General features: G+C 43.8%; 13 protein-coding genes, 1 long non-coding RNA gene, 5 other non-coding genes and 1 pseudogene across 29 annotated transcripts in view; 8 read left to right on the top strand and 12 right to left on the bottom strand.

The window, feature by feature from the left end:
* The first annotated feature begins 3,722 nt into the window (after nt 1–3,722).
* LOC149978828 (uncharacterized) lies at nt 3,723–4,928 on the top strand. Its single transcript, XR_016485824.1, has 2 exons — nt 3,723–3,891; nt 4,482–4,928. It is a non-coding gene; the product is annotated as an uncharacterized LOC149978828 (long non-coding RNA).
* A 4,004-nt stretch (nt 4,929–8,932) lies between these two features.
* On the top strand, nt 8,933–14,618 carry LOC110485997 (uncharacterized). The gene is made up of 5 exons (XM_021557271.3): nt 8,933–9,158; nt 11,706–11,899; nt 12,425–13,174; nt 13,776–13,836; nt 14,139–14,618. Exons 2-5 carry the CDS (start codon nt 11,722–11,724, stop codon nt 14,260–14,262), a joined length of 1,113 nt encoding a protein of 370 aa, XP_021412946.3. The 5' UTR covers nt 8,933–9,158; nt 11,706–11,721; the 3' UTR covers nt 14,263–14,618.
* Nucleotides 14,619–21,612: 6,994 nt separating this feature from the next.
* Nucleotides 21,613–26,120, top strand: LOC110485996 (uncharacterized). Its single transcript, XM_021557270.3, has 5 exons — nt 21,613–24,510; nt 24,751–25,125; nt 25,297–25,357; nt 25,477–25,518; nt 25,763–26,120. The coding sequence occupies exons 1-5, from the start codon at nt 24,330–24,332 to the stop codon at nt 25,827–25,829; spliced, it is 726 nt and encodes a 241-aa protein (XP_021412945.1). The 5' UTR covers nt 21,613–24,329; the 3' UTR covers nt 25,830–26,120.
* Nucleotides 26,121–39,297: 13,177 nt separating this feature from the next.
* Nucleotides 39,298–44,902, bottom strand: LOC110485995 (importin subunit alpha-1). Its single transcript, XM_021557269.3, has 10 exons — nt 44,784–44,902; nt 44,562–44,702; nt 44,003–44,091; nt 43,626–43,894; nt 43,136–43,230; nt 41,630–41,893; nt 41,117–41,350; nt 40,345–40,527; nt 39,799–39,948; nt 39,298–39,506 (listed from the first exon to the last, which is right to left on the bottom strand). Exons 1-10 carry the CDS (start codon nt 44,847–44,849, stop codon nt 39,417–39,419), a joined length of 1,581 nt encoding a protein of 526 aa, XP_021412944.1. The 5' UTR covers nt 44,850–44,902; the 3' UTR covers nt 39,298–39,416.
* Nucleotides 40,055–40,189, bottom strand: LOC118938639 (small nucleolar RNA SNORA84). The gene has a single exon (XR_005035846.1). It is a non-coding gene; the product is annotated as a small nucleolar RNA SNORA84 (small nucleolar RNA).
* LOC118938638 (small nucleolar RNA SNORA84) lies at nt 41,431–41,565 on the bottom strand. Its single transcript, XR_005035845.2, has one exon. It is a non-coding gene; the product is annotated as a small nucleolar RNA SNORA84 (small nucleolar RNA).
* LOC118938564 (small nucleolar RNA SNORA71) lies at nt 43,452–43,577 on the bottom strand. The gene has a single exon (XR_005035773.1). It is a non-coding gene; the product is annotated as a small nucleolar RNA SNORA71 (small nucleolar RNA).
* Nucleotides 44,903–45,569: 667 nt separating the features above from the next.
* trnar-ccg (transfer RNA arginine (anticodon CCG)) lies at nt 45,570–45,642 on the top strand. The gene has a single exon. It is a non-coding gene; the product is annotated as a tRNA-Arg (tRNA).
* Nucleotides 45,643–47,676: 2,034 nt separating this feature from the next.
* On the top strand, nt 47,677–55,543 carry LOC110485994 (UPF0450 protein C17orf58 homolog). Its single transcript, XM_021557268.3, has 5 exons — nt 47,677–47,798; nt 49,570–50,190; nt 50,607–50,693; nt 51,076–51,267; nt 52,091–55,543. Exons 1-5 carry the CDS (start codon nt 47,735–47,737, stop codon nt 52,276–52,278), a joined length of 1,152 nt encoding a protein of 383 aa, XP_021412943.3. The 5' UTR covers nt 47,677–47,734; the 3' UTR covers nt 52,279–55,543.
* Nucleotides 55,544–57,040: 1,497 nt separating this feature from the next.
* LOC110485993 (nucleosome-remodeling factor subunit BPTF) lies at nt 57,041–113,454 on the bottom strand. 8 transcript variants are annotated; one of them, XR_002468019.3, is made up of 33 exons: nt 112,676–113,454; nt 109,638–110,460; nt 103,667–103,887; nt 98,106–98,345; nt 97,373–97,564; nt 96,211–96,560; nt 94,856–95,074; nt 94,067–94,215; nt 92,735–92,866; nt 86,333–86,462; nt 84,056–84,191; nt 83,378–83,701; nt 81,207–83,130; nt 80,113–80,237; nt 73,437–73,589; nt 73,064–73,214; nt 72,734–72,773; nt 72,426–72,651; nt 71,997–72,140; nt 69,153–69,283; nt 68,698–68,812; nt 68,306–68,517; nt 67,721–67,946; nt 66,753–67,333; nt 65,963–66,045; nt 64,756–64,981; nt 64,323–64,606; nt 63,599–63,772; nt 62,763–62,955; nt 62,287–62,371; nt 61,073–61,259; nt 60,088–60,483; nt 57,041–59,374 (listed from the first exon to the last, which is right to left on the bottom strand). XR_002468019.3 is itself a non-coding variant. In XM_021557263.3 (32 exons), exons 1-32 carry the CDS (start codon nt 113,187–113,189, stop codon nt 59,338–59,340), a joined length of 8,727 nt encoding a protein of 2,908 aa, XP_021412938.3. In that variant the 5' UTR covers nt 113,190–113,454; the 3' UTR covers nt 57,041–59,337. The 8 variants fall into 8 exon arrangements, 4 of the variants coding, with proteins under 4 accessions (XP_021412938.3, XP_021412940.3, XP_021412941.3 ...); XR_016485821.1 differs by having other exon boundaries at nt 72,426–72,648; XR_016485822.1 differs by having other exon boundaries at nt 73,437–73,565.
* A 1,028-nt stretch (nt 113,455–114,482) lies between these two features.
* trnas-aga (transfer RNA serine (anticodon AGA)) lies at nt 114,483–114,564 on the top strand. Its single transcript has one exon. It is a non-coding gene; the product is annotated as a tRNA-Ser (tRNA).
* A 2,129-nt stretch (nt 114,565–116,693) lies between these two features.
* Nucleotides 116,694–129,427, bottom strand: LOC110485992 (nucleolar protein 11-like). Its single transcript, XM_021557262.3, has 18 exons — nt 129,215–129,427; nt 128,655–128,768; nt 128,474–128,530; nt 128,075–128,223; nt 126,080–126,137; nt 125,766–125,907; nt 124,927–125,127; nt 124,558–124,634; nt 124,294–124,417; nt 123,849–123,943; nt 123,676–123,741; nt 123,309–123,493; nt 119,719–119,844; nt 119,087–119,317; nt 118,626–118,704; nt 118,273–118,365; nt 118,064–118,171; nt 116,694–117,505 (listed from the first exon to the last, which is right to left on the bottom strand). The coding sequence occupies exons 1-18, from the start codon at nt 129,359–129,361 to the stop codon at nt 117,392–117,394; spliced, it is 2,166 nt and encodes a 721-aa protein (XP_021412937.3). The 5' UTR covers nt 129,362–129,427; the 3' UTR covers nt 116,694–117,391.
* Nucleotides 129,428–134,253: 4,826 nt separating this feature from the next.
* pitpnc1a (phosphatidylinositol transfer protein cytoplasmic 1a) lies at nt 134,254–214,194 on the bottom strand. Its single transcript, XM_036940646.2, has 9 exons — nt 213,215–214,194; nt 159,959–160,107; nt 154,867–154,955; nt 154,348–154,355; nt 153,483–153,554; nt 145,961–146,059; nt 141,436–141,591; nt 141,253–141,316; nt 134,254–139,579 (listed from the first exon to the last, which is right to left on the bottom strand). The coding sequence occupies exons 1-9, from the start codon at nt 213,260–213,262 to the stop codon at nt 139,227–139,229; spliced, it is 1,038 nt and encodes a 345-aa protein (XP_036796541.1). The 5' UTR covers nt 213,263–214,194; the 3' UTR covers nt 134,254–139,226.
* A 4,879-nt stretch (nt 214,195–219,073) lies between these two features.
* On the top strand, nt 219,074–225,775 carry LOC110485989 (26S proteasome non-ATPase regulatory subunit 12). Its single transcript, XM_021557260.3, has 11 exons — nt 219,074–219,506; nt 220,179–220,238; nt 220,374–220,502; nt 220,831–220,938; nt 221,115–221,219; nt 221,975–222,124; nt 222,530–222,664; nt 222,909–223,021; nt 223,478–223,652; nt 223,914–223,991; nt 225,163–225,775. Exons 1-11 carry the CDS (start codon nt 219,381–219,383, stop codon nt 225,370–225,372), a joined length of 1,389 nt encoding a protein of 462 aa, XP_021412935.2. The 5' UTR covers nt 219,074–219,380; the 3' UTR covers nt 225,373–225,775.
* A 724-nt stretch (nt 225,776–226,499) lies between these two features.
* Nucleotides 226,500–283,291, top strand: LOC110485986 (ATP-dependent RNA helicase with zinc finger domain). 3 transcript variants are annotated; one of them, XM_090196027.1, is made up of 31 exons: nt 226,500–226,588; nt 231,542–231,781; nt 232,208–232,244; nt 233,952–234,076; nt 235,102–235,158; nt 235,328–235,376; nt 235,690–235,762; nt 236,160–236,358; nt 236,826–236,933; nt 237,583–237,889; nt 239,181–239,448; nt 241,276–241,612; nt 243,726–243,856; nt 245,546–245,725; nt 246,773–246,874; nt 248,092–248,270; nt 251,990–252,108; nt 253,746–253,891; nt 254,431–254,578; nt 255,752–255,935; nt 256,847–257,075; nt 261,583–261,856; nt 264,823–264,874; nt 265,889–266,076; nt 268,117–268,339; nt 268,472–268,554; nt 269,294–269,795; nt 274,395–274,614; nt 274,767–275,367; nt 277,771–278,080; nt 278,943–283,291. In XM_090196027.1, the coding sequence occupies exons 2-31, from the start codon at nt 231,560–231,562 to the stop codon at nt 279,311–279,313; spliced, it is 6,024 nt and encodes a 2,007-aa protein (XP_090052153.1). In that variant the 5' UTR covers nt 226,500–226,588; nt 231,542–231,559; the 3' UTR covers nt 279,314–283,291. The 3 variants fall into 3 exon arrangements, with proteins under 3 accessions (XP_090052153.1, XP_021412934.3, XP_090052152.1); XM_021557259.3 differs by having other exon boundaries at nt 278,940–283,291; XM_090196026.1 differs by having other exon boundaries at nt 226,564–226,689; nt 278,940–283,291.
* On the bottom strand, nt 269,956–271,150 carry LOC149978827 (toll-like receptor 13; annotated as a pseudogene).
* A 1,240-nt stretch (nt 283,292–284,531) lies between the features above and the next one.
* LOC110485985 (voltage-dependent calcium channel gamma-1 subunit) lies at nt 284,532–323,460 on the bottom strand. 2 transcript variants are annotated; one of them, XM_021557255.3, is made up of 4 exons: nt 322,788–323,460; nt 299,567–299,641; nt 286,760–286,897; nt 284,532–286,553 (listed from the first exon to the last, which is right to left on the bottom strand). In XM_021557255.3, the coding sequence occupies exons 1-4, from the start codon at nt 323,020–323,022 to the stop codon at nt 286,324–286,326; spliced, it is 678 nt and encodes a 225-aa protein (XP_021412930.1). In that variant the 5' UTR covers nt 323,023–323,460; the 3' UTR covers nt 284,532–286,323. The 2 variants fall into 2 exon arrangements, with proteins under 2 accessions (XP_021412930.1, XP_036796540.1); XM_036940645.2 differs by lacking the exon at nt 299,567–299,641.
* A 5,060-nt stretch (nt 323,461–328,520) lies between these two features.
* Nucleotides 328,521–358,496, bottom strand: LOC110485984 (voltage-dependent calcium channel gamma-4 subunit-like). Its single transcript, XM_021557253.3, has 4 exons — nt 357,929–358,496; nt 336,465–336,548; nt 336,001–336,141; nt 328,521–335,817 (listed from the first exon to the last, which is right to left on the bottom strand). Exons 1-4 carry the CDS (start codon nt 358,143–358,145, stop codon nt 335,261–335,263), a joined length of 999 nt encoding a protein of 332 aa, XP_021412928.2. The 5' UTR covers nt 358,146–358,496; the 3' UTR covers nt 328,521–335,260.
* A 10,669-nt stretch (nt 358,497–369,165) lies between these two features.
* LOC110485983 (voltage-dependent calcium channel gamma-5 subunit-like) lies at nt 369,166–395,217 on the bottom strand. Its single transcript, XM_021557252.3, has 6 exons — nt 394,843–395,217; nt 384,559–384,798; nt 378,458–378,544; nt 374,332–374,472; nt 373,556–373,701; nt 369,166–373,056 (listed from the first exon to the last, which is right to left on the bottom strand). The coding sequence occupies exons 2-6, from the start codon at nt 384,752–384,754 to the stop codon at nt 372,784–372,786; spliced, it is 843 nt and encodes a 280-aa protein (XP_021412927.1). The 5' UTR covers nt 384,755–384,798; nt 394,843–395,217; the 3' UTR covers nt 369,166–372,783.
* Nucleotides 395,218–400,209: 4,992 nt separating this feature from the next.
* LOC110485978 (protein kinase C alpha type) overlaps nt 400,210–446,953 on the bottom strand; it is a 230,461-nt gene continuing 183,717 nt past the window's right edge. Inside the window, exons 14-17 of the mRNA XM_036940643.2 lie at nt 433,329–433,409; nt 429,374–429,481; nt 414,959–415,099; nt 400,210–404,372 (exon numbers count right to left, since the gene is read on the bottom strand). Of these exons, the coding sequence (XP_036796538.1) occupies nt 404,202–404,372; nt 414,959–415,099; nt 429,374–429,481; nt 433,329–433,409 (501 nt within the window). The 3' untranslated portion in view covers nt 400,210–404,201. The remainder of the gene's footprint in view (nt 404,373–414,958; nt 415,100–429,373; nt 429,482–433,328; nt 433,410–446,953) is intronic.

The following is a 446,953-nucleotide window of genomic DNA, read 5'->3' as shown; positions in this document are numbered from 1 at the left end:
GGTAGAATCCACATCGTTCACTCTCAGGATCACAGTACCAAGGCACTGGACTCAGTGGATTAAAATCACACTGCAGTTTTTACGCAGTAGCTCTTTTCCCATGGTTGCATGGCGTTACGGCCCAAATGGCACCCTAATTCCCTACATAGTGCACTACTTTTGACAAGGGCCCAACAAGGGAAAGGGGTGCCATTTGGGACACGGCCATTCACTCGGACTGCTATTGGGTAGTGGTACTATATGAACATCTACAACTAGCCTACTACCAGGTAGACTCTCCACGTAGATATGCGTTCATCACTTTTCAGAATAACAAGTGTGTTGGCTCGGTGTAAGGTTTATAAACAAAGACACTGTGTAAAGATTTCCGGTAAATATTTGATTGACATCCAGACACTATCATTTGGGACTGAAGGGTTCTATATTGTGTTGATTTGTGTGTTCATATGTCGTGATTTGTTCTCGACTGTGTAGCTACATAATAAACTGTACAAGTAATGTAGCCTACTACATACAGTATATACTGTGGCTAGCAACTTGAATGTATAGGCTCTACAGTGCCCTCAGAAAGTATTCCTACCCTTGACTTATTCCATGTTTTGTGGTGTTACAGCCTGAATTCAAAATGGATTACAGATATTTTTTTCTCACCCATCTACACACAACGACATAGTGAAAACGTCCCTTTTTTTAACAAATGTATTAAAAAGGAAATACAGAAATATTTAATTTACATAAGTAGAATCACCTTTGGCAGCGATTACAGCTGTGAGTCTTTCTGGGTATGTCTAAGAGTTTTACACACTTGGATTGTACAATACCTGCACATTATTTAAGAAATCCTACAAGAGCACCTCCTCCCAGCTGCCCACTGCACTGTGGCTAAGTAACACGGTCACCACCGATAAATCCATGATAATCAAAAACTTTAACAAGCATTTCTCAACGGCTGGCCATGCCTTCCTCTTGGTTACTCCAACCTCGGCAGTGTGTCAAATCGGAGGGCATGTTGTCTGGTCCTCTGGCCGTCTCTATGGGGGTGCCACAGGGTTCAATTCTCGGGCTGACTCTTTTCTCTGTATATATCAATGATGTTGCTCTTGCTGCGGGCGATTCCCTGATCCACCTCTACGCAGACGACACCATTCTGTATACTTCTGGCCCTTCCTTGGACACTGTGCTTTCTAACCTCCAAACGAGCTTCAACGCCATACAACACTCCTTCCGTGGCCTCCAACTGCTCTTAAACGCTAGTAAAACCAAATGCATGCTTTTCAACCGTTCGCTGCCTGCACCCGCACGCCCGACTAGCATCACCACCCTGGATGGTTCCGACCTAGAATATGTGGACATCTATAAGTACCTAGGTGTCTGGCTAGACTGTAAACTCTCCTTCCAGACTCATATCAAACATCTCCAATCCAAAATCAAATCTAGAATCGGCTTTCTATTTCGCAACAAAGCCTCCTTCACTCACGCCGCCAAACTTACCCTAGTAAAACTGACTATCCTACCGATCCTCGACTTCGGCAATGTCATCTACAAAATGGCTTCCAATACTCTACTCAGCTAACTGGATGCAGTTTATCACAGTGCCAGCCATTTTGTTACCAAAGCTCCTTATACCACCCACCACTGCGACCTGTATGCTCTAGTCGGCTGGCCCTCGCTACATATTCGTTGCCAGACCCACTGGCTCCAGGTCATCTACAAGTCCATGCTAGGTAAAGCTCCGCCTTATCTCAGTTGAGTGGTCACGATGGCAACACCCACCCACCCGCTCCAGCAGGTGTATCTCACTGATCATCCTTAAAGCCAACACCTCATTTGGCCGCCTTTCCTTCCAGTTATCTGCTGCCTGTGACTGGAACGAATTGCAAAAATTGTTGAAGTTGGAGACTTATCTCCCTCACCAACTTTAAACATCTGCTATCTGAGCAGCTAACCGATCGCTGCAGCTGTACATCGTCCATCGGTAAATAGCCCACCCAATTTACCTACCTCAACCCCATACTGTTTTTATTTATTTACTTTTCTGCTCTTTTGCACACCAGTATCTCTACCTGCACATTGCCATCTGATAATTTATCACTCCAGTGTTAATCTGCTAAAATTGTAATTATTCGCCTACCTCCTCATGCCTTTTGCACACAATGTATATAGACTCCTTTTTTTCCTTTTTTTTTTCCTACTGTGTTATTGACTTGTTTATTGTTTACTCCATGTGTAACTCTGTGTTGCTGTCTGTTCATACTGCTTTGCTTTATCTTGGCCAGGTCACAGTTGTAAATGAGAACTTGTTCTCAACTAACCTACCTGGTTAAATAAAGGTGAACAAAAATGTTTTTATTAAACTGTCAAGTTGGTTGTTGATCATTGCTAGACAGCCATTTTCAAGTCTCGCCATAGATTTACAAGCCTATTTAGTTCAAAACTGTAACTAGGCCACTCAGGAACTTTTAATGTCATCTTGGTAAGCAACTCCAGTGTATATTTGGCTTTATGTTTCATGTTATTGTCCTGCTGAAAGGTGATTGTGTCTGTTGGAAAGCAGACTGAACCAGGTTTTCCTCTAGGATTTTCCCTGTGCCTAGCTCTATTCCTTTTCTTTTTATCCTAAAATACTCCCAAGTCCTTAAAGAGTTGATCTCAGTGATGTGTTGGATTTGCCCCAAACATAACACTTTATATTCAGGACAATAAGTGCATTTCTTTGCCCATGTTTTTTTTTCTCAGTTTTATAGTACCTTACTGCAAACAGGATGCATGTTTTGAAATATTTGTATTCTGTACAGGCTTCATTTTAACTCTATCATTTAGGTTAGTATTATGGAGTAACTACACTGTTGTTGATCCATCCTCAGTTATCTCCTGTCACAGCCGTTAAACTCTAACTGTTTTAAAATCACCATTGGCCTCATGGTGAAATCCCTGAGCAGTGTCCTTCCTCTCTGGCAAGTGACTAGTTGTAGTGAATGGGTGTATTGATGCACCATCCAAAATGTAATAAACAACTTCACCATGCTCAAAGGGATCTATGTCTGTTTTTTTGTTTTACCCATTTACCAATAGGTGCCCTTTGCGGGGCATTTGAAAACCTCCTTGGTCTTTGTGGTTGAATCTGTTTTCAATTTCAATATTGCACACAGTGAGTCCATGCAACTTATTATGTGATTTGTTAGGCACATTTTTACTCCTGAACTTCTTTAGCCTTGCCATAACAAAGGGGTTGAATACTTATTGACTCAAAACTTTTCGCCCTTTCATTTTTTACTAATTCTACTTTGACATTATGGGGTATTGTGTGTAGACCAGTGACACAAACGGTGAGTTCGTAAATTCACTCTGGCTATCTACTGAACTCTATCTACTGCTAACCCTATCTACTGCTTTCAGAGGACTCTTGTTTGAGTGTACCAGTGCTGTAAAGTCTGCTTTCAACTCACACCCTCAAACACGTAGATCCACTGAACGCAGCTTACTCTCCAGATCCCAATCACCTGAATTCTGATCACCTGTTCACACACCTGTATGTCATTATCACACAGTATTTAATTATGTTCTTTGCACCCCATCATTGTGAGATATTGTTTTGTAACACGTCTTTCAGAGCGCTGGTTCCCCCCCCCCCCGCCTGTGTATGATAGTTTTTGGCTGCCTTATTAACAATGACTTTTGCCTATTCCCTGCCTATTCTTTAGCCTATCAGATTTCCTGTTATCTACCTATTTCCTGATCTCCAGGACTACGTTACTAGCCTTTTCCCTGCCTGTACTGTTGCCCTTTTGGATCCCCTGTGTGTGACCTTCTGCCTGCCCCTGGACCCAGCTACCTGCCTCCTCCTGTGGTCCTTTACAATAAACACTTGCTGCTCCCTGCGCTTGATACCAGGTCGGTCTTCCCTCATGTTCATCACAAGTGCAGAATAACTGATGATTTTACAAAGGCTCAATACCCGTTGTATATGCAAGGCCTGTTAGTAAATGTCGCAAAAAAACGTAATTAAATTATTGCCAGCAGCACAGTTAGTCACCAACGCTCTGGATAACATGAAAACAGCCTAACCAGCTCTGCTAGGGTGAGTGAGGTGTTCTAGCATTTGTGTCTGAAAGTAACTACCAAGGTAGCCAACGTTAGCTAGTTAGCTTGGGTGCTTGACTACCGTTGTGGGGTCAGAACGCTTGGACCAACAACTCCTCAGCCCCAGTGTGCGCTCGGAACGTTCGGCGAGAAAAACGCTCTGAATTTAAAAACGTCCGGAGCGCACTCTGGCACTCCAGATTGAATTTACAAACATGCCTATAATATCATCTTAATCATTTTAAATTCCGGCTGTAACACGTTTGTGTGAAAGTCAAGGGGTGTAAATATATTTTGAAGGCAGTGGTATATGGTTCTATGTAAAGCAACTTGAGACGTCTTATTCAAAACACTGAACTGTTACTCTATTCCATTCTGTAACATCTGTTTTTACCCCGCAGAGTAAAGTTTGCATCCTTGGATTACTCTCCGGAGCCTTACCGTGAACACTATGAAGACTCCCCGAGGAGTTTCGACCTCCAGACATTCCACCTCTACCTTCAGTGTTGCTTCACTACTAGCTCTGGAACCATGGTGTTACGTGCGGTTTGCTTATGCTTGAGAATCTCAGAATCAGCAAGCAACACAGCGTTACGCGCTGGACTAGAGCTACTTCACTACCTCTCTTTTCATCTCTTGATTTGGTCCTTTACATCAGAGTGTAATGGATTCCAGGTGACTACCTCATGAAGCTGGTTGAGAGAATGCCAAAAGTGTGCAAAGCTGTCATCAAGGCAAAGGATGGCTACTTTTAATTTTCTTCACTTTTTTTGGTTACTGCATGATTCCATATGTTATTTCATAGTTTTGATTATTCTACAATGTAAAAAATAAAGAAACCCTTGAATGAGTAGGTGTCAGTACATTTATGAAAGTCCAAAAGTGTAATTAAATCCCAAAATCTCAGCAACCGTTAATCAAATGACTCTTTATAAAACACATTTCAGACATGGATGCAGCACAATGCTTAACAGGGGAAATGAATAAAAAATTAAAAACATAAATATTTGCTACACGAGGATAAACTAAAGAATAACAAAAACTAAAGGATGAAAAGCAGAACCAAAATATGTTTATAGATCCCCTTTAAATATGTTCAGTTTCATCCCCATCAGGTCCTCTGGCAGGCTATTCCAGAGGCTGGGGGCATAGTAACTAGAGGCTGCCTCGCCATGTCTCTTGGTCCTAGGCTTTGGGATAGTTAAAAGACCAGTGCCAGATGACATCAAGGACCTACTGGGTTCATAACTGGCATGTATTGGGGTGCACAATCGTGGATTGATTTCAAAACCAATAGAATCTTAGAATGAATTTTAAAACTCAACGGCACCCAGACCGGAAAGCATCACAAGTAGGCTTGACTAGGCATAGATGAGTGTCTCTGTATCAGCCTGAGAGAAACAGCTGCACCGTGGCAATGTTCATCAGTGTCACGGCTGTTCCCTCTCCCCCTCGCCAGGCTGCCCATCATTACGCGCTTCATTGGACTCACCTGGATTCCTTCACTTTGCTGATTGACCCCTCTGTCTGTTCCTCAGTTTGATCCCTGTGTCAGCATTAATGCTTTGTTTCCCGGTCCAGATGCTGTCTGTGTTTTTTGTTTTGTGTCCATTAAATGTCCACTCTCTGTACTTGCTTCTCTTCTCCCAGTGTTTTTGTTTGGTGACGCCGGGTCTGGCTGCCTAAGGAACCGGGGATGCCTCAGCTGGCTCGTCAGGCTTCCACCCCGTAGCTGGCTCGAGAGGTTTGCTTTCCTCGGTTGGCTCCCATCCCGCGCAGCTGGGCATGATACTCAAAAGACTCAGTCGCCAAACTAAATGTCCTTGCAGCTGAGAGCATTAGTAAAAATAGTGGCTGTCTCCCCTCCCTTTTCCCCTTTTCTGAGTATGAAAAGCTGTAGTCCGTGGGAGGCTTCAATAAGGGCGGCACTACAATCTGAAGACCCATATGTTTCAGTGAGAAACATGCAATGAACTTTGCACTCAGTAATGAGGTCATTCACAATAATGGTTTTCTAGTGATTGCTCTAACGTTTGAAAGCGCCATATTCAATGTGTGGGCCACTCTGCCACTAGGGCATCAGTCTCAAGGTAACCAATGGAACGACAAATAAATGAACGTTTACAACCATGTTCTCTGAAAGTCTCCAATCTATCAGAATGGTAGGAGATGACAGTTTGTATAAACTCTGTAGAAGGCGGATTTAGAGGAACATAATTTAGGTTACTCACAATCAGTGGCGGTTCTAGCTTGTGTGGCTCCCTCCCAAGACTAAACCAATTCACCTTGGTGGTGTGCAGACTGGTTTTATATTATTTTTAATGATTTCGGCACAAACCAGAAAAAGCAATATGTCTGTGAAACTATATATTCACAGTATTATGAATGAATTGTGGTTTATTTGGTAGCATTTCGTAGTGTGACTGATTTTACTAATTGCATTAGTACTGTACAAAGTTAGAGGTGCGCTATTTGATAGATGCCCCCACTCTCCCTACCTCGGGCTTCCAGTAGGGTGACCTGAGGTCAACCTACTCCCTCCCCATCTCGTAATTCTGAGTGGGAGATCTTCCCAGGCAGTAGCCTGCCTAGCTCACAATCTAGAATCAGGGCGCCCACTCCGACAAGGTTAATTGCCCCATAGTCCCACACGGTGACATGATATCATTGACGTGACGTGCAAATGAGCGATAGAAAACCGATGGCGCAAATGACACCATTCCGATTTTTCTTTTGTGCGGGCGCCCCCTGCCACCCCCGGCAAGATGCCCATGTCGCCTACACCTAAATCCGCCACTGCTCACAATAACCATAGAGCCATTTCTACGGGAGTTGATATGGTTTCCAAGTCTTCTGTTGCTTAGTCTGCCAGGGAGGACTGGAGCACTACCAGACCCTGTCTGTCAATCTCTAAAACAGTTTGATGTTGCTGGGACTGGAGCACTACCAGACCCTGTCTGTCAGTCTCTAAAACAGTTTGATGTTGCTGGGACTGGAGCACTACCAGACCCTGTCTGTCAATCTCTAAAACAGTTTGATGTTGCTGGGACTGGAGCACTACCAGACCCTGTCTGTCAGTCTCTAAAACAGTTTGATGTTGCTGGGACTGGAGCACTACCAGACCCTGTCTGTCAGTCTCTAAAACAGTTTGATGTTGCTGGGACTGGAGCACTACCAGACCCTGTCTGTCAGTCTCTAAAACAGTTTGATGTTGCTGGGACTGGAGCACTACCAGACCCTGTCTGTCAGTCTCTAAAACAGTTTGATGTTGCTGGGACTGGAGCACTACCAGACCCTGTCTGTCAGTCTCTAAAACAGTTTGATGTTGCTGGGACTGGAGCACTACCAGACCCTGTCTGTCAGTCTCTAAAACAGTTTGATGTTGCTGGGACTGGAGCACTACCAGGCCCTGTCTGTCAGTCTCTAAAATAGTTTGATGTTGCTGGGACTGGAGCACTACCAGACCCTGTCTGTCAATCTCTAAAACAGTTTGATGTTGCTGGGACTGGAGCACTACCAGACCCTGTCTGTCAGTTTCTAAAACAGTTTGATGTTGCTGGGACTGGAGCACTACCAGACCCTGTCTGTCAGTCTCTAAAACAGTTTGCAATGTTGCTGGAAATAATCCTGGAAGCCCTGCGGTTAGGGTGAATCCTGTCTCTTTAAAAAAAAGTGCTGGTTACTCCCACAGCAAATCAAAACGAAACATTCCTGTCATTGCAAAGTTTCTTCGGGTACTCATTTAGGGCAACAATCATTATTTGGAGGGATGATACTGGTGTGAAACAAAAGATTAAAACTATAAGGAAGTACAATGTTATGGCCCATGGGCCATTGAATGTTTGGCACTTAAAAAAATAAGAAGAAAGAAAGTAGTAACAACAAAGACTTAAACTATTCAACAAGCAAACGTGACATGTGCTTTTATCAAGCGACTACCCAAATTCTCTGAACAGCTCAGGACATTATGCAAACCCAGTGAACCTGATAGGAAGACATGAGCCTGGATTGTCTGAAAAATAGGCCGTGTACACACAGATTGTACAACACGTTTGAGACAGTGTTTGTGATACAATGGAGAGTTTGTCTGCACAAAAATGTTTACACACCCGTTGTCTCTGGCGAGTTACACATCATTTGTACAATCTGAGTGTATAGGGGGCCATAGTGTTTGGTTACTGAATACAGAATCACATTTCTCAACGCTTTGTTGATCAAACGCAAAGAAAGACAAAGAAAAGAGGATGGCATCTTAAGTACTTGCTTGATTGGTTATGCTTTCCATTCAAGGTTTTGTGAGTTAAATGGCAGGAAGGATGGGGCTCATTTTACACGTTGTTATAGCTCCAGTCTTGAGTTCTCATCTCGACACCCACAGTAATTGACATAATCAGGTGATCACAATGACTATACAAAAAATAGAAATGCCAGCTAACTGGTTAACCATGTATGCTTAGTGTGGTACACATTGCAAACGTGTTTTCATTGTGTTCAGTTGTGTAATACACAGTACTATCATCGGATCGTGTGTTTGTGGAATGTTTGATTTTGTGCTAAAGTGAAGTTCATTTGAACAGGTCACAGTTGGTCTTGGATGGACCAAAGTGTTAGTAACCTAAACCAGAAACACAGATGGATAGTAATGATAAAATGAGGAGTCAATTATGACAAGAATCCTGTCAGGTGTAGCCCACTACTGCTTACCAATCCTGGTTTAAAGTGATGGTTAGAGTTTGCATCATCTTCATGTCACTGTTCTCCTCATTCATTATGCTAACGCAGACTTGCCCTTTAACGCCTAAGCTTCACTCCCACCTTTGCAATTAAGATCTACAGTGTCTGTGTACATACTGTACTTTCCATTACTTTGCTGACGTGATGGGTTATTACCCAATGGCCTGAGAACAAAATGTGAAGAATTGGCTCACCTGGCTACCCGTCCTGCTACCCATCCTGCTACCCATCCTTCCCGTATAAAAACTCTGATGTGTTGTCTGTCAGACACAGAGGAGTAGGTACAGCTTGATCAGCTGTGTTATTTTCCACTGAACACTGTTCATCGCTTACCTGAACGACTGGTAAGGGCATTTTTATTGAACGGACTCATTGTTTTGACCTGTATTGAGTTATTGAATGTTGAATGTTCAGTGAAAAAGTCAATATTATGGTTGTAGAGGTACTTTGAGAAATATGGAAATACTTTGAGAAAATGTGTGTTTTGGTAATTGAGGTCTCACAACATCGCCGATTTGCTAGCTCAGAAATATACAAACGTAAATACCTAAATAAATATACATTTTAGAATGTAAATACAAGAATAAATGAAAAAGTACATGTTGTTTTCATCCCTCACGGGTGATAGCTTTGAAATACATTGGTTATGGGGAATACACTATGCGCACAATTGACAATACATTTTGAAACATACATGAGTGTTGGTTGAAAAATCCTCAAAATGATCTGCTCAGGTTTCATCTTATTTGCCTACAACAACGCAAAGCCTCTCATGAACTTGAAGAGTTTCATTCCAAAATTATATCCTGTAGGTACCTTCGTGTGTGTGTAAAATATTACTGTTCTCAGATTTTTTTATTAATAGATTTTAGATGTGTATTCAAATGGGTTTTGTTGCAAAAATGCTACATACTGTTAAGCTGGAATGGAATGTTGGTATCCTGTATATTTGACTGTGATACGTGGTTGTCTCCCCTAGTTATCTTAAGATGAATGCACTAACTGTAAGTCGCTCTGGATGAGAACATCTGCTAAATGGTCAAATGTAAATATTTTACATACAGATCTCCTATTCTCATATTTATTAGTTTGTTTTATATATTGACTTCAAATATATAATTTGTACAGATCTTTATTACAAAAAATGTAGTTATTTATCACATTTGACTGTGTAAAACCCCAGCAGTACTACTTATTCCTGTGAGAGTGAGAAGGATATATAGCATTTTGCAACGAAACATGATTATTTGCCTCTCTGAAATGAAACCGTCAAGTGATAGATTTCAAACAAATACACGTCTGTCATTGAAAACCGCGCCATGATTAGACGGTGAAAAAACGTCCATCTTTTTCACAAGTTTTTTAAACAATAAAAGCTAATTTACCAACATTTCAGAAAATGGATATACTGTAAGCAATCATTTCTGATGAAAAAACACAAATGTGAAGAATTGGTTTATACAGTGCATTCGGAAAGTATTTAGATCCCTTGACTTTTTACACATTTTGTTACGTTACAGCCTTGTTCTAATGACAAAGCAAAAACAGGTTTTAGAAATTGATACAAAAACTAAAATGGAAAAATCACATTTACATAAGTATTCAGAACATTTTACTCAGTACTTTGTTGAAGCACCTTTGGCAGCCATTACAGCCTCGAGTCTTCTTGGGTATGACGTTACAGGCTTGGCACACCTGTATTTGGGGAGTTTCTCACATTCTTCTCTACAGATCCTCTCAAGCTCTATCAAGTTAGATGGGGAGTGTCGCTGCACAGCTATTTTCAGGTCTCTCCAGAGATGTTCGATCGGGTTCAAGTCTGGGCTCTTGGCTGGGCCACTCAAGGACATTCAGACACTTGTCCCGAAGCCACTCCTGCGTTGTCTTGACTGTGTGCTTAGGGTCGTTGTCGTGTTGGAAGGTAAACCTTCGCCCCAATCTGAGGTCCTGAGCAAGTTTTCATCAAGGATCTCTCTGTACTTTGCTCCATTCATTTTTCCCTCGATCCTGACTAGTCCGCCAGCCCCTGCCGCTGAAAAACATCCCCACAGCATGATGCTTCCACCACCATGCTTCACCTTAGGGATGGTATTGGCCAAGTGATGAGCGGTGCCTGGTTTCCTCCAGACGTCTCCCATCTCCGCAGAGGAACTCTGGGGATCTGTCAGAGTGCCATTGGGTTCTTCGTCACATCCCTGACCAAGGCCCTTCTCCCCGATTGCTCAGTTTGGCAGGGCGGCCAGCTCTAGGAAGGGTCTTAGTGGTTCCAAACTTCTTCCATTTAAGAATAATCGAGGCCACTGTGGTCTTGGGGACCTTCAATGCTGCAGACATTTTTTGGTACCATTTACCAGATCTGTGCCTCCACACAATCCTGTCTCGGCACTCTACGGACAATTCCTTCGACCTCATGGTTTATTTTTTTTGCTCTAACATGCACTGTCAACTGTGAGATCTTATATAGACAGGTGTGTGCCTTTCCAAATCCTGTCCAATTGATTGAATTTCCCACAGGTGGACTCCAATCAAGTTGTAGAAACATCTCAAGGATGATCAATGTAAACAGGATGCACCTGATCTCAATTTCGAGTCTCATTGCAAAGGGTCAGAATACTTATGTAAATAAGGTATTGCTGTTTATTATTCATAATACATTTGCAAAAATGTCTAAAAACCTGTTTTCACTTTGGCATTATGGGGTATTGTGTGTAGATTGAGGGAAAGACTGTAACAAAATGTGGAAAAAGGGAAGGGGTCTGAGTACTTTCCGAATGTGCTGTATAGCGTTTTGGAATGGAACTCTTCAACTCTTCAGAAAAGCCTTACAGCTTCTCTTTGTAGGATAATCATGTATATTTTTATCCTATATCTTTCCATACCATTCTAAACAGATCACCCAAAGACAACATGAAGCTGGAGCTGCTGGCGGTGTTGGCTGTAGCAGCCCTGGTTCCCAGCCTGTCTGAGGGGCTGCTTCTCTCCAAATGTGAGCTGAAGCCCAAACTGACAGAGGCTGCTGACCAATTCAATCTGACTGAGAAAATTGCAGCAAAGGGAGTCGAACTGGACGACGCCTTGGCCAAAAGTGGGTTGTGAATTCTATGTAGGCCTATTGTGTTTGTGTGAGTTTCGAGAGATGACTTAAAGGTGGTGTGAGAGCATAAAACATCAATGTCACTGAAAAAGGTCTCAAATTTAGGGGAAGTTCAATATTTTACAACTTAATGTTAAAGGGGTCGTCACCCTAGTAGTCTATGGGCCATTTTCTTTAAAGAGCCACTACAAACTTCAGCTAAAATCAATGGGGGCAATTTACCAAATTGAATGGCCAAATCAAATGAAATAAACTCAATTATTTGATTAAAGTTAATTAAAGGTGATTTGGCCATTTAAAAAAAAAAACATTGCATGGTTGCCCCTAGCCAGGTTAGCGGAAGTTTTTAGTGGCTGTTTAAAGACAAACTGTAATCCATGTTTTGTTTTATCTTATAGACTACTTTCAGGGTGAGGAAAAATCAAGTAAAATACTGAACTTCCCCTTTAAAACGTCCAAATATATAATCTCTCTCTCTATTCTCTTCCTGCTCTCACTGTGACTTGGTTGGTCCAGTTATCTGCAGTTTGGACCTAAAGTCTGGTTTAAACACCAGCCTTGTGACCAACCTTGTCCTGCGCAAACCTTTCCTGCATAAATCCAAAAGGCGCCCCATCAGCAGGAGACCTGTAAGACTGTTTGGGCACAAACGTCCAGGTAGAGATGTTGAGTCAAAGGAAGATCGAGTCAGTTCTGAGGGAGAAGAGGACAAGCCTAGACCTACAGGAAAGCCTGGGGGAATGAAACCCAAACCTACCGGGAAAACAGAGGGAGTGAGCCCAAGATCAGAGAGGCCCGAAGGGAAGAGGACGAGACCAGGGAGTCCCGCGATAGGAAGGAACAAGCGTGAGGCTGAGGAGGCCGCTGGTGATAAGGAAGAACATGACAAAGTTGAGGCGCAAGAAAGCAAAGCGGCTGAGGTGGAAGAGTTTCGCGGCTATGAGGATGAGGGTGATGAAGACGAGGTTGACGAGGATGAGCTAGACGAGGAGAACCTGGAAGAGTTAGAGGCGGAGCTGAACGAGCAAGTAGGAGAGGAACCGAAAGAGAGAGAGGGGAACAGGAAGAAGAGATGCATCCCAAAGCAGTTCAGAGGTCCCGGACAGAGCCGCAAGCCACCGCCACATAAGCCGAAGCGCAAGCCATTCAAGCCGATCAAGACCCTGTCCTTCAGCTTTTTCGGTCTCTTCCAGCTGAGCAATCGCCTCGCCTGCGTCTCCTCCAACACCACTCGCTCTCTCAATCTCTGTAAGACAGAGTGCAGCTGTGAGTACAAACATCTTTCCTTCCTCAGCCTGTTTAGCAGAATGTCAACAAAGGCCTGCATGCATGTATGTACAGTACATGTATGCATGAAAGAATGAATAGGCCTACATGAGTGAGTGAGTGAGTGAATGAATGAACGTCAGGCTTGTGATCATGTCAAACCGTTACGTTGGTGTTCAACAACACACCTCCAGGTACTGCTGTTTTAAAACTTCCAAATATATAATCTCGCTCTATCTCTCTCCATTTCCTGCTCTCACTGTGACTTGGTTGGTCCAGTTATCTGCAGTTTGGACCTAAAAGTCTGTCTTAAACACCAGCCTTGTAACCAACCTAGTCCTGCGTATATGAATGAATAAATGAATGAATGGACAAACAAACAGATGGATTATTCTTGTGTCATGAACAAAGACAAGAGATTAGAACTAGTGGGTTTCGTAATCAACCTCTCACTTCTCTGTAATCACACTCACTCTGTTAAGTCCTACATTAGCGAACATTTTCAAGGTGCAGGGCTAAGATACCTGCAACGTGCACACAAAGACCTTAAGTAATTGACGGGAACTGTACTGACTGTATAACTGTGTTTCTGCCCTTCCAGCCTTCGTTGATGATGACATCCGTGATGACATTGCCTGCTTTGTGAAGTCTCGTGCCTGGATGTAAGTTAACTGCCAGTACTAGTGAATAGTGAGGACAATGACATTGATGCCACACTGATCTTGATCCATGAAACATGAATTAGAGTGAAGCAGCCCCCTGACAGCACAAAAGAGGTGTTGTTTGGGCCTTAATTAATGCAATCTAATTCAATAGAAATTTGACATTCAAAATGCAATAACATAAATGGTTACTTTTGTACGGTAAATAGTCTTTTAAACCGTTGTACAACTTTGAAGCAAGCTGTATTATTGACAGAAAAATATACAATAACAAAATAACCATTTTAATTTGTGTATTACAGGAAGGCTCTGAAGTTCCCATGGAAATGTGCCAAGCTGCAAGCCTCTGAGTACTTTGAGTGTGACCAACCACTTAACAGTACTATGAGTACTTTGAGTGTGACCAACCACTTAACAGTACTATGAGTACTTTGAGTGTGACCAACCACTTAACAGTACTATGAGTACTTTGAGTGTGACCAACCACTTAACAGTACTATGAGTACTTTGAGTGTGACCAACCACTTAACAGTACTATGAGTACTTTGCAAACAACTGTTTAACAGAGCATTTTCCTTCTTTCTCTCAACTCTTATCTTCTGCTATAAGCTTCACAAATATGCTACTTTCTATTACCACTAGATGGCGTGCTAGGAATTATTTGAGCCGTTATCCCTTATATTGGGACAACAAGTGCCTCCTACAGACATTAGGCAACAGCATCATATTCTCCTTCAACTGTCCAACTACCACGAGTAAATACATAAAATGATCATAAAGACTTTTGGTTTCCAGTGTATTATTTTCTATATGCCAACACCTGATTTGCCTGTGTTAATTAATCCAATTCTGTTAAATTAAGTATTCAATTTTAATCTCAAAGAAATGAAACCCAACATGTATTATTAAGTTGTCATTATTTGGAGGGATGATCGTGGTACGAAATTAGATATGTAAAAGGAGCTACCCACTGGGTATAGACATCAATTCAACGACATGGTGGGATAAGTACCCAACTATCATACTTGAGTTAAAGTAAAGATACCTTAATAGAAAATGACTCAAGTAAATGTGAAATTCACCCATTAAAATACTACTTGAGTAAAAGTCTAAAAGTATTTGGTTTTAAATATACTTAAGTATCAAAAGTAAATGTAATTGCTAAAATACACTTAACTATCAAAAGTAAAAGTATAAATCATTTCAAATATCTTATATTAAGCAAACCAGAAGGCTCCATTTGATTTTTTTATTGACGGATAGCCAGGGGCACACTCCAACATTTAGACATAATTTACAAATGAAGCATGTGTGTTCATTGAGTCTGCCAGATCAGAGGCAATAGGAATGGCCAGGGATGCTCTCTTGATAAGTGTGTGAACTTGACAATTTCCCTGTCCTGCTAAGCATTCAAAATGTGCTTTTGGGTGTCAGGGAAAATGTATGGAGTAAAGAGTACATTTGTTTCTTTAGTGAAGTAAAAGTAGTCAAAAATATACATACTAAAGTAAACTACAGATACCCCAAAGAACAACTCAAGTAGTACTTTAAAGTGTTTTTACTTAAGAACTTTAAACCACTGAGTCAATGTCTATCCCATGTTGGTTTAATGTCATTTCATTGAAATGATGTGGAAACAACATTGATTCAACTAGTGTGTGCCCAGTGGGGATTAACAGAACATGTTATGAGCCTTGGGTCAGTGGATGTTGGGGCTTTAAAAAAACAAAATGGGGGTAACAATAACATGAAAAAATTACAAACAAATTTAATCTCAAGATTAAGATGAATTTAGTTCTTATGTGTTCATTAACCAATTCAATTAAAACACTGTCCATTTCTAAGAATTTGTACGGTTCTTAATTGCATAAAATGGACAGAGACCAGCCACCAAAATTAGCCAATAGCGTTTATTCTAGAGAGCTCTGGTCATAATACTATGTACATTGGTTTATATACCTCACATTTCATCGTAAATGTCCCTCCTCCTCTCAGATACAATGGAAATATAGTTCACAAGCCTTCTCACATTGTCTGCCGCCTGTTAAACAATCTACTACAAGCCCAAGGTCTCTCCCCTCCCTGGGTAGGGACAGAATGTCCTGTAAGGAACACAGTATTCCAGCCGGTCTGACGATAGCTCCATTCGTTTCTAACAAGGAACAGAAAGCCCTTGTTCTAATTCTTGACTAAAACTACACACATTATATTCAGTGTTATGATTATAATAAGATTCATACATTCATACAGTGACAGGGTAGTATTCTGTTTAGTTATAGTTCTAAGCTAAATGTATACATAATTCAGTCATTATTCATAAAAATCCCATAACACATACCTAAGAAAAATATAGCCTGTGCACTGATTCAAATATCTTGTGGTTCCTCTAATCACAATTTTGTCATTTTGAAAACATGATTAACAAAGAAATCTGTACACGTTGCATAACTTGATTCTTCATCCATTGATAACTGACTGGGAGCAGAAATCAGCCCAATATTAGCCAAATAATGGTAATTCTGCACAAAACCCCTGATTTAGACAGGCCCACTGGGCTAAAGATGGACCAGCTCTCATTTGCCAGAATTCCACTATGGCCATTCTGCCTCTGATTACTTATAAATCCCACTGACTACAGCACAGCCTCCAAAGAAACACGCTGAAGAAAGCCACTGAGTGCTGGAGCTGGGGTGCTGGAGAATGGGAGCAACTGTAATGATATGACAACAATGACAGTCAACCCAGCAAACCAAAACGGGTTCTGTGCATGTTTCCAGAACATTCATTAGGTTGCCCCAAAAGTTATAATAACACAAAACGGTCCAGTTGGCCTGATGATTATACAATGTTTGTATAAAACATTTGCCTGATGTTAAAAGAACGTTCCCAGAACACAGTTTCTTATTACATTACCTGGAAACCCAATAAGAACATTAGTGGAATGTTCTGTGGTGCTTTTTACAGATGTTGTGCACAACATTTGAGTGAATGTTAGAACATTCTAAGGATGTTTCATTTTTTTTAATTCTGAAAAAATCCAAAACAACATTTCAAAGTTTTTGGGATATTATCATCCGAATGTTAGATAAAACCCTAAGTTAATGGGAATGTTATTTAATGTCCTGGGAATGTTCCTGGTTTTCTGTTTGTTCTGAACACTCCATAGCCTTAAGGCAGGAAACACACCATTACAAACACTGGCCATGCAAAACAGGGTTAAAACTATCATGTTGACCTAATGGACTGTCAGTCCTTGCATCCCTTAGCACTACAGAAAATCAAGTGGCAGGGCTGATGTTTTGTTCTTTTTTAAATTAAGCAGTAGTCCTTTTTTTCCCCCTCCCAATGACGGCTTGTAATATATTCTTTGTGGGGTTTATGTTCAAGCCATTTGACAATACATCTATAAACAATGAGGTATGTGAGTGTTTGTTGACAACTCCTTTAACGATTTGCTCAGGTTTCATTATTGTATTTGTCTACAACAGTAAAGTTATTTCATCAGCTGGAACCCTGGGAGGTATTTAAAGCCGCAATATGACGTTGTTTAATGTTATTGTTTCAGTGTACATTTCCGCTGTGCCCATGGTGCAGACGACCGCATTATAACCTCAATATAGGATACTATATCCTTGGTTCACAGCATTTCACACTGCTCTGAACAGATCACCCAGATACAACATGAAGCTGGAGCTGCTGGTGTAATTAGCCGTAGCAGCCTTGGTGGTCCCCAGGCTGTCTGAGGGGCGGCAACTCTCCCAATGTGAGCTGAAGACCAAACTGGAGGAAGCAGCCCTCAAAGTCAGGCAAAGAAAATACATGAAAAGGGCATCAATGGATGACACAATTTTTTTGTAATGAAGTTTGTTGATTGAAGTTACCCCGAAGATCACTTCAAATATCAAGACCTGTCTTTGATGTCCATGACTACCTATTAATGTAGCATTGCTTTAAACCTTCAAATATCTAATGGTCTTGGTCTTACTTTCTATTTTTCCTTTCTGTTCATAACATGACATGGTTGTTCCAGTTATCTTACAGTATTCTGCGACATAACCCTGTGGTGAAAGACAAGGTCCCTTCGACGAATAGGCATCCTGGCCATGAGGGCCAGATACCCACAGTTTAGCTGGAGGCCACAAGATACCATTCAAAGGACCCGAAAACAAGGAAGAAGATGGTAGCCATGAGTCAGAAAGAGACAACGGATCTGAGAGAAGTCAAGCCAACCTCTCACAGAGAGGTAGATGCCAACGACGAGAGATGCAGACGAGACAGAGGGAAAACACAACGAGCTCAGAGTGAAACCTTCAGTGAAATGCAGACGTCCATTGTTCAGGAGGCCGTTCAATGACTGGCCAAAGAGAGACGCAAAGTCGAAGGAAAGTGACGATGAGAGCAATAGCAACGAAGAAAGACGGAGAGCGAAAGCGGCGAAACTCAGATCGCAAAGGAAAGTCGGAAGTCGGAATGCAGATGTCGATAAGCCAGAAAGTGAATGTTATGAGGAAGACGCAAGCGACGACGAGTCAGAAGGAGGAGGGGGAAAAAGAGAGCCATCCACAACCCGGGGAGAAAACACAACTAACTACAAATGGCCAAACCCATGAGTCTCTATGTTCGGGCGGTAGGTAGTCTAGCACTTGGGAGCGTTGGTGCCAGTAACCAAAAAGTCGCTGGTTTGAATCTCCGAGCCGACTAGGTGAAAAATCTGGCGATGTGGCCTTGAACAAGGCACTAACCTTAATTGCTATTGTAAGTCCTTATGGATAAGAGCATCTGCTAATTGACTACAATGTAAATATGGTCTACTCCAGCAGGGCGATCAGATTGCCTGTGCTTTGATTACTCGATCTCTCAATCTCTGCCAGACAATGTGCAGTGGTGAGCAAAAGACATCCTTCTGCCATAAACCTATTTAGCATAATGTTAACATATAATGTATGATTGGTTATTCATATATTCTACATTGAGATGAGTGTTCGTGGACTTGGCTAATTGAACAGAACCAAAGCTGCAGACCATACTATTTACCAAGAGAGTTTTCATCTATATTCTTTTGTAAATGTCTATCTACCACCACAAACCGATGCTGGCACTAAGACCGCACCGATGTGAGTAAGACCTTTAAACAGGTTAACATTCGCAAGCCTGCGGAGCCAGACGGAATACCAGGACGAGTACTCAGAGCATGCGCTGACCAGCTGGCTAGTGTCTTTACCAAGGTCATTATAGTAAACTTAAACTAAAATTGGAAAAAACGATTTAGTAAACTGGAATAAAATAATTAAGAAAAACATTTGTAAAACTATACTGAAACTACCATATTTGACTGCAAAACGAAATAAAATAAAAAAACATAATATTATGATGTTCAGTTGTATTTTGTATTTTGTTTTGGGGGGTTTTCAAATGGGCTTTTCAAGCTTTTTTTTAATGGGTTTTTTCAAGCTTCTGATTCTGGCTGGTAAATGCTGCCAGTAGATAGCAATGTTTCAAATAGGCCTAGCTTGTGCATCACTATCACTAGCTATCACCAGAGTGGAAGAGGCGAAGCGAGAGGATTAACTCGGCCCAAAATCTGTCCCTGCGAGATAAACAGATTATTTTGCAGGAAAGTCTATGAGAGAGTATCAAATTACGTGAGGGTTATTTGATCAAATAGAGTAATGTTTAGGTTGTTACAAATGTACTGATATAAGTGGACGCATGTGGCATTCGGCAACTTTCAGAAAAACGACTTGTACCTGTTCACACGCGTTTCTGCCGTCTCATTGCTTAGAATGGTCCCACCTGATCTTGTCTCCTCCCATCTGCTTTCCATCTTTGAGGACATGCATTTTCATTGTCAGAATGGTTTCTTGAAATCTTGTCAATATAATAAATAATCTTTGCTATCACTAGCTAACAACAGGGAAGAATTCTGAAGCAGAGACAGTAGAGAAAGCAAGACACCCCCTCATTTTTTTCTGATTGGGGCGGGGCCACTCTTGTGTGCTTATTGCCCCTGCCCCGCTGAACAGGAGTCCCAGAGGGAAACAACTCACTGGCAATTTTTTTGTTGGTCGAGGCGGGGGCAATAAGCAGACAATGGTTGCGTTCCCCTGGTCAGAAGTTGCATGCATTAACCAATGGTTGCGTGCCACATCATTGACTGTGTCATCGACTGACAGATTGCTATAACATATGATGTGATTATATGATACTTAAATACCTGTCCAGACTTTGTAAGATTCATCAGGCGTCAGCAATGTCTGAACAGAGGAACGCGCCCCAAGTCACAAATAGGGCGCCTCCCATACAGTGGGGCAAAAAAGTATTTAGTCAGCCACCAATTGTGCAAGTTCTCCCACTTAAAAAGATGAGAGAGGCCTGTAATTTTCATCATAGGTACACTTCAACTATGACAGACAAAATGAGAAAAAAAATCCAGAAAATCACATTGTAGGATTTTTTATGAATTTATTTGCAAATTATGGTGGAAAATAAGTATTTGGTCAATAACAAAAGTTTATCTCAATACTTTGTTCAAGTTCCTCTGTGTCCACATCACTAAGGAATTAACATGGTCCACACACACCCACACAGTTCTGAAGATGGCACGACAGCGCCTCTTCCCCCTCAGGAGGCTGAAAAGATTTTGGCATGGGCCCTCAGACCCTCAAAAAGTTTTACAGATGCACCATTGAGAGCATTTTGACTGGTTCAATCACTGCTTGGTACGGCAACTGCAAGGCACAAACGCTACAGAGGGTGGTGGCCAAGCTTCCTGCCTCCAGGACCCCTATACCAGGCGGTGTCAGAGGAAGTCCTAAAGAATTGTAAGACTCCAGCCACCCAAGCCATAGATTGTTCTCTGTTACCTTGGTACCAGTGCACCAAGTCTGGAACCAACAGGACCCTGAACAGCCATAAGACTGCTAAACAATACTACTAAATGGCTAATCAAATGGCATCCAGGACCTGCATTGTTGCACTAACTCTCTTGCACACACTCACACATACTTACACTGACACCCCAGCATATTGGCAACACACACACACACCACACCACACACACCACACACACCACATCTCACACACACACACACACACACACACACACACACACACATGCTGCTGCTACTGTCCATTATCTAGCCTTTTGCCTAGTCACTTTATCCCAACCTATATGTACATAGCTGCCTCAATAACCTTGTACCCCTGCACATTGACTCGGTACTGGTACTCCCTGTATATAGCTTTGTTATTTTTACTCATTATTGTTATTCACTGTGTATTTATTCCTTTTGTCACTATGTCAGTTTTTGAAATTTATTTGATCTTTAACTCTGCATTGTTGGAAAAGTACCCGTCAGTAAGCATTTCACAGTTAGTCTACACCTCTTGTTCACAAAGCATGTGAGAAATGACATGTCATTTGATTTGTTTGTCTTGCCCTCAAGCTTTACTTGATGATGAAATTAGTGATGACATCGCCTGTTTTATGAAGACTCGTGACTGGGGTGATTTGGTCCTCATATCATCTCCTTTGAGGTACCACTTTATGTTAAATGTTGCCATTTACTTGCTACATACTATCAGCAGGTCAAATTTAGTGTGATTTCACAGATGTAATTTTGAGGTGTTCGATTAGTATACAAACTCAATTGTGACGTGTCAATCAAGTTAGAAGTTGTTTTTCAATGGTTTCCTCTCTATTTCTATACTACCTAGCTACTTGATCATATCAATACTAATACAAAAATATATGTTTTTTTTACGTGTGTATTACAGAAAGGCTCTGCACCTTCCAGGGAAATGGGCCAAAGCGCATTCCTCTGAGTACTTTGAGTGTAAATGAGCAACCAACATTCAACAGGGGATTTTCCACCTTCTACTTTCAGGTCCACTTAGCAAATACAGTTGAAGTCGGAAGTTTAAATACACTTAGGTTGGAGTCATTAAAACTGGTTTTTCAACCACTCCACACATTTCTTGTTAACGAAGTATAGTTTTGGCAATCTGTTAGGACATCTACTTTGTGCATGACACAAGTAATTTTTCTAACAATTGTTTACAGACAGATTATTTCACTTACAATTCACTGTATCACAATTCCAGTGGGTCAGAAGTTTACATACGCTAAGTTGACTGTACCTTTCAACAGCTTGGAAAATTCCAGAAAATGATGTCATGGCTTTAGAAGCTTCTGATAGGCTAATTGACATCATTTGAGTCAACTGGAGGTGTACCTGTGGATGTATTTCAAGGCCTACTTTCAAACTAGGTGACTCTGCTTGACGTCATAGGAAAATCAAAAGAAATCAGCGAAGATCTCAGAAAAAAAGTTGTAGACCTCCACAAGTAGGGTTCATCCTTGAGAGCAATTTCCAAATGCCTGAAGGTACCACGTTCATCTGTACAAACAATAGTACACAAGTATAAACACCATGGGGACCACACAGCCACCATATCACTCAGGAAGGAGACACGTTCTGTCTACTAGAGATTAACGTACTTTGGTGCGAAAAGTGCAAATCAATCCCAGAACAACAGCAAAGGACCTTGTGAAGATGCTGGAGGAAACAGGTACAAAAGTGTCTATATCCACAGTAAAATGAGTCCCAAATCGACATAACCTCAAAGGCCGCTTAGCAAGGAAGAAGCTACTCCTCCAAAACTGCCATAAAAAAGCCAGACTATGGTTTGCAACTGCACATGAGGACGAAGATCGTACTTTTTGGAGAAATGTCCTCTGGTCTGATAAAATAAAAATATAACTGTTTGGCCATAATGACAATTGTTATGTTTGGAGGAAAAAGGGGGAGGCTTGCAAGCCAAGAACACCATCCCAACCGTGAAGCATGGTGGCAGCATCATGTTGTGAGGGTGCTTTGCTGCAGGAGGGACTGGTGCAATTCACAAAATAGATGGCATCATGAGGCAGGAAAATTATGTGGATATATTGAAGCAACATCTCAAGACATCAGTCAGGAAGTTCAAGTTTGGTCACAAATGTGTCTTCCAAATGGACAATGACCCCAAGCATACTTCCAAAGATGTGGCAAAATGGCTTAAGGACAACAAAGTCAAGGTATTGAGTGGCCATCACAAAGGCCTGACCTAAATACTATAGAAACTTTGTGGGCAGAACTGAAAAAGTGTGTGCGAGCAAGAAGGCCTTACAAACCTGTCTCAGTTACACCAGCTCTGTCAGGAGGAATGTCCAAAATTCACACAACTTATTGTGGGAAGCTTGTGGAAGGCTACCCGACACGTTTGACTCGAGTTAAACAATTTAAAGGCAATGCTACCAAATACTAATTGAGTGTATGTAAACTTCTGACCCACTGGGAATGTGAGGAAAGTAATTAAAGCTGAAATAAATAATTATCTCTACTATTATTCTGACATTTCACATTCTTAAAATAAAGTGTTGATCAGGAATTGTGAAAAACTGAGTTTAAATGTATTTGGCTAAGGTGTATGTAAACTTCCGACTTCAACTGTATGTTCTGCCCATCGCCTAGATGGAGTGCTATGGAGGATGTTAGCCCCTGATGCTCGAACAAAGTTGACAAAAGGCCTCTAATAGACAACGGTCATTGCTATGCGGGATCCTTGGGACATCCCTACCATAAACCCTAACCTTAACCCCTACCCCTACCATTACCCTTACCCTAACAATAAACTTAACAATAACCATAACCTAACCTTAACACTTAACCTTACCCACTTTACGTTTCAACTTCAATGGGTTAGCACAGACCAATAGACAATATCCTCTCCTGCAACTGCCAGGAATAAGGAAGCTGAAACTAATAGAAACCAGCCATCTTGCTGCCTTTGTTGTTCCCTAGAGCTGTACTTGTAACATGTCCTACTTTTTCCCCCATTATCTTTCGTATACCCACAGAGTTCAATTTGAATGTTAGTAGTTACGTGATTGTCCTTGTAAGCTTTTGTTGTTTATTCCAGACAAGTTATCTGTCTGCAAACACGGCATCCCTTACATGAGCAGTACACATGAAAACAATGCATAAAAACAAACCACATTCATGGGTCTCGTATTACTCTTGAGCTGGTGTCATGTGACCCCGTCAGAACATGAAAATGAAGAGACGCTGATCTTTAATTCTCAGTCGTGGTCATGAGATACCCGTGAGAATTGTTATGTGTGTCAATCTAATTCACGCCCAACTTACTTCTCAGGTGTCACACAAAGGAGGACCCTTTGTGATACCATCGAAGAGACGTTTTTTCAACACATTTTCTGGCCTGAATCGAATGGTGAAACACAACACTGGGTGGATCTTTGGTACATTTAGGTAGTCCTTTGACCCATTTCAGAGAGCCAGATGTATTGCCTTACCTTGGATTTTTTTTTAAAAGGAGACAAGAACGAGTTTTAGTCAAAGGTCACTCTCAGGGGGCTAGGGCGCCAAGAGTATATCTACTGTGCAACTCTCGTCTTCCCCCTCACAATTGAGGAAAGACCAGACAGAGACAACATGAAGATGCAGATGCTGCTGGTGTTGGCTGTAGCAGTCTTGATGGTTCCCAGTCTGTCTGAGGGACGGATCCTCTCAAAATGTGAGCTGAAGAGCTTATTGGAGGAGGCGGCCTTCAAATTCAACCTGACTGAGAAAGCCAGAGAGAATTATCTGACAAACAAGGACTTTGTGGCAAAAAGTAAGTTGCATAACATAACTCAATGATTTTTTTCATTCAACAATCTGAACAATTTCTTAAATGCTATGGGCTGGTTTCAAGGAACACGGATTAAGCCTAGTCCTGGACTAAGAAACATTTCTCGAGATTCTTAATTGAAATGGCTTCTTATTCCAAGACTAGGCTAAATCTGTGTATGGGGAAATCGGCCCCTAGGAGTCCGATTGTAAAGTAACTCTCAATTGTCATTGCCTCTTCCAGTCGTCTGCCACGTAGAGAAGGCCACAGGTTTCAACACCAGTTTTGTGTCTCCTTGGAGGGATGATGATGGCCCTGATGGCAGCCCTACCCACCCTGCTAAGGATGATAACCGTCCGACCCGTCCTACCCACCCTCAGCACCCTCCTAGGAGGGGTAAGAGACACGCTGGGGATTCTCACGGGGATTCATCCAGTGCTGAAAGTCATCAGTTCAGCTCATCAAAAGAGGACTCCAGAAAAGAAGACTCCAGCGAAGAGGAGACCAGCGAAGAAGAGACCATGTGGACCCTCTACGGCTTGTTTCAGCTGAGCGACCGTGTGATCTGTGCCAACGGCTCCACTCCGTCTCTGAACCTTTGCCAGATGAACTGCAGTGGTGAGTTCAATAAATTTGACCTATCAAAACTAAATATGACAAATAACACAACAAGATCATTAATAGAGTAGTTGGATGTTAGATTTGATCTTGAGTTTGGTTTTTATTAAAATGGCTTGTTCGAGAGTCAGTGGTGTATCCCTGTTGCGCCTTTTTTTTTTCTCTCTCAAGATTTGATCGACGACGACGTCAGTGACGACTTGGACTGTGTGGAGACAATCAAACAGACAGTGTAAGTGTTTGGTTTTGAGGTTGTTGCTTTTTCTCCATTTTCTTATTGTGTTAATATACCGTGTGCAAGTGCAGCAATTCTTACTAACTTTTGGATTGTCCTTTTTTTCGTTTAAACAGGGAAAGTGGGCCCAGGGATCATAAAATGGCTTTAATGAGAATGTAAGTTATGCAAATGCAAAATGTGTGTTTTCAATTTTAAACAGAAATCTATTCTATTTCCGTCATGTTGAGTTGAAATGGGCTGGCATTCAATGTTTAAACGTGTGAAAAATGATATTAGAATGTCACTTTATGATGTCCTTGAGTGATTTTTTTTTGCGAGCACCTCTAGGGGTGTAACTGAACATGGAAATGGAAACGCTTTCCGATGTAATCATTAATATTGTTTTAATGATCCTTATAGGTTTAAGCTGCTCTTCCAGAAGGAATGTGTCATGACGGTTGCCTCTAGCTACTTCTCCGAGTGTTGAATGAGAAGCCATGTCAGATGACGACCCCCCCAAAGTGTCTTTTCGCACACTAATCGTTCACTCTTTAAGCAATACATTGAGTTACATAGGGTGAATTTACACAGGCAGCCCAACTCTAAGCTTTTGCCCAATTATTAACCAATTGCAAAAAATGACCAATGCCAAAAGATCATAATTGAGCTTCCTGTGTAAATGTAGCCATGGTGTGTAACAATTAGTTCTCATCAGCCTCATTTTCACAAAGTACACCAAAATAGAATGTATGTAGAAAGAATAAAGTTTAACAGTATATTTCTTTGGTTTGTTTAATTCTCATTTGTTGTTGTTGTTGATGTGAACACCTGCACCAACTTTTAAATGCAATTGGGATAAATATATAACAGGTTAAAGCAAGGCATACCTTGGATGTAACACTGGGATAAACTGAACAGGAAGAGGGTTTACTCCGCCCAAAATCTGTTCACAAAAATAAGACCATGATGTGAGGAATTTTTGTATGGAAGTCAAGGAGTGTGTCAAATTTGATCAACAAAATTTGCTACATGAGACTTACAGTGGATATCATAAGTATTCACCAACCATAGATTTTTTTTAAATTGTGTTGCATTACAAAGTGGGATTGAAATGGATTTAATAGTGATTTGTCATTGATCTAAAAATAAAAAAAAGACTCCCTACTTGTCAAAGTGAAAAGAAAATGATACAGTTTACAAATGAACTATTCACCCCCTTTGTTTAGGAAAGACTAAATTAGTTCAGGAGTACAATTTGGCTTAACGAATCACATAACAATTTACATCAACTCACTACCCGTTCCTCTGTCCCTCATACATACAACATCTGTAAGGTCCCTAAGTCAAGTATTGAATTTCAAGCACAGATTAAACTACAAAGACCAGGGAGATTTTCGAAAGCCTCATAAATATTGGTAGATGGGTAACAATAACAATTCAGACATTGAAGATCTCTTTAAGCATGGTCAAGTTAATCATTATTTTGTGGATGATGTATTAAACCACCCAGATACAACAAAGATACAATCTTCCTTCTGAACTGAGCTACAAGACAGGAAGGAAACTGCTCAGGGATGTTACCATGAGACCATTGGTGATTTTAAAACAGCTACAGAGTTCAATGGCTGTGATGGGTAAAAAACAGAGGGTCGATCAACAACATTGTAGTGACTCCACAATAATGACCTAATTCAAATCCAATCAAAGTTTATTTGTCACGTGCGCCGAATACAACAAGTGTAGTAGACCTTACAGTGAAATGTTTACTTACAGGCTCTAATCAATAGTACAAAAAAGGTGTTAGGTGAACAATAGGTAAGTAAAAAAATAAAACAATAGTAAAAAGACAGGCTATATACAGTAGCGAGGCTATAAAAGTAGCGAGGTTACATACAGACACCGGTTAGTCAGGCTGATTGAGGTAGTATGTACATGTAGATATGGTTAAAGTGACTATGCATTTATGATGAACAGAGTAGCAGTAGCGTAAAAGAGGGGTTGGCGGGTGGTGGGTGGCGGGACACAATGCAGATAGTCCGGTTAGCCAACGTGCGGGAGCACTGGTTGGTCGGCCCAATTGAGGTAGTATGTACATGAATGTATAGTTAAAGTGACTATGCATATATGATAAACCGAGAGTAGCAGCAGCATAAAAATAGTGTTGGGGGGGCACACAATCCAAATAGTCCGGGCAGCCATTTGATTACCTGTTCAGGAGTCTTATGTCTTGGGGGTAAAAACTGTTGAGAAGTTTTTTTGTCCTAGACTTGGCACTCCGGTACCGCTTGCCATGCGGTAGTAGAGAGAACACTCTATGACTGGGGTGGCTGGGGTCAGCCCCTGTGATGTACTGGGCCGTACACACTACCCTCTGTAGTGCCTTGTGGTCAGAAGCCGAGCAATTGCCGTAACAGGCTGTGATGCAACCAGGATGCTCTCGATGTTGCAGCTGTAGAACCTTTTGAGGATCTCAGGACCCATGCCAAATCTTTTTAGTTTCCTGAGGAGGAATAGGCTTTGTCGTGCCCTCATCACGACTATCTTAGTGTGTTTGGACCATTCTAGTCTGTTGTTGATGTGGACACCAAGGAACTTGAAGCTCTCAACCTGCTCCACTACAGCCCCGTCGATGAGAATGGGGGCGTGCTCGGTCCTCCTTTTCCTGTAGTCCACAATCATTTTCTTAGTCTTGGCTATGTTGAGGGATAGGTTGTTATTCTGGCACCACACGGACTCCTCCCTGTAGGCTGTTTCGTCATTGTCTGTGATCAGGCCTACCACTGTTGTGTCGTCTGCAAACTTAATGATGGTGTTGGAGTTGTGCCTGGCCATGCAGTCGTGGGTGAACAGGGAGTACAGGAGGGGACTGAGCACGCACCCCTGTGGAGCTCCAGTGTTGAGGATCAGCGTGGCAGATGTGTTGCTACCTACCCTCACCACCTGGGGGCGGCCCGTCAGGAAGTCCAGGATCCAGTTGCAGAGGGAGGTGTTTAGTCCCAGGATCCTTAGCTTAGTGATGAGCTTTGAGGGTACTATGGTGTTGAACGCTGAGCTGTAGTCAATGTGGATCTGTTTGAGCAGTAAGCAATTTGGAGAGGGTCTAGTGTTTCTGGGATAATGGTGTTGATGTGATCCATTACCAACCTGTCAAAGCACTTCATGGCTACGGACGTGAGTGCTACGGGTCTGTAGTCTTTAGGCAGGTTGCCTTTGTGTTCTTGGGCACAGGGACAATGGTGGTCTGCTTGAAACATGTTGGTATTACAGACTCAATCAGGGACATGTTGAAAATGTCAGTGAAGAAACCTGCCAGTTGGTCAGCACGTGCCCAGAGCACAAGTTCTGGTAATCTGTCTGGCCCCGCAGCCTTGTGTATGTTGACCTGTTTAAAGGTCTTACTCACGTCGGCTACGGAGAGCGTGATCACACAGTCGTCTGGACCAGCTGATGCGCTCATGCATTTCTCAGTGTTGCTTGCCTCGAAGCGAGCATAGAAGTGATTTAGCTCATCTGGTAGGCTCGTGTCACTGGGCAGCTCGCAGCTGTGCTTCCCGTTGTAGTCTGTAATAGTTTGCAAGCCCTGCCACATAAGACGAGCGTCGGAATCCTGTGTAGTGTGATTCAATCTTAACCCTGTATTGACGCTTTGCCTGTTTGATGGTTCTTCGCAGGGCATAGCAGGATTTCTTGTAAGCTTCCGGGTTAGAGTGCCGCAGCTCTACCTTTTAGCTCAGTGCAAATGTTGCCTGTAATCAATGGCTTCTGGTTGGGGTATGTATGTACAGTCACTGTGGGGACGACGTCATCGATGCACTTATTGATAAAGCCAGTGACTGATGTGGTGTACTCCTCAATGCCATCGGAAGAATCCCGGAACATGTTCCAGTCTGTGATAGCTAAACACTCCTGTAGCTTCGTCTGACCACTTTTTTATAGACCGAGTCACTGGTGCTTCCTTCTTTAATTTTTGCTTGAAAGCAGGAATCAGGAGGATAGAGTAGTGGTCAGGTTTACCAAATAGAGGGCGAGGGAGAGCTTTGTACGCGTCTCTGTGTGTGGAGTACAGGTGATCTAGAATTTGTTTCCCTCTGGTTGCACATTTAACATGTTGATAGAAATTTGGTAGAACTGATTGAAGTTTCCCTGCATTAAAGTCTCCGGCCACTAGGAGCGCCACCTCTGGGTGAATTGTTTTCTGTTTGCTTAATTCCTCATACATGCTGTCTGAGTACGGTCTTAGTGCCAGCATCTGTCTGTGGTGGGAAATAAACAGCCACGAAAAGTACAGCTGAAAACTCTCTAGGCAAGTAGTGTGGCCTGCAATTTCTCACAATATACTCTACTTCAAGCGAGCAAAATCTAGAGACTTCCTTAGATTTCGTGCACCAGCTGTTGTTTACAAATATGCACTGACCGCCCCCCCTTGTCTTACCGGAGTGTGCTGTACTATCTTGCCGGTGCAGCGTGTATCCCGCTAGCTGAATATCCATGTCGTCATTCAGCCACGATTCCGTGAAACAGGATATTACAGTTTTGATGTACAGTTGGTAGGATATTCGTGACCGTACCTCGTCTACTTTATTGTCCAATGATTGCACGTTGGTTAGTAGTGTTGACGGTAATGACAGCTTTCCCAGTCGCCTTCGCCGGATCCTGACCAGGCATCCGGCTCTTTGTCCTCTATACCTGCATCGCTTCCTTTAGCAAATAACAGGGATGTCGGTCCTGTGGGGTGTTTGGAGAATGTCTTGTGCGTCGTCTTTGTTGTAGAAGAAATCTTTGTCTAATCCGAGGTGAGTGATCGCTGTCCTGATATCCAGAAACTATTTTTTGCCGTAAGATACGGTTGCAGAAACATTATGTACAAAATAAGTTACAAATAACACGAAAAAAACACATAATAGCACAATAGGTTGGGTGTCCGCAAAACTGCTGCCATTTCTTCCTGCGCCATTTTAACACTCCTGACATAGTGAAAAGAAGGAAGCATGTACAGAATACAAATATTCCAAAACATGCATCCTGTTTGCAATAACATACTATAAAACTGAAAAAACGTTGGCAAAGAAATGAACTTTTTGTCCTGAATATTTGGGCCAAACCCAACACAACACATAACTGAGTAACTGCCTCCTATTTCCAAACATGGTGGTGGCTGCATCGTGGTATGGGTATGCTTGACATTGGCAAAGACTGGGAGTTTTTCAGGATAAAAAGAAACGGGATGGAGCAAAATCCTAGAGGAAAACCTGCTTCAGTCATGTAAGGGAATTTTTATGTTTGTGCTTTTCTGATAACTAACTATCTAATGCAAGTAGCTGACTGTACAAATCCTCTCTATCAGTAGCTGCAATTTGGCAGTAGGACAAGACCTTGTTTTGAGAATGAACTAAATATATCTCAGTTTCAAGGTCTCAGCTTAGAGAGAAGAAGCCTTGTGAGGTATTGGTCTGTCACATGTTATGAACCAGTATTTGTTGGTCACATGAATTAAATAAAATGGTAATGATTAATTAATTATGCTAAATCATGCAAATATAACTTGTCTGTGCATAGCCATATATAGCCAGCAGCATACCACCCTGCATCCCACTGCTGGCTTGCTTCTGAAGCTAAGTAAGGTTGGTCCTGGTTGGTCCCTAGATGGGAGACCAGATTCTGCTGGAAGTGGGGTTGGAGGGCCAGTAGGAGGCACTCTTTCCTCAGGTCTAAAAAATATGTATTTATCTCAATGACCCAGGGCAGTGATTGATACTGCCCTGTGTTGGGTGCTGTCTTTCGGATGGGACATTAAACAGGTGTCCTGACTCTGAGGTCATTAAAGATCCCCTGGCTAAACTCCCAAGCTGTCCCTCATACAGTCACCTAATCATCTCCAGCCTACAATTGTCTCATTCATCCCCCTCATCTCCCCTGTAACTATTCCCTAGGCCGTTACTGTAAATGAGAATGTGTTCTCAGTCAACTTACCTGGTAAAATAATGGATAAATAAAAAATAAAACAACTGCTGGGACTGCCCATTCAGAGTTTCTGATTGACATGTGTACTATGGTGCATTGAGTTGGTTGGAACCTCTCCAGTGCGCTGACAAAAAACATTGATTCATTTAAGATAGACTTTGAGTGTTCATCTGTATAAAAATATACAAAAATGATCAAAAGGAAAATCAAGGCGAGTAATACATAAAAAGGTACCCATAGTCTTAAAGAGAGAAGACTATTCAATAGTTTCAATAGTTACTCAGGCCCAGAAGCTAGGATATGCATATAATCGGTAGAATTGGATAGAAATCACTCGGAAGATTCTAAAACTGTTTAAATAATGTATGTGAGTATAACAGAACTGATATGGCAGGCAAAACCCCGAGGAACATCCATTCAGATTTTTTTTTTTGAGCTCCCAAATCATTCCTATGTTGGCCTATTGAATTTCCAACCAAAAAGCGCCCAGATTGCAGTACCTATGGCTTCCACTGGATGTCATCAGTCTTTAGAAAGGGTTTCAGGCTTATTTTTTGAAAAATGAACAAGTAGTTGTAGTTTTTCTAAGGTGTCCCTCATTAGGACTCTAGTCTTGTGGCGCGGGTGAATGAGGGAGCGCACTTCGTTATTTATCTCCGGTATTGAACATACTACATTCCGTCTTAAATTGTTTCATTCATTTACATATTAGGGTACTCAAGGATTGATTAGAAATGTTGTTTGCCTTGTTTGGACGAAGTTTACCGGTAACTTTTGGGATTCTTTGTCTGCATGTTGAACTGGTTGAACGGGTGGATTACTGAATCAAACGCGCCAACTAAACATACTTTTTTGGGATTTAAAGAAGGACTTTATCGAAACAAAACAACAATTTGTTGTGTAGCTGGGATTCTTGGGATTGCAAACAGAGGAAGATCTTCAAAGGTAAGTGATTTATTTTATCGCTATTTCAGATTTTTATGACGCCTCTGCTGGTTTGGAAAATATTTTTACTCTAGGTGTATGCGGGGCGCTGTCCTCAGACAATCAAATGCTATGCTTTCGCCATAAAGCCTATTGTAAATCGGAAAAGTGGTTTAATTACCAAGATTCTAAGCTAAAGAATGATGTGTGACACTTGTATTTTCATGAATGTTTAATATTAAGATTTTTGTAATTTGAATTTCGCCCTCTGCAATTTTACCGGATGTTGTCGTAGTGGAACGCTAGCGGGACACCTAGCCCAAAGAGAAGACTAGAGTGAGGGCGTAACGGTACCATGAAAAGCCCCGCTGACACCTGTCTTTAGGCATTTAGAAATGTCTTTGTGGTCTGCAGCCACTAATAAATAACTCAAGGTATTTTTGAGTATGTGGTGTTATTTATATGTATAGTGAGTAGCAGCAAGAAAACCGATTACCGAGTGTGTTTAGGAATAATACTAAGTGAATGTGGATGTGAAAGTTGTGTGACTGTGAGATATGGGATGTTAAGCTGAAAGATTGGCATTTGGATAACAAGAGTTGATTGCGCCTTCCGAGTGGCGCAGTGGTCTAAGGCACTACATCGCATCTGTGCCACGAGAGATTCTGGGTTCAAGTCCAGGCTCTGTCGCAGCCGGCCGCGACTGGGAGACCCATTGGGCGGCAGACAATTAGCCCAGCATTGTCTGGGTTAGGGGAGGGTTTGGTCGGAGGGTTTGTCCTTGTCCCATCGCGCACTAGCGACTCCTTTGGCGGGCCGGGCACAGTGCACACTGACACGGTCGCCTGGTGCACAGTGTTTCCGCCAACACATTGGTGCGGCTGGCTTCTGGGCATTGTGTCAAGAAGCAGTGGGCATTGTGTCAAGAAGCAGTGCGGCTTGGTTGGGTTGTTTCGGAGGACGCACGGCTCTGTACAAGAGTTGCAGCGATGAGACAAGACTGTAACTATCAATTGGATACCACAAAATTGAGGAGAAAAGGGGGTAAAAGTAAAAAAAAATATATATAAAAAAACAAAAAACAAGAGCTAATTCAAATTTTGAGAATATATGGATTTAAATGATTTACTATTAAGATAATAAGATTGAAATGTGGATAATAAGAGGAATGAAATTGAGCTATTAAGTATTGAGTGAATGAGAGCTGTCATGTGTGAAAGAGGTGAAGGAATGCCACAACCAGTTCTGTGTGAGCTGACTTTTCCAGTTCTGTGTGAGCTGATCTGTAACGTTATCTAGCGGTATGTCCAACACCGCCGTTGGATCTACAGGTAGAGTATAACATGTCTCAGAAATCAGATACTGAACATGTCTCAGAGGACAACGTCTCGTTAGGAAAGAGGATAACGTCTCGTTCAAAATGAGGATAGCGTGTCTCATTGGTAACGAGGGTAACATGTCTCTGAGGTTAACATGACTTTAGATTACATGAGGATAACATGTCTCATCAGTGGAGTTTGATGTATAACGTTATTATGTATGGAGATATGAAAGAAGAGAGAACTATTTCCGAATATGCTGTTAAACAGAGCTAGTGTAAATATCTAAACCCCTGTATGAATAGAACACTCGTCTTGATGAGGAATTTGTGATGTAACACAAATGTAAAATGGTTATTATGATGATCTGATGAGGTAAGAATAGAAAAATAATATTATGCAACTAGCACACCCACACGTAGACGTACATAAGTGGTGAAAAAAAGTATTCTGAGGAATGTTCAGAGTGGTCCTTTTAGGTTAAAGCATTGTACGGGACTTGACTTTCCCTGACCAATAGAACTAATGAACGCTTGGAAGATTTCCTCCACCCTGGTAATGCATTTTGAAATAAGCCCATATACCCTGTTAAATAGAATCAATGAATGTTGAACATGATTTTCTGTTAACTAAACTTAAAAGGCTACAATTTATTGTACTCCCGATGGAGTTTTCGTTGCTATCCCAAATGATGACGTTCTAAACCAATTCTCAGGTGCGAGACTTATTATGGACGGAGGGAAATCTACTGGGGACTGAGACAGTTCCAACCCAGTTAATACATATGGATCCCTCCAAGCCATTACATAGGAATCTTAAAATAACAGACATTTAATAAATATTGAAGCAGAAAATTAATATCCAACAGAGATTGGTAACATAACAATGTAGTCACTTTTTGAAGGTATACTAAAATTAAAACAATGCCTTCCAATATGGAGAAAGTTATGATGTTTGTTTTGTTTTAACCCTTGCAATAGGGGGAAAAGCATAACATTGTTTGAGAGTGATCCGAGTGATCCGATTTCTTCTACTGGAAAGAGTAGAAGGGTTTTAGTTGATGGAGACTAGTGAAAGTAACAAAGTGAATGATACTTGGCTTTAAGATAGCAATCCATTAATGCAATATTTTAGTAATTTGAAGGAGTATAACAGAGGGATTGAGCATTGATTTTAAATGAGAGGCTGCTCACTCTTCCAAGGCCTGGTCCACTGCTCTTGTGTTTAAATAATCTGTTGTTTGTGATTAGAGATAACCTTCCTGTGGAACAATTAATAGCCGCCAGTACACACTGAACTCAAACAGGCTGTAAGAGACACAGTGGGGACATTTTGGACAGTTTGTACATGATTGTACACTACCGTTCAAAAGTTTGGGGTCACTTGGAAATGTCCTTGTTTTTGAAAGACAAGCACATTTTTTGTCCATTAAAATAACATCAAATTGATCAGAAATACAGTGTAGACATTGTTAATGTTGTAAATGATTATTGTAGCTGGAAACGGCAGATTTTTTTATGGAATATCTACATAGGCATACAGAGGTCCATTATCAGCAACCATCATTCCTGTGTTCCGATGGCACGTTGTGTTAGCTAATCCAGGTTTATCATTTTAAAAGGCTAATTGATCATTAGAAAACCATTTTGCAATTATGTTAGCAGAGCTGAAAACTGTTGTCTGATTAAAGAAGCAATAAAACTGGCCTTCTTTAGACTAGTTGAGTATCTGGAGCATCAGCATTTGTGAGTTTGATTACAGGCTCAAAATGGCCAGAAACAAATAACTTTCTTCTGAAACTCGTCAGTCTATTCTTGTTCTGAGAGATGAAGGCTATTCCATACGTGAAATTGCCAAGAAACTGAAGATCTCATACAACGCTGTGTACTACTCCTTTCACAGAACAGCGCAAACTGGACCTAACCAGAATAGAAAGGAGTGGGAGGCCCCGGTGCACAACTGAGCAAGAGGACAGACGCCTCTCAAGTCCTCAACTGGTAAATTATGATATACCGGTATTGATGCAGGGACTGGTTTGGGTTTTTACTTGACCTTCTATACCGGTATTTGAATGTTTGGTTTGTTAAATATGATACGCCATATGTAATGTCCATTTTGAGGTTACGTCGCTACTTGAGTCATCTCTCTCCGCGCCACTTTCCACTGACCTAGCCACGCCCCCTGTCACTCAAGGAGCATAGTTGATGTTCTTCAACCACGAGACACTTGCCTTCGGTCTGCATGGTCAATGTAGCAAATTCAAGTGTTGATGATAACAATGCTATTTTCACTTTGCTTCTTAATATAAATCCACTAGCGTTCTATGTCACTATTAGTTTGTGTTGCTTACATCAGCAAACAACTAGTTTGTATTTTCTTAGCAAATAGCCCTAAATCTTGTGAGACGCTAATTGTTACCGGCTAATAGCTAGGTAGCTAATAAAGGTACTGAGTAAGAGCAAACGTAGCTAGCTAATACAGCCCGAAAAGACCTAAATCAGCATGTTGTTTGTGAAACAGTATCTTATAAATCAAAGAGAAATATGCAAAGCATGAACATGTTAACAACATGAAGTAACTAAAAACATGCAATTTAGCCAAAGTTTATAGGGTCCCCTAGGAAACACGTATCAACACTTACGTTCCTACACTGTCACAAATCCTCCCTGGCATTTTAATTTGTTGTCATCTCAAACAACACTATTCAAAGTGCCCACTATTATATTCTAACGATTGAATTAGATTAGTCATTCTATTTCCATGATTCCAACAGTTTTGCTCTAATTCGCAAGTCAAATCGCAATTGCAACATTTGGTTAAAAATAAAATAGGTGCAGCACTTACGTGGCAGTTCGGAAATTATCTAAATTGAGCGGTGGTGTAAAGTAAAAATACTTTCAAGTACTACTTAAGTCGTTTTTTTTTTGTATCTGTACTTTACTATTTATATTTTTGACTACTTTTACTTTTACTACATTCCTAAAGACAATACTGTACTTTTTACTCCATATGTTTCCCTGACACCTAAAAGTACTCATTACATTTTGAATGCTTAGCAGGACAGGAAAATGGTCCAATTCGTGCACTTGTCAAGAGAACATCCCTGGTCATCTACTGACTCTGATCTGGCAGACTCACTAAACACAAATGCTTAGTTTGTAAATTATGTCTGAATGTTGTTGTGCCCCTGGATATCCGTAAAAAAAAAAAAATTAAAACAAGAAAATGGTGCCATCTGCTTTGCTTAAATAAGGAATTTGACATTTGTATACTTTTACTTTTTATACTTAAGTACATTTTATCAATTACATTGACTTTTGATACTTAAGGATATTTAAAACCAAATACTTTGACTTTTACTTGAGTCATTTTCTATTAACATATCTTTACTTTTACTCAAGTATGACAATTGGGTACTTTTTCCACCACTGCAATTGAGTGCAGGAAATGCAGAAATGATAAAAGTGCTGAAATTTGTTTTGGTTGAAGTTGAATTGAACAGTATAAAACAATCGGAATGGAGAAAGACTCATTGAAATCACATTTGCAACCCTAGGATCACTCTTTAGCAAATGTAGAAAATTATTATTCAAAAACAAAAAATACAGTCAAATACCGTCATACCACCGGCCTGAGAAGGGAAACATGAAAAGATGGTGAAATCAGGTAATTAGTGAGGAGTTGTGATCTGTAAGTTACCTTGTTGACACTCCAGAGGACCCCACAAACTGGGGACTCAGCTTCTTACAGGGCAAGCGGAGCAGGAGGTTCCTGGTGGAGAGCAGTGGCGATCCGCTTGCTCCTTCTGGCTGAGGGCTGGAGTCTCACGTGGGCATTGTTCCATAACTCTTCTGCACACCTGAACCACTTCGGTCTGAACTTCGGTCTGGCGCGGAGTAAGGGCAGGCTGATAACCCAGAACATACTGGAAAGGAGTCAGCCCAGTGGAGGAGTGTCATAATGAATTCTGGGCGTATTCTGCCAAAGGAAGGAATCGGGCCCACTCCCCCTGCATGTCCTGGCAGTGACTCCCTCAGGAATCTCCCCAGCTCCTGGATCATCCTCTCCACTTGCCCGTTAGACTGAGGCCGGTACCCAAAAGTGAGGTGGACAATGACCCCCAGCTTCTCTATGAAGGCTTTCCAAACATGGGACTTGAATTTGGGGCCGTGGTAAGAAATGATGTCCTCCGGAAGGCCATAGTAACGGAAGACCAAGGCCGCTGAGGCACGGGAAGGGTACGTTGTTTCGCTGCAGGAGCATGCCAGGGAGTTTTGGATTGAGTACATACTGAACATGTACATCTTACATTGGTATACAATATACAGCATACATTTATTTCCAATGGATCACATCTTACTAAGATGAGCAATTTACTGAAAGTACCAATGCGGCCATTTTTAATCTCAATATCAAATAATTTCTGGGTAACATTACTGTGGATGTTTTCAATTAAAACAGGCAAAAATAAACTTTAAGAGCAATTTCTCTACAAAGAATTTGCTGGGAGTGGTATGAGTGGGGAGTGGAAAACTGATATTAGCAGAGGTTTGGAACTCCTATTGGTCTATTAAGCAATTTACCAGCAGCCCAAACTAATAGTGGAAATATCAAATACAGGTTGATCGTGTTTTTGACTGCACTGGGCCTTTAAGCTCATTCTTGTACCTTTACACAAGTATATCCTCAAGTTACTATTGAAACTGTCTTATTTTGGTTGCTTGGTTTATTAGACCTATCCTCCACATCCACCCTTCATAAGGCCAAGATATCGCTGTAGTCACCCACCTGACCCAACAGGCTTCAACACACATGGAAGAGGTAAATATTAACAGCAGTGAGTCTAGAGGCCTAGCAGGTGTGAAAGGTGAGAGTAACAAATGATTGAGACTTGCGCTGGTGTTGTACTTCACTTGTCACAGAGCCACGCAGCAGATATTTGAACATACTGGGCCCGGAATGAAGATCAGCCCCGAGACTGAACGTCCTGTGGTACCCAACGGACCAGCTCAAAGTCCTGTGGTCCAGAACAAACCAACAGTGGAGCCCGTTTGTGAGGTCCAAGACCAGCAGAAAAGCCTGGCTTGGTTTAGGGCATAAGGCACACCTCCCAGTTGACATTTCTCACACCGTCCAGAAAGACTAGAATAATATACAGAACCTTTGCCTATTTTGCACACCGAATTGTTTGTTTGGCAACGGTTGAGTGATATGGTCGGAGATTGATTGTCATCTTCCACAGGTCGTCTGGGATCAGACACTAAATAGATGGATAGGAGCTAGAGGCAAACTTTCATTAAAATAAAACTGACCGTCAAGGCATTTGAATGGTGAGCATTTCATAGAGTATGTTTAGATGTAAATTGCATTGCTATTTCATTTGAGCAGTGGGGAACAGGCTGTGTTCTCCCATGGGTAACAATAATAGCAGCATGTACTCTGAAAAATGACAGGTCAAAGTCTCAACTTAATCCTACATGAGGCTTAACTCCTCATACTGCATCAGCCAATCATGGCTCTGCCTGGTGTTCACCCCCCCCCCCCCCCAACAGCTGTTTGTGCTCGACCATTTAGCCTGGGAATACACAATTTAATGTTTTATCCACGTTTAGAATGCTGGGCACTGCCACGTACAATATGTGCATGTTATGTAGTAAATACAGTGGTGTAGATTACAGGAACCCCAATTTAAAAAATAAAAAAGTGCTAGAAGCATCAAGCTTATCAATAACCCACCAATTTGACAGCACATATTGTAATAAAGTTTATTTACAGGCTGTAATAGAACAAAGAAATGTCTGTACACTTGTGAAGTTGGGAGGGACTACAGGACACATAGAAAAAGAAAAAAAGACAGGAAACAAGGACATTTAAAAGTTGAAAGTGCTTTGGTTCTCAGGGATCTGGAAAGCGTAGCCGTCAGTTGTGATTTCCGGAGCAACAGTCTCATCCTCCTCATCCTGAAAGCAAGACAGATGGTGTCACCAGAACAATAGTTTGAATTGCAACTTCAACCACTCATTTACCATGGCCCGCATTTCACTCAACAAAGCTGTTCTCTACCAATCTGCTGCACCATACCAATAACACATGTTCACATTATTGCGACTGTAAAAGGCCAGATGTAAAAAGGCCAACTTGGGGAATAAAACCCAGCTCATGTTCAATGTCTCCTTGAATGGACCTGAAGGAGACGAGCTAAAGAGGACATAAGTGTATATGGACTTAGTCATTGCTTGGTAAATGTCTCACCTCGCCAGAGAAGTACTTCTCAATGAGACTGAGAGATGCCTTGTAGACCATCTCGTTCTCGTGGGACTGCAGAGCCTCGATCCTGTCCAGGCCGCCACACTCCTCGATCATCACGCACAGCTTCTCCACCTCGCCGATCTTCTCTCCTGCCTGAGAGCACGAGTCACTTATTATGGGCTTTTACACACAAAACCATTTTTAATTTTAAACCAATAAACAAATCAAATTTGAAAATAGCAGATCAATGCTAAAACATGAATGTCTCAACAACCGGGCTATGGGAGATACTTGGAGTGGTAGCTCCCATGCATAAATCGCAGAGATTAATATTTGCCAGTCAATCAAAACCCACAGATCAGCACAGTGCAGCTGTCTCTAGGAACCACAAGGCAAACTGTCAGTGTTCTAGGGTGCTCATTAGCCATAATGTGTTACTGATAGAATTCTGGGTTGCAATAGGAACCTCTTGACCTTCATACTGAGCGTGTCAGACTTAATTAAAAGCACTACCCATTGTCTCTTCTCACATACCAGAAACTGACTTACCAGGAAGATGTTGGTTATGGCATCCAGAATGACCAGGATGGTCTTGCTGTCCTTGGCAGAGAGCAAGTTGAGCAGGGGCTCCAGCACGTTGGCCTGGACCAAGTGAATCACCTGCTCCACCGTTCCCCCGCTGGTGTAGTTGGTGATAGCCCACACCGCCTCCTTCTGGGTCTTATAGTCTGCCTGGTTGAAGAAAGAGACACAAGGCAGTGTCAAAGAGATAGCAAGGACTCATCTTTGTATTTGTGCCATTATAGTGTCTATGACAGCACGGTCATCGAGGCAATATCCACCAGAGTAGTACATTTCCTTCACGATTGGTTGATCATTCCTGATGACCCAGTTGGACATGACACCAACAGGGTAACCAGGAGGGATCAGCCAATGAAATCCCACCCAGTCAAGTACATTCAAATTGTGGGAGCTCTTATTAACGGCACTGCCCATGCTAACACAGCATTTTGGCCACTAGAGGCCCCCATCACTATGGGCAGGGCTCCCTTCATGTATAGACTCATTCACAGCTTTCATTTCTGCTGTCGGCAAGGAGTGCTGATGTTTGCGGAGCAGCACAAGACAAACCAGGCGTAAGGTCAGTAGGCATGAAACTGAAGAACAGTCAAAACGGGGAGGTAAAATCTGGGGCTGCATGTAGCAACCATCTAGGATCAGGTCCTAAAAGGACAAATCAACCTAGTCCATCAGCCCTTGATGCATACTAGCCCATGAATGGTTTGCCCCCTAATGAACAACCCACGAACCCTTGTCATACCTTTTTGAGAACGTCCACCAGCAGTGGCACGAGGCCGGCGTTGACGACTTCCTGGATCTGGGTGTCCTTGCCAGCTGTGACGTTGGACAGGGTCCAGGCCGCCTCCTTCTGGATGTTGGACTTGTGGTGGCGGAGAAGCGCGGGGAACATTGTCAGCGCGCCAGAGTTCAACACACACTGAGTCTGCTCATCTGTGCCAGTCACAATGTTACCCAGCGACCTCAAAGAGGGAGTCTGGGAAAGGGGGGGGGGGGATTAGGATGCAAGCTTCACACTTGATTGATGTCTGACAACAAGCTTTCCTCAGCAACTTGGAATGTCTCAACAACCGGGCTATAGAAGCTACTTGGAGTGGTAGCTCCCATGCATAAATCACAGAGATTAATATTTGCCAGTCAATCAAAACCCACAGATCAGCACAGTGCAGCTGTCTCTAGGAACCACAAGGCAAACAGACAGTACAGGGACAATAAAATTAAAAAAAAGCCTAGTAACCGCGACAAAGGGACGTACCACGATGGTGAGCTCCCCGGAGCCGAGCAGCTGGACGAGGCGGGGCACCAGGCCGGACTGCACTACCACCTCGATGCGCTCGTTAGGGCCGTCTGTCAGGTAGGACACGGCCCAACAGGTGTCAGCCAGCACCTCCTTGTCGTTGTGATGGAGCAGGCACACCAGCGTGGGCAGCAGTAACTGCACAGCCGCCAATGGCGGGGCAGGGTTCTTGTTCCGACACAGGTTGGACAATGTCCATGTCACATTCCTCAGGTAACCAGACTAGAGGGAGCAGGGAGATGTCTTTAGAGATCAATAAGCCACACAGTTATCAGCTATATTTAGATTTATAGATGCATCAAATTGAGGTAATGTGCCAAGATAAGAAAGCTAAAGCAGTCAACTGTATATAGCACGATATCATAAATAGTTGACGTCAGAAGTTTACATACACCGTCACCAAATACATTTAAACCCGGTTTCACATCCTGACATTTAATCCTAGAAAAAAATTCCCTGTCTCATGGCAGTTAGGACCACCACTTTATTTTAAGAAATGTGAAACGTTAGAATAGGAGAGAATGATTTCACCACATTCCCAGCAGGTCTGAAGTTCACATACACTCAATTATTATTTGGTAGCATTCGATTTAAATGGTGAAACTTGGGTCACATTTTAGGTCGCCTTCCACAAGCTTCCCACAATACGTTAGGTGAATTTTGGCCCATTCCTCCTGACAGAGCTGGAGTAACTAAGTCGGGTTTGTAGGCCTCCTTGCTCGCACACACTTTTTCCAGTTCTGCCCACAAATCTTCAATAGGATTGGGGTCAGGACTTTGTATGGCCACGCCAATACCTTGACCTTGTTGTCCTTGAGCCATTTTGCCACAACTTTGGAAGTATGCTTTAACTTCCTGACAGGTCTTGATATGGATTTATTGAAGCAACATCTCATTTTCCTGCCTCGTGATGCCATCTATTTTGTGAAGTGCACCAGACCCTCTTGCAGCAAAGCACCCCCAACAACATGCTGCCACCCCATGTGCAGTTACAAACTGTTGTCTGGCTTTTATTGGTACACAATAGTATGCATCAAGGGCTGATGGACTAGGTTGATTTGTCCTTTTAGGACCTGATCCTAGATGGTTGCTACATGCAGCCCCAGGCTAATTGGCGTAATATCAGTCAATCAGGAGCTTCTAAAGCCATGACTGTTTAAAGGCACAGTCAACTTAGTGTATGTAAACTTCTGTGTGATACGGTGAAATAATCTGTCTGTAAACAATTGTAGGAAAAATTACTTGTGTCGTGCACACAGTTGATGTCCCAACAGACTTGCCAAAACTAATTTGTTAACAAGAAATGTGTGGCGTGGTTAAAAAAACGGTTTTAATGACTCCAACCTAAGCGTATGTTAACTTCCGACTTCAACTGTAGCTGATGACAGAGTGGTATTTCCTGCAGCACTTGCTAACAAATTCCACAACAACCCATAAGCTTTTCCTCATATGTAAACAGCTTACAGAGAACACAGACAGGTCAGGAGCAGCCAGCAGAGTCAGGAGGGGTTCAATTGCACCGTGCTTGATGACCAAGTCCCTATAGATGGAGCCATCACCTGAGGAAAAGGGAGGAATCAGGCCAAGTAAAAAAAAATGTGGTCACAGAAGACAGTTGATCCGGCATACAACCACAGAGTAAGGCTTATTGCAAAAGGTATATTGAATTAAAACACGATCATGTAGTAGTATTTTCAAAAGAATAATGCTGATAAATTGATATTGTTACCTGCCTGGTAGCAATAATCTTTATCAGAATTTCTAGTTCAACAAACAAAGATGTTTGAAAGATACAGGGTTTGACAGGAAGTTATTCCAACAAACACGGGAAAATCTTTCAGATCACTGTTCCTGTACTATCAATGACAATGGCAACAGTCATGCCATAGTCACTTTCGATACAGGTTTATAAAAAAATAAAAAAAAAAAATAAAAAAAAAGTGCCTTCTCATACCAGCGATGTTTCCCAGGGCCCAAACAGCCTGCTCGCTGATGTGGGGGTGCGGGGACATCACCAGGCTGATGAAGGCGGGGATGGCCCCTCCGGCCACCACTGCGGTGGTTTGGTCCGAGTTTCCAGAGGCGATGTTGGTCAGGGCCCAGGCTGCCTCGAACTGTATGGGAGGACACTCTGCAAGGCCCAGAAAGCTGACAAAGTTTGAGATGAGCCCGGCGCCGATGATGCGATCAATGGGAGGGTGCCTCTCTCTGGACAGCAGCTTCCTGTGGTGAACGGCCAGGTCAAAAGTAACGGTTAGGGACAGACAAGGCAACAGAACAGAAACAGTGATTACTCAAAACCAGTTTCCAATGAAACGCTTACCGACTTACCTGGCTGCCTGGGTAGCCTGCACCTGATGATCAAGGCTTTGGCTATTTACGCCAGCCACAATCTCCTCAACCGTCCAGTGCTGTGCAGGCTATGGAAACATGACAGGATTACAGATGAATTACGTGACATGCCACCTGTGGAGCGTCTGCATGTGTAACAGTATAGCTTCTCGCCCCTACCTGGGCTCGAACCAGGGACCCTCTGCACACAGTTGCCCTCGAAGCATCGTTACCCATCGCGCCACAAAAAACGCGGCCCTTGCAGAGCAAGGCTGAAACGTCACCGATTGAAACGCTATTAGCGCGCACCCCGCAAAATAGCTAGCCATTTCACAACGATTACACATGCATGTCAATGGAACAAAGTGACGAATATAAGCGCTAACAGGCCTCTGAGAGTACAAGACAACAAGGCGCCAAATCAATCTCTTGAGAAAAGGTCCATGATTGGCTTGCTCACCATCTGTTGATGGCCTGTACACAGTCATAATCCAAAGCTTGCCGTTGCCTTGTTTGAGTTTCAAATAAGGGTAGTTAGAGTATGGATGCAAAATAATACCTGTGCATTTTGGTCCTTCTCTTGGAGTGGAGACGTAGGCTCATCTGGGCAGATACTGACGTTCCTTCTTTTGAGAAGCTGGTCATCTTTCTTTGCCTTTCGAAGTTCAACGTTGACCTCGACTCTTCTGCGCCTCAATTCCTGCACATAAATAATGTCAAGTTGAAATACTGTAAACTATGTGTCAATCAAGATTAGGCAACAAAGGCGGTATCAACTTACGTTGGTATCTTTGCCCTTGTTTTTGAATTGGGTGATTCGATCGGCGTCGTTAGCAGTTGTCGACATTGTTTTCGTTGCTTATTGAACAAGGCGATGACTTCGCTGTAGTATTGATTACTAACGTGAAGGGGAAAAGTTAAAATATTAGCTATGTGCGTGCTTTAAAAAAAAGAACCAACGTTTTTCCTAGATAGCAAGACAGTGTCGCTTTCCTGCTGCCCGGCAAACTATAATCTAACGTAGATCACCATGTGGCCGGTTGAAATCGCGCAAACTGACCATTTAATCATAACCAGTACACCAGAAAACAAGTAATAATTTAACAATATATCAACGCATATCATTTATATCGAATGCACCCAGTAACTCCTATATTATAACCATTAAAATAAACAATAACTAACAAACGCATGAAGACCAGACTCACCTTGTTCTTGTTCTTACTAGCAATGACGTCAAACGTGAGGCCACCTTTAAATTTCCGGCTTTCTCGATCTGTGATTGGCCCATTCGAGTCAAAGCACCTCTTCATTGGCCCCTATTTGAAAAAGTCGGAAATGAGTCTCTAGTGGTGATGCGCTGTTATCGCGAGACGATACTACAGCTTTTCACGAAATTTGACGATATTTGCCTGCGACATGTCGCAGAGCACAGTAGTTGAGCTAAAATTGGCAGTAAATATGTTGATCATGAAACCAAATATACACAATTCTATAGAACTTTACACGCCTTTATCATCACGTTTTTAATTTTATAAACTGTGCCTGCGATAACTGGGAACGTGATGACCCAGTGGCCTAATGGATAAGGCATCAGCCTCCGGAGCTGGGGATTGTGGGTTCGAGTCCCATCTGGGTCGTATTTAGCTTCCGTTTTACGTGAAAGGACACAGAAAGAAGTAAATGATAGCAAATGATTGTTCATAGCTACATGGGATGATAAAACCGGGGAATTGCACTCCGACTCCAATTTGTCTCTTACGAATGTTACTGCATTAAACTATGGAGCCTTGACCCACGAAAATGTACCATACAAATCAATCAAATACGTAGCAATAAGGTTTAATCACGACTTTAATGCTAATGTTTGAAATCTGCAATACCGCAAGCATCCAAGCGTCGCCTCAAAGTTTGTGACATTGTGACCAAAAGGGGGCAGTGGTTCTATATGCGTATGACTTTTACCGGTATAGGCTACACATTCACAGTGGCAAACAGAATAAATCGAAACAATTAGTTGACGAATTTCTATACAGTATTTATCCCGGTGTTTCACCCAACAGGCACATACTTCTGTTTCCATCTACGCAGTACGGTGTTGTGCCGAAATCTCCACCCTGACAGTGTATTAGGCAAATACATTTATTTATAGACTAATACACATGAAGCAAATAGCCAAACCGAAAACTGCAGACATTACAAGTGCCTCCCCGCGATCAAACCGCCCTAAAAATGTTTTAATGAAACGCAGCCTAACGCGATCATTGACAGCTTCCATAAAGGACACGTTTAAAAAAATAGCTTTCTGCTACTAAGATCAGTGAAATGTAGGCTAAACTGACAACGGAGTGAAGAGCAGAAATCTCAACTAGCAGGCAAGCCGCAGCAATGAAGAATTGAGTGTGTGCGCGTTCAGGCGGGGGTTCTGGCAGAGGGGGAGATTTTCGGCACAACACCGGCACCGGTGTCTGACTGGGCGATGGATCTAGCGGACCTGCTCTCATTTCCGGCAGAGAGGAAGAGGCGAAGCCAAAGGCAATGCTTTGGCAATGTTAACATATGTTTCCCATGCCAACAAAGCCTTTTGAATTGAATTGAATTAATTGGGTCCAAAATCTGTCTTCTCCAGCAGGTGGCATTTTAAAGTTTTTGTATGGAGGTCAATGAGCGTGTCGAATTTAGTTAACAAAAACATGTAATGCCTTATTTGCTACGTGCGGATTATTTGATCGAATATACGTTTCGTAATGATTACGTTGTTACGAGTGTACTGATATAAGTAGGACACGTGACATCCTGGCAATTTTGAGAAAAACACGTTATATCGGAATTGTGCCTGGTCGTCACTAGTTACTACAGCCACAAAGTAAAAAAAAAACGCTTATTTCTAAAATGTCTATTTTTAAAATGTTATTTTAAACCTAACCATTACCACATTGCTAACCTTATGACTAACCTTAACCTTAAATTAAGACCAAAAACAAAATTTTTGTTTTAATTAATATTAAAATATTTAAAATTAAAATTAATATTAATATTATATATTAATATTAATATATGAATATATGAATATATGAATATATATAACCTTAACCTTAAATTAAGACCAAAAACAACATTTTTGTTTTAATTAATATTTATTCTAAACATGTTCTAACTTTGTGGCTGAAGTAACTAGTGGAAACGTTCACACAAGAATCTGTCCCACCTGATCTTGCCTCCTCCCGACTGCCTCCCATTTTTTAAAGACATTTATTTTCACTGTTTGAGCGGGCACTAGAGTATCTGGTCAATATCATGGATAATCTGTATTGAGGATCAAAGCCAGGCCACGGGTACTTTTCAGAAGCAATTTACATAACAATGGCTAACTGTGAACTTTAAAACCATGTTACTTTAAAAAAAAATACTGTTCAAATGCGACAGCCTATGACAATCCGTAATCACTAATAATCATTACCATCAGTAATTAGTGGAATTAAAGGCTAAAGTCTGGGCCACGTTTTTTTCCAAAGGCCCCACACACAGTAGCCAACTAAAGACCGAAGGGTGTTGCATGCATATAATTCGGAATTTAATAGGCCCTCTATGGCTTCATGAATGAAGTGTCTCTGATGTCACTTTGTTTACCTCTGCGTCGGAGTGACACGCCTTCCATTCCAGGCATATAAACCTCAGGAATTCAGAGACACTCCAGCAGACTTCGAAATTGATCCAAAAGTACTTTTCAGGATGACAGTGATTATTCTACTCCTGCTGGTACTTGCGTTGACTTTTTCTGAAGCGGAGAACAATGGTAAGTCGAGTAACAATTCTTGCTGCTTTCCAACTGTGTCTAATCACATTTACATTTGACATTTTAAGGAGAAGAATGTTGACCGTGTTATTGTAGATCAGAAGATCCATTAGGAAATAGCAATTGCTTTTAAAACCAATACACTTAAACTTTTTTTTTTTTTTGTATCTATTGTAAATGTGATGACATGGTTTTTTAAAGCAATCGAAACATTTTCTCAGAGGTGCAATAAAGAAATAGATGTATTGGCTTATCAAATCGACATTTTATTTATTTATCACTTGCGCTGAATACAGCTGATGTAATAGACATGACTAAATGCTTGCTTACGAAACTTTCCCGGTGATGCAGAGTTTAAAAATAATCATAAAAAATAGTAACTAACACACGAGGATTCAAATAAAATACACAAGAAGGGAGCTATATACAGTGAGTACCAGTAGCCTACCAGTTCAATGTGCAGAGAGAGGTACGACGGATTTGAGGAAGATGCAGTACGCACATGAAGTCAAGGTAAAGTGACTAGGCATCCGGATAGATAAAGAAAAGATTAGCAGCAGAAAATTACGAGTGTAAAAGTGTGTGTCTGTTGGTATGCGTTTGTTAGGGTTTTGTGTGGGTGTGACCGTGTAGTGTGTGTGTGTGTGTGTGTGTGTGTGTGTGTGTGTGTGTATATAACATCTAGCAAGTGTGCGTCGGGTCAGTCAGTGCAAGGTAGAGTCAGTGCAGAGTAGAGTCAGTGCAGAGAGTTTGGGATCCAATAATTGACTATTTAGCAGTCTGGCTATTTAGCAGTCTTATGGCTTTGGGGCAGAAGCTGTCTCTCAGCCTGTTGGTTTGAGAGCTCTCTATGGCTTAAGTGTCTGGAGTCCTTGGCATTTTTTCTGACCTTTGACACTGCCTGATATAGTTCCTGGATGGCAGGACTTTATGTATGTTTATGTATGGAATTAAAGTACATTTTATGATTGATATCGCATTTTTTGTCTTTCACAAATAAGCCTATACATCTCGGACATATCTAATTCAATCTTTGTATAGGTCACTTTACAAAAATATAATCATCTGAAATGTGCATATCATAAAGCTGGAGTTAACAAAAAGAGTTACATTGTCATAATCTGACAATTTTTTTTACAACTATCGTTGTCAGGAAGTTAGATCTAGTTCGTATTACAAAGCATACTGCCACTAGAAATGTACGTATATCTAGTTCGTATTACAAAGCATACTGCCATTAGAAATGTACGTAGTTTAGCAGACGCTCTTATCCAGAGTGACTTACAGGAGGAGCAAGTAGGGTTAAGTGCCTTGCTCAAGGGCACATAAACAGATGTTTCACAAAGTCGGCTCGAGGATTCGAATCAGTGATCTTTCAATTACTGGACCAACATGCTTAACAGCTAGGCTACCTGCCACCCCATAATGTCGATTTTGATCGTTGAGGCTACAACGATTAACCTGTTAATGTTTTACTTTACTTTTAAGTGTTTGGCTTGTGTTGGCGTACTTAATAACGTCTGGATGAAAATGTCTTTAGAAATAACTATGTAATATCAGTAGATTAGATTATATGGTGAATACTCAAAACAAAACAAAAATCACAATTGAATATGTGCAGTGCATTTAGCATGCTTTAGTTCAGTGCACGCACTCAATTTATTTTAAGTGACTAGGTTAGTCTTACTGAGATGAAATATCTCTTTTACAAGAGACCTGGAGACCTGATACTGCTGGGTGTAACTGGATTGTCCTTGCCTGCTTTATCCAGAGCTGTTCTCCGTGATCAGCACCCCCCCTGAGAAGGGCCAGAGTGTTTTACCTGGCCAGAATCAGAGCACGAGGCTAGGGGTCAAAGAACCCTCTCTCCCCATCAACGAGCTCCTGGAAAAGGGCAGCAAAGTCGGGGACTCCAAGTACGCCCTCCACCCCCTTCCCTCGGGGGTCTGGCCCAAGCACAGTGACCCTCGCCCCGGCCTCCACAACAAGAGCAAGAAGGGCCCTAAAAATGACCGCCTGATTGAGCACAACAGCGAGAAGAACCGCGACGAGGCGAGTCTAGTGCTTCCCAAAATGCCACTGACCGCTGCCACCAACCGCACACAGAAAATAAACGTGGACCCTCACCGGGACCCCCACACCAACTTCAACAACCCTACACAGAGTGACCCGGACAGTCACCCCAACTCCAGACCCAGGGGCCAACCTCACTCGGCCCCCTCCCCTCGCAGGGACCCCTCAACCAGAAAGCTGGACCCGGAGGAGAACCGCCCTGGGGGGAAGTCCAGTCTGTACCAGTTCGGCGGCGCCACCCGGAATAACAGCCGCTCATCTGTGCTCCTCAACCGTCGCTCCTCCAGCCTGCTCTACCATTTCGACATTCTGAAACGAGGTACCGAAAATGACACTACACCCCCACACTATGTATGGTACAAAGTGAGCTGTGACAGTGCGAGACTGCTGCGATTTCAGTATAGTTAGCTAATTACCTCTCCAGCCACAAATTGCTGCCTACATCCGGAGTGAATGTGTCCCTTTGTGTGAAGTATTGGGGAGTGAGAGGTTATGATATCAATGCTAAATATGCCTAAGTGAGATCATTTATAATGTAGTAATTAAGGGGCTAGGACGGGAAATGTGGATCCCCCTCATGCGGAATGCGACGCCTGGGTTCTGTAATGACAACTCTGGTCCTTCTAATGACACTGGAAATAAGTCTGGCTCCACACAAGCAGGCACGGTCGGTCACACTCTCTCCTTCTCATCTCCTCCTCTCTCTTCCTTTCTCTTTGTCTCCCTCTCTCGCAGAGTCCGACTTCCCTCACGAGGCCGTCTGCATGAGTGAGTGCAGGAAGGAGAAGGAGGAGAGAGAGCACTACTGCTACAGTGAATTTGGTAAGTGTGTGTGTGAACGAGGTTAGACTATGGTATGAAAGTGAGATGGGTGGCCTGGCCACCATCTTCCAGTGATCTCTCCATAAAGACCAAGTCAAGTGAAGGGTAAAGGGGACAAAATAAGGGTATGACACAATGTCTGGTGTTGTCTATTTGAAACCTGCCAATCATGCTGTAGTTTAGACTAGAGTGACAGACATCCCCTTTGGTCATGTTGAGTCTTCTCACCATGGCGCAGGGTGAAGTTGCCTCCAAAACGCTGATCTTGGGTCAGTTTTGTTGAGCCTAGATCTGTCCCTATGAGTGCTCTGTGCTACTCTCCACTTTAGAGTTACAAACAATGACCTTTACTTTCATTTGACCGTTTGCCTTTCCATTTCAGCCGTCAATGGGGTCGTTCACGACATAGACGTGGTGCGTAAGGGGATTAGACTCCTCACACTGATGGTGAGCAGCGATGGCTTCTACAAGATGAGCCGCCTCTACGTCACTCCAGACAGCTTCTTTCTCAAAGTGCGTCTCCTTGTCCTGGACACCTACAAATGTAGCAAGCCTTGTCCTGACATCAAACTAGGTAACTGTCAACTTAAGGAACTAATGAATGCATCCCAAATAGCACCCTATCCCCTAAATCAGGGCACTCCAACCCTGTTCCTAGAGAGCTACCCTCCTGTTGGTTTTCAATCCAACCCCAGTAGCAACTAACCTGATTCAGTTCATCAACCAGCTAATTATTAGAATCAGGTGCGCTAGATTAGTGTTGGAGTGAAAACCTACAGGAAGGTAGCTCTCCAGGAACGGGGTTGGAGTGAGAACCTACAGGATGGTAGCTCTCCAGGAACAGGGTTGGAGTGAAAACCTACAGGATGGTAGCTCTCCAGGAACAGGGTTGGAGAGCCCTGCCCTACATGGTGCTCTCTAGACAACAGTAGTGCATCATATAGGGCAGGAGTATTCAAGTCCAACCCTGGAGATCTGAGGTACTGCTGGTTTTCTCTTCTACCTGATCATAAATTGCACCCATCTGGAGTCCCAGGTCTAAATCAGTCCCTGATTAGAGGGGAAGAATGGGGGGGGGGGGGGAGCAGTGGAACTGTCTTTGCGGTCCAGATTTGAATTTGAGGGATATAAGGTGCCACCATGGCTACGTTCCGATATCAACACTAGCATATTAATGGATTCCCAATACATTTCTCCATGCTATGTGGTATGCTAGTATAGTCAATGGTACTGAACTCATGTCTTGAAAATAAAATAAAAGAGAGCCGCACACTCTTGGAGCTCAGATGCAAAAATTTAATACCAACGTTTCGACTGAACTCATGTCTACCAGTTGAGCAGAGAGACCAAATACTGAATTCACTGACACCCTCTCTACCTCCAATGCTATTCTATAGGTAGCCGGTACATTATAATGGGTCAGATTTACCACCGGAGGCGCCACCTCCCCAACGACCTCCTGGCCCTGCTGGGGGGAAAACTGAAGCCAGGGGACGGCCTCCTGCGTAGCAACAACTACGTCAAGCGCTTCAACAAGAGGAGACACCAGAAAGCCCTGGAGGCCACCCGCTCCAAGTGTAGGTAAAACCAAAACAGACTATCGCCCCCCCTGCAGTGGCGGAAAAGACATTGCAGTCGTCAACATGAAGTGACTGAGACCTATAACCCCTACAGCATTTCAGCAGAGACGTAGATGGACGAGGCCAATATGTTGTTTTTTTCCCGGCATGGACCTCCTGCACTTGTTTGTGTCATAATCCAGGTTGAGTGGTAATGTTTTTGCTTGTCTGTCTTTACCTTGAGGCTTTGCGTCCTCCTTGATAGAAGACACAAGTGGAGTCTATATCAAAGGTTCTCGTCTTTCAACCTCTGCTTGAAGTATTGCCCCATCAGATTTCCTAAATGGATTTTTATTTTATTTTGTTTTTAAACCTTTATTTAACTAGGCAAGTCAGTTAGAACAAATTATTATTTACAATGACTGCCTACCCGGACCAAACACGGACGACACTTATTATTGTGAATGAGCATAGAGTTGGCTAGAGGGCACACTTCACAAAGATAAAATATGAGCTCTCTAGTATTTCTCTACTCTAGTCATTTATTAAGATGTCATAGTACTGAAAATTATAATTTATTCATGCCTGGTACTTGAATTGGTCAGATCAGTGCCTCTCAAATTGGTTTATTTTACGATTGAACAATTCTGCCAGTGAACCCAGAGTTCTGGTTCAATGGAGTAATTCAGGTAGAGGACATTTTCATTGGCTAATCCGATGTAAAACAAAGTTTCATCAGAATGTTTTGGTTGTCCCGTATCAACACTTGAAGATGGTGTCTGAGCATGTGAATGAAGCCCATATTTACCCCGAGGGAGGAAGACTTCCAACTCCAGCCCCACTATTCACACGAACACACCCGCACATCTTCGATTTGGCTTGTTCCAAGGTATCCTAATCATCCATGTTCCAAGTTATCCTAATCATCCATGTTCCAAGTTATCCTAATCATCCATGTTCCAAGTTATCCTAATCATCCATGTTCCAAGTTATCCTAATCATCCATGGGAAAGACGATCTGTTCAGATCTAGATCTAATCACACTGGTGATTCTCCAATGGCAAGTGTCCAATCACATTTCCCCTTTAGCACTTGGTAGGAAACTTTAAAGGACTTCCTATTGACTGAATATACAATAACAGCAAACTCCTATTTATGCCTGTAAGAAAAGCTGTCAAATTTTCATACTGTTTTTTTGTGCCTGTCATTTGATTGCAGGAAATGCACTTTTACTGTATGTGAAAAATAAGGGGGGGGGGGGGTAGGATGAAAGACTGGAAAAGCATCAACAACAAACCCCAGAGGAGGAAAAGTTGAGAAGACAGAAAATAAACTAAAATCAACCTATTTTTCTAATATTAAAGATGTGTACAGTTTGAAATATCCAATGGAGAAAACAGACTTCATAAGGGAACCTGGTGGTATTAGTGAGTGTTTTTGTAAATCTAATCAGGGGAATCTGATCCCCAGCGCACCTGGACACACAGGGCTTCAAAAAAGTGCGGCTCTCCTTGCCGGTTCTCTTTGGAGATGGTGGGGTGAAAGCTAATGCCACCTCTGGCCCTTATTTTTTCATACACACACACGCAAACATACACACACACACACACACACACACGCGCACATCCGATGGGGCAAAAGCTCAAAGGAGGCATTTGAGAGTGGCAAAGGGAAGGTGAGAGGGGGAAGGAGAGAGGGAGGAGGAGAGATGGAGGGAAGGTGAAAAAGAAGGAAGGAAAAGGTTATAGCGCCTTCAAAGTATTCACACCCTTTGACTTTTTCCACACTTTGTTGTGTTACAAAGTGGGATTAAAATGGATTTAATTATCATTTTTGGAAGGTGGAAGAATTTTTAAAAACATTTATTACAAATTTATGACAAATTAAATATTAATATCTTGATTAGGTAAGTATTCATCTCACCATAGACAATACATGCTAGAAACACCTTTGGAAGATATTACAGAGTCTTTGTAAGTCTCTAAGTGCTTTGCACACCTAGATTGTACAATATTTGGCCATTATTCTTTGTAAAATTCTTCAAGCTCTGTCAAGTTTGTTGTTGATCATTGCTAGAAAGACATTTTCAAGTCTTGCCATAGATTTTCAAGCCAATTTAAGTCAAAACTGTAACTAGGAACATTCAATGTCGTCTTGGTAAGCAACTCCAGTGTAGATTTGGCCTGGTGTGTTAAGTTATTGTCCTGCTGAAAGGTGAATGTGTCTGTTGGAAAGCAGACTGAACCAGTTTTTCCTCTAGGATTTTGCCTCTGCTTAGCTGTACTCCATTTATTTTTATCATAAAAAAACTCCTGAGTCCTTGCCGATGACAAACATACCCATAACATGATGCAGCCACCACCATGCTTGAAAATATGAAGAATGGTACTCAGTGGTGTGTTGTGTTGGATTTACCCCAAACATAATGCTTTGTATTCAGGACAAAATGGCCTCATGGTGAAATCCTTGAGAAGTGTTCTTCCTCTCTTGCAACTGAGTTAGGAAGGACGCCTGAATCTCTGTAGTGACTGGGTGTATTGATACAACTCCAAAACCTAATGAATAACTTCCCCATGCTCAAAGGAATATTATTATTTTATCCTTCTACCAATCGGTGGCCTTCTTTGAGAGACACTGAAAAACCTCCATGGTCTTTGTGGTTGAATCTGTGCTTGAAATTCACTACTCGATTGGGGGACCTTACAGATAATTTTATGTGTGAGGTACAGAGATGAGGTAATCATTCAAAAATAATGTTAACCACTATTATTGAACACTGAATGAGTCCATGCAACTTATGTGATTTGTTAAGCACATTTTTACTCCTGAACTTATTTAGGCTTGCCATAACAAAGGGGTTGAATACTTAGACTCAAGACATTTCAGCTTTTCATTTTTTTTTATAATTAAAAAAGTGTTCTACAAAAAAAAAAACAATTTTTACATTATGGAGTACTGTGTGTAAATCGGTGACACAAAATCTCAATTTAATACATTTTAAATTCAGGCTGTAACACAACAAAACGTGGAAAAAGTTGAGGGAAGTGAAAATTTCCTGAAGGCACTGTGTGTACATACATCAAGACAGAGAGAGACCCCGGGCTCTCTCCATTCCTGAGGGAAAACTTTGACTGGATGATAAGATAGACATCCAGGCCACAGACCCTTGGTCTAGCCTGTCATCTTTGACTATCCTCATACTTAAAATGAGCAAAAAGCCAAAGGTTTGCACTGTGTGCACATATCTCATCTCATACTACATGGAACTAATAAAGATGCATTTGTTATTTACTCATTGGGTGTCGGTGTGGTCTGTGGGTCTATTCATGTGCTATCGGTGGGGGCTAACACTCAGCCGAAGCCTTGCAAACACACATTCTTGAATGGCACCACAGAATGACATATATAATCACTTCTGGATTCATTCCTGACCAAGATGGCTGCCATAATGAACACATTCTGGAATTATGAGCGTCTATGACATCAGCCTCTCTAGTGAATTATAGGATCTCTATGTATGGTGCACACAGATTTGAACTGGAGTGTATATTAAAACAAAATACTGTTTCAATCCTGATGATAACCCCTGGTGATTAAGTGCCCCAAAACAGGGTCATAATTGTGGTGTAATAGGGGCTCTGTCTGGCCTAGGGAATCATTTTTGAACCGAGCCGTTCCCATGCTTTGAAGTCCATCTGGGAACATAGCTGGAGAGAACAGATGCAGTCGGGCAGGAAACGGGAGCTCGCTCGCATCTCGGCTACCATCACAGCGGGACAACATTCCTTATGGAGAGGAATAGGGATAAGGGGTTGGGGTAAGGGACGAGGTGGGAATTTGTCCTAGTTCCTTCCTGTGTGACAGAGAGAGCGAGAGAGTTCCAGCCCCCAAGCCACAGAGAGAGGAATTGATGGGACTTGTGGTCATCTGTAGTCCATTTGGTGTCCATGCAAAGCTCTGGATTCAGTTAGGGGTTTGGAGTGGAGGAGGAGCGTGAAGAAGGGAGCGGTGTGTGGGTCTCTTGGTGAGAGGAGAAGGTTAAATGAAAACTCCACCCAAACTATCTTTTGGTATTTGTTTCATTAATCTATTGTTGATATAGTCCCAAAATGTTTTGCATGGCAGCAGTCAAGTTTTCAAGCTATGTAACTTTGAAAATACAGAAATCTAGCCCATATGATGCATTTTGCAACATATGATGAAAAACACAGAATCATATCATGCAAAATGCATCATACAGGACTAAATCAACAATGAACGAAAGAAACAAATACCCCCCCCCCCCCAAAAAAAAATGTTTTGGGGTGGAGTTTTTGTACAGGGGAAATACAATGTGTGTGTGTGTGTGTGTGTGGGGGGGGGGGGGGGGGGGGCATAAGTGCTGCCCTCAGGCATCATCCCCTGCTCTTGTCTGGGTAGAAGTTGCCTATAGGCCCAGATCTAGGATCAGCTAATCCTCCCCGAATGTCTTATCTTTTGTGGAACCCAGGAAGAGTAGCTGTTGTTTTCACAGCGGCTAATGGGGATCCTACTAAATACCAAAAATACCTGAAACATTTACAGGAGGAAATGCAGAGGAGCTGCCTCTAGATCAGTGTCTGAGGCAACTTAATCCAACTCCACTGCGGAAAGGGATGAGAAAGGTACAAACTACTTAATATTCATGACATATTCCTGACCAAAGTGACCTGACAGGATAAACACGTCCGGACAAAACTCCTGGCCCTTTAAACACAAATGAATTACAACATAAGCACGTAAAAACAAAGATGACAGCACATTGGACAATTGATGTCAAAAACATGACTTTATTATCTAGGATGAAATGTCCTATCAAGTACAAAAAAAGGATCTCATAAGAGTTGCCACAATCTGTTAAAAACATAGAGTATTTTCCCCCAGTTATGTTTCCTCTTACATTTACTAAAAAAAAATGAAATATTTTCAGCGATATGAATAAATAACAACAGATATTGTGATGAAGTTATTAAGAGATGTGTAGAACTGGTTGGTTCTTAAAAATAAAATAAAAAAAACTCTTCAAAAAGAGTCAACATTCCCCGCCCGGTTTTAAATCAATATGCACACAATATGCAGCACTTTTAATATAAAGGGCAATTTTACCTAAATGTAGAGTCCACTATGACAAAAGATATTCTCTATCTATTGAATCTACAGGTAGGCTTAGTTGCTGGTTAAGACGGTCAAAAAGAAAAGTACTAACGCTATAAAAACCTCTAAAATCTCTTTGTTTATCGACAGCCATATTATACAACATGAAATACAAAATGGTGGACGATGCATGTAAGAATAGAAACTGGAGTGCATGGTTTGAAATGCAAACAGGTCTGTGAACAGGACCTGACAGACAGACTTCGGTCACCTCATCTCTCAACTCAGTCCACCTCAGAAAAAGTTGTTGGCACTTCAAACCAGGGTTTCGGTTATTTCCATTTCAATTTAGGAAGTAAACTAAAATTCCAATGAAAATGGTTCAGTTCACTTCCAAAATTGAAATGAAATTTACCCCAACCCCTCTTCAAACCTAAGCCTAAGAGATTAACTAAGAGCACCAATGACAACTCCAAAAATGTTCTCCCCCCAACAAACAGTACTGCCTCGACACAATTATTACAGAAGAGTTCCAAATATGATCAAAATGGCCAAGAGTTCCTAAAGAAATCTTCATACAAACCCCAACTTAGTATGAAGATTCTTCAACGAAGGTTGACTTCCTGATTTACTGTTGTAGACCACAGCATGTTTACTTGATGCAGTGCAGAACTCAAAAGCATTTGACTTAATCCTTTATAGGGGGCCTGTGAGTTGAGGGGGGGGGATTGCGGTGTGGATGGTCAGTACACTTAGGTTAAATATGCCCTTTTAACGGCTTTCACATTCTCCAAGTCCATCCTCTGTTATTTTCCTGTCGAAAGACTTGGAGAGCTTTTCTTGTTTTCATCGGATGAATGTCTTCAATTAAAAATGTTCGAGAAGCCTCTACATGGCGAGAAATAGAGCTTGTTTTCTGAATGTCGGCTGTCGTTTCATATACACCAATATTCCCGTCTTAGGTGGTAACAAAGAAAAAGGAAAACAGAGGTTCAACATCTGAAAAAACAAGGTTTTACAAACAGGATAGCATTTCCACATTGAGACATGACATAGAAATGGTAACTTGGACTCTCTATGGCCTGTTTGGAGGTCAGGGCACATGCATCTTCAAGGTGGCACCATGTGGGATCTGATCTAGGATCAGCTCGTTCCAAACACAAGCAGCCAGACAGGTGTGTGTGTGCTATTTAGACCCATTTTGAATGAGGAAACAAGAGACAGCTGGAAAATGTCCGTGGTTGTCTTCCCAAATGGCACCCTATTCCCTTGATAGAGCACTACTTTTGAACCAGGACCCATATGGCTCTGGTCAAAAGTGGTGCACTATATAGGGAATAGGGTGACATTTGGGACATACACAGTCTGAAATGGGAGTTGACCCCAGGGAAGGATGAATAGCTGATACAAAAGAGATGTGAGATTAGTTAAGGAATTAACAACTTGAAAAGAGTCTACTGCTGCCTTGTTTCGTACTGCCCTTGAACAGCCCATTAGCTTATTGACTTCAGGGGGGTTTTCTCCCGCCATCCCTCCATTTCATCCACCAGATCGGAAGTGTTTTGAAGGGAAGGAACCAGGCTGTGAACTGAAAGTCTGAGCCTCCCTCCCCCTGTTTGTTGGGGATGTGGTATCACCCATCATGAACACTAAGGGTTTGGATAATGGAGCCTTCCACTGCCAGTCTCTTCTCTTTCCACGGCCATAGAGGTGGTTGAGGAGTGGCGAGGGCTCATCCGGTTTGGTACCAAGGCCGTTCGGCCTGAAGCACGCGTCGGCTACGATCTTCGAGGAGTGTGTGCTGGTTTTAAACAGGGGGTGTGACTCCCACTCCCAAGTCCGACAGGTGTGGTATGTGTGTGGGGACAGGTAAGAAGTAGCCTGGCTTCCCCATTGGAGTATGAGTGTTCAGGGGGAACCACATTGGCAGCCATTTTGACAGTAAGCTTTAGAAGGAGTGCGGTCTGTGTATTCTAAGAGGCTGTAGACTGCAGTTTGTTGTTATGAGACCTACAGAACGCAGAGAGAAGGGGAAACAGTTGATGTGATCGCTTGACGTGTTTAAAAAAAAATGAAAAATGAAATTAAAAGCTTGACAAATCACAAAATGTGCATGAGGGAATACAACAACTCTTATTGGATGCCAGTGGGGTCAGACGTTTGAGCAGAGAGAGCAGCCATGTTGGTGTTACATTAGTTTAATGTTCTAGAAGGCTTGTATGTACAGTGAGAACATACCATTTAAAACGTGGGACAGTCGAGTTCATCAGAAATTAACTGCAAAGCTACACAAAATACTATGACCTATATATATATATATATATATATATATATATATATATATATATATATATATATATATATATATATATATATATATATATATATATATATATATATATATCTCTTAGCATTTTTTCTCTCCTTTTGAACACATAATACACCTTCACAAAAGGATATAATATGCACACAAAACAATAACGTTATATATGAATAAATCAGATAAAAGACTAACTGGTAAACGTTGCTAATCTTTTTAAAAATGGCCAGCTAAGAGGAGGTACAATATTTGCACTTCATCAATACAATAACCGTCCTCCGTTAAATTAAGTGACAGGTCATCTGCACATGTGGAACTGACTTGAATGCAACATTACATGTGTGAGAAATAAGTTCCGACATTTGAGCAAAATCTAATCCCAACGATGAGGTTGTCAACTAACCTTTTCGAAAACTTGATATTGTGCCTCACAAGTCACCGGATTGAGATATAAACAGGAATGAACTCAACTTCCATCGAATGTCTGTTGTCTGTGAAATGAATGTAGGAAAAAAAAACCTAACAGATGTTTCCCTTGATTGCTGTTTGTGACCAACATGGCTGCCATTGTCAAATGGAGAAATGTTTTTAAAGTGTCTTTCCTTCTAAAAATACAAAAAAACACACCAGTGTGGTTTATACTGTAAATATACTTTCTTACAAATAGTTTGACGCTGTTTTAAAGAATTAAAAACAGCAAGGTCCAGGATAGCCTAATGTTTTTTTTTTTTTTTTTTTAGAGTGACCCCGGCACCCAGCTCAGATTCCAACTACAAGGCCAGACTTATGACATCACAATCTGTAAGAGAGGGAGAGAGAATGGATGACATAAACACATGCAGGTGGAAGCACATGACCATAAGGACACAAACACACAATGCAGGGGAGGAGGTATAGATGCAGAACTACACGCTAAAGACAGGAGATGGGATGCTAAGGACATTGAGCATGGATTGGACATCGCTACTACACAGCTCTAAAGTGAATGCCAATAGAAAGCTGGCGCCACACGCGTACACAAACAGGCTCCACACAACAGACCACAGACAGATCTGTGTGGAAGGGCTGGCGGTCTGGTGGCAGCTAAGGCCCTCTAGGTTGGACCCCAACGGCAGATGTGACAGAGACTAAAGCACTACAGATGGCAAAAACAACCCCCAAAACACCAAACTTCACAGAATCATCCTAAAGTTGGGGTTATGTCTGAAGGAAGGGGTGGCCGAGAGAGGGAGGGATAAGAGAACAGCACAAAGAAGAGGCGAGGACGGAGGAGGAGCGCAGGCGGATACGACAAAGACGGGGGAGGGGCGAAAAAAGGGTGGGATGAGCTCAGAGTTTAAAATGTCAGAGTTGACTGACGAGGCCAAGGGAGAGGTCAGAGGTCTTACCTGCTGGCTTTGAACCCTTTGAGCTTCTGGACGAAGAAGTTCTCGAGGACCTCGGCGCACTGGTAGAACGGCGAGTCGCTGGGGTTGTAGTATCGGCAGTTGTCGAAGACTTTGGTCATGTCCGCCACGAACTCCGTCAGCCTGATGTAGTGGCGCTTCTGCAACCGCTCCTCCATTGTAGAAAGGTCTAGAAAGAAGGGAGGAAGACAAGAACAGAACACAAATCACCTCCGGAATCATCAAGTTGACTCTTCCCGACATCCTCGCAGAGTCGCTTCAAAAGGAATTGCAGTTTATGTGGTGTAAATATTTGATAGATAATCAAGTATGCGTCGAAAAGAGCAATACATCACTTGTACGTCAACTTGACCGTCAGAAATACTAGCTCAACGCTAGTTTCGACCCTCGATCACCAGGCTCGGGCCATTTCAAAGCGAATTACACGGGATGTGACCGAGCGGCCGACGCGTTGATTCTGGCAACATGATGTCACTGTTATGAAATTTGCCTTTGAAAGAAGTTGAAAGTTGACACTCAATTATCACGATAGTTAGCTAGGTAAGCTAGCAACAAGCTATTATGACCCTATGAAGGATCATAATTCCCCACAGGGCAGCAGTGGTTTTCTCCCGTGTCGTGCCCCGGGGCTCCATTTTAAATAAACATATCCGATTCTTAACCTTCCCTCACCCCCCACCCGGTCAGCAGGCTGACCCCGTGCCCATATCAAAGAGGGCCTTCTTCTCAGTCATCAGACTTCATCAACAAACACCAAACTTATGCCGACCGGACAGCCGTGGCCAGACTTGGCTTTTTCTTCTGCAGGGTGAAAAGGTTTCTTTTTTGCGGGCGGTGGACTAGAGTTTCCAGGCCCAAGTCGAATGCACTGTAGTGTAGAAGGGGGCTACTGTTGTGTCCAAGTGTAGAAGTCTCTGGGGTTTTTCCGGCAGCTCATTAACAGGTTTGTTTGTGTGGAAGTTCAAAAAGGCCCTGTTGACGCAAGTCCGCCTTTTACATGGGCAGTTTGATCTGAGTTGGAGGCCTTTCCTCTCTAGCAGGGCGATGGGGTGTGTGTGTGTGTGTTTGGGGGTGTGTTTGTGTGTGTAACAACTTAGGAGTCCCTTGTGACGACTATTCCAATTTATGACAACAGCACCTCTTTTTTTTACAACGTTGAATCAATGCAAATAAGCAGAACTATCCCCCCCACTCACCCATTGGTTCCTTAATGACTCCGTAGTAGTCTGGGGCGTCGTTCGGGTCCACCGGCTCCAGGAACGGCCACGCCATTTTGTGAGCCTGATGAGAGGCAGGGAGAAAGAGAGAGAAAGAGAGAGGAGACACTTGAGAGACGTGCAGCAGCAACAGCAAAGAAAAGGAAGGAAAACAAACAAGAGGTTGAAAATGGCATTGGAAGCAGCTGGTTCAACAGAGATGTGCTCCGGCTATGTCCGTGCCATGCGGACAGAGAGGAGGAGGGGAAGAAGAGAGGGAAAAAGAGGAGGAGATAAGGAAGAGGAGGGTGGAAAAACCCCTGTAGCCAGGGCAGTTGTCCAAGTGCCGCCCAGGGGACCAGCGTCACAGATCAGATAAGAGTTGAGAACAGAGGAGGGCTTTGTTCCGTATCGTCCCGACGCCTGGTAGAGGGGGAACGAGGGCGAAGGGAGGAGCAAAGGAAGGGGTGACATACCTGTAAGGAGCGCAGGATTCTCCTTAACCCTTCGTTATCCTTGTCGGTGAGCGGCGTGAGCACGGTCATGGCGTCCTCTGTGGACTGGCACTGCGGACACACGTACTGGTCGATGTGGTTGGCCTCGCTCTGCAGGATGCCCACGCAACGGCCGTGGTACCAGTTCTGGCAGCGGTCGCAGCCGATGTAGAACCTGAGCGGGGGCGAGGAGGAGGGTTGCAGGGGTGGGTTACGTTCATTGTGCCTGATGAACACGACCCTGGTTTCTGTTCCAAGTCCGATTGTAAGGAACATTGCAGAAAGTGTGTCTGCTTTAAAAGCCAGGGTGATATAGACATACTAATTTCTGGTTTTCATCGAGTAGAATTCGCCGCACACTATTGAGGGAGAGAATAGTCTTTGGAGTCCCATGTGTATAGGGGAAGAGGGGATGTGTTCTATCAAAATGAAGGAATGGCGGGAATCAACGCAATTGGGCATTAGATGACGCATTCTCAGTACGGATGAGCCTAGTATGCTGATACGTGTTGCTTGGAGGGTTGTTTTTAGTAAACAGAACGCCTAAATAGCACGTAGTGCGAGTAGTACACAGTATGTCGTTTTAGTAAGTAGTAGGCAAGACAGATTTCAGAGGGCCAATGTCTTTACATAAGGAATTCAAGCTCTGTTAGACAGAACAACCTTCAACCCTAGACGTCAAAGGAAATATGAAACAATACAACGTTTCACTGAAACTAAACATCAAAAGGTCAACAGATATCACCCTCTAATAGGTAACACTGTACGTTTTTGCCACTGAGAACCCCAATACACCACACACACTCCTATGCACTTACTGTGCTTCGTCGTAAGGCGTTCGGCAGATGCAGTAGAGCTCCTCTGTCTTTCCCTCCTGGGCCCGCTTGCACTCGCTGCAGATGTAGTCGTCCATCTTCTTGGCCTCCTTCTCGGTGACGCCCACACACTCGCCGTGGTACCAGTTGGTGCACAGGTCACAGCCAATGTAGAACCTGGGAGAACACAGGACGTGAAAGAATGCCAAATCACTATGGGGGTCAAACGAGGTCATTCTAACCCCCATGGTTTCAGGTACGTTTGTTAGGAATGTATCGAATGCCATCTGTGTGTTGCCAGAGTGTTTCAACTTCCTGGTTGAGGGCATTTCAGGAAGTTAAATAATGAAGAGTTATCAGTTAAAGTCCAAACACACCGCAATAGTTTCAGGTGAAATTGATCTTGACTTGTGTTAATGTTTGAGCTTCCTCGTAAATGGTTAATGGTATACATTTTGACTGTCTCTTCAGAGAGGCATTGGAGGAAGCTTACTATACATTTAACGTGTTTGAACTAGATTGACGCTCCTCAGAACGGCTTTTGGACAAGGGTCACGTTTGCGGTACATAAAACGTTGGGGTACGGCCCAAATGGCGCCATGTTCCCTAGCGCACTACTTTTTGACTGGAGCCCAATGGACACCTTAATTCGTGTATAGTGTAGTGCTTTTGGCCAGGGCCCTGCATAGGGAATAGGGTGCCATGTAGAGCACAGCCAGTCTCTTACTTGGACTCGTCGTAGGGCGTTCTGCAGACACAGTAGAGCTTGGTCTCCTTCTTGCTGTCTGAGGTAGTGGTGGTGATCATCTTCTTCTTCTTGGCGTTAGCCGTCGACGCCGCGTCCCTCTCCTCCTCCCGCTTCCGCTTGTGGGCGAAGGCCCCTGGGTTGAGTTGGGAGGTGTGTGTCAGGGCGTGCTGGGCGTGATGCGTGTGTGCGGTGGCGGCGTGGACGGCCGCCTGGGCCCTTTCCTTGTCCCGTCGCAGCTTGGCGAGGTCCCTCCTCAGCTCATCCTGTGGAAGGAGATACGGGTAGAGAGTGAGATCAAAAGTGTGTGTGTGTGTGTGTTGGACATCTGTGTGCAGCTCTGCTACCATGTGTCCATCGTGAGTACAAGTATGTTCATGGGAGAATGCCGTGTGTGTGTGTGTGTGTGTCTGACCTGCGTCTCCAGCTGCAGCTCCTTGTCCAGCAGGGCTCTCTTCTTGAGGATCTCGGCCTTGAGCGTCTCCTTGTGCCGGCAGAGCAGCGACGACAGCTTGGTGGCGTTGGCCTTGGTCCTCTTCTGCTCGCCTGCTTCCTCCTTCTTCCTCTTCTTGACCGCCTGCTTCTCGTCCTTGTCGATCTTGTCCAGGATGAACTTCATCACCTGGTTGCACACAATCATCCTGGGTGGAAGGGGAGAGAGACAACATGTTATAGGCCTTATAAGACATTATAAAGGCTCATACATGCTTATAGCCATTTATAAAGCTGAATACCACCAGGAACACAATCATCCTGAGGGGAGTGGTGGCTGGGATTTTAAAACGTTTTTAGGTGACAGTGGATCGTCTTCATTTCAGTGTTCCCATCAATGTAACAGGAGAGTTAGCTATGAAGATCATTTTCATCCATAGTCCAGTGAAGGACATTTGAAGTGAATATATATATATATATATATATATATATATCTTTTTTTTTTGGGAGGGGGGGGAATTCAAGTGATCAAATCTAAATGGACTTGAAGGAAATGTAAAGTATAATGTTTCCATACATCATGAACCTTTCCATGACCCGTAACCTCACACTACGAGACAAAACATTGTAAGCCAATCGGTAGCCATGTCACATGTGACAGATGTCAAGAGTGTTTTTGTTCCCTGTGTTTATTTAGAGGTGGGGCCAGAGAGCAATGGAAAGAGAGACTAGCAATAGGAAGCCGCTGCTCTCTCGCACACTTTCTCTCTCTCACACACACACACACAAGCTGGGGAGGTCAAGGTCAACCATGGTTCCCAGACTGTGTCCACTGACGTGACTGACCACAAAAGAGAGAGATGGAGGGAGAAAAGACCCAAAAAATTGGCCTGCCGTGTGAGCCCTGGTCAAAAGTGGTGCACTACATAGGGACCAGGATGCCATTTGGGATACAAACCACAGTGCCCTGGCTTGCCCTGCTCCAGGACTGTAGGTCTGGTTTAAACCCAGTGAGGAGGACACAAACACATGGTCTGTCTGAGGTAACCTTTCCCATGACCCAGACACGTTAAATATAACCCCTGGCTTTCTCCACAGGGAGGGAACGGATGACACCTCCACACACACGGCGGGTCAACACAAGGACTAATCGTCATGGCAACAGCACTAGCTAGCGCCTAGTCCCTCACCTCTGGTTCTCCTCTCTCTCGGCGGGGGACATGGGCTTCTTCTGCTTGAGGTGCTCGATCACGGCGTTCTGCTTCATCACCACCTGTCACAGATGAGACAGAGGGGTCAGAGGTCAACTCAGGCCTCACACGGTTGCGTCCCAAACGGCACCCCGATTCCCTATGAAGTGCATTACTTTGGACCAGGTTCCATAGGGATCTGGTCAAATGTAGTGCACTATATAGGGAATAGACGTCAAATATACAGGAAGCAGGTGTTAATTACAACGCAGGCAAAATACATGCGTTGCAGAACGCAAGACGCATAAACACACAATAAAGAAACCTTATGCATAGGGTACGTCCCAAATGGCATCCTATCCCCTATATAGGGCACTACTTTTGACACGGGCCCATAGGGCTCTGGTCAAAAGTAGTGCACTATATTGGGAAAAAGGGTGCCATTTCAGAGGTACCCATAGTGTGTATGCACTAGACTAGGGGTGCACGCAAGCCACAAACATGCTCACACACACGCACGCACGCACGCACGCACGCACGCACACCCCTAAAACAGACAAAGACAGTGGCGGTGGACAGCTTGGAAAATAAACCACAATCGTGGGAGCAGGCTGTTTGAGAGTACTGTTTATGTGCTGATGTCAAAGAGAGACGGGCCTACTATACTGTTATACCACCTGTGTCTGGCTGGCTGCCTGAACACACACACGTCCCCATCATCCAAACACACAGACATGCGAGCAAAACACACGTAAGTACACGTTTCTGATATTGACCACCGCGCCCTCACCTGTTTCTGGATGATGTCGCTCTGGCTGGCCGCCGCCAGCGCCTGCTCCCGCTTGGCCTCGGCCGCCAGCCTCTTCTTCTGCTGTTGCTGCTCCCTCAGCTGCTGGATCCTCTGGAGTTGCTCCTGCACGCTGGCCGTCTGGATGGCCACCACATTCTGGATCGAACCTCCAGGCTGGGATCCACCGACCCCGGGTTGCTGGATCTGGATGGGAAGCTGGAGCTTGATCTGCTGGGGGAGAGAGCCTCCGGAGGTCCCCTGTTGGGCCTGGAGCTGAGCCAGGACCTGGACCTGTTGCTGGAGGCCCGGGACAGTGATGAGCTGGTGGGGGGAGCCCTGGAGCTGAAGGGTCTGCTGGGGCCGGCCCGTGGGGGTGCCGGGGGGGTGTTTGAGGGACTTGACCTGGAGGGGGGTGGGGGATTGGATGGGCATGTGGGCCTGGGTCTGGGAGGGGAGTTGGCCCTGGGGGGTGGCGGATGGGGGGGTGCTGGTGGCCAGGGCGGCGCCGGCCTGGATGGGAGCTGCAGCCTGCTGGGCGGGCTGGGCAGGGGTCTTGGTGGTCTGTCCCGGGGCGGTAGGGGCTGAAGGGAGGAGAGAAAGGGGATGGGCAGACCTTTAGAAGACACACAGGCTATGAACCAATGATCTGCGAGTGTATGTGTGGCTGCTGGTAGGCTACATAACATTTGGGTACTGGGTCCTGTTCAGTCGGCACCAAACAGGATAAAACACTTGACATACCACCGTAACATACCACCGTAACCTCCGTTACATACCACCGTAACCTCCGTTACATACCACCGTAACCTCCGTTACATACCACCGTAACCTCCGTTACATACCACCGTAACCTCTCACTGTCAGAAAACATTCTCCCATTTTGTGTCCACAGCCCTGCAGTGGATGATGGAGACTGTGTGTCTGTATCCGTATCAATAATAAACACTATTATTCACTCTTTAGACTACCTGTGGAGGTTGGGGTAGCGGCAGGGGCCATGGGGGTGAAGAGGAAGCGTTGGACATGGCCGTTGGGCATGGCCGCCTGCATGAGCTGCTGACCGGGCCCGGGGATGACCGTGACCCCCTGGGGGATGACCTGCAGCTGGCCCGTGGCCTGGCCTTGGCCCTGGATCATCACCGTCAGGCCCTGGGCCCCGCCGCCTGGCCGCTCTACTGCCTGGCTCTGCTGCTTCTGATGGGGGGGGGGGGGGAGACAGGGAGATGAGGGAGGGGTGATGCTTTTGGAGGTAATGTAGAGGTACAACGGCAGCCTGGTCCCAGAACGGTTTGTCAGGCAATATATAGCAACGACCATAGGAGTTGGCTAGACAAACTGATCTATGATCAAAAAAAAAACAGACCATGTCAAAACTAGCACATATAGATTATACATGAAAATGAGTTATTCCGATCTTTCCCGTTGAATAGGACTAAAATCAAAACATACTCGTTTTGAAAAGTGCAGAATTACGATACACAAGGTGGGCAGAGCAGAAACCTATTGTCCCACTGTTGCCTGACATCAGGTTATTATGGGGTAGCTGATGGTACCTGGGTGAGCTGGGTGAGTTGTGCCAGGGTGAGTTTGACCTGGCCCTGGTGTACCCGCTGCGGCGTCTGGGCCGTGTTGGGCTGGCCCGGGGTTTTGGGGGCGCTGCCCATCCTCTGTCCGGCCACGGTGGTGACGGGGCTGGCACCTGAGATGGCCGTGGACACGGCCTGCCCACGGATGATCTGGGTCACCACCTGCTGGCCTGCCTGACCTGGAGGAGGAAAACACACACACACACGGAAGTGGACACACACACAAGTCCAGACACACAAACAGACCGAAAGGCAGACAGACAAGAGTCAGAACTTGCATGAACACAAGTAAGTGAAAGACACTATTCTAAATGGCCTATCAAGCTGTGTAATGGAGTAGATAAATACAAACAGCCTACCTTGCTGCACCATGAGGGGGGTTCGGAGGATGCTTTTACCCATGGCGCCTGTCTGATGGATGGGGGTGCGGATCACGGTCATCCCCGGACGGATCTGGCCTCCAGCGGTGAGCACCTAGAAACACAGCCAAGATCAGAACCACTGGGACTTCCCCTTATACCACAGGGACGACACTGACTCCAGTGAAGGGTTGCTGTTAATACTGCACGGGGAATTCTTTCAATAACGTGTCAATCACGTGGTCCTGCTAATGACCTGTTTTAGAGGGATGTGTGTGTGTGTGTGTGGGGTGACAAGGGAGCAGGGTGGATGTTGGTAAGGAAGGGGGAATTTGAAGATCTTAGGCGGGGTTATCGTAAAGCCCTTTGTGACAACTGATGAGGGGAATAGGGCTTTATAAATAGATGTGATTGATTGACTGACAGATGGAGAAAGATGGTCTATGGGGTGTTACCTGCTGTGGTGAGCCTGGCATGCCCGGCCTGATGTTTATGGTTGTGGTGCGAGGCTGGAACGAGGCAAAGGTCTGGGCGCCGCCAGCTTGGCATGAGGGAATGATGCCCAGCACCTGCTTCTGAATCATACCTGGGGAGTGGAGAGGACATATTATCACTGTGAACCCACACATACAGGATTGGTTTTTATCTAATACTTGTTAAATATTCAGAATACACTTGTGTGTTATTCTGACTTTTGATGATTAAATGCGTCACACTTAAAAGATAGAAATGAATTTACTCAAAATTCAACATCTCTTTAAAAGCGATAATCCTACTCTAGCTTTTCACTTTTGCCTTTTGGAAATGAAGGAAACTGAAATGTCCCCTCAAGGCTAGACCGGTATCCCTTTGATCAGGTATAGAAACAAACTATCCATTCTGCGCATTTCATGATGTATCAAAACGTCACTCAATAAACGACTTGTGGATTTTGTTCCTTTCAAGTAGCAACCCTCTCTGATCTTGACCACAGTCAAAATGAACCCAGCAAGTAAACAACGTGAAAACAATCTTCAAACGGGGTATGTTGATTTGAATCCATCACGTATGACCCGCTCATAAATTATGTATGGATTTTCCTTGAATTCATACGTTTTTAATTTCCTCCGACAAAGCAAGTGTTTCATAGTCGTTACTTTGGCCGCGCTTCAATATTTTCGAACTCACGTGGACACAGGACGGCAACCGAAAGAAAAATGCGTTTCCTCAAAAGATCTGAAATTGTTGTCTTTTTCCCCCCTTCTCTTCACCATCTCCTCGCTCTGTGTTTTTTGTTGTTGTTGCCTTTTTTTCTGACCACAAAACCGATCAGGTAAAGCTATACATCAATGGCTTCCCCTCTTCAAATAGCAGAGGTTAAACCAGCTACAGTAGAAGACTGGGGAGTTTCAGTTCTGGCACCGACAATCAAACGCCCACTTCATAAGAGTAGCTGTTTGGAGAGTCGGTGAGCTAGCGAGCAAGCGACACAGAAAGAAGGAGGGAGGAAGGGGGAAGGGAGGGAGGGAGGGAGGGAGAGGGTAGAAATCCTTCCATCCTCCATCTCTCTATAGCGGGTTACCTGTCTGACAAACCAGATCTCAAGGTAAACTTGATTTCCTGCTCCGCCTTCCTTAGCACGCTCCAAAACAAACATGCATTGAAACAGTCACGCTGGAAAAATATACTACTGCTCTTTTATTACCAGCTCTCTCTCTCTCCCTTCCTTCCTGGTCGACAGGATGAAACAAGGGTGTCCCTCGGCAGGAGCGCTGTTTGTTTGCGGAGTGATGTAGCCTATCCTCTTGAAACATGGATGTGTCTTGTGTGTGTGTGAGGGCTTCTTAAAGAAAAACTAACAGGTCTGTGAGAGCCGGAATTCTTACTGGTTGGTAGGTGATCAAATACTTATGTCATGCAATAAAATGCAAATTAATTACTTAAAAATCATACAATGTGATTTTCTGGATTTTTGTTTTAGATTCCGTCTCTCACAGTTGAAGTGTACCTATGATAAAAATTACAGACCTCTACATGCTTTGTAAGTAGGAAAACCTGCAAAATCGGCAGTGTATCAAATACTTGTTCTCCCCACTGTATATATATATATTCAAAGAGTGTAGTCATGAGCCTGACCACCCTTTTATATAGATAATTGGAAACACGTTCGGGACAAGGTCATGTTTTTGCATCGTATGAGTTTTAGTATTTGATTTGATTTAACTAGGCAAGTCAGTTAAAAACAAATTCTTATTTACAATGACGGCCTACCGGGGAACAGTGGGTTAACTGCCTTGTTCAGGGGCAGAAGGACAGATTTTTACCTTGTCAGCTCAGGGGATTCGTATTGGCCAGTAATAATGACAAAAAAACTAAGCAGCCTTGTTGAAGTCAGAAAACGTTTCGGATAAGTCTACAAGCATAAGTTCGGCATCTCCCCCGTTTAGCCACTAGAAGACTGCCTCACCTACAATCACTCACACACTAACAAACCAAGTACTAGTCCAAGTCAGTCATCGTGAAGCATTAATACTTACAGATATTCAATGGGAATTTCAATAAATTGCCATTTGGCTGAATAAACAAATGAAGGACGGTGCCTTTAAACAATGTTGTACACTCGTCATCAACCCACTGTTAAAAAGGTGAACTCAAACGGGACACTGGTGCTAAAAATATGAACCATCACCTCATCCGATGAGTCAATATTGACTTCTAAATTAGCTAGCGTGCTACTTCAAAAGACGGTCTGGCTATGTTCTTAGACTACACAGTCTACCGTTCTGTCCCACCTAAAATAACAACGTTCCGTTCGATTGCCATGCCGACAGGGCACAAATAGACATGATGTGCATGTGCCACTCCAGACTGAGACACTGACTAATGGGTTGGCGCGTGGCGGGGCACCACAATGGGGCTGGCATCGAGTGGGCACCGCACCACTAGCCTGGTCAAGAGGACAGACCTTACCACAGTCTTGTGCCACATCAGGTGTGTGAGACAGTGCTTCTGTCAATAGTGGTAAGTTAGGCTAGTGGTCGGAGAAGACGGGGGTTGGTAGAGTAAGTTAGGCTAGTGGTTGGAGAAGATGGCGGGTGGGAGAGAAACATTTTGCTTTCAGTCATCTATCCTTGACATCATGGAGAAAAAGGGAGGAATGAACGATGCATTTGAACAGCATTTAAAACAACACCACTCCCTCTCTTGTTTAATTTAACATGATTTTATCAGGTTGTCCCATTGAAATCAAAATATCCGTTTTTCAAGTGAAACCTCTCTCTCGCCGTGTCTCTGGTGTGGGCACAGGGGAATCACTGTACCTCCTTGAGTGGTTGGCACGTTGACAGTGACAATCTTGCTGTTGGCGGGCAGCGGCAGCTTGGCGGTGAGCACCTTGCCCCCCATGGACGTGCCCGTGATCTGGAAAGTCTGTCCGGCCGTCGTGGCCACCGTGCCCGGCGAGGCTACAGGGAAATATGCAAATGAGGCTCCGCTCGAGAGTCAAACAACAACTGCGGCTAAACAAGCACAGCTACTAACGCTAACGAAAACAGATTTAGTTTGTCAGGGGTTGATTCATACACCAACCACTACTACTTTCTATTTGCAAAGATTCCCTACTAAGTAAAAAATATCACTTGAGTATAAATAAAATTGAGACACATTTGACTGAGATTCAGTGAAAGTAATTCTCTTTACCAATCTACTGGCTTGTGAACAAAGAAAATGACCTATGACCTTTGACATACCTCCACTGGGCTGCCCCTGCTTGACCCAGGAAGCAAACGACTGCTGGAAGTTCTTGTTCTGCTGGAAGGTGACGGGGGTGCCCATCTTGGTAGCCAGTACTACTTTGGTTCCGGGGGTGGCCTGGCCCGACAGGGTCACTACCTTGGGGGTGGAAGCGGGGGTGGCTGGGCTCCCCGTGGTGATGACGGTGGTAGATCCAGTGCCTGTTTTCTGGTCCAGACGCTTCTAGAACAAGAGAAACCGTGAAATAATCCAGAAAACACAACAAAACATCCCTATTATTCACACGGCTAGTGGTCCTACTCACCTTGGCCTGTTCCGCCGCCTGGACTTTCTCCTTCTCAACCCTGTGAAGACAAAAATAAATGTATCATACACAAACCACAGAAAGAACTGGAACTTAACTCTTTTCCCCCCAAATGAATGCAGTTGGCTATACAAAAACTATAGTAAATCAAATGTAGAGAAATTATGATTATTATAAAAAAATAAAAATTCTTAGTCTTAGAGAGTCGAAGTGAGTTCATAACAGAAGATAATGACCGTATGAATTTACAGTTCACTCAAGAGAATAGCATGGAGTAGGCAGTTACTATGCACCCTAGATCTCATGCCCCTGTGCCCTTTGCCCTCTGACCTCTCGGAGAAGGCCCTGATCTCCCAGAGGTCCAGCTCCTCCTCGGCCACCCAGGACTCAATCACCACCGGCCCAGTTTCCTTTTTGGGCTCCGGCTTCTTGGGCCGCAGGTTGCTGGAGCGCAGGCCTTTCCTCTGTGGCGTGTGGGTCTCTGTATGTGTATGTGTGTGGAATGGATGCAAGAGAAAGGGGGACGGTAAGGGTGGTGCAAGAAAGTAGAGGGGGAAGGAGTGAGAGAAGAATACGAGAGAGAGCGAGAGAGAGTCAAGAATGACATAAAATTAAGCAACCTTAATGAGAAAAAAACATCACCACTATCCTCTCATTTACATTCCATGTGTAGTTTTATTCTAGCCGGCTGCTTCTCCCTCACCTTTCGGGGTCTCGGGAGTGCCGAGGGGGCAGATGATCTTGCGGATGCAGTATTCCGAGCGGATGCCGTAGGGCCCCACGTCACGGCGCTTGATAATCTCTGTGGTGGTGATCTCCGTCTCGGAGGTCTCTGTGGCAATGAGTGGGGATAGGGCTGGGTTGGTGTAGGATGAAAGAGGAGGAAGATGCAGAGAACAACTCCCAAGACATGACACAGTAACGACTTAATACGCTGCCATTCAATACAGTACACAGGAATGATATTCCATGGGAAAAGCCTCAGACATTTGAGTAAAAAGTCAAAAGGAGCAGCAGAGGAAATAGGCTTTATAGTGGATATTTTAGGATATATACTCCCCTAGGTATTTATTTGAACAGTAAAACTAAAACCTTTAATTTGGCTCTATACTCCTGCATTTTGGATCAGAGGTAAAATTGTTCATACGAGGTGACAGCACAGAATGTCACCTTTTAATTTGAGGGTATTTTCATACATGCAGTGCCTTGAGATAGTATTCATACCCCTTGACTTATTCCACATTTTGTTGTTACAGCCTGAATTCAAAATGGAATAAATATATATTATCACATCCTTGAGCCAATACCATGTAGAAGCACCTTTGGCAGCGATTACAGCTGTGAGTGTTTCTGGGTAAGTCTCTAAGAGCTTCCACACCTGGATTGTGAAACATTTGCCCATTACTCTTTTCAAATTCTTCATGCTCTGTCAAATTGGTCGTTGTTCATTGCTAGACAACAAATTTCATGTCTTGCAATAGATTCTCAAGTAGATTTAAATCAAAACTGTAACTCGGCCACTCAGGAACATTCCTCTCTAGGTTTCTTCCTAGGTTCCTGTCTTTCTAGGGAGTTTTTCCTGACACAAATATTAATTTTCACGAAGTCTGCTGCCTCAGTTTGTATGATGGCAATTTGCATATACTCCAGAATGTTATGAAGAGTGATCAGATGAATTGCAATTAATTGCACAGTCCCTCTTTGCCATGCAAATGACCTGAATCCCCTAAAAAAACATTTCCACTGCATTTCAGCCCGGCCACAAAAGGACCAGCTGACAACATGTCAGTGATTCTCTCGTTAACACAGGTGTGAGTGTTGACGAGGACAAGGCTGGATATCACTCTGTCATGCTGATTGAGTTCGAATAACAGACTGGAAGCTTCAAAAGGAGGGGTGCTTGGAATCATTGTTCTTCCTCTGTCAACCATGGTTACCTGCAAGGAAACACGTGCAGTCATCATTGCTTTGCACAAAAAGGGCTTCACAGGAAAGGATATGGCTGCCAGCAAGATTGCACCTAAATCAACCATTTATCGGATCATCAAGAACTTCAAGGAGAGCGCTTCAATTGTTGTAAAGAAGGCTTCAGGGTGCCCAAGAAAGTCCGGCAAGCGCCAAGACCATCTCCTAAAGTTGATTCAGCTGCGGGGTCGGGGCACCACCAGTACAGAGCTTGCTCAGGAATGGCAGCAGGCAGGTGTGAGTGCATCTGCATGCACAGTGAGGCAAAGACTTTTGGAGGATGGCCTGGTTCTCAAGAAGGGCAGCAAAGAAGCCACTCCTCTCCAGGAAAAACATCAGAGACAGACTGATATTCTGCAAAAGGTACAGGGATTGGACTGCTGAGGACTGGGGTAAAGTAATTTTCTCTGATGAATCCCCTGTCCGATTGTTTGGGGCATCCGGAAAAAAGCTTGTCCGGGGAAAGACAAGGTGAGCGCTACCATCAGTCATGTGCCATGCCAACAGTAAAGCATCCTGAGACCATTCATGTGTGGGGTTGCTTCTCAGCCAAGGGAGTGGGCTCACTCACAATTTTGCCTAAGAACACAGCCATGAATAAAGAATGGTACCAACATATCCTCCGAGAGCAACTTCTCTCAACCATCCAGGAACAGTTTGGTGACGAACAATGCCTTTTCCAGCATGATGGAGCACCTTGCCATAAGGCAAAAGTGATAACTAGGTGGCTCGGGGAACAAAACATTGATATTTTGGGTCCATGGCCAGGAAACTCCCCAGACCTTAATCCCATTGAGAACTTGTGGTCAATCCTCAAGAGGCAGGTGGACAAACAAAAATCCACAAATTCTTACTAACTCCAAGCATTGATTATGCAAGAATGGGCTGCCATCAGTCAGGATGTGGCCCAGAAATTAACTGACAGCATGCCAGGGCAGATTGCAGAGGTCTTGAAAAAGAAGGGTCAACACTGCAAATATTGACTCTCTGCATCAACTTCCTGTAATTGTCAATAAAAGCCTTTCCTCCTTATGAAATGCTTGTAATTATACTTCAGTATTCCATAGTAACATCTGACAATCTAAAGACACTGAGGCAGCAGACTTTGTGAAAATTAATATTTGTGTCATTCTGTTTGGCCACGACTGTACGATCTGCATTTCTTGCTGTTTGGGGTTTTATGTTGGGTTTCTGTATAGCACTTTGTGACATTGGCTGATGTAAAAAGGGCTTTATAATTACATTTGATTGATTGATTTATTCACAGTCTTCTTGGTAAGCCAACTCACGCGTAGATTTGGCCTTGTGTTTTAGGTTATTGACCTGCTGAAAGGTGAATTCATCGCCCAGTGTCTGGTGGAAAGCAGACTGAACCAGATTTTGCCTGTGCTTACCTCCATTCCATACATTTTTTATCCTGAAAAACTCCCCAATACTTAACGATTATAAGCATACCCATAACATGATGCAGCTACCACTACGCTTGAAAATATGGAGCGGTACTCAGTAATGTTAACACTTTGTATTCAGGACAAAAATGTCCTTGCTTTGCCTCATTTTTTGCAGTGTTTCTTCAGTGCCTAGTTACCAAACAGGATTTACATTTAAAAAATAAACCTTTATTTAACTTGGCAAGTCATTTAAGAACAAATTATTTCTTACAATGATGGCCTACAGGGAAACGTTGGGTTAATTGCCTTGTTCAGGGGCAGAACGACAGATTTCTACCTTGTCAGCTTGGGAATTTGATCCAGCAACCTTTCGGTTACTGGCCCAATGCTCTAAACCCTAGGCTACCTGCCGCCCCGCTACCTGCATGGTTTGGAATATTTTTTTATTCTGTACAGGCTTCCTTCTTTCCACTCTGTCATTTAGGTTAGTATTTTGAAGTAACTACAATGGTGTTGATCCATCCTCAGTTTTCAAATATCACAGCCATTAAACTCTGTTACTGTTTTAAAGTCCCTATTGGCCTCATGGTGAAATCCCTAAGCAGTTTCCTTCCTCTCTGGGAACTGAGTTACTCCTGTACACCTGTGTCTTTGTAGTGACTGGGTGTATTGATACATCATCCAAAGTAGAATTAATAACTTCACCATGCTCAAAGGGATATTTAATGTATTTTTTATTTTATTTTTTAAAACCCATCTACCAATGGGCACCGAAGACGTGGATGTCGATTAAGGCAGCCCCCAGGCACCGCTCTGATTCGAAGGGGTTGTGTTAAATGCGGAAGACCCATTTCAGTTGAAGGCATTCAGTTATACCAACTGACTAGGTATCTCCCTTTCTAGGTATCTATGAAAACATCCCTGGTCTTTGTGGTTGAATCTGTGCTTGAAATTCAATGCTTGACTGAGGGACCTTACAGATAATTAATTGTATGGGGCAGAGTTGCGGTCATCTTTCAGAAATCAAGTTAAACCCTATTATTGCACAGAGAGTCCATGCAACTTACGTGACTTGTTAACCCCCTAGAGTCGATTGACGCGCCGGTGCGTTAATCTAAATTATATAACAAAATAATCCCCATCAAAATCTGTCAGTTTAACCCTCCTGTCGTGCTTGTTCCATGTTAATTAATTCTGTGTTCCCAGTCCAAAATGACTGCCCCATTATAGCGGATTATAAATCCATAATAATAGATATATTATCACCTAATGTTGTGTTAGATCTTTTTATCAACTTAAGTTCTTGTGAACAAGACACGTTTTGAACTTCTATTTGCTATTTATGGCCTGTAGGCCTCATTGACCTGAGCTCATACAACTCGTTTTTGAGTTAAAAAAAAGCATGATGTATGGATTATTTTGACTATAACAAATACTCATATGAAACATGTTGTGCTGTTTATCACAGACTACTTTGTGTCAAAGTTTAACAAGGACTCTCTCCTCCTCACCAGTGTCATGATCAAAGATATGATCAAGAGCCCCACATACAGTATATCATTTGGTCATTGTGCTGCCACAGAATTGTGAATTGTGAGCAAGGCCTCAAAAAAGCTTTATATACCAGAGCTGCAAGAAAAGTTCTATATTATTGAAACAATGTTGCGATTGGTTGTGAGAATGCTGACAGGTGTGGTTCCCGTGGGGGAAAGGTTCTATTGGGGAAAGGTTCCCGTGGGGGTTGCCATGGAAGCCAAGAAGGGGAGTGAGGTGTGTGTGTGTGCTCAAACACACATACATGTGGGGGTCTGGGAGAGGAAGTGTGTCCATCTGATGAATGGGCATGTGCCTGAACTCAATTTTATACACTAATTGTAGTCTCACCCATTCATGTCTAATGACCTGTCATTTTTGACCGGGAACACCACAGGTGTACAAAAGTTAAATGTAACACCCAGAATGTAATGAAAATCATCTAAATGTGTTTTGTGTGTTCAGATGCCCTGTGTGGACAAAGTCATGGAACCTTATGACAATCAGATTTAAATGAACTACATTTTTCAGAGAGAAAACTTGTAAATCGGTCCAATTCGACCGGAACTCAGCAGGAAGGCAAAGCTAGAGATATCTGTTTAATTGAACTGGATGCGTCTCAATCCAGCACATTGTCGCACTTCCACATTGGAGGTGAAAGGTGGCAGAACTAGAGCGCTGTTTGTCAGACCATGAGACATCCAGAAAATCATTATTCTCACGTAAACGTCTGTAGAGTCCGAACGGTGTGGCCAACAAACTATTACGGCCACTCTATGGAAAAGGGAGATACCGTTTTGCTATACGACCCCTACAAGTGTCAGGAGACTAGTCTGAAATCGGTACTGTAGATGTAATTTGTTTGGTAGCAACCGAACCGTTTGAGCTACAAATTAATGGGCAGCACATTTTTACTCCTGAACTTATTTAGGCTTGCAATATCAAAGGGGATAAATACTTATTCACTCAAGAAATTTCAACAATATTTTTGTTCAATTTGTAAAAATGTTGAAAAACATAATTTCACTTTGACATCATGGGGAATTGTGTTGCCAGCAACAAAAAAAACCTAAATTTAATCATTTTAAAAATGCAGGCTGTAACACAACAAAATGTGGAAAAGGTCAAGGGGTGTGAACACTTTCTGAAGGCACTGTATCAGTTTCACGGTTTAGAAATTAAAGCCCTTTATGTATCTAATCCCCCCCCCCCCCCCCCCCCCCAAAAAGGTGTCATAACTATTTGGACAAATGCACTCATATGTGTCGTAAAAAGTTTGGTAATTGGTCCCATATTCTTAGCACGCAATGACTACATCAAGCTTGTGCACTTGCCCTATAATGTACACTAACGTTCAAAAGTTTGGGGTCACTTAGAAATGTCCTTGTTTTTTGGGGGAAAAAGCACATTTTTTGTCCATTAAAATAACATAAAATTGATCAGAAATGCAGTGTAGACATTGCTAATGTTGTAAATGATTATTGTAGCCAGAAACGACAGATTTATTATGTAATATCTACATAGGCGTACAGAGGCCTATTATCAGCAACCATCACTCCTGTGTTCCAATGGCACGTTGTGTTAGCTAATCCAAGTTGATCATTTTAAAAAGGCTAATTGATCATTAGAAAACCCTTTTGCAATTATGTTAGCAGAGCTGAAAACTGTTGTTCTGAATAAAGAAGCTGGAGCATCAGCATTTGTGGGTTCGATTACAGGCTCAAAATGGCCAGAAACAAAGAATTTTCTTCTGAAACTTGTCAGTCTATTCTTGTTCTGAGAAATGAAGGCTATTCCATACAACAAATTCCCAAGAAACTGAAGATCTCGTACAGCGCTGTGTACTCCTCCCTTCACAGAACAGCGCAAACTGGCTCTAACCAGAATAGAAAGAGGAGTGAGAGGCCCCGGTGCACAACTGAGCAAGAGGACAAGTACATTAGAGTGTCTAGTTTGAGAAACAGACTCCTCACATGTCCTCAACTGGCAGCTCCATTAAATAGTACCCGCAAAACACCGATCTCAACGTCAACGTCGGTAATCAAAACCACAAATGCTGATGCTCCAGATACTCACCTAGTCTAAAGGCCAGTTTTATTGCTTCTTTAATCAGAACAACAGTTTTCAGCTGTGCTAACATAATTGCAAAAGGGTTTTCTAATAATCAATTAGCCTTTTAAAATGATAAACTTGGATTAGCTAACTCAACGGTGCCATTGGAACACAGGAGTGATGGTTGCTGATAATGGGCCTCTGTACGCCTATGTAGATATTCCATTAAAAATCTACCGTTTCCAGCTACAATAGTAATTTACAACATTAACAATGTCTACACTTATATTTCTGATCAATTTGATGTTATTTTAAATGGACCAAAAAAAGTTATTTTCTTTAAAAAACAAGGACATTTCTAAGTGACACCAAACTTTTGAACGGTAGTGCATATGGGTGGGTGGGTGTTGAGATACATGCAGAGAAAGGATGGTCTACCTGTGCGCGTGGTGCCTACAGCGGCGGAGGGCTTGACGGCCATGTCGTCCCACCTCAGACAGGCCCACAGTAGCCTCAGCATCAGACTGACCCCTGCCAGGGACTTCACTGTCTGGAGACGGTACCTGCAGAGAGAGACAAACAGGTTACCACACACATATACGCACGCGCAAAGACAACTGGGGTCACCAACACACACAGCCTGTGTCTGCTACCGTAAAGGTACATGGAAAAGAGCACACACACACACACAGTTCATAAAATTCATAAGTCAACCCTGGCAGCCAGGTGAAATGCCCGGGTTAGTTCCTTGTTGCCGAGGTTGGCTATGAACCTGCCTCTTTGGTAATGCTTCCAAAGCTTCCTCAATTGGCCATTTAAAAAGATTGAACAAATGTTAAAATTTTTTAAACAAAAAAAAAAACATATTGGGACAGTAAAGGAGTGCATCCCAAAAGGCACTCTAATCCCTATAGAGTGCACTACTATACCATAGTATGCCATAGGGCCCTGGTCAAAAGTAGTGCACTATATAGGGAACAGGGTGCCATTTGGGATGCACACGGGGAAAGACATTCCTCCTTGTCCAGTGTGACTGACTGACCACAGGCAGGGAAAACATCCTCCGAGTGGTTAATGCGCAACGCGAATATCCTGACACTTGCAGACCGCCAGTATGATTCACGTCCAGCAGTAAAAAGGCAGTAAAAAGGCGGAGGTCAATCTGCGAGAGCCACGACAGAGTCACGGGGGCCAAACCCACTAACGGCAAACAGAAGGCATAACCGACAAATCAACAGGACAAGACGTGAATATCGTTTGCCGGAGCATTAATGCTCGAGAGGTCCCAGTTATTGTGGTGCAGTGACTGTATCATAGCTCAGAGTTGATGGAGCGCAAGGCTGAAACTAACGCTAATCATAAATCAGATGGGGCACTAGAAAACCCATATATTTAAAGCCCTGAGTTCTCTCTAGCCAGGTAGTCTGGCAAAACTCAGGGCCTTAATCATATCAAATAATGGCAGTTAGTTAAAGCGCTAACCCGTTGAAAACAGGGGCGCCAATGAGAAATCTCAAAAACTGTGTTCTCACCTCCATGTGATGCCATAGGTGGGCCTGGGCGAGGGGTAGGGCCAGATGTCCTGGGCCGGCTTGGCGTTGTAGCTGAAGATGGACACCTCACGGATGCCACCCCGCCGTGCCAGCTTCTTCAGGTCGTTGTTGGGCAGGACAAAGATGCTCTTACGCTGGCTCTTGGTAACAAACTTGCGGTAGGATGGCAAGGCGGTTCCCGAGCGCGTCTTCTTGGTGCGCGAGAACTTGAGGAGGCGAACGCGGCCCTTGGTGGAGGTCGACGAGGTCACGACCCCCGAAACAGAGGAGGTTGAACGAGAGGACTCCTTGTGGGCGGCGAAGAGCGTGGTCTTGTACTCGGTCACCGTTTCGCTCTGGCTCTCGTCCGATTGGCTGTCGGGCGTGGGTGAGCGCATTTTGGTCACAGTGGTTTTGGTCATGGTGGTGAGCGTGGACACCGCGCTGCTCTCGGTGGTTGAGACAATGGGCGCGGGCGTCGTCCCCGAAGAGCTTGAGACCCCCGCCATTAGCCGAGACTCTGTGGATACCGTGGTGGTTGTTGTTGTGGTGGTTACCTGGGTGAGTATGGTCTTACAGAGGGATCCCACCCCACTGTTGCTGCTCTCCTCCGCAGAGCGCACCGACGAGGGGGACATTTTGTTGAGCCTGGCAGCATCAGGCTTAACTTCCATGGGCTGGGTGTTGTTGAGCTGCTGGGTGGTCGTAGATCCGAGCGCCTCCATGTTGTTTTCCAGCCTGGCCACCTTCACCGGGGGCTGGCAGTCCTGCACCGACACTATGACCTTGCTCTCCACCTCTACCCTTAGAGCTGGCCTTGGTTCCGTGCTGTCAGGCCCAGTCATCTCGGCTAAAGGGGCCACATTGCCGTTGAGCAAGGGCTTTAGGGGTGAGACTACTTGACCCTCTCCCTCCGCCTTGCCTAGGCTGTTCACTTTGACCTCAGAGCTGTTAGTGTGAGCGTTGGAGGCCTCGTTTGGAGTTGGTAAAGAGTTGATCAAGGCTTTAGCCTCCATGCTGTCATTTCCATTGATCTGAGGTAGAGAGGAGGGCTGGGACCCAGTGGCGATTGCCTCAGTGCTGCTCTGTCCGTTGCCCTGCCTCTCCTCGGGCCCCTTCCCGTTCTTCTCTGTGCTTTGCTGGGGGGGTTTAGGAACGGTAGCTGCACTATGGCTGCCCTCCTGGGTTATACTGCTTGGAGGAATTGTTGTGGAGAGGGGTTTAAAAATGGCCACTTCAGGTCCTGCACCCTCGGTGGAAGTGGGCATGTCGCTGGTAGACTCTGATGGTCTGCCAGTGTAGTGGATCCCACCTGAACTCTGAGTTTCCATTGGTTCCGCTGTGCTGCTGGGCCTTTTAAGGCCTTCCTGCCCTGAACCGGCCCCTGTGGGCCCTATAGTCCTCTCAGGGAGGTCTCCCTCCTGTTTCTGGGGGGTCATTTGGTTTTGTGTCCTAGGGAATGCTTCAGCTGCAGGCTCTTTGGCTGGGGTCGCTGTGGCTGGGTGAGGGAACCCCTCAGCGGTCTTTGAAGGGCGCGCCTGCACCTCCCCTTTGACTGACAATGGAGCAAGCGCAGGTGGCACCGAAGGGGTGCTGAACTCCAATTTCACTGTGGGACTCTGGGCCTGGGTCGGAGTTTGGGGCTGGAGTGGGGACTGCGGCAGGGCCGGGGTGGTCTTTACTGGGGTAGGCTTGGCCAGGGAGCCCTGAGCCCTCTGCTTCTCCTCCAGGGCGTGCTGCTTGACGCGCCGCTCCAGCAGACCGTCCAGCTTGGAGGCCTTGACCTTCTTCTCGTAGGCCACGCGCGTCAGGAAGCCCTGGGCCACGTCCACCACGTCGTAGTTGAAGGGCCTTGCATTCCCCTCACCGAGCTCCTGCCTCACGCACGTCGTCTCCGTCTCGGTCCCCGGGCTGCTGCAGGTCCCTGAGAGAAAAACAAAATGGACACATAAGTTACTGGATCGTTTTTCTTATCCCCTCGTCAGAACAATGGCGAAGAAGCTTAGTGCCCAAGTATGGAAGTATGTGAGCCTCCCTTCACATTGGCATGTAGAGCAGTATAAGATCTGATTGATTCAATAATACGTTTGACTGATATTGCATGCGTTTGTTAGCTTTAACTTCGCTAACTATCAACAAGGGAGTCAATGAGCATCTATAAAAGCGCTAACCTTTTTCATCGTCTTGTCCTGAGTCTGAGAGGCTAGGGTCCAACTCCATCTTGTCAGCAGCCTCCTCTGCAGCGGAGTCTTGCATCTTCACCTTCGCTGGCCCGTCACTCTCTTCTTTCTTTCCCTCCTCTGACTTTTCCTTGGTCTGCTCTCCTGACAGGCGGTCTGCTGAGGGCTCTGGGGTGGTCGTGGTGGTGGTGGCTGCACCCCCATCTTTCTCTAAGGGTCTTCTGCTTCCCTGGGGTTCTGAAACTACAGTTGTTTTGAACAACCTTGGCCTTGAGCCCAAGTCCAGCAAGTTGCATTTCTCGCCACGTCTGGCAGCTGCAACGGAAGAAAACATACATGTTTTAGTTATCATAGCCACATTTATATTAGTAGTCAATTTCACAGGGGACGTTATCCCATGTGACTTAATAATTGAATCGTACATTTATCACAACTTTTGGCAATTAGGAAATAAGAGGTGTTTGACAGCTACGGGTACATTTGTCCACTGAATTCCTTGATTTCTTTCAAACCAAATCATAGCGATGGATAAAGATCTCTATTTGGATATATTTTGTTTTTGCATTGACATTGTCAGTGCTGTCACAGATGCCATAAAGGCACAGATACCAAGATGAGAGCTCTATCTATCTCTATGAAGAGGACACAAACTAGAACGCTCCTGCTGACCTTCCAGCTCGGCGCGGTAGTTGGCGTTGGTGTTGCCAGGCAGCTTGGTCAGGAAGCGGTGCACATGCGTCTTGCTGATCCAACTCCAGCCACCCCAGCCCGTCACGCGATACTCCTCTCCCTTCTGCTTCCACACCTTCACACGGGAGAGAGAGAGGCGGAAAGAGCGAAATTACGAAAGTGAAAAGGAGAGAGAGGGAAGAAGGGAAGAAGAAATCGGGCAGCAGAGAGAGAAGGGGGGAGCGAGCGATAAAGGAAGAGGACAGTAGTGAGAGGAGGAAGGGAAGAGAGAGAGAAATGAGAGGGCCAGAGGGTATTCACACCCATTAAGTAAACACATCTAGTAGGGCCACTATGTGAAAGTTGACACTTCCCCCGGAGCTCGGACACTCACGCCTAATCAAAGGGCTTTTTTAGCACCGTTCGCCATTCTGGGAGGCAGGAAGTTGCAATTAAACACGTCCTGGCGATTAGGGGTGATGGTGAACGGCCCCGGTCATAAATAGAGTGGTAGCGCTTCGACTTAAAAGGGCCCGGGCTCGGTCGGTAAACAAGGGCCAAATGAAAAGGGTGTACCTTGCGAAAGTATTCGGCCCCCTTGAACTTTGCGACCTTTTGCCACATTTCAGGCTTCAAACATAAAGATATAAAACTGTATTTTTTGTGTGAAGAATCAACAACAAGTGGGACACAATCATGAAGTGGAACGACATTTATTGGATATTTCAAACTTTTTTAACAAATCAAAAACGGAAAAATTGGCCGTGCAAAATTATTCAGTCCCCTTAAGTTAATACTTTGTAGCGCCACCTTTTGCTGCGATTACAGCTGTAAGTCGCTTGGGGTATGTCGCTATCAGTTTTGCACATCGAGAGACTGAAATTTTTTCCCATTCCTCCTTGCAAAACAGCTCGAGCTCAGTGAGGTTGGATGGAGAGCATTTGTGAACAGCAGTTTTCAGTTCTTTCCACAGATTCTCGATTGGATTCAGGTCTGGACTTTGACTTGGCCATTCTAACACCTGGATATGTTTATTTTTGAACCATTCCATTGTAGATTTTGCTTTATGTTTTGGATCATTGTCTTGTTGGAAGACAAATCTCCGTCCCAGTCTCAGGTCTTTTGCAGACTCCATCAGGTTTTCTTCCAGAATGGTCCTGTATTTGGCTCCATCCATCTTCCCATCAATTTTAACCATCTTCCCTGTCCCTGCTGAAGAAAAGCAGGCCCAAACCATGATGCTGCCACCACCATGTTTGACAGTGGGGATGGTGTGTTGCTTTTACGCCAAACATAACGTTTTGCATTGTTGCCAAAAAGTTACATTTTGGTTTCATCTGACCAGAGCACCTTCTTCCACATGTTTGGTGTGTCTCCCAGGTGGCTTGTGGCAAACTTTAAACAACACTTTTTATGGATATCTTTAAGAAATGGCTTTCTTCTTGCCACTCTTCCATAAAGGCCAGATTTGTGCAATATACGACTGATTGTTGTCCTATGGACAAAGTCTCCCACCTCAGCTGTAGATCTCTGCAGTTCATCCAGAGTGATCATGGGCCTCTTGGCTGCATCTCTGATCAGTCTTCTCCTTGTATGAGCTGAAAGTTTAGAGGGACGGCCAGGTCTTGGTAGATTTGCAGTGGTCTGATACTCCTTCCATTTCAATATTATCGCTTGCACAGTGCTCCTTGGGATGTTTAAAGCTTGGGAAATCTTTTTGTATCCAAATCCGGCTTTAAACTTCTTCACAACAATATCTTGGACCTGCCTGGTGTGTTCCTTGTTCTTCATGATGCTCTCTGCGCTTTTAAAAGGACCTCTGAGACTATCACAGTGCAGGTGCATTTATACGGAGACTTGATTACACACAGGTGGATTGCATTTATCATCATTAGTCATTTAGGTCAACATTGGATCATTCAGAGATCCTCACTGAACTTCTGGAGAGAGTTTGCTGCACTGAAAGTAAAGGGGCTGAATAATTTTGCACGCCCAATTTTTCAGTTTTTGATTTGTTAGAAAAATTTGAAATATCCAATAAATGTCGTTCCACTTCATGATTGTGTCCCACTTGTTGTTGATTCTTCACAAAATAATACAGTTTTATATCTTTATGTTTGAAGCCTGAAATGTGGCAAAAGGTTGCAAAGTTCAAGGGGGCCGAATACTTTCGCAAGGCACTGTATGTGTCTGTGCATGTGTAGCAGCCCTTAAGTGTGTGTGTGGGTGTCTGAGTGAGTGTGTCTGTGTGCGGGTGTTTGTGTGTGTGTGCGATACCTGGTGCTTGATGGGGAAGGTGTACTTGACCCAGGTGGCCTGCTGCATGGTCTCCTCGTCCTCCAGCTTCTTCTCCCTCTTCTTCACCTTCTCCTTCTCCTCCCGCTCCATGGACGTCATACGGTGTAGCCTGCATGGTGGCACAGAAAGGGGGACGAGAGAGAAAGTCAAAACACGGTCAGTTCAAAAGCGGCTTCCTTCAAGAGGAGGGTAAAACTCCCTCGTTGCTCTTGGCAAGGCCCCATGCAACACACACACACACAAATGATGCGAGCCCCTTGACTGACTCTGCACACCCACCCTTACTATAACATAATCAAGTCTTAAGAGGAGGGTTGGGGTCTTTACCCATCAGTAGAACAGGTAGCAGTGTTTCCCCTAGTTTATAAATAATGTGCTACATACCGGGGGTGGGCCATTTTATCTGCTGCTAGTCACCTCTGGGTAAACTGGTCTTAGTGTGAGGGACGGGAGGGGAACAGAGGAGCTGCTAGAACAGGGTAACGTTCCATGTGGCGCACTATTCCCTATGTAGCGCACTACTTTTGTAGTGTACTATATAGGGAATAGGATTACATTTGGAAGGTACTGTGTGGCAATGTTAATACACGCATATCACTTTAAATGCATACTGAATGCATTGCTTCATACTATTTTTTACTTTATATTTAACCAGGCAAGTCCAGATTTGATTCTTATTTACAGCCAGGGATCGATCCCGGGTCTGTAGTGACGCCTCTAGCAGTGCCTTAGACCGGTGCACCACTCGGGAGGCCCACTGGGGATGTAACGAATCACCGATACACAGTTGAAATGTCTCGCGAAAGACGGCTTCCTTCCCCACGTGAGGCTAGATTGGCACTAAAATCAGGTACAGATTGCGCCAAAGCAAAAAGCTAATTGTAATTCCTAACAGTCATGGGAGCCTGGGACTTGATAAACCGGAGAAGTTTATCCAACAAGAGTCCAAGGACAGAGGGATACACTAGCTAGAACCTTCTCAAAAAAAGCACGACAGTGGCTGGCCAATTGCATTGTTCCCCCCCCACAGTGATCATCAGGTTGTACTGTAGGTGACAGGGAAACATGTGTGGACTAAAAAAAGAAGAAGCATAAAACCGCATGTATCACAAAGCATGAGCAAATTAATTAAGACAGTTACAGTAAAACAGACAGCTACAGTAATTTTGAGAAACATTGATAAACTGTTTGGTTGATTTTTGGGGTAAAATTAAATGAGTTTGATAAGCAGCTAGCTAGCAGTTTGCTAGCTCCCATGCCAATGTCAAGTCTTTCAAAACGAATATCTGACTAACTCTGAAAATATGAAGTTATTTCAGAATTAAAAAGTTAACTGCCTAGCACACTATGCTTTGAGACATTATGTTAGCTACTTATCCCCAGTAACATAGCGTTTTCACTTATTGCATCTGCATGCTTGTTGCGTTCTTCCTGGTGCACTTTGTGAGCTGGCTGCTCGTTCTAAACAGTATCATTTAATCTGTTCAAAGCAGCATGTTCAGCAGTGGCGTTAACTCAAAATGACACCGACAAGGTTCCAGTTTAACAACGTTTACTCAACCGTTTCAGCACAATACATAGTTGCCATCGCACTCAGGCCAGGTTCATCAACAAGACTCCTGCGCAGGCGCATTAATAACGGCGTGATAGCACTGTAATAACAGAAATATAGGGATACTTAAAACATGAATTTAACAATCCCCTTTTCTTTAAAGAATAGAACATCAAAAACATAATTAAAACGTCACAACTATTATTTAAGTTACCCATTACAGATGGGTTGTGTGACAAAATTATTTGTATAACTTTCCATTACTGAGTGCCTTTAGGAGTACGCCATTTGCGTGGCAGGTAGCCTAGTGGCTAGATCTTTGGACCTGTAACTGAAAGGTTAAGTCTGTCGTTCTGCCCCTGAACAAGGCAGTTAACCTACTGTTCCTAGGCCACCATTGTAAATAAGAATGTGTTCTTAACTGACTTGCCTAGTTAAATAAAGGTTCAATAAAAAAGACCGGATGTTCCCTTTTTAAATCAGACAGCCAGCAAGCTGCTCCTTTGTGGCCGACCTGGAAAACAGCTTTGAGGTGTGGAATCACAGTTGTAGCAAAGGTCTGTGAGCCACCCCAGATGAAGTCATCAACATGACAGGCAAGTACTCCAGTCACATTGCAGTCTTGATCACGCCAATAAGACTGCAGGATCCACTTGTGACATTTTTCTACCTGTACTCAGCATTGCTGCCTTGACTTTGTACCAGTAGGGATGCATCTGCCAGGCCATACACAAACCTTTTTTTCCCTCCAGTGTTCCTTCGCTGTTAGCTTCAGGCGGAGGTCGGATGTGAATGTCCCTTGACAGCTCTATTCCCTTCAAAAATGCAGATTTGATGTCTATGGAATGAAGTTTCCATTTTTTCTGTCAGATCACTGTCAACAGCAATCTGAGTGACTCTGAGGCGCATGTTGGTGAGTCTTTTGGGAGTTCTTTAGCAGCCAGCTCCTCAAAACCTCTAGCCACTAGAGACGTGCTTTAGGCACTATTCCAGTTAAGGATTCTTTAAGGGTACACACCGACCTTTTTTGAGACACATTCTTGGCCAATGTCTTTGACTTCCACAAACACTCAATTTTTCCTCCAATTACAGGGCTCATCTAGTTCAGCTGCGTCAAAAGACACGTCCTATGTTTCTCGATTTTCCATTGGTTCAATTCTGAGCTTATTAACAAGTCACAGGTCAGCTGACCCTGTTGTACCAGAAAGTGTAGCTGGTTCAGAGTACTGCAAGTTGTACCAGTTCTGGTGTTTTCCTTTGGCTTTTCCTGCTCGTCCAATGACGGTTGCTGTGTGTGGAATACCACTTTCTCTGTCCATGTGTTTAACAGTTTGTCCAGTTTTCAGATTGGAACAACCATGCTGTCTTAACACATGTGACTGTTGTTGGAGGTTTTCCTAACTTGAACTCTCAATAGTATTACCTGTGTCATGGTTGAAGGTCTCTGCTCCATTTCCTGTATCAGTTTCAGTGACCATTAGGGCACGATATATCGGTGAACATTAGCTAAAAATGCCAACATCGGTATCAGCTGATGTCTAGTTGAACGCTGATGTGCAAAACCGATGTCAAAGCTGACGTGCACACCTATATAACGTAGGTAGGTACATGACGTAATGACACCACGTAAAATGTTGCGCTAAACATGCAACACAGCATTCATAACCTAGCCCACAATGTCTGCTGTGTGGATCGAGCAGTCAACGAGTCGACCAAGTTCGACCCGACCGGAGTTACACAGTAATAGTGTCACTGCTATTAGCTTTAAGACTACTATGGAACGCCGTTTGGGTCTTTGCGTGTCAAAAAAAGATACAGTAGCACTGTTAAAGCTGTACAAAAATGTCTGTAAGCAAGCAAACACCGGCCATGAACGATGTGTTTACAATACCGCGTTGGTAATAAAGCATCATTTGTACGACCACAACTTTTGGGGTAGCTAGCTTTAGCTTGGTACCTAGCTAGCACCAATACAAACAGCCTAAAATCAAATGACCAGTAGAAACTGCAGTCATATTCATTATTCTTTGCAATGATTTTGGAATCCTTGTGAGTAAGTATTAGCTAGGTTGCCACATTGAAATTGAACTTCAGTTCATAAAAATAAATAGCTAGCCAGCTACTTAACCCTGTTGCCCAAAGCAAACGTTATAAGCAGCCAGCAACTTCATCTGGCTAGTGAGGCTCAACCGGACTTGGTTATGTGTTGTGAAGCAATAAGGATTAGGCATAATAGTGGAATTTGCGGTTTGCCCTCAAAATAAAAGTAGGTTATTGACAGTGATGCAAATGAATACGAATAGTAGAATTATGCCATACTTTTATTTTGAAGGCTAACCGCAGTCTACTATTGTGGCTAGCTTCACATAGATGGGTCCGACCACCATTACTCAAATAAAAACTGTCTTATAAATTAGGGTTATTTTAGATGATGACACCTAGCTATACAGTTAGCAGGCTAACTATAGCTACTGAAACAGATTGTCGTTTTGCTATATTTTGGGGAAGAACATTGTTTCCATTCATGAGCTAGACCAGCACTGCGAGACAACTTCACCAGCATCATAGCATACGTCGATTATCGATATCGGGGTTTTTGTCAAGGAAAATATTGGATATCGGTATCGGCCAAAAATGTCATATCGGTGCATCACTAGAGTCCATATTCTTGGATGCAACATCTGGTAGGTTTGTGTCTGTTAATGTGTCCTTATGGTCATTTTCAGTAGGAGGCTGATTCTCAGCAACAGCCCCTCCATCTTGTTGATCATTTACTTTCCGCAATCTTGAGTGATGCACCCTGACAATGGTGCCTCACAAATATCCCCACACCATCTTAGCCAATGACTACTCCCGGTCCTTTCCACTCTTGACAGTCAACACGTTTATCGTGCACTTTGTTTCCAGTCTCATACGTCTCATCCGTGGGTCGAAGAGGTTAATGCAGAGTCCTGTGAATTCTCTCTGAACACTCTGCTTCAGTGAAAGCTTTTCTTGCTGTATGTCATGCTGAAAGGTGCTGTCCCACCCATGCACTCACACTGGTCCCTTCTAGTGCTGTTGGCTTGTCACCCAGTACAGAGGGAAGATCAGGGTTCTGCCCCAACACTAGTTGGTATGGGCTGTAACCATGAACATTGTGCATTGAGTTTTTAATAGTAGGGACCACCTAATTCAATGTGACTTTGTCTGACCAATTTTGCAAGTATCCTAACTCTCTTGGTAGAACGGACAATTCTCCCATCTCCAAATTTGAAAGCTTGGTTGCTTAGTGTGTCAACCATAGTTTGTACTTATTTCATATTTAGTTCACTGACATAGCTATCAAGCCATTTTGCACCACACACTGTGTGTGTACACGCAGTATCAATCATAGCAGATCCTAAGGATTCAACTAGGAAGAAGATTGGTTTGAAAACAGTGTAATGTTACACAGCTCTATCTCTGTGTTTACATTTTTACTCTGTTAGTTTAACTTGTTCATTTTATGAGGACAGTCTTTAACCAAACGGTAAGTGCATTGACAAAAAGCACATTTTAATCTCCTTCCATATCTGTCCAGTGGATTTGTGCCGGGCAATGGCGCCCTCATCTGGTTGTCATGAGAACGTGACTTTTTGGCGCCTTTTCTCTGCTGCTCAGTGTAATATGCTGCGTCACTCACTCGCATTCCATCTGTTATTGGCACGACAGGTCTTTTCACCCAAATGTATTTTTAGTGCCGACTTCATTGACGCAAAAGTCAGCACTGTACAAGCAGTCAAAAGCCAACTGTCCAGACAGGCAGTATCTATCAACTTGAAAGTTAACACTGCATCCGGGAGAACCACCTCGTACTTGCGCATCCTATTGTACCTCTGTTCGAAATCAATTAACGTTATGTAGTCAGTCATTGCAACCGAAATGTCTCTAGTAACACTGTCAACGTTTGAATATGTCTCGTAGGCACGGTATTTCGCATCTTTAAGAAACACAGAATCCAGCGCTCTAATCAAAGTTCCCGTACCATCATCCTTATTCAAATCCTCAACAGATATTTCCAGTGCTGTATCTCTCGCTCATCTTCCGAGCGATAATACCACCTCAAGTGCTTGCTTTTTCTTGTCCAGATTAGTAACCCGTGTCCAGATTCCAAGTTCATATTCCCACTTTCATGCGACCTGTTATCGTCGAAGCGAGGTGGCACATTGTAGTTATTAACCATCCTCTGCTGCCAATGTTAATTCAAAATGACAACGACAAGGTTCCAGTTGAACAACGTTTACTCAACCGTTTTAGCACAATACATAGTTGCCATTGCACTCAGGACAGGTTCGTCAACAAGACTCCTGCGCAGGCGCACTAATAACAGAGTGATAGAGCCGTAATAACAGAAATATAGGGATACTTAAAAACATAATTTATTATTATAATTATTATATATATATATATTATTATTATAATTATAATTTATTATTATTTTTTACATGCAAAAGTGAAATAGGTGTATTTATGCTGTTGCACAGATTTCTTTATATACATCTATTCAAAGAAAGTACAGATAGTTTGAGAACTTGGCATTATATTTCTGCTACTTTGTTCACATCTCCAACCACCCCACCCTGGGTATTCAGCAGCTGCCACTGGTCTAGGATTTGCACTTGTTCTAAAGAAGTCCGACTTTGAAGTGGCTGCAGACTTGTATGATTAAATGGTATTAAGGAATTATTTGAAGTGGTAATGTAAGGATGGCATAACACGGTAAATTAGGTTCCCTTGATGACTTGATGCCAGTTTAAAGTGAAAGACGTGACTGTGTGTGTGTGTGTGTGTGCTCTGAGTCTACTCACCTAGTGTGTCCCAGAGAGTCCTTCCAGACAGGGAGCAGGGCCACAGGTTTGATGGCACACTCCAAGATGGCCATGGCCAGGGCAAACTCCCTGGCTTTACTGCACATCTGCACCGCCTTAATCCAGTTGTTCCTGATGAAAACCAAAACAAAGCCAAAGGGAGTCAGACAATGGTGTTATTCATCATGTGGAAGCATGGTGACATCAAATCACAACAGTGTGATCTGTCACCTGGGACTGCTGTGGTCAGAACTGAACAAGAGCAGCGTACGCTAACTTCAATGAACATGTAAAAACAAACACGTTATCACCAAATTATGCCACACATTAGTATCTAAATAATAGCCTGTGCCCCCTCCCCCGACGAGAAAGAGCACACAATGGTTAAACGAACACTTAACCCCCTACGGTCGATGTCCACGCCCCCTGTATAAATTCAATTAGCATAACACAACAACAGAAAAAATGAAAAACTCAGTTTAAGCTAGAGATAGTTTTTTATGCATTGGATCAGTCTCAATTCACCTAATCCGCCTATGTTGCACTTCCGCATCTGCGGTGAAAGAGCTAGAGCGGTGTTTGTCAGACCACGAGCCTTCCCCGAAAATCGGTCTTCTCACAAAATCGTCTGTAGCATTCCAAACGGTTTGGCCTACAAAACTATAGAAAGATGACTCTCATAAACACGATGGTGTTCTCCATTTTGCTCTACAACCCCCCCACGGGCATCTTTGGACCCGTCTGAAGTCGGTACAGCCCATCTACCAACTTCTGTTTGTAGTGTCCGAAGAGTTTGGGCAACAACACTAATATGAGTCCTCTGTGGAAAGGTGAGACTCTCACGAACATATACATCTTGGTTGTTTTGTTCTAGGACGTCCACAGGCCTCACAAGATTCGTCTGAAGGTCCCCCGGTGCCAGTTGAAAACATTTATGGAAGTTTAAATGGAGACTGTTTAATGCCAAAAATAAGGGGTTAAATACATGTCCAAAAAAAGTTATGTTTCCTGATCTTTCTTCTCTCTCTCAGGTATAGGACAGACACTTAAAAACAAACTTCCCTTTCATTTTTTGGGGGGACTGATGTTCAATGTAGTGAATCTGCTATTCAAAGCGTTTGTATGGGCTAATGTAAGGCAAAAAAATATAATCATTCCACTTTTTTATGACACTTCAAAGGGTCTTAAAATTCTAAATCAAATAGCTTAGTAGAACCCACCCCTGGCTTAGACTCTTATGGGTTAAAAACATTTTCATCATATTCTTTCATAACACATAAATCAACCAACTAGGATCTCAAAACACACACAGAGCCCACATTCCACCCGTACCTGTGTGAGGCCCAGTTGGGGTGCATGAAGGGTGCGGGCACATTGGTCTCCAGCTGGATGATGGTGAGGCGCAGCGTGGAGATGGTCAGCACTTTGGAGCCGTGGATGGAGCCGTTCCACTTGAAGTCGCCTGCCGGCGTCATGCAAAACTGGATAATAAAATACGTTTTATATGTAGAGAGCTTTTCATTACATGGGGAAATCACAAAGCACTGTACATCTAAAACCAACTTAAAAATGCTTTAAGGATCAACAATTAGAAAGAAGAAAACAGCTCAAATCAAACAAGAACAGTACTCTACAGGATACAAAGAAGACTGAAAGTTGGCATCAAAGGCTTAAAGGGATTTGGGCAATGAAGCAAGTTTTGGGCAATGAAGCACGTTATCTACTTCCCTCACTGTCAGACAAACTCATGAATACCATTCTTATGTCTCTGCGTGCGGTTTGAAGAAAGTTGCTAACTAGCGCAATTGCTATCCTATAGACTTCCAGTCATTGCGCTAACGCTAGTTAGCATTGGCTACTTAGCACTACCTCAAACTTCCTTTATAGTGGACTCGGAGGCAAAAAAAAAGATATATATATATAAAAATAAATACCTATCCACAAGTTAATCGGACTCTAGGGAAGTAGATAAAGGACTTCATTGTCAAAATCTCAAAGTATCCCTTTAAACAGTTGAACTTAAAACTTATCGCAAGTGTTTATTTGTTCAAGTTTTTGTTGACTCCTTCAGGTGTGTGCAAGCTAAAGTTATCTTAAAATAAGTTTTATCTTAAAGTTTACCTTGTGCGAGAGGTGTCGCCGCTTGTCCAGGTCCTCCCGGTGCTGGGGCTTGTTGAGGGCCAGAGTATTTCCACTGTATTGGTTGTGGTAGACGCGGTACTTTCCCTCCTGGCCCAGCTTGAAGAAGTGGCTGAGTGTGCCCTTCATCACCACCTCCTTGCTTGTTAGGCTGCGGGTGCTGAGACGCGACACGTCGCCCGCCGGGGTCACCACCAGCACCTGGAGTGAGGAGAGGGGGGTCAAATCAAAGGTAAATCAAATACATTATATTTTGATAACAGACGAGCGACACTTGGATTGAAATAAATGCATGATATTTTTAGAACAAAACAAAACATCTGGGTTGGCGCCCTCCCTTGGGTTGTGCCGTGGCGGAGATCTTTGTGGGCTATACTCGGCCTTGTCTCAGGATGGTAAGTTGGTGGTTGAAGATATCCCTCTAGTGGTGTGGGGGCTGTGTTTTGGCGAAGTGGGTGGAGTAATATCATGCTTGTTTGGCCCTGTCCGGGGGTATAATCGGATGGGGCCACAGTGTCTCCTGACCTCTACTGTCTCAGCCTCCAGTATTTGTGCTGCAGTAGTTTATGTGCCAGAGGGCAAGGGTCAGTCTGTTATATCTGGAGTATTTCACCTGTCTTATCTGGTGTCCTGTGTGAATTTAAGTATGCTCTCTCTAATTCTTTCTTTCTCTCTCTCGGAGAACCTGAGCCCTAGGACCATGCCTCAGGACTACCTGGCATGAGGACTCCTTGCTGTCCCCGGTCCACCTGGCCGTGCTGCTGCTCCAGTTTCAACTGTTCTGCCTGCGGCTATGGAGCCGTGACCTGTTCACCGGAAGTGCTACCTGTCCCAGACCTGCTGTTTTCAACTCTCTAGAGACAGAAGGAGCAGTAGAGATACTCTCAATGATCGGCTATGAAAAGCTAACTGACATTTACTCCTGAGGTGCTGACTTGTTGCACCCTCGACAACTACTGTGATTATTTTTATTTGACCATTTATGAACATCTGAACATCTTGGCCATGTTCTGCTATAATCTCCACCCGGCACAGCCAGAAGAGGACTGGCCACCCCTCATAGCCTGGTTCCTCTCTAGGTTTATTCCTAGTTTCTGGCCTTTCTAGGGAGTTTTTCCTAGCCACCGTGCTTCTACACCTGCATTGCTTGCTGTTTGGTGTTTTAGGCTGGGTTTCTGTACAGCACTTTGATATATCAGCTGATGTAAGAAGGGCTATATAATTACATTTGATTTGGCCCATGATTACGGAAAAAGTTTGGTACACCGGGCAACAACCTAAGGATAGCTAGGAATCCAACGGCTAATCAGTATTTTTTGTAGATTAATAGTGATCACCTCTTTGCCCTCCTTGTAGCCCTTGTTGGCCTCGTTCACGGCTTCCTCCACCTTCTTGCTCTTCAGCTGGCTCAGCTTACTCTCCGGGTTACGCAGGCGGGTCACCATGCGGCCACCTGGCGTGACTGCCGACCGCTTTCCACCGGCCTCGCCGTTCACCCCCTGGTCGTCCTGGCTGTTGATAGAGGACTGAGAGGACCTGTCAGCCAGGTCGGGCTCTTCCGGCACCCTGGGGGCCTCCCTGGCAATGGTGCTGCTGTTACTGTTCTCCTCACCACTGGGATGAGGTGGCTGGCTCAGGCTGGGGACCCCCTCTCCCCTGGGAGAACTAGACTCAGAACGTGCCTTCTCTAAAACCATAAATACATAAAAATAAAAAAAATCACAACATAAGTCACTATTTAAAATCATGCTTTAAAGGGATGGTACAATCAAAATCAAAGTTTGACTGTTATTTTTCAGACGTCGAAGTTAGTCATTGTGTCAAAATGAGTCCACATCCCACACAATCATGCATGTGGATCCAGCTACATGCCTCGACCCAATTGAACGATAAGCACCAGGGAGTCCGGAAATGATATGGTGCCTATCCTTTTCTGTTCATTTTGGATTGGGGCATATAATCAAATCTATATATTTGTGTTTGCCTGGGATGTGGACTTCTCAAGAGAAGACCCAACCAACAGTCCCTTCAAAAGTTCAAATGACATGCAATAGTGCCCTCTAGTGTCATGAAGCAACATGCGCGTCATTCCTGTAGTGCCCACACACAGCCAATAGGGGTATGATGATTCATAGTAATAGTGATCTGGACACATGCATTAATGGCCTGTTTTACACGCAAGGTTCAGAATCAAATGCTTTGTCTTAAAGTCATTGTGATTCATGCCAAGCTATTTAGTCTGATTGCATATCAAAGCAATTCGCTTTAAGCGTTCTTTTGGAATGAAATAAAAGCGTGTATTCAGCAGAGTTGCGACCAGCAACTGGTCATTGACAGCCAATGAAATGAGGGATGCAAAAGGGACAGCGACCAATGGTAGAGCGGTCCGACATGGGGGGAGGCGGGATGTGTGGGGAGGAACAACCCAGGCACAGGAATTGAATGGAGGGGGATCATGAATGGGGTTCAAAGTTTACAGAGACACCACCCCCATGGTACCTTCAGCCTCCTGCACGCCCTCAATGTTGGTTTTGGCCTCGTCCCCAGGCTCTCGGGCCCCGGTAGGGAGGTCTTGCCCCCCCACGGCAGGGCTGGGGGCCTCCGTTGCCGGGAGGGTGGGTTGTGGAGCCGGGAGATCAGGCTTACTCCCCTCAGGGATGGAGCAGTCACCAGTAGAAGGAGCCAGCTCGGCTTCAATCAGAGAAGCAGATATTCAGAGTTTGGCAAACTATGCTACATGTTGAAAACATTTTAACTGCATTCTCGCTAGAACGTAAATTATCTTGGAACTTGTGGTGCCAAGATGGCAGCCAATAAAATGACACATTTCAAACAGAGTTGGTCAAAGTGTATGTATCAGACTTTGTGTGGAATATGCGCAACAAGCACCTCCAGCGTGTGCATATAGAAGATGCTGTATTGTAATGAGACTAGTAGGCATTGTGTAAAATTTGGTGCGAGGACACTTATTACGGAGGGGTTATCAGCAGTATTGCTGAAGGCATTGGTTTAAGTTGACAAAGTGGTCTCCGATGGGTTGACAGCGCAACACAAGGGATTTCTAATTGGCTCGGAAAGAGGAGAGCGCAGTGGGAAACGGATCAATAATTCATTAGGCCTACATCGCTCTATATCAAAACGCAGTAATATCAAACAGCCCGTAAAGCCTGTAGGACCACGATGTAGCGGTAGCTGTAGTTAGATGGTGGGTGTGTGTGTGTGTGTCTCTTACCTGTAATGGTAGTCCCCTCTTTGGTCGCCTTGTCCTTGTCAGCCTTACCCTCCCCTGCTCCCTCCTCCTCTCCCTTCTTCTCTAGGTCGCCAGTCTTCTCCTTTGGCTCTCCCCCCTCCGTCTCCTCCTCCTTTCGGAGAGTTCCCTGCGCCTCCGCCTTCTCTCTCTCCTCGGCCGCCCGGCGCTTCATCTCCTCCAGCTCCTGCTCCTGCTTGGCCCTCAGCCGGTTCAGGATCTCCTCTGGAGAAGGGAGAGGACACCGATGGGTTGATCCATTTCATTGATCAGATCGGTAAAATACATATTATGCCTGTCTAAATGTTTCATTGTGGGAAAACTAAACGTCCTTAAAAACGCTCAGCCCCCCAAAAAGATCAAATAACTAGCCGTGTGTAGACTAAACACGATCAAGGACAACACAGAGTTACGGTGATTAGTCGTGTAGAAACTGAAACCAGCAGGACTGTAGGAATCCAGGTGCTGCGTTACGCACCCCTGAGCTACACCTCGACTGTCTCATACGGTCTGAGCATAAACTACGGTTTTATTGACCAGCCCATAAAACAGTTCTAACTCAGAGCATTCTTCGTATTCTTACCAGCAAGCGATTGTTTGTGTGTGTAGAGTCAGTCAGCCTATGCATTCGCTAAACCTTTATCCCGCACTAACAGAGCACGCTGAAATCGATACATCTTCTGATTTGACCACGGCGCAATTCTGCCAGACAAATCAAACATTCACACCTGTGCTTGAAAGCCCGCCACTAACAGTGCATCTCTCTGGGCTATACTATAGGAATGGCCATGGAGTCTGTCTGGGAATGAGCACCTTATAGCACCCAGCTGTGCTTTGACTTGAACACCGCCTCAAAATGACACTTTTCTGAAATGATAGCCGCATAGCGAGAACTTGTCACGGTTTATACAACTGCTCAATGCGGTAGAACAAAGAAACAGAGCCTGTACTCATGTGTGACTTCCCCTCTATGGCAGGACCACATGGGGAGTAATTGAAATCGGACTCTGTGACGAAGCAGGTGATTTCATATTTCGGGGGAGTGGGATGGTGACAAAGAAAAACGTGTTGTTTCAGGCATCAACGAAAGCCTACCCTCTCTGTCATTTGTCGCCGGAGCGTGTGTGTGTGTGTGTGGGCGGTGGAGAAGCCTTGACAGCAGCCTGAAGTGTCTTCCTAGGGGGCTCAATCTGGGATCTGTCATCGCTTTCCTGATGCCAGTGTGTGTGTGTGTGTGTGTGTGTGTGTGTGGTGTTTGTCTACGTGGGTGTGAGAGAGAAAGTGGTTAAAAGGCTCTTTCTGACTTCATGTGATTTCCACAGTGTGTGTGCAGGAGTGAGTCGTAAGTAGACTCACTGGTGAGATTTCAAACCACTCATTCTCAATGGGAGGCACACCAACAGAGAACTGGATCTCAGTCTGTATCCGAAGTCCATCACAAGTGTACCGTTACAATAGCCTGGGTCCCACATCTGTATATAACTCTATAACAAAGTCCTACGGTCATTGCCATGTCAAACGTAAAACAGATCTAGGACCAGGCTACAGACACAAGTCCCAATCTAAAAAGACTCAGCAATAGCCTAATAGCTGTTACAACAGCTTCCTATTATTGGCATCACCCTCGAGGCCACTTATAGGTAAAAGGATTGGATAGCCTTAACACCCTATCACATTCAACCATCCCATTTGTTCTTTAATCAGATCAGTTGTCATGAAGGAGAGGAGGTAACAGTTTGGAGCCCAGCCAAACTGGGACTGGAGAGGAAAGTTGTCATGGAATGGGTACTGGTTCCTATGGCCCTTCAACATGACTGAGTAGTATTCACTTAACTGGGGGGGAGGGGGAGAGAGATCGAGGGAGAAGGAGATATGAGAGAGAGAGGGGCAGAGAGAGAGAAAGAGAGCGAGCAGGATAAAGAGAGAGATAGATTAGAGGCGAGACAGACGGGGCAGAGGAGGAGTCATTGGCAGGCTCTCTGGTGTTAGACAATGGAGCCCCTCACACGCTCAGAACCAGGGACCTTTGGCTCAGCCGGACTGTCCTGGCTAACTTGGCTACATATAGAAGACAGGAGGACACCCGGCACAGCCATGTCCCTCCTCGTCTTCCATCTCCCTCGCTTTCTTTGTCACTTTTATCTCTCCTCTATCTCCGTCACTCTTTCTCCATCTCTTCCCTCCCCTTTCTTGACCTTTTGCCTCCATATTCTTCCACTGTTCCTCAACCCCCCCCACCCCCAACCAATGACCATTGACTCTCTATCTGACCATCTCTCCCTCTTTCCACCTCTCTCTGCCTCAGAGGCATTCAGTCCTGCCATATTGGACCTCGTCCCAGTGAAGCATGCTGGAACAGTGCCACAGTCCCCAGAGCCTACAGCCAGGCCAAGTCAGCACAGGAGGCGATAGAGGCACTTAAACACAACCAGCCAGCCAACCCGCCACTGCCCCACTGATTAGGGCCTACTTACCCAAATATGAGGGGTGTGGAAATATTTAGGATTTTGCTTTGGGAAGACATGGGTAAATCCACTATGATAATCTGACAGAGGCAGGGGGAGAGGGATAGCGGTATGATAGTTGCATACATTAGTGCTTTTTGAGGTCGTTTTGGTTTGATTATCAAAAAATAATTACGATTTCAGATTTCAGTTTCAGTGATTTTTTTAAACATTAAAATGCACTATGGGTTGAATGCTATAACAGATAATAAAACTATGAATAAAAGTTCCACGTTGGTAGTGACTGCCCATCACGAATTAACCATTCGTTGTTCACATTACTTTACTCAAACATTTCAGTTGTGTAGATCACATTTCTTTAATTTGGCAAATGTATTATTGAATTCAAAGTCAACATCTCATCTCTATAAAGCTGCTACTTATACCTGACAAATGTATTATTTTAGTAATTCTTCAAAGTAATTCTTCATACTTTTATGACTGCTGAATACCAACTATCAATCACTTAGATCATGTATTTTCAGGTAGAGATACCTCGAAGAAACTGCTCTCTATGTATCCCCTCTTGATCGCACAATCTTCTGTCTCTTCCGTAGCACAGGTAAAAGAAACCGGACAGACCGGACAGAAGTAGTCGTGCAATGGATTATGGTCAACGTAGTTAATTATTGGAAACTATTATTATTATTGACCTGTTGGAAACTACAACTCCCTACTACAGCGCACAGCTCGGGCATGATGTGATTTATCTCTGGAGAAACTGCAGCGCAATGTGCTGTAATGAATACTCAGGGAGAAAAAAGGTGTAGATTCACGCGCAGGGCGCGGCAGGTGTTTATTTCGCCCTTGCAGAAGGCAGGAATCGTGGTCACAGGCAGGCAGTGGACATACACAGGCAGGCAATGGTCATACACAGGCAGGCAATGGTCATACACAGGCAGGCAATGGTCATACACAGGCAGGCAATGGTCATACACAGGCAGGCAATGGTCATACACAGGCAGGCAATGGTCATACACAGGCAGGCAATGGTCATACACAGGCAGGCAGTGGACATACACAGGCAGGCAAACAGGCAGGTGAATCAAAACTAGGACTGAAGTCTATAACTGGTTCTCACAAACGAGCTAGGAAAAGGCTTAGTAGAATCAAAACTAACAATACCTCACAAAGGCACAAACAGAATCAACTGATCTAAATAAGGAGCTGATGAGACCAGGTGAGTAACTAACACAGGTGAAATCAATTAACAAATATTTAAGACAGGGCTACCTTCAAGAACACAAAGAAACAGGGCTACGTTCAAGAACCCAATGAAACAGGGCTACGTTCAAGAACCCAATGAAACAGAACACAAGGTTGACTAAGAAAATAAATACAGAACCTTACATGTGCACATTGAGCTCACAGAAAAAAACTGAACGAAATAGAATTCAAATAATTGAACTGACATGATCAATTAGTTGTTTAAAAAACAAAAAAAATGACCAACAACACTACCATATATGGACTACTATATCTATAGCCTTACATGATGTGCATATCCCTCTCAACATATACAAACGTACAGACACACACACACACACACAAAATGCTAATGTGCACAACTTGCACGAGTCATAACTGTAAAACCCATACACACCCAATACCATGGATCTGAAATGTGTGTGTGCGTGTGTATGCTGCCATGCTGATCAGTGCCCTCACATTACCAACTTAGAGACCGACAACATTGTGAAGTGCAGCCGTGGGCAGGAGGCAAATCGGCAGCCTCGTTGGAACCAACCGAACAGAGAAAATGATGCAGATGATGAATATCACACACATCAAGAGACAGAGTTTCTGCGTCCCAAAAGGCACCCTATGGGCCCTGGTCAAAAGTAGTGCACTACATTTGCCATTTTGGGACACACCCAGAGTAAGTGTTTGCTCATCTCTCAAACACCATTCATTCACCATAGGGGAATAACTGAAAGAAGAATAGAGCAGTAGACGAGAAGTTCTCTCAAAACCTCTGAGCATTATCAAGAGGCAAAACCAATGACTGATGGAAACAGACAAACAACCAATGACTGATGGAAACAGCCAAACAACCAATGACTGATGGAAACAGACAAACAACCAATGACTGATGGAAACAGACAAACAACCAATGACTGATGGAAACAGACAAACAACCAATGACTGATGGAAACAGCCAAACAACCAATGACTGATGGAAACAGCCAAACAACCAATGACTGATGGAAACAGCCAAACAACCAATGACTGATGGAAACAGCCAAACAACCAATGACTGATGGAAACAGCCAAACAACCAATGACTGATGGAAACAGACAAACTAATCATTGATTTTGTTTGTCAGAGTCAAAACACTCCTTACTGGAAGTACCCGCTCTTGACTAAGTGTGCACCCCAAATGTCACCCTATTCTTTTTATAGTGCACTTCTTTTGACCAGAGTCCCACGGGGCCTGGTCAAAAGTAGTGCACTACATCAGGAATAGGGTGCCATTTAGGACACACACAAAACAGTCTTATTTGAAGAAAAAGCCCAAACTTACTTTACAATGGAAAAACAAATACATAACAGCTTTTACCCTACCAAAATGTGCTCAGAATTCCCTGGGCTCTGAATTCCCTGGGGTCTGAATTCCCTGGGGTCTGAATAGATTCAATGCAAAGCTTTCACCCTTCCAATGATAGTAACACAATGATAAGACTTCAAAAGGAAGGAAACAATAGGGTGTGTACTATGATAGAGCCTTTATAAGTTAGTTATCTAACAGCGTACAGAGAGCTGCATTCAACAGACACGTTGTAAGTGTGTAAGACGGGTAGTTTAATAGTAAATAACTACGCCAACAACTGCTAAAACATTCTTCTGAAATGACTGTAAATGACAATACCAGTCCTAGAATAAAATATGAAAAAAAATCCCAACACCCCCGGTGTACTGTGTTCCGTGGGTAAACGTTGCAGAAATGTCCTTAATAGAGATTAATAGAGATCTACATGTCAGATAGATATAGGTGACGGAGAACAAACATGCCCTATCTGAACGTGTCCAACATCTCTTACCGTTGGCGGCGGTGAGGAAGCACTTGTTGACGCCGCGGGCCTTGTTGGTGAGCTCCTCGGTGATGTCCATGTGCGTGTGCACCTCGTCCCTGATCTCCTCCAGCGTGGCGTACAGGTCGGCCTCCCAGTAACCCTTGTCCAGGCAGTCGATCAGCTCAGCCAGCTGCACCTTGGTGCTGTAGTACCAGATGGTCTTGTCCTCCTGCTCGCCGTCCTCCTCACTGGCGTGGAGGAAGGGAGCGAGACAGGGGTGGAGGGTTGTGGAGAGAAAAAGGAGGAGGGGAGAGGGATGAGATGGAGGGGAAAGAGAGAACATGAGAGTAGGGAGACAGAGGGAGAGAATAAGAGAGGATGGAGAAAGATCGATGTCTTTGATTAATTGATGCCATCATCAAATGACAAGCAGTAGAATGAAGAACAAGCAGACACCTATAGTAAATTGTCCATTGTTAAGGACATAGTACTGACAACTATTTAATACACGTCTCGTCTATGGTGCCAGTTCTCCTTAAAAAAAGGGTCATTCCGCCACTTTACAAACTCATAGTCATTATCTAAAGCACCATACCGGTGTCTAGATATGTGAAAACGGCATGTTTCTGTGATTGCAAAAATAAAAGGTCCTAAAAATAAATAAAAAAGCTTTTCAAAACCTGCGACAAATTTCTATCCAGAGGGGAAGCTATTTTCTTGCTCCATGTCACCGTGAATCTCATAGTGTTTGAAAATCCCAGTTTTTTAAAAACGTTCCAACTTTTGGTTACGTCATCGGGTAGAACGTAGAAATGCACCGTTTTCACATACACTGTATGTCGACACTGGTATTGTGCTGGAGACGATGAAAATGAGTTTGAGAAGTGGTGGAATTGCGCTTTTAAGTTTCAACATCGACTTAGCTGCAATCTTGGGAAACATGATTATAGGGAAATTAGAGTTGTAACACCTTTGAGCACTCTAGGCATGCATAAGACATAGGCCCACATCAAATATCAACAAAACGACACATCTGACCGTTTTGTGCACAGCACGATCTAGGCCTGAGTCTCACTGGCCTTAGGCAGTATTCTAACAATCTAGTCAGCATCCTCTTAGGATGCAACCACCCACTCGAGACACACACATTCTCTCTCTCTCTCTATGGGGATGGTGTAGATCTATTACGCTACACCAGGTGAAAGACACTTTCTTGAGTGGGAGCGGCAATGAGACAGTGAAGGCTAACTCCGAATCCCTCTGTTCAGGTGTGTGTGTGTGTGTGTGTGTACATGAGTGTGTGACACTCCTCTCAGGTTAAAGGAGTCTGCTACCACACCATCTGTGACTAGTGCTTAATAGCTGGCGTATATGCTATCGCTTACTAACATTTGTGTGTTTACATTGTCATTATCCTTCAAACAAGTGAGGGCATTGGCCTTCCTATACCTTACCAGAGAAGCTAAACAAGTGATGTAAGTCGCTCTGGATGACCACGTCTGCTAAATGACTAAAATATTCCTGTAAACGTTTCAATAAAAATCAATCATTGCCACCTGTCATGTAAACAAAGCTCCCAGCTTGAACATGATCACGTTTGACAATTGCTCACGCTTCTGCTTCAATTTGGATTCAGGGTTATCAGTGTCTTAGGTGGAGAACGTCAGTGCCTGATTGAAATTGACACTGTACACATGAATAAATAAGTAACAATAACTTTTTTAATAAACTCAGCAAAAAAGAAAACGTCCCTTTTTCAGGACCCTGTCTTTCAAAGATAATTTGCAAATATCCAAATAACGTCACAGATCTTCATTGTAAAGGGTCTAAACACTGTTTCCCATGCTTGTTCAATGAACCATAAACATTTAATGAAAATGCACCTGTGGAACGGTCGTTAACACACTAACAGTTTACAGACGGTAGGCAATTAAGGTCACAGTTATGAAAACTTAGGACACTAAATAGCTCTTTCTACTGACTCTGACAAACACCAAAAGAAAGATGCCCAGGGTCCCTGCTCATCTGTGTGAACGTGCCTTAGGCATGCTGCAAGGAGGCAAGAGGACTGCAGATGTGGCCAGGGCAATAAATTGCAATGTCCGTACTGTGAGACGCCTAAGACAGCGCTATAGGGAGACATGACAGACAGCTGATCGTCCTCGCAGTGGCAGACCACGTGTAACAAACACCTGCACAGGATCGGTACATCCAAACATCACACCTGCGGGACAGGTACAGGATGGCAACAACAACTGCCCGAGTTACACCAGGGACACACAATTAGAGGTCGACCGATTAAGATTTTTCAATGCCGATACCGATTATTGGAGGACCAAAAAAAGCCGATACCGATTAATCGGACAATTTTATTTATTTATATGTAATAATGACAATTACAACAATACTGAATGAACACTTATTTTAACTTAATATAATACATCAATAAAATCAATTTAGCCTCAAATATATAATGAAACATGTTCAATTTGGTTTAAATAATGCAAAAACAAAGTGTTGGAGAAGAAAGTAAAAGTGCAATATGTGCCATGTAAGAAAGCTAACGTTTAAGTTCCTGGCTCAGAACATGAGAACATATGAAAGATGGTGGTTCCTTTCAATATGAGTCTTCAATATTCCCAGGTAAGAAGTTTTAGGTTGTAGTTATTATAGAAATTATAGGACTGTTTCCCTCTATACCATTTGTATTTCATTAGCCTTTGACTATTGGATGTTCTTATAGGCACTTTAGTATTGCCAGTGTAACAGTATAGCTTCCGTCCCTCTCCTTGCTCCTCCCTGGGCTCGAACCAGGAACACAACAGCCATCATTGAAGCAGCGTTACCCATGCAGAGCAAGGGGAACAACCACTCCAAGTCTCAGAGCGAGTGACGTTTGAAACGCTATTAGCGCGCACCCCGCTAACTAGCTAGCCATTTCACTTCGGTTACACTAGCCTCATCTCGGGAGTTGATGGGTTTGAAGTCATAAACAGCGCAATGCTTGACACACAACAAAGAGCTGCTGGCAAAACGCACGAAAGTGCTGTTTGAATGAATGTTTACGAGCCTGCTGCTGCCTACCACCACTCAGTCAGATACTTGTATGCTCAGTCAGATTATATGCAACGCAGGACACGCTAGATAAACTAGTAATATCATCAACCATGTGTAGTTAACTAGTGATTATGATTGATTGATTGTTTTTTATAAGATAAGTTTAATGCTACCTAGCAATTTACCTTGGCTTACTGCATTCGCGTAACAGGCAGTCTCCTTGTGGAGTGCAACGAGAGGCAGGTGGTTATAGCGTTGGACGAGTTAACTGTAGGGTTGCAAGATTGGATCCCCCGAGCTGACAAGGTGAAAATCTGTCGTTCTGCCCCTGAACGAGGCAGTTAACCCACCGTTCCTAGGCCGTCATTGAAAATAAGAATGTGTTCTTAACTGACTTGCCTAGTTAACTAAAGATTAAATAATGGTGTAAAAAAAAAAAAAAAAAAACAATCGGCCAAATCGGTGTCCAGAAATACCAATTTCCGATTGTTATGAAAACTTGAAATCTTCCCCAATTAATCGGTCAACCTCTACGCACAATCCCTCCATCAGTGCTCAGACTGTCCGCAATAGGCTGAGAGAGGCTGGACTGAGGGCTTGTAGGCCTGTTGTAAGGCAGGTCCTCACCAGACATCACCGGCAACATTGACAAAAGCTGCTGCTCTTCCTCCCTGGAAAGGCCTGCCTGCTCCAAGACCTCTGTCACACTTAACAACTCCACTGTGGCCTCCTACCAGACTGTATAAAAAAAAAACTCCTTCCCACTCTCCACTGGCTCCCATCAGCAGTGTCCATCAAATGTAAGTCCCTGTTGCTTGCCTATAAGGTAGCAAGGCGAATCGATCCTGGCCCAATCTGCACATTTTCGTTTTTGCCTTAGCACTACACACCTGATTGATATCCTCAAAGCTGAATGAGTTGATCCTTTTAAATCAGCTGTGTGGCGCAAGGTCAAAAACAAAAATGTCCCCAGGACCAGGTAAAGGGTCCACCATAGCAGTACATCACCCCTGGAGCAAATTAGGGTTAAGTGCCTTGCTCAAGGGCACAGACAGATTTTTCACCTTGTCGGCTCGGGTATTCAAATCAGGGACACTTCAGTTACTGGCCCAACCCTCTAACCGCTAGGCTACCTAAGAAACACTGGTTTAGGTAAAAATGTCAAATATATGCCCCACATTCTTCCCCCAAAGGACCTTTCAATAGAAAGACCGGGGTAGCCATTAGAAGTTGACTTCAACACTCATCCTTTTCGTTTAAAAAGGAGTTTGGACACTATACTCAGTTTAGTATCGTGGTCTTCATTTCACAGTGTGATGACAACGGTTTTTGTGTTCCTCCTAGTGTCAGGACAGCAAACAGTTCACACAACAGCATCCTTTCAAAGACTGAGAAGGCGTCGGTAGGCAGGGAAATTATAGATCAGGCCCAGTCCTGCACAACAGCCACAGGTGAGACAACAGCCCTAGCCCATCATCCCATCCCTCCACGCTATCACATAACCCCGTATTTCCCAATCCGTTCCTCCAAGGCCCGTAGCAATTGCATATTTTGGTCCTATCACACCTGATCAAACTAATCAATTGCTTGAGAAGAGATGTCCATGGAGAGATAACATTACAGAATATTCAGATATTAATGTATTGTCTAGAAGAGACAAAATTATCTGCCAGGTAGAATAGGAAATTGTAATAACCATTTAATACACTGAAGATATAAACGCAACATGCAACAATTTCTAAGATTTTACTGAGTTATAGTTCATAAGAAAATCAGTCAATTGAAAGGCCCTACAGAACTGTCAAAGGGATTCCTCTCGGGGAGGTTGAAAGGCCCTAATCTATAGATGTCACATGACTGGGAATACAGACATGCATCTGCTGGTCAAAGACACCTTCAAAAAAAAAAAGGTAGTGGCATGGATCAGAAAGCCAGTCAGTATCTGGTGTGACCACCACTCCTCTTCAATGGCTGTGTGAAGTTAATGGATATTGGTTGGAACTGGAACACACTGACGTATACGTCGATCCAGAGTATCCCAAACATGCTCAAATGGGGGACATGTCTGGTGAGTATGCAGGCTGGGACACTTTCAGCTTCCAGGAATTGTGTACAGATCCTTGCGACACGGGGCCGTGCATTACCACGCTGAAACATAGACACTTTCTGCCATTTGCTCGGTACAGGAACTAAATCTCCCACATATAAAGTGTTAGTTTTATGTTTAATGACCTGAAATAAAAGATCTCAGAAATGTTCCATACCCACAAATAGCTTATTTCTATCAAATATTGTGCACAAATTTGTTTATATTCCTATTAGTGAGCATTTCTCCTTTGCCAAGATAATCCATCCACTTGACAGGTGTGGCATATCAAGAAGCTGATTAAACTGCATGGTAATTACACAGGTGCACCTTGTGCTGGGAACAATAAAAAGGCCTTTAAAATGTGAAGTTGTGTCACACAACACAATGCAACAGAGGTCTCCAATTTTGAGGGAGTGTGCAATTGTCATGCTAACTGCAGGAATGTCCCCCAGAGCTGTTGACAGAGAATTTAATGCTAATTTCTCTACCATAAGCCACCTCCAAAGTCATTTTAGAGAATTTGGCAGTACGTCCAACAGGCCTCACAACCTCAGATCATTGTAACCACACCAGCCTAGGACCTCCACATTTGGCTTCTTCACCTGCGGGATCGTCTGAGACCAGTCACCCAGACAGCTGATGAAACTGAGGAGTATTTCTGTCTGTAACAAAGCCCTTTTGTGGGGAAAAACTCATTTTGAAATCAATAGATTAGGGCCGAATGAATTTATGTAAATTGACCGATTCCCTTATATGAACTGTAACTCAGTAAAATTCTAGCATGTTGCGTTTATATTTTTGTTGAGTATAATTTTGGAGTGAGTGAACGTCTGTTTGTTGTTGTCTACTTACACCACAATGCGGCGGTCCAGGAACCAGTACTTGCGGCGGTGGCGGTCATAGCCGATTGGCAGCTGGCGGATGTATGGTCGGCTCTTCTGCGCCTCCGTCACACAGTCCACCACGCCGGGCACCTTGTGTGCCACGCATACCTCGCACTGCCACTCGTCCTCGGGTACCTCCACCAGCGGCGGCTTCACGCACTCTAGGTGGTAGACGGCAGAGCACGTCTCACAGCAGAGGAGGTCCCCCAGCCGGTGGCACACCCTGCAGTGGTCGTCATACGCCACCACCCCCTCTGACATCAACTCTTCTCTAGCCAGGTTGGTGGCCAGGAACTGGTCCACGAGGAATTGAAGGACCTTAATTTTGCTCTCGAGGGGCTCGTAGGGGTACTCCTCGCCCTCCAGTAAAGGGAGCACCTGCCGGTACTCTGGGTCGCTCTCGCAGTAGGCGCGCACCATCTCGGGCCAGGTCATGCCGTCGATGAAGTAGAGCGTGGAGTTGACGCTGTCCTTGAGGTCGGCAGGACCGAACGTGGTGTTGGATGTGTCCTCCTCGCGCAGGATGGCCTTGAGCAGGGCGGTGTGGGTCTCAGCCAGCAGGGTGCACTGCTCCTGGCCCGCCAGCGCCGCACAAAAGTCCTCAAAGCGGAACGGCGAGAGGCGCAGGACCGAGCCGAAGTTGCGCAGCACCTCATAGACGGCCGAGATGTTGAGAAGCTGACTGGCCGGCACCAAAAGGTCCTCTGAGGACTTGGGCAGCTCAAGGGGGGGCACCTCCTTGGCCTCGAAGATGGGCGAGCGGGGCCGGTGTGGGCGTCTGCCCCTCCGGCCTGAGACAGAGAGGGATGGAGAGAGAGAGTGATAAATTATGTAAAGAATTAAAATCAATCAAGAGACAAAATGGGGTCAAGAAAAAAGGCCCTTCAATATTAAGTGCTGGACTCTGAGAAACACAACAAAGACAGGTGAAGAAACAAAGACAAAACTAGATACATAGTGAATGAGCCAAAGCAGGCAGCACAATTCCCATCAACCATAACTGCTGTCGATGTTTCTATCAAACAGGCAGGGCTTCTTATTCAACACATTTGAGTGTGTAACTATTTTGTTACTGTTTATGGATAACAGCTCTGAATGTGTGCATTACTTTCCTTGTATCAACTTTTAAGTATAGCCTATTAGTTATAACCAACTTGTATTTTTTACCCTTCCATAAATCCCACGGTGTATATCAAGTCTGAATCTCTTCTATAAACAGAATTTATCCCTTTGGAAAGAGAACTTTAGATTTACTCAGTAATTAAAAATAAAAAAATCAAGTCTTAAAAATTTTAATAAGCTAACCTAGCACCTGGTACTTGAGTATACACCGTGCAGTGGAGAATTTGGCCTTCCTTCATCGACGGCATGACCTGACCCTAGGCCAGAATATGGGTGCTGAGCTAGGGTCAGCTCCCCCTGTCCATGTAATCTTATTCATTATGATCGAAAAGGCTAAACTGATCGTAGATCAGCACTTTTTATGAATATGGACCCGGATCAAGTTCAGAATCTGAAACATGGATCCACACACTGATATCAGCTGGAGTAGTTATGTGTAACAACTAACATACTGTAGTTTTAAATTAGATTTCAAACATTAGACAGGGTGTAGGCATAGACGAGGTGACATGAAAATGACCAACAAGCACCACTCCCCTGAGCTGTGTACAAAAACCTCTGCCTTCGTTCCTTCGGCCCTATGCACAGAGTCTCTATGTATGTGTAAGCATGTATTTGTGACTCAGTGTGCTAAAATGAGTGTGTGTGATTATAGGTCATAAGAAAGGCACATTAACCACTCTTTGCACAATTCAGCCATATTCGCATGGAAAGCGAGCCTATTTGGGGTAGGAGGTTATTGGCCTAATCAGTCACTGGGGTGCAATGGAGAGAGAGAATTATGATTCAAGAATTCTAGGCTGTACACATCTGTGCTTATGAGATGTGGGGCAAGTTATGAATAATACGCAGACATTTTAAGATGAATACCATATCAATAAATCTATAATTTTATGGAAATATAATTCCGCATTGAATTACAAAATGGTTCCTTAATAATCCAGAAATGGCTTGACAAGTGTTTATGCGAAGAACAAAGTACATGAATGACATCAAAGTCACTTACACAAATGGTTAGACATTATGCAAGAACAAAACTATTGTTCTTTACAGTTCAATTATTTTTCAAATAAGTTTGCCATTGCTCTTGCTCGTTTACACTGATAGATTGGCTTTGCTATGGTTACCGTACAATTTACTACGTGATATTATAACGAGTTAAAACTGCAACAGGTGAAATTAGAGCGCCTCTTTTCAAAACAAAGGGCCTTGGCGATTATGTCCCTGTCAAACTGATTTGACCACAATCTCGCGAAATATATCGCAAACACTTGCTTTTCTAAAGGAAAAAACGGTTGAAATTAAGGGAAGGGTGATAAATTACAACTGGTTGATTAAACTGCGCATTTATTGTTTACATCTACTACAGGAACTGTATAAAAGGTATATTCATGCCATGCAAGACAACGCGACAAAAATATCAAAAACAAATGGTATAAATCTTCACGTGAAATTTTGTAGCCAGATAGTGCAGCATGGCATGCTTGTTGACGCATATATGTTAATTAACGGATATTGCTAAATTAATGAATGGAAAGTAGCTAAATGTTTATCTTGAACTAACGCCTCAGCAAATAATGTTGTATGCAAAATGGTGCAATTATGCAAATGAACAATTCCGTTTTACAATAATCCCCATCGTCAAATGCGTGTTCATTTTTGCCTAAAGTTGCTGATTTTTTATAACAGAAAACATGCGAGGCGACAGTAGTGTTCACTGTGCGGGAACTAGCAAAGGATCACCAGAGCTCCTAAACAAAGGCCTGTTTATGAGTGCAATCTCCATTTTGAACAATGCACATTGCTTACCAAATGTGCTAAATAAAAACTGTAACACTTTGGCGTGCATTTGAAAAAATGCTTCTAAATTGCAAGCAAACGTACCTGGAGTGCTGCCGTGCGTGCTATCATGGCTCCGAAAGCTGCTCTCTGTACAGTAGCTAGCATCATCCTCATCTGGTAATTCTTCCAGAAAATCGGACTCATTGCCCACGGCCTCCTCTTCGTAGTCTGAGGGATTCTCGTGTAAAAGTTCGTCTTCCTCCGACCTCAAACTAATATTATCCTCTTCCTCGTCGCTATTGTCATCGTAGACCACCTTGCACAGTGGCCGTCTCCCCCGACCACCTCTCGAACCCCTGCCTCTTCCTCTGCCCCGCGATGTCGTCGCTGCTCCAACTTTCCTCCGGCCCCTGGACGAATGGTAGTTCTCTCTCGGATGAATTTCTGTATCACCGGTATCCACCACCGAGCCTCGTCCGCGGCCACGTCCTCGGCCCCTTCCCCTACCACGGCTACCTCTCCCTCTCCCTCTCCCTCTCGAACCGCGAACTGGCCCAGGGGAAACCTCCTGCATCTCCGCTGCCTGTTTAGGCGGCCTTCCTCTTCTCCCTCGCATTGTAGCAGATGTATTATTTTTTATTTCAATTTTAGCGCGCGACTAGTCCACGCAAACCCGAAAAAACGGGCACCCTCGGAAACCCTAACCAACGTCGCTATAGTCTCAATTAGCCCCACCAAGCCCCGGGCTCAATTTTTAGTAGAAAGTTCAAATAGAATGGCCGGCTTCCCGCTTTAGGTCGCCTGCAGTCGCCATTTTTCTTCGGATCTCTCCCTCTGCTGAAAACAGACAGCAGGCCCTGTACGGAGGTCACGTGACTACTATTCTACAGTCGACGCATTTAGTTCATAAAATGTGTTATCCATGCGAACGTGATGCCCCCACGATTGTTTATTTACGTTCACTTGTCATGTCAAGTCACACAAATCAAGAAAACATGGATTTATTACAATGTAACAGCATTGTCAATTTGCAGCTGACGTCGTCATTCTAGCCAGAATGTAGACCAGCATACGTAGTCGGACACGGGAAAGATCAGAATCATGAAACCAAGTTGTTGTTAAGTCAGTTCCAGAGTTCCAGCACATATTAGGGATAAGTTCACTATATGTCAACATTTGAGTCATGTAGGTATTGGTAGTTGATGTGTTGCTATTATCAAAGAGACTCCATTTGTAATTTTGCTAATGCAGAGTGGAGTTATTCAATAAACTTATTTTAATGGCAAAAAATACTCATATTGTGTATTGCATTGGATAATTGTATGCCTTTATTTAAAAAATAGGATCGGAAAAAAATATTCAAATATTGTGTTTACTTATTGATGCAAACAGCGGATATTATGAAGAGGTCATTCAACATTCTGGATCAGAACGAAGAACATCAGAATAGTTCCATCACCATGAATGATGGTAACATAACCTACCAATGTAGTAGTTGTAGTGCAACATTGTTTCTTTTTTTCTCTTTGTTGCTACAATGTTTCCTAAATCCCTCTCTTATGTTAGGGCCTAGCTACATTATGTTAAATTGCAGTCTATGGTTTATGCTCTCAATGTATGTAGCCTATTTAGATCAGGCCTACTGCGTATAGTGAGTGTACTGGTGGTGCCTGCTCTCTGTAGTTTATCTATGCCAAGGATTTTATCTTTAAAACAAGCACATAGCTTTATTAACTCCAGCAGGCAGACGTCTAATTATTTCGATGTTATAGCTACATTGTTAATAGAACCAGTCGGCAAAGTGAATGGTCGTTCAAAAAATAGCTAACAGTCTTAAAAACGATAAATAGTAGCAGGTTTAACATGGGTATGGGTTAAATTGCGAGTGCTTTAATGTATAAACTATCAAGTTGTCGTGGCCGAGTGGTTAAGGCGATGGACTAGAAATCCATTGGGATCTTCCCGCGCAGGTTCGAATCCTGCCGACAACGATCTCTTTTGACGATGTAAATTGGAAGTTTCCCTCTAAAGGGCAGTACTTCCAATGCCCAAATCTTTCTACTATACATTTGTTACGTCCATTTGAATGTAATTAATGTCTTGATATTACCTACTGTCGTCATGCAAAAGGCGGTACAACACAATGGAAAAGGGCACCTCCAAGTGTTCAAAAATAAATACTTCATTTTCTGGTTGCATGTTCCACGTAGCCTTGAGCAGTATTGCAAAAAATATTGATGTGGATATCTAAATTACTACATGACCAAAAGTATGTGGACACCTTCTTTTCGAACATCTCATTCCAAAAGCATGAGCATTAACATGGAGTTTGTCCCCCATTTGCTGCTATAACAGCCTCCACTCTTCTGGGAAGGCTTTCCACAATGTTAGAACATTGCTGCGGTGACCTGCTTCCATTCAGCCACAAGAGCATAAGTGAGATTAGGCACTGATGTTGGACGATTAGGCCTGGCTCGGAGTCTGCGTTCCAATTGATCCCAAAGGTGCTCGATGGGCTCGAGGTCAGGGTGCTGCGCAGGCCAGTCAAGTTTTTCCACACCGATCTCGACAATCCATTTCTGTATGGACCTTGTTCTGTGGACGGGGGCATTTCCGTGGTGAAACAGGAAAGGGCCTTCCCCAAACTGTTGCCACAAAGTTGAAAGCACAGAATAGTCTAGAATGTCATTGTATTCATAGACTGTTCTCTCTGCTACCGCACGGCAAGCGGTGCCGGAGCACCAAGTCTAGGTCCAAAAGACTTCCTAACAGCTTCTACCCCCAAGCCATAAGACTCCTGAACAGCTAATCAAATGGCTACCCAGTCTATTATGCTGCTGCTACTCTCTGTTTATTTTCTATTCATAGTCACCGGTGCCCCTGCACATTGACTCTGTACTGGTACCCCCTGTATTCAGCCACACCATTGTTATTTTACTGCTGCTCTTTAATTATTTGTTACTTTCATTTTTTACTTATCTATTTTTTACTTAACACTTATTATTTCTTAAAAATGTATTGTTGGTTAAGGGCTTGTAAGTAAGCATTTCACTGTAAGGTTGTATTTGGCACGTGACAAATCTAATTTGATTTATTATGTAGCTTTAAGATTTCCCTTCAGTGGAACTAGCCTAGCCCGAAACCATGAAAAACAGCCCCGGACCATTAATCATCCTCCATCAAACTTTACTGTCGGCACTATTCATTGGTGCAGGTAGGGTTCTCCTGGCATCCGCCAAATCCAGATTTGTCCATGGACTGCCAGATGGTGAAATGTGATTCATCATTCCAAAGAATACATTTCCACTGCTCCAGAGACCAATGGCAGCAAGCTTTACACCACTCCAGCCTATGCTTGGCATTGGGCATGGTGATCTTAGGCTTGTGTGCGGCTGTTAGGCCATGGAACCCCATTTCATGAAGCTCCCAACGAGCAGTTCTTGTGCTGACGTTTCTTCCAGAGGCAGTTTGGAACTTGGTAGTCAGTGTTAAAACAGAGGACATATGATTTTTTTACCCACTTCAGTGGTCCTGTTCTGTGAGGCTGCAGCCTACCACTTTGTGGCTAAGCCATTGTTGCTCCTAGACGTTTCCACTTTACAATAACAGCACTTACAGTTAACCGGTGCAGCTCTATCAGGGCATACATTTGACAAATTGACTTGGTGGAAAGGTGGCATCTTATGACTGTGCCACATTAAAAGTCAGTGAGCTCTTCAGTAAGGTCATTCTACTGCCAATGGCGATTGCATGGCTGTGGCTCGATCCTATACACCTGTCATCAGGGGCACAACTTTCACTGGGGACAGTGGGACCCACATTCTGAAATTTTATTTTTGTCCCCCCCAGTTTTATCAATGGCATGTGATAGACGCCTCCGAGCGGTCAGGTAGGCTGTTTGGAGATCTTCTCTGACTGGATAGAGATAGAGATATATATATGCTACCCCCACTTTTAAAATCTCACTTGTGCCCCTCCCTGCCAGCAAGAATGGCTGAAATAGCCAAATCCACTAATTTGAAGGGGTGTCCACAATACTTTTGTATATGGTACAATGTACCATGTTATCTTACCGTAGACATACATATAACCATTCATGATGGGACAAAAACAAGGGTCATTTTGTGCATAGGGTATTTTTAATACAAATACTGTCATATGAATTCAGAATTGACTTTGTTAGAATGCAACACAAAATGTATCTATAGAAAACATGGTGCTACACTACAATGTGATTGGGAGATGTACAGTTATTCACAGTCCAAATAGCCTTCAGGAAATACAACATTTAACCACAAGATTGTCAACCATATGGAAGGTTGATTCCCATTTTTAGACATGTCAGTATTTTGTATATTCCTATAAAGGGGCAGTATGTTACATAGGTTAAAAATATCGATGCCATGTTGCAATATCATGGGACTATATCGTTTACATAATTCATATTAGCAAATATTTCTACCACACATGCCCTCAGATTATACAAACAAATCACATGGCTATAGGGACCGAGGCCTCGGCAATGCCACAGCTCAGAACTAGAAAATAATTTGCTCTACATACCTGAAAATCTACTAGACTGATCCCAGATCTGTTTGGGCGCTGCACAGCCAACTCCTATGCTCATCGATGAAAGCACAAGCAGATCTGGGACCAGTGTAGGCATCTACAGTACGTAGGTATGATACAGCAGTTGAACCATGGCCCTTTTGGTAGTGGACCAAATACAAAGTGGAACACAACGATGCAACTGACCAAGAGAAATGGGGAGAGAAGGTCAACGGCAAAATTTGATTGGAAATAATCTGTAAATATGGCCTAAAACAGCTCAATGACTTCTATGGAGTACTGGCTGATGTCCTTGGAAAGCTTCATTTTGTGGAGCTCTTGAAGGCTGCTCTCAATCTTCCCCAGTTCAGAGAATAGTTTCACCTGGAATGGGTAGATGGGGATAGACGTTAAATTAAACCTTATAACAAAGAACCATAGACAGCATGGGCGTCGGCGAGATGAAGTAGATGCAAAGTAAATTGCAGTAGCGTGTCCATTTCCGCAACAAATAAGAGCGTTGAAGCGCGTGTGTAAACTCCTCAGCTGGGTTGGTCACGTAGCTAGCACGTTTTAGAAGCGTGGAGCGAACCAGTGCACATGCGCAGATACTCTGTGTGTCAGCAAAGTCTTGGATCGAGCTCATCCTAATATCGGCGATGTAGCAACGTGAAAATAAGAATTTGTTCTTAACTGACTTGCCTAGTTAAATAAAAGGTTAAAAAAATAATAATTTAAAAAAAAATGCAGAGTCTACCTTTGTGAAGTTCTGACACAAAACGGCTAGCATTTATAATTGCAACACTTGCTTTTCCAGTTTGAACCACTGGAGATGTAAACATTACTCCCTGGGTGCCTCAACGGGTTTTATTCTCACGGAAATAAAAACACATTATGACAAAAATGCTAAAATATAATTTGGACCAAAGAGAAAGCATATACCTGGGACTTGACAAAGCTTTGGAGATTAGACAACAATCCTTTGGCATCAGGAGCCATGACCAAGACTGTGAAATGAGCATCCAACAACAAGCACACCCAGTCAATGATCTAGAAAGGGAAATTCAGAACACACACATTAAGTTAAATGCTATAAAATGTCATTATATGCATTCACCTCTTGTATTACTTTCATGCTTCCATGTACCAACCTGTGTCATCGTGGGCGATCTCAAACCTGCCGTTTGTGTGTAGACGTCTTGGGAATATTTCAAATAGACAAACTGGAGGTACTGAAGAAAGAGCTAGGAGAGGAAAGGAAACAGAAGGATGCAACCATCAGTCTTTCAATGCATCCTCATAGCTAACTGCAATTCATAAATTGGTAGTAAATAGAAGGAAAAAAACAGGTCAATTCAGGAAGTAAACAAATATTCACATTTTACTGTTCTTCAACGAGGAAGACTGGAAATTGAATTTTACTTCCTGAATCAACTTGAATGAAATGGAATTGATCCCAACGATGGCATATTGTCAAGGAGATGGGACACAGGTATCTACTCACAATAACCTGCTGAGTGTCGAGGTCCTTCAGGTGGGGGAGCAGGAAGTTGTCACTGTACGGCGTCTGCAGGACCTCATTACTATGGCAGCACAGTTAAGTTATAACACCTCCACACAGGTTTAAGAGTAATTTCTATGGACTGCTGCTGTATATTAGCGCAAGGTAAACATTATGGTGCATTGCAGCCGACTGTTGACAATGAAATGTGCCATTGTTATTTCATTTAATCTATCCCTATTAAATGAACAATTCAACGAAACAACCAATTCAACAAACCTATAGTGAGAGGATAAAGTAACAGCCTTGTGTTGGTTCAATCCCTCTGACTAGTGATGATTCTGTGTGCCAATGTATGTCTATTAAATACACTGTTCAATCAATAATAACATAAGCAGATATTACTGTAGTCTTGCAATGGAATAGTGTTTAGGGAGATGGTTGTCCAGACTACAAAAGGATACAGTAGCACAGCCTTGTGTAGACCCACGGGGCAGGCCTCTAGCTGCAGTGTGTGGTTCTTCTTATCCTGGGGAGGTTTGGGCTGGTGGTTGGCGTCACAGCTGTCCTCCTCAAACAGAGGAGGGCTGAAACCGTTCTGTTGGCCCCCCCGGGCCCCCGCCGCCACCAGGCCCTCCATGAAGGACACACTGTCCGGCTCCAGACTGACCATCTCCACGTCGCCGTCTGGCACACTTGAGGAGGGAGAGTGACACACGGCCGTTACAACAACAATCCTGACTTCAGGCTATTTATATGAGTTGACAAACTATTGTATTTGCAGGAACAAGACTTGGAAGCATTGGAAATGGTTCAAACGAAACAAGTTGTAGAAATAAAGCACTTCAAAATAAGCATCATTTAAAAGCAACACACAGCCACAAAGAGACCGCTTGGTTTACAATGTGGTGGAAAAAATATGCATTGTACACAATGAATAGAAACTTCAACCATCAAAAGAGAGGACAACAATTAGGCCAACAAATACATAACCAAGCTCCTGCACTGGTAGGAAGCACTAGCCTGAGCTTCACCAGAATTAATGTTATTCACAACGTATAGGTTGTCACAAAAGACACTATCGAGTTAGACTGACCTGATGAAGGTTTTGAGACAGGCACACGTGACCACCTCAGGGATGTCTGGGAAGAGCTGCAGGCACAGCTGACACAGGAAGTAGTCCTTGTGCTCCAGGGACAGCAGCAGGAGGCCGGGACACACGCTGCAGAAAGACACACAGAACAGGTCAGAACCAAACCAAGGGACTCAACAACAGTCTGTGTGAAAATACTAGTATCCTAGTATCCTTTCCTTCATTGCTACTGATGGGTGCGGAAACTGGATAGGTACCCACCCACCACAATGTCTTCACCTATCATCATTCGAGACCACCTAAAGCGAGACCGATTCAAGTCCAAGCCCGGAGAAAAAAAAAATACCAAAACCGGATTGGGGGGGGGCGACTTTGTCAAGACTGAGACCGGGAGGGTGACAAGCGGTCTGAGTCAAGACCGAGCCACAAAAAAGTCAAATTCAAGACCATGATTGTAATTGTCAAATCACCACCATAATAAAAGCTCAACATGTCCAGTATTTCTGTGTTCATATTTCAAAACAACATATGGATTCTTTATACATTCAGATGTTAAAAAATGCATGCTGAGGGAATAGAGCCACTCAATAAATTATTACTAACTCAAACACAGTGGGGAACAACGGACCTACACCAAAGGATTTATAAAATAATTACAACAGTAATTCTAATTACATTATTATTTTCAGTGATGTTCTGATTTAATCTCTTCAGCTTTTGTTGGAATGGAAAGGTTAACACTGAAGAGAGAGAAAAAAGATCCAATCATGATTTTTTGTTTTTGTGGTCTCTGGGGAGATAAATCTAGCTAAGACGAGCCATTGGCTAGGCCATCAAACTAGATAGAAGGCATCTGCCATTCAACTGTATTAGGGGCAACATTTTGGAGTGACAGTTTAATCAACCAACCAACTTTTGACGTAATAGGTGGTACCATTGACAAAAAAAACATATGGTAACTTCTGCCTTCGCAAAGGCCAACTGTTCACGGTACAATAAGGAGCAGTAGTTTTCCCACGGTACAATAAGGAGCAGTAGTTTTCCCACTGTACAATAAGGAGCAGTAGTTTTGCCACTGTACAATAAGGAGCAGTAGTTTTGCCACTGTACAATAAGGAGCAGTAGTTTTGCCACTGTACAATAAGGAGCAGTAGTTTTCCCACGGTACAATAAGGAGCAGTAGTTTTCCCACGGTACAATAAGGAGCAGTAGTTTTCCCACGGTACAATAAGGAGCAGTAGTTTTCCCACGGTACAATAAGGAGCAGTAGTTTTCCCACGGTACAATAAGGAGCAGTAGTTTTCCCACGGTACAATAAGGAGCAGTAGTTTTCCCACGGTACAATAAGGAGCAGTAGTTTTCCCACGGTACAATAAGGAGCAGTAGTTTTCCCACGGTACAATAAGGAGCAGTAGTTTTCCCACGGTACAATAAGGAGCAGTAGTTTTCCCACGGTACAATAAGGAGCAGTAGTTTTCCCACGGTACAATAAGGAGCAGTAGTTTTCCCACGGTACAATAAGGAGCAGTAGTTTTCCCACGGTACAATAAGGAGCAGTAGTTTTCCCACGGTACAATAAGGAGCAGTAGTTTTCCCACGGTACAATAAGGAGCAGTAGTTTTCCCACGGTACAATAAGGAGCAGTAGTTTTCCCACTGTACAATAAGGAGCAGTAGTTTTCCCACTGTACAATAAGGAGCAGTAGTTTTCCCACGGTACAATAAGGAGCAGTAGTTTTCCCACGGTACAATAAGGAGCAGTAGTTTTCCCACGGTACAATAAGGAGCAGTAGTTTTCCCACGGTACAATAAGGAGCAGTAGTTTTCCCACGGTACAATAAGGAGCAGTAGTTTTCCCACGGTACAATAAGGAGCAGTAGTTTTCCCACGGTACAATAAGGAGCAGTAGTTTTCCCACGGTACAATAAGGAGCAGTAGTTTTCCCACTGTACAATAAGGAGCAGTAGTTTTCCCACTGTACAATAAGGAGCAGTAGTTTTCCCACTGTACAATAAGGAGCAGTAGTTTTCCCACTGTACAATAAGGAGCAGTAGTTTTCCCACGGTACAATAAGGAGCAGTAGTTTTCCCACGGTACAATAAGGAGCAGTAGTTTTCCCACGGTACAATAAGGAGCAGTAGTTTTCCCACTGTACAATAAGGAGCAGTAGTTTTCCCACTGTACAATAAGGAGCAGTAGTTTTCCCACTGTACAATAAGGAGCAGTAGTTTTCCCACGGTACAATAAGGAGCAGTAGTTTTCCCACGGTACAATAAGGAGCAGTAGTTTTCCCACGGTACAATAAGGAGCAGTAGTTTTCCCACGGTACAATAAGGAGCAGTAGTTTTCCCACGGTACAATAAGGAGCAGTAGTTTTCCCACGGTACAATAAAGAGCAGTAGTTTTCCCACGGTACAATAAGGAGCAGTAGTTTTCCCACGGTACAATAAGGAGCAGTAGTTTTCCCACGGTACAATAAGGAGCAGTAGTTTTCCCACTGTACAATAAGGAGCAGTAGTTTTCCCACTGTACAATAAGGAGCAGTAGTTTTCCCACTGTACAATAAGGAGCAGTAGTTTTCCCACTGTACAATAAGGAGCAGTAGTTTTCCCACTGTACAATAAGGAGCAGTAGTTTTCCCACTGTACAATAAGGAGCAGTAGTTTTCCCACTGTACAATAAGGAGCAGTAGTTTTCCCACTGTACAATAAGGAGCAGTAGTTTTCCCACTGTACAATAAGGAGCAGTAGTTTTCCCACGGTCTAGCTAGCCATCTTCTGTTGTAGACTAGTTGCAGAGGCTGCAGCAAGTGTTATCAAAGAGGATGTTGTTCCTAATTTGTTAGCTTCTCCCTTTTCAAGAATAACTTTCAACAAGAAGATAAGTCGTATGTACATTCACTACACTACTTTGCACCAGTGGGGATTAAGGGAGTACACGCAATGGCCATAAAAAAATAAAAGTGCTTATATGGCATAAAGAGACACTCTTTTACAAAGAGCGCACTCTCCTACGTGTGCTGGTATTACGGTTGTTTACCTTTCAGCATCATTAAGCTGGTCTCACATACTGAAGACCAATAGGTTCACCACTGTACTAACCTGTCACACACTGAAGGCCTGGAGGTTCATCACTGGGCAAACACGGCTATAATAGATATAAAGACTTCAGGTATTAATGTTCCAAGAAAGGAGTGTATATATTTGGCCTGGCGAAGCAGTTTTATGTGCTTACTGGATAGATGCGTATCATTCTGACTTTTTTTTACTCCGCTGGTCTCAGGAAGAAATGACGAGTCTCACTGTCCGAGACCGAGTCAAGACCGAGTGCAAATGTATCCGACAAAGAGACACTCAAAGGGTGGTCTCAAGTACTTCAACACTGATGCCTTGCTAGATCGGTGAGGATGGAAGCAAGACACACACCCCAACTTGCATAACAAGTGGATGGCACCAACACTACCACGAGCTGATGACCCTGTTCACATTCACTTTCCATGCACCCAACATAGCCCATCATCCTGATAACCTCCCTGTCCAAAGGACCGATACTACCGTGCCGTAGGAGGTCCAGTCAACTCAATGCCACCCTCACCTGTGGCAAAGAAACTGTGTTTGCACCAGCTGTGCCAGGGCCACAGGAGTGTAGAAGGCTGTCTCGGCCTGGCTTCGGGCCACCAGGTGGCAGGCCAGCTGGCCCACCGAGAGCTGCAGGTCCTGGGCATCGCCTCTGGAGACCAGGGCCTCCACCTCCCTCTGGACCTCATCCACTGGACCAGTCTGGTGGGGTTGAGGTTGAACACAGTTAACACCCAACTTAACATTTCCTTGAGAACAATTACATTTGATAGAAATACGCGATGAAAGGGACAGGTCATTTGTCATTCACTCAACGTACAACATCAATACCTGTTTGAGACTATCAAAACAGAAGAGCAAAATGAATAGCGGATCTAAAATACCTTGATAAGCTCCAGTACTTGGTCCACTGTGAGGGCTTGCGCTGATTGGCTCTTCCGGCTCAGCTTCTGTACAGGGGAGGACCAATCAGAACAGGTGAAATTAACATGAATCCATTCCGGTGGTAAAGTACTTGGGTTAGGATCAATCAATTCTGGAAGGCAGGTTAACTTACACTCTTCCTGGTCTCCACTATTTTGGGGGGCCCCTGTGGCTGATCCCCATGGAGTAGTGTGTTCCAAGAGGGCACAGCCACCGACGATTTGGATACTACAAAGCCGCAAATTAAATAAAATCCAATTCACTAAACTGTTTGTTTAAGATGACATTTCAAGGGATGCTATTCAGATGCAATTTCAAAACAGTAATGTACAGATTCAGTACATTAGATAGGTGAGGGAAAGGTGAGGGAAAGGTATGCAATGCCGTGTAAACAGGAGTGATATAGCTTCATCTTAAATGGCTTCCTATTCACTACTTTTGAGCAGGAACACTAGGACTTGTATTAAAAGCAGTGCACTGTATAGGGAATTAGGGTGTAGTTTTAGATTCAACCAGGCACTGTCAGGGACGACTAACGCCACTCGGGTGACTGTTTTACTGAGGAAGTGCCGCGTTACCTGCGATCCCAGTGTGTCGTAGTTTCCCCAGGGCCGAGGCCAGAGACGACTTCTGACACTCGTAGGGAATGACGGAGAGGGCCTTGCCATGAGGGACAAACAGCTTTCCCAAATAACACCAGACCTGAGGGGAAATGAAGGAATGATCATTGATATAAATAGGAGTGAAGTGGGTCTTTAGTACAAGATACAAGCATAGAGTCATTTGGTTGAACTTTGTGAGGCAAAAAAAAAACCGAAACTCCAATTTCTGAGTATTCCTACCTGTCCATGGATTCTTCCCGCCATCTCCTTACCAGCCTGAAGAGTCTGGAAATTAGTATTCCAGATGCAGAGGAAATCTGAAATTGAAAAAAAAAAAGAATGAAAAGGATCGGATGGATGTCAGCAGTGTGGTGAAAGCTCCCGAGCAAACACAGGGAAGATATCACCATGTTGTTTACACGCGACAAATTAGAACTTTGAAAAGTACGTATCTAGGGGGTTGATGCTGGATTGGGCGAATGTGTGTGAGAATCATGATTCAATCAATTCATGAAGTAAACTACAACTCCACTTCTCCGCATGAGGAAAATTGACATTTCTGTTGAGCTCCTGAAATGACATGGCATTGATCCCAACCCTGATCTTTACCTTTGCCAGTTCTGGCGGAGGGATGGGGCACCCCCACCACAGCCACATGAGCTTCGTCCAGGGCCACTGCCGAGGCAGCTCCCAGCTCTCCCTCCCCCACGGGCAGCCTCAGGCGCAGGCTGCGAGGTAGGTCCTGCACCCCCTCCAGCCCCACATACCCCCGCGCCGCCACCACACTCTGGTACACACAGCCGTTAGGGTCTGGAGAGAGCGAGATAGACGACAGAGATGCAAGTCAGGTCAATCATAGCCTTATGTCACCAGCACATCACTGAGAGTGCAAGTTTCTCATTAAAAAACTAAATGCTATCATGAGGCTGTAGCTACGATGTCCGACAACTGCGTTTCATTGTTTGTTAAGTGCTTCATTGATATCAAATGCAGTACCATTTCAACAGTATGCTAATTATCTGAGGGGAAAAAACACCATTAAAGCTGTAATATGTAACTTTTTGGGCTACTCGATCAAACTCACATAGAAATGTTATAGATCTGAGTTATAGATCTGTCACGCCTTTGAAAGCAAGTCTAAGTGGTACATATGTTCTATTTCTATGCCTTCGGTTCTTAAGTTTAGTTTCCCCGTCTTTTACTTTCGGTTTTGCACACCAGTTTCAAACAGCTGAAAATACAAGATTTTTGGTTATTGAAAAGATATTTCACTGCATTTGAGATGGTACGTTGATTCTCTACACATCACTTGTTTTGTCACAAACTGAAAATAGGCTAACTATTAGAATGTTAACCAGGAAATGCCAGAACGATTTCTGCATAATGCACATTACTACTTGGACATTTCTAACACATTACTTTGGCAGGGAAGTGACGGCCGTACTCACACAGGTAGAGCAGGTTGAGGTGTTTTTCCCGGAGAGAGGCAGAGAAACTCAATGGGGAAGCTCCAGAGTCTTCTCTCTCCAGCCTATACTTCTGTAGGGTGTTGGGGTTGAGCCTCTGCACATAAAGGCAGCACTCCCCGTTCTGTGACGGACAACAGGGAAGCTGTGTTAAAGACGACATTGTGGCACAGAATTCATACTTGCACAAAACATTGCGTGCTGCAGATGGCACTGCGTTTATGCCTGCAGGTGGCAGGTCACCGAGTACACGGCTATTCAGCCTACTGGTGTACCGCGAGGAAAGGATATTCTACCTGCTCTGTCGTGAAGAGGACAAAGTGCTGTTCCTCTGCCACGATGTTGGTGCTCCACCTAGGGGACAACATTAAGACATTGTCAACTGTGTGCATCTCACACAAAAAAACGATTGTTTACTCAAATGAGCCAAGTATTGACAGCAATGTGGACAGAATTATCATAGTCACTGACTAACTGTAAATAAATATGGGTGCAAGTTTAAAAAAAAAAAAATAAATGTTCAGTTGATGGGGCGGCAGGGTAGCCTAGTGGTTAGAGCGTTGGACTAGTAACCAAAAGGTATCAAGTTCAAATCTCCGAGCTGACAAGGTACAAAGCTGTCGTTCTGCCCCTGGCAGTTAACCCACTGTTCCTAGGCCGTCATTGAAAATAAGAATTTGTTCTTAACTGATTTGCCTAGTTAAATAAAAAAAAGGTTAAAATAAAACAATTAAATGTCGGAAGTTTTACATTCACCATTCGCCAAATACATTTAAAAATCAGCTTTTCACAATTCCTGACATTTAATCCTAGTAAAAATTCCCCGTTTTAGGTCAGTTAGGATTACCACTTTATTTTTAAGAATGTGAAATGTCAGAATAATAGTAGATAATGATTTATTTCAGCTTTTATTTCTTTCATCACATTCACAGTGGGTCAGAAGTTTACATACACTCAGGTTTGTAGGCCTCCTTGCTCGCACACGCTTTTTCAGTTCTGCCCACACATTTTCTATAGGATTGAGGTCAGGGCTTTGTGATGGCAACTCCAATACCTTGAGTTTGTTGTCCTTAAGCCATTTTGCCACAACTTTAAGTATGCTTGGGGTCATTGTCCATTTGGAAGACCCATTTGCAACCAAGCTTGAGATGTTGCTTCAATATATCCACATAATTTTCCTCCCTCATGATGCCATCTGTTTTGTGAAGTGCACCAGTCCCTCTGCAGCAAAGCACTCTCACAACATGATGCTGCCACCCCCGTGCTTCACGGTTTTTGATGGTGTTCTTTGGCTTGCAGGCCCCCCCCCCCCCCTTTCCTCCAAACTTAACGGTCACCATGACCAAACAGTGGTATTTTTGTTTCATCAGACCAGAAGACATTTCTCCAAAAAGTACAATCTTTGTCCCCATGTGCAGTTGCAAACCGTAGTCTGGCTTTTTTATGGCGGTTTTGGAGCAGTGGCTTCTTCCTTGATGAGCGACCTTTCAGGTTTTGTCGATATAGGACTCGTTTTACTGTGGATATAGATACTTTTGTACCGGTTTCCTCCAGCATCTTCACAAGGTCCTTTGCTGTTGTTCTGGGATTGATTTGCACCATCTCCAGGAGACAGAACGCGTCTCCTTCCTGAGCGGTATGGCGGCTGCGTGGTCCCATGGTGTTTATACTTGCGTACTATTGTTTGTACAGATGAACGTGATACCTTCAGGCATTTGGAAATTGATCCTAAGAATGAACCAGACTTGTGGAGGTCTACAAATTTCTTTCTGAGGTCTTGTCTGATTTCTTTTGATTTTCCCATGATGTCAAGCAAAGAGGCACCGAGTTTGAAAGTAGGCCTTGAAATACATCCACAGGTACACCTCCAATTGACTCAAATGATGTCAATTAGCCTATCAGAAGCCATGACATCATTTTCTGGAATTTTCCAAGCTGTTGAAAGGCACAGTCAACTTAGTGTATGTAAACTTCTGACCCACTGGAATTGTGTCAAATAATCTGTCTGTAAACAATTGTTGGAAAAATGACTTGTGTCATGCACAAAGTAGATGTCCTAACCGACTTGCCAAACTATAGTTTGTTAACAAGAAATTTGTGGAGTGGTTGAAAAATGAGTTTTAATGACTCCAACCTAAGTGTATGTAAACTCCCGACTTCAACTGTATATATTTTTATATCCATATCGTATTTATATCCAATATGCCAACCAGCCTCTATAGTGGTGGGACTAAAGCCAACCAACACGAAGGTTACAGATCGCTAATCCAGACTAGTGTCCATTGTCTGACCTTATGACCTCCTCCTCTGACAGGACATCCTCTATGGGCTGTTGGGGGGCGGAGAGGAGGGAGTCCAGGAATCTGACTGCGCCTCTCTGAAAAAGCACCACAGGCTCTCCCCCTGGGGCAGAATGGACCCGCCATACATCAGCAGTCACCTAAGAGACATGCAGACACAGAGCTAGTTAAGAACGATAACTGCCAGACAATGGCGAAATGACCGCAAAGCCAGAGGAAAGCCTGAGATAAAAAAGGAAATGGCATAATTTGATTCAATTATGGTACAATGACTTCTCACAGGCACAGTTCGTGTTACTGTGCAATTAGCAAAGTATGTCACCATATTGACAAAGTCAAAGCAGAGGAGGTTGAAATTGTATGCGTGTGTGAGAGGGAGCTCATACTTACAGTTGCTTTAAATGCTTTGTCTAAATTGAGGTCTTCATCTTTCCAAACTCTGATGACCTAGTGAGTAAACATTTATTGACCATGAACAACATGAAGACAACCACTTTATTTAAAGAATCAAGTCCAGATGTTTTAAATGTGTTCAGTTTCTATGTTGGTGGAAAGTGTACACAAGTGTCACCTTGTTGTCAGAGACCACTACATACTCCTTGGTCTGAAAGTTGAACACTGCAGGACAAGTCAACAACTGTCCCTGTTTCACCGTCCAGCTGCCCAAAGGCTTCTGGTCTGAAACCTGTCAACACAGCACCTCATAAGTAAACAACACATGCATTTTACAACACAAACACAACCTTTTGTCATATTATTGCGGTAAGTAACGTTCATATTCAAATACAAGACTTGTGTGACTACCTTTTTGACAGTGGCACCAACTTCAGCTAACCAAACAAACCCACGCCAAGCAGCTATCTAGTAGTACTGTTCTCATTGAAAGAAAAGTACGTGTGCTAACGTCCACCTATGTGCATGTCGATTGATTCAAGGAAACCGTCTGCATACGCAATGTGTTGCTAGGTAGTTGATGAACACCATTGCAATACTGGTAAGAGAGGGATAAATTGTTATATGTAGCTAGCTATATTTTGAAACGCTTCGGATCCCCCCCCACTTCAATGGACACGAGTGTCCCATCAGCTGAGCTGGTTCAACATTTCAGCCACGTATTTTGGTCCACATTACCTTGTATAAAGTGACAGATCTCGTGGAATCGGTGACGACGGCATGGTCACTGTCTTCATCCAGTTCAATTCCCTGAATTGGCGAATCTGAAGCATTTTGAGTTTGTACAAGTCCGCACAACGTGAATCCCTCACACAGCGTCGCCATGCTGGATGAAGAAAATGAAAAGAGCAAACCTCGCGAGACTTACCCACTGCTACCATAGAGTGTTGTGTTTGAAAATGGGAAACTGCAGTAAAATAAGACAGCGCCCCCCTGTGACTAGGTTATGGTATTTCATATTGAGTTGTGGTAATGTTATGTGGTGCCTGTAGCGGTCAGTGACCCTGTGGGTAAATATTCAATATACACTATATACAGTGGGGCAAAAAAAGTATTTAGTCAGCCACCAATTGTGCAAGTTCTCCCACTTAAAAAGATGAGAAGCCTGTAATTTTCATCATAGGTACACTTCAACTATGACAGACAAAATTAGAAAAAATAAGTATTTGGTCACCAACAAACAAGCAAGATTTCTGGCTCTCACAGACCTGTAACTTCTTCTTTAAGAGGCTCCTCTGTCCTCCACTCGTTACCTGTATTAATGGCACCGGTTTGAACTTGTTATCAGTATAAAAGACACCTGTCCACAACCTCAAACAGTCACACTCCAAACTCCACTATGGCCAAGACCAAAGAGCTGTCAAAAGACACCAGAAACAAAATTGTAGACCTGCACCAGGCTGGGAAGACTGAATCTGCAATAGGTAAGCAGCTTGGTTTGAAGAAATCAACGGTGGGAGCAATTATGAGGAAATGGAAGACATACCAGACCACTGATAATCTCCCTCGATCTGGGGCTCCACGCAAGATCTCACCCTGTGGAGTCAAAATGATCACAAGAACGGTGAGCAAAAATCCCAGAACCACACGGGGGTTCCTAGTGAATGACCTGCAGAGAGCTGGGACCAAAGTAACAAAGCCTACCATCAGTAACACACTACGCCGCCAGGGACTCAAATCCTGCAGTGCCAGACGTCCCCCCCTGCTTAAGCCAGTACATGTCCAGGCCCATCTGAAGTTTGCTAGAGAGCATTTGGATGATCCAGAAGAAGATTGGAAGAATGTCATATGGTCAGATGAAACCAAAATATAACTTTTTGGTAAAAACTCAACTCGTCGTGTTTGGAGGACAAAGAATGCTGAGTTGCATCCAAAGAACACCATACCTACTGTGAAGCATGGGGGTGGAAACATCATGCTTTGAGGCTGTTTTTCTGCAAAGGGACCAGGACGACTGATCCGTGTAAAGGAAAGAATGAATGGGGCCATGTATCGTGAGATTTTGAGTGAAAACCTCCTTCCATCAGCAAGGGCATTGAAGATGAAACGTGGCTGGTACTTCAGCATGACAATGATCCCAAACACCCCGCCTGGGCAACGAAGGAGTGGCTTCGTAAGAAGCATTTCAAGCTCCTAGTGGCCTAGCCAGTCTCCAGATCTCAACCCCATAGAAAATCTTTTGGAGGGAGTTGAAAGTCCGTGTTGCCCAGCAACAGCCCCAAAACATCACTGCTCTAGAGGAGATCTGCATGGAGGAATGGGCCAAAATACCAGCAACAGTGTGTGAAAACCTTATGAAGACTTACAGAAAACGTTTGACCTCTGTCATTGCCAACAAAGGGTATATAACAAAGTATTGAGAAACTTTTGTTATTGACCAAATACTTATTTTCCACCATAATTTGCAAATAAATTCATTAAAAATCCTACAATGTGATTTTCTGGATTTTTTTTCCCTCATTTTGTCTGTCATAGTTGAAGTGTACCTATGATGAAAATTACAGGCCTCTCTCATCTTTAAGTGGGAGAACTTGCACAATTGGTGGCTGACTATATAGTTTTTGCCCCACATACATAGGGTATGTGGACACCTCTTCAAATTAACGGATTCGTCTATTTCAGCCACATGTATGAAGTCGGGCACACAGCCATGCAATCATAGACAAACATTAGCAGAAGAATGGCCGTACTGAAGAGCTCACTGACTTTCAATGTGGCACCATCATAGGATGCCACCTTTCCAACAAGTCAGTTCATAACATTTCTGCTATGCTAGAGCTGCCCCGGTCAACTGAAAATGCTATTATTGTGAAGTGGAAATGCCTAGGTGCAACAACGGCTCAGCCGCGAAGTGGTAGGCCACACAAGCTCACAGAATGGGACAGCAGAGTGCTGAAACACTTAAGCGCATAAAAATCGTCGGTCCTTGGTTGCAACACTCACGACTGAGTACTGGAGCGCCAAGTCTAGGTCCAAGAGGCTTCGAAACAGCTTGTACACCCACACCTAATCAAATGGCTCCCCAGGTTATTTGCATTGCCCCCCCCCCCCTCCTTTACACCGCTGCTACACTGTTGTTATCTATGCAAAGTCACTTTAATAACTCTACCTACATGTACAGTGCCTTGCGAAAGTATTCGGCCCCCTTGAACTTTGCGACCTTTTGCCACATTTCAGGCTTCAAACATAAAGATATAAAACTGTATTTTTTTGTGAAGAATCAACAACAAGTGGGACACAATCATGAAGTGGAACGACATTTATTGGATATTTCAAACTTTTTTAACAAATCAAAAACTGAAAAATTGGGCGTGCAAAATTATTCAGCCCCTTTACTTTCAGTGCAGCAAACTCTCTCCAGAAGTTCAGTGAGGATCTCTGAATGATCCAATGTTGACCTAAATGACTAATGATGATAAATACAATCCACCTGTGTGTAATTAAGTCTCCGTATAAATGCACCTGCACTGTGATAGTCTCAGAGGTCCGTTAAAAGCGCAGAGATCACTCTGGTCCGTTAAAAGCCCATGATCACTCTGGATGAACTGCAGAGATCTACAGCTGAGGTGGGAGACTCTGTCCATAGGACAACAATCAGTCGTATATTGCACAAATCTGGCCTTTATGGAAGAGTGGCAAGAAGAAAGCCATTTCTTAAAGATATCCATAAAAAGTGTTGTTTAAAGTTTGCCACAAGCCACCTGGGAGACACACCAAACATGTGGAAGAAGGTGCTCTGGTCAGATGAAACCAAAATGTAACTTTTTGGCAACAATGCAAAACGTTATGTTTGGCGTAAAAGCAACACAGCTGAACACACCATCCCCACTGTCAAACATGGTGGTGGCAGCATCATGGTTTGGGCCTGCTTTTCTTCAGCAGGGACAGGGAAGATGGTTAAAATTGATGGGAAGATGGATGGAGCCAAATACAGGACCATTCTGGAAGAAAACCTGATGGAGTCTGCAAAAGACCTGAGACTGGGACGGAGATTTGTCTTCCAACAAGACAATGATCCAGAACATAAAGCAAAATCTACAATGGAATGGTTCAAAAATAAACATATCCAGGTGTTAGAATGGCCAAGTCAAAGTCCAGACCTGAATCCAATCGAGAATCTGTGGAAAGAACTGAAAACTGCTGTTCACAAATGCTCTCCATCCAACCTCACTGAGCTCGAGCTGTTTTGCAAGGAGGAATGGGAAAACATTTCAGTCTCTCGATGTGCAAAACTGATAGAGACATACCCCAAGCGACTTACAGCTGTAATCGCAGCAAAAGGTGGCGCTACAAAGTATTAACTTAAGGGGGCTGAATAATTTTGCACGCCCAATTTGTCAGTTTTTGATTTGTTAAAAAAGTTTGAAATATCCAATAAATGTCGTTCCACTTCATGATTGTGTCCCACTTGTTGTTGATTCTTCACAAAAAAAATACAGTTTTATATCTTTGTTTGAAGCCTGAAATGTGGCAAAAGGTCGCAAAGTTCAAGGGGGCCGAATACTTTCGCAAGGCACTGTACATATTACCTCAACCGGTGCCCCCGCACATTGACTCTGTACCGGTACCCCCTGTATGTAGTCTCGCTATTGTTATTTTACCGCTGCTCTTTAATTACTTGTTACTTTTATTTCTTATCCGTTTTTTAAAAACTGCATATTTTGTTAGGGGCTCATAAGTAAGCATTTCACTGTACCTGTTGTATTCAGTGCATGTGACTAATAAAATTCAATTTGATTTCCAAATTGCCTCTGAAATCAACTCCAGCACAAGAACTGTTCGTCGGGAACTTCATGAAACGGGTTTCCATGGCAGAGCAACCACACACAAGCCTAAGATCACCATGCGCAATGCCAAGCGTCGGCTGGAGTGGTGTAAAGCTCGCCGCCATTGGACTCTGGAGCAGTGGATACGTTCTCTGGAGTGATGAATCACGCTTCACCATCTGGCAGTCTGACAGACAAATCTGGGTTTGGTGGATGCCAGGAGAACGCTACCTGCCCCAATGCATAGTGCCAACTGTAAAGTTTGGTGGAGGAGGAATAATGGTCTGGGGCTGTTATTCATGGTTCGGGCTAGGCCCCTTAGTTCCAGTGAAGGGAAATATTACCGCTACAGCACACAAGGACCTTCTAGACGATTCTGTACTTCCAACTTTGTGGCAACAGTTTGGGGAAGGACCTTTCCTGTTCCAGCATGACAATGCCCCTGTGCATAACGCGAGGTTCATACATAAATGGTTTGTCGAGATTGTTGTGGAAGAACTTGACTGGCCTGCACAGAGCCCTGACCTCAACCCTTATATTACACATTTGGGCTCAATTGGAACGCCGATTGCGAGCCAGGCCTAGTCGCCCAACATCAGTGACCTGACTAATGCTCTTGTGGCTGAATGGAAGCAAGTCCCCGCAGCGATGTTCCGACATCTATTGGAAAGCCTTCCTAGAAGAGTGGAGGCTGTTATAGCAGCAAAGGTGGGGGGGGGGGGGGGGACCAACTCCATATTAATGCCCATGATTTTGGAACGAGATGTTTGACAAGCAGGTGTCCACATACTTTTCGTCATGCAGTGTATATATATCAAAATGCTAATTCCCCTTGCTCTTTATCTTTCACTCTCCCACACACAAACCCACCAACCCCTGCGAGCACGCGCACACACACACAAACTTTAAAAAAAGGCACCACATCATCTGACAACCGACAATGGCAAAGTGTAGTAGCAAGTAAACTTTATTTAATACAAGAATTAAGAAAAAAAGTGAAACAATAATTACAACGGAGAACCAAATATACTTCAAGGAGGGCAGTAAAAATATAACATATAAATCAGTGGAAGAAACCCAGAGCGACTTCCAGTAGCCGAACAAGGATGGCACTTCAGATAGGGAGAGAGTAAGCTCTGGTCCAGGGTGTTAGTGTGGATTGCTAACGCTCGTCCTGCTCAGGAGGCTCAGTGACAGGAAGCAGCAGTGACAACCCGGACCAGAGCTAGGGAGACAGCGCGACATCCTGGCAAGCCGCATCAGGAGGGACACAACGAAAAGCTTGGTCCTTTTCTTAGAATGAACAGATGCCATTTGAAATACAGCAAACCACAAAATCAAAACTACAGCAGTTGTGAGAATTATAACAGAAAACCAACCTCCGAGTCAAGATGCATTGTATAAATTCAAAAAGTAGAACACAGTCACCCCAATAAAAAGCAAAAAATATTGATTGAAATATTGTTTTCATAGATAATGTGTCATGTCAAAGAGCTGTAGGATCAACAAAAGCAACCGGAACGTTTGATGCACACTACAATGGGGAGGTCGCAAATTCAAAGTAAATATTTTCACAGTGAGCACAATATGTTGAAAAATACGTATTTTCAAAGTACTTTCAACCAAAAAGGAAATTTAAAAAAAAAAGTATTTTGCTCATAGGGTTGTAATGTACATCATGTAGTTACAATGGTCTTTTCTCCAGTGGATTTTTCAACAGCTCGATAAAGAATACTAACAATGGGACATTGCACCGTAAAATGTTACAGATTCAAACCAAACTTTTGCACTCTCAAAACGAATGCAAAATGACAAGTATAATATCAAGAGTTGGTTATTTTTCCCGAGTGAAGGACTCGGTTTTATAAATAGTGAACTCTTTAATTTTCTGTTCCATGCTCCACATACGTTTCGTGCTCAACATAAATTCACGGAAACTTTTTGAGTGAGTTTATGTGGAGCATGCAACTGAAAATGAAAGAGTTCACTATTTACAAAACCTAGTCCTTCACTCTGAAAAATAATATACTTGTCATTTTGCATTTGTTTTGATATAGGCATTAGCTTACTGGCACTCAAACATATCCCTGGATCTATTTTTTTATTCCTGATAGTCAATATCATTTAACACATGTATCCTGCAGGAAATTTAACGGCAAAGACAAGTACAGTTTAGTGAGCGTCTTGTGTAAAGAGGAGACATTTTGGGCTTAGACACTGTAGAGTGGTCTATATCTGACAAACAAGTAGGCTTGTATAACTTTGGTCCAACAAAACCCTAAAAACAGAGATATAACAGTCAGTACATTTGTTAACAGCTAATTTCGTTCTCTCATCACAAAATGCAAATGCCCACATATGTAATGTCTTTAGGACAAAACAATGGTCAACAGGTACGACAAACGTCAGCTATTTCTCTCAATATCTTGTACATTTTGATGAAAATAACTAACATGAAGCTGTATTTCAAATCAATGTTTTGACATTGCAATAAATTGAAAATTAGGCTTAAAAAGGGCAAATCCACCATTTTTCACACTCATATTCATGATCTCCGGCACCATACCGGTGTCTAGATATGTGAAAACGGCATGTTTCTGTGACCTGTGGTTGCAAAGACAGGAAGAAGTGTCCTAAAGAAATGCTTCTCAGTGACATCACAGGGTAGGATTAAAAGTAAAGAAAAACAGCGATTTTCAAAACCTACAACGAGTTTCTAGCCAGAGGGAGGCTATTTTCTTGCTCCACGTCACCGTGAATGTCAGTGTTTGAAAATCATAGTTTTCAAAATGGTTGACGTCATCAGGTAGAACTTTGTAACTTCATATATTATTTCGTAGAAATGCACCATTTTCACACGTGTAGACACTGGTATTGTGCTGGAGATAACGAACATGAGGTTGAAAAGTGGTGGAATTCTCCTTTAACGTTACAATAAAATGGGACGTTTTTTTCCCTTTATTTTAAATGTTTTGGATGTTGTATACAGACGAGACAATATAGACTTTTGCATGCAGAGGCACTGAGAAGAGAGTTGTATTCTCAGAACATGCTCCGTTTCAGTCTCCGCTAAAACTCTGCTTTACTATACAACGGTTACACTGCAGAGCCTAGGACAACGTCACATGTGCTTTCTCCACCATTTCGCATCAACAATATATCCTGCCATTTATATACACAAATACTTTACATATGTATACATGTTTGTGAATGTTTCATGCGGCATATGGAGACCCCTTGATGCATCTATGTGATTGTATAAAATAGTAGCTAGGGCATTACACAAAGACAAACCTTCTGTCCTCAATGTTTCTTCCTCCCCCCAAAAGTTCCTGATGAGGCTAGAGCAGGGGGAAACAAGATGGCCGCTGCTAACGTTGTTGCTTCAAAATAACTTTGAGCCCACCAAAACGGGTACAGTACCAACATTGGCAAGCAACATTATCGGCATTTCTAAAAACACAATGCAAAGATAATCAAGCACATACAATAAGGCCATGTTGAAGCAAGTGCCCTGCGCAAGCATGGAATTTCCACTGTGCTCCATGTTCACTTATAGTTGAAGTCGGAAGTTTACATACACTTAGGTTGGAGTCATTAAAACTCATTTTGCAACCACTCCACAAATTTCTTGCTAACAAACTATAGTTTTGGCAAGTCGGTTAGGACATCCACTTTGTGCATGACACAAGTCATTTTTCCTACAATTGATTACAGACAGATTATTTCACTTAATTCAGTATCACAATTCAGTGGGTCAGAAGTTTACATACACTAAGTTGACTGCGCCTTTAAACAGCTTGGAAATTTCCAGAAAATTGTGTCATGGCTTTAGAAGCTTCTCATAGGCTAATTGACATCATTTGAGTCAATTGGAGGTGTACCTGTGGATATATTTCAAGGCCTACTATTAAACTCAGAGCCTCTTTGATGACATCATGGGAAAATCAAAAGAAATTAGCCAAGACCTCAGAAAAATTATTTTAGACCTCCACAAGTCTGGTTCATCCTTGGGAGCAATTTCCAACCGCCTGAAGGTACCACGTTCATCTGTACAAGTATAAACACCATGGGACCACGCAGCCATCATACCGCTCAGGAAGGAGATGCGTTCTGTCTCCTAGAGATGAAAGTACTTTGGTGTGAAAAGTGCAAATCAATCCCAGAACAACAGCAAAGGACCCTGTGAAGATGCTGAAGGAAGTCTTATATCAACATAACCTGAAAGGCCGCTGCAGGAGGGACTGGTGCACTTCACAAAACAGATGGCAACATGAGGAAGGAAAATTATGTGGATGTATTGAAGCAACATCTCAAGACATCAGTCAGGAAGTTAAAGCTTGGTCACAAATGGGTCTTCTAAATGGACAATGAACCCAAGCATACTTCCAAAGTTGTGGCAAAATGGCTTAAGGAAAACAAAGTCAAGGTATTGGAGTGGCTATCACAAAGCCCTGACCTCAATCCTATAGAAAATTTGTGGTCAGAACTGAAAAAGTGTGTGCGAGCAAGGAGGCTTAGAAACCCGACTCAGTTACACCAGCTCTGTCAGGTGGAATGGGCCAAAATTCACCCAACTTATTGTGGGAAGGTTGTGGAAGGCTACTTGAAACGTTTGACCCAAGTTAAACAATTTAAAGGTAATACTACCAAATACTAATTGAGTGTATGTAAACTTCTGACACACTGGGAATGTGATGAAAGAAATAAAAGCTGAAATAAATAACTCTACTATTATTCTAACATTTCACATTCTTAAAATAAGGTGGCGTTCCTAACTGACCTTAGACAGGGATTTTTACTAGGATTCAAATGTCAAGAATTGTGAAAAACTGAGTTTAAATGTATTTGGCTAAGGTGTATGTAAACTTCCGACTTCAACTGTACATTTACAGCATTTTTCCTAGTTATATCTGTTCTGTTGCTATACCAATTTGATTAAACTGAATGCATCACTCTCCAATGTCAAACTTTATGCCCAATATGTATTTTATCATGGCTTATCTAATGTTGTGTAAACGTTCCAAAGGCTAGTTAAGTAGACAGGTGAGTATAGATGCAGGTATAAAAATTGTGTTTAAAAGCAGGGAGAGAATGGTTACGTTCTCTGCCCTTCCTAAAGAGGGCCGAAGCAGAGCTCTGGAGACCTGAGACGGGATCTCTTTCTGTGGTTGTACTGACATTCCACCTGTTTCAATTGGTGTGTGGAGTGGAGAGACATGAACACACACAGCTCTGGGTTCAGTTTTGAATGGTCTCTCCTCCGTCCAGGTTAAAGGTGGTGTCTTTTTAGTGAATCATTGTAGTAATAAAACTAACTATACTACAGTACTTCTACTTCCATTTTGTTAATTTAAAAGTTGATTTATTTCAAGGTCAAAATTATAATTTGATATTTGAGAATTCTATGAAAAGATGTTCATTCACTCAAGTGAACAAAACAATATTAATATCATTGTTTCTCTATTTTCATGTTGTTATGGCAGCTACATTTACATTACATAAGGTTTATCAGCTGACCGGATAAAAAAAATAAAAAATCCATCTGGCATTTTGTCAATAACATATTTTATGACAAACGCAGGGATCGCTAATTGAGAACAGCACACAAAACCCCTTGTGGATATGTTCTCTTGATGGACAGCTTGGGTGGTTGTTACAGTAGATCAGACAGCTGATTGGCTAGATCTCAGGAAGCCATCCATTTGAAGGCTGACAAAACAGAATTCTGTTGAGGATGTAGGAGATTGGAAACTGGTGGTAAGACCTTTGACCTCTGGAGATATGTGTAAGAAGCACTGACCTCTGGGATATGGTTAGTTGGGCCTGGAGGACTGGGCACTGGGGTGTAGAGGCTAGTCTTGCTGGGCTACTAAGACAGTGAGGTGGCAGGGCATATGGGGGAAAAGAACATCCCGTCTCTCCTATTCCCCCCCTAACTCAGCCTGGTCAGAGTCAGAGGAGGGCCAGGGGGAGTGATTTGGAAGCGGCACCAGCATAGAGCCTTGGGGGACTCCACTCTGGTTCTGGGCAGCGGTGTCGGGCAGGGTGAGGGTCTCAGGGGCGGACTTCTTGCGGGCTCTGTCCTTGGGGACGGAGAGGAACTCGGGCGCGTCAGTGCAGAGGGGGGTGGTTGGGGCGCTGGCGGGGCCGGAGAGGGTGCAGGAGGACAGGGGCATCTCGCTGATAGAGATCGACGGGGGGAAAATCCCGATCTTCTCGTTGGTGGCTTCCTGGATGGTGCGCTCATACTCTCTCACCTCATCCATCGTCATGTCTGCACGGAGAGAGAGAATGAGGGGGGGAGACAGCACTCCAAAGCATTCTAACGCTTCTTTCTAATCTTAGTCTGCCCTCACACTACGTTATGTCATAATCAAAAGTCACTTTATATTTTTCTCAAGTTGTGAATATTTTTTACTTCATGTTTTCCCGATATAGAAACTAGAAAACTATAACCATAAAGCTCGCAAGAACCACTTATTTCAGAATTGTGATTGGTTACCTCCTGAGTCACGTCGACATGAACAACAGAACACGTCAATATGAAACAGAACAAGAGGAAATGAAACGACACATACGCTGGCTTTGTCATGAATCTCTATGTCATCCAGTGATGGGGAGTTCGTGGAATGCTCTTGCTGCTCATGGCAAACTTTAATGTTGGTTTGTTCATGCATACTTTTCTCGTATTCCCGCACGTCATCCAAGTTCATATCTGCAAAGAGGGGAGGAGGGAGGTGGAGATGTTGGCGTCTTCCCGTTAGGACACTCAAGACGAAGGTAGAGGAGGGGTTAAGTGAGGAGGGGCACGCCGTGGGTGAGTAGAGAGCGCTGGGTGGTGGATTAGTGCTTTTGGGAGGGGCCGAAAGGTCGAAGTTCAAGCACAATCAATATGAGGTGGAGAGGGCAGAGCTAGCTTCCCACGACCGAAAAGAGTTGGTGTCGAGAGGAGAGAGCTAGTCAGGCCAAAGCTGGGTTGTGAAGATGAAGATGAAGAGGGATAGAGGGAGAAGGGAAAGGAGAGGGAGAGTCAATGATCCAGAACCCTCAGAGTCAGACGTGAAGGGTTGGGAACATCACCGGAAAAAAATGACATTCCCAAAGAAGAGTCCTAGGCAAGGTCATCCCAAATACATCAGGAGGATTTGGGTGAGGGGGAATCATCCAAAATAGTGCATAGGAGGGAAAGTTATCCCCCCCCCAGGAGTAGAGGAGAAGGGAGAGAGTGAGTAGCGGTGTCCCATTACAGTAGTAATGGCTTGTTTTGGACTTACCCTGCAGCCATGGAAAAAGCTGAGCGCTAATCAGAGTCCTGCTAGTATCACTGCTACTGCTCTCATTGCCATGCAGTCACGACCCACATACACACAACTGTCATGATTCAACGAGTGCAATATCTATCGCCCGATACGTTCAGCAATTGCTATTCTCTTGAGGAAATTGTAGCAAATTCAGCCATTTGTGTTCACTATAGACATCGTACAAGTCTAGATGCCAGGCTTTGAATCTGCCCTCTAGGGTATGTGTTCTAAATTGGGTTATTGATATCAGCGAGGTCAGCCAGCGCATATGATGGAGAAGGGTTAGATGCAGTGATGGGGAGTTGAATGTTGTTCAGGATTTCACATGCCTTATTTAGTTCTATAACACACAATGATACAGACAGTAGATTCGAGACGGCATCAACAGTAACCACGTAGCTCCCAAACGGAGTCAAATCTTATTGATGACATTCTAAGGAAAGAGTGACTTCATAGGTCCCAGTGTTTAACTTGGGCCATGTTCATTTGGTACAGAAGAAAAACTGGAAGGGACTACCTAGTCTTGTCCAATAAGTAGCACTCATTCCTTTTAACTTTCAACACATAAAAAAATGAATTGCCCTACTGAACACTACCCAGTGACTAGTTAGTGAGAGGACCAATTGAGCAGTGCTTGTCGACCTACCGATCCACTCATCCACCCAGGCAAAAGCCTGCCTGTGGCCTAGGAGCAGCACATCACGCACCACCTATGGGGAGAGACAATAGAGGGGGTCAGAGAACACTGATCTCAGAGCAGTTCTACAAAAATTAACCAGCACTATCTATGAAGTAAGTGGCTGCTATTTGTGTGCGAGTGACCTCTGACCTTGTGTACAAACTGCTCCACACGCGTCTGCAGGCCCCACACCTCAAACTTGACGGTGACCAGCTTGTAGGAGCACATGATGGGCTCCTGGGTGTCCCTCCAGCCCTCCTGCAGCATGCCCCTCGACGTCTTCTCTGACTTGAAGTACCGCAGGTCCTGTTGGTGTGGACACACACACATGAATGTACGCACACACACACACACACGCACTCACACAAACGTAGATCTCAGTAATTAATCCAAACCCCTGCGCCCTGAGAGAAATGCATTATGGGAAAGCTACAAATAGAAAGCCAACGTTAAATAGGAATCCTTCCCTCCAGAAATGTTTCCCTAAATCTCAGGGGCTGAGGCAATTTATCATTCAACCACCGCTTACTGCATCTACTATATTCAACAGTCTAACTATACTTACACAGATGCTATATGCTAACATGCTAATTTCTAACACTGAAAATTAGATATGGAAGAGGTGTATGGGGAGAGAATTAGAAGGTGACGCTAAAGTTAGCTTAGCATGATCTGGTCAGAGCTGTATTGCAGAGTCTATCGTGGGTTTACCTGCAATACAAAGTCAATTCGGGAATATAACAAAATTCTAACTTATTTGAATCATATTCCAACCCAATAAAATAGTTTATGATATTTGGATGACTAGGGCAAAACTAATTATAGGTCGACCAATTATGATTTTTCAATACTAATAACAATTATTGGAGGACCAAAAAAAGCCGATAACGATTAAATATATATTTGTAATAATGACAATTACAACAATACTGAATGAACAATGAACACTTATTTTAACTTAATATAATACATAAATAAAATCTAGTCTCAAATAAAAAATGAAACATGCTCAATTTGGTTTAAATAATGCAAAAACACAGTGTTGGAGAAGAAAGTAAAAGTGCAATATGTGCTATGTAAAAAAAAAGCTAACGTTTAAGTTCCTTGCTCAGAACATGAGAACATATGAAAGCTGGTGGTTCCTTTTAACATGAGTCTTCAATATTCCCAGGTAAGAAGTTTTAGGTTGTAGTTATTCTAGGAATTATGACGCATCGACTATTTCTCTCTATATCTTCGACTATTGGATGTTCTAATAGGCACTTTAGTATTGCCAGCCTAATCTCAGGAGTTGATAGGCTTGAAGTCACAAACAGCGCTGTGATTCAAGCATTGCTAAGAGCTGCTGGCAAACGCAGTAAAGTTTGAATGAATGTTTACGAGCCTGCTGCTGCCTACCACCGCTCAGTCAGAGTGCTCTATAAAATATCAAATAGACTTAATTATAATAAACATAGAAATATGAGCCTTTGGTCATTAATATGGTCAAATCCGGAAACTATCATTTAGAAAACAAAATGTTTATTCTTTCAGTGAAATACGGAACCGTTCCGTATTTTATCGAACGGGTGGCAACCCTAAGTCTAAATATTGCTGTTACATTGCACAACCTTCAATGTCATAATTATTTAAAATTCTGGCAAATTAGTTCGCAACGAGCCAGGCGGCCCAAACTGTTGCATATACCCTGACTCCACGTGCAATGAACACAAGAGAAGTGACACAATTTCACTAGTTAATATTGCCTGCTAACATGAATTTCTTTTAACTAAATATGCAGGTTGAAAAAAATATATACTTCTGTGTATTGATTTTAAGAAAGGCATTGATGTTTATGGTTAGGTACAGTTGAAGTTGTAAGTTTACATACACTTAGGTCGGAGTCATTAAAACTGGTTTTTCAACCACTCCACAAATTTCATGTTAACAAACTAGTTATGGCTAGGCTAGGTATTTTTCAAGTAATTTTTCCAACAATTGTTTACAGACAGATTATTTCACTGTATCAGAATTCCAGTGGGTCAGAAGTTTACATATACTAAGTTGACTGTGCCTTTAAACAGCTTGGAAAATTCCAGAAAATGATGTCATGACTTTAGAAGCTTCTGCTAATTTTTTATTTTATTTATTTATCCGTTATTTTACCAGGTACGTTGACTGAGAACACGTTCTCATTTGCAGCAACGACCTGGGGAATAGTTACAGGGGAGAGGAGGGGGATGAATGAGCCAATTGAAAACTGGGGATGGTTTGAGGGCCAGATTGGGAATTTAGCCAGGACACCGGGGTTAACACCCCTACTCTTACGATAAGTGCCATGGGATCTTTAATGACCTCAGAGAGTCAGGACACCCGTTTAGCATCCCATCCGAAAGACGGCACCCTACACAGGGCAGTGTCCTGGGGCATTGGGATATTTTTTTAGACCAGAGGAAAGAGTGCCTCCTACTGGCCCTCCAACACCACTTCCAGCAGCATTTGGTCTCCCATCCAGGAACTGACCAGGACCAACCCTGCTTAGCTTCAGAAGCAAGCCAGCAGTGGTATGCAGGGTGGTATGCTGCTGGCCATAATTGACCACATTTGAGTCAATTGGAGGTGTACTTGTGGATGTATTTCAAGACCTACCTTCAAACTCAGTGCTATTGCTTGACATTATGGGAAAATCAAAAGAAATTAGCCAAGTCTGGTTCATCCTTGGGAGCAATTTCCAAACGCCTGAAGATACCACGTTCATCTGTACAAACAATAGTACGCAAGTATAAACACCATGGGACCATGCAGCTGTCATACCGCTCAGAAAGAAGACGCGTTCTGTCTCCTAGAGATGAACGTACTTTGGTGCGAAAAGTGCAAATCAATTCCAGAACAGCAGCAAAGGACCTTGTGAAGATGCTGGAGGAAACAGGTACAAAAGTATCTATATCCACAGTAAAACGAGTCCTATATCGACATAACCTGAAAGGCCGCTCAGCAAGGAAGAAGCCACTGCTCCAAAACTGCCATAAAAAAGCCAGACTACGGTTTGCAACTGCACATGGGGACAAAGATGGTAGTTTTTGGAGAAATATCCTCTGGTCTCATGAAACAAAAATAGAACTGTTTGGCCATAATGACCATCATTATATTTGGAGGAAAAAGGACGCTTGCAAGCCGAAGAACACCATCCCAACCGTGAAGCACGGGGGTGGCAGTATCATCTTTTGGGGGTGCTTTGCTGCAGGAGGGACTGGTGCACTTCACAAAACAGATGGCATCATGAGGGAGGAAAATTATGTGGATATGTTGAAGCAACATCTTAAGACATCAGTCAGGAAGTTCAAGCTTAGTCGCAAATGGGTCTTCCAAATGGACAATGACCAAAACCAAAATGACCAGAACTGAAAAAGCAAGGTATGGAGTGGCCATCACAAAGCCCTAACCTCAATCCTACAGAAATATTGTGGGCAGAACTGAAAAGGTGTGTGTGAGCAAGGAGGCCTACAAATCTGACTCAGTTACACCAGCTCTGTCAGTAGGAATGGACCAAAATTCACCCAACTTATTGTGGGAAGCTTGTGGAAGGCTACCCGAAACGTTTGACCCAAGTTAAACAATTGAAAGGCAATGCTACCAAATACTAATTGAGTGTATGTAAACTTCTGACCCACTGGGAATGTGATGAAAGAAATAAAAGCTGAAATAAATCACTCTACTATTAATCTGACATGTCACATTCTTAAAATAAAGTGGTGATCCTAACTGACCTAAGACAGGGAATTTTTACTAGGATTAAACGTCAGGAATTGTGAAAAACAGTTTAAATGTATTTGGCCAATTGAGTGTATGTAAACTTCTGACCCACTGGGAATGTGATGAAAGAAATAAAAGCTGAAATAAATCACTCTACTATTAATCTGACATGTCACATTCTTAAAATAAAGTGGTGATCCTAACTGACCTAAGACAGGGAATTTTTACTAGGATTAAACGTCAGGAATTGTGAAAAACAGTTTAAATGTATTTGGCCGAGGTGTATGTAAAACTTCCCACTTCAACCGTACTATGATTGTGCATTCTTCACGAATGCGCTTTTGTTAGTAGGCTGTGATTCGATGAGAAATTATCAGGCACCGCATCGATTTCACGCAACGCAGGACACGCTAGTTAACCCAGTAATATCATCAACCATGTGTAGTTAACTAGTGATTATGTGAGGATTGATTGTTTTTTTTAATAAGTTAAGTTAAACGCTAGTTAGCAACTTACCTTGGCTTCTTGCTGCACTCGCACAACACGTGGTCAGCCTGCCACACAGTTTCCTCGTGGAATGCAATGTAATCGGTGTCCAAAAAAGCTGATTACCGATTGTTATGAAAACTTGAAAATCGGCCCTACTTAAATCGGCTATGCCGATTAATCGTCGACCTCTAAATAGACTGAAAGACTGAAATGGTGTCCGTCTGTCGTATCATTGTATCTTTGAGTATTACTGAGTGTCGGTAAATGTCCTTGTATCCACTGTCATGTCTGAATCATGTTGCTGGTTCTATTTTCAGACCAATAATAAGACTCCAAGTACCAGTGTTTGACTACCGAGAGACAGGCTGCCTCGGCTGCAATAACCCTTACAATAACCCGTAATACCCCCCCCCCCCCATTACCTCTAACGAAACAACACACACGACAGACTCACCTCAGACTCTTTATAGTATCTCTCAGGGATCTCGTCGTAGGCGATATCCACAAAACACACTTCCCTTTCCTGGTCTTTATTTTCACTGTCTGAGAAGATCTGAAAAGAGACAAAAATTCCCCAGAGGTACAGTTAGTGATCTATGACCTCAGGCATCAACAACATCCTCTCTACACAAAACTACACGGCTCACTGATATTGATTGTGCCTCCCAAATCTTTGTGTTATCATTCAAGGCCCTGTTTGTTATTTGACGGAAGCTAGTCTACTTCAGCCAGATTGGTCCAAATATCCACATGGTCAGATATTTGATTTGATTTATCATTGGCCATATTCGCTAAGCATCTCATAGTAAGAGTGCTGATCCAGGAACAGTTTAGCCTTTTAGATCATTATGAATAAGATTACATGGACGGGGAGGAGACCTGATCCTAGATCGGCACTACTACTCTGAGATGTTTGATACATACAGGCCCTGATCTTAGGTCTTAGATTACGGACCACTTTACCTTAGCTGCTCCACTAGGCTACTGCAGGGACATGTCATTGTGCAACGCAGCCAGAAGGGAGCACTCTAAGCTTGGTGTTGATTGACATCCACTGTACACAGACACACAGACAGACACACAGACAGACACAGACACACAGAGACAGACACACAGACACAGACAGACACCTCATATATAGCCACAGGGCAAACAGACACCAATTAGCCACTCTCTGTTTCCATCGTAGGAGCTAGAGGTGTGTGTGAGTGAGAGAGTGCGTGTGAGAGAGAGCTAGGCTCAGTTATAGAGAGGAATACTCCAGTACGTTAGGCCTAAGGGGATGAGTGAACGAATGCTCAGACAGGGCAGAGTGCAACATTTCAAAGTGTGGTTCCAACGTCTATGTTCCACATCATGCTTCCAGCTAGCGGCGGATGTATTGGAAGTTGCCGAGTAGGGATAACTAGTGCACGAATGTCAGGAAATAAGAGCTTCACACCAGTGATCACAACCGAAGAGAGATGGGCTTCACGCTCGTAGCTGTGGGTGGGTATTGTAGCTACGGATGGATATTGTATGGCCTTGCTGCCGAGTCCAGCGGAATAATAACTACATAAAGAAAACTGTACAATTATGTATGACTTAACATAAATTAAATATCATATTTGGAAGCAATATGATCAGTAGATTTTTTTTGGTTCAGCTCATGTGCTACATTTGGACTAGTCTCCAATGCCAAAACTTCCGGATGCCCTATGGGTATGCCCTATGGGTATGCCCTATGGGTAGAGGAGGAAGGTTGGGTAGAGGAGGAAGGTTGGGTAGAGGAGGAACGTTGGGTAGAGGAGGAACGTTGGGTAGAGGAGGAACGTTGGGTAGAGGGGAGAAGAAAGAGGGAGAAAGGACAAGGGAGGTGGAGGGAAGAAAGAGAGTGTGCAAGAATGAATGAAAACGAGCAAGTAAGAGGGAGAGAAAGAAACTATGCAACTGTCTAATGGTGAAGTCTCAAGGAGAAAGAGAGAGATAATGACAACCATAAACCATTAGGAACTGTATTTAAAGCAGTGGCTCTTCTCCAAGCCTAACGGCAGCCCTGCCCTGTCACGGTACCTGAATCGACAGTGGAATTGTCAATCACATCCTCTAACCACACCCTCCATTCATACAGACAGAATATGCAGTCTGCTCACACACAAACACTACTCCATTCACACACTGTCATTCACACAGACGCACTTCATTCACACAGACGCACTTCATTCACACAGACGCACTTCATTCACACAGACGCACTTCATTCACACAGACGCACTTCATTCACACAGACGCACTTCATTCACACAGACGCACTTCATTCACACAGACGCACTTCATTCACACAGACGCACTTCATTCACACAGACGCACTTCATTCACACAGACGCACTTCATTCACACAGACGCACTTCATTCACACAGACGCACTTCATTCACACAGACGCACTTCATTCACACAGACGCACTTCATTCACACAGACGCACTTCATTCACACAGACGCACTTCATTCACACAGACGCACTTCATTCACACAGACGCACTTCATTCACACAGACGCACTTCATTCACACAGACGCACTTCATTCACACAGACGCACTTCATTCACACGTGTATGGATGTATACACAGGCACGCACACAAACACAAACTGAATCCAAACAGACATTCACCCCCTTCTCGGTCAGGAAACGGGACTGTGAGTGCGAGAAAACACATTTTTTACAACCTGACATTATCTTTCCTAACACCGTGAGCACAGAAACACAGGGCTGCATATTATTTCATAACGTACAGCATCTTGGCAGAGAAGATTCTGAAATTCGGACCAGATTATACAGTGTCGTAAAAGATGCAGAGCTTGTGCTGCTGGTCCTGAAGCTGCATTGTCCGTGGAAAGAGTCACATGGGAGCTTTTTAGTGGAACTTGTGCGTACAAACACATACGTCTGTGTGTCTGTACGCGACACCAACTGTGTACTTGATATGTGCACATGTGTGATATGACTCCAGGCGTGTATGTGTGCGAGTGTGTGTGCACGCACAGGGACACTGGCCAGCAGTTGTTAGAGACGAGAGGTAGGCTGGGGTCGGATTACAGATGTAGAGACCAGAGTGTCTGCCTTTTACATTCAGTCTGCCTAACATCCTCTCCTTTACATTCAGTCTGCCTAACATCCTCTCCTTTACATTCAGTCTGATACAACATCCTCTCCTTTACATTCAGTCTGATACAACATCCTCTCCTTTACATTCAGTCTGCCTAACATCCTCTCCTTTACATTCAGTCTGCCTAACATCCTCTCCTTTACATTCAGTCTGCATAACATCCTCTCCTTTACATTCAGTCTGATATAACATCCTCTCTTTTACATTCAGTCTGATACAACATCCTCTCCTTTAAATTCAGTCTGCATAACATCCTCTCCTTTACATTCAGTCTGATACAACATCCTCTCCTTTACATTCAGTCTGCATAACATCCTCTCCTTTACATTCAGTCTGCCTAACATCCTCTCCTTTACATTCAGTCTGATACAACATCCTCTCCTTTAAATTCAGTGTGATATAACATCCTCTCCTTTACATTCAGTCTGATACAACATCCTCTCCTTTACATTCAGTCTGCATAACATCCTCTCCTTTACATTCAGTCTGCCTAACATCCTCTCCTTTACATTCAGTCTGATACAACATCCTCTCCTTTACATTCAGTCTGCCTAACATCCTCTCCTTTACATTCAGTCTGCCTAACAACCTCTCCTTTACATTCAGTCTGCATAACATCCTTTCCTTTACATGCAGTCTGCCTAACATCCTCTCCTTTACATTCAGTCTGCCTAACATCCTCTCCTTTACATTCAGTCTGCCTAAGATCCTCTCTTTTACATTCAGTCTGCCTAGCATCCCCTCCTTTACATTCAGTCTGCCTAACATCCTCTCCTTTACATTCAGTCTGCATAACATCATCTCCTTTACATTCAGTCTGATATAACATCCTCTCTTTTACATTCAGTCTGCCTAACATCCCCTCCTTTACATTCAGTCTGCCTAACATCCTATTTTACATTCAGTCTGCTTAACATCCCCTCCTTTACATTCAGTCTGCCTAACATCCTCTCTTTTACATTCAGTCTGCCTAACATCCTCTCTTTTACATTCAGTCGGATATAACATCCTCTCCTTTACATTCAGTCTGATATAGCATCATCTCCTTTACATTCAGTCTGATATAGCATCATCTCCTTTACATTCAGTCTGATATAGCATCATCTCCTTTACATTCAGTCTGCCTAACATCCTCTCTTTTACATTCAGTCTGATATAACATCATCTCCTTTACATTCAGTCTGATATAGCATCATCTCCTTTACATTCAGTCTGATATAGCATCATCTTCTTTACATTCAGTCTGATATAGCATCATCTCCTTTACATTCAGTCTGATATAGCATCCCCTCCTTTACATTCAGTCTGATATAGCATCCCCTCCTTTACATTCAGTCTGCCTAACATCCCCTCCTTTACATTCAGTCTGCCTAACATCCTCTCCTTTACATTGTCTGATATAACATCCTCTCCTTTACATTCAGTCTGATATAGCATCCTCTCCTTTACATTCAGTCCGATATAACATCCTCTCCTTTACATTCAGTCCGATATAACATCCTCTCCTTTACATTCAGTCCGATATAACATCCTCTCCTTTACATTCAGTCTGATATAGCATCCTCTCCTTTACATTCAGTCTGATATAGCATCATCTCCTTTACATTCAGTCTGATATAGCATCATCTCCTTTACATTCAGTCTGATATAACATCCTCTCCTTTACATTCAGTCTGCCTAACATCCTCTCCTTTACATTCAGTCTGATATAGCATCCCCTCCTTTACATTCAGTCTGATATAGCATCCCCTCCTTTACATTCAGTCTGCCTAACATCCCCTCCTTTACATTCAGTCTGCCTAACATCCCCTCCTTTACATTCAGTCTGCCTAACATCCTCTCCTTTACATTGTCTGATATAACATCATCTCCTTTACATTCAATCTGATATAACATCCTCTCTTTTACATTCAGTCTGCCTAACATCCCCTCCTTTACATTCAGTCTGCCTAACATCCTATTTTACATTCAGTCTGCCTAACATCCCCTCCTTTACATTCAGTCTGCCTAACATCCTCTCTTTTACATTCAGTCTGCCTAACATCCTCTCTTTTACATTCAGTCGGATATAACATCCTCTCCTTTACATTCAGTCTGATATAGCATCATCTCCTTTACATTCAGTCTGATATAGCATCATCTCCTTTACATTCAGTCTGATATAGCATCATCTCCTTTACATTCAGTCTGCCTAACATCCTCTCTTTTACATTCAGTCTGATATAACATCATCTCCTTTACATTCAGTCTGATATAGCATCATCTCCTTTACATTCAGTCTGATATAGCATCATCTTCTTTACATTCAGTCTGATATAGCATCATCTCCTTTACATTCAGTCTGATATAGCATCCCCTCCTTTACATTCAGTCTGATATAGCATCCCCTCCTTTACATTCAGTCTGCCTAACATCCCCTCCTTTACATTCAGTCTGCCTAACATCCTCTCCTTTACATTGTCTGATATAACATCCTCTCCTTTACATTCAGTCTGATATAGCATCCTCTCCTTTACATTCAGTCTGATATAACATCCTCTCCTTTACATTCAGTCCGATATAACATCCTCTCCTTTACATTCAGTCCGATATAACATCCTCTCCTTTACATTCAGTCTGATATAGCATCCTCTCCTTTACATTCAGTCTGATATAGCATCATCTCCTTTACATTCAGTCTGATATAGCATCATCTCCTTTACATTCAGTCTGATATAACATCCTCTCCTTTACATTCAGTCTGCCTAACATCCTCTCCTTTACATTCAGTCTGATATAGCATCATCTCCTTTACATTCAGTCTGATATAGCATCCCCTCCTTTACATTCAGTCTGATATAGCATCCCCTCCTTTACATTCAGTCTGCCTAACATCCCCTCCTTTACATTCAGTCTGCCTAACATCCCCTCCTTTACATTCAGTCTGCCTAACATCCTCTCCTTTACATTGTCTGATATAACATCCTCTCCTTTACATTCAGTCTGATATAGCATCCTCTCCTTTACATTCAGTCTGATATAACATCCTCTCCTTTACATTCAGTCCGATATAACATCCTCTCCTTTACATTCAGTCCGATATAACATCCTCTCCTTTACATTCAGTCTGATATAGCATCCTCTCCTTTACATTCAGTCTGATATAGCATCATCTCCTTTACATTCAGTCTGATATAGCATCATCTCCTTTACATTCAGTCTGATATAACATCCTCTCCTTTACATTCAGTCTGATATAGCATCCTCTCCTTTACATTCAGTCTGATATAGCATCCTCTCCTTTACATTCAGTCTGATATAGCATCCTCTCCTTTACATTCAGTCTGATATAGCATCATCTCCTTTACATTCAGTCTGATATAGCATCATCTCCTTTACATTCAGTCTGATATAGCATCATCTCCTTTACATTCAGTCTGATATAATATCCTCTCCTTTACATTCAGTCTGATATAGCATCCTCTCTTTTACATTCAGTCTGCCTAACATCCTCTCCTTTACATTCAGTCTGCCTAACATCCTCTCCTTTACATTCAGTCTGCCTAACATCCTCTCCTTTACATTCAGTCTGCCTAAGTTCCTCTCTTTTACATTCAGTCTGCCTAGCATCCCCTCCTTTACATTCAGTCTGCATAACATCATCTCCTTTACATTCAGTCTGATATAACATCCTCTCTTTTACATTCAGTCTGCCTAGCATCCCCTCCTTTACATTCAGTCTGCCTAACATCCTCTCCTTTACATTCAGTCTGCATAACATCATCTCCTTTACATTCAGTCTGATATAACATCCTCTCTTTTACATTCAGTCTGCCTAACATCCCCTCCTTTACATTCAGTCTGCCTAACATCCTATTTTACATTCAGTCTGCCTAACATCCCCTCCTTTACATTCAGTCTGCCTAACATCCTCTCTTTTACATTCAGTCTGATATAGCATCCTCTCCTTTACATTCAGTCTGATATAGCATCATCTCCTTTACATTCAGTCTGATATAGCATCATCTCCTTTACATTCAGTCTGATATAGCATCATCTCCTTTACATTCAGTCTGATATAATATCCTCTCCTTTACATTCAGTCTGATATAGCATCCTCTCCTTTACATTCAGTCTGATATAGCATCATCTCCTTTACATTCAGTCTGATATAGCATCATCTCCTTTACATTCAGTCTGATATAATATCCTCTCCTTTACATTCAGTCTGATATAATATCCTCTCCTTTACATTCAGTCTGATATAATATCCTCTCCTTTACATTCAGTCTGATATAGCATCCTCTCCTTTACATTCAGTCTGATATAATATCCTCTCCTTTACATTCAGTCTGATATAATATCCTCTCCTTTACATTCAGTCTGATATAATATCCTCTCCTTTACATTCAGTCTGATATAGCATCCTCTCTTTTTACATCTGCAGGGCTTTCACTAACATTGTCTGTCCATGGAAGTGGGACTCACACACGATAAATGACCAGACAGGTTGATGCCCGCCTACTCTCTCTTACGACATTGAGTGGATTTTTCTAAGGCCAAGACTGACAACTCCTTACACACACACACACACACACACACACACACACACACACACACACACACACACACACACACACACACACACGCTTACATAATAGTAGAGATATTGTTCTGTAGAGAAAGGAGTTTGTGAATTGGTAGAGAGAGAAGGACAGGGGTATACATGAAATGGCCTCTTCAATTAGCAGAGCTGCACTTGGCAGACACTGAGGGGCCATAAGGCCCCTATTATGGAATGACTATCATACTGAAGGCCTCAGAGCAACACACACACACGGTCTTCACTCACGTTGTCATTGCTGCCTTTGTTGTCCTCGTATTTCGTCTCTATGTGAATGGAGAACTTGGGCAAGAAAGAACACTGCAAAACAAAACAAACAGAAAATAAATGTCTCAGGTGAGATACTTGAAAATGGTGGAAAAACAACAGCTTTCACCTGAAATTGGTGTTTAGTTTCAGAATGGTTTGTGTGGACATTTAGTCTCTAGACTTCTTGTACCAATATCCCCACCAACTGATGCGTTTGGTTCTTTGTTCAGAAAAGGGGGAGATGAACGTATGGGAGTATGCTCGTGTCGGAGTGGTGTGCATGTACCCCCCCCCCCCCATGACTCACACACAGCCTTTTATTGCGCCTGAAATGGGCTCCGTCACTGTCAAAGCCATGTCTCCCCTCCACCCCCCTTTCCCCTCCATCCTCTCCTCCTCTCTATATTAAGCCATATGACTCAGTGTGGTGGCATTTATCACTTTCAGAGGATTTGAAAATGCCACAGCTCAAAGGCTTTAGAAGTTTCAGACATTATGTAACAGGTGGCAGACGGTCATCGGTCTTAAACCCTTCTCAGACATTAAAACACAGCTACGGTAGAGTTTTATAATGGGTTGAAACCGATGTTGGTTCTTAACACTTCCTGTGAACTACCAGTGTATAAAGCATCATTTGTATGTATTATGGATCCCCATTAGCTGCCAAGGCAGCAGCTACTCTTCCTGGGTTACAGCAAAATTCAGGCAGTTAATGCAATATTAAAACATTACAATTACAATCCGTCCATGTTGCTGCATTGAATGAGTCCGGACACCCCGCCCACTACTGGACTGCGGTGGCTCTCTTCACAGCTCTGACCAATCAAAAGGAAGGGATACTTACTGTGTACTCTAGAGAGGCAGGCGCAGGAGGGACGCGTGGCAGCAGAGCGGGGAGAAAACACAACACAGATTAGGGCTTTTCAATGACGCGACAACACGGTAGCAACGCAGACAGGTTACGATGTGACACGAGAAACAACCCAGCTCACACATCCAGGAAACGCTTGCTGAACCTTTTCCACGCTCTTTTGAAGAAGCTTTTCTGGGAAATGGTGCTGACCCGACGTTCTAATAACGTTACGAGAATAATAGTCGGACATATGTTATTTCAAAACCAAATGGGGACCGGACAGAAACGTTTTTTGTGGGGGGGGGGGGGGGGGGGTAGCTAGCCTGGCCATGCTATGAGCTCAGTGCCACAGTAACTGGATTAGGTTGAGGTTAGCCCGGTGCATTTCCGCTAGGGTTACGGTCGATACGTGGTCAGAGTTCATTTCTGACCTAACACAAGCATTAGTGGTGCCTGGTATGAATGGATCCTGGTTCTACAATGAGACGCCGGTGTTGAGCGTGCGCTCACCTGTGATGGTGTAGGGGTAGTAGTTCCAGGCCTTCTCTGTTACGTAGAAGATGTTGGGCACCACTGCTCGAGCCCAGCTGGGCAATTTACTGTAGATAGATAGATAGATAGATAGATAGATAGATAGATAGATAGATAGATAGATAGATAGATAGATAGAGAGAGAGAGAAGAACAGATGGAGAGAGGAGAAGAGATGGAGAGAGGAGAAGAGATGGAGAGGAGGAGAAGAGATGGAGAGAGGAGGAGAAGAGATGGAGAGCGGAGGAGAAGAGATGGAGAGCGGAGGAGAAGAGATGGAGAGCGGAGGAGAAGAGATGGAGAGAGAGGAGAAATGAAAAGCAAGAGAGGAGAAGAGAGAGGGAGAGAGAGAAAGAGAGGAGAGAGAGGGAGAGATGGGAGATGGAGAGAGGAGAGAGATGGAGATGAGAAGAGATGGAGATGAGAGAGATGGAGAGAGAGGAAGAGAAGAGATGGAGAGAGGAGAAGAGATGGAGAGAGGAGAAGAGATGGAGAGAGGAGAAGAAGAGATGGAGAGAGAGGAGAAATGAAAAGCAAGAGAGGAGAAGAGAGAGGGAGAGAGAGAGAGAGAGAAAGAGAGGAGAGATAGAGAGAGGAGAGAGATGGAGAGAGGAGAGAGATGGAGATGAGAGAGGAGAAGAGATGGAGAGAGGAGAGAGATGGAGAGAGGAGAAGAGATGGAGATGGAGAAGAGATGGAGATGGAGATGGAGAAGAGATGGAGAGAGATGGAGAGAGGAGAGAGATGGAGAGAGGAGAGAGATGGAGAGAGGAGAAGAGATGGAGATGGAGAAGAGATGGAGATGGAGAAGAGATGGAGAGAGATGGAGAGAGAGGAGAAATGAAAAGCAAGAGAGGAGAAGAGAGAGAGGAGAAATGAAAAGCAAGAGAGGAGAAGAGAGAGAGGAGAAATGAAAAGCAAGAGAGGAGAAGAGAGGGAGAGATGGAGAAAGAGAGAGAGAGAGAGAGAGAGAGGGAGAGAGGAGAGATGGAGAGAGGAGAGAGATGGAGATGGAGAGAGGAGAAGAGATGGAGAGAGGAGAAGAGATGGAGATGAGGAGAAGAGATGGAGATGGAGAGAGATGGAGATGGAGAGAGGAGAGAGATGGAGAGAGATGGAGAGAGGAGAAGAGATGGAGATGGAGAGAGGAGAAGAGATGGAGAGAGGAGAAGAGATGGAGATGGAGAGAGGAGAAGAGATGGAGAGAGGAGGAGAAGAGATGGAGAGAGAGGAGAAATGAAAAGCAAGAGAGGAGAAGAGAGAGAGGAGAAATGAAAAGCAAGAGAGGAGAAGAGAGGGAGAGATGGAGAAAGAGAGACAGAGACAGAGAGAGAGAGGGAGAGAGGAGAAATGAAAAGCAAGAGAGGAGAAGAGAGGGAGAGATGGTGAAAGAGAGACAGAGACAGAGAGAGAGAGGGAGAGAGGAGAGATGGAGAGAGGAGAGAGATGGATATGGAGAGAGGAGAAGAGATGGCGATGAGGAGAAGAGATGGAGATGGAGAGAGATGGAGATGGAGAGAGGAGAGAGATGGAGATGGAGAGAGATGGAGAGAGGAGAAGAGATGGAGATGGAGAGAGATGGAGAGAGGAGAAGAGATGGAGATGGAGAGAGATGGAGAGAGGAGAAGAGATGGAGAGAGGAGGAAAAGAGATGGAGAGAGATGGAGAGAGAGAGGAGAAATGAAAAGCAAGAGAGGAGAAGAGATGCATCATGTCTGATTAATTGGAGCCATCCTCATTTCTAAAGTTGGAGTGGTTTCTCTTCCTTCCTTGTTTCCTTCTCAAGGTGAGTGGGCGTGTAACAAAAGAAGCTTGAAAATGAAACTAGGAACATTGAAAAAAGATGACGAGAGACAGCAGCACTTACCAGAGCCGTCTATAGCCTCACGACACTGCCTCAATGGGTTTGGGTTTTTTATTACAACGGCAAGGTTCAGTGGGAGAGGTTGAGCTCTCTTTTTCACGCAGGTGCACCGAAACACATGTAAGCCTCCAATCTCTAATAAAAGCTGTAGAAATTCAATTTTCTTTGATCACACATCGATAGAGAAGTCAGCTACATGACTGAGTGTGTGGCGACAGCTGATATGAAAAGAAACAAAAACGCCAAAGAAATGTTGACAGGCCGACTATTCACAGCCTGTCCCCCAAAAGCAAATGACTGTCACTCCATCTGCTCATCTTCTCTCATTCTTCTTTTAAAACAATCCCTCGTGCCCGTCCACACATTGGTACGTTACACTGCGCCCGCCGAGCTCTGAAAGCGGTGGTAAGGTATCGCTATCCCCACACCCCACACTTTTCACACCTCACCCATTTCCTACAGTATTTAAAGACTCTGGCAGGGAAACCAGTCATTTGCGCTTAAGTTCGGAAAGTGTGGACTAGTGTGTGTGTGTGTGTGTGTGTGTGTGTGTGCCCGCAAAGTAAACCCACTCATTTTATTCCAGCACAAAATTAACTATCCGAGTCAATGTGTAAATGAAGACCATTGAAATAATGAATTCCTAAATTCATGTTTAAAGTTAAGAGGTTATTCAAGCCAGAACAATAATCTAGCGAATCAGAAAGGTGATTGAGTGCTGGGGACCATGACGCAATGCCCACTGGCTTCAATTTCCTGCTTGCTTTGGAATGTTAGGGCCAGTGTATTTCTATTAAATAAATCACATCTGTCCTGTTCTTGTTGTGATGCACGAGACATAACTGGCCCTAAACTAAATGGTCTTCTATTCCACTTAGAATGTTCTTCTCATCTTCAAATCATTTTCCATGACATTTATGTTTTCCCGACAGAAAGGCCTTGGTTTGCACGGAGGGTTGAGAAGAGCTGGCGGATTCAGTGCGTCTAGGAGTAGTCTCTCCCTCCCACGTTCTCCTCTCTCTCCCTCCCACGTTCTCCTCTCTCTCCCTCCCACGTTCTCCTCTCTCTCTCCCTCCCACGTTCTCCTCTCTCTCTCCCTCCCACCTTCTCCGCTCTCTCTCTCTCTCTCTCCCACCTTCTCCTCTCTCTCTCTCTCTCTCTCTCCCACGTTCTCCTCTCTCTCTCTCCCACGTTCTCCTCTCTCTCTCTCCTCTCTCTCTCTCTCTCTCCCTCCCTCCCTCCTTACATAAGGCAGACACCTGGTTCACTAAGCCTGAGATGGATGTTTATGGAGAGGTTGCACTTGTAGTAGTCAACATGGACACACACACACACACACACACACACACACGGCTGAAAGGCACCCATCTGCTGTAAAGAACTAGAGCAGGGGGGAGTGTGTTTAAGAGGTGGTAGGGGCTTAGGTAACTGCAGCCGTGGTTGCACAATGAGTGGAGAGTTAACATATGCACACACACACTGTCCCTGCTGTTGCTCAACCTCACTAGATAATTCCCTCATCGTCATACTGTGTCCTCTGATGTACTGTGTCACCATTAAGACAGTACTTCACGTGTTCACCCCTTCTCTTACAATAATGAAAGGTGAAGGTTTTCCTCCTGGGAGTTGGGTAGTGACAAATTGTTATGATCGTAGTACTGTAGTCTATAGCCAGTCCTTATTCAAACTGTACGTGATGTATTCCCATGACAGATTCAAGCGGGACGGACTGTCATAAGACCTGACCCAAGGATGTGTCGTTTTGAAGAGCCTGCAGCAGGTTTTTTTATGATCATGTTAAAATATGTCTCCTGAATATGCATATCTCTCTCTCTCTCTCGTCTCCCTGTTCTTCTCCCTCTCTCTCGTCTCCCTGTTCTTCTCCCTCTCTCTCTCTCGTCTCCCTGTTCTTCTCTCTCTCTCTCTCTCTCTCTCGTCTCCCTGTTTTTCTCTCTCTCTCTCTCTCTCGTCTCCCTGTTCTTCTCTCTCTCTCTCTCTCTCTCTCTCGTCTCCCTGTTCTTCTCTCTCTCTCTCTCTCGTCTCCCTGTTCTTCTCTCTCTCTCTCTCTCGTCTCCCTGTTCTTCTCTCTCTCTCTCGTCTCCCTGTTCTTCTCTCTCTCTCTCGTCTCCCCGTTCTTCTCTCTCTCTCTCGTCTCCCCGTTCTTCTCTCTCTCTCGTCTCCCTGTTCTTCTCTCTCTCTCTCTCGTCTCCCTGTTCTTCTCTCCCTCTCTCGTCTCCCTGTTCTTCTCTCCCTCTCTCGTCTCCCTGTTCTTCTCTCTCTCTCTCTCGTCTCCCTGTTCCCCTCTCTCTCGTCTCCCTGTTCCCCTCTCTCTCGTCTCCCTGTTCCCCTCTCTCTCGTCTCCCTGTTCCCCTCTCTCTCGTCTCCCTGTTCCCCTCTCTCTCGTCTCCCTGTTCTTCTCTCTCTCTCTCTCTCTCTCTCTCTCTCTCGTCTCCCTGTTCTTCTCCCTCTCTCTCTCTCGTCTCCCTGTTCTTCTCCCTCTCTCTCTCTCTCGTCTCCCTGTTCTTCTCCCTCTCTCTCTCTCTCGTCTCCCTGTTCTTCTCCCTCTCTCTCGTCTCCCTGTTCTTCTCCCTCTCTCTCTCTCGTCTCCCTGTTCTTCTCTCTCGTCTCCCTGTTCTTCTCTCTCTCTCTCTCTCTCCTTCCCCCGGTCTCTCTCTCTCCTCTGTGTCCCTCTGTTCCCCTCCTTCACTCTCTAGGATGAGCTGTACAGCAGGGCAGACCCTGCGGACTCAGCACCTTTAGGTCCCGGGCATCCTGATCGCTGACACAGGTATTTGCGATGAAATCTAGCTCTCTCTGTCCGTAGATCTTGCACTTAGGAAGTTTCTGTCCTTGGATGCTCAGCGATGCGCTGGGAAGGTCACGCACACACACACACACACACGCACGGCTGAGAGCCAAGAAGTGAAGGGGGAGTATTGTGTGTTGCACAGCTGTGAGGGCTGAGTAACTCGGGGCAACGCCACAGCAGCAGTCTGTCATGCGAAGCCTCGAGTGTGTGAGGAACAACACTGTCGGCATTCCAAATGGCACCCTATTCCCTACATAGTGCCCTAAACCTATAGATGACATTCTCCCCCCCCCCCCCGGGTTTTATTTTCAGTAGAAGAGCAGCCCCCGCATCATGTTTTGGCATACAACCCTTGACCACAGATTGTACCTTTAACGTGGGTGGATGACGGCCACTCACCTGTTGAGGTAGACACGTTTCTCAGTGAACTGACCCTGACCGTGGGCGGGGTCCTCAAACGGTTCATTCTGGACCACCTCCACCCCTTCGCCGCGGTCACTCTGCTCATGGCTGTGTTTGCTGATCATATATAGCTGACCAATCCTGTACTGGAGAGAACAGAGGGAGACTATGTTTAGGGTACGACCGCCGACATGAACACGCTCCGTTTAACAAAAGGAATTTAATACAGCTGATCCGAGTCCTGTAAAACGGAGGAAACAGAGAGGTGGACCCGACCGTGACGTGAACATTAACAGGCGTGACTAGGAAGAACACGCGTGGATTCTAAAACAGGGCCTTTGGAAAGTATTCACACACAACATCTACACAACATATTGTGTAATGTCAGAAAAAAAAAAAAAAAAAAATGTAAATAAACACTTGATTACTTTTTTTTTCTTCTTCCCTCTATTGTGTTATTGACTGTATGTTTGTTTATGTGTAACTCTGTGTTGTTGTTTGTGTCGCACTGCTTTGCTTTATCTTGGCCAGGTCACAGTTGTAAATGAGAACTTGTTCTCAACTTGCCTACCTGGTTAAATAATAATAATAATACTTTTTTAATTAGATAAGTATTCAACCCCGAGTCAACACGTGAGAATCACCTTTGGCAGCCATTACAGCGGTGTCTGTGAGAGCTTTGCAAACCTGGATTGTACAATATTTGCCCATATTTTTTTTTTTAAGTATTCAAGCTCTGTTAAGTTGGCTGTTGATCATTTCTAAACAGCCATTTTCAAGTCTTGCCATAGATTTTCAAGCCGATTTAAGTCAAAACTGTAACCAGGCCACTCAAGCATTCTTGGCAAGTAACTCCAGTGTATATTTGGCCTTGCGTTTTCGGTTATTGTCCTGCTGAAAAGTGGATTTGTCTGGAGGAAACAGAGAGGGGACCAGACCAGAGAAGGGTTAGGCTTATGCCAGCAGCATGAACATGTTCAGCAACAGAATAAAACAAATAAGAGAGAGTTCAACCGACAACCACACAGATATGATCATCTCCTATGACACGTCAACACCAGATAAATGTCGGTTTCTGTTTTTGTGAGCTTTAAAAAAAAAAATCGGTCACAAATGCTTTATTAAAACAGTTGAGTTTGAGGTAGATTTCATTTCACCCTTCAGGATGTCAACCACCAACACTTTCAAGTCATTGTTTTCAGGGCTCTTGCCCTTTCCTTTGAAGACGACTAGAAAGACCACCAGTGAAGTGCTTCTGAGACTTCCTGACCAATCTATTGAGGCTTTAATAATTCAAGGTTAATCCACAAAGACTGGCTTTTGATCAGAGCTGCTATCCCAGAGCAAGAGACAAAGGATGGAAAGAGAAGAGGAGGTGGGAGGGGGTAGGCAGAGAGAGGAAAGGACAACGAGAGATGGAGAGGGAGGGGAGGGTGGGGCTGGGAAAGGAGTGGAAAGATACAGAGGGAAAGAGAGGGGGCAGAGAGGTTGGGAGAAGAGGGAAGGCATTAGAAAGACAAAGGGGAAAGATAAAGATGGGAAGAGGATTGAGAAAAAGAGCCGGCAGAGAGAGAACGATAGGCAGAGAGAGAGGCTGAACGAAGAACCAGGATAGGCAGAGAGAGAGGATGAACAAAGAACCAGGATAGGCAGAGAGAGAGGATGAACGAAGAACCAGGATAGGCAGAGAGAGAGGATGAACGAAGAACCAGGATAGGCAGAGAGAGAGGATGAACGAAGAACCAGGATAGGCAGAGAGAGAGGATGAACGAAGAACCAGGATAGGCAGAGAGAGAGGATGAACGAAGAACCAGGATAGGCAGAGAGAGAGGATGAACGAAGAACCAGGATAGGCAGAGAGAGAGGATGAACGAAGAACCAGGATAGGCAGAGAGAGAGGATGAACGAAGAACCAGGATTAGCAGAGAGAGAGAGAGAGAGGATGAACGAAGAACCAGGATAGGCAGAGAGAGAGGATGAATGAAGAACCAGGATTAGCACAGAGAGAGAGAGAGAGAGAGAGGATGAACGAAGAACCAGGATTGGCAGAGAGAGAGAGAGAGAGAGAGAGAGAGGATGAACGAAGAACCAGGATAGGCAGAGAGAGAGGATGAACGAAGAACCAGGATAGGCAGAGAGAGAGGATGAACGAAGAACCAGGATTGGCAAAGAGAGGATGAACGAAGAACCAGGATTGGCAGAGAGAGAGGAACGAAGAACCAGGATTAGCAGAGAGAGAGAGAGAGAGGATGAATGAAGAACCAGGATAGGCAGAGAGAGGATGAACGAAGAACCAGGATTAGCAGAGAGAGAGAGATGACGAATGAAGAACCAGGATAGGCAGAGAGAGAGAGAAGAGAGAGAGGATGAACGAAGAACCAGGATTAGCAGAGAGAGAGGATGAACGAAGAACCAGGATTAGCAGAGAGAGAGGATGAACAAAGAACCAGGATTAGCAGAGAGAGAGGAACGAAGAACCAGGATTAGCAGAGAGAGAGAGAGAGAGGATGAATGAAGAACCAGGATAGGCAGAGAGAGGATGAACGAAGAACCAGGATTAGCAGAGAGAGAGAGATGACGAATGAAGAACCAGGATAGGCAGAGAGAGAGAGAGAAGAGAGAGAGGATGAACGAAGAACCAGGATTAGCAGAGAGAGAGGATGAACGAAGAACCAGGATTAGCAGAGAGAGAGGATGAACAAAGAACCAGGATTAGCAGAGAGGATGAACGAAGAACCAGGATTGGCAGAGAGAGGATGAACGAAGAACCAGGATTAGCAGAGAGAGAGGATGAACAAAGAACCAGGATAGGCAGAGAGAGAGAGAGAGGATGAACGAAGAACCAGGATAGGCAGAGAGAGAGAGAGGATGAACGAAGAACCAGGATAGGCAGAGAGAGAGAGAGGATGAATGAAGAACCAGGATTGGCAGAGAGAGAGAGAGAGGATGAATGAAGAACCATGATTGGCAGAGAGAGAGAGAGGATGAATGAAGAACCAGAATTGGCAGAGAGAGAGAGAGAGGATGAATGAAGAACCAGGATTGGCAGAGAGAGAGAGCGGATGAATGAAGAACCAGGATTGGCAGAGAGAGAGAGAGGATGAATGAAGAACCAGGATTGGCAGAGAGAGAGAGAGGATGAATGAAGAACCAGGATAGGCAGAGAGAGGATGAACGAAGAACCAGGATTAGCAGAGAGAGAGAGAGAGGACGAATGAAGAACCAGGATAGGCAGAGAGAGAGAGAGGATGAACGAAGAACCAGGATAGGCAGAGAGAGAGAGAGGATGAATGAAGAACCAGGATTGGCAGAGAGAGAGAGAGAGGATGAATGAAGAACCAGGATTGGCAGAGAGAGAGAGAGGATGAATGAAGAACCAGAATTGGCAGAGAGAGAGAGAGGATGAACGAAGAACCAGGATTGGCAGAGAGAGAGAGCGGATGACTGAAGAACCAGGATTGGCAGAGAGAGAGAGAGGATGAATGAAGAACCAGGATTGGCAGAGAGAGAGAGAGAGGATGAATGAAGAACCAGGATTGGCAGAGAGAGAGGATGATAAATGGAGGGAAAGAGAGATAAGACATTCAGGAGAGCGAGGGAGAAGTTGGAGAGCGGCAGCACGAGAAAAAGTGGAGTAGAGGTAGAGGACATGCTGAGATGATACTGAACGACGCTAATCCTCTTATCTGTGGCCAGCTGAGAACAAGTGACGCCCTCCACTCATCCCCTGCTGAGTCACTCCTCTACCGCATCCCCCTCTCCACTCATCCTCCACGCATGACCTGCCAGGCTGCTGCTCAGTAAAGCTTTGGGGAAGAAGAGAGGAGGAAGAGGGGAAAGGGGAAGAGGAGACGGGGATTGCAGTGGAAGAGGGGGTTGAGGTTTCTAACTTTTCCATCGGCACTTAAGGTGTTGAGGAAGCTGAAGGATTGACCCCAAAAGCCCAAAATGGTGTCAAAGATCACCAAGGGTCCTCGAGTGTCACAGTTTTCAGGATGCATAGGCAGCACGCACACACACACACACACACGACACACACACTGCCCAACAGCAATCATCTGAAAGTTTGTCACATTGCAGTAGAAGCCACTTTGTCCAGCTCTTTAAACTACAACCACTTCCCACCCTCCATTCCGTGACCTCCACGGTCAGCTGGTTTCTCCTTTAACCTTGCAAAGATTGGAGACTGCACCGGAATGACTCCCTCCATTCCTCACCAGCCGGAACCCAAGGTCTCCCAGGGGCTATGGAGAGTGAGCTTGAGTCAGAAATGGATGCCTCAGCACAAAAGTGCACTCAGGAACCACCTACAGTAGCACATTGCTGCACATTGCAGCCCGAGACGCAATCAATTATTAAGACCGGTGTCGCCCGCGTGGGTGAGACATATCACAGACAGGGTGGATGGGGGACACTGCCATGTCATCATCCAAGGCCAGGAGTGTCCCTTTGGGGGGTGGGGAGCAGGAAAGCAGTCCTGGCTGGATGTCTAACAGGAACACAGAGAATCCTCGGAGAGGATGTCCATCTTAATGAGTGGATTGACACACTCGTGTGGCTTTAGCTCAATCCCCTCTTTCTTGCCGATATAAAGTTTGAGTTTATTCCATAACGTGGAGCTTGTGAAAGCGGTCTTTTTCTACACGCAATTGGCTGCAAAACGCAAACCGTGTGAGCTACAAACTAGTAGTCGTCACCACCACCATCAAAAGGGGAGACTCTCACGAACATGAATGTTGTTCTGCTTTACGACGCACACAAGCATCATGGGAGTCCTCTGAAGGTAACCCATTACCGGGCTGTAAAAATGGCAAAAAGTGAATAGGGGGTAAAATGTGCCACAAATAAGGTGCCCAAACATGGGTAAAAAAATGTAATTACAATCCCTGATCTCTCTCAGATATAGGACAGGCACTTCAAAACCTTATTCCTTATGATTTATTTTTGGATTGCCTGTTTTTGCCATGTACAAAAATGTGCTATATTCAATGTGCTTCTATGGGCTATAGTAGTAAAGGGCAAATTCAATGTTTCATCAAATATATATATATATATATATATATATATATATGTTTTTATACCTACAGGGCCTTACAATTCTAAATCAAATGGATAAATTATTAAATTTTATGATCATCTTAAAACAATTCCATATGTAAACTTAGTATATATTGCAATCTAAGGGGCTTAGACCTACAGGAGTTTGGGCGACTGACTTCATATGGCCCAAACTGGAGAAGTACAGTAGGAAAAGTGGGTAGGGCCTACAGTGAACACCATTCAGGTATGTGGACACCTGCTTGTCGAACATCTAATTCTAAAATCATGGGCATTAATTTGGAGTTGGTCCCCCCCTTTGCTACTATAACAGCCTCCACTTTCCACTCCAAGGCTTTCCACCTGATTTTGGAACATTGCTGTGGGGACTTGCTTCCATTTAGCCACAAGAGCATTAGTGTGGTCGGGCACTGATTTTGGGCGATTAGGCCTGGCTTGCAGTCGGCGTTCCAATTCATCCCAAAGGTGTTCGATGGGGTTCAGGTCAGGGCTCTGTATAGGCCAGTCAAGTTCTTCCACATCAATCTCAACAAACCACTTCTGTATGCACAGACCATTATTCCTCCTCCAAGCTTTACAGTTGGCACTATTCATTGGGGCAGGCAGCATTCTCATGGCATCCGCCAAACCCAGATTCGTCCACCGGACTTGCCAGATGGTGAAGCGTGATTCATCACTCCAGAGACAGGTTTCCACTGCTTCAGAGTCCAATGGCGACATGCTTTACACCACTCCAGCCGATGCTTGGCATTGCGCATGGTGATCTTAGGCTTGTGTGTGGCTGCTCGGCCATGGAAACCCATTTCATGAAGCTTCCGACGAACAGTTCTTGAATTGACGTTGCTTCCAGGCAGTTTGGAACTCAGTAGTGAGTGTTGTGAGGACAGATCGTCTTGACACGCTACGCACTTCAGCGGTCCCGTTTCGTGAGCTTGTGTGGCTTACCACTTCGAAGACGAGCCATTGTTCCACTTCACAATAACAACACTTACAGTTGACTAGGGCAGCTCTAGCAGGGCTGTCACTGGACTCGTCAGTCACTGGACTCTTCAGTGAGGCCATTCTACTGCCAATGTCGGTCTAAAGAGAATCCATGGCTGTGTGCTCGATTTTATACACCTGTCAGCGACAGGTGTGGCTGGAATCCACTAATTTGAAGGTTGCCCACATACTTTTGTATATACAAAAGTATCATACCCCCACAAAAATACTAACCTCCCCTGTTATTGTAATGGTGAGAGGACGGCATGTCTTGGGGGTATGATATTTGTGCGTCTAACTTTCTCACTCATCACTATTCACGATTCATTCAGGATTATCCGTAATCATGTGTTTAGCAGAGCTTATTTATAATAAAAGTGACTTCAAAATGACAATACATTATTTACCATTCATTTCTGAATCCGGCCCAAAATAATCTGTAATGCAACAAAACAAAACAGAAAACGCACCCAACAAGTTCGTAGAGATACAAGCTTGATGTAGTCATTGTGTGCTAGGAATATGGGACCAAATACTTAACTTGGTACTACTTTAATACAAATACATATGTGACTTGGTCCCAATACATTTGGTGTCCTAAAATGGGGGGAGAAGACTATGTACAAAAAATGCTGTAATTTCTTAACGGTTCATCTGATATGAATGGAAATACGCCTCAAATGAAAGTTCTCACAACAAAACATATTTAATTGAACTGTTGACAGCCCCTCTCACTGTGTTCTCAATAAAGGAATGAAGGAGAGAGGGGAGGAGATGGAAACGCATGGTGGTGAGATATTATGTAGCTAAAAAGGGTAATGTGTCAGCCTATTAATTATGAGAATATAATGCGCTATTACCGAGGCTATTCAAAATCAAATACAAATTCACTATACTTGTAGGCGAACTACGTAAGCCGCCCTGCACAATCAGTGAACCAACAGCATCGCCTAGGCCTCTCCGTTTTCTCCCAGACAAAAAGTTTGGTGCTTAGCATAAGGTAACCAGTCCATCCATGTGCAGCTCATCCTAGTGAGTGAAGGAGAGTGAGTGACAGAGTGAGTGACAGAGTGAGTGACAGAGTGAGTGACAGAGTGAGTGACAGAGTGAGTGACAGAGTGAGTGACAGAGTGAGTGACAGAGTGAGTGAGAGTGAGAGAGAGAGAGAGAGAGAGAGAACAGAGGGACACAGAGGAGAGAGAGAAAGAGAACTGAGGGACACAGAGGAGAGAGAGAGAGACAGACAAACCGGGGGAAGGAGGGGAACAGAGGGACACAGAGGAGAGAGAGACCGGGGGAAGGAAGGGAACAGAGGGACACAGAGGAGAGAGAAAGAGAGGGGTAACCAGGTAACCAGTCCAGTCCATATGCGGGAGCACTGGTTGGTTGGCCCAATTGAGGAAGTATGTACATGAATGTATAGTTAAAGTGACTATGCATATATGATAAACAGAGTAGCAGCAATGTAAAAAGAGGGGTTGGGGAGGGGCACACAATGCAAATAGTCTGGGTAGTCATTTGATTACCTGTTCATTGATTACCTGTCTTATGGCTTGGGTGTAAAAACTGTTGAGAAGCCTTTTTGTCCTAGACTTGGCACTCAGGTACCGCTTGCCATGCAGTAGTAGAGAGAACACTATGACTGGGGTGGCTGGGGTCTTTTACAATTTTTAGGGCCTTCCTCTGATGCCGCCTGGTGCTGAGGTCCTGGATGGCAGGAAGCTTGGCCCCAGTGATGTACTGGACCGTACGCACCACCCTCTGTAGTGCCTTGCAGTCAGAGGCCGAGCAATTGCCGTACCAGGCAGTGATGCAACCAATCATTATTTTAATTCCGTTTTTTGGATGAGCTTGTGCTTTTATATAGGCCTATGCGTATGCATAAGCTCTAATATGTATGTGGATATTTTTAATGAATCATTATCTTAGAAAGCGCTGTCCATTTCATTGTGTTAGGCTTTGAAACAACATCCACAACGACCATGTTTCCCACTCAGTTCAACCTGTTGAACTTCTTTCTTCAAATTGATCAATCACAGTGAGGTGAGCTTTAAAAGCACATTCTGTTTTGATGATACTTATTTGATGTGATTTTCCATCTCACTTGCATTGACGTCAGAGTGGCTCGAAGGACAAAAGAGCCTCGAGTGCCAGGCCATTAGCGACCTGATGATCATTAGCAAGTTGGGTACTGCCAACATATGTCCAGAGTGCATAAGAGGAGAAAACCGGGACTCAACGGTCATGTGGAATTTTACTAGTCAGGACTCATGATGACTGCCAGTGTGGTGGCAATATGGTCACCGCAAACAGCCCTAGTGACAATCTTTGTTGACGAGGGGCAGCAGTTTCAAAATACAGAGAGAGCGAGAATACAGTATCTTGTATTGGTTGAATGAGCCATTGTCCATGTTCTCATTTGAAACAGTGATGAGGGGCAGGGGATCAATGTTGAACCAGAGGAGGATGGTGGGAGAGATATAGTAGGACAGGCTGGAATGGAATAGACAGAAAGGTGTCAAAAACATAAAACACATGGCTTCCATATGTTTGATACCGCTCCTGCGATATCTCTGCCCACCAGCCACCACTGGTTTGAATTATTAACTGAGAAAAAGCAGTGGTGTTCGCAGGCTAGTTGGAAATGTTTGCAGGACAAACAACGTTTGGCACTGATCGCTTGAATATCGTCTTTCGGTCTGTAACTAAAAATGGAGCGCTTCAACAGTCCACAGAATTTGCGTTAAAACATACGCTACTGGCCTCCCGGGTGGCGCAGTGGTTAAGGGCGCTATACTGCAGCGCCAGCTGTGCCATCAGAGTCCCTGGGTTCGCGCCCAGGCTCTGTCGTAACCGGCCGCGACCGGGAGGTCCGTGGGGCGACGCACAATTAGCGTCGTCCGGGTTAGGGAGGGATTGGTCGGTAGGGATCTCCTTGTCTCATTGCGCACCAGCGACTCCTGTGGTGGGCCGGGCGCAGTGCGCGCTAGCCAAGGTTGCCAGGTGCACGGTGTAGCCGGCTGGCTTCCGGGTTGGATGCGCGCTGTGTTAAGAAGCAGTACGGCTGGTTGGGTTGTGTATCGGAGGACGCATGACATTCAGCCTTCGTCTCTCCCGAGCCCGTACGGGAGTTGTAGCAATGAGACAAGATAGTAGCTACTACAGCAATTGGATACCACAAAATTGGGGAGGATAAAGGGGTAAAAAAAAAAAATAATAATAAAAAATAAAAACTTGATCAAACCCACATAATCCAGGATATGTCCCAAATCCCTATAGTGTACCCCTATGGGCCCTGGTCACAAGTAGTGCACTATATAGGTGTCCCAAATCCCTATGGCCCTGGTCACAAGTAGTGCACTATATAGGTTGCCATTTGGAACACACTCCCCTAGTTTCTTAGGAGATGTGAAGAATAAAGATGAATCAAAAGAAGAGGCCCAACCAACAACCCTGGCCTGCTTATGCAGTTTGCCTGATGACAATGCAACTGACAGCACTGGCCCTGTTAGTCTCGGTCACTGAACAACAGCTTCATCAATACGGCTACAGATTAGAATGCTGCTGCTCGGTCAATACCATGGATTCAAAAAACAACCGGGCTTGGCAATACCTTTATACCAAGGTATGATCTAGGCCAAGATAGTGTGTTAGTAGACATCAGGTTTATGTTCAGGGTGACCTGACCAGGATACACTATGGGACTGGGTTATGGAGTATGACGTTAGCCTATGGGCTAAAGGCTAACCGGGAGTGTTCCTGACAATGTGACTTGACCAGAAAAAGCTGCCCTGTCGTGTGGCCTACACTACTTCTCAGACAACCACAGTCCGAGTGGACAGAGATATGAATAAACAAAAGCAGCATTTTCCCCTTCAAAATTTCCCCACGGGGACAATAAAGTCAGTAAGTAAGTATAAAACCGCAACAATCGATGGTGGCTAGTATCAGAATTCCCCTGGTGAGTATGTACGGTCGATGAGGCACGCTTCGCCCAAGAAGCGATTTATGCTGAGCCCGGAGGCAGACAAAGTGGTGCATATATCATTGTACAAGCCTTCGCCTGGGTCGGAGAGAGGGAAGTGAGAAGCTGGGGGGCGATAAAAGAGGGAGGGGAGAGTGGAGGAAACCTACCCGGAGATTATCTCCACCCGTTATTCTATTTGGACGTTGCTCATCAAACACACGGGGCCTCCAGCTCTCAAGCTTCTTCACAAATAGACGTGCTAAAAGCGGTAGCCGGCGAGCGCTAGCTGCATTGTTTTTAATTGGGTGTGGAAACGGACGCTTGGCCCAGAGCCAACCGCTTCTTCTTCCCCCGTTTCTGAACATCTAATGGAAAAAAAGTAAACGCAGAACGATTCATTTTGGGCCTCGAGATGAACGGAAGACTTGGTGCACTAATATGTTTAAACACAGCAACAGCTGTAAGGCACACTTGTGATGCATCTAGAATAGCCTACACAAGAAGGCTATAAAGAGTTGCTGGCGTCATTGTTGACATGGCAAATAATGTTGCAAAAGATGGCGTCTTACAGTTGCTGAATACTAATAAATCTTTTATTTTTTTTATTTTAAAAAACAAAATATGTATCCGCCTCTGTGCATGTCACGGAAAGCACTGGAAGACTAGCCTACAAAGTAGGCGATCAGTGAACCCTCTTTCCACTAACCCAATTATGCAACGCCACCTACACCTCTACTCTTTGCCCCTCTGGATCACTTCAACGCTAATAGCTACGCTAATTGCGCTGTTCCACCTCGTGAACCAGATGAGTGTCGACCACCAAGGAGGTCCATAGCAACTCTGGGAAGAATCCATTACCGCGACCACTACGCCCTGGCTGGTAGCAAAAAAATACACGCTCCCAACCAGAGAATGGCTTAGACAAAAGAGAGAATGTCAACAAAAAAATCCCTCCCCTGCCCCAAAGGCAGACTGTTCATATGAATTCGTGCCTTACTAATTTCTGTTTCCCCATTTCTCAAGTTCTCTCATCTCCGCTACGGCTTGAACGGGTCTCTGTCGGCAGAGCAGGAGAGACAAGAGTGAGAGGAAGGACATTCCTGGTGCAGCATACAGTCCAAAAGGTAGGCATCAGAACCAGTTCAATCCCTTCTCTTTCAGAGTAGTCTAATACTGCCAAGAGGTCATCTACAAACAATGTATGGCTCATTTTATTCTCCATGGGCCTCTTAAACCCCCCTCCAATAGGCAACAATGAGACCTGCCAACAATTAACCTGGTGGATTAGCTAAGCCTTAAATGGGAGACACCATAAGAGGAGGAGAAGGGCTACATGATTAGATCAGATTGCCTGTAACAGCCTTCCTCCACTGAAAAAAAGAAGGCATGGTGAGTAAAAAGCTGGCTCATAACACCGGCCTGATCGAGATCTGTTCTCAGCTCCCACTGCAGAGGGAGCGACAGTGGCAGAGCACACACACATCTATACACTCTCACAGGTTGGAATAGTACACACAAGCCCCCCCCCCAACACACACACACACATTCCCCCTCAATACTGCCTGGCTAGGATTACACTGATGGTCCCCTTACGACATGCAATACAGTAACCCCCCCCCCCCCCTTTCCACCCTCCGCTTCCAGATACTGCTGTCTCAGCTATGGCGCCATCACTCCCTCGCAGCCTCATTCACTCAGCTGGGAAATTTATTCCAATGATGTGCACATTTAATCAATTGTGCAGCGCGCAGGGGTACTGCTCTCTCAAGATAAAATTATCCATGTGTGCTTCTGAGTCAATAGGTGCAGGGGGTTCAATTAGTGTGTGTGTGCGCGCGCATATGTGTAAATCAGGGTATCATCAGTGTGATAACATGGTCAGTAGGGAGGGGGCTATGAGCCAGATGAATGCTTGATTAAGTCTGTGGGGAAGGGAGTGAGTGTGTGAGAGTGAGAAGTACAGCATTTCCCTTTTCTCATGTACTCAATATAGCTGCAATGAGAATTGTTCTCAATGGCGGTTGCTTTGCCCTGTTCCTCTCATCTCAGACGCAATGCACACATCCCATGAGCCTCAGCACAGACACAGTGACAGGACCAGATTAGGGCCTGAGCCAGCAGCTCACGTAACACTTCCACCACTGGCCTGCCTGCTCCTCTCTCTCTGTGTGTGTGTGTGTGTGTGTGTGTGAGTGAGTGAAATGATAATTGGTCTATGATGAATGCAAACACAGAGAAACCAATATGAATTATTAAAATTGGGTTTTGAATATCCTTTTGGTCTCTGTTTCGGAAGCCAAAGCAGCCATTAGCATACAACATAACGAGTTGCTTTTATCCAAAGCTGCTCACAGTTACCATATCCAATAGAAAGTAATGGCACACATGAGAATCGAACCCACAACCCTGGTGATGCAAGAATACAACCCCCCCGAATTCACTTCCTGTGTACACAACCCTCTCAGTCGGCCCCTCAGACTCTGGCCGTATAGCTATTTTTCATGGTCCTTCGAGCCGGATAGGAACAGCAAACAAACCATCGGATTCACAAGTCACGCTAGCATCCATGTTTGAAGTGAGCATTTAGCATGTATTACCTGTAGTTCTCTGTCTCAACAGATGCGTCACACAAGGTGGATTGACATTATACAGCAGTGTCACTGAATGATGTAATGACTCCACTACCCACAATTCATCCCTCTGGCTCAGCAGGCCAATGCCCAACAGTGTCCTTTCCAGACATGCTTCCTGTTCTTCGACATGGTTATTTATATGGGTTAGCCCACCAGATGGACACACACACGCCAACACACAAACAAACATCCTTTCTGACACCAATACATCCACTTTGGTCAGGCCTTACCCACAGTCCATGAAATTGACTAAAGCTGATACCCCCAATAACATGGAGGATAGAAGTGGAGGGGGGCCAGGCTGTGGCCTTGTCTGGGCTGAAGTGAGACAAACAGGGCCGAACTTGTCTACCTGCTGCCCAGGATCCGGCCCGGGCCTAGGCCCTGACACTTTCCACATGCTTAATTGGCCTAAATCTGATTAAGTGGCAAGCATCCCAGCTGAGTCGCACACCCAGAACACATATCACCACCGTAATCACTATCCATCGTCACAGCATTGACTATTCGTCATCATACGTGCCCCCAGGGGACGCCAGCGGATGAGGCCGCCCCTGAGTCAGCGGAGAGGGGCATTCTGGGATGAATGACTTCCTGTGACGAAGGCCATGGCCATTCTAATGGGATGATGGAAGAGGGGAAGAGATGGAGGGATATAATTATGTAGTTGTGAGAGAAAGAGAGCACAAAACAAAGATTGTAAAAACTCCATCTATCCTCCATCAAACCACCATAGCCTCCACTTGGATATAAACCTACTGCTGCATTAGAAAAGCACTCTGTGAAGGGAGATTACTATGTACGTGAATGACAGGAGGGAAGGTGAGGATACAGCCAGGCAGCCCATCATGGGATACGTTTCAAATGGCTCCCTATTCCCATTATAGTGCCCTACTCCCATTAGAGATCTGGTCAAAAGTAGTGCACTACATAGCGAATAGGGGGCCATTTGGGACCTAACCTCCACAGACCAGAAGCATTATCTTCAGCAGTGGCGGTCATGTCAACCTTGAGGAGAAGGTCACAGTGAGCGTATATGAATTGCAAATTCACGCCCACAGCTGTTGAGGCCGGTGGGTTGGGCGCACAGGAGCAGTGTGAAGAGCAATCTGAAACGTGCCGTCGCGCTGCGGGAGAGGCCCTGACATATGCACTCAGTCTACGCTCTCTCTCTTGGATGTGTGTTGAGAGGTGGGGAGAGAGACAGTGTGTGTGTGTGTGAGTCAGTGTCTTGCTGTGCGTGTGTATGTCTTCCTCTAATGGTCTTGTTCATTCATTGGTTAACACGCACTCCTTCGTTCCGCCTCAGAACACACACGTCCACATGATCACGCCTACTTGTCACAACAAGGTCTAAATCAATACCTCAGTGTGGTTTTACCTCAGTGCTTTGGATTTGAAAGCAGTCAATTACCCGTAATGCACCTCTCTGACAGGACAGTGTTCAACCTCCACCATTTCTCTCTTTGTACTTTTGTCCTCACATTTGTTCACTGTTTTGATATTTCAGAACCGTTTCATGAAGAGCAAATGCATACTTTCCATTCCTCTCTTTTGAAACGGTCAGGCTTTGGGAATCTTAAGAGCCAGATTTTTATTTATTTATTTTAAATCGACCTAATTGCAAGGCTGAGTAGACATCTCAACATCCAATTATGTTTGTGTTCGTGAACTCACATCCTCATAAAAGCCTTAACGTTACCCTTTTTAAAAAAGGGGCAGACAGACAGGAAAAGACACAGGGGCACATTTTGTTGTAATACCGTCACGCAAAACTTAATTACACACACAACACCGTGACACAAGTTGACACACCCAGGGGAGGAACAAGAATTAGGAAGGTTGTCAAAATTATTCAGGACCTCTCGAAAGATTAACCCGGCGTGAATAGACAGGCCTACATTTGTGCTGGGTTGAAGTTTAACAACAACAGGAGGGAAGCAGGAGAACTGAGCCCAGAGCACATTAAAGGAAGAAATAGAACTGGGGTGGAGAGAAACAGGAGGAGTTACAGTGCCTTGCGAAAGTATTCGGCCCCCTTGAACTTTGCGACCTTTTGCCACATTTCAGGCTTCAAACAAAGATATAAAACTGTATTTTTTTGTGAAGAATCAACAACAAGTGGGACACAATCATGAAGTGGAACGACATTTACTGGATATTTCAAACTTTTTTAACAAATCAAAAACTGAAAAATTGGGCGTGCAAAATTATTCAGCCCCTTTACTTTCAGTGCAGCAAACTCTCTCCAGAAGTTCAGTGAGGATCTCTGAATGATCCAATGTTGACCTAAATGACTAATGATGATAAATACAGTCCACCTGTGTGTAATCAAGTCTCCGTATAAATGCACCTGCACTGTGATAGTCTCAGAGGTCCGTTAAAAGCGCAGAGAGCATCATGAAGAACAAGGAACACACCAGGCAGGTCCGAGATACTGTTGTGAAGAAGTTTAAAGCCGGATTTGGATACAAAAAGATTTCCCAAGCTTTAAACATCCCAAGGAGCACTGTGCAAGCGATAATATTGAAATGGAAGGAGTATCAGACCACTGCAAATCTACCAAGACCTGGCCGTCCCTCTAAACTTTCAGCTCATACAAGGAGAAGACTGATCAGAGATGCAGCCAAGAGGCCCATGATCACTCTGGATGAACTGCAGAGATCTACAGCTGAGGTGGGAGACTCTGTCCATAGGACAACAATCAGTCGTCTATTGCACAAATCTGGCCTTTATGGAAGAGTGGCAAGAAGAAAGCCATTTCTTAAAGATATCCATAAAAAGTGTCAGTTAAAGTTTGCCACAAGCCACCTGGGAGACACACCAAACATGTGGAAGAAGGTGCTCTGGTCAGATGAAACCAAAATTGAACTTTTTGGCAACAATGCAAAACGTTATGTTTGGCGTGAAAGCAACACAGCTCATAACCCTCCCCACTGTCAAACATGGTGGTGGCAGCATCATGGTTTGGGCCTGCTTTTCTTCAGCAGGGACAGGGAAGATGGTTAAAATTGATGGGAAGATGGATGGAGCCAAATACAGGACCATTCTGGAAGAAAACCTGATGGAGTCTGCAAAAGACCTGAGACTGGGACGGAGATTTGTCTTCCAACAAGACAATGATCCAAAACATAACGCAAAATCTACAATGGAATGGTTCAAAAATAAACATATCCAGGTGTTAGAATGGCCAAGTCAAAGTCCAGACCTGAATCCAATCCAGAATCTGTGGAAAGAACTGAAAACTGCTGTTCACAAATGCTCTCCATCCAACCTCACTGAGCTCGAGCTGTTTTGCAAGGAGGAATGGGAAAAAATGTCAGTCTCTCGATGTGCAAAACTGATAGAGACATACCCCAAGCGACTTACAGCTGTAATCGCAGCAAAAGGTGGCGCTACAAAGTATTAACTTAAGGGGGCTGAATAATTTTGCACGCCCAATTTGTCAGTTTTTGATTTGTTAAAAAAGTTTGAAATATCCAATAAATGTCGTTCCACTTCATGATTGTGTCCCACTTGTTGTTGATTCTTCACAAAAAAAATACAGTTTTATATCTTTATGTTTGAAGCCTGAAATGTGGCAAAAGGTCGCAAAGTTCAAGGGGGCCGAATACTTTCGCAAGGCACTGTACATTTGCTTGGAGAGCAACAGTGGAGGTGGATACACTGCAATAAAAAAAACGTCACTCTTAGAGAGGGAGAAAGGGAGAGAGACTTGGGTGGAGGGCCGGAAGGGGTGAGGGAGAGACCGAGGGAGCAGAAATGAAAGCGAGAACAAGAGAGAGAGAGATGATGAGAATGTATCTCACTCAGAGTTCAAGAGTGAGAGAGAGAGAGAGAGAGAGAGAGAGACAGAACAAGAGAGTTATGGCCTGGGGGAGGGAGCTGGCCCTGGGACTCTAAATCCCCAGAAACTTGAGAGGAGGAAAACAAAGCATTAGCCGCCCAGCTCTCCTCCTCGCTCTTCTCCTCCTCCTCTCTCCTCTCGTGACATTCGTCCATTACACGCAGCAGGAGGATGGGGCACTACCTGTACAGTAACCCTACCTGTACAGTAACCCTAACTTAACTGTAATACTGCACATACACATCAATAAACTTTCGAGATGAAGTGCCATTAATATATTATTTAATATAATATAGACTTTTTGGGTATATTTGAATAGATTTGAATACACTTACATCCTAATGTCTAACCTGTGCATGACAACAACAAATTAAACTTAGCTACAAAACATGACTTACTGGGGAGGATGAAAAATACATGAACCTAGTTGTCGGCGGCAACCTCAGCACGAACCTATGGCGGTGACCTCAGCACAAACCAAAACCTGCGGGCTCTCCTTCACTGCAGCCAACGTGAGGAAAACAGTTAAATGTGTTAACCCTCGCAAGGCTGCCGGCCCAGACGGCATCCCCAGCCGCGTCCTCAGAGCGCGCGCAGACCAGCTGGCTGGTGTGTTTACGGGCATATTCAATCAATCCCTATCCCAGTCTGCTGTTCCCACATGCTTCAAGAGGGCCACCATTGTTCCTGTTCCGAAGAAAGCAAAGGTAACTAAGCTAAACGACTACCGCCCCGTAGCACTCACTTCCGTCATCATGAAGTGCTTTGTGAGACTAGTCAAGGACCATATCGCCTCCACCCTACCTGACACCCTAGACCCACTCCAATTTGCTTATAGCCCCAATAGGTCCACAGACGACGCAAACACACTGCACACTGCCCTAATCCATCTGGACAAGAGGAATACCTATGTAAGAATGCTGTTCATCGACTACAGCTCAGCATTTAACACCATAGTACCCTCCAAACTCGTCATTAAGCTTGAGACCCTGGGTCTCGACCCTGCCCTGTGCAACTGGGTACTGGACTTTCTGACGGGCCGCCCCCCAGGTAGTTAACATTGAGTGGCTGCTGCCAACATACTGACTCATCTCTAGCCACTTTAATAACAATTGGATGTAATAAATGTATCACTAGCCACTTTAAACAATGCCACTTTATATAATGTTTACATAACCTACATTACTCATCTCATATGTATATACTATACCATCTACTGCATCTTGCCTATGCCGCACGCCCATCACTCATCCATATATGTATATGTATATGTATATATATATATATATATATATATATATATACACTTGTGTGTATAAGGTAGTTGTTGTGAAAATGTTAGATTACTTGTTAGATATTACTGCATGGTCGGAACTAGAAGCACAAGCATTTTGCTACAGTCGCATTAACATCTGCTAACCATGTGTATATGACCAATAAAATTTGATTTCAACCTACAGCGGTGACCTCAGCATGAACCTGGGAGCTAAGACTAAAGGAAACTGGGTCATAAAATTGTTGTTTACTATGCTGCAGACTTTATCATTGTGGAAGTTGGAATATTTTGAAGGTACAACTGTCATGCACACAACTCTTCATGTTTAGTAATAGAATTAAACTCTTAAGGACTGGGTTCCCGGAACCAGATTAGACTAAGGCTGGTCCTGAACTAAAAAGCAAACTCAATTGCGATTCTCCCTTGAGCATGCTTTTGAATCCAGGATTGATCTGTTTCCGCGAAACCGGACTGAAATACTCCGTATTAGGCAACGAGTGAATTACCGAAATAAGTAGCTAAGGCTTTGAAAATATATTACCATCGTTAAGTAAGTTTATGTTCCTATTCATTCGGCAAAATCATTGCCATTTGTTTGGTAAAAACCGTAGGATAAAACACACATGCAGGTAGAGTCCATTCCATTCTCCTTTTCGTTCTCATTTTCTTTTTAAGAACTTTGGCACAGCGGACCAGTCAGTCATCGCATCTTGCAGTCGGATCAGGAAGCACCTAGCCACACACACAATGAAGCCCAATGATGTCATTGACAACGAAATCCAATAAAAAAGGTCTAAACAGAATCAGTGAATTTATTCAAATGGAAAGGACATTCTGTTTGTTTCATTTTTCTACTCAATGACGCAAACGCTGCTAAACCCATTTACTTCAGTGAAAGGTAGTAGCAATACGTTCCTGTCGCCGACTGCCTCGGCACCTTAAAAAAAAGGAAAGCGGTTGATTTACGAGGATACTGCTCCGGACGCTTAGTGGGACACAAAGTCCCATTAAAAGCCATAAAGCATTCAAGGACCAGCGTGTCCACTTTGTCACAGGGACACTCCGACACCTGCTGCATTGGGATTACACTAGACAAGTCTGCCCTATCTCACTTTCCTTTCCTCCACTGTCTTTCACTCCCTCTTCCCCGTTCACTTTTCAACCTATTCACGGTCTCTTTTTCCTTCTCTTGTCCTCTGGTTCTTAAAATGTGCTTTTTTTCTCTCCTCTTCCACTCTCTCCCATTATCTCATTTTCCCCTCTTCCTCCTCCACAGTTCATTCATTCGGATGTCTCTACCGCTCATATTCTCTCCATATTGCTTTCTCTCTTCTCCTCCTCCACTCTCTCCCCTCATGTATTCTCATTCTCTGCCTCACATCCATTCCCTCTTTCTTTTTCAGCCACTCTTCCTTTCTAGTTTGCTCCTCTGGCAATTGTCATCGGGGAGCTCATTTTACCTCTCATCATGGAGGATAATGGCAGCTGAATAGCAGCTCTGTGTTCCCCAGAGTGGAGAGAGGGGGACAGTGGGACACTCGCGTGGTGAGTCTCCTGTTTCACACCTGAGACCCACCCATCTGTCCTCGATAGAGATAAAAACATGGTTTGTGTGTGTGTGTGTGTGTGTGTGTGAGAGTGAGAGAGAAAGAAAGAATGAAAGAGAGAAAGAGCGTAATAGCGTATGCATGTGTGTGCGCGTTTTAGTGTGTACTGTAAAGTGGTTTATATGTGTCTGAGTACATAGCACTTTTCCCACAGGGTTTAAGCCATACCTTGAAATCCCATTTACTGTGCGCCACTGAAAACATAGCGTGATAGGGGCTTGGAAACCACAACATAAAGGAAACATCATGATAGGGGCTTGGACACCACAACATAAAGGAAACATCATGATAGGGGCTTGGACACCACAACATAAAGGACACATCATGATAGGGGCTTGGAAACCACAACATAAAGGAAACATCATGATGGGGCTTGGACACCACAACATAAAGGAAACATCATGATAGGGGCTTGGAAACCACAACATAAAGGAAACATCATGATAGGGGCTTGGACACCACAACATAAAGGAAACATCATGATAGGGGCTTGGACACCACAACATAAAGGAAACATCATGATAGGGGCTTGGACACCACAACATAAAGGAAACATCATGATAGGGGCTTGGAAACCACAACATAAAGGAAACATCATGATAGGGGCTTGGAAACCACAACATAAAGGAAACATCATGATAGGGGCTTGGACACCACAACATAAAGGAAACATCATGATAGGGGCTTGGACACCACAACATAAAGGAAACATGAGAGTCTTTTCAAGAGCGGGCTAAAGGTGGTGAAGGACATAGATGTCAGGAAGTATTCGTATATCTCACCTTGCATGTTCTCGCTCTCTTTCGCTCTCTCTCTGTTGCGAGAGTGGAAATACAGAGTCGAACAAACAAGTGAACAAACTGCTATTTTAACTCCCCTGTGTGTCACTGTGGTCAGAGCTAAGCTACAGCATTCCCCGCTGTTATTGGGTGCAGAGGTGTCACCAATGAGGCAGTGGAAATGTTAGCACAAACAGCCACAGAAAACAGTGCTGAAAAGTACACCACGACAGCAACCGGAGATACCCTGGTGTTGTGTCAAATTCACTTCACATCAGCCACACACTAAGTCCCATAAGGAGGTAAAGAAACAGTGACGACATACTGCAAGAGATCTTGTCCAATCATGGGTCTCACTTTGCACCCACAGAGTTCCATCACTTTCTGTTGTTCCCCTGCCCCTTTATCCTTAACTCCCCCCCCCACCCTCTCTCTCTCTCTCTCTCTCTCTGTGTGTAGCACCCTGTCCCCCCCCCCCTCGCTCTGTTGCTGCCTCCCCCCCACCATCTGTAGCTCCCTCTCCCCCCCCTCTTTCTGTCGCTCCCTCCCCCCTCTCTGCTGCTGCCTCTCTCTCCCTCTCGCTCGCTGCCTCTCACACACCCACCCACACACACACACTTCTTGAACTGTTTCCGTTAGGTTTGCCAGTACTTAACAGACGGAGACGTCAGAAACACCATAATCCGCTGCGTCCCATAACATCACTCTGGCCTTCATGCCAAACGGCAACCTTTCCCCTACAGGACCCTATGGGCCTTGGTCAAAAGTAGTGCACTATATAGGGAATAGGGTGATATTTGGGTCGCAGTCTTAAGTGGCTGGTGGGGAGGGAGCATCACTAAAGAATTCTGTCTGCTGAAGACTTACGCTAACCCCGAGTGTTGGCGAATGGAAAAACATTATGCAATGTGGAGAATGGCATATTTAGTGAAGATTCTCACATTGGGAACGTCCCTACATGGTGGAGAAGAATCATCCTCAACACTAAAGATTGTTTATACTGTGCGGGTGCTTGACTATGAATGAGAATGTGTGTTTATGAGGCTGTGTAAGAGTGTGTGTGTGTGTGCACGCGTGTGTGTGTGTCAGCGCTATAAATTGTGTATGCATAAGTATAAGGGAAAGGTCAATGAAGGCAGCTTTGATGGATATCCCCAAGGGTGTGTTTGTGTGTGTGTGACTCAAAGGGCTGTATTAATCAAAGAGAGGTCAGGGGCTGATGCTATTTTTAGCCTGGTGGCCAGCGTTTAACACACTCTCCATCGTAAGATGGCAAGGACAGTCACAAGACTCCCTAAACACACGGACAGAAAAATGAATTCCGTCACACACATACACTAAGTCCTATGCACAAATTCTCTCTCACACACAAACACACACACCTCCACACTCCTGTCTCCTCTCCCACGATCCGCTCTGTGTTACCATACAAGGCGGTGTAGGTCTACAATTGAAACAGGTGTGATGGCAGAGTTCCCGCCAGCTACGGTCAACACTCTTGACCATCACCAGAAACGACCCTACAATACAACTCTCTCTAGGGCCGTGATTTATGGTCTGTTGACATTAACGCCTCCCAACGTGATCCACATCCAGCAGACATGGTCTACGGTCGTAACATTACAGTAATTGCAATTGCTGTCACAGTTACATGAATGTACAAAATGAATTAAACATTCCGTAACTGCATATTTTTTTTTACATATCTACTAATGATTAATAAAAATAAATACATTAAACATTTCCAGATAGTATGCTCATATTCTTTTACTAGCGAGCTGTGACTATTACATGCTAGCGACGACACACTTGTTATGAACACATTGCTTCCGCGTTTTACAACAGTTCAACAGGTTCCTCAACTTAATGACCATGTCCAATGGCGCTTAGCCTACGTTCCTTTTCCGGAGTGTAATCGCCTAATTAACGCAACCTTTTTCGATCTTCTTTGGTGTACAAACACAGCATTCACATACACCCAATACCACTTTTTCCCCCCCACACGAAAAAAAACATTAAATTGTTTTTAAAAAGATTGTGTAAATGGGCCGTTTCAGATAGCTCCACATTGAACTCAGTCAGAGCGGTGACTGGTGGTTACTCCTATGATGTGCATGTTTGTTTAAAAGATTCATTTTTTAAATATTTAACCTTTATTTAACTGCGCAAGTCAGATAAAGAACAAATTCTTATTTACAAATGACGGCCTACCCCGGACAAAACCTAACGCCGCTGGGCTATGTGACTCCCGATCACGGCCGGTGGTGATACAGCCTGGATTCGAGTGACCCCTCTTGCGCTGAGATGCAGTGCCTTAGACCGCTGTGCCACTCGGGAGCCCTCGTCTCTGTGTATGGTGTCTGTATGGCAACATGATTAGGCAGTGATAACTCACCTTGTGTCTCTAATGATACTAAGAGATATACGATACGTGAGAATGAGCTCAGGCACGCAGGCATGTACCTTGGGATTCTTAATCTATTCACGCGTGAGTTCGAAATATCTAACAGTCACCCCAGCTTGAGTTTTTTTTTTTATGAGTGGGATGTCAGAATGCACCCCTGTTCTAAAATGGGATTGTTACGCAACAGGCCATTTAGCCTATAGATAATTAGCAGGCAGCTCGGTTTATGTTCCAACAGTTTGAAAGTTTTTTTCCTTACAAATAACTATTAACTTTGGGAAAATGTGCGCGTTCCTATCAAAGTAAGTGCCTTATTATCTGTATATCATGTTGTGGTTTCTACTGTAGCATGGAGCATAAAATATTTACTGTTTTATTCACTTTTTCAAGTGCTGGTGACAAATAATGCATTCAGATTCTTTAAAAAAAAATGCTTTTATTACTTTCCAATAAAAATGTAATAAAAAAAAAACAGCGATACAAACATTGACATTCATTGTACTGTTGAATGGGATGGCCAATTTAGAGGACAACACAAAATCCTATTAGGTGGTACATGTATAAGAAGACAGCATATAGTCATTACAAGCAGTGTAGTTAAGCCCAAAATAAATATTGAGTTGAGTACAGCACAGAGTAGCAGCAGATCGTCAACCCAGTTATGAAGCGGGACTAGACCATTTATCCAGTATCGGCTGTCATATTTTGTAAAACATTGGACTGCTATCTAATCTTTTTCACATGTATACATTTCAAAGGTAGGTACAGTCTCCAATTACCAAAATTACAATATGAGCCTTTTGGCTAATAGAGTACAAAGAGAGACAGCTTTTCCTTCGTGGTTATTCCCATCAACTGTACCAAACAGAGCGATCAATGGGTCTGGGGCTATAACTCGATCAAAGGCATTAGATAAGTAATCAAAAATGACATCCCAGTAAGCATGTAACTTAGGACATGTCCAAAATAAGTGGGTCAACGTCCCCTCATCCTGCTTGCACCTCTCACACAGTGGTGAGGTGTCCGGGAATATTTTATGCAGTTTAATCTTTGAGTAATGTAACCGGTGTATCACCTTCAACTGTACAAGGTTGTGTCTGGCATTCACTGAACTGTGGTTTATATTCCTGAGAGCTTCTACCCAGTCCTCATCTGAGATTTCTGAGCCAAGTTCTTGTTCCCAAGCCCTTTTAAATGGTGACTGTGGATACCTCTATGCGGGCCTGTAGCACATCATACAGTCTAGAGACCGACCCTTTTGAATGGGGTTTGACAAGGATCAGGCTATCTAATGTAGGATTATTTGGCCTAATGCCACACTGAGGGATATGTGTCCTTAAGAAATTCCTAATTTGGAGGCATCTGAAAAAATGTGTTGTTGGCATGTTAAACTTAGCTTCATTTCAACAATTACTGGGTAATTGATCATCAATGTATAAGTTACCAATTGTTGTGAACCCCTTCTCCCTCCACTGTGAAAACACCACATCATCCAATGCAGGGTGGAAAGCATGATTCAGGCAAATCGGGCTGTCTATGTAAACAGTGGGTATGTTAAGAAAATACCTAATCTGTTTCCAGATCCTATGACAAACGAGTATGACAAACGACTGGATTAGAGTCATAAGTGGCTTTTTCCCCACCTATGCTAGACTATTAACAAGTGCAGGGAGTGAGGAACGTTGACAGGAGGAGGCCTGCTCAATCAAAAGCCATGAAGGAGTATCATTCTGTTGCATCCCAGGTAAACTTTCACTCCAGAAAGCACAATGTTCAGATTAGCATCCCAATAATACAGTTTAAAGTGAGGAAGGCCAAAGCCCCCCTCTATTTTGTACTTGCATAAATGCTTCTTTGAGATTCTGGCTGCCTTGTTGTCCCATAAAAATGGAGTTACTATTGAATCCAGTTTCTTAAAATAGCTTTGTGGTATGAAATTGGGTAGACATTGGAAGAGGTAAAGAAACCTGGGTAGGACAGCCATTTTAATAGCGTTTATACGGCCAACCAAGGAGATAAACAAAATATACATTTTTGGAAAACTGCTTAAGCTGATACATTTTCATGTCCAAATTCACTTTCAATAGCTGATCAAGGTCTCTTGTCACTCCAATGCCAAGGCTTGTGAATTTGACCAGCATTATTCTAAAATGGGGTAGATTGCAGAAATTGCATATCCACAGACCGTGATATCGGCATCAATTCGCTTTTTGGACTGTTTATCTTGTAGCCAGAGAAGGAGCCTAATGTGTTTATCAAGTTTATTAAGCGGAGAAAATACGTTTTAGGCTTGGATAAAAAACAAAATAACATCGTCTGCATATAGGGAAAGTTTGTGCTGCGTGTCTTTTATTTTAACCGGAGCTATATCGGCACATGCACGAACGATAGTAGCAAGGGGGTCAGACGAAATAGGACACCCCTGTCGGGCAGCCCTTGAACAGGCGGAATGCCTGCGACATTTCCTGATTGGTTACCACGGACGCCATTGGGTGTGCATAAATAATTTTTTATCCAATTAATACGTTCCTTTCCAAACACGAAGTGCTCCAGAACCGACATCATATACTCACACTCAATCTGATCACATGCCTTATCTGCGTTAAGAGCAATTACCGCTGCCTCAACTTTATGATCATGATACATTACGTTGAAAAGGCGTCTCGAAATTGTAGTATATATGTCGGCCCGGGATAAAAACCTGTCTGGTCAGGGTGTATGATGTCAGAAATATATCTTTGTCAACACCTTGTTTTCTATGGGGAGTAACGACACTGGGTGATAAGACCACATCTCTATGGAATCTATCTTTTTTCAAGATCAGTGCTATTGTAGCCTCATACAGTGTTTGCGGGAGTTTGGCATTTTCTTTGGATTGTTTAAACATTCGCAACATAAGTGGAGCTAGACTGGCGCAGTACTTCCAGAATTCTAGTACATATCCATCGGGCCCAGGGGCCTTACTGTTTGGAAATTGTACTATCGCTGTGTTAATTTCCTCTAAAGTTATCCCAGTAACGAGTGTAGCAGCTTCCCCCGTGTCTAGTTTAGGAAGTTCACATTCAGCGAGAAAGCGTTCCATAGTTTGTGGATCAGTGGCATCGCATTTTGATTGGTATAGCTCCGAGTAAAACTGCGCAAAGCATTTATTACTATCATGCGGATCTGTTACTATTTTACCCTTATTGTCCTTTATTTTGTGAATTAGCTCTAGATGTGGTTTGCATTCTTGTTATAGATTGTAATGGACACGTATGATGCGAGTAAAATCCTTTTTTGAATGTGTGTGTGGTGCCGTGTTTGTTGACAGTATAAAATGCATCCTGGGTGTCACGTAAATGTCTGTCAGAACAAAGATGTTATAACATGAGGTGAAGGGATGTTTCACTCCTCTTTCGAGTAAACTTCTGGAAGTGAATGATGGTAGAAGACACAATCTCTTCAACATGCATACCGCAAACAGACCAGTCTCCTCTTATGGTCGGCTGACGCGGGGGAAAAAAATACATGGCGCACACAAACTACCCACCATCAGATTACTTTCGATTTTTAGAAAGTGCTTTACTTGATTATCTCGATCAATGGTGAGCTCACCCGTGATGTGATGAATTGTAAATAGTAATTGCTATTGTGTCTAATGTAGCCTACATTTTCCTGTTTGGATAATTGTGTTATGCCGTCTCTACTTCTGTGAATATCTGAACACTGCATCCAACAATTAACTAGTCACATTCAGAACATAACGTTGTAAGGACTGTGTTTGTGCAAAATGTTTCGGTGAAAGAAAAGTGTGGCCAGCTCAAACTGACTGTTGCATGAATAAATCACATCGGTTTGAACGCGCTCTGCAGGGTATTATGATCACACCCGTGGTTGGTACGTGCGAAACGGTTAACGGTATTCTTGGGGATTTTGGCAATGAGTCCCTTTATCTACTTCCCCAGAGTCAGATTAACTCGTGCATACTATTTGTATGTCTCTGCATTCAGTTTATTCAGTGTGAAGGAAGTTGCTAACTAGCGCTAGCGCAATTGCTGCAGGTACTCATAGACTTTCAGTCATTGTGCCAACGCTAGAATCTGTGCGTCACACTGGACACAGATACATAAACATGATATGCACAATACCATGGTATCTAAACTCTGGGGAAGTAGATAAAGCCTCATTGCCAAAATCCTGAAGTATCCCTGTACTAGATAGGTGTGTGGGTTCCACTGATTCTTGCCGAGTCTAGGCTCTCTTATGTTCCAGCGGTGTTGCGCTAGACTCCATCCTTTATTTATCTCCTCCTTTCCCTTACTCTCCCTGCATTTCCCTCTCACCCACTATTTCACTGTCTCACTTCATCCCACCACAGGCAGAACCTTCTTCCCTGCCTCTCACTTCATCTGATTTTCACTCTCTCCCTTCCACCCATCTCCAAACCCCTGCGGTGACCTTTTATACTGTACCCTGAGCAGTACTTTGCTTCTATTAACATAACTTTGCATTGGATAAGCAAAACTAAGCTAGTCGTCTTAACACTGCTCCGGACAGACATTCCTATAGTCAAAATCCTGACCACTGGCAGTGAAAATCTTGAACCTGACCTTAGGTCAACTTAATTCTACCCCCCCCCCCCCCCCAATCGCTACAAGCAGCTATACTAGAGGTCATTTTATGGGGCTCAATATCTACCACAACAATAAAATGGCCTGAGCCATGGTGAGCTGTGGACCAAGGCCAAGAACATTGACATAAAAAGCCTCAATTATTTCTCTACCTTTCCCTCTCGCTTTCCCTTGTAATGGCATCCTGCCGTTTAACGACCTGGATTTCATGGAAAAGCCAAAAGATTAAATGAATAAGCCGTGGTCATTACGGCTAACAAGTGGGCGACCTTGATAAATGCTAATGACTAGATAATATGAGTCTTAAAAGGTGAGATAAGGAAAATAGCAATGAATTAAAAAGCGGAGAGAATTAAACACTAACTTTTGGCCAGTTAGCCGAGAGTTCGGCCTTGCTTACCCTCTCTTTGATGCTAGGGGTTAGCGTGTTGGCCGCTAACTGCTTGTTCAAAATAGGTCTTCTTATCCTAATGCATCAAAAAGTGCCCCGTCTGTTTTTAGTGCCTCCAACATTCCCTACTGATGTGCCAAGAATGCCAGCAGTTTCCCTTCGCTGAGAATGGGGAAAACCGTTAAGGAGAAAACAGAAATAGGTGAGGTCTTATGAGGGGCACTGGGTCAGAGGGCGAGAGTTCCCCTTCTGGGAACTCACGCTGGGAAGAACAGAGAACAAATATGGCAACTTTCCCGGCACTGGAACGTTCTTCCCCTGGGAAGAACATTAAAAAGTCAATCACAGGTATTTTTTGCCATATCCTCTTCAGCGTTCTATGGTTTTAGATTTCTAGATTCCATATTGTCTGAAATCCCCTTTTCAATCAAAATGTGGTAACGAGAAACATAAAAAAGGGGTTTGGTAGGCTGGAATTTGGTCACTGGAGTGACCGTTGTCTTGGGGACAGAACAATGACCTCTTCTCAAGGGTTGCCAACAAGACCAGAGTGTCAGCACAGAAAACAAGTGCTACTTTAAATACAATTAAAACCGACCCCGAATACACACGTGACACTAAAAAGGGACACTTAGAACTGTTCTGTGTTCAGAATGGTTACGATGGAGTCACTGGTGATCCTAAGAACTGGTCTGAGATCAGTCAATGGGCGTCACGTTTAAGCCTGTCCCTCACCGCAGGTAATTTGCCAATATGGATATCATAGCATATGGATGTCAATAAATGAATCCCTGGAGTAAACGGTTATTCACGCAGAGAGGAAATTGAGCCCTAGGCTTTTCAGGGGAAACAATCAATAGCAACAATCCAAACAACCAAATAAGCCAACGGCCTAGATAGAGAGGGTCCATACGGTTTAAACGCAGTCATCAATTTCCACATCTGACCAAAAACACCAGGGCAGAAACATGACACTGAAAAAAAATATCAAACGTTTTGACTGTAAAATAGTGCCCTATTTACCTCTCCTTCGACAACAGACAGAGAAAGAGAGAAATAGAGAGAGCTCCTCAGCCCGAAAAAAGGACAACAACCACGTGAAAGGAATGAAATATCATCCAAATTGTACAAATGGAGTTTTCTAAAAAATGAGACAACAATCAAGTTCCTTTAACCAAATCGACCGCTAGTGTCAAGTTAAGGGATGGCAAATTGATACAATGACTTCAGTGCTGGAGACAGATGAGGGATGCGATAGACATCCAGTGTTGTCTCATTTCAGGGCCCATTAACTAGCACAGCATCATCAAACAATACCAATATTCACTTTCACACGCATTCAGCTCCACGCACCCACACACAAACATGCACAGGCGTACATGCAATTGCACACACACACACACACAGCGCTAGAACCATACACCCCTCAGCCAGCAAATTAGTGACAGTAACCATGTCAAGAATGCCAAGCAGCTGGATTCCCTTGTGACGTTCCTAATGTGCTCTCTCAGTCAGTTTCAGTCATCATGCATTCTGTGGGCCACCCAGTCTGTGCAACTGGCCAGCTGTAGAGCCAGAATGGCTGGGGAGAGGAGTTGGTTAGTGGAGTAATACTACTCTCACCTCTACCTGCACCAATCGATACACCACCTCAGCCTCAATCAGAGTTGCCATAAGGAGACTGGAGTAGAGGAGACTATGGTGGTAGAACTGTCAGGCCTCTACAGGCGGTGTGTGTAATATATATTATATATATAATATATATATATATATATATATATATATGTGTCACGGTCAGCATCGCAGTTGAGTGAGATGCAAGACTTCGCTCTCACACAGTCACACACAGTATCGGCGCACGGGCATGGCTTTCGCTCCACGGGACCAAAACAGTGGAGAAGTTTAGCCTCAACGCTCTTAGTTGTGGAAATTCACCCACTATGCTGTTTACTTTCTGCATCAAATCGCTGAGTCTACCTTTAATACGCATGTGTGAATTGTAAATGTTTTTTTTTTTGGGTTGCATATCCCACTCTCCCTGAGACACCCTCGGAGAGTGTGGTCACGGCCAGGGTCTGCCATAGTCAACGGCGACCCTGAAGCGATTAGGGTTAAGTGCCTTGCTCGAGGACCCAAAGGATTCGAACGAGCCACCTTGCATGCTTACATGACGTGTGTTTTCTCCTAGGACATCAGTAGCCTCTTTGATTTTGGCCCTGGTCTCCGTTAACATGTTAGTATATCCACTATGGGGCATGTAACACTGTGTAGGAGTCCTGACAGTGAGCCTAGTCACAATTTCTTGTATTCAATTGGGTTGGGATGGGTATCATTTAGGCTTTCAGTGTTGTGTGTGCAGTAACATTTGGGTGGGATTGAGTGTGTGTAGGGTGCATTTTGTACACAGATCTCTCAGCTATCCAGAGTGAAAACTGATGCGAGATCCTCAACAATCTTGGCTGTTTCCTCTTGAGCAGACTGGCCACACAGCATGACTGACACAAGTGGACCATTCACTCTGAAAAAGTATTGTAAAGCTTCCTCTCCTTGTCTCCTTTCCTCCATGACCAATGAGCTGAAACCACTGATTCTCTAATCTCTAGCTCAACCCCCTCTCTTCCTCTCCTTCTTCCCCCACCTCTCCTCACAGATCCGTGGAGTTCCATTCTCACACAGCCATTTTCATTCACCTTCAGAGTGTACACACACACACACACACTGAAGGTGAATGAAAATGGCTGTGTGAGAATGGAACGCCACGGATCTGTGAGGAGAGTCACCTTGCCTGTGACTCAATCTAACCCATATTAACCTCGTAGCCAGGCGGTCCACTGCCCTGCATGCAGTACATCACTGGGGCCCGAGCTCCCTGCCATCCATGACCTCTATATCAGGTGGTGTGAAAATTGTTAAAGACTCCAGCCACCCAAGCTTCACACCACCTGATATAGAGGTCATGGATGGCAGGGAGCTCGGGCCCCAGTGATGTACTGCATGCAGGGCAGTGGACCGCCTGGCTACGAGGTTAATATGGGTTAGATTGAGTCACAGGCAAGGCCAAAACATACGTGTGTGTGTGTGTGTGTGTGTGTGTGTACACACACACACACACACACACACACACTCTGAAGGTGAATGAAAATGGCTGTGTGAGAATGGAACTCCACGGATCTGTGAGGAGAGGCGGAGGAAGAAGGAGAGGAAGAGAGGGGGTTGAGCTAGAGATTAGAGAATCAGTGGTTTCCGCTCATTGGTCATGGAGGAAAGGAGACAAGGAGAGGAAGCTTTACAATACTTTTTCAGAGTGAATGGTCCACTTGTGTCAGTCATGCTGTGTGGCCAGTCTGTTCAAGAGGAAACAGCCGAGATTGTTGAGAATCTCGCATGTTCTCGAATGTTCTCTCTGCTTCCGCATGGCAAGAGGTGCTGGAGCTACAAGTCTGACACCAACAGGCTCCTGAACAGCTTCTATCCCCAAGCCATAACACTGCTAAATAGTGAACAAAATGGTTACAGGGACTATCTGCATTGACCCTTCTATTTCATTTGAGATTTTTGCACGGACTCTATGCATACTCACTCACAATCACACACACACACACTTAATTTGCGCACACACATTCACACACTCATTTACAATCTTTTGTTTTATTTTTTTTACCTTTATTTAACTAGGCAAGTCAGTTAAGAACAAATTCTTATTTACAATAACATCTTACCTCGGCCAAACCTGGACACCGTCCTAAGGGGACTCCCAAACACAACCAGTTGTGATTCAGCCTGGACTTGAACCAGGTGCAGTGCCTTAGAATGCTGTGCCACTCTGGAGCCTATATACACTGCTGCTACTCTGTTGATCAAATATCCTGATGCCTCATCACCTTATCCCTATTGTGGACCATCTAAACATGAAAGCCTACCACTCCAGTATCCCCCTGCACATTGTAAATATTCTAAACATGGTATTGGTACTGACCCTAAATCTGACCCTGTAAACAGCCTACTTTCTAATGTTCTTCTTATTTCTAAGTTTGTGACCAACTTTTTCTTTTTTTCTCTCCAGGTACAGGTACAAAAACAATCAAATAAATGCAAACAAGGATACCGACGCACCCCCCCTCCCCCAAAGCATACATGCATCCCACCCCTTCCCATCCCTCCCCTTCCCACCATCTCCTCAGTCTCCCCTTAGAAGCCAAGAACAGAGCGCTGTGCCACACAAACATGTTATTTAAGTATTTTTCCTCCCTCTCAGACACCGCTTGTGTGTGTGTGGGCGCAAGCAACTGTGAGCGTGTGTGAGGGAAGGAGTATAAGAAGTGAAAGAAAGAACCTGAGCGAGAAAACTATAACATATAGGCCAAAGACAGAAAGAAAGAGGGATGGAAATGGAAGATATAAAAAGAGAGAGAAAGACATTTGAAGGCCTGGGTGGACTGCAAAAGCCTAACCCTCAACTGTTCACATCAGCTCTGTATAGCTCAGAGCAACTACACAACGTTAGTTTATTTCTTTCACAGGTTGTCCCTTCTGTAACCCACACAGCTCTATAATACAATTTCCTGTCGCTCTACAGATGTCAATGAAATTCTATTTTCCGTGGAACACAAGCACCGCACATACACGGCAGCAGGCACACTCGTCTCTCCGGGTTATAACGTCACGTTTCAGTTTCCTTCCCTGTTGGCGATCGCCAGAAACACCGGCGAGCAAAACGATGCGTCGTGACCCACTACGGCTCAAGAGCTGCCACGCTGTTCTCACTAATATGTCTGCCTGCCGTATGCTGCCACGATGTTCTCACTAATATGTCTGCCTGCCGTATGCTGCCACGGTGTTCTCACTAATATGTCTGCCTGCCGTATGCTGCCACGGTGTTCTCACTAATATGTCTGCCTGCCGTATGCTGCCACGGTGTTCTCACTAATATGTCTGCCTGCCGTATGCTGCCACGGTGTTCTCACTAATATGTCTGCCTGCCGTATGCTGCCACAGTGTTCTCACTAATATGTCTGCCTGTCGTATGCTGCCACGGTGTTCTCACTAATGTCTGCCTGCCGTATGCTGCCACGATGTTCTCACTAATATGTCTGCCTGCCGTATGCTGCCACGATGTTCTCACTAATATGTCTGCATGTCGTATGCTGCCACGGTGTTCTCACTAATATGTCTGCCTGCCGTATGCTGCACATGGTGAATTAAAGTACTGCACTAGACGTGGCTCATTCCTCGCTTGCTTTTGGGGTGTTTTATATAAAAGATGCTTACAAGACATTAGTATACATTTCCAAAACAACAACAAAAAAAAGGTACATTTGGGGTTGAAGTATTTCAACACATGAATAACAGTCCATGCTGCACATGGGCGTAGCCTCTTCAGAATCACAATTCAGGTTACAAGAAACAAAATAAAATGATAAATAAATAAATAGAGAGAGAGAGTCTACCCTCTATGTACTTCTGAATGACTAGCACTGTGCTTCGAGCCCCTCCACCTGAGCCAGCTAGCTGTGTTTGGGGTACAAGCACCGTACAGCCTAGTCACCTGCCCTTTACCCCTCTACTGTGGACCATCTAAACATGAAAGTCCTGCCCCTGCTGTGTTGACAGACCAAATAAGACTGAAAGGGCTTCGGTCTATGGCTCAACGGCAGCATTGGTGAGAATGTTTCCAAAACACTCCAGACGAGAGCTACAGTTAAGCCAAGGCAAAACAGATACTCTGAAAAGGACAGACAGCAAGCAAGTGGATAAAGTAGATGTAGTAAAATCTATTTCAAAAGTGTTTAATGAAACACAATTGTCCGACTCTGCTTTCAAGACTGGTTTGATGCATTTTACCATAACACATGCCCGAGTGAGCACTGACCTTGAAATATGTACTTTTGTTAGATTTTATTCAAAACAACAACCGCCGCAGACGACTGCAACTCTAAACAGCCGCCCACTCAACACACACACAAAAGTCATGATTTGCACCCTTATCTAAATGAGGCTACATCCACAAGCCCGCTGGCATCACCACGCCAGGACGCTGTCATCGCCCTCTCAGATAAAACAATGGATCAACCGGAGGGGAGGAAAGTCTGTTTACCGCAAACCTAAGTACACTGGACCCATTTCCCTGGCATACTTCTAAACACGTAAACAATAAGACAGACCGCTGGCTCCAGTTTAACATCCTGGATGTTTGTACGCTGTTTTAGACTCGCTGTGTAGTGCTGCAGGGTGGGTACACCCACACCCAACCGCAGTTGCTAATAACCTTTCCGCAACTGCCCAACTATGTGATAAAGTGAACATCTGAGGACGGCACCCGAACCTAAATGTACCGTACAGTTCCCCCTTTTTTCCTCTCTTGAACATTTATTGAACAATGACGTTTATCTTCGACATGTATTCATTTAATATTTAGGCCTATTGAACAGTAGCCTAATGTTTTGCTGATACAAAAAAAAAAGATCAAACAGCCTAAATTGACACCGTGCGCAAATTTGTGTGAAAATTAAGTCTAACAAGCGTCTAAATCACATGCTTTTGTGAAAACGCACTGTACAATTAGGCTACTCTGTCCTTGAACATTTGATTTAACAATGACGTTTTTCGTTTAAGCATTCGGGCCTTTTCACTGTCGTTTTGCTGAAACGAAACATGTGGCATAGAAAATGAATATAATATAACAACGTTTAGAAAATCAAAGTACCCACTGTCCAGCTATGAGGCTATGATTGCCTACTTTTGTCTTCCTTTCCTTTGCGTCACAGAGTAGCGTCCACTGTGTCAGGTTTCAGTCAGGCCCTAACGTTTAGGCTTATGCACGAATGGCAGATAAACATAATGAAAGAAAAACCTCAATGTAGCCACAAGAATAAGTCATTTTTGTCATGCATTGTCTTTCTCGTTATTCGCCACCCACCAGCCCTTCACCCACACAATATTTATTTACCTTCAACCCACCCGCCCCACGGATATAACCACGGCCACTTCGGGTTATGAGTCAACTCGCGCATCACTATCGCTGTGGCGTGCGTCAGTGATGCATTACCGCTGGATATAAAATGTTTATTTAGGACAAAAAAAAAACGCACATTTACAGCTTCTTAGATCCAGCACATGCCCAACTTTAGAGCTACTTGGGTTTACAGTGGAGAAGAAAAAAGAAAGTCATTTGAAAACAAAATGGCAACCATACTGAGAAAGGAAGTAAGGAAAAGTTACCACTAACACAGGGCCAGATAGGGGTAAGCTAAAGTGGGTGAGACAGAGGCAGCCAGATGTATAAAGTAGTCTGCACATGAGCCCGCTGCTGATTTTCCATGATGGGGAGCCAATTCAGTGCTTTATGATGTGTCATAAAGCTAAAACAAATAAAGCTTCAAAGGGAGGCTAGCCATGCTGCGCTAGCACAAACAGATAGGCTATATGGGAGTTCTGTTTGATGGCCAGATTTGAAATAAAGCTGCATGACCACTTATGTTTGCCTAATGATTGATGTTAAAGCCTCGAGCATGAAAACAAACGGACAATGGTACTATCTTTTTAAAGGTAGACTCGTGACTTTACCACGAGCAGCACCGCAGATATTGTGACGAGCAAGATGCAAGACTTCGTTCTCACACAGTATCTGCGCACAGAACCAAAACAGCAGAGAAGTTTAGCCTCGCGCTTCAACGCTCTTAGTTGTTGCGGAAATTCACCCACTATGCCGTTTACTTTGCGCACCTACGTCATATCGCTGAACCGTTGATATAGCACTGAATGGTGAACTATGTCATGGACCACAGTATATTCTTACCACTCCCACCATTGTAAGCAACCAACTGGTATCCACAAAACGACAATGTTTTTCTAACTTTCATGGTCTGACGTTCACTCAATAGGAGGTGTGTTAACAATAACATAGCCTGCTATCCGTTTTCAAAGACTTACTAGCAAACCTGTTCATCTTTAAAAACAGGCCAACTGTACCCTTCACTCTAAAATAGAGCCTATAAGCCAAGAGATATAGAGTACGTGGACTTCTGAGGTAGAGGTACGTCTGGCTGTGGTGTTGCTCGCCCGTGTACGTTGTGTCTATGGTGTTTTACATGGCCTTGGTTGTCTAGTCCTGGGTTGTGTTCCAAATGGCACCCTGTTCCTTATTTAAATGCGCTACATTTGACCAGAGCCTTAGTGGGCCCTGGTTCAAAAGTAGCGCACTCTATACGGAACAGGGTGCCATTTGGAATGTAGACCTGGTTCCCTTCCCAGTGGTAAACAAGGTGATATGAGAGGCCGTGTTACAGTTACAGTAGCTGTTGTAGGGCCTTCGGCCAAGAATAATGGAAAGTGGAGTGGAGTGACTGGGCACGCAAACAATCACACGCAGACACACACGCAGGCAGCCACCACCTTCAGTGCACCCTCTCCCATTTGTTCATGATCAGCGAAAGAAACTTCAACAACAAACTCCCTTTGGAACAGCGAAGTCACACAGTAGAGGAGTACAAAAACTAACGTCCTTTAGTAACATAAGGCTCTCCTCACAGCTCCAGTTCCCACTTCCTAAACTGGGGCTTGCGTCATCGATCGCAAACAGAGCCAAATGTGCTTTTCACACATCTTGACCGGGTAAGGGACAGACGCACACACACTAAGTGTGCAGGCATGCACACACACACACACACACACACACACACACGTTTTCTACATTAGGTTAAGTCTACGCAAACAACAGCTGGGCCTTACACAAACCGACCGCGTTGGCATTTAAAAGGCGAGGGATTCACAATTCACTCATTCAGTCACGCCAGTCATATCCTCTGGCCCTCACAAAAATGTCCCTTTAACTCAAACCAGCCAAAAAAACACAGAAACCCTCCAAGTACGCACACACACACACGGCTCAAAAAAGGGCTTTTTGGAGAAAAATAAATAAACATCTTTCAATCCAGTCTCGTTTGTCTCTGACGTCAAAACCCAAACTGAACCACATGAGAGGAACTCCCCACTTAAACATCCTTTGAGGAGGTTGATGCTTGTCCACAATCCCTGTGTGTGTGTGTGTGTGTGTGTGTGTCTGAGAGAGCGTGTGTGTTTCTTGGACGGGCTCAGGAGTGACGGCGTCACGGCGTTCGCAGGGGAAGAGTCTGTTTGGAGAGCAAGCCAGCTCTTATTAATTACCAAGCAAAACATTCCTGGCTTGGAAAGCGGCCAGCAAGAAAAGAACGCGGCAGTTACGAAGTCAACAGTCAAAACCCTGAGCTCTCTCACCCTCTCTCTGAGCTTTCTTTGTCAGTCTCTCCTTCTCTATTTGAGCTGGTCTGGATGCGCTTTGTGGGTTTTTGTAACACTCTTAGAGCTTTTGCGACCTCTCTCTCCCTCAGTCTCTCACACTCAATTTAATACACTTTATTGACATGAAAGGTAAAACCCTCCCTCTCCCACTCGCCTCTCGCTCTCCCCGTCTCTCTCTCTCTCCCCCTCTCTCTCTCTCGTTTCCTCTGACAGCAACAATTTCCAAGAGCAAGACGGGGACAGACAGAACAGAACAGACAGGATGTCAGGACTGATAAATCGGAGACGGGCAAAGTTGAGGAGGAGTTCAAAGGAGCTAGCACAAAACACACACACAGGAACACACACACAAACACACGCCACGACAGAGACAATAGGAGATTGTAGTAAATATTGACAAAGGATGAGATCCTCTACAGCAGGCCATTGATCATAGGGGATGTTTTCCATAGCGCTGACTCGTGAGTTTTATTCGCCAGGTTTAAAGAGACACACATCCCAGACACACAGGCATACTGCAGAACACAGAGACATGGGCATCGATGCCTGGTAGATCAAAATCCATTAAAAAAAGTGCTTACATGTGAACCATAAGGATGTACACAAGGATCAGACCAGGGAAATCGTCAACCTACTCTTCTGCAGAGTGCCCAATGGCTGAGATCCATTGGGGATGTCTATCAGCCACACAAAATGAAGAGGAGTGTGGGTGGGTTAGCTCCTCTGTACATGCCAAATGGGTGTGGGGGTTCAGTTGGGAGGCTGAGGGTGTTGGTGGGCTCCACAGCTGTGTACCCAATGCCACCCTGCAACCCCTATTAAGAGGGAGTGAAGTGGGCAGCGGGAGATGTGTCCCAGCCCCTCCATTGGATCATAATTACAGCGGTGTGTGTGTGTGTGTTCGTGCGTGTGTGTTCGTGCGTGTGTGTGTCTGACAATGGAAGCAGGTGTGTCCGTGCATGTATATGTGCGTGCCTGTGTGTGCACCCACTGCCCACACACACTTGCCACAAAGCAGGTGGGGGGTTGATGATGATGATGGGGTAATGGCAAGACCCAGCTGACATCTGCAGCACGGAGAGAGTCTGGGAGGGAGGTAGTCACGACAACGCTCACACAGTGGAGCGCTGGGCTGTAATCAAGCAGAAGGGGGAGGGGTCAACACCCCCAGAGCATGCTGGGCAGGGAGCCAAGGGCTTTAAATACCAGCATCTCCCAGGAGGGAATAAATTGTCCAAAAACTATACATTTGGGGGTCAGAGAGCACCGGGAAACCGCACCGAATAATCAATGTTTGATGAGTCATCATGTTGTGTCAATACAATGGTATATCAGGACTAGTTTATTAGATCACATTCTGGTGGGGTATCCCACTGAGGAATTAAACCTGCATCCATCAGCCCAGCGCTTGTCACATAACATATATTAGGCTGCATCACATCCGGCTGTGACTGGGAGTCCCATAGTGCGGCGCACAATTGGCGCAGCGTCGTCCGGGTAGGGTCTGGCCGGGGTTAGGCCGTCATCGTAAATAAGAATCTTTCCTAAAACTGACGTGCCTAGTTAAGTAAAACAATTAAAAATTAAAAAGCTGAGCCGCGGGACTAAATGAAATATGACCACTACGTTTTTAAAATGTCTATCTTTATTTCCCAAACACAACTCAACACAATCCCAATCACTTTGTCGTTTAATAAATGTAAACATCTTTTAACATAGGTATTAATACCTAACAAACACATTGTACTTAAAAGAAAACACATTTAACATGTTAAGTGTTTTTTTTTTAAAAGTACTAAGTGTGTTAGGTATTAATACCAATGTTAAAAGATGTTTACATTTATTAAAAAGACAAAAAAAGTAATTGTGTTGAATTGTTAAAAGTGGCCCTGTTGTTCCCAGAGATAATGCCTTGATTTACACCTGGGAAGAAGACAATTCAATTTTCTCAACTTGACATTGGCTCAACCAACCCCAAGGCAAACATTCTGACTATATTAGCACACACAGCTACAAGGATGCATTTTCATGCTAGGTTTAAGACCTCATATGTAAGCTTATAGACACCCTAAATGATTTAGAGAACAATCTTAAAACTTTTTTGAGACTTAACTTGCTTACCACTTTTTCCATGTGGTTTGATCCTTCACTGACCTCAAATTATACACAAAATGTATGTATTCCTAGAAACAAGAGAGGCTCAACATACCCCACTCTCCCCTACGTGTGTTAGTTCCTGCCTATGCTTCCTTCCTCTATGAACCAACAAGGATCCACCAAACAAACGTGACCACATAAGACAAAGTCAGCCCTCTTCTTCTTCGTTAGAACACGCGCACACACACACGCAAAGTTATTAAATGTCTCTGAAATGCCCGCTGAAACATTCACCCAAGGCCACTTTTTTTGGGCTTCATTACCATGGGAACTTGATTACCAAGCCTTTCAAGGGAATGACATCGTTCCGTTCCATTTCAAAGCTAAGCCACCAGAGAGTAAATGCCTCAGTCAATACTTGAGACAATTAGGTCCCACTTTATATAAAAAGGCAGCCTTTATTAAGGTTTTGTAAAGACTTTGACATGGCACGAACATACCTCATTGAACCAATCAAGGTCTTGATATATTAAAATCACACAACCACTCTCCATTGAAGAATGGATCTCCTCTCCAGGGCGTGTACTTGTACATCAAGCTGCCTCGCGCTACAGAAACAGGAGATATGCTCCGGTCCTATGGGCCGTTCTGGCTCGGACAAGTCTCCCTTTCATCTCATTTTGCTCAAATGAACAGCAAACCTGGTTTTAAACGAACAGCTAAAGCAACACCTCCACGGCGCAACGCCTCTCCCCTATTTGACCTTGATAGCTCGTGTGCATGTATTGGCATGTAGGCTACGCGTGCCGTTTTGAGATGTGTGTAGTACTGTCCTTGTCTATTGATGTTCTGTATTATGTCATGCTTCCTGGTTTGTGTGGAACCCCAGGAAGAGCAGCTGCTGCTTTCGCAACCGCTAACGGGGATCCTAATAAAAAGGGGAGGATCACGGCAGAGTTCAAAGTTAACCTTCCTTAGCGATACCTCTATCCCGCTCTTCTGAAGAAATAAAACAGGCCCTGCTCCCCCTCTCCCTGCACCCCCTCTCCCTGCACCCCCCCCCCTCCGTCAATAAATCTTAGCAGGCGTTTTCACTCCCTAATCCTCTAAATCACACTCCCAATCAGACCAGGATTCAACAGTCTGCTAGAGAGGACATGGACTGACAAGCATGAAAACACACACACACACACACACAGGCTATGCAGTGACCCTGGCTATGGAGTAATTAAGATAAGACTAACAGTCTATTAAGCTCCATTTGATTAGGCTGACAGGACGGATGGAGGAAAGATGATGATGTTAACGTTCCTAAGTTACAATCCATTTGTTTTCCTAAAGCTAACAGAATGAACCACAGCTAAGTTAAAAATGGGATAGTCCACTCCAAAATCAAACGTTTGACAAACGTGTCCAGACCTTAAAAAAGGTGGGTATTTAGTCCACGTCCCAGCTATATGTATATCCAGCTATACATGTCTCAATCGCAAACGAATGGGAAAGCTATGGACTGTCTAATGTAAATCATTTTAGCCAGTGCCATTCATTTCCAAATTCTCCTTCCGGTCTGTAATCAAAATGTCCTTCCAAGCGTCTATCACAGCTACCGAGATCCCAATCAGTGCTTTACCCCGTGACCTTGGGAGTGAATCTCAGCCAGAACACTTGGCAGTGTAGCGAAATTACAGCCATCTTTACGTCGAACAAATCAGGACATTCGTAAGCTGGCCAGTGGAAATATTTACACTGACAAAACTACCCCCAGAGCCAACAAACATCCAAGCACATCAAATGCGAACGTCCTCAAAAGTTGTTAAACAATTGAGCGTCGGGGCGGGTTTGTCGGGGCGCGCTAAATATATGTACCACTGCTGTGACGCTAATTGCTCCCCGGTAGGTGGGCAAGAGCGAGAGTCAAAAGGCAGAACTTTTTGCCTTTTGATGTTATTGTAAGACTCAATTTGGCTTGATTTCTCTGTCGGAAGCCCGACTGAAAAAGCATAAGTGGGAGTGGTCCCCTGTAGCTCCCATCTGTTCAGAAAGCTAGAGTGGATTCTTGTATTGTTATTTTAGGAGATGAGGGGTTTGAAGATATACATAGTCCCAATTCATAGTCTTTTTAGCTATTGGAGGTAACGATTTGTAGTCCTAACCAATCTCAGGCATTTTTTTGTGACAAGTACCCTACATTTGGGACTGGGAGCATTTTTTTTTACTAAACATACCATGTTAAAAATGTTATAAGATTGATTTTTTTTTTAAATTACAAAAGGATTAGATGTGGCATGGAAGCATTTCATTCAAGACTTCCATCATGGACTACTTGCTGTAGAAGTTGAGGGTGGAGTAAGACATGAAGACACCAGCTAATATCTACTATGCTGTCACAGACATTGGGGACTGGGTGAAGATGCGGTGCACACACACATACAGACAATGCTATGGTTCGCTGGCCCCTGCTGGGAAGGGAGGCAGTGGCACTAACAAGCTCCTCCTATACATGCCCTCCTATCAGGAGAGGGGTCCAGGACATGGCAACAACACAGCAACGACACCAGACAACCAGGGACTTGGGATTGCAGCGGCAATGTCCATTTTATCCATCAGCCTCAGGGGTAGTGTGGGATTACAGTCACTTGAAAGGAATGGAACTTTAACTGGAAATGCAAGGACTTTTCTAGGAAGGATAGGATATCATAGAGCTAGGAGTATGATTTTATCGCTAACATCCCATAGAGCAAACACAAACTGATGAAGTGAATTAAATACTTGAACACTTTAATTAAATCGTACTGTTTCATTAAAAAAGCACACATTCACATTGGGCAATCATGAAACTGGATAGCATATGGGGTATTTGGGGATACTGACAAATACATCTTTTTATTTTTTACAAATGTATATTTTGTACAACGCGATTCGAAAGGAGCCAAAAACTCTTTGTGAACAATAATTGACCGATAAGTAACATTCTTCTCGTCCATGATCCCACCTGGTACAGTGTTGGTACGGATATCACTAGTTAGTCAAACTGTACCCAAGTCTCCACACTGGAGAGTAGAACTCCCTACTAAATCCTGGCCTTTAGGGAACGCAAGACTATTAAATATCTCATTTGACAGTTAGCCCTGAAATGGTCTTAAATGATAAACTGTGTAATCCTACTTCTATTCAGGGAATGGTAAACGGCCGATGGTTGCCATAGAGACGGCGATGATGGTAACAGATACAGGCAACATAGACAGTAGCTATCTATAGCCCGTCTGTCTGTGGTGTGGGTTGAGCTACTGTTGCTGTCCAAATGCATATCACCTACATATTGGTTTGAAGCAGATCAGAGTAGCAAGATGTGTGCGTCTCTCTGACAAGCGGCCCAAATCGCACCCTTTTCCATATATAGTGCACTACTTTTGACCAGGGCCCAGACCTGAACAGGCACGCGCGCACGCACACACACACACACACACAAACACACGCATGTGAACACACACAAGTAAACACATACCAACGGCACATGCGCACACACACACTGTCTCAGGGTCCATTAGAGCTGTTAACGTCACACTAACAGAGTGCAGAGAAACATTCTCACAATTATGCTTCAATGGCCACTCTGCCAGACCCATCTGCTGCTAGAGAGGCCAGACGATGTTCTTTACAGCCGATCTGGGGCCTGTGGGTACGCGACTGCGTCAAATATCTCCCACCCTCCAGACTTTTCTCTCACAAGTGTAGCATAGGTTGTGCGCTCCGCAAACAACGTGTCCACTCCGACAATGACAACGGTAAAAGACTGGAATAAATACATATTGACTCTATTAACAGAAATTACCGTAACCAAACAAACGTTGTAGATTAGAAATTAAAATGTACTACTGGTGATATGTAATAGGGAATTGATAGACACTAACAATCAAACAATTCACACAATGGAGAGAGAGATGCATTGTGCCTAACAGCCACACTCCCCTTCTTCTTGGACTGTGCGATCCGCGCGGATGAGTCTCGGCCTCCTCAATGGATTGGTTCACTGAGAAGGGCGCGAATCAGACAGGTGTGCCAATTCTTTAAAAAAAATAATAATAATTTTTACATCTTGGTCGACCAACAGACTATTGACCAAACAATCGACTAAATGGGGTCAGCCCTAAAAGAAAAGCAGAGAAAGACCGGGAGAAAAAGGAGAAATGAGCGAGAAGAGAGAGAGAGATCGAGAACAAGAACGAAAACGAGAGAACAGAGAGGCAAAACGGAAGCTCCAAATGAACTCATCAAGCCAAAGGGCCCATCCCTCCTGTCCAAAATACTCGTTAAAAATGTGGCTTAGCCCGACTGTAATTACACTGCCAATGGCTACCGGTTGGGGACAACATTTCTCAGAATGAGGACATGTTTATACATGTATTGTCGTCTCATATTCTATTCATTTCAATCCCAAAGCAACAGATTCAGCCTGTGTGTGTGTGTGTGTGTGCCTGTGTGGGGTGTGTGTGTCTGTGTTTACTTGTTCAGTTCCCAGCTCCCCTATAAACTCTTCTCAATAATTCATAATGGAAAGTTGGTAGTTAAAATTCAGCATGGTGCACACATAATAAAATTGGGCATGGTATGACCAATTTAAAATGACAAGAGAATCAGGCGGCTAGTCAAAGTGGACTGTGATTTAAGGTCAAGTCAAATATCCACTTGGTTGACTGCCTGATTGTCTTCAGTCAATACAAGAGTGCTGAATTATGAATGATGTGATGTTTGCATTGGGGTTGATACTAAAAATCATTTTTAAATGAAAGTCTGAAAACGGAAGGCTGCTGGAGTGAAAGGGAGACCTGTAGCGGAAACGCTAAAGACAGACCACAGCTACAACAGGATGAATGGGCCGAGTAGGGAAACCACAAGTATGTGCATCTGTGAGAATCACATCTAATTTTATTTGTCACATGCGCAGAATACAACAGGTTTTCATTACAGTGAAACGTTTACTTACAAGCCCTTAACCAACAATGCAGTTAAGAAAAAGCGTCATGAAAGTATTTACTAAATAAACTGAAGTACATACATACGTGATAGTGTGTGTGTGTGTGTGTGTGTGTGTGTGATCTCTCTCCAGTTAATTGAAATGGCTTCTGTCCAAGGAAGAGAGAGTGACTGTCAGCAACGTGTGACGATCACCCTGGAATGGCCTGACGAAAAAGCCTTCCGCAGCCTACGCACACCACACACCACACACACACACACCATCAAGGAAATGGCCTCATCCGTGGATAACTGTCTATCAAAAGCCATGATGGTACTTCTGCTGGAGGAGCAAATATCATCTTATCAAATCACAACACTGTCATGAACACCAGATGACAACTGTGTCTTGCACCGATCCACCCATGGAAAATGTTAGGTCCATTTCCTCATCAACACAATATTGAATATCCACAACTAACTATTAAAATGGACAATTTCAAACCAGGCGCTGTATGTGTCAAGCGTCTCAGAATAGGAGTGCTGATCTAGGATCAAGTCCCCCCCGTCCAAGTAATCTTATTCATTGTGATCTAGAAAGGCCAAACTGATCTTAAAATCCAGGCAATTCCATGGTAAGAGTGACGCTGAATTTCACTTTTTCACATTAAAAATGTATGCCAAGGAAAATACACTTATTAAAGTTGAACAAACTACACACAGTGTGGCAAAAAAAGTATTTAGTCAGCCACCAATTGTGCAAGTTCTCCCACTTAAAAAGATGAGAGGCCTGTAATTTTCATCATAGATACACTTCAACTATGACAGACAAAATGAGGGAAGAAAATCCAGAAAATCACATTGTAAATCAAATTTATTTGCAAATTATGGTGGAAAATAAGTATTTGGTCACCTACAAACAAGCAAGATTTCTGGCTCTCACAGACCTGTAACTTCTTCTTTAAGAGGCTCCTCTGTCCTCCACTCGTTACCTGTATTAATGGCACCTGTTTGAACTTGTTATCAGTATAAAAGACACCTGTCCACAACCTCAAACAGTCACACTCCAAACTCCACTATGGCCAAGACCAAAGAGCTGTCCAAGGACACCAGAAACAAAATTGTAGACCTGCACCAGGCTGGGAAGACTGAATCTGCAATAGGTAAGCAGCTTGGTTTGAAGAAATCAACTGTGGGAGCAATTATTAGGAAATGGAAGACATACAAGACCACTGATAATCTCCCTCGATCTGGGGCTCCACGCAAGATCTCACCCCGTGGGGTCAAAATGATCACAAGAACGGTGAGCAAAAATCCCAGAACCACACGGGGGTTCCTAGTGAATGACCTGCAGAGAGCTGGGACCAAAGTAACAAAGCCTACCATCAGTAACACACTACGCCGCCAGGGACTCAAATCCTGCAGTGCCAGACGTGTCCCCCTGCTTAAGCTAGTACATGTCCAAGCCCATCTGAAGTTTGCTAGAGAGCATTTGGATGATCCAGAAGAAGATTGGGAGAATGTAATATGGTCAGATGAAACCAAAATAGAACTTTTTGGTAAAAACTCAACTCGTCGTGTTTGGAGGACAAAGAATGCTGAGTTGCATCCAAAGAACACCATACCTACTGTGAAGCATGGGGGTGGAAACATCATGCTTTGGGGCTGTTTTTCTGCAAAGGGACCAGGACGACTGATCCGTGTAAAGGAAAGAATTGGGCCATGTATAGTGAGATTTTGAGTGAAAACCTCCTTCCATCAGCAAGGGCATTGAAGATGAAACGTGGCTGGGTCTTTCAGCATGACAATGATCCCAAACACACCGCCCGGGCAACGAAGGAGTGGCTTCGTAAGAAGCATTTCAAGGTCCTGGAGTGGCCTAGCCAGTCTCCAGATCTCAACCCCATAGAAAATCTTTGGAGGGAGTTAGTTGAAAGTCCGTGTTGCCCAGCGACAGCCCCAAAACATCATGGGCCAAAATACCAGCAACAGTGTGTGAAAACCTTGTGAAGACTTACAGAAAACATTTGACCTCTGTCATTGCCAACAAAGGGTATATAACAAAGTATTGAGATAAACTTTTGTTATTGACCAAATACTTATTTTCCACCATAATTTGCAAATAAATTCATTAAAAATCCTACAATGTGATTTTCTGGATTTTATTTCTCATTTTGTCTGTCATAGTTGAAGTGTACCTATGATGTAAATTACAGGCCTCTCATATTTTTAAGTGGGAGAACTTGCACAATTGGTGGCTGACTAAATACTTTTTTGCCCCACTGTATATGCAGAAGTCTGCTTTTAACAATTGCCACTGAAAATGTCACTAAAACACAAAAAAACTGAGGGAGATTTTATGTGTCCACGTTTTCCCAAAACTCTGTTAAATATGTAATTTGAATTAAGATTCAAAGATGTCTGCAGAAAGAATTGGGTGTCCGCTAAGATATGACAACTTGAGTTTGAAAAAATAAAATCTCTTCTGGCTATTGAACTACAGTAAGTGAAGTGGATCAACACCCGGTAACAGAATGACATCATGGGTCCTTGATTTGTATTCAACAGAAATCCATAATTTTGAATGTCATTCTCTTCATGGTGATGTATCCTAATTATGTACACAAAAAAGGTAGAAAAATGCAATATCTTCCTTATTCTAATGAGCTCTGACTCAAACAAGACCAAATGTGGTTGTTCCAGACTGGACCAAATCTGTACCAATCATAGACATCCATGTTTCATAAGTTTAGACTTCACAGAAGAGCACAGTGGAGTACAGGACTGCACAACCCAGTACAGGGGGAGGCAGGTAGCCAAGTGATTAGAGAGCAGAGCCAGCAACCAGAGGGTGTCCAGTTCAAATCCTAGATGCCATTGCCTGCCATTGTGACCTTGAGCAAGGCAATTATCCCCCCACAACAACATCTCTCCAGGCACCCAGTGAGGAAGCCTCTCCACACCTCTACAAAACTACTCTACTGCAACCATGGTTTGTGACTACTATGGTTTCTCCATTGTGGCTAATTCAATTGCAGTCATCCTGTTACACATTTTTCAGTCACTATTACCAATTTGGAGTGATGCGTTTTAAAACACTTAATAATTCATAAACAGGGGACTCCCAGGTGGCGCAGTGGTCTAGGGCACTGCATCACAGCGCTAGCTGTGCCACCAAAGAACCTAGGTTTGCGCCCAGGCTCTGTCGCAGCCGGGTGCGACCGGGAGGTCTGTGGGGCGACGCACAATTGGCCCAGCGTCATCCGGGTTAGAGAGGGTAGGGATATCCTTGTCTCATCGCGCACCAGTGACTCCTGTGGCGGGCCGGGTGCAGTGCGCGCTAACCAAGGTAGCCAGGAGGCCCCTGTGCACGGTGTTTCCTCCGACACATTGGTGCGGCTGGCTTCTGGGTTGGAAGTGTGCTGTGTTAAGAAGCAGTGCGGCTTGGTTGGGTTGTGTTTCGGGGGCGCATGGCTCTCGACTTCGTCTCTCCCGAGCCCGTACGGGAGTTGTAGCGATGAGACATGATAGTAATTACTAACAATTGGATACCACGAAATTGGGGAGAAAAGGGGGTAAAATGTATTTAACAAAAATAAATAATAAATTAATAAACAACATTTTTATCAGTACAAACACTATAATTAATGGGTACTTCTGTTACGTATGTGAACTTTCCTCATCCTCCCTCCTCATGAGGGAGGGATTAGAAAATATCTTAAAGATATGTGGGTTTTTGGTAACAGAATGACAAGACACTAGGCAATATTTCTTAAACTTACAGAAAGCAAACCATTTCTGCAAAATGAAATATAAAATGTTATTAATCAGCCTTCAACATTGAATTTTGATGAATTTCTAGACGGAACAAAAATACATACACAACATGAGCTGAAATTTTTTTTAAATCCCAGAAATGTTCCGTATGCACAAATAGCTCAGATTTTGTCCACAAATTTGTTCACAAATCCCTGTTAGTGAGCATTTCTCCTTTGCCAAGATAATTCATCCACCTTACAGGTCTGGCATATCAAGAAGCTGATTAAACAGCATGGTCATTACACCGGTGCACCTTGTGCTGGGGACAATAAAAACCTACTCTAAAATCTTCAGTTTTGTCACAACACCTTTGCAACAATTGTCTCAAGTTATTGGGGAGCATGCAATTGGCATGCTGACTGCAGTAACATCCAACAGAGAATTTAATGTTAATTTCTCTACCATAAGCTGCCTCCAGCGTCATTTTAGAGAATTTGGCAGTACATCTAACCCGCCTCACAACCACAGACCAATCAGAATCACCGATTGTCTGGGCCTGGTTCCCCTGTGGGTGGACCTATGCCCTCCAAGGCCCACCCATGGCTGCACACCTGCCCAGTCATGTGTAATCCATAGATTAAGGCCTAATGTATGCATTTCAATTGACTGATTTCCTTCTATGAACTGCAACTCAGTAAAATCTTTTAAATGGTTGCTTTCATATTTTTTGTTCAGTAAAATACCTTAAAAACCATATACTAGAATAAGTCTTACGAGCCCTTTTCCACCTGTGTGAGCAGAAATCAAAGCCTTTGCTTATTCCAAATTTTCAGGAACGAAAATGGTTGAAAAATGTAGACTTCTAGCTTTCATTTGACACCAAATTTGATATGCTCCTATGAACGTGTTAGTGCTCATGGATCCTTTTACATGGAAATGACCATCAGTTTTCCTCCTCTGAGACGCTTGATACACACCCCCAAAAAGCAGCGAGAAAGACAGACAACCCATTTTGAGGAGTGAGGTAATTTGGTTCTTACACTTCTGAACACGCTTGACAACACCTTGTGATGCTCGCAATATCGCTATTCTCATCTCACCCGGCCAGTGAACACCCACGGGATTAGTATTTTTCTAGTTTGTCCGTAAACCGACAACAGCCACTAAAGAGACCGACTTCCATTTCAGCACCTCTCTATCTCTCTCTGCCTCTGGAGCTGCAACATCGCAGCAAGATGTGAGATTAACTCCAGGCGTTATGGAAACAGGGTTGGGGGATCTAACAACTGCAAGCCATCGAGTTAAAGAGCCTTTAAAGGAAGTTTTACAGTCTTTACAGAAATTTGATGTGGAGGGAGACTCATCATGATGAGGCCACGTAACTACTTTCCTGACATTAAACCCCCCCACGGGCCTCATTGGACAAAGTAGTCCCTTGAGGTAACTGTGTAAAAATACTGTATGCCTACAATACACCCCTTTTTAATTTGTAATGTTCAGTAACATTGCACCAATGGAACACATTACACCTGTTTCACATTACCGCAACTGTTGGTGGCTAGTTACCAGCACAGGGCTGATTGGCAATGCCCAGGGGACTAGTATTCTACGCCAGGCTGGAACAAGACAGCAATCAGGCAAAAGCAGCAGCTTGCCGAGAGGGAGGCTAAATCCCAATTCAGACGGCAGATAAAGGAGTGGCTGATTAAATCAACGTATACGGCAGATGGGGCACGGTGAGCAGCGTTTGACACACCGTATGGGAGCTAGCTGAAATCCCCCTGCTAATTTCAGGGGACGTTAGTTCAAATTAAACCAGGGTCAATGGTCATTAGGGAATAACGTAGCGGGAATGTATTGGCTCCGTTGGCTCTGAAGGTTGGACCATAGTGCTAGCAACCGAAGTTTAGGTTTGATTCCCACATAGGCCACATACTTACTGAATGTGTGAACTGTAAATCCCGTTCATAAATTACTGTGAATGATGATTCATCAGAAGACAAGCTAACAGACGTGGAGGATGTTTGATCACACAGCCCTACCCACAACAGACGGAGTGAGTGATTGTGTGTGCGAGCGCGTGTGTGCCACTAAAGCGGAAAGGTAGATGACATCTCCAAAGGGACACTCGAGCATTTCATCAACGTTACCATGAACTTCGCTAATTGACTTTTTGATAGGCACAGATGCTTTCTCCGCCACTGTTCTGGGAACATCACCGTTCATCAACTAACTTAACATACACGAAAACACACGAGCTTCTATCATCCACTTCTATAGAGTACATTCCCTGTGATGGCTAGCAGCCATCCATATTCAAATTCAACACATATACTCCACTACCTGAAATAACCTTCTCTGCCAGAGAGTGAGATGGCTCAGTGATTAAGGGGGTAGAAATAGACAGTTGTTACACATTTGGGCTTTACCCACTTCAACTCACACAGAAAACTAGAGCTTATGTCCCAAAACCAGAAAAGGGAATTGGATTCCATTTTTCTTTGCAATGAACACCATCCACAACCGTAGGGACTATCAGCTTTTACGTCAGACCAGCGTTATAATCCCTCCAGTTATAGCCGAAGCTGGAAAGCGGAGACATTTCTAGCACGGCAAAACGCATTTCATTTGGATTTTGTTTCTCCAAAAGGGATAGAGAAAACCCGCATCGCAGTTATTTTAAAACCTTCACAAAGGGAAAGTGAACAGGCTGCTATGAGGTCGCATGGTGTGTTCGAACGGTTCACTGTGGATGAGTCGCAAATTACATCCTATTCCCAATACCATTTGGGATGCATAGAAAACACGTTTCTGGTGTAGGCGGTAGTTGGCCCTAGACACTGCTCTGGGGTCAGTTCTTATTTCCTGATGATTCAAGTTACCATTACTGGGTTGGAGAAACCTTGGCGACACCTTATTGTGAATTTTCCATAATGCCTAAGGTCACACACGCATTAGTATCACATATCTGCAACATTAGTAAGTATTGAGTAATGGTGGGAAATGAGGCATGTTGCCCTAGGTAAGAATGATGAATCATCACCCTTTTAAATCTGTAGGACCTAGATGGGAGGAGTGATATCTTGAGAGAGAGTTCATTAGTCTGTCTGTGTCCTCTGAAATGAATCACTGTTCCATCCTCTGACTGAAATATACAGGCGTGGTGGCTGATAAATTACTATGGGAAATGGCAAAGCATGACGTTAACAGCCTAGAATATGAGCCAATGTCAATTTAGCATTTCCTCCCTAATGGTTAAGATTAGGATTTGGGGTGGGGTAAGCTGATCCAAGATCTGTGCCTAAGGATGACAAGGTCTGATTGGTGTGGGTTGAACAAGGTGACTTCATCAAGTGAAGATGTACAGTGGGGGATAAGATAGGAGTTGGGGTTCACAGAACTTTTCTTATACGTTATCCAACCTGCAGTAGTAACACATGAACGTACATGCTTTCGTGAATAGAAACATGCTGTAAAAACAAGTTTGTAAAATTCCACAGTAATAATTTGCCACATTTCCAGAGTTACCATCTGCACTACGCTGAGGCCAGAGCCAGGCCAATCACTTCCCAGAAAGAGACAATGCAAAGAGAGGGGTGACCTCGCATGTCCCCATTACCACACACACTTCATTAAGCCAGTGGCCCTGGGGTTTTCAGACAAAACAGACTTGGCCAGAGAAGATATCTGGCCTGAGGACACTTCCTCCCCCGGTCAGGAAGCAGCCATTCATGTTATCAGAGAGATGGACTCCCAACTCAATGCGTAGTCATGATAAGCGCAATTTGTTTGAATGAGAGAAGGAAAGAAAGCAATCTTCCCGACGACAAGTCAATGTGAGAACTGAATGCTAGTGACAATGGGTGTCAACACGCGTTGTTGACAACGTTATGTGCCCTTCCAATGACTCCTTCACATGTGTTGACTCTGTGATAAGAAACCTTAAAGAGACAAAGATAGCTCTTTATATTGTCTCTGCCCTTACATACCATAGTTCACCAGAGGCTCAACGTTTAATTGAGCCACACACAAAGTTCAGAAGCAATTGTAAAAAAAACGTGTGACTTCCTTACAACTTACAGTTGTGCTGCTCCGTGTCCTAGCGGCCTATTAGGAATAGGTACTCCTTCATACCTTGAGTGCCTTCAGTGACGCTATTTTGCATGTTAGTCAGTAAGCTATTAGTGTCTGATGTGAGAAATAGATCATTTGAAGAGACAACACACAAAGGCATCTTTTTAATCACTTCGAAGACTCACAATGAAAAAAAACGATTCTGTCACTTGTCTTCACTTTGACCATACTCTCGGTCAAAATGACTGACTGGGTGCGGAGTTGAACCCACGCTGGAAGACAAAAAGTGTTGCTTCATGCCAAACAGAGAAACTGAGCCCTCAGTCAATGAACCGGTGCCTCTGTTACGAAACTGCTGATACCAAATAAAGCGTTTTGGCTGACACTCGTTATTAAATGTTGAGGGAGGTTATGGAAAGTACATGTTTTTATGTCCCGTGTTCCATTAGGTTGAAATTCTGAGAAGACCAGAGCAGTGTTCTAAGAAAACCGAGCAACACTCATGCATTTCTAATGGACAATGTCGCAAGGGCGAAGGCAGGAGGAATGCAGTAATGCAATCAACATGAGTGACAACACCATAAGGTGTTATTACCATCATTTACATTGAAGACGTCACGGGCATGACGGCTATGCAGGACTAGAACTATATTATCTAGGCAACAGTGTGAGATGGAGGACAAACTGACACATTGACTGATCAGAGAAGAACGAATCCCCCTTTTCACAGAGAACTACAAGCATGCACAGATGACTGGCTGAGAATTAAGTGTAACTAAGCAGATTCTTAGGGGAGGTGCTGCTCATTCCTATGAATAAAGATGAGTGTTGTGGACCCAACTGTGCTCAAGCAGGAGCAGAATTATGCTAGAGCAACCTAAAACAGCATTAGGCCTACTAAATAGACCACATATTATTAAGAATGTTCATAACAGTGGCCTATACGATTATGGTTATGGTGCAATATTACTGTGTCATCATTATTGATGAATTGATTTGAATTCACCATACACTAATAGGCTATACACTAAACGGTAGTTACAACAGCCCCATCCTGTGGTATAGTCTCAAAGCCATTGATAAGTAACAGTAGCCCAGTGACCTCTAGACTCAAATACTATTTAATATAAAGTTCGAGTAAATTGCCTCTAGCATGCTGAAAACACAAGTGGGTGTTTATATGTTCATCGCAGATTATAAGTGTTGAATTTACTTCCGGTCTATCGTTTTTCTTACATTTAGTCTAATAAGCAGATCTGGTGTGTGTGTGTTCATCCCACACGGCAGCTATGACACATGAACATGGCATTTACTTTCAAATAGACTGACAATTGAGGCTATGGGTGGGATAGGTTAGGCTGGCTTACTGCAAGACAAAACATATATCATCTAAAATGTTACTTCCACCCCGCCCTTCCTATCCGTTCCTCTTCTCGCACGAGAAAGTTAGCTGAAAGTCAACTTGAATATTGTTTGACAAATTTAAACAATCAAACAATGGAAATGCTACAATTTTACAACAAAAAAATGTATACACTTACCTCCTCGACAGTCAGCGGCATGCATATCCTGTACTCCTTGAGCAACATCTTATTTGATATAGCTCTTCTTGTTCTACAATGTAGCCCGTCTAACAAGTTATGACCGCCAAAGCTTTAGCTAATAAAAACGCAGAGTTTGGCAATGCATGTGGATCGCCTTGAAAACAGATGACCACTGTGAGTTGTCTTGTCTCATCGGAACGAATGGAATTTTCGCTGGGGAATTTCTCACAAGCAGCGTTCAAAAACGAGCCTTTTTTTAATATTCCGGACAGGACGTGGGTAAAGAAAAGCAGTTAAAAAACGTACCTAACTGCCCTCTGCGAAATACATGAGAATCGATTGAAAATCGGCCAAACAGATGTTGCTTTCAAAACGTGTGCGGTAACAAAACGGCCAAGTTGCTTTAACTGCAGTTTTCTCAAACCAAAAAGAAATAGATACAAGGTTTATCTAAAAAAAAAAAAGCGAGGGTCAGGTCCGTCCTTGCAGAGGCTAATTCGCTAAAATGTGCTGTTCCTCACGCTTCTGAGTTCCTGCACATACGAGTCTTCTTTACAAAGGCTTGGCTTTATGTTGCGGTGTCCTCTCTTTGGATGTGAAAAAAATGGGACGAGCTCTTCCTTTGGCTGTCCTTTCTCACTCGGTGCGACGACGAGCTATTTTGCCGCTGCCACGGAAACATGCGGGCAGGAAACAAGATGCGTGAAAGTAAGCGCATCAGAGTTCATGCTCCCTTTCATTGTCACTGGTTCTATTCAAATGTGAACAATCCTCTCCCCTAGAAAGTGTTTGGAACCACGGTAAAAGATTGGGCTACACGAGTCGACTATGCAGCCTGCTGAGTAGCCTGTGTTATTTGACCTTGGCCTAAATAACGGTTTTTAATGACTGTGTCCATCATCCATCCAATCAAATGTTATTTGTCAGATACACACGGTTAGCAGATGTTAATGCGAGTGTAGCGAAATGCTTGTGCTTCTGGTTCCCGACAGTGCAGTAATATCTAACAAGTAATCTAACAGTAACCCAACAACTACCTAATACGCACAAATCTAAAAGGGGTGAATGAGAATATGTACATGTAAAAAAAAAAATAATGGCGGCATAGGCAAGGCGCAATAGATGGTATAAAATACAGTATATTATATGAGAAATGTAAGATATGTAAACATGATCAAAGTGGCATTATTTAAATTGACATTGTTTAAAGTGACTAGTGACTGCTTGTTCATAGGTCTTTGCCCCGACTTGGCCATAACAGGCCTGGTGATAGAGATTGTAGGATTACAACAACATACAGATCTAATGCATTTCTTAAAAACCAAGGTCTAATTGGAATTAAATAAATAACAATAACCGACACAAATCGTTTACTTAGCCTACAGGCTATTCTCTTTTTTGTCTATAATGTTCTCTCTGGTGTGCAATCTGGTTTGCGCTCAGGTTATGGATGTGTCACTGCAACCTTAAAGGTCCTCAATGATGTCACCAATGCCCTTGAGTCTAAGCAATGTTGTGCTGCTATTTGTATTTATTGACTCGGTCAAAGCTTTTGATACGGTAAACCATTCCATTCTTGTGGGCCGGCTAAGGAGTATTGGTGTCTCTGAGGGGTCTTTGGCATGGTTTGCTAACTACCTCTCTCAAAGAGTGCATTGTATGTCTCAGCCACTGCCTGTCACCAAGAGTGTACCCTACTGACAGGCAGTAGGCCCCAAGCTCTCTCATCCATTTATATGCAGATGATACAGTCTTATACTCACCTGGCCCCTCCCCAGATTTTGTGTTACACGCTCTACAACAAAGCTTTCTTGGTATCCAACAAACTTTCTCTGCCCTTAACCTTGTTCTGAACACCTCCAAAACAAAGGTCATGTGGTTTAGTAAGAAGAATGCCCCTCTCCCCACAGGTGTGATTACTTCCTCTGAGGGTTTAGTACTTGAGAGTATGGCTAGGCGGTACACTGTTCTTCTCTCAGCACATATCAAAGCTGCAGGCTAAAGTTACATCTAGACTTGGTTTCCTCTATCGTAATCGTTCCTTTTCTCACCCCAGCTGCCAAACTAACCCTGATTCAGATGACCATCCTACCCATGCTAGATTACGGAGATGTAATGTATAGATCGGCAGGTAAGGGTGCTCTCGAGTGACTAGATGCTCTTTACCATTCGGACATCAGATTTGCCCCCAATGCTCCTTATAGGACACATCACTGCACTCTATAATTTTCTGTAAACTGGCCATCTCTGTAGACCCGTCGCAAAACCCACTGGTTGATGCTTATTTATAAAACCTTCTTAGGCCTCACTCCCTATCTGAGATATCTACTGCAGCCCTCATCCTCCACATACATCACCCGTTCTGCCAGTCACATTCTGTTAAAGATCCCCAAAGCACACACATCCCTGGGTCGCTCGTCTTTTCAGTTCGCTGCAGCTAGCGACTGGAACGAGCTGCGACAAACACTCAAACTGAACAGTTTTATCTCAATCTCTTCATTCAAAGACTCAATCATGGACACTCTTACTGACAGTTGTGGCTGCTTTGCGCGATGTATTGGTGTCTCTACCTTCTTGCCCTTTGTGCTGTTGTCTGTGCCCAATAATGTTTATACCATGTTTTGTGCTGCTACCATGTTTTGCTGCTGCCATGTTGTGTTGCTACCATGTTGTTGTCATGTGTCGCTGCCTTACTATGTTGTTGTCTTATAGGTCTCTCTTTATGTAGTGTTGTCTCTCTTGTCATGATGAGTTTTTTGTCCCATATTTTTATTTAATTTATTTTTATTTTTAATCCCAGCATCCTTCCCCACAGGAGCCCTTTTGCCTTTTGGTAGGCTGTCATTGTAAATAAGAATGGGTGATTAACTGACTTGCCTCATTAAATAAAGGTTAAATAAAAAAAATTGTGGGCAAACTGATCAAGCAATAAGAAGTGGAATAAATGAACCAGTTACATGTTTCAGGAAACATGACTTGCTTATATGGTTTAATCTTTTAGGATTTTATTCCAAGTTCCAATGTCTATAGGACTTTGTGCCAATTTGATTCAATGGAAAATAACAATGGATCTGTCCCAAATGGCACCCCATTCCCTACATACTGCACAACTTTTGACAAGAGCCCTATGGGCCCGGGTCAAAAGTAGTGCGCTATACAGGGGACAGGATGCCATTTGGGACACAGACAATAGCTTTTCATGTGATCTAGTTTGTAGTTTGACCAGCATTACAATAATGATGTAACTCCAACATTTGAATAACGTCTGTTTTTGATTAGAAAGGGTGTTAGGCTCTATGTTAGATATATGACCTTCTCAACGCACACAATAGCCCTGTATGGCTTCCTAAAGCTCTAGCTCAGAACAGCACATCCTCAAATTAAGTCATGTTACGCAATACCTGTGGCCCACTTTTCAGAAGTAGACAATGGGCATGGGTCGGACTCAAGCTCTCAGCCGTGTGTTTGATAAGAGTGCTGGACGTGGTTTCATCTTCAGTCTGTCAACGGATCTCAAATCGTTTCAGTGCAGGGTAACAAAAAGTGGATTCAGGATGATAAAATTAAAATGCCCTCATTATGATTTGCATGGTCACACTCACAATTGATTTCTCGTTCTCCATATCACTTTAAACTTCTATGCTTATAAAAGTGATTAAATTAGTTCTCAGGCAGTCTCTTCTCAGGCGTTTATTGTAGACACAACTCCATCATAAAGATGACATGGTTGTTATCGATGGAGGCTCGGTACTGTTGACATTTTCCCTACATTACTTGAATGAGTGCTTTAGGATCCTGTAAATATGTGGATGCCTCTTCAGCCCTGTTTTATTTGGCCAATATTTTCATTATTTCATATTTGGTCTCCTCTCTGAGCTGATACAGGCCATGTTTAATTTTCAAGCTGTTAAGGTTAAGGTTTAGTCTGTGTTGGGGAAATATGATCCTAGGCCAGCGCTTAGGTGCAGCCTCCCCCCAGAGCAGGAAAATCACTGACCTACATGAGTTGTATTTATTTCTGAGGGAAATCTTTCAAAGCAATGATCTGTGTGAATGAAACCAAATCATGAACAGTAATGTCCTAGTGACATCTGCTGGTTAACTTGAGTCAATACATGGAGATTAGGCCTGCACCTTCCTTCATGGTTTCAGCCGAGGTTTAAACAGCAACATACTGCTAAATTCTTTGTTCACCATTCAAGTCCAAGGTTCTAATCCATACACTTGTCATCTCCCGTCTGGACTACTACAACTCTCTGTTGGCTGAACTCCCCACTTTTGCTATCAAACCCCTGCAATTTATCCAGAACACCGTAGCTCGCCTGGTGTTCAACCTTCTCAAGTTCTCCCATGTCACCCCGCTCATCCGCACACTCCACTGGCTTCCAGTAGAAGCTTGCATCCACTTCAAGTCCCTTTTACTAGCCTATGGAGCACCAAGAGGAACTGCCCCTCCCTACTTTCAGGCTATTCTCAAACCCTTCACCTCAACTCCAGCACTCCATTCTGCCACCTCTGGTCTCTTCGCCCTCCTAGCACCCCAATGGTGGACCGAGCAATTCACATAATAAGTTGCGTGGACTCACTCGGTGTGCAATAATAGGGTTTAACATTATTTGTGAATGACTACCTCATCTCTGTACCTCACATATACAATTGTCTGTAAGGTCCCTCAGTCGATCAGTGAATTTTAAACACAGATTCAACCACAAAGACCAGAGAGGTTTTCCAATGCCTCGCAAAGAAGGGCACCTATTGGTAGACGGGTACAAATAAATTAAAAAAAACATTGAATAAGCCTTTTGAGCATGGTGAAGTTATTAATTAGACTTTGGATGATGTATCAATACACCCAGTCACTACAAAGATACAGATGTCCTCCCTAACTCAGTTGCCGGAGAGGAAGGAAACCGCTCAGGGATTTCACCATGAGCCAATGGCGACTTTAAAACACTTACAGAGTTTAATGGCTGTGATAGGATATCACTGAGGATGGATCAATAATATTGTAGTTACTATACAATACTAACCTAAATGACCGAGTGGAAAAAAAAGGAAGCTTGTACATGTTTTCACTTTGTGATTAAGGGGTATTGGGTAAAAATAAAATAATATATTTAATCAATTTTTCAATTCAGGCTGTAACACGACAGAATGTGGAATAAGTCAAGGGGTATAAATACTTTCTCAAGGCACTATAAGTGGTGTTCACATTTCAAGCTCAGGAAAGAAACTTAATAAATACATGAATTTAGTGTGAATTATTCACAACATTGTGTCAGTAGACTTTTCAGAATCATACTTTACTATGATAGGCTTCCTGAGGCAGGTTTCTCTATACAGTTGGTTTAATAATTGTAATAACAATAATAATCATTCATGACATTTGTAAAGCGCTTTTCATTATACAGAATAATATCAAAGTGCATATGAGTTTTCCCCTGGGCAGTCAGGGAAATGTTCTCATTCCACCGTGGGTGTAAGCCATTTGCAAATAAAACACATTCCTCACTATCTCTCCCTCAATGTTTTTTAAAACAGGACTGTTTGCGTCTGAAATAGCACCAAGAGAAATATTACCAAGAGTGCACAACTGTCTTGAAACTTTGATGGTTGAGTCAATGAGATGAGATTTGGAAGGAAGGCCTCGAGACTACATCATCATCGTCGTCAATTAGATCACGTGTAACATATTTATGTTTACATTCGCTTTACTTAAAATGCCTCCTTCACAGAGACAGGGGTCTTTTTGTTATTGGCCCACTATTTTCATGCTTAAAAAAATATACCAGAATAACCTAGAAAATAATTCTGGAAATTCTAACGTTTCACCCTGAGCACAGTTTCCCCCCATCAAGAACCTATTAATGGAAAAAAATATCAAACAATATCAGTGAGGACAGCTGGAAAGATTAAGTTGAGAGAGAGGGACGCTGTGTGAATAAGTAAGGATTGACTGTCAAAACGCCTGACACAAATAACAATGATTTTTTTTATGGTCCTTCTCTGGGTCCTTCTGGCAGCCTAGGTGGCCTTTGCAGTTCCTTGTTATTGGTCGGTTTTCCTTCACTTCCTGTAGTTTTGACACAACAGCAGCGGGCTAGCAGCAGTTAGCACTTAGCAGAAATTTCACTTGTAAATTCGCCGTAGTATTCAGCTTACGATGTCGGAAAACATGTCTGCAGAGGTGGAGCGATCAGAAAGATCAGATGGCAAGCTTGTGAAGATGGAGATTGACTACAGTTCAACTGTAGATACACGTCTACCGGAGTGTGCTGAAATGGCAAAAGTAAGTTGAGTATGAATGAGGCCAGCGCTGGCTGAGTCATGGTGCATCACGAATGTTAGCAGAATGTCTAGCTAGCTAACTTGTTAGCAAATAAAGTGCTGTTTGTAATAATAGGCAACATTGCAACTGTATTGCAACAAAGTATCACAAATATTGAGTCGATTTACTTGTAAGATGTAATACATCTCGATTAGTTCCCTAGGTAACGTTAGCTACGGTAATTGTTTTCGTCAGGTAACTTCTCAAGCTAACGTTACCTACAGACTCTACTAGTACAGTATCTTCGCTCTTGGTGTTATGTTATGCTTACTAGCCGGTTTGGTCGTTTCAGTTGGATTGTATACTAATTTATCAACCAACTACTAACGTAGGTACCACAGTTATTGTTTTTCGAAGACCCCGCTACTTTTTGTTAGAAATATACAAACGTTATAGCTTGCTGGTGAAGTTTTTCAGTTTAATCATGTGTCAAAGCTGACTGAAATTTGTTGACATCTTTGGCTTTACCGAATCAGACTGATCAGCAATGACTTTATGAATGATACAGTTTTCATTAGTATTTTTGGTTGTCCATCTCATAATTTGATCATGTGTGGTCATTTTAAATGGATCTTTATAAGAATTGTCTGTCATTTGTCCTGACTGTAAGCTTGATCTGCTCTGCTTTTCTAGGAAGGTCGGCTGCAGGAGGCCGTTGAAAGCCTCTTGTCGCTGGAGAAGCAAACGAGGACTGTGAGTGTGAATTCATTCATTTCTAATTAAACATCATACTCCATTGATATTAAACAATATAAATGATCATACTCCTCTGACTAATCGCATAGTTATCTTTGAGTAACATTGTTCTCTTTTTATCCATCTTCACAGGCTTCTGACATGGTGTCAACCTCCAGAATCCTGGTGGCCGTTGTGCAGATGTGCTATGAAGCGAAGGACATGGACGCCCTAAATGAAAACATCATGCTGCTCTCTAAAAGGAGGAGTCAGCTCAAAGGGGTGAGAGTTGGGGCTCCTTCTTTGAAGGGATACTAAGAGAAGGTAAAACATTTGAGGCAGGGGTGTATTAATTAGTGCAAGCAGTTGCCAAAACGTTTTGCAACAGAAAACTGCTTGCAACGCAACAAACAAATTTAATGTAGGTCCCTCCTCGTTTTTGTTCTGTTTGCCAACATTTGGTTTATCGTGAATACACCTCAGGTATGCACCAGTAGGTTACGGTGCTTTGCCATCAAAACAATGTTTTCTTCGTGTCCTTTTATGTGTTGCCTGATGTTAGCTCTTTCGATATATAACCTTCTCTTTTGCTTTGTTTCTCTATTCTCAGGCTGTTGCTAAGATGGTGCAAGAATGTTACAAGTATGTAGATACCGTCACCGACCTGACTGTTAAGCTGAGACTCATTGACACACTACGCACAGTGACCGCTGGCAAGGTGCGTGGTGTCATGAACTTTCTCTGATTATCCTTACTTGGATCATCCTAAAATGACTGATGATACCACCAATCATGCATATTCAGATGGCATAAAACAATGATTTTACTTTTGTGGGTCCAAGTCATGTCTCCATGCAATTCAAATGCGCTAACGGCTTTGTTTCCCTCACTCAGATCTATGTGGAGATTGAGCGGGCCAGGCTGACCAAAACATTGGCAAACATCAAGGAGCAGCATGGTGAGGTCAAAGAGGCCGCAGCAATCCTCCAAGAGCTGCAGGTAAGGGGTTTTCACTGGCATTCCTTGGCAGTTTTCACAATTTCTTATAGATTGGAGGTAAGAGGTTTCAACCATCCATGTTGCATGAAGCTATTTGACTTACTGGACTGAATCTTCAGACACAAGTGCAGAACTCAAACTGCCAGTCAAATCCCCTTGACATCAAATAAAAGGAAATGTAAAAAAAATATTCAACTTCATATTCATCATCTCCAGCACCACCCCAACATCAACATGTGTGAAAATGGCGAGTTTCTTTGTTTGGTAGTACAAAAGATGGAAGAAAAGTTTTTCCAATGACATAATTGGTGTGCATCGTGTGATTTTTTAACCAATTATGAGTAGGCATTGTCATTGGAAACACTTTTCTTCCATCTTTTTTACTACGAAACTCTCCATTTTCACATATGTTGGGGTGGTGCTGGAGATGATGAAAAATAAGTTGGAAACTGCGAAATTTCCTTTTTCATAATTTTAGTGAAAGTTGGCTGAGACACCATAAATAATCGAAATAAAAACTTGTGAAGTGTTGTGCCCTCCAGGACCACTACAACAGTTGTTCACAAACCATTCTTCTCCCGGTCCAGGCTGTGATGTTGCACAGCTGGGCCGTGTTCAGTAGGCACGGAATGGGAGTGGTATTAACTGAACTTGCCGAATGAGAAACGTTTTGCTATGACGTGCCCTAATGAACATGACCCAGGGCTAGAGTACAACATTCTGCCTCTGACAGCATGCACTCTTTCACCCTACAGGTGGAGACATACGGCTCCATGGAGAAGAAAGAGAAGGTGGAGTTTATCCTGGAGCAAATGAGGCTGTGCATCGCCGTCAAGGACTACATCCGCACCCAGATCATTAGCAAGAAGATCAATACCAAGTTCTTTACAGAGGACGGCACTGAGGTGAGAGAAAATAGTTTATTCAGGCTGGGTGTTATGATATGGCCTCCCTCCTAAATAGCACCCTGTTCTCTAGAGTGCACTGCTTTTGACCAGGGCCCATAGGGGTCTGGGTATGCTATGTAGGGAATAGTGTGCCATTTGTGGTTTTGTCTATTGGGGTGGAGGAGGAACTACCTAAACATTCAATGTTCCAATCAAAACGGTCACTTTCGTTTTCCTATTTTGGAACAGTTTGACAGAAAACAATATTTATTTCCTGCAAAATATTGAAGTCATGTTTTTCTTTTCGGCTGTTTGGAAAAAATGACTGTTTTTGGCGGTCTACTCTGCTCCTGATGAAGAAACATAGCAGTTAAGAACCAAGCTGCAATATTTTTAACCATTTACGTCATTATTTTTCATTAGGAGTCTAAGCTGAAGTATTACAATCTGATGATCCAAGTAGACCAGCACGAGGGATCCTACTTGTCCATCTGCAAACACTACCGTGCCATCTACGATACCCCCTGCATTCTGGAGGATAGCTCCAAATGGCAACAGGTAAACTGGTCTCAGAATAATGTTTTTTTTTTTTTAGGCTTCAGCTGTACATTTGTTGTTTCTGAAAGAAAATATTGCTCTTACAGCAGGACTTAGTTGGAGAGGGTGTTAGTGAGTGTACTGCACACTGACTGGCGAAAATGGAACTAACATTGGGTCTGGCTTCACAGGGGACTAAGACGTTACAGATTGCACCTTTTTTAAATGCATAACGATACAACGCCAATGTTCTTTCCTGTTCCAGGCTCTGAAAAGTGTTGTTCTGTACGTGATACTGGCTCCCTACGACAACGAGCAGTCCGACCTGGTGCACAGAATCAACGAAGACAAGAAATTGGAAGAAATACCCAAATACAAGTAAGACATTTAAATCGCATTATATTCCGGTGATTTAATTTCACCCCTCAAATACCAAGAATGTAATCTAGCTTCGATGGTTCATTCCTTAAAATCTTCAATGGTATAACACATTATTTCTCATCAGCAATGCCCAAATATTCCTCATCAGAAGAATGTAACCTCGAGATGATTTAATTCGTAATAATCTTAGCATTCAATACTGTTTCACAATATTCCTCATCATCCAACTCTGTAACACAGTAATTAACTATATATTCGCGAAGGTACCATATAACCTAGCCAATTCCCAGTGGTGAAACCTAGCTAAGCTACCAACTGCACATGCTTGATCTTTGTGGTACGTTGAAACCTAGGCCAAACTCTGGTGCCTCAACTACATATCATTGCGGGGTGGTGCTTTTGCCGTTGCTGTGGTTCGTCTCATCGTGGTTTCCCTCTTACCTCTCCCTCCAGGGACCTCCTGAAGCAGTTCACCACCATGGAGCTGATGCGTTGGGCCTCCCTGGTGGAGGATTATGGGAAGGAGCTGAGGGAGGGCTCCCCCGACAGCCCGGCCACCGACGTATTCAACTGCTCAGAGGAGGGCGAGAAGAGGTGGAAGGACCTCAAGAATAGAGTGGTGGAGCACGTGAGTAATTTATGGAACTGCTTTTATGGACTATCTATAGATAGAATATCACAATTACCTTAGTGGGATAGTTTGTTTTAGCAAAGGGGTCTGTGGTGGGATCACAATGCTGTCTCGTTGGAACATGGTTGCGGAAAAAAATGATCTGGGAACGTCCCTTTCCCATCTAGAATACTTTCACGTAATTGGTGTTTTTTGATTCCAGCTATGTTATGTTGCACCGTTGCTTACTTGAGTTTTTTTCTTAATCTCTCCTTTTAGAATATAAGAATTATGGCCAAATATTACACGAGGATCACAATGAAGAGGATGGCTGGCCTCCTGGACCTCTCCATAGACGTATGCACCACCAATCTACTCTTTACATCTGTTACATTTTTGACAGGGGATGGAATTCTTACTGGTCCTCAACCCTAATGAATGCAGCCTTAAAGGATAGTTTTCCCTCCAAAATAAGGTTTAAACTTAGGTGCAGCTCCGTATGGTGCGTCTCTGTTCACGCCAGGGGATCTGAACAGGAGTTAACGACTTCGGTGAAACTTCACATGATTGTTGCCTTACTGTTTTCGTGTGTTGCACTTGCATTCAATCGCATCTATGAATCGCATGGTTATGCGCAGTGTTGACGTCAAGTTTTGTTAGTCGTATGTACGGGACACACCGTCCAACGAAATGCTTAGGCAATAACCAAGGACACGGATGGTTCCTAATGTTGTGAGATTACCTCTGGTGTTTACAGAACAACAGGTGCTGTGAGATTACCTCTGGTGTTTACAGAACAACAGGTGCTGTGAGATTACCTCTGGTGTTTACAGAACAACAGGTGCTGTGAGATTACCTCTGGTGTTTACAGAACAACAGGTGCTGTGAGATCAGGGAGTCAGAACCGGCTGAGACAAAGCAATTGTAACAGTAGAGCAAAGGAATGTATGAAAGCGTATATTCTTATTTTAAATATAAGTAGTTCTGTCCCTGTGCTGTACTTGTCTACTAATGTTATGTATTATGTAATGTTTTCTCTTTTGTCTGGACCCCAGGAAGAGTAGCTGCTGCTTTAGCAAAATACAAAATACTAGAGATTTTCATACCTTAAAGGTCAAATCAAAGGTAGACTTAGAGATATGACGTAATGTACAAAGGAAACAGCATAGCGGGTCAATTTCCGCAGTAAGTAAGCATTTTAAGTGCAAGGCTAAACTTCTCTGCTGTTTTGGTCCATTGCTACCACGCTGTAACGGTGTGAAGAGAACCCATGTGCAGATACTGTGTGAGAGCGAGGTCTTCCATCTCGCTCATTGCAATATATGCGGCGCTCCTCATGGCAACTTAATTTTCGCTGAGTGGTCGACAGTTGAGCTCAATCCATATTCTCAACTTGATATTGGAGTGTGAACCATTTTTTGTTGAGTTATCTATAGAAGTACTATAGTACCCTAAATGAAATGTGTGATTTTTGTTATTGATGGTCTTTTGAAGACACAGATTCTAACATCTCTAATATCTCTTGCAGGAGTCTGAGGAGTTCCTCTCCAACCTGGTGGTGAACAAGACCATCTACGCCAAGGTGGACAGGCTAGCCGGGATCATCAACTTCCAGAGGCCGAAGGACCCCAACGACCTGCTCAACGACTGGTCCCACAAACTGAACTCCCTCATGTCCCTGGTCAACAAAACCACACATCTCATCGCCAAAGAGGAGATGATACACAACCTGCAGTGATGAGGACCGAGTGCATTGTTTTCTTTTTTTTCTTTACTTTATTGAGTTTTTCTGAATTTACATTGAATGAACTGTTATTCCAATGTCAACTGCCCACATTTTTGGAATAACAAATACCACATACCACACGCAAAGTTGAAGCATTTACAATAAACAAGTCTTACCATATGTTACGATCTCTCGTCCCACTGATGTAATACGAATTACACTGTTTAGAGTGGTTTCCCAATTTTATCTACCACAATTTGAGCATGTACTTTTGTTCTAGAACCTAGACCACAGAGGGCCATACACTGTAAATGTTTTCTCTCCTGTTCCAACTCTCTTTCTCATGTAACTGTTTTAAGGGATTTAGTGTTAAAGCATTTGCGTGCAACTTGCTGTATTAAAACATTTGCTGTGAGTTCTTGATGTCTTTTTTACATTTTTATATCTACTTTGCAATGTAAACACTTCTCACATGGCATAATGGATATTATTTTTGTTGAGTATTGTAACAGAAAATGTGATTATTATGGAGTTTTAACTGTTGTCAGATCAAGTTAAGAATACTTGTTTAAATGCTGTGAAAGGCAAACCTGACAGATGCAGCTTTTTGTTGTTGGTTTGAAAGGTTCTGGATCCTCTAGCTATCTAGTGATGACTAAATGTTACAGGTGGCACTACATCAAGACTTATTTTTGTGAGCTTATTTATTATATTGACCATTTCTACCTTACTGTGTAGTTCTATCCATATGAAAATAGAACTATAGCAGTTATGTAAAAGCAAAGACAATGGGATATTATGTAGAAATAAAATTCAAATGTAGTTATGTACATGATCACATGATCTTTCTATTGTTTTAATTATCCAAATCATCTATACATCAAAATATCTCTGAAAATTGTCCAGATAGTAGCTGAAATGAGGTGGACAAAATACAACAATGTTTTATTGATGTAATACTGTTATATAATTTACAGTGCTCAGCTAGGTGAACCCTGGAAACTGGTTTATGGCAATTAACTGGCAATTAACTAGGGAAATGTATGAAAACTGGTATAATGACTTGCTTTAAAGACTGGTATATGACTTGGTTAGAAGTTCACAATGGTCAAACCCCAACCTACACCAAAAAGACCCAAATCCCCTCAACCTTCAGATGAGCTTTTTCCCACTATCCTTTGCGATGGGCTGACAAGTGGATCCAAGATGGCGTAGAAAGTAAAGCTAGGTAAGTGTAGACTTCCTATTTTCAGTCCTTTCAGTTGTCTTTTTCAGTGGCAAGGACACCGACTTGACTCCCATCTGTAACACATTCTGAGAGTAATGAAGGTATACAATTCATGCCGCGACCACAATGTAATGTCATGTCACTTCTATACGTCTAAAAACCGAGCTAAAATTACAGGCCCGTGCAATATCGCTAACGATAGCTCGGAAACGTTAGTTGTGTATCCATTCTGCATACGTTTTGGTCAGCATGCTAGCCAGATGGCTAACGTTAGCAAGCTAGTTTGGTGCCAAAACCAAAGCGAAGGGCCCTATTTTGGCTGACGTGCAAACTGCTGTCGACAGCACCATTTTCTCACTATGTACTCATGATGAATTTAACGACAATTATTATGGAACTGTTTTATGTTTTTTCCTCGTAATATTGTTGTAAACTATGTGCCAATGGTATTGGCTACTATCGCTCAGTGAGTCTACAGTCTCATCACAAAATTATTGCTAGCCCACCTAGCTAGCAAAATTATTTGCTAATCTAATTTCTTTGTTTTTAAAGTTAGAAGCAATACATTTCCATGGTTCAAATTCCTCCTATATTTAATCACGTTGCACACCAATATGTCACAATAGATAGCTGAATGCCTTGATACAAGCTAATGTGAGCTAACTAGCTAGATCACGCCACACGACTATTGCACTGTGGTCCCACCAAACATGCGAGCGAACTCGAAGCCAGCCACAGTTAGCGGGTGCTTGTACCGTGTTGTTTTAGCTAATACCGACGATGGACAAGTTCATCGTTAACGTTAGTGGTTCGCCAACAGACATGGTACATCTATTAACTGACCCGGAATCTCAAAATAGACTGTTTTTTTAAAATATTTGTATTAGTCTATAGGAGGGCATTGTGTTTTGATCAAACTTGCCATTAGGTAAACACTAGCTAAACCATAGCGATGTAGTAACTAGCTAGCTAACAGCCTAAAAATGTCGCCCCTTGATTCATCTTTGTTTATTTGAAATGATGCGTTTCATTTGACTGTGAAATATAATTAATGACTCTTCTGGCCGTTACTTGCAAGCCACATGGTTGTCATTTTGCTCTTACAAACTGCCATAGCATGCTCATGTCATGTCTTTGGTTGTCTCAATTTCTTGTCTATTGACCAATCCATAATAGTACAAAAGTTCAAGCTAATAGACTTAAAGATGCCAAACAAAAAGTGTTGGCCTATATTTGGGTCATCAAATATGTATTTGCATTCCAACGTGCTGTGAGTGATATTTCCACAACAGTAGTTGTAGCATTTGCTAAAATGCTTTGAATACTCTGGAAACCCGCCTCTGAACCTTGGCCTTATCTGAGGTATTCCTTACAAGATAATGTTACACATAAATTCTGGGGGATGGTGTTGGTTTAGGTTAGGACTATGGCATGACTAAAATATAGCCTAAGTAACCTATCTTATACACTCATCTTGGTCATCGTGAGGGAATTGAAATATGTGTGATTCACTTTGTGGAAACTACATTAGACACTGAGTGGGGTGTCCACCCACTTTTCCCCAAAGTGGGTGAAAATGTGCTTCCTTATTTTATACCAAGACACATCTGATTCTTCAAGTTCAGAATTGTTCATTCTCTAACGTATCATTAACATTCTATCCAAAAAGTTGGAAAATGCTACATATCATGTCTCAAATTCGATATCCATCTTGCCTCGTTTCATTTCCTCCAGATTTGAGAAGAAAGATGACGAGTTCAACAGTGAGCCTGTCAGTTTGCCTTAATTCTCACACAGCATCCAGCCTAGCTGACACAATGCAATTTTGTTTATACCACTTTTCTTCTGGCCTACATTGATTTAGTCACCCTAGGATACAAGGGTTAAAACTACAATAACATTTGAACGGATAATGATAGAGACAGGTTTGGGCTATAAAAAACACAATTAACATTATTTTACCGATTGGTCAAAATATGTGTTTTTGATTGGACACCCTACACTGAGAGCTGGCTCAGTCAATGATGGTCATAAACAAAGACTAGCCCCACTTCTGCTAAAGTAGAGGTGGTGTTGTAATAGGCTACTGTCCTTAGATATAACTGCTGTGGCGTAGTGTGTTTCTTCACTATGAAAGAGCCATATCAAACCCTGATAAGGAGAAATAGAGCGTTTGTTATAAGTTGCTCCTTGGGCCCGGAGGCCTTTTCTGTTTTTAGTCAAAGCAGAGGCTATTTCAAACAGGGACGACCCCTTGCCACAGACACTGCATGTCAGGTTTTACATTTAGGCCTCCATGTACCTCCCAATGTCTGGCTGTCACTACAGTCACTGGACAGAATCCAGGCTGTGTCACATCCAGGCACGATTGGGAGTCCGTAGAGTGGTGTACAATTGCCCCGGGTTTGGCCGGGGTAGGCCGTCATTGTAAGTAAGAATTTGTACGTAATTGACTTGCCTAGTTAAAGGTAAAATTTAGTAAAGTGCATGAAAACAGATTGTTGCCCATCAGCTAGTCACCCCCCTTCTCCCCACCCAGCTATTTGTCATTGCACTCTGTTGTGGGACGGTAGCGTGCTTTTCTATTCGAGACACTGTATCCCTTGAATCCCTGGATGCCATGGCCTGGGTCAGCTCTGTGCTGTGATTAACGCTAGAGGACACCACCCTCTCTGCAGAGGACAGATGCCACCACAAGTGTTAACAGCCGCAAGTGTCCAGTAGTAAACTCGACTGCCCCTATTGCCTGTAGTTGTGCCTATAGGCCTATTAGGTTCCCAAATACTCAAGTGTCACCGGTGGACAGGCTATTTCTAATTGATTTTGGGTACATTTTTGCACGGCAAGTGTAGTCCACTCAATGCCCCTGTTGCCTGTGTGCATATAGCTTAGGCTTATTAGGTGCAGAAATACTCGTGTCACCTGTAGTCAGCATACATTAGTACCCAATGCTGCAGCTGCACACATTTTGTTCTATTGATTTAAGTGCCGTTGATGGGTCCTACCTTTGCTAGCCATTCAATTGTGGTTCAACGCCGCCAATGGATAACTCCAGTTGACTCGAGTGGCATTGGCCATGGGGCCTTTTTGGGGCCTTTTTGGCGCCTATGTGTTACTATGAAAAAACCTGCCTATAACAAGCTTGTCATTTGACTTGAGCTTTTATTTTTGAGTCAAATGTATTGAAATGCCTTGGTAAACAACTACGCCTGTATATAGACCTACTACCACAGAGGAAATACTGCTCGGCCTCTCAGCACATTTGTTATGATATCAAAAAAGGATGTGGTTCTTGTTTCAGGGAACCCCACATAGAGCTTTTTCTCAGACCATATTCCATCCAGGCTGTATCACAACCGGTGGTGATTGGGAGTGCAATTGGCCCAGCATCGTTAGGGTTTGGCCGGGGGAGGCCGTCATTGTGAATAAGAATTTGTTCTTCACTGACTTGCCTAGTAAAATAAAAATATCAGTTGCTTTTTAGGCTAGTACACTGGTTTTCAAACCTCTCCTCGTGGACCCCCAGACAAGTCACAATTTTGTTGTAGGCTTGAACCAGCTCCCCTGATTGACCTATTCTAAGGCTTGATGATTAGTTGACAAGTGGAATCCGGTGTGCTAGCTGTGGAACAGTTAAAATATTTGACTACTATATTTGAAAAGCCTAAACTTTTAATCACTTACAAAATTGTTGTCACTATGAAATGATGAATACATAGCGAAGAATGCTGTGGCATTGTAAGACCCAACACTTTCAAAATCCTAACATCGTTGAGCCTCGTGTTAAACAACCGTCTTTCCTGTAGCTTTTTTTTGTCTCGCCAACGTAATGGTGCGCGCACTAAACAATGTGGCACAGCACAGACGAGCCACACTGTACAAGATTCTTCAGTTGGTCGTGAAGATTCTCGATACCACTCTGTTTTGCGGAAAACAATGTGATGTGATTTAGATTGTGAACTTAGCTAGAACGAGCTGTGGCTCAAAGCAGCCTCAGACGTTTTCAGTCAGACATTTGCCCTTGCCATACAGTTGAAATCTTATCTAGCCAACATTTTTTTTAATTGAATATTATTCATTGTGAACTTCAGCACAGCCCAAGTAGGGGATTTTGTCTCTGATCTCAAACTTTCTTGGACAGCGTAAGATTTTCATTACCGACCTTGAGCCATCCTAGGATATTCTGTAATATTCGCACTGAACACAAATGTTCAAACCCGACTGAGCCTCTGTAATCCGAAGGTTAGCAATTCAAACAAGTACATGTAAAATCCCATAGAGATTGCCAACGAGCGCATTGCTGCCCTACAGCTTAATTTGCAAGGCTCTGGTCTCGTCGTTGTGTGCTTGTAAACAGACAGGGGACTACCGGTAAGCTTCATAATGAAGAATTGTGACGGGTGAAATGAAGAATGCGATCTTTATCTCCTAACGTATTGCACAACTTGATTGCAGGTATTTACTTAAAAAGTAGCTGCAAATATTCAAATGTATAAAATAAAAAAATCCTAAGAAATAGTTTAAACAGTATTGAAAAAAACATCCCATGGCTATTTCCAAATAAGGTATACCGCCCAAGCCTAGTGTACACCCGGCTTAGGAACCAGTAGGACTAACTTAGGTTTGTCGTGCCACACGTGACTACTTATTTTTAGCTCTGAGGAGAATATAGGTCTATGAACCAACACATCTGGATTCCAAGATATTTCAACTCGTCAAAGCAAGTGTCTACAAATAGACCTACCAGCCCACTACCCCAAGTACCCCATCACAGAAATAGCATTGCCCCCCCTGTCTCTCACTCCGGGGTGAAGTTTCCACTAGGTACAGATCTAGATACAACTTCCTCTCCCCCAATCCTTACCTTTACAATTAGTGTGGAAAATGCTAAAACTGACCCACGATCGGTGTCTAGGTGCAACTTAAACGCCCTTTTTCTCTTTCTGTCTCCAGACATTCTGTCCCTGAGTCATGGCGGACAGGAGAGCGGAGAAGTCATGTGAAGAAGCCAGCGGATCGTTAGCCAGGCGGGAGTACGAGGTGGCGGTGAGCCACTGCACAGATGCGCTGCTGGCCCTCGGCCCCCCGGCCCCTCCCAGCCCTGGAACCCCCACATCCAACCCCCCCAACGACACGGTTACCCCCCTCCGCAGCCGCGCCCTGCTCTACAGGATAGCCGCCCTGCTACAGCTGGTGAGGCGTCAGACTGATCCGGGATGCACACCTTTCGACCCACTCCCTCAGTGTGACCCACATATGGGTTTGAATTTAAGTGTGTTCAAGTAAAGTGTCATAAGCCCATCTTGACTTGGATATGTTTTCTGAGAACCAGATAAAACGACCAAGGTCCCACCTCCTTTCATTTCTCTGCCTCTAACTGCACTGTTATCTCCTTCTAGCACTAAAATTATACCCCACTACTTAAGCCTCACGATTATAGACACTGCTTAAGTACTATAATTATATTGCGAGTGACTCCGCTCTGAGTAGCAAAGATATCAGTTCTGGGCTCTTATCTAAGACTCAGTCAGGACTTCTGTCATATAAAACCCACCTTTTACGAGGACAGTCATTCTGCTGCTTTGACTTTCTGTTTACTTGTTTTCTTTCTACCACCAGAAAAACTATGATCAAGCAGATGAAGACTGCAAACATGGTGAGTTGGTGGAGTACTTATCATAGTGAAGACATAACCCATTGTATTGAAGTCCCATTCCCAGGTTAGTCATATACCAACTATGACTTGGCTAGAGGATGCACTTGCCATAAAGCCTGTTTTTGCATGGGCAGCACCATGGAGTGCTTTCACCATTTTAAAACTTGTAGAAGATGACATTGACTACTTAGAAATTAGGGCTGGGAATTGCTAGGGACCTCACAATAAGATGTTATCCCAATACTTAGGTGCCAATATGTATTTTGATTCTCTATGTATTACGATTTGAATACAATGATTTTATTGCGGTTCGATGTTCCAAACATATTGCTAAGCCTATGTCAGCTGCAGAGAGACGAGAGAGCATGAGAAAATGAGTTTTGATCCGTTAGGGAAATAAAAGTGCTGAAAACAAATTCTCTCTATTAAAAAAATATGGAAAACAAGCTATGAAGGAAAAATACTGGAGTTTTGGTGCAGCCTACTAGCTCAAACCTTTGTATTGAAATATTGTTAGTTAAACCAATACGATATCGTCAAATAATAGCCCGATATGTAGCTATATATTTAAAAATTAAAAAAGTACTATTTCAAATGGATATCAAATGTTTTATTTATATAGCCCTTCGTACATCAGCTGATATCTCAAAGTGGTGTACAGAAACCCAGCCTAAAACCCCAAACAGCAAGCAATGCAGGTGTAGAAGCACGGTGGCTAGGAAAAACTCCCTAGAAAGGACAAAACCTAGGAAGAAACCTAGAGAGGAACCAGGCTGTGTGGGGTGGCCAGTCCTCTTCTGGCTGTGCCGGGTGGAGATTATAACAGAACATGGCCAAGATGTTCAAATGTTCATAAATGACCAGCATGGTCGAATAATAATAATAAGGCAGAACAGTTGAAACTGGAGCAGCAGCACGGCCAGGTGGACTGGGGACAGCAAGGAGTCATCATGTCAGGTAGTCCTGGGGCATGGTCCTAGGGCTCAGGTCCTCCGAGAGAGAGAAAGAAAGAGAGAAAGAGAAAATTAGAGAGAGCACACTTAAATTCACACAGGACACCGAATAGGACAGGAGAAGTACTCCAGATATAACAAACTGACCCTAGCCCCCCGACACACAAACTACTGCAGCATAAATACTGGAGGCTGAGATATAGCCCTAATTGGAATTTACCCAGAGCTATTGTGGCAAAGACGCCCTCTATCCAACTATAAGTGTAACACAGTCCTACTCAACAGACCTTAAGTTTTTATTGGCAATTAGTCATCTCAGATAGTTTCATTGCTATTAAAATCATTCTAGACATGATGATATGCTAAACAAATGTTAGGGTTAGAAACAGGTCAACATTTTGGGTAAATGTCAGAGCTAAGGTTCATGCTCAAGTTAGTGAAAACTTACAAGACAAGTGGTTTGCATAACATCAGCTGTCGTAGGCCGCGTGGAGCGGGACTTCTGCACGCCATGCCTGCTTCAGTAGCTAGCTTTGCCCATGTCAAGACAAGCAGTTAGAATAACATTGGTGGTCATAGCCCTGTGTCGCAGGACTTTACCACACCGTGCCTGCAGCTATGCCCATGTCATGTGACTTGGGTGGAGAGAATGCAGTTCGATGTGATGGGAGTGAGCACACGTTCCATGCAATGTAGTGCGGTGCGATCATGCACAGTAACGTTCCCTGTCGTCCTGTGTGTCTTTTTATTGTAGTTCTGGCCGAGGAGCTGGCCAAGGGAGACGGGTCGTTTCAGGCCAGCCTGCGCTGCATGCTACTGGACGGCAGCCTGCACGAAGTGGCCGGCCTCCTCTCCAAGTCCCTGTTTGGGGAGCCTCTGGTAACACTTGCTCCCGGCCTTACTTCACTGTTAACCCTGCCTCTTCAACACCTACATCATCTTTTTCACCCCCCTAGTTCACTACCTCCTTTTTCTCCTCCTTTTCCACCCTCCCCTTTCCACCTCCCCCTCTTTCTCCTTCTGCCTTTTCCTCCTTTTCACCCCTCTTCTCCCTTTAACTCCTTTTTCCTTCTCTTCCATTTTGCTCCTTTTCCCTCCACCACCTCCTCCTATAACTGATCTATGGAGACAAACACAGCCATTTAGCTCTGAGAGCAGCTGGAACATTTGGTTCCTTTTGACTTTTCCAGGAAATGTCCTCTGGGTTTTTTTATGAAGCAGGTTCTCTCAGCACAGAGGAAGTGTCCATGTTGACTGTTGAATCGATATGCTTTTAAGGGTTTGTAGCTGTGTTATTCTCCAGCCTCTTTACATGGGGGTAAATGTCAGAAAATAGCAAAATACTAGTGTTGCATATCTCAATTAACTTGGAAAAAAAGTCATTCCTAAAATATCAATACCTTTTTAGATTAACAGGCAGTGCCCAAGTGACCGTTTCAATGTTGTGATTTATTTTTAAGTGTGTGATGCCCTGTTCTGGTGTCAGGAAACAAGCTTGATTCTCACACTGTCCCTTAAAACTCCCAACAGCAGATAACTTTCAACAGTGAAACGCGAAGCCTGAACACTCTGGTGTCTTATCTGGCAACCAAAAAGCATAGATATGAAGTCCGTTATTTGTTCTCAAGTTGACTAGAACCAGGGAGCAACAAACATGCTGCTGCATTAAGTATAAGAATCATAAGCGGCATCCACATAACCATTTTGACCAGCCTGTGAACAGATTTGGTTTTTCGGATGAACAAATGTGTTATTCAGAGGATTTATGTATCGAGTAGTATTTTGTATTGACCAGTGACTCTGCCAAGTCTCTTTTAATTGATATAGTCTAAAACCCTTTTGGATATGCTTGCTGATATTGTATGTGTTGTAATGTATTTCCTGTATCTTTTCTTCTTCTTCAGAATGGCATCGTCACAAAGGACTTAACTAGATTAAAAATGCTTCTCTCAGAAATTGAAGTAAGTGTTTGTGAGGTGGTCTTGACTTGTGTTTCTGACTATTGATTATATTTAAAAGTGAATGACACTGCAGATTTATCACCCGTTGCGGTACTCGAGGTCAACTAATTGTTTGAGTGGACATTAAATGTTATTGTCTTATGAATACAATACTGTCTCTTTCTCACAGGCCATTCGTAGCGAAATGGCTACAGAATATACAGACGACAACGAGGAAGGTGAGCAAGTCGTCCTCACGCGGGGGGGGGGGGTATATATATTTGGATGCGTTTTATATATGTCAATTGGATTTCACAGCTTGTGCTCAACACAGTCAGGCTCAATGCTTCGAAAAGGATGATTTGCTTCGAAAAGGAAAGCTCTTATTTAACGCCTGGTCGCAGGATATCGAAAGACCCAAGCCTTTAGAATTGGATTTCATTTTCACTTTGACTCAAGTCTCAAAAGCTTGACTCAAGTCCATATGTAGGCGCTTATTTACTGTGTGAGTGGGATGTTCTGTTGATGCAGTTATGTCTTTGTGGTCAAAAGTTCGGGATGGATGGCAGTTTCGCCCCCCGCCTAGAGGAGTTACCAGCAGTGAGGAGTACACGCTGTGTAAAAGGTAATGCTGTCATGCGTTGCTGACTATGTTATACCGGTGGCGTAAGACCATAGTTCATATAACATATTACAAGACTTGTTTAACGAGTAATTGGCATGTTGTATGCAATCACTTTGTCACATTTGTACAGTGAGTGGCCTACAATTAAAGCCATTGTTATTGCACCTGCATTATGTCCACCTGCTGCAAACATGGGCTTGCTTTACAAGCAATAAACATTGCATTAGCGCTTGTTACCTAGCTGAGTAACCGACACAGTTTTTCAGTGTTGGTTCAGAGGGTGAGGCCCTTTTGGTCCTTGGGGGTTGGATTCCCGGACACTATTGGAAACGAGAACCACGTAACAAGTTGACGCCACCCGGTTGAATGTCCTGTTGTCCTCGCCGTGCTCCTCCAGGTTCCTGGAGCAGGGCCTGTGTCGCTACGGTGCCCAGTGCACGTCGGCCCACTCCCGGGAGGAGCTGATGGAGTGGCAGAAGCGCTACGCCTCGCGCCTCATCCGCCTCAAGCAGCAGCAGGAGAGCAAGCACTTCACCGAGAACTACATGGAGGCGCTCATCGAGAAGTGGATGAACTCTCTCTCCCCTGAGAAAGTGGTGAGTCAACCCCTAGTCTAGTCGCTTGGCCTACGGCCTTAATAGACTAGTGTTAAAATACACCCTCCCTTACTGGAAGTAATCACTGATTTTTAACGAGTGGAGGACAGGCTGAGAAGCTGTTTGCTTGGGTCTTCAAATGCGTTAACACGAGCTCCCTTCCTCGGAGTAATCACTGATCTAACCCAAATTGAGACGTGGTCAGATCAGGGATTAGTACTTCAAGGAGGGGAGGAAGCAAAGATGCTTGTATTAGGACAGAGCCCGTGAGGCTGATACAGGTGTACTGCTGTACTCTCAGCATATATTGGTTTTTAGACTTGTTGACTCTTTCATTTTGTCTACTTATCTCAAATAAACTGCCCTTTTTTTAAATGTACAATCTATTAAGAGGTTATGTCCTCGTTTTAGCCAGGCTTTTATTTTGTTCAACTCTCCTTAACCTGTGTTCTGTTCCTCTGCTGTAGCTGAGTGACTATTTGGACGGCGTCAACGTGGAACACAGCTCCAACCTCTCCGTAACGGTCACCACCAAGAAATCAGCTCACTCCTGGACCTTTTCCCTGTTCTGCAAGGTAACAGGGGCTCTGTCTCACTCAATGTCAGCACACCAAATACCACCCTTATTCCTTATACATGGCACCCTATTCTCTATATAGTGCACTGCTTTTGACTATGACCCATTGGTCAAAATCAGTATATAGTGAATAGAGTGCTGTTTGAGATGCAACCAATGGTTTCAAATAAATATATTTCCAAAAGCACCACACAAGTAGATTTTGATTTGAAATCAACATCTGGCTGTTATCTGTAGGTCGTACACGGCCATATCATTTATAAGCAACTTTGATAAAGACTGCTCCTACGCAGAGGAAAGCTGCATGTTGATTTTTGCCGGCAGGTTGGTCATGTCGACCTTTATCAAGACATTATCATAACACATAAAATAATTGTGCGGAGGTCGTGTGTGGGAGAAATTTGTATCATTGACCGAAGTTGTACTGATTTTTTTTTTTCCCCCCACCATTCCCAGCACCACAGCAGGAGACCATGTACTTATGCGTCTGAACATTCACTCTCAAAAGCCAACTTTTTCATATACCCATTGATATACTCTTAGACAGTAACTGACTGACAATGCTTCCAAAGAGCACTCACATGTGGCGCAAAGTAGCCCTTTATCTCTGATTACCCACTTTCACACGTTCTGCCCCTCCCCCTCAGCCTGTGAGGAAGCTGTACCGCATCGCCCTGCTCTACGACGCCCACCGACCCCACTTTTCCATCACGGCTGTGTCGGTTGGCGACGCCGGCGCCCAGCGGCTGCAGGCGGCGGCCGAGGGCTGCCAGGAGTGGACGGCGGGCGAGGAGGCGCTGGCGGCCGACAACGGCATGGACCACTGCGTCTACACGGTGGTGGTGGGCTTCAGCACCGAGATCTTCGGCACCTTCCGCCAGACCATCGTCTTCGACTTTGGCTCGGAGCCCGTGCTGATGCAGCGCATCATGGTGGACGCCGCCTCCATAGAAGGTTTTTTTTTGTGGTTTTTTTAGAGAGATTTTGACATTTTCAGTTAAACAAAAACCTCCCACCCTCCCTCATTAGTCCAAGTTTCTAACACAACAATAAAACTAAAATTATTAGGAAAATAGAAGTTAGGTTATATTGATAATGGGTTGCACGTGTGACATTCCTTACAAGGCCTCAAAGTACTTAGCAATGTAATAGGAGGCAACTGAACCCTATCCACCACAATGTGTAGCACCAACATGAGTGGTACGGCAGCCGTATACCGTTCATTCGGAAAGTATTCAGACCCTTTAACTTTTTCCACATTTTGTTACGTTACAGCTTTACTCTAAAATTGATTTCACTTTTTTTCTTATCAGTCTACACACAATACCCCTTAATGACAAAGCAAAGACAGGTTTTTAGAAATAAGCATTCAGACCCTTTACTCAGTACTTTGTTGAAGCACCTTTGGCAGCGATTACAGCCTCAAGTCTTCTTGGGTATGACGCTACAGACTTTCGACTTCTTTTACTCACTATTTCAGATGTGCAAATGCAATGTTCATTGTTCTTTTTATCCTTTGGTTATGTCAAAATATATATATATATGTGTATGTATGTATGTGTGTGTGTGTGTTCTGGCCAGTCCTCATAGCTTTAGTAGCAGGCCAATATTCCCCATGATTTGCGCCAGGTGGAATCTGTGTGGGCAGAATTTTCCTAAGCTCCTCTTCCTAAGCTGGAAGAGGATTTGAAATAAAGTAATACTTATGAATTTTCTGACATTTGATTCCACAACACTGTTGGCCATTATTATGTTTACAGACATGCATGAAAGCGATTTAATAATTCTTTAGGATTGGAATAATAATATAGGTCTCTATGAATAAGAACCTGCAGATTCTGTCTCATCTCACCCCAAATCCCCTGTGACTTACAGTAAAATGTATATATGGCCCTTGCGGGAATCCCACGCACAACCCTGGTCTTACCAGCTGAGCCATCAAAAACACAAGTGCAGGCCAATATTTAATTTTTAAAATCTTTTTATTTATTCAGGCAAGTCAGTTAAGAACAAATTCTTATTTACAATGACGGCCTAGGAACAGTGGGTTAACTGCCCTTGTTCAGGGGCAGAACGACAGATTTTTACCTTGTCAGCTTGGGGATTCGATCCAGCAACCTTTCGGTTACTGGCCCAACTCTCTAATCACTAGGCTACCTGCCGTCTCCAATTACCCTCATGCTCAAGTGTCAATATTAATGATGGAAGGTGTGCTTTTCACAAACCCTCACATCTCCCTCTACAGACCTGGAGCACCTAATGCAAGCCAGGCAGCAGCTCCTGATGACGGCCAAGCGCTGGGACCCGTCCTGCAAGACAATCGTGGAGTTCAGCCCCAACGAGACGGTTGACCTGGACCGCAGCCTGCTGGCTCGCTACCAGATCCCTCTGTCGGCCGACCAGCTCTTCACCCAGTCGGTCCTGGACAAGACCCTGACCCGGGACAACTACCAGGCCCGCCTGCACGACCTGCTCTACATCGAGGAGATCGCCCAGTACAAAGAAGTCAGCAAGTGAGAGCCTCTTTGTTGTTGTAGTCTGTTTCCAATCAATCCTATTCTGAAAACCTTCCACCATTGACAATGGGGAGTAATTGCTAAAAAGACACTTTTTAAATAGCACTTCCATTGCTAGTGATAATTGTCTTCTAATTGTAAAAAGTGTGTACTGATTTTGAGTATGTTTTCTCCGAAGGGTTGGTCCTTTAGTGCTGCTTTTTATTTAGTTTTAGTCAGTCACACCTCTTGATACCTGCGAATATACATTTTAGTGTAATGTTTTATGTAGTGTGTAGACAGTACTGAGCGACAGTCTGGATTGAGCAGGGGTCTGTGAGACTGGCTCACCACAAGGTGTCAGAGTCGATCTTCCACAGTAAAGGGGTGTGTGTACACTACACACGTGGCCAGGCACACAGCTAAAGCCCTTTTGATTATGCATATCTCCTCTGCATCCCCAGAGATTTCCCCAGACCAGGACATTTTTGTTTTAGAATAGAAGTCATTTCTTGTGTATGAACTAAGGCGCCTCCCCAACCCCCCCCTGTAATTCGACACCTGCTGCTGTCCTCAGTGGAAGGTGAGAAGGAGAACAGGTTATCACAGCAATACAACCCTGATTAAGACCTAATCAAAGGCCCCCCAAGCCTTCGCTCAGTCAACCCAGTGGAAGGAACCAGGGTTTCCCCCACTCCTTCACTGTTCCCCTCCCCCACTCCTTCACTGTTCCCCTCCCCCACTCCTTCACTGTTCCCCCTCATCACTGTTATTGTCATTTGACTGGGGCTGTGGAATGGATTCCTCTCAATCATCCAATTTACCACTGAGGGCCGGTTTCCCGGGAAACAGACCTGGACAATAAGCATTTTCTATGGAGATTCTCTATTTGAAAATTATTTTATGTCCAGGACATAATCTATGTCCGGGAAGTATGTCTTCATGTGGCGTTCAAGGACCTGTGAATTCCTGGTTTTGCATGCATGCTCATCTGGTTCAATACAGACTATGTAATAGTTTATATAATACACAATATTAGGATATATATAATACAAAAATGAATATTTTATTAATACTACTATAGTATAGTCTAATGTCCCTGTCAAATACCCTTCACAGTATTGCTGTCTTGATAAGAGAGATTGATCTCAGATTTATTTTCGCTGTCCATGAACCACACTTGACTACTTGGCACAAACAAATGATCATTCAACGGTCAATCTGCTGTCTAATTGTTAAGGTCCCTAGCTTACCTAAGGGACTCCCAAAGCTGACAAACATATGGTCCAAGTCAGTTTTGCCACACTGCTGAAATAGCAATTGGTAGATTTTCATGCCAAACAAACCCAGATTCTTTTGCCCAACACAAACATATTTTTACCACTAACAGCTGTCTATGTGAATGCCTCCGGGCAAAACATTTGCCATGTAAACCACTGTGGATCACAACAATCACTGTTTGCATGTAAATGAACAGGATGTGAAAAGGTCAAATTTCAGGAAGTAAAGAGGTTACACTGATTCAACCTTATTCCAGTTAAACATGGTGCATATTTAGCAATGACTCCAGTCCAGTCTCATTTCATTGTTTAGCTATCTTTGCCACTGTCCTACCCTCTCTCCTCCCAAGTTCAACATCAAAAGTCACCTCAGCACTGGCTAACAATGCTTATGTCTATTTCCACTTAAATTAGGCCTAATACTAATGTCCATTTCTGGCTAACTTCGTTCAGGCCTACTCTCCACAACTCCCGCCTCTCCTCTGTCACATCATTTTCGAACAACGCTAATGCTCCCGTCCCTCAACTAATTTCTGGCTGATGACAAAATGTCCTCTCCCACCAGGTTCAACATCAAAGTCAACCTCCAGCTGGTCACCAGCTTCATGCTGACTGGCATCTCGGGTGGCGCCAAGTACGCCCAGAACGGACAGCTCTTCGCCCGCTTCAAGCTGACTGAGACTCTGTCGGAGGACACACTGGCGGGCCGACTTGTCATGACCAAGGTGAACTCTGTCTTGCTGTTGCCCCTGGCCCGCCAGGAGTGGTGCAGCCAGCCCCCTGGGGTCAAGGAGCGGGTCTACGAGGCCTGCATCGAGGAGAAGACCAAGGACTACATCTTCCTGCGGATATGCAAGGACTGCTGCGAGGAGCTGGGGTTGATACCTGACAGGGAACTGCAGGTACGGACCAAATAGAATCGTTGTATAACACTGTGTGATTGGCCTAGCAACAAGTTGCTACAGAAGAGTCGATTGGTTAGAATAGATCATTTATTTTTCAATTGAGATTTGAAACATGACAGCTGCCACAATAGGTGTTTTTTAAATGTATTTTTGCGGGTAGGTTATTGGATGAACAGATCCAATGTCCACTATGGAGTAGGTGACATTTTAGCCATGTTCCAATATGGAGGATGTTGGATTTGTTCCCTGTAGTTCAATACAACACATAATCACACCATGGGTGAGGTCTAATGCGTTTGATTCACAAGGACATCTCCCTTGACATGGCTTCAGCCTCAAAGCTTGTTTATGTCCCATGTCATCACGGACAGAAGCGGTGGCATAGAAACTATTCTCTTGAGTCAGGGGAACTGTTTAAACCCCTTAAAGGCCCACCGCCCCATCCTTCTTTCAGTCTTTTCAATCTCCCATTCCACTGTGTCCTCTGCCATTTGAGAGCTGAGAAATCTTTAATGAAAGGGTCACCTCTCCAACGTCTGATGCTTTAGCGAAAGCAAACTCTCGGGGTGAAAGGTCCCAGTATCGATTGCCACTTCACAAAGGTTAGCGCCGTCCACGGTAAGGCTGGCGCTCCAGGGAAAATTGCACTCTCCCAGCGCGGCGAGAGATCCCAATTACTTTGCCCAGTGGCGTCTAAAGGCTGTTCTTACCCGCCGGTGTGAATGATGGGCTGGCGGGGGAAAGCGAGGCCCGGGCATGAGCAATTATCCAAACAAGCCTGTTGCAGGGAATATAATCTGTCCGTCCGTGTTTTGGAGCAGCTCATGTCTAGCTAAGTGATTAGGACAGAGCCCGTAGCGACGGGGGAATTAAAGCTAGCTATCTAGCCACCCGGTGGGGGAGAACGTGCCCCCTAGTTAAACGAAGAGCCACGATTGCCAGTGTCAAGCAGACTGACCTGCAGATAATGAACAAATGTAGGGATGGAATCTAGAAATGTAAACGGTATTCTACTATATTACAAAATGATCTAACTTTTATATACAAGCGCAGCTAGCAATTTCTGTAGCTGATGGCTATGATGCGAATGAAAAATCTGGTAAACGGAAAGGCTTTCCCCAAAAACGTGTTTTATTAAATGTTAAGTACAAAGTAGCCTATGCTTACCTGGCAGAATGACATCACGACATCATTATTTGCATTCATCCAGTGAGTATTTGTTTAGCTAATTCTACCTGCGCTACAAAAACAATCCCAGCGTCTTTCTAGGTGCGCAATGGAATTAAATTGTAACTGCCTGTATACAATCCGCGATGTGGAGAACACGTCTGGATTCTGTGATTCCTTCCATTTAAAATGGAATTCAACAATATTCAAAAACATATTGAACTTAGTAGGGAATCAACTAAATGTATTAAGTTAGTTCATTTGCACAGGTTTTTTGTTGTTGCACATAAGACATGAACAGAATGCATCAGTGACTCGCATTTCCTGCAACTTTGAAGAGGCAATGAATATATGTAGCCATTAGCATGATTGTAATTGAAAGGCTTTCCCAAGAACCTCAGTTAAATGTTAACTACACAAAGTAGCCTATGCTTACCTGACAGAATGATATCATGGTTATTTGCGTTAATCCAGTGTTTATTTGTTTTGCAAATTCTACCATCACATATACTTGCACTACAAAAATATATATAAACAGACTTTTTCAATGGGCACGCTGGAATTAAAGGGTGACTACAACAACAACAACAAAATATTTTTTCCCAGACCTCAAATGGTATCCTGATGTGGTGTAAGTATTGTTGTGGGCTTCAACCATTTTCTATTAAAACAGTGTGATTTTTGAGAGTGAAAAACAGGGAAAAATAAAACAGATTTTTATAGGGCCCTATAAATGGTTGCCATTAAAAAGGAGCGAGGGAGACCGACACTTTGAATTTGTAACAACCATCTTAGCATTGTGTTGATGGGCCATTGAGTAATATGTCAGTTATGTAGTCGTTTAGAGCCAATTGTTTCCAGCTGAACCTCTCTAAACTGCATCTTTATTTAGTCTCAAGACACTTGGTTTGAGTGACCACTCCTGTGTTCCCCTCTGCCCCAGGTGGAGCTGCAGTTTCAGTTGAACCGCCTGCCCCTGTGTGAGATGCACTATGCTCTGGACCGCATCAAAGACAACGGCATCCTGTTCCCAGACGCCAGCCTTACCCCCACCATCCCCTGGAGCCCCAACAGGTACTATTCCCCCCCCCCCCCCCCCCCCCCCTCTAGACCAGGAGTATTTCAATCTAAGCCTGGAGGTCTGCTGGTCTTCTGTTCTACCTGAGAATGAATTGCAACCACCTTGTGTCCCAGGTCTAAGTCAGTCCTTGAGGAAAATAATGAAAATCAGGAGTGGAACTGACTTCGAGATCCAGATTTTAATTTGTCTGCCATAGATCCTCCAACCCCTGTTCCATGGTGTGCAAACCGGTTCAGGACAAGCGTTGCTAGTCATAGTCTGCCCAACAGGCCTCTTACTCAACCTCGATCCATGTGAGGTTTTCACATGAATTTTGGCAGAGGCCTTTTTTTGATTTCAAGAAAGATTACGCAATAACCTACGTGTGTGTTAAATGTTATTCTAGCTTGCATACTCCTTTAGGTTAAGTTTAGTAGTCTGCCTAAAACATGCATGGTAAATTAGGTTTGCTAATACTTTCACACCGAAATGAAGTTGAGAAAAGGTTGCTAGCTGTCCTCGCTGACTAGGCGGACATTTTGAAAAGCTGTTAGTTCTCCCGGCTTTAGATATCTCTTCTAAAGACGGACAAATGTTGGAGGGCCACAGAGTAATCTTAATTGACGCGAACCCAAGAGTCAACAATGTCAAGCCTAATCTCTTGCTTCCAAATAGCTCTTATCTGGTTTCCTGAATATGATTAACACTGTATATAGGCTTTGATTTAATGAGCTAAAGCTTTTGCTACTGAAAGATCAAGTCAGACTCTAATTCCTGCGTTTTGTATATGTTTTTGCAGTGGTGGCCATAATTTAAATGCATAAAGGGGGAACACTTACTAAATTGACAATGGTTATTAGTACAATAACCACCTTAACTAGCTCCATATGGCAGTAACCCGCTTTGGATAAAGTTCCTAAATACTATGGGTCCATGTATGCTTCACCTCATTAAGATAATGGTATGAGAATAAGTAGTGTTAAAAATGGGTTTTAAATATATGGAAAGTGTTGACTGTTTAGAATAAGTAGGTTATATTGCTTGTTATGTAGGCCTAACAAAGCCCCTGCCTTGCCTGACTGCATGGTGACTATTGACTGCCATGTTGATTGGTCATGAATAAGCTAATTGGCCAGCGCCAATGCACTTGTCTCCTGTGTCTGGGTTTCTCAGACCAGCTGTGCACGCTGTGTGTGTCCACTTTGTTTCACCACCCATACACAGTGCTTTCGATCAGCCTCAACCTCAACCCTCCTCTTCCCTCAGACCTCATTACTCTGTGGGTGTAGCAGCCCAGCTCAGTGTTATACCCTGACCCGGCTCTCCATTCATCCCCACTGATCCCTGAACCCGTCCCTCTGCCTCTACCTATTCACAGCCCCTTCACGGTGCTTACAGCTGCCTTTAGCAAGGCTGGGCCTGTATACGATTGACCGGGCGGGCTGTTCAACTCCACTGGGCCAGTGCTCTCTAATGAGGACTGTGATGCTAGTAGACTGGGAGACTGGCCCACGATTTATCACACTTAAGAGGGTGTGTTAGTGGGGTTTAGTGTGTAAATGAGTGTGAGGGGACCAATGTCCCCTCCTTGTGTCAGGGACCCCACGAGCGATGCTGCTTGTTCGCCAGCCAACTAATCGACTTACTTTCCATGTGAGTCATCTTCCTCCCCTATCTCATCCCCTCTCTCTGCCACCCTGCAGGCAGTGGGACGAGCAGCTGGACCCGCGTCTCAACGCCAAGCAGAAGGAGGCCATCCTGGCCATCACCACGCCTCTCACCATCCCCCTGCCCCCTGTGCTCATCATCGGGCCCTACGGCACGGGCAAGACCTTCACCCTGGCACAGGCTGTCAAGCACATCCTCAGGCAGGACGACAGCAGGTGAGGCGGGCACCACACAGCAACTCTGCTATGTCCAGATAGGTCGCTCTAAAAGGGCAATGGGTGAAAGGGCAAGGTTACTGCTGCTCCCGGGGGCTACCAGCTTCCTTGGAGTTGATGTTTAGTTCAATAAACACTCAGGGTGACATTGTCAAGTTGGGTGTATCTTCCGATCAGAATGTGTCACTGAAAGCAATTGGGGGATGTGTGTGGGTTATGGGAATGTCTGTCGATTGGGAATAAGGCAGCGATTGGTTGGTTGATTGTGTTTGGATTGTTCATCTCCATTCAAGTGAACCACGTGTTCAATTGGATTGCCATTACAACGGCCTGTTATCTCACGTCCAACCGAATGCCATGATGTAATAGAGCCATGATGTAATAGAATGCAAAATTGCCTGAAGATTCACATTCTCTTGTTAGTACGGCGAGGCGCTGGCAGGAAATGTATATTGGCTGGTGTAAAAATAGGAAACAACAATGTTTTAGGTTTTTATTTAAAATAAATTGTAGAATACGTTGTGGCATTTGGCCTTGAACATAAGATACGTTTTAATTTGATAAAGCCTTCATACATAATTTAAAAAAAATATGTTCTGAAAAATGTGTTGGAATGCAATATTCATCTGGAACTTTCTAACTGACTATGATAAATATTAAATGGTGGGAATGAATTATGGATGTTTTAAAAGCCAATACAAGGAGGGTGATTGACCCCTATAGACGGTTATTCATCATCATGTTAACTTTCTGAGAAATAGGAACTTAAAGTCCATGGTCAAGTGCACAGCGTTCCTGCAGCGCTGTTTAAGGGTCGTGTTAACATGTTCACTCCAAAATGAAGGTCCTAGAATTGTCAGTATGGCCTGAAAGAGTAGGAGTTCGTGCACTTCTGGTCAGTGCTTCTCCAACATACCTACTTGTCTTTCATTGTTATGGCCTGGAGTTTTACCTTGGTCAGATCACATGGTCAACAAAATCTCCTGGCTGTATTTATTTGTTAAAGATCTCTTAATTGCTGACACATTTATCCCCTTTCTTTCGCAGGGTCCTCATTTGCACCCATTCCAACAGTGCAGCTGACCTGTACATAAAGGACTACCTTCATCCATACGTAGAAGCGGGCAACGCGCACGCAAGACCTCTCAGGTAAGGGTCTGTAGAAACGCTCTACAAGGGGTTTGCAGCACCTCTTAAGATTTATTCCAAGATATAAAAAAATATTTTTTCCCCGTTACAGTACCCAACCTTGAGAATTCATTGCTTACAACATCTTTAAAGGAGCATGTCTGCCCGCCTGAAATCAATCCCCCACCTCTTCTGAACAGTGTGCTTTCAGGCATTCAGTTCTCCCTGCTGGCTGTAGCCTGAGACATCAACAAACCCAAATCCACTCATAGTTGTATCAACTCCATGGAATCGCAGTTAAAACCAATGATCGCTCAATCAATCAAATGTATTTCTAAAGCTCTTTTTACATCGGCAGATGTCTCAAAGTGCTTATACAGAAACCCAGCCTAAAACCCCAAACAGCAAGCAATGCAGATGTTGCTGTACGGATGGATCGGATTGATCCATCCACGTCATTGAGGTTAGAGGTGTAGTGGAACGGGAACAGCGGTTGCCTTATGGCAGTGAGCTTGGCAGACCTCGCTCTTTCTGAGGAGATGTGTCCTGGCCTCACAACACAGCAGCTGTGACATGAAGACTCTCTCACATTCCTCCCCTTCTCGCCTACACTCAATCTCCTTCTTACGACTGCTGCTTCAGTGACTTCTAATCACAGTAACTGTAATCCAGCCCCCCCCACCCACCCAACAATATAGAAATGTATCCCTGACTTCTAGCCAGACCCCATGTGTCAGTGAAGGGCCTGCAGGGGGAACAAATGACTTGTTACACTTGACTGATGGCCTGATACCAAGGGCTGTGTTGGGAATCCCACTATAATCGCCATGTAATTGGGCTATCAGCCAATTTCTCCTGAGGCTTTGTGTGCTTAGCCAAGTGAGAAGGCCATAAGTGTACATGCTGAAGGCGATACACAGACAGTTCTTTAGGTCAGCTAAACCCTGTCGTGGCACAAAACCCCATAAGGAATGAGACAAGATACAACCAATGGAGTGTTATGAAAATGTCAGGACAGTTGCTAAGAGTATGAAAAGTCGAGACGCTGCTAATTTGTGTCTCTACTTGTCGATTTGCAAGTTCAGCAATTGAAATGTTAGATAAATAAATAACCCCGAATAACAAGTCAATGGATACTTCTCAATGTTAACATGTATCTGCTGCTTTTTGATTTTTGTCAGCCCAGTTTGTCTGGAATTAACCATCCCACTGTGTCCTCTCTCTCTCTCTGCTCCCAGGGTTTACTTCAGGAACCGCTGGGTGAAGACTGTCCACCCGTTGGTGCAGCAGTACTGTTTGATCTCTAACACACAGTACACTTTCCAGATGCCCGAGAGGGAGGACATCCTCAGGCACCGCGTGGTGGTGGTCACCCTCAGCACGTCCCAGTACCTCTGCCAGCTGGACCTGGAGCCAGGTGAGTGGCTAACCGCTGACGTAGCATACACAGCTAACGTAGAATACGGTTGTGCTTGGTTGGCTAACTGCTTACGTAGCAAATATGGCTAATGTAGCAGCATAATACTGTACTGGTGCTTTGTTTGCTAACTGCTTACATGGCTAATATTTTCTTAACTCTTTTTGAACGTGCACTGTTAAGGGCTTGTAAGTAAGCATTTCATGGTAAAGTCTACACTTGTTGTATTTGACGCATGTGACATAAAGTTTGGTTTGATTTCATGTTGCAGCATATACTGGTGCTTGGATTGCTAACTGCTAACATAATAAGAATACACCGCTAACGTAGCACATGGATAAGGTGAAATGCATAGCTAACATAGTATACACCGGTGCTACAGTGACTTGATATGTTGAGCTGTATACCCACATAAATCAACATGGAATACACCGCTAACGTAGGACATAGCTAATGTAGCATATACAGCAAACGTTTCATACACTGGTGCGATAACTACTTCATACACGGCGCTGTATAGCCAGGAACAAGTGAGCAATGCAACTGCAAACTGCGTGTTTAACCAGCTTAGGCTACATGCAAATTGTATGTGTTTACCAAGCAGTTTGGTTTTAACGAGCTCATAAAGTAAACAGAATGACAACGGGGCCTTAAAACAACCCAGACACCCACGTACTGTAGCTACACGACACATCTCAAACCCGCCCCAACGCGTCTTTTGATCGGCCGCTACACCTTCCCCATAACAGCAGGAGAAGGCAGAGAGAGGGAGGAAGTCATTTTAAGATGGAGTATAAAAAGACGGTGAAAACAAACCAATTTGTCAGCGGCGAGCTAATAACCGTCTCTAATGTGTCAGCGGAAGGCTTTGTCTGTTGCTTAGGAACACCATCTGCCTGTATCGAATGCACTTTACTTTATTAGCCCCCCCCTCGTTTAATCTATCTCCCGCGCTCGCCGTTGATGAAAACCGCCGACAAATGAGGCAATTGGGAGCCCCTCGCGCTCCTTTGTAGTGATAACAAATCACCAATCCAGTACACATGTTGAACAGGTTGCGTTGTCGCTAATCTGTTTTAGTTTGGGTTTGTTAATCCCTCTATGGGCCAGGCTTTTGGCAGCCTATGGTTTGTCTGTGTGTGAGAGTCGACCTAGAGAAGAACATTTTACACCTACATAGTCTACCTCTTAACACCACCGCACCCCCAGTGCTCTCCTTCCACCCCCAGCTCAGGCCAAATTCCACGGCCGTTGTTAGACACATGATGGAGAGCGGGTATCGAAATGCAATTTGTCCCCTGGTTCTTAGCCCCCCCCCCGCCCCTTCATGTCCGACTGCCCTTGCTCATCAACAGAACAGAACCTGCCTTCCCAGCCTCGAGGCACACTACAGATTATTATGTAATTATCCATGTACATTATGTGCTGTTTTGCATATTTATGAGGGTGGAGCTGCAAGCAGCAGAGCGCGTTGGCGCCAGCTTCACCTTTGGCTGGGTTTAGATGGCTGGGGTTAGAGGTCACCTGTAGTGCATGTTGTAAATGACTCATGACAATGGGAGGTGAATTTATGGGGCTTTGGTGTCTTTGTAGTCTCTTAACTGACGTGCAGGGTGCCATTCATAAATAACCCTACTACAATAGATGGTAAAATGTGCTTTATATTTCATCTCTTGCTCAAGTACGACTGCAGTTCCAACGCTCAACATGAATACAAATGTTGTCGTGCATTTTGCAAAAGGTGTTGTTGTAAAGCTAGATGTGGCCTTACACTATACAGAACATGAAAGCATTCCACTCTGGTCTGTTTTGCTAGTACCAAACGTTCTAGAAAAATCCACCAACCCCTTCAATGAATCCCTTTCTCCACCATCTCCACCATCCTGTGAAAATGTTGAGGCGTTTGGACACGGCTGAACAGTGGTTGTTTCTTCCACCTCTCCCTGCCTGCTCTGCTCTGACAGTCCTCGACTATGCCGTTACATCCTCATGCGCCAAGCAGCGTTTGAGCCTTCTAAATCAGGGTAACCGCTCGATCCTTTTCGAACGTCTGCAATACCAGCTTTAGTGTGTGTATAGGGGGCTACTCTCTGACGTTGAGGTAGAGAAAGAGATGGAGAGATGATGGCAGAAGACAGGCGTGTGACAGGCGTGTGTACATGTGTACCGCGTTCATCTTTTTTTTGGGGGGGGTCTTTTTGCTGTCTGCAATCACAAAGCCAGACGGATCAGAAACCAAAAGAAAAACTGTCTGTACATAACCTTCTCCTCATGGGCTGAGCAATGTTTGAGTATTTTAAATGAGGGATACCACCGCTCCAACCCTTTCAAACGTCAGCGAAAGCAGCATTGGTGTGTAGTGGCTACTGTTGAAGATGGATATAGAGGGGTAGAAGGTTAACTAACCTTGTTGCTCCAATGTGTTTTTTGGTTTGTGTTTGGGGGCGGCAGGTAGCCTTGTGGTTAGAGCGTTGGGCCAGTAACCGAAAGGTTGCTAGATTGAATCTCAGAGCTGACAAGGTAAAAATCGTTCTGCCCCTAAACAAGGCAGTTTAACCCACTGTTCCTAGGCCGTCATTGTAAATAAGAATTTGTTCTTAACTGACTTGCCTAGTTAAATAAAGTTTAAATAAAATAGAAATCACAAAACCAGACAGGCGAGACAAAAAAAACGAGCTGGAACAAATATCCCATCTAAAGAAGATCTGCAAGTTTACAAAACGAATAGTAAATGAGAGTATTCGTAATAGTTTATTTTTTAGAAAGTTAATCTCTGTGAATTTTTTTATATTTGAGGTGCAACAACTAAGACAAGTACATCAGAACGTTTGGACCCTGATCCAAAAGGACTATATAGCAGCTCTATACCACAGAGCAAAACTATACATAGCAGCTCTATACCACAGAGCAAAACTATACATAGCAGCTCTATACCACAGAGCAAAACTATACATAGCAGCTCTATTCCACAGAGCAAAACTATACATAGCAGCTCTATACCACAGAGCAAAACTATACATAGCAGCTCTATACCACAGAGCAAAACTATACATAGCAGCAAAACTATACATAGCAGCTCTATACCACAGAGCAAAACTATACATAGCAGCTCTATACCACAGAGCAAAACTATACATAGCAGCTCTATACCACAGAGCAAAACTATACATAGCAGCTCTATACCACAGAGCAAAACTATACATAGCAGCTCTATACCACAGAGCAAAACTATACATAGCAGCTCTATACCACAGAGCAAAACTATACATAGCAGCTCTATACCACAGAGCAAAACTATACATAGCAGCTCTATACCACAGAGCAAAACTATACATAGCAGCTCTATACCACAGAGCAAAACTATACATAGCAGCAAAACTATACATAGCAGCTCTATTCCACAGAGCAAAACTATACATAGCAGCTCTATACCACAGAGCAAAACTATACATAGCAGCTCTATACCACAGAGCAAAACTATACATAGCAGCTCTATACCACACAATATCAAAATCAATCCTTATCCAATGAGGTTGTGATGTTACAAGCGTCATTACCGATGGCATCCACCATAAGCACCACAGACCAATGCATTGCTAATGTCTTGAACGACCCGTGCACCATTTGTTTCAAGGAGCCCAATGAATCACCACCTCATTATAATTAATGGGTCATATGATGGTGCTCTGACTGAAATGGTTTGTGTTCTGTGTCCGCAGGGCTCTTCTCCCACATCCTATTGGACGAGGCGGCCCAGGCCATGGAGTGTGAGACCATCATGCCTTTCGCGCTGGCCAGCAAAAGCACCCGCATCGTGCTGGCTGGAGACCACATGCAGGTAAAACTGCGGTTTAGGAGGAGGTTTATGATGTCATTGGTTTGAACAAACTCTGACCTTTGAAACAAACTCTCACTCCTTTTTTTTTTTTTTTTTTTTTAGGGCCTTGATTTTTTAGGTTTTTTTTGGTCAGGCCTTAATCGTATTCTCTCATGCGAATGACCTCCGCGTTCTGCAGACCTTTGCCAAGCTAGCAAATAAAAACCAGTGTATCACCTAAGTCCTTTACATTTCCGTGTGCTTTGGACTCCGTCGTTAGCCTATGGCTAACTTCACATTGGCCGTGAGTGAAACAGACTGAGGAGAGAAAGAAGTTGTCAGAGAGAGCATGTTTACCATTCACAGTCCAGTCAGACGAGGCAAACTAAACGAAACTCCCCCTGTCATTCAAGCTTTGTGGAACACTCCAAAGTAGCCTCTTATTTCCGTTTCTTTTTGTGTTCTGGACATTGTGTTTATTTTAGTGCGACAGGATTAAGAGTGGGCAGTAGATAAATACACCCCGAGGGAGTTTAACCGTGCGATAACGGTTTTAATTATTTCTCTACTCCTTCCTCTCTGAAGGAACAACGGCTTCAAACACGCTCTATTCTCCTCTCCTGCTTCTCCTCTGTCACTTTCTTTCTCTTGCTCTCCCTCTATCTCCCTCTACATCCTAATCTGTTGCACATTGTCTGTGCGCTACGTGTCAGTTGCCAAGGAGGATTTGTTTGCCCCTCCTCCGACTCTCTTCTGTCTTATCACTCTTCATTATGGGATGTTTTGTGTCTCAGCTGAAAGAAGTAGGCTGAGAATAGTGAATGAAGGTTCCCTGGCTCCTGTTGACTTCAGGTCTTCTATCTGCTGCGTGAGCCTTATTTAAATGCCTGGCTGAACTTTTCCCCTGAGACTGGGAGGTTCAACCTGGAGCTACATTACCACAAACACAAAACAATCTAGTTCAGCCAGTGTCAGATTAGAGGTAATTGCTATTGGGGGGGGGGGGGGGTTGTGTGTCTTCAGCGCGCATCTTAATCAAAGTTGCTGTTGAGGATGTTTCCGGAGCACCTCAACGCGTTTCGCTAACTTGAACTATTAGTATGTCTTATTGTTGTGTCGTGGAGGGAACCTGCAAGTAAGCGGTCAGTTGGACAGTGTTTACCATGGTGTATCCTGTACATACCACGAATAAAACGTGTGACTTTACAAATCATGTTAATGGAGCAACATCGCAGCAGAAATGTAGCTACCGATGATGAGATGCTGGCCACAGGTCCGTTTTTCGATTTAGAGACGGTAGGACGGGAACTCATTGGTTTGGAGCATTGTGTTATCTACACGGATTGCATGACTCGAGCTGTCGAAGAGCAGACGACGTCTGTTCCGCAAGTCAGATGTACATTATCTGAACCAAAAGTTGGTGTAGAATACATTTTGGATCCAACCAAATATTGTCACACAACATGTACAGTTCCAGTTATATTGACTACAAATGCAGAGAAGACACAACTCCAGTCAGGCTGTATCACCACCTGCACATCCCTGTTGCATTAAAAATAAACAAAATAAAAATGAATTAAAATTTGTTACTCAATGTTTTTGGGCTGCCCTCACTTCTCTACCTCCATCCCTCTCTTTTCCCTGTTCCCTCCCTCCAGCTCAGTCCGTTTGTGTACAGCGAGTTTTCTCGAGAGCGCAACCTGCATGTGTCGCTGTTGGACCGGCTGTACGAGCACTACCCAGCCGAGTTTCCCTGCCGCATCCTGCTCTGTGAAAACTACCGCTCCCACGAAGCGATCATCAGGTAGGTGTGAACGTCATCACGTCGCCGAGACTGATCCAATTTTCACCCCGACTCTGCAACGTCGTTTACAAATGAGAGATTTTATGCAGACAGAAGACTTGGAAGAGTTGACGGTTCTTCTAGGCTATTGACAGACATAAAAGCCCAATGTACACTGAGTCCCATGACCACCCTTGTTAAACAATTCTCAGATGGGGATGCTGACATTTTGAAGTGGTGGTTTATCAAAGAAGCTTACGCAATGGGTTTGAAGTGGTTTCTCCACCTTTAAAGTGGTCTTGGTATTTTATATAATGCTTTTCACTCACACACATTTACGTTTGGACAACACTGTGAATGCACATTCTTTACAAGAACCTCGAAAAGTCACTAGGAACGGCAAGGACCACATGGAAGGGAAAACGAACAAAAACAGATGGCACCATTGTCGAAGAATAGCCACAATGCACGCAACCATGCCTTTCTCGACTGACGCAACTGACATTTGTGAAGACCCACTGATGTTAAGTCTCCCTCCCTCCCTCCCTCCCTTCCTTCAGCTACACGTCAGAACTGTTCTACGACGGGAAGCTGATGGCCAGCGGGAAGCAGCCGTCTCACAAGGACTTCTACCCGCTGACCTTCTTCACGGCGCGCGGCGAGGACGTCCAGGAGAAGAACAGCACGGCCTACTACAACAACGCAGAGGTATAAACCCTTTTGTTCCCTGTATGCCACTGACTTAGGACTGCATTGATGGAATCAATTACATTTTGATTGAATTGAGTTGGTGCGTTCGTGGTGAATTGAACGTTGATTTGAATTGAGTTGGTGCGTTCGTGGTGAATTGAACGTTGATTTGAATTGAATTGGTGCATTCATGGTGAGTTGAAATGGTTAATCATTCAATGGAATTGAGTTGAAATGCACACGTGGGCAAAACACACCCCATTCAGTCAACATTACTGTGATGTATTACTTGTGCCTCATACTACTGCGCTTCACAACCAGACGTTTGACACAACCACTAAATGCTAATTCCTTGTCCAACATTTAAACCAGGCACTCCAGCGACTGAGTTTGAATTTCGGAGGTGCCTCTGCTAAATCTGAGGGGCAACTTGCCAAGTTGACCCCTGAACCCAGCTGACAGAAGCTGCCCAATTAAATTGGATCTACTCCTATCACAGCGCCGCGCTAACCTGTCAAAGACGCCACAGGAATTACCCTACCTCCCTTTGATGACACCGCGCCTGTGTCAAACGGTTTCGGGACATTAGCATAATGTCATAGGTTTAGGTTGCCTTGATTTAAGCGTGTGTCCTGTTTGTCTGCTGATGTGACGTCTGGATTCTCCTATTTTCTTCTTCTTCTCTCCTCTTGGCTGAAAAGGCCCCTTGAGCAGCAGTCATTTCCGCCGTCTCTTTAGCTCTGCTTTCTCTTTAAGTGTTTTAAGCACCGGGTTAAGTACTTTGGTGACTCATAAATAATGGCAACAGCTTACAATGGACTTTCTCCTGCGTTGCACTGGTAAAGATTCAATTGACACCAATGGAAGATGAAAAGGTTTTTGGCGGGAGGCAACAGGGCCGAGGCGGGGTGCCCTGCCTTCCAGGACAATTGTTTCTATCCAGGACCACGAAAAAGCGCCCCACCTTGTAGTCAGTGGGGACTGGGGAGTAGGGTGACGTTGCCCCTAGATGCTGATCTTGGGTCAGTTTTGCATTTCCCCCATTTATGGTTAAGGCTAATATTGGGGAGGGGAAGCTGATCCTAGATCTGTACCTAGGGGAAGCTTCACCCCAGAGATGCCGATTTTCAGACATGACCTATGAGAAACACTGGCACTTGTAACCAGTCTCTCCCTCCTGTGTTACCCGAGGTGTTTGAGATCGTGGAGCGGGTGGAGGAGATGCGCAAGAAGTGGCCGGTGGCGTGGGGCAAGCTGGACGAGGGCAGCATCGGCGTGGTGTCGCCCTACGCCGACCAGGTATTCCGCATCCGCGCCGAGCTCCGAAAGAAGAGGATGCACGAGGTCAGCGTGGAGAGGGTGCTCAACGTCCAAGGTGAGAAGAATACTATATTTAATCCATTTCCTTACAATTGTTTATTTCGTTTAACTTACGACATTACATTCCACTGTAACCCATGGCACAGGTGGCCATTTGGCACACATTTGCTATCAAATAGAATGAGAATGTCAATACCGCAATCACAATGGAATTGTAACGATCAAATCCCATACTACTCATACACTGAAGCATTTACAGGACGTTCACTGTGGAACTTTCCCGTTCTCCCATTTTTAAATTCTGTTTTGGCATTCTAAGACGGCAGAGGTTTTTAAAGTGTGACCCTTCCCATTTCTACCCGACAACTCCGAGATTCTCAGTGACCGTCTCCCAGCTAGCAGCTCCTCTCGTCTCTGGGACGAGGCTAATGCTCCCAGTGGCAACAAACACTCTCACACACCCAACTCTCACAGCCATACGCTGCTGCTTCCAGCTCATTAACTCTCTCATTAAGGAGAAGATGCAGCGATCAGGACGGATCTCACAACACACAGCTGTCTCTGTCTCTCAATGTGGTGTTGGTGTACAGTACACACACACTAGCTGGAGTTTGGGTGTGAATTATTTTTTATTTTTTTGTATTGCCAAACTCCAATGCTTTGTCATGAATAATTTCTGCAGTAATTGGATCGTATTTTGGGTCATGAATGATGTCAGCGCCTTGTCGAGGTACTTGGATCATATAATTATTATTATGTAATGAATTGGTAATTGTTTCTATGAGATTAATATCCACGAAAGAACACTGAATATGACCAGTGGCACTTAGTGACCTAATGAAAAAGCATTGTATGAATGCAATTCATTACTAAAACCTTTGCCATACGACACACTAGCTCCTCAGAGTGCTGGCTGAAAACTAAGGTCTAAACTGGCCTTGTATGTTCCCCCCTCCCCCTCTCCAGGTAAGCAGTTCCGGGTGCTCTTCCTGAGCACAGTGCGCACGCGGCACACCTGCAAGCACAAACAGACGGCCATCAAGCGCAAGGAGCAGCTGGTGGAGGACTCGACAGAGGACCTGGACTACGGCTTCCTGTCCAACTACAAGCTGCTCAACACAGCCATCACTCGCGCCCAGTCCCTGGTGGCCGTGGTGGGAGACCCCATAGCGCTCTGCTCGGTGGGCCGCTGCAGGTACAAACAAAACAACCAGGAAGTGTTGTCATGGGTTAGGGCCCTGTTTTTGAATACTTAAATGAATCCTTCCTTGAAGAAATCCCTGATCTGACATGGCTGGATTGGTGAAAGCTATACGGTAGAACTGTTGCTTACACCTATCAATCTGGGTTAGATCAGTGATTACTCCAAGGGATGGAGGTAGGATGGGTGTGTTTTCACAGTGCTCAAGCAGTGCCTGGCGTTTTCCCTGGTCACGTCCTAGTCATCCAAGTATTTTCACTAGAAATGTTGCTATTTTCATGTTCCATTACATGTTCTGAAGGCTCACAGTAAATGTTACGCTTTGCAGTGTGTGTACGGGTGGAAGGGGCACAGTTGGTGTGTCAGCTGTGCAGGAGGAAGAAGTAGCACAGTGGGGGTATATGTCCCTGCCAGGCTGGCTCGCTCTACCTCTGCCCCACACACTCATTCACACACCCTTCCCAATCCCTCTCCAATGCACGCCCGCAGAGTGTCAGCTTAGGATGACATCATAACGCCAGGCCCTGACCAAGCCATTGACATCAGCAATGTGCTCTGGAGGGGTGGGGCAAGGGTGCACTACTTAGTTTTTCTCCAATGGAACTGAAATATGGGGGGGGTGTATTGAATTTGGTGCAGCTATTTGTGACCGATAAGAGTTCTCATCTTTGCCCTGACTGGTATTAAGCCAAAATCGACACTTTGCCTAGTTCTGTGTTGTTTACGTCTGAATTTTCCCCATATTCAAAGCGTCTTCAGGGCTGGGGCACAGATTATGCTTCCCCATTGCAAACACACACACACACAAACAACACCCCCACGGCGCTCACCGACCCCCAGCTGCAGTCCCTCTCTCCCGTTGCCGTGGCAACTGTTGAGCGTCAGCCAATCGCGACATCCGGCTGCGGCAGTTGTTTAGAAAATGTCTCTCTCTCCCCCCCAGTTAAATCAATGGCGCTAACGAGGAAGAAGCTCTGTTTAGATGGACTGTCTTAATGCCTGGAGGGGGGGGGCACCCCCAACATCAAACTGTTACCTTTTAAAAAGAACAGCCCAGTGGGTAGGCTGCACAGTACAGACGCACTTGATGTGCATACACACTCGCTCATACACACTCTCACACGCATGGCGGGTGGGAAAGAGGAGGAGCATGAAAGGGAGAGATGATTGGGGCGTTGACTCATTTTCAATATGTCACAGAACCCCCGCCCCCCCCTTCCATGTTGGTAAGAACAGGGCACTGGACACACACCCACCACTCTGCTGTGCCTGTCAGATAAGCCAGCGGGTAGCCACAAAGGTTAAGCAGCCTGACTACAGAGAGAGGCCATGGCAGTTCTATATACACATTAGAGGTCGACCGACTATGATTTCTCAACACCAATACCGATAATTGGAGGACCAAAAAAGCCGATACCGATTAATCGGCCAATTTAAAATAAAAATGTATTTGTAATAATGACAATTACAACAATACTGAATTAACACTTATTTTAACTTTAATATAATGCATCAATAAAATCAATTTAGCCTCAAGTAGATAATGAAACATGTTCAATTTGGTTTAAATAATGCAAAACAAAGTGTTGGAGAAGAACGTGAAAGTGCAATATGTTCCATGTAAAATATGTGCTATGTTAGAAAGCTAACGGTTCAGTTCCTGGCTCAGAACATGAGAACATATGAAAGCTGGTGGTTCCTTTTAACGTGAGTCTTCAATATTCCCAGGTAAGAAGTTTTAGGTTGGAGTTATTATAGGACTATTTCCCTCTATAGCATTTGTATTTAATTAACCTTTGACTATTGGATGTTCTTTAGTATTGCCAGTGTAACAGTATAGCTTCCGTCCCTCTCCTCGCTCCTCCCTGGGCTCGAACCAGCAACACAATGACAACAGCCACCACATTGAAGCAGCGTTACCCATGCAGAGCAAGGGAAACAACCACCCCAAGGCTCAGAGCGAGTGAAGTTTGAAACGCTATTAGCGCGCACTAACTAGCCAGCCGTTTCACTTCGGTCACACCAGCCTCATCTCGGGAGTTGATGGGTTTGAAGTCATAAACAGCGCAACGCTTGACGCACAATGAAGAGCTGCTGGCAAAACGCACGAAAGTGCTGTTTAAATGAATGTTTACGCGCCTGCTTCTGCCTACCGTCAGATACTTAGATACTTGTATGCTCAGTCAGATTATATGCAACACAGAACACGCTAGATAATATCTAGTAATTTCATCAACCATGTGTAGTTAACTAGTGATTATGATTGATTGTTTTTTTATAAGATAAGTTTAATACTAGCTAGCAACTTACCTTGGCTTACTGCATTCACGTAACAGGCAGTCTCCTTGTGGAGTGCAACGAGAGAGAGGCAGGTCGTTATTGCGTTGGACTAGTTCACTGTAAGGTTGCACGATTGTATCCCCCGAGCTGACAAGGTGAAAATCTGTCTTTCTGCCCCTGAACAAGGCAGTTAACCCACTGTTCCCTGGTAGGCCGTCATTGAAAATACGAATGTGTTCTTAACTGACTTGCCTAGTTAAATAAAGATTAAATAAAGGTGTAAAAAATAAAGGCGCCCAAAAATACCGATTTCCGATTATCATGAAAACTTGACATCGGCCCTAATTAATCAGCCATTCCGATTAATCGGTCAACCTCTAATACATATATAACCCTCCACAGTGAAAGATGTCACCAATCAAATTATGATCTCTCATCTTTTTTGACGCTTCTACTGTTGCTCACATGATTCACATGGTCTTTCGTGAGTGAAATACAGTCGCATTCTTGATGAATGCACATCTAATAAACAAACAAATTGGCAGTGAACTTACTAATTCAATTTGTTTTACGATTGTGTACAATTGATTTTAATTCTCCATCTATTTGGACTTAACTCAGAATGAACAGATTGTGTTGTCTCTGTCCATGCCGCCCGTGTGGGCTGAATGTGGGTCATGGAAGCGATGCCTTAAATGTGGGTAATCTGATGAGACGAGATAGCGATGGGGTGGGGGTGGCCTCTCCTATGGGAGGGACAGACTCCGACCATCTTATTGACGCCCGATTTTAACAAAAAATAGCCTTCGCAAGTCACTGCAGATCAATCATATAACCCAGACACACATCTACCTCCCATCCAGCCACAATAAGGAGTGAAGATGCACGTTGCCACTGGAGTCCTAGCGCTGTGTTCTGAGAGACGTGCACTGTACCACACCAGCCATAATTGTGAGGTGCCCTCAATTTGATACCAGCACAAAAACCTTGCATTTGCTTTCAGAGTAAAGCTAGAGATTCATAGAAATGTAAATTCAGTACCATTTAATATTCTATAAGGATTTTTCAATTTACTCTTCAAATGGAGTTGAAATGGAACTGGCCCTAAGTTAGGGAGTAGTGAATCTCGCAAGCTTCCGTCATAGTGATGCTTTTTCATCGCGACGTCTACACTCGATGCAGTCAAAATAAGTGACCGCTTATGTTCCCTTGGCCACCGGTTCTGCAGTTAATGTGCAAATATGTGAATAATGTCCGTAATTTTTATTCACCCGGACATTATGCAAGTTGTGTTTCCGTACGCTCGCGCACACACACACACACTCGTACACACACACACTTATATACACACACACACACACACTCGTATACACACACACACACACACACACACACAAACATGCAAATCATAGACTCGTACACGGTCTACACGACAGAACTGATCTGTTATGAACATGACAACCCCACAAAGAACTTAATTTGCTTTGGTGTTGCTGCCTACAATAGCCCTTTTTTCAGTGGACCATGATTTATTCATTTATGCTACAGGAGCCATCTACTGTAGTGGGTGGTTTAATAATCGAATTCTGAAAGTAGAAGCCATTCACATGAAGATTCTGTGCAAGATTGGACTTTTATTTAACCTTTTTGACGGGGGAGTCTTTTCCAGATGAGCCCTGTATAGCACCCCAATACACATCAAAATACAATAAACACATTAAACTACACGTTATTGTACACAACGATACACAAAAAGCAAAACACCATCATAAAAACCAGACATTTTTCAGTGAAAAGAATGTCTGAAATGCCCTAGAGGCACCAATTCCTCCCATTTTAAAGCATATTGTAGATCGTTCCACATGTAAGGTGCAAGGAAATGAAAGGCTGAATTACCTAGGAGTCTCCAGAGTTAACCAACCCTGTGAACAGGGTTGATAACTTGTCATTTTAAATCTTAACAGCGATGTTAGGTAAGTTGGACGTTTGTGGAGCAGGGCTTTGTAAACGAAAAGAGCGTAATGATGTGATCTACTTGACTTCAGTCTGAAGGTGTGTGTGTGCGCGTTGTGCACTAGGCATTTCTTTAAATAATGACTTAAGTCGGCGTGTCAGCAAGTGTGCAACCAAGTGTTCGTGAGTCAAGATAAAGTGTATTATGAGAACACGTCCATATATGTCCATGCCACTCACATCACCCCCCTCTCCTCCCCTCTAACAGAAAGTTCTGGGAGAAGTTCATCTCCATCTGCCACGAGAACGCCAGCCTGCACGGCATCACCTTTGAGCAGATCAAGGCCCAGCTGGAGGCCCTTGAGCTCAAGAAGACCTACGTGCTCAACCCGCTGGCGCCCGAGTTCATCCCCCGCGCCCTGCGTCCCCAGCCGGCCCAGCACCCCCATCATCACCATCACCATCACCAACACCCACACCCCCAGGGACACACGGCCAGCAAGCAGCCCGGGCCCCAGCAGCAACAGCAGTCTCCTCCGAAGGTAAGTGGGTTAAGCCTGGGGGGAGGGGTGGCAGAGCAGCTAGGGGCTGTGGGTCTTGGGGCTGCTGGGTTTTTCACGCTCAACAGTTTCCCATCCAGCCAACTTGACACAACTGTAGGAAGCATTGGAGTCCGCATGGGCCAGCATCATGTGGAACGCTTTCGACACCTTGTAGAGTCCATGCCCCAGCTAATTGAGGCTTTTCTGAGGGCAAAAGGGGGTACTCCTAGTGCTTTCTACACTCAGTGTATATTAAGCGAACAATGATGAGAGATGGGGCTGGCACAATTACTTTATAACCATGTAACTGACTGTTATGGATGAAGACAGTCATGAAAATAAAATAACCATAACTGTAAAAAATTGTGTAAGTTTTGTGTGGAACAAAAAGCTGATTGAAGACGGGACGTCCGGGCATTTGAGTCCGTTTCTGCTGTAACATGGACTTTACAACATGATGAAACTTCGTTGCTCGTTGCTGAAACAATCAAGGTGTTGTAGCAAACAAGTATTTGTTTGCCTAGGCAACGCCCCTTTCCTGCAGCAGCACATGCAGTCAAGAGTGGAGGAGAAACTGTCAGTCTCAACAAAAATAGGATAGGACTGGCCACTTCAGAGCCTGGTTCCTCTCTCGGTTTCTTCCTTGATTCCTGCCTTCCTAGGGTGTTTTTCCTAGCCACCGTGCCTCTACATCTGCGTTGCTTGCTCTCTGGGGTTTTAGGCTCTGTTTCTGTGTAAGCATTTTGTGACAACTGCTGTTGTAAAAATGCTCTAGAAATAAATTTGATTGAGAGATGTAGGTATGTATGTATTTGTTGTATGTCGTTTTATTTATTTTTTGGGGGGGTGAATGTGACCATTTTGCTAACCAATAGTCTTCATCCATAATTCCCTGACCGTCAGAGCCCTAATGAGAGGGATGCATGGCTAGGGCTATCAGTATCTTTGTCTTGGTGGTAGTACAAGAGTACGCTCAGAACTCGCATAGTCAGTGGTTTTAGAGCTCAAGGAATTCATATTTTCAATTCAGTTCAATACAACGTAATTGGTTCCCTCGCGGGCCTTTTTGGAAAACATTTCGGAACATTTTGTACTTTTTGTGGTTGCTTCAAGAGTAGTTTCCTCAAGTAACTCCTCTAGATAGTTGTAATTATTATCGCAAAACCATGTTTTTTTTTCTTTTCGAAAGTGGGTTTTGAAAAGACGAGGAGAGAATAACCGCTTGAGTTTGCACGAGTGCCTTTTTCTTTTTTTTCCCTGTGAAAATGTTAACTGTTTATCTGATGTCCTCGCTACAGGCGTAAAGGTTAACTAAATCACCACAGCTGCCAAGCCCCTGTATCGCCCACTGAGTGAGGTGGATATCCACATCACACACACTTCTCTGTGCGTACATACACAGTAACACTGAAAAGAGCGCATACTGGCTCTCTCTCTCTCACACACACACACACACACACACACATACAAAGTGGGTTGGTTACAGGCTCTTACTCTGGGCGGTAAAATTTTAAAAAAAAACAATATACCAGTATTCATTCATGGACCAGGTAGGATTTGTACATACTCTCTATAAAGCTATTTTCATGTTTGATTTATAACGTTAAATTATTCAGTAATGACTTGAAAAAATTATGGTAATCATCTGTTTTTATCACCAGTTTCTTTTTTTAAAAATAGTTTAACCACAAGAGGCACGTCCCGATTGTCTAAACAGAAACCGGGGGAACCAAACCAGCCATCTAACCGATCACGAGGCGCATCCCCCAAGGGAAACCACATCAAGTGTTCTCAGTTTAACACCACCACCTAGGGGGACTGTGTGCCTCAGCTCGGCTACGCTAAGACACGCTGAAGTAGATTACTGCGTACGTTCCTCCGTGCATCAATAATACAACAGGTTACAATCCACCTAAAGTCAATTGGATGGAGAACGTCCGTGTTGTTGGTCACATAACAATCAATCAATGTCAGACGTTGTTGTCTGAAAAAATGGAATCAAATGGAATACGGCCCAATGTTGTGTGCATTAAAATGGAACCTGGTGGCACGGAATTGCCTCTCTTTGTATGGAGAGCGAGAGAAAAGAGTAGATGGAGAGAGAGAGAATTGAGATGTGTTGGTGCGTGCTTGTGCGAGTGTGTAAGTTCCTTTGGATAAAAGTGTCTGCTAAATTGGCTATGGTGTGTGTTTGCTTGCTCACTCCAGTTAGTGTCAGTCCTCATTGCCCTTATAAACAGTTGAAAAAGATGCGTAATGCATACTGTCCTTTTTTTAACACTGTAACGACGTAAGGAGAGTGCTTCTGTATGCATCTAACAGCTATGGAACACCCAGTTCCCAGCTGAATAGATTATGAAATTAGGCACGAGTGTAGGATGGACATTTTTTTTCTATGAGCACAGAATTGGTCAAATGATTTAAAGAAGCGAGGAGTCTGAAAATAGGAAACCTACGACGTTTTGATATCTTGGGGCCGGTAGTATTTCTACCCACATGACTTGACCACATGAAAGCCTATTTTGGCTAATAACAGGATGTTTGAGACGTTTTTGACCCATTGCTTATTCTTTCTATCAGCGCTTTTCCCAAGTCGGGTCACGTTAGGTAAAACTCCTGGCCCTAAAATACTATAGCTGCCGCCCTCATGAATCCACACAGTGGTTTTATATTCTTCCAGAGCTGCAGCAGGAGTCTTTATCCTCCAAGAATGTTGTTGCCATTTAGATTCAACAGCATTGGCTATTTAAAGTGTTGTACAAGCGTTAACCGTGTAGCCATTGTGACCAATGTGACATATGTGGGCCACCGCGGACCTTACGGTTACCGCTGCTTGCCCGCCTTGTCACATAGGGAGCCTCGCTCTCCTCCACTTACTCCCTCCCTCCATCCCTCCCCCTCTTTTTCTATGGACTTCTCTCGCTCCAGCCCTTTCTAAGGATGCCTCCCTCTCTCTTCTCTTCCAGGGGAAAGGTCAACATGCGAACCACACGGAGCACTTCCCACCTGAAGGATTTGGTGAGTGTCCATCTTTTCTCTTCCTTGTTGTGTTGACTTGTCAATTTGTATCTCTTTCTGGAGTCCATACAAACCACTCAGACAGAAAGTCAAGAACACTATACTCTAGCTGTATGTCGTTTGAGGGTGAAGCACTGTCCAAGTCTTTAAACTGCCATCTCTCCACAAACATACTCAAAAATGTGTTTAACCTCTTCTCCAAAGAAATACTTGTTACTTTAGTCATAATACAGGAAGGACACCGTATTTATTAATTTTCCATTGATTGGATTCACTTCTCAATGGTTCATGTTTCACTGGGATGTGAAGATTCAGGGTTAGAGAGGTGTAGCACACAGCATAGTGTACTCTACCGTGTAGGAGCGCTGTCACCGTGAATCTAGTCGCCCCGTAATGGAGAAAGCACGTGGGGGGTAGGGGAGAGATGGATAGAAAGGAGGTATATTGTGCCATCACTTTAGACGGAGAGCTAGAGCGAAGAGGAGAACAGTGAGGCGTACCATCATGTCCCCCACCCCCATCAACTGCAGAGCTTTAGGCCCAAGGCTACTGTGGCAGCTCCTATAAGAACACTGCATGACGCCCATTATAGGGTGTAGTCTTGGAAGACATGAAGTCAGGGTAACTGTTCTTTATCCATGACTGGGGGACAAGGAATTATACACAAACAAACTTATCTTTCTTGCTAGATCATCGCAGGAGTTGTCTACACTTGAAGACCAACATGGTGCAATTGTTGTGAAAACGTTGTTTCAAATGTATTTAAGACCTCTTATAGCCAAAGAAGGTCCAATTGTTTCAAAATACAATAACATCTCATGGGGAAATTAGCTTGGTCCGCATAGGCACAAATAACAGAGACCAAAACAATGATTAGGTCTAGATAATCAAATCTTTCAGGATTAGCAACAAGACTAGCCACTGCTGTAATGAATATCACTTTAGGAGTAGCAAATCATTAGCAGATATTAACTTTTATTTTCCTCCTCTTCTTCCTCCCCCAACTCTCTCCAGTTCAACCCAACCCTGCGGTGTTGATGGGCAACCCCATCCGGGCGTTCACGCCGCCCCTGGGGGGCACCCCTGGCGGCATGGGCAAGTCCCCCAGTCCTGTGCAGAGGATAGACCCCCACACGGGCGCCAGCATCCTCTACGTGCCCGCCGTCTACGGGGCCAACATGGTCATGTCCATGCCACTGCCCGTAAGTATACTGCTACTGGGAATTGTAGTTTATTGTTGAGGAAAGACTCCATGTGTGGGTTTTGGTTTGAAATAATTAATTTTTGTAAGTGTGTTGCTTTGAGTTGGAAGGTGTTGAGGAACGGGTTAGCTGTGTGTGCAGAGCATACACTCTTATGCGTATGCATACTCGCACACACGAACTGACTTACACAGATCTTTCAGTTGGTGTTCGTTCTTGGTCTAAATGCACTTTATTTGAGTCTAGGAAAACTATAGTTTTTTGGTTGTAACATGATTAATTAGTCAAAGAAAAAACACGGACCCATTATGCAATACTACATTTAATTCAAACTTGTCCGTTGGGCTTTGGTGTTATGGCGAGTTGTTAACGAAAACTCATCATTACGATCGCTAATAGAGTGCCAAAATCCCCATAAGCTTGATTTTGACATGTTCCCTTTGTGTTTGGGCCCTATGTCTACATCCCTCTTCATCCTCCTCTGAAAACAAGACCGAGAACAACACGTTAATTGAGAATAATGACTTCTGTTAGTCTGAACATTTTCACCTCGGCCCGCAGGGTGAGATTTCACACTCGTTATTCCTCGCTCAGTAATGGAAAGAAAGTCAACTCTCCATCTAACCCAATCTAGGCTGTTTATTTCCCCATTAAACCATAATGGCACATGGCTGATAGAATGAGCGTTTTTAATCAGGAGGATGATTTGGCACAGCAAATTGCTGTGTCGACACACGGAGGGGACACACTGTTTTAAAAATTATGTTCTTGATAGATAGATGCCATCCTTTTTTATGTTCTTCACCGCACTAATTTTGAGTCTTTTTGTGAAACAAAAAATATTATTTTCAGGGCCATTTTTCTTTATATTTGAGGGGTTTATTTAGCAGATTTTCTTTTTTTGTAATAATGTTTTTGAAGATGCTTTTATATCGGAATTTGTTTATTCTATGGACCATGCAAACAATCGGAGAGTCTTCATTCCTTCACATACCAATGCCTCTTCTTTTTAATTTTTTAAAATTATTTTTATTTTTTTACCTTTTGTGGAAATTATTGGATGGATGTGCTTTGTTCAAAATTGTCCTTTTCAAAATGTTAATTTTATTCTGTATTTCTGCTCATTGTTGTCAGTCAGTTTGCATCCACTGCAATAAATGGATATGTTTCACTCACCAGCTGGCCTGGCAGGTAGCAGAGTCCAATCCAATATCCTATTGCTCTCCATCTCAGAACCAGATTAATATTTTAACACTGTCTCTTTCCTCCGACCTGCATCAGCCACTGTGCTTTTCACATAGACCGTCAGAACATCGGGGGGGGGGGGGTGCACTAGTCTAGACCATATAATATTTGAAATTATAAACTGGGTGTTTCGAGCCCTGAATGCTGATTTATTTATATCAAAGATCGTATACCACGGGTACAACAAAACATTTATTTTTACTGGTCTAATTACGTTGGTAACCAGTTTTTCTAATAGCAAAAAGGCACCTCGGGAGTTTGGTATATGGCCAATATACAACGGCTAAGGGCTGTGTCCAGGCACACCACGTTGTGCATAAGAACAGCCTTTAGCTGTGGTATATTGGCCATATACCACACCACCTCGGGCCTTATTGCTTAAATATCTAGCATGGTAGTTCAGCGCGACGCATCAAGGCATTCTGCATTCACTTTTCAACACAGTATCTCCTACAAATTGTCAGTTGTGAAAGTCTTAATGCATTGTACTGGGATGTCCATGAGGAAAAAGGTATCATTTCGTTAATTGGCCTAGGTACCAACATCACTCTTTAGGAATGATCTGTTACCTGGACTTGCACTTATTTGGTTCTAGCGATATTTTTATAATTTATGTAACAGGGACAATGCACTGTAATCAACATTTGTAGAATGAACTTCGATAGAACGCCACTGGAATTAGCTGACCTGCTTCCTGTCAACCCTATCTGCTCTGACTAGGCGTATTAGGTGTATTTGATGTGTATTGATGCGTGTGCGTTGATTTATATTGACTCGTATTGCTGTGGTGTCCAGTCTGTCCCCATCCAGTTGCCATGGCCCGGCTACCAGAACCGCTTTGCCATGGACCCACGCATCATGAACCACCAGGCGGCCATGGCCTACAACCTGAACCTCCTGCAGGCCCAGAACCGGGGCTCGCCCATCCCCTACAGTGGAGTCGCACACCCTTCCCCCTTGGGCATGGGCCAGCAGACTAGTCCCGACAAGGAGCTTCAGACGGATTCCACCAGAAACGGTGTGTAGCAAATAAGTTGTAGTACTTCAATGTGGAAATGGGTAGAAAGTGTGAAGTCTGTGTCTTAGCACAGTAACTCACACACAGTACAGAAGCTGAAAAAGTGTCTGCATTTTTTTTTAACCCCCTCAGGTAAAATGGACGGGAGTGCGAAGTCCGAGCAGAGCCGGCTACAGACACCAGAGAGGAAGACCTCGGAGATGAAGGACAAACCGGTACGTTGTTGTTGACTCGCTCTGTAGTCACCCTGTGGGCTTAGTTGGTGCTTTATCACAATGAGAAAGGGACTTTCAATAGGCTCCATTAAAGTCTCAATTTAGCAACAATTCAAATAATACATAATTTCAAAAAAGAGTTTCTTTGCTCACACATATTTAAGTATTGATATAGAGAGGTTGGTTGTTAAGCAATAAAAACGACCTGTCTGTATACAACTATGTGGCAAAAGACTGGGTTGGCTTGATTGTTGACGACATGTAAGCTACATTTAGTCTCCAATGTGTATTGAAAACAAATACATTTGCACAATCAGCACTTGTTTTCTCTCTCTAATACATCGTTACAATTGTTGGTTAGCGAGCTAGCGAATTTTAGCCATGTTAGCCTTAACGTGACATCAGTCAAAACACAAAACAACACATGGTATCAAGAACAGGATAAAACTTGCTGAAATGAGCCACCTGCGATTCCCCACATTGCAGTTTCTAGTCATCGTTTTTATCCATCTGGCCATCCAGAATCACAACAATACACAGACTTCTGCCCGAGTGAAGCATCGTTTTCGTGACGTTGTCAGCTAACCCATTCGTAGTTAATGAACTATTTAGAATTGATACGTTTTCATTTATCCATGTATCTGAATTAAACTATATTAAACTTATTCTGTAGAATTGCTGTATGGCTAAATGAGCAATGTGATTGTAGCCCAGCTCACACTGTGTTCAACTGCTCCAGGGAGAGTGTGATCCGGGCGGTGGTCGGAGTCTGGACTCTCAGACAGACGGACTGGGCTTTCCCAATGCCATGCTCCACCGCAAGGACAACTCAAGCCAAAGACCCCTCAACTACCACCTGGCGCCCCCCAACCCGGCCTTTGCCCCCCATCCCGTGGGCCGGGCCTTCCCCCCACAGTACCCCGGTGTGTCCAGGCTCCCCTTTAGGGTGCCGTCCCAGCACCCAGGTGGGGGCCCGGCCATGGGCCAGTCTAACCAGCATCACTCGGCCCAGCTATCACCAGCCTACGACAGCGGCAGGCACAATCCCTCCTTCTTTGGTGGGGTCATGGCCTCCCACAGGGTTGTGCCAGAGACTGAAGAGGAGGGGCCGGAGGACATGGGGAATTCCATGAGGTCCCAGATGGGCCACCAAGGGGCGCACCACCCAGCCCTGTCGCAGCCCAGCCGAGTTAACAGCTTCGGGGAGGAGAACCAGGAAGGAGGCCTGGGAGATGGGATGGGTGAGTTCTACCATAGAGTTCAAATTCTACGAGTGATACTTATTTTTGTCCCCTCTAACCCGGGAGGCTTATTCAAAGCAAGGGAACAATAATAACAACAAAATAGGAAACGATCTGTAAATGTTGAAAATAAAAAGAAGCTAAAGAAAATTGTGCTTTTTCACATCTGTAAATATTGAATACTCTTGTGGTACAGGTATAAATGTTGCGTTAGTCTGGGCTGTAGTTCAGGAGGGGCCAGTTTGGTCCACAGATGGTCCCAGAAGGAAGGCTGCAGGGCCGTGTCCCGGGGCCAGTCCAGGTAGGTTCTGGTCTTGACCATTCTAGCCAGACGGTGGTGGGCAGACAGCTGCCTATGTGGGATGTTCTCCAGGAATACCAGGATGAGGAAGTCCCTGTGCTCCACCAGCAGATGGAGAGTGGCCAGTCTCAGCTCCAGCAAGCACGAGTTACTGCGCAGGAAGTGACGACTCACCCCACACAGGGTGTGGCGGCTGCCATAGAGGCTCGCTGTGATGTTGTTCACGATGTCCTTCCCTAGCTGGTAGTCCCTGCTGTGCAGACAGACGTAGGAAGGGAGGCCCCCTCTGTTCCAGGTTGGGCAGCAGCTGTTCCACCACCCAACGCTTGTCTTTTCTGCTATACGACACAAAGGCATCATAGCAGTACCTGGGGTTGGCCTTCCGCAATGCTTCCTCCAGCCAGCCTCGGGCAATGTGGAAGAGAGCCAGCTGATGGAGTATGACCACCAACATGAAGAGGAGCGGGCCCAGATAGGTGCAGAGGAACAGGAAAAATCCCAGGTCCAGTGTACAGTTGGCCTCCAAGTATCTGCCAAAGTTCTGGATACCGTTAGCATTTTTGCATGTCAGCATCGCTTCTCTGGCCTGAAACAAGATGACCTGGACTTGTTTTTGCCTCTGGGCCCAGGTGATTAGCCAAGCATTCACAGCTGTAGTACAGGTAAGGGTCTGCGAATAGCATGTACCTCAGGCTGGTCAGGGGTTCTGGGAAGCTCTCCATCACGGTGTACTCATCGATTCGCGCTGCCTGATGGAGTGCAGGTCTCCGCTCAGATACTTGTCTAGACTTGGGGTTCCACAGTCTAAGGTTCAGGCTCTCTGGCCTGGTCACCTTGTGGAACATGATGGCCAGCCCTGGTTGCAGCTAAATGTCCAGTTTTTCCAGCTTTAGATACCTCAACTGCACAATCCTGTTCATGTCAGTCATGTCCATTAACTTTGCATAACGCTTCGACTGGGAGTCAAACTCCTGCAGGGAGGGAAAGTACTTTGCTGCGAAGTGAGACCCACACAGGAGGCACTCTGTCTTGCCCATGAGGCTGACAGCCGTCTTGGAAGTACACAGTTGGGGCACGGAGTTGAAGGGACAAGCCTGGTTTTGGGGTGCTGTCGCTGCCAATGATAATGGTCAGGTTGTACCCCACTGAGAATATTGTCATGTACTTCAAATCCTGAGGGAAGATTCCAAAAATGTAAGTCAGATTTACACTGCTCTGGCTCACTGGAGAAAGTTTCCTGAATCTATACTCTTTTTAGGGAAGTAAGGTGGATTAAAGCATGAGCTTTGACGTGTACGACTGGGTTATCTTCCAGTGTTAGGGTCTCCAAGCTTCGCAGGCCATTTGAAAATGTGCTTGGTAATCTGTGAGATCTTGTTACCACTAGGAACCTCAATTGACCACGTCCATTAAATGTAAAGTCGACAATAGTGGTGATTTGATTGATTGCTAAATCCAGCCTCTCCAAATGTGTGAAACAGAACTGCTGAGATGTTCAGCTCAATGATGGGTGTCTTTTTGAGTGTCACAAAGAATACCCAAGCTCAGCTTTGTCAGAAAGGGAAACTCATCTTGGTGACATTTTTCAAATAATGTATCAAGCTCAAGTTTATGCTGGCATGAAATCCAATATGCTGGCATGAAATCCAACAAGAATTATCGTCTTTATACCCAAGCAGTTTCTGACTGCAAATGTGGTGTAGTTCCTGAATTTACAGTGATCAAATTCAAGTTGTGTGATTTGTGAGTTTGAAAACCGTCTCACAAACTGACTCGAAGGAAATGCTTTTCTCGCCAAAGGGAAAATAACCTAATCTGTTAATACCAGGCTGCAGAAGCTGTTTCTGTGCCTCATCAATAGCGGATAAACACAGAGATGAGATGTTTTCAAAGCATTTGAATGCTCCTTCTTCTAAATGACGTGCATTAGGGAATGTTTAAAAAAAAAAACGCCTCTTGAAGACGATAGAAATAAGGAAGCTCAAGAACAGCTCCTTTTTGTTTCAAAGCAGTTCTGGCGTCTCAAAGTTACTATCCCGTCTGTCAAGTTCAGGCTCGTCAATGCCTGTGACGTATTGACAATCCTACAAAACAAATCGGAGAGCTCCTGTGTACAGGTGTTGACTTTGAGTTTCTTCAGACCCAGATTAATAGACAGTTCCTCCAGGTTCGTCAAGGTGTTGGATAGAAGTCATGAATTGTAACACTTACCGCAGTACATAGTTTCTTCACCCTGGACACCCTTGGAAGGTCTCAGGAAGAATCGTGGGCAGACAGCCCTGTTTGTAAAGGCTCTTGAGGTTATCGAGGCAGAGCGCCAGACTGCAGGACAGAACCTTCTCTTATCTCAAGACAGAGGGCATGGTAGTTTGACGGAATGATGGAGAGGTTGAGGTCGCATACATCCCAGCACTTGGCACTGAGGTTGCCGTATGTGCAGTTAGGGTCAATGAACTCCCAATACTCTTCTCATAGAAGATGCAGTTGTTACTCAACCAATTCCAGCAACCAACCATCCAAGCTGCAAATAGTCCAAACTGAACACCGAGCAGGCTCATCTTTATTGTATAGTAGACACTGGTTCAATAGAAAGAGGTGATGGCCACTTTGTAGTTTAAGGAAATAAATGTCTTGTCCAGAACATTTCTTGTCGTTCAGTGACAAATAAAGGCCTGCGTGCAAAGAAGGAAGCTCCCTTTTCCAATGGGACGAGACGTTGGTGAGATGACTTGTCCAGTGGAATGGCCTGGAGTTATTTCACTGCTGTGTTGTAGCTGTGTGCATCTCCTCTTGATCTATTCACTGTATACATGTATAGCTTTTGCTGCATCTCTGCAATCTCTTCCTAGTCTGTTTTTTGAATTGTTTTGCCCGAGAGGCTCTGGGGCACAGATAAGGTCACCTCGTTTTAACTTCCTTTTCTTCAGAATCTCTGAGGTGGTGGTGGTGGTAGTAGTAGTAGTAGTAGTAGTAGTAGTAGTAGTAGTAGTAGTAGTGGGTGTGTGGTCTATCTTTGTTATGCAACAGTCTGAGGTCACATTTGCATAACTGATGGTTCTGGACACTTCAGTGAGTTCCTCCTGTTGTTGTGGGAGATCCAGTCATCAGTGTTGGCCCTCACTTTTGGTTTAAAGTTGAGGCTGGTATCAATTTCACACAGTTGTGCAAAGGTCACGTAATTCGCTATAGGGAAACAACGTTTTTGGACTTTGAAGGGTTCAACTCACGGTTAATCCAGAGAAAATGGTGTTTGACAAATTCTTTATTTGAAATGGCTTTCTGAAAACAACTTACAAATGATCCACTAATTGAGGCCTCCCGAGTGGTGCAGTGGTCTAAGGCACTGAATCGCAATGCTAGCTGTGCCAATAGAGATCCTGGTTAGGGAGGGTTTGGCTGGCTGGGATGTCCTTGTCCCTGTCGGGCTCTAGAGAGTCCTGTTGCGGACCGGGCGCGCGGTGTTTCCTCTGACACGTTGGTGTGGCTGACTTCCGGCTTAAGCAGTGTGTCAAGAAGCAGTGCGGCTTGGCTGGGTCGTGCTTCCCGTAAGACTGTACTGTAACTACCAATTTGGATACCACAATTATTAAAAAATGAAAAATGTATTTTTTTAAATGTTTAAATAAAATAAAAACTATTTATCCACTAATTAAACACAACAATAAACGTATTGAAATAATGCTACACTGTCGACCTGAGACTTTAAAAAATATGTATTCAACCATTCTCTGAAAGGAGAAGTTCAGTAAAGGGTGTTCCCGTTGAAAAAGGGTGTTCCTGTTTGTTTTGTTAATAAAACCCAACACATCGTGACACTACAGCATTCATCTGGGTTTAACTGCGTAGACATGTATTGAAATTATTCTCAGTCTGAACATATTTTGTAGTTCCTGTTTTTTCTTTGTTTTCACACACCTTGGTTGGGTTGTGAGGTAGCGACCGTAGACTATGCCTTATTTTTAATCTGAGACTTTGACCGTGTCCAGAAACAACCCCGTGTCACCACAACTTTGTTTTCATATCTAAAGACACTCAGACAGGCCTAGCTTTTAGCAATCTGGTGATCACTCCAAGTCTTCCAATGCTTCTACTACCTAGGCAAATGGCACTCAAACTATCTTTTGGGATTTGTTTCATTAGTCCACTGTTGATAGTCTCAAAATATTTTGCATGTCAGCAATTACTCTTTCAAAATATAGAACTTTCAAAATACAGCAAGTGTCACAGTATGATGCTTTTTGCAACAACCCATTATAATCTAACAATCTTGCTCTCTTCTCCCTCTTTCCCTACAACAGACCCCCTAGCTCTGGAGGCCCTGAGCCAGCAGGCGCGGCTGGGCCAGTGGGGTGAGCCCGGGCCCTTCCTCCAGGGCGGTGTGGCCTTCCCTCTGCCCCAGCAGCTGGCCCATCTGGCCCAGCCCGGCCTAGCCCGCTTCCCCCCTCAGCTGCTGACACGGGCCAACTGGAGGATGAGCGCCGGTATGGAGGACGAGGCTGGCGGACCGCCTTTCACCAGGTAACCTTTGTCCTCTTTCCCTCTCCATTTCGCTCTCTTTCGCACTATCTCTGGCGGTTTCTCCTCTCTCTCGACCTCTTACACCCTCTCTTTCTACTGAGTTGACTCCCTTGGGATATTAAGGGTATGTATTGGCCTTCTCTTCTCTGTAGGTTCCCAGGCCTCCTGCGAGAGATGCCCCCCCAGGATCAGCCCGATCCCAGGGACCTGGCAGAGATGCAGCCCCCTCCCCAGTCCCGCCTGCTCCAATACCGCCAGGTCCAGTCCCGCTCCCCAGGAGACCCCTCCTCCCCCTCGTCTGCAACCTCCAACCACACCGGCCCCTTCCCCCCTGGCCCCTATCCTGGCCGAGACCCCACCAGCCACGAGCTGGACCTCCTCAATAACCCGGGTCTCCAGCAGCACCCGGGGAACCAGCTCTACAACCCCAACGCCTACCCCCACCAGCTGGGCCACTCTACTTCCCCGCCCCCGCAGGTCAAGTACCTCCTCCAGGAGGCCCAGTGGCCTCACGGCGGAGCTGGCGTTGCTCAGAACCACATGCTGTCCCAGGGTCAGGGCTTCCCCTACGGGCTGCCAGTCATGGCCCACCCCAGTAGACAGGAGCAGGTCCACCTCATGCAGCTCCACCACCAGCACCACCAGCAGCAGCAGCACCAACAGCAGCAGCAGCAGCAAGGCCCAGGCCAGGAACCCTACCACCCCCTCTCCCCCAGAACAACAGGTGCCACCGCCCTTCACAATGTAGAAGAGGTAAGGACTATGCTCCATCCGTGTGTGTGTGTGAAGAATAGAGTTGCTGTGACTTATACTAGTATGCCCTGTCTGTCACCATTACTAGTATGCCCTGTCTGTCACAGTTTTGTGCTACAGTATATACTGTCTTTTCACCTAATTTCCAATGCTATGTTTTAACACGGGCGGGTACATGCAAATGTATTTCAAGATTTTAATACAGAAATGTTTGAGAAAAAAAAAAAACATTTTTCTCACCATGACAACATCACAGGAAATGGAAGCTATGCCTTTCTCACTTTCTGTAATTGTCTGTTTGACCTAAAAATGACTGAGAGAAATGTATCAGCTAAAGTGCTCCATATTGCTCAGAAGCTCTCCGTGGGGCCCTAACGCTGGAAAAATAATTTCCCTACCGTTCCCTCGACGTTGCTAACTGTGTCGGAGTAGAAAGTTAATGCCAGGTGACTGAGGACAGGAGATGATAGGGCATAACATAAAGGATTCCTGTGGGTGAAAGTGTGGTCCAGGGTTTGGGCGACCTTGGTCCTGGAGAGCTCCAGTGTGTGTGCAGGGTTGTTTATCAGGCACCAAACGGAAGAAAATGGACAGGGGCTACATGGGCTTGTCCAAAACCCAGCTTCGTTTCCCAGTGCATAATGTTTTAAAACGTTTTCCGTTGCATGCCCTAATGAACACGACCCAGACCTTTGGTCCTACCCGGCTGGGTCAGGCCACAGAGTGAATAAGCAGCCCTCTCCATCTTACTTTTGTGTTATTGCCTAGCCTGTTCGATAACATGGCAGCCCAGTCAACCTCGTGGCATTTTCCTTTATTAGATTTTAACAGGAAATTAACGTTATTGGAAGACTTTGCTATTTTTGGATGCCAGTATTCGGGCTGAAAGGGATATTCGCCCTGTGTATTCAGGTGAAGTGTTAGGACTTTCCAGTGTTTGCAACTCCCGTACAGACTCGGGAGCCGTGCGTCCTCCAAAACACAACCCGACCAAGCCGCACTGCTTTTTGACACATTGCCCACTTATCCCGGAAGCCAGCCGCACCAATGTGTCAGAGGAAACACCGTACACCGTGTCAGTGTGCATGCGCCCGGCCCGCCACAGAAGTCACAAGAGAGCGACGGGACAAGGACATCCTTGCCGGCCAAACCCTCCCCTACTTTTGATAATTTGTCCAGGTGCTACAACGTTCTTAAGGGTTTTTTTTAAGGTATTTTGTGCCGCTGTGGCAGTCAAACCTGCCTGATCACGAGAAACGGCGCGCTGTCAAGACGGTGGCTAGTCAGACCTGGAGAGATGGCACACCACCTCACCTAGTCAAGTCTCAACACTGCACTAGTCAAGTCTCACCCTTCCTCCTAAAAAAAAACATGTTTTAGGGGGATAACGGCAACTTCTAGCAATTTCTCCCCAATTTCGTGATATTACAATATTGTCTCATCGCTGCAACTCCCCAACAGGTTCGGGAGAGGTGAAGATCGAGTCATGAGTCCTCCGAAACATGACCCGCCAAGCCGCATATCACCCACACGCTTAACCCGGAAGCCAGCCGCACCAATGTGTCGGAGGAATCACCGTTCAACTGGCCCGCCACAAGGAGTCACTAGAGCGAGATGAGCCAAGTAAAGCCCCATCGGCAAAACCCTTCCCTAACCTGGACGACGCTGGGCCAATTGTGTGCTGCCCTATGGGACTCCCGGTCACGGCCCGAACCCCAGGCTGTATTGACGCCGCAACACTGAGATGCAGTGCCTTAGACCGCTGCACCACTTGGGAAGCCCAATTTTACTGTCATTCTAAACATTCTAAACCCCCCCCATGCAACTAAAATTTCTGGAGAAAAAAGGGTCTCTCACAAGGTGTTGGATCTAACACTGTCACTCCCCAAAGGCTCATCTCACCACAGTCATCAACACCCCTGGATGGTGTTCTGGTCTGAGGGCTGTTCTGTTTTCATACCACTGTCCAATTTTGGAAACGGGTGTTTTCTCGACTGCTCTTCGGAAGGCTCAGCCTGTCCCCTCACGTGGCTCTCATCCCGTCTTATTGGTATTCCCATGAGTTTTCCAGGATTTTTATCATGATTCCCTGCATGTTCCCAGCTTACTGTAATGGTTACTCTGGCTGAAGAGTGAATGTGTTGTGTAAGTGAAATGAGGACGTTGTGGAATGGATTCACTCCTGCTGTTACTAGTTGACAAATAAGAGGAGCGCCGAGGAGGGTGGTGTGATTCCTACAGCAATGACCTGGCACTGTGAGGAAAGGAATAGGGATGATGTCTCAATGTACCATGGGCCATTTTGATTGACCTATATCGTTTTCGTTTTTTTTTTCTTCTCTATCCCACCTTGCCTCCTTTCTGTATCACACCTGTCTGTTATTTTCTCTCTCCCTCTTTCAGTATGAACCCAGGGGTCCCGGGCGGCCCCTCTACCAGCGGCGGATCTCCTCCAGCTACCCAGACGAGGGATCCCCCGCCAACGCCGCCGTCATGGCCCAGCAGCAGCCACAGCCCTGCCCGGCAGACCCCCAGGAGCACCCCCACCAACACCCTCACCCCCACCAACACACTCACCAACACCCCCACGCCCCCTACGGTTACCCCCCGCCCGAGCTGTGGCCCGGCAACGGGGGTGGCCCCGGCCCGTTCCAGAACATTCCATGCAACGGAGCCAGCACACTCGTTCAACACCAACACCGGGATCTCCTAGGTACGCATGGGAAGCACCACAAATGACTTTTTGAAACCGTTATCAAAGTGTTGTGCTAATTATTCAGCATTCTATTGACTGTACCTGAGCGAGGTACAGTGCAGATCACTACATTTTTAAAATACAAATATATAATGGTTTAAGTGTAGCCTACTCATTGTACTTGGCAGTGCCTTTGTTAACGCTCTAGCAGTGGCAGAACAGTGACAGCGGACACCATGGCCAAACCGGACGCTCAAATCGAATTTGTCTCCTCCACACCAAACGCGATCACGAGACGCAGGTTGAAATATCAAAACAAACTCTGAACAAATGGTTCAAATTAGGGGACAGGTAGAAACATATAAAGTATTTATGACAAATTAGGTCACAAATGGAAGCAACTTCTCTTTTAACGCCTGGCCAGGCATACGCTCGTTGGCGCGCGCGAGCAGTGTGGGTGCAATGATTGAATAACATGAAGGTTGATTTTGCAACGCACGCGTCCGGTTTGGTCAGTGTCTGACACTCAGGTGAGAGCCAGTCGGGTGTTCAATTTCTGACGGTTGTCGTCAGGGTTGGACCTGGTGAATACAATTTGAAGGCTGCTGGCCATTTGTACGGTTGACGAATCCGCATGCTGAAGCGGCTGTCATTGTCAATGATTCCAACAATGCAAGCGTGACAAAAACAAAAGTGTCAGTTTCCTTTCTAAGTGCCCATTTGTTCTCCTGACATTGACAAGCAACCCCCAATGTGTTGTATATTTTGGAAGTTGAAACTAATCTCTCCAATTTTTCCTCTTTCCCTTTCATCCTCCTTCCTACTCTTCCCTCATCCTTCTTCCTCACTCTCCCTTCCTCCTCCTCCCTCTCTCCAGTAGCTTCCAAGGCCCTGCGGCAGGCAGCAGAGGAGCAGATGAAGGCTGAAGCGGCAGCAGCAGTAGCTGCGGCCCAGCCTCCCGCCCACTCCCTCCAGCACCTCGGACAGTTCCCCCCTCTTATGCCCAACAGCAAGCAGCAGCCGCAGCAGCAGCAGCAGCAAGCCCCCCCAGAGCCCGGCCAGGGCCCTGGGGGCCCCCAAAACCCTGGAAAACCCCCCACCATGTCCTACGCCAGTGCCCTCCGCGCCCCACCCAAACCCAGAGCTCGCCCCGAACAGGTCAAAAAGCACAGCGACCCACTTTCCCTACTCCAAGAGCTCAGCATAGGAAGTTCAAATGGTAGCAACGGATACTATTCCTATTTTAAATGAGTTTCACCCTTGAGAAATAACCCCTAGAAAAATATGAAATAAAAAAAAACGTAAAATATATAAAAAATTGGAAAAAAAGCTAATAATGGCAATACTTTTGTGAAAAAGACAAAAAAAATCAGCTTTTACAAATTGTTTCTATTTGTTTTTGTTTCCCGCTTTTTGTTTTAAACTTTTATTTGTAAAAGTCAAATCTTCTGTTTCACATATCTGACATAAACATTTTTTTTTTTTAAATATGTAAAACTTAAGTATATATAATGGATGCATTACTGGTATATACATACACATGATGTATATATGAATATATACTTATATTATGTACACTTATATATGTATGTAATGCAAAAAAAAGTTTTAAAAAATGAACTAAAATGATTTTAAAAACAGCATTTGGTTGACCACTTGGCTGCCTGTCTGTTTTCCCTTATTGAAGGTTTTTATGTTGAAGGGGGGGGGGGGGTTTTCGTTATTTTTTTTTTCCGTTTTTAAATTGTGTTTGGACTTTCTGTCTTGATTTTCATCATAGTTGTGTTAACAGGGAAAAAGCTAAGTGGTCAACTAATTTCATATAAAGTATATGGAGCATTGTATAGAAGTAGATACATTTTCCTCTAATCTGTACATATAGAGAAAATAAATGACTGAGTTGTATGCAACAGACATGTACCTAAATTCCTGTATCATGTTAGCATTTACATTAGACTTCATTTGGTTTGCTTTTCATCCTCAACCTTAGACATTCTCACCTGAAAATCATCTTCAGTGACAGATTAGTGCAGTAAATGGGATTCTTACATCCATACAAACATGCACATGCAAACACACACCATTCAGAGAAACGATTACTTTATTATACATTTATACAAATGTGTTAGTTGTACGTAAATTCCTTTTTTCACTGGCCCTCTCCTCTTTTTTTTTTTAAAAGAGAAAAATATAGGATAGATAATGATATGCATGCAAAGCCACATCAAAGGGAGGTCTACTCTTGTCTGATTCCAACTTGGACAAACTAGTTTCAGAAAGAACCACGGTATGCTTCCTCTGCCGTTTTTCACCTGAGGCCCAAACAGGGTTGTTCTCCTGTTGGGCGACTGGCTTTCCCTTTAGTCTAGTCGGGTTAACCACGGTCTTCGATGTAGGCGTATTGCGTGATAAAAACGGTATGGAGAAACTTGAGGCCAACTGCATATATTGGTGGATGGGTAACGTGAGTCATAACTAAGGCACGGCTGATGAGGGAGTCTGAAGGTATAGAGAGGCATCACGGCCAAGTTGGAAGTATTTGTTTCATGTTGAGTGAGATGATGGGTCTACGTCAATGGTCTCCTTGTTTTTCTTTGACCCACTTCAGAGCTTTAAAGGTCATTTTTTAGAAAGTCTTGAGAAAGATCTTGTCATACAATTTCCCAACATTCCCTGGTAATTTCTGAAATCCCGTTTGGAGATTTTCTGGAATCAGCGAGGGGAGTAAGCAACTAGGGAATCGTCCCGACTTGGAATTCTTCAACCGGGATTTCTGAAAAACCTGGGAATTTTGGGAACTTTGCAACCGTAGACTATTTTTGTGCTTTTATGTAGGACTTCGGCCCGAAATAAAACCGTCTGGTTTAGACCCGCGCCATCAGTTACTTTTTGGTTCTGTCTTATCTGATTTGTACTGCAATACCACAGTCTTTTTCACCGATATTCCATGTACTCTGTGTCATCAGTGGACATCACTTTTAGCTACCAGCCTCTTGCTCTGATTAGATCGTTGCTTAGATGACTGTTTGCCCTGGAAATTTAGACAGGAAAAAATATTCCGTTTTTTTTTATTTTGACGACTCAAAATGTTTCAATTTTTAACAAATAAATGCAATCGGTGTGGGTTATTTTAACCACAAAAGAGAGATTGTTCACTGTTTTGTAGGTCTTTTCTGACATGCATTCCAATCAGTGAGGTATTTTGTTTTCAGGGTGACGCGTGTCTCTTGGGAGTGAAATCTATTTGCAATTTTTGTCAAATAATTTGCAAACAACCATCAAGCTGTCCAATCTTTATACATTTGTATTGGTGTGCACGCTCAAAAAAGAAATTGCCAGTCGACAATTATTGACGATTGTTATCAAATGCAAATTTGTGACTGATTTTTATTCCTTTTGTGTAATAGCCATATTTGTCACATTTACTGGAAACAGTTTTCTCTCTTCATGATTCATTTGTGTTGCAGCCTTTTTCTCCCCCATCAAATATATATTTTTAATTGGTTAATGGTTTGTTTCAGTATATTGTAATAAAAGACCCTTGGATTCTAACTGGTACATTTATGTAACTATTTTGTCATTCTTTTTAATGTATGAGCCCGTCAATCAGAAGTATCAGGAAGCAAATCTAGTCGGAATTAAAAACATCTCTTAAACAGTTGAAATGATCATTCAAAACATTTACGGGGACTTAAGTTTATTTCAATATTTGGTCATTAGCTTTCCAAGGTCCAGATTCAAGAGGTTGTGAATTTTAGGTTCATCACTACAAAAAACATACTTGTAAATATGCGTTTTCTAGGTATTTACAAACGAGGTTTAGGGAGCGCCTCAATTTTGTAGAAGCTGTTTAAAAGAGGAGGTATGCCCTTTTTAATTATGCAAATTCAAAGACATGGACCGTGTTGGCAGTCACAGCATCTTATAGTAATAACTTTTTAAATTCATTTTTATAAGATGGTGTCTGGCTGCTTTTACAAAGTTTTTCTGTTGCAGGCATATACAACATGTTATTGTAGAATACTTCATTTTAAAATCATTGTTGCAGGAATTATTTGTCCTTGTTTCAGTTTCTTTGCTAAATCCATTTAAAAAAAAAAAAAATCGATTTTAATTTCAGCGGTGCTTTGTGGTTCAACAATGATTTTTCACGTAAGACTTCATTCATTCTGTGCATGCCAAGATGACATGGCTTGTTTATATCCCCGGTTTTATCAAATAGTTTGATTTGTGCAACAACAATTACAATGTGTTTGTTCTCTCCCTACACAGTAACATTTTGGTATATTGTTTGATGTGTACAATGACTTGTGACATACAAAAAAAAAGTATGATATTTTACTAACGTCAATGAATTATGTAATGCTCATGTAAGAGTTGTTTTCTCTCAATTATTTTGCTGGGCGAAAGTTGCTCCCAGACATACGGGAGAGGGGGGGGGCACATATTATGAGCTTTGAAAATCTTTGCAAAGAAGTGGATATTACATTTGAATTAGTTCTCCACAAATTAGTTGTTGGTTAACCTCTAAATTGTGCAATATTTATTCTTCTCAATTTATGCAGTGTCTGATCTGGATTTGTGTGAAATCCAAACCATAAGAGATTGAGCCATTCTGTGTTTGTTCTTAGTAATCTTGTCCAAGAGTAAGTAATAGATCTGTGCTTGTTTCCATACCGTGCCTTTTCAGGCCTTCATTTATTGCTCAAACTCAAAATCTAAATTTTGTGCCGTTGTCATGACTCGTGACCTGACTGACTTTGCATCGAGACAGAAGCTTTTAATGTGTTTGTCGTCAACAGAGTTTGAATGTCAGTTAGCCTCCACCCAGTCACACATCATCGTGTGTAAGTGGCTTCCGAAAGCCTTCATAAAACACCTAAAACAACCCTAACTTGAACAGACGGTTTTGTCTTGGGAGCAGCCTTTAGCCCAGCCAGTAGAGAGCACTGTGTTTCAGCCTTTGTAAAACCACATCTCCTGTTGTCATCCATTTTGTCTCCTCTGTTTCTTCCCCTCCCACAGTAAATCAATGGCACACCTGTTAACTGTAACCCCCCCACTTGACCCACAGGAGTGGGCTACATAATGATGAATATTTCCCTTTCACTCGTTTCAATTCAATTGGTGGTGGTCGTGATAAAGGATTTAGACTTTGTTTCAAAGGTTTTATTTTGTTTTTTGTTTTTCAAAATTTGTTTCTCTATTAAAGTGTTTTTATTGACTCAGTTACTCCTTGTTTTTATTGCAGAGACGTACTTCAATTGTTGGATTGGATGAGGTAGAGTTTTATTGCTCTGAGTGATTTCCCTGTGTGGAAAGGAAGTGCACACCATGTGTCTCAATGTCCCAAAGGGGACCGAAGGGTTACGCAATTGACTTTACTCTCATTAAATCGCTGGGTGTCTTGTTTGCCATTGAAGTTGTGACTTGTCATTATCTCACTCAGAAGTAATGTGGCCCCTGAGGAACCCTTAACCCCAACACACTGTATCCGTCTTGGGATCGGTTTATCCTTAGCCGTCTCAACCGTTCTCTCCACAGGTGCATAGGCCCCCGACCCAGAACTGCTGCTAGTGGTGTACAGTACCCCAACAGTTTGCACTCAAGGCCAATAGACTTGCATCTTTAACATTTGTCACCTTTGTTTACAATCAACCAAGGCAGCTCTGAAGTCATTTTCTCTCTCTGTTTTTGATCCATTCTCCATGTGGTTACTTCCTCTCGTCCCTCTTCTCTGCCACCAGACTAACTCTGGCTGTGAGTTTGGAATCTAAATGAACCCATCAAGGGAGTGGAGACTGAAAAGATCCGGATCAAAAGCCTCGACTCTTTCTGATGTGGCGAAGGACAGGGAGGGTGCTCTTGCTCCTCTTTCATCACCCCCTACACACAGTGAGGATACGCTTCCAAAGATTCCTCCTTCCTTTCATCACCCCCTACACACAGTGAGGATACGCTTCTAAAGATTCCTCCTTTCATCACCCCCTACACACAGTGAGGATACGCTTCTAAAGATTCCTCCTTCCTTTCATCACCCCCTACACACAGTGAGGAAACGCTTCTAAAGATTCCTCCTTTCATCACCCCCCTACACACAGTGAGGATACGCTTTTAAAGATTCCTCATTTCATCACCCCCCTACACACAGTGAGGATACGCTTCCAAAGACTCCTCCTTCCCTTCATCACCCCCCCCCCCAAGAACATGGCCTCGCTCTACCGCCACTCACTGTCCGAGCCCTGAGTTTTCTGGATATTCCCCTCTATTGGCCATAATTCAAGGCTTTATTCTCAAAACAGGTTTGTGTTCATTGGGCCACGCAAAGGAAACATTTAGCTACGGAAAACAAAATGAGCATTTCTTATTGGGCAAGTTCAGCCCATTTCTTACGTTTTGTACCTAAATGAACACGACCCAGGGGTCTTGTATACAGGAGAGAAGGACGGAAGAGATACAGGAAACTGGCTTTCGTCCAAGCTAGATATCAGTGAATTTATTGTATTTAGAAATGCATGGTTATCATAACATGTACGCACAACTGAAGACAACCACTGTGCTGTAATTCATCATTCCATACCAAAAGCTAGTTCTAACAGACAAGGACAGATAAGATGGCGAAGCAATTTTTTGTTCTGCTACAGTCACAAAGTCTTATGTAGTGTTTAGTAACCATAGTGCCAAGTACCTTTATCAACTGCCCTCATCTATTCAATCAAATATCAAATGGGGAAAGCAATGGCATTAGAACTTGCAAGCTTGTTTTGAGACATTAGCAATGTACATTTCTGTATCAAAAAGAATCCTAGTTTAACACTTCCACTGAGTAAATACAAAAGCAGTATCATCCATAACAAAAAGAATGTACCCACTGGGTTTTTACAATACACCTATTTCCTGTCTGTCCATAGAAGCCAAAGACGATTGGTAACATGGGAGAGAAGTCCAGTTTAGTTTGGCTGAAAAGACTGGACATTTGGGAGATATTTCTATTAAAGCTATTTACTGGATCTAAAATGGTACATATTAAGGCTCTCGAGTTTTGTTGAGCTGAATGCCCCTGAAAGTGTTGGCTACTGAGTACCCTCCAAGTTTGATGTTAAATGCATCAGATGCTAACTAAAATCAGAACTAGAAGAAATTGATACCTTCATCAACAACAACAAAAATAGAGTACTTGGTTCGCCTAAATTGAATGGGATCAAATAGTCCAAGAAATTAGGCTGCAATGTGTTCAGCTCTTAAAAAGCAGTTTTTTTTGTGTTTGGTGTGCACCTGCTAGAACTGAATCTTTTCCAACCCAAGCATTCAGTGGACGGTTGGTGTTTAGCATTCTGCCTGGTATGCACACTAAACTCACTAGACAACATTATTTGCCTCTCCAATTTGCTGCGACAGCCATGTATTATTCTTATAAAAGTCCTTTTGAATACTGAAAATACTTTTTTTTTTCCCACTATAAATCTAACATGACCTAAATTCTATAATTAAAATAGATCATTTTAATATCACTTCTTTACATCACAATTAGTGGTATGTATGCTGTGAATTTTAAAGGAGTTGCAATATTAAATGCTTAATTATGAAGTAATAATTTGGCATCTGATTAACAATTTCCTGGTTTATCTTAATCTGCCTGAATACATTTGACATAAATTCATTGCAAGTGCTTGATGCACTGAAAATAACAGAACCATCCCAGTTATAAATTGATTGACATATGTACAGAATTATCATAAAAAACACACATTGTGAAAAAGGTGGATTCATAGGTCAAATGTCAATCCATTACTATTTATACCATTAAATAACATGTCAAAATGTATCATTAACCAGGTTTCCATCCAACCATTTCATGCTGATTAATTACCGGACACTTGGAAAAAAAGTAACGACTGGGCTGATGGAAACAGGAAATGCCGGTGCAGTTTTATAAAACAGACCATTTGCATCAATCGACATGGTGGGATGTTTTATGTGTCTGTAAAATTAATAATGCGAGAAATGGCAGTGGAAATGCCTTTTATCTGCAAATATTTAATAACCATCACATCGGCATAAACTTGGAGTCACACGATGACACTATGTAGTGTGATCCTCCACTATGACTCGGGAAAGCATGCAGGACTCGACTGCTCCCAAGCGCTGTGTGAAATAATCCTCTGGTTCCACTATATCACAACACAAAGTTTATCTTGATCGTGATCTTATTGCTTTTAAAACAAAGTGTCACTCTCTTCCTCGTCTCATCCCTCTGTCTATTACTCCACTTCGTGTTCAGCGTCCATGCAGGACTCCCAGGGGTTTTGGGGCATGCGGGGCATGGAGAGCAGGAGGAGGCCGAGGCCACTGAGGAAGAGGAGGCAGAAGCCGGCGCAGGCACAGGCGAAGGACCAGGCGTAGGAGTAGTCTATCCAGATGGTTTCCTCGCTCTCGATCATCCGCTTTACCGACTGACGCATCACCTCCACTGAGATGATGGCGCACAGACCTGCGATTGGGCATAGAGGGAGAGAGGAGGATGGGTTAACGGGCATGACCTCCAATCACAGGTAAGCAGTTGAATCAGATATTATTTGTTTTTCATTTGCTATACTATATTTTGATTTTAGTACTGCATCTGTTCCCTTAACACACTGATAACAGTACAACCAAAAGATTACAGAGGTAATGTGTTATCTGCGTGTCTGGTCTCACCTGCGAAAGCGAAGAACATTCCGGCAGGTTTGAGGATGTAGTCATTTCCCTTCTTGAAGGAGCACAGGAGACACAAGGTGCCCAGGATCATAAAGGCCAGGCTGAAGATGGCGATGGCCGCTGCCGAGATATTGTACTCTGAAAAGAGAGCAAATAGAGGTCACTTGAAGATGACCCCTGACCTATGAAAATATAGTATGCCATTTAGCAGACGCTTTTATCCAAAGCGACTTACAGTCATGCATGCATATGGGTGGTCCTGGGAATAAAGCCCACTACCTTGGCGTTACATGTGCCATGCTCTACCAACCGAGTTAGAATGTATGTAAACACACAACACAGGAGGAGGTTAAAGTTTCCTCTTACCACTGATACAGGGTCAGACATTTTGCCATCCAGGTAGGATTGAGGGAAGGGTAGTCTGATCCTAGATCTGTGGTTAAGCGCAACTTCTATCTTAAGCAATTGTACATACTGTAAACTTGTAGAGTGCTACTTTCCTCCTATAACACTAAAAATACCTCTCTAAAATGGATCTGCATAAATTAACTTTAGCTTTTCAATACTCAAATTGTTTTGATTTTTCTACGTTACAGTACACGAAAAGGTAAGAAAGAGTCATTGTGGTGGGTTGTCTTTGTATGTGTATATAAAATCAGCCATAAGCCGATAGGAGGCTTACCAAGAAAAATTGTTTTATTCCAGAGCAGCATGAGTCCTTATGTCTCCAGCTGAATTATATCAATTATTTTTCATGACAGTGCAGCACTGGCGTAACTGGATGTGCAAACACTCATGTGGATTTTTTCCATTTGTCTTTAGTTTATGACTGAGAAAATAGTTGAAGGGACCTAACTGAATTGTTACGCGTGCAGATTAATTTAGTTTGTCACCTCATTGTACAGTACATGAGGTACAGTCACAGAATGGACAATTAAATATATCTTTTTTTTTTAATGAACAGGAGTGTGAAGCATGATAAGGAAGACGGAATTTCACTTGGTTGGTGGAATCTGCCATCAGTCAAACTAACAAGCTACCTAAATCAATCAAACAAACTAACGGAATGAAATAACGAGGTTACATTTGAAATGACATTGAGCTCGAAGTCCAAAATTGTTGTGTGAAATGAGAGACATGTTACACAGTGAAAAAGTTCCTCTGGCAGTAAGGCAGCCATCTTTATTCAACCAAAAGGAGAGAACTAAGCTTGGCATTACTGTACGTTGTTCCAAGCTATTCCAAGCTGCTTAACCAGCCATTCCGGTTATGTCGGTGTTGTAATGTGGATGGAGGAGCTAGGCTTTGATCTTCCGCCTGCGCTCTTAGAATCGGTGCCCAGGGGAGAGCCTCTCCTCGGGGGCTCCCCTTCATCTCATTCTGGGGGAGGATGGGCCAATGCTGGCTCTCACCCCTTGAGTAGTCCTGGAATCATGCTATATCCTGCATGGCGTGCTAGCGCTCTTCCCCTTGCAACCCCAGAGAGAGGGGTGAGCGGTTTCAGTCTAGGCTGGATCAGTGGTTTAATGTCTCAGGTATGGGCTGAAAGATCTCTTTTGCGCTCTATTTGGTGCTTTAGTGATTTATTATCCAAGTGGCATTTTCAGTTTAGCTCTGTTTACGCTGCTTGGCTGGAACTGCCTGTAGCTAGTCGTACTGACAGCGCTGGATCTGCCTGTGGCTAGTCGTACTGACAGCGCTGGATCTGCCTGTGGCTAGTCGTACTGACAGCGCTGGATCTGCCTGTGGCTAGTCGTACTGACAGCGCTGGATCTGCCTGTGGCTAGTCGTACTGACAGCGCTGGATCTGCCTGTGGCTAGTCGTACTGACAGCGCTGGATCGGAGCTCTATGGCCATGCTCCATATAAATGGTAACCATTGGTTTATTGAGGAGTGAAGAATCCCAATGGGCATTTGGAATGGGTCAGTGCCACATTTCAAAGTAAGGGCTATTTCTATTTCTGGGGCTAGCCATTAGCAATTTCATGAGGTGTGTGTGTGTGTAAATATATTATGAGGTTACACAAACTTACACAAAATAAGCTTTAGACCACACTATTTACCAAACTCTAGACCACCTTTACTCCACACAGAGAGACGCGTACAAAGCTCTCCCTCACCCTCCATTTGGCAAGTCTGACCATAATTATATCCTCCTGATTCCTGCTTACAAGCAAAAACTAAAGCAGGAAGCACCAGTGAAGCAGATGCTAAGCTACAGGACTGTTTTGTTAGCACAGACTGGAATATGTTGCGGGATTCTTCCGATGGCATTGAGGAGTACACCACATCAGTCACTGGCTTCATCAATAACTGCATCAAGGACGTCTTCCCCACAGTGACTGTACGTACATACCCCAACCAGAGGCCATGGATTACAGGCAACATCCGCACTGAGCTAAAGGTTAGAGCTGCCCCTTTCAAGGAGCTGGACTTTAAATCGGAAGCTTATAAGAAATTCCGCTCTGCTCTCCACCGAACCATCAAACAGGCAAAGCGTCAATACAGGACTAAGATTTAATCACACTACACCGGCTCTGATGCTCGTCGGATGTGGCAGAGCTTGTAAACTATTGCAGACTACAAAGGGAAGCACAGCCACAAGCTTCCCAGTGACACGAGCCTATCAGATGAGCAAAATTACTTCTATGCTCGCTTCGAGGCAAATAACACTGAAACATGCATGATAGCATCAGCTGTTCCGGACGATTGTGTGATCACTCTCTCCGTAGCCGATGTGAGTAAGACCTTTAAACAGGTCAACATTCACAAGGTCGCAGGGCCAGATGGATTACCAGGATGTGTACTCTGAGCATGAGTCTGTAATACCAACATGTTTCAAGCAGTCCACCATAGTCCCTGTGCCCAAGAACACTAATGTAACCTGTCTAAATGACTACTAACCCGTAGCACTCTCATCTGTAGCCATGAAGTGCTTTGAAAGGCTGGTCATGGCTCACATCAACACCATTATCCCAGAAACCCTAGACCTACTCCAATTTGCATACCGCCCCAACAGATCCACAGACGATGCAATCTCTATTGCACTCCACACTGCCCTTTCCCACCTGGACAAAAGGAAAACCTATGTGAGAATGCTATTCATTGACTACAGCTCAGCGTTCAACACCATAGTGCCCTCAAAGCTCATCACTAAGCTAAGGACCCTGACACTAAACACCTCCTTCTGCAACTGGATCCTGGACTTCCTGACGGGCCGCCCCCAGGTGGTACGGGTAGGCAACAACACATCTGCCACGCTGATCCTCAACACGGGGGCCCGTTGGGTGTGTGCTCAGTCCCCTCCTGTACTCCCTGCTCACTCATGACTGCATGGCCAGGCACAACATCATTAAGTTTGCCGATGACACAACAGTGGTAGGCCTGATCACCGACAACGATGAGACAGCCTATAGGGAGGAGTTCAGAGACCTGGCCGTGTGGTGCCAGGACAACAACCTCTCCCTCAAAATGATCAAGACAAAGAAGATGACTGTGGACTACAGGAAAAGGAGGACCGAGCACGCCCCCATTCTCATCGACAGGGCTGTAGTGGAGCAGGTTGAGCGCTTCAAGTTCCTTGGTGTCCACATCACCAATAAACTATCATGGTCCAAACACACCAAGATAGTCGTGATGAGGGCACGAAAAGGCCTATTTCGCCTCAGGAGACTGAAAAGATTTGGCATGGGTCCTGAGATCCTCAAAAAGTTCTACAGCTGCAGCATCGAGAGCATGGTTGCGTCACTGCCTGATATGGCAACTGCTCAGCCTCCGACCGCAAGACACTACAGAGGGTAGTGCGTACGGCCCAGTACATCACTGGGGCCAAGCTTCCTGCCATCCAGGACCTCTATACCAGACAGTGTCAGAGGAAGGTCCTAAAAATTGTCAAAGACTCCAGCCACCCTAGTCATAGACCGTTCTATGTGCTACCGCACAGCAAGCGGTACCGGAGCGCCAAGTCTTGATCCAAAAGGCTTCTTAACATCTTCTAACCCCAAGCCATAAGACTCCTGAACAGCTAATCAAATGGCTACCCAGACTATTTGCATGTGACAAATACAATTTTATTTTAAATATTAGTGACATAGCTTTTATTGCAGGACTTTGACAAATTACCTCAACTGTCAACCTTTTGTGTGTTTTAAATATTAATATTGGAATGTACAGTCTTACCCCACCCATATCATGGGTGTACACTCTATAGGCATCAGCTTACTCAGTGACACCCATAGATTACAATTCCATAGAGTTTACACACATATTAGCGTCTTAGCTATTATTGCAGGACTTTACAGTCCATTAGGAATGTTCAATACGCACAATAGATTGACTGGGGAGGTGATTTCTCACAGTCAAAGTCCTGCAATAAGAGAGCCCACAGCTCATCCAGCAGTACACTGCATCCTTCTCCCTCTGAAATGCTGCACCTCTCTCCCGACCTGCTGCAGCCACACTCTGCCTGTTGCTTTAAACAGATGTGTGATTCAACAAACACCATGTTGTTAGTTCTCAAACCATGCTTATTGTGGGACTTTAAAGAGCGACTTCCTTTAAAAAGCAACAAATCCCTTTGAAAACGGCATACGTGGTATCAGTATGAGCCAGAAACAGTTATTTTAAAGTCAAAATGTACTGCAAAGTGTAAATATGATCATTTTTGTGATGAAGTCAGTCTGGTCTAAAACGGAGTTTGGAACATCCATGCATCACACCAGGTAAAGGAAAGTTGGGTTTTGATTTGCCGATGTCCAGTTGCCCACTAACATGGAGTGAACCGCTTCGGTGATTGCTCTCTATCCAATAGCATAGACAGTGAGACAGACCTGCCCAGCAGCTCCGACTTTGTTTACAAAAGACATCAAGTCGTGCATTTTTTTACTCGAGAAATACTGCCCCAAACACCTTACAGGCTGACTACACTGCTCGCATCGCATGCGTGAGCGTCGCTCGCTAACGAGCGTCTGCGTTGCCAAGGGCTAAAATAGAAGTCAGTTCTATTTCTGACGCAGATCGCGCTGCAAGTCCTGCCTCTCCCATCTCCTCGTTGGTTTATAGAAGCAGGTACCCACGTGCCATCTCCTCATTGGTTATACCCACGTGGGTGACTGAAAGACGAACACGGTCAGTGGCAGTAATGCACGTAATTTATGAAAGTTGCCAATCGCAATATAAAGTCAAGAGAAGAAAAAGCCTGGAAGGAGGAGAGATGACTATAAACGATACGGTTGACAGTTTTATGTGTGGATTAATTGGTGGAGTAGGGGACCTTGTGCATTTCAAATAAATAACTCAATGTTTATATCCCAGGACAAATTAGCTAGTAACATCAAGCTAGCTAAATAGGACAAATTAGCTAGTAAGGGCAAGCTAGCTAGCTAAATTGACATAAATGTTTAATGCTTTTCGATCTGTCCCCAAATTAATATACATGGTTCAGAGTTTGTTTTGATATTTTAACCTGCGTGTCGTGATCACGTTTGGTGTGGGGGGACAAAATACATTTATGCACGATGGCGCACGAGCGCAGCCGGTTCGGGTTCCTTGTTAGTCAGATGTAAAATTGCACAACTAAAACATCATTGGCAAAAACGTCAAAATGAATTATAGATTTCTTCTGGGGATTTTTAGGAAGTGAAGTAGGCTTCCGCATCTACAGTGTCTCACGGGGGACAAACATTAACCAAACGTGTAATTAGTCAGAAAACAAACCACCAAGACTGAAATCCAATTTTTCTAATGAGCGACAGAAAAAAAAAACATGTGCCGATCGGCGTGTTCAGTGGCTCTTTAACTGTGTGAAATCACCTCACTAGTCAGCCTATTGTACGTATTGAACATTCATATAGCTTTACCTATAGTGTCTGCCCCCCATGAAATGGTGCATCAGCCTACTCACTGACACCCACAGATTACAATTCGGAAGTGTTTACACAAATATTAGCATCATAGCTCTTATTGCAGGACTTTGACTGTGAGAAATCACCTCCCCAGTGACCCCTGCAAACAAAAATGAGTCGTTAGGACGTCCTCAGAACGTCAAAAGGTTTTGTCATGGTCACCTGGACGTCAAAACAGTGACATGCTCGTATCTCCTGATCTATGTGAACTGTCTTTACGTTTCTTTACAAAAAAGATTGAAAATATTACATCACAGACTTGCAGTAGCCAGTCTTACACCAGCAATTCTTGTTCAGAGGCATAAGAGGCAATTACTCTGAGACAGTCTACTGCTTCCTATTGCTCATTTGAGAAAAAATCCATTACATCTCTTCTTATATGTACTCATATACACAGCGTACTTATAACGTATGTTCTTATAAACTATGTATTTTACAAGCCTGTGAATTTACAGGTATACAGGTATATTATTTCAATATGATCCGATGTACACAACTGAAGTTAGATGTACAGTGGGGCAAAAAAGTATTTAGTCAGCCACCAATTGTGCATGTTCTCCCACTTAAAAAGATGAGAGGCCTGTAATTTTCATCATAGGTACATTTCAACTATGACAGACAAAATGAGAAGAAAAAAAAATCCAGAAAATCACATTGTAGGATTTTTAATGAATTTATTTGCAAATTATGGTGGAAAATAAGTATTTGGTCAATAACAAAAGTTTCTCAATACTTTGTTATATACCCTTTGTTGGCAATGACAGAGGTCAAATGTTTTCTGTAAGTCTTCACAAGGTCTTCACACACTGTTGCTGGTATTTTGGCCAATTTCTCCATGCAAATCTCTAGAGCAGTGATGTTTTGGGGCTGTTGCTGGGCAACATGGACTGTTGCTGGGCAACATGGACTTTCAACTCCCTCCAAAGATTTTCTATGGGGTTGAGATCTGGAGACTGGCTAGGCCACTCCAGGACCTTGAAATGCTTCTTACGAAGCCACTCCTTCGTGTTTGGGATCATTGTCATGCTGAAAGACCCAGCCACGTTTCATCTTCAATGCCCTTGCTGATGGAAGGAAGTTTTCACTCAAAATCTCACAATACATGGCCCCATTCATTCTTTCCTTTACACGGATCAGTCGTCCTGGTCCCTTTGCAGAAAAACAGCCCCAAAGCATGATGTTTCCACCCCCATGCTTCACAGTAGGTACGGTGTTCTTTGGATGCAACTCAGCATTCTTTGTCCTCCAAACACGACGAGTTGAGTTTTTACCAAAAAGTTATATTTTGGTTTCATCTGACCATATGACATTCTCCCAATCTTCTTCTGGATCATCCAAATGCTCTCTAGCAAACTTCAGACGGGCCTGGACATGTACTGGCTTAAGCAGGGGGACACGTCTGGCACTGCAGGATTTGAGTCCCTGGCGGTGTAGTGTGTTACTAATGGTAGGCTTTGTTACTTTGGTCCCAGCTCTCTGCAGGTCATTCACTAGGTCCCCCCGTGTGGTTCTGGGATTTTTGCTCACCGTTCTTGTGATCATTTTGACCACACGGGGTGAGATCTTGCGTGGAGCCCCAGATTGAGGGAGATAATCAGTGGTCTTGTATGTCTTCCATTTCCTAATAATTGCTCCCGCAGTTGATTTCTTCAAACCAAGCTGCTTACCTATTGCAGATTCAGTCTTCCCAGCCTGGTGCAGGTCTACAATTTTGTTTCTGGTGTCCTTTGACAGCTCTTTGGTCTTGGCCATAGTGGAGTTTTGAGTGTGACTGTTTGAGGTTGTGGACAGGTGTCTTTTATAATGATAACAAGTTCAAACAGGTGCCATTAATACAGGTAACGAGTGGAGGACAGAGGAGCCTCTTAAAGAAGAAGTTACAGGTCTGTGAGAGCCAGAAATCTTGCTTGTTTGCAGGTGACCAAATACTTATTTTCCACCATAATTTGCAAATAAATTCATTAAAAATCCTACAATGTGATTTTGTTTTTTTTTTCTCATTTTGTCTGTCATAGTTGAAGTGTACCTATGATGAAAATTACAGGCCTCTCATCTTTTTAAGTGGGAGAACTTGCACAATTGGTGGCAGACTAAATACTTTTTTGCCCCACTGTATCTTCTACATATAAAAGGAAAACATGTGATGTGTTCATTTCATTTATAGGACCATGGAAACGGTGGGTCCCCATAAACCATGTTATAAACTGACGGACATCATAAACATAAAAACAAGTGTGTGTGTGTGCGTAAATATATTCTAATTTACACCCTACTGATTGGGTCTGACAAGGCCCTGCATGTGCTAAGCAGTCCTGTCATATGTGAGAGTACATACGTTGAATGGGCCAAATGTGCACAGTACTGGCAGGGTCACAGAGGGGGCTAGTGGAAAGATGGGGGAAGGGAATGGGTGTTGAGCGGAATTAGCTCTGTCACATGGTGTTCCATTGATGCTACCTGCCAGATCATATACTCAGCTAACACATAACATTCTGAGAACCATATGTTTTTTTTTTATGGGAATTTCAATATTTCAGCATAACGTTTTCTGCAAGTCAAGAAAACATTAGTAACGTTCAAAGTAGTGTTCTCAAATACCAGTATTGTGATACGAGGAAGTACGGAAGAAAAGGAAACAAATTATGAAGCGGATTACATTTCTTGAGAGAAACATTCCTAATGTTGGATGCAAGAAGTCTTATGTTGTCACCCACAGTCACATTTGCTTATTTTCCAAGCTATAGCACATCATACTTAACAAAAGTAGATTTTAAAGGACCATAGAGTTGAGTCTGCGTCGTGCTTTCTTTTTTGCCATGGAAAATCTGGAATCGTAGTATCACAATACTGGTATAGTGACAACAGTAGTTCAAAGAATGTTCTAAGAATGTTTTTTTTTAAAAACATATACATTCTGTTCTCAGCGTCGACAAAACTCTCTCTATCCTCTATCTTGCTAAGTGTGTTCAAGTGTGTTGTCCGTGCCAACTAATTGGCCACACCTGATGTTAATGAGTGCTTGTTTCCTTTGAAATGGGGTCTGTTTGAATAGACTAAAATGAACAGCGTTGTAAACAGCTGAGTAAAAAACAAACATGGCGTGCTCGCTCCGTCCTGCTGACGCAGTGGACTAATTCCATGGATAGAGAACAGAAGATCACAGGTTTGAATCTCACTGACGCCGTGGCATAATAAAAAATACATGTATTTGCATGATTAATGCCTAAGCAAGATTTCCATGTTCTTGAAACATTCAGGGAAAGTTTTACGGGAGTTATTCAAAAAACACCAAATAACATATGATTTCTGTTCTCAGAACGTAAAATAAAAACCTCCCAGGAAAACTTCCAGGGAACCATAGTAAAATGTTCTCAGAACCTCCCTGCCACCTAAAAACAAACATTCCCAGAACATGCTAAATGATCATTTAGTTTTCAGAATGTTTTTAAAAAATTCAGTTCTACTGGTCAGGAAACATATGGCTTCGTTCGCAGAACCAATGGGAAACCAAAAATGTACGTTTCCACAATTTCCTAGGAACCAAATGTGCTAGCTGGCTATCCATTCAGTTAACTTGGCCGCGTCCCTTGGTATACTGGGAAAAGTCCATATACTTCAATGTTTCTGCTTGTATTGAAACCAAGGCTGATGGACAAATGCTAACAAAGACCAAGGGCCCCATTCAACCCGTAGCGCTGAAGAGCTGCGCTACTGCGCGCTAGGAAAGTAAAGGCAATCTTCCGACTGCATTGACAGTTAGGACTCCATAAGTCGGCTCAATCGGAAATTACCTTTACATTTCAAACGCGCTGTAGCGCTGAACTTTGGTGACGTGGATTGAATCCAGCCCCAAGGCACCACTGGTTATGTGGGTAAGGCTTAGAATGAAGGGGTATGTCTGGCTCTTTGTGCTTTGGTCTTTGTTAGCGTTTGTTCCTAAAACTTAGAAGGAGACAATGGGCAGCCCTGCCATGCTCCTAAAATGGAGTTGAGATGTATCCAATTTGGCTTGTACTATTCACCATCCATGTTTCATATCCCATGTTGCTTATTTGTTTTTATGACTCTCCCTTTGAATCTTCTCTTATGAAACATTCTGTCAAAAGGACATCAAAGAAGACACACATTTTGTTCTTGAAGAGAATAAACCAATATACAGGTAACTGCCAAAATAAAGGAAACACTTGTGTAAATGAAGGATATAAAGCAGGTGCTTCCACACAGGTGTGGTTCATGGGTTAATTAAGCAATTAAAACATCCCACCATGCTTAGGGGTTATGTATATAAATGCCCAGTTGCCCATTATTTTGGGTACCATGGCTAGATGAAGAGATCTCAGTGACTTTGAAAGAGGGGTCTCAAAGGAGCATAGTGGGCTTAAAGGGGGTGTGTGTGTGTGGATGTTTTACTATACTTGAGTACCAAAAGTCCTCACAAGAATAGTAAACTAACTAAAATTCAGAGAAGTGAGGACATTTTGCCGGTCCACACTTGTAAAAAGGCTATTTTAGGCTTAGGTTTTAGGGTTAGAAATAGGTTTAGGGATTAGGGTAGAGGTTAGTGTTAGGATTAAGGTTCATTTAGGGGTTAGGGAAAATAGGATTTTGAATGGGAATCAATTGTTGGTCCCCAAAACGTCCTCACGAGTATAGTAAAACATAGCTGTGTGTGTGTGTGTGTGTGTAAATCTATTATGATTTACACCCTACTGGTTGGGTCTGACAAGGCCCTGCATGTGCTTGGCGCCCTTACGTGCATCACATGGAAGTCTTGTCATATGTGAGAGTAGATGTGTCTAATGGGCCAAGCATGTGCGCAGTACTGGCAGGGTCACCAAGGGGGCTAGTGGGGTGATGGGAGAAGGACAATATCCAGGAGAGAAGGGAATTGGCAGTGACAGGGATTCGCTCTGTCACATGGGGTTCCATCACGCTACCTGCCGGAGCTTATATCCACTCAGTTGACTTTGCCGCAACCCTTGCGCCTACCAAAACTTAATATACTTAAATGTTTCAGCTTGTGTTGAAATTAATTCCAGGCTGATGGCCAAATCCTAAGAATGACCAAATCACCATTGGTTGTGAAGCAGTAAGTCTGGTTCTTGTACGCTTGTTTTTGTTAACATTTGTCCATGAAACTTAGGAGACAACGGGCAGCCCTGCCTTGCCTATTTTTTTTATGACTGTTCCCTTTGAATATTCCCTTATGAAACATTCTGTCAGAAGCGACATGCTTTACACCACTCCAGCCGATGCTTGGCATTGCGCATGGTAATCTTAGGCTTATTATGTGTGGCTGCTCGGCCATGGAAACCCATTTCATGAAGCTCCCGACAAACAGTTCTTATGTTAATGTTTCTTCCAGAGGCAGTTTGCAACACAGTAGTGAGTGTTGCAACCTAGGAGAGATTAATTTTATGCGCCACTCGCTTCAGCAGTCGGCGGCCCCGTTCTGTGAGCTTGTGTGGCCTACCACTTTGAGGCTGAGCCATTGTTGCTCCTAGACGTTTCCACTTCACAATAACAGCACCTACAGTTGACCGGGGAAGCCCTAGCAGGCCAGAAATTTTACGAACTGACTTGTTGTAAAGGTGGCATCCTATGAAGGTGCAACGTTGAAGGTCACTGAGCTCTTCAGTAAGGCCATTCTACTGCCAAAGTTTGTCTATGGCGATTGCATGGCTGTGTGCTTGCTTTTATACACCTGTCTGCAGCGGGTGTGGTTGTAATAGTCAAATCCACTCATTTGAAGGCGTGTCCACATACTTTTGTATATATAGTGTATAAACCAAGTGTACAAAATATTAGGAACATCTGCTCTTTCCATGACATAGGCTGAACAGGGGAATCCAGGTGAAAGCTATGGTCCCTTATCACTTCAATCAGTGCAGATGAAGGGGAGGAGACAGGTTAAAGAAGGATTTTTAAGCCATGAGACAAGTGAGACAAATTGTGTATGTGTGCCATTTGAATGTGGTATGGTAGTAGGTGCCAGGCACACTGATTTGAGTGTGTTGTCATATATACATATATTCATACACATAGCTCATATATTATACAGCGCCAAACTTATCCGCTTGACTCAAGTCATTGCACACACCCCTGTTCGAACAGGAAGCACCCTACCCCCAGCCATAAACTGCCAGTTTCAGTTCCTCTTATCTCACGACCCCAGGACACACAGACATTCCATTGCATAAACACACACACTTCATCCCCCCTCTACTGGTCGGGTGCCCAGAGCAGAAGGCTCTGCTGTGCACCATTGGGGCTCCTGCTCTGGCTGGAGCAGGTCCGCCTCCAACCCTTCGGGACCAGTCAGAAGACCACCACGACAAGACTCCACCTACATTATTCTATGTATAAAAACTGTTGTAACCTTTGTTTAGGCCCCTTTTTCAGCTAACTCCATTTTGAGCTATATGAATCAGGTCCGTGCACGTTAAACTGCTAGGACAAGATATCTTTGACCTTAATAAACTGCCTTTTTGCTATAATTGATTCCACTCTGTCCAGCGTCCATGATTTGGTCTCACTCTCCTGTAAGTTAATCATCAACAGTGTCAAGAACTGAAATGTCTTTCACACTCAACAGTTTCCCATGTGTATCAAGAATGGTCCATCACCCAAAGGACATCAGCCAACTTAACACAACTGTGGTAAGTAAGCATTGGAGTCACCATGAGCCAGTATCACCATGGAATGCTTTCGATGCCTTGTAAGAGCCCATGTCCCGACGAATTGAGGTTGTTCTGAGGTCGAAAGGGGGTGCAACACAATAGTAGGAAGATGTTCCTAATGTTTTGTACACTCAGTGTACATGAAAGTTACAAAACAGAATCATGGTGTGTTAGTTAGGCCATTATTAACTTGTGTATGGATGAGGCACAAAAGAAACCTTACCTTTCTGGGTTTTGACTTCAAAAATCTCAGACTCGTCCCCAGGAGTGAAGTGTTTGAAGTAAGTGCAGTTCTCCGCTGTAGGAGACATGAAAACACAGTCAGCTGGAGGTTCAGATAGTAGCACTTCAGGCACTTGAGCCACAGAGGATGATTTGCTTCTTTTAAAAAAATAGCTGTGGATTGTAGCTGTGGATTGTTTTAAATCACAATGCCAAGGGCATAACCTACAGTTGAGAAGTGCGAAATTGGGCAGGCGGCGCACCATATCAGATAGCTGATTGTTGATTTGCGGCTGTCAGTGCAATTAGGCTATCAAAATTCTCAACTCACAATAGGCCATTGAGCGAACAGTAGCGTATTTTATTGGCACTCTATAGCGGAGACCATCGGCCATATCCCCGTTGAGGGCGCATATTCACTGTCTTATTCATTGGGTCCCTGTTTCTGTAAGGACAATAATTTCCTCCCCCAGGCTAGTTGAGCGTCATAGCCTGTGTCTCCAGTGTTTTTTTTTAAATCGACTAGCGACAAATCTAGCGACTTTTTCTGGTGTTATTGGAGACTCTGACATGAAAGGGTGCTGCTGTGGGCCCCACCCCGGTCCCAAAGCACTCGCAGGCGGCCCAGTCCTCGCGCAACAGTCCCTCCCAGCTGCAGTCAGAGCAGGAGATGTTCACCCCTCCATGTCCAAACTGCAAATGAATTGCGCATGTGGGAAGCTCCCGCTGGCTGATCCCGCCCTGGCTTACATTCAGGGTGGGATGTAAATGTTAAATGTTCTTTCTCTAAAATAAATCACTGCACAAAAATAAATCACTGCATTTGACTCACTCACACAGCCTCAGTCACTTACTCACCTTGTCCACTGTGTGTGTGCCTCTCTGTGACATAAGCTAAACATCTAGCTGGCTAGCTCATCATGTCTCAGTCTAAACTGTACACTCAAAAATACAGAAAGGAGTGGGAATCAAACCCTGAATTCAAAGGTTGGTTGAAGCCGTCTACGCCAAACTTAGTGATGTAAAAAAACACGTCAACTCAAAAACATACTCAAAAGGCAAAGCCTTATAACAGTTCCACCCAAAACAAGCTGCCATTTATGGTTTAAAAAATTGACTCTGCAAAAAAGGCTGAAGCCACCATGGCATTAGCTGTCGCTGAACACTGTTCTATGCTGGCATGTGATCACATTGGAGAAGCATGTAGAGCTGCTTTCTCAGACTCCACTGCTGCTACCCACTTCAAAATGCACAGGACAAAGTGCACAGAAATGATTAATGGTGTTATAGCACCATACTTTCTGAAAAAAATGGTCGCAGATGTGGGTGAGCAGCGTTTCAGCCTCCTCCTCGATGAGTCCACGGATGTAAGTGTTTCTAAGTACCTGGGGGTTGTGATAAGGTACTTTAGTGGCACCAAGCAGACAATTGTATCAACATTTCTGGGGTTTGTTGAGTTGGAGAGAGGAGATGCCAAATCTATAGCCCGTGCTGTTGTGGCTTTCCTCGAGAAGTGTTGTCTTAAAAAAGAGAAACTCCTGGGGATAGGGACTGACAATGCCTCTGTTATGACTGGAATTAACAATGGGTCCATAAACTGCTGGAGGAGGAGTATGGCCTCAAATATCTGGTTCTTATTCGCTGTGTGTGTTCTAAACATATTTAGGGTGTTTTTTTACTCACTTTTTGTCTCTCCCACGACGTTATTCCTCTCTCTTACAGCTTCCATCACAATTACAAGCACATTGCAAATTATGCAAATTATACATTGCAGTCATTTAGTGACTTCTAGCGACTTTTAGGACAGCCAATGGCAATTTCCCTACTGAGGAGTTGGCAACACTGTAGTCCCTCCCATTTTCAGAGGCCTCGATTAGATGGTTGCATTCAAGACGTCTTTATTGATCTGAGTCTGTCAGAGTAGCCTGAGATTTTGGTGGCATTAAAGATTCTGCTAGTCTCCAGTTATGGAGACGAAAGTGTCGTAGAACTGCATTAAATGTTTATAAATGGCAATTTTTTTCAGATTCTCGTAAAAATGTCCATCTAGCTGGGTTCCCGAGCTCTGGACGTGTGCAAATAAAGGAAAAGAAAGCAGAACAGTGTTTTTTTGCGAACAGTGAGTTAGTTATATTATTAGCCTAGTTTATGACTATCCAATCTACTCATCATGTTAGGAATAGAAGGCTATCTTACATTAGTCTGCAAATAGATAGATGCATGCAATTCTTTATTTTTAGCCTCCACTAACTTGAAACTCACACGCAGCCTATAGGGGCATCCCATTCCCTTTGCCAGGACCAATGTGTTAACCCCTGGGGATCCGTGCTAAGCACAAGTAAAAGCTGACCCACAGAATACGATCACAGCGATTGCAGAGGGCTAGGAGTATCGCCCTACGCTTTAATGCTAAACCAGAACATCAAAACATCCATTCGCCAGGGAAACCATATTTGTAAACAGCGGCGACAGACGGCTGTGTCACTCAGACGTTAGGGGGGACTTCAGAGTCGCTCAACTCTGTTCTGTCACCGGAGAGGCCTGCTCTGCATCAGATACATGGCATCTAATGTTCTGGGCCAACTGCAGGGACCAAGCAGGAGTAAGTTACAGGCTGTCATGTAGAATTATGTGAGCTAAGCATGTTATCACATCGGCTCCAGCCTTTCTCATATCCACACATACACATGGGCTGGAGATAATTCCCCTTTTCCCAGGACTAGAAAGATCGAGTTACTGGTGGGTGGGGTTGCCAGGTTGGATGTATTACTGAGAGAAGGCTAATCAAAAAAGATACACAAAGTATGTGCAGGTTCAATTAGCTGGATTTGGCGCCCATACATGGCGCCAGCAAAACACTCTTTAATGAGTAGAATCCAGCAGACCAAATTTGGCACATGATTAATGACTTCATTTTCTCGGTGTAAACTGGTTTTCTGGTTGAGAAGACATCATCATATAATCAGAGTACAACCAACTGGTCTGTGTTACAACCAGTTAAAGATGTATTTTTCAGTACAGGATGAAAAGCTAAAGTTGAATATGTCACATTTTGCTTGTTATCTAGTCAGATCACCAGATTTCCACCAGATAAAGATGTATTGTTCTGGTTACTTAAAATATGCTCACAAAACATCCTTATACGACTATTATACAACCTGACAATGATTGGTTTTGGTAAGGTAAAGGACCATGAAAAAGGATCTAAATGTGTTCATGTTTTGACTCTCACTAATAGAGGATGTTTTTGTGAATGAGGACACAGACTGGCCATCAAGGGAAAACCCAGAGGTGGTTACTTAGCAACTGGCTTGTCTGCTCTTTTTATTAAGTAAGGCGGGCAGGGGAATGAGGTGGCTAGCCACAGAATTCAATGTTTTGGTTTAGAGAGAGAGGGGTAGTTTATAGAAGAGTCAGAGTACATTCGGGCCTTTAAAGGTCAATTGCTGAGTCGCCTCAGCTCAACCCAGCCATTTTAAGTCGTTCACCCCTCGGCTCTAGCTTCGGTAGTATCTCTCCGCACCACAAACTCCTGTGTTAATAACTGTAATGGACCAGAAGGGATTCTTGTCATCATGCTGAAGACCAAATGGCCTTTCATTGCGCTGAGAGGAGAGAGAGCCCACGCTGCATTATGAGACACTTGAACAGGCATTCGGGCTGTGTCGTTGTCCTTCTGTGTTTGTTAATTGAAACACTAAATCCAGGGATTATGCCAATTATGCGGCGGCGGCGCTCGCCTCATTAGCTTTTGATGTCCTCATTACACACTCCCATCCTCACCTTTAGAGACACACGCGCACACACAATATGAAGGCATTCAGTCAGGTTGGCACAAATACGCACACACACACACATACACTATGAACGCAGGTAGGCAAGCACACATGCACGCTCCCTCGCACACACATGGTCTGTGCCGCTGTGCTCTCTAATGGCATTGGAAGACACTCAAAAGGTCTCTCTAATGATGGGTAGAAGAAAGAGACTCAGGCCTTCCAGGAACTGGCTTACAGTATATGCGCTTGGAATTCAAACCCAGGTCTCTATAAGGACTTGTAAGGCTCCCCCATGTCTATCCACATCTGTAGTATTATCTAAAAATAAGGACGCACGACAATGAGGTTCTAGCTCCCGCATGTTTACTAACCTAACCCTCGCATGTCATACCTAGGTACGGAAACCCCCAAGGGACATCCTACTACATCTTTCCCTCTCCCATGAACAAGAACTCAACATGCATAACCACTGAAGTATAACTGAAATGCAATTTGGAAACCGGTATTATTCTCGAACATGCTACTTCCCATCCTGAAACAGTATGAAAGCATTAAATCACACAGTATGGACATTAACTTAGGTACAACAGTCTCTTTTTGCTGGGTATGGTCCCCAACAGTATGTTTTCTCTTCACGTAACATAGTCTTTCAGCGCTTCACATCCCTTTTTTTTCTTTTTTCTTCCCAATTTCGTGGTATCCAATTGTTAGTAGTTACTATCGCTACAACTCCCGTACGGGCTCAGGAGAGACGAAGTCGAGAGCCATGCGTCCTCCGAAACACAACCCAACCAAGCCGCACTGCTTCTTAACACAGCGCGTGCACCTGCGCGATGAGACAAGGATATCCCTACCGGCCAAACCCTCCCTAACCCAGGCGACGCTAGGCCAATTGTGCGTCGCCCCATGGACCTCCCGGTCGTGGCCGGCTGCGACAGAGCCTGGGCTCAGCTAGGACTGCGATGCAGTGCCTTAGACCACTGCCCCACCCGGGAGGCCCTTCACATTGTGGCTCTGTGAGCATTCTCTCTCCTTCACCCTCTTTTTGTGCATTTTCTGTGGCCTCAGTCTGTGCGGCTGGTAGATCTGGAAGAGCTCTGAGGTGTGTTTTGTTCCTTCGTACCTCTTCTGAGCCTGTGTCCAACACATAGGAGCGTGGGGCATCCGCTTTCCTCAGCACTATTGCTGATGTCTTTGAGTTTGTAATCCGTTGACCTTCTGCCAGCTCTGGCCTCTCCGTAGCACGGTGTCTCCGATTTAAAGTCTCCAGTTTGCGTTTGTTTCAGCCGTTTGTCCCTCTCACCGAAGGCCTTCCTATTAGGCCATCAGGGTTTAAGCTGAGCCGGTGAGACAGGCAATGGGGAACGCAGCCTCCTGCCCGTCAGGAGCTCGGCAGGCGACGGCCCATGATGCAGTGGTGTAACTCTGTAAGCTAACAGAGCCCTGTATGGATCCTTGTTCTTTTTCAGCAGTCCCTTGACTGTTTTCACAGCTCTCTCTGCCTCACCATTACTGTGTGCATGGTAGGGGCTACTGGTCACGTGTGAAGTCATACTCTGCGGCAACAGCAGAAAAGGAGCTTGCAGAGAACTGGAGAGCGTTATCTGTAACCAGGACCTCAGCGACCCCTCGCCTGGAAAAAATGTACTTTAATCCATTGATAACACCAGCTGATGTGGTTATGGGTGTCTTTGCTATTTCAATGTATCTTGAATAGTAATCTACCACTAGCAGATGTGTCATTTTTCCAATAGAACATATCTGCCCTTATCATTTTGCCATGGCCGTTTTGGCAGTTGCGTTGCCATTGGCTCCGGATGACAAGGTTGACATTTTGTACAGACCTCACAATGGGCTACCAGCTTGGCAATCTGAGTACTCAGACCAAGCCACCACACTGACTGTTGAGCCCTCAGTCTGCATTTGGTTATCCCCATGTGTCCCTCATGCACTCTGTCTAGCATTTCTGGTTGTAGACTCTCTGGGATAACTATCCGTAGTCCTTTCATGAGAAGGTCTCCATTACAGTGGAAGTCACTTTGGTGCACCCAAAAGGGCTTCAGCAACTGAGGCAGTTCCTCCTGCCTGGGCCATCCCTTTTTGCACTGCTGCACTATCTGTCAGCAGATGGGGTCTCGTTGTTGCACCTCTGCAATCTGCTGCAGTTTGGTCTGAGATGCAGGTAGACTGTCCCTTACTGCATTAATGGACACCTCCCCCTCTAGACATTGCTCCTCCTCTCATTGGGGCCCTGGAGAGTGCATCTGTTGTGATCAGTGCCTTCCCTGGCACATACACCATCTTGTAGGTGAACCTCAGTAATCTGAGGCTGAAGCGCAGAACTCTGGGAGGCAAGTCGTCCAGTGCTATTGTCCCTAACAGAGCCAACAGTGGTTTGTGGTCAGTCGCTGCTGTAAACTGCAGGCCAATAAGGTATTGGCTGAGCCTTTCACATGCCCATGTAATAGCCAACGCCTCCTTCTCCACTTGTGCATACCTTTGCTCTGTGTCAGATAAGCTTCGGGAGATTATGCTATTGGACGCCATTCCATGTTGTCCTGCATCTGTGTAAGGACCGCCCCAAGCCCAAAGGATGATGCATTTGCTGATACCTTTGTCTTAGCGTGGGGACGGTACTGGGCCAGCACTCTCTGTGAGGCCAGGTCTCCTTTGATTTTGTCAAAAGCTACCTGTTGCACGTGACCCCATGACCAGTCATTCTCTTTGGCTAACTCTCAGGGGTTTGGTTATATCTGAAAACTGTGGGAGGAACTTACCCACATACAGTGCCTTGCGAAAGTATTCGGCCCCCTTGAACTTTGCGACCTTTTGACACATTTCAGGCTTCAAACATAAAGATATAAAACTGTATTTTTTTGTGAAGAATCAACAACAAGTGGGACACAATCATGAAGTGGAACGACATTTATCGGATATTTCAAACTTTTTTAACAAATCAAAAACTGAAAAATTGGGCGTGCAAAATTATTTAGCCCCTTTACTTTCAGTGCAGCAAACTCTCTCCAGAAGTTCAGTGAGGATCTCTGAATGATCCAATGTTGACCTAAATGACTAATGATGATAAATACAATCCACCTGTGTGTAATCAAGTCTCCGTATAAATGCACCTGCACTGTGATAGTCTCAGAGGTCCGTTAAAAGCACAGAGAGCATCATGAAGAACAAGGAACACACCAGGCAGGTCCGAGATACTGTTGTGAAGAAGTTTAAAGCCGGATTTGGATACAAAAAGATTTCCCAAGCTTTAAACATCCCAAGGAGCACTGTGCAAGCGATAATATTGAAATGGAAGGAGTATCAGACCACTGCAAATCTACCAAGACCTGGCCGTCCCTCTAAACTTTCAGCTCATACAAGGAGAAGACTGATCAGAGATGCAGCCAAGAGGCCCATGATCACTCTGGATGAACTGCAGAGATCTACAGCTGAGGTGGGAGACTCTGTCCATAGGACAACAATCAGTCGTATATTGCACAAATCTGGCCTTTATGGAAGAGTGGCAAGAAGAAAGCCATTTCTTAAAGATATCCATAAAAGGTGTTGTTTAAAGTTTGCCACAAGCCACCTGGGAGACACACCAAACACGTGGAAGAAGGTGCTCTGGTCAGATGAAACCAAAATTGAACTTTTTGGCAACAATGCAAAACGTTATGTTTGGCGTAAAAGCAACACAGCTCATCACCCTGAACACACCATCCCCACTGTCAAACATGGTGGTGGCAGCATCATGGTTTGGGCCTGCTTTTCTTCAGCAGGGACAGGGAAGATAGTTAAAATTGATGGGAAGATGGATGTAGCCAAATACAGGACCATTCTGGAAGAAAACCTGATGGAGTCTGCAAAAGACCTCAAATCAAATCAAATTTTATTTGTCACATACACATGGTTAGCAGATGTTAATGCGAGTGTAGCGAAATGCTTGTGCTTCTAGTTCCGACAATGCAGTAATAACCAACAAGTAATCTAACTAACAATTCCAAAACTACTGTCTTATACACAGTGTAAGGGGATAAAGAATATGTACATAAGGATATATGAATGAGTGATGGTACAGAGCAGCATAGGCAGGATACAGTAGATGGTATCGAGTACAGTATATACATGAGGTGAGTATGTAAACAAAGTGGCATAGTTAAAGTGGCTAGTGATACATGTATTACATAAGGATGCAGTCGATGATATAGAGTACAGTATATACGTATGCATATGAGATGAATAATGTAGGGTAAGTAACATTATCTAAGGTAGCATTGTTTAAAGTGGCTAGTGATATATTTACATCATTTCCCATCAATTCCCATTATTAAAGTGGCTGGAGTTGAGTCAGTGTCAGTGTCAGTGTGTTGGCAGCAGCCACTCAATGTTAGTGGTGGCTGTTTAACAGTCTGATGGCCTTGAGATAGAAGCTGTTTTTCAGTCTCTCGGTCCCAGCTTTGATGCACCTGTACTGACCTCGCCTTCTGGATGATAGCGGGGTGAACAGGCAGTGGCTCGGGTGGTTGATGTCCTTGATGATCTGAGACTGGGACGGAGATTTGTCTTCCAACAAGACAATGATCCAAAACATAAAGCAAAATCTACAATGGAATGGTTCAAAAATAAACATATCCAGGTGTTAGAATGGCCAAGTCAAAGTCCAGACCTGAATCCAATCGAGAATCTGTGGAAAGAACTGAAAACTGCTGTTCACAAATGCTCTCCATCCAACCTCACTGAGCTCGAGCTGTTTTGCAAGGAGGAATGGGAAAAAATGTCAGTCTCTCGATGTGCAAAACTGATAGAGACATACCCCAAGCGACTTACAGCTGTAATCGCAGCAAAAGGTAATTTTGCACGCCCAATTTTTCAGTTTTTGATTTGTTAAAAAACTTTGAAATATCCAATAAATGTCGTTCCACTTCATGATTGTGTCCCACTTGTTGTTGATTCTTCACAAAAAAATACAGTTTTATATCTTTATGTTTGAAGCCTGAAATGTGGCAAAAGGTCGCAAAGTTCAAGGGGGCCGAATACATTCGCAAGGCACTGTATGTGGGCATGCCTAAGAAGGTCCTAACTTCAGCCACGTTCTGGGGGATGGGCATATCTGTGATGGCGCTGATCATCTCTGAGTCCGGCTCTATTCCAGCTGCACTGATTTTGTGTCCCAAGAACAAGACCTCTGACTATGCAAAAGTAAATTTTTCATTGAGTGCATCATTCAAGTTAGTCATGTCCACACAGATCCTTATGTCCCCATTGGCTTTTGGGACCACTACCATCCCTGCACACCATTCAGTGGGACTCTCTATTATAGACACTGCCTCAATTTCTTTCATCCTCCCCAACTCTTCCTTTACTCTGGCCAATAAAGGGATAGGCACACGGCAGGGGGTGGTAAGGGCATAGGGGACAGCATCCTCTTTCAAGCGGATTTTGGAGTCACCTTCTATCCTTCCTAGACCAGAAAACACTTTGGGGAATTTATTTTTGAAAACCTCACCTCGGTCCTCCAGTTCACTCACTCTCTCAATGAGTTGCAATGCTTCAATTGCTGGCAGCCCCAGCAACGGTCTGGCTAGAGAGTCAATGACGAAGACAGGCTGGATGGCACTTTTGTCTTTACTCTCCAGCCTAATTACCAACTGCCCTACCACTGGTAATATCTTATTACTGGGCCCGTACAGTTTTTTGTTTGTAGATAGCAAAGGGCCATCTCTACTATAGCTATACAGCTTAGTTGTGATAGCTGTCACTGCTGCCCCAGTGTCTAGTTTGTCGTGTTTTGCACACTTTGGACAAAATAATAATAAAATGCAGGGGGGGACGCCATGTGCGACTGACGTGTTTTCCATTTGCTCCCGTGGTATTCTTAAAGTTTATGTGAATTTTGCAGCAGAACCGTATTTATTTTCAAATATTAATTTGGTGATCCCTTTCCGTAAAAACCAAGACTACTTTGCTTCCGAATGTCGGCATGTCGACCAAACATAAGGCCAAAAGCATGACAAGACCCGCTCTCATCACCGCACTCTACTGAGTCTGAGGGCCCGGGGACGCACACTTTACCCGGGGGTGCGGCTTGGCCTGGCAGCGCTGAAATGAACATTCTCGAGGCCATCAAACTACTACGCTCTGAGATAGTTGAAATGATAACGGAGGTGGTTGCTACGATTGAGGCCCGAATACAGGAGGTTTCTGATACTTTAAAAGCAGATTTAACCATCCTGCAGAACGAGACTGTGCCAGCAATCACATCACTCAAAACAACAACGGTGTAGCACACTACAACGATTGCAGCTCTGGAGACCTCCGCTACTAATGTCTCCGACTTAACTACATCCCTGGAGGCTGAAGTGAAACGCCTGGCTGCGGATTTGAAAAAGGTGAAGGAGAGCTGTGTGAGTTTAGAGGGATTCTCTCACTGCAATAATCTGAGACTTGTTTTCGGTCCAGGAGTCAGCGGAAATGCATCGCACCACAGATTTCGTTTCAGGGCTGCTGAAGGATGTTCTTGCCTTAGACGAAAAGCCCCTGATTGATCGAGCCCACCGGTCGCTGCGCCCAAAGCCCCGGATGGGGAGAGGCCCCGTGAAATAATTCTTCGAGTGCACTTTTTTCATGAGAAGATGGAGATCCTCCGACGAGCCCGCAATACCACTCTGAGCTTTCAATGACAGAGTTTCTCCATCTACCAGGACTACTCCCCCACTGTTTCCAGGCAGCGCGCAGCTTTCGGACAGGCCAAACGAGTACTTCGGGACCATCCAGGTGTGAAGTGTGGACTGCGATTCCCGGCCTGTTTATGGCTATCTCATGAGGGTAAAGACTACACATTTGAGTCTCCGGATGAGGCTATGGCTCACATTCAACATCACATCAAGAAGTCTTGAACATGCTCACAGTTCATCAACTGAATTGTTCAGTTCTAATGTTGTCATTCTGTCTTTTTAGTTTTTTTTTCTGTACTTTTTCCAAACATCTACCACCGTACATTATTACTCTGAGACAAGTTATTCTGGGGGTTTTGGGCGCTCTACTTACGAGAGTATTGTTATTTCTGACCATTCACCATTAGTGCTTGAACTAGAGTTTCCCCAGCGACCTCCTATGTGTTATCAATGGTGTCTCAACCCCATTTTACTCTCAGATAAGGAGTTTGTCAATTTCATTTATTCTGAAATCACCTTATTCCTAGAAACTAATTCAACACCAGGTATGTCCCTATCTACCATATGAGAGTCTCTCAAAGCATACCTACGTTGCCAAATTATTTCTTATACAGCCAACCAAAACAGAGGTCGCTCTCAGCGACTTCGGGACCTGAGCGAGTCCATAGCCACATTGGATGAGAAGTATGCTATGGATCCTTCCTCTGTTCTGCATAAAGAGCGCCAACTACTCCAATCTGAATTTGATGAGCTTTCTACCAGGCAAGCTGAACAGTTACTCTTGCGAGCTCGATACAAAGTCTATGAACAAGGCGACAAGGCCAGTAAACTCCTTGCACATCAGATCCGTAAATCTGAGGCCTCACGTTTAATCCCACAAATAAGGACCCCGTCTGGTGCCACCACAGTTATACGTAAAGAGAACAATGATCAATTCAAACAATTTTACTCTGCGCTATACACCTCTGAATCCCCTCAAGACCCTTTGCTGATTGATTCCTTATTTAATGGCTTGAATATGCCTTCAATTGATACAGACTCCCATGACTGTCTAGAAGAAGAATTTACGCCTGAGGAGATTGCAACAGCAGTGTCCGCAATGAAAAGTGGTAAATCACCGGGTCCGGACGGTTTTCCAACTGAATTTTACAGGACGTTTTCTGGTCTGCTTTGCCCATTCTTGTCTCGACTATTTGCAGAGTGCCTTAATACTTCAAAGCTACCGCCTAGTCTTTATCAGGCTTCAATTTCTTTACTATTAAAGAAAAACAAAGACCCCCTGGAATGTGGATCCTATCGCCCAATCTCGCTTTTAAACTGTGATTACAAAATCCTAGCTAAGCTTTTAGCCATCCGTATGGAAGGCTTGCTGCACCAAGTAATACACTCTGATCAGACTGGCTTTGTGAGAAATAGGCATTTATTTTTCAATATTAGGCGCCTTATGAATATACTGTACTCCCCAGCGTCGGAGGACCCGGAGGTGGTGGTCTCACTTGATGCCGAAAAAGCGTTTGACCGCGTTGAGTGGGATTACCTAACAGCTGCCCTTTATAGATTTGGCTTTGGCCCCAAATTCATTGCGTGGATAAAGATTCTTCATTTTTCCCCCATGGCTTCGGTACGGACTAATAACTTGTCCTCTGACTATTTTCCCTTGCACCGCGGATCCAGACAGGGTTGTCCACTCTCCCCCTTGTTGTTTGCTTTGGCAATCGAGCCTCTCGCCATTGCACTATGCTCTAATGATGCCATTGAAGGTATAATCAGGGCGGGCTTGGAGCAGAAAGTCTCGCTATATGCTGACGACCTCCTTTTGTTTATAACCAACCCTGATACCTCATTGCCACGTGCCCTATCTGTTCTTAAAAAGTTTGGATCAATCTCAGGGTACAAGCTGAATCTAGGCAAGAGTGAGCTTTTTCCGGTAAACAAGGCTGCTTTAAAGTGCTCTTTTACAAGTTCTCAGTTTAGGATTGTCCGGGATCAATTCACCTACTTGGGAGTTAAAGTGACAAGGAAATATTCAAATTTGTTTCAGGAAAACGTTGTTGCTCTAGCAAACAGTTTGAAACAATCTTTTACTTTTTGGAATTCGCTACCCCTTTCTCTTATCGGAAGGATTAATGTCATTAAAATGAATGTGTTGCCCAAATTTTTATATTTATTTCAATGTTTACCCATTTTTATTCCAAAATATTTTTTTATTTCACTGGATCAAACATTCATGCATTTTGTTTTGGATGGCAAGGTACCACGGATTGGTAGAAAACATTTACAGAAGCCTAGGTCATTGGGGGGTTTAGCTCTACCAAATTTTCAGACATACTACTGGGCTGCAAATTTCAGAGCCCTTCTGTACTGGCTGCAGACTGATCCTACTGGCCCTAGACCACTCTGGGTCCAGATGGAGTCTGAATCGTGTAAACCTGCAGCACTTTCCTCTGTGTTGTGCTCATCTCTCCCAGTGTCCCTAGGCAAAAGGTGTGTCAACCCAATTGTAAAGCAGTCTCTTAAAATGTGGAATCAGTTCCGTTTAGCCTTTAGCCTCCGAGGCTTCTCTCTATCAGGCCCAATCAATCAGAACATTTTATTTCCTCCATCTTTGAATGATGGGGCTTTTGGCATTTGGCACTCACTAGGCCTCTCCTCGCTAGCCCAATTATTATTTGATCATACATTTGCCTCTTTTTCTCAGCTGCAGGAAAAGTTAAATCTCCCCCAATCCCACTTTTTCCGCTATCTCCAGACTAGAAACTTGTCAGAGCTAACACACCTGTATTTCCCCATAGGCCTGCGAATACAGCTATAGAGAGCATCTTGGAGTTGAACAAGCTTCCTAGGGGCGCAATTTCAGATGTATATGCAATCATTCATGACTTACAGAACCCTTCTTTGGTGCCTTTAAAGACTCGATGGGAAAAGGATTTGGGGGAGGAACTTGGGGAAGACGCCTGGGAATCTGTGCTGCACATGGTGCACTCATTCAATTCAAGGTGGTTCACCGTATCCACTGGTCGGGGGCCAAACTTACAGCCCTTTTTGGAGTACTGCCCATAGGTACAACCCTATCAAGAATCCAGTCGGACACTGTTGCTTATACAACTCTTTTAGCTAGACGGCTAATATTACAGAACTGGAAGATAGCAGCTCCCCCATCTTATAAATATTGGGTGAGAGATGTGTTGTGCTCTCTGAAACTAGAAAAAATTCAATTCAATTCACGTGGGAACCCCAAACTGTTTAATGAGGCTTGGGCTCCATTCCGGTCTTACTTTAAACAGTCCATCCTCTGATGGCATTCCAATTAAAACTAAAATAAGTCTGTATTTGACCCCCCTGTGACTTAAGGGTTGGAGGAGCTTCTCTCTCTGTTTTTGCTGGGGGGGCATTAAGGTCCATGTGCTTATCGATTGTGACCCTCGGATGCCTTGTTCATCTTGCCCGGGCAGAGACTGAAGTGTGAGCTTGTTTTTCCCAGTTATTTTTACATTTTGTTCACGCCTACATGAATAATCATTCTATTTTTTTTATTTTCAAGCTTTGTAAACTTTATTTTTGGTCCAGTGGATGGTCAGTCTGTTGCCATGAATGTCTGTGAGTGGTTGCATTTCTCCACCCTTAGCCCTTGACTGTTTACAAAAACAATGGTGAGGTGTTTGCTCTGTCCCTGTACTATAGATTGCCCTTTAACCTTTGTAGCCTTCTGCCTGGTGTGTTTAACTTGTCTAAAGTATGGTATCTTTAAAGCTTTTTTAAAAAAAAATTGTAATATATTTTTTCTAGTTGAGTATATTATTTATATTGCTTTGTGTTGTCTGTGTGTGTGTGTGTGTGTGGAAAACTTAATAAACAGAGTTAAAAAAAATAATAATAAAATGCAGTACTAGAGGATATTTCTTAACGTAGCTCTTTATTAGCTAGCTATAACTGGCATGTTCACATATCGCCAACCAGGATCAAACTGACCATGACCTAACCATTTGAGTGGTCTTAACCAATCATAGCATAGTATGATATGGCGGTAAAATGCATCCAATTATAATTCAGTATGTTTACACATATGAATATTACATAGTTTAAATGACACAACCTCCCCATTGAGTTTAATGTTTGAATGCCAGCCAGCATTGTTTCCCCTTACTTCTCCCAGAAAGATGCTGTCCTGCTGTACCTCCTCTGAGACCTCATGCATTTGCTTGAATCGACAGACAGCTGAAAAGTGTCCTCTCCTGTGACATTTCCTGCATTCCGCATCCTTTGCTGGGCAATCCATCCATCTGTGGAAAGGGTATTTCCCACATCTGCAACAAACACTTGAACTAGCTACTGGTGCTGCGTGTGATTGTTTTCTCCAGTCTGTCTCTGTTCTGTGTTTCCCTCAGTTTTTTTTATAGCTCAGGTAGCTGCTGTCACGCTCTTCAGGGAGCTGCTGTCGTGCAGCATCGTCTGCTGTCTTTTTACTGTCTCACTCTGCCTAACCTGGTTTACAGCTTTGGACAAGGTAAACTGGGAATCCAACTGTAACTTTTCAGAAAGTGATATTTCTTATTCCCACTACAATCCGATCTCAGATCAGCTCTTCCCTGAGCGCGCCAAACTGACAATGTTCTGCTAGTTTGTGAACAGCTGTGATAAAACTGTTGGCGGTTTCACCCTGCTCCTTTTTGCGCATATTAAACCTAGCTCTTTCAAATATAATGTTGTGTCTCCCTACAAAATGCGTTTCAAAACAGTATTTAACTGTAGTTAAGTTTCTCTTCCTCAGTCAACGTTGAAGCATTTAATATATCCTCGGCCTCATCACCCATAGAGTAGATCAGTGTATTAACTTGAAATGCCTCATTTTTCACGTTTAAGCCTGATGCTACCCCTGTACCTTTCAAAGCGCCGGATCCATTTCGGACAGTTTTGAATGTCCATACAATCAGGGGGCCTAATGCGAAATCTGTCAGCACTAGCCACTGGCCTGTCAGTGTTTGCGCCAGAGCCTGTTGAACTTGGAGTCGCAAACCCTGACATCTCGCCAGTTTTTTCCTCTTGCAACATGTTGCTTAACAGTAACTTAGTCCTTGCTCGTTAGCTAGCAAAATAATGATATGCGCTCTTTTATCTCCAACACTGTGCCCTCCCTGCTTTGAAACAGCCTGAATGTACGATTTACTTGGTACTTCCTTCACATTTATGTGATTATTAAAACCACTTCTGACACCATGTAGTATTGTCTAAAATAAGGACACACGACAATGAGGTTCTAGCTCCAGCATGTTTACTAACCTAACCCTCGTCATACCTAGGTATGGATACCCCCAAGGGACATCCTACTACAACATCCATGAATATAGTCCCACACTACTAGATGCCGTGGCTCTCTTTGTGTTGTATTAATTCCACCCCGGAACCGTATGGCTCGGCACATGTCCAGACAATGCTCTGTCTATCAGTGAGTGGATTAGTAATGCCAGGGTGGTCCAACTGTGTAACATCCCAGTGACACCCACACCGACAGGGTTATATACATTTCGGTGCGAATGGAGTCCAAACCGCACCCTAACTAGGAGCCACTTCGCCGACGTCAACATCTCAAGGAGACGATAAGTAATAGCGCCCGATGGAACTCAACTGGCAAGTCAATAGCGTATCAATTAGCTGACCTGCTCAAAACAGAAATTCTATGCACCACTAAACAACCCTTCATCTATCTTTAGAAAGGTGAGGAGATCAACATAAGCCTCCGCTATCCTGTTGTAATGAGGTGCTTCACAGTGAGTTTGTCTGCCATTTCATCAACATAAGTTAGGCATTTCTTTGAGCCCCATGTTTTCATTCTCTTTGCCTGTTGCATAGGCTATAGCTACAACGTGTCGTGTTGTAGCCGAAAATGACCCAACCTAAAAAATCCCCCCCCCCCCCCCAGACGACTAGTTTGGTGCCAGCTAGGATGAATACGAAACACAAGTTAGATACAAACATTTAAGCTCATGTCTAAAATAGAAATAGGGACATATAACCAACCATTAGATAGTCTACCATTGAGATCGTTGTATACAGAAAAGCAAACCAGAAAGACCAACATGCAACAAATCATCATTGGCACTTCCACAGCCGGGTTGCCCCTCCCAGCACTGGTATGTGGTTGAAGTTCCGGTTGTCTACATGCCCAGGCTTTGACTAGCCTACCCCAGGACCCTTGTAGCCCACCCCGATGGGACGGGAAATGATTTTGGACGGTGGGTAGCACGGCAGCGCCAGGGAGGGGGTTAGGGGTTGAAGGGCTATGCCTGGCTTGTGCAGGTGCCCTTGTCACTCAGATGGGCTCTGAAGGTGTGCACACACTTGACTCCCTCACGGCTCTTACCCCAGGACAGCTGGGTATTTGCACAGCCTATATTTATCCTCCATTGGCCCCCTGCATAGTGCTGCGCACAACAGAAAATCCCGCCGATATCTTTGTTTCTGTAACAGTTGCTATATTGGCTTCGGCTGAACATCTCGCCACATCCCTGACCTAGATTGTATGTTTGCTGTTCTGGACAGTATTCATATGTAATAAGTTATGTCAATATCCTGTTTTACAGTCATTCTTATTTTTTTGAACCATCTGTTATGATTATTTAGGAAGGCAAACAAGGTGAGCAACAGTGGAAAGCAACCTTTATGTACACATATACATAGATCTCCATTTCTCCTTGATCTATGTAGACTACTAGCGAAAATATACATACATTTTTTATTCCAACAGATGGCAAAACCCATGGAGGATCACTTAGAGAGCACCGTCATCCTAGAGATGACAGAGGGGCAGGAACTGTCCTAGTGGTTGGTATTTCTCTCATTAAGATGTGAGGCTATAATAATGTGAGGCTAACCCTAACCCTAACCCTGAAAGAACTTCACTGAGGCTGCATTCATTGTAGCTGGGGATTTGAACAAAGCTAACCTAAGATTAATACTCCCTAAATTATATCAGCATATTGAATGCACAACACGAGCTGCCAGAATTCTGGATCATTGCTACTCGAACTTCCGCGATGAATACAAAGCCCTGCCTTCGGCAAATCTGACCATGAATCCATTTTGTTGCTCCCAGCCTATAGACAGAAACTAAAATAGGAAACGCCCATGCGCAGGTCAATACAATGCTAGTCTGACCAATCGGACTCCATGCTTCAAGATTGCTTCGATCACGTGGACTGGGATATGTTCCGGATTGCCTCAGACAACAACATTGATGTATACGCTGACTGGGTGAGCGAGTTTATTAGCAAGTGTATCGGAGATGTTGTACCCGCTGTGACTATTAAAATCTTCCCTAACCAGAGACCGTGGATTAATGGCAGCATTCGCGCAAAACTGAAAGCGCAAACCATCGCTTTTAATCATAGCAAGGCGACCAGAAACAGACCGAATACAAACTGTGCAGCTATTCCCTCCGCAAGGCAATCAAACAAGCAAAGCGTCAGTAGAGACAAAGTAGAGTCGCAATTCAACGGCTCAAACACGAGACGTATTTGGTAGGGTCTACAGTCAATCACAGATTACACAAAAAAAAACAGCCCCGTCGCGGACATCGACGTCTTGCTCCCAGACAAATTAAACAACTTCTTTGCTCGCTTTGAGGACAATACAGTGCCTCTGACACGGCCCGCTACCAAAGCCTGTGGGCTCTCCTTCTCTGTGGCCAACGTGAGTAAAACATTTAAACGTGTTAACCCTCGCAAGGCTGCCGGCCCATGCGGCATCCCTAGCCGCATCCTTAGCGCATGCACAGAACAGCTGGCTGGTGTGTTTTCGAACATATTCAACCAATCCCTATCCTAGTCTGTTGTACCCACATGCTTCAAGAGGGCCACCATTGTTCCTGTTCCCAAGAAAGCTAAGGTAACTGAACTAAATGACTTTCGCCCCATTGCACTCACTTCTGTCATCATGAAGTGCTTTGAGAGACTAGTCAAGGATCATGTCACCTCCACTCTACCTGATACCCTAGACCCACTCCAATTTGCTTACCGCCCCAATAAGTCCACTGACGATGCAATCGCCATCTCACTGCACACTGTCCTATCCCATCTGGACAAGAGGAATATCTATGTAAGAATGCTGGTCATTGTCTACAGCTCAGCATTTAACAACATAGTACCCTCCAAACTCGTCATTAAGCTTGAGACCCTGGGTCTCGACCCTACCCTGTGCAACTGGGTCCTGGACTTTCTGACGGGCGCCCCAGGTAGTGAAGGTAGGAAATAACTTCTCCACCCCACTGATCCTCAACACTGGGGCCCCACAAGGGTGCGTTCTCAGCCCTCTCCTGTACTCCCTGTTCACCCATGACTGCGTGGCCATGCACGCTTCCAACTCAATCAAGTTTGCAGACAACACTACAGTGATAGGCCTAATTACCAACAACAACGAGACGGCCTACAGGGAGGAGGTGAGGGCCCCCGGAGTGTCAGGAAAATGACCTCTCACTCAATGTCAACAAAACAAAGGAGATGATCGTGGACTACAGGAAACAGCCCCCCCCCCCCATCCACATCGACAGGACAGTAGTGGAGAAGGTGGAAAGTTTTAAGTTCCTCGGGCGTACACATCATGGACAAACTGAAATGGTCCACCCACACAGACATCGTGGTGAAGAAGGTGCAGCAGCGCCTCTTCAACCTCAGGAGGCTGAAGAAATTTGGCTTGTCATCTAAAACCCTCTCAAACTTTTACAGATGCACAATCGAGAGCATCACCGCCTGGTACGGCAATTGCACCGCCCTCAACCCCAAGGCTCTCCAGAGGGTAGTGCGGTCTGCACAACGTATCACTGGGGGCAAACTACCTGCCCCCTGGACACCCACAGCACCCGATGTCACAGGAAGGCCAAAAAGATCATCAAGGACAACAACCATCCGAGCCACTGACTGTTCACGCCCCTATCATCCAGAAGGGGAGGTCAGTACAGGTGCATAAAAGCTGGGACCGAGAGACTGAAGAACGGTTTCTATCTCAAGGCCATCAGACTGTTAAACAGCCATCACAAACATAGAGAGGCTGCTGCCAACATACAGACTCATATCTATGGCCACTTAAATAAATGGACTTAATAAAGTTATATCACTAGTTACTTTAAATAATGCCACTTTAATAAGGATTACATATCCTACATTACTCATCTCATATGTATATACTGTATTCTATACCATCTACTACATCTTGCCTATGCCGCACGGCCATCACCCCTTTAGATTTGTGTGTATTTTGTGTGTTTAAGGTAGTTGTTGTGAATTTGTTAGATATTACTGCATAGTTGGAACTAGAAGCACAAGCTTTTCGCTACCCTCGCATTATCATCTGCTAACCATGTGCATGTGACCAATAACATTTGATTAGATTTGATTTACTTCACACGCAATGCTGTATGTGTGGCATTAGCAATGTAGCCACATTTTGTTGTTAGCAACAAGGGAGTTTTAGCAACAAGATATTCATTGAGTTTTTCTCCATAAAGACTATTTGAAAATAAGTTTAGGCTTTTTCTTTTGTGATCAGAGTTAAGGAGTGTGAGTTGTCTGTAGTTTCGCCAATGAGTTATTTTTCAAAAATGTACAGTTGAAGACGGAAGTTTACATACACCTTAGCCAAATACATTTAAACTCAGTTTTTCACAATTCCTGACATTTAATCCTATTAAAAATCCCTATTTTAGGTCAGTTAGGATCACCACTTTATTTTAAGATTGTGAAGTGTCAGAATAATAGTAGAGTGATTTATTTCAGATTTTATTTATTTCATCACATTCCCAGTGGGTCAGAAGTTTACATACACTCAATTAGTATTTGGTAGCATTGCCTTTAAATTGTTTAACTTGGGTCAAACGTTCGGGTAGCCTTCCGCTTCCCACAATAAGTTTGGTGGATTTTTGCCCATTCCTCCAGACAGAGCTGGTGTAACTGAGTTAGGTTTGTATGGCCTCCTTGCTCGTACACACTTTTTCTGTTCATTCCAACAAATTTTCTATAGGATTGAGGTACGGGCTTTGTGATGGCCACTCCAATACCTCAAGTTTGTTGTCCTTAAGCCATTTTGCCACAACTTTGGAAGTATGCTTGGGGTCATTGTCCATTTGGAAGACACATTTGCGACTAAGCTTTAAATTCCTGACGGATGTCTTGAGATGTTGCTTCAATATATCCACATTATTTTCCATCCTCATGATGCCATCTATTTTGTGAAGTGTACCAGTCCCTCCTGCAGCAAAGCACCCCCACAACATGATGCTGCTTCACGGTTGGGATGGTGTTCTTTGTCGTGCAAGCCTCCCCCTTTTTCCTCCAAACATAACAGTGGTCATTATGGCCAAAATGTTATATTTTTGTTTCATCAGACCAGAGGACATTTCTCCAAAAAGTACAATCTTTGACCCCATGTGCAATTGCAAACCGTAGTCTGGCTTTTTTATGGAGGTTTTGGAGCAGTGGCTTCTTCCTTGCTGAGCAGCCTTTCAGGTTATGCCTATATAGGACTCATTTTACTGTGGATATAGATACTTTTGTACCTGTTTCCTCCAGCATCTTCACAAGGTCCTTTGCTGTTGTTCTGGGATTGATTTGCACTTTTCGCACCAAAGTACTTTCATCTCTAGGAGACAGAACGCGCCTTCTTTCTGAGCGGTATGACGGCTGCATGGTCCCATAGTGTTTATACTTGTTTGTACAGATGAACGTGGTACCTTCAGGCGTTTGGAAATTGCTCCCAAGGATGAACCAGACTTGTGGAGGTCAACAGTCTTGGCTGATTTCCCCATGATGTTTGAAGGTAGGCCTTGAAATACTTCCACAGGTACACCCCCAATTGACTCAAAATATGTCAATTAGCCTATCAGAAGCTTCTAAAGCCATGACATAATTTTCTGGAATTTTCCAAGCTGTTTAAAGGCACAGTCAATTTAGTGTATATGAACTTCTGACTCACTGGAATTGTGATACAGTGAAATATTCTGTCTGTAAACAGTTGTTGGAAAAATTACTTATGTAATGCACAAAGTAAATGTCCTAACCGACTTGCCAAAACTATAGTTTGTTAACAAGAAATGTGTGGAGCGGTTGAAAAACAAGTTTTAATGACTCCAACCTAAATATATGTAAACTTCCGACTTCAACTGTAAAAGCCAGCTCTGTGTGGATAGAGACCACCCACACTGACCACCAAATGTATCCATGATAGGCCTACGTCTGATGGTACTCAACACTATGTATCTAATAAGACATTGTAAGTTTGGGTATCTCTAAATAACCTGCACAACAGTTTTCCTTACTTTAGTAAGGGTCTGATACAAAGCAGAATGATTGATGCTACGTTCAGCCCTGCGTTTCTTGATGTCTTTCTGACTGCTCCGCTATTTAAAAGCTTCAATCAGCCAAGGTCTCTTGCCCGAACACACACACACACCCTTAGGACAATCTTGGCTAGATTCTCTGAAGCAAATGTGCCCACTCCATAGTTAGCTCACCTCTGGGCCTCTGGGAATTTCATCATGTCGACTGGTGCAGGCACTTTAATGAACAGGTGGAAATGCCGGGTTGGGACTCATTTTGTAAACATTCTTGGCTGACCCCTCCTAGCTATAAAGAATTAAGGGATTTACGATGTTAAGCTTGGCGCATTCCCGAACCAACGGCACAGTCAGACAGTGGTAGTGCTCCTTACATTAAGCTATGTGTTGTATTGCTTTTACAAGCTTCACTCAACTATTCCCTTTCCTGTCAATGAGTTTATTTCTCACTCAGTGTGATATTGACTCAACATTTAGTGTGAGTCATCACAGGTTAGTGTAGTGGGATCAAAGCATCAGTTGTCATTCAATGGTCGGATAAAGCCGGGATTCAATCCGATCGCCCCTTTTTGGCTATGCACCATTTAAAGGCAATGTTACCACAGTCGCGGAGATCGCATTCAAAGTAAATGCTGCAGATGTTTGCAAAATTGGAAATTACCTTTTTAAATGTCAACCGTGCTACAAAACGGATCTTCCGTGGTCCAGGTCCTGTTTTGATTGGAGTAAATGATAACTGCAGTCATTATAGAGTGTATTTTAAGGCCTTGGAGCTAGCCTTGTTAGAGCTGGGACTCAGGGGATACTGCAGCTTCAAGAGTTCTTAGTTGCTGAGGAGCTGGCAAACACCTCAGCTTGGGGGAGAGAGACACCTCATCGTTTAATTACTGTGGGGATGTAGCTGGATTGGGACTTGTGGTCAGTTGTGGTCAGTCTGAAAGTGCTCGACTTAGTTTATCTTATTGTTGTGCTATTTATTGTAGCATATGCTAATCCTCACACTATTGGGCTTCTGAAGCCTCAATATCTCAATTAAATAAAACAAGCAGTTTTACACACCAGGAAGGCTTGTGGTTTAAGAGGAACATTAGCTGACCACATTACAAAGATGACTTTTGCTTGGTGACATGGCTAACCGCTAAGTGTTGAACCATGACCTTAACAAGAGCTAATTGACCCCCTTCCACCAAACCCAATCTCTCAGGCCTGTTCCAACAATCCAAATACTGTTTTTAATACTGTGTGATAGCACATATTTCTCGGTCAGCAGTTAGTGTGTATCCGTTTTAACAGTAGTTATGGACACAGACAATGTTTTAAAGTGCCACATTGGTCGGTGTTACATTAAGTCGCCTCAGACATTGGATAGAGAGGTTCAGGGTTAGCATAGACACAGACAGTGCAGATTTTCAGGTCCAACCTATAAGCCGTCTCCATGTTATCTTGTCTTACCTCCAGGTAAGCTGATGGGGCCACAACCCTTTCCATTGTAGTCCGCCTCACTGATGTAGATGACCTTCTTACACAGCCTCCAGAGGCCAAAGTGGGCCGCCTCACACGTCGCGTTCACCTGCTCCACCCGCGGGCTCAGCACGGCCCAATGGTCCGTCACCACCGCCGTAAACATGGACGCCATACCCACCAGGATCACAAAGAACGTCATCTTCACCTTCGTACGCTTGTGCATGGTGCAGTTTGTACGTGGAAACACTGACCAGAAAATGGACAATGAAGAAGAAATGCGTAGTGCCGAGGTCCTCACTTGGATCAGACTTGAAGGGACATCAAACTTCTGGGGACATCGGACTTCTGGGGACGTCGGTGGTGGATTTCCGCGGGCTTCGCTCCTTTAACAGCCACACAGCCTTCCACAAATGTCTCTCTCTTCCCCAGCCTACACCCTCCCACGCTCTCTCTGTTGGATCTGTGCCTCTGGTTTGAGGGAAAGGGGTCAGTTTTGTTGTGCCCTAGTTTTCACGGCCCTCTCCCTTCTCTGACTGTGTCGACTGAGGGGGGCCTGTGTGCCTCAGACTACAGCTGTTAAGGTGGATCAGGAAAGTTGATGACCAAACCGACTGCCATGGTGTGGTGTGGAAGGAGGGGGGCTGCTGCTATAAATGTGAGCGGTGATTCAAGATGTCAGGCTGTCTTTATTGGGTTACATCGGAGTGGGCATGTGTAAAGTGCCATGATAAGGGACGTAAATCATTTTTATCTCCCGGTACTTACTCTAATATATTCAACACACTTTATTTGGCAAACATCTCAGTGAACTATACATGTGCTGTGACACAAGTAAGTCTAGGACGAGTAAGTCTAGGACCTGCCATTTTTACCAGTTCATTTACAACTGCACTGGGGTACTGACATCTCATGTCCATCCTATGGCAATTTGTGGATGCTGTTTTAAAAGGATTTGTGTTGTTGCTATCCTCAAACTGCTTGGTCTGAGTTTCTATGTATCTCTAAACTATTTACAAGGACTAAATGTGTTTGTAAACAGCAGCTGTCTCGCTGCAGGCCTGAGAGTGGCTTTGACATCCCCTCAAGGAACTAGACTCCGGTATTGCCAATCCTGACATTACTGACTCTATGCCAAACTCCAGCACATATCAGATTGATAGTACATGGTAGTGAGCTTCACCAATGTCCAAAAAAGTAATAATACTTGAAAGTCTTACTTAAGCAGTTTTTTGTGGGGGTATCTGTTTGACAACTTGTACTCCGCTCCGCTTTTACTCGCTTTTCCTACAGAAAATATGTACTTTTGACTCCCATACATTTTCCCTGAAACAAAAAGTACCTGTTTCATTTCAAATGCTCAAGTAGAAAAGCAATATGGTCCAATTCACGTGCCTATCAATGTAACACAATAAACACAAATACTGCGTTTGCAATTGACTTTGGAGTATGTGCCCCTGTCTCTCCATCTGAGGCATAGGCAGAAATTGCTGTGTCTGGGGCCGAGTAAAAGTGTCTGGAGCTGGGCCAACATTTTCCAGCAAAAACATCGACATTGTAAGTGAAAATTTGTGCAATTGCATCACATAACACGTGATACATGTGACCAGGAAACACCACAAGTTTCCCTTGTCAAACAAGCCCGTTATTAGGCCTATTGCCAAGTAGGCAGCACCGGTTAAAACCGTTTACAACACCGCTGAAGAAACAAGCTGACCATCCGAGACCGACAGTAAACAAACATAATTAAATACACATCATAGGAGGAGCGTGAGTTTCTCATGTTTGGCGTAGCAGCTCAGCCCGAACTAGAATACATTGATTTAATCGAATCTAGGCCTGCGAAAAGGGGATACATATTGTACAATATGACATACATCTAGACAGGAGGAAAGTATTGCGCAAAACTTTCCAGTGGCACTGACTCGCCCAATGAAAACAGTGAATATGCGCACTCAACAGGCATATGTCCGACGCTCTCCGCTGGTGCCAATAGATTAGTCCTGGTACACCAGTTTGTTGTAGCCTACTAACGGGAATAAACTACAGTACGTTTTACAGTTAAATCATTTGAAAGGATCAATCAGGAAGAAATGTGCCTTGTGTTTATCCTGCGATTGAATTTTGAAATATTGAGATAGGCTAGGGCTGTTTTTAGATGCTTTTCACTGACAATATTTCATATTTGCCGGGCGTGCGCTGACCAAACTGCAGGCTTCCCTGTAGCCTAGGTGCTCATGATTTACCATATGACTGCGATTTAACCAATTAGGTCCCAGTAACTTCTTACTGCATATGCAATGTTTCTGATTAGTTAGGGGACAATACAACCAGCGAATCAAGTTCATTTATTTCATTTGAATTAAAAAAATATTTATATTTTAAACCAGCGGTGGGCCTGTATTCAACCTAGCATGGCCTGGGCCCAGCCATGCCCCGCCCTGGCTTGCCTCTGTGTAAAAAAAATATTATAAAAATATATATATGCGTAATATAAGGAATATGAATTACTTTTTACTTTTACTCAAGTATGAAAATGTAGTACTTTCCCCACCACGGTACATAAGTACATTTAAAACCAGATAGTTTTAGGCTTTTACTTAAAAACTTATTATGGCTGGGGGGCAGTATTGAGTAGCTTGGATGAATAAGGTGCCCAGAGTAAACTGCCTGCTACTCAGGCCCAGAAGCTAAGATATGCATATTATTAGTAGATCTGGATAGAAAACACTCTGAAGTTATTAAAACTGTTTGAATGATGTTTGTGAGTATAACAGAACTCATATGGCAGGCAAAAACCTGGGAGAAAATCCAACCAGGAAGTGGGAAATCTGAGATTTGTAGGTTTTCAAGTCTTTGCTTATCCAAGATAGTGTAAATTTGGTCCGATTGCACTTCCTAGGGCTTCCACTAGATGTCAACAGTCTTTAGAACCTTGTTTCCGGCTTCTACTGTGAAGGGGGAGTGAATAAGAGCTGTTTGACTAAGGGGTCTGGCAGAATGCCATGAGCTAAGTCATGCGTGCGGTCGTGAGAGCGAGTTGCGTTCCTTTTCATTTCTAAAGACAAAGGAATTGTCCGGTTGTCAAAGGAATTGTCTATACATCATTTGACATGTTTCTACGAACTGTAATGGAACTTTTTGACTTTTCGTCTGGACTAAGTGCCTGCGCCTCGTGAATTTGAATTTGTGAATTAAATGCAAGAACAAAAAGGAGGTTTTTGGACATAAATGATGGACTTTATCGAACAAAACAAACATTTATTGTGGAACTGGGATTCCTGGGAGTGCATTCCGATGAAGATCATCAAAGGTAAGTGAATATTTATAATGCTATTTCTGACTTCTGTTGACTCCACAACATGGCGGGTATCTGTATGGCTTGTTTTGGTGCCTGAGCGCTGTACTCAGATTATTGCATGGTGTGCTTTTTCCGTAAAGCTTTTTTGAAATCTGACACAGTGGATGCATTAAGGAGAAGTATATCTATAATTCCATGCATAACACTTGTATTTTCATCAACATCTATGATGAGTATTTCTAATTTGATGTGGCCCTGCACTTTCACCAGATGTTTATTTAATGCAATATATTTCTGAACATAAAGCGCCAATGTAAACTGAGATTTTTGGATGTAAATATGAACTTTATCGAACAAAACATACATGTATTGTGTAACATGAAGTCCTATGAGTGCCATTTGATGAAGATCATCAAAGGTTAGTGATTCATTATATCTCTATTTCTGCTTTTTGTGACTCCTCTCTTTGGCTGGAAAAATGGCTGTGTTTTTCTGTGACTAGACGCTGACCTAACATAATCGCATTGTATGCTTTTGTCGTAAAGCCTTTTTGAAATCGGACACTGGTGGGATTAACAACAAGTGTATCTTTAAAATGGTGTATAATACTTGTATGTTTGAGGAATTTTAATTATGAGATTTCTATTGTTGGAATTTGGCGCCCTGCACTTTCACTGGCTGTTGTCAAATTGATCCCGTTAACGGGATTTCAGCCGTAAGAAGTTTAAGTAGTATTTTACTAGGTGACTTTTATCTGTACTTAGTCATTTTCTATTAAGGTATCTTTATTCAAGTATTTGAGTACTTTTTCCACCATTACCTGGGATAATTTTCTGCAGTTAAAGTTTTTGATTTATAATATGCTTTCCCTCATATTTAGCTTAATCACATTTTGATTGTTTTCCAATCTAATAATGTTGTACTTTGAATTACACATTACAAATGTTTTTCATTGTTAATGTATCACTGTAATGTGAACAACTAAAGTATGAAATGCTACTGGTGCACAGTTATTAATAATTTTACTTCTAAATTGCTGCTCCCACCACAAGTGCTTTGTTGTAACACTGGCTGAGATGATGCCTTGGTCAATCAAGTTAACCTTTACATGGCTAATTACAATAGCCAATGTGGTTAATGAGTAGAAGTCTATTTGTAAAAGTATACATGAAAAACATAAATAGACTTTATTTGTAAAGAAAATATAGGAATTCTAATTCAAAAACCATTTAATTGATCATGCTAGAATACTAATAATACAATGGCGTTTGGTCAACTACATCAAATGTACAACATTTACGATTAATTAGAATTTGAGAAATATACATAAAATGTAGTAAAGATGTATTCAAAGTATCTTTGTTGTGCTCTATATCTAATATACTAAGAATATAAGTACAGAAAAGTGTCCCAATTTAGATCATTTTCAATGTATTTAATATACATAAATGCTAATAAAGTTAATATTAAATGTATAAAAAAAATTATATTTAGACCATTTTAAATACACTAAAGTATATTTATTACAGATACTTAAATATATGAATGAAGTATGATTTAAGTATATTTAAATATGTATTTTTCTGCTTGGGTTGTGATCCCACCCTGCCGCTACCCTTTAACAGTAAGTTCAGATTTGTTACGATGTTTCTGTGGCTGAAATAGACTAATCCCCTAATTTGAAGGCATGTCCACATACTTTTGGCCACGGAGTCTATATAAATTCACATAAACTTCATGTTAGTATTTTTCCTGAAGCACAAAATGCATTGTTATGATTGAAAACAATTGTTGTATTCAACACACTGAAACCAGACACATACTACAGTATCGTGAAGATTGCCTCGAAAAATTTCTTTTTTTTGCTTGTTCTCTGAAACTGAGCCTTTATTTTATACTATCTACAAAATCTCCACTTCAGGTTGTTTTTCATTGTTATCTTAAAGTAAAAGCATAATAACCCTTTTCGGAATTGAGGGAGAAGGAAAAGAAGAGACTTCAGCTTAGCACAGCAAACTTCTTTGTATGTTAATTTCTAAACCAAAACACAAAAGAGAGGGCAAGGAAGCATTCAACCACACTTTCAGATTTGGTATCAATTGCGGTAGAACAGTATCTGACATTTACGCCTTCTGAAATGATACAGTCCTCAAACATAATCAGATGAATAAAAAAGTACCCTCACACATGGATGTATTCTACAGAGTGATTAGGAACAGAACACTAGGGGATTGAACTCCCACTATGAAAAATGTCAGCCATTTTGAAAATGAGGATTCAAGCTTTTAAGAAGGAAAAATGTATTGGGATGGCAGTGCTTTTTTCCAGTTCTGTGTTTGAGCATTCAGACAATATCTTGGAAATATAAATGTGGATGAGTACAACTCTTTGGTGCTCTCAACTCAATCAAATCACGCTTCAGACAGGGACATTACCTTTTTTATTCAATTAAAACAAATGTTCAAAGACACTTGGAATCAATTACAGTACATATATTTTAGAGGGATGCCTGACAGAGATTTCAGTGGAGCTACTCTCATTCATTCTGTATTCTCACTTTCATGTGCCCCAATAGAGTTTTCAGAGATTAGCCAAAATAAGGCCTGTAGCCTAATATTATCTTCCCAGAATAACATTACCTTAAGGTAGCACTGGCTGTTACCAAGACAATGGCAGACATCAATATCTACATTGAGAGAAAAAAAACATCAAGCAGATGGATACACTTTTCTCCCTGTTTCTCCCACGACTACTGCCTGTTCTCCTACGACTGTGTGGCCAAATACGACTCCAACAACATCATAAAGTTTGCTGATGACATGACGGCGGTAGGCCTAATCACCGACAGTGATGAGTCACCGCCCTTTACCGCAAAGTGCTACAGAGAGTGGGGGGACGGCCCAGTACATCACTGGGGCCGAGCTCCCTGCCATCCAGGATTTCTATACCAGGCTGTGTCAGAGGAAGGCCCGAAAGATTGCCAATGACTTCCGCCACCCAAGCCATAGACTGTTCACTCTGCTACCGTATGGCAAACGGTACCAGAGCATTGGTTCTCAGGCCAACTTCTAACCCCAAACCAGAAAACTGCTAAATAGTTAATTAAATGGTTACCCATTCTTTCTGCACTGACCCGATCTTGCACTGACGCTATGCACACAAGACTATACAGTATATACACTCACTCACACACACTACACTGACACTCTCACACAAAACCACACACATTCACACCCATATGTTTGTCTATGGAGATTGCATGGCATTGTACTCGATTTTACACACCTGTCTGCAACAGGTGTGGATGAAATAGCTGAATCCACTCATTTGAAGAGGTGTCCACATACTTTTGTCTGTGTATATACAGTGCATTCAGACCCCTTGACTTTTTCCACATTTTGTTACGTTACAGCCTTATTCTAAAATTGAGTAAATTGTTTTTTTCCTCATCAATCTACAAAAACTATTCAGAACCTTTACTCAGTACTTTGTTGAAACACCTTTGGCAGTGATTACAGCCTCAAGTCTTCTAGGGTATGACGCTACAAGCTTGGCACACCTGTATTTGGGGAGTTTCTCCCATTCTTCTCTGCAGATCCTCTCAAGCTCTGTCAGGTTGCATGGGGAGCGTCGCTGCACAGGTCTCTCCAGAGATGTTTGATCGGGTTCAAGTACGGGCTCAGGCTGGGCCACTCAAGGACATTGAAACTTGTCCCGAAGCCACTCCTGCGTTGTCTTGGCTGTGTGCTTAGGGTTGTTGTCCTGTTGGAAGGTGATTTTCATCAAGGATCTCTCTGTTCTTTGCTCCGTTCATCTTTCCCTTGATCCTGACTAGTCTCCCAGTCACTGCCGCTGAAAAACATCCCCACAGCATTATGCTGGCACCACCATGCTTCACCGTAGGGATGGTGCCAGGTTTCCTCCAGACGTGAAGCTTGGCATTCAGGCCATAGAGTTCAATCTTGGTTTAATCAGACCAGATAATCTTGTTTCTCATGGTCTGAGAGTCCATTGGGTGCCTTTTGGCAAACTCCAAACAGGCTTTCATGTGCCTTTTACTGAGGAGTGGCTTCCGTCTGGCCACTCTACCATAAAGGCCTGATTTGGTGGAGGGCTGCAGAGATGGTTGTCCTTCTGGAAGGTTCTCCCATCTCCACAGAGGAACTCTGTCGCTCTGTCAGGGTGACCATCGGGTTCTTGGTCACCTCCCTGACCAAGGCCCTTCTTCACCGATTTCTCAGTTTGGCAGGGCGGCCAGCTCCAGGAAGAGTCTTGGTGGTTCCAAACTTCTTCCATTTAAGAATTATGGAGGCCACTGTACCCTTGGGGACCTTCAATGCTGCATAAATGCTTAAGTACCCTGCCCCAGATCTGTGCCTCAACACAATCCTGTCTCAGAGCTCTATGGACAATTCCTTTGACCTCATGGCTTGGTTTTTTCTCTGACATGCACTGTCAACTGTGGGACCTTTATATAGACAGGTGTTTGCCTTTCCAAATCATGTCCAATCAATTGAATTTACCACAGGTGAATCCAATCAAGTTGTAGAAACAAATCAAGAATAATGAATAGAAACAGGATGCACCTGAGCTCAATAGCTCAGTCTCACAGCAAAGGGTCTGAATATGTATGTAAATAAGGTATTTCTATTTTTTATTTTTAATACATTTGCAAACATTTCTAAAAACCTGTATTCACTTTATCTATATTGAGTATTGTGTGTAGATTGATGAGAAAAAATATTGAATACATTTTAGACTAAGGCTGTAACGTAACAAAATGTGAAAAAAGTTGGGGTGTCTGATTACTTTCCGAATGCATTGTATAGTGTATCTACCTCAAAGACCTCATACCCCTGCACAGTGATATGGTAGTGGTACTCCCTGTATATAGCTTCATTCTTGTGTATCTTATTCCTTTTGTGTTACTATTTCTATTTGTATTTTTTCATATAATTATTATTTGTTTGTAGATTTTTTTTAAACTCTAAATCGTTGGGAAGGGCGCTCTTCTCTATTCTTAAAGCATTCCAAAATCATTAGCGGGAAGCTGTTAAGAATAACAAAAATATACAGTGCCAAGCATGTTGTGGTGATAGCCATGGACCATGGTTAAAGTAAATAATGATTGAATGTTCATGATAAAAATAAAACATTCTAATGAAGCTGTCTATCAATGTGAAGTTCAAATGAAAAACATACATGGAAAAGGAAGACTGCCAGTCACTGTTTTGTCTGTAATCTTATCCTCAATTGCTATGACTGACAGACCCAGACAAATCGTTCAACATAGATGGTGCAGCGGTGCTGTCACACAGTAGCTAGCTAACTAACAAACAGCTCAGTCATTGGCCACGTGGAACACAAAATCCTGTCATTTCTGTCTCCTTTAGAGGGGGAGGAAAAATCACTGGCTCACACTGGAGAGAACAAGCTTAGCTTTATCGTGGATGAAACTATCTGTGATGAGGGGAGAGAATTGTTCAAATTCATGGCTGACGAACAGACCAGGACGGCCACTACTTGGGAGACTAGCAACAGTGCTGAACTTTCTCCATTTATAGACAATTTGTATTACCATGGACTGATGAACATCATGGCTTTTAGAGATACTTTTGTAACCCTTTCCAGCTTTATGCAAGTCAACAATTCTTCATCTTAAGTCTTCTGAGATCTCCTTTGTTCGAGGCATGGTTCACATCAGGCAATGCTTCTTGTGAATAGCAAACTCTTTTGTGAGTGCTTTTTAAAAGGCAGGGCAGCTCTAACCAACATCTCCAATCTCGTCTCATTGATTGGACTCCAGGTTAGCTGACTCCAATTAGCTTTTGGAAAAGTAATTAGCCTAGGGTTTCACATACTTTTTCTAACCTACACTGTGATTGTTTAAATAATGTATTCAATATAGATTAGAAAATACAATACTTTGTGTGTTATTAGTTTAAGTCCACTGTGTTTGTCTATTGTTGTGACTAAGATGAAGCTCAGATCAACTTTTATGACTAATTTATGCAGAAATCCAGGTAATTCCAAAGGGTTCACATACTTTTTCTTGCCACTGTATTGGAGTCTGTTAGTAGACTTCCCTTCATTCACACCCTGTGAATGCTCGTAATGTCTTAATGCCTTTCGTGCTGTCACAGAATGGAGCATTTACAGGCCTATCAAGCCTGCCTCATTAGCTCAATGTGAGGGGGAACTGAATACCATGAACAATGTGGCGTTTGAGGGAAGAAGGTTGTGTACTGTGCTACACAGATGATTCAATTTAAAGGAAGTTGGCTCTGACTAGTGGCCTTTTAAGCCTTGTTCACACTGCAGGCTTTAATGCTCAAATCAGTTTTGTTTTCAAAACCTTTTTGGAATATTGACTGTCCAAACATCAAGTTACCAAACCGGATGCGTGTTCAGACAGAAGTCATTTGCTGACATGGCTACGCTAGTTGTCATAGTAACGGCGGGTGTGTGTGCAGTGGTGTAGGCTACTACTTCCTGTCGCTCAGAAGTTACGTAGCAAGTTAAAGTGACAACAATGCCTGCCATGGATGTTTCCCAGTTGTTTTGAATGTTCAAAATTATAGTGTAAGATCACTTGTCAACAGACAAAATTATCCAACTTTCAAAACAAGTCCTTTTTGGCTAGCCACAGCAGTCAACTAGCTAGGTAGCGGTCTAGCACATTCACTCATTTGTTGGCAAACAATCAACTAGCTAACGTTAGTTGGCTACCACATGTTCTTGTCAAACTGTCAAAAGTGTAGCTAAAAAGGAACAAGATATTTCAATTAACAGCCTAAAACCCACTTAAGGGCAAATAAATCAGATTTGACCGTTCCGACACAAGTCGCAGGGCCAGGAATCAGATTTGTATCTGACTTTAAACCCCCTACAGAGGTGGTTAGAAATGTGGCTTCAACTATACAATTCCATGTGCTTTTTGGTTGTTCAGACTGCAGGAAAAATAGCACATTCAAGGATATGCAATTTTTGGAAGATTTGAGTCACTTCAAACTGCTAATGTGAACAAGACTTTAGTTTTCCAACACATAAGGGAATGACATTTTCTCAAGTTGCTGATCCAAGGTTTTTATCCGCTCATGGTTAAGGTTAGGATTTTGGTAAGCTGATGCTAGATCTGTACCTACGGGCAACTTCTACATGGAGCTTGCCATACACACAGTCCTCCACAGAAGTACATGATTAAAAAGTAGATTCATAAACAACAAGACATAGCCTACAGTGTGATCTCACCTCTATTTTTGGACACTGATGACAGTCTTTATGGCATTAGACAAGATATAACAGCATAAATGCTTTTGTGTTAATATACCTAATAGGTAATGCTTCATAAAGGTGTAAATTAGTTGATACCAATACAGCTTCCCTGAGCAAAATCGAAAATAATATATAACACTCAATAAAGACAATGTCCATTTGATTGAAATAAATCTACTTATTTATATTGATTGGAATGTTATTCATGATAATGAGTTCAGTATTTTCATACATCCCCCTTACTTATTTTCAATCTACAACGGGTTTGTATTTGGATATTTACTAATAGTAAGAGTATGGCAGTGGTCAGATCAAAGTACAAACATACGTAGCGTACAGGTACACCAGTTCCCGCCAACACAAAGACCACAGAGGATAGATAGATAGATGAGGATCACATGACAGTTAGTGAGAAGGATTAGAGTTACAAAATGTACAAAAAAAAGTTTACCAAAATTCCCAGGTTTTTAGAAGATTTGCTATCTAGGACTGAAAAGGGTTCTTCAGCTGTCCCCATATGTGAACCCTTTGAATAACCCTTTTTAGTTCTAGGCAGAACCTTTTGGGGTTTTATGTATACTGAACAAAAATATAAACGCAAAATGCAACAATTTCAATGATTTTACTGAGTTACAGTCCATGTCAGGAAATCAGTGATTTTAATTTAATTCATTAGGCCCTAATCTATGGATTTCACATGACTGGGGCACAGGCATGGGTTGGCCGGGGAGGGTATAGGCCCAACCACTGGGGAGCCAGACCTAGCCAATTATAATTAGTTTTTCCCCATAAAAGGGCTTTATTACAGACAGAAATACTCTGTTTCATCAGCTGTCTGGATGGCTGGTCTCAGACGATCCCGCAGGTGAAGAAGCTGGATGTGGAGGTCAGGGGCTGGCGAGGTTATGAGGCCAGTTGGACGTACTGCCACATTCTCTAAAACAACGTTGGAGGCGGCTTATGGTAGAGAAATTATCATTCAATTTTCAGGCAACAGCTCTGGGGGACATTCCTGCAGTCAGCATGCCAATTGCACGCTCCCTCGAAACTTGTGGCATTGTGTTGTTTGACAAAACTGCACATTTTAGAGTGGTCTTTTATTGTCCCCAGCACAAGGTGTGCCTGTGTAATGATCATGCTGTTTAATCAGCTTCTTCATATACACCTGTCAAGTGGATGGATTATCTTGGCAAAGGAGAAATGTTCACCAATAGGGATGTAAACATATTTGTGCACAACATTTTAGAGAAATAAGATTTTTGTGCATGAAACATGGGACCAACACTTTACATGTTGCGTTTATATTTTTGTTCAGTATAGAACCCCTTCTACATGGGGTTCTACATGGAACCCAAAGTAAAAAAGGGTTCTCCTACAGCCCAAAACTATTTTGGAACCCTTTCTTCTAAGAGTGTAATCAGAATATTCAAAGTATGTTGAAAGTGTATAGCACCAGTTACTATGGCAAAATCAAACCCCTCCAGTGAGTTTTATCACTTGACAACATCAAAACAACAAGATATGACTACCATTTGTTGAGGGATATGCAAAACACATACTTTTCTTATCGTGTATCACAGAAGCATTGCTACTAAAGGTCTGGGTTTCTGTAGTCTTTGTAAATGGACTTATAGTAGCTTTACCAATGGTTTTCGAAATATTCCTTCAGCGTCCATTTCTCCTCCACATTCAAACGAAGACGGACGGCAATTTGTTATACCACAGAAAGACCACACTCCATCATATGAACTATGACCTTTCAACATGGAAGATAGTCTGTGTATTGTAGTTGCAACAATGATCCTGGATCATGTGCTGTCCAAGTGTTTCCTTTACAGTTTACTGAAGTCTCCTGTATCCTACCAAGTTCAGAGATGCATTCCAACCCTCATACGGGAGTCGTTCTCCTGTTGACACCCTCCTTCAGATCTTTCTGGAAGCAGTTGTGGACCTGCAGGAAGCTTGAGTCACGCTCTGGACTACAGTACCCAGCTATCCCACTTTTCATAGTGTCCCTACTGAGGGCGTACATGGAGATACCACCCATGGGCATCCCAAAGCTTGCTCCACTTCCTATGCCTGCTCCCCCTCCTCCTCCCATCTTAACCCCGACGGGTGAGGTCTCTCGGGACGGGTCGGTGGAGCGGGAACTGGAACGGGAGCGTCGCCGCCGGTAACGGTAACTAGGGATACGGGAGTAGGGCGAGGTGGACGAGGTGGTCTTGATGAACTCCCGCCTCGCCCGGCACCGCGTCTCCTTGTTCTTCTCGATGTAGATGTTGACAGCGAGAACGCCAACGGACTCCGCCACGATGAAGGACAGCGCTCCGAAGTAGAAAGACCAGCCGTATCCATAGCTACCCTTATTGTCCTCGTCCTTCTTGTCGCTGGGGTCACCGGCATTACTGGAGATGTAGACGATGATGCCGATGATGTTGCTTAGACCTGAGGAGATGCATCGAGAAAGAGGTAGAAATGCCTTGCCCATACAGTAGCTTAGTGTTTTCAAAAGTATATACAGTATATGTAAACATCAATATGTGGGTAATGTCTACTCCAAGGCAATGCTAGATATGCAAGGAATCGCCGCCATTGCAATGTTTTGAATAGCTGTGTGACGTCACCTACCTGCAGCCACAAACAGGATGCCGGCGCTGAGCAGGATGTTGTTCTTACTGCTGTAGATCCTCCCAGCCCCGACACACAGTCCTCCCAGCAACAACAAGATGTTGCTTAGGATGGGGAAGAGGCTGGAGGCCCGCACTATACCTGTATAGTACACAGCAGTTAGGATGGTTAGCATGTTTACAACGTTAGCTTTACTTTACTCAAGTATGAAAACTCTGTACTTTTTTTCACCACCGACGGCTCTATATAAACCCAGCACTTACGCCATCTGTCTCTCTCTCTCCATAGCTCCAATTACTGTCATGACATCGTGCAGTTATGGGCCAGGGCCAAGGGAGTTATGACAGATAAAGCACCCCTTGACCACTGACTACCATTGAGTATCTATGGGCATTGTGTGCTTTACACACGGTGATAAAGGATGAACAGACATCTGGATGTGGTGGCGGGAGACAAGCACTTACGTAAGATGTATTCCGAGCTGTCTGTGTCGTAGTTGTTATCTTCTGGGAAGTGATTGATCCGAAGACAGCTTCCTTTGTTGATTCCTGTGGAGTCCAAAGAACCACAGAAAGTCTGTTAGAAAAGAGTGCACACTTCAGACAGAAGGGTCGAGAAGTTGATTCTAGCTCATGCAGTTTTGTGGACATTTGAAACACGGCTAATGATTTTCATACAGTACCAAGACCAAATCCATATTGTGGCAAGAACAGCTCAAATAAGCAAAGAGAAAAGACAGTCCATCATTACTTTAAGACATGAAGGTCAGTCAATGCGGAAAATTTGTTTGAAGTTTCTTCAAGTGCAGTCGCAAAAACCATCAAACGCTATGATGAAACATGAAGACCGCCACAGGAAAGGAAGACCCAGAGTTACCTCTGCAGCAAAGGATAAGTTCATTAGAGTTTACCAGCCCTAAAAATTGCAGCCCAAATAAATGCTTCCCAGAGTTCAAGTAATAGAGACATCTCAACATCAACTGTTCAGAGGAGACTGTGTGAATCAGGCCTTCATGGTCAAATTGCAGCAAAGAAAGCACTACTAAAGGACACCAATAAAAATAAGAGACTTGCTTTGGCCAAGAAACCTGAGCAATGGACATTAGAACGGTGGAAATCTGTCCTTTGGTCTGATAAGTCCAAATTTGAGATTTGTGGTTCCAACCCCCGTGTCTTTGTGAGATGAAGAGTAAATTAAGAGATGATCTTCGCATGTGTGGTTCCCACCGTGAAGCATGGAGGAGGAGGTGTGATGGTGCTTTGCTGGTGATACTGTCAGTGATTTATTTAGAAATCAAGGCACACTTAACCAGCATGGTTATCGCAGCATTCTGCAGCGATACGCCATCCCATCTGGTTTGCGCATAGTGGGACTATCATTTCTTTTTCAACAGGCCAATGACCCAAAACACACCCCCAGGCTGTGTAAGGGATATTTGACCAAGAAGGAGAGTGCTGGAGTGCTGCATCAGATGACCTGGCCTCCACAATCCCCCGACTTCAACCCAATTGAGTTGGTTTGGGATGAGTTGGACCGCGGAGTGAAGGAAAAGCAGCCAAAAAGTGCTCAGCATATGTGGGAACTCCTTCAAGACTGTTGGAAAAGCATTCCAGGTGAAGCTGGTTGAGAGAATGTCAAGCTTGTGCAAAGCTGTCATCAAGGCAAAGGGTGGCTACTTTGAAGAATATAAAATGTATTTTGATTTGTTTAAAACTTTTTGGGTTACTACATGATTCCATATGTGTTATTTCATAGTTTTGTCTTCACTACTATTCTACAATGTGGAAAATAGTAAAAAAAGAAGAAGAAGAAAACCCTTGAATGAGTAGGTGTTTCCAAACTTTTGACTGGTACTGTATATATGTGTTAACTCCAATTGAGCATGGTTCAGATTGTTTAATAGTCAGAGTTGCAGGTGCTATTGCAGGGTACAGCGAAAATCTTAGGCTTCGAGCTCCAACATGTAGGGGAGCAGCAGGAGAAATAATGTCCATAGGGGGAGTAGCAGGTAAGTGAGAGTTGAGACAACACTATACTAATTCAATAATGGCTGTACATCAACCATGTCTGTTTTTTAGAAAAATATATTATGCCTCATGACATGTCACAGTGGAAGTGAAGCTAAAATGGTTCCCAATACTCAATGCACTTCTGTGTTGACCTGTAAAATCACTCACTAAGTAGAGAGATTAGAGGTTGCAGATTTGCCGTACATTGGGGTTGCTTAATTGTCATAATTAAAAATGACAAGACAAATTGATTGCCAAAGAAGAGATGCCTATTATAATGCTGATTATTTTGTTTCCCCACTGATTTTCATACGAAACAAATAATTTAACCTATGAATTATTTATTTAAAAGGATTCTCAATCTGCAAGAGACATTTTCTACCACTGCTAGGAAATTATGTATTCTAGTGGTTAGTGTACCACAGTTAGACAGTCCATTTTCAATATACACATCCCACCACTAGGGGCAGCGGCGGCCAGGCTAGGTCATTTTGATCACAGGTAGGGGTTGGAACCAAAATTATTTTCCAATCATTTAGTTCTGAACAGAACCATATATATTTTTTTCGTTCTGTTCCACTGTTCTAACCTGCAAAATAAAGATTTGAACCAGTTCGAACCAAAAAAGTTATGGTTTATATATACACACACACACACGTGTATATATATAATTTTTTATTTAACTAGGCAAGTCAGTTAAGAACAAATTCTTATTTACAATGACAACCCACTGTTTCTAGGCTAACTGCCCTTGTTCAGGGGCAGAACTACAGCTTTTTACCTTATCAGCTCAGGGATTCGATCTAGCAACCTTTCGGTTACTGGCCCAATGCTCTAACCACTAGGCCACCTGCCGCTATATTGTTCCATTCTATTCCTTTTTAAATCTCTGAAATGTTTACATTTAGTTCAACAAAATAATTCACCAATCAGTGCGGATAGAGCGGCTTGCTATGGAGTGGGCAATCTATAGTTGTTTACATGTGCGATGGACAGACAACTGTAGGGCTCAAGATGCGACAGAAATGTTGTGTATGGTGTAAAGAGCGAGAGATGTTGGAGGAGGCTTGGCTTGAAGAGCTGGGCATTATTGACATGCATTATCTGAATTAGGCCCACATAATTATACCTACAGAAGAGCAGCTTCTATGGAGGAACTTTGAATGAATGAACTTCAGAGAGTTGGCTAAACGTTGAACCAGAGCGAGGTAGCTAGCTAACAAGCTGTGTGTGCAGAGTGGCACCAGAATTAAAAACACGTCTTACCTTTTTGTAGTTAATAAATCCAATGTGAAACGTGATAACTATAGTATCCTTAACTAGCATTGAAAAAGTTCATTAGAATGAAATAACTTCACCCTAATTTCTGAATCCCGCTTGCAACTTAAGTAGACTACAGTAGTTTCGGAGGGGGAGGGGCAGGTAGACTACACACATTGGCAAAGATTTCCAGGTCAGGTAAACACTGGAATCCGTTTCTGAGTGACAGAGTAAGGGCTTTGTTGTGTTTTTTTTTGTGGGACTGCAAAAAGTGCCCGGAACTTAAAACTTTGTCACATGTGCCGAATACAACAGATGTAGACCTTACCGTGAAATGCTTAATTACAAGCCCTTAACTCGATTTTCTTAAAACTGCATTGTTGGTTAAGAAAATATTTAAATCAAATCAAAATCAAATCAAATTTTATTTGTCACATACACATGGTTAGCAGATGTTAATGCGAGTGTAGCGAAATGCTTGTGCTTCTAGTTCCGACAATGCAGTAATAACCAACAAGTAATCTAGCTAACAATTCCAAAACTACTACCTTATAGACACAAGTGTAAGGGGATAAAGAATATGTACATAAATATATATGAATGAGTGATGGTACAGAGCGGCATAGGCAAGATACAGTAGATGGTATTGAGTACAGTATATACATATGAGATGAGTATGTAAACAAAGTGGCATAGTTAAAGTGGCTAGTGATACATGTATTACATAAAGATGCAGTAGATGATATAGAGTACAGTATATACGTATACATATGAGATGAATAATGTAGGGTATGTAAACATTATATTAGGTAGCATTGTTTAAAGTGGCTAGTGATATATTTTACATCATTTCCCATCAATTCCCATTATTAAAGTGGCTGGAGTTGAGTCAGTGTGTTGGCAGCAGCCACTCAATGTTAGTGGTGGCTGTTTAACAGTCTGATGGCCTTGAGATAGAAGCTGTTTTTCAGTCTCTCGGTCCCAGCTTTGATGCACCTGTACTGACCTCGCCTTCTGGATGATAGCGGTGTGAACAGGCAGTGGCTCGGGTGGTTGTTGTCCTTGATGATCTTTATGGCCTTCCTGTGACATCGGGTGGTGTAGGTGTCCTGGAGGGCAGGTAGTTTGCCCCCGGTGATGCGTTGTGCAGACCTCACTACCCTCTGGAGAGCCTTACGGTTGTGGGCGGAGCAGTTGCCATACCAGGTGGTGATACAGCCCGACAGGATGCTCTCGATTGTGCATCTGTAGAAGTTTGTGAGTGCTTTTGGTGACAAGCTGAATTACTTCAGCCTCCTGAGGTTGAAGAGGCGCTGCTGCGCCTTCTTCACAATGCTGTCTGTGTGGGTGGACCAATTCAGTTTGTCTGTGATGTGTACGCCGAGGAACATCCATCGATGTGGATAAGGGGGTGTTCCCTCTGCTGTTTCCTGAAGTCCACAATCATCTTCTTAGTTTTGTTGACGTTGAGTGTGAGGTTATTTTCCTGACACCATACTCCGAGGGCCCTCACCTCCTCCCTGTAGGCCGTCTCGTCGTTGTTGGTAATCAAGCCTACCACTGTTGTGTCGTCCGCAAAGTTGATGATTGAGTTGGAGGCGTGCGTGGCCACACAGTCGTGGGTGAACAGGGAGTACAGGAGAGGGCTCAGAACGCACCCTTGTGGGGCCCCGGTGTTGAGGATCAGCGGGGTGGAGATGTTGTTGCCTACCCTCACCACCTGGGTGCGGCCCGTCAGGAAGTCCAGTACCCAGTTGCACAGGGCGGGGTCGAGACCCAGGGTCTCGAGCTTGATGCCGAGCTTGGAGGGCACTATGGTGTTAAATGCCGAGCTGTAGTCGATGAACAGCATTCTCACATAGGTATTCCTCTTGTCCAGATGGGTTAGGGCAGTATGCAGTGTGGTTGAGATTGCATCGTCTGTGGACCTATTTGGGCGGTAAGCAAATTGGAGTGGGTCTAGGGTGTCAGGTAGGGTGGAGGTGATATGGTCCTTGACTAGTCTCTCAAAGCACTTCATGATGGCGGAAGTGAGTGCTACGGGGCGGTAGTCGTTTAGCTCAGTTACCTTAGCTTTCTTGGGAACAGGAACAATGGTGGCCCTCTTGAAGCATGTGGGAACAACAGACTGGGATAGGGATTGATTGAATATGTCCGTAAACACACCAGCCAGCTGGTCTGCCCATGCTCTGAGGGCGCGGCTGGGGATGCCGTCTGGGCCTGCAGCCTTGCGAGGGTTAACACGTTTAAATGTTTTCCTCACGTCGGCTGCAGTGAAGGAGAGTCCGCATGTTTTGGTTGCAAGCCGTGTCAGTGGCACTGTATTGTCCTCAAAGCGGGCAAAAAAGTTATTTAGTCTGCCTGGGAGCAAGACATCCTGGTCCGTGACGGGGCTGGTTTTCTTTTTGTAATCCGTGATTGACTGTAGACCCTGCCACATACCTCTTGTGTCTGAGCCGTTGAATTGAGATTCTACTTTGTCTCTATACTGACGCTTAGCTTGTTTGATTGCCTTGCGGAGGGAATAGCTACACTGTTTGTATTCGGTCATGTTTCCGGTCACCTTGCCCTGATTAAAAGCAGTGGTTCGCGCTTTCAGTTTCACGCAAATGCTGCCATCAATCCACCGTTTCTGGTTTGGGAATGTTTTAATCGTTGCTATGGGAACGACATCTTCAACGCACGTTCTAATGAACTCGCTAACCGAATCAGCGTATTCGTCAATGTTGTTGTTTGATGCAATACGAAACATATCCCAGTCCACGTGATGGAAGCAGTCTTGGAGTGTGGAATCAGATTGGTCGGACCAGCGTTGAACAGACCTCAGCGCGGGAGCTTCTTGTTTTAGTTTCTGTCTGTAGGCAGGGATCAACAAAATGGAGTCGTGGTCAGCTTTTCCGAAAGGAGAGCGGGGCAGGGCCTTATATGCGTCGCGGAAGTTAGAATAGCAATGATCCAAGGTTTTTCCAGCCCTGGTTGCGCAATCGATATGCTGATACAATTTAGGGAGTCTTGTTTTCAGATTAGCCTTGTTAAAATCCCCAGCTACAATGAATGCAGCCACAGGATATATGGATTCCAGTTTGCAAAGAGTCAAATAAAGTTCGTTCAGAGCCATCGATGTGTCTGCTTGGGGGGAATATATACGGCTGTGATTATAATCGAAGAGAATTCCCTTGGTAGATAATGCAGGGTCGACATTTGATTGTGAGGAATTCTAAATCAGGTGAACAGAAGGACTTGAGTTCCTGTATGTTGTTGTGGCCACACCACGTCTCGTTAACCATTTACTACATGAACTAAATAAGAAAATCCAAAATTAATAGTCTTATGTCTTGGGATTCTTATGCAGTCTTATGGTTTGGGATTAGAAGCTGTAAAATAACGTTATTAACTGGTTCCCATGCTTTTAAAAGAACGGTTCTGTTCCGGAACAGTATAGATCACTTTCGTTCACGGTTCTGATTCTGTTACTACAAATGTGTTATTTTCTGTTCTGTTCCCTGAACCGGTTCCAACCATTGCTTACAGGTAGGTACAAGTGATTGACAGGCAATGGTAGAGTGAGAGGTAAATTGAGTAGCCTCCCATCCCGAAAGTGTTTTTCTGTGTTTGTTTGGACACTTTTCAGTTGATATGCCATTTGTAAAAAATATATATATATATTGCCATTTAGGTCACTATCTATGAACATTGATAACCTGCTTGGACTGGCTGACCAAGCTTAGCCTGAACCCTGTGGAGAACAATGTCTGCCATAAGGTCACATGCATTGCTTAACTGACTTCTCACGTGAAATGAAATGTGAAATTATATCAGATTATGGATGACTTAGGTAGATCTCGGTCCCCTAGATGTAGCAAGCTTAGTTTCACCCCATATTTGAAACCAACTGAGGACAGGAAAGTTAGTCTGCACACCCATAAAAGAGTTCTGATGTTCTTCAGTCCCAAGGCATCTTCCATTCAAAGAGTTTGACTCTTGGTTAAGAAAATCTTCTTTGCACTCTTAAGAGAATAAAACATGTCGGTGACATGAATATTGAAACGTTTCTCACTTTCCACTGAAATTGCTGCCTCAACCAGAGGTTGGGAACTCAAGTCAAGTGTGCGAATGAACAAGGACTTACTTCACGCTTGGACTTAATTCACTCTAAAACAGATATCAATCATTTATGAGACAAGATAGTAATGTAAACATGTCTTTTAAGTGGTTTATTTGTCTGTGTGTGGTGATTCTACATCTCCAAGACAGTGCAGATTTTTGTTCTTCCCCTCTAATCAGGAACTGATTCAGGACACCAGGTGAGTGACTTTAATGGCTACCCGGACTATGGCATTGAACCTTTTTTACACTGACTCTATGCACACTCACTGGACTCTACCCACACATTCACACTGACACACACACAAAGCACACCCACACACGAAACACACTCTCCACATACGCTGCTACTACTTTGTTTATTATCTATCCTGATTGCATAGTCACTTTTACCCCAACCTACATCTACATATTACCTCAACTACCACCTAATACCTAATATGCTCCCAAGTGGCACAGCGGTCTAAGTCAGTGCTAGAGGCGTCACTACAAACCCTGGTTCAATTCCAGGCTGTATCACAACCGGCCGTGATTGGGAGTCCCATAGGGCGCCGCACAATTGGCCCAGCGTCGTCCGGGTTAGGGTTTGGACGGCCGTCATTGTATATAAGAATTTGTTCTTATCTGACTTGCCTAGTTAAATAAATGTTGAAATAATAAATACCCCTGCACATTGACTCGGTACCAGGACTCCTTCTATATAGCAAAATTACTGTTATTTATGGTGTTACTATTTAGATTATTGTTTGCAAATGTTCTTACTTTATAACTCTGCATTGTTGGGAAGGGGCTCGTAAGCATTTTGCAGTTTGGAGCAACAACCACCAAACAGTCTCCACTGTCACAATGGAAATCAATGAGAAAGCTACGACCAGGACACCCAACTTGAAAGGGATTGAGAGACCCCTAAAACGCCTCCAAACTAGGCCCCCTGGTCTGGGCACAACCCCAACATTGTGGGCCACTGCCCCAGACATCCCATGGGCCCAAAAGTGGCCCACACTCGAATTTAAAACCAACAGAACTGGTGCACCTACATGGGAGAACGGTGACACAGTCACCCTACTTCAACAGCATTGGAAAAATGGAAAAATGGAAAAACCCCTCACAGGAACAAAACTCTGGGCTGGTTCCAACCCCAACATAGGATACATCTACCCCCTATAGCCCCAGGACCCTAACCCACACTCACGAAGAACCAAGGCCAACAGAACACAAGAGCCCACCGCTCTCTACCGTTACAATGAAGTCTATGGGAAATTGATAACATAGACGCCTGACTTTACAGACATCCTAAGACCTTCAAAACACTTCCAAAATGGACCCTCTGGTCTGGGCACCTATGGCAAACCACTGCCCCAAACACCCCCTGGACATAGGAAAGGCCTACACCCAAAATCAAAATCAACATGGTATAATCGGAGCCCACCGCTCCCAATGCACCATACAAGTCAATGGGAGAGAGAGAGAGAGAAAGCTAGTCACCTGACTTCAACATGATGATGGCAGTCTGTCGAAGTACACTTCCAAGCTAGGGCTTTGGGATGGAGATGCAATATGGCAGACATGCAATATGGCAGATATGTTGGCACGACTTGCATATTGCATCTCCATCCCAAAGCCCTAGCTTGGAAGTGTACTTCGACAAACTGCCAAGAACCTTGCCCTCATCCAGGCCAAGGTGGCGAGACACAGCAGTGATGTCACCATAGGCCTTGTTGATCTCTGCACCAGACAGGATGCTCTTGACAGCATACTTGGGTTCCAATATGTACGCTGTGGCGTGTATGGGCTTCAGGCAGAAGTCTTCACAATTTTTTATGCATTTCAGAACTGCAGTTTCCTCTGCTTGGAGCAACAGTGAAGTGGGCAGGGCAGTACAGATTTATTCTCTTACATCTGCAAGCAGAGTCTGAACATCAGACAGGATGGCATTGTCTCCCTCAATCCGTGCAATGGCTACTGCTATAGGTTTCAGGAGTTTCAGGTTGCTCACCACTCTCTCCCAAAATACAGCTTCAATGTGGTGCCCTTATTCTTCTCACTTTGCTTGGTGAGGTAGATTGCTGCTATAACTTGATGACCCTTCATACACCTAACCATTTCCTTGGCTCTTGTGTAGAGTGTATCCATTGTTTTCAGTGCCATGATGTCCTTGAGGAGCAGATTCAATGCATGACTCCTCCACTTTAGACCAAGCAGCCTTCATGTTCGCAGCATTGTCTGTTACCAGTGGAAAAACCTTCTGTGGTCCAAGGTCATTGATGACAGCTCATCTGCGATGTAGAGACCGGTGTGTCTGTTGTCCCTTGTGTCTGTGCTCTTGTAGAATAGTAGTAGAGGGGTGGAGATGATGCTGTTCATTATTCCTTGCCCACGAACATTCGACCACCCATCAGAGATGGTTGCAATACAGTCTGCTTTCTCTATGATTTGCTTGACCTTAACTTGAACTCTGCATCCAGCAAATGAGTAGATAAAGTCTGGTTGGAGGGGTGTATGCTGGGCGAAGAACATTCAGAAATCTCTTCCAATACACATTACATTGCCTGTGAGCATCAGAGGTAAACCAGTTGATTACAAAGCTCAAGCAAGATATTCATCAGCATTTCTCTGACTACATTCCTCAATTGAGTCAAAAAAAAACTTCTGATTCCAGGAGGACCATGAGCTGTTGCTGTCGATAAGGTGTCTGATTCATCATTTTCACCTCGAATAGAAGTAGAGGGACTTTTGTCAGAGGTTGCTTGTTGTGAGCGCTGTGGAAACTTTATGCACTTGGTCAGATGATTCTGCATCTTTGTTGCATTCTTCACATATGATTTGGCAGAGTATATACAAATATACACAGCTTTTCCTTTTACATTAGCTGCAGTGAAATGTCTCCACACATCAGATAGTGCCGTGGCATTTTCCTGTAAAGATTAGGGAAAAAAATGTGTAAAAAAAATAAATATACAATTCCATGTACATATAAAAAGTTAAGCAGTTGGATTAAACAACTCCTTTATAAAATAAATGTTTTAAAATGAAACATGTATGGAAACAGGTGAATTAACACTCCTCAGTTAGCAGGCTCAAGCAAGCTAAAACCCACATGGTAGCAAAAACTAACTAGCAGAAATTGTTAACAAGTTAGAAATTATTTAAACACACTTTGCTGTAGGCTACTATTTACTAGTTAACAAAAAATCATGTATGTCATATAAAATATATTCACTCCACCCAGTATTGTAATCAAAACTTACCAGAAAACGTGTAGTCTTTGGCTCAGACAGTGTAGTAATGTGGGCTCAATAGGATCTCATTAGTGTGCAAGATCTTGAGAATCAGCTGTACATGTGATGGAAGCATGTACTATGCATGCAGAGGGATGCAATTCCATTGATATACCTAGAATTGCCTTATGTGTAACCCACAAAAAAAAGGTTCACTGTTATAAGCAAACTTTTTAAATGGATTTAAGCAAAAAATTCCCCATATTCCCGGGTTTAACTTTACATGGAAAATTTCCCCAAAAATTCCGTAAATTTCCCGGAAAGTTTCCGACCCATTGCAACCCTAAACGCAACAGCAGGGCCCCTTTCTCATTAGCCACCGAGGGATCAACAAAAAACACACTGAGGTAACAACCCTCCTGTGTTTCAACACAAATAGACACTACACTCTACTCAACAAGCTATACGACCAGGTACAGACGCAACAGCAGTGCTCCTCTGTCATTAGCTGCAGAGGGAGCAACAAAAACACACAGAGGTGATAACCCTCCTACATTTCAACACAACATCTACTCACACCCTTCCACCCACTCAGCAACCTACGAAAAGACAACTCTACAGCCCACCAACACTCTCACCAGACTGAGAGGACTAACACTCCTGCCACCTTTGGTCCTCTCGCCGGTGCACCTGGCCTTCCCTAAAGAAACTAGGTCCATCCAAATCCAAACATGAGGGCGCAAACCACAGTATTGGAAGTAATTATCCAGCGGCCCATGGGACTGGATGGTGGGTTTTCCCCATCTTTAAGACCTCGAGCGAACCTGCCACTGCTGCACCTTGGAGCCAGATGAGAGTGCCCTAGGAATATGCGGGGTAGACAAGCGGCCAACGTACCTTCACCCAGCAGAGCTACCCGGACAGCGCCAGCCTGCTGCCTCTAGAGTTTACTCAAGAGGAAATTGCCCAAGAATGGCTGGTGGCATGGGATGTCTCTGATGGAGTATTGGTGAAATGGGCTTTGGGATTGCGTGACGTGTCTGCAGGCCCCCGAGACCTTGGCACCTAGAGGGGGTTCCAGATGCGGTTTGGCGGGGAAGAGGATTCATGACAACCAAGTGAGAAGCTAGGATCCTGGAAGGGAATGGCCCTCTATGGTTTGTGCCTGATCCTAAACCAAGTACGCACCTACTAGGATGAAGGACGGAGTACTGAGTGTGGATGCTTGACAACCGTAGAGAGGACCTTGCCGCTTTTTGTCTACTCAAACACTCATGACTCAATGACGGACCAGCTTGGTATGGACACATGGCAACTGACTGAGATGCTGGGATCCTGGAAGGGAATGGCCCTTGATGGTTTTTGCCTGACACCAAGAACGCTATGACAGACTAGCTAGGCGCCGATACACGGCAATCAATTTTGAGTGAGGATCCTGGAAGGGAGTAACTGTCGTTTTGCCTGTTGAAATACCTAGGACCTAACGACAGACGAACACGGTATGGATGCATGGCAGCCAACAGGGTGAGACTATCTTGGAAGAGAGTCACCCCTGGATGGTCCTGTCTACTGGAGGTCCTGGGGTGGTATGGTTACACGTGGTCTGCGGTTGTGAGGCTGGTTGGATGTACTGCCAAATTCTCAAAAACAACATTGAAGGCGGCTTATGGTAGAGAAATTAACATTCAATTATCTGGCAACAGCTCTGGTGGACATTCCTGCAGTCAGCATGTCAATTGCACGCTCACTCAACTTCAGACATCTGTGGCATTGTTGTGACAAAACTGCACATTTTAGTTGCCTTTTGTCTCCAGCACAAGGTGCACCTGTGTAATAATCATGCTCTGCACCTGTCATGGATGGATTATCTTGACAAAGGACAAATGCTCACTAACAGTGATGTAAACAAATGTGTGCACAAATTGAGAGAAATAAGCTTTTTGTGCGCATGGAACATTTATGGGATCTTTTTATTTCAGCTCATGAAACATGGGACCAACACTTTACATGTTGCATTTATATTTTTGTTCAGTATAGAATAGGCCATCCCTACTGCAGAAAATAGATGATTTCCTCATATCCAAAGGTCTACCTGTCATTTAGCAGGAGGAATGTAGTAAGGTCCGGAATATAAATGCATATTGATCTGCATATCATTGTGGCAGTAAGGGAGAAACACACTATGAAACCATCTTTAACTTACTCTTCAGATAACTTTACGCTGTATATTTCACACATACTTACTCTACCTCCGTCACACACATTCTCTCTTTCACTTACTCCCTCTCTCAAACACACACATCCTCTCTCTCTCTCTTACACACAGACTCACATCACTCTCTCTTGACATGAATTGTAGCCCAATGTTCTAACAAAACCCTAAGGAGGTATCGCTCGGCCTATAGAAGTGTCTATGTGCGTATCAGCTAAGCATACAGAGTCATGATTTACCCAGGAGATTTAGAGGGAGATATAATTAGCATTGGTTCTGGTGTACGCTGTAGCGTTGGATACAGGGCAGTACTCTCAATCTATTATGGACTCATGGTCTCACTCACTCGTTCACACACACTACTCCCAACTTAGAAAATAATTGAAGGAACATCGGAAAAATATAGATTTTTGAATAAGATATAGTTTTGAATGATTTATATTAGGCATATGGCATCTTACCTTTGAAGCACATTCCTTTGAGTAGGCTATATTTTCCTTTTCCATTCTTCCTGTGCAATCCACATTTGTGCATAGACTATTGGTCAAGTTACCAGGATGTTTAGCTAGCTAGCTAGGTAACATGACTGAACAAAGTAGTTTATCAAAACAACAATCAGTGGCCCATTAGTAGTTTAATATGGCCTTCGACATGGTTTATGAAATTATATAAAATGTGAGACGGGGTTTTCAGCGACATAAAGGTGCAAGCATGACTGTCGATATGCTCCACTTTCCCTCTATGGCACTGAGGCTGCGTGACTAGCCTAATCTCATAGACTACACGTAACAAAGTAATCTAAATCTGGAACACTCAAATTAGTATGATATGTGACGTTTAGTATGGTTGCATAAGATAGTTACTTAAGGAAAAACGAAAGTAGGGTGGTTGGGCGGGCATATAACGCGAACGTCTAGCAACCCAGAGGTTGCGAGTTCAAATGTCATCACGGATAACTTTTGCATTTTAGCTAATTAGCAACTTTTCTACTACTTTCTACATTTTAGCTACTTTGCAACCCTTCCCCTAACCTTAACCATTTAGCTAACCCTATCCTTAACCTTAACTCCTAAACTTAACCTTAGCCCTAACCCCTAGCCTAGCTTACATTAGCAAGCTAGCTAATGTTAGCCACCTAGCTAGAATTCGTAACATGTATACATATATACGTAAATTTGTAACATATTGTACCTTTTGGCAAATTTGTAACATATGTTACAAATTAAAATGTGTATATCATACAAAATGGGCGATGGATATCCACAAATGAAAACATACCATACGAAATGTAACATATCATACTAAATGGAGTGTTTCGGATTTACATAAGGAATAATATACGAAATGCTCTGGCCTGTGCTCTTGGTTCTAACAATGAAAAGATACAATGTATCCACTTCACTCGCACTGCGAGCAACTCCAATAAATAAACAAATGTAACAACAAAAGATTCCTCAGTGTCTGCCGACCCCAGCTCGCATCACTGCTAGATTTGATTTATTTTCTTTTTTTGTACTTTTACCCATTTTTCTCCCCAATTGGTAGTTAGTATTGTCCCATCGCTGCAACACCTGTACGGACTCGGGATAGGCGACGGTCGAGAGCCAGGCATCTTCCGAAACATGACCCTGCCAAGTCGCACTCAAACTCACGGCTGTAGTAACACCTCAAGCACTGTGATGCAGTGCCTTAAACCGCTGCGCCACTTGGGAGGCTTTTTTTTTTTTTTACCTCTCAGCGCACAGTCTAGTTTCCTGAATTTCCGTCTCTCTGACGTGCCCAAAGTAAATTTCTAGGATATGCAAATCATTGGTATAATTGGATAGAAAACACTCTGTTAAGTATAGAACTGATATGGCAGGCAAAAACCAGAGGAAAATCCATTCAGAATAGATTTTTTTTGAGCTCCCAATGACTTCCAATGCAATGCTATTGAAAGATCTTATTTCCGCCTCCCAGATTGCAGTTCCTATGGCTTCCACTAGATAAAGTCTTTATACAAGGTTTTAGGCTTGTTTTTTTTTTTTAAAAGTGAAGAAGTATTTGTAGTCTTACCAAGGTGAGCGCCAAGGTAAAAGTAGTCTTTTTGCGCGAGTGAATGAGGGCGCACTCTTCGTTCTTTTCCTTTGCTATTGAACATAGTATTCTCCATATTAAATATTATCGTTTATTTAGATATTAGACAACCTGAGGGTTAATATAAAACATTGTTTTACTTGTTGGTATGAACTTTGCTGGTAACTTTTTGGAATCCTTTGTATGCATGTTGAAGGAGTGGATTATTGAATTCAATGGCGCCAACTAAACAGCGCTTTTGGTATATAAAGAAGGACTGTATCGAACAAAACGACCATTTATTGTGTAGCTGGGGTCCTTGGGATTAGAAACAGAGGAAGATCTTCAAAAGTGAGTGATTTATTTTATCGCTGTTTTGATTTTGTGCTGGATTGGAAAATATGTTAATGTGAGGCGCTGTCCTCAGACAATCGAATGCTATGCGTTCGCCATAAAGCCTTTTTGAAATCTGACAACGGAGTTTGATTATCAAGATTGTACGCTTTTGAACCATTTAAGACACTTGTATTTTCATGAATGTTTAATATTACGATTTTTTATTTTGAATTTGGCGCTCTGCAATTTCACTGGATGTTGTCGAATTTGATCCCGCTAGCGGGATCCGTGCGCTAAGAGGTTTTTTAACTGAGGAGATGTGCAGAAAGAGCTAACAGAGGCGGGAGAGCAGGGGGGTTTCTCTCCCGTCTGTCCGTCATCACTAGTTACCACAGCCACAAAGTCATATACCCTGCTGTTACGGATACAGGTAACCTGTGTGTGTGTGTGTGTGTATTTCTTTTCTCTCCTTCTCCCCTCCTCACAGGTGGCAATCATCATTCCCCAATCAGTCACCATGCAGTCATCAATCATAAGACACACCTCCTGTTTCCATTACCCAATCACATCCCCTTTCCCTTGGTTTAAAAACCCACTCAGTTGGTTCCTCTGGAGCTCAATCTCTCTTTTGTTTTTGCACCTACATGTCACTTTGTCTCCAACTGTGAGTATTGTTCTGTTATGGTGTTTAACTGTTTGTTTAATGGTGGGAAAAGGGGGTACCAAGACAAGTCGCCCATGGGCATACACTAGCCGTAGGTAAACTTTGTCTAAATACACTAGTAAGAACTGGGCGGACCACCCACTGTATTTTTGGTTAGTTAGACTAGCCTACTTCAATACAGCTAACTATCTTAGGGTGTTTTTAGGATATTTGTTTATTTCCTTGGGTTCTTTCCTACCACTCTCCCCACAGTCAACAGGTGATGCCAGGAGGGATGTCCGGTCAATACAGTTCCAACTGGAGGCAGAAGAGAGAGCCCAAATTAGGCGAGAGAATCTCCAGTTGGAGATATGTAAAATTGAGGCAGGAAAAGGAAAAAGAACGAGAACAGAGGCAGTTAAGAGTTGGAGATGTGTACAATTGAGGTAGACAGAGAACAACGGCAGTTGGAGTTCAAAATGCGCCAGATGGAACTGGAGGCAGAGACGGCGAGGCTAGCCTCTGTTCCTGCTGTGAATGTTAGTGAGGCGTCCTCACCAACTGGAGCTTCCAACACTTTTGACATTAGTAGGCAAATTGCCTTGGTACCTTTGTTCAGAGAGTCAGAGGTTGACTCCTATTTTTGTGTTTTTGAATGTATTGAAATGCATTGAAATGGCCCGAAGAGGTATGGTGCCTATTGCTTCAGTGTATATGAACTGGTAAAGCCCAAGAGGTTTTGTCAGCGCTACCTCTGGAAGACAGTTTGAATTATGAAGTGGTCAAAGCTACTGTTCTTCGCGCCTATGAGCTTGTGCCTGAGGCATACCGACAGAGATTTAGGTCTCATAGGAAGTCTTCTAGTAAGACTTATGTGGAATTTGCTAGAGACAAGGGAAATCTGTTTGATAAATGGCATGCTGCTAGTAAGGTAACTGATTTCAACTCTCTCCGGGAGTTAATCTTGTTGGAAGAGTTTAAAAATTGCTTACCCGAACGCATTGTAGTTTACCTAAACTAACAGAAAGTATCCTCCCTGTCAGAAGCGTCTGTGTTGGCGCACAAGAGTGTGTTTGCGGCTCATACTGAGAGTAGAGCCACTGAATTGCCTACTTTTAGCCCTAGTCGGCCAGCAGTAGTATATCAAGCACGCCAGAAGAATGAGCGTCCCTGTTTCTATTTCCATAAAGTGGGACATATGATTAATGATTGCTTCCTGCTAAAACACAAACAAGGGATGCCTCTTCGTGCCAAGCCGCCAACAGGTGTTGGGCTAATTTGTACAGTTGTGAGGTCTGAAACTAAACAGGTGCCTCAGGGTAACTGCAGTTTGAAAGTCTCAGTCCCCGACCGCAGTTATGAACCTTTCATTTTCGAGGGGGTTTGTGTCCCTAGCGAATGACGAAGCGTCTCAGCGTCCGGTTAAAATCCTTAGAGAAACTGGTGTGGCGCAGTCGTTTATATTGTCTGATGCGTTGCCCTTATCCGACGATACATACTGTGGTTCCAGTGTGTTAGTTCAGGGTATTGAAATGGGTTTTGTCCCAGTACCATTGCACTTTGTGAAATTACACTCTGAGTTAATCAATGGAATATTCAGAGTGGGGGTACGTCCTAGGTTGCCAGTAAAAGGTGTGACCTTTATAATGGGTAATAATATTGCCGGAGGAAAGGTAGTACCAGTATTGGAAGTGTTGGATAAAAGTGACCACTCTCTCTCCAATGAGCTGGCACAGAGTTATCCACATGTGTTCCCTGCTTGTGCTGTCACTCGTGCTCAGGTACGACAAGTGGGTGACGTGATAGATTTGTCGAACACTGTTCTGTTCAAAGAGGTTGATCAAGAGGATGGGTTGTGTGCTACCTCTGGGAAGCTGATCACCTCTGACAAACAGCCCAGGGAAGAATCGAAGTATGTCGAATTTATTGCTGATGCAATACAGTTACCAGTCACTCGTGAGCAGCTGATTGCTAACCAAAAGGTTGACACCAAGCTTGCTAAATGTTTTTCTAGTGTTGTCTCATTGGAAGAGGTAAAGAAGAACGTGGCGTACTTCATTGATGGTAATCTCCTCATGCGTAAATGGACATCCCATGTAGACGTGGACGGAGATTGGAATGCTGTTTCCCAAATAGTGATTCCGACAGCGTAGACGTGGACGGAGATTGGAATGCTGTTTACCAAATAGTGATTCCGACAGCCTTTCGACAATATGTGTTATCCCACTTATTTCGGCCAGGTTTAAAACAAGATGTGGCTCAGTTCTGTCGGACATGCCACATAATGTCAGATAACAGGAAAACCAGGTTATTCCTCCCGCTCCTCTTTGTCCAATACCTGTCATAGGTGAACCATTCGAACATGTGGTGTTGGATCGTTACCGAAGACAAAATCGGGTAACCAGTTTCTGTTAACGATTATGTGTATGGCAACAAGATACCCCGAGGCCATTCCTCTGCGAAGGATTACAGCCCCGGTAGTGAGTAAAGCCTTAATTAAATTCTTCACGACATTTGGGTTACTTAAGGTGGCACAAAGTGATCAAGGTACCAATTTCCTATCAAAGCTCTTCAAACAGGTGTTAAAATCCTTGTCAATTACGCACCGTGTGGCAAGCGCATATCATCCAGAGTCTCAGGGTGCGCTTGAAAGATGGCATCAGACACTGAAGTGTATGCTACGTAAATATTGTTTGGAAACTGAGAAAGATTGGGATGAGGGAGTTCCTCTAGTTTTGTTTGCTGCTCGTGAAACTGTGCAGGAGTCCCTAGGGTTCAGCCCGGCTGAACTAGTGTTTGGTCACACGGTGAGAGGACCAATTAAAGTCCTTAAAGAACAGTTTTTGTCCCAAGAGTTGTGTACAGGAGATGAGAATGTATTGGACTATGTTAGTCGCTTTCGTGAGCGCCTACACCAAGCCTGTGCTCTCGCAAAGGAAGCTCTGTCTTCCTCACAGAGGAGTATGAAAAGACACTATGATAAACAGGCTGTTTCTCGTCCATTACAGCCAGGTGACCAAGTACTGGTGTTATTGCCTGTTCACGGATCTTCACTGTCAGCTCGTTTCTCTGGTCTGTATTTCATTGAAAATAAATTAAGTGAAACTGATTGTGCTTCAAACTCCTGAAAACGCCAATCTCGTGTGTGCCACATTAACATGTTGAAAGCATATCACACCCGACCCATCAACCAGTTAGATAGTTCAAAAACAGCGAAAGGAACTGCTATATAATAGGATAGTGGACTGTCATATTGTTGATGGATTGGAGTTGCGCAATACTCAGCAGCAGTGCATTAGATTGCCCAACTCCGAAATGCTGCTGTCTATCCAATCAGGTCTGGTTCATTTAACAGACGGACAGGCCAACGATATTGTGAGGCTGCTACACAGTTTTCCATGTCTCTTTAATGACGTTCCTACTTGTACAAATGTGTTGGAACATGACATTAATGTTGGAAATGCTGCCCCTATCAAGCAACACCCATATCGTGTCAATGCTTCTAAGCGGGAGATAATGAGGGATGAAGTGAAATATTTGTTGGAGAATGACCTGGCTACGCCAAGTTCCAGCCCTTGGAGTTCTCCTTGCATTCTGGTTCCTAAACCTGATGGTACGTCCAGGTTATGTACGGATTATCGAAAGGTAAATTCTGTCACAATGCCAGATTCGTTCTCACCGTTACTTCGTCACTATTACACTTTGCATGAGTTATGTTAAGGGTCTCAATACCATCCCCCCTAGACTGCCGGGACAAAGGGATTCGTAACACCTGCTTAATTCTACAATTTCTCTTCTTAAAATGCGATTTTAAATCTAACCATAACCACACTACTGACCTTATGCCTAACCTAAGCTTAAATGAATACCAAAAATAAAAAACAATATTTTCATGAATTTTTACGATATAGACAATTTTGACTTTGCCTGTGGTAACTAGTGGAAACTCAGTCTGTCTGCGAGACAACAGTTCATCCTTTATTACTCAGCATAGCATTGCCATGGCAACCTCCTCCTGGTGCCCAAGAAGCACATTTCGTGCCTACATCTCTGAGGAGCTCTTTGACATTTTACTAATGTTTTCATATGGGGACTGGCGGGTGTGCGAGTAGACCTGCGTACACAAACAACACCATGATTTTAGACCCCCAAAATGTGTTTCGATAGCTATAAAAAGTATCTCACGAAGCCCATTTGCTTATTACAAACATCATTCAACAATTACCTCACAGAGCAAAACACCCAACAAGACCCATGCATCATCGTCCTTATCATCAATAAGTCTTTCTTATTCAGTCTGGAAAGCAACAATAGCTACTCAAAATCAAAAGCCATTCAAAAACACAAAGAAAGAATGACAGTCATTCAACAGGTGTCTTATCTACTTAGAAGGAAGTAAATAAGACCCCTCCCACTTTCTCTTTCGCGCTCACTCTCTCTCTTTGAAGTGCGTCATTTCGTCTCCCGTCGACACAGAGAGAGACACAGGAGGGAAGCGCTGGTTAAGTGGGAGTTCTTGTTTGATTTAAGGCGAGCTGGGAACAAGACTCAAGTTGTTCCGTGCGCGTCTTAAAAGCCTCCCCTGTGCTCTCCCGCAGCTAAGAACATTTTGTTTTACAAGGCACTAAATAAAGAGCTTTCCATTTGGAACACGTCGTTAAAAGAGATGAGCAGTGTAAGGTCAATTTAGTAATTTATAGTTCGCTACATACATGTTAGGGGTTGGAGAAAAGTAGAGGGTTGAGAAAGGGAAAGAGAATTGTGGGTAATGTTGCCACTTGACATTGTGTTGCCTAGCTGTGGACATACATGGAATAGCAATGATTGAGAATTGTATTTTTTGTCAACCTTGACTTTTCTCACCCTCTATCTCTCTGTGAGTGTCTGTACTTCACTTGCTAACCTACAGAAGAAATAACAAGTAATATTTACCTATTTATATTGCAAGGTTTGATAATCAAAATAATAAGTGGAAGTCTCCATCTTTCCCCAGGCCAATTTACGCAAGTGCACTTCAGTTCGCTTGCAGTTCGCTAGAGAATAATTTCCCCATCGCAACACTACAGCGGTTAGCGGCTGCATATTTATTAACGTGGTTGATTTCGCCTAACATTGACGCAAGTAATCTGGAAGAGCTGGCTAGTGGCTACTTCAATGGAGAAGAGTAAATAATTGGGTTTTGGTGGGAAAAAGTAGAGACCCAACATCCATTATGTCATTTAGATGCTATATTCATCTGGATGTGACCAAATCGAAGGACACCACTGAACAGATTTATCGTATTGATTAAGATGTATTGATAGATACAATTCTCAGCACCTGTCTCAAATGGGTAGACATTATAAATGAAGTTGACTGAATCTTTCCTTGCTGTGCAACTCTCTTAACAAAGCCCAACCCAGGTCTTATGTTGAAACGAGAAAGTAACTCACATATTCGTTCCATCTCATGTTGGTGAAAAACATACATGCTTTGAATTTGATTAAAGTTAACCCTATTTGCAGATAACTATTTCTAAATCTCACTCATGTTTCCATAGCAATGGCTTATGTGTAGTTGCCAAGCAACAGCATCACGTACACTGAACTGGATGGACAAAGAACCTCCGTTTGGAGAAGCGCATCTAAACAGTCTGAAGTTAAACTCGTAGTTGTGCACTCCTAAAAGTAACAGTCATTGATTATAAACGGGTTGAGTAGGCTATGAATTAGTTCTATTGCACATTTCCATACAGCCGTGCATTATGCATGTACAGTATATGGTAACGAGGCCACGTCATATCCGAAGCAAAAATATAAAGTAGTCCTAATACATTGCATTACGCACATGGATACATGATGGTATAACGTTCCCACAATTACTGAGCGTGCACGCAGGAGTAGCCTACACCAGCTTCTATCAAACGCCCTAACAACTTCACTCTGTGCGTGGACAGTTTATTTCAGTGTAGAAAAGGTTTTGTCACCTATGTTTTTCCCCAAACGCCCCCAACACACAAAGTACTCAATGATTCATACATCAGAAACTTTCCTATATTAACCAAATGGAGAAAAAAAACTTAAAATAATTGACCAGAAAGCTGACAAAGTACCTTCTATACAACAAATCCGCCACAGTCCGGAGTGCGTCAGGTCGCCTCTAGTTTTCTTGGGTTGCATGTCGTCCGTGGTGACATTGGTGGCGTTACATATGTACGCCCGAGAATAGAGCCAGTAGTCGGTCCCAATAGCTATTGTCATCAGACTGAAAGCTGAAAAAGCGCCCACGATGGTCAGCAGTATCTGACACCCACGGTCACACCACGCCATGACGCCTCATAATAATCCACAACGGGCTATGAACACACTAAAGAGGCACGCGCTCTAACCATATGGCGAATTGGTGCGGCAGAATATGGCTATGGTTGCCGTTTTTTTTTTTCTAGAACATCACTTTCATGTAAACTTCAACTGGAGTGCTTTTTAAGTTCAGTAGCTTTTTCCTCTTCACGCTTCTCATGGTTTTAATTCCCCAAAGTTCACATCGCAGAAGTCGTTGATTCCTCCACAGGTTGACGTTTTCCACCCCCAAGAATGGAATGGTGTTTTTCGATGTGGGAATTGCTTTCGCTCCTCAAATGAATTGATTTGCCAAAGAGCGCAACATCTTCTACCAAGACCACACCTTCTATTCAGCTAACCAATGAGAGACGACATTGATTGGCCTCGAGTCGGCATCAGAAGGATACAACATAACAACTGATATCAAACAAGGCAAACCCACATATGCCATTGAGGCATATGTGGGTATATGAAAATATATTGTACAAAAATATAAACGCAACATGCAACAATTTCTAAGATTTTACTGAATTACAGTTCATATAAGGAAATCAGTCAATTGGGGCCTATTTAATGTATTTCAATCTATGAATTTCACATGACTGGGAATACAGATATGCATATGTTAGTCACAGATACCTTTTAAAAAAGGTAGGGGTGTGGATCAGAAAACCAGTCAGTATCTGGTGTGACACCATTTGCCTCATGCAGCGCAACACATCTCCTTTGCATAAAGTTGATGAGGCTGTTGATTGTGGCCTGTGGAATGTTGTCCCACTCCTCTTCAATGGCTGTGCGAAGTTGTTGGATATCGGCGGGAACTGGAACATGCTGTCCTACACATCAATCCAGAGCATTCCAAACATGCTCAATGGGTGACATGTCTGGGACATGAACTGGGACATTTTCAGCTTCCAGGAATTGTGTACAGATGATTACGACGTGTGGCCGTGCATTATCATGCTGAAACATGAGGTGATGGTAGCGGATGAATGTCACAACAATGGGCCTCAGGATCTCATCACGGTATCTCGGTGCATTCAAATTGCCATTGAAAAAATATGCAATTGTGTTTGTTGTCAGTAGCTTATGCCTGCCCACACCATAACCCCACCGCCACCATGGGGCACTCTGTTCACAACGTGGACATCAGCAAACCGCTCGCCCACACGACAGTTAAACATACTGCCAAATTCTCTAAAACGATGTTCGACTCCTTCAAAACTTGTGTTGTGTGACCAAATTGCACATTTTAGAGTGGCCTTTTACTGTCCCCAGCACAAGGTGCACCTGTGTAATGATCATGCTGTTTAATCAGCTTCTTGTTATGCCACACCTGTCAGGTAGATGGATTATCTTGGCAAATGAGAAACGCTCACCAACAGGGATGTAAACAAGTTTGTGCACAAAATTAGAGCTAAATAAGGTTTTTGTGTGTATGGAACATTTACGGCATCTTTTATTTCAGCCCATGAAACACAGTACCAACACTTTACAAGATGCGTTCATATTTTTCTTCAGTGTAGAAATGGCCAGAAAATGACCATAACGCCTGAAATTAAGCTCGTCATCAAACCTCCAACTCCCATTTATTGGACTTGTAGCCTGCAGACTTTAGATCACTTTTGAAAGTTATGTCCATCTTAACTGTAATTTCAATGGTTGAACAGCCTCTTTAAAGTCCGGGCTTCAGCTGGATCAGCTGTGGTCCACGCAGAGCGTTTCCCTTTCACAGACACACAGAGAGAGAACCTGCTGGGCTTGGCTAGCTCGCTGCCGTTTCTGTCCCATCCCTTTGAAAGAAAGCCCCCCAGCCACACTCTGATTCACTTCCTGTGTGTGTGTGTGTGAGAGAGAGAGAAATGGGCCACTTGAAGGGGTTGAATCATATCCTGAACCGCTCCAGTGTATGAGAGTGGAGACATCCTCTGTGGGGAGACATGACAGTGGGAGACATGTCAGTGTTGTTTAGATAGGAAATCAAAAGGTACTCGGGGCTGGGTTGTTTTCTCATTGTTAGCATGTTAGTTGGTTTATCTAAGTAGGATTATAGTTTAGGATCATAGAGCAGCAGAGAGAGCCTTCTGGTTTGTGTTAGTTCGTCAACTTTCCTCTTAATAGCTAACGTTTCATTGCACCGAGGGAAAGACAAAGACCAGAAAATACACACATGTAACGTGTAAGACAAAGAAGAGGGAAATTGTGAAACAGATGTTTTTGCCGAGTGTCAATGAAGACACGTATCCTTTCATAGATGTGTTGCACGTTGCAACAAAATGTTATTTTCATGACTTCTAGTCTGTGGCATCTTGACCTCACACAGACAGAAATATTAGAGACAATCTCCGTAACCCCCTCCAAGGAGATTATGCTGGTCGGCGATGAGCTTGAACTGAAATGGCACGGATGCCATCTGTCTCAGTGGTAGGCCTCCTTGGTATTAGTATGACGTGTTGCATACAAATGTAGAGTGCATTCGAAAAGTATTCACACCACTTGACTTTTTCCACATGTTGTTTGCGAAACAGCTTTATTCTAAAATGGATAAAATTCCCCTCATTCATCTACACACAATACCTCATAAAGACAAAAGAAAAACAATTCTTATTTTATTTACATAAGTATTCAGACTCTTTGCTATGAGACTTGAAATTGAGCTTAGGTGCATCCTGTTTCCATTGATCACCCTTGAGATGTTCCTACAATGTGTTTGGAGTACACCTGTGGTAAATTCAATTGGACATGATTTGGAAAGGCACACACATGCATTTATAAAGGTCCCACAGTTGACAGTGCATGTCAGAGCAAAAAACAAGCCATGAGGTCGAAGAATTGTCCGCAGAGCTCCGAGACAGGATTGTGTCGAGGCACAGATCTGGGGAAGGGTATGAACAAATGTCTGCAGCTTTGAAGGTCCCCCAAGAACAAAGTGGCCTTGATCATTCTTAAATGGAGCTGGTTGCCTGGCCAAACTGAGCAATTAGGGGAGAAGGGCCTTGGTCAGGGAGGTGACCAAGAACCCAATGGACACTCTGACAGAGCTCTAGAGTTCCTCTGGAGATGGGAGAACCTTCCAGAAGGACAATCTCTGCAGCAATCCACCAATCAGGCCTTTATGGTAGAGTGGCCAGACAGAAGCCACTCCTCAGTAAAAGACATGACAGGAGTTTGCAAAAAGGCACCTAAAGGACTCTGACCATGAGAAACAAGATTCTCTGGTCTGATGAAACCAAGATTGAACTCTTTGACTTGAATGCCAAGCGTCACATCTGGAGAAAACCAGGTACCGCTCATCATCTGGCCAATACCATCCCTATGGTGAAGCATGGTGGTGGCAGCATCATGTTGTGTGGATGTTTTTCAGGGGCAGAAAAACTAGTCAGGATCGGGGGAAAGATGAACGGAGCAAAGTACAGAGAGATCTTTGATGAAAACCTGCTCCAGAGCTCTCAGGATCTCAGACTTGGGGCAAGGGTTCACCTTCCAATAGGACAATGACCCTAAGCACACAGCCAAGACAACGCAGGAGTGGTTTCGGGATGGGGAGCGTATACCAGCTAAACTGCTTACTGACTGTACACTGTAACGTTACTGCATGATTGTAGTGGGTTTACTGACTCGTTAGTTCTCTGAATGTCCGTGAGTGGCCCAGCCACAGCCTGGACTTGAACCCGATCAAACATCTCTGGAGAGACCTGAAAATAGTTGTGCAGCAACGCTCCCCATCCAACCTGAAAGAGCTTGAGAGGATCTGCAGTGAAGAATGGGAGAATCTCCCCAAATACAGCTGTGCTAAGCTTGTAACGTCATCCCCAAGAAGACTCCATGCTGTAATCGCTGCCAAAGGTGCTTCAGCAAAGTACAGAGTAAAGGGTCAGAATACTGATATAAGGTAACAACATGTGGGAAAAGTTAAGGGGTCTGAATACTTTCCGAGAGCACTGTATCTGTGAGTGTAGCACTTCCAAGAATGCTATGTGCATGTGGACATCCTAAAGACGGTTTCTTTTAAAGCCAAGATGTCCAAAATGATGTCCAGTTATTTCAAATAATGACATTGATTTTGTTGGAGTGCCTCATGAGTAATTTCTAGAACTTTCTTCTGGTAAAACCTCACCTAAAAATAATTTTACTTACACGCTTTGGAAAAAAAGGTGGTATCTCAAACCTTAAAGGGTTCTTCGGCTGTTCCCATAGGAGAATACTTTGAAGAACCTTTTTTGGCTGGAGGTAGAACCCTTTTGATTACAGGTAGAACTCTTTTGGGTTCCATGTACAGTAGATGGATCCCAAAATTATTCTTCCTATAACCAAACACGGTTTTACATGGAACCAAAAATAGTTATCCTATGGGGACAGCCGAATAACCTTTAAGAGTGTAGGGAATAGGGTGCCATTCAGGTCTAGTATGGTCCTGGGTATAGAGATGGCTTCCCCCTATGATGTCAGAGGAGATAGTGAGTGTCTAGACGGGGCTTGGAGCAGAGGGGAGGAGAGAGAAAGAAAGGAACAATGGAAGTGAGAAGGAAGAGAACAAACCAATCCCTCAGGCTGTGGTAAGCTGCTTAGAAACAGAATTCTGGACTCAAACTTCACTAATGTTGCCGTGTGTGTGTGTTGTTAATGATGGACATCTCCACCATACAGGAAAATGTGTTAAATTGCAACATTTAGGATATTTTGAAGGGTAACTTCACCACTTTTTAACCTCCTATTTGTTAAATGTGGTGAAGTGTCCCTCGACCATTGACATAAAGCCATGCAGGAAAGATTACCCTCGGTGGGGGGGGGGGGGGGGGGGACAGAGAGAATCAGTGATGTGCTATTTTAGCATTTCCCAAACTCAGTCCTGAGGAACACAAGGGGTGCACATTTTATTTTTTTGCCATAGCACTACACAGTGGATTCAAGCTTTGATTATTTCAATCAGCTAGGGCAAAAAACCAAAAACGTGCACCCCTTGAGGTCCCCGGAACCAAGTCTGGGAAACGCTGTGCTATTTAGTCCTAGTTTTTTTTTTTTTTTTAGATTCGAAGACTGGAAATGGGAGCCTGATTTTCAAAGGGCTGAGTCTCCACTCCCCCGAGTTGAATCAGCTTGAGTCCCGTAGAGGTACACCAATGATTAAAAGCAAGATGCTCTTTTTTAAATACTTCAAGCAGGCACCCAGCTGTTATATCTTGATACAAATTAGCTTTTTGATAATTGCCAGGGCAACAGACAGGGAGACACACACACAGACAAAAAGATAAACACAAACATGAATTTACCAGGGAGGCCATGTGCAAAGAGTAATCCTTTAGGGCTTTAAATAAGTATTCAAGCACTTGGTGACTTTGTTCACAACATTCTATATACATCAAGTTTCTCTCTTCATTCCCTCAGTTGTGTTACACACGAAGAGACGCGGGACATGAATTGTAATTCCAATGTTCTAACAAAGCAGGAGGCATCCATCGACCAATAGAAGTCTCTTTGTGCATTTCAGCTAAGGATACACATGCTCATGATTCACCCAGGCGATTTGGAGAGAGATATCATTTGCGTCATGTTGGAGACAGGGCAGTACTCTGAAATCTCTCTCACACACACACACACACACAAAGAAACAGATCAAACCGTTTTCAGCCAAGTTCCCAAGGGATGAGAGGGAACGGCTGACCTGATATAGCACTACTATATTGTAGCTATGGTTTGTGCCATTACATTCTGTGGCACAAACAGTGTGTGTATCTGTGCGGATTAGGAGTGCTAATTTGGTTGATGTTGTCATTTCCTTTTGGACTGTTTTGCAATAATGAAACGAGGCAGTCAATCATTTCACAATTCCCAAATTAGTCCATTTATGTATGCACCATTTGAATTTGTTATCAGAGTCACTTCGTAATACACTTAATCTCCCGACTGGTGCATTTATTTATTTTTAATCATAGCCCGAAAGGTAATTCATTCAATTCTTCAAATTTTCACTACTTTGTCAATCAACCTGTTCTTAACAAATCTGTATAATTGTTTAGGATTTCTGTATCAATATGGACAATTCTGGTCCTTTGGGGTCTTGACCCCAACCCAAAACACCTAATTCCGCCTATAGTAATCTGATACATTTAGTTTCCCAAAAATTAGGAACACACTCTGGTCCTCCGTGGGAATCAAACCCACAACCGTGGTGTTGCAAGTGTCACGTTCTAGCAACTGAGCCACGCGAGAGACGTGGGGTCATTTTAACAAGTGACAATAAGCGATCATGGCTTTCACCTGGATTAGCCTGGTCAGTCTATATTAGCGTTTCCCATAATTAACAAAATTGCAGAGGATATATGCTTAGTTGGAGTCAAACAGCTCATAAAAGCCTGTGTGTTTACGTGTGATCAGGGGTGTATTCATTCGGACAATTTAGTTGAAAAACGCTTCTTAAAACAGAAGCAAACAGAACGAAATAGGGATAAACATACCTGAATTTATCAAATAGAACTCTCGTTTGCAACTGTTGAACTAATGATTACACCCGAGATCAGCTAGATGCAGGCAAGAGTGTGCAAGGCGGTATTGAATGTGTCACTGTCTGTCCATGTAGCAGTAGCCTGTCACTTAAAAATGTTAGCTCGAACTGTGTGCACCTAGCAATCGTGATGGGTATAGGGAAGATTTGATTATCATATAGTAGCCTAAACCTATCGCTCTTACATTGAACTGGGTGGATGTAATATGAATGACAGTCCTATAACATGGTGTAATAGAAATAAGGCCATGCTCATGAAAAAAATGTTTTGTCCTCCCTCATCTTAAATGTCACTGACCCCCGATATCCCAAATTCCTACATACCCAAATTCCTACAATATCCTCCAATGTTCTATATGTGCAACTTGTTATGATATTGTTTCACTAGAAGTGACGCTAATGCTGGCTGTGGGGTAAGTAAATAAAGAAAACAAATGCATGTTTTTGGTCAATGTCTCTCAGAATCACCTTTTTAAGTGAATTGAATCCCTATTCGCCAGTAAAATTAACTATTTCAAATGTTGGTGTACTGCCCCTTTAGTGGCAGTCTTTTTTACCACATACATATGACAGGTTAATATTCACTTCAAATTGATCACTGACAGGGATGTAAACAAATGTATGCCCAAAGTGGGGGGAATAGGGTGCTATTCAGGCACCTGTTATTTTAGCTCATCAATCATGGGACCAACACTTTACATGTTGCAGTTATCTTTTTATTCAGTATAGTACTACTGTAGTGTACTTTAGAATAAGGTTCACATTACAAAAATGAAAAATGTGTATTTTCATTTGACATATGCTAGTTTGTGACATTTTGCTAAAATACGTTTGTTTGGGTCATGCTTTGCTCTGATTGCTGATTTCTCCAATAGTTTCTTCTTGGGGTCAAAATGATCCCAGCTGGTAATAGATGCATGTCAAATATGTTGATAGCTTGATGGTTAATCAACCTTATCCTCTTTCACCATGGGGCCCATTGCTGGAAGTTCTTACATTCAAGTATGTAGCTTTAGTTAGCCTGTAACATAGTCTCAGGGTCTTCACGTACAGTGATATACAGTGGGGTTATGTAAGGCTGAGGAAGAAGGCATCCGGGGCCATAGTAATCATAATAGTCCTGAGGTCTATCTCAGCCTTCTTATTTATTTTACATTTCCATCTTGTCTCATCGCTGCAACTCCTCAACGGGATCAGGAGAGGCGAAGGTGGAGTCATGCGTCCTCAGAAACATGACCCGGCCTAACCTCGCTCCTGAACAACTGCCAGCTTAACCCGGAAGCCAGCCGCACCAATTTGTCAGAGGAAACACTGTTCAACTGGCGACAGGGGTCAGCCTGCAGGCACCCAGCCCGCCACAAGGAGTTGCTAGAGCGCGATGAGCCAAGTAAATCCCCGCCCCGGCCAAACCCTCCCCTAACCCGGACGACACTGGGCCAATTGTGCGCTGTCCTACGGGACTCCCAGCCACGTCCGGTTGTGGCACAGCCCTCCTCATTCCCTCGGCAGACTGTTCTGAGACCTGTCAGCTCACCTGTGCCTCACCTAGTGATGTTGATAAAGTAAACAGAAAACTGATCACCATCTATACCAGATGGGTAGCCACAGTGGCGCTGACAGAGGGCCACGATGTCCCCACGGTGGCGCTGACAAAGGGCCACGATGGCCCCACGGTGGCACTGACAGAGGGCCACAATGTCCCCACGGGGAAGCTGACAGGTGTGTGTATAGGGTCCTGACATCGTCGTCACATTGATGATAACTGTGGGGGATTTTTTTTGGTGTATGTCAGATGTTTGCTAAACATGTTTCAACATTAGAGTTTAGTGTGAGTATCCTCTGACCTTCTGTTCTCCTGTCACCCAGAGGCGAGGACTGAGGCATCCCAGATGGAGACTGCTGAGAGAGACAACTTTTCTGTGTAAAAAGATCATTCTAATAATCACTCAGTTGAAAGATTGTTATTTCACCCAAGATTGTTTTTTTCCTCATGGGTCCACAGTTGATATGTTTCGGACAAATACTTGAATGTCTTTGTTGAGACTGCTTTTAGTTTTGTTTAACATGGTAAGTATAGAATGCAGCTCTGACTTGTTTCTTTCTATAACCAACACTAGATGGCAGTGTAGTACAGAGGCACAGTGCCACAGCTCCCCATCTTCTGCATGTCTGTACTGAAGACATCATTTTGATCGCTCTGTTCATTCACAGTATCCCAAATTACACTTTATTCCCTACATAGTGCTCTACTTTTGACCTGCTCTGGTCAAAAGTAGTGCACTACGTAGGGAATAAAGTGCCATTTGAGACGCAAAACTGAATTGATGAGAGGGGTGGTAACACTGCAATCATCCTTAAAGGGTGCATCTCCATACAGCTGACATCTCAATACTTTAATACACCACTTAATGTAACATTTCTGGTGTGGATTCAGGAGTTAAATTCACTTTGTACATGTGAAATGAACACTAAGTGGGGTTATTTTAATCCCAGTGCTGGTGTTAATAACCAGAATTATTGTTTTACACTGTAGCGAGTAAAACAGTCCTATCAAAACCACACCCATTATTATATTTCCCAGCATGCTCTACTGCAGGTTTATTAATCTTTTTAGGATTGTTTTTAACATCTGTGTTTTTGCATGTACATTGATCGATTAACTATACAAAGATAAATAGTGTGTTTAGTTTTAGTATCTTACCCCATTTTTCACACCAATTTCAATCTAGTCTCATTGCTGCACCTCCCCAACGGGCTCGGGAGGTGAAGGTTGAGTCATGTGTCCTCCAAAACATGACCCGCCAAACCGCGCTTCTTAACCCCCGCCTGCTTAACCCGGAAGCCAGCCGCACCAATGTGTCAGAGGAAACACTTTTCACCTAACGACGAGGTCAGCCTGCAGGCACCCGGCCCGTCACAAGGAGTCGCTAGAGCGCAATGAGCCCCCCCTGGCCAAACCCGGACGACGCTGGGCCAATTGTGCGCCTCCCTATGGGACTTCCGATCACGGCCGGTTGTGATACAGCCGAGGACTCCAAAAGGAATGAAACATCAATTTGCAAGCAAGCATAATGTGACTTGCAGGCCTGATGTGGCTTGTAAACAAGTAGTTTCCTAACACCACTGAGTTAGGACAAAAGTAGATCATCAACTAGGCCAATAAGTAAGATCTTATGATGTATGTAATGTATTGTCAGAGTATAATTTTAATGCTAACATTCACCCAGGAACTCACTTGGGGAAATTCAGAGGCCTTTAAAAGGAAAGAGTTCAACAACCATGCCTCTGTCACTAACAAATACAGTTATGGGTGTTAACTCTACAATTTACTCAAAAAGACATCCTGGGAAACATGCAAATTAGGCGTTTACAGTGTTAATACACCCCCAAAAATATTTACTGCAACATTACAAGTGTTTATTTCTTATACTGAGAAAGTCTAACAGCGTCAGCACTAAGCGAAGTGGGTCCAGTGTACTCTAAACCCAATGCTATGTTTTACACTGTAGGTGTTGCGTATTACTCTACATTAGAGCTATGCAAACACCGCAATCAAGATCCTTTGAACACGTTAAGGGTCAAATGGGGAACACTGCAACAGAGTTAAATATTTAACACTTTCAAAAGTTGTTTTTAACACCAATACAGTGAGACTCATTTGTTCACTGAAAATAGTGTACATCTTACACTTGCAGAGTTGAATGTACACCATTGATTTTGCTGTGTGCATTACCTCATGCCTAAATTCAAGGTCAGAATAAGCATAAAGAGAAATGTGCATGAAGAGGGAATTAAGTTCCGTTTAAGGACGCGTCACCCGGGTCTGAAGCAGCCCCCATATATGTGTTAAAAAGAGTGCATCATTTAAAAAAGGGCAAATCTCAACTCTTAATCAGGGGTGCATCTCAATACTCTTAAAATGGGGCGCATCTTAAGTGTAAAATGGGCACATCTCAATACCCTAAAAAAAGGAGTGTATCTCAATAGTCGAAAGGGAATTCTTAATCAATTACTATACTAGTAAAGAACATTGGCCATGCAGTGTACAACATATAATGAACTTCTAGACCAGTGGTTCCCTACCTTTTTTGGTTACTGAAGTTTGCTTTGCCGGAGTACCCCTGAAGTACCCCCTTGTGCATTTTAACCAGTAGGCCTATGGTCTCACGAGTCTTTAAGTACCCCTGTGGATAGGCCAAGTACCACCAGGGGTCCTAGTACCGCTGGCTGGGAACCGCTAAACTACAGGGAGACGATGTGTAGCACATCACACAAAATCAACAGATTATCGTTACTCTTTGTATTTATTCCTGTATTTATCTTCTTTCTCTCTCTGCATTGTTGGGAAGGGCCCGTAAGTAAGCATGTCACTGTTAGGCTACACCTGTTGTTTACGAAGCGTGTGACAAATACCATTTGATTTGAGATAAAAATCGGTCTCCAGATGTAGTGTAGGATAAAGTGGATACATTCATATTTTAAGAGGTAAGAAGTTCCGCAATGAGGTACTTCATCAAATACAGCAGTTTATCTTTATTTTCAGAGATATAATACAGTAGATTGCACATTGAACATCGTGAAAATGACTCTTTGTAAAAAATAAAAATACCACTTCTCTGACTTGAATCTTTTCTAAAAATGTGTGTGTAAAACAATACATGCAAAATCTCACATTCTGAGTATCCGATACAAGAGGCAAAGTAGCTATAACCACAGGCAATATAGACACACCGAGTAGATAACGGGTTCACCATGGCTAAAAATGAGTAAAACATCCAGATGGTTCTAACTTACACATGTAATAGTCTATATAAAAGTTGTTGCAGTCCATTTACATGTTGATGATTAAATATATACAGCGTTCACACAAAGGAGAATAAAACAAATATTGAGAAGACTGTTCTAATCTGAAGAAACACTCATACAGTGTTTGACAACGTGAGATATTTCAGATTTGTTTGGTAGTTTTCACACTTGATTTTTTTTCTCAAAATATAATACTTATCCTTTAAACTGAACAAAGTTATCAAGTGGAAACATGCCGTATGTATTTTATGGAGATCCCATGTAGAAATGTTGCCTGTGGAACAACCATAACACTATCAGATGTTTTTCAAAATAGCCACACGCTTCTCCACTCCAAGACCCTTCTCCTTTTTCGCTATTCCCCCCCCTCCCTTATATAGCTAATCTAATATTTATCATGTTGAACACTGTGGGTAGAAACTTCTAGGCTGTCAATGAGACTACTGAACAAGAAAAAAACAATATTGTTCCTAAATAACAATTACTAACATCAGTCGCAACATTGAACACAGACAATAGTTGTCCTCTAAATTGATAATTGACTTTAAATGTACAAAGATGGAACTCTGAGGTCTTACTATGGCATAAATACTGTAGCTTAAATATATAATGTACAGTTGAAGTCGGAAGTTTACATACACTCAGGTTGGAATCATCCACTCCAGAAATGTCTTGTTAACAAACTATAGTTTTGGCAAGTCGGTTAGGACATCTACTTTGTGCATGACACAAGTCATTTTTCCAACAATTGTTTACAGACAGATGATTCCACTGTATCACAATACCAGTGGGTCACACGTTAACATACACTAAGTTGATTGTGGCTTTAAACAGCTTGAGAAGCTTCTGATAGGCTAATTGACATAATTTGAGTCAATTGGAGGTGTACCTGAAAGGCCGCTCAGCAAGGAAGAAGCCACTGCTCCAAAACCACCATAAAGTTAAAGTTAAAGCTTGGTCGCAAATGGGTCTTCCAAATGGACAATGACTACGCAAGCATACTTCCAAAGTTGTGGCAAAATGGCTGAAGGACAACAAAGTCAAGGTATTGGAGTTGCCATCACAAAGCCCCTTACCTCATTCCTATAGAACATTTGTGGGCCGAACTGAAAAAGCGTTTGCGAGCAAGGAGGCCTACAAACCTGACTCAGTTACACAAGTTCTGTCAGGAGGAATGGGCCAAAATTCACCCAACTTATTCTGGGAAGCTTGTGGAAGGCTACCCAAAACGTTTGACCCAAGTTAAATAATTTAAAGGCAATGCTACCAAATACTAATTGAGTGTATGTAAACTTCTGACCCACTGGGAATGTGATGAAAGAAATAAAAGCTGAAATAAATAAATCCCTCTACTATTATTTTGACATTTCACATTCTTAAAATAAAGTGGTGATCCTAGCTGACTTAAGACAGGGAATCTTTACTAGGATTAAATGTCAGGAATTGGGAAAAACTGAGTTTAAATGTATTTGGCTAAGGTGTATGTAATACACAAGATGTATTTTCAAGTTAGTCACATTTAACACCTAAGATTTTTTTCTGACAGGGTATTTCCTTAATCAATGTCACATTCCTAACGGCACCCTATTCCCTACATAGCAAACTACTTATGGCCATGGTCAAAAGTAGTGCACTATATAAGGAATAGGGTGCCATTTGGGACACATCCAAGAATCCAAAAGCAAACAGCTTGCATCTGGCTATGTCACTGTACACTTTATATGCATATGCAATCTGATACAAAACTTGTTTTAAATATACATTTTACATTTACTCAATTTCCAAAGAGCAGTAATTCTTGTACAGGTACACTGCCGGTCAAAAGTTGTACAACAGCTACTCATTCAAGGGGTTTACTTTATTTTGACTATGTTCTACATTGTAGAATAATAGTAAAAACATCAAAACTATGAAATAACACATATGGAATCATGTAGTAACCAAAAAAGTGTTAATCAAATCAAAATATCTTTATATATTTTCAAATAGCCACCCTTTGCCTTGATGACAGCTTTGTACACTCTTGGTATTCTCTCAATTATACCTGCCAGTTTGGGATGAGTCGGACCACAGAGTGAAGGAAAAGCAGCCAACAAGTGCTCAGCATATGTGGGAACTCCTTCAAGACTGTTGGTGAAGCTGTTTGAGAGAATGCCAAGAGTGTGCAAAGCTGTCATCAAGGCAAAGGGTGGCTATCTGAAGAATCTGAAATATTACACATTTTGATTTGTTTAACACTTGTTTGGTTACAACATGAATCCAGATGTGTTATTTCATAGTTTTAAAGTCTTCACTATTATTCTCCAATTTGGAAAATTGTAAAAAAAAAAACCGTTAAAAAAAAAAAAAAAAAACTTGAATAAGTAGGTGTTCTAAAACTTTTGACCAGAAGCGTATATGTGCCTGGTGCACTACTAACAGTAAAATCAGGACTAGCTTAGATCAACTCTGCATTCTTCATCAGCTACATTACATTCAAACTGGCTCTCCATATCTGATGGTCACACTATTGTCTACACACTATTCTCTTTTCTCTCTCTCCTTTAGCTTCATCATCCCTTGATTACACCCCTTTTCACTGCATTATGTACATCCTGTAATTCTGCAGGGACTCCATGGATGTAGTAGTAGCTTCCTGGTTTCTTTCCATTAAAAATCAAAACAAAAACAAAAAACTTTCTGTGTCTTCGTTGACAGTACAACAGTGTTTGAGCGTGAGATGGACGATGAAAAAAATAATCAAATTGATAAAAAAAAAACACTTGCAATAAACAAGTATTTATCTGGAAGTATGATTAAACCACAGTCATAATAAATAGAATCAAGATAAAATAATAAAAGAGAGGACAACCTTTCACTTTCAATCTCCCCGCTTATGGTATCATATTATCTGACAAGTTGTACAGTTGACAGAAGTCCTATTTGGGTTACCGGGGAGATATCGGCTTATATATTGACCAAGATGGAGAACGTGCTGTATGGCGAAGGTGAACAAGGTCTGATTGAGAATCACTACTTCTACTGTACTTTGAGTAAAACCAGAGAGGGAAGGTCGGCTGTGGGGGTCGTCATCTCACAAATGTGTCAAAACTCGGGAAAAGTGCACTACATGAGGACTTCAAAATAGGCCGTCACACACGTGGAAAAAGATACGCGCACCCCCCCCCCCCCCTCGCAAAACGCAACCTAGGTACCTCCCCAATCGCCACCCTCTAGACCGACCAACCTAGTCTACCACCTCAGCAACCCAGCCAGACTCTCCCTTCCTGTGGATGTGTGAGCAACCCGCCGCCCAGGCTCCAGGGCTTCACGCGGGCCTCAGCATGGGGAGGAGGACATGCGGTCGTACTCGGGACACTTGAGGAGCGCTGGGTAGTTGGAGTGGAGGGAGTGGTTCATCTGGAGCGAGGCTTCGCTGGAGATGCTGGAGGGGCTGCGGCCGCGCTGATTCCAGGTGTCCGGGTGGAGGAACTGACCAGAGTAGTCGGAGCAGTTGCTGTGGCGCGGCCCGTATAAGCCCGGGTGGGGTCTGTACATCTCCTCGGCCGTGTAGCGCTTCATGAACAGGTAGACGGACATGACGCCGGCCGTCTGGAAATACATGACAGATGCAAGGGAGCAGGATAACATACCGTAAGTATCCTCTTCAACAAACGATGGCACAATGCAGGGTTGTGCCTTGTGCCTTTCTATGAATGCCTAATGAGGAACAGTTAATTGCCCAATCGCTGATCTGTATCAACAGACTTAATGTGGGTATCATTGTGTAAAATATTTGACCTTCATCGACCCTATTCCCTATGTCAGCGTTTCCCAAACTCTCTCCTGTTTTTCCCCCCTAGCACTATACAAGTGATTCAAATAAATGACTAATCATCGAGCTTTGAGGATTTGAATCAGCTGTGTAGTGCTAGGGGGGAAAAAACAAAACGTGCACCCCTTGGGGTCCCCAGGACCGAGTTTGGGGAAACGCTGTCCTATGTTCTCTACACTGACAACTGTAAGCAAAATGCAGAGGCTCTAGGGGTAGGTTAGGCTATGGGGGTGGATTTGGGATTACAATGTAATGAAGAAGCAAGGAGGAAGTTACCTCAGTGAGCAGGAAGGAGATGGCAGCGAACGCGAAGGACCAGCCGTACTGGTAGCTGAAGTAGGCCTCGTTGGTCTTGGTCCTGTTCAACATCTCATCATTAATACTGGAGATGTACAACACCAGGCCCACCACCAGAGACAGACCTGGGATGGAGAGAGAGAGAAAGAAAGATGGAGAGAGAGAGAGGGAGAGAGAAAATGAGAGAGAAATGGGGGCAGAGAGAGCGAAAGCGAGAGATGGGGGAGAGAGAGAGAGAAAGCGAGAGAGTGTTTGAGACAGAGCGATAGCAAGAATACAGATTCTACTGTATTTCTGATGCATAAGCAGGATGTTGTAATTCTATGGTGATACATTTGCATACTTGTACAGATATGCAACATTCCATTAGAAATATAAATAAATAGTATAGCTGTCACGATGTGATCACTGATACAGGACCCAAATTTCCTGTTTACTACGGAACAAGGGCTGCATTCTATGGTAATGACAAAAATAACTGTGCATGCGATTCACTTAATAGATGAAACAACAAAGACTGTGTCCTGGGGATTTTAAACTAAACCATATTGAGCCAGTTTCCCCGGACACAGATTGAACCCAGTCCTGGACTAACACACATTGTCCATGGCGATTCTCCACTGAAATAGTTTATTAGTCCAGGACTGGGTTCAATCTGTGTCCGGGGAAACTGGCCCTTAGACTCAATAAACAATGCGAAGGATCTCTTGTTCCAACAAAAATGCATTCACAGAAGTGAAATGAGGTCATTATACCTGAGAGGATGAAGAAGATTCCGGAGATGAAGGCCAGGATGGTGCGGTGGGGCCGGATGTGTCCGACGTTACTCAGGACAAAACCGATGAACAAGAAGAAGAGACTCACCAGGGGGAAGGGAGTGGCTGAACGGATCATCTCTGGAAACAGGGGAAGGAGATAAAGGATGATCCACTTTAGCACGTTTACCTGGTGTTTTCGTTTATTCAGCCAATAGTGTCACAACTCAAATCAAATCTATTGTGACGAGTCTTCTTGTGTCCTATGAAGCGTTTAAATTGAGTCAAATAAATGTGTCCTCTAACCACTGAGATAAAGCACAGCGTGATTTGATTGACTGAGTAAAATAACCCTAAAAGCAGTGTATGGCATATCGCAAACACTAGATTTATTTCCTGGTTAAATTGGTTTTGGAACTTTTTTTTCTCAACTTCCCACAGTTTGATTGCTTTTTTTCCCCTCTTGAGGTCTCTGACAAACAAGGAGCAATATAGCTACCACTGTTCCTGGTCTCATTCCATTTGCACACATCAAAGGGGTGGTTCCACTGCCTGGGATGTCTCCACAGGCATCTCAACTTAAAAATAAGTTGCCGGCACCCCCACTGTGAGAATGGTTTCTCCCTGGATTCTTCTTTAACCATACCAGCATAACTATGCTATGAAGCAGGAGCGGACCATAGGAGGTCAAAATGCATAGCCTGGGTAAAGAGGTAGGTCTATGCTTCAGCCCGAGTGCCGTATATGCTTTCCAGCGACTAAATGGGTTAAATTACTGGATAGTGCAGGAGATCCCATTGGATCAATCAAATCTTTAAATATTGGGAAAACAATATTGGGATATTGCATCTACAGATACAATTGTATGAGATTTGGGCCAATCAGCACAATATTTCTGAAGTATGTGTCTAATACAATTGAGTCCGGTAGTATATTGGTCTGGTCTGTGGGTTTTGCAAATTATTTAAATTGGGAGAGCGACACAGGTCTTGTTACTGCTTCCTGAGTTTTGTGAATATTAATTTGCCCATCTTCCGCACTTTAGGCCTTATGGGAATCTCTCTCACTCTGTATTTTAGATATACTCAAACTGCATTTTAGAGAGCTGGCCCAGAGCCTCTCTCCTCTGACAGTGTGTCTCCATGGTCCTAGTGCCTGTCTGAGCATTACCCATCCTGTGTGTATCCATCTGCGTTTGGCCTGAGGGGCATCTCTCACAAAATAAATTGCACCCTTGCATTTTTCATATCTCCCACTGTATTCCTTGTTCGAGTGGAATGAGCCATGCCTCTGGGGCAAGTCAGGAATAGCACAAACATACAGTGCCTTGCGAAAGTATTCGGCCCCCTTGAACTTTGCGACCTTTTGTCACATTTCAGGCTTCAAACATAAAGATATAAAACTGTATTTTTTTGTGAAGAATCAACAAGTGGGACACAATCATGAAGTGGAACGACATTTATTGGATATTTCAAACTTTTTTAACAAATCAAAAACTGAAAAATTGGGCAGGCAAAATTATTCACCCCCTTAAGTTAATACTTTGTAGCGCCACCTTTTGCTGTGATTACAGCTGTAAGTCGCTTGGGGTATGTCTCTATCAGTTTTGCACATCGAGAGACTGACATTTTTTTCCCATTCCTCCTTGCAAAACAGCTCGAGCTCAGTGAGGTTGGATGGAGAGCATTTGTGAACAGCAGTTTTCAGTTCTTTCCACAGATTCTCGATTGGATTCAGGTCTGGACTTTGACTTGGCCATTCTAACACCTGGATATGTTTATTTTTGAACCATTCCATTGTAGATTTTGCTTTATGTTTTGGATCATTGTCTTGTTGGAAGACAAATCTCCGTCCCAGTCTCAGGTATTTTGCAGACTCCATCAGGTTTTCTTCCAGAATGGTCCTGTATTTGGCTCCATCCATCTTCCCATCAATTTGAACCATCTTCCCAGTCCCTGCTGAAGAAAAGCAGGCCCAAACCATGATGCTGCCACCACCATGTTTGACAGTGGGGATGGTGTGATGAGCTGTGTTGCTTTTACGCCAAACATAACGTTTTGCATTGTTGCCAAAAAGTTCAATTTTGGTTTCATCTGACCAGAGCACCTTCTTCCACATGTTTGGTGTGTCTCCCAGGTGGCTTGTGGCAAACTTTAAACAACACTTTTTATGGATATCTTTAAGAAATGGCTTTCTTCTTGCCACTCTTCCATAAAGGCCAGATTTGTGCAATATACAACTGATTGTTGTCCTATGGACAGAGTCTCCCACCTCAGCTGTAGATCTCTGCAGTTCATCCAGAGTGATCATGGGCCTCTTGGCTGCATCTCTGATCAGTCTTATCCTTGTATGAGCTGAAAGTTTAGAGGGACGGCCAGGTCTTGGTAGATTTGCAGTGGTCTGATACTCCTTCCATTTCAATATTATCGCTTGCACAGTGCTCCTTGGGATGTTTAAAGCTTGGGAAATCTTTTTGTATCCAAATCCGGCTTTAAACTTCTTCACAACAGTATCTCGGACCTGCCTGGTGTGTTCCTTGTTCTTCATGATGCTCTCTGCGCTTTTAACGGACCTCTGAGACTATCACAGTGCAGGTGCATTTATACGGAGACTTGATTACACACAGGTGGATTGTATTTATCATCATTAGTCATTTAGGTCAACATTGGATCATTCAGAGATCCTCACTGAACTTCTGGAGAGAGTTTGCTGCACTGAAAGTAAAGGGGCTGAATAATTTTGCACGCCCAATTTTTCAGTTTTTGATTTGTTAAAAAAGTTTGAAATATCCAATAAATGTCGTTCCACTTCATGATTGTGTCCCACTTGTTGTTGATTCTTCACAAAAAAATACAGTTTTATATCTTTATGTTTGAAGCCTGAAATGTGGCAAAAGGTCGCAAAGTTCAAGGGGGCCGAATACTTTCGCAAGGCACTGTACATCTATATGGGGGGAGATGTGTGGATTCTGTGAATATGTGTCAGTTAGGACCACTGTAACTCTACTGTACCTTATGTTCATTCAGTCCATCCCAAGCCTGTGTCGTATGGATTTATATTTTCTCTTACACAGAGCATACGGCAGGGGCATACGGCAACAGGCGGTCAAAAAACGGCCCTCGTTTAATTTATTTCCCCCTCCCCAAAGTCTTTAGTAACAGAAACTCTGACATTTTTGGAAAATCATAAACCATTTTTTTAAAGAGTTTAAATGACTAAATCTCTTCCCAAGTATTTCCACAAAAAAAGGCAAACAGACACATGTGATCCTGTCCCAATGTGATGAAGGTATGAAGTTATTGTTATTTTCAAATACAATCCGTTTTTGGCCTTAGTTGTGGTCAATTTGGACTTTTACAAATGATTATAATCAACCATCCGCTCAGACAAAAATCATCCCGCGGCTGAATCTAGTTACCTACCCCTGGCATACGCCATGCTTCAAAGCATACATCATGAGGTACCTTCGGTCTCTGGGGGAATGACATATGTATGAGACATACAGCATGTGTATCGCATCATTGTCCACAGAATTGACTATTATTCATTATGATAATTGTGAGTATTGTAGGCAAAGGAAGGACATTCCATTGAAACTCATGCCTTTTGTTTGACGTGATCAGAATGGACCCTGGGGGACTGACGATGAAGCATGTGCTTCCTCTCCTCGGGCATACCCCTCATCTATTACTCAACTCATGTCAAAGTTATTTTTAGACTTTAAGAACAGAAATATCTTGAGCCCTAAAGTGACAGCAGTCTGTCCGGTGGCCTCGGAGTTAGGTCAAGAGCTTTTCCTGACCATGTTATCTGATCTGGAACAACTCTGGTTATGGGATAGTTAATGACTTGCCCGGTCATACATTCAGGAAAAACTCGTCTCTACATTTATGCCCTCCCACAACAGAACGGGTGTGTTTCTGCTAGGGACCAGAGCCCGTATTCCTAAAGCATCTCAGCGTAGGAGTGCTAGGATCAGATCCGCCTGTCCATGTCATCTTATACATTGTGATCTAAAAAGGTAAAACTGATCCTAAATCAGCACTCCTACTCTAAGACACTTGATATGTCCCCAGAACAGAGGAAAATGAGACAGATGAGCGTATGACAAGTCTTCTTCACTTACTCAGCACACTAACTGTAGACTCAGAGGTCAGCTGCACGTTGGTGGGCATCACATACTGAACGGTGAAACAACGGTCCTTCTCATCACCTGCAACACAAGCAAAAGGAGAAGACGCCATTTATTAACATGTGAATACAAAGCCCACACACTAGGGGGCTCATCGCTAGAAAAGGGGGTAAGTAGAGTTAATCGATGGAATGGTGCAGGAATGAAATGGCATGACTGTAGATGAATAGGGAATAGACATCGGAGAGAACTGTTGCATAGAGTTGGGAATAGACATAGAAGAGAACTGTTGCATAGAGTTGGGAATAGACATAGAAGAGAACTGTTGCATAGAGTTGGGAATAGGGAATAGACATAGAAGAGAACTGTTGCATAGAGTTGGGAATAGGGAATAGACATAGAAGAGAACTGTTGCATAGAGTTGGGAATAGACATAGAAGAGAACTGTTGCATAGAGTTGGGAATATACTTGTGTTGTTTTAAAGGGTTTAAACAGACATCGACACCAGGGTTGTTAGATCAGGAAAGAGGAAGACACAAGCGACCAAAGAAAGGCGGTTACTTTTACTTTGTAAGACACATAATTGTACAAATATACACCCAGCTCTTCAATGTTTGTTTGTTCCAACACCCAGCCATGACATTCTATCACCCTGTCCTGTGGGGAAATGGTGCTTATTTTAATTTCACCCTACTGGTGATGGTGTGTGTGTGTGCGCATGTATTTATTTATTTTATTTAACCTTTATTTAATTAGGCAAGTCAGTTAAGAACAAATTCCTATTTACAGTGACGGCCTACCGTATGCGTGCGCTTGAATCTCTCTCTCTCTCTCGCGCTCTGCAGAGTCTTAACAGTAATTAACCCTCTTCAATACGAGAATCTTTGCTATCAGTCTGGTATAATTTAATTACTATAACACTAGTGATGAAGAGCCATGGGATCCCTCGCTGCCTTATTAAGCCATCATTACCCCGTCCCAAATGGCACCCTATTCCCTATATTGACCACAGTAATGCACTATGTAGGGAAAAGGGGGTCATTTGGAACGCAGCCCATAGAATAATTCCATAATAAATGGAATCAAATTAGACTGCAACTTTCAGACAGACTATGTGTTCATAAATACTATTCAGCTCTGCCCAGAAAAACATCATCAAAATTAGAGCACCATTTCCCAGCGTTGTACCTGAAAATGAGCGTGGGCACTCAGGTGACTGGTTAGGCCAGGAGGAGGACTTGGTGAACAAGTGAACCATGGTTAGATGGTTTGGTGGAATGAAAGGACGTGTTTGCACCTTTGTACAGTACCCCTACTTGTCCAAATCAGGCCCCCAGTTTCTGGTCTGGAGTGTGAAGTCACAAGCTCTGCTGGTCGTCTACTTCGTAGCAACCTAGCGGTGCCAAAAGCCCTGGTTGGCCCTAGAAAGCCTATGTAAATTCCAATCGCCAGAAGGGCCCAAAACATTTTTTTTTTTTTTTGGGGGGGGGGGGTGTTTTGGGCTCTAAAATTTGTTTATTATGGTTCAACTTCGATCCCCACTGTGAATTCATTTAAAGTCCGCTACAAGTTTAAGATGTTTAATCAAATACGGATCCATTCTGACTACTACATCTGTTGTCATACAGGACCATGTACTGACGCAGACCAATTACGGGCCGGCAGGCTACGAGGAGGTGCCATGCAGCAATATGACGCGCTTCAAATTGTCCATAGGAATGAGTGGAAGACATCAGCACTGTCTACTGTTTTTAATGTCTACGGTCCAAAGTCGATAGGTGGCCGATTTCAGTTTGTTCTAACTCAATAACAAATCCTCTTCATGTTTCTTACTCGCTATGAGGTGGTTTACTGGACTCTTATTAAGCATACTCCTGGACTAAAAAAGCATGTTCAATCAGTGACCTGTTTGCAAACTACCATAGCACCCTAGTATAGCACTACTATAGCACTACTATAGCACTACTATAGCACCCTAGTATAGCACTACTATAGCACCCTAGTCATAACATCATCTTCATAGGCTCATGGGCATGAGAGAAGTGAGCTTTTATACAGTGGATTGGCCAGCGTCAGTACAAGCACAAATCAAACAGAGACCGGGACCAACAGCCGCATTTAATACCCCCAGTCAATGGACGCTACGCAGCAGAAATACTGGGCCTAACACAGCCCATTCACTCTCTATGGTGTAGTGATGTATCGTAACAGTACTGAGTCAGATAGTGACAGACACACAGGGCCTAACTAACCCAACACAAGCCTAGATTTTCTGGGTCAAACGGATAGCTAGTTGGGGCAGTTTAGCAACAAGGCCATTAAATCACAGCTAAAACTTCAATGGAAGTTGGTCTTTTGGACCAAAGCAAAACGTCCTCTATTTAATCACCACAGAAACACGTAATGTTGACAGTGTGTTGCTTGAGGATTGATGGGAGGTAAGGATGGACACTGAGGGCAAAAAAAAGACAAGTTAAATGGAAGTACCTAGGAGTGTGCTTTGTACCATCATGCCACTTTGTGACGCTTCCTGTATTGTGACGCTTCCTGTAAGTATATTGCTGGTGGAGGGAGAAATTAGCCAGTCCTCCCCATTTATACCTCTACCAGCCTTCACTGGTATAATGGCAATATAGAAACAAATCCTGTTTATTGTCCTCACAAATACTACTTAGCAAGTGCATGCATTTTAAATACAGTAAAATGTTAGGTCACTAGTTTGATTCTCATGCACTGGCTACAGTTGATTGTGTCAGCCTCAGTATCCAGAGGCTACCTGGGGGGGGAGAGAGTACAGTAAATCAGAGAGGAAGTGAATACCTGGTTTACTGCTCGGAAACACTTTGAAAGCTGTCGTCGCTAAGAGAGAAAAGGGGTGAAAGTTAGTACTTCCTGCTTACACTTCCTGCTTCAAGCTCCCAGCATGCCTCGGGGGCGGTGAGGGGGGGTGGGGTCAGAAGTGGAGGAGCACCCCTGTGATAGGGCACAAGGTAACCATGCGGGGTGGAGAAAAGCCAGTGTTAGTTCAACCTTGAAACAAGGCTTGTCACGGTCTGAGGAGAAGGAGAAGGTGAACAGGGGTGTTGGGTTAGCTTGGCTAGTAGGGTCACTACTGCGTCTTCAGAACGGGGGCCAGTTTACGGACCTGCGCAATAGGACAGGTGTTGTATGCTGGAATGACGAGCGGCATGGGCCAGCGCTGACGAACAGTTCAGCAATGGGACACATGGGGTAGTGACAAAGGAAAAAGGGAATGTAGAAGAGCATGATCTCCCCCGTCAGCATACCAGAGCAAGAGAGCAGCCAGGGTGAGTTGACAGGACAAGTAATGGTAATAACCCAACATGGGTAGACAGGGTAACGCAAGGACAGATTATTGGGATGCAGCCGGGAGGGAGTGGAGAGAGGAGAGGATGAACATTTGACTCTCAAGAGGGGGTCCTGTGGCGGTCTAGTGAATCAGGACTGGAATGCCAGCCTGTTTCGCCGCCTCGCCAACTTCCTGTCATCACTTACCAAAAACCGAAACAGACTGGCACCGGGGCCAGCTAGAAGGTACCAGTCATTAGACATAGAAACTGAAGTAAACACCGGTCAGTGTCCCTGAATGGTTAAGGGTTATGATGATCAAATCAAATCATGAAATCAAATGTTATGTCACATACACATGGTTAGCAGATGCTAATCCGAGTGTAGTGAAATGCTTGTGCTTCTAAGTAATCTAACAATTCCCCAACTACCTAATACACACAAATCTAAAGGGGTGAATGAGAATGTGTACATGTAAGTATATGGATGAGCGATGGCCGAGTGGCATAGGCAAGGTGCAGAAGATGGTATAAAATACAGTATATACATGTGATATGAGTATTAAAGTGGCATTATTTAGAGTGGCATAGTATAAAGTGACTAGGGATCCATTTATTAAAGTGGCCATTGATTGGGCCTCAATGTAGGCAGCAGCCTCTCTGAGTTAGTGATTGCTGTATAACAGTCTGATGGCCTTGAGGTAGAAGCTGTTTTTCAGTCTCTCGGTCCCTGCTTTGATGCACCTGTACTGACCTCGCCTTCTGGATGGTAAGCGGTGTGAACAGGCAGTGGCTCAGGTGGTTGATGTCCTAGATGATCTTTTTGGCCTCCCTGTGACATTGGGTGCTGTAGGGGGGCAGGTAGTTTGCCCCCGGTGATGCGTTGCACAGACTGCACCACCCTCTGGAGAGCCTTGCGGTTGAGGGCAGTGCAGTTGCCATACCAGGCTATGACACAGCCCGACAGGATGCTCTCGATTGTGCATTTGTAGAAGTTTGTCAGGGTTTTGGGTGACATGGCCACGCAGTCGTGGGTGAATTAGGAGTACAGGAGGGGGCTGAGCACGCACCCTTGTTGTCCCCCAGTGTTGAGGGTCAGCGAAGTGGAGATGTTGTTTCCTACCTTCACCACCTGGGGGCGGCCCGTCAGAAAGTCAAGGGCCCAATTGCACAGGGCAGGGTTGAGACCCAGGGCCTCCATCTTGATGATGAGCTTGGAGGGTACTATGGTGTTGAATGCTGAGCTGTAGTCAATGAACAGCATTCTTACATAGGTATTCCTTTTGTCCAGATGGGATAGGGAAGTGTGCAGTGTGATGGCAATTGTGTCGTCTGTGGACTTGTTGGGGCGGTATGAAAACTGAAGTGGGTCTAGGATGGCCGGTAAGGTGGAGGTGATATGGTCTTTGACTAGTCTCTCAAAGCACTTCATGATGACAGAAGTGAGTGCTACGGGGCGGTAGTCATTTACTTCAGTTATCTTTGCCTTCTTGGGTACAGGAACAATGGTAGCCATCTTGAAGCATTTGGGAACAACAGACTGGGATGAATATGCCTGTACACACACCAGCCAGCTGGTCTGCGCATGCTCTGAGGACGCGGCTAGGGATGCCGTCTGGGCCAGCAGCCTTGCGAGGGTTAACACGTTTTACTCACATATGCCAGTCTGCGTGATCAAAACAATCTTGAAGCGTGGCTTCCGATTGGTCGGATCAGCGTTGAATGGTTCTCGTCACTGGTACATCCTGTTTGAGTTACTGCCTATAAGACGGTAGGAGCAAGATGGTGTCATGGTCGGATTTGCCAAAGGGAGGGCTTTGTATGTATTGCGGAAGTTAGAGAAGCAGTGGTCGAGGGTATTTCCCCCTCGCGTAGCGCAATCAATATGCTGGTAGAATTTAGGTAGCCTTGTTCTCTAATTTACTGTGTTAAAATCCCCAGCTAAAATAAATGCAGCCTCAGGATATATGGTTTGCATATAGTCCAGTGAAGTTCCTTAATGGCCATATTGGTGTCTGCTTGAGGGGGAATGTACACAGCTGTGACTATAACTGACGAGAAATCTCTTGGTAGGTACGCCTAAGGGGCAGCGTCTACCTTGATCCTAGATTCGTGCCTAAGGGAAACGTCTAGGGCGGCAGGTAGCTTAGCAGTTAGAGCGTTGGGCCAGTAACTTAAAGGTCGCTGGTTCTAATACCCGAGCCGACAAGGTAAAAATCTGACAATGGGTCCTTGAGTAATTTGCTCTTAGAAAAAAGGTGTTATCTATAACCTTAAAGGGTTATTTGGCTGTCCCCATAGAATAACCTTTTTTTGGTTCCAGGTAGAATTATTTTTGGTTTCCATGTAGAACCCTCTGTAGAAAGGGTACATACAACCCAAAGGGTGCCAAATGGGTTTTTCGGCTGTCCCAAAATGAGAACCCTTTTGGGTTGTGTGTTCCAAAAGGGTTCTACCTGGAACCAAAAAGGGTTCTCCACGGGGACAGCCGAAGAACCCTTTTGGAACCCTTTTTCTAAGTGTGTTTGGCTGACCTCGTAAAACCACACATTTCACTGTACCTATCTGGTGTTTGTGAGAAAGCATGCAGGTATGCATGCATGTATGTATGTATGTATATTTTATTGACCTTGGATCTTACACTTGTGCCTGAGGGGCAAAATCTACTCACCAAATATGAATCAGACTCTCCACATCTCTGACTGCAGGGACACATGCATCTCTAAGATGAACTGAGCCTAGATCTGTACTTTAGGGGCAACGTATACCCCTAACTAGAAACTTACCAGCTGTGAAGCAGACCCTCCAGAGGCCCGAGTGCAGGGACATGCGTAACTCGGTACTCTGGTTGAGGGGCAGGATGACGCCCTCCTCCAGATAGAGCCAGTAGTCAGTACTGACAGCGACGCCCAGCAGGCCCAGGGCGCACACAGCGAACACGCTGCTCAGCACCGTCAACACCTTCCTGCCACACAGGGTCATACCACATCCACAACTGCAGGGGGCGCCGCCGGCAGAAAAAGAAACTGCAGAGAGACAGAGGATGGAGTTAGTGGAGAGTTAATAGAAAAAGGTAGTGGTCGGTGTCACAGTAGTCAATGATAAGGCCATGTCTATGTCCTAATGGTCAATTGTAAGGCAATGGCTAAGACCCAAACTTGTAGGTAGTTTAAGCCAGGAGCATTACCTGGGAGGCAGCGCTGCCTGCCAGGCATGTCTCAGTGTGTCCCAGTAATCCTCCCTGCTCTCCTTTCCATCCTGACAACTAATCGGTGTATCATAGTTCAGTGTACTTTTCTATTAGTGTATTACTTTGTCAGTTGTTTTGCTGTATTTTAGAAAATAGCCTCGTGCCCTGATCTCTCAAAATAAAAAATAATTATTCAAATAACCATCGTGCTTCATGAACATTGGGCTGATTTTGAAAAAGCTGAACTTTGAACTGCAGTTGTCGGTTTGGCTGTCCTCGCCTTGCCTCAGGCCCCAGGCCCAAACCACACATCACTAATAGTGCTGGGGAAGCCTGTGAATGGCTCCAACACCTTACATTACTCCTCATATTCCTTAATTCAACCCATCGGATTTACACAGCATGATCCGGTCAAAACCGATCGGATTAACACAGCATGATCCGGGATCGGATTAACACAGCATGATCCGGCTAAGACAGATCGGATTAACACAGCATGATCCGGGATCGGATTAACACAGCATGATCCGGTCAAGACCGATCGGATTAACACAGCATGATCCGGGATCGGATTAACACAGCATGATCTGGTCAAGACGGATCGGTTTAACACAGCATGATCCGGTCAAGACCGATCGGATTAACACAGCATGATCCGGGATCGGATTAACACAGCATGATCCGGGATCGGATTAACACAGCATGATCCGGTCAAGACCGATCGGATTAACACAGCATGATCCGGGATCGGATTAACACAGCATGATCCGGGATCGGATTAACACAGCATGATCCGGGATCGGATTAACACAGCATGATCCGGGATCGGATTAACACAGCATGATCCGGGATCGGATTAACACAGCATGATCCGGGATCGGATTAACACAGCATGATCCGGTCAAGACCGATCGGATTAACACAACACGATCCGGTCAAGCAGAAGTCCAGCAGTCTTACACTATGGTGGTGTGACATATGCAACAGCTTATTGATGTTGATGCTCCATCAGTCATAAGCAACACTGATCACTTGGTTGCAGTAGCCGTAGCCCACGCTAGCTGGAAGCCTGGTTTCCTGGCATGCATGGGGATGTGTTGAAAAGGCAGTCATTTCACATAATGAGTTGTCTGTTTACTGTCACTGGCTGTTTTCGAGTGGGAGTGTGTGTGTGAGAAATAGCAGGCTTTGTTTTTTCTCTCTTTGCATCGACTTGGGTGGCTTCGTGTGGCTTCACCACCCCTTGTATCACGATGTTGATAACATTTGCGCCACGACCCCTCGTATCATGATATCGATAACATTTGCGCCACGACCCCTCGTATCACGATATCGATAACATGGCCTCACGACCCCTCGTATCACGATATCGATAACATGGCCTCACGACCCCTCGTATCACGATATCGATAACATGGCCTCACGACCCCTCGTATCACGATATCGATAACATGGCCTCACGACCCCTTGTATCACGATATCAATAACATGTGGGTACGAATGTATAAGATGAGACTAATGTATCTCATTTAAAGAGCTTTCGCATGTTCATCGTTTCAAAGGAGCGAGTCAGAGTCATTGTTGCAACAGCGGTAATGACTTGGTAATGTAAATATCTCATCTGACCTCGGTGACTGTGGATGCAACATGTCATCTCTCCCACTACGGTTGACTCACTATGGTGCAGCTATGCGTGTAATGAGACTGGCCTATTCCATCATTACCAGTGAACCACTTTATAATTTTGCACTTTATAATTTAGAAAATCAATTACATTTAATTAGAAGTGGATGACAGCAAAAGGTCCATAGGCCTCCTCTTCAAACCAAATGTAAATTTGGGCCATGTAGCTCACTCAGAGGTGGAACATTTCCATTGGTCAGCTATCAGGAAGGAAAGGAGATGAGGTAATAGGGACACAACCATTGACTCACCAGTCAATCAAATTGTACTTTTTTAGCACAAAGGTCCAGCATGTGTAAGCAATGAGGGGCATTATCAGGTAGCCAATCAGTACCGATTCAGTAAAGCTTTGACCCACACGTCCACTTAGACATTAATACCAGCCTTTCAACACCAGTGGCTTCGCTAGCATGTGAAGCGCTAGTTTGCATGCGATTGCACAAGGCCATTCATTGACAGGCTAGTGTGTTTTATCATAGGGCGGTTAACATTCAATGCTAGCATCCCATTGCACTCATTCCGGCGTTACACCCACAAGGCATCATTACCAAACCTCTAGAAATAGAGATCTATCAAGGCAGTTTGAGCTTCAATGTATAGAAGGCCTACTTCCTGGTGTGGACACAATTACAGCTTTCTAAATGACAGAATTTGAAATGATAGACGACAAAAAGCTACGCCTAAATGACAGAACACTGAATGATAATACGAAATGACAGAACACTAAATCACAATAATGACAGAGCACCAAATGACAGAACACTAAATCACAATACTGACAGAGCACCAAATGACAGAACACTAAATCACAATACTGACAGAGCACCAAATGACAGAACACTAAATCACAATACTGACAGAGCACCAAATGACAGAACACTAAATCACAATACTGACAGAGCACCAAATGACAGAATACTAAATGATACAAAACATAATGGCCGAACAGACGTCATTAGTCCTTGTGCGATCAGTCAGAAATAGTCTGTCCATATTAAAGTGGCTGGGAAAAATAGGGTAAAAAAAAGTGTGCGATTCTCTATTTCAACTGGATTTGGACGGTGGCGTTTGCAGACTTTTCGGGCTGTCTGTCGCAGATGGGGAGACTGGTTGCCCAGAGGGGCTCGACAATTGTTTGTATTGGGAGAAAAATGGCCCAAGACATATGGAATGAACCAGAGACAAGTGGAGGCAGGGAGAACTTTGCCATGCCTGGGCTTTGCTACATCGTCACTGTCTGATGCTGGAAGATATAAGGAGGACTTTAGGATTTGAACCATTATGGACTTGCAATTCAGAAGAAATAGAGTAGAAATGTTTGAAATCTTACAGTTTTTTTTATTTTTATAGATGTCTGTGTACATTAATGCCTGTTAACTTGTTCTATGAAAAGTGTCCAAACAGCTACTTCCACGGGAAGTTATAGGCAAAGATATTCTATGTTGTTATATTCATGAACTCTTATACCAGGAGAAAGCAACCAGGGCAGGGTGTTGTTGTTGACCTTTGGGTCATATACAAGTAAAAGAAATATCCAGACAGACTTATCTTTTCTGCAGTGAAAATACCAGGCAGTTAGACTATAAAACTGCATTCCCACTTCTATCTAGTTGACGTCTAAGTGTCATGGTGAAATTGTTGCCGTTAGGGCAGAACAATATCCTCTACCTCAACATGAAAATGAGAAAAAAAAAAAAACTAAAATATGAAATATTAATCACCTCTTTGACAACTTATTTCCAATTCCCTCAGATGTCATTATCCTAGTGGTAGCAACCTTTTGAGGAGCCATTTGCTCTGCTCTCTGCCTAAGGCAGTCTGTTTCTCCCCCCCAAAGGATAGCAAGATTAAATGCTTAACATCAGTAGTTAGTGGTTTTTTGATTTTGGAATCATCTGTTTCCTAGATTTGTATGGATCCACTTAGAAGGGCTGTTCTTAGGCACGACGCAACGTCATTAGAGCAGTCAAAATACATGTTTTGTCATACCCATGGTATACAATCTTATATACCACAGCTTTCAGCCAATCAGTATTCAGGGCTCGAACCACCCAGTTTATAATTTCAAATATATAATAGTTGGAGAGTGTCGTTGTGTCCAATCCTCGCCACTTGAAGCACAGTCTTGGCAAAGGCTTAATGCCAATGGTACAGTGCGGAGTACAGGGAGCTATGGTGATGTCCAACTTGCCAGTGTAATGTGTGAGTCATTGGTCTCCAAGAAACTTATCGACAAATGCACATAACACACACACACATGCTTGCATCTGCACACACACTTTTCGGATTAGATCAAAGGATACCCACAGCCAATAACCATTGAAATTCTCCATCATGTCCATTCACACACACACACAAAGAGATCAACAGGCCCCATTCAATCTACTATGAATACTAATTCAGTCCACACATTGTTTCAGCCCGTATGGGATTATGAACGGAGATTGAGCCGAGAAAAACTGTCTATTGACCAATGTGTCTCATTAGATGTTCAAAGCTTCCAGGGCCTAAGCAGGGAGATCCAAAAAGCCCCATAGTCCCCCTTTGCATTTTTACAAACTACCTTTGAAGAAGATGGACACATCCATTCTGTGACTGGAATCCAATACCAGTCCAATACGTGGATGAACACCCAACAGCGACAATCTAGTGAACCGTACTTCCTGTTTAGTGTCTAGCGTTTTCTATTACTATAGAAACAGTCTTATTTGATAGCACCTGAAGCCATTTTGACCATGCACCTACTCTGGGTTCTGTTCATAAAGGCAAGCGATAGAAAACTAAAATGATTGTTTCTTATTAGACAAGTCCCAGTTCCGTTTCATCTTTCTCCGGCTGGTGCTTTATGAACACGACCCAGGTCTGTTCTGTGGTGTGTTTCCCACCACTCGAGGGCGGAGTTCATTTTAACAGCGACTTAAAGCCAATTTATGCTTGATCTGAAAATGTGGTCGTAGGCTTTTGCGTAGCCTCTGGAGGAATGCAGAGGCCAAATCAAGCGCCGTACTGCATCGCCGTGCACCTCTCAAACTTTGTAACAATGCAGATGGCTCCATATAGCGCCACATTGACATGATTGGTTGACGGCGAAAGGCAAAAAGTAGATTTGCTCTGACTTCTGCGGAGGCCGCCTCGCAGTAAATGCTGTACGGCAACAGCAGATGTCAGATTGACCACGCAGCGCCTTTTAGGCAGATGTGCACATGTAATCTAACTGTCTCCAGTGGAATGGAACCCACTGCATCATCACTAAACTAGGTCAGTCGGTACTCTCTCTGTCCATTCAATTAGCATGCACCCAGCCTCATCAGCCTCCATTCAACCCAAAAACCAACTACCGTTTTTCAACACAACCGCCGGAAAGTCAATGATGGGGGGGGGGGGGGGGGGGGGGACAACCTGCAATGAAACAGAATTCTGTTCCCAGAACTCTCACAGACTCATGGAAAAAGGGGTTCATGGTGGTCACTGGTCAGGATCGCATATGGAATGTATATGTTTAGTCTTTGGATATGTTTAAGGCTAAGGTGTTATCCATTGGTTGCTTGGAGGCACCGCACTTGTCATGATCTAGGGTAATTTGGGATTGGTAGAGAATTCTCTCAATTTAGACGTCATCGACACTCTGTTTGTGGATGTTGCTAATAGGCTACACCTGCTCATTTTAATACCAAGCATTCTGAACATAGTAGCTCATGCAAATTCAACAGTATAAAACAGCCAGTTGGGCTTCTATTACCCAACCGACTTGGTCCCTACCACCGAACGTAATGGTCACGCTAGGACCTGGTTATAATCCAACACGGTAACTGCTGGAGTTACTCAGACATTTGTCAGTAGCAGAACAGAAATGCATGTTAACTAAAATGTTTTTGTTTTGTTTTGTTTTTTTAAACATTATTTCTCTCTCAAGGATTCGTCTGTGCACTCCTTTCGGGAAAGCCATTGACCCAGTTTCCATGACGGCCAGATGTCGCTACGCACCGTCTCCAGAGTAACGTGGCCTGTGTGTTCCACTGATGCGAGCGGGTGGTCAGTGGGGTGGACAGCATCAGAGGACTATAGGGCCCTGGGGTCAGTGGCTCGACATGGGGGACACAACATGGGGCCATGGTGGAAACTAGCAGCTAGCTAGCCACAATCATCACCCTCCATAGCCCCTGTATATAGCACTAGCATACAGTAGCATAGGCACTACAGGGCTGTGCTAACTCAGCCACACTCATATGTCAGTCTTCTTGACCAACAAAACACTCAGACTCCCGGTACTCTTCCCCAGGTCATAAAGGTCATGTTATTTCACTTCTGTGCTCCCAAAACAACATTCCACTGGCCCTCCATCTAAATATTTCAATTTCCACAAAAAAAAAAGAAGAAGAAGAAGAAAAAAAAAAGAGGGCTTCATTTTTTAACACAAACTCAACCCAACAGTTAAACCTCTGGAGACTCTGCAGAGGGCATCTTACCAGCCTCGAGTCTTTAGGGTTCAGAGGCAACAACGGACTGACTCTGACTGAGTGCCTGGGGACAGTTCATGTCAGAACATGTTAATATGCTTGAGCAGTGCTTGCCTCACTCCAAGCCTTTTATGCTGCTCCAAAGGCATCTATCCCTGACAGATCTCAGCCAGTGTTTCTTGGCTCTGCTCGCCTCTTCGGTCACACTTCATTCGTATGGTCCCGATTTTCCATCTGTAAATGCTCTACAGATGGTCATACTATCTGTTGATAAGCAACTGCTTTCTAAGGTTACAGTAAGGATGGGGTTTAAGTTTAGAATAAGGGTTAGGGTTCAGGTTCGGGTTAGAGATAGTAGATAGTTAGTTGAAATGTTACTGACAATCTGTAGAGCATCTACAGATGGACTATCCAAAGAAAGTGTTACCGCCTCTTCAAACATGGCCAGATTGTCAACAGCCAGTCAATCAACTCCAAATCCCAAAATAAAATAAGAGGAACTGTGGTCATCATTTTCTCAAATCAAATTCTTTCAGATGACACTCCACTGTTGATTATGTCAGAAATCTATAATTGGATCTGATCAAATGTATTTTCACTTAAAAAATGAAGACACATAAGTGAGTCTCTTTATACCTATAGCTAGCTGTATGCTATGAGGAACTCTCCCACAGTTCCTCATAAACGAAGAGGCAAACGTCATGGCAGTGCATTGCGTTTGAGAGGCAAATGGCAGAACACAGCCAGTCACCCGGAGAAATGGCACATTCTCCGGCTTTGTCATGAGACCAAGTACTGCTCTCTCTTTAAGTACTTAGCTTGGCCATGTCTCTTTTGTGTGCGGCACAATACTAACGTTCCCACATTAAGGAAGACCGAATAGGCTCATGGGCCAGTCGGAAGAAACAGCGCTTACTTGTAAGAGTCACGATTTCAGTTTGTTGTTATGACAGTGCCATAGGGGAGAGACAGACAAACAGACAGACAGGAGGACAGACTGTACAAGAAGAGGCAGGCTCTGTGATATGGGACCTCCACCAGAAAGAGAGAAAGAAAGAGAAAGAGAAAGAGAGAAAGAAATAGAAAGAGAAAGAGAAAGAGAGAGAGAGAGAGAGGTATTAGCTCCCTGTCAAGCAGATGCTGACGCAGTGTCAGTGTACATCGGCTGTGAACTAGCCTGTGGTAGCAGCCAGGACATTGGTCCGTGTTCATGACTGCCAGTCTCCAAGGCTACAGACTACAGGCATGAATAGGCTTGACAGATAACTCATTTCTCTCTTACTTCATTATGACTTTTCAACTGCAATTTTAAAAGTCGTTTTTTATTGTATTCAGTTGTACCCAAAACAACACAGTTAGTTAGTCTTTGATTATGACAACTATCATGGAATGACCTGGGGATGCGAAGGGAAAATCCGGCATACAAGGAACGCCTTTGTCACAAGTGTTACAGGATTGTAAATAATAACCAACTGCAATTAAAAGCACAAGACAAAAATCACCCAATTTCTCATTCTGATCCTTGTTTTTGTTGATTATCTACATGAACGACACGCAGCCCAATCTAACCTATCGGACGTTCGGCGGACAATACCGATTGGGACTATTCCATGATCGCGTGCTCATGCCACTAAAGCACACATGCCATTACCATGTGCTGTCCAACTCACCCCTATGTGCTCTGGAAAGTGTTGGGTTAATGTGAACCCTGTCTAGCCTCCCTAACCTAGGTAACTCTACACGACTGAGACCACTAGTCATGTGTTTACAAAGTACTCAGAGGGCCGAGGCTGCCTGCAACTCATTAGTCATAGGTGACTCTATACCTCTACTCCACGGTGACTCTATACCTCTACTCCACGGTGACTCTATACTTCACGGTGACTCTATACTCCACGGTGACTCTATACTCCACGGTGACTCTATACTCCACGGTGACTCTATACTCCACGGTGACTCTATACTCCACGGTGACTCTATACTCCACGGTGACTCTATACTCCACGGTGACTCTATACTCTACGGTGACTCTATACTCTACGGTGACTCTATACTCTACGGTGACTCTATACTCTACGGTGACTCTATAGAAGAGGACATTTTAATATCGCCTGCTGACAAATTCTTAGATTGTAAATATGATTAGGCCCAATGTGAGTAACATGACAGATACACGATGACTAATTAGTCTATAGGCATGCATTAGTAGAACATTTGCACATTTCATTTAGCATGAGCACTCAATTCACTTGCATGTGCCTATAGGGACTAACATATTACTCGTAATGTAGCACACTCATTTAAGTGCCTCCACAGTTAAGATGAAACATTTCTTAGTCATAACCAGTCCCCCCCCCCACAAAAATTTAAATACAGGATTTTATTATTAAATATGTATTAGCTATGAGGTGCTGAACTTTGGAAGATTGTCAGACAAGGGGAGCAGAGAACTCAACAGCTACTTCAGCAGGTTGGCAGGAGGAAGGTAGGCAGGGTTTGATGGCTGCATGCGTCACATATACTGTAGGCCTATAGAAAACGCTTTGGTTAAAAGTTTCCGCCAACTATTACTTCTGGGCTTTGTTATAGTCTGTTGAGCTGTGGGAAATTGGCCGTTCAGTCCCTCTCATGACCCAGCTATTACCAATATTGGTCCGGGACACAATGACTGGCTTTCAGCCAAGTTTGTCTAAAACCTTTTCTAGTGCAGAGTGCTTGGGATATTTGCATTACATTTCACATTTGGTCATGATACAAAATAGACTTTACACATTTATAATGGACGACTTAATAATTTAATCTAAAGGAGCAAAGGCTGAATCGTAAACGGACACACAAAGGAGTATCTAAACCATTACAATGTCCAAGGGCCACATTTATCGTAAGATGAAGTGGTCTCTGTAGTGTATTGGCCCTCGAATACCTCGAATCGCTGTCCTTGGTCCTGAACTGGAAAACTTGCATGTATCCTAATACAATTCAGTAAGGTACATTTAAAAAGTTTTCGATCGTTTCAGGTTTGATCATAGCGATAGTGAAATATGCTATCAAACGTATTACAGCATCACAGAAAACTCAAACCACCAAACAAAATCGATATTGACGCCACTTTCCACCAACGTCTGCCTGGTCTCGCTCTTCAGCAATGCACTAAACCTAAATTAAATGACCAAGTGGAATGCGTTCAATATCGCTTCGTTTTTGAAAGCAATGGCTTGCAATTATATCTATAGTGTAGCCCGCCAACAACGTCAATTCCAGACATATCTTTTAAAAACCAAACCAATGCTTACACATATTAGTTCATGCTGAAAATATCGTGCCCACACTGTCGTAAAAACTACCTGTTCGTATTCACATCGACATGGTAAAAAAAGTTGTTTATGGAAGTGTGAAAATGAAGGTTTTCCCTCCACATAATACAGCCATCTCCTTCCGATTAAACTCAATAGCTGACTAAATAGATGTGGATATTTATACAAAGGATAATAGAGTGTGTATTGTATCATTATTCGACATTTATCGTTAAATGTTTGTTTTTTTCTTCTAGAGCCTACATCACAGGAATAAGCTTAAACTTCTAAAAGATAGATATTTTTTTTACAAAGCAGTGAGTGAAGAAAACAATATAGTCTATCACGTGGAGACGAACAAACTAAAGAGCACTGTTTGAACACATTTCGGATTGCCTACTGAGACACTTCAAAGTCGAGGAAATAATTCAAATAAACATTGTTTACCTTCACAAAAGTCTCGCCGTTTCCTTACAATACTGTTCCTCCCGCGTTGCTCTCCACTTGTCTACTGTTGACTCGCGGAGATGCAGTGCGCAGTGGATGTGCGGCAGGACAATACTAGTGCGCACTCCACTTCAGCCTGGCGCCAGCAGTTGGGCAGCGGCAGCCTTTGGGGATATGGATGGCCTTTGAAGCTTCACTGATTAAACAAAAACAAGAGTTAGCTTTTGCGAAATGCAGCCCACAAATAATGTCTCTCCTTTGGATAAAACAACGGTCCCGAGATTGGCATCCATAGACTTCTCTTCCTTAACGTCAAGTCATTCGGGATTCGAGTGAGTTGAATGCGACACAGCTGTACAATCAAGCACCAAACCCACCACGAAGCTTCCATCATGTGACATTCAAGACACACATGCCTGTGGCTGACTTCAGCGTCATAACCCATTGAATTTATATATATATATATATATATATATATATATATATATATATATATATATATATAGATAAAACATGGATATATATGGATACTACACTGATAGGCCATATGATCCTAATATATATATATATATTAGGATCATTTTTGTTTTCGGGCGGGTAGCTAACGACCCCCAAAGTTTTAATTATTTATCATTATTGAACGTTTTGGCTGATTATGATAGGGTATTTATGTGTGCATAAAATGTACAAAGCAATCCAACTAAATTTAGCAATGACCCCCTCAAGAAGAGACATATGGCCATTTATCCAATTATTTACGAGCATATGGCCTATCAGTGTAGTATGCATAATTAAAAGCTGTCTGGAAAACGTTGATTGTCCACATCTACATCCCTGATTACATCTCAGCTATTATATCGCCCCGTGCATTTCCCTCTCCACCCAAGGGAGAACTACTTTTCCTGGCACAATCTGTTAGGCCTCTATGTATGTTTGTTCTGGCATCAGTGAAGCTGCGACCTGTTATTCCCGCCGGTCTATCCATGTTCTTTCGAGCTTTCGCGGTCAAAAGCGTAGCTTTGGCAACATTTCAGCGCCATGGACAGCGACAGAATTTGCCCCACAGGCTGCTATAAAATGTCGCTGATAAAAAATGTGTCCTAATGGATTATGAAGACCTCTATTAACGTTTTTGAAGTAACAAATTGCCGTGTTAGCAACAACCATATAAATAGACTTCAATGGAATTCTAATTCTATAACTCAGCAACAGCCATCTTTCAAAACCCACTGCTCCCTTTAACCCCCCCATTATGGACATTACGGAACCACTATGATTCATCCCCATCGTAGCTGGACATTAAATATGAAGCACCCAGCATCACTCTATTCCCTGTACAGTGCACTAGGGCCCTGGTCAAAAGTAGTGGACTATATAGGGAATAGGGTGTTGTTTGGGATCCACCCTGCAAGTGTGAAGGGGAGAGAAGGTCAAGGTTGTTGTGTTCATAATTGGATAAATAGAGAATTAGAAAGGTTTTGGGCCTGGATCTCAAACCAGTGGCTCACTAAATGAGGGAATTAGAAAGAAATGAGGGATTAGAAAGATTAGAAAGAAAGAGATTAGAAATTAGAAAGAAATGAGGGATTAGAAAGGTTTTGGGCCTGGATCTCAAACCAGTGGCTCACACTCTGGGGAAGAGGAGTGGCTGTCACTACACTCTGGTAAAACGAGACAGGGGTTGTGTGTGTGAGTGAGTGAGACAGAGAGAGATTGGTAATAGTAGGGATAGTTGTGGTATTAGTGTAAATAACAGTGGCAGCATTCATTTTAGTATTAATAATAGTTGCTTGTTATTTTTCATGTTTAACCAATTATTGATTATACTTTCTACTACTATCCACTGTTATCAGTTTAGTGTTATTTCTATTATTTCGTTTTTACTATTCTATTTTATTATTGTATTACAATGTGAAGTATATTGAATACATTGATGGTTTGTTTCTCATGCCAATAAATGAATTTGGATTTGAGAAAGACCTTTTAACAAGTTCCCTGAACATACAGTACCCATTGATTTCACAGAGCTTCCAATACTCCCACTAGAGCAATGAACAGACTTTAAGAGCTGCAGGCCATAGCAGCTCAGACGTTGAGCAGACATCCCTAATGGTTACTGGTAGAGCAGAGCAGACAGTTCATTAGATTCAGATTCAGGGAAGCCGTTGACACAATGATATGGTCCTGCGTTCCAAATGGTACTCTTTTCCCTACATAGCGGACTACTTTTGACGAGAGCCCTACGAGCCCTGGTCAAAAGTAGTGTACTGAATAGGGTGCCATTTGGGACGGGGCCCATGGCGGCTTAATACGGCAGCGAGGGATCCCATGGCTCTTCATCACCAGCCTTATAGTAATTAAATTATACCAGGCTGACAGCAAATGCTCTCTTATTGAATAGGGTTAATTGCTGTTAAGATGTAGAGTGAGAATGCGAGGGAGAGAGTGAGAGGGGGAGAGAGAGATTCAACAAATCTAATGGCAGCTCCTCTCCTGCCCACCACCCCACCCCACCCACGCGCCCACGACAGAGTGCTAAGATGTCATTTGTTTGTGTTGCTTTTTATTTCGAAACGTATAAACATCGAAGAGCTTGATGTATGTTTGTACCATTTCTGTGTAACAGCCTTTGGCCTCTTGAGGGAGAGAGAGAACGAGAGACCGAGAGCTGTATGTTTCCACGGGACTATCAGTCATTGTAAAGCCCTTTTCCCACATTTTATGTTACAGCATTATTCTAAAATTGATTAAATACCCCCCCCCCCTCAATCTACACACAATATCCCATAATGACAAAGCAAAAACAGGTTTTGAGAAATGTTTGCATGAGTATTCAGACCCTTTGCTATGAGATTCGAAATTGAGCTCAGCTGCACCCTGTTTCCTTTGATCATCCTTGAGATGTTTCTACAAGTTGATTGGAGTCCGTCTGTGGTAAATGATTTTGACATGATTTGGAAAAGCACACACCTGTCTATATAAGGTCCCACAGTTGACAATGCATGTCAGAGCAAAAACCAAGCCATGAGGTCAAAGGAATTATCCATAGAGCTCAGAGACGGGACTGTGTCGAGGCACAGATCTGAGGAAGGGTACCAAAAAAAAAAAACTGCAGCATTGAAGGTCCCCAAGAACACAGTGGCCTCCATCCTTCTTAAATGGCAGAAGCTTGGAACCACCGTCCAAACTGAGCAATTGGAGGAGAAGGGCCTTGGTCAGGGAGGTGACCAAGAACCCGATGTTCACTCTGACAGAGCTCCAGAGTTCCTCTGTGGAGATGGTAGAACCTCCCAGAAGGACAACCATCTCTGTCAGAGGGACCATCAATCATGCCTTTATGGTAGAGTGGCCAGGAGAAAGCCACTCCTCAGTAAAAGGCACATGACAGCCCGCTTGGAGTTTGCCAAAAGGCACTTAAAGGACTCAAGATTATCTGGTCTGATGATACCAGGATTGAACTATTTGGCCTGAATGCCAAGCGTCACATCTGGGGGAGACCTGGCACCATCCCTTTGGTGAAGCATGGCGGTGGCAGCATCATGCTGTGGAGAGTAAAGGGTCTGAACACATGCAAACGTGATATCAGGTTTTTTGGGGGGGGGGGATAAATGTGCAAACATTTATAAAAAACAGTTTTTGCTTTGTCATTATGGGCTATTGTGTGTAGATTGGTGAGGAATCCAAAAGGGCAAGGGGTCTGAATACTTTCCGAATGCACTGTATATCTGCTTGTTCACAATATTTGAATTTCGTCCCTTGAATTGACCGAATTGAAATGACATGAAATGCATGTAGCTCCTTCCACCTCATTGATTGGCCCCTCAGGCACCGTGGAGCCTGGTTGGTTGGTAAGATATCCGCTCTGTAGATCCGCCTCAACGCTGCAGTTTCTGATAAGTTCTAACAGAACTGACCATTACACCCATAGTCCTCCATCAACACCAGCATGTCCTTCAGTCTACCCGGCAATGGAGCTGATGATCAACCTACTAACACATCTGCATAAGGTTTGGTGTACAGTACTCACATGTCTGTCCGTGCCACATCAAAGTTGATTTGTCATGATGCACATGATATAGTGTAGCGTACACAGTACAAGAATATGCTTATCGCAAGCTCTTCCACCAAATGCATTCACACAAACACAGATATGAAATTATAAGTATTAAGTACACAAACATTACAGTGAGCAATGTCATTACCTACCTACCTACCTACCAACCAACCTACCTACCACAGCTTAGTATAGTTTTTGTATTCTGTTTGTATCCTAGTTGCCAAAGGTGCAGGGGCCTTCCTGTGCCAGCGAGCTTGTAAATGAGAAAGCCAGCGGCTGACAAAAATACTTTGATTGTGCCGCAGCGTTCACAATGAAAAATTCAGCACCTCGTTTCCACGCTTCGCTTGTTAAACTTTAATGTCCGTATGAACTCACCCCTGGTCCTCACATGTGATGGTAAGTCAGGCTTACTGAACCTTGGTTACGGTTCATCACGCTTTTCCAAATGGCAAGAGACACTTGGACGTCTGTTACGGAAGCTTCAGGAGATTGTGGACATACTGTAAAACCTCTTCCATCGCATGTGTTAATTCCCGCAAGGGATCATAAATCAGGAGGCTTCATTTTCACCAGACATTTATGAGAAATGCCATTGTGACTTTGTGTCCATATAACATTTAAAACTGGACCAACTGTCCAGTGAAAGTTGTTTCCTGGTTATAGTCTGTCCTCTTGCTGTTAGTGGAGATGCGTTGACAACCATAGAACCAGGTAAGGTCGTCTGACTTCTCCTCCTCACATCTGAAACCCCCATTTTCTGTGCCTTTTCATACTTTATTTGCTCAAATCAAATTTCCCAATGGTTTATATCAATTGCAAACTTCCTGTCCATGTCAGCAGTAGAGAGGAAACCGTGACAGCGATATTGTGGCTCTGCAGGAGATGCATCTCTTAAAATCAGACTAGAAAAACCAGTCCCATTTTGAGTGCAATCAGAACACTTGATGAATGCGAGTTGACAGCAATGTCACCTTTTTTTAAAGAGTCTGTTATAAACTTTTTACAAGGCATTTATAAACTGTGTGTTCACCATATGAATCATCAGTGCTGTTTTTGCAATTTAAAGTGAGCGCCATGTGTACTTTAGAAACACTTTCAAAATGTTGGGAGTGACCAGTTTAATTTCAATGTGGGAGTAATGATTAGTAAATGGCGAGCAAACTTTTTGTAAATGCCTTATAAATGGTTTATTATGGACCGCAAAGTGTCACCCAAGACCTTTAAATAGAGTCAGGTCATTGCCAGGAATGGCTTTTTATAATGGTGGATTTTGATGAGTTGAGTAAAAAAGACAGCTTCCGAATAGCCATTTTTTATTTTTTATTTGCATTATCATACAGTAGGTACAAATTACACTATTGATTACAAGGTAAGTAGCTCAGACTCGCTTTCAAAGGGTTTTTGGGGAGAATGAACATAAACCATTTGCAAAATACAATATATTCTTTCTTTTACAAGTCTATGTAGATATCTAAATCATTATGTACAGGGACAGAAGAAGCGCTTGGTTTGGACATGAATCAACAGAGAATGGGGGAAGAGGCTGGCTGTTTCTCAGATGGCATCCCATTCCCTATATAGTGCACTACTTTTGACCAGGGCTTATGGACAAAAGTAGTGCAATATTTAGGGAATAGGGTGCCATTTGGGACACACCACGTAGGAGCTAAGGCAAAGGAAAATATAAAGCAGGATGTAAACGAAGGTGAAAAAGAACACATTTGGCCAATTCTTTCCCCAGTACGTTTTGGGAGGGTTGGAAGGGGCAAGAAGGGCAGGTAGGTGTCAGCCTGTAGAGGCGAGTTTCTCGGACGAAACTGCTTTCATGAACTGATTGGATCTTGAAGGAGAAGGGATGAGGGCTTTGTCAGTAAGGGAATGGATCGATTGCCCAGGCACTGAGGAAGAGGGGAGGAATGGAAGGATGGACAGAGGAGATGAGCTACCCAGACGGGGGGTTTAACAGGCCAATAGGATGAGGAACGGGGTTGTTCACCGATCAATTATTCACTCATCCACACACTCACTCATTTATTCACTCAACAACCACTCATTTATGGTTTCCTTCCTTCCCTCTCTCACACGCACATGTAAACACACACACTGACTGATAGGCACAGGGAGTTAAGGTAAGGGGTAAGCAGGCATGGTATCGCAGAAGGGTCATACTGCTGTCCGGCTATAGAGCATAAAGGTAAACTCCCACAGAGGTGTAGGCTGCTAACGTGACATAAAAATAAAAATAAACTACAAGAAACGACTGCCGGATTGTCTGGCATCAGAACCACGTCGACATTATTTGAATTAGCAATCCCTTAGCTACATATTTTTAGCGAGAAGCACATGGGTCGGAAATACGTTGTGAAATGTGGTGTTGGCACGCTCTCTTGGACTAACCACCAAGAGTCTACCAGGGAGAGACATCTGTATTGACGAGTCATCGGCATTGAAAAAAACATGTGTATTGACAACACATCGGTATTGATAAGATTTCGGTATTGACGGGTCATTGGTATGACTACAGCTAGTGCAACGCTGCTATTGTCGGGTTCTGGCTGTTTCAGGTTTGGCACAGTTACGAGGTTAGGAAAAGGTTTATAGGAGCAAAAGTCGAGGGAATTGTATAAATCTAGCAACAGTTAGATGTTAAGATATGAATTGCTATGATGATAATTCCGCAAAATATTCCTGTATTACTTGAGCAGAATCTATAACCAAACAAAAAAACGACGACAATACAAATAATGTAAATTTTTTTTTTTTTTTTATACGAACAAACAATACTAACGATAAGAAGAAACAAAACCCCTTCATTGAGACACTAGAGAGCAAGTTGTCCCATCTGGTCTAGTACAGAGATGTGCTTAGGAGTTCCCCTAACCGCATATCTGTAGTCAGATTTGACCATAGCCTCCTAATTGTGAATGGCTAGGATTAGGGTAGGTTCAGCTGATCTTGGATCTGGTGTTTGGGCGGAGACTCCTTTGCTATCCAACCAGGGGCCTGGTTACTGGTACTGAGTATCATGCAGCATTTATATCATTTTGTTAAACTTATTTTTAAATCCTCGCCAACAACATGCAGATACAAGAGCCAGGCACACATTCAGTCAACTCACTCAGCGATCGCATTCAAGGACATCGGATATGTGCGACGGAGACGAGAGCAAACGGAAAATGTTTGATAATATCGGCAAAAAGTCGTCCAGATGTTTCTCTCGGTTTGCTAATCCCGACCGACTCGATTAAAATACTTTGTCACCTAATTGTTACAAAGTTGATATTTTGGGGTACTTTATTTTTTACATAGAAATATGTTAACCTATCTAACATAATAAAATCACATTCAGTTGTAGGTATAAAATCTGCGAGATACTATACTTTTTTTTTTTTTTAAATAGCTCATTAATATTTACAAAAGAGTTAATACACTGGTATGTGTTACACTAAAATATTAATTAGAACTAATTGGGGGGGGGGGGGGGCGGGGGGGGGGGTGCATGACATCACATAAAAGCAGAAAAGGGAACTAAACGTTTTAATAACGTGATACTCTAGTCAACATGGTTAGAATGGCGTTATAGCCATGTAGAAGGGTATAAGCATGCAATATAATATTGCACGGTTCATTGAGTAAGCAAACAATAACTCAACATCAATTTAAATTTAGTTGCTACCTCTCAACAAAAAAAAAGAAGAGTTTTAGGTAATTTACTTCCTAAATCCTCAATAAATTTCCCTCGGGAACTTAACATTGAAGGACTTCTTCAGGTTAAAGAGAATCATGGCCATTGAGGGCCTTTTTGATAAGTGGGCAGAGTGACAACAAAGCTGGGACAGGAGGATAGTAAAAAGGCTGTCACAAAGTAGTGCTACCTGATCACCATTTGCTTTTGGAACGACCACCTTTATACCTCTGTTAACCTGTGATTCTCGTGTAGGTGTTGAAAGAAGATGGGACTGTTGCACTGCCTACTTCATCTGACCACAACTTCTACTGCGTTCTGTCTCAATGTCCACTCACAGTTGTAAACCTAATGACAAGATAACCATACAACCTGGAGTTCAAGGTTCAAGATATCCCTGTGTTAATGTAACACGTGTGTACAGATGTATGGTCTTAATTTGAGCCAGTTTGCTACAGCAGGAAAATAATCTGTGCGGCTACAGGAAATGTGAGTTATTATGTGGATTATAATTAATAGCCTTTTTTTTTTTAGGGGTTGATACATTTTTCGTAAGGGAAAAAAACCAAGTCTGAAATGTCTAAGTGGAAATTACAAACTTCAGAAGCCTTTTTAAACCTCAAACACATTACACATTTTAGTTTGCAATGCAGGAAAGTTTTCCTGCAATGGGGTGATCAAATTAAGATCCTACATCTGTATGTGCGTGTTATTGTTAGTGTGTCATGATATTCGTACTGGGTGTGTATTATTTGATGTATATTGAAACATAGGGGCACCTGTAATGACACATATTGAAATAAAATCTCACCAACACAAGGTAAAACTGTAAACATAGTCTCCCTGTACTGACCTCATATTTGGCTCTGACCCAATAGCTCAAAACAAGATATTATGTTTGTAGTGGCCTTGGGTTTCAATGGAGACTAGTATAGCCAGTACAGGGTTTAACAAGAAGTTAACCCTTCGCTCTAGAATCAGAAAAAAAAACTGGCATAGTTTCATGGGTTTTGTCCCCACACATTCAAAACAACAGGACAGTCATCTCAATATCTGTCATGATTCATTTCAATATCTGTCATGATTCATTTCAATATCTATCATGATTCATTTCAATATCTGTCATGATTCATTTCAATATCTATCATGATTCATTTCAATATCTGTCATGATTCATTTCAATATCTGTCATGATTCATTTCAATATCTGTCATGATTCATCTCAATATCTGTCATGATTCATTTCAACATCTATCATGATTCATTTCAAACAATTGCCCGTCCGAAAACAAACACAACAGGTGGGTGGGAAAGTATATCAACCCTACATACATCTCCTTCCTCAAACCTTCATCCTCCCCATCACCATTAACACACAGCACTTCCACTCACCAACTCCTCTCCCTCAGAGCCCCAAGTCCCATTCCTAGAGGACACATCATTAATACATTGATAGAGGAACTCAAAATGGCGGTTGATATCAGGGTCTGTGTTGTTGTTGTAGAGTTGGACCAGTTTTGGTGATTGGGAGTTTGGCTTGAAGAGGCTGCAGTTGGAGGGTTAGTGCTAGGTAGGGAGCAGAGGTAGGAAGGGACGTCCGTGGCCCCCTCCCCCTCATACGGTGTGCAGGGAGACCAGGGAGGGGTGCACGAACTGGGGGTTGATGAAGGAGAAGCCTGAGAAGTCGGCTTGGTCGATGTTGGCGATGACCAGCTGGTCGGGGGGCGTGAGCTGGGGCTGGGTGCGCGTGAAGAACTTGTCGAAGTTCTCCGCCCCTTTGCCGCACTGCGAGAGAGGGATAGAAAGAGAGAGAGAGAGCGAAAGAGAGGTTTTAAAATGGGAGGCGTAGGTGGCTGCAACTGTAGCATACGGAACACACAAAGGTCAGAAATACTGTACATGTGAAACTGGGCTTCATTATATATCCCTCCACCTCCATCGCCTGGTCTGCTAAACGAGAGAACGGGGGGAAAGAGAACATTTCGCACCTGATACCGCTATTTCTCCCCCTCCTGATTCCATGCTAACATCACATGACATGCTCTACATCCCAGCCTGAGTCCCAAATTACACCCCATTCTCTTTCTTTCGACCAGAGCCCTAGGGGCTCTAAAGTAGTGCACGATAGAGGGTGTAGGATGCCATTTGGGAGGAATTCCCAGTCACCTGGATTGTAATGTTTTTAATGCAATTGAATCCAATGGTTTAAAAAGTTACATTGGCGCGCAGCTGTGAAACACTAATCAGTACTGCACAAACAAGACGTTGGACAGAGTCGCCGAGGGAATTGAGGGAGATGTCAGGACCTCTACAGTCAAACACGTCTTAGCCACTTCTGACCTAGTAACCTGTTTTGATCGAGCTCCTCGTGTTGTTTGGATGTACAGTGGGGTCTGTAATTATTGACACACTTGATTAAGTGTGGCTCCGTTGGTGCAGTAGGGTTCGATTCCCACAGGGGACCAATATGAAAATGTATGCACTCATTACTGTTAGTTGTGCTGGGTAAGAGAGTCTGCTAAATGACTCCAATGTAAATGTAAAATAAAGATGAGCAATAACAACTGTGTTAAATAAATATGACCCCTACCGTTTTGAAAAAACATATAACTTTTGAAAATAAAGTTTTTTTCTCTGAGCAATTGTATCAGTATAAAATACTTTCAATTTTTTTTTTGCGCATACAATAGTTGAATTATTTATTTTATACAGTCCTTATTATTGCTAATCTTTACCAAGGGTGTCAATAATTTCACACCCCACTGTAAGGTCTTATGTAACATCTCACCTCAAATGTCAAATCTGATTGTGTCGCGACAGACGAAAAGTTCACTTGAATCAAAATAGCCACGTGGCCAATCGATGTACAGCGAGGTTGTCAAAGGGTTAATTGGCGTGTTGACAAGAGCAGAGCAAACGTCTGCAACTGAACGTGAGAAATGTGGAGCAGCTTTCATCGCGACTGTAAAGACGGGGCTATCCAAACCTGTCAATGGCAGGGAGACGTATCAGGCGAGGGGGGTGGTTGGATTAGCATTCCACAGCTAACAAGCCAAGGTCAACTACGTGAACGCTCTGGGAGCATATGGGTGAAACATCTCACTTCTGTCGTCTGCAAGATGATAGTCCTAGAAAACATACAGCATGCGATGGATTTGTATGTATGTATGTATGTATGACGTAGTTCTCAATGGAGTCACGCCAGCATTCAGTTGTCTTATTTAAAATTGTGTTGTGTATGTTTAAAAAGAAATTTGAATGCAAAATGGGCAGAGAAAATGGATTTACACTTCACATTGGAGTCATTTAGCAGATGCCCTTATCCAGAGTGACTGGGGAATACGTCTGCTTACGTATTTTGCGTGGTTGTTACATGACAGTATGGCAATACATCTGAATAAGAGCTGCTGCTCTAGCCCTACGGCATTACTGAAGAACATTAGGGCGACTGAGACGCAAATGGCACAAAATGGCCGCCAACACCAAAAATACCGCTGTGAGCACTGCGGTCAGTCGCGTCACACTTCTGACACCCTTTAAAGCGCCTCGCGCTGTGGCTTGAACTTGTGAAGGCCTCAATTCCACTTCGTGACACAGTGTGCCTTCTAACAGTCGATAAGTGAAGGCCTGTAGAGTTTGGAATACTTATTTTCAAAGGCAATCTTCCCCCCCCAAAATTGTGGTTTATTTTGGAGGATCCTGGTGCGTAGGTTGCAGTGATTCCCTCTTGGGTTGGGGTCTTAAGAGTCTAAGGATTGTCGCCAGTACCTTGGGCAATTGGGTAAATTCAAATAGATAACAGCTCAAAACGCTTTAGGACCATTACATTAGTAAGGATACAGTCAACACATAAAATGACAATGGTAAATCTATAATAAGACACCAAAGTTCACAGGGGCATTACAGAGAGCACAGGCAGTGGGGACCGGGGAATTAAAGACTTATCCTCGAACTTCACAGTGTGGCTCTGTTGTTTACACCAGAAACCCTGCTGCACCTCTTCTCGCTCTGTCCTCATCAGTTATTCCACCTACACTGTGTGTGTGTGTGTGTGTGTTTGTTCCACTTAATGGGCTTTAAACCTCCCCAGGGACCTGGCAGGGAATATCCCTCCCTCTCTATATCTCTCTCTCTGTACAGTAAGCCGACATGGGAAAAGGATATGGGTTGATTCACATTACTTAGCCGAGACAAGCAGATGCAAGCTGTACTGTGCTGGCCCCGTTGCGCACCTGTAGCAGGGTTGGTTATGCTTCCTCTTGCTACCGCAGAAATATTTATTTGGACGTTTATGTGTTCAGATCGGTTAGTTGAATTTACATGTCAATAAGGTGCAACGCCATTGGCCACCCTTGCAGATAGGGGAAGATTGGTGATATATTGACTCGAAATCTACATCAATCCCTGATTAGGACACCTCAGAAATACACCCAACATAGTTGCCGGAATCCATGCCAGAAAGGACCATGTGAAAGGTACAAATCTGAACCAGTTCGGTAACGTTTGGGTGGGCATGATAGTGGGTTTTTTTTTATCATGGAAAGCCCGTGTCTGCATGTGGAAGTTCTTTCTCCAGAGTGGAATTCACTATGGATTCCCTATGGAGGCCTACATTGTTGTACAGCTGTGTGTGTTCCACCGTGGTTGGAAAACCTCCATTGATTGGGTCGGTGTGGTCGTCTACACGGCACGTCAGTGATGATTCGAAGGGGAAAAGTCCCGTTGTCCTATATTCATAGTTGTGTGGTGTATGTGTGTGTCCGTGCGTGCGTGTGCGCAGTGGGCCTGGGGCCTCCGACTGTCCTCCTTGACTCCTACGCTGACTGACAAGTGACACCAGCCACCCACTGTCACTCTGTGTCAAGACGCAGTAGGAGGGAGAAGAGGAGCGATAGCAACAACACACATCAACATAGAAGAGAGAAAGCACATAGTGATATGGCCACATTTGTGGCGCAAAAGAGCACAGATCTCCCTATAATGCATATTGTTGAAGAAAAGCCACAAATTCATTCACGCCACAACAGATTATGATGAGGTTTATGGGATTTGTGTCCACAAAAGAGATGGATGAAAGGAATACCGCACAAATCCCTTCCGTCACCCTCTATCAGTCTCCTCGAATACTGTAGTAGTCGAGCGTAGTGGTGCCTGCATCACTATGCAAATAGCCATTTGTCTTGTTTGAACAGTGGCCAGTCAGTCACACAGATAGACAGAGATCTCATATCGATCGAGACGAACAATCTCCCACATTTTTTCCCCAAATTAAAAAAAAAACACATCTTCCACTAAAAAGCAATACATTTCTGCCCCAACCTCTTATCACCTCCTCTCCTCTTTTAAATCCTCCCCCTTTGTCTCTGAGACCTAAACCCCCCCATATGCAAATGTGTCTCTGGTCAATTAAACTTAAATTCAATTCATTCATGAAGTCAAGTGCAATTCCAGCTTACTTTCTGGATGACTGACTGTCGACTCCAATGAAATTGACTCAAACCTGCCGCAGCTTCATTTCCGCTGTGTTGAACGTCTGTTACAATGTCCACTCATTGTACACGTTACGCTGTGCTACTCTTAATGACAGATGGCAATGCTCGCAAACTGCTGTTTGACCTACTTCGGGTCTTTCTCCGTGTCACACACACAGACATTAAAGGAACTCTATTTAGTATGATAAATGGCTGTGTCTGTCTCTATTGAAATACTTGCTGAGGTGTCTCTCTCTCTCTCACCTCTCTTTCTCTCTCTCCAATCCGCTCTTAATACAGAACGACCTACAGCCTCTCGCTGTTGTTCTGATGATCTTCTTACAGTGCCTTCAGAAAGTATTCATACCCCTCAACTTAATCCACATTTTGTGTTACAGCCTGAATTCAAAATGGATTAAATATATATATTTTTTTAACCCATCTACACACAATACCCCAGTAGAAGTTTTGTCAAATGTATTGAAAATGATATATAGAAATACCATTTGCATAAGTATTCACACCTCTGAGTCACTACTTTGTCGAAGCACCTTTGTCAGCAAGTACAGATGTGAGTCTTTCTAGGTAAATCTCTATGAGCTTTCCACGCGTGGATTGTGCAACATTTGCACATTATTTTTTTTCCAAAATTCTTCAAGCTCTGTAACATCGGTTGGTTATCATTGCTAGACAACCATTTTCAAGGTGATTTAAGTCAAAACTGTAACTCGGCCACTCAGGAACATTCATTGTCTTCTTGGTAAGCCAATCCAGTGTTTATATGGCCTTTCAGGTTATTGTTTCAGGTATTTTGACCTCCTGAAAGGTGAATTCATCTCCCAGTGTCTGGTGGAAAGCAGACAACCAGGTTAACCTCTAGGATTTTGCCTGTGCTTAGCTCCATTATTTTGCTTTTATCCTGAAAAACTCCCCAGACTTAACGATAACAAGCATACCCATAACATGATGCAGTCACCACTATGCTTGACATTTTTGAGAGTGGTACTCAGTAATGTCTTTGCCAAAACATTTTCAGTATTGCTTTAGTACCTTGATGCAAACAGGATGCATGTTTTGGAATATGTTTTATTCTGTACAGGCTTCCTTCTTTTCACTCTGTCAATTATGTTAGTATTGTGCAGTAATAACAATGTTGTTGATCCATCCTCAGTTTTCTCCTATCACATGTAACTGTTTTAAAGTCACCATTGGCCTCATGCTGAAATCTCTAAATGGTTTCCTTCCTCTCGGGCAACTGAGTTAGGAAGGACACCTGTATCTTTGTGGATGTATTGATACACCATCCAAAGTGTAATTAATAACTTCACCATGCTCAAAGGGATATTCAATGTCAACTTTTTTTTACCTATCTAGCAATACGTGCCCTTCTTTGCAAGGCATTGGAAAACCTCCCTGGTCTTTGTGGTTGAATCAGTGTTTGAAATTCACTGCTCGACTGAGGGATCCTAAAGATAAATGTATGTGTGGGGTAAAGAGACGAGGTAGTCATTATTGCACACAGGGTGAGTCCATGCAACTTGTTAATGAACATTTTACTCCTGAACTTATTTAGGCTTGCCTTAACAAATACATATTGACTCAAGACATTTCAGCTATTCATTTTTAATTACTTGGTAAAAATGTCAATAAACACAACTCCATTATGACATTCTGGGACATTGTGTGTAGACCAGTGACAGAACATCTAAATTGAATCCATTTTAAATTCAGGCTGTAACACAGCAAAATGTGGAAACGGTCAATGGGTGTGAACACTTGAAGGCATCTTCTTTGGTCAACAACACTTAAAACACTACAGTTGTAACACCAAGATACACCTGGTATATCCTTGTGAACTGCGGATACCTCTCGTTTCATCCATCCTTTAATATCAGTCCGACTATAGTAATATCCAAAAATTGTTCTTTAGTCATCAGATAACACTATTATGTTTCGTTCTCACATGAATCTGGATGGAAAATCAAAAAAGAACACAGAAAATTACCATCACTAAAAACAGACCAGGACAAGTGGACGTGCTTTATCCAATAACACGATTTCCCTGCCTACAAAATCTACTGTGACTCATAGACAGTCCAAAATGTAGATTGGTGTGTTTGTGCCGACAGTATTTTTCATGTGTTTTATATGTGTGCCTGGCTTTATGTTCCAATCCAACACTTCCTCAATATGACTACCGTGAAAAGGAAATTAAAACGCAGTCCCTCAAATAGCCTTCTGCCCCTTTTGATACCCGGGTAACAGCAAAAATTTTAATAAAATAAACGTCAGTTTTAAATAAACGCTGGCTCCAAATTAGTTATTCACCAGATTACCATGAATTGTTTGACTTGTTACATTAAATGATGTAGCCAGTAAGAAACTGCTAACCATTGACTGCTAACAGCTGAGAACTGCTAGCTAGCTGACAAGCAGAAAAACAGTCAACAACTTTGGGAGTACAAACCCCTAGAAATCGTCCGATCGCTCTCTAGTGGCAAGTGAGAACTGCCGAAAATGCACAGTTAATAGGAGAATAATTCTGTCAAGGAACATTTTTTTTATTACATTATTTTTTTTTTTTTGAGGCATACTAAGACAAAATGAACATGACGCCATGTGTAAATCACAACACATTAGTGTAGGAAATGAAAACATTTATTAGAATGCTGGAATTTAACAATGAACTATGCAAATGAGCAAAAGCTGTGCTCATTAAGGAAATAAGACACCTGGCTCAAATAGAAGTTTGTCTCCAATAAGCGCCTGTTGTGTTCAGTGATTTAAGCAAATAAACACCCGGGCTATTAATTGAAGTTTTACGGTAAGCTCCCTGACCACAGTGATTCCATCACCATTAATCAGCAAGTCTCACATCCTGCCACTTTGACCCACTTCCATCTCTACAAACTTAAACCACATATCAAGTGGTTCTCTAAATACGAGTCTAGATAAACTATATCTATAAATAGCTGCTGTGGCAGGTGTTCTTGTTATTCTCCCCTGCGTTCTATCTGTCCTGCTCTGTTTCCGATAGATGGATAAACCCTCTAGTGTTCATAATCTGGGTCTCGCTGTACCTGGCTATTAAATGGCAATCTCCCAGCTGTCAGAACAGGCATGAAGTGTGATTGAGGAGGAGAGGATGAGAGGGGGATGAGGATGAGAGGACGAAAGGAGAAGAGGATTAGAGAGACAGAGGAAAAAGGGCAGACCTCGCCCCCATTCTCATCGACGGGGCTGCAGTGGAGCAGGTTGAGAGCTTCAAGTTCCTTGGAGTCTACATCACTGAGAAACTAACATGGTCCAAGCACACCAAGACAGTCGTGAAGAGGGCACGACAAAACCTATTCCCCCTCAGGAGACTGAAAATATTTGGCATGGGTCTTCAGATCCTCAAAAGGTTCTACAGCTGCATCATTGAGAACATCCCGACTGGTTGCATCACTGTCTGGTATAACAACTGCTCGGCCTCCGTCCGCAAGGCACTACAGAGGGTAGTACATCACCGGGGCCAAGCTTCCTGCCATCCAGGTCCTCTATACCAGGTGGTGTCAGAGGAAGGCCCTAAAAATTTTCAAAAACTCCAGCTACCCTAGTCATATACTGTTCTCTCTGCTACCGCACGACAAGCGGTACCGGAGCGCCAAGTCTAGGTCCAAGAGGCTTCTAAACAGCTTCTACCCCCAAGTCATAAGACTCCTGAACATCTAATCAAATGGCTACCCAGACTATTTGCATTGCCCCCCCCCCCCTCCTTTACACCGCTGCTACTCTCTGTTGTTATCATCTATACATAGTCACTTTACTAACTCTACCTACATGTACATATTGCCTCAACTAACCAGTGCCCCCGCACACTGACTCTGTACCGGTACGCCCCTGTATATAGTCTCGCTATTGTTATTTTACTGCTGCTCTTTAACTACCTGTAACTTTTATTTCTTATTCTTATCCGTATTTTTTAAAACTGCATTGTTGGTTAGGGGCTCGTAAGTAACAATTTCATCTACCCACATACTCATACTGGAGTCCACACACAAATTGAATCCAGCGCGAGACTACAGGGACAGTGGGACGCCAGTATTCACCTTGTGAGAAGCACTGGAGACATCTGGGGTTTGGAACAGAAGTGCATGCATATTTAAAAGGAAGATAGACAATGAAGACACGCACACAGCTGAACGTGCACACCGAATGACCTACTTCATCCCTTTCGCCTACTTCACTTTCATAATAAAGTATGTGTGTGTGTGTGTGTACACACAGGGATTCAAAAACACTCCCTGACTTCGTATGACAGCGAGGCCGCTCATATCGTGTGAACGCACACACACACACACTTTATTATGAAAAAGTGTGTTATTACACACTCTGTTGCTCCACTATGTAACCACTGCTTTGTAATTACACATTTGTGTGTGTGTGTGTAAATGTTTGTCTCTGGGGAATATTCTCATTGCTGGGAGATTTAAGCACATACTATGTGTACTTACATTGTAGTACTGCTTGAAATATATATACACAATATGAAAACATGAGGTTAAATGAGGAATTATTGTGGTATACATGTGAGTAAAATGAGTAGTATTGTTGTACTGTATTGTAGCCCATGCAGAGGCTTTGTCGTTAGAAAAGGTTGTCTTTGGTTCAGTGCGACGACTGAGAGACGATAGCCGCTGGGGCTTTGCCATGCTAAACAAATGGTGCTGGACCGGACTGGACTGTAACCTGTGAGAGTGGCCAAACAGACTCCATTCAGATGCAGCCCAATCTGATCTGACAACAGACCAGATGGGAGTGTTCCTTGGCTCTACTATGGTGACAGACGGCCGCAGGACATTCACAGGTGTGTGTGTGTTTGTGTGTGCGTCTATTGTGCACGCTTGCATAGTGTGTGTGTGTGTGTGTGTGTAAGTATGTACAGTGCCTTGCGAAAGTATTCGGCCCCCTTGAACTTTGCGACCTTTTGCCACATTTCAGGCTTCAAACATAAAGATATAAAACTGTATTTTTTTGTGAAGAATCAACAACAAGTGGGACACAATCATGAAGTGGAACGACATTTATTGGATATTTCAAACTTTTTTAACAAATCAAAAACTGAAAAATTGGGCGTGCAAAATTATTCAGCCCCTTTACTTTCAGTGCAGCAAACTCTCTCCAGAAGTTCAGTGAGGATCTCTGAATGATCCAATGTTGACCTAAATGACTCATGATGATAAATACAATCCACCTGTGTGTAATCAAGTCTCCGTATAAATGCACCTGCACTGTGATAGTCTCAGAGGTCCGTCAAAAGCGCAGAGAGCATCATGAAGAACAAGGAACACACCAGGCAGGTCCGAGATACTGTTGTGAAGAAGTTTAAAGCCGGATTTGGATACAAAAAGATTTCCCAAGCTTTAAACATCCCAAGGAGCACTGTGCAAGCGATAATATTGAAATGGAAGGAGTATCAGACCACTGCAAATCTACCAAGACCTGGCCGTCCCTCTAAATTTTCAGCTCATACAAGGAGAAGACTGATCAGAGATGCAGCCAAGAGGCCCATGATCACTCTGGATGAACTGCAGAGATCTACAGCTGGGGTGGGAGACTCTGTCCATAGGACAACAATCAGTCGTATATTGCACAAATCTGGCCTTTATGGAAGAGTGGCAAGAAAGCCATTTGTTAAAGATATCCATAAAAAGTGTCGTTTAAAGTTTGCCACAAGCCACCTGGGAGACACACCAAACATGTGGAAGAAGGTGCTCTGGTCAGATGAAACCAAAATTGAACTTTTTGGCAACAATGCAAAACGTTATGTTTGGCGTAAAAGCAACACAGCTGAACACACCATCCCCACTGTCAAACATGGTGGTGGCAGCATCATGGTTTGGGCCTGCTTTTCTTCAGCAGGGACAGGGAAGGTGGTTAAAATTGATGGGAAGATGGATGGAGCCAAATACAGGACCATTCTGGAAGAAAACCTGATGGAGTCTGCAAAAGACCTGAGACTGGGACGGAGATTTGTCTTCCAACAAGACAATGATCCAAAACATAAAGCAAAATCTACAATGGAATGGTTCAAAAATAAACATATCCAGGTGTTAGAATGGCCAAGTCAAAGTCCAGACCTGAATCCAATCGAGAATCTGTGGAAAGAACTGAAAACTGCTGTTCACAAATGCTCTCCATCCAACCTCACTGAGCTCGAGCTGTTTTGCAAGGAGGAATGGGAAAAAATCTCAGTCTCTCGATGTGCAAAACTGATAGAGACATACCCCAAGCGACTTACAGCTGTAATCGCAGCAAAAGGTGGCGCTACAAAGTATTAACTTAAGGGGGCTGAATAATTTTGCACGCCCAATTTTTCAGTTTTTGATTTGTTAAAAAACTTTGAAATATCCAATAAATGTCGTTCCACTTCATGATTGTGTCCCACTTGTTGTTGATTCTTCACAAAAAAAATACAGTTTTATATCTTTATTTGAAGCCTGAAATGTGGCAAAAGGTCGCAAAGTTCAAGGGGGCCGAATACTTTCGCAAGGCACTGTATGTGTACACATAAATGTGTGCATGTGTGTGTGAGTGGGTGTTGTTACTCATCCGAATGCGAAACTGAGATCGCATCGGATAGTAAGCAACCAAATAGGACACACACACTCCTCAGTGGAGTATATGTCCACTGTGTGTGAAAACGGGCCAAACATACCAATGAACAGGGGATGTGACTCACTGTGCCACTGAAAGAACACAAAGCTACGACTGCGTCTCCATTTCAATCATTTTGTATTAAAGAAGAAATATAGATGACGACAGCAAACCGCATGTACAATGTACATTTATTTTAAACCTCATTTTAATCAGACATGGGTACTGTAGGTTGTGTGTATGTGTGTGTGTGTGACTCACCCCTTTGGGCTTGAAGGGGGGCTGGATCTCGCGGTTCTGGAGGCGTTCCCAGTCGATGCGTCTGAAGAAGGCGTGCTCCTGGATGTCCCTCTCTCCCTCGGAGCCGCAGCCCAGACGCTTCGACGGGTGTTTGGTCATCAGCTGGGAGGGAAAAGCAGGGAAGGGCCATAGAGTTAGAACAGCTAGAATGGCAATTCTACAGATAAACATGTCACTATTCTGTCAATCAGGAAAGGGCCATAGAGATAGGTGTAGATCTAAATTCCACTATGAGGTCATCATCAAGCAGAGGCTGGCGTGGACAGACTAGAAATGGAAAGATAGATAGCCATAGAAATCGAAAGACTAAATCGATTCTATATTCTACTATTTGCTCATTGGCTGAGGTTGGGAAAATAAGAAGGGAGGAATGGGAACATGAGTCATGAGTTTAGTGGAGACCATTGAAATTAGGGTCGTTTATAGTCAATATGGGGGCAGTTATTTTCTACGCGTCCTCTTCTTGTTCTCTCAATCTTATTCTCTCTTTTTTTCTGGGTCAGTAGGGAGCCAAACAGATGGGAGTTGTTAAAAAGGGATACAATCGTCCTCTCTCCTAGATGTAATGTGCTATGGTTGTCACTTACAATCGCACAGCAGGAGGCGACGTGGGGGCGCACTATGTAGAAAAAACCCGACATTGAAAAACCATCAAACAAACGTATTTCCTTGCTGAAGTAGAGCAGTAACCACACTCAAACAACATCACGACAAATGTCAATAATGACAGCCACTCTTTGTGGGTTGGATTCACACTGGGGCCAGCCGTACAGAAATGTGTGAACACACTGCTGTAAGTTGTTTTGGATAAAAGCATCTGCTAAAAAGGCATATATTATATATTATAAAAGAAGAAAACAGTAGTGTACATTTTGTACAGCACATTGTAGAATACTAGTGAAGACATCAAAACTATGAAATAATACATATGGAATCATGTGGTAACCAAAAAAGGTTTAAACAAATAAAAATATTTGTTATATTTCAGATTCTTCAGATAGCCACCCTTTGCCTTGATGACAGCTTTGCAGACTCTTGGCATTCTCTCAACCAGCTTTCCCTGGAATGCTTTTCCAACAGTCTTGAAGGAGTTCCCACATATGCTCAGAACTTGTTGGCTACTTTTCCTTCACTCTGCGGTCCAACTCATCCCAAATCATCTCAATTGGGTTGAGGTCTGGGGATTATGGAGGCCAGGACATCTGATGCAGCACTCCATCACTCTCTTTCTTGGTCAAATAGCCCTTACACAGCCTGGAGGTGTGTTGGGTCATTGTCCTGTTGAAAAACAAATGATAGTCCCACTAAGCGCAAACCAGATGGGATGACGTATCGCTGCAGAATGCTGTGGTAGCCATGCTAGTTAAGTGTACCTTGAATTCTAAATAAATCACAGACAGTGTCACTAGAAAAGCACTCCCACACCATCACACCTCCTCTTCCATGCTTCCGTTTGGGAACCACACATGCGGAGATCATCCGTTCACCAACTCTGTGTCTCACAAAGACACAGCGATGGGAAGCAAAAATCTCAAATTTGGACTCATCAGACCAAAGGACAGATTTCAACTGGTCTAATGTCCATTGCACGTGTTGCTTGGCCCAAGGAAGTTTTTTCTTATTATTTGTGTCCTTTAGTAGAAATTTGACCACGAAGGCCTGATTCACACGGTCTCCTCTGAACAGTTGATGTTGAGATGTGTCTATTACTTGAACTCTGTGAAGCATTTATTTGGGCTGCAATTTCTGAGGCTGGTAACTCTAATGAACTTATCCTCTGCAGAAGAGGTAACTCTGGGTCTTCCTTTCCTGTGGCGGTCCTCATGAGAGCCAGTTTCATCATAGTACTTGATGGTTTATCCGACTGCACTTGAAGAAACTTTCAAAGTTCTTGACATTTTCTGGATTGACTGACCTTCATGTCTTAAAGTAATGATGGACTGTCGTTTCTCTTTGCTTATTTGAGCTGTTCTTGACATAATATGGACTTGGTCTTTTAACAATTAGGGCTATCTTCTGTGCACCACCCCTACCTTGTCACAACACAACTGATTGGCTCAAACGCATTAAGGAAAGAAATTCCACAAATGAACTTTTACCAAGGCAAATCTGTTAATTGAAATGCATTCCAGGTGACTACCTCCTGAAGCTGGTTGAGATAATGCCAAGAGTGTGCAAAGCTGTCAAGGCAAAGGGTGGCGACTTTGAAGAATCTTAATTATAAAATATATTTGGACTTGTTTAACACTTGTGGTTACTACATGATTCCATATATGTTATTTCATAGTTGTGATGTCTTCACTATTATTCTACATTGCAGAAAATATTAAAAATAAAGATAAACCCTCGAAGGAGTAGGTGTGTCCAAACTTTTAACTGTAACTGTATTTACATTTTTAAAATAGATTTCCACTAACCCTACCATCCCTCCCCTAATTGGCATATTTTTACAATTAAATTTCTAATTTCACCTTTATTTAACCAGGCAGGCCAGTTGAGAACAAGTTCTCATTTACAACTGCAACCTGGTCAAGATAAAGCAAAGCAGTGCGACAAAAACAACACTGAGTTACACATGGGATAAGCAAATGTACAGTAAATACCACAATAGAAAAATCTATGTACAGTGTGTGCAAATGTAGTAAGATGAGGGAGTTAAGTAAATGAATAGGCCATAGAGGCAAAATAATTACAATTTAGCATTAACACTGGAGTGATAGATGTGCAGATGATGATGTGCATGTAGTGATACTGGGGTGCAAAAGAGCAAAAAAATAAATAACAATATGGGGATGAGGTAGTTGGGTGTGATATTTACAGATGGGCTGTGTACAGGTACAGCGATCGATCGGTAAGCTGCTCTGACAGCTGATGCTTAAAGTTAGTGATGGTGAAATGTCTCCAGCTTCAGTGATTTTTGCAATTCATTCCAGTCAATGGCAGCAACTGGAAGGAAAGGTGGCCAAAGAGGTGTTGGCTTTGGGGATGACCAGTGAAATATACCTGCAGGAGCATGTGCTGCGGGTGGGTGTTGCTATGGTAACCAGTGAGCTGAGATAAGGCAGGGTTTTACCTAGCAAAGACTTAGATGACCTGGAGCCAGTGGGTTTGGCGACGAAAATGTAGCGAGGGCCAGCCAACGAGAGCATACAGGTCGCAGTGGTGGGTAGTGTATGGGGCTTTGGGGACAAAACGGATGGCATTGTGATAGACTGCATCCAATTTGCTGAGTAGAGTGTTGGAGGCTATTTGGTAAATGACATCGCCGAAGTCAAGGATCGGTAGGATGGTCAGTTTTACAAAGGGTATGTCTGGCAGCATGAGTGAAGGATGCTTTGTTGCGAAATAGGAAGCTGGTTCTAGATTTAACTTTAGATTGGAGATGCTTAATGTGAGTCTGGAAGGAGAGTTTACAGTCTAACCAGACACCTAGGTATTTGTAGATGTCCACATATTCTAAGTCAGAAACGTCCAGAGTAGTGATGCTAGGCGGGCGGGGGCGGGCAGCAATCGGTTGAAGAGCATACATTTAGTTTTACTAGCATTTAAGAGCAGTTGGAGGCCACGGAAGGAGTATTGTATTGCATTGAAGCTCGTTTGGAGGTTTGTTAACCTCTTGAACCTCTGGGGGCAGTATTTAATTTTTGGATGAAAAACGTTCCCGTTTTAAACAAGATATTTTGTCACGAAAAGATGCCTGACTATGCATATAATTGACAGCTTTGGAAAGAAAACAGTTTCCAAAACTGCAAAGATATTGTCTGTGAGTTCCACAGAACTAATGCTACAGGCGAAACCAAGATGACATTTCATACAGGAAGTGAGCCAGATTTTGAATGCGCTGTGTTCTAATGTCTCCTTATATGGCTGTGAATGCGCAAGGAATGAGACTACACTTTCTGTTGTTTCCCCAAGGTGTTTGCAGCATTGTGACGTATTTGTAGGCATATCAATGGAAAATTGACCATAAGAGACTACATTTACCAGGTGTCCGCTCGGTGTCCTCTGTCGAAACTATTGCGTAATCTCCAGGTGCGTGTATTTTTCCATTTTGAACAGAGGAGAAACCAAACTGCCACGAGTGATTTATCATCGAATAGATCTGTGAAAAACACCTTGAGGATTGATTCTAAACAACGTTTGCCATGTTTCTGTCAATATTATGGAGTGAATTTGGAAAAAAGTTCGCCGTTGTAATGACTGAATTTTCTGGTTTTTTTCTTAGCCAAACGTGATGAACAAAACGGAGCGATTTCTCCTACACAAATAATATTTTTGGAAAAACTGAACATTTGCTAACTAACTGAGAGTCTCCTCATTGAAAACATCCGAAGTTCTTCAAAGGTAAATGATTTTATTTGAATGCTTTTCTTGTTTTTGTGAAAATGTTGCCTGCTGAATGCTAGGCTTAATGCTATGCTAGCTATCAATACTCTTACACAAATGCTTGTGTAGCTATGGTTGAAAAGCATTTTTTGAAAATCTGAGATGACAGTGTTGTTAACAAAAGGCTAAGCTTGTGAGCCAATATATTTATTTCATTTCATTTGCGATTTTCATCAATAGTTAACGTTGCGTTATGCTAATGAGCTTGAGGCTATAATTACGCTCCCGGATACGGGATTGCTCGTCGCAACAGGTTAACACAGTGTCCAAGGAAGGGCCAGATGTATACAGAATGGTGTCGTCTGCGTAGAGGTGGATCAGAGACTCACCAGCAGCAAGAGCGACATCATTGATAAATACAGAGAAAAGAGTCGGCCCGAGAATTGTACCCTGTGGCACCCCATAGAGACTGCCAGAGGTCCGGACCACAGGCCCTCTGATTTGACACACTGAACTCTATCTGAGAAGTAGTTGGTGAACCAGGCGAGGCAGTCATTTGAGAAACCAAGGCTATCGAGTCTGCCGATAAGAATGCAGAGTTGAAAGCCTTGGCCAGGTCGATGAATACAGCTGCACAGTATTGTCTCTTATCGATGGCAGTTATGATATCGTTTAGGACCTTGAGCGTGGCTGAGGAGCAACCATGACCAGCTCGGAAACCAGATTGCATAGTGGAGAAGGTATGGTGAGATTCTAAATTGTTGGTGATCTTGGCTTGGCTTTTGAAGACTAGAAAGGCAGGGCAGGATGGATATAGGTCTATAACAGTTTGGGTCTGGAGTGTCTCCACCTTTCCTAATGGATCTCAGACGATACAAAAGAGAGGTTGAACAGACTAGTAATAGGGGTTGCAACAATTTCGGCTGATAATTTTAGAAAGAGAGGGTCCAGATTTCCTAGCCCAGCTAATTTGTAGGGATCCAGATTTTGCAGCTCTTTCATTACATCAGCTGTCTGGATTTGGGTGAAGGAGAAGCGAGGGGGGGGGGGGGGGGGGGGATGCTGCGGGTGTGGAGAGCTGTTGGCCAGGGTAGGGGTAGCCACGGCATGGCCAGCCGTAGAGAAATGCTTCTTGAAATGCTCTATTATCATAGATTTATCTGTGGTGACAGTGTTTCCTAGCCTCAGTGCAGTGGGCAGCTGGGAGTAGGTGCTCTTATTCTCCATGGACTTTATGGTGTCCCAAAACATTTTGGAATTAGTGCTACAGGATGCAAATTTTTGTTTGAAAAAGCTAGCCTTAGCTTTCCTAACCTACTGTGTATATTGGTTTCTGACTTCCCTGAAAAGTTGCATATCGCAGGGGCTTTTCGATGCTAATGCAGTACGCCACAGGATGTTCTTGTGCTGGTCTGGAGTGAAACAAGGGCTTAGTTCTACATATTTTGAATGGGGCATGCTTATTTAAGATGGTGAGGGAAGCACTTTTAAAGAACAACCAGGCATACTGACGGGATGAGGATACCCAGGCCAGGTTGATTAGAAAGGCCTGCTCGCTGAAGTGTTTTAGGGAGCGTTTGACAGTGATGAGGGGTGGTCGTTTGACCGCAGGCCCATTTCGGACTCAGGCAATGAGGCAGTGATTGCTGAGATCCTGGTTGAAGACAACAGAGGTGTATTTACAGGGCAAGCTGGTCAGGATGATATCTATGAGGGTGCCCATGTTTACAGATTTAGGGTTATACCTGGTAGGTCCCTTGATAATTTGTATGAGGGCATCTAGTTTAGTTTAGATTGCAGGATGGCCGGGGTGCTAAACTATTCCGGTTTAGGTCACCTCACAGTACGAACTCTGAAGATAGATGGGGGGAAATCAATTCACATATGGTGTCCAGGGCACAGCTGGGGGCTGAGGGGGGGTCTATAACAAGCGGCAACAGTGAGAGACTTGTTTCTGGAAAGGTGGATTTTTAAAAGTAGAAGCTCGAACTGTTTGGGCACAGACCTGGACAGTATGACAGAACTCTGCAGGCTATCTCTGCAGTAGATTGCTCCCTTTGGCAGTTCTATCTTGACAAAAATGTTGTAGTTGGGGATGGAAATTTAAGCATTTTTGGTGGCCTTCCTAAGCCAGGATTCAGACACGGCTATGACATCAGGGTTGGCGGAGTGTGCTAAAGCAGTGAATAAAACACATTTAGGGAGGAGGCTTCTGATGTTAACATGCATGAGACCAAGGCTTTTACGGTTACAGAAGGGTCTTTAGCAGATGGGTCTTTGGCGACATCGCAACGGAAAAGCCGGTTGAAACCGATATGCTCTGGGTTGATATCGCGATGTGCAGACTGGCATGTATTGACCGAGCTAAAGCTGGCTGGTGTCCGAGATAAAAGGTGAAGACCGCTAGCCGTGGCTAACAGTGACTACTAGCTAGTACGCTTCTGATGGAGGTTCCAGTTATAATGCATAAAAATTGCAGATCCGTACCACATTGGGCGAGGTGGGTTGCAGGAAAGTATATTTAGATCGTAGGTGGAAAGTGAGATTAAAATATATACAAAAAAAACAAGCAACGAAACCGACTATTTACATGGGACAAGACAAACACACGTCCGACTGCGATGCCATCTTGGATTGCAACACTTAGGCTTCTACTTCCAGCTTAAACATTCTATACACATTTTAAGGAAACAGTATATTTTACAGCAGTGTATTTTCCTAGTTGAACACGAATTCTAGCTCTTTCTCCTCTCTTTCTTTCTTTAAGTTTCACAACAGCGTGCATGGACTTAAATAGCCCTATTAGAAAGTTGCCCACTCACGTTGGAACATAATGCTCATTAGGAGTGTGTGTCTGTCGGTGGGCGTATGTTACATAAGCAGGGGGTGAAATTGGTTGCATAGCCAGCCTGGCAGGTACAGTACTCCACTATCTTTACCGAAAAACATAATTTGTTGTAATTGAAATGTAACGAGAGAAAAAGTATTAATGACTGCGTCCAAAATGGCACCCTATTCCCTATGTAGTGCACTACTTTTGACCAGAGTCTCTGTTGTGGGAGGAAGATATCCATAGCAATTTATTTTTTGTTTGAAACTTGGCAGTTTGGATGCAGCAACATAGCAGCAACATAGCATCTGGGTATAGCGGCATATACTGTAGGTTAGCATAGGATGGGGGAGCAAAACAAATCCAATAACTTAGCCACCCTTTAACTTGATGACAGCTTCGCACACTCTTGGCATTCTCTCAACCAAGCTTCACCTGGAATGCTTTTCCAACAGTTTTGACAAAGTTCCCACATATGCTGAGTACTTGTTGGCTGCTTTTCCTTCACTCTGCGGTCCAACTCATCCCAAACCATCTCAATTGGGTTAAGGTTGGGTGATTGTGGAGGCCAGGTCATCCAATGCAGCATTCCATCACTCTCCCTCTTGGTCAAATAGCCCATACACAGCTTGGAGGTGTGTTGGGTCATTGACATGTTGAAAAATAAATGATAGTCCCACTGAGCGCAAACCAGATGGGATCAAATCAAATCAAATTGTATTTGTCACATACACATGGTTAGCAGATGTTAATGCGAGTGTAGCGAAATGCTTGTGCTTCTAGTTCCGACAATGCAGTAATAACCAACGAGTAAACTAACCTAACAATTCCACAAATACTACCTTATACACACACAAGTGTAAAGGGATGAAGAATATGTACATGAAGATATATGAATGAATGATGGTACAGAACGGCATAGGCAAGATGCAGTAGATGGTATAGAGTACAGTATATACATATGAGATGAGTAATGTAGGGTATATAAACATAAAGTGGCATAGTTTAAAGTGGCTAGTGATACATGTATTACATAAAGATGGCAAGATGCAGTAGATGATATAGAGTACAGTATATACATATACATATGAGATGAGTAATGTAGGGTATGTAAACATTATATTAAGTGGCATTGTTTAAAGTGGCTAGTGATACATTTTTACATCAATTCCCATCAATTTCCATTATTAAAGTGGCTGGAGTTGAGTCAGTATGTTGGCAGCAGCCACTCAATGTTAGTGGTGGCTGTTTAACAGTCTGATGGCCTTGAGATAGAAGCTGTTTTTCAGTCTCTCGGTCCCTGCTTTGATGCACCTGTACTGACCTCGCCTTCTGGATGATAGCGGGGTGAACAGGCAGTGGCTCGGGTGGTTGTTGTCCTTGATGATCTTTATGGCCTTCCTGTGACATCGGGTGGTGTAGGTGTCCTGGAGGGCAGGTAGTTTGCCCCCGGTGATGCGTTGTGCAGACCTCACTACCCTCTGGAGAGCCTTACGGTTGTGGGCGGAGCAGTTGCCATACCAGGCGGTGATACAGCCCGACAGGATGCTCTCGATTGTGCATCTGTAGAAGTTTGTGAGTGCTTTTGGTGACAAGCTGAATTTCTTCAGCCTCCTGAGGTTGAAGAGGCGCTGCTGCGCCTTCTTCACAACGCTGTCTGTGTGGGTGGACCAATTCAGTTTATCCGTGATGTGTACGCCGAGGAACTTAAAACTTACTACCCTCTCCACTACTGTCCCGTCAATGTGGATAGGGGGGTGCTCCCTCTGCTGTTTCCTGTAGTCCACAATCATCTCCTTTGTTTTGTTGACGTTGAGTGTGAGGTTATTTTCCTGACACCACACTCCGAGGGCCCTCACCTCCTCCCTGTAGGCAGTCTCGTCGTTGTTGGTAATCAAACCTACCACTGTAGTGTCGTCCGCAAACTTGATGATTGAGTTGGAGGCGTGCATGGCCACGAAGTCGTGGGTGAACAGGGAGTACAGGAGAGGGCTCAGAACGCACCCTTGTGGGGTCACAGTGTTGAGGATCAGCGGGGTGGAGATGTTGTTACCTACCCTCACCACCTGGGGGCAGCCCGTCAGGAAGTCCAGTACCCAGTTGCACAGGGCGGGGTCGAGACCCAGGATCTCGAGCTTGATGACGAGCTTGGAGGGTACTATGGTGTTAAATGCTGAGCTGTAGAACAGCAATCTCACATAGGTATTCCTCTTGTCCAGATGGGTTAGGGCAGTGTGCAGTGTGGTTGCGATTGCGTCGTCTGTGGACCTATTGTGGCGGTAAGCAAATTGGAGTGAGTCTAGGGTGACAGGTAGGGTGGAGGTGATATAGTCCTTGACTAGTGTCTCAAAGCACTTCATGATGACGTTTACCTCAGTTACCTTAGCTTTCTTGGGAACAGGAACAATGGTGGCCCTCTTGAAGCATGTGGGAACAGCAGACTGGGATAAGGATTGGTATATCGCTGCAGAATACTGTGGTAGCCATGCTGGTTAAGAATGCCTTGAATTCTAAATAAATCACTGACAGTGTCACCAGCAAAGCTCACCCACACCATCACACCTCCTCTTCCATGCTTTACGGTGGGAACCACACATGCGGAGATCAACCGTTCACCTACTCTGTGTCTCACAAAGACACAGCGGTTGGAACCAAAAATCTAAAATTTGGACTCATCAGGCCAAAGGACAGATTTCCGGTCTAATGTCTATTGTTCATGTTTCTTGGCCCAAGCAAATCTCTTCTTCTTATTGGCGTCCTTTAGTAGTGGTTTCTCTGCAGCAATTTCTCCTCTGAACAGTTGATGTCAAGATGTGTCTGTTACTTGAACTTTGTGAAGCATTTATTTGGGCTGCAATTTCTGAGGCTCATGAAGCTGGTTGAGAGAATGCCAAGAGTGTGCAAAGCTGTCATCAAGGCAAAGGGTGGCTACTTTGAAGAATCTCAAATATATTTTGATTTGTTTAACAATTTTTTGGTTACTACATGATTCCATATGTGTTATATGTTCTATATATATATATATATATATATATGTGTTATTTCATAGTTTTGATGTCTTCACCCCCCGGAGAGTGGTGGTGGCAGCAAAGCATTCTGGGTAATGTAACAACTCCTAAAATGACAGCCAGTCCCTTTCTACTCCTGTCGTCTGTTGGTGGCAGCGTCAGAATTGTGACTTAGACATGTGTGTGTGTGTGTATGTCACAGCAGGGGAAAAGGAAACAGTAATTGTCAGGGTCGTGTTCACAGGTCATGCGGTTCCCCTACACGTTGTGAAAAGGGAACCCTTGTACGCTGCAAACGGAATCCTGTCTGCTTTGCTGGACCTTCACCTTCAAAATGTCAACTTGAGGTCTGAGAATCAGTCAGTCTGTGGCTGGTGAGCTAAGGGATCATGACCAGGTTCTCAGTGTTCTCTCCTTGCTAGAACACAGGCACACAAACCTCCCCGAGACCTTTTATTCACGCCAGCCTTAGAGGATGGCCCGTCCACAAAGGCAGAGCATTGGATCAAAGCAATCCCCCATCTGCAGAAACAATGGAGTGGCCTCACTCTCTTCCACTGACAGAGAGACAGGGTGCCACAGGCTATTAAGGAAATAAATATAGAAGGAAGAAAGGAAATAAATATAGAAATAAATATAGAAAGAAAGAAAGAAAGAAAGAAAGAAAGAAAGAAAGAAAGAAAGAAAGGCAGGCAGGCAGACAGAGAGAGAGACTGATAGAGAGAGACTGATGGAGAGAGACTGATGGAGAGAGACTGATAGAGAGGTAGAGGATGTGAGAGCTCTGGGGGTTTAAGTGGGGAGGTGTGGACACGAGTGTGTTATCACACAGTTCGTTGACTCGGCTCAGCCCTGGAACGTTCCATCTCTCCTCCTGCTCGTGTTATTAGTGTCTTCCCCTCTCCTCTCACACAGGCACACCTTTCCCTATGTTTCTCGCTCTCTCTCTCTGCCTTTACATTTTATTTTATTTTGCCACAATATGGCTGCCGTCCAATATATGCACACAGGTGGGTACTATGAGAGATGAAGACCAACAGTCAAAAATAAGGAAAAATTAGTTTTAAGCTTTTAAGTCTCCGTCTCTCCTTCTACTCCCATTTTGAAACCTATGCACCTGTAACAGACACTATTTGATCTAAAGGACCTTCAAGGAGCGTAGACGGCCACCCACCATTACACAGGTGGGCACTATTATTGGTGATGAATAGGGGTGAGGTACACACATCCATAACTCATCACCATGCTTCTCCAATTCCGCTTGTTTTGAATCCACTACCCCCCTATAGTACAGTATGCCCTTCGCTATCTAGGTAGTAAACCCGTGCCTGCAGGCTACAGTGATAGATCCTTCAATGACATAACCTTTAGTCTAAAGGCTACGTGCCAAAGTCAGTCATATCTATCGACATAGAGTCTATCGACATTTAAAAAAAAAAATGCCTTCCTAACCATCTTAAATAAACACGCCCCATTCAAGAAATTTAGAACCAGGAACAGATATAGCCCTTGGTTCTCCCCAGACCTGACTGCCCTTAACCAACACAAAAACATCCTATGGCGTTCTGCATTAGCATCGAACAGCCCCCGTGATATGCAGCTGTTCAGGGAAGCTAGAAACCATTATACACAGGCAGTTAGAAAAGCTAAGGTTAGCTTTTTCAAGCAGAAATTTGCTTCCTGCAACACTAACACAAAAAAGTTCTGGGACACTGTAAAGTCCATGGAGAATAAGAACACCTCCTCCCAGCTGCCCACTGCACTGAAGATAGGAAACACTGTCACCACTGATAAATCCACCATAATTGAGAATTTCAATAAGCATTTTTCTACGGCTGGCCATGCTTTCCACCTGGCTACTCCTACCCCGGTCAACAGCACTGCACCCCCCACAGCAACTCGCCCAAGCCTTCCCCATTTCTCCTTCTCCCAAATCCGTTCAGCTGATGTTCTGAAAGAGCTGCAAAATCTGGACCCCTACAAATCACCCGGGCTAGACAATCTGGACCCTTTCTTTCTAAAATTATCTGCCGAAATTGTTGCCACCCCTATTACTAGCCTGTTCAACCTCTCTTTCGTGTCGTCTGAGATTCCCAAAGATTGGAAAGCAGCTGCGGTCATCCCCCTCTTCAAAGGGGGGGACACTCTTGACCCAAACTGCAACAGACTTATATCTATCCTACCATGCCTTTCTAAGGTCTTCGAAAGCCAAGTCAACAAACAGATTACCGATCATTTCGAATCTCACCATACCTTCTCTGCTATGCAATCTGGTTTCAGAGCTGGTCATGGGTGCACCTCAGCAACGCTCAAGGTCCTAAATGATATCTTAACCGCCATCGATAAGAAACATTACTGTGCAGCCGTATTCATTGATCTGGCCAAGGCTTTCGACTCTGTCAATCACCACATCCTCATCGGCAGACTCGACAGCCTTGGTTTCACAAATGATTGCCTCGCCTGGTTCACCAACTACTTCTCTGATAGAGTTCAGTGTGTCAAATCGGAGGATCTGCTGTCCGGACCTCTGGCAGCCTCTATGGGGGTGCCACAGGGTTCAATTCTTGGACCGACTCTCTTCTCTGTATACATCAATGAGGTCGCTCTTGCTGCTGGTGAGTCTCTGATCCACCTCTACGCAGACGACACCATTCTGTATACTTCTGGCCCTTCTTTGGTCACTGTGTTAACAACCCTCCAGGCAAGTTTCAATGCCATACAACTCTCCTTCCGTGGCCTCCAATTGCTCTTAAATACAAGTAAAACTAAATGCATGCTCTTCAACCGATCGCTACCTGCACCTGCCCGCCTGTCCAACATCACTACTCTGGACGGCTCTGACTTAGAATACGTGGACAACTACAAATACTTAGGTGTCTGGTTAGACTGTAAACTCTCCTTCCAGACCCATATCCAACATCTCCAATCCAAAGTTAAATCTAGAATTGGCTTCCTATTTCGCAACAAAGCATCCTTCACTCATGCTGCCAAACATACCCTTGTAAAACTGACCATCCTACCAATCCTCGACTTTGGCGATGTAATTTACAAAATAGCCTCCAATACCCTACTCAACAAATTGGATGCAGTCTATCACAGTGCAATCCGTTTTGTCACCAAAGCCCCATATTCTACCCACCATTGCGACCTGTACGCTCTCGTTGGCTGGCCCTCGCTTCATACTCGTCGCCAAACCCACTGGCTCCATGTCATCTACAAGACCCTGCTAGGTAAAGTCCCCCCTTATCTCAGCTCGCTGGTCACCATAGCATCTCCCACCTGTAGCACATGCTCCAGCAGGTATATCTCTCTAGTCACCCCCAAAACCAATTCTTTCTTGGCCGCCTCTCCTTCCAGTTCTCTGCTGCCAATGACTGGAACGAACTACAAAAATCTCTGAAACTGGAAACACTTATCTCCCTCACTAGCTTTAAGCACCAACTGTCAGAGCAGCTCACATATTACTGCACCTGTACATAGCCCACCTATAATTTAGCCCAAACAACTACCTCTTTCCCTACTGTATTTAATTAATTAATTTATTTTGCTCCTTTGCACACCATTATTTTTATTTCTACTTTGCACATTCTTCCATTGCAAATCTACCATTCCAGTGTTTTACTTGCTATTTGTATTTACTTTGCCACCATGGCCTTTTTTTGCCTTTACCTCCCTTATCTCACCTCATTTGCTCACATCATATATAGACTTGTTTATGCTGTATTATTGACTGTATGTTTGTTTTACTCCATGTGTAACTCTGTGTTGTTGTATGTGTCGAACTGTTTTGCTTTATCTTGGCCAGGTCGCAATTGTAAATGAGAACTTGTTCTCAACTTGCCTACCTGGTTAAATAAAGGTGAAATAAAAAAATAAAAAAATAAAAATCGACATAGAGTCTATCGACGCATCACTTCCTGCTCTTCCAACTGTACATGTCAATGGAAAGTGTCTTCATAAAGGTCATAGTAAATACGGCTTCAAAAAGTTGACTTCATGAAGGGTCAAGGTTAACGGGGTGAGAGACTAGCTTCAAAGGGGAGTGGGGAAGACCATGGGTTTAAGGGTGATGGTTGTGAGGCAGGATGCAACAGCGTAGGGGCAATCGAAAAATAACTACATTGACTTCAATGGGAGTTTCCGTTCCCGTAATTCTATTTCTATGATGGGGCGGAGGTTCAAAGGGTTCTTTGGGTCAAAGGTCATACTCACCCCTTTGCAGATGGACACGGCCTCTTTGGACATTTGCTTGGGGTACGACACGTTGTGCTCCATGATGGACTGGAAGAGCTCGTCCTCGTCCTCACCATCAAACGGGGGCTGCGGAACAATACGTTACATAGAACGTTATATACACGTTGTAAATAGGTTGAGAATGTTATATACATGTTGTAAATAGTTTGGGAATGTTATGTACATGTAAATAGGTTGGGAATGTTATATACGTTGTAAAGAGGTTGGGAATGTTATATACGTTGTAAAGAGGTTGGGAATGTTATGTACATGTTGTAAATAGTTTGGGAATGTTATGTACATGTTGTAAATAGGTTGGGAATGTTATATACGTTGTAAAGAGGTTGGGAATGTTATATACGTTGTAAAGAGGTTGGGAATGTTATATACGTTGTAAAGAGGTTGGGAATGTTATATACGTTGTAAAGAGGTTGGGAATGTTATATACATTGTAAAGAGGTTGGGAATGTTATATATGTTGTAAAGAGGTTGGGAATGTTATATACGTTGTAAAGAGGTTGGGAATGTTATATACGTTGTAAAGAGGTTGGGAATGTTATATACGTTGTAAAGAGGTTGGGAATGTTATATACGTTGTAAATAGGTTGGGAATGTTATATACGTTGTAAATAGGTTGGGAATGTTATATACGTTGTAAAGAGGTTGGGAATGTTATATACGTTGTAAATAGATTGGGAATGTTATATACGTTGTAAATAGGTTGGGAATGTTATATACATTGTAAAGAGGTTGGGAATGTTATATACGTTGTAAATAGGTTGGGAATGTTATATACGTTGTAAAGAGGTTGGGAATGTTATGTACATGTTGTAAATAGGTTGGGAATGTTATATACGTTGTAAAGAGGTTGGAATGTTATATACATGTTGTTAATAGGTTGGGAATGTTATATACATTTTGTAAATAGGTTGAGAATGTTATATACATGGTGTAAATAGGTTGAGAATGTTATATACATTTTGTAAATAGGTTGGGAATGTTATATACGTTGTAAAGAGGTTGGAATGTTATATACATGTTGTAAATAGGTTGGGAATGTTATATACGTTGTAAAGAGGTTGGAATGTTATATACATGGTGTAAATAGGTTGAGAATGTTATATACATGGTGTAAATAGGTTGAGAATGTTATATACATGGTGTAAATATGTTGACAATATCATGTAAACGTTAACACATCAGAATATGTAGTACATCTGTAATGACCTAAAACATTATGTCTTATCAGTCATTTTGACCTTCACCTTTAATCAAACGGGTAAATTCATGATAATCTATCTGGTATCTTAATGTCACAGCTATTTTTCAGGGGTCGTTTCTAAACAGGGCCCAGTTTAGTAGAAGTCTGAATTGCAAATGTCAACTTTATAAAAAGCCTTAATGGAATTTTAGGAGAACAAAGACGATTAGAAAGGTAATGCTGGCTACACAAACAGCCAGAAGAGCGGGCCTCACAGGACTGCTTAAAACAGCTCGTCAGGGGATTCCAAGCCTATTTGAACAGAGTATTGCGGGGGAAAATGAAGTCCAAAAGGTTGTTGCCAGGGGCATTATCGGTCCAAAAACAGAATAAACATGAACTAACCTTCAACTAATCATGTTAACCCTTCAATGGTCTAAAGTTCCAAATATTGTCATAAAAAACACACACTTGGAAGAATTTAATTTATGAACCATTTACACTTCGGTACCAAGGCGCCTGCTCAAAGCCATTGGATGTGTGTATATTCTATCCTTTCCCAGTCCAGTAGTACAACTGAATAAGGGTTGTTATGGTGGCTTGTTGAGAGAGAGAGAGAGACAGAGAGACAGAGAGAGAGAGAGAGAGAGAGAGAGAGAGAGAGAGAGAGAAAGTTACAAAACGGAAGATAAAAATCAACGAAAGAGATCTGGAGCGTAGAGAGTGCAAGAAACAAGTTCCAGACAAAAATTGCCAGCTGGGAGGGAAATGGACTAGATGGTCCAGCTATTTCCTCCCTCCACCTCCATCATTACTAACCATAATGTGTGCATTATGGCACTTCATAAATGTATTATTTTTCATTTCCACTAGACTAAAACCCTTTGGCAAGAGATACCTAGGTTGCTTTCTGCTCTCTTTATCTGATATACAGTACACTGCACTGAACACCCTCTTGAGAGGGAACCCCCCCCCCTACAATCCTGAGGCCATATAAGCCAAATGAACTACTTTCGGCCTGTGAGTGTGTACTGTAAAAGGGGTATAAAAACCCAAAGTTGCTAACAACATTTTCCTGCCCCAGGGACTTCTCTCAGTGGATGGCTGGGCTGCTGCTCGTTCATCACGCCGTCTGTTTCTGCCCAGTGAACGGGACAGGATGAAGCTCCTGGCCACTGGCGCCCCAGACACACAGGGAGTGAACAAACCCATCACACCTACTGAACACGGCAGCAGGGAGTTAGCCCTGGCCGCATCTTAAATGGCGCCCTCTATGGCTATACCCTATGTAGTGTACAGTGTAGGCTGGTGAGAGGAGCCATAGGAGGATGGGCTCCCGAGTGGCGCATTGGTCTAAGACACTGCATCTCAACGCAAGAGGTGTCTAACCACTAGGCTACCCACTAGGCTACCCTGCCGCCCCTATGTTTGATGTTTGTCTATTGTGAAGAGAATTCACCGCGTCACGCGCACCTGAATGCACCCACGGCCACTTTCTATGTGGACCAAATAGTTGAAGACTCTTCTTTGAGTCTAAAAGTGCACTGAAATGACTTTGGGACCGTGCACACTTTGGAGAGGTGTGTGGCCACTCACAGGCAGCAGTTAGTCCTCTCACTCTAACCCATTTCTTTGTCTTAGGTTGCACCTACCCCACATTTTACAGGCAAATTCTTATCATGAAACTTAATGTATCCAGTGTATTTTCAGATTTCGTTATCAACAAACGCATCCACAAGAACAGTAAATGTATACTGCACTTAAAATCCACAGTGTAGTGTTTGGATTCAGTATTGTGTCAGGAGGACTGTTGTGTCCTCAACTTTGGTCTAATAATTTCCCCATAATCTCCAAACTGTTCCCTTTCAACTGCTACCATGGTTATGCATATGCTTTCATATTTCTTCTGTAAGAAACATTACAATTTAGCCCTATTCATATAGGCCAATTCCCATAAGTATAAAGGGTTAGGGCACAGAATATCAACCTGCTCTCAAAGCATTTCATATTATTCTGTACGGAAATCTGAGACACTCCATTTCTTATGATATGTTACGAATTACAATTCACATTATATGTTACGAATTTGCAAAACGTACAATATGTTACGAATTTTCAGAATGTACAATATATTATGAATTTGCAAAACGTATGATGTGTTATGAATTCTAGCTAGGTGGCTTCGTTACCTAGGCTAGGAGTTAAGGTTAGGGCTATGTTGAGGAGTGGTTTTAAGGGGGGTTAGGGGAAGGGTTAGGTTTAAGGTTAGCTAACATACTAAGTAGTTGCAAAGTAGCTAAAAAGCTAAGTTGTTCATGATGAGATTTGAACTTGCAACCTTTGGGTTGCTAGACGTTCGCGTTCATTCGTACTTTCATTTTTGCCTTAATTAACCATACCAAACGTAACATATCATACTAATTTGAGTGTCCCGGATTTGCGTTTACCATGTTATGTCTAGTCTATGAGACCAGGCTGGGAATACATACACAGGCATGAGAGAAGGTGTGGGGGCGAAAATGTCCAAAATGACTCCATGTCCCACGAGAGGAGGGCAGATGGATGACGACAGTGTGCGTGAGTGTGTGCTTTTGTTCTCATGAGACAGGATTACTGTAAAGTCAGTGTGAAGGTGACCCGGCTGTGTCTTTATCTAGAAACCTGAAGGATTTGCACGAGTGTGTCTCTGTGTGTGTTTGTCTGTGTGTGGAGAGAGGTGGGAGACACACTCACCTGTCCTGCCAACATTTCGTAGAGCAGCACTCCGTATGCCCACCAATCCACTGATAACCCATATGGCTGATATGCAATAATCTGGAGAGACAGAGAGAGCGAGTGAGAGACGAGACGAGAGAGACAGAGAGAGAGCGAGAGAGAAAGAGCGAGAGAGACAGAGAAAGAGACAGAGGGAGCGAGTGAGAGACAAGAGAGAGCGAGTGAGAGACGAGAGAGAGCGAGTGAGAGACGAGAGAGAGCGAGAGAGAGACAGAGAGAGAGTGAGAGAGAGACAGAGAGAGAGCGAGAGAGAGACAGAGAAAGAGCGAGAGAGAGACAGAGAAAGAGCGAGAGAGAGACAGAGAGAGCGAGAGAGAGAGCGAGAGAGAGAGACAGAGAGAGAGCGAGAGAGACAGAGAGAGAGAGAGAGCGATTGAGACAGAGAGAGAGCGAGAGAGACAGAGAAAGAGACAGAGGGAGCGAGTGAGAGACAAGAGAGAGCGAGTGAGAGACGAGAGAGAGCAAGTGAGAGACGAGAGAGAGCGAGAGAGAGACAGAGAGAGAGTGAGAGAGAGACAGAGAGAGAGCGAGAGAGAGACAGAGAAAGAGCGAGAGAGAGACAGAGAAAGAGCGAGAGAGAGACAGAGAAAGAGCGAGAGAGAGACAGAGAGAGCGAGAGAGAGAGCGAGAGAGAGAGACAGAGAGAGAGCGAGAGAGACAGAGAGAGAGCGAGAGAGACAGAGAGAGAGAGAGCGATTGAGACAGAGAGAGAGCGAGAGAGAGAGAGAGAGCGAGAGAGAGAGAGAGAGCGAGAGAGACAGAGCGAGCGAGAGAGACAGAGCGAGCGAGAGAGAGCGAGCGAGAGAGACAGAGCGAGCGAGAGAGAGCGAGCGAGCGAGAGAGACAGAGCGAGCGAGAGAGACAGAGCGAGCGAGAGACAGAGCAAGCGAGAGAGACAGAGCGAGCGAGAGAGACAGAGAGAGCGAGAGAGAGCGAGAGAGACAGAGCGAGCGAAAGTGAGGGATGAAAAGAGTTACATGGGATTAGATAAGACAATGTACATGTTCACAGAAACTGAAATGTTGGCAAAGTATATACACATTACAGACAAAGAGACAGGCACACACACATATTTATACATTTTAGTCTCACACTCTGCATCAGCTACTGTAACACATTCATATGGACACATAACACACACACACACACACACAAAAGCCTTTCACATTGTCGGCACGATACGTCTATTGCTAACGGTCTATCGCTAAGTGCCAGGGAGAGCCCGAGACACAGGCCATCCACACTCGCCCCACCAGTCAATCTAGCTCTTATTAGCAATTAGCATCCTCTTCTAGAGGGAACCTGGTTCATCACCGAGAGAGCAGGTACATCCTGTCAACCAGTTTCACCATCTGCTGCTGTGACCCCCCTAGCGTATCACTGGATCCATTCTAATGGAGACATGAGACAGCCTGGCTGGAGCGAAGCACTGCCCTGTCGTAGAGGGGGGGGGGGGGGGGGGGGAATCCAGTGATGCAAAGGAAAGTACTGTTGCGACGTCCACGGGAGAGTTCACTGGTGCTAAACGAATGGAGGGAGACAACGTTATCGTTTTGTGAAGTGGGGCATCTCTACTTGTGCAATAACAGCTGGGTTAAGTCCGCCCAGGAACACATTGTGCATGCATGTGCATGTAAAACGGGTCGTCCATTGAACATATGGTGGAAGTGGAGAACAACACGACTGAAGAGCATCGGAAGGAAAGCACGGGTCTTACGGTGTCCTGTGGGACAGTGTTGCAAACGGGAACCGCTTTTCAGAGGACGGGTTCAAGAAATGATGGCAGAAATGAATGAATCAACACTCCCTCTTTCTCCCCTCCCCTCCCCTGCTCCACTGGGGGGGGAGGGGGGGGAATACAGAGAGACCCGAAAAGAGGACAAGAGAGAAGAGGAAAAGCGAGGGGTTTGCCAGAGGAAGGTCATCAATAAAAAGATAGGCAATTATGTCATGGAGATGAGGTGGGGAAAGAGGTCAGTGCTTTGTTTTTCACGCACAGTATAAGGAGTGTGTCTTTGTGGGTGTGTGTGTGTGTGTGTCTTATTTGAAGAGGCACTGCACAGTCCATCGTAATCAAAGATGGTCGTCACGCCTTAATACACCACCTTTAATAGTCACCCACCATGACTGTAAGAATATGAAATAGGTTAAATTCTTATGAATAGGTATATATATATATATATATATATATATATATATATATATATATATACATACATAACAGATGATGATATGCAGTGATTATGAATAAGTAATGTTAAGCTTTAAATGAGCTGATCAGAGCTACACTGCTGATGTAGTTGGTGTTAAACCCCTGTTAACCCCATACAAGCACCCAAACTCTATTCTTTCTTCCTCTCTCTATCACACCCCCCCCCCCCCCCCTCTGGTACACCCTCACACTCTCTCTCTCACTTTCTTTCTCAAGAAAAAAAAGGTTGTATGTGAGAGCCCTCTAAGTCTGATGCTGACCAAGGTTAGTCTCCCTGCAGATACACCGATGGTTTCTGGAGGCACACATGTACACACATACACACGTACACACACACCTTTTCCCCCCACCATCACCTGGTAGGTGTGATATGTGAGAGCAGTTCTGTTCCACATTGCCCTGTGACCTTTTCTGTGTAACACCTGACCTCCACCTGCCCCTTGGGAGCCCTGAGAGGCACCTCTGGCTCTGCACTGTGCTGTCTTGGCACGCAAGCCACTTACCTTCGGGCTTTAGTGAGCTGGACACACACAAACACTCATTCATTCCTCACACATACACGCACTCCTACACTGGCACGCAATCACAAACCTGGATGTATGAGCCCTTGTGTTTTATAAAATCTATTTTTTATGTGCCACTGGGTACTAAATGTACGAACCACACTACATACTATTTAGAACATACTGTTCAGGGAAAAAAATGTGTGCAGTAAGCAACAACATACTAGGCTCGTCCATATTGAGAAGGCGCCTTCTAAACGCACGATGACGTTTGTTCACGCCATTCGTTCATTTTGGACCGTTCCCGCTTCTGATTAACAGCTATCTCCAAACACACGTGTGGTCTGATAGGATTATTCTCTTCCTCAATGGCATGCTGTCAATTCATAATAGATGAAAAGCTGAGTATGACACCCCGGCATTTCAAGCATCCTACCGTTCTGAAGTTTCACATACTATAAAACTAGCATTGGTATTCGGACAGGCCCAAATGACTGGTTCATTATGAGCATCTTGGAAGGCATTATGACGTCATCATAATGTACCTAAGAACGTGTCATATTTTTGCCTTCACAGAACGACCAAGAGTGGCATTCTCAGATGTACTGTCTCAGCCTCCAGTATTTATTTTTTATTTTATTTATTTTTATTTTGACCTTTATTTAACCAGGTAGGCAAGTTGAGAACAAGTTCTCATCTCCTTTGTTTTGTTGACGTTGAGCGTGAGGTTATTTTCCTGACACCACACTCCCAAGGGTGTAGCATAACAGCTTCATTGGCACAATGGACAATAACCTTGCACAATGTTCTATAGCTGCAGTAGTTTATGTGTCGGGGGGCCTAGGGTCAGTTTGTTATATCTGGAGTACTTCTCCTGTCCTATTCGGTGTCCTGTGTGAATTTAAGTGTGCTCTCTCTAATTCTCTCTTTCTCTCTTTCTTTCTCTCTCTCGGAGGACCTGAGCCCTAGGACCATGCCTCAGGACTACCTGACATGATGACTCCTTGCTGTCCCCAGTCCACCTGGCCGTGCTGCTGCTCCAGTTTCAACTGTTCTGCCTTATTATTATTGGACCATGCTGGTCATTTATGAACATTTGAACAGCTTGGCCATGTTCTGTTATAATCTCCGCCCGGCACAGCCAGAAGAGGACTGGCCACCCCACATAGCCTGGTTCCTCTCTAGGTTTCTTCCTAGGTTTTGGACTTTCTAGGGAGTTTTTCCTAGCCACCGTGCTTCTACACCTGCATTGCTTGCTGTTTGGGGTTTTAGGCTGTACAGCACTTTGAGATATCAGCTGATGTACGAAGGGCTATATAAATACATTTGATTTGATTTGTACTGACAGAGAGGCGGTCCCGCAAGCAACACAAAGGACCGTTCAACACTGAAACTACTTTGGTCTACAGGAAGGTCATCAGCAATATTGGCAACGCCTACAACCCCACAACCGGTAATGTGAAGCACAAACAACCACATTTCTGGAGAAATTTGGAGCGAATAACTGAAAAAAGGTTTTCCAGTAGATCTATAGATTCACCATAGGAAATGTGTAGATTTTCCAGTAGATCTATAGATTCACCATAGGAAATGTGTAGATTTCCCAGTAGATCTATAGATTCACCATAGGAAATGTGTAGATTTCCCAGTAGATCTATAGATTCACCATAGGAAATGTGTAGATTTCCCAGTAGATCTATAGATTCACCATAGGAAATGTGTAGATTTCCCAGTAGATCTATAGATTCATCATAGGAAATGTGTAGATTTCCCAGTAGATCTATAGATTCACCATAGGAAATGTGTAGATTTCCCAGTAGATCTATAGATTCACCATAGGAAATGTGTAGATTTCCCAGTAGATCTACAGATTCACCATAGGAAATGTGTAGATTTCCCAGTAGATCTACAGATTCACCATAGGAAATGTGTAGATTTTCCAGTAGATCTATAGATTCACCAAAGGAAATGTGTAGATTTCCCAGTAGATCTATAGATTCACCATAGGAAATGTGTAGATTTTCCAGTAGATCTATAGATTCACCATAGGAAATGTGTAGATTTTCCAGTAGATCTATAGATTCACCAAAGGAAATGTGTAGATTTCCCAGTAGATCTATAGATTCACCATAGGAAATGTGTAGATTTCCCAGTAGATCTACAGATTCACCATAGGAAATGTGTAGATTTCCCAGTAGATCTACAGATTCACCATAGGAAATGTGTAGATTTCCCAGTAGATCTATAGATTCACCATAGGAAATGTGTAGATTTCCCAGTAGATCTACAGATTCACCATAGGAAATGTGTAGATTTCCCAGTAGATCTACAGATTCACCATAGGAAATGTGTAGATTTCCCAGTAGATCTATAGATTCACCATAGGAAATGTGTAGATTTCCCAGTAGATCTACAGATTCACCATAGGAAATGTGTAGATTTCCCAGTAGATCTACAGATTCACCATAGGAAATGTGTAGATTTCCCAGTAGATCTATAGATTCACCATAGGAAATGTGTAGATTTTCCAGTAGATCTATACCTTTACCACTGCAACAGGGAACGCATTTCCTGGGCAATGTATAGATCTCCTGTTTTTTTAAAATAATTTACTGTAACATATAATTGGTAACCATCTATGATTGATGTAAAAAATAAAAATGTGTATAGTGACGTGTAGAGTACATTAGCCATTTGAATGAATTGCATTGAATTGAATTTTACTTGAACGGTGAGGTGAATTCATTGGAATTAAATAGCAATTCACAACTCAATTCGGAATTGACCCCAAATCTGGTGTGTCCTGATTCTTGTTCCATTAGTAGTAGCCATATTAACATTGGGCTGATAATCACAAAACATTGTTAAGCAATAACATCAGTGAACTAACTATTGATAACTGTAATGATTGATCAACTTCAAACCGGTATATTTATAAACCATTTATTAAGTTCCCCTTAATAAACAGGTTCGTCAAAACGAGGAGACCAAGTTACAGCGTGAGATGAATACATGAAGTTCTTGAAGCCAAAACAAGGAGCCAGAGGACAATCCAAAGATAGTGCTAAAGCAGGTCTCCCCTCTCCCAGTCTCCCTCTCCCAGTATCTCTCCCTCTCCCAGTCTCTCTCCCTCTCCCAGTCTCTCTCACTCTCCCAGTCTCTCTCCCTCTCCCAGTCTCTCTCCCTCACCCAGTCTCTCTCCCAGTCTCTCTCTCCCAGTCTCTCTCTCCCAGTCTCTCTCTCTTCCAGTCTTTCTCTCTCTCTCTCTCCCAGTCTCTCTCTCTCGCTCTCCCAGTCTCTCTCTCTCCCAGTCTCTCTCTCTCCCAGTCTCTCTCTCTCTCCCAGTCTCTCTCCCTCTCCCAGTCTCTCTCCCTCTCCCAGTCTCTCTCCCAGTGTCTCTCTCCCAGTGTCTCTCTCCCAGTGTCTCTCCCTCTCCCAGTCTCTCTCCCAGTCTCTCTCTCTCTCCCAGTCTCTCTCTCTCTCCCAGTCTCTCTCCCTCTCCCACTCTCTCCCTCTCCCAGTCTCTCTCCCTCTCCCAGTCTCTCTGTGTCTCTCTCTCAGTGTCTCTCTCCCAGTGTCTCTCTCCCAGTGTCTCTCCCTCTCCCAGTCTCTCTCTCTCTCCCAGTCTCTCTCTCTCTCTCCCAGTCTCTCTCTCTCTCCCAGTCTCTCTCTCTCTCTCTCTCCCAGTCTCTCTCCCTCTCCCAGTCTCTCTCCCTCCCAGTCTCTTTCAGTGTCTCTCTCCCAGTGTCTCTCTCCCAGTGTCTCTCTCTCAGTGTCTCTCTCTCAGTGTCTCTCCCTCCCAGTGTCTCTCTCTCCCAGTCTCTCTCCCTCTCCCAGTCTCTCTCTCCTTCTCCCAGTCTCTCTCCCTCTCCCAGTCTCTCTCTGAGTGTCTCTCTCCCAGTATCTCTCCCTCTCCCAGTCTCTCTCCATCTCCCAGTATCTCACTCTTCCAGTATCTCCCTGACCAGTCTCTCTCCCTCTCCCTCTCTCAGTCTCTCTCTCCCAGTATCTCTCCCTCTCTGTGTCTCTCTCTGTGTCTCTCTCCCTCTCCCAGTCTCTCTCTCCTTCTCCCAGTCTCTCTCCCTCTCCCAGTCTCTCTCCCTCTCCCAGTCTCTCTCTCCTTTTCCCAGTCTCTCTCCCTCTCCCAGTCTCTCTCTCCTTCTCCCAGTCTCTCTCTCCTTCTCCCAGTCTCTCTCTCCTTCTTCCAGTCTCTCTCCCTCTCCCAGTCTCTCTCTCCCAGTGTCTCTCTCCCAGTGTCTCTCTCCCAGTGTCTCTCCCAGTCTCTCTCTCCCAGTATCTCTCCCTCTCCCAGTCTCTCTCTCAGTGTCTCTCCCCCAGTCTCTCTCCCAGTATCTCTCCCTCTCCCAGTCTCTCTCCCAGTATCTCTCACTCTCCCAGTATCTCTCCCAGTATCTCTCCCTCTCCCAGTCTCTCTCTCTCTCCCAGTATCTCTCCCAGTCTCTCCCCCAGTATATCTCCCAGTCTCTCTCCCTCTCCCAGTCTCTCTCCCAGTCTCTCTCACTCTCCCAGTATCTCCCTGTCCCAGTCTCTCTCCCTCTCCCTCTCCCAGTCTCTCTCTCCCAGTATCTCTCCCAGTCTCTCTCCCTCTCCCAGTCTCTCTCCCTCTCTGTGTCTCTCTCTGTGTCTCTCTCCCTCTCCCAGTCTCTCTCTCTCCTTCTCCCAGTCTCTCTCCCTCTCCCAGTCTCTCTCTCCCTCTCCCAGTCTCTCTCCCTCTCCCAGTCTCTCTCCCTCTCCCAGTCTCTCTCCCAGTCTCTCTCCCTCTCCCAGTCTCTCTCAGTGTCTCTCTCTCAGTGTCTCTCTCCCAGTGTCTCTCTCCCAGTGTCTCTCTCCCAGTGTCTCTCTCCCAGTATCTCTCCCTGTCTCTCTCCCAGTCTCTCTCCCAGTCTCTCTCTCTCTCCCAGTCTCTCTCTCTCTCCCAGTCTCTCTCTCTCTCCCAGTCTCTCTCTCTCCCAGTCTCTCTCTCTCTCCCAGTCTCTCTCCCTCTCCCAGTCTCTCTCCCTCTCCCAGTCTCTCTCCCTCTCCCAGTCTCTCTCCCTCTCCCAGTCTCTCTCCCTCTCCCAGTCTCTCTCCCTCTCCCAGTCTCTTTCAGTGTCTCTCTCCCAGTGTCTCTCTCCCAGTGTCTCTCCCTCCCAGTGTCTCTCTCTCACAGTATCTCTCTCCCAGTCTCTCTCCCTCTCCCAGTCTCTCTCCGTCTCCCAGTCTCTCTCTCTCCCTCTCACAGTCTCTCTCTGTGTCCGTCTCCCAGTCTCTCTCCCTCTCCCAGTCTCTCTCTCCTTCTCCCAGTCTCTCTCCCTCTCCCAGTCTCTCTCTCTCTCCCAGTCTCTCTCTCTCTCCCAGTGTCTCTCCCTCTCCCAGTCTCTCTCCCAATCTCTCTCCCTCTCCCAGTATCTCACTCTCCCAGTATCTCCCTGTCCCAGTCTCTCTCCCTCTCCATCTCCCAGTCTCTCTCTCCCAGTCTTTCTCCCTCTCCCAGTCTCTCTCCCTCTCTGTGTCTCTCTCTGTGTCTCTCTCCCTCTCCCAGTCTCTCTCTCCTTCTCCCAGTCTCTCTCCCTCTCCCAGTCTCTCTCTCCTTCTCCCAGTCTCTCTCCCTCTCCCAGTCTCTCTCTCCTTTTCCCAGTCTCTCTCCTTCTCCCAGTCTCTCTCTCCCTCTCCCAGTCTCTCTCTCCTTCTCCCAGTCTCTCTCCCTCTCCCAGTCTCTCTCCCAGTGTCTCTCTCCCAGTGTCTCTCCCAGTCTCTCTCTCCCAGTATCTCTCCCTCTCCCAGTCTCTCTGTGTCTCTCTCCCTCTCCCAGTCTCTCTGCCTCTCTGTGTCTCTCTCCCAGTCTCTCTCCCTCTCCCAGTCTCTCTCTCCTTCTCCCAGTCTCTCTCCCTCTCCCAGTCTCTCTCTCAGTGTCTCTCTCCCAGTCTCTCTCCCTCTCCCAGTATCTCTCCCAGTATCTCTCACTCTCCCAGTATCTCTCACTCTCCCAGTATCTCCCTCTCCCAGTCTCTCTCCCTCTCCCTCTCCCAGTCTCTCTCCCAGTGTCTCTCTCCCAGTCTCTCTCTCCCAGTATCTCTCCCTCTCCCAGTCTCTCTCTGTGTCTCTCTCTGTGTCTCTCCCTCTCCCAGTCTCTCTCTCCTTCTTCCAGTCTCTCTCCCTCTCCCAGTCTCTCTCCCTCTCCCAGTCTCTTTCAGTGTCTCTCTCCCAGTGTCTCTCTCCCAGTGTCTCTCCCTCCCAGTGTCTCTCTCTCACAGTATCTCTCTCCCAGTCTCTCTCCCTCTCCCAGTCTCTCTCCCTCTCCCAGTCTCTCTCCCAGTCTCTCTCCCTCTCCCAGTCTCTCTCAGTGTCTCTCTCTCAGTGTCTCTCTCCCAGTGTCTCTCTCCCAGTGTCTCTCTCCCAGTGTCTCTCTCCCAGTGTCTCTCTCCCAGTGTCTCTCTCCCAGTATCTCTCCCTGTCTCTCTCCCAGTCTCTCTCCCAGTCTCTCTCTCTCTCCCAGTCTCTCTCTCTCTCCCAGTCTCTCTCTCTCTCCCAGTCTCTCTCTCTCTGTCTCTCTCTCTCTCCCAGTCTCTCTCCCTCTCCCAGTCTCTCTCCCTCTCCCAGTCTCTCTCCCTCTCCCAGTCTCTCTCCCTCTCCCAGTCTCTCTCCCTCTCCCAGTCTCTCTCCCTCTCCCAGTCTCTTTCAGTGTCTCTCTCCCAGTGTCTCTCTCCCAGTGTCTCTCCCTCCCAGTGTCTCTCTCTCACAGTATCTCTCTCCCAGTCTCTCTCCCTCTCCCAGTCTCTCTCCGTCTCCCAGTCTCTCTCTCTCCCTCTCACAGTCTCTCTCTGTGTCCGTCTCCCAGTCTCTCTCCCTCTCCCAGTCTCTCTCTCCTTCTCCCAGTCTCTCTCCCTCTCCCAGTCTCTCTCTCTCTCCCAGTCTCTCTCTCTCTCCCAGTGTCTCTCCCTCTCCCAGTCTCTCTCCCAATCTCTCTCCCTCTCCCAGTATCTCACTCTCCCAGTATCTCCCTGTCCCAGTCTCTCTCCCTCTCCATCTCCCAGTCTCTCTCTCCCAGTCTTTCTCCCTCTCCCAGTCTCTCTCCCTCTCTGTGTCTCTCTCTGTGTCTCTCTCCCTCTCCCAGTCTCTCTCTCCTTCTCCCAGTCTCTCTCCCTCTCCCAGTCTCTCTCTCCTTCTCCCAGTCTCTCTCCCTCTCCCAGTCTCTCTCTCCTTTTCCCAGTCTCTCTCCTTCTCCCAGTCTCTCTCTCCCTCTCCCAGTCTCTCTCTCCTTCTCCCAGTCTCTCTCCCTCTCCCAGTCTCTCTCCCAGTGTCTCTCTCCCAGTGTCTCTCCCAGTCTCTCTCTCCCAGTATCTCTCCCTCTCCCAGTCTCTCTGTGTCTCTCTCCCTCTCCCAGTCTCTCTGCCTCTCTGTGTCTCTCTCCCAGTCTCTCTCCCTCTCCCAGTCTCTCTCTCCTTCTCCCAGTCTCTCTCCCTCTCCCAGTCTCTCTCTCAGTGTCTCTCTCCCAGTCTCTCTCCCTCTCCCAGTATCTCTCCCAGTATCTCTCACTCTCCCAGTATCTCTCACTCTCCCAGTATCTCCCTCTCCCAGTCTCTCTCCCTCTCCCTCTCCCAGTCTCTCTCCCAGTGTCTCTCTCCCAGTCTCTCTCTCCCAGTATCTCTCCCTCTCCCAGTCTCTCTCTGTGTCTCTCTCTGTGTCTCTCCCTCTCCCAGTCTCTCTCTCCTTCTTCCAGTCTCTCTCCCTCTCCCAGTCTCTCTCCCTCTCCCAGTCTCTTTCAGTGTCTCTCTCCCAGTGTCTCTCTCCCAGTGTCTCTCCCTCCCAGTGTCTCTCTCTCACAGTATCTCTCTCCCAGTCTCTCTCCCTCTCCCAGTCTCTCTCCGTCTCCCAGTCTCTCTCTCTCCCTCTCACAGTCTCTCTCTGTGTCCGTCTCCCAGTCTCTCTCCCTCTCCCAGTCTCTCTCTCCTTCTCCCAGTCTCTCTCCCTCTCCCAGTCTCTCTCTCTCTCCCAGTCTCTCTCTCTCTCCCAGTGTCTCTCCCTCTCCCAGTCTCTCTCCCAATCTCTCTCCCTCTCCCAGTATCTCACTCTCCCAGTATCTCCCTGTCCCAGTCTCTCTCCCTCTCCATCTCCCAGTCTCTCTCTCCCAGTCTTTCTCCCTCTCCCAGTCTCTCTCCCTCTCTGTGTCTCTCTCTGTGTCTCTCTCCCTCTCCCAGTCTCTCTCTCCTTCTCCCAGTCTCTCTCCCTCTCCCAGTCTCTCTCTCCTTCTCCCAGTCTCTCTCCCTCTCCCAGTCTCTCTCTCCTTTTCCCAGTCTCTCTCCTTCTCCCAGTCTCTCTCTCCCTCTCCCAGTCTCTCTCTCCTTCTCCCAGTCTCTCTCCCTCTCCCAGTCTCTCTCAGTGTCTCTCTCCCAGTGTCTCTCTCCCAGTGTCTCTCCCAGTCTCTCTCTCCCAGTATCTCTCCCTCTCCCAGTCTCTCTGTGTCTCTCTCCCTCTCCCAGTCTCTCTGCCTCTCTGTGTCTCTCTCCCAGTCTCTCTCCCTCTCCCAGTCTCTCTCTCCTTCTCCCAGTCTCTCTCCCTCTCCCAGTCTCTCTCCCTCTCCCAGTCTCTCTCTCAGTGTCTCTCTCCCAGTCTCTCTCCCTCTCCCAGTATCTCTCCCAGTATCTCTCACTCTCCCAGTATCTCTCACTCTCCCAGTATCTCCCTCTCCCAGTCTCTCTCCCTCTCCCTCTCCCAGTCTCTATCCCAGTGTCTCTCTCCCAGTCTCTCTCTCCCAGTATCTCTCCCTCTCCCAGTCTCTCTCTGTGTCTCTCTCTGTGTCTCTCCCTCTCCCAGTCTCTCTCTCCTTCTTCCAGTCTCTCTCCCTCTCCCAGTCTCTCTCCCTCTCCCAGTCTCTCTCTCAGTGTCTCTCCCCCAGTCTCTCTCCCAGTATCGCTCCCTCTCCCAGTCTCTCTCCCAGTATCTCTCACTCTCCCAGTATCTCTCCCAGTATCTCTCCCTCTCCCAGTCTCTCTCCCCCTCCCAGTCTCTCTCCCTCTCCCAGTATCTCTCCCTCTCCCAGTCTCTCTCCCTCTCCCAGTCTCTCTCCCTCTCCCAGTCTCTCTCCCTCTCCCAGTCTCTCTCCCGCTCCCAGTCTCTCTCCCGCTCCCAGTCTCTCTCCGTCTCCCAGTCTCTCTCCCTCTCCCAGTCTCTCTCCCAGTCTCTCTCCCTCTCCCAGTCTCTCTCCCTCTCCCAGTCTCTCTCCCTCTCCCAGTCTCTCTCCCTCTCCCAGTCTCTCTCCCGCTCCCAGTCTCTCTCCCGCTCCCAGTCTCTCTCCGTCTCCCAGTCTCTCTCCGTCTCCCAGTCTCTCTCCCTCTCCCAGTCTCTCTCCCAGTCTCTCTCCCTCTCCCAGTATCTCTCACTCTCCCAGTATCTCCCTCTCCCTCTCTTTCCCTCTCCCAGTCTCTCTCCCTCTCTTTCCTTCTCCCAGTCTCTCTCCCTCTCTTTCCTTCTCCCAGTCTCTCTCCGTCTCCCAGTCTCTCTCTCTCGCTCAGTCTTTTTCTCTCTCCCAGTCTCTCTCTCTCCCAGTCGCTCTCTTACACTCTCACAGTCGCTCTCCCACACTCTCCCAGTCTCTCTCCCACAGTTTCTCTCTGCCTCTCTCTTCCAGTCTCTCTCTGCCTCCCTCGCCCCAGTCTCTTTCTGCCTCCCTCGCCCCTCTGCCTCTCGCTCCCCAGTCCCTCTGCCTCTCGCTCCCCATTCCCTCTGCCTCTCGCTCCCCATTCCCTCTGCCTCTCGCTCCCCAGTCCCTCTGCCTCTCGCTCCCCAGTCCCTCTGCCTCTCGCTCCCCAGTCCCTCTGCCTCTCGCTCCCCAGTCCCTCTGCCTCCCTATTTCTCCTCCACCTCTCCCTCCCCATCTCACAGGCCTGTTACTCTGGTAACCCAGTGTGTACTATTCCATTAGCATACAGTGACCAATGTGTTCCTCTCAGATTGATAGAGGCTGCGTCCCAGATGACACCCTATTCCCTTTATAGTGCACTGCTTTTGACCAAGGCCCATAGGGTTATAGAAGAAACAGGGTGCCTGTTTGGGACGCTCACAGAGCCTTCCCATGGCTGCCTATGTAGGTCAGGGTGAGAGGAAAACAGTGGAAAGAGAGAAGTAGAGCAATGCAGTGTGCATGCAGCGTAATGCGGTGGTGACAGGCGAAAGAGAGGTGCCCGGGGACCGCCTGAGCTGTTTTTTTCCACATGGGTCCTGACAACTGAGAGACACACATACCTACAAGTACACGGAAGAGTATTCCCATACAGATACGCACGGGGACACACACTGGTGCGTGTAGACACACGGACACGCGCACACTGTCACACAGACAAAACGGAGAGGATAGCACACTTCCACATCAAGACAATATGAATAGAACACACATATAGGGGACACAGAACTTCTGGTATTACGAGGTTGTGGTATTACAATTTCACTTCAATGAAGAAATCAAACTTGAAGAAATGAAGAAATCAGATTGCAATTCAAACTGTGCTTTTAGGTAAATGTCAATTTCCAACCATTCATTGGCGCTAATAAAATGGTCTCAACGTCTAGGTCTCGACAGTCGTGGCCAAAAGTTGAGAATGACACAAATATAAATTTTCACAAAGTCTGCTGCCTCAGTTTGTATGGCAATTTGCATACACTAAAATGTTATGAAGAGTGATCAGATGAATTGCAATTCATTGCAAAGTCCCTCTTTGCCATGGAAATGAACTGAATCACCCAAAAACATGTCCACCGCATTTCAAGCTTGCCACAAAAGGACCAGCTGACATCATGTCAGTGATTCTCTTGTTAACACAGGTGTGAGTGTTGACGAGGACAAGGCTGGAGATCACTTTGTCATGCTGATT

This window comes from Oncorhynchus mykiss, chromosome 13 (assembly GCF_057628025.1).
Source record: "Oncorhynchus mykiss isolate SJ-2025 chromosome 13, ASM5762802v1, whole genome shotgun sequence".
Taxonomy (NCBI): Eukaryota; Metazoa; Chordata; class Actinopteri; order Salmoniformes; family Salmonidae; genus Oncorhynchus; species Oncorhynchus mykiss.
This window is presented reverse-complemented; position numbering and strand designations above follow the sequence as displayed.

What these genes read in the sequence shown, in the direction of transcription:
- LOC110485997 (XM_021557271.3), top strand. Translation starts at nt 11,722, where the DNA reads ATGAAGCTGGAGCTGCTGGCGGTGTTGGCTGTAGCAGCCCTGGTTCCC. An exon ending in GGACGACGCCTTGGCCAAAA is followed by an intron (nt 11,900 to 12,424) that starts GTGGGTTGTGAA and finishes TGGTTGGTCCAG; the next exon opens with TTATCTGCAGTTTGGACCTA. An exon ending in CTGTAAGACAGAGTGCAGCT is followed by an intron (nt 13,175 to 13,775) that starts GTGAGTACAAAC and finishes CTGCCCTTCCAG; the next exon opens with CCTTCGTTGATGATGACATC.
- LOC110485996 (XM_021557270.3), top strand. Translation starts at nt 24,330, where the DNA reads ATGAAGATGCAGATGCTGCTGGTGTTGGCTGTAGCAGTCTTGATGGTT. An exon ending in TTGCCAGATGAACTGCAGTG is followed by an intron (nt 25,126 to 25,296) that starts GTGAGTTCAATA and finishes TTCTCTCTCAAG; the next exon opens with ATTTGATCGACGACGACGTC. An exon ending in GAGACAATCAAACAGACAGT is followed by an intron (nt 25,358 to 25,476) that starts GTAAGTGTTTGG and finishes TCGTTTAAACAG; the next exon opens with GGAAAGTGGGCCCAGGGATC.
- LOC110485995 (XM_021557269.3), bottom strand. Translation starts at nt 44,849, where the DNA reads ATGTCGACAACTGCTAACGACGCCGATCGAATCACCCAATTCAAAAAC. An exon ending in CAGGCTACCCAGGCAGCCAG is followed by an intron (nt 43,895 to 44,002) that starts GTAAGTCGGTAA and finishes CGTTCACCACAG; the next exon opens with GAAGCTGCTGTCCAGAGAGA. An exon ending in AGAAGTACTTCTCTGGCGAG is followed by an intron (nt 39,507 to 39,798) that starts GTGAGACATTTA and finishes TCTTGCTTTCAG; the next exon opens with GATGAGGAGGATGAGACTGT.
- LOC110485994 (XM_021557268.3), top strand. Translation starts at nt 47,735, where the DNA reads ATGACAGTGATTATTCTACTCCTGCTGGTACTTGCGTTGACTTTTTCT. An exon ending in TTCTGAAGCGGAGAACAATG is followed by an intron (nt 47,799 to 49,569) that starts GTAAGTCGAGTA and finishes TGCTTTATCCAG; the next exon opens with AGCTGTTCTCCGTGATCAGC. An exon ending in TTTCGACATTCTGAAACGAG is followed by an intron (nt 50,191 to 50,606) that starts GTACCGAAAATG and finishes CCTCTCTCGCAG; the next exon opens with AGTCCGACTTCCCTCACGAG.
- LOC110485993 (XM_021557263.3), bottom strand. Translation starts at nt 113,189, where the DNA reads ATGCGAGGGAGAAGAGGAAGGCCGCCTAAACAGGCAGCGGAGATGCAG. An exon ending in GCGACATCATCCAGAAACAG is followed by an intron (nt 66,046 to 66,752) that starts GTGAGGGCGCGG and finishes CATCTGTGACAG; the next exon opens with GTGGTGATGAAGCAGAACGC. An exon ending in GAATCCTGCGCTCCTTACAG is followed by an intron (nt 62,372 to 62,762) that starts GTATGTCACCCC and finishes GCCTCTCATCAG; the next exon opens with GCTCACAAAATGGCGTGGCC.
- LOC110485992 (XM_021557262.3), bottom strand. Translation starts at nt 129,361, where the DNA reads ATGGCGACGCTGTGTGAGGGATTCACGTTGTGCGGACTTGTACAAACT. An exon ending in ACGACACACTGGGATCGCAG is followed by an intron (nt 123,944 to 124,293) that starts GTAACGCGGCAC and finishes GCGGCTTTGTAG; the next exon opens with TATCCAAATCGTCGGTGGCT. An exon ending in TGTCTCAAAACCTTCATCAG is followed by an intron (nt 119,318 to 119,718) that starts GTCAGTCTAACT and finishes TCCCTCCTCAAG; the next exon opens with TGTGCCAGACGGCGACGTGG.
- pitpnc1a (XM_036940646.2), bottom strand. Translation starts at nt 213,262, where the DNA reads ATGTTGCTCAAGGAGTACAGGATATGCATGCCGCTGACTGTCGAGGAG. An exon ending in TGCCGCTGACTGTCGAGGAG is followed by an intron (nt 160,108 to 213,214) that starts GTAAGTGTATAC and finishes TGTTCTCTCCAG; the next exon opens with TACAGGATTGGTCAGCTATA. An exon ending in ACAAAGGCAGCAATGACAAC is followed by an intron (nt 146,060 to 153,482) that starts GTGAGTGAAGAC and finishes GTCTCTTTTCAG; the next exon opens with ATCTTCTCAGACAGTGAAAA.
- LOC110485989 (XM_021557260.3), top strand. Translation starts at nt 219,381, where the DNA reads ATGTCGGAAAACATGTCTGCAGAGGTGGAGCGATCAGAAAGATCAGAT. An exon ending in TGGAGAAGCAAACGAGGACT is followed by an intron (nt 220,239 to 220,373) that starts GTGAGTGTGAAT and finishes CCATCTTCACAG; the next exon opens with GCTTCTGACATGGTGTCAAC. An exon ending in CAATCCTCCAAGAGCTGCAG is followed by an intron (nt 221,220 to 221,974) that starts GTAAGGGGTTTT and finishes TTCACCCTACAG; the next exon opens with GTGGAGACATACGGCTCCAT.
- LOC110485986 (XM_021557259.3), top strand. Translation starts at nt 231,560, where the DNA reads ATGGCGGACAGGAGAGCGGAGAAGTCATGTGAAGAAGCCAGCGGATCG. An exon ending in TACAGACGACAACGAGGAAG is followed by an intron (nt 235,377 to 235,689) that starts GTGAGCAAGTCG and finishes TGTGGTCAAAAG; the next exon opens with TTCGGGATGGATGGCAGTTT. An exon ending in TGGCTGGAGACCACATGCAG is followed by an intron (nt 252,109 to 253,745) that starts GTAAAACTGCGG and finishes CCCTCCCTCCAG; the next exon opens with CTCAGTCCGTTTGTGTACAG.
- LOC110485985 (XM_021557255.3), bottom strand. Translation starts at nt 323,022, where the DNA reads ATGCACAAGCGTACGAAGGTGAAGATGACGTTCTTTGTGATCCTGGTG. An exon ending in TGAAGTCAAAACCCAGAAAG is followed by an intron (nt 286,898 to 299,566) that starts GTAAGGTTTCTT and finishes CTCTCTTTTCAG; the next exon opens with AGTACAATATCTCGGCAGCG. An exon ending in AATGTTCTTCGCTTTCGCAG is followed by an intron (nt 286,554 to 286,759) that starts GTGAGACCAGAC and finishes GCCCAATCGCAG; the next exon opens with GTCTGTGCGCCATCATCTCA.
- LOC110485984 (XM_021557253.3), bottom strand. Translation starts at nt 358,145, where the DNA reads ATGGCGTGGTGTGACCGTGGGTGTCAGATACTGCTGACCATCGTGGGC. An exon ending in CAGCTCGGAATACATCTTAC is followed by an intron (nt 336,142 to 336,464) that starts GTAAGTGCTTGT and finishes TGTACTATACAG; the next exon opens with GTATAGTGCGGGCCTCCAGC. An exon ending in CATCCTGTTTGTGGCTGCAG is followed by an intron (nt 335,818 to 336,000) that starts GTAGGTGACGTC and finishes GCATCTCCTCAG; the next exon opens with GTCTAAGCAACATCATCGGC.
- LOC110485983 (XM_021557252.3), bottom strand. Translation starts at nt 384,754, where the DNA reads ATGACCCTGTGTGGCAGGAAGGTGTTGACGGTGCTGAGCAGCGTGTTC. An exon ending in GAGGGTCTGCTTCACAGCTG is followed by an intron (nt 378,545 to 384,558) that starts GTAAGTTTCTAG and finishes CTTGTGTTGCAG; the next exon opens with GTGATGAGAAGGACCGTTGT. An exon ending in GTCTACAGTTAGTGTGCTGA is followed by an intron (nt 374,473 to 378,457) that starts GTAAGTGAAGAA and finishes CCCTGTTTCCAG; the next exon opens with AGATGATCCGTTCAGCCACT.